The following is a 576,716-nucleotide window of genomic DNA, read 5'->3' as shown; positions in this document are numbered from 1 at the left end:
CGCGTCAAGAGGGGACAGTTCAAGGAGGTGGTGGATGTGTTATGGTGTGGGGCGTGTGCATTGTAGTAATATCGGATCCCTGATGCGTGTATATACAACTGTGGCAGGTGACACGTACGTAAGCTGTCGGATCACCTGCATCCATTCATGTCCATTGTTCATTCCAAGACACTTGATCAATTCCAGCAGGATAATGCGACGCCCCACAAGTCCGGAATTGCTACAGAGTGCCTCCGGGAGCACCCCTCTCAGCTTCAACACTTCCGACAGCCACCTATCTCCCAAGACATGTACTTATTGAGCATATCTGGGATTCCTTGCAACGTGCTGGTCAGAAGAGATCCCCACCCTTTCGTACTCTTACGGATTTATGGACAGCCCTGAAGGATCCATGGTGTCAATTCCGTCCATCACTACTTCAGACATTATTCGAGTCCATGCCAAGTCGTGTTGTGCCACTTCTCGAAGCTTGCGGTGGCACTACGTGGTATTAGGCAAGTGTACGAGTTTCTTTGGCTCTTCAGAATTTATTGTGGTCATATTCTGATACTTTATGCTTCAGTTTTGCATTTATATATCCTCCTACGTCTCAATACAGTGCATCTAGAACAAACACGAAACGTAAGTATTACATGCAAGCATTAAAAGGAAAAGAAATTATATGTTTAAGAATTAGATGTAATACTGCTTACATATTCGGTTCACTACAGTGCAAAACCCCATGGACTTTGTGTTGCGAACTGCGAATGTAGATCACAACCACTTTGTGTAACTAGACTATGAGAGAAGCAATAGTCTGATCATCATCGAAGAGTGGAGCAGTTATGTTCAGAGCCAAGTAGTCAACGTCCGACAAACAAGTGTGCTTAGCTGCGCCACACCGTGACCAAAGTCTTCGATTCACACTGATGCAAAAATCAGTGTTCACACTGAATTGGTCAAAGAGGTTCATTTATACATGACACCAGCATGCATGTCTCGATATGTATCACCTGTTATGTATGTGATCGTGACTGTGACATTTCCCCAGCACTGGGATACTGCAATGTCCTTGGCGTATGCTGCAACAGATGTAGCACAATGCGATGGCTCTTTGAACATGATATGCGGCGCAACACTAGCGCGTATTTTATGAGCACTCACTGGAGTGGTTGACATCTGCGATTTGAAATATTTAGCCATGTAAGCGCTGAATAAATAAGTACACAATATCATTTATTAAAAACCCAGTATGATCAAACATGTATCAGAAGGAAGTTCATTTTTCTAATAATGAGCATACATCGGTTTACATATTACATGACTGGAGTTTTTCAATACATAGGCGAGTTCGAATGGGTCCCTGGCTTAGCAGCCATCGGCCACTGTCACTTCTAGTGCCGTACAGATCATGTGTCTAAAATTAATTCTGCTATTCTTCACGAGCTGTATAGGCAGCGTGTGTTAAATAATTACCTGAAACCTGTAAGTGTGGTGAGGTTGCAATATAAAATAGCAACATAAATGATAAGCTTTTCTGAAAGAAATTTATTGACTGATAATCCATCTTAAAAGTATTTGTATATTTCCTGAAGCTCATATGCAACTCTTGCTCCTGTTGACACAATACATTTGCTTGAGTCTCCAAATTTCTGAGCACCCGTACTCCTCCAGATTCCATATTGATAGACTCTTGCAGATATTACGCAGCCACCAAATTTTTCATGGCCTTTGAAGTAAACTGTGCTGTCTTTATAATCATAGGTTCAAACTATGCTCCCTCAGCATCTCATCGCGTTCCATGATGATGGTAAGTCACCCATGTGATGGTTTGACCAGTGTATGAACACTGTACTACATTAAACACTCTGGACGAAGCAACAATTGTAGAATGCTTCATTAATCCTTCTCCAATGTTGTAGAATGCAGTGAGTGCAATATATTTAAACATGAATCGTCCACACTCGTCATAATACCCCTGTGTGTGGACAATGAGACATGCACTCGGAGATGTCATTGTGAGATATATTGCAAGTGGTGCAATACCTCCACATTTATGCCAAATGTTGTACAATTCTTTTGAGATGTAAGTAGTTTACGAGGTGATATGGTAATGTATGTGGTAATAAAACAAATGCTGCTCTGTTGTGAGGGAATTTTTACGATGATGGCGTAGTAAAAAGCTGAAACCGGTTGCCCAATAAAATAAGGTTGAAAATTGAAGGCTGAAAGGCGTTTAATTTGACATCCTCTATCGAACAGCCGAGTCCCGCAACGATCGCTAAAAAGATGGACATACAGAGATTCAAATTCAATCTTCAGTTCTGGATATCATCACCTTGTTCGGTTTGGAACAGTCAACTGTCGTTATAGGTGCTAATTACTTAAACGTTTTAGGACCGTGCATACAACTAAATTCATCACCCTGATAGTAAAAAGAGCAAAACTTTGCGTGCATATAGTACAGTAGAGCAACATTCTTTTTGTTCCATTCATGCTGTAAGTTACTATATGGAAAGCACAGTTAATTTAGGTACACTTCTGCACTGACTGGTTTACAGTTATAAGATAAGCTCTAGTAGTTTTTCAGAATCCTTCTCCTGTCTTTTTTGCAGCCCTAGAATAATAAATCAAGCCGTTTCAGTTTGAATACATTTCTTAATTGTCCATGATTTTCTCGATATCTCTGGAAGGACTGAATGCTCGTAAATTTCCCAAGAACAGGAAGTCAATTGTAGCTGTGTACCTGTATGCAACATATATAAAAGCTTCAGGTGCTCTACATCTGACACTAATAAATGTGTACTTTTCACGTGTATTTATCCAACAAAGTTTTACTCCTCTTTTCAGGTTCTCCTTTAATGTATGAGTTATCATTTGTAGTACACTGAACTAGAAGCAGCTCCTGCTTAGCTTTCATAATAACACATTTACACTCTTCAAAGAAGTCCGATAACATTTTGAGGTGGATGCAGGTGCTAAAGCGAGACTCTATCCATCCATCTAGTAGGAGTAGTAGGAGTAGTAGTAGTAGTAGCTTTATTTATCCGTAGATATCTTTTTGCAAGGATATAGGACATGCCTACGAACCAATTTTTTAATATATTTCAGTTCGAAATTGGTGTGGAGATGTACATTTTCAGGATCAATATGATTCCGAAATTTCTCGTGTGGACAAGCTCGATACAGATATGTTCGTATCTTATTTCCAGAAGCAGAGAGGCGAATGCAATATGCCTAGACTATCACAGCAGAGCCCCTCCATCCTTCTTCATGGTCACGGATCTTCTTTCCAAATATAGGAAACTGTTGCATGGAAGTATTAATCCACTCTTATGTTCAATTCTTATCTCATAGTTATTTTTAAAGTTCATCGAAACAAAAGGTGTTTGTGAGAAATATACCTGAAAAATGATCCAATTATCATACAGAATTGAAGTGAGGTTTCAGTCCCATCGATTTAAGAAGCTTATAACACTCACATGTCATCGTATTCTTCTTCCATTGCAAAATAGTGTTGTTATGACTGTGTGTGCCACATTTCCACTTTGCACCCGTGATGGAGCTTAAGATGAAGATATTATATAGTTTTTTTTACCATGAAAATCGATTAGATTCTCATTCCGATCTATAAGACTCAATCTTAGATGGTCTAGTAACTTAACATCCACTGAAAGCTGTATTGTATTTCTGGGCTATTCCATAATTTTGTAGCCTGGACGCAGTGTAAGAAAAAATTAATAGTTGGTGTGAATTAATCTATCCTTGAGGTATGAATTCACTGAAATATTACAATCAATATGGACCATAATTACAGCTTGAACATCGACTTGTTGATTCCACTCATGAATTTTATCAGTTTTCTCTTTCAGCATCTAGTTTCTCAGGAATCCTAGTAGCAGTCCTATTGAATCTTTGTGTGTAATGTCCACTCTCTGTTTTGTTGTTTTTATCTCTGCTTTTAGCATATCAGGCCGCCCGGTGTGGCCGAGCGGTTCTAGGCGCTACAGTTTGGAAACCGCGCGACCGCTACGGTCGCTGGTTCGAATCCTGCCTTGGGCATGGACGTGTGTGATGTCCTTAGGTTAGTTAGGTTTAAGTAGTTCCACGTTGTAGGGAACTGATGACCTCAGCAGTTAAGTCCCATAGTGCTCAGAGCCATTTGAACCATTTATTTTAGCATATAAATGTTTTTATGTAAATCAAAGCCTTGTACAAAACATTTCATATGCACTTTCATATCATGAAGATCATAAGAGCCAGGAGGTTTGCCACAACTTCAATGCCTCCTAGATGAAGCTTATTATTCTTCTTGCTGACATTATGACTGCTGTTATATGTTTCTAGACCGATCAGTGCTATACGCGTTGTTGTACTTTGCTGGTAAGCTGAACCATTTCACTAAAGTTTTGTTCCCTCGATGCCTTATAACACACTCTATGAGAAGCACACGTGGTTCACAGCTGTTTGTAATGCCCTTGTGTAAAAACTGCTAGAAATATCTTCACTTTTACTGTCATTTAAGATGTATGTTCCGCAGTTTGTGTGTTCCACTTCGAAAAGTGTGAATATCTCTGTTGACTTGTTCAGTAGGTAAGACTTCTCAAATGCAGTTTTGTAATTCGAAATGTTCCAAATAACTTACAGTGAATTTCTGTTTGCATGGATCTACCATCTTAACAGAACTATATTCTATATGTCATGTACATGAATGGACTTCATCGTAGTTGTTCTGTGTCTGGTTCGATGACACTGCTAAGTTATTTGTGGGAGAGTGGCTAATCATTTGTATGGCCTCTGAATATCAAATCTGATTTTTATAGACTTGTTCAAACATTCCTCAATATTCGATTTCATGTGGGAGGATGGTGAGTAGTGATATATTCTGTGTCGTTTCATTACTGACTTGTATTGTCTATTTGAAATTTCATCTCCATGATTGGTTTGAAGACTATCAAGGTGTTGATTCATGCCTGTTGGAATGCTGATTCATGTAAGTGAGGTCAGCTTACCATAAATCATAAAAAACTGTATTATGACGTGTCTGCTGAGGGATGTTCTGCGTGATGGCTTGTGAAGTTCGTCAGCGATTGCCTCCATAGTCACTTGATGACTCATCTTTCTCAAATCTCTAAAATGATTGATATGATTTCATTTAAGTGGACTGTATCTGCTGCTGCAACTGCTGATGTGGGTAGATGTAGAGTTTGGACACTGTAGTATATGCACCACAGAGGTAGCATTTTCAGTCTTCTATGTTGAACATCACTGTCTTCACCTGCACTAAATATTCCTTTGCAAGCAGGTTTCGTAATATTATTCTATTTATTATTTTAGAAACTTTTATTCGTCCTTTGGAATCGTTGTCTGTCCAATGTGCATTAGTCATACATAATATTTCAGAATATACTTGCTTCTCTTGTGGTGGATTCTAGTTAGAACTTGAACTTTTGAAGAATATTACTTTTAATAAACCTGGTATCCTTTCAAATTCCATGTTCCCAATCTGTAGTGCATCATCAGTTAAACATGTAGGGTGGATATTAACATATACATCTCATCTTTGCTGATGCCACACATGTTGTCTAATGCTCTGTCATTGTATTCGTTGATGTAATCGGTAGCAGTGCATCCTTCTTATTATTCTTCTTCTACTCTTCTACTTCCATCAGTAGTTTGTTACAACCGTTTACGACGTTCAGGTACTGGTTTAAATGTTTCTGAAAGAGATTGTTCTTCTCGCAAGAGTCCTAACTTTAACAATAGTAATTTCCATTGAACAGTCTTTTGCATTCCAACAACCTGATCCCTTGTTGCCGACATGGCATGGTATACCAAACAGTTTTTGAAGTAGTATACAACTTACGTATATTCTGAAACTACTGTTGGTGACTGATAGGTTGAAACTTCTGTGCCTATTATATAGATAAGGCTGAGCACCTTTGTTAGTCTTGGCTTGTTCAATTCGATTTTTTACCTTCTCGCCTTTTCTAGATTCTGCCTTGATAATATTTTCCAATTCCTTTAGCTTCACACTGATTGCTTCGTTTTTCTGTCACTCTGCAGATGCATGTGTTTCATGCCCTCAGAACAAGTGTATAAAACTGTGGCAACTTATTCATATTCTACGCTGTACTGGTGTAGCTGTGTATTAGTACACTATCTTTTATGCAGAATCTTCTGCAAGTTTCGTCTGTGTTGACCTTCAGTCAATTTCCTAGTTTTATAAATCACCAGAGAGCCATACTACATGTGGTTCCATCAATAAGCACTTGTGCTAACAAATTCATTTAAAATTATATCAGTACCTACATGCACTTGGTAAATGCGTTTTAAAATCATATTGTTCTGTCTGAACGCAATAATAAGATTCATGCTATCCTTCAACAACTGCTATGGAATCCTGGAATATGTGTGGCTCAAATTCATGACCTTAGCTTTCATATGATAACTGGAACAAAAATATTTTTGTATTAGATCCTGGGCTTCTACTACCACAACATCAAATATGGACAAACTGTTTGGTTTGGAAGAGGAATGTTACTGCTTTCGCTAAATATCTGGTATGTTACTCCATCAATGCTGTGTAAAATCTCTGCCAATACTTGGTATGGAATACAGTTTTTGAAAATACATTTAAGCATTCTGAGAGAATCTTCTCTGGATGTGTTAACAGTTATAGATCAAGTTTGGTCTTACAACAATCAGATGCTCCAGTAATTATATCATGTATATTATTAGTCAGTACTGAAGCATTCCCAATCTTCTCTCAATTTCCAGTCTCAATGCAGTAGCAGTCCATTTCTACAAGAGTCATAATGGGGCTCCTTCATCGACTCTGTCATGGTGATGACTATACGTGTACATTAGCATGCAGGAGGATTTTATAGTTACACATCTTTCTTTATAAACTCTTAGCTAAATCAAGATCTATGAACATGTTTGAGAACAATCAGGGTTCTGCTTCTACACTTAATTCATGCATTTTCACTTTTTCAGTCAATGGCCTTAGCTCAGTGGTGACACCAGTCCCTGTCAGATCACCAAAGCTAAGCGCTGTTGGGCTTGGCTAGTACTTAGATGGGTGACTGTCCGCTCTGCCAAGCGCTTTTGTCAAGTGGGGTGCACTCAATCGAGGAGCTCCTTAATTGAGAAATAGCTGCTCTGGGCACGAAACCTGACAATGGCTTCATATCTACATCCAGTGACGCCTATAAGCAGAGGATGACACGATGGTCGGTCAGTTCCTTTGGTCCTACTGAGGCCTGTTCGGATGCAGTTTCGTTTATTTTCTCTTGTTCCTGCATCAGTTTCCAACATATATCGTAGAGCTGGCTGATGGTTTCCTCTGGTGAGTGAGGAGTTATGTACACCATCTCCAACTGTTAGCACCACATTCTCTCATAGAGTTGATAAACATATGGCTGCCAGTTTCGCTGAAGTCTAGGGCATGTTGAATTTTACGACTGGAATGTATTGATTTCTTAAAATTGTGTTCCTGTGGAAGAGTGCACTCTCTCTCGTTAAATAGCTTAAATGTTCCTGGGAAAATTCCTACTGTAACAATATGGTCACCTAGTATCACTGAGAGGGAGAGAGTTTTCCCATGGAATAAAACTACAGTCTGCACTGAAACACTAAACAGACGATTCCACTCATTAAGGGGTAAGCAACTAATATTGTGAATTTTCGCTTACCACCACTGGATAAAACTCACAACACAACACCATCCTGATGCTGACTTGTTTAAAGGTGCTCTTATTTAAGCTGCAACTAACTTTAATTAACATTATTCGCAATGACATGATTAGCATTTAAAACTTCTTACGCAACAGTGTGGGAGATTTGTCGATAGCTGTGAATGTGATGTTTAGCACTTTTTTTAAGGCTTGTGCGAGGTATTATGGATTTGACCTCCTTTTTTATTATTAATGTAGAATAGTTTTGTTCCTATTAACTGAGGTGCTGCACAGAAACTTTGTCAAGCATCATGTGGTGCATTGGTTACCAGGTCTGGCATGCAGAAAGTGTTGCCCAGTGCACATATACCTCGTCTCAGCTAGCATTGTGAAGTGTACAGACAAGCACGTGATTATATCAGAGATGTGTTTGAATATACACGACCGGTACGTGTATTTACATATCTTGTAGGCATTCTTTTTAGTGATGTACATCTTGGTTTACGTTAATATTGTGACTGTGGGTAAAAATGAGTATTTTCTAACATATATTGACAACTGCTCTGTTATGGAAATATATGAGGTGCATTCAGGTTCTAAGGCCTCCAATTTTTTTTCTCCGAACTGGAAAGAGATAGAAACATGCGCATTGTTTTAAAATGAGGTCGCGTTCATTGTCAATACGTCCCAGAGATGGCAGCACCGTACAGCAGATGGAATTTTACCACCAGTGACGAGAATGAGAACTGTTTTAAATACTTAAAATGGCGACCTTTTCCTTACTTGAATAGCGTGCAATCATTCGTTTCCTGAATTTGCGTGGTGTGAAACCAATTGAATTCATCGACAGTTGAAGGAGACATGTGGTGATGGAGTTATGGATGCGTCGAAAGTGCGTTCGTGGGTGCGACAGTTTAATGAAGGCAGAACATCGTGTGACAACAAACCAAAACAACCTCGGGCTCGCACAAGCCGGTCTGACGACATGATCAAGAAAGTGGAGAGAATTGTTTTGGGGGATCGCCGAATGACTGTTGAACAGATCGCCTCCAGAGTTGGCATTTCTGTGGGTTCTGTGCACATAATCCTGCATGACGACCTGAAAATGTGAAAAGTGTCATCCAGGTGGGTGCCACGAATGCTGACGGACGACCACATTTCTGCCCATGTGACATGTTGCCAAGATATGTTGACGTGCAACGACAGCATGAATGGGACTTTATTTCGTCGGTTGTGACAATGGATGAGACGTGGATGCCATTTATCAATCCAGAAACAAAGCGCCAGTCAGCTCAATGGAAGTACACAGATTCACCGCCACCAAAAAAATTTCGGGTAACCGCCAGTGATGAAAAAAATGATAGTGTAGATGTTCTGGGACAGTGAGGGCGTAATCCTTACCCATTGCGTTCCAAAGGGCACTACGGTAACAGGTGCATCCTACGAAAATGTTTTGAAGAACAAATTCCTTCCTGCACTGCAACAAAAATGTCCAGGAAGGGCTGTCCGTGTGCTGTTTCACCAAGACAACGCACCCGCACATCGGGCTGACGTTACGCAACAGTTTCTTCGTGATAACAACCAACCTGTGGTCTAGGGGTAGCGTCTTTGATTTATAACCAAAACGTCTTTGGTCAGGGTTCGATCCCTGCCACTGCCTAAATTTTGATAAATAATTGGCATTGGCGGCTGAAGACTTCTGGCATAAGAAGTCAGCCTCATTCTGCCAACGGCCTTGTCAAAGAGGGCAGAGGAGCGGATAGAGGTTCAGGGCACTCTCTTGTCCTAGGGGTGGGAAATTGCCCCTAAAGGCGGAAGAATCAGCAATGATCAACGACATGAGTATGCAGAAAGCAATGGAAACCACTGCATTAAAGACATGTAACGTGTATCCACAGGACATGTTGCCAGTATTTGAAGAAGTGTCATGATGATCTCTCCATTGGCAAAAGTTTCCGGAATAGTCCCCCATTCGGATCTCCGGGAGGGGACTGCCAAGGGGGAGGTTACCATGAGAAAAAGATTTAATAATCAACGAAAGGATAACGATCTACGAGTCGGGGCGTGGAATGTCAGAAGCTTGAACGTGGTAGGGAAACTAGATAATCTGAAAAGGGAAATGCAAAGGCTCAATCTACATATAGTAGGGGTCAGTGAAGTGAAGTGGAAGGAAGACAAGGATTTCTGGTCAGATGAGTATCGGGTAATATCAACAGCAGCAGAAAATGGTATAACAGGTGTAGGATTCGTTATGAATAGGAAGGTAGGGCAGAGGGTGTGTTACTGTGAACAGTTCAGTGACTGGGTTGTTCTAATTAGAATCGACAGCAGACCAACACCGACAACGATAGTTCAGGTATACATGCCGACGTCGCAAGCTGAAGATGAACAGATAGAGAAAGTGTATGAGGATATTGAAAGGGTAATACACTATGTAAAGGGGGACGAAAATCTAATAGTTATGGGCGACTGGAATGCAGTTGTAGGGGAAGGAGTAGAAGAAAAGGTTACAGGAGAATATTGCCTTGGGACAAGGAATGAAAGAGAAGAAACACTAATTGAGTTCTGTAACAAGTTTCAGCTAGTAATAGCGAATACCCTGTTCAAGAATCACAAGAGGAGGAGGTATACTTGGAAAAGGCCGGGAGATACGGGAAGATTTCAATTAGATTACATCATGGTCAGACAGAGATTCCGAAATCAGATACTGGGTTGTAAGGCGTACCCAGGAGCAGATATAGACTCAGATCACAATATAGTAGTGATGAAGAGTAGGCTGAAGTTCAAGACATTAGTCAGGAAGAATCAATAAGCAAAGAAGTAGGATACCTAAGTACTAAGGAATGACGAGATACGTTTGACGTTCTCTAACGCTATAGATACAGCAATAAGGAATAGCGCAGTAGGCAGTACAGTTGAAGAGGAATGGGCATCTCTAAAAAGGGCCATCACAGATGTTGGGAAGGAAAACATAGGTACAAAGAAGGAAGCTGCGAAGAAACCATGGGTAACAGAAGAAATACTGCAGTCGATTGATGAAAGGAGGAAGTACAAACATGTTCCGGGAAAATCAGGAATACAGAAATACAAGTCGCTGAGGAATGAAATAAATAGGAAGTGCAGGGAAGCTAAGATGAAATAGCTGCAGGAAAAATGTGAAGACATTGAAAAAGATATGATTGTCGGAATGACAGACTCAGCATTCAGGAAAGTCAAAACAACCTTTGGTGACATTAAAAGCAACGGTGGTAACATTAAGAGTGCAACGGGAATTCCACTGTTAAATGCAGAGGAGAGAGCAGATAGGTGGAAAGAATACATTGAAAGCCTCTGTGAGGGTGAAGATTTGTCTGATGCGATAGAAGAAGAAACAGGAGTCGATTTAGAAGAGATAGCGGATCCAGTATTAGAATCGGGATTTAAAAGAGCTTTGGAGAACTTACGGACAAATAAGGCAGAAGGGATAGATAACATTCCATCAGAATTTCTAAAATCATTGGGGGAAGTGGCAACAAAACGACTATTCACGTTGGTGTGTAGAATATATGAGTCTGGCGATATACCATCTGACTTTCGGAAAAGCATCATCCACACAATTCCGAAGAAGGCAAGAGCTGACAAGTGCGAGAATTATCGCACAATCAACTTAACAGCTCATGCATCGAAGCTGCTTACAAGAATAATATACAGAAGAATGGAAATGAAAATTGAGAATGCGCTAGGTGACGATCAGTTTGGTTTTAGGAAAAGCAGAGGGACGAGAGAGGCAATTCTGACGTTACGGCTAATAATGGAAGCAAGGCTAAAGAAAAATCAAGACACTTTCATAGGATTTGTCGACCTGGAAAAAGCGTTCGACAATATAAAATGGTGCAAGCTGATCGAGATTCTGAAAAAAGTAGGGGTAAGCTATAGGGAGAGACGGGTCATATACAGTACGTACAACAACCAAGAGGGAATAATAAGAGTGGACGATCAAGAACGAAGAGTTTAAGACAGGGCTGTAGCCTTTCACCCCTACTCTTCAATCTGTACATCGAGGAAGCAATGATGGAAATAAAAGAAAGGTTCAGGAGTGGAATTAAAATACAAGGTGAAAGGATATCAATGATACGATTCGCTGATGACATTGCTATCCTGAGTGAAAGTGAAGAAGAATTAAATGATCTGCTGAAAGGAATGAACAGTCTAATGAGTACACAGTATGGTTTGAGAGTAAATCGGATAAAGACGAAGGTGATGAGAAGTAGTAGAAATGAGAACAGCGAGAAACTTAACATCAGGATTGATGGTCACGAAGTCAATGAAGTTAAGGAATTCTGCTACCTAGGCAGTAAAATAACCAATGACGGACGGAGCAAGGAGGACATCAAAAGCAGATTCGGTATGGCAAAAAAGGCATTTCTGGCCAAGAGAAGTCTACTAATATCAAATACCGGCCTTAATTTGAGGAAGAAATTTCTGAGGATGTACGTCTGGAGTACAGCATTGTATGGTAGTGAAACATGGACTGTGGGAAAACCGGAACAGAAGAGAATCGAAGCATTTGAGATGTGGTGCTATAGAGGAATGCTGAAAATTAGGTGGATTGATAAGGTAAGGAATGAGGATGTTCTACGCAGAATCGGAGAGGAAAGGAATATGTGGAAAACACTGATAAGCAGAAGGGACAGGATGATAGGACATCTGCTAAGACATGAGGGAATGACTTCCATGGTACTAGAGGGAGCTTTAGAGGGCAAAAACTGTAGAGGAAGACAGAGATTGGAATACATCAAGCAGATAATTGAGGACGTAGGTTGCAAGTGCTGCTCTGACAAGGGAACCTCCCCATCGCACCCCCCTCAGATTTAGTTATAAGTTGGCACAGTGGATAGGCATTGAAAAACTAAACACAGATCAATCGAGAAAACAGGAAGAAGTTGTGTGGAACTATGAAAAAAATTAGTAAAATACACAAACTGCGTAGTCCATGCGAAGATATGCAACATCAATGGGTATGGGACTCTGGTAGCGCCGTGGTCTCGTGGTTAGCGTGAGTAGCTGCGAAATGAGAGGTCCTAGGTTCAAGTCTTCCCTTGACTGCAAATTTTAGTATCTTTATTTTCGTAAAGTTATAATCTGTCCGTTCGTTCATTGACGTCTCTGTTCACTGTAATAAGTTTAGTGTCTGTGTTTTGCGACCGTACCGCAAAACCGTGCGATTAGTAGACGAAAGGACGTGCCTCTCCAATGGGAACCGAAAACATTTGATCGCAGGGTTATAGGTCAACCGATTCCTCCACAGGAAAACACGTCTGATATATTCTATACGACACTGGTGACGGCATGTGCGTCACATGACAGTAATATGTTGTCTACCCACCTAACTTGTACACTTGGCGAATGGGTAAAAAGATTCTTCTACCTTGCCCGATTTAGGTTTTCTTGTGGATGTGATAATCACTCCCAAAAACTGATGAAAATATAAGCGTTTGTTACATAAACTGAAAATAAAAAGTTAAACTTGATGTTGCCTATCATACGCATGGACTACTCAGTTGGTATATTTTGCTTATTTTTTCATAGTTCCACACAACTTCTTCCTGTTTTCTCGATTGATCTGTGTTCAGTTTTTCAAGGCCTATCCACTGTGCCAACTTATAACTAAATCTGAGGGGGGTGCGACGGGGAGGTCCCCTTGTGAGATGAAGAGGTTAGCACAGGAAATGAATTCGTGGCGGGGCGCATCAAACCAGTCAGTAGACTGATGATTCCTCATGCTCCCTACTCACCTGACCTGGCTCCTAGTGACTTTTGGCTTTTTCCAACAATGAAAGACACTCTCCGTGACCGCACATTCACCAGCCGTGCTGCTATTGCCTCAGCGATTTTCCAGTGGTCAAAACAGACTCCTAAAGAAGCCTTCGCCGCTGCCATGGAATCATGGCGTCAGCGTTGTGAAAAATGTGGACGTCTGCAGGGCGCTGTGTAACGCAAGTTTCATCGATTTCTGGTGAGTAGTTAATTAGAAAAAAAGTCGGAGGCCTTAGAACTTAAATGCACCTCGTAATTATGTTGCTTCAGCAGTGTTATATGCCAAGTAGTGATTATGTACCACTGCACACTGAATGGCTGGACTAGAGTATCTCCATGAATCCGTGATCTGAGGAATAGGTGGTAGAAGGAACTCACAGAACAATCTGATAATTCTTATAGTTACTCTTAGGGCACACCAGGCAGAAAACGTTATAGGAATGATATTCAGCATTGCTATCGATTGGCACAGCATAAGCAGACAGGCTTCATGTGATCAAAACAACAATAATAATACTGCTCCTTCATCCACACCAGAGTTGAAGAACATGATCTGGCGCCACAAACTGTTGATAATGTCGAGTCTGCAAGAACTGCATGGCGTATGAATATTCCATGGGTTCCAAGCAATGCGATTAAAATGAGCAAAATTTTAACTAGTCTATAACAACCGTGTGTTCGCACATTTTAGTACAATACATCTCAATTACGTGAATATAAGGGCCAGAGGGAAGAACTTTTTAAGGTTGATAATGTTTTGCTGTGATACACATGAAGAGTGTATCAGATGTCGTTAATATGAAGCAGTGTGCATGAGAGATGCATCTGCCACACACTGGTGGCATATCAAAGGAGCAGCACCACACCTGCAAAAAAAGAATCATGAAATGTGTGTGTATGCCAAGGACAGGACAGATACTGGCAACTTGTGAAAGGAACTTGTAGAAAAATCACCACAATCACAACATGTTGAATCCCAAGGCCTGGACCATCACAGTTACCACAGATGATGCAGCACAGTGCATCATGTCACTGATGTTGGTGGGATGCCAGTGTAACACTGTCGTGACATCGGCATCATATCGGTGTGGGCCAGCACTGCATAGTTAGATCAATTTGCTACAGCAACAAAAAATCGACCAAAGGGTCTTCTAAATGCAGTGTCCCCCCGCCCCCCTTGGTAACCTTGCCATGTGTTAACAATGACCTTCAGTACGGTATGCAAACTTGTAATATGACACCGGCCAAAAAGTGCTGATTTGGGCTGAGTCAGCAAATTAGGCTCGTACCATCAACTAACGTACCTTCTGCCACGCACTTCGCAGTGGTTGCAGAGTATAGACGTAGATGTAGACATTAGGGACACTTCTGGAAACCATGTTAATTAATGACCCAATGGTAAATTCGCCCATGATGGTCTTCATTATAGCTGAAGCACTACAATTCAGGTAGTTAAAGAGAAGAACAAGGAAGAGGACAAGTAGATGGACGAGAATAAGGAAACAGTGAGTTGCAACACATCTGAGGCACGAGACTCTCCTGATCTGCACTCAAAGTGAAGTAAACGGAAGTTTATTTTTCTAAATCATTTAGTCCATATATACCATAGTAGGCAGTCTCAGTAATAACATACAAAGCCTTACACATGTCTTCTTCTCCTTTTACTTCTTCCTTCTGCTTTTCATGCTACATCTTTTCTTAGTGCCATTTCATTATATTTAAATAAGACCTTTAACACTGTCCATAACAGTCTCTTCTGCACTGTACCTTGATAGTGCCTCGAATGATGTATGAAATGGTATGAAACTTGTAACCTGGCCGTGAAAAAGAAGTAAATAGATAATGAAATATTTTTGGTTGCTTTAGGAAATAAACTGCATTTCAATTATTAGTTATTATACGTGCTCTCTAAACATGGTACTACTTTAGATAGTGAAAATTGTAAATCATCATTCAGTGTCAATCTTCGCATTTGCAGTCGTTATAATAACACACGTAGGGCCTCCTGGGAGGTACTAAATAGAGCTGAAAAGGGCAGACTAATGAACGCTCTAGAGGAAATCAGGATGTGTGCCTCCTTCAATGGTAAACTGAATCAATCCTCAGTGAACAAACGGACCTTAGGAATAAGGCCTTTAGGTACATAATTTTCATTAACTACAAGACTGAAAACATGTTAAATAAATCGATGAGTAAATGACTTAGATTGCTATTGCTAAGGATACAAAACAAATCATCTGAAAAATGAAGTTTATAATCAACGTGATTGATGAGTTTTGATTTTTGACATCTAGTCATGGCCTTATGGAGCGAAAATGTTTCAGGACTTTTGGGATTGTTTAGCGACCAAAGCATAAGTAGGAGAGACAGAGAACAGACTGAAATGGACGCCGTCACTATGACCGTAGTGAAAATGTAATAGACGTACGTGACACGTGTAGCCAGGTGAATGAGTGGTAGACTTATCAAGGAGCAAAGATATAAGACCGAGAGGACATTCTAATGAGAGGTTAACAGATTTAAAAAGACATGCATCGACTACGTATTTGAAAACTGTAATACATGGGAATGTTTGTAGAAGGTCTTTGTCCAGCAGCGAGCAGGAAATGCCTGATGATTCTCACGACTCAGATTCCCATGCATGAAGTGAACAATTTTGTTTAGCGGATATTGGCCTTTAACTAACAGGATGGCTTTGGAAAGCCGATCAGGAAACATGAATTGTTGCATGACACAATAGCAATGAGTTACGTGGGACTGAAAATATCTACAGGGTAGTCAAGATTAAACTTTCGCTTCTTGAGCCAGTGTATACCGATAACTATTTACTATGTGAGTACATAACCTTATAGGAATGATGTTCAGACTGCGCACCGCAGCCTTTGCTTTGTTAATATTGTTAGCGTCGTGACTTGCCGTTGGGGGCCGGTAATGATACGGCGACGTAATGCTGAAACACAAGCGTGAGTGTGCATTACAGTTGCAGACAGTCAACATGGATCTGAACAAGATGAGCACGGCTGTAGTCTTGAAGCTGTTTTATCGGAACAACAGCAATATTGTCGCTGCTCTCAGCCAGTATCGACGCATTAAAGGAATACGGAGAGGTCCTCTTTCCGCATCGGGTTTGAACAACATGATTCGAAATTCGAATTCACAAGTGCTTTGGGAATTGCTCTTGGGAGAGATCGTCAGGAATTGTTAAAGAAACTGCTGTTGCCTTGGGTGACAATGCCGGACGTAATGCTGCCAGTTCCAAGCAGTGCCCAAGCTGTTTCACGACGGCTGAATATTCCGTTGCCCACCGTTCGACAAGTGCTGCGAACAGTAGTGAAATAGTGTCCCTAGTGCGGTTCCATGATGTCGTGGATTTAGACTGTCGTCACATTATGCAACGTTTGTAGCATGGAACGTAAACAGGGTACACAATTAACGAGTGTTACTCTCTCATATATAAATTAATGTGTGTTTCCTTCAGTTTTTCTTCGTTTTTACTCTTCCACATATTTTAAATAACGTTTCCACAATGTTTCATCGCCCTACGATGACTAATTTTTCATGCGTGCCATCTCAAGTAGCGGAAGTTTAATTATTACTACTCTTGATTTCCACCGTGGGCAACGGCCTTGCCGCAGTGGATACACCGGTTCCCGTGAGATCACCGAAGTTAGGCGCTGTCGGGTGTGGTCGGCACTTGGATGGGTGACCATCCAAGCCGCCATGCGCTGTTGCCATTTTTCGGGGTGCACTCAGCCTCGTGATGCCAATTGAGGAGCTACTCGACCGAATCGTAGCAGCTCCGGTCAAAGAAAACCATCGTAACGACCGGGAGAGCGGTGTGTTGACCACACGCCCCTCCTACTTGCATCCTCAACTCAGGATGACACGGCGGTCGGATGGTCCCGATGGGCCACTTGTGGCCTGAAGACGGAATGCTGCTGATTTCCACCACATTGCTTCATTTATCTTTGTGTTATTCACCTGTTAGTGGCAGCGAGATACAAGTGCAGGTAGACTTAAGATAGTAGGTTACACATCTCGTTCCACGCTATGACCATGCCTCACTGTGCATGTCCTGGGTTTCCTGGAGACGTAGTTTTGTTGCGTTACGGATCACAAGTGCCTCAAAGTGTGGAGGGTGAAATGGTACGGCAAGTGGGAACGTTCTCCAGATTTGAAGTAAGCGGGACTTTTCGAGTCTTGTGGAGTAATTGTAAATTCACACAGATTCCTAGCGAAATTCTGGCAGAGCACGGATCAAGTAATGCGATATCACGTCCAGCCGCTGTGAAATTGTACCAATAGTCTGACCAAGACCTCACAGACGTCGGTCATAATCGTATGAAGAAAGGCTATCGATGTCGACAACAGACTACAACGCCCAGGCAACAGCAGATTTTTCGACGATGAACACGTTCACACAGGGGTTCCTGGGTGGCTCCGTGGCAGAGGAGAGGATCTCTGTCGTCGAGGAACTGAAAAATAGAACGTTCCGACCGTCGTTTGCAGAAACCCGACAACTATGCTGGCAAACCTTGCCATGCTTTTGTGTCATTTTGAATTGTAGTGCAGCATTCAGTAAACGCTGCTTGGTTTGCTGTAAAAGTTATAACTTACATTTTCAAGTCCAATCGTATTATCCCTGTTCATACTGCACAAGAGGGCCAGCATAGGAAAAGGAAGCCTTTATGAAATTTCAAGGACAGGAATGAAAACTATAGGAGTCATACAGATACCCAAAAACGTATTTACACTGCGACAACACTCAATGTGACAGAACTGCAGTCCCAACATGTGCAGAGGCTGGTTACCTGAACACATTTTTCTACAATTTACATGTAAGTAACAGTACTACAACGCTCACGCAGGCTGCGAGACCGTAACATAACCGCAACTGGAAATACACGTTTTCAAGGTAAAGTATGTAGCACACTTGCGTAATATCAAAGTGAGTGACAATAAGGAAATAGCTCAGGTGCATGTGGTTCTAACGCACCCAAGCGTAAATTGAAGTCTTTGACAAGTTCGTAGAGATATACTTGATTTATTAGAACCTACTTTGGTAGGCTTGCCGTTTTTCTACACATTAAGTCCAAAAGGATTTACTGATATTGGCTGCGAGCGGGCACTGAATGAAATCAATGGGAAAATTTGTGCCCGATTAGTATTCGATCCCAGGTCTGCTGGTTATGAGGCAGACGCTTTAACCACTGAGTCGTCTGGACACGAGGGTCACTGCAACTTCACGAACTACCCTAGCACGCCTCGCATCAGACCGAAATTCTCAGCTTCTCCGCACACTACTAATGTAGTGCGCTTGGCCATTGTCATCATTCCTCGCGCCACTTCGCCGATTTCCGTAAGAGTTCGAGCCTGGTTTGCATCTGCACTGAAGAGATCATTCACCGTCTCACCTTAGTTACGTGGATCTGTTCTTTCGGACATGTCCAAAAGAACAGACACCACATCTACATATAATTAAGACGTGACGGCAAGAGATCTCTTCAGTGCAGATGCACACCACGCTCTAAATCTTACGGGAATCACCTAAGTGGCGCGAGTAATTATGATAATGGTCAAGTGACCCTGGCGTCTGGATGGCTCAGTGGTTAGAGCATCTGCCTAGTAAACAGGAAATCTGGGTTTGAACTCTAATCTGACAGAAATTTTCAACTTTCCCCATTGATTTCAATCAATGCCCGCTCGCAGCCAATGTCTGTAATTCCTTTGTCTCTTAATTCATGATGGCTGTTGGATCAAAACATGTCCAAAAGAACGGACACTTCATATACATATATGTCGTGTGACTAGGGCCTCCCGTCGGGTAGACCGTTTGCCGGGTGCAGGTCTTTCGATTTGACGCCACTTCGGCGACTTGCGTGTCGATGGGGATGAAGTGATGATGGTTAGGATAACGCAACACCCAGGCCCTGAGCGAAGAAAATCTCCGACCCAGCCGGGAAACGAACCTGGGCCTTTAGGATTGACATTCTGTCGCGCACCACTCAGCTACCGGAGGCGGATATAGGCTGCTTTAAAGTGACACACGTAACATAGGCAAATAACCGCCACACAAGCACATTAAGGTAAAATTTAAAAAAAAATTGGAAACGGATAACGAGAATGCTTTGCTGAGTTTCAGTTGATGTCGAGGTCATTAAGGTTGGAGCTCGGTTCAGGTTGAAATCAGTCATAGCCTTGTTGATGGGTCCTTCCCAATATTTGCCTAAAGTCGTTGAGAGAAACCATAATAATTTAATCCTGGCCAGCTGAAAGGTAAAAGGTATTAAAAAAAGGAGGAAGATGAATATTGATATGTGATGTATTAATGTTACGCAGGTTAGATGGAGAATAAGTTTTAATTTTAACTTGAATTTCCGAAAAATTTGCTGTTTTCATGTTCTGGTACCCATAGGGTGAAAATTCATAAACATAGAGACCTGAAATTGTGTATATTGCCTTAAAACACGCTGAACTACAAGGTAGACAATTATTTTTATTTAAATTTGAAAATTGAATATTTTAAAAGAAAACTATGAGTTAACTGCTGAAATTTTGATAAACATAATTAAAATTTTGTTTGAACCATATAAAACTGCTAAGAACTTACAGAAAAACCTTAAGCTTTTCGTGCCGGCCGCGGTGGTCTAGCGGTTCTAGGCGCGCAGTCCGGAACCGCGCGACTCCTACGGTCGCAGTTTCGACTCCTGCCTCGGGCTTGGATGTGTGTGATGTCCTTAGGGTAGTTTGGTTTAAGTAGTTCTAAGTTCTAGGGGACTGATGACCACAGTAGTTAAGTCCCATAGTGCTCAGAGCCATTTGAACCATTTTTAAGCTTTTCGTTGTTTTTTTTATTTCGTGTGTAGCTGTAATAATAATACAAAATTAAGATGCTTTCATTCACTTGCAACACAAAATACAATTCAGAAAAGAATGTGGCAAAAAGCGGTGATTCATATATCAAAATATTCCCAAAAGATCTGTTACAAGTCGGTATGCATTACAGGTACTCACAGCTCTCAGTTCTTAGACTACAGTGTTTAGAAAACTGATTAACAGCGTATTTTTTCTCAGTTGGACCGGAATATAGCAGCAATTCTGGTGGCATGGACTCGAAAATGCTTCGTAGATGTCTGTAGGTAGGTCAAGCATTTCCTGTAAATTACGGGGCGACGGTTTGTGGACAACGAACTCGTCCCCTGTAGCGTCGTTAATGTGTACCTTCAGGCTCAGGTCAGACGAATTTTGTGACATCAACATCAGTCACTATCAAGCTCCTTATAGTGCTGGAAGTTGCCACCGCCGTCAGGGAAAATATGAAGCATGAAAGGATACATCTGGTCCTTAATAATGTTAACTTTGTCCACAGCTGTCAAGATGCTTTCGATCGGCACCATAGGTTCCGTAGAAGCTCAAGTGAATGTCCCCCATAGCGTAATACTGCCCCACCGGCCATCGTCCAGGGTGTGGTGATTGTTTCGACCTGCCCTTTGCGTGTCCAGACAAGAGTGGTGACCTGGTGCAACAACAAACGTGACGTGAACGTCTAACAGCTTGTCGCTTAATTGTGGTTCACAGTCCTTTAACTAAGAGCGAATACACTGTTCTACAAAAAAACCTTTTTTTCTATTTCTGGTAAAAAAATATTGTGATCCTAGTTGTATTTTGAGTGCTGAATTGAAAACTGTTTTTGGTTTTTTTCTGTCAGGGATAGTTTATGAGTAATCTCAATTTTATTTCTCTTTTCAGTTTCTGATATAGTGCAGCAAACGTGAGGTGAAATTCGACAAACAAATGCACATCTTTATGATGTTATAAGTTCATCACATTAATGGAGGGTGGGATCTAACATGTAACACAGTAACCTTTGTGTATACACTTTGAAGCGTTTATTTGACATGAGAAATTACAGAAAATTGACAAACAATGAGCCACTGCCTTGTAATGCGCATCACTTTTTTCTCTTGTAATGTGAATCTTTCTTCTCTCGAATGATATTCCAGCAATAATCTGCTAACATAGAAGGTACCCACTTCCCTTCATTGCGCCTTTCTATGGTAGAAATGTCTTTATGGAATCTTTCCCCATGTTCATCCGATACGTCACTACAACTCTCTGTGAAGTAGTCCAGATGAGAGTCCATCATATGTACCTTTAAAGACATATTGCACCTCACATCCTGATATGCTTTGATCATATCCTTCACCATTGCTTTGTAGTTAGTAGCTCTTCTTCTTCCGAGGAAGTTTTCCGACACCATCTTGAAACAGTCCCATGCGGTTTTTTCTTTATCAGTTAAACATACTTCAAAATTTGCGTCTTTCTGCAGCTCCCTGATTTGTGGGCCCACAAATACACCTTCCTTTATTTTTGCAGCTGAAAGACGGGTGAATTGGGTAGCTAAATATGCAAACCCACAGCCTGTTGGATCCATGGCCTTCACGAATTGTTTCATAAGGCCAAGTTTGATGTGAAGCGGTGGAAGTAGTATATATTCAGGAGCTACCAGACTTTCACGTTGTACATTCTTTTCGCCAAATTTCCATCTTCGCCTACGCCATTTCTTTTTCACGTAGCGAGAATTTTGGTCTCGACTATTCTGTCTATTGGTCTCCTACCTCTACTCCAAAAAAATGTTTGTATGCTTTCTCTATGACTGAAGAAATTTTCTTCCTATTTCTGGCAAAAGTGAACTTCCCACAGATGTAGCAGAAGTTGTCCGGCTTATATCGACATCCACGACGACGTGGCATTTCTGCAAATTTAAAAATACCACTTTGGTAATACACCTGTATTAAATTAATAGTAGGGAACTATAGGAATGCTGATGTGTAAAAACAAGCAGTCGTTTTACCTTCAGCGCCAGGCTCAATCAGTTTACACACAGGAACTAAAAAATTCAACCGTGCTCGGAAATATGACAGACAGTAATTTGTCAGCGAAAACACCCACTCGTTAAGACTGACAAAAATTGCGGCTAACACCACTGTTGTAAACTCGATGCACCTGCCCCTAGGAGGAGTGAAGCTTTACTGCCGAGGCAGCGACCGGCTGTCGCCGTTCGAGTTAATGAGATGTTTCAGGTGGTCTTAATGACATAGGTGTGGCGGGGGATAACCTAATGATGTCTGATTCTTCCCACCTGGTGTTGCACAAGAAATTATCACGTTCTATCACTACTGGATGCGGCAACATACCCGTATTTCTCTATAACGTCTCTGTGTTTGCCATGAATTGTGAATATACACTTGCCCGCGAAAGGCAAAGGTCCCGAGTTCGAGTCTCGGTAGGGCACACAGTTTTAATCTGCCAGGAAGTTTCATATCAGCGCACACTCCGCTGCAGAGTGAAAATCTCATTCTGGAAACATCCCTCAGGCTGTGGCTAAGCCATGTCTCCGCAATATCCTTTCTTTCAGGAGTGCTAGTTCTGCAAGGTTCGCAGGAGAGCTTCTGTTAAGTTTGGAAGGTAGGAGACGAGGTACTGGCAGAAGTAAAGCTGTGAGTACCGGGCGTGAGTCGTGCTTCGGTAGCTCAGTTGGTAGAGCACTTGCCCGCGAAAGGCAAAGGTCCCGAGTTCGAGTCTCGGTCGGGCACACAGTTTTAATCTGCCAGGAAGTTTCATATCAGCGCACACTCCGCTGCAGAGTGAAAATCTCATTCTGGCATATATATATATATACATATTACATAAAAAGTATCCCTGACAACGATATTTTGTTTACATATTTGAATTTCCCACGGTAAAATGATCTAGAAGCACCTACTTTAATATCAGAAATAGAACCCATGTCGAACAGTGAATACCAGACAGATTTGAGCCAGGTAACATGAATGTACTGTCAGAAACTATCTTTGATCCTTGATCTTTCTTTATTTCTTTGTTTCTCGGGGCCTGTGTCCCGCTCCAACTGGGGGTCGGCTTTGGTATGACGGATTTGGCAGTGTTAAGTGCAGAGGGTGGCCGGATGCCCCTCCTGACGCCACCCCGAACCCCCCAGGACGGAAGTAGTGTACCCCAGCTGTCTGCGTCTAGTGTAAGTCATGAAATAGTGCGAACGTTTTCAAGTGTCTGTGAGTCGTGTAACTGAGGCGGAACTTGAGGACCAGCCCGGTATTCATCTAGCAATATGTGGAAAACCACCTAAAAACCACATCGAGGCTGGCCGGCATACCGGCCCTTGTCGTTAATCCACCGGGCGGATTCAATCCGGGGCCGGCACGCCTACCCGAGTCCAGGAAGCCGCGCGTTAGCCCTCTCGACTACCCTGGTGGGTTATCTTTGATCCTTGATATGGGGGAAAATAAAAAAATAGGAAAAAGACAGATGGCTGTAACGTGATCGAAGTAAATAAGAAAAGGCAACGTGAAACCAGTTCTATCGAGCGACTTCAACGAAAATTAACACTGGCGTTGTTCAACAGATGCGCATGCGTCAAGATAGTGATGTTCTGAATATGAGTCTGATACGCGTGGTGATTCTGAAGTAATGGCTAAAGACTGAAGAAGCTGCCCAGTACCCTGCTGGCACAGTACGGGTGTTGCACACGCAGGTGCCCTCTGCCCATTGAGGAGGACCGGAACAGTGTGGCAGCGCGGCGCTGCGCCCTTAACAGCCTTTTGCGCAAAGGCGGCGGCGGAGGTGCAAGGCGGCGATGTCAGCCGCGCGGAATGCGTGCGGCCTTGGCTTACGTAAGCGGCTGCGCCAGCCGGCACGGCGCTGTCACGTAGACACACCACGCGCCACACACCACCGCCGCCGCCACCGGCTTCCCCGCAAACTCCCGGCCCACATTATTAGAGCCCAACAGTTGCTCAAGTAGTTCTCCGCACATTAACGATAAGGTGCATGCCGTTCAGCCTGGACGTCCGCCTTCCAGGGAATCTTGAGCAGCAGTTGCTCGGTGTCCTCAGGTTGGCCACCAGGTACCACGGAGGGCTGTCCTGTTATTGCACACCTGGCTCGGATGAGGAGAGCGTGAAAGGGACGCACTTGTTCCCAAGAGCTGCGTTGCGACTACCTGCTACTGTTTTCTAACCGGGACATACACTGCGTGTCATCGAAAACAAAGTACCTCACCAACAGTCGCATTAGCTTTCTGTATATATCAGTTCCTGGTTGATACATAACATTTATGCATGTTATTCTATTTTCAGATCTTGGAGTAAAGCTACTCTTCGTTCCCAGAGGATTTGTAAGTCACAAGGGCAACCGGCGAAAGCCTCCATTCCCCTATTGAAATTGTTTCGTCTCACTGCATTTTCTAGACCTGTACTAATGAATTTGCATGATTGCCATTGGAGGGTCTGTGGTAGTTTCTTGCACATGATCCAGCCAGTGGCATCAATTAAATTCAAAAAATGATTTTACAGTCGTGCTAGGACTGAGAAGATCCAACAATTGAGTCCATCGACTCCTGAAATTTGCCTTCAACGAAAACATGCGGAACAGTAACATGTCTTCCAATCCATATGTGGCATACAGCAAACCAGTGCTTAACAGTATTGGTTAAAAACACTCTTGGTTGCAATTTTAGTTTTTTATTTTTCAACGACGCATTTGGTCTTATTTAGGCACCTTCAGGTTATCTTTTCTAGATGGATGCGAGAGGCACCAAGATCTGCATAACGCGTTCCCGTTCACAGGAACGAGTAACATCTTACTCTGTTACTCGCTCCTGTGAACGGGAACGCGTTATGCAGATCTTGATGACTCTAACGTCCGTGTAGAAAAGATAACCTGAAGATGCCTAAATTAGGCGAAACGCGTCGTTGAAAAATAAAAAACTAAAATTGCAACCAAGACTGTTTTTAACCAGTAGAGTAACATGTCCGTTTTCAGTGTTCCCATTAAGCGTTCCGACGATATCGTGTGAGGTAATTTAAGGCAGGAACGAATAATATAATTTTGTATCAAAAGCAGTACTGCAGGGTTTATTTCCCACACGAAAGTTCTCAACACAATCTTTTCCTATAGCGTCGGAATCGCGATTAAGCTTTGTAATCTATGGAATTTTTCCACACTGGTAAAGAATGACCGCATGTAAGCCGAACTTTGTTCTATCAATAAGTGTTTAAGACAGTGGCGAGTTGCGTACTTGTAGGCTCAAGGCTCAACATCGCCCTCCAAATGCCAGTTTCAAGGACTAGTCATCAGACGAAGGGTAAACGTGAACGCTGCTGGTGTTATGCCTCAACGACGCTATAAAGTGCCGTGTCAACGAGTGAATCGCTTGCAATGGATCAGAATGGTTTTGGGAAATGGATTGTCATACGTTGACAGCAGTGCAAGATGACACGACGTATGGTACCAGCTCTACGCCATCCATTGCGGTCCGGAGCTACCAGTAACTGCTTTAGGGGGGCGGCTGATATATCGGCCGGTGATCTCAGTGTGGTCGTGGTCGCCGGCGTCATGGTGCCTGTGTGTTGGCCTCCCAAGTGTGCCCACGTCACCGCCGGCTCACGGGATTCCCGCACTCGGGAATCAGCTCTCACTGGCAAGCTGTGCGCTCGGCGGCAACACCTCCGCTCCGACTCACCCACGGCTCGTTCATTCCAGCAATGTATACTTTAGTAAGCTGCAGATTCTAACAACCCTACCACAACTAAGGTCAAAAATTAATTATGATTGTAGTGTTGCTCACGCAGCTAAACATTGCATTTTCGGGCAACAACAAAGTTATACTATGTGGCAGGTGTCATTAGAGCACAGCTAATAATGTCATTTCTTGAAATAATGGATAAACTAGGCACTCATCTTTTCGTGTTTCCCACGCTGGTCTCGTTGTGAACTCATTGCTCCTCATGATGACTGGGTGTTGTGTGCTGTCCTTAGGTAAGTTAGGTTTAAGTAGTTCTAAGTTCTAGGGGACTGATGACCATAGATGTTAAGTTCCATAGTGCTCAGAGCCATTTGAACCATTTGAACTCATTGCTCAATCGTCGAAAATCTAGGTAGTGATGATTCCAAGCTCGGATGCAAAGAGGCCTAGGTGTTATTCTGCGATATTCAAACGTTTTATAGATGTGTTTCATAAACCATTCTTGAAGATTAAACTTTTGCAAGTTAGGACAATGGTGACGTAAAAAGTAATCAGCACTCCGAATTTAAGTTACACTTCTTTTTTATTACTTTTGTTGCAATATCACGTAACTCGTTCCAAAACACCACTTCACAATATAAAACATACTTGAAAATATCTACATCACTGTTTAAGTTCACATTTCATACACTGACTACAATTTGCGTCTTTTTAACATGACGACCAAAGCTTGACTCTCTAATAACCGCTTACGCGCCCAAAAATCAGAGTTACAAGTACGTCAATGATCATAGTGACAAAAGGAAGAATACGCATAAGAATAATATCATTGAAATATATACATATCGATGTACCGAAGTACCTCTACATTAATGAAATCAAATCTGAATGTTGTCACACAAATATGTTAACTATTTTACAGAAACACAGTAGAATATTGCTGGTATCGAGAGGTTGAGGTGAGGTGCCGTAATGGTTACGTAATTCAAGTACCATTACAAGATATATTTAAGATACAGGCCAGGCGCTGTGGAGCATCTTCTGTATATCGTCTACAAGCCACGACAGAAAGAGTCTATTATCACTTCAAAGCTGGTACGAAACTAGAGGGAATTGAAGGTAGAGGGGAGAGAAAGGAAAGGAAAGGCGAGGAGTTATTGATATCAGCTGCATCGGGACTCTATGTGGAATCAGCGGCGACTAGTGAAAATGTGTGCCGGACTGAGATTCGAACCCGGGATCTCCTGCTGCTCCGTCCATACAGAGTGTTTATCGCAGTTGCGCGGACTATCTCGGCACACCTGTTGGCCGACGCACATTCTCACCTATCGCAAACTATCCGCGGATGCCCGTCCATGTCCTCCATGCTCGCTACTTTGAGATTCCCACTGGAGGTCGAATGTAATTGTGCGTTCGCCCTAAAGGTGGTGGATTCATAGCTCATCGAGGCGAATTAACTATATGAATGTGTTGTGTCTGTTTTTTTGGTCATGTGGATCGTCAGAGAGGAGTGCCTAGATAGTCCGCGGAATTGCGATATACAGGGTGATTCAAAAAGAATACCACAACTTTAGGAATTTAAAACTCTGCAACGACAAAAGGCAGAGATAAGCACTATCTGTCGGCGAATTAAGGGAGCTATAAAGTTTCATTTAGTTGTACATTTGTTCGCCATTTCAGCCAATAAAGTTTTTGGTCCCTTTTTCTTCGAAGGTGCTACTGTAACTGGACTACAGTATCTGGAGATGTTAGAGAATTGGCTGTTCCCTCAGCTCGAACAAGAAGCACAACAATTCATATTTCAGCAGGATGGAGCGCCACCACATTGGCACTTATCTGTCCGTAACTACCTGAACGTCAACTACCCGAGGCGATGGATCGGCCGCCAGGCAGCCCGTGACGAGCACGTCATCACTGGCCTCCAAGAAGCCCTGATCTTACCCCCTGCGATTTTTTCTTATGGGGGTATGTTAAGGATATGGTGTTTCGGCCACCTCTCCCAGCCACCATTGATGATTTGAAACGAGAAATAACAGCAGCTATCCAAACTGTTACGCCTGATATGCTACAGAGAGTGTGGAACGAGTTGGAGTATCGGGTTGATATTGCTCGTGTGTCTGGAGGGGGCCATATAGAACATCTCTGAACTTGTTTTTGAGTGAAAAAAAACCTTTTTAAATACTCTTTGCAATGATGTATAACAGAAGGTTATATTATGTTTCTTTCATTAAATACACATTTTTAAAGTTGTGGTATTCTTTTTGAATCACCCTGTATACTCTGACCGGTTAACGCAACTGCCTAGGCCGCAGCAGATCCTGTGTTCGAATCCCAATGCGGCATACATGTTGACCCGTCGCCGCTGACTCCGTATAAGGCCCCGATGCAACTGAATCAGTAGTTTCTTCCCTTTCCTTTGCTTTCACTCTCGTCCACCATCAGGTTGCATAATATGTATCATAACTGCGGATTCCGCGTGGTGTCCGTTCTTTCGGACATGCCCAAAAGAGCAGACACCACGAATTCACATAGAGGGAATCACCTCTAAACATGAATTCTACGCCATTGTCTCCACTGTGTGAGCTATCACATAATAACTGAAATAAGACGCCGTGTAAGGACTCGTGTGAGTCGGTGACCTCTGAGTGTAAGCAATCGCTTTTTACTTGTAGGGTCGTCTGTTTTAACGGCTTTACTCTTGTACCGGAGCGAGGGTGAGCTACCCGACCTCCGAGCACGTTCAACCCGGGTGGAAAACGAGAAATGCCATTGGCCTCTATAATCCATCGTTGTGGAAGAGATAACGACAAAAAATATAACGGGTTGAAAGTACGATGAAGGAAAGAGGCAGTGCGATTTTGACATGCTGCACTCGCAAGTTACAGCAAGTACCTCAATTAGATACTGAAAACAATAATTATTAAGAAAGAAACGGTAGCTTTGTAAGGGAGAAGAAGCCTCTTGATTAGAAGGTTTGTACTGTTTTTATTGGAAGACGGGCCGTTTCCAGTGACAGGAACGAAGCCTCGCTGATATAGTTCCAAAAAGACGCCCTTCAGGCTCACGACAAAGCGCGAAGCTCTAATTTAGCCATATTTGTCAGTCGTGCATGACGGTTTCTCATGCTTGTCTGTTTTTTTATGAACAGCTTAGTATATTAATAGAGCACACATTTTTTATTTCCAGAACATCTTGCTTGTAGTGTAAGAGTGTCTTCTGCTTATGTGTGATTATCTGTGTTACGTAACATTAATTGTTCAATGAATGTATGTTTTTTCAGGCGATGTTCTCATTCTAGGACATATCCCAGTGGCAAGCATTGCATCAAGCTTATGGGAATGATCAAGTTGTTTCGGAGTAATTTGCCACAGAAACCTCACAACGCAACTAAACACCATCCCACGATTTTATAATCTCCACTCGAAAATCTGTAGTAGTCGTACTCTGGAAGGTTACTGTGTACCATTTTTATTTGCACGAATTGCTATTCTGTTGTATTCACACGGGAAACATCACTGTGGTCAGCTCTCTTCTCTGTAAAGCTCTCGTGTGGGCTGCATGAATACATTAGTAAAAGCGCAGCTGTTCATCAGATCTTTCTATTATCAATACTTTAGCAGTATAAAAATCGTAATGATTGTATAAATAATAAAATTGCGATTACTTAGGAGGCAGCTTGCAGTTTTCTGTTTGCCACTCAAGAAGTGTGCATCTAGCGTTCTGACGACACAGGGTGTTTCAGAACAAGGTTTCAAAAATTTGGGGACAGGTTCCTTACACCAAAACAAGGATAAAAGTCCAGCAAACATGGTCTCTAAAATGCACACCTTACGAGCAATGTTCACTTGTTCATCCTCGATAATGCATAGAACTTCTACTGCAAGTTCTTTGCTTTCCATATTTTGGGAAGAGGTAGTACGGACCAAAAAAAAAAAAAAATGGCCAGTAAACATGGGCTCTAAAATACATATCTTAAGAGTTACGAGCACTTGTTCATCTTCCTTACGGCGAAACACATCTCGTCTACCAAACAAGTGCGCAGTTTAGAGTCCATCAGTTAAGGTCTTTCCTCGTCTGTCGCTTACGACACTCCTGATGATCAGAATTACAACGCCAGGGAACACAGCAAGCAACGAAACACTACTTATTGTGTGCATACCGAGTAATACTAAGAGCACGGTATTTATAGGTGATTTTCTTTTAGAAAGTAGGGGACACTACATAGAGCTGCCGCCTCTGGCAGCAATAACAGTTGTAGCCCAGATCGACATCGATTCAAACTGAGCTTGGGTGACAGGTCCCGCTACATTATTCCATGCTACTAAAAATACCATATGCTAAAATTCATCAATGGCAGTGCCTAGCGAGTGGTGGCTTGCCAGTCTCAGGGCAACCGATGACCAGACGTTCAAAGTAGGTGAGAACTCGCTGACCATGGAACAGACGTCAGCCAAATTACCGGCTCTGGAAACCAGATATTATCGTGTTGTGTGCCAAATGCCACCCAATACCGTCACAGTAGGAACTAGTACTGTATAACGACGACGAATGTAGTTTAGCAAGGCTAGCTCTCCTCGAGCCTCCACACATGGTTACGTCAATCTTGCTGCTGTACACAGAACCGGCTAGTCTGAGAAGACGACGTGGAATCCAGTCTTGTCCAAGTTATGTCGTTGGGCGCACCACATCGGCGGTCCTCTCTCTGCTGTAGCGTCAAAGGAAACTAGTGCCTGTGATCTCAGTCTGACGTGCTCGTGATGTTATCGCACTGTCCGTGCGGATACTTGATTTACTACAAACAAAAATTTCCTAAAGCAAGCTACGTGACGTGGCTGTACGATCCTGGGTGGCCAACCGAACACTATGTCTGTCCTCTCGGGCGCTAGTCCGGTGGGGTCACTCTAATCTTGCATGGCGTTAAATATGGTCCTCTTGAACCATCGACTTAATACTTGTACCACAGTCGCGGGATTGCACCCAGCGCGAGCAGCAATACTGCTGAATGATAAACTACGGTCTCGTAAGGATTCTCTTGACAGCGAGGTCGCTAAAGGCCAATGATGTTTATGTTATTCGACGCCCCACGTATTATCTACCATGCAACAACAATATTGGCTGTTAATGGCATCAGGGGGCAGGGCTAGAGGTATCTAATGGTGAGCACAGCATGAGGTTACAGAGTGCAGTGGAATTGCTTAGTCGACGAGTAACTCACAACAGTTTTATGGTAGTAGTGGTATTGACACAGAGCAGAGCAATGGCAACGATAAACAAAGCAAACATTGCATTGTACCTGCAACAAGTGTTACCAAAGTTGACACTTCGTCAGAAAGGAACCCAAGGAATTCCGCAGAGTGAGTAAGAAGTGACAGATTAAATATTAGCATTTCTGCAGAATGAGTTAGCGGAATATGTAGCGTCGTATGCACTCGACTGTGGGGACAATGTACATGAGGAGTACAATGACGGCGATAACAATAACAAGTGGAAAGTTATATTAAAACAGGTATCGAGCCATGCAGTTCATCTTCCTTGTCGCGCAGGGACCACAAATGTCGCCTCCAGTGAAACGTAGTAAAGGACAATCGTTATACAGGAAGCAGGTACTATACGTGATTACATACATGGAAGATCATCCGTAGCATAGCAAAAAACCATAATGAACGGATCTCGAATAAGTCTGCACCAATATGACCGTGTAGTGCATAAGAAAAACTACGGATATTCAAGGGAGGATGAGGTGCACTTGTTTCAGAAACTGGTGTTGCGCGTTTCAGGGATGCTCGATACAATTTACAGGATGTGCATTATAGTGACCTACTACATTATGCATATCAAACGTTCTGCGTCACAGATTACAGTTATGGGTGGTTGCATAACTTCAAACAGTGCTACAGGATTGGAAGAAGTAAGATAACGAAATTTCAAACAAAGCGTCAACTTGAAGGATCCATGGAAAACTGCGGAATCGTCTCAATAATTTGTAGATGAGATAAACAAACTTATCCCATCGGTCAGTAAGAAATTTCTTTTGAACTCCGACAAATTGGGATTTGAAGAGGAAATGCATGTGAAAGGAACCCTGGAAATTAGAGATACCAAGACAGTTGTATAACGCTTACTAACATCAATGCCTTAACACATTCGTAAATAATCGAATCGTTTGTTTTTAAAGAGGCACGTGTCCTCTGGAATCCGCTTTACACAAGGACCAAAAAACTGAATACACTTCACACACAATCATTTTTTATATTTTGTTTTATTTTTCCTGTTTAGAGTATGATAAATAATGATGTTTACAATTCCAAGCATACAAGCTTAAAAATATTTTTCTTTCCAATCAGGGGCATTTAAGTCAATAAACATGTGTCCCTTTTTTTTAAAAAAAACGAAATTATTTTATTTTTCTGTATAGAACAATACAGATACGCCACTTGATAGGATCAATGGTCATCATGTTCACAATCAGTCGTTGGGCCTGCCAGAATGTCTTTCTAAAATTCTTCATTCTTGTGAGGGGTATACTGCATCACCTTGGTGATGTCTTGCAGTTTATTGGAGGTGGTACGTACTTTCTGAGTGCAAGCTTTTGAAGTTGGTACCTCCATCTTATCAGTATCCTGTTCAGAGATATTTAGCAGTCTGAAGGTGTTCCTTAGAGGCCCCTCGATGTACATGTATGACATTACAGTTCCTGGTGCTTTTCGGCTGTACACGAAGTGCGAAAATCGACTGACTGCAAAGACTGCTTTTGTTCTTTAGGAACACCGTTTTCCCAAAGACTCTACAGAAAGTATATCTTTTTTATAATATTTTGTCCACCATCGTTTATGATCTTCGATGTATTCAGGTTTCATGAGTGTTACAATGAATTTAGCACATTTGGCTGATTCTGCAATCTTTCTAGCATATTATTCTGATATGTAGACTCGGTCGATTTTTCTCAAATCTCTTTTCGTAACACCAAAATCTTGGTCACATGGAAGGAAAATGTGTCACCTACTCGGAAAAAATTGATTCACAGATTCGAATCTGCCAATAATTGTCTGAGCAGAAAAAAAAGAATGACGGTGTGCTTACGGTTTCGTTCCGCTCTCCCACCTGAATAAACGTAAAGATGTAGTATTCTGTTCGGAATACAATCATTTATATACTGGTGAATGAAGGTACGAACTCCATTTGGGCCCTCTTGAGTCTTTCCTTCAGAATAACAAATTGTGACATCTCTCCTGTCGTGCGGTTATGTATTCCACACCTACCGATAATAAAATATTTCCTGAACTGGAATATGTGGTAATGACGTATTTTCCATATAATCTACAACTATTCTGCACCCATCATCGGTATTAGAACAGAGTTCCTTAATTTCTTTGGTTTTGGCATAGAATTTTTGAGCACCTTTCTTTTCAATCTTACATTTATTTCTTCACATTTTGAACAAAAGTCTTTCTGTAGTCTCCCAAATCGGTATCCATAGTTATCTTTGAAATACTTGTAGTAGAAGGCATAAGTTACTCTTACATCTGAGTGTCGTGACCAAAATAGTTCTTGCATAGTTTAGCATCAAGATATTTCGTATGTAAGCCGCCATAGTGTGTTCCTTTTACTGGGAAGGATTCAATGTGATTTCACAAGTTCGCAAATTTCATCCGACAGTGCGTGACTTTTGACAGCCTTTCTGGCACTGTGTGACTTTGGACAGCCTTTCCTCTTAAGTCATTCGGAGATTTGTCCGCCTGCTTAGCTGGGTGATAACGTGCTCGCCTCCCATGCAAGCGGGTCCGGGTTCGATTCTCGGCTGGGTTGGAGAGGACAACACAATGTCTAGTCCCCGAGCGGAGAAGCGAAGAAAATCTCTGACGCGGACGGGAATCGACCCCGGCCACTGCATGGGAGTCAGACATGATGGTAACTTTTTTTTTCTTTATTTCCAGTTTGTTTGTTATTGTTCGTTGCAATGGGTCGGGGTGGGCGTCACATGACAGCCGTTCAAGTTCGTGGTTGATCCCTGCATTCAGTTTTTCTATTACAGAGGGCCGTCAGGGCAAGTTGAGCTACCATGCCGTGTGCCTCTTAAGTAAGGGAACGGACCCTCACTTTTACTTACTGTCAATATTATCTGCTGAACTTAAATCACGTATACACAGAGATTGATCTTTTAAGTTACATAACTTATTGCCAATGATACGTGGAACTTTTTGTTAGGTGTTTAGTTTCCAAGTTGTCAGTAACAGGACAGAAACCGCACATACCAGTCATTTTTTGGATAAAATAATGATTAAATTGTGTATATTGCTGATATCAAAGAGCAGATACAACCGATCGATGTCGCAATAGTAATACCGGTAAGCAAGTATCTGGGACAGCGATTGTGCCGCAGCTGGTGGCGTTCCCGTGTTCGTCGCGTACTGATCACTGCTTGTGCAGCACAAGCTCGGACTAAAACTGTTGACAGTCATCAACGTAAGCTTACACATGCTGCAGTGAGCTACGTTCTGACGCATGATAATAACGCTTACGTCAGAACCGCCAGTAGAAATTAAGCTGTGCAAGTTAGCAGCTCCAAATGAAAAATCACGGTTTTCTAAAATGTTTAACTAGACTACAACCCACTATATAAGAAATCTTATTCAAACGCTGAAGTTTGGAATTATTGGAGATATTTATGGTGCCAAGAAGATCTTTTCCTGATGTGGTCAATTATTTTAATTATATTCTTTTTATTTATGACGACAGAAATAGTTGTAACGTGCAAAATACATTCGCCGTATTCACAAAACATTGGTTATGGTTTCTAATGCGACCGCTGACATCTACCTGGACATTTTAACGTTTATTGGGAAAACAAATTAGTCACTACTCAACCGAAGTCTCAGATCTGCTTGCATCTCCGCCCAATCTCATGTCTTACTATATTAGTCTACCACATTAAGTATCTGAGAACAATTATGCAGTGTCACTACCTTTCAGCCATCTCTGTATCTCTCAAATAGTTTCCATCTTTTACACCTCTTTTACTGTTTTCAACGTTACTTTCTGTCAGCGAAGGTATAGGACGGAAAAAGTTGTAGCGCTATCGTCCAGAGAACTTTAATTCAGTCACAATTTGACAGAAGGGTACGGGTAGACAGTTTTATCCCATTTATACACCACAAGGGGTCTTCCTTTTTATTACGAGTTGTTTGGCAAGTAGTTTCACTCGCACCTTATCAGTGTCTTTTGAAAACGAAATCTGCCTCTGCAGCATTTTAAACTGTGGCTTGCGGAAGACAGTGGTTCGCTCTCTTGCGCAGCCTTCGTATAGCACCAACTTTACGTCTAGAAACAGCGATACGGACCTATTTTGAAATTCAGGTTTGCCATAATAGATCAGTTTCTCTTACGAACATACTTCAGCGAGTATACTGGGGCCGAGTTAGAAATCCATTTCAAGACAGACTGTACTACTTAAGTGATATGGGACATTAACTAGCTGTTCGGTCTCATGTTCTCAAATCAACGAACATTAACTAGGCAATGACAGAAAGAATACGAACGTTTATTTAGCAGGAAACTGCTGCCACAATCATGCAGATGATATACTGCACCGCATGTTGGTTATAAGATGCCTAGATGACCCACCACCAGGATGACGCTACATTATATCTGTTTCTTTTGTTAGGAAACGATCAATAGCATTGTGTAATTGTTTCGAGGCGTCCGTGTTTCGGCGACTTGTGGTCAGTGCAGCTGCCTTTTTATTTAACCTGCTTCCCAGCTGGCCTTGGGTGGTGAACGTATCCAGTTGCAGACTGATCTCAGGAAAAGTCTTGGAAGGTCACCGTCAATCGAACCCTGGGTCTCGGTGTCTGTACTCAGCTACGGTAACCACAGAAAACTTTACGAAAGCAAACGAACCGTAGTAAACTGTGATGTTTAATGTGTCTATGCCACTTTCGTAATTCCTCATCGTTTACTGCCAACATCCGAAACAGCAGACCATACCTTCTTACGCGTGCATCACTATTTCGGAGGCTTCCATTCCGGTAATGACAACGTTTTGCAGCCACTTATTTCTGTCATCACAAAATAGAAAAAGTGAGGAAGAAGACATATAAGTTTATCCTTCGAGAAAGTAATAAACTCGTGGTCTGAAGGAGAACACGAGCGACGTTAGATTGGCAGACCACCGTTGCGTACTTGTTCCGAAACACTTCGCGAAATTCTACCGTAAAATCGTTAGCATTACAGAAAAGATTGTATCACGCTGTGCCCGTGAATGTTGATCGTTAAAAGAAAGAAGCTTTGACGTCCCAATGTACATCGAATGAGCAAATGTTAACGAAATTCGGAATTCAAATATCGGCACGCCTTTCATATCACTATAGCTCTATAACGGGAGACGCTGAAACATACACAGCATTTACGAGATTTTCATTATTGCCCACGTTTTCTTTTCCTTATTCTTAGTTATACATTCTGCGTATCCAAATTTCTACAGACTGTGTTAGAAATAATTATAAGCTGTTAGATATGATCCTCTTCCTGTTTTTACGTGCTTAGGAACTTTTCTAGTACGTTATTTCATTCTGATGGTAGAAGTCCATTTTTTACTTCTGTTCCACTTCCTGTTTTTATGTCATGCACTTCTGTATCATCTCATTGAGGTTTCCGTTGAAATGATTATTTTTATTAGGTAGCATTTCTTTCACTGCTTTGTGGTCTCTTTTTACCAACTGATTCAGTAACCTCTTTATTCTCAAAAAAATGGTTCAAATGGCTCTGAGCACTATGGGACTTAACTTCTAAGGTCATCAGTCCCCTAGAACTTAGAACTACGTAAACCTAACTAACCTAAGGACATCGCACACATCCATGCCCGAGACAGGATTCGAACCTGCGACCGTAGCGGTCGCGCGGTTCCAGACTGTAGCGCCTTTAACCGCTTGGCCACCCCGGCCGGCCTTTATTCTCAACCAAATTATTTTATGTCTGTGAGATCTACGGTTTAGTAATCGTATTGTTGAATCATGACATGGTTGCACATTTTCCGGTGCAGATAGTCTTATCAGATGCTGAATCTGGCCTAATTTTGAGACTGGGTGCGTCATCGCTTCCTTCCTAGCCTATTCCATTTGATCTAACTTTCCTTTCATGAAGTAAGAACCAAAATTATATCTAAAGCTCTCACCAACAGTTAACGTTCAAGTTGATACCTTGGATCACATTGACCAAAAAATGTCTACAAATCGTCAGACGGCCAAGATATCTAGCAAGACGTGGCAATTTCCTATATGTTGAGCCTCCTTCCTTTAAAGAACCTGAATCTGATATTTAATTTAGATCTGTCAGACAAATCATCCAATTTGCTTGTGATTACATCCAAAGCTGCTTTCATTTGCTAAATAAGCTGTTTCAGGTTTTAAATGTACTACCTTTAGACAACTTCCTGCAGAAATAACTTTAAAAATATTTTTGTTTATTTTTTGTACAGTGGAGGAACAAATCAGCGAGACAACGAACATAAACCATTATTTACAAAAGGAGCGTTTGTGACAGTATTGTACATGAATCACTATAAACATAACATAACGTGGGTGGTTACTTATGTGGCATAAGTAGGTACTACTGAAACTGTCAACATGAGTTGTAATTGATATGCTGTAATAGAGTGGGTGAAGTTGTGAGGATTCTTAAGTCCTTCAGTTTCTCACAGTTTTCCAATAATTATAGTACCAAGTGTGAAGCCTTCTACCTTTAGATATCTGCAGAAATACACAGTGTGCCAAGCCCGACGAGATTTTAGGTCGTATAACGTCGCTGTCGTAAGAAAGTATGCGGCTGTATATATTCGTCGCACTTTGTTTCGATTTCCGTTATCCCAGAAGAAACGAAATGCATCCTTGAAATACAGTATGCTCCAAAAGTCTTTTAAAATGGAAAATTCAATACTTCATGGGAATAATGTACGTAGAAAGGTAAAAACTGACACACATGTTTCAAATGACATGGCCTTCTATCACAACAAAAAAAGTGCACAAAATGCCCAACAGATGGCGCTTCATGTGATGCATAAGCAATAAATAGCATCACAACTGATTTTTAGCGAAGACGATGTTCTTTATGACAAATGCTCAACGCGTCGGCCGACAATCATCAACAATATCTGTAGTCATGCGACACTTTTGTGAATAACAATGTTCGTAGTACCTCTCTGTACTATGCGGTATTTCCGCCGGAAGTTGTCTTTTAGTATCCATAATAACACAGGACGATCGTGGTTGCCTTGCGACTTAGCAATGTGAGATGGAGCGCCATCCTCCATGAAAGGCGTATCTTCCACCAGGCATTTATCACTCACGTTAGGGATGGTGCGATCCTATATCGAAGTACCTCGGACTCGTCATGCTGAAAATGTGAAAAGCATCCCGGATTTCCTCGAACAAAAAGGGTCCGATCACGATTGATGCGGCAAATCTAAACGAAACCACGACTTCCTGGTAATGTAATAGGGTATTTAAATTCTATAGCTGTTCAAAAATGTTCAAACGTGTGTGAATTCCTAAGGGACCAAACTGCTGAGGTAATCGGTTCCTAGACTTACACACTGCTTAAACTAACTTATGCTAAGAACAACACCCACACTCATGCCCGAGGAAGGACTCAAACCTCCGGCAGGAGGGGCCGCGCAATCCGTGGCATGGCGCCAAGACCGCACGGCCACTCCGCGTGGCTCGCTGCAGTTGTGGTTATTGACATATCCACGGAGTGTGAAATGGGAATCGTCGGTCCACGACACGCTAGACAGCCAATCGTCTTCTTCCACCATTTTTTGAAATCGGCGGCTAACAAGTCTCGATGACGCTGGGTTTTGTACGGCTAGCACTGGAGGGCAGACTACGCCTTAGTGCTCTGCAAACAGTAGTGCATGGAATGCCGGCGCGACGAGCGGCTACACGAGCGCTGAGTCCAGCATGCCGAGTGAACCCACCTAAGTCTACCTTTCTTCCTAATTGTCCGGGCAGCAACAGCCCTTGGGTTCGATCGTCTAAAGAATCCGTGGCTTCGAACTTCGTGACCATTTTCTTCACAGCGACATTTGTCACAGGACATTTATTAGTTCGAATGCCCTTCTTGTGGCAATAGAATCATAAAGCTGCAGTAGGGTACCCTCCATTCTGATCGCAAAGCTACGCTAACAGTGCCTTTTCTGGAAAGACAAATTAGAATATTTACTGTTTATGCTGCGGCTATCAAATTTTGGGCTGGGGATATTGTCTAGCATGTTTGAGTACTGATTTGATGTTTCATCACACAGTAGCCCCAGGAAAATTTAGAAATTACATTGAAAAATTGACTTTAAGACATCACTAGACAGTTACGCAGTGGCAGTTCGTGAAGTATACGATGGTTACCAACTGCGTAGTACTGAATCATTTGTTTGTTTACACTAGGACATACACTACTGCCCATTAAAATTGCTATACCAAGAAGAAATACAGATAATAAACGGGTATTCATTGGACAAATATATAATACTAGAATTGACATGTGATTACATTTTGGGTGCTACACCAAGAAGAAATGCAGATGATAAACGGTTATTCATTGGATAAATATATTATACTAGAACTTACATGTGATTACATTTTGGGTGCATAGATACTGAGAAATCAGTACCCAGAACAACCACCTCTGGCAGTAATACCGGCCTTGAGGCGCCTGGGCATTGAGTCAAACAGAGCTTGGATGGCGTGTACAGGTACAGCTGCCGATGCAGCTTCAACACGATACCACAGTTCATCAAGAGTAGTGACTGGCGTATTGTGACGAGCCAGTTGCTCGGCCACCATTGACCAGACGTTTTCAGTTGGTGAGAGATCTGGATAATGTGCTGGTCAGAGCAGCAGTCGAACATTTTCTGTATCCAGAAAAGCCCGTACAGGACATGCAACATGCGGTCGTGCATTATCCTGCTGAAATGTAGGGTTTCGCAGCGATCGAATGAAGGGTAGAGCCACAGGTCGAAACACATCTGAAATGTAACGTCCACTGTTCAAAGTGCCGTCAATGCGAACAAGAGGTGACCGAGACGTGTAACCCATGGCACCCCATACCATCACGGTGGGTGATACGCCAGTATGGCGATGACGAATACACGCTTCCAATGTGCGTACACCGCGATGTCGCCAAACGCAGATGCGACCATCATGATGCTGTAAACAGAACCTGGAATCATCCGAAAAAAATGACATTTTGCCATTCGTGTACCCAGGTTCGTCGTTGAGTATACCATCGCAGGCGCTCCTATCTGTGATGCAGCGTCAAGTGTAACCGCAGCCATGGTCTCCGAGCTGATAGTCCATGCTGCTGCAGACGTCGTGGACCTGTTCGTGCAGTAGGTTGTCGTCTTGCAAACGTCCACATCTGTTGACTCAGGGATCGAGACGTGGCTGCACGATCCCTTACAGCCATGCAGATAAGATGCCTGTCATCTCGACTGCTAGTGATACGAGGCCGTTGGGATCCAGCACGGCGTTCCGTATTACCCTCCTGAACCCACCGATTCTGTATTCTGCTAACAGTCATTGGATCTCGACCAACGCGAGCAGCAATGTCGCGATACGATAAACCGCAATCGCGATAGGCTACAATCCGACCATTATAAAAATCGGAAACGTGATGGTACGCATTTCTCCTCCTTACACGAGGCGTCGCAACAACGTCACACCAGGCAACGCCGGTCAACTGCTGTTTGTGTATGAGAAATCGGTTGGAAACTTTCCTCATGTCAGCACGTTGTAGGTGTCACCACCGGCGCCAACCTTGTGTGAATGCTCTGAATAGCTAATCATTTGCATATCACAGCAACTCTTTCCTGTCGGTTAAATTTCGCGTCTGTAGCACGTCATCTTCGTGGTGTAGCAATTTTAATGACCAGTAGTGTAGCTGGGATTATATCTTGTCTATAAAAATACAGCAGATACAGAATTATGTAGTCGATAACGTTTGGAATAATATCTTACAAGAGGATTGAAAGTTAAAACGGAAAAGGGTTTTGTACATATGACAATGTGTTATCCATCTAAAATAATTTTACTTTAATCGTATTGCAGCGTTTGTGCGACACAAATTCAGTAAATGACTCAACTGTCCTGACTGTTACAGTATCGCTGGTAGTAGGTAAAAGAGTTCTTACCCGCAAATCTTCTGTCCATTGACCATGGAGGCATCTCACTACTTGTTTTACTGCAGGTATTTTTGTTGCAAAAATGAATGATGTTCAGAAGGGCAGGAGGGAAGCTACAAAAAAGTAACAAACATTCAGATAAAGCAAAGAGTGTATATTGATCACCAAGAACAAATTAAGCGCAAAGTAGCCTTTCTAGACCATGGAATCAAATCAGCCGGCCTGGATGGCCGAGCGGTTCTAGGCGTTTCAGTCCGGAACCGCGCTGCTGCTACGGTCGCAGATTCGAATCCCGCCTCGTGCGTGGATGTGTGTGATGTCCTTAGGTTAGTTAGGTTTAAGTAGTTCTAAGTCCAGGGGACTGATGACCTCAGATATTAAGTCCCATAGTGCTCAGAGACATTTGAACCATTTGAATTAAATCAACCAACAATTCCGAATTATTCGTTGGTAAGTCGTTCTTCTGTAGGGAAATTAATAACATAAAAACAATATAAAAGAAGACTATGAGATCATGAGTCCCCATATAGTTATCATATAGTTATATTCAGTGAAACGAGACCAACTACTAGCAGTTACTAACACGAGAGTTCATTCATATGTTACCACATTGGAATAAAATCATTTTGGGTATTAGGCTATGGAACATTAAAATACCTAACATGATGTTACGACGTTTTCAGCGGTCTTTTAGTTGGCGTTTTAGTTGTTTTTGTGTTTCACGATGACGTGGCCAGTAACCGAAATGATTTTCAGAAAACCAGTTTATGGTTCGACATAAGAAGTAGAAGATACGGCCACAAAGGAATACAAACTTAATAATGCACATCACATCAGTATCAGAGGATGTGTGGAACCGGCAGCTTTCGGCAATAGTTGGATACTTGAGCAGTAAAGTTTCGTGAAGTATATACAAGCATACTATGCGCTGCAACCTAGCTGTTACTGATTTGAATATACACAAGACAGTTCCAACGTCAAGGAAGCCAGTTCATGTCAAACATAGTTAGTTAGTTAGTTACTTTCATGGTCCTTGGATGATTTTGCACGATAAATCGTCATGATGTGGGACGGGTCATTTTACATTCATATTGCAAATTAATTTGTACGTCTAGTACAAATGAAGTAGTCTAAACACCACCATACAATAATAATTATTATTGTTTCTTTCGTTCCGAAATGAAAACAAGATATACAGATTCAGTTATCAATTCCTACCCACCACCTTTTACACATTACTAACATAGAAATTCTTCTACGGAATAAAAGGAGTTTTCAAAGAGAAACTTTTCCAGTATATATTCAAATTTTATCTTGCTGTCTGTTATACATTTTATATCACTGGGTAAGCGGCCTCTTTTTTTTTTTTTTTTTTTTTTTTCAGCGTTGGTCATCCCCTTCTGTGCTAAAGACAACCTTAATATTGAGTAATGAATGTCATTTTCTCTTCTCGTTTTATAATTATGTACCTCTTTGTTACTTTTGAACTGTAGTGGATTATTTACCACAAACTTCATGAGGGAATAAATATACTGTGAAGCATTACTCAGAATGCCCAACTCCTTAAACAAATGTCTACAAGATGATCGCGGGTAAGCACTACATATTATTCTTACAGCATGTTTTTGGGCAATGAAGACATTCTTTCTTAAAGATGAGTTACCCCAGAACATTATTCTATATGACATTATTGAATGAAAGTAAGCCAAATATGTCAACTTACTGATTTCTCTCTCCCCAAAATTTGCTGTGATTCGAAGTACAAATGTGGCTGAACTAAGTTGTTTTAGGATATCCAAAATGTTTTTCTTTCCTATCTGAATTGTCATCCCTATGGACACCTAAGAATTTTGAAGTTTCCATCCTGTGTATTATTTCATCATTTGCGTTACACATATCATTGGTGCAGTATTCTTAGAGGTGCAGAACTGAATATGATGTGTCTTTGCGAAATTCAGGGTGAGACCGTCCGCAGAAAACCAGTCAATGATTCTTTTGAGAACTTTGTTCACCATTTCTATCATTTCTGTATGTATACTGGGAGTGATTACAATACTAGTGTAATCTGCAAAAAGAACTAATTCTGCTTTTTGTACACTAGACAGTAGATCATTTACATGTATGAGAAACAGTGCTGGACATAAGATTGAGCCTTGGGGAACCCCATGCGTGATTTCTCCCCAGTTAGAATTATGTCCCTGGATTCTGTTGGTTGAATTACTACTAAGTAATTCTTTTGGTTAGATATGACATGGTCCATTGGTAGGCTATACCATCAATCCCATAAAACTTCAATTTATCTAGGAGTATACTATGATTCACACAATCAAATGCCTTGGATAGGCCACAGAAAATGTCTACCGGTGCTATTTTGTTGTTTAATGCTTGTAATATCTGGTGTGTGAACATGTAAATCGCATTCTCAGTAGAACTGTGATTTTCTGAGGATATTATTGTTACCATAGAGACATACTATTCTAGAATACATCAACTTCTCAAAAATTTTGGAAAATGATGTCAGCAGTGAAATAGGTTCGTAGAAGTTGGTGGTTCATATGACGTAATTTTATGAGATTTACTTCTTCAACATATTTCTGTGATCTTTCCCTTGAGCTTTTGGTCCATATGCTTTCTACTATGTTTAAGAAATGATTATTAAATACATTTGCTACCTGTGCCTTTTCGTTTATAACCTTTCCATTCAATTCAATAGTAAAGTTATCCTCATCTGTGGTTGGTTGTCCCGTCTCTTGCTTCACTATATTCCATAGTGCCTTAACTCTGCTGTCACACGTATTGATTTATGACACTATGTGCATGTTTCTTGACTTTTTAATAACCTTTCTTGGTAATTCTGAGTATTTTTCGTAGTGCGCAACTACATCAGGGTCTCTACTTGTTCTTGCAAAAAGATACATTTCCCTTTTGCTTTCACAAGATACTTTAATTCCCTTAGTGATCCATGGTTTTTTACATGGCTGTTTAATGTCCCTTCTGATTAGGTTATGGGGAAAGCTGTTTTCAAATACTGATATGAATTTATCATGGAACACATTACATCTTATATTGGCATTTGGTTCTTAATCAATAACTTCCACACTATCGACGTAACATGAGTAACGAAGTGATACCGTCTCTGGTCTCCAGTGGAATGGGGCTCGGAGAGCGCTTCTGTGTGATTTATGGACAGCACAGTTGCGTGTTTATTGATAGAGAGTGTAGGCCCTGTAGTCAACTTTGTCGATGGGGATGGGGTATGTCGAAGAAGTTCCTGAGGCTTTTTGGTGGTTGAGCGGGCAGACCTCCTGGTGCTGAAAGTGGGTATCCTGCTGGGACGCCAGAACGACTGCACGGTGCTTTCGCGACGGCGTGTCTACACCACAAATTTTAATGTAACATTCCGAACTCTACTGATTTCCGTTATGTGTTGGCTTTCCTCATTTAAGTGACTAGTGAATGTTGAAAACGATATGATCCCTCCATCCAGTGACTCCATATCTAGGTAACACATTGATTGGTCCAGACGGTTGAGGAAAACTGATTTTCATGTATAAATTTTGCTGTTTAAGTTCATCGATTTGTCAGTTCATTTTGAAATAGACCTTTCAATACTATGATTGGAATCGGTTTTGAGAAGGGCAAAGTGGCTTAAGGTCGGGTAGCTAATACTCCAAGATCCGTTGGAGCTAAGCTACTCGTATTTCACCAAGAGATTTACACATTGAGTAAAAGTAATCATTATTTAATTAGGTATTTACAGGATTTTTAAATTAGAGGTTCTTTTATACAAAAAGTCAGATCATCCGTCTTACGAAACTAGTGGGGTAAAAACGGGTACACGTACTAACTTTATGGGATACAGAAAAACAATATTTTCAGTGGGAAAGCGGCAGTCGTATAAGACCAGGTGCACATACTAACTTTATCGGAATACATAAAAACAAATTTTCAGTGGTGAAGTGGCAGAAATGTATTTCAAAAAAAAATTTACCTAACCGTATTATTCACAGAATCCATCCGTAAAATAACAACCCTTATCTGCTCCGCTGCAGCTCTCCTCGGCTCAGCATTTTCCGTAGTTGGCCGGCCGGGATGGCCGAGCGGTTCTAGTCGCTACAGTCTGGAACCGCACGACCGCTACGGTCGCGGGTTCGAATCCTGCCTCGGGCATGGATGTGTGTGATGTCCTTAGGTTAGATAGGTTTAAGTAGTTCTAAGTCTAGGGGACTGATGATCTCAGAGCCATTTTTCCGTAGTTGAATCCAGCCAGTTCATTCCAGCCAACTTCGTTTCCTTGTTGAATTTATACATCAAATTACTTTTGGTTGCAAGATCGTAAGCTCATCTCAGGACATCTTTCAAAGTTAAACCGAAAAGCATTAGCAATGACTGAGTGATCCTTTTTCCAATGTTCTGGCTACACAAGTAGCCCTGCCCCTTCGCGTCCTTTAACTGCCGCTTCCTTAGTCGGTAGTTTGTTGATCTACCCCTTTTTTAATCTTCTAAGGTTCTTTATTGATTTTTCAAGGTTCTTGCAGCTTTCTAGTAACCGATTCTACCCGATATCGCTTTGTTCACTGCCCATTCCATGTACTCTCGACTCCTGTCTGTTTGCCTTCCTATGGAGATACACAGTAACAACGCGCCCACATGGTCGCTCTTTCGTCTTTGCTAGAGGAGTGTAATTCTATCTCTCGTCACCAAGAGGCGTAAATAGTGACGTCAGAAAGAAGGAACCCAGTCTCATCCCACTACCCTGTCTTACCCTACTCCCTTCCTTATTGTATTAATCAGTGATTGTCAACATGGTCATCACGTGACTTAAACGGGACAACTGCACAGCTGATGAGACATCTCCATGTGTATATGATACACCCCAGAAAAGCTTTAGATTAACACTAATCTATTCATAATTTCGGAACTATATTCCGTTTGTGGATTAAATCCACTGCATCATTAGAATTTTTACAGTTTAATATTAACGAAGGAAGTGTGATATTTTGATAAATCATAGAAGCTTATTACTCTCCTTAGAAAAGCTAATTTTGGAAAAGCAGTCTATTCTTGAGGGATACTACCAAACAAAACAGTGAATCAAAAACAATTAAATGAAAACCAGCGAAATTTAATCTAGCATAGAAACTTTTTGTCTTCATTTCTTCATTTATAGATGGCGACAAAAAATATGCCGAACTTGGAGGTCGCCAAGCGATTCCTCATTCAGATTACAGACAAAAGTTCATCTAGCAAAAATACATCGGATGTATTCTGAGAATACATGTGTGAAAACGAGGAGCTGGCAGTATAGTCCCATCGTGTGCAGAGTAACATGTATAATGCTGCACTACCATACCAGCCGTCGCAGGTCTCTTGCCAGCGAGCCGCGTTTGCTTACTTTTGCGCAGCGGCTTCTCTTCGTGTCCGAATTCATCGAACATTAAGGCGTCTTCCTTTCGCCAAGCCACGATTAAATTAACGTTTCCTGGATCATAAACGACCAAAGCGTATGAAGTTCTGTTTATAGGGGACGAAATGAGTCTCCTGCCTCAAGACGTTCTCGGAATTCATTGTTCTATCCTTAGTACTACGGTGTGCATAAAGATGGCGAATGAAGAATTATGCGCCGACGCTTTGCGGCGTCACGATAATGATCTCAAGTTCCGATACTTTGACGGCTATAGAGAGATTGTCGTGGTTCATCATGATGGATTTAACTTCCAACCACTCAGGGTTTTCGTACTCCCGTCAGACGTTTTGACGGCCGCCTTTAAACCTTGCCGCAACATCGTCAGTCACGTTGCTGATCTGTGGTTCCACATATCAGCAAACCTACTTTGGCGTTCATCAGATGAAAGGCAAACTGGGGAAACACGTGCCTTCGTACGTGCTAATTGCCAGCTGCCGAGCTGCCGTCTTGTACTTGTTCTAGTTGTATCCAGGGAGTCCATGTCCGTTCTGAACGTCTCCGACGTAGACTGGTTCGACGCCGATCGAAGACGCCGCTCTCTCTGCGGCGCCCACTGTGTTACCTCTGTTACTGTGTTACGCGTCCTCGGCGGGCTGCTTGGGGTGCCCACTCTCAGTGGGTATCGGCATCGAATCCTCTCGTCAACGCTATGGACGTTTTCCCTGTCTTTCCTACACTTCCACAGGAGGAAGTACCGACGGACGATGGCTGTCAGCAAACGCACGATGAAGAACTTCATCCATGGCATCACACGTTAACTCAGCTCCAATAGCCAGAAGACTGCAATGACGAGTACAGTTTTGTGAATGGCTTTTGTACCAGGTGCAAATTAAGGAAAGTTTTATAAATATAATATGGACTGACGAATCTAGCTTCACTCGTGAAGGTACTTTAAACCTCACCAGCAACCATTATCGGTCGGAACGCAACCCACATGTCACCCATGAACGTGGCAGCACGGTTTGGCAAAAACTTGTGGTCTGGAATGGCGTTAGGAGTGCCTTTGGGCTCTTCCTGATTGCGCCCCCATATCGTACGTTTCCTTGTAATGCTGTGTCTGTCACATTAAAAAACTTTCCACTTGGTGTTCAGCGACAGCTATGGTTTCAGAATGATGGTGCAGTGAACAGAGCCAGTGAGAGGCAGTCTCAGGGCGTCTTCTGTCGGTCGCCGTTTTCCCCGAAGTAGTGTCTGCGGGCGGATTTGCTGCAAGAATTCCCCGCGTCTCAGTGAGCAGTCTACTACTTCCCTGGGGCCCTGAGAGGCGTCCGTTCAACACCAAGCTGCAGTCACATTGAGCAATTTTGTAATAGTCAGTTGCTTAGATCAAGTACATTACGAGCTCTCAGCTTGATTTGCTGACGACATGTGACCCATGATCCCTCTGCTATCACCAGACCTCTCTCAGTCTATAGCTTTGATTTCCAGTACAGCTTATTTAAAGGCCTTCCCTTTAATTACTCGTTTAATACATAGTACTTACACTACTGTACTCTACTTCATTCTCGTGTAAACAATGGATTCTGACTGGTATCTGAACCGTTGCGCGACAGATAGCTTGCGCCATGTCTCCTGGAACACAATCTTTGGCGTCGCGGGGGCGTGGTGCGTTAGCTGCCAGTGCCGTTGAGGCCGTTTTCCAGGGAGAGGCAGTCAGTCAAGCAGGACGGACAGCGCAGGTCTGCGGGGCAACGGCCGGCTGCCTGTTCTACCGCCCGTGGGATTTCCAAGTTGGTCTGGCTGAGCATGTTCTAGACATGAGAGACGTGGGACGGAAGTGGGACACATTATTCCTTTGGCCGACCATGTCTGGAGGCGAGCGGCGGATCGTCCTCTTACACACATCTCCCGGTAGCTCCAAGTTTTGGCACTGTTTGTCATTCCGCAGCGACTTTATCTGCTCGGTGAGCTACTTTTAGTTCATTGCTATGGTGCTAAGACCAAGCGGCATTCGGCAAGACTGATCTCCCCCCCCCTCCCCCCCTCCTACCCCTTGTGAGCGTGATAATTGTGAGTTTTTCGCTTCCTGCGCGTGTTTGTGCCCTGCTGTTTCTGTATTGGACTCGGTTCAGCCTCCTGTTGTTGTTGTCCTCTGTTCCTCTGTCTGGCCAGGTCATTTGTCTGTTTTAAGTTATTGGGTGTTTTGTAAATTTCTTTTATGTTCATTATCATTAATCATGACGTTCAAAGCAAAATGGTTCAAATGGCTGTATGCACTATGGGGCTTAACATCTGAGGTCATCAGTCCCCTAGAACTTAGAAGTACTTAAACCTAGCTAACCTAAGGACATCACACACATCCATGCCCGAGGCTGGTTCAAATAGTTCAAATGGCTCTGAGCACTATGGGATGTAAGCTCATCAATCCTCTAGAACTTAGAACTACTTAAACCTAACCTACCTAAGAACATCACACACATCCATGCCCGAGGCAGGATTCGAACCTGCGACCGTAGCGGTCGCGCGGTTCCAAACTGTAGCACCTAGAACCGCTCGGCCACCCCGGCCGGCCCCGAGGCTGGATTCGAACCTGCGATCGTAGCAGCAGCGCAGTGCCGGACTGAAGTGCCTAGAACCGCTCGGCCACAACGGCCGGCACGTTCAAAACAATTTTCTTCCCCAGTACCTTGTATACTGAAGCGCGAAATGGCTTTCTTTAGTTATTTGGAGACCGAAAACTTGTGCGCCTCACCAGAGCAAATCTTGTTGCGTGTATTTTGGTGAGTTATACTTTCAGGCCAAGCTTGTGCTTACATACGTGAGGTTTACCAGTCAACCGTTCGCGTCTTCTTTCCATCTGTGTTTTCCGCCCCGCACAGCGGTTAAGTGTTTACCGTTTCCGCCTCGTGGCGTGATTTCAAGCTGAGTCTCGGCTGGCCACTGAACTTCTTTAGTATCAGGTGTAAGTGAGGGTGGTTGCCTTGGCCAATTACCTCATTATTTCCTAGCGACTTTTCAAAAATGTTTTGACGCAGTGCCAGCGTGTAACCTGATGATTTAAGTTCTTACTCGTTTTCCTGAAAAGTTACTTCTCTGGTCATCAGGCTATCATTGTACGTTTATGCCTTGAGACGTGTTCCCACTGGATGCTTAGATAGGGGGGAGTATCGTAGCAGCGTATCGGACCTGTCCAAAGTAATTACGGGACCGTTAATCCAGACCATATTGCCCGACGCGTGGTGGTTTCCTTTTAATGAACTCCTTTGTAGGTATACCTGAAATATTTGTTGTATTTTAGCGAAAAATATTCTAAAGATATTTGTGACCTACCTATTCAAAAACATTTCTTTCTTTTTTTTTTGAGATTGTCATGTAACTTCAGTTGGTGAAATACCGTTTTGTTTCTCTAGTTAAAATTTGCTGTAAATACTTCAACAATAGTAACTAGTGGCACACGATATTTATTTATTTTTGGAAAGAGAATAACATTGGTTGAAGATTTAAATTTTCATAGTTCGTGTTCCCATGAATGACTTTTGGAGAGTCGAGAGCAAGTACTTGGATTAACACTATAAGCTTTTGTTATTTGATCTCACTGAAATATTTTTTGACATTTTTGATCGATTATCAGTAATAATTTAACGTAACCGAACTGTTGTGTCTTAATGTATCGAGGTCCTGTTGACCTAATTGATAAAGTTACTTTGCTGAGAAATGTTAACAAAAAAATGGTTAAAATGGCTCTGAGCACTATGGGACTCAACTTCTGAGGTCATCAGTCCCCTAGAACTTAGAACTACTTAAACCTAACTAACCTAAGGACATCACACACATCCATGCCCGAGGCAGGATTCGAACCTGCGACCGTAGCGGTCGCACGGTTCCAGACTGTAGCGCCTAGAACCGCTCGGCCACTCCGGGTGGCATGTGTTAACAAAAACCTTGATATGAATGACGCTCAAACTTTATTTGTTCCGCTCCTTCCACTTCCAGACAACCTTACGCCGGTAGTGCATACCAGTCTACTTGAAGCGAAATTTCTGTCGTTTGGGTGGAGGTCTGGGATTTTAGCAACTGGTTGAGCTGAATAGCATTTACTGAAGAATCCGTTTGTGACAGTAATGTCGGAGTCTGCAGTGAAGATTCCGCAGTAGCTGTCCTACTACCAGCCTGGAAGATGATGTCGGGCATCATCTATCCTCTAGTAATGAGTGTAAGAACCAAGGTCGATTGACAACGTTATCACTCTTCAAATACGAGAGAGAACAACAAAATTAGAGGCTTTGTAACAAAAATATTTTCGAGACTCTACTTTTGACATTCCACAAATGTAAAACGAACGAATTTATTTAACTCTTTAAAAAATAACTCTCTAAGGTCGACAGATAATGATTTAATAAATAATGTAAAAAAGGCTAAGAATTCTAACATTAATAGAAAGTTAATGGAGCCGTACTGCAGCTCACGTTGGTGCTGTTTGTAGGTTTCCACAATCTGTTGGAGGCCAGACCAAATCCTTTAGTTGGCATGGTTGCGGTTGTTTGTCTTCTTCTCATCTTGACTGGCGCCACTTGTTTCACAAGCGTTGCCTGTCCGCTATTCGCAGCAGCGGTGGTTGATATGTAATAACTGTTGCCCTATCTTTGGGGCAACGTCGTTGTTCTTCCGGGTCGTGTGAGTGGGCCAGTTCGGTTGGGGACTCAGGAGGAGCCAGGCCCGCACAGTGGGAGAACACGCCGGGACCGCTGGCGGCACGCGTGGACTGCCAGATGGAAGGGCTGTGGTCACGAGGGTGCACGACCTCGTCGTGAACTGGATCCAGCAGGCTTTAAGATGAGTGCATTTCAGTCCAAGTAGAGCAGAGTCAGTCACCCATGTGGGCCCTGTAGTACATACGTGATGTTGTGATAGAGAATCATCGCGCCGTAATGTGCAGTTTGGTGGATCTGGATACTGCTTAGTACTTGAAGACCCTACTGTGTTAAGAGCACTTGGCTCGGTGATTAGACAGTGTGGTTACTCAACTGTGAATTAATAAAGCAGTGATGAGATTTGTGTCATTCTGCCAACTGTCATCACAGTTTGTTACAGTGAGTTCAGTGTGCATTTATGTGCCTAATGAATTTGATGTCACTCATTCGCTATTTGGTTTTGGCTCGCTTTGCGATTGTTTCCGCAATGACGTGTGGTTGCTGATTCTGGTTGGTTACATTTCGGTTTTGCCTGGCACGTAGATCGAGTGGGGTTTCAGTTACCGTTAGTTTGTCTGGTGTTCTGTACTGCGACTTGTTTGTCCAGATTTTCGGGTTTGTGGAATCGGACGGAAATCTGGTAATGGTTCCTTTCTCGTTCCGGGCATTCTAAACACAGAATTCTGGGGACGTAGTGCAGACCGCTGGTTCCAGCTTTGGCGCGTTGTTCAAAAATGGTTCAAATGGCTCTGAGCACTATGGGACTTAACATCTGAGGTCATCAGTCTCCTAGAACTTAGAACTACTTAAACCTAACTAACCTAAGGACATCACACACATCCATGCCCGAGGCAGGATTCGAAACTGAGATCATAGCAGCAGCGTGGTTCCGGACTAAAGTGCCTAGAGCCGCTCGGCCACAGCGGCCGGTCACCCGGACGTCAAAGGAGCAAGAGCTGCAGATCAACGATGTGGCCACGGACACAAATCGGACACTTTGTCCCATTAATCCCGAGCCACATCACACAGCTTCTGCGATGAAGAGAAGATCCCATTTGCTCCAGGTCACCGGGACGACAGACCGCTCCTCGCCTCGGTCGAGCACCGCGTGTTCACCATACTGGGCGCTCCCTCGACAGCCGAGAAGTGCGGCAGCCGTCAGGTAGGCGCACGAATTCAAATCGTGGGGGCAATCGATATCCACCACAATCTCCATCTACACCTTAGAACAAAAGAAAAAGAACTTCAGCCTATCCCAGAAGAATAATAGTGAAGTTTCATTATGACTGATTACTTGTCCAAGGGCTTAATCTGGGACACATGCACTTGCACAGTCTTATCACTCTGCCTATTTTTGAGCTGCATCTTCACCTGAGTGAGAAGACGCAGAGTTACTAAGCATCCTATAAATCGGGGCAGTAATTTCTTCGAGAACTTTTCACTGGCGTTACTCACCGTAGCAAAAACACTTTATCATCAACCATGTAAATACAATGCCGCCTCTTGTCATTATAACGATTATCATATCTACGGTGCGCCGCTCTCATTCTGTTTCACGCTATCTTCATTGGTCCCTGGTAGTGACGGGAGAGATTTTCTGGGGCAACAAATCATCAATATCCCACAGATTACTTAACGGTGAGTTGACTGCATATGAAAACAGCAATCGTGCGGGAGTGTACACAGACCACTTTCATGTTTAGCTGCACTGAAACGCATATCCGAACCAGCTTAACTTTTCATCCGATCCCATGTGGTTCTTATGATGATATGCAATGAGAGCCGCCTCCACACTCCTGTTGACCATTTCCGCCACAGAGCCTTTGGGGAAATGCGGGAAGGTATGCTGATGTCTAAACCCCATGCTGAAACAGAAGTTCCTAAATTCCCTCAATGTCAACCAGTCTTCAGTATGAGAAACCATGATCCTACTGGGACCAAATACCCCAGTGATCCCCTGCAGCGCGTTTACTGCTGCTTGCGCATTCGACGCTCCGTCAGGGGCTAACCAGGTGAATCTCGAGAAGGCATCAAGAGCAGCCCCCTTTTGGAACGCCATAAGGCCAGACGAAATCCAAAAATACCTTCTTCCTGGGTTCCTTTACCGGTTTGGAAGCCAGATATCCAGTTAAAGTGTGCCGTGAATGTTTACTCAGTGTACACACTTGACATTCCTTAACAAATTTTTTTGTGTACCTGTCGATTCCGGTGCGAAAGAAACACTCTCTCACCTTTTCCCTGGCTGTATAAAATCTCGGATATCCACCCATAGGAGACACGTTCATGTACTGCAAAATACAAGCGACAGTCTCGGTGGGAACCAACATTTTTTGTCATTTGTCACCACTTTTCCCTAATAAACAAGAACAATCTTCAACCCACTTTATTTTCTCGTCATTATTCTCAAACTTCGGGTCTCAGTTCTGAGAATTCTCTAGGTCCAGAAAAGTGCCGGGAACTCTGATAGTATTCATTAATCTCGCGGAAACTTACCGTAAATAATTCAGACTCTTGCTCTGATTGCGACTGAACCTCAAACTGTGGCTCAGAGCATCCACCACAGCGTTATCCACTCCCTTAAATGCAGAAGACCTAACTTTGAGCCCATCTCAACTTTGAGCCCATCTCGCTATCCTAGCGTTTTTTTCTGGGCCGGCCTAGACACCAGCTAAGGGCCTGAGAGTAAGTTTCCAGTACAAAAGGGCTACACCCAAGCTATGGCTTAACCCTCTCTAACGTAAACAGCACAGCCAACGCTTCCAACTCGTAGACTGAACACCTTTGTTCCAGATGGTTCAATGAATGCGAAGGAAAAGCAACTGGACTACGGCTCTCCTCGTGCTGTTGTAATACAACGGCCCAGATGTCTGTCTGCGCAGCATTAGTTTCAAAAATGAAGGTCTTATCAAAGCCAACAAAGTAAGAACTGATGCTACTGTAAGTACCTCTTGAGACTCGGTACTCTGAAACTTAACTTATTTCGGTCTTAAAATATTAAGGAGATCGACCTCTGCGCAAATCCCGGTACAAATTTGCGAAGAAAAGTCACCATCCAGACGAACTGCACCATCTGCTTTACATCGGAACTTCATAATAGATTTATTCTCTCACTGTAAATAATTAACCATTTGGTGGTGACATCATGCCCCAAACATTTTATAGAGGAACGTGCATATTTAGCCTTATACGGGTTACCTCGCCTTCTGTAATCTCTTTAATACAACCTCCCTTTGCTGTTCCAGTCGCGTATGGTTCGCGGGAAGAACGACTGCCGGAAAGCCTCCGCGCGCTCTCGAATCTCTCTAATATTACATTCGTGATCTCCTCGGGAGGTATAAGTAGGGGGAAGCAATATCTTCGATAATTCATCCAGAAACGCACCTTCTCGTAACCTGGACAGCAAGCTACACCGCGATGCAGAGCGCCTCTCTTGCAGAGTGTGCCACTTGAGTTTGCTAAACATCTCCGTAACGCTATCACGGTTACCAAATAACCCTGTGACGAAGCGCGCCGCTCTTCTTTGGATCTTCTCTATGTCCTCAGTCAACCCGACCTGGTACGGATCCCACACTGATGAGCAATACTCAAGTATAGGTCGAGCGAGTGTTTTGTAAGCCACTTCCTTTGTTAATGGACTACATTTTCTAAGGACCCGCCTTACCAACAATTAATTTTATATGATCATTCCATTTCAAATCGTTCCGTATGCATACTCCCAGATATTTTACAGAATTAACTGCTATCATATAATCATATAATAAAGGATCCTTCTTTCTATGTATTCGCAATACATTACATTTGCCTATGTAAAGGGTCAGTTGCCACTCCCTGCACCAGGTGCCTATCCGCTGCAGATCTTCCTGCATTTCGCTGCAATTTTCTAATGCTGCAACTTCTCTGTATACTACAGCATCATGCGCGAAAAGCCGCATGGAACTTCCGACACTATCTACTAGGTCATTTATATATATTGTAAAAAGCAATGGTCCCATAACACTCCCCTGTGGCACGCCAGAAGTTACTTTAACGACTGTAGACGTCTCTCCATTGAGAACAACATGCTGTGTTCCGTTTGCTTAAACCTCTTCAATCCAGCCACACAGCTGGTCTGATATTCCGTAGGCTCTTACTTTGTTTATGAGGCTACAGTGCGGAACTGTATCGAACGCCTTCCGGAAGTCAAGGAAAATGGCATCTACCTGTGAGCCTGTATCTAATATTTTCTGGGTCTCATGAACAAATAAAGCGAGTTGCGTCTCACACGATAGCTGTTTCCGGAATCCATGTTGATTCCTGCAGAGTAGATTCTGGGTTCCCAGAAATGATACGTGAGCAAAAAACATGTTCCAAAATTCTACAACAGATCGATGTCAGAGATGTAGGCACATCTGCTCGACGACCCTTCTTGAAATCTGGAACTACCTGTGCTCTTTTCCAATCATTTGGAACCTTACGTTCCTCTAGAGACTTGCGGTACACTGCTGTTAGAGGGGGGGGGGGGGGCAAGTTCTTTCACGTACTCTGTGTAGAATCGAATTGGTATCCTGTCAGGTCTAGTGGGCTTTCCTCTGTTGAATGATTTCAGTTGCTTTTCTATTCCTTGGACACTTATTTCGATCTCAGTCATTTTTTGGTTTGGACTAGGATTTAGAGAAGGAACTGCAGTGCGTTCTTCCTCTGTGAAACAGCTATGGAAAAGGGTGTTTAGTATTTCAGCTTTACGCGTGTCATCCTCTGTTTCAGTGCCATTATCATCCCAGAATGTCTGGATATGCTGTTTCGATCCACTTACTGATTTAACGTAAGACCAGAACTTCCTAGAATTTTCTGTCAAGTCGGTACATAGAAAAATTACTTTCGAATTCACTGAACGCTTCACGCATAGCCCTCCTTAATCTAACTTGGACATTGTTTAGCTTCTGTTTATCTGAGAGGTTTTGGCTGCAGCAGTTTCCTAACTTTGTTGTTGAACCACAGTGGATTTTTCCCGTCCCTCACAGTTTTACTCGTCACGTACCTGTCTAAAACGCATTTTACGATTGCTGTGAACTTTTTCCATAAACACTCAACATTGTCAGCGTCGGAACAGAAATTTTCGTTTTGATCTGTTAGTTAGTCTGAAATCTACCTCCTATTACTCTTGATAAACAGATAAACCTTCCTCCCTTTTTTTATATTCCTATTTACTTCGATATTCAGGGATGCTGCAACGGCCTTATGTTCACTGATTCCCTGTTCTGCGCTTACAGAGTCGAAAAGTTCGGGTCTGTTTGTTATCAGAAGGTCCAAGATGTTATCTCCACGAGTCGGTTCTCTGTTTAATTGCTAGAGGTAATTTTCGGATAGTGCACTCAGTATAATATCACTCGATGCTCTGTCCATACCACCCGTCCTACACATCTGAGTGTCCCTGTCTATATCTGGTAAATTGAAATCTCCACCTAAGACTATAACATGCTGAGGAAATTGATGTGAAATGTATTCTAGATTTTCTGTCAGTTGTTCTGCCACTAATGCTGCTGAGTCGGGAGATCGGTAAAAGGAGCCAATTATTAACCTAGCTCGGTTGTTGAGCATAACCTCCACCCATAATAATTCACAGGAACTGTACTTGGTAAGTTGAGCAACCCCTAAACTTTCTGCAAGCACAACAGGAAACTTGGCACATAATGACTAAATTTCTGCTTTTCCTGACTAGACAGGTGTTGAAATTGGTCAAAAAATTTCACGAACTCCTACTCGATGTCGTAAACTTGACGCCGTCATCCATGTGTATTCGTGGCATCCATCATCTTTGTGTCCACTAGACAACAGTTGTTTACCTTTACAGAATTTCAGTTCAAAATAACTGTCTCACCAGTCCGATAAAAGTCCTTTTTAGCTGTAACATCAGAACCGAATATTACCTTGATGGTAAAATTACTCACCACACTAAACCAGCTTTCCAAGTAAAATTATCAAAGCACAACCTAACATCCATTGTTGAGTGACAAACACCGGCCTACATATGCCGGAATTGGAGGAAGCTAACAATGCTGCTGATGTGGTTCCAACCAATGGGCATCAACAGCCAAGATTCCGCTTACTGAATCTAGAAGCTCATAGACAGATGCATTATTAAGTTGACGACACCTGATAGGCAATGTGCTTCCTGTAGGGTGTCCCGTTCCCACCTTGGGTCTCCTCCGTTTCCTTAATTGTCAGCCCCCATTATTAGCTGTAGTTTGGGAACAGAATCACAGAATCTGATCCTTTTCCACACCACAACATCCAATCTCACTTCTGTGCGAGGTGCCTTGCCATCTCCCTATCTACCGTACGTGCAGGTTGCTTATTACCTTGCCATCTTTTGTCTGTATGCACTGACCAGCCAAAACACTACTACCATTCCCTTCCTCGACGCTGGATGCCGCCTGATGGAGCTCCTCAGCAGACCACTCCTTCGTGTCCACGTCTTGACCCAACGACATCGTCAATTAAGATTGCAGTGGGCATGGGGACATCGGGATTCGACCCTCGATCAATAGAAACATGTACGGATGAATCACATTTGTGCTACATTACGTCGATGATCGTCTCCACAAACGCCATCATCGAGGTCAACGGCGGCTTGAAACGTGCAGCGCGCCACGGATGCAGGCTAATGGGAGCAGTACGAGGTGCATTCAAGTTCTAAGGCCTCCGATTTCTTTTCTCCGGACTGGAAACAGATAGAAACATGTGCATTGTTTTAAAATGAGGCCGCATTCATTGTCAATACGTCCCAGAGATGGCAGCACTGTACGGCAGATGGAATTTTACTGCCAGCGGCGAGAATGAGAACTGTTTTAAATACTTAAAATGGCGACGTTTTCCTTACTTGAACAGCGTGCAATCATTCGTTTTCTGAATTTGCGTGGTGTGAAACCAATTGAAATTCATCGACAGTTGAAGGAGACATGTGGTGATGGAGTTAAGGATGCGTCGAAGGTGCGTTCATGGGTGCGACAGTTTAATGAAGGCAGAACATCGTGTGACAACAAACCGAAACAACCTCGGGCTCGCACAAGCCAGTCTAACGACATGATCGAGAAAGTGGAGAGAATTGTTTTAGGGGATCGCCGAATGACTGTTGAACAGATCGCCTCCAGAGTTGGCATTTCTGTGGGTTCTGTGCACACAATCCTGCATGACGACCAAAAATGCGAAAAGTGTCATCCAAGTGGGTGCCACGAATGCTGTCGGACGACCACATGGCTGCCAGTGTGGCATGTTGCCGAGCAATGTTGATGCGCAACGACAGCATGAATGGGACTTTCTTTTCATCGGTTGTGACAATGGATGAGACGTGGATGCCATTTTTCAATCCAGAAACAAAGCGCCAGTCAGCTCAATGGAAGTACACAGATTCACCGCCACCAAAAAAATTTCGGGCAACTGCCAGTGCTGAAAAAATGATGGTGTCCATGTTCTGGGACAGCGAGGGCGTAATCCTTACCCATTGCGTTCCAAAGGGCACTACGGTAACAGGTGCATCCTATGAAAATGTTTTGAAGAACAAATTCCTTCCTGCACTGCAACAAAAACGTCTGGGAAGGGCTGCGCGTGTGCTGTTTCACCAAGACAACGCACCCGCACATTGAGCTAACGTTACGCAACAGTTTCTTCGTGATAACAACTTTGAAGTGATTCCTCATGCTCCCTACTCACCTCACCTGGCTCCTAGTGACTATTGGGTTTTTCCAACAATGAAAGACACTCTCCGTGGCCGCACATTCACCAGCCGTGCTGCTGTTGCCTCAGCGATTTTCCAGTGGTCAAAACAGACACCTAAAGAAGCCTTCGCCGCTGCCATGGAATCATGGCGTCAGCGTTGTGAAAAATGCGTACGTCTGCAGGGCGATTACGTCGAGAAGTAACGCCAGTTTTATCGATTTCGGGTGAGTAGTTAATTAGAAAAAAAAATCGGAGGCCTTAGGACTTGAATGCACCTCGTTTTATGATACGGGAGACATTCTCCTGCGCTTGCTTGGGACCTGTGGTAGTAACAGAGGCACGCTAACAGCGTTCCTCGATGCTCGATGTCCTCCCCGATAATGATGTCATCTTTCAGCATTATAATTGACCGGGTCTCGGAACCAGAGTCGTGCTGCAGTCGCTTGAAGAGTATTAGAGACAAATTCACCTGATGTGAATCCTATGGAACCCATCTGGGTCGCTATCGGGCGCCGTCACCACGTACGCAAATCAGCGGCTCGTTATTTACGCGAATTACATGACCTTGTGTTGATATCTGATGCCACATACCTCCACAAACCTGTAGGATCCCTTATACGCAAAACCAGTGATGTATTTCGCTCTCGCCGGACGGTGTGGCCGAGCGGTTCTAGGCGCTTCAGTCCGGAACCGCGCGACTGCTACGGTCGCAGGTTCGAATCCTGCCTCGGGTATGGATGTGTGTGATGTCCTTGGGTTAGTTAGGGGACTGATGACCTCAGATGTTAAGTCCCATCCATTTGAACCATTTGAGCTTCGTTTCTCGGTATTTATCAGTTAGTCCCGCAAAGTGGCTTACTTGTACAGCGATTCTCGAGTTTTGAGTAGCGCTCAGAGCCATTTGAACCATTTGTATTTCGTTCCAAATACGGGTAAACAAGCTATTAAGCAGATGGTCCTAATGTTTTGGCTCGTCAGTGTACATCGTGCCTTGAACATAATGTGTTAAATGGTCTAACTGTTAATAGTTTTCGGGCGTTCGACACAAGAAGGCTCTTTGCCTATCTTCTGGTCTCCCACCCTCTACAATGTGACTAACCACCTATTGTTCTGCATAATTTAAACCAAACGCTCTAATAGTTCTTTTCACGCTGTGCTCAAAATCACCCATTATCTCATCAACATCTTCTACCCTCTCATAATGTAGGTGGACAAATTCCTGCATGGTACGTTCGGATATTATGTCACTAACACCCTTTTGTCCCTCTTGCTATAATATTTGGTGTTAAGCTATAGACCCCTTAAGAAACTGTAACACTCCTCCTCCAACCTTAGTTGTAATCAATAAATCTCGGTCGCTAATTCCCTTATCTTGCAAATACACCAATAGCAACAACCATAACATAAGAATGCTGTGAACTTCTGTAGTTCAAACTTCCAGAAACCTCTTTGTAAGTCATTAGAAGACAGATTCTTCATTTCACGAAAATTTGGCAACAAGTCATCTAATGTCAATGGTCTGTCAGTTTTTGGTTCAAATAGTATTAATTTCTCTCGGCTCTAGCACAAATCGAATGGCATCTCTCTCCTTAGGCGTCACAAACAGTGGATTGTTATAAGAATTCACAGCAGGTTCAGTCACCCCTTGCTGCAATATTTTCTCAGTCTCATCATGAATCGCTGTGGTAGGATATGCCACGACAAGAAATCTCTTATGCTCTTTGACTCTAAACAGATAGGAAGAACCCTTCATTGTAGCATGATGTTCAGAAAATACTGAAGAATATCGTTATGGTACACCAAACAAATTCTCTTTCACTATCTCCTCTGCTTCCTCAAAACGGTCAACATGACTCCATATCTCCCGTAAGGTACTGACACGTCATCAGAAGTCCAATAATTACATTATCACTTTTCATTCACAACATGCTTTGACTCAAAGAAATAAATAAACGTGATAAGAAATTCAAAAGAGTGATTTGAATTCTTCTTCCTAACTGCATACTCATGAAAACTTAGCTTCACCACAACCCAAGACCATCACTACTTGGTGCTTTGACAAAAATCCAACGCCTAAAATCACATTAATTGTCAAACTTGGCACAATCACAAATCTCACAGAAAACCTATTAACCCGAAATAGAAATTCTATACCTACATGTATCTTCACCTATACATTTTCCAACAATAGTTCACTTTCCCCTTTGTCCATCATACAGGAAGGATAGGCAATGAACCTAACATTCATACCTTTGAAATGCCACCTCACTCAACACAGGCGTCTAGCTAACATTATCAAGAACACAAGACAAAACAGTTCCATTGGCATCTAGCCGAAGCACGTCTCACCAAAGTAATTGCTCTTGCATGTCTCTCACTAAGCAAAAGTTCGCTCATATCTCCAAAATTCAACATATTCAACTGTTGATAACTAGAGTTCATCATATTGTTAGCAGCCAGTTCAGCTGTGGACTGTATTTGTCAGTCGAGTGACGGTAGGCTCTCTCCATGTCTGTGGACATGAATCTATATCATATCTGCTACTTCCCCTACTACATCTATAACTACCAAATTGCCTACCATTCCAAATCTCTCTGCCTCTCTTATTATATCCATGTTCATTGTGATTGGGTGCTTTATTCTGAAACCCCCACCATTATCATGTCTCTTACATCGTGAATCATGTCGTAGATGATCATAGTTCCTACTTCATTGTGTCCTCAAATTAGGAGAAACTAACTGGTTACAATTCCTGTCGTGTCTATTATCGTCAGTGTCATTTTCCAATTCTTGTAGTACATGTTAGAAACATTCTAAATCATCTCTCGCATGGACAGCAAGAATAATTTGAGGCAAATGTGAAGGAAGTTTCATAAGGCAAATTCTAATCAACCCAGCAGGACGATGTAGATTATACAAAAAACATTTTTCAACAATTTATGTTCAAAAATTCTGCAGGACTGCTAAAAGAAAAATTACTAATTCTTTTGTATTATCAAAAGACCTTGTTTAATTCTATCATGTCCTGACTCGATCCAATATACAGACAAGAACGAATGTTTAAACTCACCATCAGACTAGTAAGCTCTAACCAATGTACACAACCGTAAGTGGTTCAATCGCTCTGAGCACTATGCGACTTAACTTCTGAGGTCATCAGTCGCCTAGAACGTAGAACTAATTAAACCTAACTAACCTAAGGACATCACACACATTCATGCCCGAGGCAGGATCCCAACCTGCGACCGTATGGGCCGCTCGGTTCCAGACTGTAGCGCCTAGAACCGCACGGCCACTCCGGCCGGCAACCATAAGTGGATTCACTTTCCAAGTGACCATATAAAAATTCAAATTTTGGAGCAGCGTGCCGAGTTGGTGGTAGGAAAAAATCAAATTACTCCAACCCTGAGGATGAATCCGATTTGTTGTGTATTCCTAAACACCTGTAAGTTTTTTACATATAAGAAATGATTACAATCAAAACAGGATATGGTTTCATTCTCTCCCTTAAATTTTGAAAAGCAGTTTGCAATTGCTTAACATGTTCACTGGCAATTTCATGAAATAGGCTTATGCACTTTTAAACAGTAGTAAGTTAACCTTCATCATCAGAAATCTTCCCAGTAAAATCTGCATGGAGTTTGTCTCTCAATTGCGTATCGAGTTTAGTATATTTCCCTGTAACATCGTCACCAATTGATACACATCATTTTCCTAAATTCTCTATATGTCCATGTAAGGCAGCGCATTACCCTCCAACTTGTCAGTTAACTTGCTCATAACTTCTATGAGAGTGGCTGTAACTTTTGCAAAAACACACATATCTTGCATTTTGGTCGACTCTGTGTGGATAAATAATTTGGGTGACTTTTATTGCTTGACATTACAGCTTCTTTTATTTTACAGTTTGCGACAGGTCCACCGAAAATTTCGTTTTTTGTCGATTCTGGCTTGATGAAAACTTCGATCCTCCTGATTGGCCACTAATTCATTGTTTCGAGATTTTCAAACTAGTGTTCTCTATCAGAATTTTATTTTATTTTTTGATGTATTTCTCTTTCTTGTAAGCTTAGATTACTTTGTATACCCAAATTCCTTTAAGCATGAGTAATTGCAAGATGTACACTTTTATTCATAATGTGTTCTTCTGGATTGCAGTAATTAAACATCTTACTGACGTTATAGAGACAGCAGTTCATTGATGCTACAGTGGAACTTGACACTTCAATATAATAGTGAATGAAACTTATTTGTATTCAATTTCTGATGCAGAGCAACATTTACCTTAATACAGTACAAGAAATTAGCAGGATGTTGTAACATTAGGTTATGAGCAAAATTTTTCTTTTGAAGTCATAGTCACGGCCAAAAGTTACCCTCTAATTGTGAAACAAGAATGTGTACATTTTATGTTGTATAGGAGAGCATTATTTAAGTTTTGTGGAAGAGAAATAACAAATTTTCTGTGAATTATTCCCAGTGACATCAATTACATGTTGTATTCTGCACAAGCATTAATTTGTGTTGTTAAGGTTAGTGATCTTCTGAAGTGTTAATGTTACTTACTGAATGTTTCGTGTCATCTGGGATCAATACGTTTGTAGTGGTGCATGGTACAGGAATCCTGATGATTTGGAAGAGTTAATAACTTTTAGGTATCTCACTAGGTCCCAAATGGAAAGTATTAGTACAGGAGGTCATATCTTGCGATCAAAGGTCTTACTATAGACGCTGGTAGTTTTAGTGAGCAATTTGGATCGTTATTCTTCTTGGAATATGAAAATTATGTAATGTCTCAGAGAACTAAGGAAAACTTAAACTCCCTAATACACCCTTTGCATGATATACAAGAAAAGGATTCGTCCTACAGAGATAACTGAGGAGGCATTTCTGCACAATTCATGCATGCTAAATATGCGAAAGTATCACAGTCTACGTATGTTGAAGCTGGTTAAGTCAGTATCTCAAAGATAGTTGTAAAATAAATATAACAGACCTAAAAAAAGGAAAATAGATGGTAATGAATGAAAGAGTCAACAAAAGCCACCATTCAGACTTTTGCTAAAAGTAGCATAACACACCTCAATTTTCTCTGCAACCCCTGCTTCCAGTTCTTCTAGCCACCCATCAGTTTAATGTAAGATAATTGTGCCAGCTTCTCCAACATGTTTGGCGCTTAATTTGCCGAGCAACTGCAATTCCTGTTTATCTACTTCCGCAAATTATTCATCGACAGCCAAAAATTTCAAATCGATACCAATCAAGGACTCTTGTTGGCTAAAAGCACCCTTCCTAAAATAGCTACTTGTGTCTTCAAACGTAGAACCTCAGCGTCTAAACGGTTTGGAAACTCATTGCACCGAGCATGAAGAACTTCAGCAAATGTATTTCTAACTGCTTCCAATGTTTGTGTTTGCTGATCAAATTTTGAAGCTTAATTTTTCACTTTGAACTTCTACTTTTTCTGCTAATGCAATGCTCCGACTGATATTCTGTGCTTCTAACTTAGAGCTCTCTGCTTCTAGTTGCTCCACAAAATGAGAGCCTAGCCTAGAACCCTGCACTTCTCTTGTTGCATATAAATTAGTATTCTGTGTCTCAAATACTATCGCATATAGGTCATTAGCTGAGCAATCATTATAATATAGCGTTAGCAGCAACAGCTGGCTGCGAAGCGGTACTCATCTTTTCTCGACTGGCGTCTGCTGCCAGTGGCATCGAAGGCTGCGCATCCTTCAACATTAGCCTGCTGCATCCCATTGACTTCAGCGGTATCAGCGCTGGCGATGGCGGCTGTGGTCAAGTCAGTGGCGAGGGCGGAGGTGATAAAGGCGCAAGTTACCTAGCTTGGTGGCATGCTGTCAACTGACATGATGAAGGCGGCTGGCAAGCCATTGATTGCCAGGACATCTCGGACACTTGACAGGAGCTCGGAACGGGTTGACGGCTCAGTGCAGGTAACGTAGCTCATGTCAACAACTTTGCTGAGTAGAATAGTGTGGTGAGTTATTTCACACGGGGTGCCTTTCGTCTCTCCTTAATTTCTGCCTAAGCCATCTGCGTTGTTCTGCAATCCGTCCCCATGACAAAGCAGTTATGCAGTGCAACTACTGAAAAGGGTCATATCTCTCTGTCTCTCTCTCTCTCTCTCTCTCTCCCTCCCTCTCTTAAGTGGGACGAGGATTCGGTCGTCACCTATACTGCCTTGGCCTAATGGCAAAACAGCTAAATCTTCTGTTGCTGCTAAGGGCTAAGGGCTTGGCCGAGTTCCACTAACAGGGAACTGCCACTGGAAGAGACTCACAAAAAGAGTTGCTCTAGATTTGGCTTTAACAGCTTCTTAATCAAATGCTGTTATGGTCGCACGTTTTTAGTGCTTGTACTCTGAGAACACGCCAATTACGTAAATGAAGTAGATGTCCTGACAGTTACAATATCTCTGTTAGCAAATAAAAGAAGACCTACCTGCAAATGTTGTAACCGCTGACTGGGGAAACATCTGATTCCTTTTTGTATTAAAGATATCTTTGTTGCTAGAATAAATTATTTTAGAAAGGGACAGAGAGGAAACGACAAACAAGCAATAAAAAAGCAGGTAAAGGTATCAATGCTTACTGATAATCAAGATAACTGTAAATGCGGGGTAATTTTATAACACTGTGGAATGACATCTATCCACAATTCTGGATTACTCATTGATTGGCGATTTTTCTGTAGGAAAATTACATACGAAATACTACACACAACAAAAAAGTTTTGCATCAGCCCAGCTCCCAGAACTCCTGAAGATAGACGTTGACTGTGGATATTGTATCACAAACACAGTCCCTTTGACTGTTCAGAGATGTTACTAAACCCACCCAAAGATATAAACAACCATGAATGAGCAGCGCCTATTAGACGGAGGGGTTCCGATAGCTCATCAGTTGCCTTCATTCCACCAGGAAGGAGGTACACGGCTCGTGTTGTCTGTAGTTAAACCATGCCTAGACGGTCAATACCGCGGTTCGATCGCGTCCACATTGTTACTTTGTACCAGGAAGGGCTCTCAACAACGGATGTTTCCAGGCGTCTCGGAGACGAAAGTGATGTTGTTCGGACATGGAGGAGACACAGACGGGAACGGTCGATGACATGCCTCGCTCAGGCCACCCAAGAGCTACTACTGCAGTGGATGACCGCTACCTACGGATTATGGCTCGGAGGAACCCTGACAGCAGCGCCACCGTGTTGAATAATGCTTTTCGTGCAGCCACAGGACGTCGTGTTACGACTTAAACTGTGCACACGAGACTGCATGAAGTGCAACTTCACTCCTGAGGTTCATCTTCGCAACCACGGCACCATGCAGCTCGGTACAGATGGGCCCAACAACATGCCGAATGGACCGCTCATTGGCATCACATTCTCTTCACCAATAAGTGTCGCATATGTCTTCAACCAGACAATCGTCGGAGGCGTGTTTGGAGGCAACCCAGTCAGGCTGAACGCCTTAGATACATTGTCCAGAGAGTGTAGGAAGGTGGAGGTCCCCTACTGTTTCGCGGTGGCATTATGTCGGACCGATGTACGACGCTAGGGGTCATCGAAGGCGCTGTAACGGTTATACGATACGTGATTGCCATGCTCTGACCGATAGTGCAGACATATTGGCAGCATATTAGGGAGGTATTCGTCTGCATAGACGACAATTCGTGCCCTCATCGTGCACATCTTGTGAATGACTTCCTTCAGGATAAAGACATCGCTCGACTAGAGTGGCCAGCATGTTCTCCAGACATGAACCCCATCGAACATGCCTGGGATAGATCGAAAAGAGGTGTTTATGGATGATGTGAGCCACAAACCACTCTGAGGGGGTCCACGCCGAATTGCCGTTGAGGAGTGGGACAATCTGGATCAACAGCGCCTTGATGAACTTCTGGATAGTATGCCATGACGAATACAGGCATGCATCAATGGAAGAGGATATGCTACTGGCTATTAGAGGTACCGGTGTGTACAGAAATCTGGACCACCACCTCTGAAGGTCTCGCTGTATGGTGGTACAACATGTAGTGTGTGGTTTTCATGAGCAATAAGAAGGGCGGAAATGATGTTTATGTTGGTCTCTCTTCCAATTCTCTTTACAGGTTCAGGAACTCTCGGAACCGAGGTGGTGCAAAACTTTTTTTGATGTGTTTATAAAACGAGAGTGTGAGATCGTCTAGTCCTAGACAGTTTCATTCACTGAAACAAGGTGGACTATTGGGAGTAGCTGACATGAGAGTTCATTGTTAGCTATGAAAAGTACAGGACAGGAAAAGAGGGGCAATCGAGATGAGCTGCGACTCGCGTAATGAAGGCAGGCAAGTTGGGCGAAACGCGCCCTAGCTGCTACCGATGTGAATTTACATAAGACTGGTTCCAAGGTGATGAAAGCCAGTTCATATCAGATAAAGATGGCCGCAACTTAATACACCATCATTGTAAGATCTGTAACGAATTGGGACCACCTTTCGCAGCAGAATGAGGCCCAAGTGCATCTCTCTTGGGTTTGATGGACTCAGAGTACTTCGCCTGTTCAGAGAGATTGTAGTCCTTCAGGCCAGTTTATAGGCCAGGCGAGAGTGGAGAGTGGTGGGGAGCGGGGGTAGAGGGGTGTGGAACGATTCCTGCCTTTTATGGCCTTTTGGCTGGGGGGGGGGGGGGGGGCACAGACCTCCTCGGAGAGGTACAATAAGACTGTGACAGCTGCAAGCAATGACTCGCTGGAGAACCAAAGAAGAAAAGCAGAAGAGTAAGACAAGCTTACAGCGATTTTGGGAAGCGGTTTTTCAAAACCAAGCACTTGTACTTGAAAAGGAAAAAATTACGTTCAGTGTGGTTCTTGTTATTACTTTGACATATGACGGCGAGGTATGGAGTCTGAGAACCAAAACAGTTTCAAAGCTGACAGTCTCGCGGAAAGGCAGGGAAACCAACAGACGTATTAGGGAAAAAATTGGAGTGGAAGACATAATTGTGGCTATAGCCAAAAGGAAGTAGGCGGGACGCGTAGCCAGCAAATGCTTCTTAAATGAACCAGGTAAGGTCTCTATTGCGTTCTAAGAAACAAGAAAAGAGTGAGATGGTGAGTTATTTAAATTTGGTAGATGACACTAGAAAATATCCAGGATCAACATGAATACGAAATGAAGGCTGAAACACAAAGACAAATCTATAGAAAGCGTTTATCCAGCAAGCGTTGTCAAGTGCCTGGCGTTGACGGTGACGTTGACGATGATGATGATTGTGTTCTTAACAAGCAATGAGGGTGTATCTGTTTAAATCTTTTACGCTGAAAATGGACTCAAGCACGAAATATGATACAGTGCACTTGTTGATTATTACAGTATGACAGTCCCGAAATGTACTAGTATGTCGACTGCTAGCAAAGACATGCAAAAACCATTTATGTCCGATCATTACCGTGTGGTAGTGCGTCTATCTTACCGAGATTTTACGAAGTTATGCGACTACGTAATGACATTTAAAATTCAGTGCGGTATTCTGGAAGACGATCAGAAGAACGGTCGTCCAGACAGGTCACTGAAGTTCCACCTGTCTGTCAAGTAGCTCATTTGGATGCGTATCTTAGTCTCGCGCTGAACGGAAGAGCACGCTAATTCTAATTAATGTGTAGAGATAAAAACACTATTTCAGCCGGGAAACAGGCATTGTTGCCGTGGCGGGAAGCTGTTATGTAACACCAAGGGCGCAGTCATTGCAGTACTTTCTTCCGCAAGAGCGCGGGAAACTGGATCAACTACTCGGCGTGGCTTGCCGTTTCCACAAAGGCAGACCGCCCGCTCTCAAATGCGGAACCCTCGACGAACCATAGCTTCTTCGGTTAGACTGTTATCATTTTCGATGCATTTTCTTCTCTATCAACACAAATATTGGTGTAATATATATTTTTATCTGGTTGAGGTTTTACGCAATACGTTAAGTTCTTTGCCACAGTGAACGTTCTGCACGGATATTAAATACTGGAATATACAGGATATGCGTTTTATATTGTCAACATATTTCTATGGTCATAATTTCTTCTTCGACCAATTCAGAGTATTACGAATGTCGAAACCCCGCGTGTTTGAGTTAACTTTATCAAAACTAATCGTGATGCAAGCACACCGCTAAGACCCAGTGCTGGGATAAAAGAACGCAACGGTATGATTAACGCTGTGAACGATTGCGGCCCTTGCAGTGAATCTTAAGGTGGGATCTATCCAGTTACAGTGATTTGTTGTGCGACTCGAAAATTGAACCCCACTCTGCTAAAGGAATCTGTTGTTTCGGCTGAGAGCGAAGCCTGCAAGTACCAGTGCTCTCAGCGATAAGTCTAGAGACAAAGACTTTAATTTATGGACAGCGAAGAATTGACGGCTCACATATTCCTGTAAAGAATCTCGTAATTAGTCCTCTTAAAATGGTACCAGTCCGTCAGTGGTGTAATAACTTTCTTGTAACAAAGTCTCCTGCCAGAAAAAGAGAAGCGTTAAAAACCAATAATTTCGATCCCCTCCCCCGCCCACTACACATACACACACACTTTTTTTTTAAGACCTTCCCAGAATGTGTTACGTCCTCTCCAAACGGTGCCCTGTCGTGCTGCAGTTAGTCCCGCGTAACAGGCCTTGGGTAAAGCTATAAAGCTCTACTCAACGATTTCCGTCACCTCCGCGGTATCTCCTGAACCTGTGATGTCTCAGAGCTGTCTTGCCACGAGATGTTTATCAGCTGAAAGTACTTTTCTGAGCATGGCCCAGACGCCCATCTCCTAACAGGTACGGTTCTGTCGCCTGGAACGAACACTCTCAGCCTGACCATCGAAAGTGGATAAGTCCGACAAACTGCGCAACTGGCTGGATGCCAGCTGAATGCTACCCGCTGCCGCTGCTGGCAGTTCTGTGAAGGGCTCGCTCCTTTGGCCGTCAGAAGTCGGTGGCAGCGTGCCTCTCTCGTAATTCTACTGTCCCGTATCCTCTGCGCATCTCAGTGGTAGGGTTCACCCAGAAACAATTGAAGCAGCCAGCACCAAGTTGAATATCGAAAAGGAGAAGCTGAAATCAAAACATACAACCACTGTAATCGCATTATTCCATAATAAAATTTATATTGTCAGGCTCTGCGTAAATTAACTTGCGTACTGTCGTATTATTTATCAAATATGAATGGAAAGAGACTAACTGAGCGTCTTTCTACTTTTCAACTGTAAAGAAATCTCTCACATGTAGAAAGCTAAGAGAATTCTGATTCAACCAAACCAGACTTCCTTAAATAGACGAAAACTCTTTAAAACTCTGCAAAGCATAGAGCAGCAGAATATAGTATATCTATAGTCTAGGCCTAATCACTATCTCTGCATGTTTCTTCCAATTCTCTTCACTGCACACGAACTTAAAATCTGTTGGTGCCAACTGTCTGGATACAAAGTACCCAAAGACGATCTTTTCTTACTTGAAATCAGTTAACGGATCAGAAACACCTATTCATTCGCTCAATGACAACCTTGGAATTGACACGAATGACGAGAGAAAGCCCGAATACTCTTTTCTACGTTCCTAATTTTCTTCACCGAAAGACACTACGATGACTCTCTTCACTAGGTGCACTCACCAAATCTTAAGACAAATGTATAAAACAACGAAATTGAAAATATCAACTAAAATAGCTCATTAGAAGGAAGTTACTTAATGGAATAACTTTACGATTCCATGTAGATTATGCGAGTGAAACTTTCTTCTTGCAGGTCGTCAGAGCAGTGAAGCGTTCCAAGTGAAAGAATAGAATGTACAAGATATTTTCATTTACAACTTGCTGCGTCGTTGGCAAGAAACGATTTACATGAACCATATATTGCTAATCTCAGTTTTTTGAATAACGAATCAGACTCTACATCTACATCCATACTCCGCAAGCCACCTGACGGTGTGTGGCGGAGGGTACCCTGAGTACCTCTATCGGTTCTCCCTTCTATATCCAGTCTCGTATTGTTCGTGGGAAGAAGGATTGTCGGTATGCTTCTGTGTGGGCTCTAATCTCTCTGATTTTATCCGCATGGTCTCTTCGCGAGATATACGTAGGAGGAAGCAATATACTGCTTGACTCTTCGGTGAAGGTATGTTCTCGAAACTTTAACAGAAGCCCGTACCGCGCTACTGAGCGTCTCTCCTGCAGAGTCTTCCACTGGAGTTTATCTATCATCTCCGTAACGCTTTCGCGATTACTAAATGATCCTGTAAAGAAGCGCGCTGCTCTCCGTTGGATCTTCTCTATCTCTTCTATCAACCCTATCTGGTACGGATCCCACACTGTTGAGCAGTATTCAAGCAGCGGGCGAACAAGCGTACTGTAACCTACTTCCTTTGTTTTCGGATTGCATTTCCTTAGGATTCTTCCAATGAATCTCAGTCTGGCATCTGCTTTACCGACGATCAACTTTATATGATCATTCCATTTTAAATCACTCCTAATGCGTACTCCCAGATAATTTATGGAATTAACTGCTTCCAGTTGCTGACCTGCTATTTTGTAGCTAAATGATAAGGAAACTATCTTTCTATGTATTCGCAGCACATTACACTTGTCTACATTGGGATTCAATTGCCATTCCCTGCACCATGCGTCAATTCGCTGCAGATGCTCCTGCATTTCAGTACAATTTTCCATTGTTACAACCTCTCGATACACCACAGCATCATCTGCAAAAAGCCTCAGTGAACTTTCGATGTCATCCACAAGGTCATTTGTGTATATTGTGAATAGCAACGGTCCTACGACACTCCCCTGCGACACACCTGAAATCACTCTTACTTCGGAAGATTTCTCTCCATTAAGAATGACATGCTGCGTTCTGTTATCTAGGAACTCTTCAATCCAATCACACAATTGGTCTGATAGTCCATATGCTCTTACTTTGTTCATTAAAGGACTGTGGGGTTCCGAATGACTGCTCTGATATGTTTTTTGAGAACAAAAGAACTTTATCACTGACTGTACTATCTAATAAATAGGTTGTGAAATTTTTTTCATCGCAGCCCTCTTCTGAAACTAATTATTTTGTCCCCCCCCCCCCCCCCTCCCTGTCACCCCTACTTGTCTTTCCTTTCTCAGCCCTCGATGTTTATTTCATTTTGTCAAATTTTTGCGAGTATCAATTACAGCAACAATAATAATAATTAGAGGACGTCCTTCAAATACATCGGAGTTAAATATTTTTTTAAAATATCTCACACCTGTATTTTTCAAAGGTGGTCAAATTTAACAATTACAACTTGTTCACAAATAGTTAAAGCTGTGTATGCAGTTACTAGAACTGATCAAATATGTGTATTTCATCACATACTTTTTTAAAGGTTAGTTAGTAAATTAAAGTTTAACTGTTTCCATCTACATTTCTTCTAATTCAGATAGAATGTTTTAAAATTTGAAATATCACGATGTACAGTTGGTGATAGCAAACAATTAAATGTCACTTTAAAAATTGTTATATTTAAACAAATCATCCGAAAGGAAATAAAGAAGAGTGAAACTGTATACGGTTCAAAATTGTGAAATTTGCACATTTGGTGTGATGTGTGAGCTTGTATTTGTGAAGGAAGTAGATCCAGTATTGACTGTATCTCTGAAACAGCAATTCGTACATCCCCTTCCAGCTGCAGTGGAGACCGATGTTTCGTCTGGATAAAAGCCATTAAGGAAAATGTTGACTCACACCATGAAGTTGATGACGCGAGTAGTAACACGTCCGCTGTCCTTCTTACTAAATTGGTGTGGTCATTCCGAGTCTGCACCTAGAAAATTTCAAGAGATTTAGACACAAATTCATTTCGAAATGTACTATCGCTTGAGAGTTCTGTCAGCTCCTAATATTTTGCTGTTGTTAAGAGTCTGAGTAGTAGTATCGAACGGGTTTTGGATCAAGTCATATCAGATAAAGATTCTATAAATCTATCCTGGAACTGCCGACGAAGGCTTTCGATATGTAGGTCTATTACATCCATTCTACTAATCTTGCCTACACGCAACTCATTTTCCAATACAAAATCATTCAGACACAGTAACGCCTCGAAGTTACCCTTCTCCATATGTGTTTCTCAAAGTCAAAATCGAATTCATTTAAACGCAAGCATTTTCTGCCCTCGAAAGATGATATTACTACCTCGGCCTTGAAGTGAGGCTTTAACGTCATTCAGTTTCTCAAAAACGTCGGCCAAGTAGCACAATATTAGAAACCGTTTTCATCCACAAGCAGAGGCGAGAAGGTAGGACTGTTCAGTAGAGAAAGACGAAGCGCATGCTTCAGGCCCACAACGCGCCGAAGAACTTTACCACGAGGCAACCAACATGCCTCTGTGTGCCGTAGAAACGTGTCGTGAGGAGAACCTATCTCCTCACTAAGAGCCAAAATAGTCTAGTATTTAAACTCGTGCTTTCACAAAATTTACAACACTAACTGCACAGTTCAGCACTTCATTTAATTTCGATTGTACTGCTTTAACTACTTTCCAAGCATATTGTGCATCACACAGTGTGTGAATTTTAGAGAAGGAGAAATAGCACACATTTCAGTGAACACCTTTTTAGTTCCAGTAAACTCTGCCGCCGCATCGGTACATGCATCAACACAACTTGTCCATGACAGATTGTTGCCAACAAAAAAGGAATTCCTCCTCTCCAGAGCTCTACAAAATAGAAAGTCCTCGTGCACTTCATTTTCATAAAAGCAGAATACAAAACCCAGAGCCTGGGAAAGATCTACGATATCAGTACTATCATCAAGCTGCACGGCGAATTTTGGGCTATCATGAATGCATAGTAGCAATTAATTGTTCATGTCAGAGGTTACAGCATGAAAACGACGATCACATCAGACTCTTGCCAAACCTTTCTTCATGCATTTTGACAGTTGTGGTGAACCGTGATTTATTTTCAAAGTATGTTCTTAAAAATTTATTTTATTTACTAGCGATTCATCAGGAACATTAACACATTTAATCACACTATGTAAGCATGGAAGTAGTTGCCAGGGAGTAACTGATGAAATCATAACCAAGTTCCTTTTAAAATATGGGAAAATTATTCCTTTTATAGTACCTAAAAGCATTTTTTAAAAGAAGCAGATTTAAAATTATAATCAGAAAGCACCCTCTAAATATCAAAGTTACAATTAATTCAGAGGCAGAAAGAAACAAGTTTTGACTGTATGAGCTGTCGGGCAGAGAACCTTGCCGCTCTCTTTTGACACGGTCACAGTTACGACCGTCCACAAGAGCCTCTGAAAGACTACACTGGTGCAAATCTGCAACACACCAGATTACTTTAAACCAAGAGTTCTAATAATTTACACACGCACAGAAACTATTCCCCCCCGTAGGAGGGATGAAAATGGTACAAAACACTAACAATTAAAATATTAACCTTGCCACCGAAGGTGCAACTTGATTTTAGCTTCTAAGAAAAGTCTTACGGTGAAAGGGTGGCAACTTTATATACTAGAATGATCATTTGAATAAAAGCCCATGAAATGCAATCTTATAAAAATTCTAAAAGGTTGGACAAACAATAGTGAAGTTGCTCTACAGTACACAGATACCTCCTCTCAAGATGATAGGCAATAATATCAAAGTTTCCAAAGATCAAAACATATTTCAGGTATTAGGCCGTTACACTCCAAGCAATAAATTCATTAACACATCAAATCCGACAAACATGACAGAGGCAGCTACTAACGTACGGTATATTGATAGGGAGATTACCGAACAACCCGAACCGCAGGTTGCTCTAATCAGCCCCTACTCCACAAGGGAGAAACGGACCACCCAATTTATAAACAACCACCTTCCCGCGGGTGGGCAAACGAAGAAGAATGGTGGGATGACCCCAAATCAAAACGGCTGGTGACCTCACCAAGAAAACAAGTAGAATTTAACGAGAGTAAATCAAACAACTTATCACCAATGACTTAACTGCGATTTCTCGAGAAGACCTGGCGCAGCAACCCCCCCCCCCCCCCCCCCCCCCCCCCTCAAATGGCTCTCCAAAACCGTCCGCTGCCAGCCGCTTCAACGGACGCAGGTACGCGCACCGATCTCCCGCCTCACGGCGTCGCAGCTCGCACCGGCCAGCCTGATGTCGTGGGTTGACTCCTGTTGCTCTCGTGTCGGTCGCGAAGCCACTACACCTCGCTATACACCGCGGCCCACTGGACTCACGTGGCGACCTCACATGCGCCGACGCCCAAGACGGACAAGTCATTTTGTGTCTCAGTGCGCGACCGACCAACCGATCGATCGAACCGCCAATGACCATTGCCTGAGCAACTAGAGCAGACTCACATGCAGGAACTAAGCCCCGACCGGGCGACCTCTTGTTGAGTTCTCTTACTGGCGGAGTGGAAAGACTCTCATTTTGCCGGCTTTAAAGGTTGATCCGAACAACAGACATACTAGCACCCCGAACGACAGACAGACCCTAACTGCCTAACAAATGCGGACGAGAGACAGACTAGCAAGCTGGGGACGAGAGACTGACCCAGACTGACCGACTGGCGAGCTCATAGCGCCCCTTAAATGCACGTGAACAGGCAACCTTTCCCCTTTCCCACCAGAGGGAGACACCAAAGCTGCGATTGCTACAGCGGCGCAACCGCCAGAAACGGAGGGCGACTGCTTCACACTACGCGCTGCCGCGCGCTCTTCAAAACAGCAATTTTTACCACGGCTCTTGTGGGAAGAAGGAATTTCTCGCCAGTAATGCGCGTTGATTTGGATTTTGCAGTTAAGAAGGAAACCGTTGGAATGCTAGTAGGGCGGTCCTACGAAATAGATGTCTGTTTCTTTCCTTGTAATTGTTGCTCATGACGCTGTAATAAGTCAATGTGTTTACCCACATGATCTGGTGTCTCTTTAGTTTATAAACCTTCAAGCTATAGTTGGCTAAAATCAGACACACATTGTGGCCTTCCTGGTTATTAAAAAAAGCTGGTAAATCCCAAAGACACATAATCAACTTGATATTTACGCACCTTGAATTTTGCGTTCAGAGCTAACGTTGCTGATAACAACATAGGAAAAGACGAAAAGGGAATATACTTTCATTAAATCCGAAAATTTTTCATAATTAGACCTACTTAGTTTCGAATAAAAGGAGACACTCATCGAATGACTACTGTGGGATCTCTGGTTAGCACTGTGAATTGCGACGGGACCAACGCTTACTGCTGAGTGTAATTGCTATTCCAAACAGCATCCCATACAAGCAAACCAGTTGCATCTTTACCTATGGCAACTCTTTCTGTAGGCACATGGGCCTTGGACGGCTCTGTTTAAAAAGAACAGCTCATGCCCCGCAGCTAATTCGTTGTGAATAATAACCTGTAGTTATGATCCTGCAGTCAAATAGACTATGCATTGGCTAGAATTTGGGAATAAATAAAATACGCTGAAATATAAAATAAAAGGTAAATGAATACCATAATCGAAACGGTTCTACTCTAACGCCTGAGATACATGACAGGGAATTACGTTGCACAATGTTTATTGACGATAGTACAATCAAATAAACGGATAATAATCGTACGTCAGTCACATATAATGTCAACAGAAATTTCTAAAACGCAGTACAATCACGTTGAGAGCCTCACCAGAACGGTAGCTAAATCCCCAAACTAAATATTCATCATAGAACATGAATACTAAGTGTATTTCGTAGTCACAGTACATGAAATATTCACCAGCTCAAAACAGTTCAGAGTTCTACGCGATGAATCATAAACTAACACATGCGATGCAAAGAACAGTTACCTGTACTCTGCCTGTCTCAGTTCTGTAATACAAGCAGAGCACATTCAGGTGTCTCATGAGTTAGAGTCCCTTCAAAAGTTAAAGTATTGTAGCAGCCATTCACTACCCAGCATCTATCACCTTACCAATGAATCACACATGTTACCATAGGCAGGTCTGCCTTCTTCCAGCGTTTCCATGAAGTCCAGAAATACTCCCTTGAGCTTGTCACTTGAAAAGTCCCAGTCTCTATTTGACTCTGTAGTGTCCCGTTACTGTCTGCTTCTTCATCGGCTCAAGACGGTCCCCACCAAAAATACATTGTCCTTGAGGTCTACAGATTTCATTTGACATATCCTGTCAGTTCCCAGACTAGAATAATATATTTCAACAATATTTAAATAAGTATATGTCACAAATATTCGGTTACACTCAGATATTTACATACGAAATAGTTGGTTCATAAATAAATAATCCAGCATTCTTGCACAAATGTGCTCACAATAAAAGACAACAGATTGTCATTAAACATTATTTGAACAATTATGTATGCCTTCTTAACAGAAACATCTTTTGGTTTACTTTTAAGTTGTGGTGCCCGCTAACATATGCAATTGACCACATTTAAATTAGTGCAGTTTTTTAATAGCACTTGCCGTCAACATTTGAATAACGTTTCTGGAAAACAGTAAACTGTTCATTAAATAAAGATACAAGTATGACAAAATATGAGGTACTGATGCTGTGCTTATATTCTGTACAAATGTGGAGAAAACAATATTCTGACAACATTTGTTTAGTGAAAAAGATATAAAAGACATCATAAGACAGTAAATAAAATAGATATAGGTACATAGCTGTCAGGGGTAATAGCTGCAGTCCAATGCTATCATCTGAGATATCGTTTGCTGTAATCACATGAAGCGATTAAAAGTAGTTAATTCAGAGGTTCATTTTGTAAATGTTTATACAGTTGAAGTGTTAACTTCTGTATTTTTAAAGATATTGAAATACTGTTGTATCATAGGATGCAGCTCATTTATGTGAAATCGCCGATGTATTCAGATTTCCTTTATTATTTGATCTGAATTATTGCAGACTCTCAAAGGGCTGTAAAAAGCTATCTTTCAGCTTGTCTGGTAATCTGCATTGTCTTGGAGCACTGTCCCTTGCACAAAGGCGATGCGAGCGACAGCTATCAAAATTCCCCGTACTGGGATTTTTCCCTATTCCGGTGACGCTAGTCTTTGTACCTAACCTCGTGCCAACCGGTCACCCAGCTAGAAGCCGAAACTGCCGCGTGGCGCCCTGAGACCTGGCCGCACTATCGTTAAGCCCTACAACAAATTCACCTTACCACTACCAATAGTGGGCGGCCGATTAGATCGCCTAAATACACGTAAAGTTACATAATCCACCGGTTATCAGAGGGAATGAAGGAACGTGTATTACTTTATTTTAAACCCGGTTAAATACTTCTACTGAACGCGCAATACAACTCAACTTCCAGCTAACTTACTGCCTTTGAACTAACTTCGGACGTCTCGCTGAAATCGAGTTGACAGTCACAATGGTTGTGATTAACAATCTGCTATTGTTGTCAGCGTTGTGAGGAAGCGGCTTATTGTCATTTGTGGTCGTTAAATGCTCAGTAAGCAGCTAACCCCGGGGGTGATCGATGACAGTTTCTCAGTTTACCTGCTTTACAGGATCTACTGTTCAGACAGCAAATTGGCTTGTCTTAGTTAGAATCTGACAGTAGCAATACTTTTTCACCGGAAGTCTTTTCAAATGGTTCAGTTGGTTCAAATGGCACTGAGCACTATGGGACTTAACGTCTGAGGTCATCAGTCCCTAGAACTTAGAACTACTTAAAATTAACTAACTTAAGGACATCACACCCCTCCATGCCCGAGGCATGATTCGAACCTGCGACCGTAGCAGCAGCGCGGTTCCGGACTGAAGGACCTAGAACCGCTCGACCACCGCGGCCGGCTCCGGAAGTCTTTTCCTTACATAATATAAGAGAGTAGTGTTTCAGCAAAAATCAAGGTGGGGCGCACAACGAACCTACCCGTTAGGACACAGAGGCGAAATTTAGCGCTGATGGGCTATGGCAGCAGACGACCGACGTGAGTGGTTTTCCAAATAGCACGACATCGCCTGCAGCGCCTGTCCTGGCTTCGTGACCATATCGGATGGATCCTAGACGGCTGGAAGATAGTGGTCTGCTCAGAAGAATCTCTCTTTCAGTTGGTGAGAGCTGATGGTAGGGTTCGGGTGTGGTGCTGACTCTACGAAGCCATGGACCAAGATGTCAACAATGCACTGCACAAGCTAGTGATGGATGCATAATGGTGTGGGCTGTGTTTACATGGAATGGACTGGCTCATCTGGTCCAGCTAAATCGATAATTGACTGGATATGGATGTTCATGGGCTTAATTTTCGCAAACAACGATGGAATTTTCATGAATGACGGCTAGGTTGCAAACCATCTAAACTTCAATGCTGCTGGTGATACGATGTGGACAAAGCAAAAAAGTGCTATCAAATAAGAGCAAAAGAGCTAAAACAATTTGAAAAACGGACATGTCTCGAGAGTTATATAAAAGTGCAGTGTTTATTTCGCCATTTAATTAATATCCCGCAAGTTTTATAATTTGTGTTAGATTTAGTAAATATGTGCTCACAAGATGTTATGACACATCCTCAGAGGTACATGCTGTTTCATATACCACGACAAGCTTTCTTACTCTATTGTTCTGACATGCAAGTACAGTATTCTGTTAACTATGTTATGTAGGTATTCATTATCAAATTTGGTCCAACTTAAGGTGCCAAGTTAGCAACCGAATGTACAACATTAAGTAGAGTTAAGTAATGTTATGCGTATGTGGGCGAGTTAATAGGCCGCCTAAAACTGGTGCGAGGTAAGATGAATTTTTTTATATAGCTAAACGCCAGTGGAGCCAGGTTGCAGTGTGCGCTGCGGCAGACCAGGCTTCCTGCTTAGGGATCAGTACAGATGAGCCCAGGTACAAAGACTAGAAGTGTCAGCGGGAACGGGTAAATCCCGTAGCTGGGAGATTTGGACGACTGTTACAGCGCCTTTGCGCAGTAGATGCTCCAAGGAAAGTGCGGAGAGTCAGACATTGTTAAGTTATAGCTCTTTGAGATTCAGTTATAATTCACATCAAATATTAATACAAATCTCAATACATTTGCGATCTCAGGAAAATGAGGCACATCCAATGACATAACAATAATTTCAGTACCTCTAGAACAACAGAAGTTAACATTTCGCAGTGAATAAACATTTACACAATGAACCTCTGGATTAACAACTTTTAATTGCTTAAGGCAATTTCAACAAACGATATCTCAGATGATAGCACTGCACTATAAGTATAGCCCCTGAAAGCTACGTAACTCTATCTACTTTATTTATTGATTTATTATGTCTTTTATATCTTTTTAATCACACAAATATTTTTAGAAGATTATATCCTCCATAAGTACGCAACAAATGAATACTGCATGAGTACCTCATCTTTTGTCATACTTGTGTTTTCATTTGACCAACCGTTTACTGTTTTGACAGTTGGCTGCAAATGCTACTAAAGAACTGTGCTAAATTAAAAGTTCTCTGTAGCACGTTTTACTATACATCACAGCAGAACAGGGAATCAAAAGGAGCTTCTGTCAACAAGGCCTGAATATTTGATTAAACACTATATAAGGGAAATATGTGGTCATTTATCATGAGAGGACTTGCATAAGAATACTGGCTGATATATTTATGGACAAATCTTTGTTTACAATTATAGCAAATTATCTGTTTGATAGAATGTTTATAACATTTCGTTATTTAATTATTGTTGTAATATATTAGTCTAGTGCAGAAAGTGACAATGTTGAGTCAGTTCATGTTTGTAGAGCTTGAGAATAATGTATTTTTGGAGGGGACGACCTTCAGACAATGAGGTCTGTGGAGAATGGAGCTTTTCCATAAAGAGCTAGAGGCAGCGATTCTGGATATTTTTTTGCAACTTCTGGAAGGAGGTATACTTGCGTGAGGTAACATGCATGATTCAGTGTGAGGGTGTTTGATGCTGGGTGGTGAACGACCGCTACCATAATTTAACTTCTGAAGCGACTTCATGTTTTGAGAGGTCTGACTGTGTTCCAGAGTAGGATTCTAATTTATCCACTTGAATTACAAAACTGAGAATAGTCATAGTATGAGTTACTATTCTTTTCCACGTTTGTGTTAATTTGTAAATTATCATGTTGACCTCAGAAGTGTTTAAAAAAATGGTTCAAATGGCTCTGAGCACTATGAGACTCAGCATCTGAGGCCATCAGTCCCCTAGACTTAGAACTACTCAAACCTAAGGTCTTCACACATATCCATGCCCGAGGCAGGATTCGAACCTGTGACCGTAGCAGCAGCACGGACTGCAGCGCCTAGAACCACTCGGCCACAGCGGCCGTGAATTTTTCTTGTATTGTGATCACAAAATGGACTTAGTTTTCGTGTATCTTTGATGGCTTGCTAGTTTGGATATTTTGCTACCATTCTCATAGCGCTCTCGACCTAACTTTACTGCATTTTAACTGAGTATCGTAGGTCCACTTCCCTTTTATTTGTGATGTCCTTTCTTGAATAAACATTATTCAACATAATTCTCTGTCACCCACATCAATTACAGATGTGGGAATAGACCCCTTGTTATTAAATTACTCGTTTAACTTTTATTTTCTATTTCTGTGTATTTTGTTTACTCACAGTTCTAGCCAATGCACAGAGTACTTGACAGCAGCATCACAGCAACAGACCATTATTTACAGCGAGTTAGCTGCAGGTCATGAAAGCAGATGTGCGCAGCTCGTCCCTGCGACGACATCGAGGTATTCTTTGCAAACAGAAGCATGCGTAGACCAAGTATCTAAGGTACAACCAATATCAGGAAAAGTCACAACTGGTTTGCTCTTATGGAAGGCTGCTAGGCAAAGCAACGACTCATGCAGTAACGTTTAGTTAACATCGCAATGTCACGTCAGGTTGCTGCACTACGCCGGTCAAAAGAAGTTCCGACACGATATTAGGAGGTACCCCGTGACATCTGTCACATCAGTGTACTTGATTGTACAACACAGTAACAATAGCTTTTTGATCTGAAAAGAATTGCTACCTGAATGGCGCCTAAATACGTAATATAGATAAATAAAAGTTTTTACATTCAGTATTAACATAGAGGAAGAAGTAAGATAAGGACTACCTGGAAAATACTGACAGGAAGAAAAAACAAGGTATTAGGACATATGTTAGGACATCACAGAATATCTTCCGTGGTAGTAGTGGAAGCTACAGAGAGTAAAAACTGTAGAGGAAAACAGAGATTAGAATGCATACAGCAAATAATTGAAAACGTAGGTTGCAAGTGCTACTCTATTTATTTATTTATCTCTTGTTCCGGTGATCCATGTTGTGACACTTTCACAGGATATGGAACGTGTCAATTTTACAAGCTTTTGGTCAGAATTTATGGTAATACATAAAACAAAACAAAAACAGTATACAGTAACTTAGGTCCCACTGCAAAAAATATATTTTAGAGATAGATAGAGATTGCAAAATAATAAGTGTTACAGAGAAATAAATACTGCAAAATATATGTTTACAATGAAAGTATTCGGTATTACAAATACAAATTTGGGCATACATTTGCAATTTACAATACAAGAAATGTTAAACACTGTAGTTCAGAAACTCTTCTATTGTATAAAATGATCCTTTCGATAGGAACTGCCTTAAGGTTTTTTTAAGCAAGAGATCATCGTTTACCAAACACTTAATTCTTGAAGGGAACACATTAAAAATCTTACAGCCACTGAAATGGACTTCTTTCTGCACCATACTTAGATTTGGCTGTTCATAGTGGATATCATGTTTCCTTCTAGTATTGTGACTGTGATATGCGCTATTCAGCTTAAAGATGGATTTTTCTTTCCTTATCAAGCACATCAAAGAGAATATATATTGCGCAGTGGATGTAATTATTTCAAGCTTCTTAAAAAGATTCCTGCATGTGGCTCTAGGATGGACTCCACACATGATCCCTATGGCCCTTTTTTGTACACACAGTACTTATTTAGCCAGTGGCTGATTTCCCCAAAATATAATTCCAAATGCCATAATTGCATGAAAGTAACCATAATATGCTGACTTCATGGTTTCCATATTTCTATAAGAAGAAATAATGCGCAATGCGTATGTTGCTGAACTTAGTCTTTTGCATAGATCTAGGATGTGGTTTGACCAATTCAGTCTGCTATCAATATGCAAGCCTAGGTATTTTGAGGAATCTACCCTGGTTATTGTCTGCTCACCTGTTTTTACCACTATTTCCTCATCTTCGGATGTTGTGTTGAACTGAATGTAGTTTGTGTTACAGCAATTTAAAGAAAGACCATTAATGTTAATCCAGTTCACCGTTTCATTTAAAACCTTATTTGCTCTTACCCCAAGTTTATCTACTGAATTATCAATAAGTGTGTAGTGTCATAAGCGAAAACGATGAATCTACAATATTCCGTCCAGAGAGGGAGATCATTTATAAATACAATAAAAAGTAGGGGGCCCAGAACTGAGCCCTCTGAGATGAAGAGGTGTGCATAGCAAAGGAAATCGCGGCGAGCCGCGTCATACAGTCAGAAGACTGATCGTTCGTTGTGCCACATACACGACAGCGTCAAGTCTTTTGAAAATAAAAATATTAATTTAATTTTATTAATTTTTATCACTTAACGATACCGCGAACGAAACGTAAGTATTATAGATATTAAGTGAGTTCCAAATTCGAGCGAATAGTAATTGTGAACAATTGTGTCAGAGAAACTGAGTTTCACTTAAGAAATTACTATTGCCTGTATGCTGTTATCAGTTTATCAATGCGCCAACAGCCAAGAAAATAGCCTGCCGTTTTGCGCATGCCTGTCTGCTACAGCTCCGGTAAGGCTCGTCATTTCTCCAGCCGCCTGGTGGATTACAAATTTGGCAGTTTTCTTCATTCTTTAAAAAGCAGATGCCGGATTGAAGCCTTTTTAGTCTCAAGCTCAACCTGTATCTAGTGATACTAAGTTTGAAAATAGAGACGCCGGAAAAGGCGTTATATTTAGCCGGTCATTTTGCCCTAAAAGCGAGACTAGCTATTTTAAATAGAAACATAGTCAAATGGGTATTTCCAGTCAATCATTAGTAGTCAATTACAATCAGCTTTTGCGAGATCAACCTTAAACGTGACTGAACAGCCTAATATATTTTGGCAGTTATAAGAGCAACTAAGTTCTCAGTCATCTTCTTCAAGTAATCTTAGGTCAAAATAAACCAAAAGTTCTTATTTAAAGAAAATGTTCAATTAATTATTATTTTGGAATGGGAAACAAAAAGATATTCAGTAACTTTTGTCATTTTATTTAGACTTACAGAAAAACGACAGTAATCTGTACTTGGGTATTAATATTTCTCATTTAAGCCTAATTTAACAAGAAAATTATTTTTTTAAAAAATAATGCCGAGGAGCTTTTGACAGAATATTTTAAATTACACAATTTCGCTGTTTCGTCGGTGTGCAATTAATTCCGTTCATTTATTCATTGAGTACTTACCGAAAAAAAACACCCTGACAACGCGGGCATTATAGGCTGGAATTACAAAGCAGTAATCTGTCTATTTTAAATAATTACGAATAAAGGTCTTCATTATGATGCGACATGAAATAAGCTGACCACTTTTCATGTGCCAAAGGCTTTTTTTTAAAACACAGTCGTCCTTTTTATGGCACAAATTTCTTGAAATTTTTCCATTGATCAAAGAATTTAGTGTCATGCAAATTAATGTCTATTTACAGACAAAATATCTACATTTCTGCTGATTGTTGCCATGTTAGAACATCAGCTAATGTCATCTACTAAAAGTTCTAAATTTCTAAGACAAGGATTTTAGTTAGTCTTTGGGAATTATGTACATGTTGTTCATGTTTGCTCCAAATATTTACGCCTGATTTGGCAGCAAGTGACAGCCACATTCTACTTTGGCTCTCTCGTTCTACACGTATTATACGAAAAAAGACATAGGACACCGACGTATCAGTAGCATTTGCTTGCGTCTCTATACACTCACAGTATGTCTCCTTATTCCTCCTTACACTTATTCCTCGCGTTTACGTTATTAGCCAGGATCAGGCCTTAGTCGTACATTCTCTTCATCATCGCTAAAAAGCCCAACAAAGGCCAGACAGGTCAGACTTGCATTATTTCCCTGGACACGAACGTAAAAAGTCGGACATATGCGGCTAGAGTTGGACACCTGGCAACCCTGCCTCCATCATGCTAATCTGATAACCACTTGAACATGGCCCTGGTGACTGAAACCGGCCGTGATGATAAAAAAAATAGACACGCAAGTGGGGTTGCAATTTGCTATGGATAGTCTGCACAGTAATGATCAACATGCTGGACAGAAAACTAAAAAATTATGTTTGTTACTTAGGTAAGCAACTTTTTCACAAATGTAATAGTGTAGCTCATAAACATTTGTATGTTTTCATCTCCATTGAGTCCAGTTTTTCTTAAAACTATCTGCTTTGCACTAACACTGTTTCTGCTTTGAGGCCTTATATGTAATTTTGCATCATTTCGAAATGAAGCTTAACAGCCCCCTCATACTGAGATTTCCTGTAATATTTGATGGGAAAGATTCAAGTATAAGAGAAATTAAGGAACCTGCAATTGCAATAGTGAGCCGTTGTTATAACTGACGTGTGGCAGAAACAGTTATACATAAAGTGAGAATTTTAAATGGAAAATTACAAATGTATTACTTTTCCTAGGAAACATTGTAAAAGATCAGTCTCGTAACGACGAAACGTTTTGTGTCTTGAATATCGTCTCTTGAATAATATCCATTTCCTTCCGAACATTTGCATTTAACAGGGGAGAGAAATTGCGTGTTATACATGAGACGGAGGCCAACCAGCAAACCACATGCTTCTGTCATTCGAGCAATCTAATTTATTTTTTAATTAAATTAAATAGCATGCCTTGTTTCCAATTACCTCGAGAAAAAACGTAGTGTGGGTCAGTAACGAATATTATACCAGCAGCGACGCCTGTTTCGTTATTGGCAAGATTCCGCGCATTGCTTAACGGCTTATTAGCTGTTTTTTTCTCTTCGAACGAAATTACGGTAATTAATTACGTATTTCACGAGCCTGTGATTTATTTTAGCTTGTTTCGCCGTCCGGATAAGTTTTCTCGTCCAATTAGGTGTTTTCGTCCTAACTGGATGCAGCTCTCACCATTGATTGAGCAGAAAGTGAAAAAAATAGCTTGCTCAGCTGCCGCTTATAACGTTCACCTTACACCACAGCATCTGGTTTTGGCAGAGTGTCTGCTCCTAATAGATCAGAGAAGTTAAATTCTTAGCTGCATAGAATATCACAAGATGTAAACAGCGAAATATTACTATCCAGTGACCCTGTACGCAATACACTGACTTCCTGTCACCAGTATCTTCTCGCAAGTCAAATGATAAGCACAAAAATTCATCTCATAGCCTGTTCCCAGTGACAGCGCAGTGCAATAAGTTTCATTAAACAATCTCCTCGAAACTATTCGCTCTGCCGCTACAGCTGGATCTTCCACCTATTCCAGAATGAGATTTTCACTCTGCGGCGGAGTGTGCGCTGATATGAAACTTCCTGGCAGAATAAAACTGTGTGCCCGACTGAGACTCGAACTCGGGACCTTTGCCTTTCGCGGGCAAGTGCTCTACCATCTGAGCTACCGAAGCACGACTGACGCCCGGTACTCACAGCTTAACTTCTGACAGTACCTCGTCTCCTACCTTCCAAACTTTACAGAAGCTCTCCTGCGAACCTTGCAGAACTAGCACTCCTGAAAGAAAGGATATTGCGGAGACATGGCTTAGCCACAGCCTGGGGGATGTTTCCAGAATGAGATTTTCACTCTGCAGCCGAGTGTGCGCTGATATGAAACTTCCTGGCAGATTAAAACTGTGTCCCCGACCGAGACTCGAACTCCTTTCTTTCAGGAGTGCTAGTTCTGCAAGGTTCGCAGGAGAGCTTCTGTAAAGTTTGGAAGGTAGGAGACGAGGTACTGGCAGAAGTAAAGCTGTGAGTACTGGCCGTGAGTGGTGCTTCGGTAGCTGAGATGGTAGAGCACTTGCCCGTGAAAGGCAAAGGTCCCGAGTTCGAGTCTCGGTCGGGAACACGGTTTTAATCTGCCAGAAAGTTTCTTCCACCTATTGTTTACAGCGATCGGATTATATTCGACAGTTCGATCCATGGTTTTGATTATGCGTGCAACAAAAATGCCTAGATTTTGTAACGAAAGGTGTGGGTTAAATTACCACTACGAGATTTTAAATTACGTCGGTTGTTCTCAAACGTTAATCCATCAGTTACTGAAGGCAAGTATTGCGAACATATTTACCAGAAACGTATACTCCTGCATACAAACTATACTTAAACGAGCCACGGTGCTGGTTCGCCATAATGACTTGCTGTGAAACTGAAGGATGCTCTTCACAGTCCCTGTCATGGATCGGAATGCAACTAAAGTAGGGGCACTGACTATTATTATTAACAAATACTACAATCTCTTTGCATATTGGTTTGTCTTAGGAAGTTGAATGGGGCAAGACTACGTCTGATGCTCCATCGCTGGACGCTGATACGATCAGTACTGTGTGGCTGACTGTTGTGATAACGCGTCTGCTAGGCATATAAGTTTTCACTGAATGATTTTTCAGCAAGTAAACTACTTTTCTTTTTTTTTGCATACCGCATTTAGGTGCACACAAAATAGCCCAATCAACGAAGACCAAAAAACGTCGATCGACTACTGCAGTTAGCCCCACATGATGCGGTAGTTTTTTACGCGTTTTACAATGTCGTATCTCCCGAACAAAGTGTCGTACAATGATGTAATTCTTCTGGTACATTCAGAGATATGTGTGAATATGTCCTCTCCTGCAAAGTGTGTCACGAGTACGGTTAGTAGTGAAGAGGTAATAAATTAAAACCTCATGTTTCATGTGGCAGTGCATCAATAGCGAAAATGCAGTAAGCGACAAACTTTTTTCCTTTCGTCATTTTGTGGTGGCCTTCAGCGAGGAAAAGTTTGAAACCGAGTGTAATACTGGATAAGTGAAGTTTGGGTTTTCTCGCTTCGTGGGCTACACCACTTATTCTTCGCCCTCAGCACCATCCCTTTCATACATGAGTGGATGTTACATCACCAGTGATTCTTTCCAGACAGTAAATTATATGTGTGCCAAGTTTGGTTAGAATCGGCCTTGTGGTTTGGAGGAGATACGTAGCTTGTATACATACTGGGTGGCACCTGGAAACATCGAGAAGATACTAACTGTTTTTCAAAACAGATCCATACAAAATTCAAACCCTTCAGCCATCAAGCCCCAGGACCATGGAGCGGCAGTTCTGTTTCGCCAACACATTGACGAACAGGACTTTGATATGAATGTGGTTTGGTTTAGCGACGAAGCCCACTTTCATTTGGATGGGTTAGTCAATAAGCAAAACTGGCGCATATTGGGCACTGAAAATCCGTATTTCACGGTCGAGAAGTCTCTCCATCCTCAACACGTGACTGTGCGGAGTCCAGTGTCCAGTCACGGAATAATCGGTGTGACATTCCTTGGCGGCACAGTGACTACCGAACGGTAGGTGAAGGCTTTGGAAGATGATTTCATCCCCAATATCTAAAGTGACTCTGGTTTAGACAAGATGTGATTCATACAAGACGAAGTTCGATCCCACCGAAGCCGGAGAGTGTTTGACGTCCTGGAGAAGCACTTTTGGGACCGCATCCTGGCTCTGGGGTACCCAGAGGCCACTGGCATCGGCCGATTGGCCACCATATTCTCCGAATCTGAACATATGCGCCTCCTTTTTCTGGGGCTGTATTAAAGACAAGGTGCACAGCGAAAACCCCAAAACCATTGATGATTTAAAACCAGCCTCTCAGAAGGTCATCGACAGTATCGGTGTTCTAACACTTCAGCAGGTCATGCAGAATTTCGCCGCTCGTGTGCGCCATGTCATAGCCTATGATGGCAGTCATATTGAACATGTCATAACCTAGATCCAAATACCTGTAGTGACGTACACATGTTGAATAAAGTATGTGCACACAGTAGTTCGTAACTAAATTACGTTTTCTTTTTCATATACTGTAGTTCAATAGGTGTCACCCTGTACTTACATACCTTACCCATTTTTATAGTTAATATGGATATTGTTTTAATAGTAAAATATTAAAGTTTAACTTACAATAAAACAAATATAAAACGTGCATACCACTTCTAAGAGCAATATAGCGGTATTAAGAGATAACTGTGTTCCGGGAGGGAGACGGGTAAGAAGATGTAGATTAGAAGCGTGAAGGAAAATAGATCGTTGGATTGTGCCCATGCACTTCCCTTCTTCGTAGATCTGCTAATTGAAGACAGAGCAGGCGATTCCTCAATGCATTTACCTGCTTCATCACAACAAGCAACTACAAGGTGTTTCACAATGTTGTAGTGGCCCTCCACAGCACACCTTATGAATCACTGGAGACACAGTGAGTAGATGTGTCTAGGGAGTGCGCATTTTCCATGAGATGCCTCAACATCACGTGGAATGCTGATACGAGTTATTTTAAAACACTAATGCAATAAACAGTTATGGACATAATCTACGTAAATCTCTGCACAGCCGGCCGAAGTGGCCGTGCGGTTAAAGGCGCTGCAGTCTGGAACCGCAAGACCGCTACGGTCGCAGGTTCGAATCCTGCCTCGGGCATGGATGTTTGTGATGTCCTTAGGTTAGTTAGGTTTAACTAGTTCTAAGTTCTAGGGGACTAATGACCACAGCAGTTGAGTCCCATAGTGCTCAGAGCCATTTGAACCAGCCAAATCTCTGCACACTGTTCCACGCTGTTAGAGGGGAAATTGATTCTTAGTCATCCAGTATAGTAGCTGTAGTGTTCTTCTGGGCAAGGCAGTTGACCCATCAGGAGCACTGCTCACTTTCCAGTTTACAGACAGACTACTCCTCCCTAGCATTTCCTGTCTTTAAACAAATTAACTTCACTGAGCTCCTGTTTATAGAATGGAGTTATTTTCAGTTTATTAAGTGAGTGCTTATCTGCAGTTGTGAAGTGGGCTACTACGTAAATAATCCTCAACAGGTGGATGTATCAACTGTCTACCACTGAAGAGCCAGTCCCAGTTGTAACATACTGTCAAATGTATTGAACAATGTCGATGTCATTGGCTTCACTATCACTGTTTGAAATACTTTTCACATTATGAGGCGTATGAAATGCACCACCCTAGCCTCATCTCTCTCAAGTTCTGAAGAGCCCCAGAGCCTTAAACTTTTTCTCCTGCAACAGAAATGGGCCACTTAGGTGTTACGAAACTTAAGATATTCCAACATAAGTCAAGCAATGCTTTACAGCTTTTACTGTTCTAGACTTGAACATTACCTGTCCCGTTCCACCAAACGCATTCACACCCATATTGCAAGATATATTGTGAAAGTGTAGTATGTCGCTTCAGTCAGAGCAACCCACTCCACAAGTGCCAGCAATTCTTGAATAGGAGAGACCTACGCAGTTGACAGAATTAATGGCGACAGAAGTTTAACAACTTTCTGATTATTCTTAGTTCACCAGGTGTGTACAACACAATTACAAGGCGTTGCAACATACTGTCAACGATAGACATCAGCAGGGTACCACATTTACCAATCGAATCCCCTTCCCACTGACAATATTAGACTTACAGAATAAACACTTTTCAGACAGTACAATATAGGCTTTCCCGGCCGGTGCTGTATTCAGTTGAAACTTACGGGCTTAGAGGCCGTGGTTGATGTATAAAATTTCCACCTAACGTTTCGTCTCTATCTTCGGGAGACATCTTCTGAGGTCGTCTGGCTACTGCCCAGCAGCCGGACGACCTCAGAAGATGTCTCCCGCAGATGGAGACGAAACGTTAGGTGGAAATTTTATACATCAACCACGGCCTCTAAGCCCGGAAGTTCCAACTGAAGACTTTTCAGATAGTGTTTACAGGAAGGTATTTTACAGAAACTCACTTAACAACAGCAAATATGCACGATAATGCAGTTAAGATGAACGATGCAGTGTCCCTGCACGCATGCGCACGGCGGCGACTACAGCCATTATGTAATATACACGAACAATCATCAGCTGTATAAAGGAATGGCGACAATGAACATCTCTGCCAGACTGGGACTCGGACTGGGATTTTCTACTTTACTTGAGTGTTCGCCTTAAACGTTTTGGCTATCCGTGCACGACCCACAACCAGATCCAAAGGTACATATGCACCGATCAAGGTGGCGCAGTGGTTAGCACACTGGACTTGCATTCGGGAGGACGACGGTTCATGAGGATTTAGGTTTTCCATGATTTCCCTAAATCGCTCCAGGTAAATGCTGGGATGGTTCCTTTGAAAGGGCACGGCCGACTTCCTTCCCCATCCTTCCCTAGTCCGATGAGATCGATGACCTCGCAGTTTGGTCTCTTCCTCCAAACAACCCAACCCCTACATGTGCCGTCGTTCCTGCGTTACAGCTTGTACTCGCACACACATTATGTAATTCCGCTACTACTGAGAACATGTTTATTGAAAGTCTCTGCTTACTATCGGTCCGATAAATGCGATATTGGAGTGCCTATGTTGTTAAGAAGAATTTTGCAATGTTCCTTCGGATATGCATCCATTCCGAAGGAATTGGCCCTGTGGCGTCTACAGCCATTATGAAATACATATATGAAATGTATTTCCGGTTGACTAACAATCAATTTTCCGTGTAACAGTGTAGAACAGTGTGCAAAGATCTACGTAGGTTCTGTCCGTATGCGTTACTTGCATTACTGTCGTTAGTAACTTGTATCTGAATTTCATGTAGTATTAACGCGCATTTTTTAAAAAAAATAAACATCTCTGCGCACTATGTCACCACTGGTTCATAATACGTACTGTGGAGGGTCAGTATAACTCTGCGTCTTGCTTCTTACGACACAGTGGAGTAGACAGAGTGGGGAGTTACCTGCTCTACCTTTGGTTACAGCCGGCCGTTATTCATAGCATTCTTCCCTATCACTGCACCAAATTTTGCGACTGCAGGAAATTTTTCCTCTAATTTCCCATCGTTGACTGGACTAAAAGGAGAACTACATCATTCCACAGCTGAATGTTACAAGCTGGAGACTTCCACACAGTGACAATAACCTACTGCTTTTGCTAAACTGAAGTGGTCAGTTCCAAAACAAAACATGTCCATGTCAAGGAAACTGGAGAACAACGGAAAAACTAATATGTCACTTTATATTGAAATTGAAACTCTATCGAAAAATAAACAAAATATAGAAAATTATTTCAGAAAAAATATGTGGTAGTTGCTATGAGACACATTGCCATTTTTCATAAATAACAGCAAATGTTTCATAGCTGTTTTTGCCTTCTTCAGTGAAGAACTGTGTTAAATTGCATCCTCGTCAGTCATTGGTTCATCATCTCCACCTTGTTCTTTTTGTTGTCGTAAGTTAAATTTGCAGGCCTCCAGCAGTTCTTTGTAAAACTTAAGCTATGGATTGGTGTCCAGCTCAGCGCCAAAGGCTACTGAATCTGATTGTGAGGGCAGACCTGTAGTGCCAAAGTTTCATTACATCAGTCACTGCCTTTTCCCAATTACAGAATGCACGAAAATGGATGACAGTTCCGAATTCCTGAAATATATCTATGTAATCTTGTGGATTTAGAAGTATTTCCCATCCTCGAATATTTTACTCAATACGATCAAACACTCGATTTGGTGGCATGTAAGAACGGCCAGGAACTGAAAAAATTACCACAACTTGTTTTAATTGGGTGGGTTCTTCAGTTGCCAACCACATGTTTAACATATCCATCATGATTTGATTTCGCAAATTGTGAAGCAAAACATATAAAACTGGCTTCTATAATATACCGCCTGATCCAGTAGTTTAGATAGTAAGATATTGTTTTCGCTGTCAAAATACATACATAGTTATTTATCGCTCATTCTGAATTTTTGGCTGTATGAAAAATGCCTCAGTACGCCTCTTATGATAACCAAATTCACTGAAAACCATCTTTTGATGCAACATTCCTTGCTATTCTGACTCTTTTAATGCATTCTTGCAACTCAGAACATCTTGAGCACTGTAGCTGGTGTCCTGAAACTTACGAAATAATGAGTGCTAAAAATACTATAAAGTAAACCTATTCCACTTTGAATTCAGGATTTTGCGCAGAATTGTACATCCTCCACAAGTTTTTAATGCAAAGTTCAGTTGGCAAGTACTAGCGCTTTGAATGACCATGGCAGAAACGTGACTCAGTGGGTATAAGGGACTGAATGAATTCCTTTAAAACATCTGTTTATTTCGTATAGCTGCTTTTCTCGTGGTAACAACCTGGTCCTTAACTGATCTTTACCAAGCCTTTGAACCCTAAATTTCGAAATTCACAAAATGGTAACAAACGTATATTTACGCACTTTGACAAATTCTCTCTTTCCAGAAATAAATTTTATTATGTAACAGTGGCGGCCAACTTGATTCTACCCCTGATCTACTGTTTTTGACGAAATTATTACTCTGCTCTGAGATATATTTATAAAAGCATGGTCAGCCTTTGGTCTACATTTCTGGGCATTGGCTTCCAATTAGAAATATCCAAATTTGAAGAAACGTGTTGAACAACTGCATTACATACTTCTTTCAATTTTAAGTGAAACAGTGTAGTTCAGTATACACTTATGAAGATTTTTTTTACTTTATTAAGAGGGAAAACATTAAATTGAAAACTATTCTTACTAATTACTTGTTCATATTAGTGTGAGCACTGCATCTGAGTATCTTCCACTACATTAGTAAAGTCAGGTTTGTAATTGGAAATTGCCAACCTTAAAGAATCCAATCTATGAGTGTCTTTCAAATGAGAAGAGTGTTTATTTTTTATTTTTTTTTAAGTAGGAAAGTGCTGATTCACATAAATATGTAGAATCAAAACAGGTATGCAATTTTTCAACAAGTATGTCAAATTTGCATATTTCTCATTGGAAACCAATGCCCAGAAATATAGACCAGAGGGAACCTTGTTTTTAGTAATGTATCTCAGTGCAGAGTAATCATTTCGTTTTGTAGTATCATGTGGTCCATTTGAAACGTGTCTGCAAATTGTTTAGCCATTTCGTAGATGTCACTATGATCAATGGCAATATTAAACAGATAACTAATGAATTGTACCAACTTTTCAATTTTTTTCAAATCACTAAATCTAATTTCGAAGTCTGATACCACGGTCTTAATTTCTGCCGTTTACTAGTCTAGAAAGAACGGTAGGTTGGATGATTTTCCAGATGATCTTTGATGTTTACAAATTGTTGTAATTTTTCCTTTCGATCTCAAGTATCAAAGGCAGTGTTTGTCTTTGAAATGCTACAATACAACTCATCATTTATGCTACTGTTTTATTCTTGCCTTGTAATTCCAGATGTAATGTGCACAGTTTTCCGGTAAAATCTGATAAAAATGCTAAATCATATCGCCAGCCTCAGTCATGCGTTTGCTGATATTCATCATCTTTCTCATCAAGAAATTTTATTATTTCATCCGATAGATCTCGAAGTATTTACAAAAACTTTCTACGACTCAGCCACCTCACATTGTCGTCTAATGCCAAATCTGGTTCCTAATTGCTCCTTAAAGAGCCGCCTTTGGAGAGATTTTCCTTTTATGGAATATACAGTCTTGAAACAAATAGCAAGACATTTAGTCTCTTACTAGCCAGTACTTCGATGATGAGTTACGCAGCGGCAGTTAATGAAGTCTAGAAAGTCTTCTTCTTTGTGACAACGAGCAACAAAACCATTATGAATACCTGTCATTGCAGGAGTCCCATCACTTGTCACTCACACGAGTTTGTACTTGCTAATACATGCTTTGAATTTCGTGAAGACATCAAGACCACGAACTTCTCCTTTTACGGAAATCATACTTAACAGCTCATCTATCGTTTACAAATCTTCAAAGACTATACGAGTAAAAATAAGTAATTGTGCGGTATCAGTGATATCTGTCGACTCGTCAAGGTTGTATCGAAAAAGCAATGCAACGGACGATATCTCTTTGAAGTTATTCGTTTATGTTTTCACTCATCGTTTCAATACGGTGCATCTCAGTATTTCGAGATACCTGTATACCATGAACAGCTTTTCCAATTTCATTTTTATTTTTGAAATTCACGAACGGCAAATTTGTGCTCTTCTTCGAAAATTTCCTTGATGTGTTCTCCATCGGAAAAAGGTTTGCACCTTAATGCAATTCTGTAATTTACTTGGAAAGAAGCTTCAGTTGAAACCTTACGTCTCTCAATAGGCCTAGAAAACATGTTTTATTGGGTAGTTAATTCCGATTTCAATGCTTGCTATGATGGGCCTCAGTGCTCGCTTCCTCACTTCGGTGCAGGGTTCTGAGACAGTGTGACGATGGTAATGAGCGATGATGATATTTACGACGTTGCAGTGCCTGTATAATTCCGAATTACGATACTATATTCCATCAGACATGCATGCATGTTCGAAGGAACAGGCCTTGCAGCGACTATTGCCGTTATGAAACGCAAGAAATGTATTCGCAGTTACTAATATGCCATCATCAGCTGTATCGTAATTCGGAATAACACAGGTACTCCAATATCGTATTTATCTGGCAACACCGAGCTAGCGACTTTAAACTAAAATGTCTTGCCTATACACGAATATACTGTTTATAATGGATATACAAGCAAAGGTTGTAGACACATGGTTGACGACGTGTGGAAGTTTGATTCTAGCTACAAGTCGTGCTCAGATGCCCTAATGGTAAGGCGATCACTCTCCATAAGCGGGAAATCTAGGTTCGAGTCGCAGTGTGTTACAAATTTTCATCACCGTCAATGGATTACACAGCTGATGGTTATCCATATCCACAACTACGAATACATTCCTTGTATGATGATATTTGGCGATTCCTCTTTGAAAACAATATCACCAGCTGCGTTGTATATCTTCTTAACAATATTTATCAACTAAAAGTTAAATAAATTAACACCTCTCCCTGCACAGTGAACACATTCACAGCACACAACTAGCTAACTGTTGTTCACATATTCGTTGTTGGGATCCCTGTCGTCATTGTCAATACTATCAATATAAATGTACCGTATTCCAACTCGCCTTCTTAAATTTGTATCACAATCAAACTGCATTCAACATTTATCGAAATTTTACAAATGTATCCCTGCACAGAGAGTTTGTATAAATGACTGCTACATTGTTCACTGCATATACTTTACAAATATCGATAATTCCATTCGAATAACATTCATTCACAGAATGGCAGTGTACTTCAATATACTCAGAAATTTTTGTAAAGTTACCATTTCTAACGATACTGATAGCCTGTGATTTGTCTCTATGTTTTAAGAGGCTCATCAGACGCTGCATCAAAAATATTCGAAATATCCAGAATGAGTGTCGATGAAGCTTATGACAACACTAAGTTTACAGCAAAGCAGAATATTTTGTAACACCTCCGTGTTCCTTAGATTTCCGTAATACTACATATCCAAATAATCTTATTAAATAGTCTGATGTAGACTTACAACCTACACAATCACTTTATCCGCAATCTAAGAGATCAATATTTTGAGTCTTCCCATACACTGACTTCAAATCTTTCGTTTGATATAAATATTTCAGTACTCGCAAAGCATACATACAGTATTACCGAAACAATTTTGAAATCGGCTCAAATAGTTTAAACTGTAGCTTATATCTAGTATTGTTTCTGAGCCAATGTACAGGAAAGCACCTGTCTTGTTCCTGTATTTAATATCGTGGTTTGCATCTATCTGCCGGCTCTAATTTCGAATTAACTTTCATTGGTGTACTGTACAACTTTGAATGTTCAATCTGATGTTTATTAGCCAGTGATTCAATATAGCTTTCCTAAATAAGGCTCATTATATTTCTTGTATAATTACAGTCAATATCCGTATCCTGAATGGTTCCTTGCTTCACCTAAGTCTTTCATTTCAAATCATTTGGATAAATGATTCTTATTTTCTTGTGTTTTCCCTTCTCTTTCACCACAAATCAAAAAATCCCTGACAAACACAGTTATATAGATCACGTAATTTGCAGTCATCAGTATGTAAAGGCAAGAAACATATTTACTTCTTTTAAAACCTAAATAAAAAACTCATCCAAATCATCACATCTCAAACCATATAACGCTTTCAATTAACTTACAAACTTTGCCTGTTTCATCCTTGTATCCTGGAGGTTGTTATACATAAAATTCTGAGAAAATGTTACTATTTAGAAATGCAGTCTGTACACTCATTTGTTCTACAATTAAGCTCTTTTGACAGCAATATGGCAACAAAAGTGTTGATGTTTTCATCACAGTAACTGTTGAATAAATATCATTCTCAATTTCTTTCTGTCGAAAGCCCTTTACAAATAATCTAGCTTTACAAGCGTTGTCTGATTGCCTTTTAAAAACCCACATTACTTGAGAAACATTCTCATTCACTCGTTTCATAACTAGTCCCCAAGTTTTATTTTTATTTAAGCATTCAAATTACTTATCCATTACTGCTTTGAAACGTTTGACTCACTGCTATTCATCGACTCCTCAAAATTTTCTGGTCTATCAACACTACAGAAGTTAACATAAACGAAGTTACTCTCGACACGTTCTATTGTTCACACATTTATTCCTGCTTGCTTGAACCCCCTTTGATAAGCTTTTTTTTTCATTTCCTCACTTACAGATTCATTGCCTGTAACTTTTGAACTCTAAATCAACGTTCCTTAGACCAAAACGCCTTACCTTTGCGGTCCTACTTGACTTTCTCAATTTTTCTGGCACTCACACAAAAATGCTACTCCCATATGACTTTAAATATTTAACATTTGGTTTATTTTCCCCACAATACTTCGTAAAGATTTTAAAATTATTTCGATAAAGTCTTGATCGCACGTAAGCTGTGCATATTTAGTTTAGTGACCGATTTTTGCTCCTTCGTGACAGCAGGAGCTAATGGAGTGGAGCAGGTCGCTCTGGAGATGTGTGGAACACATCACTGTTATTAATAACATGATTGAATCACTCTGTAATGACCAGTTCATGTGTACGTTATTGTCTGACTCAGCATTAGTGCTTGCAATCGTAGGTTTGTGAATTGGCTGCTTGGAAAATAGAAGGAAAATAGAGAACGTAAATAATGTAGTCGTAATCACCATTTCCCAGCATAAAGTCAACTCAGTATTGTTGTTTGAAATAGCTAATCCAAGGACATTGTCCGTTATTATACTGTACCCTGGATAGCATCCATCAGTGTTCTTTTGCTATCGTTTAGACGAATTCGGTCCACAATTTGAAAGACACAAGTTGCGTTCGGTGACGGATTAGCCATTGCCATACGGTTAATAGACTTTTCCCGATAAAGACTATGTTGGCTATCATTATATTACGCTTATCGCATATGTCCTCCTAAATCAAGTCCAACTAATTGATTCGGACATAAAATACTCGAGGTCCGTTTCTGGTACTTGAGTTAATTGTTCTCGTAATTCTAACGGTAGTTTTGCTTTTATAATTCTTAGTACATTGCTCTTGGAGACTGGATCATTCCAACATTGTGTCATGTTGAGGTTGTAGTAGTAGTAGTATTAGTAGTAGTAGCTTTATTCATCTGTAGATCTCTTTTTACAAGGATATGGGATATGTCAAAGTATTTACAGGTTTAGACCAATTTAAAATAAGCTAATTCGTGTACACATACATTTACAGATTTCTAGTTAGAGACAATCATTAGATTTACTCTTGGTATACAATACTTCTTTAACAATTAGTTTTTGGTAATTTATTGTAGTTTTATTTCCTGGTAGAAAAAGCTGTTTTGAGTTTCATTTTCATTTTTTCTTGGTAAATGTAAGTTGAGTCTAGCTCTTGTTCCCTGGTCATGGGCAGAGCTTTTTGTGCAGTAATTACCGATGTTATTTTTGATGTGTACAATTGACTGGTAAATGTATTCACGTGTAGCAGTTAAAATCCCCGGTGTTTTCAACACATCTTCACAATGAGCTCTACTACTATTTTTGTTTATTATTCTTATGACTGTTTTCTGGAGTTTAAAAATTGTAATTTTCAAAGTACCGTCTCGAGCTACCCTGAGATCGAGTGAAAAATTATGGTTCAAAAATTTGTTTTCGTAATTTTTCTGAACAGAGCTTGACCAAAATTTACCAATAAAAGCGCATTCTGATTACTCATAATCGAGACAATCTACATCTACATCTACATCTATACTCCGCGAGCCACCTTACGGTGTGTGGCGGAGGGTACTTATTGTACCACTATCTGATCCCCCCTTCCCTGTTCCATTCACGAATTGTGCGTGGGAAGAACGACTGCTTGTAAGTCTCCGTATTTGCTCTAATTTCTCGGATCTTTTCGTTGTGATCATTACGCGAGATATATGTGGGCGGTAGTAATATGTTGCCCATCTCTTCCCGGAATGTGCTCTCTCGTAATTTCGATAATAAACCTCTCCGTATTGCGTAACGCCTTTCTTGAAGTGTCCGCCACTGGAGCTTGTTCAGCATCTCCGTAACGCTCTCGCGCTGACTAAATGTCCCCATGACGAATCGCGCTGCTTTTCGCTGGATCATGTCTATCTCTTCTATTAATCCAACCTGGTAAGGGTCCCATACTGATGAGCAATACTCAAGAATCGGACGAACAAGCGTTTTGTAAGCTACTTCTTTCGTCGATGAGTCACATTTTCTTAGAATTCTTCCTATGAATCTCAACCTGGCGCCTGCTTTTCCCACTATTTGTTTTATGTGATCATTCCACTTCAGATCGCTCCGGATAGTAACTCCTAAGTATTTTACGGTCGTTACCGCTTCCAATGATTTACCACCTATGGCATAATCGTACTGAAATGGATTTCTGCCCCTATGTATGCGGTTTCCGTAGGCCACAATGCTGCCTCACCTTGTATGTATCGTACGATATAGCGATTGTCTGACAGTCACTCCATGTTCTTGATAATGCTGTTTTAAGTGACCTAAGAAAAACTACAGGATGGATGGTTCGTTTCTCGGACACAAGCATCTGAAATTGGCGATACTCCAGTAAGCTCTCGTCTAACAATTCGGATGACAAATATGATACTGCACCTGGATTATATGGTGCATCAATGAAAGGGCACTGAGTACTGATAATTTTTTCGTTCTCATTGTTTCATGCCGTTTGCACAGAACTGTAGGGCACAACAGTTGGGTAAGTATGTGTCACACCTTCTTGTACCTTACTCGTTTCAATTGTGTTAGCAGTCGATACAACTGTGCTGCCAAGTTGACAAATCCCTATCAGTATCTTGTTCGAGATGACTAGAGCGATGACTGCTTCCAGTTTTTGGAATTTTATTATTTGTGAAGTACTGCCTCATGGACCGTTATACCGAGCACTGTAATTCCTCGTTAATACATTCATCAATATGCTTATCCTTATTGTCTATGTGTGTGTGTGTGTGTGTGTGTGTGTGTGTGTGTGTGTGTGTGTGTGTGTGTGTGGTTTGAGGTTTTCGGGTGCTAAACAGCGTGGTCATCAGCGCCCAAACGCATAGAAACAGGAACACATGCGGTGAAGGGACGAAGACAGACAGCGAACAAGGAGAACGGCTAAAAGACACAGACCTGACGCAGTTCCAAATCCTCACATACAGAGGCAAAACAAGAGGAGAAGAAACGCACTAACAATGGAAAACAAGGAAAAGAGAACAGAAACCAAAGTAAAACAAGTAGGTGATCGTGACTGGCGGACCTCTTACGTAAAACCTGGGTGAGCCAGTCACCCAGGAGCACATTAAAATCCTCTCCCTAAAATCCGAGGCAACAAATTGGGCAGGACACAAAACCATAAGACGTTAACCACAGTCGTTGCGTTGTCTTGCAAAATGAGGGCAAATCCGGTGGCAAGGAAACCACCGCCCTCTGGTCAGAGAATAAAAGACAGTCAAGTGAAATGTGGCGGACAGTAATCTGGACGCCACAAGTACTGCAGATTGGGGGCTCCTCCCGCCGGAGTAAGAAACCATGCGTTAAGGGACTGTACCCGATGCGGAGGCGAGTGAGGAGAACCTCATCCCACCTGCATGACTGGTAGGACGTACGCAATGGCCGCGTGGTGGCCTTGACCAGACGCAGCTTATTTTCACCGACTGCCTGCCACTCCTCTTCCCATTGACGCATAACACGAAAACGCAAAAGGGAGGTAACAGCATGGAGGGGGACGGCACATTCAACAACGTGAGGGAGGGAACATGCATCTTTGGCAGCCACATCCGCCAGTTCGTTTCCCCTAATACCCACGTGCCCCGGCACCCAGCAGAATGAAACCTCCTTCCCCTGCCGTTGCAGGTGGAGTAGGGCATCATGGATGTTCTGGACGACCGCATCCGATGGGTACAAGTGTTGCATGGTCTGAAGGGCACTCAAGGAGTCAGAACAGATGAGAAACTTAAGACTGGGGACACATATCATCTGCTCCAATGCCCGCAAGATCGCAAACAATTCGGCATCAAAGACGGTAAACGCCGCAGGAAGCCGTAACTTGACGACTCGATCAGGGAAAACAACAGCACAACCAACAGAGTCCCCCTCTTTAGAGCCATCCGTAAATACTGGTACATGGTCGGAATGCTGGTTTAAAATATCGTGAAATAAGGAGGTAAAAACAAACGCAGGAGTGCAGCTCCTCCGGTACTCTGACAAGTCTAAAAGGACTGGAGCAACCAGGGAGGCAGGCGGGTAAAACCCTGGAGTTGGGGTGCCACACGCTCCACACCAATGGACTCAAGCAAATGCTTGGCACGAATCCCAAATGGTCTCGTTGCCCTGGACGACTGGAAAAGAGACGTTCCATAGGCTGTCGGGCCACGGTAGGGTACGCAAGGGAGGCAGGACAGGCAAGGAATTGACACACCCGTCGCACCATGAGGAGTTTCCGCCGGATGACGAGCGGCGGTTCGCCTGCCTCAGCACACAGGCTGGGGATAGGACTGGTACAGAAGGCACCAGTGGCCAGCCTGATACCCTCATGGTATACTGCGTCAAGAATCTTCACATACGAAGGCCTCGCTGACCCATACACGGTGCATCCATAGTCAAGACGCGATCGGACGAAAGCCCTATAAAACGGCAGCAGACGCGCCCGATCTGCTCCCCAGGACCGATGGCTCAGACACTTCAAAATATTCAGTGCCTTCAGGGCCCGCACCTTGAGGTCTTTAAGGTGTGGCAACCACGACAACTTGGAATCAGAAGTGAGGCCCAGGAACCTCATAGTGTCGCTAAAAAGGAAGAATGGTGTCCCTCAGACGCAATTCAGGGGAGGTTTATTGTCTAACCGTTCTGAGTGGTTACTACTAAAGGTATGCATTTGTGCATCAAACTGCAGTTTAAGGTTAGCAACGTGTCCACCCTGTACGATGCGCATGGATTCACTGAGCATAGTGTTTTCTACAGCAGTAACTAGATCGACTCTGGAATGCGTTAGGTAAGTTCGACGCTTAGTAGTCAGCGTGTCTTGATGTTTCCTTGGATCCCAGTTTTGATTGTATATTTCGTCAACAGCAGTTGAAATGTTACAATACTGTAATTTTACACTAGACACTGACGATGATAGATCAGAAGTCTGTGTGATTATATTATTTGTTATTTCATCAATTTTTGATGTTATTTGAACCGATAGTTTAATGGTGATTTTTTGCCATACATTAGTATCAAGTGTAGCAAGGTTTGCGGTCATATTATTCCTACTGTCTAGGCTTTTGTGCATCATTCCGTGCATGATGAGTTCACCAGAATTTTGTGCTGGCATCAACACCAGGCCAACTGAAAACTGAATCGCTACATTTGCCATGTGCACGTGGCTTGTAGTCGGTTGAATATGTGGCTGAACTGTACTATCGTCAGCTGGTTTACACGTTTCGCATACTGCAGCGTAGCTACAAGACAGCAAGCTTATACTTTAATAATGGAATACGCCATTATGCGGGAGATGGCTAAAAGCGTATTATTGTGTTTGCTATTCTTAACTGTACACTGTATAATGTGAAAGTATGTAGCTATCTGAGACAGGAAGAATAAAGCACTACTGAATTTGTAAATAAAAGCGTAAGAAAAGCAGCGTAGCTCTCAATACTTTAAGCAACGAAGTGCAAAAGTAACTCTTCTCCTACCTCAGACAATTCTGTGTTGCTTTCACTTGGATTAATCTTTACATTTTTCTTGGTATCTTTATAATATATTAATTTTTGTATTTATCTTCATTCTCCAGTTTCAGTTGCATTTGATGTCCATGTAACAATGCTCTCAACAGCTCGTCGATCACAAAAATAAAATACAGACAATTAGTACGTGGAAACAATTACAGTTTTTACACCACACATATCACTGTTTTCTAAAAAAACGTAGTGTAACGGTCGCCAGTGTGAGCTGTAACCGCTGCCTTGCATGTATGTGAAGATGCGAGGAAGAAAAGAAGAAAAAGAATGTAAAGAATGTAGTCATAATTACCTACAACTTCCCATTAGGAAGTCAACTCAGTAATCTTAACTGAAGTTAGCGGCGTAGCGCTTGTTGACTCCTGTAGTTGTTTCCTATTACTCCTGTCTGGTGTTGGAGATAAACGCAAAGCTACAGACATGGCCCAACGTAATTTTGAATAGGCGAGTGCATAAGGCGATCGGTCAGTCACTTTATGCTGTATGGTTAGTTGAGGATCGAATTTTGTTTTTGAGAGACTGCAGATCTGATAATTTGCTAATGGCTACTTGGATCACGCCAATGGCGACGGGCTGCACGTCAGCACTTCTGAATTTCTTTCACGAATATCTGCTAATAAACAATTACAAGAGATGAATACAAATGGATATGTTTGGGTTGTTAAATAAGTAAATCTGAAGGGTATTAATTGAGATATATTAAATATATCCAAAACCTGAAGAACAAGAGACAATATGAAACAGCAAGGCATTTCATTCCTGGCCGCGGAAAAAAAATTGAAGCCCGCGCCTTCCTTTATCATCATAGGAAGTATTACAGGTACTTATTAACATATGTGGACTCTCTGGTCCATATATTTCATATTTCATAAATATAAAAAAAATCCTTCGGATCCCACAGGCTGTACCTCCGTTACTAAGCTGTTCATATCATTTTCATTTTGTTGGGTTCCTTAGCGTTCTGGATGACTACCACCTCTAGAAGAACAGTGTTTACTTTGTTGAATGGTACTTAATTAAATAAATTAGTGAAATCAAAGTGAAGTAGAAATTAGAATATAAATGAAAAACTTGGTTTAGTCTAGAGAGTTACATACTGGCAAACAGTGGGCAGAACAGCAGAGCGGAAAAGACAGTGACCCTGAAGTCAGCAAGTTCCACATAAGCGGGCGCTGTCGATTCAGCCGCCAGGGCATCGCCCGACCAGCTCACGTGTTTCTCAGTTGTCGCATGTGAGCAAAGGCCCTCGCGTACATTCCAAGAGCCAATGACCGACGTTAAGAAGATTCTTCGAGAAGCTTCTCAACATGACAGATGAGGCAATGACCGTGAAGTCGTTCACCTCCAGTAAACTGAAGTGAATAAATACGCGAGACACAGTGGGCTCTTCTACCGAGCGAGGTGGCGCAGTGGTTAGACACTGGACTCGCATTCAGGAGGACGACGGTTCAATCCCGCGTACGGCCATCCTGATTTAGGTTTTCCGTGATTTCCCTAAATCATTCCAGGCAAATTCCGGGATGGTTCCTCTGAAAGGGCACGGCCAACTTCCTTTCCCAATCCGATGAGACCGATGACCACGCTGTCTGGTCTCCTTCCCCAAACAACCAACCAACCAACAGTGGGCCCGAGAGACGAGAGACGAAGAAGACGAAGAAGTGAAGAAGCGTAGCAGTAGTTTTCAGTTAGTTTCGGTGCTGAAGACCGTCATGCAAGAAGAGACTGCATCATGCACAGACGCACCAAGTCCGCCGCTGTAATGGAATAGCAAGTAGGAGCCTCGGCGCCAGAAGACAGAAGTTAAAAGGTATTTGAAGTCTGATTTTTACGTACCCGGGTGACTTGTGAGGACAGGAAGCAGACGGCCTCACATCAGCAGTCACCTGTGAGCTGGGATGAAGATCTGTTAGCCGAAGACTGGCAAGCGGGAGTCCGTTGTTTGAGTCCGGGACACTGGCCTTCCCCTGCCGCGACTCTCCGCTGGCCGACGCACAACACACGCGGCCGCTTAGAGAAGAGAAACACTGGGACGCCACATCCAAGGTATCACCATCTGATGCACGACTTTGTTCTCAATAATTAAACAGACCACAGCATGATGCGCGTCTCCAGTCAACTGGGCGAGACGGTGACACGGGATACACACCGCCACGCATAATCAGACGCCGCCGCTGCCACAGCAGAAGGTTTCGCAAACGACACAGCTGCCGCTCTCCGAACCAGATCATCGAGTAAGATACAGTTGTACGAAACTTTCAATAAAAGTTATCTTATGTAAAAATGCTGTTTCATTCTACCTCATACCCGAGCCATGGAAGAACCCACCCTGCCCACATGTTGTTAAGAGAGAAAAATTAATTTATTTAGTATTTTCACCCTGACATAATGCCTTAGAATTAAATGCCCATTGCAGTGATGCTCATCCTGACAACCGACTAGCATCAAAAGAGAAAACCCAGTTACATTTAGTATCACAAGTGTTACATTTGGTGTCAGAGAAAAAGCCTTGGCTCAATATGAGGTGTGAATGACTGTCACTAAAGGTCCTCACTTAGTATTGTTTAATGTGTGAAAGGTTAGAGGTTTGCATAGCAGTCGTAACATTTTCTTTATTTAGAAGTGTATTTTCTCTCATAATTTTAAGTGTTTGTCGAAAATATTTAAACATCTGTTTCATTTAGTGTAGTAAGATTGTGTAACTAATAGTTGTAAAATGATGACACGAAATCGTACAAAGTCAGAGTCAGCACCATAAGAGGTTTCTACTGAGGAAGCTATTCAGAGCCTAGTTAATCAGATAGCACAACTTAAAAATGATAATAATGCATTATTTAAGCAGTTGTGTGAGGTTAGGCAAACCAGTTCAATCCCTCCCACCCTAGATTCCTCAGCAGCAGCCTTGATAACTCCTTTTTCAGGTAAAAGTGGCGAAGACATAACAGACTTTTTTTGATGATTTAGTAGCAGCTGCAAAGTTAGGATCATGGTCAGATGAACAGCTCTTACAAATGACAAAGTTAAGATTGCTAGGAGAGGCTAAAGCACACGTATTATGCCATGAAGAATTACGGAATGCTCGAACATTTGAGGAACTGAAGAAAGGATTGCTTAAATGTTTTCAAAAACAGAACAGCTGTAGATTTTATAGGGAAAAATTAACCACTATCACTCAGAGGCAAAACGAGTCGTTAGAAAGCTTTGTAGATAGGATTAGAAAAGTTAATATTAACATCTATCAGTTGACAACTAGTGAAGAAGCAAATAAGCAAATAAAGTTATTTTACAAGAGGCAGAAGATAGTGCTCTAGATACATTTTTATGTGGGGTACCACCTGAAACGTCCCGTCGTGTCAGGGCAGAGTTTTCTAATAATTTAGCGGAAGCTGTATCTGTGGCGACGGCTTTCGAAGAAATAGACATTGCCACCAGATACAAGGAGAAGCGAAATGTATTTTCAGCAGGAGTACGATGTTTTAGGTGCGATTGACAGGGACATATAGCAAAAAACTGCAGACAACCTCAATGCACTAATTGTCAAAGAATAGGTCACACATTTAAGGAATGCAGGTCTCAGAAAGTTTTTGGAAATAGAAATCAGTTAAACTTAAACGGGAATGTCGAAGCCGCCGCCAGGCGTTCCCAATAAAATTTCATGCTGTTAAGGCGAATGTGAAGGCGGAATGCTGGTTATCTGCTACCATACAGGAGAAAGAGGCAAGGATACTGGTGGATACAGGCGCAAACGTATCAATAGTAAGTAATGAATGTATTGGAGAAAAGAAATATGACCCTCCAAGGTATAGATTGAGTGGAGTAGGAGGAGGTACAGTGAAGTCATTAGGATGTACATCACTGATTTTCTATGTTCACGGTGTACAATTTCAAGAAGATGTAGAAGTGGTAACAAAGGTAACTGACGGGTACGACGCGATCCTAGGGTTGGATTTCCTGAATAAACATCACGCTAAAATCGACCTCAGGCAGCAAACTGTAGAACTTAGTGGAATAGTGTTTCAGCTAGTTGACACCGCTGCAAAGGGCCCGCTGCCGCAAGATTTCCCCAACGGGAAGGCGAAATCAACTATACTGCGTGCAACATCCTTGAAGGTTGATTCGCGGGATCGGATACCATCTGGCTCAGGAAAACTTTTCTAGATGACCGTTGACCCCGAGGTACCTACAGATACAGTGTGTCTAATAGAGCCATTGGAGGAAAATGAGGAATTAGACGTATCACATTGTCTTGTACGTAGGAGTGCTGTACGGGTTCAAGACGTTGAGGGAGAAAGAAAAGTACCGGTACATATTTAAAATTTCGGAGTGGAGGACAAAGAGTTGCATAAGGGAATATTAGTAACTACAGTCAGTACTTTTGAAGAAGAAGATTTCATTTGGTCAGATATTGATAATGGTCAGAAACCAGACGCCTATAAAACCGCATTACGCCAGATGATTGAGCATTTGAAAGGAAATGACAGAGACACGATAGAAGCAGTTTTAGTTGAGTTCCAAGATTTATTTAATGCAGAAGGCCCACTGCCAGCAACAGATATCACACAGCATAGGATCCCAACAGGAAATAACCCCCCAGTTTATAGGAAGCCTTACAGAGTTCCGCATCACTTACAGCCAGTACTGGGTGAATTTTTAGAACAGCATCTACAAGATATAGAATATTCTGATTCGCCTTATAATTCAAATATCGTAATTATCCCAAAGAAGTCTCCCGACGGTACGAAACGATATAGATTCTGTTGTGACTACAAACACCTTAACAAACAAACTATCTCAGATGTTTATCCTCTTCCAAACATTACAGATATCATTGACAGTTTGGGTAGCAGTAAATACGTTCCAACAATCGATTTACGTAGCGGATATCATCAATTGGAAGTTGCACCTGAAGATAGGTATAAAACAGCATTTTCTATCCCTGGAGGCCACTGGCACTTTAAAAGAATGCCTTTCAGTTTGAAAAGTGCCGTCCCCTTTTTATGTAATCAGGCAGAAAAACGGAAAAGTCGGAGAAACAGTAACAGATTTCAGTCGAATGATGAAGGATGTATGGTAAAAGGTTCAAAAATCTAATACAAAGGCTTTGGAACAACAGGAAAGATTATGTAATGCCCAAGCTAAATATCCAAATTACAAAATCGGTCAGTGGGTGATGCTGTCAACCCCATATATTGCGAAAGGAAAAATGAAGAAATTTGTAACAAACTACAGAGGTCTTTATCAAATTATTGAGATCACGTCACCAGTCAACGTTAAACTGCAACTGCCCACCCGAACTACTATTGTCCATGCAAGTCGTTTAAAACCTTTTAAGGGCGCTCCAGATGTAATTCCTTCAACAATAGTGTTTGCTTTTATGAAGGGTGGAGGAAGTTCCCGAAAAGGAAAAAGAGTGGCCACGCCAGCACAACATACAATCTTCGACCAAGAGTGCGAATGTCCTAGTGGAATCTCAGTAGACTGTGGATAGTACACAAATGTAGATAATTAATAAATGATAATGGTTTATTTTTTAAGAAAAAAAGGTTGAATGTAGATTGATGTAGATCTTGTAGTTAACAATGTGTTTCTTCTTTTCTTTGTTTTTTTTTTTTTTTACTAGGTTGGTAGGTCCATAACCATGTTGTTTGCTTTTTTCAGAAAACGCCATGCAAGCATTTCCTACACAAAACCTATCCTACCTAATGACTCCCTTGACAGTTCCCTTTTGAAGTCATTAGATACGTCATAAACTCACAGCAAGGCAAAATTGATGCCAATGTTATGATGCAACATGTCTTAAAATTAAAAGGTGAACACAAAACTAAAATTATAATCCTAGGAACGGGTATATCTGGAACCTTTGTGTTGGTGTTTCTGCTTTGTACAGTTTTCTTTTATTTAAGACGAAAAAATAAGCCAAATAATAATATACCACTTCATCAAATCCCTGATAATTGGATACCACACTCTTAACTGGTGTACTTCAGTGGTTACTTGTGAGCATTAGTGTATTAATTTTGTTTATTGTACTTCAGTCTTTACTACACAGTCTCCTGTTAAAATAAACAATACTCTAGAATATATATTCTTTCATTAGTATAGGGTAGATTAAACGGTGTTGCTATGTAATTTTCTACGTGAAAAATCTATTTTTGTTTATTCAATGTCGTCAAGATTTGTTACACTTATTACAACGAATTATGTGTGAACTATGTGATTCATGAGCGTACAATGCTTTAGTAAAGTGATAAAGTATTTTCAACATACTTAATGTGAAGCATGTGTAATCTTCTAAGTCGAGAGTTTTCATTGTTTGTGTTAGTGCTTTTGTCGTGTGAAGAGTGGAGGAATGTTGAGTGGTAAATTCGCGGGCGAATTTCTCCGAAAGGTGGAGGAATGTTGAGTGGTACTTAGGTAAATAAATTAGTGAAATCAAAGTGAAGTAGAAATTAGAATATAAATGAAAAACTTGGTTTAGTTTAGGGAGTTACATACTGGCAAACAGCGGGCAGAACAGCAAAGCAGAAGAGACAATGACCCTGAAGTCAGCAAGTTCCACATAAGCAGGCGCTGTCGATTCAGCCGTCAGGGCATCACCCGACCGGCTCACGTGTTTCTCAGTTGTCGCATGTGAGCAAAGGCCCTCGCCTACATTCCAAGAGCCAATGACCGACGTTAAGAAGATTCTTCGAGAAGCTTGTCAACGTGACAGAAGAGGCAATGACCATGAAGTCGTTCACCTCCAGTAAACTGAAGTGAATAAATACACGAGACGCATTGGGCCCAAGAGACGAGAGACGAAGAAGATGAAGAAGTGAAGAAGCGTAGCAGTAGTTTTCAGTCAGTTTCGGTGCTGAAGACCGTCATGCAAGAAGAGACTTCATCATGCACAAACGCACCAAGTCCGCCGCTGTAATGGAATAGCAAGCAGCAGCCTCGGCGCCAGAAGACAGAAGTTAAAAGGTATTTGAAGTCTGATTTTTACGTACCCGGGTGACTCGTGAGAACGGGAAGGAGGCGGCCTCACATCAGCAGTCACCTGTGAGCTGGGATGAAGATCTGTCAGCCGAAGACTGGCAAGCGGGAGTCCGTTGTTTGAGTCCGGGACACTGGCCTTCCCCTGCCGCGACGCTCCGCTGGTCGACGCACAACACACGCGGCCGCTTAGAGAAGAGAAACACTGGGACGCCACATCCAAGGTATCACCATCCGATGCACGACTTTGTTCTCAATAATTAAACTGACCACAGCATGATGCGCGTCTCCAGTCAACAGTCAATTGGGCGAGACGGGGACACGGGATACACACCGCCACGCATAATCAGACGCCGCCGCTGCCGCAGCAGAAGGCTTCGCAAACGGCACAGCTGCCGCTCTCCGAACCAGATCATCGAGTAAGATACAGTTGTACGAAACTTTCAATAAAAGTTATCTTATGTAAAAAATGCTGTTTCATTCTACCTCATACCCGAGCCAAGGAAGAACCCACCCTGCCCACATGTTGTTAAGAGAGAAAAATTAATTTATTTAGTATTTTCACCCTGACATAATGCTTTAGAATTAAATGCCCATTGCAGTGATGCTCATCCTGACAATTGACTAGCATCAAAAGAGAAAACCCAGTTACATTTAGTAACAGAACTTTGATCACTTGAACGGTTGTTGTTATTCCCGCTCCGGAGCTCGCTCGGCCCATGTTGCCAACTGCCGTGACCTCCTCCTCAAATCTCTGGTTGATCGTGTGACTGACGACAGTTCCTCTCTAAATATCCTGGCTTGCCACTTTCGTAACATGACTGCTCCTGATAGCTCGTACTGTTTTTCCTTCTGCGCGCATGTATTGGACTATGCGCTTTCATATTTCCGTCTTTCAAATCTGTCATTTGAAATGTGGTTTTAATGTTCTCGACTATCTGATCTTTCTTGTTTCAAAACGTCGATCAAGTCCTCAATATAGCTCAAAGATTTTGGCGAGGTTCTCAACATGTAGTTTCGTTTTTACTTTTCCGTTACTTTCGTGCCTGCTAATTTTAATTCGTTCAATGCTTTTCCTCAAAGATACTGAAGACTGCTGCCATGTCATTACATTCTTTCATTCTCAGATTATCCACTCTGTTTCTATATACAATTTGCAGTGCTGCGGCTTTTTTTGAATATAATTCGTTGAACATTTCTATGATCTCACATGTAGTTTTCTTGTCACTCGCGAATTGAAACTGCTAGTTCGAAATTGCTCCACATTTTCTTTGTCCCAAATCTCCTCCTTGTCCGTGCTCGTTTTTCCTCTTGAAGCCGTTTACAGTCCCCGTAGTCTTCTCCAGCAGATACTGGCATCTCAGTGTCAGCCATGTACAATTTCATGAAGCACACGTTTCGAACATCAATCTTCCTTTTAGTTCGCAATGGATCACAACTTCTCCGAATAACAGTCTTCTTTCTCTTAACAACCACGAACTGATACCACGTTAAGAATATTGGTTGGTTGGTTGTTTGGGGAAGGAGACCAGACAGCGAGGTCATTGCTCTCATCGGATTACGAAAGGATGGGGAAGGAAGTCGGCCGTGCCCTTTCAAAGGAACCATCCCGGCATTTGCCTGGAGCGATTTAGGGATCACGGAAAACCTTAATCAGGATGGCCGGAGTCTAGTGTGCTAGCCACTGCGCCGCCTCGCTCGGTTAAGAATATTAATCAACTAAAAGATAACTACAGTTAACATCTCTCTTTATACAGTGAACACATTCAGAGCGTAGAACGAACTTACCGGTGACCACACCTTTATTGTTGGTGTCTACTGCAGATTAAATGATCGGCCTCCGTATTGAAATCAGCTGACGTTTTGTTTATTTCCACAACTCTTTCAGTTGTCACGTTTACTTTTGTGGAACGTATAATATGTTCTGCTATATCAAATACAATACGTAATCTCATTTTTTCCATTAAATTCCCGCAGGAAATTGTTGAAATAAGCAAAGTATCAGCTGACTTCAGTACGAGAACCGATCAGTTGGTCTGCATTCCACATTAGGCCTTTGCTTTGCACGCACTCAGTACTTGTAACCGATTGACAACTCAGTTTAGACCTATCCTGGAGAATTCTCTAAAGTCAATGCCCATTTACTCATGAACTCAGAAGACACAGCAAAACAAAAATAGCGCTTCCTGTATAGGTATAACTATAAGGTTCCCATATAAATATTTATTTCCTTCTGTTGTTTTATTTTATTCATTACGTTCAGCAAGAAATATGATTACATTCAAATATTTATTTATTTAATTTGGCCTGATTAGTGCCATACATATGAATTTTCAAATTTTTTTTGTGGATGAAAGTGACGTATACAAATTTTTATTAATTAAGCTGGATACGTAATAAAATTAGACATAAAATGCAAAACATGTCTTTACTGCGATTCCACTTTTTTCTATACAAAGTTACACCAAACAATAGTTTGTCTCCTTTACACTCTGTGTAGTCGCAAAACATTTAGCATTTTGAAGCTGTTTAATTCCTAACTTCTGTAGTTTTACCAAACTGTCTTGCTCCATAAGGTGCCTGAATGCGAACTCTTTATGAAATGTTATGTTATTAATATCTCTTGAAAATGACAAGCAGATAATTATGCACTGTCATTCCATATCTGGCTCCTAGACGAGAGTCCAAGTTACAAGGCTGCAGTGACAAGAAGTCAACAATTTCCTACCAATGCCCTTGAGTTGGTAGAGAACAGAAGTGTGAAATAACTGACACGCCCGGCCAAAATTTATCTATTTGGGGTCAGCAAATAAATTTCCAATTTGACCTTAAAACTTGGACGGTATGTATCACATTTATAGGTGGAAATGAAAACAGACTTCTTACGCTACGATCGCGGTATAGAAACTTTTATTGTTCCATCACCTGATCTTATGGAACTTGTTATAAAAGTGTCACGTTACATTCTATGAAGTCAAAGTACAAAAGGCACTCCAGTTTTTGTACTACGATCACGGCGTACGAAGTGTGTTCTTCATTCCCGACCATACAGTCGCCCATAACACATGTGTACCCTACACGATATTTATAGCTGTCGAAGCACGACTCACCGCCTCACAACGTATCTTCAACCAGCCACTCGTACGTACTTTCCAAACTTCATAGAAGTCCGCCTGTATACTTTGCAAGACTAGCACTCCTGGAAGGAGGGGGATGGGTACTGGTGAAGTAAAGCTGTAAGGTCAGTTCGCGATTGTGGCTGGATAGATAAGTAGTTGCCCACGAAAGGAAAAAGATCCCATGTTCCAGGCACGGTTCAGTACACAGTTACAAACTGTAGTGGCATATTTCCTTTTACTGCGCAAAATTTTTACCACCTTGTTTTTCATACTTTTTCACTAGCACGCTCCACAGTCATCACCATGTTATGTAATATTTTGTGCGTGGCACTTTTCCATTGTGTGAATGAGAGCTACGGTAAGCTAGTTACTACCTAATCGTAACTTTGCCATCACGTGGTTCGCAGTAGCTACATAAATATTCCACACTCCACACACAACTCCAATTGTTTGTTTTCTTCAACGAATACTTTTTGCCTAAGTAAGGAGTTACCTCAGAATATTAACCTGTAAGACATCATTGAAATAAAATGTACAAAATATTTTGACTTACTGATTTTAATAACAAGTTAGCAATTATTCATGTGGGAAATGTATCAGAAACTATGGTGCTATGGTTTTATACTATGTCGATGTTTGCATCTTCTGTGAAACAGTCTGATAATCCAAGGATAGTGCGAGTATTACGGACAAATCTAATATCCCTGAATGTATCATTTCCTCGGGATGGGAAGGAACAGAGAGAGTAGCGCGTTCTTAGATTAATCGTACCTGCGCCTGGAATGTGAAATGGTACCTCTTCATTAGGTATGATTGTTTCGAGCAGCTGGCTGTTGGTGATGACTTTTGGGTGAGAGATATTGCGTGTTTCCACCATCGCCCTTAAATTAAATTTAGAATTTATCCTTAACGGAAAACGTTGAAATGGTTGCTTAATGCTGTTCTATCGGCGTAGGAAGTCCACCATCGCTGTTAACTTAAGTGATTATCCTTACGAAAAACGTTGAAATGATTGCTTAATGCTGTTCTATTGGCACAGGGATTCCCACTTAAAATACTTCACCTCAGACACCGTTTACAGTGTTAAATGTATCGGTCGTCTGTTCTCATTTGACCAAAATATCACAATGTATTCTATAAATGCTGACAAATCATCTATGACCGATGGGTTTCAAAAGCTTATTACCGGCTCACATCTGCTCTCAGCAGACTACTTTTAAACTGGAATAGCTGTTCTTGAAAGCAGAACAGCAATTCTTGGTGAGTCAAGTACAGTGACATTTGTTGGGGCACAGAAGACATTAAGGAATTAAAATGCATTTGAATCGGAATTCTTTTGTAGTTCTTGTCACAAGTTACGTTACACATAGGCATTAGTAACGCTCCAGTTAGGCACTCATAGAAACTATTGTGTCACAATAAAGTACGTGGATAAATTTATGCAGTCTGAGTATTTGTACTATCGTTCATGGTCAACTTGAAAGTGTAGCCTCGCTTGATTCACGGATGAGAATCAAGAACCCTACACGTGTGTTTCTAACCAATGCACGGTTATCAAAATTTTACTCATCAACTACTGGCATCTGTATCTACACATCTACTGAACTTTTTAAAATCCAAATTGCTCACTCAAAAATTCCTCTAGTACGCGAGCCATTCCTCCTGAAACGCCAGGCATAACAATTTTCGTGCACGTCAGTTAGCGGTACTTGAAATTGCTTAGAAATTTAATTTTCCCAAAACTGCGTAAAATCTTTTATTTATCATAACTAAGTTCACCGACCTATTTTCAAGCAGTACATCATGTTCCTTAAGTGGATAGTGGAGCGAATCCTTAGACCTGGATGATTTCCGACTGAGTAATTGAACTTTAAAAGGAATAAAGTTTCTCATAATTCTTGGACGAATTTCATGACAAATATCGTATTACACTACTTGAACCTTTTACGTGTCTCACTAAGTATAATATGTCTACTATTGTTAGAATGTGGCAATTGCTTCTTTAATGAGTGTAGTTGCAATGATGAAAAGAAATGGTAAAAATCCCATATCAGAAGCGCTGTTCAACTTGCTGTTTCTTAGCCACAGTTCCACCTCTGTCGGTAAGAAATCTTAGGTATCCATACATTAGCACTTACACCTTGAAATTTGCAGCACAATGATCATAGATCTTGTGAGTGTAGAACGTTTATTACCCTGAAGAAACTGTAATCGGTCCCGACAAAGTATACACGGTTTTTTTTTTCAAGTCCCTGACCCACCGGGCACGTGTAAGTATGTAGTCACGTTGTGAAACAAGTTATGCTGTCTTCTTCTCTAGGAAGGAGGCCAGCATCACCAATTACAACATAGCCGAAGTCAGCCTCAGCTCTTCCGCGTATGCCGAGGACATTTCTGCGAAAGAACAAGCAGGTAACACATATCAGCGCTCTGCTTTCTTATGATCCATTCCGGCCCATGTTATTTTGTCTGATATTGTTTGATGATATCAATGTTACAGTTAAAACTCATACTTCATTTTAGAGCAACCGACTAGGAAACATAAAATGCCGTTTGAGCCAGATGGAGTTCTTTATTTGCATGGAGGGTTGGATTGTGGTGCAAGGTTACTACTGATAACTTAGCCAGTGGAACCGAGTCGTGTGAACTGGCCAAACTTCTTTACTTGTATGACTGGTTTGATTGTAGTGCAGGGTTGGTGATAACTTTGTCAGTGGAAATGTGCCGAATACACGGAAAATTATTCCCCTCCAATTCCATAAAATAGGACCAAAACTGATAAATTTTATCGCATTAAAAAAAACAGGGTGACGACGTTTGCATGTGTAGCGTCGTATTCAAGTAGCAATGCAATAAAATCAGTGATATAACCCACCTTCACACCAATAAGATAAATGTGCCTTGCGATCGCTTTCCGCCCCTGTCCCACAGCTGTGCATACGATATTTCGCATTGGAGCAGATCAGTATCATGTTGCAGTTTCGTTGACTGGACTCAGATTTTACACTATGCATGAACACTGTGCATAACTCAAACCATCATTGTTTTCACAACTGCGATGTAAGTTGAGTGTATATTTCCGTCCCTTATATCTGTACAAAGTTAAAGTTATTGCTTCGGTTTACACAGTTTCAATTCATCACAAACTAGGTTTTCGAAAGTTTCAAGTCTGTCAGTAATGATTTAAATGACAGAACACGGCGTCAGCTACTTTTTTCTCATGCATACCACGACGCGTTTGAGGAACTTCTTCCCATTTTGTAGTGGTACAGTTCACATTAATATTGTAGATGATAACTGCTTGTGTGTTGCTCTGCTTCTCTATGCCTTTAGTCGTCCTTTCATGGCTCTACTACAATCTAAAAACGTTAAGTCATCGAATTTTTGGACACTGAAGTTGCTGTGATTTTGTGGTCTTCAGTCCGAAGACTGGTTTGATGTAGCTCTACATGCTACTCTATCCTGTGTAGCACACCTCATCTCCGAATAACTACTGCAACCAACATATTTCTGAATCTGCTTACTGTACTCATCTCTTGGTCTCCCTCTACAGCCCGCAGCTCGTGGCTTAGTGGCTAGCGTTGCTACCTCTGGATCACGGGGTATCGGGTTCGATTTTCGGCCGCGTTAGGGATGTTCTCTGCCCGGGGACTGGGTGTTTGTGTTGTACTCATCATTTCATCATCATCCTAATCATTCGTGACAGTGGCTAGATTGGACTGTGAAAAAATTGGGACTTTGTACCGACGCTGACGAACGCGCAGCTGAGAGCCCCACAAACCTAACATCATCATCTCCTTCTACGATTTTTACCCCACATACTTCCCTCCAGTACTAGACTTATCATTTCTTGACGTCTCAGAATGTGTCCTATCAACCGATCCCTTCCTTTGGTCATGTTGTCCCACAAATTTCTTTTCCCCAACTTCTATTCAGTACTTCTGCGTTAGTTACGTCATTGTCCCATCTAAACTTCGAAATTCTTCTGTACCACCACATTTCAAAATCTTCTACTCTCTTTTTGCCCGAACTGTTTATCGTCCACGTTTCACTTCCGTACAGGGCTACACTCCAGACAAATACCTTCAGAAAAAGCTTCCTAACACTTAAGTCTATTTTCGATGTTAACAAATTCCTCTTCTTCAGAAATGCTTTTCATGCCATTTCCAATCTACATTTTATATCTTCTTCACATTGGCCATCATCAGTTACTTTGCTGCCCAAATAGCAGAACTCATCTACTGTTTTCGTAATCTAATTCCACTAGCATCACTTAATTCGACTACATTCCATTATCCTTGTTTTGCTTTTATTGATGCTCATCTTATATCCTCCTTTCAGGACACTGTCCATTCCTCTCACCTGCACTTCCAAGTCCTTTTCTGTCTCTTACAGAATTACAATGTCATCGGCAAACCTCCAAGTTTTAGTTTATTCGCCCGTAAGCTTAATTACTTCTCAAAATTTTTCTCTGGTTTTCTTTACTGAATGCTCATTGTACATATGGAATAACATAGGGGACAGGCTACAGCCTTGTATCACTCCCTTCTCAATCACTTCTTCCATCACTATAGACTCTTATAACTGCCTTCTGGTTTGTGTAGAATTTGTAAATAGCCTTTCGCTCCCGACATTTTACCCCTACCTTCAGATTAAAACATAGTATTCCAGTCAACATTGTCGAAAGCTTCCTCAAACTCTTCTTCTTCAGTAGCGCTACAGCCCTTGGTGAGCCTTGGCTTCTTCAACAATCTTCCTCCACACTTCTCGGTTATTTGCTGCTCTTTTCCACCCCCAGACTCCCATATTGCTGATATCCATTATTACCTCGTCGATCCATCTTCTTCTAGGTCTCCCTTTTCGCCTAACTGAATGGATCATACCTTTCCTCATTTTCTTTGGAATTCTATCCTCTGCCTTTCTCTCCAAGTGTCCTAGCCATCGTATTCGCTGTGATTTCACAAATTTCACTGTGTCCCTGCCTTGTATAACTCTTGTAATCCGGCATTGTAGCGTATCCTCCAGCTTGCTTCCTCGCTTATTGGCCCATAGATTTTGTGTAGTATTTTCCGCTCAATGCTTCTTAGTGCATTTTTTTCGTGTTCTGTCAACGTCCATACCTCTGAGCCGTATGTGATAACTGGGCGGACTAGGGAATTATATATTAGCAGTTTAGTTTTTCTTGTAACAAGGCTATTTTTGAAAAGCTGCATATTTGCAAAGTAAGTTCTGTTTCCTGCTTGTATTCTTTCCCTTATAGCCTTTCCAATACTGTTATCATATGTTATTAGGGCTCCAAAGTAGTTAAAAGAGGACACTCCATTGAAGCATTTCCCATTGATATTTAGGTTTTTAGGGGTTGTTCTGGCCTCAGATTGTGACATTACCATATATTTTGTTTTGTTTTCATTTACTATGAGGTCAATTTTTAAGGCTTCTGTTTTGAACGTTAATATGAGCGGACGATCTGGACGTGTGTCCGTGAGAAAAAGGAAATTTGTCACACTGGATGTCACGAATTCATATGATATTATGGCTTTTGAACATTATGAGGTAAATACATTACAATACTTTCATTTGCTAATGATGCCTATCAGTAGTTAGTGCCTTCAGTAGTTAGAATCTTTTATTTAGCTTGCAGTTTTGGCGTTCGCTGTATTGCAGTAATTCGAGTAACGAAGATGTTTGTGAGGTAAGAGATTCATGAAGATGATGGATTATTGTTAGTCAGGGCTATTCTTTTGTAGGGATTATTAACAGTCAGATTGCGTTGCGCTAAATTATTGTGTGTCGGTTTAGAAATGATCAGAATAAGTAAAGAGAAAACTGTCTGAGTAGGTTCAGTTTTACTCAGCTGTTTCTGTATCAAATAACGTAGAAGTTTACCAGCACAGTCTTTCTTTACATTCAAAAGGGAAGTTTCAAAATACAATATCTCTTGTGTTACACAAGGATTTCTGCTAGGCCTTGATTTATTTCCTTTCACTACTTCAACTCTTAAAGCTACACATTCGTCTTCTACTGTATTCCTTTCACCTGTTCTAGTCAACCGTTGGCTAATGCTCCCTTTGAAACTCTCAAGAACCTCTGGTACTTTCAACTTATCCACGCCCCATTTCCTTAATTTCTCTTCAGTTTAAATCTACAGTTGATAACCAATAAATTGTGATCATAGTCCACATCTGCTCCTGGAAAAGTCTTACAATTTAAGATCTGGTTCCTAAATTTCTGTTCTATTATTATATAATCAACCTGAAACCTTCTAGTGTCTCAAGGTGTCTTTCCGATATATAACCATCTTTTATGATTCTTAAACCAAATATTAACGATGATTAAATTATGCCCTGTGGAAAATTCTACCAGGCAGCTTCCTCTTTCATTCCTTGTCCCCAATCCACATTCACCTACTAATTTTCCTTCACTTCCTTTTCCTGCTATAGATTTCCAGTCCCCCATTGCACTTAAATTTTCATCTCCCCTAACAATCTGAGTGATTTAATTCACCTCATCACACATTTACTCAATTGCCTTAGCATGTGCAGAGCTAATTGGCATGTACATTTTTACTACTGTGTTGAGTGTTGGCTTTGGGCCTATCTTGGTTACAATAATACGTTCACTATACGGTTCATAGCAGTTTCCTCCCATTCCTATTTTGTCATTCGTTATTAAACCCTCTCCTGCATTACTCCTATTTCACTTTTTTTTATAACCCTGTGTTCACATGACCTCCTGCCATCGAACTTCACTGACTTCCTTCTAAACTTGTCTTCAACCTATCCATTTCCCTTTTTAAATTGTCTAAGCTACCTGCACGGTTAAGGGATCTGACGCAGCGCGCTCTAATAAGTCACTATTGTTTTTCCTGACGACCGCGGCCTCCTAAGTACTCTCCGCCCGGAGATTCGAATGGGGGCTATTTTACCTGCGGAATTTTTTATCCAACAGAATGCCATCAGACTTTAACCATACAAAAGAGATGCATATCGTTGGAAAAAATTAGCGATGTAGTTTCTCCTTGGTTTCAGCCAGTCGCAGTACCGCACAACAACGCTGCTTTGGTTGATGTTACATGGTCAGATATGACAGTCATCCAGACCGTTGCCCCTGTAGCTACTGGAAAGGCTGGTGCCCCTCTTCAGGGACCAAAGGTTTGTCTGGCCTCTCAACAGGTGCCTCTGCGTTGTGGTTGCACCAACGGTATGGCTGTCTGGATGTGGGGACCCGCTAAAAAGTAATATTTGTAACGTACACCAGAGTTACAGGTATCGTGCCTGCTTCGTCGGGCAGAAATATACAAACACACGTACCATCACTATCTCTTCTCGGACAGTTTGAATAGAGTCGTTGGTTTTCTGTTTTAGTGCATTCCGGCCGCTGTGGCCGAGACGTTCTAGGCGCTTCAGTCTGGAACCACACGACTGCTACGGTCGCAGGTTCAAATCCTGCCTCGGGCATCGATGTGTGTGCAGTCGTTAGTTAGGTTTAAGTAGTTCTAAGTTGTAGGCGACTGATGACCTCAGATGTTAAGTCCCATAGTGCTCAGAGCCGTTTGACCCCCCCCCCCCTTTTTGAACCCCCTCCCCCTCTTCAGTAACAACACCGACTATTTAAATTAACAATTGTGATTTTTGATTATTCTGTTTCAGATATTGAGAGGAATGTGCGATCGAATGAACATATTGGTAGTTTTACTGTAGTCATAATACGCAAGAGAAACATTTAAAGAAATTACTCGGTTGACTGTCTACCTTGTCAATGATAATATTTTCTCCTGCCTATTTGCGGTTACAGTGGTTTCTAACTCCTCCATTAAATCCATTGATACGTGATTTCTGGAAGTGATGGAGTATCTGAGTATCTTAGGACTTCGTTCAATGTTTGTGAATGTGTTTCCAAATTTTTTTTTTTTTTTTTTTTTTTTTTTTTTTTTTTTTTTTTAGTGTTGCTGTATCTGACTTTGTGAATTGGTTATGTGTGTAACGTTTAACGAGTTCCACGTTCCTAGTAAGAAAAGTTTGATGAGTCTGTCCAGTGTAGAAGCTTCAGTAAGTTTTACATTTGATATGGTACGCTCTTGAATTTGAGAATCTATTTTTAGTTGTATTATAGTTACTGCTACCATAAAATGTCAGGATGACATCTCAAGATGGTGAGTTACATGGTGGGAGCGAACAACCGGTTCCTCAGCTGCCATGCAATCAAAAATGCAGCGGTGTAAACAAGATATCTTATTCAGAAAGTATTCGTGAAGACGGCGTGGGTGCTAGTTGGCCCTGGGCGGCAGGACGCGCCTCAGCAGAACGCACGGCAGCACGCGGTCGCGGCCGGCGGGAGGCGGGCGGCGCGGGAGCCACGGCATCACTGCCTCGACGAGTGCGTGGCTGCGTCACGCGTCCAACCCGCAGCACAGCACTAGTGTGACGGAACTAAGATCCATGCGGCGGCGCCCAGGGAGCAGCTGATTGCAACTGGACGGCGCCAGACTTTGACTTCCGGAAGGCGTTCGATACAGTTCCGCACTGTCGCCTGATAAACAAGGTAAGAGCCTACGGAATATCAGACCAGCTGTGTGTTTTTAGCAAACAGAACACAGCATGTTGTTCTCAATGGAGAGTGTGGTGTCACCGCCAGACACCACACTTGCTAGGTGGTAGCCTTTAAATCGGCCGCGGTCCATTAGTATACGTCGGACCCGCGTGTCGCCACTATCAGTGATTGCAGACCGAGCGCCGCCACACGGCAGGTCTAGAGAGACTTCCTAGTACAACTGACTTTGCTAGCGATGGTTCACTGACAAAATATGCTCTCATTTGCCGAGACGATAGTTAGCATAGCCTTCAGCTACGTCATTTGCTACGACCTAGCAAGGCGCCATGCTCAGTTACTATTGATATTGTGAATAATGTACAGTCAAGAGCGACGCTCATCATTAATGGATTAAAGTTAAATATTCCACCAGCTACGTCCGTTTTTCTAAATTCTAATCTCCTTGTCCTGTTCCAGACCTCACGCCAGCCTGCGTGAGCTAAAACGCGTGCCTTTAGGCTTCCTCTAATAACACGATGTTGGCTCTCCTGCCAACCCACAACAGAGAGACGTCTACAGACGTTAAAGTAACCTCTCGCGTGCCACAGGGGAGTGTTATGGGACCATTGCTTTTCACAATATACATAAATGACCTAGTAGGTAGTGTCGGAAATCCCATGCGGCTTTTTGCGGATGATGCTGTGGTATACAGAAATGTTGCAGCATTATAAAATTGCAGCGAAATGCAGGAAGATCTGCAGCGGATGGGTACTTGATGCAGGGAGTGGCAACTGACCCTTAACATAGACAAATGTAATGTATTTCGAATACATAGAAAGAAGGATCCTTTATTGCACGATTATATGACAGCGGAACAAATACTGGTGACAGTTACTTCTGTAAAATATCTGGGAGTATGCGTGCGGAACGATTTGAAGTGGAATGGTCATATAAAATTAATTGTTGGTAACGCGGGTGCCAGGTTGAGATTCATTGGGAGAGTACTTAGAAAATGTAGAAAAATCAACAAAGGAGGTGGCTTACAAAACACTCGTTCGACCTGTACTTGATTGTTGCTCATCAGTGTGGGATCTGTACCAGGCCGGGTTCACGGAGGAGATAGAGAAGGTCCAAAGAAGAGCGGCGCGTTTCGTCACAGGGTTATTTGGTAAGAGTGATAGTGTTGCGGGGATGTTCAGCAAACTCAAGTGACAGACTCTCCAAGAGAGGCGCTCTGCATCGCGGTGTAGCTTGCTGTCCAGGTTTCGAGAGGGTGCGTTTCTGGATGAGGTATCGAATATATTGCTTCCCCCTCCCGAGGAGATCACGGACGTAAAATTGGAGAGATTCGAGCGCGCACTGAGGCTTTCCGGCAGTCGTTCTTCCCGCGAACCATACGCGACTGGAACAGGAAAGGGACGTACTGACAGTGGCATGTAAAGTGCACTCCGCCACACACCGTTGGCTGGCTTGCGGAGTATAAATGTAGATGTAGATGTAGACCAGATGAGACCAGACCGCGCCCTGGCAGCGTCACATCTAGGCGCCACTCATGGTTCAGCAGCCAGCTCGAGACGAGACTGGATAGCCACATTGGGTTGACATGTGGAATGTAGTATTTATAGTCGGAGGTAGCAGTCGACGACAGATACCTCTAGGTCCATGTGGTGAATGGTTATGCGACATCTGATCAGTCTTGCTTTGCCCATGGTGTGATTCCGGTCAGGGAGGGATGCCCAAGTAGCAGGGCATTATGGCCTGGCGAGTGGTAACCCCCATCGCTTCAGCACCGCAGTGGCGTCTGGCTCCGTGCCACCTCAACCGTATTCCGTTCCTGGCAACGGAATTCCGAAGACATTACGCTGACCTCCCCGGCTACAGGATGTGAAGCCTGCTGGGACCCTCCTCCCTCCTTTACAACACGCGGACCACCAAATCACAGACTGTTGCTGAATCTGTAGCATACTTAAACAATATACAGTACACTTTACACCTGTGTTTTTACATCTATTTGCACTCTTCGCTTCAGCTGCCTTTCCACTAGCCCAGTCCAATCGACAATGTCTTCCAACATTATGAATTACCTCGATTTACTGGCAAACTGTCACATTGTTAGCAGGAATTAAGAAAATATGTCTCTTGTGAAACACAACTAGCTCTTTATTCCCACGAAGTTATGAGTGTTATTGGTAGAGGAAGTCAAACTGATACCTTATTTTCGTATTTCGAGAATTCTTTTAACACCCTCCCTCACAATCTAATGCTATCCATAATGCGTGTCTATGGAGTATCGCCTCCGTTGTGCGACTGCATTTCGGAGTTCCTGTCAGAAAAGTTACAGATCATACTACACAAATGGCCATTAAAATTGCTACACCAAGAAGAAATGTAGATGATAAACGGGTATTCATTGGACAAATATACTATGCTAGAATAGACATGTGATTAGATTTTCACGCAATTTGGGTGCATAGATCCTGAGAAATCAGTACGCAGAACAAACACCTCTGGCCGTAATAACGGCCTTCATACGCCTGGGGATTGGGTCAAACAGTGCTTGGATGGCGTGTACAGGTACAGTTGCCCATGCAGCTTCAACACGATAGCACAGTTCAAGAGTAGTGACTGGCGTATTCTGACGAGCCAGTTGCTCAGCCACCATTGACCAGACGTTTTCAGTTGGTGAGAGATCTGGAGATTGTGCTGGCCAGGGCAGCAGTCGAACACTTTCTGTATCCAGAAAGGCCCGTACAGGACCTGCAACATGCGGTCGTGCATTATCCTGCTGAAATGTAGGGTTTCGCAGGGAACTAATGAAGGGTAGAGCCACGGGTCATAACACATCTGAAATGTAACGTCCATTGTTCAAAGTCCCATCAATGCGAACAAGAGGTGACCGAGACGTGTAAACAATGACACCCCCTACCATCACGACGGGTGATACACCAGTATGGCGATGACGAATACACGCTTCCGATGTGCGTTCACAGCGATGTCACCAAACACGGATGCGACCATCATGATGCTGTAAACAGAACCTGGATTAATCCGATAACATGACGTTTTGCCATTCGTGCACGCAGGTTCGTCGTTAAGTACACCATCGTGGGCACTGCTCTCTGTGATACACCTTCAAGGGTAACCGCAGCCGTGGTCTCCGAGCTGATAGTCCATGCTGCTGCGAATGTCGTCGAACTGTTCGTGTAGATGCTTGTTGTCTAGCAAACGTCCCCATCTGTTGACTCAGGGATCGAGACGTGGCTGCACGATCCGTTACAGCCATGCAGATAAGATGCCTGTTATCTCGACTGCTAGAGATACGAGGCCGTTAGGATCCAGCACGGCATTCCGTATTACCCTCCTGAACCCACCGATTCCATATTCTGCTAACAGTCATTGGATCTCGACCAACGCGAGCAGCAATGTCGCGATACGATAAACCGCAATCGCGATAGGCTTCAATCCAACCTTTATCAAAGTCGGAAACATGTTGGTACACATATCCTCTCCTTACACAAGGCATCACACCAACGTTTCATCAGGCATTGCCAGCCAACTGCTGTTTGTGTATGAGAAATCGGTTGGAATAGTTGTAGGGGTCGCCACCGGCGCCAACCTTGCGTGAATGCTCTGAAGAGCTAATCATTTGCATATCACAGCATCTTCTTCCTGTCGGTTAAATTTCGCATCTGTAGCATGTCATCTTCGTAGTGTACCAATTTTAATGGCCAGTAGTGTACTTGACGGAAGTCGGCGAGTAAAACATAAGTAATATCTGGCGTTCCTCATACACATAAACGACATAGGAGACAATCTGAGCAGCCGTCTCGTTCGTTTGCATATGATCCTGCCATTTACCATCTTCTAAACCCATCAGGTGATCAGATTAAGACAAGATTAAGTATAGTTCGGAAAGTGGCAATTGATTCTAAATAATGAAAAGTGTGAAATTATCCACTTGATTATAAAAAGGAGTCTGCTCAAGTTAAATTAAATAAATCAAATTACTATCAAATCCACCTTCATCAATAGTATTTCACCATCAAATCTATTATAAACAAAAATCTATTGTAACCCACCTTCTCTTAATTATAAGCTGCACCTTGACTGAAATATTTTGTAACTATAAATCTTGAGAATTATAACTCTAAAAAGATTTTCTGATAGCGGAGATATACAAACAAATAAATTAAGTAGAGTAAGTCGTGTATTATCAATCACGGGGTAGGTTCCTTTGAATGGAATGAGATGCCACCAAATTCTTTGGGTTTAAAGACCTTAACTAATAGTACCCTGGTAAATATAATTAACATTTAAAATAATAGGGTATCTAATCCTAGATTATTATTTAAATTTCACAGATTCATAAAAAGAGCTACATATAAATTTTAACATTTCACCATACAAATTTTTTTTATTTTAACCCTAATAATATAAACAACTGTTTTAAACAATAATATTCACTTGTATCAATTATATAACTGCAGCTGCTGGCTCGAATTATGCTGATACTAAATCAATTGCTAAATCCAAAATCACTTGATAATTAAATCAAATTACTGCAAAAAGAACATTTAGTGTAAAAAATATATATATAATACAAAGAACTGAATAAACAAGCAAGAATAAAACTTTTAGGAACAAAAAATAAGAAATTAAGAAATCAATCAAAATAGGAAAAAAGAAAAGATACAAATATTTAAAGAAAAAGAAAGGAAAAATTACAAATAATAGCAAAAAAAGAAACAGACCACCCTTCATGACCACAACAACTTCTCTATTGTATATAAATAAATGTAGATTTGGAACACATATACCAATAATGTATTATATTATTTCTTATTTAATCTTTCTTTTCACTAATAATACAGAAAGATTAAATAATATAATAAATATATTCCATATAAATATGTAAATTCAAGTAATATGTTATTAATATAAAGTTAACTTTATATTAAGTTAACTTAAATATTAATTAATAAAATAATCTAAGTATAGACAATTATGTAATTATATTATTATAGTTAGTATAAGATATTATATTTAATCTCATTAGTTTTATTTATTATATCCAATTATAATAATGTTTAATATTAATATACATATTATTATATACTTTATAATACAAAAATTCATGTTAAATTAAAAACATAAGTAGCTATAATCCTCAGTACATAAATGTATTAAAATAATCACTAAATAATAATAAAATAAACTTATAAGTATTAATTTTTAATTAGATGAAATACATTAATATAAATCATTTATTATATATATATATATATATATATATATATATATATATATACTAAATGAAGAAAATTATTCCTAAATCGAAACAAATTAATTCAAAATAACTAAAACAATACACTACCTAATTTCTAAAAGAAACTTTTAATTTATATATTGAATAAATGAAGTGACTGATTAAAGGGTTACCTTGATAGGGTAAATTAAGGAAATAAAAATTACTTCCATTAAACAAATTACATTAGATAGTATTAAACTACCTCCTTTAGTATCAAAAACTAAGGTGCATCATACACCTTAATGTAAAAAGGTAAGCTAATCAAGCTAATGGGTTCATACCCCAATTATAGAGGTATCAGTCCTCTCCTTTTTAATGACCAACAACTGGACAAAACTTCTGTTCCTATAAACATTAATCATGGGAACAATCCTGTCCATTTCATCAATTTCCTGATTTGGGGTTTGAATAGGACTTAAGATCAACTTACTTTCATTTATTCTGCTTCTAACAAGAAATAAAACATAATGATAAATGAATCATCAATTAAATATTTTATTGTCCAGCAGTAGCATCGACAATACTATTATTTTCAATTTTGTTGATTCCAATAAAATACCCAATAGGATGGGAAACAGAATTTAGCCCCTCAATAATTATCAGATCTAGATTATTATTAAAGATTGGAACTGCACCCTTTCATTTCTGATTCCCAGAAGTCATAGGTGCTTCAAACTGAAATAACTGTTTACATTAATAACATGACAAAAAATTGCCCCAATAATGGTACTATCATATTGTATTCAACTAAGAACCTTTATTTGAACCATTATCATTTTAAAAATTGTTATTGGGGCAATAAGAGGTTTAAATCAAACATCTTTATGACAACTTATAGCATACTCTTCAATTAGTCATTTAGGGTGAATAATCAGATCTTTAACATCAGAGAAAAGAACTGGGAACTATACTTTACTGTTTATTCGCTACTAAGACGAATCATAGTCTTATTATCAAGGAAATAAATTTATTCTTTATAAGTCAGATTTATTCAGCTAGAAACATAAAAACCGAGATTAAATTCATAATATTTTTATCCCTACTATCTCTAGGTGGTTTACCATCATTTCTTGGATTCCTACCAAAATGAATTGTAATACAATCATTAATAGAAAACAACATAACAACCATTATAACTATTATAGTCGTATTAACTAAAATTAAACTTTATTATTACATACATATTAGATACTTGGCTCTAATTATATCATATACTGAAAGGAAATATAAAGTCTCAAAAATCAAGAATTATTCATCCTATAACTGTAATAATTTCAACAATAGGATCGATTTCAACATCAACCCTAATCTCATTGTACTAATTACTTAAGTTAATCAAACCAATAACCTTCAAAGTTATAATTAAAAGAATAATCTTTTGGGCCTTAGTAAAACTTTACACCTCTGGAATTGCAGTTTAGAATCATAACTGAATATAAGACCAGAGCATGGTAAGAGAGAAAATATCCCATAAGTAGATTTACAGTCTACCACTAAAATTCAGCCATCTTACTGCAAAAATGATTATTCTCCATAAACCATAAGAAACTTTCTGGCAGATTAAAACCGTGTTCCCGACCGAACCTCGAACTCGGGACCTTTGCCTTTCATGGGCAAGTGCTCTACCATCTCAGCTACCGAAGCACGACTCACGCCCGGTACTCACAGCTTTACGTCTGCCAGTACCTCGTCTCCTACCTTCCAAACTTTACAGAAGCTCTCCTGCGAACCTGGCAGGACTAGCACTCCTGAAAGAAAGGATACTGCGCAGACATGGCTTAGCCACAGCCTGGGGGAGGTTTCCAGAATGAGATTTTCACTCTGCAACGGAGTGTGCGCTGATATGAAACTTCCTGGCTGATTAAAACTGTGTGCCCGACCGAGACTCGAACTCGGGACCTTTGCCTTTCGCGGGCAAGTGCTCTACCAACTGAGCTACCGAAGCACGACTCACGCCCGGTACTCACAGCTTTACTTCAGCCAGTACCTCGTCTCCTACCTTCCAAACTTTACAGAAGCTCTCCTGCGAACCTGGCAGGACTAGCACTCCTGAAAGAAAGGATACTGCGGAGACATGGCTTAGCCACAGCCTGGGGGAGGTTTCCAGAATGAGATTTTCACTCTGCAGCGGAGTGTGCGCTGATATGAAACTTCCTGGCAGATAAAAACTGTGTGCCCGACTGAGACTCGAACTCGGGACCTTTGCCTTTCGCGGGCAAGTGCTCTACCAACTGAGCTACCGAAGCACGACTCACGCCCGGTACTCACAGCTTTACTTCTGCCAGTACCTCGTCTCCTACCTTCCAAACTTTACAGAAGCTCTCCAGCGAACCTGGCAGGACTAGCACTCCTGAAAGAAAGGATACTGCGGAGACATGGCTTAGCCACAGCCTGGGGGAGGTTTCCAGAATGAGATTTTCACTCTGCAGCGGAGTGTGCGCTGATATGAAACTTCCTGGCTGATTAAAACTGTGTGTCCGACCGAGACTCGAACTCGGGACCTTTGCCTTTCGCGGGCAAGTGCTCTACCAACTGAGCTACCGAAGCACGACTCACGCCCGGTACTCACAGCTTTACTTCTGCCAGTACCTCGTCTCCTACCTTCCAAACTTTACAGAAGCTCTCCAGCGAACCTGGCAGGACTAGCACTCCTGAAAGAAAGGATACTGCGGAGACATGGCTTAGCCACAGCCTGGGGGAGGTTTCCAGAATGAGATTTTCACTCTGCAGCGGAGTGTGCGCTGATATGAAACTTCCTGGCAGATTAAAACTGTGTGCCCGACCGAGACTCGAACTCGGGACCTTTGCCTTTCGCGGGCAAGTGCTCTACCAACTGAGCTACCGAAGCACGACTCACGCCCGGTACTCACAGCTTTACTTCAGCCAGTACCTCGTCTCCTACCTTCCAAACTTTACAGAAGCTCTCCTGCGAACCTGGCAGGACTAGCACTCCTGAAAGAGTGGGCAGAAGTAAAGCTGTGAGTACCGGGCGTGAGTCGTGCTTTGGTAGCTCAGTTGGTAGAGCACTTGCCCGCGAAAGGCAAAGGTCCCGAGTTCGAGTCTCGGTCGAGCACACAGTTTTAATCTGCGAGGAAGTTTCATATCAGTGCACACTTCGCTGCAGGGTGAAAATCTCATTCTGGAAACCTCCCCCAGGCTGTGGCTAAGCCATGTCTCCGCAGTATCCTTTCTTTCAGGAGTGCTAGTCCTGCCAGGTCATGGCTTCTTTGATCCTGCAGGAGGAGGAGATCCGATTCTATATCAACACCTATTCTGATTCTTTGGGTACCCAGAAGTTTACATTATAATTTTACCAGGATTTGGTATTATTTCACACATTGTATGTCAAGAAAGAGGAAAAATTGAATCATTTGGAATGTTAGGTACAATCTACGCCATGTTATCAATTGGATTAATAGGATTTATTGTATGAGCACACCTTATATTTACAGTAGGAATGGATGTTGACACACGAGCGTACTTCACATCAGCAACAATAATTATTGCTCTACCTACAGGAATTAAGGTATTCAGATGATTAGCTACATTATATGGAACTAAATTCAAGTTTAAACCACCATTATTATGAGCTCTAGGATTTATTTTCCTATTTATAATTGGTGGATTAACAGGGCTAGTACTAGCAAACTCATCACTTGACATTGTATTACATGACACATAATATGTAGTAGCCCACTTCCCCTATGTCCTATCTATAGGAGCAGTATTCGCAATTATAGGAGGTGTTATTCAATGATACCCACTATTTACAGGATTGACTATAAACAAAACATGATTACAAATTCAGTTGACAATTATATTCATTGGAGTAAACTTAACATTCTTCCCTCAACACTTCTTAGGAATCGCAGGATTACCACAACAATATTCAGACTATCAGACGCGTATACATCATGAAATGTAGAATCATGAATTGGATCTACAATTTCTGTTGTGGGAATTATTATATTTATTGTAATTGTATGAGAAAGAATGATTAAAAACCGAGCAATTATATTTAGAGCTAATATAAGAAGATCAACAGAATGACTACAAAATAACCCACCTGCAGAACATAGTTACTCAGAATTACCATTAACCTCTACATTCTAATATGGCAGATTAGTGCAGTAGATTTAAGCTCTACAAATGAAGGTCTGACCTTTTATTAGAAAAAGTATAAATGGCAACATGATCAAATTTATTCCTTCAAGATGGAGCTTCAACATTAATGGAGCAACTGTCATTCTTCCATGATCATGCTATGGTTGTATTATTATTAATTACAGTAGTTGTAGGTTATGCCCAAAGTTATTCCGCAGCTCGTGGTCATGCGGTAGCATTCTCGCTTCCCACACCCGGGTTCCCGGGTTCGATTCCCGGCGGGGTCAGGGATTTTCTCTGCCTCGTGATGACTGGGTGTTGTATGACGTCCTTAGGTTAGTTGGGTTTAAGTAGTTCTAAGTTCTAGGGGACTGATGACCATAGATGTTAAGTCCCATAGTGCTCAGAGCCATTTGAACCATTTTTACGCCCAAAGTTATATATTATTTATTGCCTATACAAACCGAAACATACTTCATGGACATTTAATTGAAACCATCTGAACAGCATTACCAGCAATTATCCTAATTTTTATTTCTCTCCCCTCACTATGGGTACTTTATCTACTTGATGATTCAGTAGATGCAGTAATCACATTCAAAACAATTGGACGACAATGGTACTGAAGATATGAATATTCAGACATAGAATTTGACACCTACATAACACCAGACCAAGATTTAGAAAACGACAGTTCTTCCAATAAATACAGAAGTACGAGTATTAACTAGAGCATCAGATGTTCTTCACTCACGAGCAGTGCCTGCTTTAGGGGTTAAAATTGATGGTGGGTCATGGCCCATCGAACATAGGCGAGTGTGAGGTGGAGCGTACACCATTAAGTAAAGTAGTGGTTTTGACTTTGTACATATGTACTGTTTGTGTTTTCCTTTTCTTTTTCGTTTATAAATGTATAGCTATGGTGTTCTTTTAATCATTGACAAAGGACTTCTTAGGCACTTGTGGGTTTTATTGTTGTTCTGAAGAAGGTGTAGTTCTCTACGCAGAAACCTGGGTTAACACTTAGCACTAGGTGCTTTTCTCGCAATCGAGGCGGGTTTCTAGTTTTTTAATATACTTCTTTTTACATTTAAGAACACCATACTATCCCATGCATGATGTATACCATCCATACTTGCTTTGACAGTCAGTCACAATGAACACACATCATTGATCAGATTGAGCATTACAGCAGTAAAATAACTACCACACTGTGATACACATAGACCTCAGTAAGTTTTTTTTTAAATTTTGTCTGTTATTGTTCCACAACAACGATATTATTTTATAGTATATGTAATGGTATAAGTGCATAATGTCTGCCAAATCTGTGCCGAATACAGTTAGTAGTAAAGAAATCATATACTAAAATTTCATATCTGTGCTGAAGTTTTGTTGCATCACAGCAAAAGTGTAGTAAGCGATGAACTTTTATTGTTTTGTGAGTTGTCAGCAAGAAAAATATCTGAAAGGTTTGAAGTTATGTGTGAAGTTTGTTGGAAATCGGTAAGTTCTCTCATTCTCAAATAGAGAACAAATATAGACTGGGCAATTTGTTTGCAGTAAGTTATGCTTCCTGAAGACAAATACGATTCCCAACTTTAATACTGAACGTATTGCGTTAAGCCCGTAACATAAGGTCATACTTCGTAATGAGTAAATTATGACAGTAATTATCGAAATTATTGAAAATCAAATTTTTGTTGCTCCTAAAACGCCGTTAATTTGGCAACCTCCGTGCATCGGTTTAGCCGTTTTGTAACACAGTTAGGGTAGTAGTCTGTATGGTGGCTTCTGTCGGTTAACGCACGACTTGAATTGCTCCATATTACTGAAGGCTTTTCTGCTTAAAGAATCCGCCTCCGTAGCTGAGCAGTCAGAGAGTCACATGGAGGCCCGGGACCATTCCCTGCACTTTTCCTTAGTGGGAGGACTGTAACAGGGTGCACAAAGATTCGTGAAACCACTTCAGGAACGAGACGTAACGTCTGAAAATCTTACAACTGCAAGGAGAGCAGTATGTGGTCATACTCTGGCCCAAATCGCATCCAATAGAAGCCATTTGGCAGAAGCTGACATAACAGTCACCACATGTGTTTTATAGACTTTATCCTAGACATACTACAATTTTACCTTTCTTCATAAGGAGACCATGGCGTGTGAATGAATTAAGGAATAAATAAATGGCAGCAGTTCAGATACGTGCATTAACAGTTTTGGCTCTGGAGTTATAATTTGCAGCTTATTACGTACACAGACTTTTTTTTATAATATTCGTTTTACACACCCTTAAACTGTCTATGTCAGATTAATCTAGCCTAATCATTCTGTCATCGTTGTCACTTGTTCCGTTCCTTTGAGTATTTTTTCTAATCAATTTTCAGTCACTTTGTAACGTTTTTGGCTACAACTGTACTGTTTCTAATTGCTTCATTAAGATCGTAGCTGCTAGTTGGTGACTGTGAGACACGAGCTGGCGGGAATTCCCCCACTGGGACCAGCAGAGTGCGTGCGGTATGGCCAGCTACGTGACAGGTAGCCGAATCCATTTGAAACCATCCTGTGTGCTGCATGCCCCTTCACATGGGACAGTCTTAAAATTTTATGACTAGTAAGCAGCCACAATCTGTTGGGTTATTTGTAAATGTTAGAAACTAATTCCTTTTTAAGTTCTTCTTTGTATTTGTATAGATCCTGGCAATCGGAACGAATTTCATTGTTAATGGCTACAATCAAATTCTTTCAGACGAACGGACCTTGTCGGTGGAGTCGGTCAATGACTAAGCTTCGAGTGATTGTGTCTCAGCAGGAATTTGAGTGTTTCAATTTGACTCTCAGATCGGGATTTGAATTAACTAGGTGCAATTTTGTCAGATAGTAGAGTAACATTGTTATCCATAACAATCTATTATCAGAAAATTCATTCAGATAGACTTTATCAACAGTTTTACTGTCTCTGCCTCTTGAGTATGATGCTGGAAGTTTAAATGAAATAAATTATTTAAACGGAAGACTGTCTGTGTGAGATACCAGCCAATGACATAAGTTACGAGCTCATGCAAATCTCCCAATTTAGAATCTATTTTTAGGACCTAATTCCGTGTTATCTACGAGTATCTAAAATTGTGCACATGTAAATTCAGAGGGCACGTGTATATTCAGTGAGTAGATCCCAGAGAAGATCCCACATCCAGCACATAACTACAGCGCCTGAGATGGCCAATCATATGAAAATCCACAAGTGTGGAACAGAATGAACTAGCCCACTTGTGTCGCTTTTAATGCCCACCGTAAATTTCTCGTGCAATGAGATGAATGCCGCTGGTATAGAGGAGGCTCTCTGGACAGACCGAGGGCTTGTCACGATATCTGCAGCGCCTTCCACTGGTCGTCAACTAGATGTGCTCCTCTCCACTTCGGCCGAAGTCCGCTAATGAACCTCAACAGACTGCTACTGAGCGAAGTCCTCCTGTGAAACTCTACGGGCTGCCACTGACAGAATTCAGCCTAACGAATTTTAAAATTTCGCTCTCATTTACACTCTGCAGTCTTTTTTCCTGGCGAACAATGTCTTTTGCCAATAGTAAAATTATGAATCAATGTGGCCCAATAACAACTTTTCCCCCTAACATAGACAGTTTCGGTAAAACAGCGCTTCACCTTCATATGACAACCACATCACTCTCCTACTACTAAAACAGTCCATAAGAACTTCTTGATTGTGGCTTCACACTCTAAAAATCCCTCATTTTTGCTCTCATACAGATAGCTTCACATCAGAGGACCTCTGGAATTAGGAAATATTGCCTGCGAGGCTAGCCCATTGCTTTGTGCACCTCGTATTTTTGAGAGCGGTCATAGCCATCTACAAAGCCGGTCTGCACAACACGAGAAAGGGGCCCTCACCTGCTGTTATTGGCACCACTCCATCCCCTGGCGGTTCACTCGGCTGCCGAAGGCTGTAAATGTGGCACTGCTTAATGGTTCCTGTAACTGCTCCTCGTAAGATATACCAGATATGTTCTTTGATGATATTCGTGCTCCGACCAACTAGCGGTAATATTGTCTGATGGGGTACATTACATAAAAAAATCTGTCCTGCCGCACTGTATTCCCGCCGAATGTGTATCAATGATACCGACCAGTTCAACTAATTATATGGTCCCAGACGCGTACGAGCGCAGCTACACGTAGTTGCACACCAATGGCTATCCTTGTACTAATTATGGCTACAGTCCATGTACGGCAATAGTTTCTCCCCCAGAGTTTTCAGTTTACATAAGTTTAATAGTTCGAGTCGGTACAATAACTGTCTAACGCGACTTTTCTCAAGGCAGACCAAGACCATTCATTTCAGAAATATTGCTTAAAAACTCACAATGAGAAGAAACTAAAAAAACAAACAGAGAAGTAACAAAAACTAGGAGACACTATAGTCTTACGGCAAAGATAAAAAAATACACATGAACCAAAAATACTCTCGCGCACTTTTGATATCACTTTGCACCAGACATGAAAAATATTACAGCCACAAATATTTATGCATGCTGCGCCCTGTTATTAATCAATGTCGTCGCACAATTAAGTATTTCATAAACACACAATATTAAATGGGTTGAAAGAAATGTCACACAGTAAATCCACTTTATGCTGGTCTATTCTATACTATTCAAGTCCTATTATTGTATTAAGGAAGTAACTTTTCCCTAAGCTGGGTAGAATTAGTTACGTTTCCGTCAAAGAGTTTATAACAAGATCCAGATTTCATTTGCTACTTTAACGAAACTTCAGTACTTTCTCACAGTTCAATACGAATGTTTACTTCCTACGTCGGTAAACTGCTAACAGTCTATTACTTTGGGGTAAAGTTCAGTCTTCCCTATATGATAATCAATTTAAGACAAGTCCGGATATTTTCCTCCCTTGGCTTTACGTAATGATATATTCAGGGTTGCTGATCCACCTATTTCAAGTTTAATGATTCCTAACACATCGCAAAATATCCAAAAATGCACCAAAAAAAAAAACACGTCGCGTCTACGTACAAGAGCATACGTCGAGAAACGACCTGACCCAGCAAGCGTTAGCAGCACATTAACGATGTATGACTTCTTCCTTCTGTATTACGCAGTGTCCTCAAAGAGTACTGACAAGGAGTATTCTTTGAGTTCACTCATTGTATTTCGTAATCTATAAGTAGGCTACTTTACGATCTACTATGATTTTCATTTGAAATTAATGGATTCTATTTCTTTTCTTTACCTTTCTAAAACATTAAGTCACTTCATACTGTATTTATTTTCTATATATACTTGCTACTATTCAAGTGATGCTATTCCAGTGAGACTTGAAATTTGGATTTTGAGTTCTGGAACTTATATTGGGTTTCAGATACTATTTTATATTTTCAATTTTGCGTCCAAAGGAAGAGGCGTTAAATTCTCTGGGGAACCGTGGCAGCCCCAGTTCCATGAAGTCAATGCCTGTCTCTCCAATCGTCGCGCAAAGTGTGCTACACAGTTCTCCAGAATCTTATATCAAATGCATCCTTTTAATCCTTTTAAGACCAGGTTCAAGAATATGGCACACTATGATGTTGTAGTGTACATCAGTTCTAATGGTAACACTGCTCATTTACATCGTCTAATGCTATAGTTGTGGATAAGAGAGAAACTTAAGTGCTGCGAATGTAACTGGCTCCATTAATTATTATCTTAATAAATGCTGATGTTGTTCTTTATATGTGGTGCACTTTAACCCTATAACCGCATTTGCGCTTGCCTGCGACCTGGTGATTTTATTACCTGATTCGCACATGCACCACTTCCTGTTAGCGTGCTGTTTTTTATTCTACTGTCAGTGTTTGTGTATCCAAAAAAAAGTGCCGACAACAGTCAAGCGTATTTCATATTAGGTTGTGCAGTTTTTTTTTTTTTTGTATGCTTCACATACGACCCTACTACGTGGTTTGTGTAACAGTACTGTACAAAAGGTATCTTGATTTATTTTAAAATACAAGTCATGTACAGTATTTAAAATACTGATCAAGATATTACGATCCATTATTATTTACTATTAAACTTACAATATTTTCAGTCATCAGACGTTGTATTCATGACACCGGTGTTTGGTGGACGAAGTTACGAAAATATTAATTGATAATGTAGAAAATGATGATATAAACTACAGCGACTTCACAGATTTTTAAGAAAGTGGAGTTGGTGATGGAGGTGATGCCGCTATTGAAGAAGATGAGGCCGCTGATGAATTTGAAAGAGAGTCCTAAGGTGAAAGGAAAGATAATGGAGCCTAGACTATGATAGAATGGCTTCAATACATATGGGTTAACTATTTTGTGTCAGTTTATTTTCTAAATTTAAAAATATATATCTGCATGCGTTTTGATTTGAGAGAACAAGAGCTTAAATGTATAGGTTTGGTTTATAGCAATTTTTAGCAAGGGAACTATATTAAACTGATTACAAATAAGCTCATAGATTGTAGAGAAATTTATTTATGTGACTTGCAAGCTCAATGCAGATATAAATATCACCAAGATAAAAAACAGAAAGGTTAAAATACATTGATTAATTAGAGTTTTAAATGAGACAACAGGAACCACACAGTGTTATTCATGTCATGTAAGTCTCACAGTGTGGTTCTCGTGTTAACATGACTGTTTATAGCTTAGTGTCAAACGTAGCCAATTTCGCGATAACTGTAGTATAGTTCTCTGGTGCCGACACTCTGCTGTCCTCGAATATTACTGAACTGAACTAAGATGGAGACGGCTGCATCGTTAATTACCAAATTAATAATCAAAACTGAAATAAAATCGTTGTTACAGCGTCAGCGTCCTGTTCCATAACAGGACATAGTGTAAACAAAACTGTTTCTGAATGGTCTGTAGACAGTTTGTTGGGTTAATATTACGAATACTAAGCCTCCCAAACATCCTTTAAAGAACGGGGCAGTTCCCGTTCTTTACTTGTGTGTCCCATGCCCTATAAATTTTGTTGGGACGCAAATGGGTTCACAATTTTCTTGACACCGTCTTCTAAAATAGAAAACCGAACAATCTTTACCATTTCTTGTTGTGCAAAATGTTGGGTCACCGTTTATCTTATTTATTGTGTTATTGTTTTGGGCGTTCTTTGAAAAATGAAAACCGATGTAGGTTGTGGAGTCCAGTGTTGGCAACTGATGTCGTGTGTTGTTATTTGCATGGATTAAGCTATTATACCTAACCTCAAATGCGCCTGTTCTCTCAGTTTAATGGAAAAATGTCCTTTCCTCGAAGAGACGAAGTTTAGTTCATTGTAAAATTTACAATACCACATTTTGGACTGCACATGGTGGGAACCAAGATATTGTTCAGCATGATAAAGCAGACATATACCTGTTTCCTCAACTTTTAAAATCACCAACTTCTTCACTGAAACACACAGTGCTTTTACATTACTGGTAATAATGCAATTTTTGATATTATCATTTGGGTCTGAACTGATACTTCACAGTAATTGCATTAAGACAGTTTCATTAAAGTTGGCTCTGTATAGTGGGAACTATACATTTCACATTTATGAGATTTAAGATAGAATGGATAAATAGTAAAAGTGTAATTTGTGAAATGCTGAGAAGTGAAGATGCTACAATGGCTGCACCAGAGAGAACTTTTGCGTACCATAGCATGTGTCATAATCATAGCAATATCTTCATGAACTGCACAACAAATGTGAAGTTTAGTTGTAAACGAACCAAGGCTGAAGTCATTGTTAATGTTGTATTAAATTCTTAGTCCAAACAAATTGTTAAAGAACATCTTAACCAATTCCTTGATACCAGTAATTAGCAATCATCAAAGTTTCTTTCAGTATTAGATAAAGATATCACTTCAGAAAGCAGGGTACATCAAAAATGTTGGAATTCATTTCTATTGAAAATGAAACTTGTAATCTAGTATCTAAGAATTTGATGTCAGTTCTGCATGATCACTGCCTAGAATTAAAGTTTCTCTATCTATTTCTGGGCAGCACTAACACAATATTGGGTAGAGTAAACAGAAATGGCAGAGAAATTGCTTTTGCTAAATTACAAGCAATGTTTGGTAGGTGTTAAAGGTGTGGGTTGTGTGACACATATCATTCGCAGTAGTGTGGACACAACTGTTGGAAAAATGTCAATTGATACAAAGAAAATCATCTGTGAAATTTGCAAGTATTTATTATATATACTGTAAGTATGGAAAGACTCAAAGACTTCTGCGATTTTGTAAATGTCAGTACAAGATGATCTGCATTCATTTCTGTTCTTGAAAGGATTTTGAACTTGTATCCTGGTCTTTTATCATTTTTTCTACCTGAATCAGATTGTCCTTAATCTTTGCTATCAGCTTTCAGCAATGAGGAATCTGAGTTATGGTTGTTTTTTACTAGTAGCCAGAGCAATATTTTTGAAAAAAGCGTTCGAAAAATAGAAAAGCAGATTATCTGCCTTGCAGAGACAGTATCTTTTTACGAACTACTACCAAGAAAGATAAAAACAGGGAAGAAATAATTTTGTGTGCTTTAAGGTAACATCTAAATTAAGGAATTGTACAGTGGTAATAAAGCTGCTCACACTGGATTTTATTAATATATTCAGTCATCCTGTAATGTAATTCAGTCTGGTTACATGGTGGAAGCTGTTTTCAGATTATAATTTGCTTTGATGGGTCAGTTAGCAAAAGAAGCTACGAGTATACCATTGATTCAGAAAGTAAGCAGCATAGAAATTGATAGTGCACAGTTGTTTGATGAATATCGTTTTGTCAGAACGATTCTAGCTCAAAAATTAAATTAATGGAACGACTCCTAAGTTGGAATATTTAAAGTGTTAAAGTAAAAATGCTTAAAAGTAGAAATCCTTCCTAAAATTGTAGAACTTGCTCTGTGCATCACAGGATTGAATACACGAATCGTGCATTTGTTTTAGGAAATTAATCATTATTGTTCATATGATAAAACAAAGGTTTTAGATAATACAATTGATAATGCAATGTTTCTCAAGTGTAATCAAAGCATTTCATGTGCAGATCTGTAAGATATATTGTTACACAATAACGGTTGTGTAAGAAAATTCACTCATGTGACAAATACAAACAAAATTCTAGCGATGTAAAGGATTTGTATGTGCACTTAGCTCATGGCATTAATAAGCATCGTTTGTTGCAAAGTGCGTTTATTTAATATCATCCCTCATACAAATGCTGTGTTAACAGATCAGTTGATCACAGCCTTTTCAGCTGTCCTGTATTTTCATGGGGAAAATGTTATGCTTAACAAATACGGAATTTTCACCTTCAACAATGACAGTTCCTTGACTGTCTACGTAAATATCAAGTCGTTAGTTTATTACTCTCTGTTGAAAATAAACGATAGAACGCTCGGCCCTAACACACTACTAAACACAGTTTTGAACATGATTCACAGTTCGGAGCACGCGATACAACAGGTCAGACATCACCCGTATACTGACCCTAGTTTGTCTTAAGGTTTGCAACATTAGTCTGGGTTTTTGCTTGAACGAGCTGTGATGTAATAATTCTATCATAAATGGATTGTTGCTGATTCTAGAACGTCCTATGGCTCTATTTTCCCCCCGCATCTTATGCGATGATCTTCGAAACCCTCTAGCTTGTAATTTCTTGTTTCTTTTCCTGATGTCTTCCACACATGCGTTTCGTCTTCTGCTTCGATTTCAAAATAAATTTTTCCTCTTAAAGTTTTAGCAAAGTCTAGTCACAATAGTGCAGCAGTCGCCTTCTAGAATGTTCCAAGTTCAAATCGTCTTCCCTCGTAAATAACTACGTTCTCCGCCCCACGATTACTACTTCTGATTTCTTTCATATCTATCCTCCTTCCACCGCTTCCAAAATCACGTTTTCTCCGCAATTTAATGAAACTTTTCACCTATTTACAACGAATTTGCGACAGATGAATTTAATGCTTCCATTGTCCTGTCTTGAACCTCTGGATGTTCATCCGCATTATACATTCTATTTTCTTTTTTTTTTTTTTTAACTTTGCCTTCCGAACAGTATTATCCAGAAACACTTCTCTTCACAAAATATGTGTGCCTTTTCTGCCAATAATTCGAATTATCGCCAACGCCTCTCTTTGAATTAACTCGCTCATCATTTGTAAGTCTTTTACACTGATATCGTTTTCCGTACTGGGCCGAAGCTTCAAGAAATACTTAGACAATATGCACAGGTCCACTGATAAAAATATTTCCGTTCAAAATAACAGTATTAATTTACTTAACAATTTCACAGCACGTATTCATATACACAAAATCACAATAGAACTCGGAAAAATAAAAATAAAAAGGATATGAAGAAAATGTATATACGGTTTAATAATGCTTCCTACGGGGTTTCAAGTAAGTGGGGAGTCTGTTTTACATAAACGTCAAAAGGGATTAATTATGATCTTTCAGCGCGCGTGCATGACTGTAGTGTGTGCTGTTGCTTATGGTTTTGCCTGTGACGTGATTCGGCTAAAATGTGGAAGCTCCCGTGTGAACTGAATTTTTATGGGAAACACAAGGACATTGAATGACGGAAAGAAATCGGCGAACTGTAGTGTTTAAAGGAATATGTAAAAACTGTTTAGCAAAAGCTATGGACAAGAGGAGAAAGACTAATTGAGTTCTGTAACAAGTTTCAGCTAGTAATAGCGAATACCCTGTTCAAGAATCACAAGAGGAGGAGGTATACTTGGAAAAGGCCGGGAGATACAGGAAGATTTCAATTAGACTACATCATGGTCAGACAGAGAATCCGAAATCAGATACTGGATTGTTAAGGCGTACCCAGGAGCAGATATAGACTCAGATTACAATATAGTAGTGATGAAGAGTAGGCTGAAGTTCAAGCCATTAGTCAAGAAGAATCAATACGCAAAGAAGTGGGATACGGAAGTACTAAGGAATGACGAGATACGTTTGAAGTTCTCTAACGCTATAGATACAGCAATAAGGAATAGCGCAGTAGGCAGTACAGTTGAAGAGGAATGGACATCTCTAAAAGGGCCATCACAGATGTTGGGAAGGAAAACATAGGTACAAGGAAGGAAGCTGCGAAGAAACCATGGGTAACAGAAGAAATACTTCAGTTGATTGATGAAAGGAGGAAGTACAAACATGTTCCGGGAAAATCAGGAATACAGAAATACAAGTCGCTGAGGAATGAAATAAATAGGAAGTGCAGGGAAGCTAAGACGAAATGGCTGCAGGAAAAATGTGAAGACATCGAAAAAGATATGATTGTCGGAAGGACAGACTCAGCATACAGGAAAGTCAAAACAACCTTTGGTGACATTAAAAGCAACGGTGGTAACATTAAGAGTGCAACGGGAATTCCACTGTTAAATGCAGAGGAGAGAGCAGAGAGGTGGAAAGAATACATTGAAAGCCTCTATGAGGGTGAAGATTTGTCTGATGTGATAGAAGAAGAAACAGTAGATTTAGAAGAGATAGGGGACCCAGTATTAGAATCGGGATTTAAAAGAGCTTTGGAGGACTTACGGTCAAATAAGGCAGAAGGGATAGATAACATTCCATCAGAATTTCTAAAATCATTGGGGGAAGTGGCAACAAAACGACTATTCACGTCGGTGTGCAGAATATATGAGTCTGGCGATATACCATCTGACTTTCGGAAAAGCATCATCCACACAATTCCGAAGACGGCAAGAGCTGACAAGTGCGAGAATTATAGCACAATCAGCTTAACAGCTCATACATCGAATCTGCTTACAAGAATAATATACAGAAGAATGAAAAAGAAAATTGAGAATGCGCTAGGTGACGATCAGTTTGGCTTTAGGAAAAGTAAAGAGGCGAGAGAGGCAATTCTGACGTTACGGCTAATAATGGAAGCAAGGCTAAAGAAAAATCAAGACACTTTCATAGGATTTGTCGACCTGGAAAAAGCGTTCGACAATATAAAATGGTGCAAGCTGTTCGAGATTCTGAAAAAAGTAGGGGTAAGCTATAGGGAGAGACGGGTCATATACAATATGTACAACAACCAAGAGGGAATAATAAGAGTGGACGATGAAGAATGACGTGTTCGTATTAAGAAGGGTGTAAGACAAGGTTGTAGCCTTTCGCCCCTACCTTTCAATCTGCACATCGAGGAAGCAATGATGGAAATAAAAGAAAGGTTCAGGAGTGGAATTAAAATACAAGGTGAAAGGATATCAATGATACGATTCGCTGATGACATTGCTATCCTGAGTGAAAGTGAAGAAGAATTAAATGATCTGCTGAAAGGAATGAACAGTCTAATGAGTACACAGTATGGTTTGAGAGTAAATCTGAGAAAGAAGAAGGTAATGAGAAGTAGTAGAAATGAGAACAGCGAGAAACTTAACATCAGGATTGATGGTCACGAAGTCAATGAAGTTAAGGAATTCTGCTACCTAGGCAGTAAAATAACCAATGACGGACGGAGCAAGGAGGACATCAAAAGCAGACTCGCTATGGCAAAAAAGGCATTTCTGGCCAAGAGAAGTCTACTAATATCAAATACCGGCTTTAATTTGAGGAAGAGATTTCTGAGGATGTACGTCTGGAGTACAGCATTGTATGGTAGTGAAACATGGACTGTGGGAAAACCGGAACAGAAGAGAATCGAAGCATTTGAGATGTGGTGCTATAGAGGAATGTTGAAAATTAGGTGGACTGATAAGGTAAGGAATGAGGAGGTTCTACGCAGAATCGGAGAGGAAAGGAATATGTGGAAAACACTGATAAGGAGAAGGGACAGGATGATAGGACATCTGCTAAGACATGAGGGAATGACTTCCATGGTACTAGAGGGAGCTGTAGAGGGCAAAAACTGTAGACGAAGACAGAGATTGGAATACGTCAAGCAAATAATTGAGGACGTAGGTTGCAAAAGGAATTCGTGGCGGGCCGCATCAAACCAGTCAGTAGACTGATGACCAAAAAAAAAAAAAAAAAAAAAAAAAAAAAAGGACAAAAAATGCTTACTAGCAGTTGAAGGAATGAATGAGAGACATTAATGAGAAGAATACCAGGACCGAGAATAAAATGTGAACTGTGTTATGTAACGAAAAAGAGAATTACGATATCGTGATTAGTGTGGATGGTGACAGTGCGCTCCCGAATACACTCAGTGATAAGATGTGAGGCACGACTATTGAATGAAACGATATACATGTTTGAACAATGCAGGAAAGAGAACAATAGTTAGAACAACACACGCAAAGAACGGATTAATGAACTGGAGTTTTCATATTCAAATCATTTAAGATCGCAAAATACCAGCACAGCCAGACACTGTCGTCGCAGAGGTCTTGAATGCACTCACTTGGCAAAACGTAGCCAACCAGAGAATTTTGTGACGGACTGGTACGAAACGGAAGCTCTCATAGGCACAAATTATGTATGTACTAGCTGGGGTACTCGGCTTCGCTCAGGCAGTTGGGACTGAGTGGTAGCTTAAATAGAAGGATAAATTTTAAAGTATATCGAGGTAAAAATTTCTTATTGAAAACATATTCAAATTATTTACAATATTTGTAAAGTATAAGAGGTAAAAATATTATTGAAAACTTATTCCAATTATTTACTAGACTTGTTTATAAACAACATTTTTCATTTTGGTATCCGAATTTCCTACTCGAGAGCAAGCTACGTATAGCTGACCGTGAGAGAATGAAGAGCCTTTGCGGTTGTTGTTGTTGTGGTCTTGAGTCCTGAGGCTAGTTTGATGCAGCTCTTCTCCATGCTACCCTATCCTGTGCAAGTTTCTTCATCTACCAGTACCTACTGCAACCTACATCCTTCTGAATCTGCTTAGTGTATTCATCTCTTGGTCTCCCTCTACGATTTTTACCCTCCACGCTGCCTTCCAATGCTAAATTTGTGATTCCTTGATGCCTCAGAACATGTCCTACCAACCGGTCCCTTCCTCTAGTCAAGTTGTGCCACAAACTCCTCTTCTCCCCAATTCTATTCAATACCTCCTCATTAGTTATGTGATCTACCCATCTAATCTTCAGCATTCTTCTGTAACATCACATTTCGAAAGCTTCTATTCTCTTCTTGTCCAAACTATTTATTGTCCACGTTTTACTTCCATACATGGCTACACTCCATACAAATACTTTCAGAAACGACTTCCTGACACTGACATATATACTCGATGTTATCAAATTTCTCTTCTTCAGAAACGCTTTCCTTGCCATTGCCAGTCTACATTTTATATCTTCTCTACTTCGACCATGATCAGTTATTTTGCTCCCCAAATAGCAAAACTCCTTTACTACTTTAAGTGTCTCATTTCCTAATCTAATTCCCTTAGCATCACCCGACTTAATTCGACTACGGTTGATGCCGCAATATTTTAAATTTTGTCCTTGCGCTTTGGAATTGCATTCTTTTAAATTGGAACGGTAGTTCAGTAGAGATCAGTGCTTTTCTGGGGATAAATAGTATTTGTGGTTTGTACTTTCCAGTCATAAGTTCGGCTTCGATGAAGTTATTCAATAGCTGTTTGACTATCAGCCTCGTTCCATTACACAGTTTTGGTGAGATGAGATACCTGACAGTATGCTCGGAGATCCAATTCTAAGTCGAAGGCTGTGTAATGGGATTCCAGGTATTTGCAAAGTGTTTAGAAATTCTATAGGGAAGTTCACATTTGTTTCAGCATTAACAATCGTGTCGGTCGATTTGTATATTCTCTCTTCACTGGGAATTTTCTTTTGAATATTAAGCTTCATATCCTCGACATATTATTTTCAGTAGCCGGAATTGCCAATTGAAATAGGTAGTCCGGATTGATATGGCTGTGGGCACTGTTTGGATAAATTTGATCTATGATTTCGTTTTCAGCCGTGGGTATGTTGCAGAATCACTGTTGAGTTTAATGGGGTCGGTCGCTGGTCAGTGGGATGTGTGCCTTTGCCTATCTGTACAAGTCGTAGAGCAAAATGTGCTGTTTTTTTGTTTTTTTTTTTTTTTTTGCTTTTTTTAGCATGAATTGATCTCGTCTGCTGTTGTTGTCTTGGGGATAACTGGAAAAGTTTGTGAAAATCTGAGTTCTAATGTCCTGTCCATGGCTTCGAATGATTTTTTTTTTCTGCCATTGCGCATTCGACCCAGAAGATAATGTTAGCTTGCTTTAGAAGTTCACCCCGTCCCGATGCTCTTGAAAGTTTACATACCAGAAATTGTTCTTTGGCTATATTCAGCGGTAGTTGTATGGCAGAAGTGTGGCTGTAATGCCGGATGATGCCAATGCAAATGCTATGTGCTGTTTAGCACGTCTTTCCGACAACTGCAGATTTATTAGAAACGTTTTCCGATGCACCTGGTGAATCCAGTAAATAATTCCAACAGTGTTGTTGTCGCCTCGGTCCATTTTGATTGTCACTGAGAGAGCTTTGTTGTGAGAATGTATTGAAGCAGTTCGTTGATGTTGTAGCTTTTTTTCCTTTTGTAATTTCGAAGTTTAGCACATTTGATAGCATTTTTTCGTGGTGCTGGCATTCCACGTTACACTAATGTCTGGTCGTTTATTGCTGAACACTTACCTTCTAGGCGAATGAGTGTTTCATTGGAGAGGTCGTCGTTAATTCCATGGTCAGGATAAGCTCGTCGGATTTGCTACAGTATGTCATCACTCTTACTCCCTTTGAGGGAGTTCCATGGCTGGCACGTGTCTGTTTTGGAGTCAATGGGTTACATGTTGTTAGACTTACGGCGAAATGGTAATTTTGGTATTCGTGGTAAGTTCTTATGGGATCAAAGTACTGAGGTCATCGATTCCTAAGCCTAGACACTACTTAATCTAACTTACGCTATGGGAAACACACACACCAATGCCCGAGGGAGGACTCGAATCTCCGTCGGGGGGAGGCCGCACGGACCGTGACAAGGCGCACCAGACCGCGCGGCTACCCCGCGCGGCGGCGAATTAGTCTCTCATTTGTTCAGCTGCGGTTGTGAGTAAGGCTGCTTGTAGTTTCTTGTCGTTTTAATTCCCGATGGTTGCCGTTTTCCAGTAGTCCTAAACCTTGGCATGCTTTTCTGTACGTCTGGCATAAGTAACCGCCAATAATCTAGAGATCTGTGAAACTTGTTGGTCACCGTATTTCGTGTAGAAACATCAGGAGAAAGAAACATTCGGCTTTATTCGGATGTACAGTGTATACTCGGCCCAGTCCGCTAGTTTTAATGAGCCATGGATGATCTTGTATCAGAATTCCCTGTTTTAGTTGTTAAAAGATTTTTTATGTCGTGTTCCACGAATAATAGGCAGGGAAGTTAATATATATATATATATATATATATATATATATATTTTTTTTTTTTTTTTTTTTTTTTTTTTTTTCTCGAGTGACTCCTTTTGGCACAGTTGGTAAAGAGCTGTTAATGTCAAGTTATCAAGTTACCTCCAAAATGACGGAGCACAGCAATCAGTTATCCTTCCCTATCAGGCTTTATTAAAGCAAATCTAATTTTGGCCAGTAACTAGCAGTTGTCGATTCAGTATTTCAAAGTTTTCTGAAATACTTCATTGATAATAGCTAGTTACTAGCCTAAATCTAGATCTGCTTTAATGTTGTGTTCTGAGGTGGTTCGCTTGCTATTCTTCAGGCGGCGTCTTTTGTGAAGTAAACTCTCTGCCCATTCTCCAAATGTACTGCTAGATATTGCACGGTTGGTTCGCGGTCTGTGTGGGACAAGTGAATGTCTGCCACTCTGCTTCGTTAGTGTTGATGTATCTTCCAATTTGGAACATGAGGACCTCGTCCCTTCTGTTTTTTGTTCGCTGTCTTTGTCTATTTTAAATACTGCCATGTCACTGCCTTCGTTCAAATACTTACAGACATATTTAATGGATTTCACTGAATTGCAGTATTCTACTCTAATGTGTGTTCGGAACATTGTAGAAAGAAGTGTGTTGTACGGTAATACCCATTAATTATCTATTTCCAGTTCATCGTTGCCTCGTATTCGTATTTTTGCTGTGAAGCCACCATTTTTGGGTGATTGTTTTCTGTATGTCAGATAGCCATCAATTCCGGTTTGTGTGTACGGTTTTGGGTATTGTTTTTTTTTTTTTTTGTTTTTTTTTTTTTTTTTTTTGTACATTTTCCATCACTCGTACAAGGCGAATTGGGCTTTAATGACGTGCATGGTCCGTGAATTATGTTTTTCACTACTATGTCGTAGAGTCCCGGATCTTCTTGTCGATTAGAGAAATACAGCTTCGTTGATTTTTTTCTATGTCCGTCAGATGAATTCTCTCGTGTAGCCATTCGAGACTGTGTTAGTGAGGCAGTCCTCGTTTTTTTTTCTATTCGATTGTGAGCATACAGCATCTAATGGTTCTAAGGACGTGCTATTTTGCGATGACATCAATAAATCCCATTTGTTTTGTCCGAAAACTCGGGCTATTACGCCGTGGGTACTTGTCCGAATCTTACAAGAGAACCTCCCCAGCGCTCCGCCCTCAGGTTTAGTGGTAAGATGCCTATCAAAAACTGAACGCAGATCAAGCATGAAAACAGGAAGAAGGTGTAGTGGAATAAGAAGAAAAGCAAAATAGGAAAAGTGAACGGTCTAAGCCGAACAAGTGCGACATTGAGTAAAGTGTAACAGCGGTGGTGTCGTGGTTCCGTGGTCATAGTGCGTAATTGCGAAGCGTGCAAGCCGGCTTCCCAACCTCCTCGTGCTACTAATTTTTATTTTATTTTTTCACAACTTTATGAAATGTCCATCCGGGCACTGAAATGTTCGTTCTCTTTCTGTAGTCTTGGTAGTTATCATATTAATATATATTGGTTTTGTAATATATGGCTCTGAGCACTATGGGACTCAACTGCTGAGGTCATTAGTCCCCTAGAACCTAGAACTAGTTAAACCTAACTAACCTAAGGACATCACAAACATCCATGCCCGAGGCAGGATTCGAACCTGCGACCGTAGCGGTCTTGCGGTTCCTGACTGCAGCGCCTTTAACCGCACGGTCACTTCGGCCGGCTTGTAATATAAGTCATGTGGTAGGAATATATTACCGCCGCAAGTAAATGTGATGTATGGTAAGAGCAGGTGAAATACCACATGAACATCTTACAGAAATGATAACAGCAAATAAACGGATGTGAACCATTTTACGAAAAAGGAATTCAAGAGTCAAATCTTCCAAAACGGAACGCAACTTCAAAAGCGTTAAAAACACATGTTTTGACAGAGCACAGCGAAACTGTGTGACTGTGAAACCGTTGCGTTCATTTGTTGCAGCTTATGTGACAAACTATTATGCTTTCGTCATTTCCTTGGCTGCCATCACATTCACATTCATACGATCACTTATATCGGGCAAGGGGACATACTCACTCACCAGGCGCACAAATTAGCTGCGTCGATAAGAGGTTCCTATCATATGACACACGAACTAATGCTGTGTATGGCACATCAGACGTGTTTTCCTGTGGAGGACTCAGTTGACTTGTCACCAAACGTTTGCGGTTCCCTTTCGAAAGCCACTCCCTTTCGGCTGTTAGTAGAATAGTTTTTCAGAATCAGTTTCAGGTCCATTCCTTACATCTCGCTGTTTCAAACACGTTACACCACGACACAGACATAAACTTGAATACAGCGAAAATAAAGTAAAAAAAAAAAAACGTAGGAACACTGAACACGGCTCGCCCGCTTTGCAATGCAACACCGCGACCACCCAACCACGACGCTGTCGCTTCTGTTTTGTCCTCAGTGTTTCACTTCTTTATCTTAGACTGTTCACTGTTTGTATTTTGCTTGTTTTTCACAGCTCAGTACACCTCCTTCTTCTTTTCACGCTTGGTCGGTGTTCTCTTTTTGACAGGCTGTCCACTGGCCCATCTTACCACTAAATCTGAGGGGGCTGCGACGGGGAGTTTCCTTTGTTAGTTGTTCTTTGATTTCTGGCCTCGACGAGTTGCAAGTGAATATTATGAAGAGGTCAGGTCGTCCGTATATTCTGATGTAGGTCACGGTATTTTGAGTGTATTCGTGCATGTGCCTCGGATTTCCTATGTACGGCGAGGGTAAGATTGCTAGTGTTCCAATGTCGTCGTCATTTGTGATTGCGTCTCGAAGGTGGATGTATTTTTCCGTGCGTAGTTTCTTCTGATTCAGTCTTATCTAAAGCATCCGTTTCGCTTCTCTTCTTCCATACATATCTACCATGAGTTCGTGGAACAGACGGCGAGTGTTGAGAATGTGGTTATATGTCTAATGGTCTCTGAACATTAAGAGGTAAAGTCCGCCCTCGTGGTCTCGCGGTATCATTCTTGCCTCCTGAGCACAGGGTCCCGGTTTCGATTCCCGGCGGGTCGGGGATTTTCAGCTTTCCCGAGATACCTCGGTGTTGCGTCGTCTTTATCACCACCATTCATTCCTATTACAGTTGGAGGAAGGCAATGGCAAACCACCTACATTAGTACCTTGCCTAATACGGCGGTGCGGGTCTCCCGCATCGTTCCCCTACGCTCTGTCAAGAAGCATGGGACTTCATTCATCATTAAGCGGTAAGCACAGAACTCCTAGGAAGTGACTTTTTTGTTAGTTTCCACTCCTGTTTCAAGTTGGATTTGTTTAAAATGATATCGGCCCTCTCCCTGCAGGAATATTGATGGATATTGGAGAGCATCATATGAAAATTATGTCACGGCTTGTGTTTTCATTGTCCATAATTACGATGGCGACTTCGTCTACGTGATGTGCATTAAATCGACGTTCGTGTTCTCGAGGTGGTCTTTTATAGGCTCGAATTACAACTTTATAGACATCATAAATCATTCAGTCTAGTGCTGTTTTGAATGTGAATTAGTCGATTGCGTTTATGTAAGGACCTCTGTACATTTTGGACTACTTCTCGTCTCAATTCACGGATTTTTGCGAATCGTTGATCAGTTTTTGCCTCTTCATTTCCGGTGAAATATACTGCAAAAATTTATGGTTTACGTTGGGTATTGGTGGTAATGATCGCACGTTGTGATAAATTTGTTCTTGGATGGAAAAAAACATGATCGATTCCATCTCTGTTAGAGGGTGATTGAAGTGATATCGAAAGAAGTATGTTTGGCAACAGGCATTGTAGGCTTTTATGTTTGAAGAAAGTGTTTTGCCTCTGGAGTTTCCACACTCATATAATGAAAAACTTGCTGCGGTGGTCCGTCCAGTGGTGGTAATCGAATTTTTCCATTCAGCAGAATCCTGGTGTTTCTCTACCGAACTTTTTTGCATTGCAGAATTGGCAGACGTTATTATTTTTTCCAATTACGACGTATTTTTGTTTCTCGTATTCATTCGTTGGATCATAGAGAAGTGCTTCATTTGTTAGGTTGTACAGTTTACTTGTCCTCGTCCGTGTGTCTAGAAGGGTAATATTTTTATGACTGGCTTGAGTTCACAGTCTTTTATTATAAGAGGCTGTCACAATTCTTGATTCTTCAATCCATTCATTTCGCTGTTCTTTGGTTTTTCTGATTCTCACAGTGCTCATTGTCATTCGTTGGGAACTTCGCGTTCTTTGTCTGTTTTATGTTTTCGCTGTTTTTGTTTTCGCCGTTTTGATTCAAAAATGGCAAGATCTCCTCCTCTTTTACGTTTGAGCATTGTCTAAAAGATAAATCAAATCAACTTTTTATTAACAAATATACTTTATTTTCGATTTAGGTTCAGTCACTGTATCAAGTTAACTACTCACATTTCACTATTTGTCTTTATTCCCATACTGCACTGCTTTACGGGTTCCTCCCTTCGTCACTGATAAGAAACTGACGTTCGAACCCACGACGGGTCTTGCTTTATATACCGCAACAAATCGGTAGCCCCACATGTTCCAGATTTTTCCCGGACATTCCAGAACATCCCGGATCATCGTGGAACATTCGGGAACATTCTAGAATGCTGTGGAATACTCTCCAATGTTCTGTAACTTTCTCGAATACTCTCGGATATATTGGAATATTCTTGAAATATCTAGAGGGTGAAATTTCCCAGCTCTTATATCTTCAAAAGCACAACCTCCACGTAAAAACGGGAACCTTCTTCACGAATGGGGATAGAGGGCTATCACGTCTTATAACTCCCTTGACGGTGCAGGGACTCGTTTCTGAGTTTTAATGACACGCAGATTGTACACATACTTTTATAATATATATTGATTATTTTCTATGTATATCAAAATATTCTTTCTTTAGTAATAAGTCTAAAACATGTGTATGAACGTTATTTATACAGCAATTAACAAATTTCATTTACCTTTCCCAAACTTTAACAGGTGATAATTAGTAGAGCTATGTAATTAATTCAGCGACACATTACGCAAGATAACAACTACCCGTAATAGTTAGGTATATTTATTTATTTATTTACACGTCAAGTTCCGTAGGACCAAATTGAGGAGCAAATCTCTAATGTCATGGAACGTGTCAGTACATGAAATTACAACATAAAAGTAATAACAGACAAAAATAAATGTTTATGAACCCGTAATAAGTCAGTTCATAAGTTTAGTAAACGCAGTCAACAATACAACAAGGAGCAGCTTAATTTTTCGAGGAACTCCTTGTCAGAATAGAAGGAGTGACCCACGAGGAAACTCTTCAGTTTCGATTTGAAAGCGCGTGGATTACTGCTAAGATTTTTGAATTAGAGTGGTAGATTATTGAAAATGGATGCAGCAGTATACTGCACACCTTTCTGCACAAAAGTTAAGGAAGGCCGATCCAAATGCAGGTTTGATTTCTGCCTAGTATTAACCCAGTGAAAGCTGCTTATTCTTGGGAATAAGCTAATATTGTTAACAAGAAATGACAGTGTGGACTATATATACTGAGAGGCCAATGTCAAAATACACAGACTCGTGCACAGGGTTCGACAGGACTTTCGTGAAATTACACCACTTATTGCCCGAACCGCCCGTTTCTGAGCAAAAAATCTCCTATTAGAATGGGAAGAGTTACCCAAAATATAATACCATACGACATAAGGTAATAGAAGAAATATTGAATTTAATTGATGAAAGGACAAAATATAAAAATGCAGTAAATGAAGCAGGCAAAAAGGAATACAAACGTCTCAAAAATGAGATCGACAGGAAGCGCAAAATGTCTAAGCAGACATGGCTAGAGGACAAATGTAAGGATGTAGAGGCTTATCTCATTAGGGGTAGGATAGATACTGCCTACAGGAAAATTAAAGAAACCTTTCGAGATAAGAGAACCACTTGTATGAACATCAAGAGCTCAGATGGAAACCCAGTTCTAAACAAACAAGGGAAAGCAGAAAGGTGGAAGGAGTATATAGAGTGTTTACACAAGGGTGATGTGCTTGAGGACAATATTATGGAAGAGGATGTAGATGAAGATGAAATGGGAGACACGATACTGCGTGAAGAGTTTGACAGAGCACTGAAAGACCTGAGTCGAAACAAGGCCCCCGGAGTAGACAACATTCCATTGGAAGTACTGACGGCCTTGGGAGAGCCGGTCCTGGCAAAACTCTACCATCTGGTGAGCAAGACGTATGAAACAGGCGAAATACCCTCAGACTTCAAGAATAATAAAATAATTCCAATTCCAAAGAAAGCAGGTGTTGACAGATGTGAAAATTACCGAACTATCTGATTAATAAGTCACAGCTGCAAAATACTAACGCGAATTCTTCACAGACGAATGGAAAAACTAGTAGAAGCCGACCTCGGGGAAGATCAGTTTGGATTCCGTAGAAATGTTGGAACACGTGAAGCAATACTGACCCTACGACTTATCGTAGAAGATAGATTAAGGAAGGGCAAACCTACGTTTCTAGCATTTGTAGACTTAGAGAAAGCTTTTGACAACATTAACTGGAATACTCTCTTTCAAATTCTGAAGGTGGCAGGGGTAAACTACAGGGGGCGAAAGGCTATTTACAATTTGTACATAAACCAGATGGCAGTTATAAGAGTCGAGGGACGTGAAAGGGAATCAGTGGCTGGAAAGGGAGTGAGACAGGGTTTTAGTCTCTCCCCGATGTTATTCAATCTGTATATTGAGCAAGCTGTGAAGGAAACAAAAGAAAAATTCGGAGTAGGTATTAAAATCCATGGAGAAGAAATAAAAACTTTAAGGTTCGCCGATGACATTGTAATTCTGTCAGAGACAGCAAAGGACTTGGAAGAGTAGTTGAACGGGATGGATAGTGTCTTGAAAGGAGTATATAAGATAAACATCAACAAAATCAAAACGAGGATAATGGAATGTAGTCGAATTAAGTTGAGTGATGCTGAGGGAATTAGATTAGGAAATGAGACACTTAAAGTAGTAAAGGAGTTTTGCTATTTGGGGAGCAAAATAACTGATCATGGTCGAAGTAGAGAGGATATAAAATGTAGACTGGCAATGGCAAGGAAAGCGTTTCTGAAGAAGAGAAATTTGTTAACATCGAGTATAGATTTAAGTGTCAGGAAGTCATTTCTGAAAGTATTTGTATGGAGTGTAGCCATGTATGGAAGTGAAACATGGACGATAAATAGTTTGGACAAGAAGAGAGTAGAAGCTTTCGAAATGTGGTGCTACAGAAGAATGCTGAAGATTAGATGGGTAGATCACATAACTAATGAGGAAGTATTGAATAGGATTGGGGAGAAGAGTAGTTTGTGGCACAACTTGACCAGAAGAAGGGATCGGCTGGTAGGACATGTTCTGAGGCATCAAGGGATCACCAATTTATTATTGGAGGGCAGCGTGGAGGGTAAAAATCGTAGAGGGAGACCAAGAGGTGAATACACTAAGCAGATTCAGTAGGATGTAGATTGCAGTAGGTACTGGGAGATGAAGAAGCTTACACAGGATAGAGTAGCATGGAGAGGTGCTTCAAACCAGTCTCAGGACTGAAGGCCACAACAACGACATAAGCGAATGAAAATCAGCAAAGCAGAAAATTTTCGGTGTCGAGCGATCGCTCACTTTAGATACCGTTCGAATAGTAAAAATGGCAGTATTAAGTCTTTGAACAAGACCCTGAACATGGGCTTTCCACGACAGCTTACTATCTATCTGAACACTTAGAAATTTGAACTGTTCTGTTTCACTAATCATATGCCCGTTCTGTGAAATTAAAATGTTAGGTTTTGTTGAATTGTATGTTATAAACTATAAAATCTGAGTCTTACTGTGATTTAGCCGGCCGGAGTGGCCGAGCGGTTCTAGGCGCTACAGTCTGGAACCGCGCGCCCTCTACGGTCGCAGGTTCGAATCCTGCCTTGGGGATGGATGTGTGTGATGTCCTTAGGATAGTTAGGTTTAAGTAGTTCTAAGCTCTAGGGGACTGATGACCTCAGCAGTTAAGTCCCATAGTGCTCAGAGCCAGTTTTTTGTGATTTAGCGTTAGTTTCTTTTCTACAGACCATGAACATAGGTCATTTATTGCACTGTTTGAAACCGAGTCAATGTTGCACACAACATCCTTTACTACCAAGCTAGTGTTGTCAGCAAACAGAAACGTTTTAGAGTTACCCTTAATACTAGAAGGCATATGATTTACATAAATAAGGAACAGGAGTGGCCCTAACACTGATCCCTGGGGCACCCTCCACATGACCTTATCCCCCTCAGCCATTATCAACATTGTGAATAATGACATTTTGCTTTCTGTTGCCAAAGTAAGAGGTAAACATATTGTGAGCTACACCCCATATTCTGTAATGATCCAACTTCTGGAGCAATATTTTGTGATCAACAAAATCAAATGCCTTAGTTAAATCTAAAAATATGCCGAGCGTTGGAAATCTTTTGTTTATCCCATTCAGTACCTCACAGAGAAAAGAGGATACAGCATTTTCAGTTGTTAAACAACTTCCAAAGCCGATCTGTACATTTGATTACAAAATGTGTGATATAAAATGATCCATTATCCTTACACACAGCCTTTTCAATAACTTTTGCAAACACTGGCGGCATAGAAATAGGTCTAAAATTATCTACATTATCCCTTTCTCCCTTTTTATAAAGCGGCTTTACTACTGAATGATCATTTAGGAAACCGACCATTCCTAAAGGAAAACTTGCAAATAAGGCTAAATACAGGGCTAACATGTGCAGCACAGTACTTTAATATTCCGCTAGACACTCCATCATAAACATGATCACTCTTCAGTGATTTAATTACAAACTCAATCTCCCTCTTGTCTGTATCACAGAGGAGTATTTCAGACATCAATCTCGGAAACTAAGTTTTTATGTAATTCGCCAGCAATGCTCAGAAAATAATTGTTAAATACTATACATGTATCTGATTTACCAGTAACAGAAATATTTTTACTGCGAACTGACTTTAGATCGTCGACCTTGTGCTGCTGACCAGGCACTTCCTTCACAACTTAATTTTACCCTGTGAATTCTATTTGCATTCAACATACTCTTTGCCATCCTAATAACATTTTTAAGTACCTTACAGTACTGTTCGTAATGGGCTACTGTAGTTTCATTGTGACTACTTCTAACATTTTGACATCATTCCCACTTTGTTCTACAAGATATCCGTATCCCACTAGTCAGCCACCCAGGCTGCCTATGACTGCTAGTACCAAGTTTAGAACGTTCTAATGGAAAGCAGCTCTCAAAGAGCATGAGAAATGTGTTTAAAAAAAGCATTATATTTATCGCCTAAGTTATCGGCACTATAAACATCCTGTCACTCTTGTTCCTTGACAACGTTAAAAAAGCACTCTGTTACTGTTGGATTAACTTTCCTACATTGTTTGTAATTAAATATGACATTTGTTTGAGGACTAAAGCCATTCAGTGTTAAAATTTGTGCATCGTTCTGAAAGGCCATCAACCCTTTTACTGACAGAATTCCCATGTAGTAACGAAGAATGAATAAAAATATTGCCTATGGCTGTGCCACTGTTCCCCTGCACCCTAGTTGGAAAAAACACAGTCTGCATCAAATCATATGAATTTATGAGATTTACCAACATCCTTTATCTTGCATCATCTTATACAAAATTAATATTGAAGTCGCCACTTATAACTAATTTCTGGTACTTCCTACAAAGTGAACCAAGAACCCTCTCTAACTTGAGCAGAAATGCTCTGAAGTCAGAGTTAGGGGACCTATAAATAACAACAATTAGAAGTTTGGATTCACTAAATTCAAATGCCCTTGCACAACATTCAAATATCTGTTCAGTGCAGTGCCGTGATAGGTCTATGGACTCAAATGGAATACTTTTTTTATGTACATAGCCACTCCCCCAGCCGTCAAGGAACTCCTTGAGAAACAGCCAGCTAATCTGTATCCTGGTAAAGGAAGCCCCTGAATTGTCAAATTATTTAAGCGGTGCTCTGATATGCCAATAATTTCAGAGTCAACATCTATAAGCAGTTCTCTAACTTTATCTCAAGATGCTAATTCCTTCTCTACTTGGAAACATTACATCCTCAGAAGGTGAGCCCTTAGTTAGAGAGACTTCCTTTAAGCAGGTATACCTATCAGCTGACTCGAATCTAAAAAAGGTGCAGCTTTAACACCAACTACTACAGGAATTTTTCTATGAGTGATACCACTACCACCACCACCACCCACTACACTGTCACCTATAAGCTTAGCCAGCCTCCCCTTCCCATACCTATTGAGCTGCAGGCCATGCCTAGCGAATCCCGATCTACTGATAGACCCAACTGGGACCATTAAGATGTGACCCATGCCCTCTGCCATCAGCGCCCTTCCCAGCTCCTTGTTAACGTGCCAGCAGCCGCATTAAGGTGATGCCGATCATGACGCTGAAACATCTGCATGAAATGCACATTAGTGCCACCAGTTTGAGTAGCTATTTTTACCAGGTCACCGCTTAAAACAAATTCGCCGTCCCTATCAAGACTGTTCCGTGCTCCACTCACTATCACTACCTGATCCTCCTTCGTAAAATTCCTATATAACTCCCCTATGCTGTCAGTCACATGAGCCAACCTTGCACTAGGCTTCACAATGCTGGTGACCTGGTACTCACTCCCTAACACTTCCTGCAACTGGTGGCCCACATCTCTACCATGAGAACTACCTAGCAGCAGACCCTTCTTCTTTCCGTTAGACTTTGCAACTGACCTAGACGTGCTAATTGCTGAGGACTTCTACATGTCCGCTACATCTACAGATACACTAGGCTCCTCTCCACTCAACTCTGACAGTTGGTCAAATGTATTGCATATACGCAAACTCTAACTGTCTGAATACCTGCTCTTCCTAGCTGCCTTCTTGTCAATTGCCAGTTCCCATTCCCCACCACCCTTCGTCCTCCTCAACCTACCTAGTTCCTCCTTTGCGCGTTGTAACTGCACCTGAAGGGCACAGATCTTACGCTCCTGCTCCTCTATCAACTTATTTCTACAACAGATTCTGCATTCCCACTAGAGGATCCCGCTAGAATGCCCAATGGCTTCCCCACTGCATTCCCCCCAATGAAAATAATTTGAACAAATTCCACATCGTAACCGACTACTCACAAACCTACGACAAAGCCCACATTTCTCACCCATGGTAAAATTCTACAGTTACTGAAAAAAACTATACGTATACGTTACCAAAGTTCAGTTATACCAGTAGAACTATTTATAGAACTAACAATAGCGGTCTCGAAATTCTCTGTCTACTAAGAAAGCAACAACCTGTATTAATACTAGTACTTCACAGCTAATACCAATACCAACAAAACTTCACAAAATTATTTGTTAAAACCAACAAATTCAAACGGCCACTGTAACACTAATCGAAGTTAAAACACTGGTTGAAAATTTTACTGGAATGTTTCACTAGAAACAATAAGAAACGTCAGTTGAAAACTAAAGCACTAAATTTACTTAACGACTTCAACGCACAGAAACTCTAAAAAACACAGCGATCGAACGTTATTAAATCGTTATTTCGCCACAAACGGCACGAAATACTGCTGAAAACCATTAGGTTAAATAACTGTATATCAGTGCTCAAATAAGTTTGACAGTACTTAGCTTTATAACCGCTACAGCTGCTGTGTACGCCGAAAAATGCAAACACACTACTGAGGCGTGAGACTTAGACGAACGACGTAAGCACACTCACGAATAATAGACCACTCCAGTCAATAACACAGGAAGAAAGATTGACAATGAAAATCCACTAATAAGCTACTTTTACAGCAAATGTCAACACAAATAAACTTTAAAATAAGTAACTGAAGACTAAAACTTTATAAAATATTGGCCAGCAATTTCAACAGCAGTCCAGCACACGTGACGCCACACCGAACATCTGTTTTGTTTCGCAATTGAAACTTGACGAGATAATTTCGTGAATGTGCATACGCAATTCCATCAATGGATTGCATCACGGAACGTTTTTTGTTAACATCAGACTACTCGTAGATATAAACACTACCTAAAATTAAATTTGTAGTAAAATTAAGTGCCAAACTGATGGTCGTCATAAGTTAATTGACATTTATACTGAGCAATCCACTAAGAAAGTGCCTGACATACTTCTTATTGCTGTCTTCCATACATTTGAATTTTCGCTTGTAATTTTTGTAATAGTAGCCACATCTGCTAAAAATCATTTAATGCGATTTTTAAATTTGTAAGCCTATAATTTTCCGTAGGGTAAATATTTCGGAATTCAAGTGGCAATACTTGGTGGTAGAGACTGCATTTAATGTGATTTTTAAACTTGTCAAGCTGTAATTTTCCGTAGAGTCAATATTTCTGAATACAAGTGGCAATACTTGGTGATAGAGACTGGCTAATTGCACATTAATCTAGTATAATTTCTGATCAGTTTTGCATTGAATATGAGCTACAGCCAGCGCAGTACTGACTTGACAGTTGGTGGAAATGTTTTTTGTTGTCCATTTTTGTTACTGTCCGGACCTCAAACTGTAAAAACAAAACTCTTGCAGAATCACTTGTTGTCCATCTGTCTGTCTGTCTGTCTGACTGTCTGTCTGTGCGACTATTAGAAACCCTTTTTCACGGGAACGGGTAGATGTATCATGTTGAAATTTATCTACATAGAAAAATCCACGGCCGCTTGGTGAGATAAAAAAATGAAGCTTCTAAGTCAATTCAGCCTAAACATACGGCCTTTGACGTCACGTATTTTGATATTCGCTAATTCACATATCAAACTTCCAGTTGACACAGAATCATGAAATTTGGCAAGAAGCAAAGTTTCACAGGACAAGCAAAGGGAGAAATCCGAGAATTGTTAATATGTAATTATATCACACGAAAAAAAATTCTTTTGTCGTTTGTAATTCAACTGCAGACTTAGAGGATTCTCGATTATCTTGGAATCCCCGGGAACAATATCTTGTCAGTATAAATGCCAACAACAGGCAAAAATTGTCGACATTTTCGATTTCCGGAATGGATGAACTGTCTGTATACGTAATAAAGTTTGCACAGAACCGTCAGCACGGGAATCCTACTCACACCTGGACATTTTTATGTTTTTCTTTCGATTATTTTTCCTAAATAAACAGTGTTTTTGTCACTATGTACGTTGAAGCTCCGTGAAGTCATTTTTACTGTCAGTAATAGTGGAAAATGTATATGCGTAACCATATTTAACGATACTGAAGAACAATTTTTAAATTTTGGGTTCCGTGTCTTGTGGTAACGAAGTGTTTTGTGTGTCTTAGATAGAATACAGGGCAGCTAAAAATATTTACTAAAACACGCAAACAGCAACTTTTCAGCCAAAACGAGTTTAGGTTGCCACTTGCATACACGGTCAGTTATACACAGGCGGAGGAAAAATCACAACACGAAAAAATCATTAATGTAGAATAATGAAATTTTGGGAATACATTTTTGTAGGTAACATATTTGAGTGAGTAGCGTTGCAAGATCGTGAGTTAATGTAAACCAGAGATATGCCATTGCAAATGTTAAGTGGTGGTACATTAGTAAGCTGTGTAACCGCTAGACTGTTGAATGCAAGAGTACAGACGTATGTTGTATAGGTGCTGGATATCAATTTGTGGGATGGAGTTCCATGCCTGTTGAACTTGGTTGGTCAATAGTGGGACGGTTGATCCTGGTTGTGAATGACGCTGAATTGTCATCCAGTGATGTCATATATGTGCTCAGGTGGAGACAGATGTGGTGATCGTGCAGTCTAAGGCAATATGCCGACACTCTGAAAAGCATGTTGGGATACAATAGCGGTATGTGGGCGAGCGTTATCCGGTTGGAAAGCCCCGCCTCCCCTAGGAATGTTGCTCACGAGTGGCGGCACAAGCGGTCGAATCACCAGATTGACGTACAGTTTTGCTGTCAGAGTGCATGGGATGACCAGGATAGTCCTCCTGCTATCGTAAAAAATAGCACCCCAGACCGTAACTCACGATATAAGTGCAATGTGTCTAGCACGCAGATCAATACATGGCGTCAAGGGCCCCGAGGCAGAACCGGCTTTCACCGGATGCCCTCCAATGAGCTCTCGCTTGACACCACTGAAGTCGCAGATGGCGGTGGTTTGGGGCCAGTGGACTGCACGGTACAGGGCATCTGGCTCGGAGCAGTGCTTCAAGTAACCGATTTGTGACAGTCCGTTGTGTCATCGTGGTGCCAACCGCTGCTCAGATTGCTAAGGCAAATGCTGTACGATACGCCAGAGCCGTACGCCGAACACTGTGTTCTTCCCTCTCGATAGTGCGATATAACCGCCCAGAGCCCGGACTGTACATTCTCGTGACCACCGTTGTCAGCAATAGTTTACAGTGGCTACATTCCTGACAAGTCTTTCTGGAGTATCACAAATGGAATATCTAGATTCTCGTAGCTCTATCACACGATCTCGTTGAAACTCAGTGAGATGGTGATAATGATGTCTTTGCAGCCTTAAAGGCATTCTTATCTAATGTCAACTCTTCACGTCCAATCTCAAACGCTACTGTCGCAGGTTCGAATCCTGCCTCGGGCATGGATGTGTGTGATGCCCTTAGGTTAGTTAGGACTAAGTAGTTCTAAGTTTTAGGGGCTGATGACCTCAGCTGGTAAGTCCCATAGTGCTCAGAGCCATTTTAACCATTTGAAATCTGATATGCGTTGTCATAGTGGAGCTGCTAGGAACACTCTTATGCGACTGACGTGAAATTCGAATAGCCGTCATCTTTCAGATGTAGCAACACGCCTACGAACTTTCGTTCATATCGCACAACTCCTTCTTGGTGTTGCAACTTTTTTTCCGATAGTGTATTTATAAAAGTTATGTCGACCAGTCCCTTTACGCTACAACCTGTAGCCACTTGAGAACTCAGATCAGTCTGATAGATGGAACTGCGCAGCGACCCCTTCACCCAGAACGCACTGCTCTGCGCCGGCGGCCACGTGTGTCGGCGGGCTATTGATTGGCAGGCGGCGCGCTGCCGCGCTGTTTTGAAGCCACAATGCGTGTCAGCCGCACGCGGTCGCTCCGCCTGCTGGAGAGCCCTCCAGGTTCACCTCTGGCCTGCCCTCCTCGCTGCTCCACCGGCTGGACGGCCCTCGCCGTGGAGTCAGCGCCGCAACCCGGGTGCGCTGATCATCCACCTACTGCGGCCTATGTTGTACCCGTAAAGAAACATCTGCCAAAACACTAGACGCTGCTACTGCACTGACGCCGACTAGCGCCGGCTGATCAGATGCTGAATATATAACATCGTCCATGGTTTTCAAGATATTATCAGTCCTACAACGGACGCTATAAAAAAATACATGGAAGTCACAGGTTGCTTGGTGATGCATTTAGATTTTTGCATTTTCGGATTAATATGACAAAATCCATAAAGAGCAAGAAATAATACATAGGGCGTGATAGTACACTATTGGCCATTAAAATTGCTACACCACGAAGATGACGTGCTACAGACGCGAAATTTAACCGACAGGAAGAAAATGTTGTGATATGCAAATGATTAGCTTTTCAGGGCATTCACACAAGGTTGGCGCCAGTGGCGACACCTACAACGTGCTGACATGAGGAAAGTTTCCAACTGATTTCTCATACACAAACTGCAGTTGACCGGCGTTGCCTGGTGAAACGTTGTTGTCATGCCTCGTGTAAGGAGGAGAAACGCGTACTATCACGTTTCTGACTTCGATAAAGGTCCGATTGTAGCCTATCGCGATTCCGGTTTATCGTATTGTGACATTGCTGTTCGCGTTGGTCGAGGTCCAATGACTGTTAACAGAATATGGAATCGGTGGGTTCAGGAGGGTAATACGGAACGCCGTGCAGGATCCCAACGTCCTCGTATCACTAGCAGTCGAGATGACACGCATCTTATCCGCATCTTGCAGCCACGTCTCGATCCCTGAGTCAACAGATGGGGACGTTTGCAAGACAACAACCATCTGCACAAACAGTTCGAAGAAGTTTGCAGCAGCCTGGACTATCAGCTCGGAGACCGTGGCTGCGATTACCCTTGACGCTGCCTCACAGACAGGAGCGCCTGCGATGGTCTACTCAACGACGAACGTGGGTGCACGAATGGCAAATCGTCATTTTTTTGGATGAATCCAGGTTCTGTTTGCAGCATAATTATGGTCGCATCCGTGTCTGGCGACATCGCTCTGAATGCACATTGGAAGCGTGAATTCGTCATCGCCATACTGGCGTATCAGCCGGGGTGACGATATAGGGGGCCATTGGTTACACGTCTCGGTCACCTCTTGTTCGCATTGACGGTACTTTGAACAGTGGACGTTTCATTTCAGATGTGTTACGACCCGTGGCTGTACTCTTCATTCGATCCCTGCGAAGCTCTACATTTCAGCAGGATAATCCACGACCACATGTTGCAAGTCCTGTACGGGCCTTTCTGGATACAGAAAATGTTCGACTGCTGCCCTGGCCAGCACATTCTCTGTTTGACTCAATGCCCAGGCGTATCAAGACCGTTATTACGGCCAGGGGTGGTTGTTCTGGGTACTGATTTCTCAGGATCTATTCACCAAAATTGCGTGAAATTGTAATCACATGTCGGTTCTAGTGTAATATATTTGTCCAATGAATACCCGTTTATCATCTGCATTTCTTCTTGGTGTAGCAATTTTAATGGCTGGTAGTGTAGTTAACTGACGACTAAGAATAAAGAGCAAGTAAATCAAAGTAGAACATGAAGACGCACCAGTGTAAAGGAGATCACGTCATACATAGGTATGGAGTCAGATATCTTATGTGTAAGACTGAATCATTACGGCGGCTGTGCCATCCAGGAAGATTAGGCTACCAGGTGGCAATACTGGTGAACATTAGTACTTGAGACATAATCATAATTATTATAGTCCCATGAAAACTGACAAAGGTACTGACTGGAGTTCAAGAGCAATTACATTACATCAAAAACCACAAAATTACAACTGACTTAAACAGAAAAGTCAAGTCTCCTGCTGCATGGGAGGGTAGGGTAGCCAATAAGAGACCACCTGCTAAAGGAAGGAGAGGCCAATCTACGGCTCGACACGATGAATAAGCTTTTTATTACGAGACAATTAAAATTAAAATAGGTGTACATACACTAATCGCCTGTGCATAGTATTAGACACAAGGAACACATTAATAATTTTTTAAATATTCTTACGACGTAGCCTTATAAGCAATATTGGTTATTAATGTGAAATGACACCATCAGAGCTACAGCTCGCGATACCAGTGATATAAAGTTAACATACAACCGTACGTGAGCCAATACATCCAGGAGAAGGACATAGAAGCTTGAGAGTGGGCGGAGAGGGGGACAGCAGGTCTTTCGGGGAGGAAATTTACAAATGATACACGTAAAATAAAACCCAAATATAGTAACACATATGGCGAAATTTCCAGTAACATGACCATAATTTCGTGTATACAGGGTAACCCTATAGGATAAAAAACCATTGGATTAAGTATTTAAATAGAAACAGTGCAACGTACTTTGCAATACTGGTAATTCATGTAAACTAACAACATTGTATCACGGCGCACAATTACAATGCTAAAGTACACTCCTGGAAATGGAAAAAAGAACACATTCACACCGGTGTGTCAGACCCACCATACTTGCTCCGGACACTGCGAGAGGGCTGTACAAGCAATGATCACACGCACGGCACAGCGGACACACCAGGAACCGCGGTGTTGGCCGTCGAATGGCGCTAGCTGCGCAGCATTTGTGCACCGCCGCCGTCAGTGTCAGCCAGTTTGCCGTGGCATACGGAGCTCCATCGCAGTCTTTAACACTGGTAGCATGCCGCGACACCGTGGACGTGAACCGTATGTGCAGTTGACGGACTTTGAGCGAGGGCGTATAGTGGGCATGCGGGAGGCCGGGTGGACGTACCGCCGAATTGCTCAACACGTGGGGCGTGAGGTCTCCACAGTACATCGATGTTGTCGCCAGTGGTCGGCGGAAGGCGCACGTGCCCGTCGACCTGGGACCGGACCGCAGCGACGCACGGATGCACGCCAAGACCGTAGGATCCTACGCAGTGCCGTAGGGGACCGCACCGCCACTTCCCAGCAAATTAGGGACACTGTTGCTCCTGGGGTATCGGCGAGGACCATTCGCAACCGTCTCCATGAAGCTGGGCTACGGTCCCGCACACCGTTAGGCCGTCTTCCGCTCACGCCCCAACATCGTGCAGCCCGCCTCCAGTGGTGTCGCGACAGGCGTGAATGGAGGGACGAATGGAGACGTGTTTGGGACTGGATGAAGCGTCGTCTCACGCGGTCTGCACGTCCAGCACGAACGCTGGTCCAACTGAGGCGCCAGGTGGAAATGGCATGGCAAGCCGTTCCACAGGACTACATCCAGCATCTCTACGATCGTCTCCATGGGAGAATAGCAGCCTGCATTGCTGCGAAAGGTGGATATACACTGTACTAGTGCCGACATTGTGCATGCTCTGTTGCCTGTGTCTATGTGCCTGTGGGTCTGTCAGTGTGATCATGTGATGTATTTGACCCCAGGAATGTGTCAATAAAGTTTCCCCTTCCTGGGACAATGAATTCACGGTGTTCTTATTTCAATTTCCAGGAGTGTATATGAACGTTACTTATAGTTAGTGTATACCTACGTAGCGTTTTTCCGTAAGTTTAAAACACAATATATATACATAACATAGACTTAAGTCATCAATAAATCAATAGTATTTTCGCCTTCACTGTTGACAAGAGTCTGCGAACGCTGGAGAAACTTTTAGATTCCTCAACCGTAGAACTCACGTGGTCTTGAGACGAAGACCTCATCGAACCATGTTCGGAGTGCATTTTCATCCGAGAAGGAAATTCCTTGAAGGTTGAACGATAGAGAGTGGAAAAGTTGAAAATCTCAGGGCGCAAGATCGAGTGAAGAAGGAGGGTGCGGAATGACTTCCCAGCCCAGCTGCTGTGTAGTGTTCTTTGTCAGTCTAGCACAGTGGGCTGCCTTCATCTTCGAGTAACATCACTTCACTCGGTCTTCCTGGTCGTTGCTCTTGGACGGCGTGTGCAAGACGTCTCAGTTGGTGACAAGAAATGTCAGCAGCGATGGTTACACCACGGGGAGGCAATTCGTAGTACACTACATCGTTGCTGTTTCACCAGATGCATAACTGATTGACGGCCGAGGCGGCCGAGCGGTTCTAGGCGCTACAGTCTGGAACCGTGGGACCGCTACGGTCGCAGGTTCGAATCCTGTCTCGGGCATGGGTGTGTGTGATGTCCTTAGATTAGTTAGATTTAAGTAGTTCTAAGGGGACTGATGACCTCAGAAGTTAAGTCCGATAGTGCTCAGAGCCATTTGAACCATAACTGTTTCGTTTGTGGATGCAAGCAGGTTTTCGTACAAGCGGTTGCTGCTTTGTTTTGGCTCAACCATTCCTTTCTTTCGCTTATGTTAGCATAAAAGACACCATTTCTCGTCACCAGTAACGATACAGTATAGGAATGGCCAGTGTTCACGAACCAATTGCTGACGAGTAAGCAGAAACGCATATATGGCCACCTGGCTTACATCATGCGGAATCTATACAACCGATTTTTGAACCTTCCACTCTTCCTGAAAGGGAAGAGTCACTAATGTCAAAACGACCTTCCTTGAAAACGAAAACTATTTTCTTCCCGTGCTCTGTCAATGGCATTATCCCCAAAGGCGACGCAAATGTTTCTGGCTACCTCCTTTGAGAAGAGTATGTCGGAAATGTTCCGATTTCTCCACGTGTTGCTCCGCTCACTACCTCCAAGTGACAAAATGACAATATGTAAACTCAAACAGCAACATTGAACCACGTACACACATGACACTCTATAAATAAACGTATCGCAACAGGAATATCAACACACCAAACAAAATCGCTACAAACTTACGCACCAACATAATATATTTTAATAAGTTTATGTATCTCAATACGATGGCTGTATGTTTTGCATTTTAGATGAATAATATGATGATATCCATTCCTCTCTGATCCCTACTGTCCTTGACAAAACTAATATTGTCGAAGTTGTGCTATAGCCATGCTGTGTCGTTTTTATAACTATTCGTAATGTTTGACACTTACAATGCGTACTTCGATTTCTACTTCCAATATGTTGAAATACTGTTTTATAACGCTTACTTTATACGTACCACTTTGATGGTGTAACACATGTTTTATTAAGCTACTAGCTGACAAACCCGGCATTGCTCAGGTATTCATTCTGCAAATTTTCAGTTAGAAACAAAAAAAAACTGTGACTCCAGTGAACTATCGAAACAATTTCATTTCTATGTATTCGTGAAGACACCTTTTGAAATTACGTACGATGAGATATGCACAATGTACTCATGTATATCCAAATTAAAAACTTGATAGCGGACAGTTTCTGTGTGCTGGGTGCAGCTGCTTCGGGTATCCACAACGTGTTTTGTGATCGCCCCTATGGCACCGCCTCTTCAGACATCTATAGATGGCTATTATTTTCGTCTAAAGCATTTTGCACTTTGTGGTTGAAAGTTGTCGAAAGCGCTGCCACATGTCAGGGATTTCCTTACAGTTGACACGACTGTAGGAGTTTCTTTGTAGCAAATAATAAATATATTAAAACTTCATGAATGATATGGCATTCCTTCACGCATCTCAGGGTTTGGCAGCATATCTCTTGAATTATGTATCGAACATTGATGTATTTGTTCAGGTACATTCAGCAGCATATGTGAATAGTGTCAGCGAAATATGTTGCGAATGGAGTTAGTAGCACATCCTTACTAATATCATAAATGCGAAAGTAACTCTGTCTGTTGCCGTTTCACGACTAAACTACTGAACCGATTTCGATGAAATTTGATATGGAGATAGCTTGAACGTTGAGGAAGAACATATGCTACTTTACAAAGTGCGTAGTGCAACATATTCAAATTTGAAGAATGCAACTCGAAATATGAAACAGTAATTAGTGTTTGAAAAACGTATTTGCTCTTTGACTTTTGAACTTTATCAACTTTGTGAAAAAACTTTTATTTTTATAATTTGTGAGTAATACGATTCAGTGTAATGAATAGAATGCTTATGCAGTCCTCTACGTGTTTAATCCATACTTCCATACTAATATCAGTCGCAAGCCTGTCGCATTTTGGCCGCTAAGCGTCGCATATCGCTCTCAGTTTATGATTCTGATCAACAGCTCGCCGTCATGGGAACCTAGGTTCGATTCCAGGCCACTTTGGAACTTTCTTTCTGCCTCCGACTAGGTGGGTGTGTTATTATCATCATTTCATCGTCATCGAAACGAAGTGGGGCCAAATAAAAAGACTTTCATAAAGCGCTAAAACGTCCCACACAGAGTCTCCCGGCCAATTAAGCCATACGCACACTTCATTCATTCTACTTATATGCGAGAGCAGCCGCGGCTAACAGCTAGTTAGTAATAAATTTAAACGTCATGCATGATGCGACACTTCCTCACGCATGTCAGTATTTAAGGCGTCATATCTCCGGAGGTATCTGTAGTACCATGTTATACTTTTGTAGATGCATTTAGAGACATATGTGAATACTGTCTGCGAAATTTATTGCGAATACAGTTCGTAGTAAAGAAGTTATACATTTAAACGCCTTGCATGATGCGATAGCTTTTCACACAGCTAAATATTTATGATGTCATATCTCCTTATCTATGTTATATAGGTAGTTGGTAACCAATACCCCCAACCTCAGCGATTGTTGCCAATTATAAAATTGAATTGTTCTTGGTGGCACATCAACAACCATGTAATGTACATTGTTTCTGAGGTGGTGGTTGTTGGGATGTTTAAGGGGGACTAAACAGCTAAGGTCATCAGTCCCCATTGTTTCTGGTATCAGCCTGCAATGCAGATGTATTATTCCAGGTGTGGATGAACATATGTAATGATTTTTTCGATTGTATGCCAAGTGCATAAGGCATATAGCGTAATGTTTCTGAATATGTGAGTAAGAGTCCCTCTGTTGAATTTAAACGCAATTACAGTCATAGTTAATGATATGTCATAGTTTATATATTTTATTGTAATACTCGTCCCTGTTCATATATTTTTGTAGGTGTAGGAAAATGACTTAAAGTGAAAATTGCCCGGTCACACAACAAGTAAACGATTACTATACAGCTTGATATGAACAATGTTTTCTTTCACAAAATTCTTCGATGCTATCGATGGACATACGAACAGAAATTATTACAGCTGTTTTTGAAATCATTTACCTTTTCACTGGAAGGAAGAAATCGATTACTCTGAAATGCCAGACCCGCATAAAATAAAATTGTTTTACGAAGATATACTCAGAAGTTTCATATTGAGGAGTAGAGAGAAGAGTGTCCATGTCTCCATAATGAGGTTGCAAGTGTTGATACAATTTGTCGATCAACATATGTGGGTGAATGGTTTTCTTCGATTATGTAACTAATTGAGACAGAGTTACATGACACCTCCAATGACAAAAATTTGTAAAATTCATCGTGTCTGTCCATATGCCGACATTCTGTAGCAGACATGAATTTCGTAATGTCTTCAACGTGCCAAAATTAACTAAAACAATGAAATTTTTTGTTCGTTTGTGATCTCTGTTGTTATAAAATACAAAACCAAGCCACTTACAAGATTCTCAGTGTTCCTTGCACGATTGCATTGCCATCTAAATTCGGCGTGTTCACAGTTTCCCCCTACTCCCACTCCGACGCTTAGCGTGGTAGGGAGGGAAGTGCGCAGCCAAGGGACAGAACTCCACCTAAGAGCGAGAGCACTTCACATTCCTGGCCTTTCTGAGCCAAATTAAACTAAATCCGTGTAGCAGTAACTTAGTAAAAGGAACTCTCCCTTTTATGATCATGGTGTCATGAGCTCTTATTTCAGTAACCTTTCAAATGGCTCTGAGCACTATGGGACTTAACATCTGTGGTCATCAGTCCCCTAGAACTTAGAACTACTTAAACCTAACTAACCTAAGGACACCACACACATCCATGCCCGAGGCAGGATTCGAACCTGCGACCGTAGCAGTCGCGCGGTTCCGGACTGAGCGCCTTAACCGTGAGACCACCGCGGCCGGCTCAGTAACCTTTGTAGCGGTACTTGATAGCTCAAAGTTCACTGTGATGGTCTCCCTTAGAGTACCATATTCAAAAGGCCAAAACAAGATCTTAGAGCTGAATTTTTGGAAAATAATTAAATATATGTTTAAATACTACACGAACTTTTGCTACATTTCTCCTGTCTTTGAAGTACCAGTTTTGGCTAGTTTTATATATTAGGAGACTCACCATCATCTGTCTGTGCCTGGTACGTCCAGAAGAGTGATCCGAGAGCAGCGTCAAATATTAGTAAAGTTAATGTTACTTTGCTTTGAGCCTCCGAAAATGCAACACCAGTCTTACAGATACTGAAGGGTTTCCATGGGTCGATAAGCCGGAGAATGCGTTGCAGGTTGCTAAGAAACTTCGTAAAGAGTAATTTTCAATCAGGCCGATCCTGAAGATAGGATTTTGTTGAAATAACAGTAATTTTAACTATATTTTTGCAGCTGGAGAACCTTGCTAATTTTTATTTATTTCGACTCTCATACAATGTATTGTTTATAATTAGCAGGTATAGTTAATGTAAATTAGCTTATCAAGTACGTAAATATCTTTGCAAGATGCACTTCATGAAGTGCACTAAATAAATAGCATTCCAGCAGAGGGCCAACAAATATTACTGCAAACAGTATTGTACAATACCTGCCTCTTTTGTGCTTGCCTCCTCAACCATTCCACATATACATCGGTCCCTGTAGGGACAGCTCAGCTAATTTATTTCATGATTCGCCTGCTCACGTATTAATATAACCTTGTGGCACTATTTGTCTCCATCTTTGTTCCTATTTGCTCTGTTTAACAACCATTCTACTATTCTGCTTTAGTGAGGCAGCGGAACAACAGAAACCTAAGTGGCAGTAGGCATACGTAACTTTATAAAACAGTTCCTCACAAATATGAACCAGTATTTTACACCTGCGTCTCTCAGTCGTAATTTCATCATAACACATAAAATAAAAACGTCGTTTTAGTGTATCGACAGTTGATTAGTAGTTTAAAATGTGTTAAAAGTTTCAACTATTCTACTATTTCCAGACCAGTTTCGTACAAGAAATTTCCCTCAATTTTTGTATTTCAGCTTTGAGCCTATTACATGTGTAAACTCACTATTCGCTTTTGTGTTTGATGGTTTCCTTGAACCTAGTGCCCACATTAATGTGTAATTTGGAGAATTAGCCTCCATATGCTCGTTAAGAAAACGTAGCGTGTACCCCTTTTGCATGCTGAAAAATGAACAATTCGAATAAAAATAAAATCTGTTGTTCCTTGACATACCTTCAAACGTTATCCTAGAAAAAATTACGAAGAGCCCTTTAACTGTTTTCATATAGTACATACTTTGTGGATGATTTCTTCCTGGATGAATATTTGGTTATTCCTGTTTTGCACGATCATGTGTCTCAATAAGAGATGTGTTTTCGACACATCCTTTTCTGCCTTTAACAGGCTGTCTTAGCACATTATTCTAGTTTAAGTCAAGCTTCGTACAGAATTTTCATGTTGTCTCCTTTCTTCGACAGTAGAGGTTCTGGAAAATAATTTGTAGTAAAAAAGGTTCGGACTGTATGCATTATGATTTAATTTGTTTCCGCGTTCAGGCCGATGTTTACAGATCTCATAGGATGGGTACACACATTACGGAAATCAGAGGAAATTGATACTTTAATGGGGCACGCTTAATGCGCAGATCGCTTATCGAGGGTCTCCATAATCGACCTACCTTCGGGGTATACATTGGGCACGACACTAGTAACGTCGCACAATGGAAATGAGATTCGAGATTTATTAATAAATCGTATGGCTTAAATAAATGATAACTACCTAATTAAATTACGTACTATTTCAAAGTCTACAATAACATTTTACCATATCTCACTTAAACGAATGTCGTCCTTAAATATATCACTGATGCCTTCTTCCGTTTCCATATCGTATAACACGCTCTTGGGAAAAAAATGCTGTCGAAAATTGCTTTTTGATTTCAAAAAACATGCAGTCAGGTCAAATAAGACGTACCTGGGACCGTGAGTGGCTTATCGCGCCATACAGAAAATGTCTGCATTGCGACGTCGACTACAAACTTCTTTTGGAGCTCAATTCATTTTAGTAACTTCGCTTTTGATTGTTATAAAAATAGCATTGACAAAAAATGGCATAGAACCCTTCTGGTGTAGATTCAAACTCTTTTCCCGAAAGAAAACAAAGCTTGACTGTCAAATTAAAATGTAACAAATTTCTACCACCGTTGCATTTATGACTGATTAGTTAATATAAATTTTTCATTTCAACGCAGTGTTCTCGCAGACAGACGTAGATTCTTCTAAGAAAATACTTAAAGATGTTTACCTTTGCGTCTGTTACATATAACATAGTTACGAAAGAAGAGGTCTTAGTATGGGCTGGTCACTGGTGACATGTCATCAGCAGTTGAACCTGCTGGTGGACGGTACTGCTGTATCTCACCTCTGTTTTAGAAAATGTTGCAGACTTCGCATCTGAACAAGCATATATCCTACTAAACGCCAAGCTATAAAGGGAAATGAAGATAAAATGTTGTCGCATTTTCTCATGTTAATGCTATTTCAAATTACAGAAGTTACTGTCCACTAGCTAGACCGTGCATACGCGGTTCCCGAGGACCCAGATTACATTTCGTGAACTGTGAATACCCCCTGTAAGGAAAACGTATAAATTTAGGGAAAACAATAGACTTAGAGAACCCCAAGAGAAAATCTAGAGATTTCAACCCCACTTCTCCAAATCATCCAACTCTCATTAATTAATTGCGTTGTCCGCCTACGTAAATTACTGATCAGAGAGGTTTCGATTTTCGGCCGAGTCGGAGATTCTATTCATTCGGGGAGTGGGTGTCGCGTTGTCCTGATTATCATTTCACCATCAACGACGGGCACGTTGCTGAAGTGGCGTCATATTAACACACTCGCAGTAGGAGGCCGAACAACTCTAGATGAGTTCTACCGATCAGTAATGCCATACGATCATTTCATTTCATTAACTGTGTTGTGTGTGGTTCAGGAGAATAGATTCCTAACAACTTAAAGGGAGAAGAAAAGATTTCTTATTCGTATGGTTCTTTCTAATAGGAAGATCAAGAGTCGTATATCTACTAGGCATAACACATAACGGACAACGGAAGGATGACATAAAAAGCAGACTAACACCGGCAAAGCGGGTGTTTCTAGTCAAGAGAAGTCTATTAGTGTCAAACGTAGGACTTAACGTAAGGAAGAAATTTCTGAGACTTTTATGGTAGTTAATTGCGAACTGTGGGAAAATTGGAAGAGAAGAGAATTGAAACGTTTGAGATGCGGAGCTACAGAAATATGTTGAAAATTGGATGGACTGTTGATGTGAGCAATGAGTAGGTTCCCTGCAGATTCGGGGAAGAAAGGAGTGTAAGGAAAACATTGACAAGTATAAGGGAGAGGATGATTGTATCTGTGTTCAGACACAGTGAATAACTTTCATGGTGCAATAAAGACCTGTCGAGGATAAAAAGTGCAGGGAAAGACAGGGATTGGAATCTATCCAGGAAATAATTGAAGAGGTAGCGTGCAAGTGCCACTCTGAGGTGGAGAAGTTGGCACAAGAGAGGAATTCGTGGTGGGCAGTATCAAACCAGTCTGCTGACTGATGAGTAAAAACATGTGCCAAATTTGGTGACATTTATTTCAAGCTATTGGGAATAGTGCTCATTTTCACTGTCTCACATTTCCACCCCTAAGGAAACCAACAAAATCGTAGACCTAGGATATAGTTCACAAGTCATATATGCAACGAGTGTTGTTGGTCTAGTTCCAGAGATTCCAAACTTATTCTACTTACTTCACACAGTACAATGTATGTGTACAAACTAGGCTTAAATTTGCGGAGTTTTAACTTTCAGTACTAGAGCTGCCTCTATCGCACAGTATATTTTTCTAGGTAGCAAGCGAAATGGGTACGAAGTTTAATTTATATTTCCTCAGGCTCACCTTGGAACTAACCCACAAAACCCACCTACATACTTATTCGTACACCCATATCCATCCATTCACAAACTGGAGATAGTCAAATGACAACGCGACAAACAGAAAAAAGTAAGAAAACTGTTTATTATTTCCAAAATAATCGTCATAACTGACCAAGGTAAAGGGGATTTATTGGGCAGGGATGGGAGGGGGGAGGGGGGGGGGGGGGGTAGGGAGAACGGACGAAGAGGCTCAGCGGACACTTTATGCCCTTCTATCGAAAATATTTTAGTACAGTCAGTTCTTTTATATTTTAATATTTTGAATCAAGTATTTACTGTTTCACTGAATTCTTCTACCAGAAATGTCTAAAAATTTTCAGTTAAACTTAACATAAAATTTAAGTCTTAGTGGTAGATGTAACTTTTTCCAGTAAATGTCATATTCAGTATTTTCACATTCGGGACCTTACTTTCATATCAATATTTCTTAAAATGTATGTTGTGACTTAAAATCTACAGGGTGTAAATTTTAAGTTGACAAACCAGAATAACTCGAAAAATAAGCTTCACATGAAAAAATGTGTAGAATCCAAAGTTGATTATTTTCGAGGGGAACATCTGCTGGTGCTAAAATTAGCACTCCACGACAGCCCCCTGGGGGTGGGGTGGGAAGCAACTTTAAAATTTCAAGTGGGAATCCCCATTTTTTGCAGAATCAGATTCTACATAAAAACTGCGTACATTTTGTCTTAAACATTTGTTTTGATTCTTGGTACTTGGGGCTCTAATTCAAGAAAATCCATGCTCTCATTTTTCCATGGAACATGATTACGGATAAATAAAGAATACTTATTTACTTCGTAAATTTAGATTCGCTAGAACTTAAACTCTCCCTCTCTCCCCATAGGATGGGGTTTGAGAGAGAAGAATTAAAGTTGTACAAATGTTGACCCAAATATTATTCTTTCCGCAGATTCGGACAAGTTTTTTTTTTCGTGGACATGAGGCCACACAACTTTTAATTATCAAACAAATCATCTGACTAGCTAACTAACTAACCAAACATCCTACTTACTAACGAGTGAACTCATTAACTAACAGAGTAAACAAAGTAAAAGACAAATTGAGGAAAAGACTAACCCACTCGCTAACTGAAGATGAACGTATTCCCGTTTAAGATTTGGTGGTCCTGATAAGGAACAATTGGTTTCGTTGTATTGTTGGTTATTTGCAAATATTTTTCAATTTTTATTTACCCTTAACCATTTTACACGCAAAAAATGGAGACATGGATTGTCTTGAATTACAGCTCCAACTACCAAGAATCAAAACAAATGTTTAAGACAAAACGTACTTAGTTTTTTTATGTAGAATCTGATTCTGCAAAAAAATGGGGGGTTTCCATTTGAAATTTTAAAGTTGCCTCCCGCTCCTTCCCCTGGGGGTGGCCGCCTAATTTTAGCATCAGCAGATGTCCACATCAAAAATAATCAACTTTGGATTCTACACATTTTTTCGTGTGAAGCTTGTTTTTCGAGTTATTCTGGTTTGTCAACTTAAAATTTACACCCTGTGTAACAATTAATGGAATTTAGTTTAAAAAATTTTTGTGGTAGTTATAGCACAGCTGGCAGTGCAGGTTTTTGAAAGTGCTTTTATATTGCTAAATTATATTTACTGTTCTTTGACCCTACTTAAACATCAGTACCTCTTTAAAAAGTATGTTTTGAACATAAGTTAACGACAATTAACGAATTTAGCTGTTTGTAGGTTTTTATGTTGCACATAAAGCACTCCCCGCCACTTGGTAATGTGCGTCATTGAAAGTGCGTTGTTATTTCTAATGGGAGGTGAATTGGTGTTGATATGGTTAATACATTTATCCCACAGTGAGACAAGATGCTCAATGCCTACATGAAAAAAATGTGTCGTATTGCCTACGTAAACTTCGCCTGAAGCAAATCTACGGCCATGTATGTATTGCCTCAGCGCTCCAAACACATGGAAATCGCACGGTGGGAGATCGGTACTGTATGGAGAACGCGTAAGGACTTCTCAGCGAAATGTCTGAAGCGTGGGTTGCCAAGATTGTTTCGTTTACGCTGCAGAAGTTTCGCTGCGACGGCCTAACACATTCTCCATACAGTTCCGATGTCCCCAGTGTGATTTCTACGTTTTTGGAACCATGAAGAGATACATTTATGGCCGTACATTTGCTTTAGATGAGGAGGTGCTCGCCTGGGTACAATCATTGTTCCAAAAGGAATCACAAAAATGTCTCCATGAAATGAAGGCACTGACCGTTCTGTCTTGCACTGCGATGAGCGTACTAATAGTTATGCCGATTACTTTAGAAACAGTAAACAGTTTACCTCACTTTCTGTTTCATTTTCAGTTGATTGCCCCTTACACATGTGTAGGTAGCAGATTACGCAGAGCTGTCTGGGTGTACAAATCTTCTATCACACAGGAATTGCTTGCAAATGATTTACGACTTACCATTTTTTAAATTGTGAGTTCAGTATAAAAATTACAAAGTGTAATATATTACATATTCAGTATATGATTAATTCAGCACACAAATTCGTTACAATCTCTGCTGTGCATGATTTGGAGTCACTTTAAAGAAAAACTCCCGCTATGACTCGCTCGGCAATTTATTTAAAATTTCTAGGAAGGCAAGGGCACACTACTTCTAACTGGATCACGCCTAGAAAATCGCTCGGGTGCTCAAACCAGGCTTATAATTGAAAATAGACCTAACTAGTTTCTTGAATATACTTTTCATATTGTTTCTCAGGGGATGTGATGAGATGACTGCAGCCGCATAGCATTTGTGCTATTGTAGCCCAGTGGGTTTCTGCAGCTACAAGGCAGTCAGAAGTTAAATCTCATGGTAACCAGACATGGTAAACTTGCAACACTTGCGTTGACCGTAGTGTTGGTAGCAGAAGGTGACAACAGTCACCTCGCGCAGTGAGTGCAGGAGGTGCCCTCTGCGCCAGGAGTGTGCGGCAGAGAGAGTGTGGCGACACTCCTGTTCCATTAGCGGCGCGTCAACATGCGACAGCCCGCCCTGCTCACCAGCACACGCTACCAACGCCCACGCTCTCTGAGAAGCTAGCGCCTCATGCCTACCCACTGTGCAAAAACTTGCCTGGGCTTGGAAGCATTTACGCTTTCCTTGTTCAGATAATGATCGGAAACAGGAAGTCTTGATACATGTAATGCCCACCTTAATATTTGTCCATATTTGGCTTTTCTCGTTGTTGATTCGCTCGACGTTTTCTTTCCTCCAGGGTTTTCTACTCCGATCAATAAAATATTTTAGCTTACAGAATGGAGTGACGATAGAAAGTGCTGTACTCTCCAAATGTAATCAAAAGCATGGTAAGGTTTGCGCAGGAGGGATAATCAGTAAACACTAAAATTCTGAATCCGTACAATCAGTCTAGACAGGGAGGAAAAGGAAAGAAGGTGAAACGTCCGTTGAGCGTCTAGGTATTATGGCCACATCATAAACTCTGGGTGGACAAGGATGGAAAAGAACGTCAGCTGAAGAAATAAAAACTTCGAGTTTTGTCAAAAACTTTGTTATCCCGTAAGAGACAGGAAAGGACTTGGAAGAGCAATTGAAGGGAATGGATAGTGTCTTGAAAAAGTGGTTGTAAAGTGAACGTCAATTGAATTAGAACATAAGTATTGAAGAAAACTCGAATCAATCAGGTGATGCTTATAAAATAAAAGTACTAGATGTGTTTGAGGGAAGAAATCATTCCACTGGGCTATGTTTTAAAATTATGCTTTATTGAGTACGTCTAGTTTCAGGCGTGACACATTTCAAGTACATCTATCACTGATGTAGGTATTTCTTCTTCGTCTCTTTACACAGAAATCGTCTGCCAGGTGTAATTGTCCATAGCACACTGCCATTTTCCATGATCTAAAATATATAGAGCCTGGGTCGATAGTAGTTGCAAGAACTACAGCATTAACACAGTATTAAGAGATGAGGATAATGTGCCCAGGTCTGTCATAGATTCAAAGATGCATTTTAAAATGGATCACGTCCGAACTAGTACTGCCCAATGGGCAGATGTATCTGCACAAATTTACCGTAGCTGTGGTATTCACTCATAAGAAAATGATAGTAAGTGAATGTGTTTCTAGCTCCTATTCCAAGTTGATCTGAAACGGTGCCGCTGTTCGGAGACAGCTTCAGATAGTTTGCTGGATAGCATGGCCGAGAACGTTGCTCCGTAGGCTGATCGCGATCGTCAGCAGCGCTGGCGTATCATCACGACAGTGTCAATACCAGGTACAATGCGACTGGCCACGCCCATATCACAGATGGTAGCCTATGATGGTGTCGCCTCATTCTTGTGTCTGTGTCGATACGCCCACTTTTTGGACCAGATTCTTCACTGCCATCGCTAACGATGTTAAAAAGGTGGGCGATTTCTGTCCTGTGTGCGTCTTTTACGCTTCATTGTAAGCCAGTCTGCTTCGTTACTTTAATTTCCATCATAATTTTTCTCTTCGAAGCAAACGAAACGATGTCGACTCCAGAAAGTAAGGTTCCCAGTACATATTGCACATGGTCTCGGACTCATAGGTAGCTTTGGCACAATTTCCGTAACTTACCTGACCCATATAAACAACCATAATTTGCCCGAGATGCATTTAAAGCACTTTTCCCCCTGCCCCTCCCCCTCCACCCTATTTTATTTCATGTATTCGTCAATATATTGTTCATTTCTCTTGTTCTTTATAATCTGATAGCCGTGCGGGGTAGCCGTGTGGTCTAGGGCGACCTGCCACGGTTCGAAATGGTTCAAATGGCTCTGAGCACTAAGAGACTTAACTTCTGAGGTCGTCAGTCTCCTAGAACTTAGAACTACTTAAACCTAACTAACCAAAGGACAGCACACACATCCATGCCCGAGGCAGGATTCGAACCTGCGATCGTAGCAGTCGTGCAGTTCCCGACTGAAGCGCCTAGAACAGCTCGGCCACTGCGGCCGGCTGCCACGATTCGCGCGGCCGCCCCAGTCGGAGGTTCGAGTCCTCCCTCGAGCATGGGTGTGTGTGTGTTATCCTTAATGTAAGTTAGTTTGTTAGATTAAGTAATGTGTAAGCCGTGGGACCGATGACCTCAGCAGTTTGGTCCCATAGGAACATCCCACAAATTTACAAAAAGTATAATCTAATAATTAATGCTATTTATGACGATATAATGGGCAAAGGTAAGATTCATAGCTTTGTCAAGAAATTTATAATAAAATGTTTCACAAGAGAATTCTATTCAGTAGCACGTCACGTACATCCACAAAGACGTCGCCGTTCTGAAGTGATGTCAATGCGTAATTAAGCATCACCCGTGTCGTGTGGTCCGTAAGAAACCAGTTGTAACAACTTTTTAGCTTTTGGCGATGACACTATTCTTCTTCAATTGCAAAGGACATAGATGCTATCTACAGGAAGCCCATACGCAAAGTATTACAGAAGTGGGATGCTTATTAAGACGGCTGTGTCATAATTGACGGTGTGGAATTCTGCCTGTCGTCCCCAAACTATAAAAGAATCTTTTATCTTCTTATTTAGCCAATTCGTCGCTAATTACAACCTGCAGAAAGCTGCTGGGAATGGGAACGGGAAGCCACTGTTACATCACCACTGTAACAGCCTGTTGGCGGATAGCATAACAGCAGTAAAACTGCGAAACCCACGTGTCAAGCCTTGACTCCTGACGGTAGTAAACATGATGTTAATTGCTACGAGGATAGCAGCTGCTGTGAGATAAGTGCTGTACTAAACGGCCGGGATTGTTGTTTTTTAGTGACGCTGGAGTATGTGCGGATCATATGGCCTCATTTACGACCATCTGTTACAGTCCACGGAAACTAGTTATAATTTGGTTTGAGAGGAGATAATGCAGGCATATTTTGAATAAACAGTGATCCAGATTTAATCATCGAACTTCAAAAATGTTCCTAACATATTGCAACACACACGCTGTTAGCCAGAATACTATGACCACAGCCCAACACAAGATTTGCGCATGGATGCTTTCGGATAGAATTTATTTAGTCGGTGGCTCCATCAGTAGCCCCAACTATGAGAAGACAGGAAATGGAACCATACTTCGAGAGGCATGCTAAATCAAACTCAGTTAGCGACAAGGTGGAGGTAGAACTAAGGGAAACGCCGAGTTGTAGCCACCACCAGCTTTGCATTACAGGCAACAGGAGCCAGCGACGAAAGATAAATGAAACCATCGAAGAAGAGGCATTCAGATCTGCTAAAGCGAAGGAAACACCTGCACCGCCGTCACTAGAAACCAACAACTCGTACAATGACCTTGGAGACGAATAACTAGCAGAACAAGAAGCCAGCACCAAATAACAGCAGCAGCAGCAACAACAACAACAAAGGCGGAAAATATCATCCAAAGTGCTGTAGCATCAAGGAAATTATGTAAAGTTAACTACCTGGTTACAGAATAACAGCTCAGCCAATTAAGTCCGTGGTGACAAATTGAAGTTTACGTTCACAAACTACATCAAAGTAAAGGATGTGGTGAGAGTTCAAGGGATACTGCGCTACACTTTCCCAACTGTGATGTCGGAATGGATCAAAACCGTCACCAAAGGAATCCCAAAATCTGTACCCAAGAAGATGCAAAAGAAGAGCTGGAGAAAGAGGCATACGCTGCCACGGTCACTCATTGACAAAAGTACCAGACGCACAGACGACCGCACGTTAGAGTAATTACTCTTCCAGGAGCTATTGTACAACCTAGTTGTAACAGTTGAAAATCTACGATCTAGCAGAAGCCCCACTTAATGCAAAAAGTGTTAGCAACTCTATCATGTGGCACTTCATTTGCATTTCACCGTTCAAATGTGCGAATGCTCCCATGCAAGCGAGAAAGGAAAATGTCCACTATCAAGCGACCCTCCAAGAGTGTGCGCCCACTGCAAATAAAACCATCCTCACATAGAGGCTACATCACATACGAAAACTCACGACGACGACATACTAGTCTTCGCTCCTTTAAGTATGTCGACCAGAGAAAGACATAACAGCAACCAACAGACTTCAGTAGTCCGCGCAGTACCACTCCAGCAACGCAGCAGCCAACAAACTACACTGTCGATCTGGCAGGGCAGCAATCAACAAATGAAGGCCCCACTAACAGAGCGGCCACACCCCGTATCAGATCGGACTTACGAGTCTCTGTCATCGCAAAAGAGACACTCGCTGCGACTTAAGGAGAAGACCGCAACCAACGAGACAAGAAACTCAATCAATGGCACAGAACACAGCTGAGCAATGTGAAGTGCTGAATTACGAAGGGCACTCCGTCACAATGTTGCCAGCGTTAACGAAACCCTCGCCAAAATACCTGCAGCTATCGTCATCACCATATAATAGATGGTCCGAAGTGCACTAATGAGCACCAGGAAACCTTCGCATACCGGTTACGATCAGAAATTCACAAATACAAGATATCATTTTCGTAACATGGATTGTCAACGGTATTTTCCGCTAATTGCAGAAAGTGAAGCAATTCGTGCAGGATAAGAACATAGACAACTATGTCGTTTTCGAGAAAGCATCACAAATTATAGATGTTATTGGAACTACCGACCGACAAGTAGGGCTATATATAAGGAAATCACTTCGCCACTGCAAAGTACCAACACGGCCACTAAAACGCACGTCAGCAACACACAGGTGGACACCAGTCAGGCATCGTCAACTTCACCTCAGTTCACAGACCACCTAAAGCACACCTATCAGAAGAAGATGCGACAAAGCTTCTCCAGAGAAGTGGAAACTACATCACCTCTAGAAACTTTAACGCAAAACAATCGATGTGACACGTCAGGACGATCGCATGCTCCGAATATACCTTACTGAAGGCAACAAGACGAGTGCACGGACAAGTCTGCCAACCCAAAGAAGTAATGAGCTGCCCATTCGATGGAAATAGGCAGATATGTAGTTAGAGACAGTCATTAGATTTACTCCTGGTATACAATATTTTTTTTACAAATAATTTATTAAATAATGTAATGCCACACTGTTCACTCATATCTCACTATCAGTCACTGCACACACTATACACACATTGTTTCATAACACTTCACTCACTACACACACACACGCACACACACACACACACACACACACAGAGAGAGAGAGAGAGAGAGAGAGAGAGAGAGAGAGAAAGAGAGAGTGGGGGGGAGGGAGAGACACTGGTGATCTCTGGGCCATTTTTTGTACTGCAACTTCTCATTTGCTATTCTGAAAAGCTGAGTCAGCATCCCTGCATAATGAGTGAGATGTTGAGCTCAGAAAGGGGAAGAGGTGTTAGTATTGTGATATGCATAGCTTGGGGGTAAGTATGTCCAGAAAGGAAAGAAACATAAAGTGAAGGTTTTATGTGGAGTATTGGATGTTTAATAATCATTATTATTATTATTTATCTGTGTAACATTTTCTTATCAAACCCCTACTCTGTTTTATCTAAGTAATCCTTAAATGTATAAAATCTGTTGCATAACAGGTACTTTGTCGCTACCTTTTTAAATAAGTGTATTTTTTCAATTTCTTTAATCTCTTTTGGTAATTTATTGCACAGTTGTATTCCTTGGTAGAAAATGCTGCTTTGAATTTTATGTTTATTTTTTCTGGGTAAATGTAAGTTGAGTCTATCTGTTGTTGCATAGTCATGGACAGAGCTGTTTGTGCAGTAATTACCAGTGTTAATTTTGATGTATTCACATGCTGCAGTTAAGATTCCCAGTGTTTTAAACAGATCTTTACAATGAGCCTGACTAGTATTTTTGGTTATTATTCTTATGGCTCTTTTCTAGAGTTTGAAAATTGTGTTCATATTTTGTTCGTTTGTTCCCCAAAAACGTATCAATAGCATGTAACTAAAAGACACTGTATGTTAAACACTGATGATGGGATTCTAAAGGCATAACATGCCGATGACATTCTGTTTGTAAGTACCTTTGTCTGTTCACACCACTTCAACTGAGAATCAATATTCATTCCTAGAAATTTTGCATTTGTTACACAGTCTATAGAGGTGCGATCTACATATAATTTAACATTGTCGTTTTTCCTCTTCAACTGAAATTCATGGCATTAGTTTTCTTTATGTTCGGTGTCACTTCATTGCTTATTGACCAATCATAAACTTCCTTGAGAGTTTCATTGGCTTTCTCGGCAAGGCGTTCTCTTGTTTTCTCAGTGACTACAACATTGCTGTCATCAGCGAAGAGAATTTTTTCACCGTGAGTAACGGTACTGGGAAAGTCATTAATGTATATCAGGAATAGTGTTGGTCCTAATATGCTACCTTGCAGAACCCCTATATTGATATATTTTGGTTCTGATAAGTGTTTTACAAAATGTTTACATGTATTTGTGGTGTCACCGCCAGACACCACACTTGCTAGGTGGAAGCTTTAAATCGGCCGCGGTCCATTAATACATGTCGGACCCGCGTGTCGCCACTGTCAGTGGTCGCAGACCGAGCGCCACCACACGGCAGGTCTCGAGAGACGGACTAGCACTCGCCCCAGTTGTACGGACGACTTTGCTAGCGACTACACTGACGAAGCCTCGCTCCTTTGCCGAGCAGATAGTTAGAATAGCCTTCAGCTAAGTCCATGGCTACGACCTAGCAAGGCACCATTAGCCTTACATAGCAATTGATACTTATCGTATAAAGCATGTCTCATCAAGAACGATGTATACAACGAGGATGGATTAAAGTTAAGTATTCCAAAAGCTACGTACTTTTCTTTATAGCATTCATTACGTATCCTGTTTCAGACCTCACGCCATCCTTCGTGTGTTTATAGCGTGCATTGCGGTCCCCTCAAATCACACTGTGTCGGCACTTCTGTCGACACATCAGTATTTGAAGCATTATCTCTACTCTTTGCACCCTATCTGCTAAGTGTGATCGAAACCAGTCATTAGCTACCCCTCTTATTCTTAATGCTTCTAATTTATTTAGTAGAATCTTGTGCTCGACTATATCAAACGCCTTAGAAAGATCCAAAAATATCCTCGATATATGCATCGTCAAGGGAATCTCAGGAATAATTACTGTGAAGATCAAACATGTGTTTTGCCGTGTTTTCAGCAGTGATTCAACACCCCGTTACCAGCTGCTTTAACGTAAAAATTGGATCGAATACCGGCGACAGATGAGCGTACACATCTAGCCCTAACGCTTGACTGCCTGCCGGAGCAGCTGGTTCTCCACACACTCTCGCCTGCTGCCTGCCGACGTCAACTTCGCATCGGCATGGCCTCAAGTTGACGCTGCCACTTCACTGATCCAGCATCCTGCCTGGCGACCACGCTCTACCATGTACAAGCAGGCCTCCTTGTGCCATCTTGTGTAGTCATTGCTGCCTGCTGGTTAGTGCACACCATTGAGTCGTTGCCTTCACCCATTGTACTAGTGTCATACTAAATAAATAATATATTTTCCAGTAGAGCTCTACCGATTCCATGACAGCCGAGTTTCTGGTCTTAGGCAACCCACCGTCCTGCACAAGCCACCCTGCGCTATGTGACAGCCGTCCTGACAATTAGGTCTGCCCCTTCCACCTCATTACCCCGGTGTAATGAGCGTCATTGTGCGTCAGCGTTTCAGTATCGTCCTCTCCGTGTGGTGTGAAGGAGGACAAACTATTTTGGCAGGACTGCTTTCCGTTAAAGAGATTGACTATAACGGATCGACTGAGATGAAGGGTCAGTTTGAAGGCCTAATCGTGAGAGTTGAGGCATTTCAGACGTGGACACAGTGAATAGGTGAGTGCTGCAGCATAGAGCAAATAAATAAAATCACATGTAACATGGCTTCAACGGCCTTGCCGCAGTGGATACACCGGTTCCCGTCAGATCACCGAAGTTAAGCGCTGCCGGGCGTGGCCGACACTTGAATGGGTGACCGTCCGCGTCGCCACGCTCTGTTGCCGTTTTTCGGGGTGCACTCAGCCTCCTGATGCTGAAAGAGGAGCTACTCGACCGAATAGTAGCGGCTCCGGTCAAAGAAAACCATATTAACGACCAGGAGAGCGGTGTGCTGACCACACGCCCCTCCTATCCACATCCTCAGCTGAGGATGATAGGGCGGTCGGATGGTCCCGATGGGCCGCTTGTGGCCTAACGACGGACTGCTAGTACATGTAACATGAATGTAACATCGTGTACATAACTTTCTTTTACTAGTCCATATAGTATTCCACACTAGTCTCTTACACAGGCATTTTCGTCATAACCAAACACAATAACAGCGAGACAAAGTAAAAACATTGTGAAGGCACCAAGTGAACTCTATGATTAGACTTGCCTGACGTTGTTGTAGCGCCTTATTAAGTCAGCTCTACGGTGGCACTACTCGTACATCCACCAGAGGGTGTGTCTATGTGCCAGCTGTGGACTGACAGGACAGTCACATGTGTTACTGAAAACCTCTGGCTACAGAATGCCTGGCGTGACTCGATAATGCCCTCAAAACTCCTCGCCATCATTTTGTACTGGTACTGCTGGAAAGGACAAGTAGAGGAGAGGGGAGGGGGGGGGGGGAGAGATCTGGACATACGTGGCACTGAGGAGGAAGGAACTGAAACTGCAGCCGACGACAAGCTTCTGCCTGCATCCTGACATTCGTCATGGAAATGAGTCGAAACGTTGTCAAAAAACCAGCCACAGGGTGCACATCCATGTCCAGTGGCGAAACCGCAACGGCCACTGGAGGGTTCATGGTATCCCACTGGAAGGCGGCAGAGTTAAGGTTGCCCACCTCTTGTGGCTGACGCTGCAGGCGATATGGTGACGACGACAGCACCGGCGCTGCTTCGACGACCATTGGCTCTCCATCCAGCACTGGCAGGCTGTGACACGAGGCAGGTGAAGACGGCTGAGGCTGCGAGGTTCTCCTGGGCACCGAATCTGCTGATAAAATATCCGCAGCAGTGTCAAGCAGCCCACTCAAGGGAAGTTGATTCCGGAAGCCCTTCTACAGCCTGGTGGGAACCTATAAAACATGAAGAATGGCCCAAGACATTCTTGATAGCACCTCGCTTCCAGCACCTGTGTCTGCCAAAAACTCTGAGAAAGACATCGTTAACAGTAAACTTACAGCACTGCACAGGATGGGCCGAGTGCTGCAGGGGCCGAATTAAATGTGTTCTATAGAGGCACCCATGCAAAAGTTATACCGGCGACTGGACTTTGTGTGGCTGAGAACTGTATGACGAGAGAAAGAACACTAGATCCTTCTCCCATCATATGGAAGCATGTAACTTGTTCATTGGTTGTTTGAATGTTTAGACGAAGTGTTGTTCTTCACCATTAGGTTAAGGATTGAACGCTGCTGTCGTCACATGCTTCATTTCGATGTTGTCACAAAACAGCTAAGCTTCTGACCATATGAAATGCGGTCTGTTGTCAGAAACCAACACTTCCAGTAGACCATAGATGTATAAAATCGATGTCAGAGTCTTGACAGAACTTGCTGTTGCGGTGGATTGCATCGGCATCAGAAACGGAAACTTGCAAAGTCAATACGCAGACGCTGCCAAGGGGCGCTACGTTTGAGGCAATCAACAAATTTATGTGGCAGAGGAGCCCAGTATTCTACACACACGTACACTTTCCATTAAATGCAACTGGATAATGTCATTGACATGACATTCTGTTTGCAAGTATCTTAATTTATTCACACCATTTCAGCTGAGGATCAATATTCATTCCTAGAAATTTGCTACACTGTCTGTAGAAGTACCATCTACATATAATTTAACAGTGACATGTTCCCTCTTCTAACTGAAATTCACAGCATTAGTGAGGCCTGATAGGCAAGGAAGGCAGGATTCGGTTATGGGACCGCAATTAGTTACTATTGGTTACCTTTTACAATTACAAACATTTATTTTGAAACGGTAATTTCAGACTCAGCAATAAATAAAGATATCACACGTTATTAATGAAAGAATAAAAGACTGTGTAATTACTAGTGCTTTCAGTGCGTTACAATTTGCCAAATGAGCATAAAATACAGACACAGTAAATTATGTTTTAAAAACAAGCCAGAGAGATTCCAATTAGAATTTTAAGGCAAGTGCCCACAGTCACGGCTGAAGGCCTTAAACACCAAGAACGGCAATTATAAAAAAAATTTAACAAACACACTGTAAAACAGCATTTTAATTTAAAAAGAAAGGAAACTGATCACCAAACGGGTGAGGCAAAATTATGGTAAACTTGGTAGCACAATCATTTAAACCTGTTGCAACGTCAAGTAAGGCAATTATATAAAAATTTTATAAACGTACAATAAAACAGCAAATACAATAATAAAACACAAGGGGCCAGTCACAGATGGTGCACCAGGAATCGATCTCTGAGGAGGTCCAGCAAAAAACACTTTCTCGAGCGATGAGATAGGCAGCCAAGAGTTGCATTCACTTCAAATGGCTCTGAGCACCATGGGACTTAACTGCTGTGGTCATCAGTCCCCTAGAACGTAGAACTACTTAAACCTAACTAACCTAAGGACATCACACACATCCATGCCCGAGGCAGAATTCGAACCTGCAACCGTAGCGGTCTCGCGGTTCCAAACTGTAGCGCCTAGAACCGCCCGGCCGCATTCACTTCACAAGGTGGTAACTCAGACTAGTGGCAGTCTAACGAATGACTGATGATAATCTTGCTGAGTCTAACTGTCGTCCAATAACCAAATGCAGAGATGTAAAAATACGCCAATGCCGGAGCCGGCGGTCTGGACTCCCTCCGCGGAATACTGTGCTTAGAGCGCCTGAAAGGAGAAAGGAACCACTACCACCAGAGTAGAAGAATCGCCAACCAAACTACAATCAAGAAAGCTGTCAAAACTACACGGCTCACCGGACAGCAGCGGCAAGGCGAGGAAACGTGCACTGCCGTTGCGTACACTAACCCCCAGGCCATGTAACTGGGGCATTAGCGGCCACGAGGCTTGAAAAATACCGCTGGTTGAACTTATCAAATAGTAACAAACTGAATGCAATAAATAGTAATTAGAAGTCCAGGAAAGCTAATCAGATCCGACTTCCCCAAGCTTTCTACTCGCTGCTCTTCACCTCAGCAACTCTACAAGCAGCAACACGAACCCAAGTCACTGGAGAATCGCAAGATGGTGGAGGTTTCTCTATTTGAATCCAAATGCACTCAACTTAAAGCTTGCAGGATCCGGTTTACGACGAGGTCGTGCACCCCCGTGACCACAGGCCTTCGATCCGGCAGTCCATGCTCGCCACCACCGGTCCCAGCGTGTTCCCACACACTGCGAACCTGGCTCCTCCTTAGTCTCCAACTGAACTGCCCACTGACACGACCCGGAAGAACGACGACGTCGCCCCAAAGGTAGGGCCACAGTTACCACATATCGGTAACCGCCGCTGCTGCCACTAGCGGACAGGCAACGCTTACGAAACCAAGTGGCGCCAGTCAACACGAGAAGAAGACAAAAAAACGCAACCATGTCAACTGAACTATATGGTCTGGCCTCCAACAGAGGACAGAAGCCTACAAACAGCATCAACGCGAGCCGCAGCACAGCTCAATCAGTTTTTTTAATGCTCAGTGCCACTTATTGCTTATTGATCAATTGCAAACATCCTTGATTGTTTAATGCTTTTTTTCTCTGCACCATATTCTCTTTCATTTCTCAGCGACTATAACACTCCTATCATCAGAAAAGTGAATTTTTCTCCTATGACCAACACTACTGGCAAAGTCATTGATGCACGCTAGGAACAGTGTTGGTCCCAATATGCTACCCAAGGAAACCCTATAATTATGTCTTTTTGTTCTGTATTACTTAAAGTTTAAACATATTTGAGACATGTGTTGTCTCTTCGCTTTGTACCCTCTGCGACGTATGATGCGAAGCAGTCGTTACCTACCCTCTTATCTTATTGCTTGGATCTTATAATTACCAATATCAAAAGACTTAGAAAGATGCGCCTGTTACACACACTCATCTTTGTCAAGAGCGCCCAGTATTACTTTTATGAATTCTAAGGTGGCTGATTCTGCACTTCTAAGACTTTGTAAACCGAACTGAAACTCACTTAAAAGATTGTATTTCTTCAAGTAATTCATTAATGTAACTGATTCTATTGTATACTATGGCGGCGAAAAGAAAATGGTCTGAAAATTTTCTATGTCTTCTTCATTACCTTTCTCCATCAGATATATACCTCTTGCCTTTTTTAAATACTCTGGAAATTTTCCAGAAGTAAAAGATTCATTTACCGCAAGTTTTTGAATATTTTCCCTGTGCTGTGGCCACGCAGCAGAGGCCGGCTCGGCCGATGTGGTAATCGAATAAACAACGGGACATCATTCCTGACATTACGTCAAAAGATGCTGGGCAGACGGAGTTGACAACAACGCTCACAGTCAATCGCATAGAACTGCTATTACCCTGCGCCTCTTTTTTAGGAGAGGCTGTTGGTACTTATGAGATCATGTGTAATGGGAAAGCAAAGAATCGCAATGGATACTTAATTAAATATCTGAATTAAACAAGAGTAGCCTAGTTACTCTTGAAATATGGGTAAAACAACTCACATACATATATTGATAAAGGTTTTCATTAGGCTACTAACTGAAAATAAATTTCAAGTTAAAAATCTTAATGATTGGTAGACGCATTAAAGTGATTCTAGCCACTGAGTAAACAATACAAATAATTACAAAAGGGACACAAGGATGCAAAATCGTAACGAAGGACTTTGGCAAAGGCGGTTGGATTTGTGACACAAACGACACAAAAAGTACACAGAAGCTCCAAAAAAACTGGTATAGCCATGTGTATTCAAATACAGAGAAATTTAATCAGGTAGAATACGGCGCTGCGATCGGGAACGCCTATGTAAGACAACAAGTGTCTGGCGCAGTTGGTAGATGGGTTACTGCTGCTACAATAGCAGGTTATCAAGGCTTAAGTGAGTCTGAGCGTGGTGTTATAGTCGGTGTACTAGCGATGGCACACAGCATCTCCGAGGTAGCGGTGAAGTGGGGATTTTCCCATACGACCATTTCACAAGTGTACCGTGAATATCAGGAATTCGGTAAAACATCAAGTCTTCGACATAGCTGCGGCCGGAAAAGATCCTGCAAGAACGGGACTAACGACGACTGAAGAGAATCGATCAACGTGACAGAAGTGCAACCCTTCCGCAAACTGCTGCAGATTTCAATGCTGGGCCATCAACAAGTGTCAGCGTGAGAACCATTCAACGAAACATTATCGATTTCGGCTTCCGGAGCCGAAGGCCCCCTCTTGGACCCTTGATGACTGCACGGCACAAAGGTTTACGCCTCGGCTGGCCACAACAGCATCGATATTGGACTGTTCATGACTGGAAATATGTCGCCTGGTCGGACGAGTCTCGATTCAAATTGTATTGAGCAGATGGACGTGTCCTGGTATGAAGGCAACCTCATGAATCCATGGACCCTGTACGTCAGCAGGGGACTGTTCAAGCTCGTGGAAGCTCTACTATGGTATAGGGTGTGTGCAGTTGGAGTGACGGAATTGCTGATACGTCTAGATATGACTCTGACAAGTGACCCATTCGTAATCATTGTGTCTTATCACCTGCAGTCATTCATGTCCATTGTGCATTCCGACGGACTTGGGCAATTCCATCAGGACAATGGGGCTCTCCACACGTCCAGAAATGCTACAGAGTGGCTCCAGTAACACTCTTCAGAGTTTAAATACTTTCGCTGGCCACTAAACTCCCCAGACATAAACATTATTGATCATATCTGGGATGCCTTGCAACGTGCTGTTCAGAAGGGATCTCCACCCCCTCGTACTCTTAACGGATTTATGGACAGCCCTGCAGAATTCATGGTGCCAATACCCTGCAGCGCTACTTCAGACACTAGTCGATTCTACGCCACTCGTGTCGCGGCACTTCTGCGTGCTCGCGGGGGTCCTACAGGATATTAGGCAGTTTCTTAGGCTCGAGCCACGTGGCATGGACTCGACTGATGTCTGAAATAGCGCTGGAGGAAATAGACACCACGAATACTGCAGCGCTTTTCACAAATCCGTAAGATTACGAGGGAGTGGAAATCTCTTCTGAGCAGCACGTTGCAAGGCATCCCAGATATGCTCAGTAATGTTTATGCATGGGGAGTTTGGTGGCCAGAGGAAGTGTTTAAACTCAGAAGAGTGTTCCTTTAGCCACTCTGCAGCAATTCTGGACGTGTGGTGTGTCGCATTGTCCTGCTGGAATTGCCTAAGTTCGTCGGAATGTACAATGGACATGAATGGGTGCAGGTGATCATACAGGATCCTTACGTACGCGTCACCTGTCAGAGTCGTATCTAGAGGTATCATGGGTCCCAATATCTCTCCAACTGCACACGCCCCACACCGTTACAAAGCCTCCACGAACTTGAACAGTCCCCTGCTGACATGCAGGATCCATGGATTCATGAGGTTTTCTCTATTTCTGTACACGTCCATCCGCTCGATACAATTTGAAACGAGACTCGTCCGACCAGGCAACATGTTTCCAGTCATCAACAGTCCAATGTCGGTGTTGGAGGGCCCAGGCGAGGTGTAAAGTTTTGTGTCGTGCAGCTATCAAGGGTACACGACTGGGCCTTCTCCACCGAAAGCCCATATCGATGATGTTTCGCTGAATTGTTCGCACGCTAATACTTGGTGATGGCCGAGCATTGAAATCTGCAGCAGTTTGTGGAAGGGTTGCACTTCTGACACGTTGAAATATTCTCTTCAATCGTCGTTGATCCCGTTCTTGCAGGATCTTTTCCGGCCTCAGCGATGTCGGAGATTTGATGTTTTACCGCATTCCTGATATTCACGGTACAGTTGTGAAATGGTCGTACGTGAAAATCCCTACTTGATCGCTACCTCGTAGATGCTGTGTCCCATAGCTCGTACTCCGACTATAACAACACAGTAACTCACTTAAATCTTGATAACCTGCATTGTGGCACCAGTAACCGATTTAACAACTGCGCCAGACACTTGTCTTATACAGGCGTTCCCGACGGCTGCGCCGTATTCTGCCTACTTACATATAATTGTATTTTAATACCCATCCCTGTACCAGTTTCTTTGGCGCTTCAGCGTGTATTCCTCTACTTCAGTATTTACTGTCTATGTCCCACAGATTGCCCTCGTCGTCACTGTTAGTTGCTTCTCCTTCTTTCCTCTCTGCTTCAACCGTCAGAACAGCTGTATTCCCTGTTTCCATAACACATTACCCATTCCGGGGTTTTATCGAGCGTTCTCCATTCACTTATTTGTATTCATCTTCACTCGAATCATCATCTTCTCTCAGAATGTCTAACATCGCATCTGTCCATTCTCCTCTGTGAAGAAATACCCCAAATGTACTTCCAGCTTCTTCTAAAGTATTACACCTTAAGTGTCGTGTCTTTGAAGTCGCTGGACCCACTCGTTGTCATCTTCCCCACATTCTTCGCAACTTGATTTCTCTTCTTCTACAACTAATTCTGTCATCGCCCCTGTTGTTAGAACAGCGCTCTGCACAAATTCAATAAATTGAGTCCCACAATCACCTTCGTAGTCAGGTTCCTTATAGTTAAGGAATTAGCACTGAGACTGTGTGACTGAAACTCGAAATCGGAGCTGATCTGCTATTTACCTTCCGTGTATTTCCTCTGTAATGAACCATGCTCCTGCATCTCTTGCATTCTCAAGATCGACTACTGCTTTTCCTTGTTGTATATCTTATAAGTTTTATTTAGGGCCGAAACTTGTCATCACAAATGGTTCAAATGGCTCTGAGCACTATGGGACTTAACATCTATGGTCATCAGTCCCCCTAGAACTTAGAACTACTTAAACCTAACTAACCTAAGGACATCACCCAACACCCAGTCATCACGAGGCAGAGAAAATCCCTGACCCCGCCGGGAATCGAACCCGGGAACCCGGGCGCGGGAAGCGAGAACGCTACCGCACGACCACGAGCTGCGGACTTGTCATCACACTGATCTTTACATCGATAATGGGATATGCAATACGCGCATTCAGTTGTCGATCTTAGCGACACCTTCTGACAACTTTTTAACTCATCACAATCGACAAGTGAGGCTCTTGGTAGGCGTATACTTTCTAACGGCGAGGTTGGAGCCTTAGCTACTAGTCGAAGGTGCTGGTTATTGCAGTATCATCACCGTTGTGTTGAATCCTTCATGGTTCAGGAATATGTACTTCGACAATTTCGACACCTTCTCTCTGTTGATCACTGATTTCTCCATGATTGCCTCAGTCATCTAGTTGGTACAGTGGTCCCCACGATGCATTAGGATTATTTCCATTCCACTTATTGGCATTACTCTGTGGTGGATGTTTCACTCACCAGTTTGAATAATGTGGAGCATATTGTTGTGGGTCAAAGTGGGATTTTGTGAAGCATACAGGCTCTGTAACTTGGGCTACATGATCAGTCAATTTAATGTAAGGAATGTTGGAATGCATCGATAACGTTCATGCCACGACATACATGTGTAATATGTCTCTGAATCTGGTACAACAATTTTGTCTGAAAATTTTTTATTAATCCCTTCTGCTTGCATAACACGTCCACGGACTGGTTACATCTCACCATCTCCCTGAAACACTGAATCGGATCTCGATATTGCGATTCAGTAAATGGCTCTATCATTAAGATTCCGAATTTCACCCGCTCCTATCTGTCTTGTGTCCAGTGCTCATGGGAAAATGCTGAATTGCGTACTTCATATGTTTTGCATTTGGTTATGATTACTCCTACTGTTGCTACTGTTTCTTCTCAGGGATGTGTGCAAATAATATTTGTTGGTAACGTGCATACCACACCCTCGGTAGTCCATCGTGGAATTGTTCGGCCCAAATCATTGGATAAAGACTCTTCGAATGGTCTGGGAATAGTGCATATTTCTGTACCGATACAAAGTCTTCCGTTTCTCGTCTTCCTCGTCTTCCTGGTACCCCATGCCCACTGGTATCGCTGGCTGTACATGTGCAAGTTAGTGCTCTGTCACACTGCATATACGGCAGAGTCTGTCAGTCAGCTGAAGCAATTCTTCCTCTCCCTCCCTTCTTTCCCCTTCGCACATGACTTTTTCGCTAATCTTACTGCTACTCCTTGAACCACTGCTTCATTCCATTTCGTTAAATAGTTCGACAAATGCCTCATAGTTTCTGCGGTTAATGTTAACCTGAATTTCCGTGGATTGAAATAATTCAAATGGTTCAAATGGCTCTGAGCACTATGGGACTTAACATCGGAGGTCATCAGTCCCCTAGAACGCGGAACTACTTAAACCTAACTAACCTAAGGACATCATACACATCCATGCCCTAGGTAAGATTTGAACCTGCGACCGTAGGAGTCGCGTGGTTCCAGACTGAAGCTCCTAGAACCGCTCGGCCACCGTGGCCGGCTTGAAATAATTCCTTGATTTCTTGCTTATCTTTTAACGTAACTGAAACAATCCTGTCTGATACCAAATCTCTTCGCAACGACAGCTGTTTAACTTGCACCTTACCCTTCGTTCCTTTATCTGAAACCTTTCCTTGTATTCTTTAATCACGTCTACATCTTTACATAGTTCTTCCATTGTGCTTTTCACTTGAAAAACAAGTGCGTACTTTATTGACGCAACCAAACACTTTTCATCAATTATTTGTGTCGTTTTGACTTAGGACATATTTATCTCCCACCGGATTTTTTTAATCCATTTAGGCGATCCCCTTGGTGTAACCTTTTATGTGATACGCCAGCTTTTGGTCGATCCTCGCGTAATGTTCCCTGTTTTCCTTCAAAGTTTCCTCTGTCTTTTTGTACCACTCGTCGTTTTTTCCATTTTGTTGCTTATTTATCAAAGCTAGTCCTGCGGAATTTTATATTCCTTAAAAAGTTCCTCCTTCTTTTCGTGTTGCTTATTTTCTTACGCTGTCTTCCGTCGTCTCGTACTGTCGTTTATTTTCTAATGCCATTGCAATCAGAAAGGATTGGAGATCAAACGGTGCCGGAACAGGAGGCGTTGGCGCACGAATTGTAATACTCTGTGTTATTCCTTGTGTCCAGTGGCTTCAGATATTTCCATTGCCTGTGACATTATCGCATTTTCCTCATATAAAGACTCAGCTTCGAACTGCTCCCCACACTCCCGCATATTACTTGATTCACCCTCTGTTACAACTGAACCCTAAAAATTATCATTCTCACTTCTCTTTTTGCAATCTCTTGTGAACCATCCGGCTGAATATGCATATACAACTCACTGTCCCTGATTACTGATTGACTGGCTAGTTCTCTTTGAACTTTGCTCATTCTCGCCAAACTTCGTACACGAGCAAGGGCTACGTTTGACAAGTCCGGATACTGACACAAACAACAGCCGGCTATGTTAACCACGCAAATGGCTTTCTCTTTTGTCCATTCCCCCCATCAGGTGCTTTCAAATGGTTCAAATGGCTCTGAGCACTATGGGACTCAACCTCTGAGGTCGTCAGTCCCCTAGAACTTAGAACTACTTAAACCTAACTAACCTAAGGACTACACACACATCCATGCCCGAGGCAGGATTCGAACCTGCGACCGTAGCGGTCTCGCGGTTCCAGACTGTAGCGCCTAGAACCGCACGGCCACTCTGGCCGGCTAGGTGCTTTCAGAAATGCTCTCACAACCATTGAGGAGTGAGACAAATATTTTCTGGGAACCTCTGACAAACATCCTATAAAGATTTTTCCATCGAAGGTGTTATTACGCTACAGATATATTGTTAATAACTTACGAAACAAGTATTTTTTATATAATCTTCTTTTTCGCACTTAAACCAGCAATCCAAGACGGGCATTTGTTCAATAACGCGTTCTGAATTTTTACATAGCAATTGCATCAAACTAAAGATAAATCTGCCATCAATAATGAGAACTGCAAGAGCAGTACTGGCCTTATTTGAATCAGACATCGTCAGGATATGTGAATGACGTAGACAGACAAGAGAAAGATCATAACAGTATCTGAACAGATCAGTAGTAAACTACTAGAGACTGTCACATCATATTAACACCTATGGGCACTAATACGAAACTATGTGAAATAGGTCGAACAACTGGCACCAAGAATCGCCAGGCCAAGTGGAAGACAGACTTGTTTAGGGTATTCTAGGAAAGTTCAGTGCAATACATCGCATACAAGACTCGAGTGCGACTTATTTCAGAATATTGTTCCAGTGCTTGGAGTCCACGAGTAGATCTAGCAGCAGAGGAAGAAAGTCATGCACACGCTACTCATAACATAGCTGTCGATAAAGCCCGTCCGAAAGTGTAACAGAAACAATTTAGCAATCTCAATCTCTGTCTATTTTTGACGTTGTTTTCACAAGACACAGTTAGGCATATTTGAAGAACCGGCATTTGCGACAGTTCTGGTTCCCGTATAGTGCGCTTCGCTTGAGGAAATCGTCCACGTTTCACTTGTGTACATTGCTACACTGCAGATACCTTCAGGAAATCCTGCCAGACACTTACGCACATACCTGATGATCTGTTGTTACAAATTTCTCTTTCCCAGAATCATTTTTCTTGCATTTGCCAGCCTGCATGATATATTCCCTGCAATTCGGCCATCATAGCTATTTTTGATCCAAATAGCAAAGCTAGAGTCCTACTTTCAGTGTCTCGTTTCCTTATATGTGTCTTCAGCGTCATCGCAGTTAATTCGACTAGAGTCCATTACTATTTTACTTTTATTCATGTCCATCTTATAATCTGTTTTCAAAACACTATCTATTCCGTTCTGTTGGTTTTGCAGGTCCTTTTCCGTCTCTGAGAGAACGCAATGTCATCAGCAGATTTCAAAATTTTTATTCTTCTCTCTGAACTTTAATCGCCTTTCCACATTCCTCCTTGGTTTTCTTCACAGCTTGCTCAGTGTACAGAGTGACTAAACTTGGGGATATGTTACAACCGTAGGTTCACTCCCTTCTCAACTACTGCTTCCCTTCGATTCCTATAACTGTTGTGACTAACTTTTCCCTCCCTGTATTTACTCCCTGCTACATTCGCAATATCAAAGAAGGTGCTCTACCAAGCCTTTTAATACACTACAGATAAAAAAGTTATCGTAAGTATTATGAAATATCAAAGGAGGTCTCCAGCTTTGGAATGAAATCGTCCAGTATTTGACGAATCATTCGTAAAGCCACGGCGGGCTTCATCGGTGCTGCGGATTGCAGGGATTCCCTAGCATGAAAACCCTCATGGAAGTTTCATGACGTGTGATCTGGAGCCACCGGGGATCGTCCACTCCACATACTCCGACGTCCACTGCGACAGTGGGCAGCTGGACGCCACAAGGGAACGGCACATTAAATCATCTGGGCTACTGGGTGCCGTATCATCTGACACATACAAATGGCAACGGCCAGAAACAGCGCCAGGTGTGGCAACAACGCAGACCAGCGTCTTGTTTTTTGGTCGAAACTGTATTAAGCGAAATACCAGTTCAAATTTGCTTTATATATTTTATTTCTTTTTTAATCTGAGTTACTGACTGTGGTTCTAGCTGTACAATGAAAAATTGTTTGTCATTTCCGTTGTCTGGCGTACACTGCTGAATCAGATCATTAGAATACCTGATAAATACACCTCTGGAATGCAATACTAAACGTATTCTGCGCCGCATGGATTCGGCAGGACCTTCGTGAGTCTCCGGAGGAATGTGGCAACACATTTTACGCACGCAGGTAGCACAGTTTTCGTAAATTACGGACCCACGGATCGTTGGCGCTGAGCCGGCGCCGGATAGCGTTTCAGACGCGTTCCATCGGGTTCAGTACAGGCGAATTTGGCGGCTGGTCCCGGCGGAGGTTCGAGTCCTCCCTCAGGCATGGGTGTGTGTGTTTGTCCTTAGGATAATTTAGGTTAAGTAGTGTGTAAGCTTAGGGACTGATGACCTTAGCAGTTAAGTCCCATAAGACTTCATACACATTTGAACATTTTTGAACAGGCGAATCTGACGGTCGAGTCATAAACGTGAGTGCACTATCAAGTCCTTCAAACTACTGAAGCGTTATTTTGGCCTTGTGACACGGGAAATTATCCTAGTGGAAGATGCCATCACCGGGGAATATTACATCAAGCAAGGAGAAATTTAGGTCGAGCGTAATAATGTTCACGTAGTCTACGGCTGTCACGATGCCTTAGATTACTGTCACGCGTCCCCCGGATGTACAGGTGAGTGCCCGACATAGTATGATACCGCCCCACCGGCTTGTATCCCTGTCGTGGCCCGTGCTTCGAGCAGCAGTTAGCACTGATCACAATCTATCCTGACAGTACCATCGACCTGGTGTAACAAGAAACATGATTCGTCCAACCAGGTGACACGTTTTCATGGACCCACAGCCAATCTCTCTTATTCCGCGCCCACTGCAATCTTAGTTTATGATGTCAGCACGGGAACACGTAGGGGTCGTCTGCTGCTGAGCGCCATTTCCAACAATGCGTGCTGAACGGTGTGCTGCGAAGCACCAGTATTGTATTCTGTCGTCAGGTCTGCCACAGATCGCCCGCTTTTCCCCCTTTACAGCGTGATCAACCATTGACGTCGTGTGACGAAGACTGGATGCACAGCGTGTTGTCACCTACTCGTGTTTTTGCCCTCCGCCCACCACTTTTCATAGACCTGCCGACAGTAGCACGCGAACAGACGATTAGCCAACCAGCTTTCTACGTTTGTATACTTTTATTATTGCGCGTCGAGCCGAAAACTCTGCCAGACGTCATTCCACCTCATAATGGACAGTGGCCACTACGTATAAATTATCAGTTTCTTCTTGGTGTAAAGCCAAATTGTTGAGAAAACCACTCCTGTGTTACACGAACAGGGACACAATGTAAATGTGTCGACCGATTGATTGAAAAGGGGCAACACCAATACTTTAAACTTTTATTTTGAAAATGAAAGTTGCACTAACTTGGCCACTCATAATCCGACAACAATACTCTATGCTGTTATACAACCAGCGTAAATCCTTTCAAACTTCAACAGAGACATAATGTCCCACCTTCTATAACAATAGCAATCTCTTCTTGCAGCACACTCTTGTCAATTCTTCCTTCCACCTTGTCTACGATTTCTCCATTGAAATTATTTTCTTTTTTAACAGTCATTGTTACTTTCATTTCAATCCCCTCCTCTTTCATTATCCTTTTCACTTCCTCTAAAACCAAACAAGGCTTCAAAAGTGCCAAACTAATCAATATCATTCTTGATGTCTCCTGTATTTCACTATTATTATTATTATTATTATTATTATTTCTTTTCTTTCCCAGACGTTATGTCTGGTTAAAAATGGAAAGTGACACGGACCTTGATCAAGAATGACTTCCTTTTAACTGTACGGTATATGTTATATTGCATTTAGGAACTTTAGGATAATTGAACATGTATCAATAATTACAGATTTCTGTAGTTGTATATATACATTTGGATGTTGCTGTATTGCGTTGATGTACTGGTGGATATTGTGTGGTATGACTCCTGTAGTTGATAGTATAATTGGTATAATGTCAACTTTATCCTGATGCCACATGTCCTTGACTTCCTCAGCCAGTTGGATGTATTTTTCAATTTTTTCTCCTGTTTTATTTTGTATATTTGTTGTATTGGGTATCGATATTTCGATTAGTTGTGTTAATTTCTTCTTTTTATTGGTGAGTATGATGTCAGGTTTGTTATGTGGTGTTGTTTTATCTGTTATAATGGTTCTGTTCCAGTATAATTTGTATTCATCATTCTCCAATACATTTTGTGGTGCATACTTGTATGTGGGAACGTGTTGTTTTATAAGTTTATGTTGTAAGGCAAGCTGTTGATGTATTATTTTTGCTACATTGTCATGTCTTCTGGGGTATTCTGTATTTGGTAGTATTGCACATCCGCTTGTGATGTGATCTACTGTTTCTATCTGTTGTTCGCAAAGTCTGCATTTATCTGTTGTGGTATTGGGATCTTTAATAATATGCTTGCTGCAATATCTGGTGTTTCTTGTTTGATCCTGTATTGCAATGATGAATCCTTCCGTCTCACTGTATATATTGCCTTTTCTTAGCCATGTGTTGGATGCGTCTTGATCGATGTGTGGCTGTGTTAGATGATACGGGTGCTTGCCATGTAGTGTTTTCTTTTTCCAATTTACTTTCTTAGTATCTGTTGATGTTATGCAATCTAAAGGGTTGTAGAAGTGGTTATGAAATTGCAGTGGTGTAGCCGATGTATTTATATGAGTGATAGCTTTGTGTACTTTGCAAGTTTCTGCTCGTTCTATAAAGAATTTTCTTAAATTGTCTACCTGTCCATAATGTAGGTTTTTTATATCGATAAATCCCCTTCCTCCTTCCTTTCTGCTTAATGTGAATCTTTCAGTTGCTGAATGTATGTGATGTATTCTATATTTGTGGCATTGTGATCGTGTAAGTGTATTGAGTGCTTCTAGGAGTGTGTTACTCCATTTCACTACTCCAAATGAGTAGGTCAATATTGGTATAGCATAAGTATTTATAGCTTTTGTCTTGTTTCTTGCTGTCAATTCTGTTTGCAGTATTTTTGTTAGTCTTTGTCTATATTTTTCTTTTAGTTCTTCTTTAATATTTGTATTATCTATTCCTATTTTTGTCTGTATCCTAGATATTTATAGGCATCTGTTTTTTTCCATCGCTTCTATGCAGTAGCTGTGGTTATCCAATACGTAATCTTTTTGTTTAGTGTGTTTTCCCTTGACTATGCCATTTTTCTTACATTTGTCTGTTCCAAAAGCCATATTTATATCATTGCTGAATACTTCAGTTATCTTTAGTAATTGGATGAGTTGTTGATTTGTTGCTGCCAGTAGTTTTAGATCATCCATGTATAGCAAATGTGTGATTTTGTGTGGGTATGTTCCAGTAATATTGTATCCATAATTTGTATTATTTAGTATGTTGGATAGTGGGTGCAGAGCAAGGCAGAACCAGAAAGGACTTAATGAGTCTCCTTGGTATATACCACGCTTAATCTGTTTTGGCTGTGATGTGATATTATTTGAATTCGTTTGGATATTAAGTGTGGTTTTCCAATTTTTCGTTACTATGTTTAGTAACTGTATCAATTTAGGATCTACTTTGTATATTTCCAATATTTGTAGTAACCATGAGTGGGGTACACTATCAAAAGCTTTTTGGTAATCAATGTATGCATAGTGCAGCGACCTTTGATTAGTTTTAGCTTGATATGTCACCTCTGCATCTATTATCAGTTGCTCTTTACATCCTCGTGCTCCTTTGCAGCAGGCTTTTTGTTCTTCATTTATAATTTTGTTCTGTGTTGTATGTGTCATTAATTTCTGTGTAATGACTGAAGTTAATATTTTGTATATTGTTGGTAGGCATGTTATGGGGCGATATTTAGCTGGATTTGCTGTGTCTGCTTGATCTTTAGGTTTCAGATAAGTTATTCCATTTGTAAGTGTATCAGGGAATGTGTATGGGTCTGCAATGTAACTGTTAAATAATTTAGTTAGATGTGAATGTGTTGAGGTAAACTTCCTTAGCCAGAAATTTGCTATTTTATCATTTCCAGGGGCTTTCCAATTGTGCATAGAATTAATTGCTCATATGACTTCATGTTGCAAAATTATCACTTCAGGCATTTGTGGTATCGTCTTGTATGTGTCTGTTTCTGCTTGTATCCCCCGTGCATGCCTGTTATGTTGTACCAGGTTTGACCATATGTTGCTCCAGAAGTGTTCCATGTCCGTTGTGTTTGGTGGATTGTCTATTTTATTGTGTGTGTTATCTATTGTCTGGTAAAATTTCATTTGGTTTGTGCTGAATGTTTGGTTTTGTTTCCTTCTATTTTCACTTTTTTTGTATATTCTAATTTGTTTGGCCAACGTTTGTAATTTCTGCTTCTTTTCATCTAATTGCTCTATCGCTTCTTGTTGTGAGATTTTACCTAACCTTTTTCGTTTTTTATCTGATATTTCATTTCTTATAGATTGTGTTAGCTGTCCGATGTCTTTTCTCAGTTTTTCTATTCTGATCTGTAGCCTGTGTTGCCATGCTGGTTTTGTGGGTTTCTTCTGTGTGTTGGTTGGTTCTGATCTCTGCCTAGTGTGTATATTCAGTGTAGTGAGTGCTCCTATATAAACCAATAGTTGTAACTCTTCCATAGTTGTGTTTTCATTTATTTTGTTGTGTGTGATTGTGTTGATAGTTTTTATTGTTGTTTCGACTTGTGGGTTATTTGGTGGTCTATGCAAGAATGGTCTAATGTCTGTGTTTGTGTCTTTTTATTCTATACATGTCAGCTGAAATTTTTCTTCTATATCTAACACGTGTGTCACTTCATGTTCTATTTGTGCTTGTTCTGGTGGCTGTCTTAAGATTTCGTTTTGCTCTGACTGTTTAATTGATGCATATTGATCTTTGTTTGTTTACTCTGGGATGTTTGAGTCCATTACTGTATTTTCTTCTTCTTCTGATTGCACATTATTTTGTTCCAGTATTTGTTGTACTTGTTGTTTGATGTTTTCTAATTCTGACTGCGGTATCCTGTTATTTTTTATTATTACACGGATCTGATCACCTAGTCGTTGTTCTGTTAAAAATTTTAATTCCAGGTATCTGGTAATAAATGTTGTGTATACTTGTGATCTGTATCCAGTTGTGTTGGTTCCTAGGTTTGTTGCTTGGTAATAACAGAACATGAGGTGTCGATTAACTTCATCTGACCATCTCATCCTCTGTCTTTGTTTTCCTTCTAGGGTGGTTGCAGGAAGCATATCCTGCAGAACACCTCTATTTGGATTTGAATCATTTTCCAGTTGGCTAGCAGTGTCGTTACCATTGTGGGCGGGCATAGGGTTCAGGCGTCGTCCCCAACCATGATGGCGCTTGTCCGAGGCTTCTTTAGTTCTTTCCGGAACCAACTAATCACACTAAAAGGGGGGTTAGCCTTATTAGTAGTTTGTTCTTTTCGTCGCCTTTTACGACTGGCAGAACATACCGGAGGCCTATTCTTTTCCCGGGCCTCCACGGGAATTATTATTATCATTATTATTTCTATTTTTCTCAGACCTTAGGTCTGGTTAAGAATGGAAAGTGATGCGGACCTTCATCAAGCGTGACTTCCTTTTAACTGTACGGTATATGTTACATTGTATTTAGGAACTTTCTCGTTATTGAACACGTATCAATAATTACGGCTTTCTGTAGTTGTATATATACGTTTGGATGTAGCTGTATTGCATTGATGCACTGGTGGATATTGTGTGGTATGACTCCTGTAGTTGATAGTGTAATCGGTATAATGTCAACTTCATCCTGATGCCACATGTCCTTGACTTCCTCAGCCAGTTGGATGTATTTTTCAATTTTTTCTCTTGTTTTCTCCTGTATATTTGTTGTATTGGGTATCGATATTTCGATTAGTTGTGTTAATTTCTTCTTTTTATTGGTGAGTATGATGTCAGGTTTGTTATGTGGTGTTGTTATATCTGTTATAATGGTTCTGTTCCAGTATAATTTGTATTCATCATTCTCCAGTACATTTTGTGGTGCATGCTTGTATGTGGGAATGTGTTGTTTTATTAGTTTATGTTTTATGGCAAGTTGTTGATGTATTATTTTTGCTACATTGTCATGTCTTCTGGGGTATTCTGTATTTGCTAGTATTGTACATCCACTTGTAATGTGATCTACTGTTTCTATTTGTTGTTTGCAAAGTCTGCATTTATCTGTTGTGGTATTGGGATCTTTAATAATATGCTTGCTGAATATCTGGTGTTTATTGTTTGATCCTGTATTGCAATCATGAATCCTTCCGTCTCACTGTATATATTGCGCCTTTCTTAGCCATGTGTTGGATGCGTCTTGATCGATGTGTGGCTGTGTTAGATGATACGGGTGCTTACCATGTAGTGTTTTCTTTTTCCAATTTACTTTCTTCATATCTGTTGATGTTATGTGATCTAAAGGGTTGTAGAAGTGGTTATGAAATTGCAGTGATGTAGCCGATGTATTTATATGAGTGATTGCTTTGTGTATTTTGCTAGTTTCTGCTCGTTCTAAAAAGAATTTTCTTAAATTGTCTACCTGTCCATAATGTAGGTTTTTTATGTCAATGAATCCCCTTCCTCCTTCCTTTCGCTTAATGTGAATCTTTCTGTTGCTGAATGTATGTGATGTATTCTATATTTGTGGCATTGTGAATGTGTAAGTGTATTGAGTGCTTCTAGGTCTGTGTTACTCCATTTCACTACTCCAAATGAGTAGGTCAATATTGGTATAGCATAAGTATTTATAGCTTTTGTCTTGTTTCTTGCTGTCAATTCTGTTTGCACTATTTTTGTTAGTCTTTGTCTATATTTTTCTTGTAGTTCTTCTTCAATATTTGTATTATCTATTCCTATTTTTTGTCTGTATCCTGGATATTTATAGGCATCTGTTTTTTCCATCGCTTCTATGGTGTCACTGTGGTTATTCAATATGTAATCTTCTTGTTTAGTGTGTTTTCCCTTGACTATGCTATTTTTCTTGCATTTGTCTGTTCCAAAAGCCATATGTATATCATTGCTGAATAATTCTGTTATCTTTAGTAACTGGTTGAGTTGTTGATTGGTTGCTGCCAGTAGTTTTAGATCATCCATGTATAGCAAATGTGTGATTTTGTGTGGGTATGTTCCAGTAATATTGTATCCATAATTTGTATTATTTAGTATGTTGGATAGTGGGTTCAAGCAAGACAGAACCAGAAATGACTTAATGAGTCTCCTTGGTATATTCCATGCTTAATCTGTATTGGCTGTGATGTGATATTATCTGAATTTGTTTGGACATTAAGCGTGGTTTTCCAGTTTTTCATTACTATGTTTAGGAACTGTATCAATTTAGGATCTACTTTGTATATTTCCAATATCTGTAGTAACCATGAGTGGGGTACACTATCAAAAGCTTTTGGTAATCAATGTATGCATAGTGTAGCGACCTTTGTTTATTTTTAGCTTGATATGTCACCTCTGCATCTATTATCAGTTGCTCTTTACATCCTTGTGCTCCTTTGCAACAGCCTTTTTGTTCTTAATTTATAATTTTGTTCTGTGTTGTATGTGTCATTAATTTCTGTGTAATGACTGAAGTTAATATTTTGTATATTGTTGGTAGGCATGTTATGGGGCGATATTTAGCTGGATTTGCTGTGTCTGCTTGATCTTTAGGTTTCAGATAAGTTATTCCATTTGTAAGTGTATCAGGGAATGTGTATGGGTCTGCAATGTAACTGTTAAATAATTTAGTTAGATGTGAATGTGTTGAGGTAAACTTCCTTAGCCAGAAATTTGCTGTTTTATCATTTCCAGGGGCTTTCCAATTGTGCATAGAATTAATTGCTCATATGACTTCATGTTGCAAAATTATCACTTCAGTCATTTGTGGTATCGTCTTGTATGTGTCTGTTTCTGCTTGTATCCCCCGTGCATGCCTGTTATGTTGTACCAGGTTTGACCATATGTTGCTCCAGAAGTGTTCCATGTCCGTTGTGTTTGGTGGATTGTCTATTTTAATGTGTGTGTTATCTATTGTCTGGTAAAATTTCTTTTGGTTTGTGCTGAATGTTTGGTTTTGTTTCCTTCTATTTTCACTTTTTTTGTATCTTCTAATTTGTTTGGCCAACGTTTGTAATTTCTGCTTCTTTTCATCTAATTGCTCTATCGCTTCTTGTTGTGAGATTTTACCTAACCTTTTTCGTTTTTTATCTGATATTTCATTTCTTATAGATTGTGTTAGCTGTCCGATGTCTTTTCTCAGTTTTTCTATTCTGATCTGTAGCCTGTGTTGCCATGCTGGTTTTGTGGGTTTCTTCTGTGTGTTGGTTGGTTCTGATCTCTGCCTAGTGTGTATATTTAGTGTAGCGAGTGCTCCTACATAAACCAGTAGTTGTAACTCTTCCATAGTTGTATTTTCATTTATTTTGTTGTGTGTGATTGTGTTGATAGTTGTTATTGTTGTTTCGACTTGTGGGTTATTTGGTGGTCTATGCAAGAATGGTCTAATGTCTGTATTTGTGTCTTTGTATTCTATGTATGTCAACTGAAATTTTTCTTCTATATCTAACATGTGTGTCACTTCATGTTCTATTTGTGCTTGTTCTGGTGGCTGTCTTAAGATTTCGTTTTCCTCTGATTGTTTAATTGACGCGTTTTGTTCTTTGTTTGTTTTCTCTGGGATGTTTGAGTCAATTACTGTATTTTCTTCTTCTTCTAATTGCACATTATTTTGTTCCAGTATTTGTTGTACTTGTTGTTTGATTTTTTCTAATTCTGACTGGGGTATCCTGTTATTTTTTATTATTACACGGATCTGATCACCTAGTCGTTGTTCTGTAAAAAATTTTAATTACAGGTATCTGGTAATAAATGTTGTGTATACTTGTGATCTGTATCCAGTTGTGTTGGTTCCTAGGTTTGTTGCTTGGTAATAACAGAACACGAGGTGTCGATTAACTTCATCTGACCATCTCATCCTCTGTCTTTGTTTTCCTTCTAGGGTGGTTGTAGGAAGCATATCCTGCAAAACACCTCTATTTGGATTTAAAGCATTTTCCAGTTGGCTAGCAGTGTAGTTACCATTGTGGGTGGGCATAGGGTTCAAGCGTCGTCCCCGACCATGACGGCGCTTGTCCGAGGCTTCTTTAGTTCTGTCCTGAACCAAGTAATCACACTAAAAGGGGGGGTTAGCCCTGTTAGTGGTTTGTTCTTTTCGTCGCCTTTTACGACTGGCAGGACATACCGGAGGCCTATTCTTTTCCTGGGCCTCCACGGGGTTTATTATTATTATTATTATTATTATTATTGCTATTACTATTATTATTGTCAGTCAATACTTTTTATTAATAATGTAAATTATTAATATAGACTGTTATTTACAACTAATTAATATAATTCTTAATTCCACCATAATTTTATTATCTTTATTAGTGTTACTATTATTACTATTACTACTACTACCAATCATATTTTTATTAATAATGCTGATCGTTATTACTGTGATTGTTGTGTGATATTTTTTTGTATGTGTTGTTCCTGGTCAAATGTAAGAGAGGGCCTTAAGGCCCTAATCTGGTCAGGCTAAATAAGCAGAAAGTTAAATAAATAATTATCATCACCATCTTCATTTACAGCATGAAAGGCTTTTTAAGGCCTACAGTAGAAAAACAAAAGGAGAAGAAACAGCGCTCTATAAAAAAAATTGTGAAAGAACGCATTCCAAAAACACCGCAAAAGAGGAGGTGACTCAGTCACAAGAGAGGAGCTATCTATTGCAGATGGTACTCCATCGTTGGCAGTCTCCAGCTTTATTTTTCACTTCTTTAAGGATTGTTAGTACTTAGTCCTTCCGTCGCGTCAATGGATCTCTCCTTGGGCATTTTCCAGCAGGTCTAGAAAGGGGGTATGGGAGGGATCTATCATCTCGAAGGAAGTGGCCAAACCAATGTAGCTCTTGTGCCCTAATATTCGGCCAATGTGTCGTTTTCCAAACGGCTGGTAGAGGTCTTCTTTGTTTCTTCGTTCCCTTTTCCATTCCGTGGTATTGTAGACGCATCTATAGAGCTTTCGAAGTACCTTCTCGAAGATATAGATTTTTCTTCAGATGTTGCTAGTGACGCCCAGGCTTCACAACCATATAAAAGTACTGGACGTGTTAGTGTCATGTACAGCTGGATCTTATATAAGTCGTGACGCGAATAAATTGTTCAGGCTAAAGGCCATGCGTTTAGTGTTTATTATTCGTTGATGCACTTATTTCGTCACTTCACTTCCCTTGTTCAGTATGGAACCCAGGTACTTGAATATCTGAACTCGTTCAAAAGTGTGCCCATCAGCAGCAATGAAATGCAAGAGCTTTGACAACATGGTACATCAAGATATTTGGTTTTATCATCAGTCAATACCAGTCCAGTTTTCTTCGCATTGTGGAGAAATCGAAAATTATCAGCGCACACTTACTCCATGGTGTCACCAATAATCAAAATGTTGTCAGCAAATGACAGGATTGTGTCTACCATTTCCTTTTCTCTGCTTCGACCAGTGTCACGGTTCACTTTTTCCAAGGCCAAGTTGAATAGTACTGTTGTCAATGGTTCTCGTTGTCTCAGGCCATTTCGAATACAGGATGATGACGGCAGTTTGTTACCGAATAGTAGTTGACAACGTGACTGAGAGTGGCAAGCTGAAATTAATGGTATGCATTTCGATGGGGTGTATTTAACGTTTTCCCTAACATTGAGCGGCCATTAGTTTTATAAGCTTCTCGGAAATCAACGAAGGTAAGGTGTAATTCCCGATCTATCTAGTAAAATTTTTCTATCAGCTGCCTCAGGGCAAATTTGTGGTCAATAGTCGACCGTCCAAGGACGAAGCCACATTGATAAGGGCCCACAATTCCTTCAATCGATGGTTTCATAAGATTTAGCAGCAGCGTTGTAATTTCAGCTAGTGAAATCCTTCGTTAGATGGATACCAGTGTATCATGACTCTTCTTGGAGATGTGACACGTAATTTCTCCCTTCCATTCCTCAGGAATTATTTCCACTATTCAAATGATAGATATTAACAGATTCAAAGCCTCCGTCAGTATTTCACCGTTTATGGAAAAAGTGTAAGGCAATCGTAAAATGCGTTTTAGGCAGGTACGTGCCGAGTAAAACTGTGAGGGACGGGAAAAACCCACCGTGGTTCAACAACAAAGTTGGGAAACTACTGCGAAAGCAAAGAGAGCTTCACTCCAAGTTGAAACTCAGCCAGAACCTCTCAGACAAACAGAAGCTAAACGATGTCAAAGTTAGCGTAAGGAGGGCTATGCTTGAAGCGTTCAGTGAATTCGAAAGTAAAATTCTATGTACCGACTTGACAGAAAATCCTTGGAAGTTCTGGTCTTACGTTAAATCAGCAAGTGGCTCGAAACAGCATATCCAGACACTCCGGGATGATGATGGCATTGAAACAGAGGATGACACGCGTAAAGCTGAAATACTAAACACCTTTTTCCAAAGCTGTTTCACAGAGGAAGACCGCACTGCAGTTCCTTCTCTAAATCCTCGCACGAACGAAAAAAATGGCTTACTTCGAAATAACTGTCCAAGTAATAGAAAAGCAACTGGAATCACTCAACAGAGGAAAGTCCACTGGACCTGACGGGATACCAATTCGATTCTACACAGAGTACGCGAAAGAACTTGCCCCCCTTCTAACACCCGTGTACCGTAAGTCTCTAGAGGAACGGAAGGTTCCAAATGATTGAAAAAGAGCACAGGTAGTCCCAGTCTTTAAGAAGCGTCGTCGAGCAGATGCGCAAAACTATAGACCTATATCTCTGACGTCGATCTCTTGTAGAATTTTAGAACATGTTTTTTGCTGGAGTATCGTGTCGTTTTTGGAAACCCAGAATCTACTCTGTAGGAATCAACATGGATTCCAGAAAAAGCGATCGTGTGAGACCCAACTCGCTTTATTTGTTCATGAGACCCAGAAAATATTAGATACAGGCTCCCAGGTAGATGCTATTTTCCTTGACTTCCGGAAGGCGTTCGATACCGTTCCGCACTGTCGCCTGATAAACAAAGTAAGAGCTTACGGAATATCAGACCAGCTGTGTGGCTGGATTGAAGAGTTTTTAGCAAACAGAACACAGCATGTTGTTCTCAATGGAGAGACGTCTACAGACGTTAAAGTAACCTCTGGCGTGCCACAGGGGAGTGTTATGGGACCATTGCTTTACACAATACATATAAATGACCTGGTAGATAGTGTCGGAAGTTCCATGCGGCTTTTCGCGGATGATGCTGTAGTATACAGAGAAGCTGCAGCATTAGAAAATTGTAGCGAAATGTAGGAAGATCTGCAGCGGGTAGGCACTTGGTGCAAGGAGTGGCAACTGACCCTTAATGTAATGTATTGCGAATACATAGAAAGAAGGATCCTTTATTGTATGATTCTATGATAGCGGAACAAACACTGGTAGCAGTTACTTCTGTAATATATCTGGGAGTATGCGTGCGGAACGATTTGAATTGGAATGATCATATAAAATTAATGGTTTGTAAGGCGGGTACCAGGTTGAGATTCATTGGGAGAGTCCTTAGAAAATATAGTCCATCAACAAAGGAGGTGGCTTACAAAACACTCGTTCGACCTATATGATTATTGCTCATCAGTGTGGGATCCGTACCAGATCGGGTTGACAGAGGAGATAGAGAAGATCCAAAGAAGAGCGGCGCGTTTCGTCACAGGGTTATTTGGTAAGCGTGATGGCGTTACGGAGATGTTTAGCAAGCTCAAGTGACAGACTCTGCAAGAGAGGCACTCTGCATCGCGGTGTAGCTTGCTCGCCAGGTATCGAGAGGGTTCGTTTCTGGATGAGGTATAGAATATATTGCTTCCCCCCTACTTATACCTCCCGAGGAGATCACGAATGTAAAATTAGAGAGATTCGAGCGCGCACGGAGGCTTTCAGACAGTCGTTCTTCCCGCGAACCATACGCGACTGGAACAGAAAAGGGAGATAATGACAGTGGCACGTAAAGTGCCCCCCGCCACACACCGTTGGGTGGCTTGCGGAGTATAAATGTAGATGCAGAAGCCGAGCATCTGTGCTGTGATACCACTACCTCTTGGAGCCATGTTGTTCTTGAGAGCCTTTAGCGCAACACTGTTTTCTTTTTGTGATAGTTCAGGGACTTCAGCACTATCAAACAGGGCCCGCACCTGTGTTGTCACTGCTGTTGGAATGTCATGATTCAGTAAGTTCTCAATTTTTTTAATAGGCTTGCCAACTCTAAAGGTGGTACCACTTCACCAATCTCATTCGTTAGGACCGATCTACTTGTCGGCAGATACCTCTAGCAAATCTTGAAGCCCGGAAAAAGGAGCGTGACGACTTTGATTCTTCGACTACTATCAACAGACTTTTATGGTGTTCCAGTTTCTTCTTTCTTATGAGCTGATCCGTGTTAGAGCTCGCCTCGAATATATTATCCTTGCATCTTCCGAAAGTTGATCTAGGCACTTTAGCCTCTTCGCTGATCTGACATTCTTCGTCGAACCAAGGTTTACTTCTGCGTTTTGAACGGCAAACAAGCTCTTCATTGGTACTCACTAACAGTGCATTCCGTAACGCTAACCATGCACCTTCCACGTTGTAAAGATTCTCCGATGTAAGTTGTTCTGCAGTTTTGTATCGACATATTCCATTTTATACTAGTCAAAGAGAATCATCCCTTCAGCATTAATTCACCACTTGGTAGACAGTTTCAGACGTAGTTTTACTACCACCAAAAAACTGTCGGGGTTCTATCAGCCTCAAGGAAGTTTTGTACATGTCCGACACTTCCACGATGACCTTAGTCAATTAGAATATGGTCAGTCTGTTCATCGTACTGCTATCTGGGGGTATCCACGTAACCTTATGTACTACACTGCGGGAGAAGTACTTTCTTCTAATGGTCATTCTCCTTGATTCGGCAAAGTTGATCAGCCTGATACCGTTCTCGTAGCTTGTTTCATGGCTACTATCAGGATCAATTCATGGATGATACTCCCATTCCCACTAGTGCATTGCAGTCTCCTATTGTAGTCCGTCTCCTATGGTAGTCCATCCACGACATTCTCTAGCTCATGGTAGAAATTGTTCTGTGTTCCTTCATCAGCATGCTCTGACGGAGCATGACAGCTGACTAAGCAGGTTTTATATAGTTTAGCGTTTAAAATCATCCAACAGATGCTGACATTTGCTGAAAACCACTGTTGATAACCGATATCATTTTACTGTGGACAGGAAACCCAACTCCCGAAGTCCAGGCTTGACTTATCTCGTTGCTATTGAAGAGTGTGTGAGTATCTCCAACCCCCGTAACTCCTGGAGGGAGTCTTGTTTCTTGGATTGCTGTCACTAGGCATTGATATTTACCAAGTATTCCTCCAAGATGTTTCGTTCCCTCGGTCATGACTCACCTTGCATTCCAAGTTCGAATTCTAACTCCAGAGAATCCATTCACATATCCAGTTCTGTTAACGTTTTGATCCATCCACTCGTTTCTTTTGGCTTTTTCTTTAACCACGTTCTTCTTTATAGAGGTGGGGGCCTGACCCATCGTCTAACCCTCCTCCTTTCCCATCTGGACTTGGGACCAGCAATGGCAGGGTTAAGCATTAATTAAATAGATAAATAAAGTAAGTACTTATCATGAAACTGTTCATTGAAGGGGATCAATACCTAATAAAACATATTACGACCATACCAATAAAATTAACAATTTAACACCTTAAAAACAATCTTTTATGCAAATTTTTCAATTACTGCTCTTACTTAGAAATTTCAGTTACCTTCATCTTACTTAAATCAGTAATCAGTTGCCTCCTTTTCACAATTACTCACGAGTCATAGAAAACATGACCAAATCAACTAATAAATTTATAAACTTACGAGACTGTACAAGTGAATATACAAACATCGTTTAGGACTTACAGATGACTCAAACGCAACAAAATGATCTTAATGCTCACTAACATTAGTTTTGATATAATTAGAAATGGAACATTGCTTGCCTTTTAGAAACATCTGGATGTGTCAGGACCGTTGCTCCAGTGCCTACCTTGTCGAACGATATCCTCCACCCGTATACCTCAGCCCACATAAATACAAGTCCACATAAATACTTATGCCTAAAACAGTTTATTATCAGAGACCAGAAGTACAACAACTTTTAGAAGCCAAATAGCTTACTTCAGTCGCTTGGTTCCGCAGTCCTCAGAAGCGGCCTTATGCCAGTGTAATTAACAAAAAAATGGCTCTGAGCACTGTGGGACTTAGCATCTATGGTCATCAGTCCCCTAGAACTTAGAGAACTACTTAAACCTAACTAACCTAAGGACAGCACACAACACCCAGTCATCACGAGACAGAGAAAATCCCTGACTCCGCCGGGAATCGAACCCGGGAACCCGGGCGCGGGAATGTAATTAACTAACAACCAGACGCAAGTGAGTAGCAACTAATTCCGTAATTAGTGACAACCCCCACTTCATAAATCTCTTACACAACAGACTCAAGAAACGATTTAATCTCTAAGTCAGAGGCTGCACATTCCACGGAAGACAATTTAACCATAAAGGTGAGCAACGTGATACCGATACACCATAAGCTAATGTTCGACCAAGCTGATGAGCCTGTGATATTAGCGAAAAACAGAACCTTTTGAAAACTTTCTATTAACCAAGTGGCTGCATTAACATTGCACGTATCTGGCCAATTGAGATACTTTGCGCGCACCGCTGTCCGATTTTAGTCACTGTGCTTCTTACTACCTCTGTGCTCAAAGCTAACCGCACTTTCCAACGTAGTAAACACCAGAGCAGTCGCTTGACACACGTTTTTCTACACACGCCCAGGTTCCTCTCGTATTCGTGCGTCCGTCCTCCCTCACCACAACACGGATCTTTCGCGTCCAAAGCTTACCCCTTCCACAGGAAAATCCTTTTCCCCCTCAGAGATATCCCACATACATAGGTACGACAGTCCGGCCAATCGACATCGGCTAGTGGCAATGTAAATCATTGTGCCGTACATGGTACACCTTTATAAAATATTTTCAGCAGTATAGTGTATTTCAAACTGAGAATAATACATTCAGTTGAAACTACCACAAAAAACACGAATACAAAAATTAGGTTTCTGCTTAGCATCTCATTGTCTTGCAAGTCATTAGACACGCAAAACTCCATTAGACGACTCACTGGGGTACCGTGAGAAGGAATTAGTTGTTAAGAAACTATGCAGGGCTTTGCATAAAGTGATTTAGGAAATCCTCGGACAATAAATATCAGACTGATCAGACTTGGTTTACATCAGCACCCAGGCCACCGCATAACATCGCTCATTATCAGAATGACAGGTTAACTCCAGGAGTTTATGTTTATTCTTTCCCCAGTCAACTTTTGTGTTCAAAATTGTTGTTCTTCTTAATAAGCCTGCGCTTTAAATGTAGTTCATGGCGTACTCCTAGCACGCTATTCACTACTTCAAAGCTTTTAGCATGTTGTGAACTTCATGTCTATTGAGTCATCGGTTGTGATGTTGCAGGCGATTAGTCGTAACGTATCATCAGGAAGCTCAATTTGGCTTAAAGTGAAAATCCCTGTCATAAGATCTGACAAATAACATACCAGTTACCTGCATCTACCGAAAAGTTCGTAGTTTAATCTATTGCAAACTTCTGAATTTTCTCAAATTAATAATGTGTTAACTGATTTAGTACTGTCTTATTTCCTTGTAGAACTTCATGATTATACATGAAAAGCACACTGTTATGCGAAACTGTTAAACTCCCTCAGTGACCCACGAAACCGAAACATTCAGTAGAGGGGAAGAGCATTCGTAGGAGGTGAAATACTCTAACAATTTATTTGAACTGACAGTACTGTATCCATGAATGATTTGCATTCTGGATGTTTCAGATATTTTACGTTAAACGTCTAGATAGATCACGTCAAGGGAAGGGTATAATGAAGGAGCCTCCTAGAAGATTGCGAGCCTAAAGACTGAAGACAGACACAATCGGGCGTACCCTGGAAACGGTGAAAGATTTCACCGGCTAATCCTTCTAACACCAGATCAAGTTAAAGTCCAAAACCAAATTAACATCAAGATGCAACGGCCTTTATCAAGACCACCCCTTGTGACGATCTCGATAAATATTGAGGGATTCTCTAGTCATAAGAGTGTTTTATTAGCAGTCATGTGCTATAAGCATAAATGTGACGTATTGTTGGTGCAGGAAACACACCGGGGAGTCACCAGCCACAGACCTAAAGTAGCAGGAATGGATTTGGCCACTGAAAGACCTCACGACAAATATGGGAGTGCGTTTTTCATCAGACCCGGGCTCAACTTAACGTCAGCCGCAATGACAGAAGAAAATAACACTGAAGTACTTACCATTCGCGCCCAGAAGTTCTCTGTGACGTCTGTGTACAAACCGCCAGATGTGGACTTTGTTTTCCATGAACCAAACATTTTTACATATGACCATATTAATTTTGTCATGGGTAATTTCAACTGCCATGGTGAAGCATGGGGATATAATGAGACTGATGAGAATGGTGTTCAGCTTGAATCCTGGGCTGACACTAATGACCTACAACTCATTCATGACCCAAAACAGCCAGCGTCGTTCAACATCAGAAGATGGAGAAAGGGATATAATCCTGACAACATCTTTGTGATTAGGAAGTTGGCAGCACAGTGCATGAAGCTTGTTGAAGAACCTATCCCAAGTACACAACACAGACCCGTCATTTGTGTCGTGAATGCCATGGTTAAACCAGAGGAGGTGCTTTTCTGAAGACGGTTTAATTTCAAACAGGCAGACTGGCAGAAATTTAAAGAGAAATCGGACGAAGAGATTGAGATAATCCCTCTTCGACCAGATGAGTATGGTAGATTTATCGATCTTGTGAAAGGGATCTCAAGGAAAAACATCCCAAGGGGTTGCCATAGCCAGTACATCCAGGGTCTGAACGGCAGCAGCAAGGTCTTACTTGACAGGTACCAAAACCTGTTCACTCAGGACCCCTTCAGCGAAGATACGATGGAGGCTGGGGAGGAACTAATGCAGGCTATTGCTGAGGATAAGAGATCATGGTGGTGCAAATTACTCGAGAATCTTGACATGAAACAAAACAGCAGACGTGCATGAAATTACTGAAAAACTTAAGTGGGGACCCAACTGACCACCAGCAGAAGAACAACGGGGTAACAGCAAATCAGATTGCTAGCCAACTTCTGAAGAATGGGAAAACCAAAGGGAAAAGAGAAAGGGAAAGAGTTATACCACAAGAACAAAAAGATTACGGACTCCTCAATGCTTCATTCACAGCAACCGAACCGGAAGACGCCATTCCGAGTATGAAACTGAATAAAGCCACTGGAACTGATAACCTTAGAACGGAGCAGATAAAACAGTTTGGGCCCAAAGCTCGAAACTGGTTACTACAAATGATGAACACCTGTATTAAAGAGCTGAATATTCCAAAACTATGGCAGCAGGCGAGAGTGGTGGCTTTACTAAAACCTGGCAAGGAGATAAAGGACCCCAAAAGTTACAGACCAATGTCACTTCTATGCCATCTCTATAAGATACTGGAGCGGATGATTCTCAACCGGGTGGCAGAAACTATAGATGGAAAGCTAATAAAGGAACAAGAAGGTTTCAGACCAGGAAGATCTTGTTGCAGGCATATACTTAATCAGACGCAACATATAGAAGATGGATTTGAAAAAAAAAAATTAATAACTGGAGCAGCTTTCATAGATCTTACTGCTGCATACGACACGGTAAACCACAGAAAGCTATTGCGCAAATTATAGCACCTCACAGGGGACTGTAGGTTGACGATGGTTATTGGTAGCCTTCTGCAGAATCGAAGATTTTATGTCTCCCTAAACGGTAAGAACAGTAGATGACGACTGCAGAAGAATGGCTTACCACAAGGAAGTGTACTTTCTCCCATCCTTTATGATGTGTACACTAATGACCAACCTATACTTCAAGATGCAAGACTGTTCGTATATGCTGATGACACAGCTGTGGTGGTCCAGGGGTCCAATTTTGATGCATCATCTGGAAATCTCTCAAGAGCGCTTGAAGAACTGGCTCAATACTACGACGCCAATCACCTCAAGCCAAACCCTGACAAAACCCAAGTATGTGCTTTCCATCTGCGCAATAGAGATGCTGGAGTTGAGCTCGACGTTACATGGCAAGGTAAGAAGCTAAAGCACTGTCCAACACCTAAATACCTTGGGGTTGTACTTGACAGAACGCTTTCCTTCAAGCAACATTGCCAGAACACCAAGGCTAAAGTCTGCTCCAGGAATAACATCATCCGCAGGCTGACAAACTATGAATGGGGAGCTCAACCATCAGTACTGAGAACATCAGCACTTGCTCTGTGTGTTTCTGCAGCAGACTATGCAGCGGCAGTATGGGAAGCATCTGCACATGCTAAACAGGTTGATGTGAGTGTAAATGAGACAATGAGAATTGTTACAGACCAACGGGTAATTTGTACCTACTTGCTGGAATTGCCCCATCCAAGAACAGAAGGCAGGTGGCAGCAGACGCTGAGAGAACAAAGAAAGAAACAGATTCTCGACACCCACTGAATGGGCACGTTACTCAGGCTCGGGGGCTTAAGTCTAGAAATAGCTTTATTGCAAGAACCAAGATCGTTGACGGTTCACAGGAAGATAATAGAGTCCGTAGATGGGAGAATGAACAAACCGCACTGCAGATAACACCAAAAGAGCAAATGGCACCTGGAAACAAACTTCCTTATACAGTGTGGAGAACACTAAATAGGCTGAGGGCTGGTGTACCCAGATGCAAAACTAATCTGTGCAAGTGTGGACTGCGGACTAACGACGACGACGTTCTTTGCGAATGCGGAGAGGTACAAAACGAGGCACATCTGCTCATGTGCCGACTACTGCCGGAGCCCTGCGGTTTTAGTGACCTGCTACAAGCCAACGACAAAGCCGTAGCGGTGGCTAACTATTGGAAAAATAAATTTTGATCTGGACACGGAAAAGTAAAAGTAAAGTAACGTCAAGGGAAACATATTCTGTTAGAGACGAAACGTTCGCTACTGCTTCCCGACGATGGCAGACCTCCTCTTGAAGTGGTTATGCCGTTGATAGGTGGCAGGGTGTGGGCACGCTGCAACGTGCATGTGCAGTGTGTGTTGCCTATAACTCATCTTCTCCATGCGAAGAGATGTAGGCCGAGCCAATTAGAGTCGCTGATTCACTCCTAAGAGGTCTTTCTCCACTTAAATACACTCCGTCTTAAAAGTTTTCTTGTTGAAAATCACTCTACCAGTTTACTGATTTAGGTAGTAAGCAGTGCACCTGGTTAGTGGACTCTGCTAGTTCGGTGAAATCTCGTCGTTCCAGAGCTGGCGAATAGTAAAGGACGCCTAACGCTCCCGGAAAGTGCCAGCGAAGTTTTATCTCTAACAGACGTTTTACCCTCTGACGAGATGTATCACCCCAAGACGTTTCACTTTGAAACACCCTGTATATTTCGCTGAACTTTACCTTTATTGCCTGTATCAGTGCTATATAAGGATCGCTAGAATCAAACCAGCCTCATAGAATTCATACAAAGAAGGAAAGGCCAAATACCGCCTGACAGTGAAACAAGGAAGCCTTGTAAAATGTCTTCCTCTCAAACTTGGTTGGTACGTATTGCTATAGTGTCTAGCATATTGTTTTTAAGGCCTTGGATTTGCTTCTTTCTGCACAAAACGTTTCGCTGCTTATCAATGGCGACATCCATCATACGTCTGGGAAACGGCTGACGTGTCGGCGAAGTCAGGGCAGACGGCGTCGTTACCGGGCAGCGCTCGGCAGCTAACGAGCGCCGTCAGACCGGTATGCGCTGCTTTTATGACGTCGCTGTGGCGACATTTCACGACGCGGCTAGGTGACTGATGTCTTTGTACTTCTTGTGACAGACAAGGAAACAGACAGCCGACGTCAATAAGGATAAAGTGCCACAGTCGCGGTCCAGCAACGCAATGATTAGAGGGACAGTTCTAAGGGAAAAGCACTGTCAGTGTCTCATTGTAGAAATCTTCCATCTCCGTGGATGCTACCATGTCTAGGTCTAGGACATGATCCGTAGAGGACGATGCTGAATGTGTTCACACCACAGTATTAATACGGAGTTAATATCTGAAAGGAAAGTAATTCTGTCTCTAACACTGAATTCCTCCTGTAAGTCACACGTATTACGGATATGAGACTACTGAATGAAGTGTATCCTTGGCTTCCTCCAAAGTATAAAATTCCTTATTAAGTGATTTATAATGTAACTAGAGTTGTACATAAAATTCGAACTACGTTACACATTTTTAATTGACAAGTGTAAGGAAAAGACGTTAAAACCAATCGCATGTGAAACCACAGCTGTTAAATTTATGGATTTACATCTGCCATGCTAAGTTCATTTATTCCTTTCTCTGTTATCCAATATAATTTTTTTTTTTAATTTCACCTTCAAGCGTCATATTCTGTTGGCTACTCTTCACGTCCTTTGCTTTATTGTATATTTGCTTTATTGTATATGTTACGTTTGTGGTGTCTACAACATTCAAATTTCGTATTTTTACACATCTGTACCTCGCACACGCAAGAGGCATTGGTACTATAACGTAATCTTGATATTCCTCCTGACAACATTAAGTAAGGAAGAGTTCTTATGCTACTCAAGCGCATACTGAAGTATAGTAATTGTTTTCTGGCAGTTTACATCCTGGTCATGGGACCTAGTGCTTAAATATTTCCAGAGAAGTGTAACTGAAGCTAGTTACAATTAATGCATTATAAGTAATCAAACGAATTACTAAAATCTTTTTACTTCTATCAGCAGACGCACATAAACACTTAATATCATACTTTAACAATATGCGTAAAATATCGTTAAGTATAGTACATTTCAAAGAAAGCAGAAAAAGGTTCTTGCAGTACACAACGGATTAAAACATGCAGTGCGCTCTACTATTTTTATCTTAAACTGACATCAGGTCACCATTTAAATCAAGGGACGCCCTTCCTTCACCATACAAAATACAATGAGCTAATCTCTATCTCAATGAAAGCAGCAGATGTTAAGAATAACACTAAAGGCAAGAAGCCATACTCTAGAAGAAACCACTGAAGTTCACTGCTCTCATAGTTTAGTATTATTTGCCTTAGCTGGAAGGCACACGATTTGTTTCGAGAAGCAGGAAGTGTGTGGCTTTGCCTCAATAAGCGACGCAGCGTCATTCACACTCAAGCTTCAGTGACACTACGTTGTTACAGTAGCGTGCTCGTCCTGTAAGCAAATCACTTGATTTGGTTGTATCCATCAACAGCTGGGTCAAAGCTTCGAGCCGGGTTTCCAGCCCTCTGCAAACCAGGCTACAAAACTGCGGTAATCATCGATAGGATATCCTGGAAATTATTTAGCAAAGTATTACTCGAAACCCACCTGGTTCTCAACCAGCTGGAGTGCTTCACACATATCAACGTCACACCGTAGGACAGCCCAGACGTCGCCAAGATCTAGCCAACCGAGAAAGACCAGTGCCGGAAACGAAAGAACTAGAATGTTGCTTAGCAACGCTGCAAATAAGAAAGTCGGAGCTTAGAGAATATCTGTAGATCTGCAACAAGGACGTCATACTGACGAGTGCGTTTAGTCCTATAGCAAGTACTGATCTTTTAAAATTGATTTAGAAACATGTTGTATAAAGTCATAGCCATGAAAATATTTAAGAACTTTTGGAAAATGAACTTACGGAAACTTCATTTTTTAAACTATAGTTTAAAGCTGCCATTCACAGACGATATTGGTAACATTTGTAATACTTATTCTTCTTCTTCTTTATCGTTGGCTTGTCCCACGTCACGTAGGGTCTGCGTTACTATTCTGGATCCTTCTCCTCCATAGTACTCTGTCCATTGCCTCTTCCTTCTTCCATCCTTTCTGCTTTAGGTCCCCGGATATCTTATTCTTCCACCTCATCATCAGTCTTCCTCTCCTTCTCGCTCCTTCAATCTTTCTATCTTCAACTCTGTTGCCGATATACTCTTCCCCTTTTCTCTGTAAGTGTCCGTACCACCTTAGTCTGCTCTCTTGTATCTTTTTCCCCATGGGTCCCACTTTCACAGCTCCACTAACAAATTCATTTCTAATCCTGTCCTTCCTTGTTACCCCACACATCCACCTCAACATCCTCATTTCCGCCACTTCCATCTTCCTTTCCTGGGCTACTGTGATTGGCCATGTCTCTGCTTCGTATATCATAGCAGGCCTTACCACCGACTTGTAGACTTTCCCTTTCAACCCAATGCTCACCTTCTTGTCACACAACACTCCACTCATTCTCCTCCAATTGTTCCAACCGCAATTTATTCGGTGTTCTATCTCGCTTTCCAGTCCTCCATCCCTCTGTATGTACGACCCCAGGTATTTGAATTTGCAGACCGATTTCAGCTCATCATCCTGGATCTTGCAAGACCTCATCTGCACATCAGTGCTAAATATTCTGACTTTGCCCTGCTAATTTTCATCCCTCTTTCTTCTAGTGCCTTCCTCCAATCCTCCAGCTTTTCCTCAAGTCTGTCGATACTCTGCTCACAAAGAACAACATCATATTCCAAACATCATATTCCACGGCGCTTCCTTCTTCACATCTTTCACCAGCACATCCATAATTAAGTCATAGAGGTAGGGACTAACCGCAGATCCTTGACGTAACCCTACTTTCGCTGGAAACTCCTTTGTCATGCCCACACTACTTCTCACCTGTGTCATTGCTCCTCTGTACATTTCCTTCACTAACGTCACATACTTCTCTGGCACGCACTGCTCTCTCGTGCTTCTCCATATTTCGTCCCTTGGGAGTCTGTCATATGCTTTCTCCGAATCAATGAAAGCCATATGTAGATGCCTTGTAGCTCCCCGTGTCTCTCCACTATCCGCCTTAAAGCATGTAATGCATCAGTCGTTCCTCTTCCAGGCATGAACCCAAACTGTTCTTCACACACCACAGTCTCCTTGCGTAATCATGCTTCTATAACTCTTTCCCAAATTTTCATTGTGTGTGCCATGAGTTTAATACCTCTATAGTAACTGCAGCCCTGCACATCACTTTTCCCCTTAAATATTGGGATCAGTACACTAGTTCTGGCATCTCCTCCTGTCGCCAAATCTTCTTCATTAAATCCCAAAGGAGCTCAATTCCCTTTTTACCGAGACACTTCCATACCTCAGCGGGGATCTGGTCTGGGCCAATTGCCTTCCCATTTTTCATCTTTTCAACTGCCCGTTCGACTTCATCTCTACTTATATCCATCGTTAATCCTTCGTTTGCCCCTCCTTCCTCAGTTTTCACTCTTACATTTTCTTCATTCAGCAAATTCTCAAAATAATTCAACCATCTTTGGATTATTTTTCCATGGTCATGCAGAATTATTCCTGTTTCATATTTCATTTGTTTTATTGCTGTTAGATCCTTAGAAGCTTTATCTCTTGACTTGCCTATCCGTATCAGTTGTTTCATATCCTGTTTTTTCTGTAGTTGTTCGTATGCCTCCCTTACTGATTCAGCTTTAGCTTTAGCCACGGCTCGTTTTGCCTCCTTCTTTGCACTTTTGTATGCTTGCCTATCCTCAGCACTTCCGGACATACCCACTTCCTCTTAGCGTCGTTCTTTTCCTTCACAATCTTCTGCATCTCTTCATTCCACCACCATGCTTCCTTATCTTTCGGCACCCCTCTCCCAGATGTTAACCCAAACACTTCCTCCCCTGTCTTCCTTATAAAAGCATTACTTATTTTCCACCACTCCTGCACACTCTCTGCCAGTTTTACCTTTTCCAGTACTTTTTCCCTAAACTTCTCTCTCAAATTTTTATCCTTTAATCTCCACCACTTAATTTTCCTTTCACATTGATTTATATGCCTCTGTCTTTTACATACTTTCATCTCACAATCCGCTACAATCAACTTGTGTTGCTATTCCTTCACCGTATATGACCTTAGTATTTCGCATCTCCCCACTATTTTTCCTTCTACATAACATGTAATCAAATTGGCTTTTATTTTCGCCACTCCTGTATGTTATTAGTTTTTCTCTGTTTCTTTGGAAGTACGTATTCGTAATCACTAGATCAAAGGCCACTGCCAACTCCACTATCTTTTTTCCTTCCTCATTTCTCTCGCCATACCCCATCCTCCATGCCACCTCTCTTCCCCACCTTTCCTTCCGCCAACATGACCATTTAGATCCCCTCCGACTATCACTCTTTCATTCTCTGGTATTCCGACCATTACTCCATCCAAATCTCTCCAAAATGTTTCCTTCTCATCCTCCGAACATCCTGCTTGGGGTGCACAGGCTGTCAGCACTGTTACCATTTCTCCGCCAAACATTATCTTAACATACATGATCCTATCATTTACTCTGCTGACCTCACATACCTCTTCTTGAAGCTGTCTGTGCAAAATAACTCCAACTCCATTTCTTGGTTCATATGGCTCTGAGCACTATGGGACTTAACATTTGAGGTCATCAATCCCCTAGAACTTAGAACTACTTAAACCTAACTAACCTAAGGACATCACACACATCCATGCCCGAGGCAGGACTCGAACCTGCGACCGTAGCGGTCGCGCGATTCCAGACTGAAGCGCCTAGAACCGCTCGGCCACAACGGCCGACTCCATGTCTTGATTCCGGGCTTGCACTACTATAAAGTAGCTTATAACCTTCAGCTAAGATCTTTGCCTTATTGCCCTTCCACCTTGTCTCTTGCACACACAAAGCCTTTATCTTCCTCCTCCGCATCATGTCTACTATCTCTCTTCCCTTTCCCGTCATCGTTCCCACGTTTAGAGTTCCCACTCTGATCTTGAACACCTTCGGTTCCTTTGCAAAACACCTCCCCCGGAGATCCGAACGGGGGGCTATTACTCCGGAACATTTATCTTGAGAAGCATCCATCATTCCTCTTGTTTTGGCAATATTTTTACAGCCGGATGCCCTTCCTGTCACCAACCCCCTTCTCTTGTTAAATGGGCGGAGGCTTGCTAGTTTTGGTCCGCCCTGGGTATTTTATTAACCCAGTGCCCACCATATATGGTGAGCATTCCCCTATCCGCCACCCGGGGAGGCGCCCGATGGGAAACTATCAACTCCACATTTGTAATACTGCCAGGAACAAAACTGAAAGCGAAGTATCAACTTGTTAGTGAACTTGAACCTGTGACAGGATACGACAGAGGTGGGCAGTGGTTACACACTGGACTCAGATGGGGAGGGCGGTGGTTGAAATCCTCGGGCAGTCGTTAAATGTTTGTGAAAATACCAAGGAAATTCCTTTACAAATGTGGCCTATTCGTTTTCTTACGCTTCCCATATCACATTTTATGTTAGTCTCTAATGACAAACTAAATCTGTTGTGCAATCGGCTGCACTTGCTAAGGGTGTTAAACTGATTCAACAAGATAGCGGCGAAAAATAAGTAAAGTAATGTTAATGAAGTCCAAATATGCTTCCTTACATTTAGTTATCAAGATTTATCTACTTTTTCTGCTATTGACGGGATCTGATTCCAGTTGCTGCCAATAATTCTTCTGTAAGGAACAGCAAAATTATTCTAATTCGGACGTATTACTAAGCATTACAAAAGCCGTTGAGGGTCAGCCGTGATTGCCATCCCTCTTAAACCTCTAGATCTAGGGTCATTTAGGAGAGCATGCATTTTTATTCTGGGATATTGTGTTTGTGTATCTTCCAACGAATCTGTGAATTGTTTGGGTACACAGAATGGTCAGAAACGGAATAGCTTGAAAGGTTGTTGCTACGTAGGTTGTGCTGGGAAATAATTGTTAAGAAAAAATTCAATACGTTGCGCCGTTTCCGTGTTAATTAGCACCTATGTTAGCCAATCAGGCCGTTGCACGCGCAAATTCAAGTGACCCGCCAGAGACCGTGTCGGCAAACATGTTCGTTTCAAACCATCATCCCAGGCAGAAGAGAGGTATTATCAAGACATTGGTGGACAGGGCTAATAAAATCTGTGAGCCAGCTTATTTGCAAGAGGAACTAAACCACTTGCGAACCGCCTTCCAGAAAAATGGGTACGCTGGCAAGGAGATAGATCGAGCACTCCATCCCAGAAGAAAAATGTCCGAAAACGTGCAACAACAACAACCATCTGTGGGGAAAGATTTTCTTCCATTCGTCCACAATTTTACGGGCCGTATCGGGAAAGTGCTCGCCAAGTTCGGAGTTGAAACAATCTTCATACCCACCAAGAAGATTAGTGAATGCTTAAGATCGGCGAAAGATGCACGACACCCTTTAGCTACTCCTGGTGTGTATAAAATTCCGTGTAGTTGTGGGAAGGTTTACATTGGAACCACAAAAAGAAGTATCAATACTCGCCTAACTGAACACAAAAGGAACTGCCGACTGGGACACACGGAAAAATCGGCTGTAGCGGAACATATTTTTGAAACGGGTGACCATGAAATAAAATTTAGTGAGACGAGCGTGCTAGCTAAGACATCGCATTATTATGCACGTATGTATAGAGAGGCTGTAGAGATTTTTAAACACCACAATAATTTTAACAGGAAAGAAGAAGGCTTGAAGTTAGATAAGATATGGCGATCGACTTTGTACCAAAGATGTGACAATCGATTACCTTCGATCGAGAGTAATGACACCAGCCAGATATAGTTTTACTGTTGACAACACGTGACGAGTGGTGGCGCACTCTACGCGCTCTATATAAACAGGACCTCCACGGCCTAGCAGCTCCTCCTTTTATATATCCCCCTTTTTTACATCTATGTTCACCTTATTCTCTCCTTTGCTGTTTTTAAATGTCTTCTATTGTTTGTTCTATGTCTTTCGGCTGAAGAGCAGCGCATATGCTGCAGCCAGCCCGCCCCGATGGGAAATTGAAATACAATAAAGAAAAAAAAAAGGCCTAGCAGCCAGTCGTAGACTCACCTCAGATGATGTTGCCCGCAGCTGGCAACGAAACGTCAGAGAGAAGTATTTCTACTGTTGGACCACGGCCTCTTAGCCCGGATGTTTTAATTACTGAAGACGCCGGCCGTGAAAGCCTGCACGCTATGATTCATGTTCGTTTGGTTTCCTAAAACCGACAACCTGCACTGCAACATGCTTACAATCTTTCCAGACCGTGTCTGACCACGCTGTGTATGCGTTAGTTTTTTGTTGGCTCATTCGGCACGGCGTTGACTCGACAATGGTCACATATCGCCTCTGTGTACGCCTTTCCGCATAGTTACTACTTGTCTCTCTTTGTTCAGTTCTGTCAGCTGTGAAACTCGTTCAGATCCGCTATATTCTGACTGTCGTATAGAGTACTCGGTGCTAGGTGTGTGTAGGTGCACTTTGGTCACTGAAAATGCAACAGCATAAAGACAGCATGCAGCGAACGTCAGACTCGCCTGAAGTGTGCTAATTGCGTCGATACGCAAATTATTTGCGTTTCAGCACAACCGCACAAAGTAATAGCAACGCCATTGACATTCCGTGTACAAGGAAAGTGCACACAGTTGATTTTTCCACTCAGAAATCGCATTTGAATGTCTATTATTTGTGATGAAGTTGTACCATATCTCTAAGAAGGAGAACTATTTACCTGAACTTGTCGGGATCCGACAGCTGCGCGATCGTATCCTGTCGACACTGCGGCTCATCTTTCTGCAGCAAAGCTGCTCCCTCTAGTCGGGATTCTGTGACTGTTGTGCTAATTTGAAATCTGTGGGTTCAGAAGTGTCATACTCAATGCCACGCAGGATCTCAACGGCGTCATGGGTCTAGCATCAGAGAGAGCAGACATGTTGTTCTCCAGAGAAGGAGGGTCGTGCAGCCATGTCACGTACCTTGAACCAGGAAGTGGGCTCGTTTTGCAGCAAGACAAGTATGATATCTGGAACACTACGAACAGTGAACACGGCAATCATTGTTGTGGCTTCCCCTGGCACGGCAGAGAAAAGAGTTGCTGAGCGACAGTGTTGAGCCCAACAACACATGTCACAGAAGTGGCGCTACGTCGACTGTTCAGAGTGGTCCTGGTCCTGCGTACTGCATCGTGAGGAACGTGTCCGTCCACGGAGGCTCTGAGGAGAACAAGCGCTGCCAAACTGCCTTCGTGATCGTCATAAAGCACCAGCATCTCGAGTGGTCCTTTAGAGTGACACTGAGTAATTCTGGTTCGCATAGCAAGTGTTAAATATCTGACGTGCTTATGCCGATGTCAGTGCAATAACTTCGACGTCTCCGTGAGGTTACCTTCGGCAAGATAACGCGAGACAGCAAGTTGCACGCACTGTCTTGGCCTACCTCTGCGTAAACGATATTCGACTGATGCTCTATCAGTACGTTCACCAAACATATCACTCACTGAAAAAAAAGTTATTTTGTTGCCAATGGACTGGCACATCACTACTCGCCAGCCATTATGGTATAGAGGTGAAATAGTATGAACCGTTACCTCTCTGTACTAAATACCGTACACCGCATCCTCAAACCATCTACAGTTCAATCGCGTGTTAATTCTTCTATACTCTGCATGGAGAATAAGATATTTGCTATCATTTCTGGTGTTCCAGCAGCCATACTTCATATTTAGTCACCTGTGTATATCTTGCTCCCTTATGTTTCATTTCTATCTATTATCGAGACAGTATGCCATGCTGTGAATACGCATACGTGTCGTTGACTTTCGCACAATGTATAATGAGGTGCGTTAGAATCTCCACAATGTATTATGATCACAGAGCAGGTTACTATACACTGGTAATTTCCATACAAATCGCAAAGGTGTTTTTCCAGCACTGTTTGCTTAGATGACAGAAATTCAAATAATTGTAACAGACTGTCACTGGCAAGACATATTTCAGATTTCTGTTTCGTTGAGAGAGGACACGTTGCACTCTCATCTATTTTTCACATATGGAAAATTATTAAAGATTTTATTAAAACCTGATGCACCTTGAGTGAGACTCCAAAAAGTTAATAGCCTGAGCAGACGTTGATGGAGCCTGGTAGGGCGCTAAAAGCATGATGTATTTTTATGATTCCTAGCTCATCTCGTAGAAACAGCTTGTTGGGAGTTGAAAGCAATTGTCGACGAACCCATCCCTTAGTAAATCTTGCTGGATAGGCCCATAGCCATACAGGGCAGACAGGGAAGCCCCGCATTGAGACAGGGCTCCAGCAGAACAATGCCATGATACCTGCTGCTGCATAAGCAGAAGCCTGCGCTGGGGTGACGGCCTAAAGGAACCCAACTACACAGTGGACTCGTAAACTGGGCATTGTGTGCAGAACCATGTGTAATAAAAATTCACATGTTTTCGTGTTCGCTGATACTGCGAATAGGCCAGTGAATCACTTCCCTTGGCCACCCCTGTTGTACAAGAACACTCCAGCATCTGAGAAATGTTTAGAGATAGACTCTTCATTACACCTCATAGCTAGGAAAAGACATGACTTCAGAAAAAAAATCCCTTCCCCTCTGCAAAAACGTAAAAAAAAGCCAGTAATTGGCGATTTATTTTTTTCCTGAGACACTGGTTTCTTAACTCTCGCTCTGGTTCGACATGGGTTTGTCCTGTCGTGTGGAAGGGGAGATTTAGACCTCTAAAGCCTTGTGATTGGCTCAAGACAGAGTGAAGGCAGTGTAGCTCGTGCACTTTGCGGGAAAACGGAAATGTTTTTCTGGAGACTTGCAAAGCACACGGGTGCGGGACTTCGGTCTGGTAAGCTCTTCTGGTCGAAGCTCTGGCATGTGTGTTTGGTACTTGGGACCTGTCCTTAGACTGACTTCACTTGCGAGTAGTTTAGACTGCGGAGCCTGTGGTGAAGTTCTTACTGTACCACAGTGTGACTTCAAATGTCTAGGACTAATAGTTTGCTGAGGGCACACTTATTCAGTTGTGGTTTACCTGCGCTCTGTCGTATAAGTGAGCCAAATTGGTCCTTGGCACGACCAGCGAATGGGTGTGTCACACACTGAAATCTACCGTTATTTAAGGGCTCTAGTAGCGTATAAATTGAGATCTGTCTGCCTGATCGCTAGACCGCGATATTTTTGCATTTCTTTCGTGGCCGCGATCGATTCGACAGGTACCACCTTCACGTGACACCTCCTCTGCCACACACATCTCGCCAGCTGCAAGTCACAACGTTGCACGAAGCAAACAGGGTAATGTAGTGCCTCTCCAGCATTGCCAGGGCGTACAGATATCAATCGCCACTTTCTCTCAGTTGTACCCATGTAGAGAAACGTCAGTATATTTGATCAATCAAAGTCTGCTCAGCGTCAGATCAGTTCAGCTTGCGTTATCCACATTTTTAGGACCAGAGTACTTGATTTACTGATCACCTAGTTTAAATGTCTTTGCCAACCAGGATCCACCCAGTGGAGTACTAAATAACCTGTTAGTTGTTTAGGGCATTCAACCTATATCTTGTTTAGTATAATTTGCGCCTTCTTTGCTTCAAATTGTTCAAATGGCTCTGAGCACTATGGGACTTAACATCTGAGGTCATCAGTCCCCTAGAACTTAGAACTACTTAAACCTAACCAACCTAAGGACATCACATACATCCATTCCCGAGGCAGGATTCGAGCCTGCGACCGTAGCGGTCGCGCGGTTCCAGACTGAAGCGCCTAGAACCGCTCGGCCACTCCGGCCGGCTACGTCTTCTTTAAAAAATGGATGTTGTTAGTACACTAAATTTTGCCAACATCCTCAGTCATTTAAATAGTCACACCAGAGTTGCCTTTCATCCCCATTGGCTTTGACAACAATGCTATCCGCAGTTACCCCAGAAAGGCTTTCTATTTTAATTTTGTCATTTCCTGCTTCCTTTATATAAGTAACCTTTCGGCTGATTTCTGGTGTATTTTCACAGTAATTCTCCAAGCGTAATCGGTTGTTCCTCTACAATATTCGTCCCTCCACTTCTTTTACACACAACATACCTGCAGCTGTCCGTCATTTATATCTGTTGCCATGCGCCATTACAGATCACCGAAATCTGATTCCATACGCCATTATTCGTCGTTAAGATTAAAAATACAAACGTTCTGACATTGGATTTGCGTTATCTTTTGTGCGTCTTCGTCATTCTCGGTTCTGCTACCAATCTCACATCTGTATCTAATCTGGTAATCTGGTTTCCTTGTAACCTGGTCTTTTCCTGGTAGTGAAATGTTCTATTTTGGGCGTCTCTGGCCATTGCTACATTTTTTACTGAGCCATTGAGTGTAGTTGCAGACTGTTTTACAGCAACGTCGTCTGTTGATAGCTCTCGTTGTCTACTTGTCGCCAGCGAATGCAACCGTGGTGAGGCTTCTCCAGCACCGAATTCGTAATGGCCGCAGAACGTGTCGGTGGCTACTGGGGTGCCGGAAGTAAGACACAAAGTTCCGCTACTGTGAGCCCACATTTTCTGTGTCTCGAAGCGAACTTACTAGCTGAGGAGAAAAAGAGATTAGTGTTTAACGACACGCCAACAACAAGGTCGGTAGAGACGGAGCATAAGCTCTGATTAGGGAACTATCCTGGTGCATGACTGGATCGATTTAGGAAAATCACAGAAAAACTAAATCATGATAGCTGGACGCGAGTTTGAACCGTCCACCTCCCAAATCCGAGTCCAGTATGCCAAACACTGCCCCACCTCGGTCGGTGCTAGTCAGGGGACCGTGATTAGCAATGACTCATGCGCACTCACTTCTCCTAGCAGCACAACAATGCAAAACATTATTTCCAGTTGTAACCTCCCCGCAAAATTTAGATAAATGAAAAATGCGAAATGGAACCATACGTGAACTCCCCACAAAATTGACAAATGAAAATTGACCAAAAACCACACAATAATATTAATTAGATAATGAACCATGAACTGAATGTAACATCTGAACGGAAATAATTAAACCTGATAAATTTTATAGGGACAGCAGCGCTGACCTTCGGCCCTGTATTCTGAATAACAAAAGCAAAATTCTTACCTCAATAAAAAACTGCATCTATATCTGCTCTTATCTATTGACACAGCTTCGTGCAATGCTGGCCTATATATTTTTTTTTTTCGATTCTTGCAAGGAATGGATAGGAAAAATACTTTAAATTGAAATGAATGCTTTTTCTTCAAAAGAGTGGAAAATTCTTTAAATTGAAATGAATACTTTTTTTTAAAGAGTTACTTTATAAAAATTATTATTGGGGCATTTCTTTTTTGAACAAATTAAATTACAATTGACATACATTATTAAATATGCGCAATGCTGCTTCTTTACCTTCTACAACCATACTCATCGTCCAGAATGCTGACCAGAGTCGCGAGAAGAGCACACAGTCGACGCATGCCGACTCCGTACTACCGTATCCGACTGACTACTACTGTTTGAGCCGACTCGCTACACACAAGAACTGTTCCTGCCGACTCGCTACGCGCAACCGCGCTGTTGTCTCGCGCGGTCAAGCGCAGACTAGCAACGATAAATAACTCTCTGGTCAGAGATTCTGTCATGCCTCGCCATCGCTGGTAATGAATACATACGTGTTTCACAGTTATAGATAGTAGTTTTATTAAACAGGTAATTTAGTTCGGTCTGTGATCGCTATCCTCGAAACTTCAGCAGAAACGCTTTCTTACCATGCCCAGTCAACATAAGCTAGCAGGTTTGAGACACAAAATAATAAGCCAAACAAGCTGCACTGCTATACATACATATGTTGGCTGGATCTGGCTGAAAATCTTTTGTACTCAGGTCTCAAAGATGATCGTCTCAAGCAGAAATTAATTACATGTTGTGTAAGACTGTGCTTTGTAACTGGAATAAAGACACAAACGCTATCCTGGAGCACAATGATTTTTACTATCAAATAACTGGTGCAGGTCGGGACAGCGATCTACGATATGGACTTCTGTAGAACGGTGTGGTCAAGTTAAGAAGTTTAGAAACAGAAAATATGCTCATAATATGGCAGATACTGTCACAGGTTGGTCAGAAGAATTTGTGCACACAACCCCCCCCCCCCCCCTCCGTCTCTAACAGCTCATGTCATCTCACGGCGAAGAATCAGTCTCTACGCCGCTCTTTTATGAGGGGGAAATTTCAGGTGGCAGGCAAGCAATCCTCTAATACCACCCTCAACACAGAATATTTTCTCCTGTACGATCGAGTACATATCATTAGAGGCCGCATAACATCTACAAGATATCATCGAAGATATGTGATCTGCAGGATCTCTCCCATCGACATAGGCCACATATACCATTGTGCCCAGACTGAAGCAGGTAAAAGTATCTGGTCCCGTTGGGTCTTACAGGCCAATTGCACTGCGATTAAGTGTTCATAAATTCCAGAACAAATATTAAAACACGTCGTGAATGCTGGTTGGATCACAATACTTACTGTCAAGTTCCCGTAATGGCTTTAGGATAGGGACCACATGACATCCAAAAGCTTCTTCCTCACTGTAGCCTTCTTCTGTATGTCATCCTTTCATAAGTCAATGTACAAATTGCAACGCTTACGCTTCGTGTTCTTAGATTACCAGACATCTTCATCACAGACATTTGCGGGCTCCTTAATACCCACTGGGCATACATTCAGCTGAACATTGAGAAGGTAACCAAAAGAAACTCTGGTCTCATGAAGAGGGTAGCCCAAAGTCGCATCCAAACTGCGCTGTCACCACGCGCTACACTGTTACAACAGGAAGAGGATACGTGTCTCTACTCAGCAACGACGTTTCTTTCGATACATGCTACAGACTAAATCGGTGCATTCATATTAGCTGACTGATAAAAAGTGGACTAAGAATATTATTTTTCAAATCCCATGTTGTGGTGTTACATTCGAAAATTGGCATAGAGATTACTGAAAATACGTTCATATCGCAAATTTTTGAAACCTCTAGAAATTACCATAACTCTTGGTTCGTTATAACATCCCCCTCACACCTTGTCGGACATAGAATACGATGAGTTGTATGATTCCTTGGAACATATGAGTTCATTAAAATTACTCATTCCATAAAAAATAACCTTTTCGTAAAATTTGGTTGGTATTCAAATGTTGAGAATTTTTCAGTGTATTAACATGAAGTAAGTGAATATTGTGTCTTTAAATAAAAGTCTTACACAAACTTTTCAAGAAAAATTCAAAGAACTGAAAATTTAATCAAACATAATTCAAAACTAATTACCAACAATAGCTAACAAGATTATTCATTGAACCTCCATCACGAATCAGGAAAAATGGGGCAGAAACTCGTCTTTTCTATACCCGAAAGTGTGTGAGAGGGATATTATAGAAAAACAAGAGTTACAGTAACCTCTTGAAGTTACAAAAACTGGCGATACAGCTGTATTTTCAGTAATATTTATGCCAATTCTTGATTGGGGGGTATTACATTCACGTTTTCCATAATTATTCAATGCATTTGCCAACACAGTCCTGTGTCTTTCAAAGCCTGATCATTACATAATTATAATTTTACGTGAGTCTGCGTTATAATGTTATGCTATGAAAATTAATTACGCTATAAATTTCACAATTAAGTACAAAACGCAACCTTCTTTTTATCTGTTCTTCTTGAGATTGATGTATTATCGTTGATAACAAATGCCACTCATATTGGATTAGTTTACAAACTTAATTTATGTGAAGATTGTTGAATAGCATATTTTGAAAATTATTTGATTTTTTCTGATAACTGTGCAAATATCTTTTGTTTCTATTACTTTTCAAAAATTTTTAATTCATAAATAATGTAATTTTATTTAAACCTGTATGTATTATTAATAGCGGAAATCATACTATTAGTTAATTTGACTAATAGGAACTTTGAGATGTTTCTACAGGGATTTCTTTTCCATATGTACTATAAAATTCAGGCCAAAGACGTCACTTGTAATGAATCATTTGATTTCGTCATTTCAGAGCAGTCAGTTCTTGTAAGCTCTTAAACTGATGAGATACTGTACATTTAGTCTTCATTTGAATATCATGAGACGTTGCTCACAAAAACGTTTACGATTTGTGGTTAAAATGCTACACGCGAAGTTTCTGGTGAGTGAATGTATAAACAGAAAGCATTAATAATGAAAATATGGCATTGCACTCCAGTCTTATCAGTGGAAAAAACCGCGATATGTTACACTTTTATCAAGGTTTGCAACTGGCCCAACCCTTAGATAAATATACAAGACACAATGAACAGCCAAAGAAACGGTACACCTGACTAACATCGTTTAGGGCCCTCGCGAACACACAGAAGTGGCGCAACACGACATGGCATGGACTCGACTAATGTCTCAAGTAGTGCTGAAAGGAACTGACACCATGACTCCTGCACATCCGTAGGACTACGAGGGGTGGAGATCTCTTCTGAACATCACGTTGCGAGGCATCCCAGATATGCTTAACAACGTTCATGCCTGGGGTGTTTGGTGGCCAGTGGAAGTGTTTAAACTCAGAAGACTGTTACTGGAGCCACTCTGTAGCAATTCTGGACGTGTGGGGTGTCGCATTGTCCTACTGAAATTTCCCAAGTCCGTCTTAATGCTCAATGGAAATGAATGGATGCAGGTGGTCAGACAGGATGCTTACGTACGTGTCACCTGTCAGAGTCGTACCTAGACGAATCAGGAGTCCTATATCGCTCCAACTGCGCACGCTCCACACCTTTGCAGAGCCTTCACCAGCTTGAACATTCCCCTGCTGACATGCAGGGTCCGTAGACTCATGAGATTGTCTCCATACCAGTACACGTCCATACGCTCGATACAATTTGAAAAGAGCCTCGTCTGACCAGACAACATGTTTCCACTCATCAACATTCCAATATCGGTATTGACGGGCCAGGAGAGGCGTAAAACTTTGTGCCGTGCAGTCATCAAGGGTACACGGATAGGCCTTCGGCTCCAAAAGCCCATATGGATTTTGTTTCGTTGGGTTGTTGGCACGCTGACTCTTTGTGATGGCCTAGCACTGATATTTGCAGAAATTTGCGGAAAGGGTTACACTTGTGTCAAGTTGAACGATTCTCTTCAGTCATCGTTGGTCTCTTTCTTGCAGGATCTTTTTTCGGCCGCAGCGATGTCGCAGATTTGATGTTTCACCGGATTCCTGATATTCACGGTACACTCGTGAAATGGTCTCACGTGAAAATCCGCACTTCATCGCTACCTCGGGCATGCCGTGTGCCTTCGCTCGTGCGCCGACTATAATACCACGTTCAAACTCACTTAACTCTTGATAATGTGCCATTGTAGCAGCAGTAACCGATCTAAGAACTGCGCCAACACTTGTGTCATGTAGGCTTTACCGACCGCAGCAACGTATTCTGCCTGTTTGCATATCTCTGTATTTGGATACGCATGCCTATACCAGTTTCTTCGGCGCTTCCGTTCAGTTTCCTTCCTTAGAGTAATACAACACATATCCAAAAAACAGAGTGCATCTTTGATGCATGAACCAGTTAATACTCTGTCTTTATACATTTGATGCCATTATTGTAAAATCTCACACTGTAATCTGAAGTCGCACCTGCGATCGACATATGGTGTGTCTTGTGGGCTAACGCACACAAAATATTTATCGTTTGTTCTAGGTGCGTTATGAGATACCTGAAAACGATACATGACCACAGTCACAGCCAGAGATGAGAGCGGGGAATCGTTCGAACTTGCTGGCACCATATTCTCTCCAAACGTCATTTGTGGAGTGATGTGACGTGCGTGTTTGCGACGAAACACCACAACTCGAGATTTGAAAAACAATATCCTTAGTTCATTTTTTATCAATCAGGTAGTATAAACCACGATTTCGTCTATAGCATGTATCCGGTAGGAAAGTCGTTGATGAGGAGGGACATATATTTGCATTGTTGTGTTGCCAGGAGAAGTGATTGTGCATGGGTCATTGCCAAGCACATTCGGCTAGCAACTTCGCTTCGAGGTGCAATATGGCTCAAATGGCTCTGAGCACTATGGGACTTAACTTCTAAGGTCATGAATCCCCTACAACTTAGAACTACTTAAACCTAACTAACCTAAGGACATCACACACATCCATGCCCGAGGCAGGATTCGAACCTGCGACCGTAGCGGTCGCGCGGTTCCAAACTGTAGCGCCTAGAACCGCTCGGCCACCCCGGCCGGCTTCGAAGTGCAGGAAGCGTAGCTGCACAGCATCTGAACTTGTGGTCTTACTCTCGGCACGCCAAGAGCCACCGGCTTGTACGGCAGTCATTACGATTTCGATAAGCCTCACTATGGAGACATATGGAGGAGACAAATAGGATGATTCCTTACGAAGCTCTCGTCTGTCTTAGTCGCGATTAGTAGAGGTAGACGTTAATTTATATATCACAACTGGAATCAAGAAGTTACGCTTCATAATTGAGGAATATTTCAGCTAGATTTTCTGATGCGTTACCGCACATGAAGCGCCTACTTTTTCCAGAATGAGATTTTCACTCTGCAGCGGAGTGTGCGTTGATATGAAACTTCCTGGCAGATTAAAACTTTATGCCTTTCGCAGGCAAGTGCTCTACGGAAACATTCTGGAAACATCCTCCAGCCTGCGGCTGAACCAGTATTCGTTCTTAAAGGAGTGCTGGTTCTGCAAGGTTCGGAGGAGAGCTTCTGTGAAGTTAAAAAGGTAGGAGACGAAGTACTGGCGGAAGTAGACTTGTAAACTTGTGAGGAGGCGCCGTGAGTCGTGCTTGGGTAGTTCACACTGTTCAATCAGAGGGCTGCTTGCCCTGTGTCATAAAAAAAAAAAAAAAAAAAGAAACTGAGTAAAGGAATCAACGATCAGCTGGAACGGATGTCATGTGACGTCCGCTCAGACCAAACGCAACGAGCAATACCGAACGAAAAGAGGGGGGGAAGACGGTAGAGCACTTGCTTGCGAGAGGCAAAGCTCCAGAGTTCGAGTCTCTGTCTGGCACACAGTTTTAATCTGCCAGGAAGTTTCGTTGCTTACTTTTTGTTTGTAAATTTCACATCTAAATGAAAATGTCGGTGACGTAATGAATTCTTCAGGGGGAAAGCTTTTTGACCTTTCTTATACGAAGGTTTACAGCTGTTGCATTATCAGAGGTAATACTACTGTACAGGTTAGTAATGTCTTTTGTGGGCATTTAGCTTTTGGTAGCATTATGTATATCAATACAATAGGAAATGACTGTCCATAGTTCACTGAGGACACAGAGTTGCCCCTTTGGATCTTCTTTAATGCAAATCATTGGATAATTATTCACTGAGTTTCAAATTGACCATACAGAGTCATAGATTTTTCTCGTTTTCAGGTGAGATTTAAGGTACAGTTGTTTGCCAGTTGCATTAACGCTTATCTTTATACTGAGAAAGTAGTTTATATGCTAGATGAATATCCGAAGTTCAGTTTTCTTAACTGAAAAGTATTCTTTTTCGGTACACATTCTCAAAAGCTTTAAATAACCCCAATTTGGCTATTATGTTTTTAGTTCTATGTATTTTTTGTGTGGAAGGCCCTATTTTCGCTGATGTTCAACTTTGTTTTATGTTCTTTCCTCAGGTATTTGTTTTAATTTTCCTGTTACAATTATACTGTGTTTTATCTAAATTTGGAATATGTGTTGTATAATTAAGTATTACATCAATGGTCACTTAAATATTTGTCTAAGGTATTCAAATTACCGGTTTCCACCTATACCAACCGTCTTCAGAAGTGAAAAATCAGCTATACAATTTCGTACAGATAAATAACAAAAACAGTTAGCCTTTTCAAACAATGTCAGGTCAGTTAAAATATGTCAGTGAAGGTATCCGTCGTAATTCCTGTTGCTATTGTGGTGGCACCACAGTTTAAGATAGGGAAGTTACATTTGGTGCAATATTTCAGAGTGCACAAGTTACAGCCAGGTGGGGGACGGATTGCAGTAAGTTACGCTGACCAGCGGTTGCGAAGTGGAATGGAGACCACAGGGCCATCGAACCGCTGAAAAGCGTAAATGCAGCAGTGCCCACAGCGCAAGCTACAGGCAGAAGTGGCCCACTGGCGCATCCGGGGTGAGGTGCATACGTGATGCGAACCAGTGCATTAACGAATCAGAGGCGCACAGCCGAGTATAAATATGTGCCGTTTTCTAACAAGATTCATTCAAGTGTGGCAGCTCTCCAGGACAGCGGGGTGTGTCATACCGCCGGCAACACGTGAGGTGCCAGTGTCCCAGTCCACAGCAGGTCATTGGTTCGATCCTCTGAGGCCGACACGGGATCCGCAGCCAGCCAGCAGTGGGCCACTCTTTGGCTCACTGCTGCAGGCAGTTGTCTTGGCTCCCGAGACATGCTGGAGACTTCCCGAGCGAGGGCCGCAGATCTGGACGCTGGATCGTGGACGGTCATTGCTGCTTCATTCTCAGCTACCCCAGCAAGGAAGAAGCAGCAATGGAGCCGGCCTACGGCTCTTGGCGGAGCAGCGCAGAAAAAATGAGGACAGGGGCTGTCGAGTTGGCTACTGGCACAGCCATCCTGACGTAACTGGAACTCTGCAGCTGACTCGACACAGCGCACTGCAGTGGGTCGCTGGAGTGGTGGCCTCAGCATTGCGGGGCCCTGTGACATGGACTGAGGTGGAAGGGATGCTGTAGCTAAAAAACAAATAATCACCTGGAAAGTTCTCGCCGAGTTTTAATAAGGTACCTCCTGGCACCCATCCACTACATCTGGTGTCTTCCGACTACATTTGATCATCCTGATACATTCGGTGGCAGAAGCCACCACAACATTTGGTGTCAGAATAGCGGACGTCGTCTGTCCAGTACAACATTCGATCCCACTGCCTGCATTATGGTCACAAGATGTGGTGAGTGCTGACAAAATTGTTCTTTTTGAGTGTTGGACTTTCCTTTCTTTTCTGTTTTTTCAACTATGGCTCCTGGGAAGCCACATTTGTAAATGTTTTGAGTGGGTTTAGTATTTTTTGTTGTCAGAGTAAGTGTTAGTGTATTTGAGGCAGTAAGATTTATTATTTTTTCGTGACATTTAATTACTTTTATATTGGTTTATGATGATACTGAGTATCATGATACAGAGCTATAGAAAATCAGGTGTTATTGTACTTAAATGTTTTGTTTCTCTACTAACTGGGAATAAAAGCAACAAAATGGCAGAGTCAAGGACGCAAGGTGTGTCGGAACTAGAAGCGGTGCAGAATTTGTTGGAAAAAGTAGCGCAATTGATGGCAGACAATATGTGGTGTCACCGCCAGACACCACACTTGCTAGGTGGTAGCCTTTAAATCGGCCGCGGTCCGGTAGTATACGTCGGACCCGCGTGTCGCCACTGTCAGTGATTGCAGACCAAGCGCCGCCACATGGCAGGTCTAGAGGGATTTCCTAACTCTCGCCCCAGTTGTACAGCCGACTTTGCTAGCGATGGTTCACTGGCAAATTACGCTCTCATTTGCCGAGACGATAGTTAGCATAGCCTTCAGCTACGTCATTTGCTACGACCTAGCAAGGCGCCATTATCATTTGCTATTTATCTTGTGATGCATGTACCGTCAGACCGATGCTCACCAATTATGGATTAAAGTTAAGTATTCCAGAAGCTCCGTACTTTTTTTACTAGACTCAATTCCTTTAACTGTTCCAGACCTCACGCCAGCCTGCGTGAGCTTAAACGCGTGCATTTCGGCTACCTCCTAGTGGCTTGGCTGTATTGCCAAGTCACAACACAATACGCAGTTGAGAAGTGAATTAGCATCTAGAAGTGAGCAGGAAACCACATCTGATCAGTCGTTGTTGCCTAGGGAGCAGGATATTGATCCAGCCGCCATGAGTTTGATTATTCCGTTTTCTGGCAATGCATCTGAGTATGTGCGTTCATTTGTGGAGGACTTGTAAATTTCAGCTGTGATGAATGGTTGGTCTGATGAACAGTTGTTACATATAGCCAAGATTAGATTAACCGGTGAAGCAAAGACATAGGTAAGGTGTTCTGAGGCATTAAGGAAGGTAGGACAGTTGAAATAGTTAAAGGAAGAGCTTTTACAAAGGTACAAAAACAGAATAGCACTCGGTACTTTAGAGAGAGGTTAAGTACAATGTCAAAGAGACAGGGGGAGATGATAGAGTGATTTGCAGGTAGGATAAGGGAAATTAATGAGTACACTTACCAGTTGGGTCAGAGCGATGAAGCGAATAGTGTTCTGTTGCAGGATGCCAAACAAAGGACACTTGATGTATTTTTGAGAGGGTTACTGGCTCATATGTCACGGAAAGTGCGTCAAGGGAATCCGAACGATTTGTATTCAGCGTCAATTTCAGGAGTCACGCAATTGAACGTTACGCAGCCACAACTGTATTGGCCAGATACCACTTTAGAGTTTTTACCAATCAGAATCTGACCTTGTTAAATCAAACTCTGGAGCCAGGTCTGTTGACATCCATAAACCAGTTAATTTTAGAGCAAGAGGGCACTAGACCACATTTACGTTTTCTAATAGTAAGGAAGTATGCCATAGGTGCCGACCCAAATAAGTTAAGAGCTAGTTAAGGGTCGACCCGGGGACTGGGTCTTTCTGAAAAGGGGAATAATGAAGCTCCACCACAGTTTAAGATAGGGAAGTTAGATTTGGTGCAATATGTTGGAGTGCACAAGTTACAGCCAGGTGCGGGCCGGATTGCAGTAAGTTACACCGACCAGCAGTTGCAAAGTGGAATGGAGGCCAAAGGGCCATCGAACCACTGGAAAGCTTAAATGCAGCAGTTCGCATGGTTCAAGCTGCAGGCAGATGGGGCCCACTGGCGCAACCGGGGTGTGGTGCGTACGTGACGCAAAATGGGGCATTATCAAAATAGAGGCGTACAGCCGAGTATAAATACGTGCCATTTTCTAACGAGATTCATTCGAGTGTGGCAGCTGTGCTGGACGGTGAGGCGTGACACACCACTGGCTACACGCAGCAACAGATGGGGCACCAGCGTCCCAGTACATGGCGGGTCGTTGATTCGATCCTCCGAGGCCGACACGGGGTCCGCAGCCAGCCAGCAGCCGGCCACTCTTTGGCTCACTGCCGTGGGCAGTTGTCTCAGCTCCCGAAACATACTTCTGACTTCCCGAGGCGAGGGCTGCAGATTCGGACGCCGGATCGCGGGCGGTCGTTGCCGCCGCATTCTCAGCTACACCAGCAAGGAAGAAGCAGCAGCGGGGCCAGCCTACAGCTTCCAGCAGAGCAGCGCAGAAACAACCAGGATGGTGGCCACTGATTCGGCTGCTGGCACAGCCATCAGGACGTAATCGGAACTCTGCAGCTGGCGTTCAGGGCCAGCTCGACACAGCGTATTGCACTGGGTCACTGGGGCGGTGGCCTCAGCATCACGGGACCCTGTGACGCGACCTAAGGTGATGAGGCACTGTAGCTAAAAAACAATAAATTACTTGGAAAGTTCTCACCGAGTTTTAATACAGCACCTCCTGGCACCCATCCACTACATTTGGTGTCTTCCCACTACATTTGCTCATTCTGATACATTTGGTGGCAGAAGCCTCCACAAGACTATTATTACATTCTCAATTGCCATGGTTGTACATAGCTGCTCAGTGGCATAGTCCACGCTTCTGACGAGTAACTAAACACAGTAGCTGAACACAGTATGTGTAGTGCTTGTGATTCTGCTCTTTGGGTTAGAGATAGATCTTCAAGTCATTTGTTTCTCCTTAAAAGATGACTGTTCATTTATAATGTTAAGCACTTGTGATACATCTTTAGGTGCCATAGGATGAGTACCACAATTTGCGATTTACAGAAAGAAAACATATTTATTTCTGTCACTGCTATACAGTTCATTTGATCATCAAAGACACTTCTGAAAACTGTTTTTCGTTTCTGGTCTGAAAGTGTATTATTTTGCTCCGGTAAATAATTTAGTGCAAGAAATGTCATGTCTTCTGTGTTCTCCTATTTATGCTTTCAAATATGTTTCGCCCTGGTGTCATATTTTATGTCCTAAATTCTACTATGGCAAAGGTAATAAGACTATGTAGGACCTTTTGTCAACCTGTGGACCGCTGCAAACGCCTGTCTTTCCACTTCGCCGATTGGTGTGGCCGAGCTGCTCTAGGCGCTTCAGTCTGGAACCGCGCGACCGCTACGGTCGCAGGTTCGAATTCTGCCTCGGGCATGGATGTGTGTGTTGGCCTTAGGTTAGTTAGGTTTAAGCAGTTCTAAGTTCTAGGGAACTGATGACCTCAGATGTTAAGTCCCATAGTGCTCATAGACATTTGAACCATTTGTTTCCACTTCAAAACTTAGCGGTGTGAATTTTCCACTTAAAGTCTCGTGCAAATCCTTGTGGACAATACTGTTATAATCGTTGCACTTTCTGTTCTGAATCAGATTTGTTTCTGGCGATGTATTGTGACTTCGCTTTTCAGAAAAGGAACTTCACAATAAGAATATTTTTGACTTTAATCATGACAGAGGATAATTGCAAAGCCGATTATAATAATAAATGTTTTATTAAAGTGAACTGCATTACAGTGGCTGTGTGTACTGACTTCTAACTAATATCTAACACGGTGCAAATCTTCCTTCCTTTCTTCTATGCATTATGTGAGTGAGTAGAAACACGAAGCATAGTGGAGAGGCAAGGCAGTGACCGATGTAATGAAAAACCTGGCCCTCTAGCATCGGTACAGGTGGGTAGCCTATGATGCTAATGAAAGTCACAAAGTCACCACGAGGGTGTCAGGTATTGTACTTTTATGTCCGAGCCCCGATCTGCCGCTGAACTGAGACCAAGGAAGGGAGTGTGTCAGCAGAAATAAGAGCCTAGCCATGGGTGCCGTTTTTACTTTGAGAGGACCTCTGATGAGAAGCTAATTACCGGGCGTAAAAATGCATGACGGTCAAAAATTATTGGCACATCACACAGGTAGAGCAGAAACATCAGCTTTTTAGAAGAAGAAGGGCGAATCCAAAAGTCATTGACATTTTATCGTGGCGTGATTTCTAGCAGGGGTAAATGTGCATGAAGAAATCTCAACATTGGCCAGCTGAGTGTTCATGTCCTGCAATTGGCGGGCAAGTCCTGTTTGGCGGTAAGGAATAGCATGATGTATGGTTAAGCTAAAAATCTTGTTCACTGAAAGAATCGGGAGGTACGCGTACCTTGTGCACATCAGTTGCATATGTTAATAGACGGAGAGTCGTATGCATTTGCCGCGTTTCGTAGCAGACGAGCGGTGTCGACAGTTAATGTCAACTGAGACTCGACCCTCGTCCTGCACTGCAAGCCACACCCACAACGGCGGCGTTCTGCGAGTCTCGTGCCGACTGATTACGGTGAGCATAATTAGCAACGCTGCCATTGCTGAACACCTCTTGGTCTACATTTGCTCAAGTCAATGCAGTCATCAATCTCAAGTCCAACATTGCTTTAGTAGATGTACGAGCTTCTCAATAACTATCAAGCCAACAGTCCCTGTATTCGTTTACATAAAAGCTCGTGAGTCTCTTTCAGAATGTCAGCTCCGTTCGGGTAACACTGAAAACCGATAAGTTTACTTGGTAGTATTCACATAGTGGACATTTGTAAAATCAAGTGATTTTTTTTCATAGTCCAATCCATTTTATGTGTTTTGATTGAATAAATTAATGTGTTAATGCAAAGCTTGTTTCGCTTAACACCATCCATTCACATCAAATCTATTTCTTTGATTTTCTTCACTTTAGATCCACAACTAGTGCCTTAAATTTTTTGCGTTATTCATTCTATTGCTCACAATAATTACAGCTTGTGTCTTAAAATTTTGTCCTCTTAACTATCTTTCCCGGTCAGAGTAAACTTCTTGACACCCAAGGTGTTGTGCAACATGACAATATAATCCACATCTGCATTTAACATCCTATAAACCAGAGGGACTAATTCTGCGGAGACGTCTTAACTACACAGAAATATCCAGTCTAAAAGAAGTCTCTGAACCTCCTGATAACTTTTAGCAAGCATAAAATAAGAAAACCCTTAATGTAACGATAAGATTTAGTGTTGGACTTTGAAAAAAAAACATGTTTTTTCCAAATATTTCATTTATTAAATAAAGGATGCACTCCTGTTAGGTGACTGTTAAATATCCTGGGTCGATTCCTTGACAAAATCGACTGCACTCTCACGAATGCCACGCGCTCGCCACGTAATTTGGAAGTGGCCATCCAACAACGGGGCTGATCCCCTTGTCGACAACTCAGTTATGAGATGCCGACGCCAGTGGTTGATCTCACTCATTGAAAGTTCGTTTTTTCTTCGATCCCAATTTATGTACAGGTCACAGAATTACTAAGGTGTGTAGTAATGATTCAGAAAATGTCTATAATCTATTAAAAAAATTTGTTACTTCCCATTCTTGATATGGAGAAGAAGGTGATTTCATCCGATTGTCGTGAAACAGACATGCTATAAACACGCACTGCTCCATTTGATCGCTCACAACCTTCTGTGTCTCCACCCCACACTCCGTGCCATTTTTCTCCAAGTTTCGAAGCACAGATATGAAATGTAGACGTCCCAAAGCTCGAAACTTCATGTTACGTTAGCGGGACATATATTTCCTATCAATTACAAAATGGTTAAGGAGTTGCGCCAGCCGCTGAACTTCACAACAGCGTGAAAGTAGCCGCGCTTAGTTCTGGCAAACAACCAAAGTCATGGCCCTCTTCGAACCACGTGGTGATCCTCGCCAGTAAACAATGCAGTGAAACTCACGACTGTATGACGGAGTCGTCATTTCGCATCTTCCAGTTCGTCCACAGAGGTCCGTCCGGCCAAAGCCAGTGTGGCCTTCCTGGTCCGCATATTTCCGAATACATATTCCCCCCACCGCCCCTAAGAAAGACAAAAAAGGGCACTGTAATAATTATAATGATTCACCGAAAGTAACTTACAGAAATCTGCAAATATTTCATTGGAAAGAAACAAGTTGGGAAACTGAGCGAAAATAATAACTTCAAAAAAAAATAAAAAATAAAAAAATAAAACTCAGATTAGCATTTATGTCGTCGAATGAGTGTCTAAACCAAGAACTAATCATAAACGGAAGCATTTTCTTAGTTACCTATCGACGTTTCCTACCTTTCCTACCTTGTGATATGGAAAACGAGAAACACCGGAAGATATAAACATCGACTTTTTGAGAGAGTTTATTATGCATACAGAAACTAATTCTTTAACGAAATAATGGAATATGATTAATGGGAGTAATAGAAAGGAAAGAGGTATGGAACTCATGTCACAGATGAATGGAACTGCCTAACCAAATTGACATTATAATGAGTAATTAGAAAACATCGACATCGAGCAATAATTTACGCCAGTCTAATATAAACAGTCTGTTTCGTTTCTGGGCTCTTATTATCTGTCCTGCTTCGATAGCAGCTGACAACCTCTCGTTATCTAGTGTAATGATACGTTAGTCACCAATACTGCCGGCGCATTTATATCAGTAAGGAACTTAACCCATCTGGCGATGTTATAACGAATGCCGGATGTGAATTAATCTGTGCCAACTTAGGCATCAAACATCGGTCAAAAATGGTAATCGAACGCTTTTATAGACCGCCTGCGTGAGGAGCTGTAGTGGTAGAGCGCTTCGGAGAGGATGTACAGAATTCTGTTAGTTTTCCTGAACATGCTGTTTAGTCGGGATGACTTCATCTCCCCAGGTACAGATTGGAAGCATCAGGTTATCAAAACTGGTCCCAGAGACAGGAATTCGTGTGACATTAATCTGAATGCCTTGTCCGAAAATCACTTTGAGCAGGTAGCTAGACAGCCAACCTGTGAGGGTAACGTCTTAGAGCTCCTTGCAACAAACAGACCTTGACTTACCGAATTATTAACGTAAAGGAAGGTATCAGTGATCATAAGGCTGTGATAGCAACTATGACTACGGATTTTACAAGAAATCTTAAAAAACGTAGGAAGATATTTTTGCTTAGCAGGAGTAACAGGATACAAATTGCAGCGTATCTGAATAGCCAGCATCAAATATTCATGGACGAAGATGTGGAGCACAAACGGAAAAAATTAAAAAGCATCGTCGATATGTTTTAGGCAAGTATGTTCCGGGCAAGGCCTTAAGGGATGGGAAAGATCCACCGTTGTTTAATAGCCTTGTTAGAAAACTGCTCGGTAAACAAAGAAATATTCTTCTCAAATTCAAGAGAAGTCAAAGTATAGCTCACAAACAGCACCTGAACGATGTGAAAATGAGCGTAAGGAGAGCAATCAAAGAAGCGTTCAGTTACTTCGAAAATAAAATTTAGCCAACTGGTGTTAGTAAAAGACCTAAGAAGTTTTCGCATTATGAAAATCAGTAAGCGGTTCGAAATCATCTATTCATTCACTCAGAGACCATACTGGCACGGAAACGGAAGATAACAGAGAGAAGGCCGAAATACTGAATTAGGTCTTCCGAAATTGTTTCACCACAGCAGATCGTAACTCAGCCTCTCATATCAGTCATTGGAGGAACGTCGAAATGGCAGATACTGAGATAACAGAAAAGCTACTACAAAAGGCATCATGACCAGATGAGATACGTACACGATCCTACAAAGGTTATGCTCCCGGTCTAGCAGAAACTTTATCGTAGATCGGTGGAGCAACGAATGCTACCTAGCTACTCGAAAAAAGCGGAGGTCGTTCAGGTTTTCAAGAAGGGAAGGAGGACAGGCGCACACAATTAGAGACCTATATCGTTGACGTCAGTCTGTTGTAGAATTATGGTTCAAATGGCTCTGAGCACTATGGGACTTAACATCTCAGGTCATCAGCCCCCTAGAACTTAGAACCACTTAAACCTAACTAACCTAAGGACATCACACACATCCATGCCCGAGGCAGGATTCGAACCTGCGACCGTAGCGGTCGCACGGTTCCAGACTGAAGCGCCTAGAACCGTTCGGCCACTCTGGCCGGCTAGAATTATGGAACATGTTTAATGCTCAATAATTAAGGCCTTTTTGGAGAACGAAAATCTCCCCTATAAATATCAAAATGGATTCCTGAAGAAGGATCTTCCGAAACTCAACAACGTCGTGTTTGCTGAGTTCAGGATGGCACTTGCGTCGTACCGCATTGCCGAGTTGAGAAAAAAAAAATACAAGCTTATCAAATTTCGGACCACATTTGCGACTGGATTCAAGACTTCCTTCTAGACAGAGCTCAACACGTCGCACTTACGGAACAAAATCAACAGACGTAAAGGTAATTTCCAGAGGACACCAAGGAAGTGTGATAGGACCACTGTTGTTTACAACTTATATGAATGATCTACATCTACATATATTCTCCACTAGCCACCAAGCGGTGTGTGGCGGTGTGCGTCGAATACTCTTCTAGAGTGTTCGCAGATGACGCGGTTGTCTACAACAAAGAAGCAACACTATAAGAGAGTATCGACTTGCTGAATGACCTGCAGAGGATTGATGAACGGCCCAGGCTCTGGCCGTTGACCCTGAATGGAAACAAATGTAACGTATTGTGCACACATAGGAGAAGTGAATCACTTCTGTGCAACTACACTATTGATGAAAATCTGCTGGAAACCATATACATCGCAAAATATCTAGGAATAACTATGCAGAGCGACCATAAGTGGAATAACCACATAAAACAGGTGTAAGAAAAGCAGAGAACTGACTGAGATTCACAGGAAAAATCTTAAGAAAATGTAACTCATTAACTGAAGAAGTGGCTTGTATAGCGCTTGCTCGACCGATTCTTGGGTACTGATCATCTTACCAAGTAGGACTGAGAAAAGAGGAAGGAAGAAAAGAGATCCAACGTTTTGTCACGGGATCGTTTAGTCGGCACGAAAGCGTTACCGAAATGCTCAACAGACCGTACTGGCCGACATACAAAGACGTGTTGTGCACCACGGAGGTGCTTACTATTGAGGTTTAGAGACAGAAATTTACGGTAAGAGACGGACAACATGTAAGTTTCTCCCCCCCCCCCCCCCCTCCCCCTCCCAAAAAAAAGAAGAAAAAAAAGTCACGCGTAATGATCGCGACAAGAAAATTTGAGAAATTAGAGCCAATACATAGGCTTTCCGACAACCATTCTTCACAAGTGCCATTCGCTGGTAGGACAGGGTAGACGGAATCAGTTAGTGCTACCCCTTCACCACACTCAATGAGGTGGCTTGCAGAGTACGATGCAGACGTAGACGCTGTGGTGAACAGCTTACGAAATAAGAAAAATCATGTAATTATAAAATAAAATTTGAAACTCTTATGTGTTTCGAACGTAAAAGAGACAGGGGAAAAGGCAATCACGACCAGAAGTTGGAAAAGAAGGACCCATTCACTAGATTTTATGAGAACCTCTCAGATTAATCTGTGCATACTCAAAAATCGCTCTGAGCACTATGGGCCTTGACAGCCGAGGTCATCAGTCCCCTAGAACTTAGAACAACTTAAACCTAACTAACCTAAGGACAGCACACACATCCATGCCCGAGGCAGGATTCGAACCTGCGACCGTAGCGGTCGCGCGGTTCCAGACTGAAGCGCCTAGAACCGCCTGTGCATACTCGCAATAGTTACTCTCTTCATCGGTCAGTCAATCTTTGGTACAAAGTCAACTAACAAGGCACTTCGTCACTGTTATTCAATTGCTACCGGTTCATTCAGACCCTGTGTTTGGACTGCTAAACATTCAAACCATGTTTTGTGCGAATATTTGTTTGAAAATACAAAAAGAATGAATGAAACGAGATAAACCTTCAAAAGCAATCGTATTACTGCATTCTGATGTGCCTCGTGGATTCTGGTAGGAAGCCCATCAGCAGACTGGCTCGCGCATTCATTCAGCACCGCTTGCTTATTTGATTCGTTAGAAGTGGAACGGCCGTCGGCGGTTACTGAGGACTAACGTTGTTAAACGACTGGCTGGCTGGCTGGGCCGTTATCGATTTCCAATAGGAAATTCACCAGTGGTCTTTCTCAGGTCTGCGCTTTGTCAGTAATTTTTCAACTGTGTAGCTAATGATTGTATTATTTTTGTTATTGTATTTTTTAGTCATCAATCTTTTGATTGGTTTAATGCGGCCACCACGAATTCCTCTCCTGTGTCAGCCTTATCATCTCAAAGTAGCAATCTGCAATCTGCGTCCTCAATTATTTACTTGCTGTGTCCTAATCTCTGTCTTCCTCTACAACTTTTATCCTCTACAGCTCTCTCTAGCGCCATAGAAGTTGTTCCCCGATGTCGTAACAAATGTTCTTTCATCCTGCCCCTTCTTCTTGTCAGTGTTCTGCATATATTCCTTTTGTCGCCTATTCTGAGCAGAACCTTCTCATTCCTTCATCTTATCAGTCTACCTAATTTTCAGTTTTGTCTGTAGCACCACATTTCAAATGCTTCAATTCTGTTCAGTTCTGGTTTTCCCTCGGTCCATGTTTCACTACCATACAATGCTGTGCTCCAAACGTACATTCTCGGAAATTTCTTCCTCCAATTAAGGCCTACGTTTGGTACTGGTAGACTTCTCTTGGCCAGGAACGCCCTCTTGCTAGAGTTACTCAGCTTTTTATGTCCTCCTTGCTCCGTCCGTCATGAGTTCCTTTGCTGCCAAAGTAGCAGAATTCCTTACTTTGTCTACTTTGTGATGCCCAGTTCTGATCAAGAGTTTCTCACTGTTGTCATTTTTGCTACTTCTCATTACATCCGTCATTCTTCAGTTTATTCTCAGTCCATATTCTGTACTCATTAGGCTGTTCATTCCGTTCAACAAATTCTGTAATTCTTCTTAACTTTCACTGGATCTTATCATTGTTATCCTTTGACCTTGATTTTAATCCCAGTTTTGAATCTTTCTTTTACTTCCATCATTGCTTCTTCAATCTACAGATTGAACAACAGGGGCGAAAGAGTAAATTTTAATTTTTAATCTGAGCACTTCGTTCTTGGTCCTTCAATCTTATTGTTCTGTTTTGCTTGTTGTACATGTTGTCCATTACCCGTCTTTCCATGTAATTTACTACTATATTTATCAGAATTTCTTGCTCAATTTGACATTGTCAAACGCTTTTTCCAGGTCGACAAATCCTATGAACATATACCAATCAGATTTCCTTCGGAGTAAAGTGACGAAAAAGGACAATTTTTAGCAGTTGCACAGAAACTCTCGCTCGGTAAAAGATCCATATCTAAAGACAGAAAAGCTGCACAGGTTGTAAGACGTCGTGGTCTCCTGACCTTCATTGCTTACATATTCCGCCCTCACAATCATATTCCGCACATCAAGACGCTCCATTCGAACCCAAACTCGATAAGATAAAGTCAATGTTGTATGAATTCATGTAAACGATATACAAATAACAAGTAAGCGCACCGTGGTTGAAATACTAGAGGCTGGCGTACACGCATACATTCCAGACACGACGGTCACAGGAGCTTGTAGTTCGGGAGAGCAACCGCATGCCAGGAGGTTGGTCCCTTCAGAGGACGACCCAGCCTATTTCAGCCAGTTACCGCCCATGGAGCAGACAGCATGGGCCCGAGTGAAAAGGGGGAACGACCCCGTGTTCGGCTTAAAAGCAAATACCGCTACATTGTGTGGGAGCAGCCAGCCTACGCATTCTTTACACATAGTACGCAGTTTCAGAGATTTTCACAGGGAGACAGCAAACGCCAAACGCCAATACTACAGGTTTCCAGATTGGTCGCCTTATACGAAACGTCATTCTCCCGTTTTAGAAAAGCAATGCTGATTGGCAGGCGATATTACTGACGCCTTGAGCTGAAGGAATAATGGAAGAGACCGAAAGATATACCCCTTCACGTTTGGTGTGGAGAGGCGTCGTTCCGTTGTCGCTCTTGGAGCGAGGAACAAGTCTCTCCTCAGTACTTCACTGGGAGAGCACCTCTGTAGAGAGCGAATCAAAGGGCGACTCTATATTGAGTCCTTGCGATTAAGCATTGTTCACTGTGTTGGCCGACACACTTATTGTGTGGTGTGAATGGACAGAGTTATAGTTAAACGTCTGCGAGCGAATTTTTGAGTGTTATCGCGGTGGACTGGGTATCTGACCGGTGTACCACGCCGAAAGACTAGGGGCGAATAGGAATCCTTGAATTCATCAAGGCGTAGGGAGAGTTTGATTGGCGAAGGTCAATCCAGATAGAACGAGAGTTATCTTATTTGTCAGACAGAACTCATCGCAGCTTACAGAATTGAAGGGGTCGGAGAGATATAGTCATAAGCCACATCGAACTAGTTTTGAGATACAGCGAGTTTAAAGTTCCATAGAGGTCTGAAAATGTTTAATACACAATAGAAACCTTATTTATACTGCAAACACTTGCTTAATACTTGCAAAGCATGTTGTTAAATAGTCAACTCTCTGCATGCTATAAAATATTAATTTTAGAATGATTCTAATTAAGATGTAGTCAACAGTGGCTTATGACTATATCTCCCAAAAAATTGTTTAAAGCATAAAGTATGAATTTGTAAGGATTTATTTTAACTACTCTTACTCAGCAAGCAGAATATATAATTTTTACACATTAATACATACTTATCAGGTATCTGTGATGTATAAATTGCTTTTTCATTTACACAGTTACATCAAGGAAGTTCCTCTACCTCATTATTGTACATGTTATTTCCAGTACATGACCAAAAGAGAGCTTGATTTTCTGCAGGTATGTATGGCATAAGAGACAGTACATCATCAATTTTTTTCTGGATAATTGGTAGTGGCTTTCTTTACTTTATTGGCAGCTGATATGGATTTGGTTCAACTAGCTTTTCTTTTTGACACGAATATCCACTGAATGAAAGCTCCTATGTCTGAATAAGAGTGCTTTACACTTAGCTTGAAGGGATCTTCAGACTCAAACTTAAATTGAGTAGCTTCACTGAAATGGTGGGGATCTCCAGACGTGGATTCTGTACGTTTTGAGGTCAATGTCTTCAGGCTTTCCAGACTTCTGAAGTCTTCTCTTTCCATTTTAGTTACAATGAAATGTTTTGGACTCGCAGATTTTATTACTTCTGCCCATTCATCTGGAGTGTGCACTATTGGCCGTCTGTTTCTTGCATACCGTTTAATGAAACCAAAATCACAATCGCTAGGTAGCATGGTGTGACCTACCAGAGGGAAGTAATGCTGGACAGAATCAAATCTTTTGGTAGCAACAAGGGACCTTTCGAAAGGAATAATAGTCCAATTCTTTGTCTGACCCTTGCAGTTGTGTATGATTATTTGGAAATGTTTTGTCTGAGGATTAGTTATCTGCAAGTACTTCAATAAGCAGCTCCCAACCTCATCTGTACCCCGTCCTCCATCTTTCTCGCTCCACAGAAACATATAATCATTATTTGATCCACAGTCGTGGATACCATAGTTGTATGTCCATATTTTCCTCTTGTAAAATGCTGGACCTGCTGTTAGTTTAGGTGTGGTGAATGTTTGCTGCATGTCCATTGCTATCGTATGATGCTCTTTCGAATTTTCTTTAGCCAGAACAGTTAAAGAAGCAATCATATTTTGTCCTCTGTCAGCCTTTTTGAGATGCAGTTCATATTGTTGTTTCTTTTCTGTGACTTCTTCTGCACATAATTCTGGGTTGTTTGTAGCAATTAGAAATCCATCACATTTTGAACAGGTGTCACTTTTTGGTAGTTTGAAGCCTACATTAAATTCAGATACGAAAATTTCTCTGAATTTACTTTCAGATACTGCAGGAACCTGCTTTTCCTTGCAGTATTCTAAGTATTTATCTCGAAATAAGGAAGCAATTGTGAGATCACAATCCAAATACATTTTATTGGGGTTCTGTTGCCTACTGTAATGACTGATATATTTCGGTATGGCGTTGAGAAATTCTTTAACACTTTGTACAGCTTTGTCTTGAAATTTATATGGGTAGTTTCCATGTTTTCCTGAAAGAAAAAAAAGATGAGCTTATATCCTCTTCCTAATAGAAATATTTGTATAGTACTCAGTTTGAGTACATCCCTAACTTATAGCACAGAGTGACATACAAACCTCTTCCATCTTCTTTCGGCACTGCAAATCCCTGCTTCATTTGATGTTGCAAATTCCTCACTCTTCGTGAATGTATCTGTAAGCCATGAACCCTTAGGAAAGCTTCCTTGCAGATCATGACTTCTATTCCGCATACCCTCACATTATAAGAAAATGCAACATCCCTGGATGATATTTTCTTGGAAGTCTTTTTTGGATAGTTTTGAAAGAAATTATGGCAAATATAACAAAATGAAATAAATGTACAAAATATTAAACCATTTGTATTTAAATAGTGAACAAACCTCCGCTTTTTCGGTTCCATTTTCATACAGCTCATCAGGTAAGTATTCGAGGCATTAAAGTTTCTTACGTCCCAAAATGAATGAAAAATGTTTTCTTCCTCTGCAAGCAGTTTTGTGAAGCATTTAATTGAACAAGTACAGGGACTTCCTATAGTAGCAGCCTGAACAGTCTTGTGTGCTTTTAAAGACTTATACTGCTGACCAGCATTTCGTCGACGTTTTGCTTTATTTTTCTTCCACTGATCAATATTTCGCTTTCTCTGCCGTGAAGGCTTTGGTTTTTCAGATGATTCTTCATTTATTCCACTTATTTCAAAGTATAATATGAAGAGCAAAATAGTCTAAGAATTTGTGTGAGATATAGTCATAAGCCACACAAAACATTAAATTTCGCTAAAATCACATTAATAAGAAAATATTTTTTACACATCTTTTGCCTTTGAAACTACATTATTGCACCATTAAGCAGTAATATAAATGTGCCCATCAAGTTGCATCATTAACACACAGGATGGCTGAGAAATGCGTTGCCAATGTTGAGAGAAACAAAGTCACAAGCCACAGGAAATTAATCACCAGAAATAAACCGTTTTATTTCCTTATCGAAACATCATCTGAGCTGGAACTGCTGGTCAATGGCTGCCAAGATTCATCACTGTCAGGATGCAAAGGGTAAAGCTCTTCACTTCCACTACTGTCTGTGTCAAATATGCGTTGAAGACCCGAAGACGCTTCAGACGTTCCTGACCCACCCGCCATTTTGCTGTGGCTTGTGACTATGTATCTTCTGAAACTACCACCAAATGGCACAGCATAGAACTGCAATCCATCATAGCCTGCCATCTGTTGCAGTAACACGGAACTTTTTCAACTTATTGTGAAGAAGACATGGTTAAGAATGCCGCAACATGAATAACTCAATTTCGTGAAAGTTGTGGCTTATGACTATATCTCCCCGAGCCCTTCAATTGTGAGCTTCAGCTATTACGAGCCCCATATTTCCTCCACAACAGTACACTTCACTGCATTTCACATGCGACAGCCTTGACCGTTCCTAGCAACATTCTAAAGGATAGTTATTCAAGTTGAGTAGGCGCGCCTCTCAGCCATTCTGCCAAGTCAACAACCATCTTAAACTTTGTATAGAAATTTCATTAGAGAATCCTATCCTTGAGAGGCAACTTCATATTCCGAAAAGAACCAGGATATAACTTGTTCAATTCATAACTAAAAGTGCCATTGAGATTTCTCAGAATTTTTGCAAAATAAATAATAACTTTCGTTAGTTTCATGTTTTTCTTACACTCCAGTACCCAAGTATCCCACTAGTTACGTAAGAAATTTTGTGAATCTTTATGTCATTTCCTTACAGTGGGCGACTCCAGAAGATATTTATTGCTGAAAGTTTTTCAGGCATTTCTCTTTAGAACGTTAGGAGCGTTTGTCTGACTTCTGTAGTAGTGTGGGGGTGGAAACTGCATCTTGCAGGAGCCACAGGGCAAAGGGTACATCTCAGATTAATCCGTTGCTCAGAATAACAGAATCTCAGACCAACCCCACACTCATAAGGTCACACCAAAACACAAGAAAGAAAATAGAAGTAATCCGCAGAATTGTAGACACGGATCACTGACTTCGATCTCAGTAGGTTTTTGGAACATAAGGGTATACTTTCTTTGGACATTATCAAATACTAGTGAGACAACGATCTACTAACACGGTACGGATTCATAAAAAATGGTTCTTGTAAAAGAGAACTTTCTATTTATTCACTGGGAGTAATTAGTGCGATCGACAGGTGATCTCAAACTGATTCTATATGAAGGGGTCGGCAGAAGAAATAAAATGACTCTCGTTCTATCTGGATTGACCTTCGCCAATCAAACTCTCCCTACGCCTTGATGAAGTTAAGGATTCCTATTCGCCCCTAGTCTATTGGCGTGGTACACCGGTCAGATAACCAGTCCACCGCGATGCTACTCAAAAATTCGCTCGCAGGCGTTTAACTGTAACTCTGTCCGTTCACACAATAAGTGTGTCGGCCAACACACTGAACAACGCTTAATCGCAAGGACTCAATATAGAGTCGCACTCGGATTCGCTCTCGACAGAGCTTATTTTACGTTACTACGTCTTATTGTCCCGTTGAGTTGAAAGACAAGAACATAAATACAATAACACAAACGCATTTAGATGGTAGACAGCTTTTTATATATGAACTACTTGATACCAGAATGTTGTACATTCGAAGACTCAACAGATAATGTGATCCGAATAATCTGTGCTAAATTGAAGGTTAGCACTTTCTTCCGCTAGCGCCTTAAAATTTATTGATTTTCAGAAGAATTTTGACACCTTCCTCACAAGCGTCTTCTAATGAAATTGCGTGCATATTTTCTGTTGGAAACGTCACAGTTCGTAGTAATTAATGGAAAGTCGTCGAGTAAGTTTTCCCCAAGAAAGTGTCATAGGGCCTCTGCTATTAGAAGACAATATGTGCAGCCCTCTTACGTTGTTTGCTGTCGTTTACTGTCTTGTACAGTAATCAGAAGATCAATATCAATTACAAAATGATTTAGACGACATACAGTGTATATGAGACGAAACACAACAATTGACCCTGAACAACAGAAAGTATGAGGTCCTCCACGTGAGCACTACCAAAATTCTGTTAAACTTCGGTTGCGCAATAAAACATACCAGTTTAAAGGTCGCCAGTTCAACTAAATGCATATGAATTGTAATTACGAACAACTCGAACTGGTAAATGATTAAAGAGCTACCTGAGTGAGAAGTAATGGCTCCTAGGTTCGAGAAAGCCGATAGCGACCGCGAGAGTGGGGTGTTGACCCCAGCCCCTCCGTATAGCATCGAGTGACGTCAATTGCAGAGAATGACGCAGCGGCCGGTCGGTTCCATTTGGCTAGTCTGGGCCAGAACGCGTATGCCTGATTACATTGGAACCGTCACGTAGAGAATGTTGTGGGGAAGGCAGATCACACACTGGAGTTTGTTAACAGAACAGAAGATACAACAAATCTACTAAACCGCCTACACTACATTCTCTTCTGGACTACTGCTAGAGGTATGGGATCCTTACCAGATATGACTGAGGAAAAACACCGAAACAATTCAATAAGGTTCAAAATGGTTCAAATGGCTCTGAGCACTATGGGACTCAACTACTGAGGTCATCAGTCCCCTAGAACTTAGAACTACTTAAACCTAACTAACCTAAGGACATCACACACATCCATGCCCGAGGCAGGATTCGAACCTGCGACCGAAGCGGTCGCGCGGTTCCAGACTGTAGCGCCTAGAACCGCTCGGCCACCAGCGGCCGGCCAATTCAATAAGGGCAGATCGTTTGACATTATCGTGAAACAGGGAGACAGAGTCTCGCATATGATGCGAAATATTAAATGACAACCTTTCTTCTCTGAGAACCGAAAATATTTTGTTGACTCCCACATCCATAGGGAGTAATGTCTATCTTAACAAAATAAAAGAAATCAGAGCTCGTACGGAACGATTTAGGTGTTCATTATTCCCACCTACTATTCGAGAATGTAACGGTCCATAAATAGTCTGAAAGTGGTTCTATCAACCGTCTGCCAAGCATTTAAGTGCGATCTCTAGAATAGTCATGCAGATACAATAGGTTTTGAGTCTGATTATGTTTACCATGACATAGTTACTCACGTACGATTTTCGCCACATGAGAAGATGGCGCCTCAGCTGCGCCGATCTATGGCTAGATACCAACACGACATCTGAAAGACTGCTGAAAATTAAATGCATACACGTCCAAACAATTTGGCTTTTGTGGCAACAAATATTTATAGTTGATGTAACGAAATCAGGAAAATATCAAATCACACTTTACAATCAAACATTAATAAGTAATTAGCTCAACATTTTAAGGTTGCTGAATGGGTGATGATACTCTGCTATAGAATTATTCACACCTCAAGCACCATTTGAGTATAGTCAAAATCGCACGTATTTCACTTCAGGAATTCTGAATGTCTGCCGTACCTTCTCCGTCGCCCTTTTCCAACGTACTGGAACCAGGAACTTTAAAACTAATGGCATGGACCCGAACAGGTTCTGTATGCGTGTTTAGTAAACCTACCGCCAGGAAGTTTTTGTATGAGTTCACGAAATATCACCGCTGATTGTTTGTGAGCCTTCACAATCATTGCCATATTTCACACGTGTTCGACAAGTACCATGTCAGGTGAAACTGTTGGCCATGGAATCAGTGGTAGACGTCGCACTCCGAATAAGTTTTCCACATTCCTCGCTATTCGTGATAAATGTCGTACTGAAATATGGAATGTGAAGTTAATGAAGGAGGCACATTAACTTGTGTTGCAAAACCTTTTCGATACAGCGGCTGCTACTCGAATTGCACTAAGTACAGTATTCGTGAACATTTACTTTCTCTACCATATCTCTTAACAACGCAAGCTGCCACATCTCAGCCCCTTGGGCAGTGCCAGAAACGCACGCAGTCTTGACCGTAGGATAAGTCTGGTTCTTCCTGAAACACTACACGTTGTCACTCAGTCTGAGTGGTTTGCGGTTTCTGGATGGTGGAAGCCGACGCACTGGCATGCCTGTCGTCAGCACACTTTTTTCTTCTCCTTGCATTAAGACATATCTGAGCCGCTAATAGGTGTGTTCGTGGTGTTGTGTTAATTTGTCGCCATGTCGGACTTAACTGACTTCTGTAAATTCACTCTCTGTCACCGCAACATTCCCAGTACTGATGAGTGTAATATATTCTCATTGTCTGTCAGCTCTCTTAGTAGGCAACATACCATTAGGTGGAGTGCAGAGAATGATGCAGTTGTAGATTGGCTGGTATCACTACCAACCACAGTCTCACATTATATTCACTTTCACTAGAGTCTTCTATGCACAAAACACAGTTAATTATTCACACTGCACCAACTAAATTTATGTTTTCCCTTGTCTTATTTATAGAGTACTTTAGACAGGGTCAGGCCTCACCCAGGAGTTTTTTAAATTACTATTTAATCAGAAATTCACATAGCATTTTTACATCAGGTTATAGCTGTCTACATGTTTATATTACCTTTTTCTTGTATGGTTTGAGCGAAAGTCTAAACGGAAAGTAAATTTCAACGTACTTGGTTTCCTCGTTAGATAGATACAGCAACGCAATGTCACTTTTTCAGTGGTTGATGCTCAGTTCAGTTGCTTTCAATAGCTGAAACAACGTAACAGTAGCGCCAATCCGTGCAGATACTTGTTTCATGCAACGGAGACAGATCAAAGACTTCATCACGAATTGACTGCGGGATATCTACCTATGTGAGATCCACACTTTTAATTCGACAGTATCCCTTGTTTGAGCATTCACTTATCTAATATAAGTAGAAAACACTAGTGACAACATTTAAATTGGAAACTACCAGCAGACGCTTTAAATACACATTTCTTATTTATTAGGATTACAAGTGATAAATCTGAACTGTTATTATACATTTTATTTTTCAGGTACAGTAATGATCATTAAATTATGGTCAAATGTTATATGATATACGTAAACATAAGAGAAAATAGAATGTCAAGTGCTTCACTAATTTTTGCACTCTTCTTCAGCCTTAAGTCCAGTAACATTAAGACCTTGCTTATCATGTAAGCATCAGATAATTCTGGCTAGTGGAATGTCCTCTGGCCATAAAAGTAATGCTGATTTTCCTAATTAAACAGTAATAAACTAAAATCCTTACTAGTTATTATTTACAACTTACATATTAGATCAGTCAGTCAGTGAGGTCACTATTTTTACCAAACAGTTATAAAATTAACATTTTCATTGATATCCATCATTTCGTGTTTCTATTACTGTTCCTCTCTACTGAGTTGGAGACGATATATTTCCAGCGACTACAAAGGTCACGTTCGGTGCCATATTTCTCGTTATACTAATTCCTTCACTAAGATTCATGTTGTACCAACTCAGGTGTTAGTATTACCAGTTAAGTTACAAAATAGAAGAACGATTAATGCTTACCGTAAGTCCCCCCAAAGTTTATATTTCTTTTATGAGATGGCCACCACTGTACCAAATGAAAAAGTAGATAAATCACTTGCATTAGATGTTGCTTATTATTTTATTATTCCGAGTGGGAACATTACTTTACCACACCTCGCACCAGAGGAACACTTTTGTATTTGACCATAAATGAACAGTACCTTAAGGTTTTACATTAAAGGCTACTAACCAAAGCACATTTACTTATTTCAATACTTATTACTAAGCTTTCACTTCCATGAGTGTTCATCACAACAGCTTTTACCTTATTAGATTTCTGAGGATGCAAATTGTTGTGACTTGGCAAGACAGCCAAGCCACTAGGAGGAAGCCGAAAGGCACGCGTTTAAGTTCACGCAGGCTGGCGTGAGCTCTGGAACAGTAAAAGGAGTTGAGTCTAGTAAAAAAAAGTACGGAGCTTCTGGAATACTTAACTTTAATCCATAATTGGTGAACATCGGTCTGAGGGTACATGCATCACAAGATAAATAGCAAATGATAATGGCGCCTTGCTAGGTCGTAGCAAATGACGTAGCTGAAGGCTATGCTAACTATCGTCTCGGCAAATGAGAGCGTAATTTGTCAGTGAACCATCGCTAGCAAAGTCGGCTGTACAACTGGGGCGAGTGCTAGGAAGTCTCTCTAGACCGGCCGTGTGGCGGCGCTCGGTCTGCAATCACTGACAGTGGCGACACGCGGGTCCGACGTATACTACCGGACCGCGGCCGATTTAAAGGCTGGCGGTGACACCACACTAATACTTAGTTTCAGTTAAGGTGGATGTATTATCTGGTTTCCTATGTGACGGCACTTGCCTTATTGATCCATATGTTACAAAATCTCATAAACCTGTTTACCTGTCCATCATTAAAGCGCTATGTCATACAGAAGCTCCACTTTTTCGTTGCTTCCTTGATCCCATAATCCCGACCAGACTGTAGTTAATTACTTGTCAGGGCTTACCAACTGACTACGATTCCAGTAAATAAATTTAGCCTGATACTACAATGATCGTCGTAATACATCTCAACATTTATCATAACAGGTACATTTTTAATTATGCACAGCGACTAGTACCAGCGTTTCCTAGTTACCTATAAATAATAACATTCACAAAGAAATATTGAACTATAGCACCTCAGATGTAAGACAGAATATCATTTGATCCATGTAGCAGAATAATGTTTGTATGCTGTTGTTTTATCTTACATTATCTTAAGAAACTCAGTGGTACCCACTAGTACAGGTTATCATCATTATGAACACAAAGATTTATTGTTACTCAGCCTTGCGTCCTCCTTCCAACCCCATTTATTACTTATTAACGCTAGTGAATATATTTTTAATATCCCTATGGGAATACAGTCTCTGATTTTCTTACTTCACAGATACGCTAAACGATAACTTCCTTCATGAGGGCCGGCCGAAGTGGCCGTGCGGTTAAAGGCGCTGCAGTCTGGAACCGCAGGACCGCTACGGTCGCAGGTTCGAATCCTGCCTCGGGCGTGGATGTTTGTGATGTCCTTAGGTTAGTTAGGTTTAACTAGTTCTAAGTTCTAGGGGACTAATGACGTCAGCAGTTGAGTCCCATAGTGCTCAGAGCCATTTTTGAACCTTCATGAGGAATTCTCACTATGTAAAATGGATCAGTGTATATCAACTGGCACTTCTTGTTTTTGATTAACAGTGTTGCTGTTTTATAATGAGTTTCAAAGAACACTGGTTCCTCAATGCAACAATTTTGTGTTCTTCCTAAATTTCTGTAATATGCTTCTCTCAAATTTGCATTCACTTTAATTGAGGTTATGGATTGTCTTACCTTCTCTCTTAGGTGCTCTCCATCCGAGCCAAACGTGGGATTGGATTCAAGAATTCATTCCCTTCTTTTTCCATACCTGTTAGTCATCTGGGATGTATGGCGTAAAATACAGGGGAAGATTAATCACTATTTGCTCAGTTCCTCTCAAACGTTAGTACCATCAGTACATCTCAACAGATTACTTGTTGGATTTGAACTGCTCCCATCCCATTCGATGGTCATCATCGACGGCTTAATGAGGCCAAGTTTAGTTTGCCAAACTCACAGTCACAAGTTGCGCCCCCTATGTGACCTCAATAACATTGACTGCGGGATTTTGACTCCTCTTCTGCAGTTCAACATAATGATTCAGCTCCGAGTTTGATTGGTAATACGTATTTTTGAGCGGTGGCTGATTTCTTTGATTAGAGTACCACTGAGTACTAGAATTATTATGACTTCACGAAACTGTGGGCGATTGTGTGGCCCGAATACCATTGGTTATCACAATTATGATTATTCCATGCACGTGTTCCGTTATTTTTATAGCTGGGGTGGTATCTGTCATTTGTTCTCCTTCTTGTTTTATAGTCAGACAATTACCATTTGGCGATCCATCAGCCGAAATCTGAAGAGTCGGCGGCGCAGCAACAAAGCGAGTGTGGGTATCAGTTGATCACTCCCGAATGTTGATGGACTGCTGGTGCCGTGGCGCTGCCTGATTCACACCATTTCCATTTCAATAACTATTATTGTTATTACTATTAGATGTTAGATGCTCATTTATCAAATCAACTGAATCCATAATAGATAGAAAGTATTCAATTCGACTCAGACACCTGTACCAGTTTTCTCTGACGTCGATCGGTAGTTTCCCTTTAAGAATGTGTAATGCATCTCTGTGTGACATGTGTTCGTCCCCAAAACGAGTCTTTTTTTTTTAATATCTTTCAAAACATTTTGTCTGACGCCCTTGTTTGACATACTTAGGTTCAAAATTGAAAAATTCCTTGCACAATCTCTTTTGTTTGCACCTAGACCATTTTTTGGTAAGAAAGCATTCTCCAAATGTTCATGCGGTTGTCAACAAATTGGTTCAAATGGCTCGGAGCACTATGGGACTCAACTTCTGAGGTCATTTGTCCCCTAGAACTTAGAACTAGTTAAACCTAACTAACCTAAGGACATCACACACATCCATGCCCGAGGCAGGATTCGAACCTGCGACCGTAGCGGTCTCGCGGTTCCAGACTGCAGCGCCTAGAACCGCACGGCCACTTCGGCCGGCGGTTGTCAACACTTCGGGGTTTTTGTTGCCAAAAATTCGCTCTCATCATGGACAAAACCTGTGATAAAATGTACTTTCTTTGGTCAAACATGCTTTGTTACACACCTTTGAAGGATTTAACAAAAATGACCACATATACACTTTCATTTTCCAGAATAAACATTTATAATTGGTTGTATGTTAAGAGACTCTGTTCTAGCAAAACTAAGAAATAGTGTATTCTGTCCCCATATTCTTTGTCACCAGGTTTTGCGGTAATCGACTGCTAATATACACTTCGTCAGTATACATGTTTTCAGGAAGCCCTGACTATCACGGACATCACTAGTCCTAACGGCTTTGGATTCTTACTTGTTACTTAACACCATTAAATTTCTTTTCTATATTACTTATCTGAGTATCAAGCTATGACTATACACTGTCTTACCAAAAGGCAAGTGTTAGTGTCTCCTGAATTTGTTCTGACTTGTTCTTGATCGTCTGTACTGAAGTGTTTTTCTCTGTATATACTTCAGTAATAGCGTGTTGTACGGGATTTTTGTACTCTGACTCTAATCTCTCTGTAATATAATCATCTTTCTCTTTTAAAAATGCATCTCTCTGTTTTTCGTGTTTGGTAGAAGGATCCTCTACTTACAGTCCTAGTTGCTGAAATGTTAGTTTTAATGTGTTTTGTTCTAATTGTAGAGTACCAAATTCCTCGGTTACTCATTTTACAGATTCAGGAATACTCTTAAAATGTTTTGTAAACTCAAAATTTCGGTAGTTATACTTTCGAGATCTACTCAGAACAACGTGGTTATGTGATTGGTAACATCTGTTTTCAACTGCTTGGTTTGATTTTTAACCTGTTTAGTGACGAGTGCAAGCTGACTAGTCAAACTGTCTGTTTTTGATTCGTAACGATACGTAACATCTCTAGTCAACGTACCGATATCATAAGCCCAAGCATCTATCTGTTTTGACATGTTCTGTTGTTCATTCGTCAAATCATCTGTCGTAGTTCTTTTAGTCTTTGGAGCATTTGCATAATAGGATGTGGTGTCGTAGCAATATATTCAGTAACATCACTCATGACGGATAAAATTACCTCAACTGCTGAAGCTAGGAGACTATCTACAATTCCAGTGGCGAATTCGTCCTCTGGTACGTGATCTGACACAGTCTCTATATTAACGAATCCACCTTAGTAACCCGCCGTCTGTTTTATACCAAGTTAATTTGTTAAAGCTACGGCAGATCTTATTATAACTTGTACGTAAATAAATCACAGGTGGTATCAGCGTGCAGCACACCCTTACTGACGAAAAATTTTGTTTGTAAGCAAAAGCACATCGCTACTTGAAAATTCGCACGCTCAACCAAGAATATCCACGATCATGTGACTTATTTACGAAATTAGAATAATGATAAAAGTAACTGCGTTTTTGGCAAATGGCAAATTTCCTAAGCAATGCGGTACCCAGGTAAATAGACTTCACCACTCAAAATTCTTCTCACAAAAACTCACCGAATGAGCTCTTAGATAAGCTACTAAAGGATAATAAGCATTATTGCAATAATAAATATTGCTGAATCATTCCTTATTATTGAAGAGCACTTACCTGGATCTTCCATCCCAAAAGTTAGAAGCGAAAGGGGACTAGTGAAAGAAACAAAACTGTCAGATTTTTTTTTTTTATTAAGAAACGACGTAAACTGAGATATACATACACTATGTGATCAAAAGTATCCAGACACCTGACTGAAAATGACTTACAAGTTCGTGGCGCCCTCCATCGGTAATGCTGGAATTAAATATGGCGTTGGTCCACCCTTAGCTTTGATGACAGCTTCCACTCTTCCCGGCATACGTTCAGTCAGGTGCTAGAAGGTTTCTTTGGTAATGACAGAGCACTCTTCAGGGAGTACTGCACTGAGGAGAGGTAGCGATGTCGGTCGGTGAGGCCTGGCACGAAGTCGGAGTTCCAAAACATCCCAACTATAGGATTCAGGCCCGGACTGTGCAGGCCAGTCTATTACAGGGATGTTACTGTCGTGTAACCACTCCGCCACAGGCTGTGCATTATGAACAGGTGCTCGATCGTGTTGAAAGATGCAATCGCCATCCCCGAATTGCTCTTCAACAGTGGGAAGCAAGAATGTCCTTAAAACATCAATGTAGGCCTGTGCTGTGATAGTGCCACGAAAAACAACATGGGGTGCAAGCCCCCTCCATGAAAAACACGACCTCACCTCACCTCCGAATTTTACTGTTCGCACTTCACACTCTGGCAGATGTGTTCACCGGGAATTCGCCATACCAGCACCCTGCCATCGGATTGTCATATTGTGTACCGTGATTCGTCACTCCACACAATGTTTTTCCACTGTTCAACCGTCCAATATTTACGCTTACAGCAAGCGAGCCGTCGGTTGAATTTACCGGCGTGATGTGTGGTTTATGAGCAGCCCCTCGACCATGGAATCCAAGTTTTCTCACCTCCCGCCTAACTTTCATAGTACTTGCAGTGGATCCTGATGCAGTTTCGAATTCCTGTGTGATGGTCTGGATAGATATCTGCCTATTACACGTTACTAACGTCTTCAACCGTCGACGGTCTCTGTCAATCAACAGACGAGGTCGGCCTGTACGCTTTTGTGCTGTGCGTGTCCCCTCACTTTTCCACTTCACTATCACATCGGAAACAGTGGACTTAGGGATTTTCAGGAGTGTGGAAATCACGCGCACAAACGTATGGCACAAGTGATACGCAATCACATGAGCACATTCGAGGTCCTTGAGTTCCGCGGAGCGCCCCATTCTGCTCTCTCACGATGTCTAATGACTACTGAGATCACTGATATGGAGTACCTGGCAGTAGGTGGCAGCAAATGCACCTAGTATGAAAAACGTATGTTTTCCGGGTATCCGGATACTTTTGATCACATAGCGTATATTTTAATATTATTCGAGTTCCACACTCAGCAGAAACTTATTATTTTCTGTTTGATCAAAGGTGAATTACACAACTCCAGGCAACGAAATCTCTTGTGTTGTTTTAGGCTGAGCACCAGACTGCCTACATTTTCGGTGAAAATTAACTTCTCGCTGTTCGAATTAAGTTCTTATGGCTGTTCAGCATTTTTAAAGTACTGGAGATAATAGATTTTTGAATTCACTGGTGAGCCAAAATGTGATGACCACTACGCATCCCGAGGCTGACTGTTGTCTAGTGACGTTACAGACACTTACCGCACTATGGAATGTACAGTATGTAAGCAGAGCTGTGAGAACGGAGAATAATTTTGGCGTCGATACGGGCCGAAAATGGTGAAAGTCACTGACATAAGCGTCTTTGACAAGGGGCAGAATATCATGGGCTGGTGCCTGAGAACGTGCGTCTTGTAAACTGCGAAGCTGATAGCCTGTTCGCGTGATAAGTGTCGTGAGCATCTATAGAAGGCGGTTGGAGGATGGGGAAACCACGAATAGTCGACGAAGTATTGGACGTCGAACCTGCGTCGCAGAACATCGAGTTTACCCGCTGTGTAATGTAGAACAGGCGGCGATCTTTGGCCGATCAGACGAATTAGTACAATGTTGGATAAGCACAATAGTTTCGAAACACGCCCTGCAACGCAATGCTAAACTTGAGGCTACGCAGTAGACGACTCGCACTTATTCTCACGTAAGCCTAAAGCCATCTTCAGTCTCAATGTAATGTGCACGGAATTCTTAAGATCGTGTTGTAGATTCATGGAAACATGTCGCCTGGTCGAATGAAGCACGTTTCATGTTACATCAGGTCGATGTTGCGACCAGATGTGGCATTCTGGCGAACGGCTGTTCGAAACAAGTACCACGCCGCGGTCACAGGGCAGTGGGGCTCTGTTGTGACGTGGGACTTTCTCTGGAACTGTGGTAGTAATTAAACCAACCATGACAACTACGGACTATGTGAACATTATTGCAGACTACAGCCATCCTTTCATGTTCGATGTCTTCCCGGTAGCGATGGCACTTCCAGAAGAATCTGTCAGAAAGCGAGAATCGTGCTGCAGAGGTCTGAGGTTCATGATAATGAACTCGCGTTGATGTCTCGACTGCCAAATTTGCTGATCTGAAACCGATAGAAACCATCTATGATGCTATGGGACGCCAGCTACGCGCGACATATGCACTGGCATTTGCTGCCACATACATCCAGAAACCCGCCAAGGAGTTTTCGAACCCACGGCGCTCAGAATAGCTGCTGTATTGTGTTCCCAAAGTGGAGTAACGCAGTACTAAGTATGCACTCATAATGGATAGCCTTATCGTTTAAAATCGGCATGAATTTTCGGATGACTGAAGGAAACATTCATCGCAATTCTGTTTTATTAAAGCACATTTTTTGTACTTAAATTGACGTAAGTGTTTTGTCCCGCTGTTGTTTCCAGTGCATTAACAAGGACCAATCGCAATATTGTCGGTAGATATTATTTGGTTTACGTTACTATAAATGCTCATTTAAATATCATTTGTTGAACATACCCTCGCTTCAAACGACGCAGGCAACTCATTAGCAGTAACATAGTCGGACAACAAGATTTATCACAGTCTTAGAGATATTCGTTTGAATTTATGGCAGTGATAATCTCGCTTATTTAGTGCTGATTCAGTGATCCTGTCACTAATTTTGAGCACAGGCACAGTGTGTATGATAGTCTACTCTGTTTTTACTTATTGCTAAATAGTTGCGACGCACGGTTTGAAACTTAACCTATCCAGATAAGCCAGGTTGCTCTAACTCCAGCGAATTTTACAATGTTAGCTTTTCAGCTTCCAACACTAAGCACATTGTGGATTTCACTGTAACAACATTCGTTTCGCGACATTTTACTGCGTGGCACAGAACTATGAATTGCATTCCCACATTTTTCTTCCACGCAGATGTCTAAACTTTATATGTTCAGTCGTCATTCGAACGTTGCAGTTCCTCTTACTTCCCGTGCTTGCTTGTAGACAAATTCCGCTTTGTGCAACACACCCTTAGTTTTGCCTTACCCAAATGTGTTTCATCTCTTTCTGTGTTTTTAGCTACTCCGTTTCTGAAAATTATGATTAAATGTTAACATCTTGTGGAGATTATAAAATTTTTGGCCATAACTTATTTACATCTGTAAGGGAACTATAACTAGGCGTCATTACCTTATGTCAGTTTAAATACGCAGTTAAAAATACATGTCACAGAGTTGAGACATTTTATGTTGTACATTCACACCCTGCCGAGAAATTTAAGTCTAGAACACTAAGTCTGAAATAAGATCGTTATGCACTTGTTCACATAACTCACTTGACTCGATTAGTTATCTTCGTTGGTAGTTTTAGATCTACCACGCCTTCTGCAGCGTGTAATCTGCAAACAACGAAACGTATTCTAGTTTTCATCTCAGGCTGAAAATCGCTATGTTATATCGCGTTATTTAGGTAGTTGTGGTTTTTATGCATTGTCTTGCTTCTGCTCTTTATGTCTCATTAAAATACATTTCTTTTGCTATTGTCGTTTGTAGTCGTTATAAGTGCAGCTGACATATTTTACCATCACAACGTAAGGTTTGTCACGCCCTTTTGCGTGTTGTTTTAGCTACGTCATGTTTATCTGTTTCGTTTCGTATTTCTTAAGAGATTGACGCTTGATTTCCGACTGTTCTTGCTGCTCCTGACATGCGAGAAGCCCAGCAAAGCATTTTACTGCCTAGTGAGGTTCATTCGTTTAGTACATTGTTCCCTTCGGGTACTCGCGCTTCTATGTGACATTTCCGTTTATTATTACTTTTGATGAATGCTGTTTCAAGTTTTAAGGGGAGCTGGAGGTGGTCAAATGCAAAAAATTACGATTTCTTTGCCATCAAAAATTAGTTATTTTCTTCCACGCCTGCAGAGGAAATGGGCGGGGCCGCTGAATGAATCTAACACCCTCTCGTGACTTGCTGGCGAATTACTTGGCATTTTCTCGTCCTGAAGTTGTATATTTCCTTATATTACCCATACAGCGAGTGTGCAAGGGTTGTCTACATTGTTTTCTGTGACAAATGAAGCGCTAAGAGCGCCAAACATTGTTTCGAATTACTTCAGTGTTGCGCCTGTTGTTAATAACATTATACTTCTTGTGTAAAACTTTCTGGTTACGATCAGTAATCGTGTATATAAGGAGAGGAAGAACGTAGGGAAAAGCTAAGCTACAGAAGTTGACAGGTCGAAGTGACAAATTTTTTGAACATGTGAGTGACAGTAATAATATTGACGAAGTACTGAATATTGGACTGTTGTTTTCTGTGCTGGAAGAAAGTATTCTGTGCAAAATTTGTTCAAGTGTAGGGGTGGGACTAGAGCTAACAAAGCACTTTGGTTTAGCTGGTGAGATGAAGGTAATCTGTACATGTTGCAAGTACGAAGTGACTTTCTAAATTCACATTCCAGTCTCTTTGATGAAAAGGGCGATCTAGAGCGTTTGATGTGAACGTTCGACTCGTGTATGGTCTTTGATCCATCAGAAAAGGGTCTGCTGCTGGTAAACTGTTTTGTGGTATTATAAACTTTTCATCGCCTGCTAGCAAATTTGGGTACTAGTGTGAACTGGTAGGATCCTCTGTTGAAGATATGGCTTTGAAAATAATGAAGAAAGCGTTGGAGGAATCCATAGAAATGAACGGTGGTTCTAGGGACTTGGTAGTGACATTAGATGGTTCCTGACAAAACAGGGGTCATAAATCCCTGAACGGGGTCATAACTGCTACTTGTGGTGATAGTGCAAAACTGATAGATGTTGCAATACTGTCAAAACACTGTAGGTGCAAAAATAAAATCAAAGGAGAACACAGCGGTACCTATGAGGCAAATTTTAGTGGATCAAGTGGAGGAATGGAAATGGAAGGAGTGAAACGAATTTTTGAATGTTCAGTTCCCAGATACAATGTTCGGTACAAATACTACCTTAGGGATGGTGACTCCAAAGATTGCAAGATTGTAGAGGAACTGAAACCATATGGAAATGAATTTGTAGTTGAGGAGTTGGAATGCTTTGGGGATGTGCAAAAGTGTATGGGTGCACAGCATCGAAGGCTCAAACAAACTTTGGGTTCAAGAAAGTTCAGTGGTGGAAAACCAATAATGGGAAGAGGCAGGCTTGCTGATGAGGTGACTGAACGTTTACAGAGATACTATGGGTATGCAATAAGGCAAAATACTACGAATGCTAGTGACACGCGGAAAGTGGTGTGAGCATTGTTCCTTCATTCTATCTCTTCCAATGAACGCCCTCAACACAACTTGTCCCCTAAAATTCCTGGTGCAAATATAATTGTTTCATTTTTTATGTTTCATGAATGTGAAAGCTGGAGGAAACTGAGTGGGGGTCCTATAGACAATCCTTCCTGTTAAAAGTAAAACATTTTCCGAAGCCAAAAGAATTTTATACTGTGATGGGCTTAAGAATGCCTGATATTTCTTGCAGGTTTGCCAAAGGTGTGTTTGCTGGTTGACGCAGATATGTTTTTTGATGTTAATGGTTTCTTCTTTGGAATACATGTGTACTTGGTAAGAATGTCAAATGCAACTAATGTATCTGGTGATTGGATCTATTCACTTTTTAATATTTTTGTTAGTTCACTTGAGTTCCTTGAGATTCCGTTCCTGGGTATTTATGTATTTTCTGTAATAACGGATACTCTGTTTGACTAAATGGTAGGTTGATGCATGGATGAAGTTCACATCTGGTGTTATGCGAATATTTGGTGTGAATTTTTGGTATTGATTTCAGAGTGGGGCTTTGCTTTTTTCCTAAATTATTCTTTTAATCCTGCATCTGTGGAGACTGTTTCTACGTGTAGTACGAAATCTAACCAAACCAAACACGTTTTATTTCAAAACTCACTTCAGACTTTTTGCAGTCTTTGCTCTTAAAAAGCCAAATGCACATGCAGTAACAAAAAGAGAGCTTCATACAATTTTAAACATATATTCATAGAGCAAATTAATGTAATATTGGAATTACTGGAAAAAATAATTTACCTTTTAGTCACTCTTTATATATTTATAGGTCCTCCAATTTACGTTTTAGTCATTCTTCATATTTTTATATGTCTTCACATCACTCTTCCCCTCAATGATGTCTGCTTTCGTGGCAGGGAATTTCAACACACATCCTGATATTACACAGTTCTCTGGTATAAGGAAACCCTTTGTATAGTGATCATCCAGCAGCTGATTCGAAGGTTTTGGATGCTCAAGTGCATTTTCATCACAAAGAGAATAGCTGAATTGAGTCGATCAATAGAAATGTTGATTAGTTTATTTTTAATGTTGATAGTGAAAAAGTTGAACAAATGTTAAATCACTAGAAATTCTAACAAACATATGACTTGCACCTTTAGGACCCTTATGGATGAAAAGCGTTTCTTTGACCTGGTCATAATCCTCTTTATATTTCATGTGTTGCTTCCTTTTCTTCAGTTCGATGACGAAAGCTGTAAAGTCAACATTCGTTGTGATGTGAGGTTCCTGAATGACATCTCCAGGTAATTTCGGAGTTATTCATACAACATTTCTGGTAGTATGGAAATTATTTCATTCCAGAAGGAGCAATGTAAGTCAAGTAACATTGTGAGTAACATTTAAATCCATTTAGTTTGCAGCAAAGAAACTTATGGCTTCTTCAGTGTATGATGAAAGCTTCCAGTTTTTTTTTTCATTTGCCTCTGGGTAGTATGCAGTAGGTTTAGTCGCTTTACAACCACAAACCTATGCGAAGCCTCAGAATACGCTAGATTTAAACTGTTCCTTGATCTGTTATTGCCTCCTGTCATGACTCAAATCTGGTGACCTAGGAATTATAAAATGCTGTTGCTACTGTCTCTGCCTCAACATTTCGAAGGGCTGTCCAGTTGGTGAATCTATCTATGAAAGATAAATAGTACATAAATGCATTTGACAGTGTAGATAATCAACAGCAGTGGTACAAATTTAGTTCTAAGCCACTTTGTGCAGGTTTCATATATTCAGGAGTAAGCGTACGTTAAAGAGCAAATTAGACCCTCCCCACCATTATAACTATTGTTATGCTAATCGATTTACGATTCTCTGTGGGCCGATTTATGATCCCCTGAGGATAATCCAACCTTCTGAGGAACACCTGCCCTCCCCCTCTCACTCCACCTCCCTCATCTCTCTGGGAAATCCCCAATCTCCTCCCTCACCGATAGCACACTTTTGTTATCAAGTAAATTGACTTATTAATTAAACTGATCAATTAATTATCCCCTTTCCCTCTGGGAAATCCCTCAAACCTCTTCACCCCCACTGCCCCTTCCCACCCCATCTGGAAACTGGTGGGACAAAGACTCAGTCTCTGCAAGAGAGGAAGGATCTATCACACGAAATTCAAATCAGTGTCAATAATAATAATAATTTACTGTAAAATCCAGTTTGCATATTCTTCATTTTATTAGTTTGTGGGAGTCAGCGCTCCCCCATTTGGGTAGAGCTCAAGTCTGCTCCCCCAACCCCCACTTCCCACGATGTAATACCTGTTAAACACTGTGGAATGAAATGAACTGCATTATAATAGCTGCTGTTTTGGCTCACCCATGCATATGTCTGTCATCCAGGCAGGAGGCACCACATTTGCATACAGTGGAGGTCAAACACTGAGCAGAGTTCAGAGTGCTGACAGCTCCATTCGCTGTGGAAGTTTACGGACTGCTGGTATGTATACACCATCCGATGTAAGAAAATAGTATTAGATATTTGTTATTAAAATATGATGATTGATTGCAATTTGGTGATGTAGTGCAGATTGTTTAAAAGTCAAATGTGGTTGGCTCACGACGTGCGCTCTTATTAAGCATCACATTCGGAAGGGGAAGCAACATATACTTGAGTGGCTCCCTTTCCCGTTTAGAAAGTGCCACGGACCATTGTGGAACAGCGACGCTTTGTGCAAGCGATATGCGATTTGAAAAGTGAAGTTTGCTAAGAAATTCCCGGACGTCACTCGCACTGAAAATGTACCTAAGCGCCCGTTTAAAACTGAGTTTGAAGAATATTACAAGGGGGGAATGTAAGTAGTATGTTAACGTCGGCCTCGACTGTTCTGCCCACACAATGATACGTCTTACACGGCTGGCTCTGTAAAAAACGAAAAAAAAAAAAAAACTTGGTACATAGAAAGTAAATGATTAAGGTTGTCCAAGTACCAAAACAAACACAGAAAACACAGAGTAACTGACACTATAATTACGAGCTTGGATTTAAAACACACACAACACGCTAACACTTACATCAATAACAAGGGCAGGTCCTGAGTGGATTGTTATGTCCATAAAAGTTTATAAATCACGTAAAATGTCCACTCGTTAGCCACTCTGTGTTTCTCACACATACTAGCCTCACATGCAACAAAATAACAGTATTTCTCAATAGATCTAAACAAATTACAAATTTACGTCCGGCAATGGACGATGGGTTGCGCGATTGTTTTTTGTAATATTCAAGTGTCTTCAGAGTCTGTCTTTAATATCGATGTTTTTACTTACTCTATAGCTTCTCTGGCGAATCAGTAGCGCTGGATTCATTTCTCCTTCTAAATCATCAAAATCAAACCGTTACAATGCGTAGTTAAATATTATACGTTGGCAAATAAATAGTTCTTGGCCTCTTTCATCACTCAAATCAGTGTTTGATGTGACGAGTTGTGGCGGTGTGAAAATACAACACCTCATCGTCTCCCGTGTGGAGAACGAGAACTCCTACTGGATTCTAGTGATCCACACGTAATTCCAGTGATGTTGTAGTTGCACACAGTAAGTGCATTGATGTAAATTGTCAAAATCACACTCTTAAATTAATTAACATAACATATACATCATAATATCCATAATATTTATTAAATAAGTGCATAGAAGTGTTTATGCCTTGCACATAAAGTCCATTGTTTTCGCATTATTATGCTTTAATTCATTGTGGTCGGTGAGACGGTCATTTACGTTCGTCTGTTAATGGACAGGCGGTGACCTTCATTCCTTAAAAAATAATTGTACAACACATCGATCTAGGTTTCATACTCTCAAATTTAATAAATTCAGTCCTGCTGAAAAGGGAGAAGCTTGTAATCTAACATGGAAATCAAAGGCAGCTTGCTTATACACTAATCATTGTCTGTACATTTGCACGACATTTTAGTTAGTTCAGGGGTTTTGTCTCTTTTGTAGAGTTTTTTTATGTGCGAATTGCATGGCATTTGCTTATCGCTCAAATTTACGCTAATAAGCTTTCATGTTGCACACCAACTCAAAACACTTTGACGTTCTTCACTGTGGATTGTCAATGGTAGTTTTTTGGTCTTGTCTCACCGCAGCTTGACATGGTTTGGAGGGCAAGACAAGGACGCCGCGAAGCTGAAGTCTCATTATATTAAATGTTCATCCATGCAGATAAATGTCAGTGACTTGTGTTCGTCTTGGTGCAATTTTTTTTTTATCCTGAAACAATACAGAAAACCTGAGTTTGGTTCTGCTTAACACTAAGCTTATATCACTAAGAGGGTAAGGGATAAGGACGTGAACATCAGATTTACGAAGCTAGCGTGAGTATTCGCTCTCTTCATTTGTACATTGCTCAGTAATATCTTATTTTCGCTCTGTAATGACTTTACCAGTGTTCGTGTTTAGTGTACACTCGTTACTTGACATAAGTCCTTAGTTTGGATGCATTTGTTTTTATACAGGTCTCTATATTCGGGAAAATGTCCATGTACATATTTTGAATTGTCCCTGGGCAGGGGGCTGTTAAATTCAATCAGCTATCATTGCCAGAGGAGACGCATGCCACTGTTGCGGCGCTAGCCGTTCGCGCGCAGTGCAGATTTGGCAATTGACGCCGGTACGCACCGGTTAGCTAAGCTGCCTTCGAAGTATTGTCTTTTCGTTGATAACTCGTTACTTGGCTGCATCGTGAGTGTGTTTGACGCATCTGCAAAGCTCACTACAGGGCGAACTTCACTTTGTGGTCCTTGGATCGTTGCTGTGGTTCGTCGTTTGCAAGCTGCAAGACTCGCCTGCAGGTAAGTACATTTAAAATTTTCAGCATGCACGCTGGAGTGAAAATCGTAGCACTGGTTATAATTTTCGCAGCCTGACGTGTCTTGTGATGTTTTGTGTTAATCGGTGATTGTACACTTGAACTTAGTCACTTCCGATTCACATGAGTAAAACACAGGTTTATAATTTTGTAACTCGGTGATTCACATGAGCAATGTACATGTCCATATTTTTTTTCGTTTCAATTTACGAAGAAAAATTGCTACTAGTCACAATGGTTGCTAAATCAATAGTATGTACAGTTTCTTTAAAAGTCAGTTCTTTTGGAATCGGTATAACCATTCGGTTTCCCTTTCAGAGTAATTTTATTGAATTCTGTCTCAAAGATACTCTTTAAAATTAATGGGGTTTCTACAGATTTCTATTACTTTCTTGTTTATGATTTCTAAACCATTTACTTTCATTGATTGTGCATTAGAGAGAGTTGTGTACCAACAGATAAACTGCCTACTCGCAACAGCGAGAAAGTGACTTTATCCAACTGAAACTGTCACGGCATTCAGATTTTCAGTTTCATGTGTTCGTGTCGACAAAAGCAATAAAGAAGAAAAATGACCGATAGCTGACTATTCGCGGTGAAATCCTATCACAAAACACGCGATTTGAAAGGGTTAAAAGAAATCTGGAAGATATGCGGAATCGCGAATTGTTAGAATCCTTTTCATCCAGTGTATGTTTGCATTCCTTTTACATGTCCTCCAGTCAACAACTGATGCTCAGATTCGATGGGAATAGGATAAGTAGGAATTCATGGGTAGATACACACATACATAGTGAGAAGTAAATGTTAAAGTTCCTTGAAATCTTCAAGACAAAAAACTTTTGGTGACACTTCTGCCACATAAAAGTATCAATGTAATCAAATTACTTCTAAATTTACCTCTAATACTGTTCTCGATCTATTTACATTTTATTTACAATGTCTATATCAGGTTAGTTTCCTCGTGGGTGGTGGTATTTACATTTTGCTTCTAATAGTAGAACAGTACAGATTAAAATTCGTAGACTCATGTATCACTCCTTTGTATTGGTTGCACACTTCTTGGTAAATAGCAAAAGATTTCGGTCTTCGTTCTTGTAACGCTTCAATATTCTAGTAGCCTGATCATATCTTTAAATGTGGAAACTTTCATTTTGAATAGGCGTGGTCGCATTATCCCGTCTTACTGCGCTGTATAGTATTCGCTTCGCGTGGCAATCCGTAAATATTTAAGTTGGGCGTGTCAACGGACGAATGACTGATAAATTCCGTGCGTGTTTGCCATCAGGGTCACGTCGTACGTTGCCTTGTTTTTCTTCTTACCGCTCAGTCCACGTGGTTCATTATCTCACTTACCGTTGGAGTTTCTTTCATCATCCGCGCGTCTATATATGGCGTTACGAATAATTGTTCTCCCTCCATCGTGTCACACGGACTGTTCCTCGGATAAAATTATCTTCATCTTAAATCTAACAAAATTCATCATATAGAATGTCGGAAGTCAGCTCACCAGGTACGTACTTCCTTTGTATTCAAATAAAATCTCAATATAAATCGGCATCCATGTTCATCAGTCGCGTAGGACATCGTCTTCTTAATAACTAACTTAAAACTAATCCGATAATTTCTCCTGTAAATCTGTTCGGCAACTTTCATTAGTAATTTTCTTTTCTTCTTTCCTCTTGTCTGTGCGGAAATGTCTTGACTCGTGGATTCATTCTTTTTCTTGTCTTTCAGCGGTCTTTTTGTAGATGTGATCGGTAAAATCTTCCTCAATGGCCATTATTATTTCCTCGGCTAGAAGCATACTTCTTAATGTTCTGATGCTGGTATAGACACTTTATTCTTCCAGAGACGGGATCGGTTGTCAGATAGCAACAATGTGTGGTTTGCGCAGAATTATGCACGGACCCTCGGACAAGTATCTCCACTTTTTATTTATACGGTACAGTAATGAAGGTTTGTAATGCGTCCTCATTGATACTTTTTCATTAAGTTTGTAGTCTACCACTTTCCCGATCATCTTATCGTGTGCTCTCTCTCTGATATTCGCATGAACAGTAAGTGAAATCATGGCCTGTCTGGGTTTTTCATCGAGTTCTTCTTCATCACTCTGAATTTTAGGTATCGGATCGGGCCACTCGTTGCGATCCCTTTGATTCGACGTTAGTTCTGCTGGCGTGTAACCGGTTGACATGTGGGATCGGTTGTTGACTATCCGCTTCAACGGGGTTACAAATTCCACCCATGTTGTTTGGTGTGTCGGAATATACGTGCGAATGAATCGGTTGAATTCCTTAAATACGAGTTACGTCAAACTTGACTGTGGTCTGAGTTTCGAAATCAAAATTTGCTTGATGTTGTTCCTTGCGAGATAACCTCTTCATTGATGGCGATAAAGTTCGAGGCATTGTCCGAAAGTATGGCCTCCGGTTTTGACGAAACGTGGGAAGTAATCCTGCTCTATTCTTCTTATAATCGGCGGCGCGTTTGACGACTTCGTTGCGTACAGACGTATATGTTTTGTAAACTGATCCAGAAGTGCCACAAGGTATTTCACACCTCCTCTTCCTTTCAGGAGCTGTCCAGCGAGTTCTATACTTACTATCTGCCCTGGTTTCTGGGTTAGTATGGGGTTTAATGGCAAACCATTTGACAAAATAAATGGCTTGTCTTTCTGGCATACTAGACAACTTCGTAGGAGTTTGTTTATCTTTCCAAGCAAATTAGGAATGTAGCAATACATCGATAGTTTCTTCTTGCATTTCTCGGGACCGAAGTGTCCCCAAGACAGGTGGGTATACCACAACAAATGTTCCACATGGGGTATGCAGACGCACCATCTTTCTGTTTCTGCCATCCGATGAAATAATACTCCTTCATGTAATTTATAAAATTTCGCTAACTGGTGTTGAGGATTTAACGTAAGTATTCCCTTTACTTTATTCCATTTTCTATCGGCTTCTTACAAGGTCTATTTGTCTGCATAGCTGTAGGTAGTAGTTTCGGTGAATTGGGTCTTTCATTTACAATATCTGTCCGTTGCGTAATTGTTCCTCGATTTCACAATTTTCGGGCATTCCCTCCAGCATGCGTGATTGGGTGTCGGCTATGACGTTGTCCTTTCCTTTAATGTAGACAATTTCAAATTGGTATTCCTGTAGGAAAAGGCACAACCTTCTTAACCTCGGGTGTAGTAATTTACAAGAAAGGAGAAAGCTGAGGCCTTGGTGATCGGAATAGGCTTTTATTTTTCGGCCATAAATACAATAATTGAATCTCCGAAACGCACATACGATGGCTAGGCCTTCCAGTTCCGTTACTGAGAAGTTTCGCTCACACTGCGTCAATACGCGACTCGCGAAACTAATAATTCTGATTTTCTCTCCGTTTACTTGTTCATCCTGGAAGAGACAAGCGCCTAGACCCTGAAAGGAAGCGTCACAAGATATACAGAAGTCCTCAGCTAAATTTGGATGGCTCAAGATATCACTAGAGAGTAATGCTTCTTTTATCCCCTTGAAAGCTCGTTGACACTCGTCCATCCAATTCAACGGAATGTTCTTTTTCAACAGGTTGTGTAATGACAGATGGTTAAGACATTGTCCGGATAACGTCGAAAGAATGACACCATTCCGATGAACCCTTTAAGTTGGCGTTTCGTGGTGGGTGTAGGAAAGTTTTCTTTAGCTGAAAGTATATAGGTATCCGGTCGAATTCCTTCTGAAGATATAATGTGGCCTAAAAATATGATCTCTTGTTCCCCGAATTTTGACTTCCTGAGGTTGGCTGTAACTCTGTAGTTAGTGAACCTTCTGAACACCTTCCCTATGAGCTGGATGTGCCTTTCCCATGAAGCAGTGGTAAAATTTCTGGTCCCGGAATGTGATCCAAAGCTGCAATAAATATTCTGGAACTGATATTCAAACCAAACGGAACTACTTTGAACTGATACGACCGGCTGGCGAAAATAAATGCAGTATACTTCTTCGATTGTTGTTATAGGCGGACCTGCCAGTAGCTACTCCTTAGGTCAACGCTAGACAGATACTTTTCAGCACTAAATTTCTGTAATTGCTCTTCGAGTGGTTCAGACCTCCTGCAAACCGGTGATATTATTTTTTTAATGTTGTGGGCATCCAGTACCAACCTTACACTGCCATCTGCCTTTAAAACAGAAACTAAGGAGCTGCAATAGGGTGAATCATTTTCAATAATGTTCTTCTTGATCATTTTTCTTATTTTGTCTCTGCCTTCCTGGATTGTGGAACTGCAGAGATGGTCTTTCAGTATGTGTCATGGGGAATGACCATGTCGAACTCAAAGCCTCTTATTATCCCTGGCTTGGTAGAAAATACGCATGAATATCTCATTAAAAGATGGAATAAGTCTTGCTATTGAGTGTCCGCTATTTCAGGTAATTCCATGGTTTTCTGGATTATTTCTTCTTGAGCCGGTATTTGCTCATCTTCGTCACAAACGGCAATGTGTTGGCTGAAATGCAACAGATGAATGTTGCCTACTTTACCCTTCCTGTACAGTCTGCGCATCAAAACATGACATTGATGATCTGCTACCCTTATCTTGTCACACAGAAGTTGAACCATAATTGCTTTCTCTTTCCATGTACCATTATACATATCAATTCCTGCTCTTGTCTTGCGGAGAATCTCAATAGCAAGTATGCAAGGAACAGATAGATTTTTCACAACTAAAAGCATGCATGCGATTGCCACTCTATTCGGACTGGTATTTGGGTTTAAAGGTTTGATCTTTGAATAATGGAACCGACAGCACCGGTGACTGTACAGCCTTGAACAGGTAAAGTAGGTACTTTGATTAATGCAGATACTTTTCTGAAAACACACAACGACATTGCATTCACGTTCGCCCGTGTATCAATAATCGTAATGATAGGTAAATCAGCGATATACATCTGCGCAGAAGCTTGTACTCGGTCTTCCTGTAAGTCTTCTGTTGGTTTAGTCACCTTTTCTCCGATTAATTCTTCACATACATCTGAGTTCTGATCATAGCGTATGAGATTTATTGACTCCAACATGAAGTCGCCCCCTGCGCATTCCGCAGCCAACCCACGGAGGCTTCGAGTTTTCTGCTTTCATTTGGGCTGAGCTACTACCGTTCGATGTAGCGCTCATGCTATTGTCTTCAGTTATCGTCACGGTAGGGCTTGGGTACCATGTTCCCATTGGTACGAATTCTGGTTGGTTGGTAAAATTAAAGTTCGTTGGCGGATTGACTTGGGTGTAGAATATGGGCGGATTGTATGTTCCACGCGGCTTCTGATTTCGTTTAAACTGCTGCTGATTATTTGCATTCGTTGCTTGCTGTGGTGGTGCATTTTGTTGGTAGCATAACTTGGCTCTGCTGCTGCAAATTGTTATAATTTCGCGACCAAATTTGGTAGCCTCCATTGTTCTGTTTGCTGTATTGGTTCCCGCCGTAGTCATTACGTTGGTAACCGTTGCTGTATCTATTTCGTTTGTAGCCATTGCAGTAGCTTTTCTGATTGTCATTATAAATGGGGTTGTGTCTGTAATTATTGTTACTCCGGTCCCGCTGGTTTCCATTCCTATAGTTGCCATTATTCTTTCCGTCGCTTGGCTGCCAGTTCGCGTTTCCCTGTTGGCTGCCCTGACTATTCCCGCTCGCGCTGCAGTGGTTGTTGACGGCCGTTGCGCTTGGTGTGTGATACCCGTAGTTTTCTTCTGAACACGCGCGTCTTCATGGATGAGGTCTAAACTGTCCAACACGGATAAGAACATCTTCTGGTCGTCATCCGGAACGTTTACCAATTTTTTCCCTTATCAATATAGGCAATTTCGACTTGAGAATCATTATTACATCTTTTAGTGGCGATTTATGTATCCCAATAGCAAATCTTCCTCAAGTACTTCTCGAAATACTTCTTTAGACTCCCAAATTTGGCGTGAAAAGGTTTGACATTACACCCTTCTTTCCGAAGTCTCTGCTGTATTCCTGCGCACCAAAACTTCAGCAAAATTTGGTGTTCGAATTCGGCATAGGTATGACGTCTATCGAGCATCTCTGTTCCCCATAACGCATTTCCTCCTTGAATGAATCCGACAACAATGGTATGCGTTGGCGGTCTGACCAACTTTCTGGGAATACGCCAGAAGATCCCTTTAAAAATAGGACAGGATGAAGGTATCTTTTTTCTCGTATGAATGTTTGAAAGACACTGTTTCAACACGCTGTCTTCTTTCAATACTTTCGCGAGCGATACTTGAGCGATTTGTTGCGGTTGTAATGGTTGGCAGTCCTGCTTTGGTATTGATCGTGCGGAAGATTGTTGCTGGCGGTCGAAATATTCCGGCGAGTTATTTACTGTTGTTAATACGCTTTGGTACTCGCCCTGCGCGTCATTGTTTTGAAGATCATCTAAGCGGTGTTGCATTGTCTCAATTTGACCGTCAAGTTTGCGTTTCCACTCTGGTGAATCTCTTGTGAAGACACGTCGTATCTGCCCTAACTCCTGAAGTACCGGGAACAGCTAAGGCTTCTAATGTGGCTGATTTTACGGCGTCTTTGAGCTCGTTCGTTACCTTGTCGCAAACTTCTCTGTCTGTGGTCTCCACCCGATCTTCGTGTCTCTTATTCAGTTCTGTGGTGTACGTGTCTAAGCCATGCTTTATTTTTCTCTCAATATTCAACTTAGACATGCCATCTGACAATTCTGTCATTTTATCGCCTATTTTACTGATATTGTCTTCAAGTTTGTTGACGTTTCCAGACACCGCTTTGCACTTTTTCAGCGTCTTCGGCGCCTCAGACTGGCAAGCGGTTTCTTGAAGTTGAATTTGGTCGGCCATTGATTTCATGCCATTTTCCAACTTCACAATTTGGTGTGCTACCGTGGAAATGTTACTATCTATTTGTGCACGTAAGTCGGTTTTAACCGCGTCTACTTCATGTTTGACACCTTCTTTTAGTTCGTCCTTTACCGAATATATCTTGCTTTCCATTGCACCAAATTTTGTTTTCATATTACCCTTTACTGAGTCGATTTCTGCCGTTACTGTAACCATTTGTGATCCGAGTTTACCAATATCCGCTTTTAATTCGGCCTTCAAATTATTATTCATTGAGTCAAGTTTAGTTTGTACATCTGCATTTACCGAACTTGTTACTGCTTTTAAGTCTGTCTTCAAGTCAGTTCTTAAATCTGTCTTCAAGTTGCTTGCCATAGAATCAAATTTAGTTTCCATGTCCTATTTTAAATTGGAGAATAACAAGGCTTGTTTCTCGTCCCGCTCCTTCTCCTTCTCTTCGCGTTAACTTCACTTCTCATCACGTTCACGTTTTTCTCTCTGTTTTTCCTTTTCCCGTTCGCGTTTATCTCTCTGCCACATTTCAATACACATGTTTGTCCGAGTCTTAGCTCACGTCCTTCGTCCTCAATATTTAACACGCCTTGCCCGGACTCCGGCCGATTAGAAATTATACGCGAGCGGAGCTGGTATGTACCCGCGTTTGTTTCGGAAAGTTCATCTGTGGAATTATCCACTCGCTTGTCTTCCGCCATGTTTGCAACCAAAGATTTCGCGATAGAACCATTGTTAATATTTTTAGATACACTACTGTACTGCATACACGGGGTGTCTATCTCTGTGTTACTAAAACAGTCAATTGTCACTGGCGGCAATGAAAACTTGAATGGCACAACACGAAAGAGGCAATATAGATTCCACTAAACGTAAACAATTGAAGACAACGCTGCTACCCATCACCAACGCTATATTTCCATCATCTTGGATTTGAATGACAAGAATGACAAGAATGACAACAAGAGAACATATACAATTACAGTAAAACAATAAAAATTTTGCACTTCAACAAGATTGGCTTTAAAAATTGCAAAGAGACGTTTTTGAGATGACTAATCTGAATGAATTTACGAAATGAAGCGGGTTTTGACGGGAAAGCTGGATTTCAAATGAGCACAGCACTTGAATGTCAGAAAATGCACTACGGAAGCGGGGTTTTCGCAAACACAAAGGATTCTACTCACTTTGCGTTGTCTTGAAACAGCGTCTCGGACCTGCGATTATGGCCTCCAATTGTATTTTACCGTTCTGTTGGTAGGCACCAGAATATTTTCCACGTTCGTCTTTTAAACAAAATTTCCGTCTCTGGTCCCACATGAAATTAAAAATAAGAGTATTAGCTATGATTTTGATTCGAGTCCATCTTCGGGCGCCACATCTGATGTAAGAAAATATTATTAGATATTTGTTATTAAAATATGATGATTGATTGCAATTTCATATTGATATTTGTTATTAAAATATGATGATTGATTGCAATTTCATATTGTAATGCTGACTGTTGAAAAGTCAGATGTGGTTGGCTCACGACGTGCGCTCTTGCACACATAAAAATTATTAAGCATCAGACTGGGAAGGGGAAGCAACATAAACTTGCGTGGCTCCCTCTCCCGTTTAGAAAGTCCCGCGGACCATTGTGGAATAGCGACGCTTTGAGCGAGCGATGAGCGATTTGAGAAGTGAAGTTAGCTAAGAAATTCCCGGACGTCACTCGCACTGAAAATGTACCTAAGGACCAGTTTAAAACTGAGTTTGAAGAATATTACAAGGAGGGAATTTAAGTAGTACGTTAACGTCGGCCTCGACTGTTCTGTCCACACAATGATACGTCGGACACGGTTGGCTCTGTAAAAAAAACTTGGCACATAGAAAGTAAATGATTAACTTTGTCCAACTACCAAAGCAAACACAAATTTAGAGTAACTGACACTATGATTACGAACTTGGATTTAAAACACATACAACACGTTAACACTTACGTCAATAACAATGACAGGTCCCGAGTGGTTTGTTATGTCCACAAAAGTTTATAAATCAAGTAGAACTGTCCGTTCATTAACCACTCTGTGTTTTTCACACATACTAGTCTCACATGCAACGAAATATCAGTATTTCTCAATAGATTTAAACAAATTGCAAATCTTATGATGACGCCTATGTAATGGTGCGTCACGTCCGTATTATACAGAGGATAAAAAGAGAGTGATATCGTCCGGCAGTGCACGAGGGGTTGCTCGCTTGTTTTTTGTTAACAGTCAAGTGTCTTCAGAGTCTGTCTTTAATATCGATGTTTTTACTTACTCCATAGTTTATTTGGCGCGTCAGTAGCGTTGGATTCATTACTCCTTGTAAATCGTCAAAATACATCATTACAATGCGTAGTTAAATATTATACATTGGCAAATAAATAGCTCTCGGCCTCTTTCATTAGTCAAATCAGTGTTTCACGTGACGACGTGGTAGTGTGAAAATACAACATCTCAACCAGAGCGCACTCTAGCACACTATATGGGACTTCCATGAGGTGTCCGTCCTTTGTGCCGTATGGAGAATCCTCTATAAGAGACATGCGGAAACTTTTGTCAGAGACCTCACAATCATCTGCTGCAAGTGCAGATACTGGTCCAAGTGGACACAAGTGCCTACGCACGAAAGGATCACCCTTTGTTCTTGTAGCCATGGGAAAGCATCCCGTGGTGGCATTTCTTTGCCTGGGAAATTCCAGACCTGATTGTGCTCTCTGTCTCTCTCAAATCACTACTTGCTGTGTGTGTGAACATGTGCATGAATCAATGTTTCCAAATATGCAGACGAAGATTTTCATCATTCCTCAAAATACTGCATTCCTCTTGACTAATGCTGTATCAGTGAAGGTGTATAAATCCTATCCCCCCCCCAATCTCGTTATTCTGCCGTCGTCCATGGATGTGTCAGTTTGATCATCAGTTTTAATATTTCTGTGTTAGTTTGCTTCCAAGATAAAGCTTTTGTAAAGCTTACCAACAGCCACATCAGTGGCAGTGGCAAACACACAAGACAAGGAGAGTTACCAAGTAAGCACATAATTAATTTCCTAGCGTGAGATGTGATTTCATAGTCTATTTTCATAAAGAAAGTTTCGTAGTATCAAATCACACAGTGTTCAGATTTTTGTCTCATAGCACTTGCCCGAATTTAGGTTTCATAGCATGAGATTGAAATTCATAGTGTATATTTTCGTAAAAAGATTTTCTTAGGATCAAATCACCGTGTGTTCAGATTTCGAAGTATATTTTCGTAAAAAAGTTTCATAGTATCAAATCACCGTATGTTCAGATTTTTTAGTTAAAAAAAGTGTTTTGTATCAAATCACAGTGTGCTTGGTTTTCTTAGGTTTCATACCATTTGCTCAGATTTCATACATTTGTTCAGATTTCTTTTGTTATTTTTTTCTTGTTGCTTCAGCATATATCCACTAAATCGAGTATCAGCTGGAAGCTGAAAGGGAATAGCAGCAGCAGTATCAACATCATACACGGTGACAATTATTGAACTATATGGAATGAAATCGTCGTAACTTCCTAACAGTACGCGTTAGGACGTTCAAACTGCACGGTTGGTCCTGGGGCATGACGGGAGTTAGTATGTGCATGCGCATATGCCTTGTTTTTGTTGGCCATTTGCACGTGAAAATGCCACGGCGCAGTGTGCCTGAGCGTGTAACGCTTGTGAAGGCCTGGTATGTGAGCAATAACAGCCTAACTGCGGCTCAAAGGGAGTTTGCAACGGAGTTCAAGCTGAAGACAACCAGTCCTAGTCTGCTAACAATGAAGAATTTGAACCGCAAGTTTGACAGAATGGGTGATGTAGTGTGGGCAATGTCGGTCGTCCAAAATGGGTGGAAACGCCTGAAAACATCGAGAAGACACGCGCTGTGATTCAAACCAGCCCCAGGAAATCGATCCGACGAGCTGCACATCAGTTGGGAATCCACCGGGAGTCACTGCAACAAATTATTGTTGAAGATCTGAATCTCTTCCCATATAAAATTCAAACCCATCAGCCATTAAGCCCGAGAGCTGTGGAACAGCAGTTGTTTTTCGCCAACACTCTTGTGAACACTCTGATGAACAGGAATTTGATGTGAATATGGTTTGGTTTAGCGACGAAACCCACTTTCATTTGGATGGGTTAGTCAGTAAGCAAAATTGGTGCATTTGGGGGACTGAGAATCCGTATTACGAGTTCGAGAAAGCTCTTCACCTTCAACGGTTGACTGTGTGATTGAATAAAGTGTGTGCACGACGAAGTTTGCAATTAATTTACGTTTTCTTCATATGGTTCAATACTTGTCACCCACTAATTATAGATACTTTGCTCTTCATAGTATTGTGTATATATATTATGTTACTGACAGACATATTATTCTTCTCGTTCAAAATATCGTATGTAAAGCGATGTCTAATGCACATTAATTGTTATTGTAAATGATTTATAAGATCAAGAACAGGGAGAGAGAGAGAGGTTGTGATACAGCCCACATCACAGATATCGTTTCATTGTATGAGGGGGAGTTGGAAAATAAGTTTCGCCTGTCGACTGTGGGCAGAGTTGTGTGATATGGGCGAAAAACGAAACGGCAGGTGAACGCGCACGTGCAACACACCGATACACCATTGGGTAGAGGTCGACCGCGATCAAGCAGATGGTGCTGTCGCAGTGCCTGCGCAGAGCGGAGGCCAACCGCTCAGTCTTTTCCCGGAGCTATGGAGAGAAGGTGCGTTTTGGAGTCGTGGTCAAAGGCGAAAGTGAGAGCTGATATCCGCTATGAACGGGCACGTGGAGTATCAGGTACAGAAATTCATAACCGCGTTGTTGAGGTGTACAGGTCAGATGTGATGTCGAGGCAAATGGTGCGGAGATGGTGCCGGCAATTCAGTGATGGACGTCAGCAAGTGCAGGACATACGGAGACCTGGACAGACACGCACGGCCGCTACAGATGAAAATGTCAGCAAGGTGGATGACATGATTAAAGCGAACCGGCGTATCACCATCGATGGAGTAGCGGCAGAACTTGGAATCGGACATGGGCGAGCTTACATAAGCATCCAAGACATTCTTCGATACGGGGAAGTGTCAGCACGATGGGTACCCCGCCAACTGACCCCGACACACATGGAATAACGTATGGCGTTCAGCCTGGAACAGCTCGTGCATTACCATGAATCTGGCAATGACGTTCTCTTTCGGATTGTGACGGGGGATGAAACGTGGATCCACTAATACACACCCGAATCGAAGGCCGCATCCATGGAGTGGAGACATCCGTCACCACCCGTCCGAAAGAAGCACTCCGTCTGCAGGTAAAGTGCTACTCGCCATTTTCTGGGATGGCAAAGGAGTTTTGCTGCTGGACTTTCTGGAGGATGCAACCATCATTGCTGTGCGGTACTGTGCCACTCTGTCAAAATTGAAAGTAGTGATTCGGAAAAAGTGGCCTGGCCTCAGATCTGGCGTTCTGCTGTTGGATGACAATGCGAGACCACACACGGCGACGGCAACGCAAAACCATATTGCAACCCTTGGTTGGGAGCGCCTACACCATCCGCCTTACAGTCCGGATCTCGCACCAACTGGCTTCCATCAGTTTCCTGCTTGGAAGAAGACTCTCAGCGGAAGGCGCTTTGGCAACAATGCTGACGTCGAACAAGCCGTTCATTGCTTCTTCCGAGTGCAACGCCCTGATTTTTCCTGGAAGGCTTTTTGAAGCTTATAAAGCGGTATGACAAATGTCTCAATGTACTTGGAAATTATGTAGAAAAATAAAGTCTTATCTTTAATGTATCATTCTCTTTTTTTTCCCTTTCACACACAACTCTGACCACAGTCTACAGCGAAAACTTATTTTCCAACTCCCCCACATATATTCCAAAAACAATTTTCGGAGTTGGGTGTGCGTTTTTTATTTCGTAAATACGTTGCTGATGTAGGTGATTTCAGATAACTCATTCAATAACGGATTCAGTGTTTTGAGCGAGGAGATGGAGAGGGAGCAGTATCAACATGAGGAGAAAACGGATGAGCTGAGGTATGTACCGTGGAGCCAGAGCGATAGAAGTAATTTTTTATACACGCTCACGCTGCTTCCATATAATCAGTGTTCTTTCTTTCCTTGAAGCATAAAAAACGTCATACGTTGTAATTATTTCCCGTTATCCTTCCTCCAGCACCTGCGCCTCTGGGACAATCACAATCCCCACAGAACACCGTGGCGTGGGCACCAGGGGCAGTGAAGAAACAAACGTGCAGATGACGTCATGTACGGCACATGCCGCCATGTAACATGGACCTCTTCATTGCGCGGAAAGCCGCCACCGTGCAGGTAGCTGCAGCCACAGCTGCTGCTGCCCTCACCCCCATCGCCGCCGCTTCTGCACCAGCTCTGTTCTGGCGCTCATGGGGCACCAACGGTCTGTGAACTGGCTCAGAGGTGCGGCAACAACCATCACCTCAGCTGCACCCAGGACGCTCACAATACCGAAGCACAATATTTCCGCCTCTCCTACGTTCCTTCCCGAACCACAAAGAATTTGCAACTCCCTGCTCCTTGTAGCAACCAGCAGCAGCATCGTCACCAACTATCTGTAGCTATATAGCAGCAGTTATCATGCGCCTAGTGACAGTTCCCTCCCCTGTCCTTTCAGTAATGAACATCAAATTAGTACCAACATACTGCAATTACAATACTCGACGATTGAAGGCATCTTTCAGGAGTGACTTACTCTCATTTACTAGAATCCAGAATTCAGTAGCAAGATCCTGTATGGTTTCTGGAAGGGTGCCATCCTGTTCTAGAAACGGAGCTCCTCAGCGTTGTAGACGATCCGTGATATCTCGCCATTAAATGCATCTCTGTGCTGCCTATCGAAATGTCGCTTCTTTACTGCCCCTAGTACTCGCGTCATGGTGTTCTGTGGGGACTGTGATTGTTCCACAGGCGCAGGTGCTGGAAGAAGGATAACGGGAAATAGTTACAACATTCGACATTTTTACTGCTTTAAGGAAAGAAAGAACACTGTTGATGTGCAAGCAACGAGAGCGTGTATAAAAAAATAAAAAATAAAAAAAATTACTTATATCGCACTGGCTCGGTGACGTGTCGCTCAGGGCATCCAGCATCGCCTCGTGGTGACACAGCTCCCCTCCATCTCCTCCACCGCCTCAGGCACCTCCTCGTACAAACCACCATGAATCCATCGCTCGAGGTCCCCGAAATCACTTACAACAGCAGTATAGTGATTTAACAAAGAAAACACACACACACACACACACACACACACACACACACACACACACAAACACGATAGCTGTAATGTGAATGTGTAAGCTTATTTGTCCGTCGCTGACATAGAAGACCCCAAACCTTCTTTCCTTCCCCTCTCGGCAAGCTGTTCAGTGACTACAGTACATCTAAAGCTTAGTGGGACAGGGTAAATGCTAGCTACAATGAAATCAATAATTCGATTGTAATACTGACATTTTAATTTGATATTCCCCACAACTGACAAAATTTACAAAAAAATGCGAATTTCTTCGTCCACCCACACACTCCTGAGAATGGCACATCAACAATTTACAATTACGTGCCCCTGTTACCGGCAGCTACGTTGATATAAACTCGGCACCTCGCAAGGATAACTAACAGGTCAAGAATATTAAGTTTTTGGTGAAAATCTCGCTTCTGAGCACACAAAGAGCTCTAACCGCAGAACTCTGCACGGTACACGCGTTGGTGCAGTGCTGCGACACAGACCGTATATCTCCCTTCGAAGACGATGGCCAAGACGCCGTCTTCAAGTCCGTCCTGCTCGATGGCTGAAGGTGAAGTCCTCTCTCTCCCAGTTCTGTCGTCTCCCACGCGTACGAAAACGCGGCGGAAGAATACTCTGTTTCGGCCAATGTCGAACGCTGTATCATCGCCGAAATCCCTCCAACGGCATTTCTGAGATCGATTTCTGTTCGATTAGGTCATAACGCCCCTAGGCAAACGAAATTCCCGTCTTCGCCACGTGTTGCCCAGTACAGGTGGCTCCGGATGTCGGGGTATCCCCAAAAGCTCCGTATTGTCCCACGTTTCCGGTGACCGCTACCTGCCGCTCACGGCGGCCCGGCGAGCTACGGCCATCTGCAGACTTTACATTCCACAATTCTCAACTTTCGACGCTTTTCACCAACACTTTAAGTTAGTGGCTCAATCATGCAGACACGCAGGGGGTACTGCTCGAGAGTGCCTCATATTTATCATAATTCAATAGAGGTATGATATGATGCCCTTTCCAGTCCCTTTATTATTAATACTAATGTTGGTAAACTAACGTGTAAGTGCCCATGTCGTGCCACCTTACAAATGGTATCACAGTTCCTCCCTGTTCCTGATCCTCGAAATCATCTACAACAACAAAAACATGCATCTGACATCATATTATGTACATGATTCAACTTTTCTTTTAAACAAAATGAATATTATGTCTAAGATCAACATAATACGTATACACAGCATTGTGAAGAAAAAAATATATATACTTACGATGCCGCTGCTGCTACTATTCGCTATCAGCATTCAGCTGATCTCCGATTTGGTGGATGTATGCCGAAACAACAACAAAAAATTAACAAATCAGAACACGCAGTGTTTTTATACTATAGAACTTTCTTACCTTTTTTTTTTTTACGGAAGTATACTTTCAAATCCGAACACATGGTGATTTGATACTATGAAACGTTTTTACTATAATATACACTACGAAATCCAATCTCATGCTACGAAACATAAATCTGAACAAATGCTATGCTACAAAAATCCAAATACTGTGTTATTTGATACTACCGAAACTCTTTTTACGAATATAGACTGTGAAATTCGATCTCATGCTAGGATATTAAGTATGTGCTTACCTGGTAATTATCCTTGCCTTGGGTGTTTGCCACTTCCACTGGTGCGGCTGTTGGTTAGCTTGAAAAACGCTTCAGCTTGCAAGAAAACTAACACAGAAGTATTCAAGCTGATGATCAAACTAACATTACCACAGACATAAGCGGAATGACGAGAATGGAGGAGGTAGAGTTTATATACCTTCACTGATTCAGAATTAGCCAATGTCTTCGTGTTCTATAGTTTTGACATGGGCGCGTATGACCCTATTTGTTTTTGCGCCCTAAAACTATTCAAAAGAAACAAAATAATATGAATACAGTATTCTGAGGAGGGATGAAATTCTCTGTCCATATGTTTGGACTCGTTGGTTCACAAATGTGTTCACACAAACAGGATATAATCACTTGAGAGAGACAGAGACTTTAAGCAGGTGTGGAATTTTCCAGTCAAAGGAATGCCACCATCTGATACTTTATTTGGAGCTGCAAGAAGAACAAGTGGTCCCTCGGGCAGGTTGGCATGTGTGTCCTCTTGCACCAGTATCAGAGCACACTGGAGCTGGCTGCGAGGCCTCTAACACCATATTCCCTGTGGCCCTTGAGAATGGCTTCTCCACATGGAGTAAAGGATGGGCTTCCACACTTGTGTGCAGTCTCACAATAGATATGGCTGGTGATGACAGAGGCACTTGCTGGTGCGTACATGCCATTAGTCTGCAGACTTTCACAGTGAATAGATCTGTCAGCACTCAGTGCTCTACTAAGCATCCAGTGACACCTGGTCAACTCACGTGGCCTAACATCTGTGGCATGCAGTTGGGATTAATATGCAAATTGAATTGAATAGTATGTTATTACTGTTGATCCTGATTTTAATTTTGTGTCATGAGATTCTTCCTCGCCAGCACAGATTGAGTGTTTTGCTGCCATGTTGTAGATGGAGCAGTGAAAGGGGGGGGGGGGGAAGTGGAGGAGGGGCGGGGTAGTGAGGGGGGGCGAGTTGTGGGCTGGGGATTTCCCAGAGGGGAAGGTGGTAATTAATTGATCAACTTAATTAATTATTAAAATATTTTGATATCAAAGGTGTGCTTGTATCGGTGAAAGGGCGGGAGGAGTTCTGGGAATAACCCTGAGGGATCGGGGAGGAGAAGTGAGAGGGTGAGAGTGGAGGGTTCTCAGAAGAATGGATGATCTCCATGGGGTCGTAAATCAACCTCTAGGTGATACGTCAATCAGCGTAACAGTAGGTTAAGGGGAAGGGAATAATTTGTCCCTGAATGTTTACTTGCACCTTAATGTATGCTCCCCGCATAAATAAAGTTGCTTAGAATGATCTATGTCCCACTACTATCCACTAGGTCAATATGTGCCACCTGAAAACGTTCATTGACTATGGGAAATTTCCTCTGCCTTCTTCACACTGATATACAGTATATGAAATATGTCAAATTCTTGTGTAACAACTAAAAAACTAAAAACGACAATCAGGAAAAGAGATAAGTGTTAACTCGTCGTTAACATGAGAAGCATGACTACATCATCAAAAAACAGCACCTAACAGGCTATATAACACGATGTAATATAGCTATCGTCAGTCTGAAACGGACAAACAGCAGACAAATCGGAATTATTTCGTTGCGTGTTTGCGGATGCCAATTGTGGATGTCATGGTAGATAAAAAACTATCAACACATGTAGCTGATTGCGCCATGTGAGGTATGTGAATAAATGTATAACTACCTTATTTCAAAATTAGTATCCTAGACACAAAATTTTAGCTCATGACAAACGTACAACCTACAATGTCACAAGTCTGCCACCTTAGCCTTCAATAGTATATGTAAACTAGCACAAAATATGTAGCTTAACTATCACGCCTTTGTACATTTAAATAACTTGAAACAAAAATTTCACATACTCTGTACAAAATGTTAACATGTTGAAAGTTGTACCGTGATTTGGTACCTCTTCCGCTAATCTAGAAGTCGTTAACTTGTCTGAGTACCACATTATTATTTCATATTGTTTGTAGCTGATCCCTACCGATGGCCAAAGGGATTGGTTTGTGGTACTTCCGTTTTATTTCAATTTAAGTGCCCTTTGTGATCAGCAGCCTCTACTCTGTACTTGTTCACTGCCTTGTCTGAAAAAGTATGATATAATTTTGGCTGCGTGTTGGGACACACTTGTCTACTTGCTGGAGAAGGCCAGCGAGGAAGTCCGTTAACTTTCGCGGGACAATGGCAGGATGGACACACTTGAAAAAAACGGTTCTAAAGGACACCTGAACTTTCCTTTAATTTTCTACGTTACTTTTGAGGATGCGAGAGTGGAGAATCGAGGTTTTCCGCCGAATTTTTAGGTGAGACGTTTCATTGGCTTTCCTGTATCCTCGGTGCAAGCTCAGAGAAGGTTCTACTAATGTTCTCTGTCTGCAAGGGCGCAAAAAGTGTCTTCCTCCCGCACTTCTTCTCGAGTTCTGATTGGGCCAGTCAGTCGCGCCGAGGAGCAGGACAGTGGATTAGTCAGTGAGAATTCCAGTACCCTTTTTTTTCATTTTTTTGTATGTGAGTAAAAGCATAGTTACTCAAACAAAATGCCATGTATTCGATTGCCGAAAGTGACCAATCCGTTCTCTTGGAAAAGCGCGGTGCTACACAGATTCATCCTGTTTGTGTCTATCGAAAGTTAATTTAATGGAACTCTATCCCTGACACTCCGATTTAAATCTATGCTTGTTTGGCAGAACTTTCCCATAATGCGATAATGCGTCTACAACTTCAACCACGTTCTCTCTAGTGTCTAACAAAGCGTGTCTAGTACCTGCATGGCTGATCATTCATACAATATTAGAATCTAATCCTTTAGTTCATAGAGGCTACGCCATGCTGATTGTTTCGTCAGTCACACTTATTTCTGACAACGAAGTTGTACAGGACAGTAGTGGTTATCAATCCACCATAATTTTTTAGTCAAATTTCATCTCAAGTATCCATTCTATGTCACTAACAGTGTTAATTTGCTAAGTACTGTTTTAAATCGCCTTTCCACGGTCCCAACATAATCTTAGTCGGTAGTATCAAAAATCTAGAGGTATAAATATCATTTGCAAACCAAGCTGTTGTGTCTGTAAGGTTGTATCCAGTCAAACGTTTCCTTGTACGGAGTTAGACTGAGAATGTTTTCTTTCTATTTAGATTATTCTTAAGTTGGCTATAAACCCGTATAGCCATTGCACTTATGGTGAACGACTAACGAAGTTTTGGAAAAGAGGGATATCTGGTGGAAGAAGAATACTTTTTTGCCATGATATATTCTATCTCCACGATAGGTTAAGCACCGGTCACGGATTATGAGTTGACTATGGACTTAGTCCCTACAAACTGGCAAAGATCCATTCGGTTTTTCGACTATCACAATAGGAATAGTCCACGGACCGTTGGCTACTGGAGTTAGGAGTCTTTCTTCCTGCACTCAAAAGTGAAGCTTGTCCCATAATGTGAAAAGGACATATCAGGTCGTAAGAAACTTAGGTATCACTGACGGATTTGAGGTAAAGTGACCTTCAGAGCTGGTGACGTGGGTTTTCTGCTTGGAGAAAACCGATGCATACTCCGAAACAAGCTCTTGAAGGTAGGTACCAGGCATAAAAGGTTGAACTGATTGAATCGTTGACTTTAGACCCATAGCATTGAAGAGATCTAAACCCAATATGATTGTGGCTCCCTCTGAATTGATGACCGAAATGCGATCCGCTTTATACTTAATTTGAACAATGAATCGGATCTTCTCGTCAATGGTGTCGTTACTGTAGTGATAGTAAACTAAGTAGCCAATACACCGAGCCAGTTCATGACGATGGTGGATGAGCCTATATCTACTCTGTCCAATCACACTAATGTGAGCACCTGTCAAGGCCTGAATAACCACCTTTGGAGCGCAACCTGCTGCAAAACGCGCAAGAGGAGAGTCAGTGAGGTTCTTGGAGATACCGACAGGAATGTGGAGCCATGATGACACTAGCACCGTGACTAGCTCTGCTAGATTTCTCAGTTGTGGATCCGTGGTACGAACAGCCTGATCAATGTGATGCCATGGATTATCGATTGCGTTTAAATCCAGGGAGTTTAGCGGCCAGGGGAATATGATACACTCATCTTGGTGCTCTTCAAACCACGCACTTAATACTGAAAGCTGTGTGCCACTTTGAATTTCATGCTGGTAGATGCCATTGCGCTGAGGAGAACCAAACTGCATGATCCCCCAGGTTAGATGCATAACTGCGTTGATCCATTGAGCCTTCGATAATGGCGAGATCACCCAGTGAATCCCACAAAAACTTTCCCCAGGGCATAACGATCCCTCTTTGTTTGCTTTCAAACTTTTCACATTTTACATGTCAGAGGCCATCTGAAAAGGCCCGAAAAGGCCACCTGTCTCCAGTGCGGTCCTGGCTTGCAGACTCCAGACTTCGTCGTTGATGAACAGCAATCAGTTTAGTTGCATGAACCAGGCGTCTCTTGCAGAGGACCGTACGTAGCCCATCTTGGCAGTCCACGTCTCCACACCAGTAAACAACTACGCAACTGTTGTTCACCCTTGTCATCTTTGTGCAATGACGCACCACAGTTGCCTTGACGCTGGTTCTGGATGGCACCATTTTGCTATACACTGATACTTAAAGTATGGTAACACTTGAACAGTTCATAAACTTTTTTCGCACTGCACACGGGAAACGTAGCATTGCTGGTAGTGATGCATGACGAAACTATTTCTGCACTACAGCAACCTCTCTAATTGCAAAAAAAATGCTCAAATGGCTCTGAGCACTATGGGACTTAACAGCTGTGGTCATCAGTCCCCTAGAACTTAGAACTACTTAAACCTAACTAACCTAAGGACATCACACACATCCATGCCCGAGGCAGGATTCGAACCTGCGACCGTAGCAGTCGCGTGTTTCCGGACTGCGCGCCTAGAACCGCGAGACCACCGCGGCCGGCCCTCTAATTGCAGAAATTGCCTGCGACGTCCTTTCTAGAGGGAGATCTTCAAGACCTTCATGGTGAAACTTGTAAGAGTGTGGTAGGGGGGGGGGGGAGGAAACTACGGAACCGCAAAATTGTTCAAGTGGCTCTGAGCACTATGGGACTTAACTTCTCAGGTCATCGGTCCCCTAGAACTCAGAACTACTTAAACCTAACTAACCTAAGGACATCACACACATCCATGCCCGAGGCAGGATTCTAACCTGCGTCCATAGCAGACTGTAGCGCCTAGAACCGCTCAGCCCCTCCGGCCGGCCACGGAACCGAGTCTGCGTCTTTTGTGAGTGGTGGGTGGCAAGTATCTGTAATGGTTCTCACAGGTCCAGAGGGCAGCCAGTGACCAGTCTGACTGCTCGAAAGCCCGAATGAGCGGGAGGCAAATTGCTAAAGATGGGTCATTTAATCTGTGAAGGGCACTGCAGAGCCCTTGGTCTGGGGAATGAAGAAGAATCATATCCCTAACCAGCGTTCAGAACATGACTGCACATAGCACTGGAACACTGAAAACAGTAATCCCGGGAAAGTCTCTCCAGCTGAGTTTTCCACTCTTGGTCAGACTGTCCATTCAACTTACGGCAACTAAACAGTTTCTGCCTAGCGCCTGCCACATGAATTTGAGAATGAAAATATTTCAACAAGCGAGTTTTAAAATTTTCATAGCTCAAAGTATGAGGTTCTACTCCTGGATTTAAATACTACAAGAGGCGATAGCCATCAGCCCCTGTGTAAGCCAACAGATCAGTGTGTATCACTGGATATTACCTGAGATTCCACGTGCGATGAATACTGTAACAGGCGGATGATGCTATTTGCCCACGTTTCTACTTTCCTGTCTAACGCCAGGGACGATGGTGGCAACACCACGAAGCCCTTAATTACGGATTCTATACGAGGCATTCGTTTGGAAACCTCAGATGACGTGTGTGGTGTGCGTACTGTAAGACCTTCGGTACACACACCATCAGATTATTTGACTTGTCGCTCTAACGAAGTAGGCGAGTGTCAGCAATATGTCTCGTGGCGTGTTTATCTTCTGCCGTTAGGTCAGACGATAGAAATGCCACTTGTACGCTTAGAGTAGCAGATTGACGGTGACCAACCTTAAGCAGAACTTGATTAATTTTCACACACATTTATTAAAATAATAAAAAGGATAGACATTACGTAACTTGATTCTGGATGCTGTTTACAATTGACAATCTGAGGTTCCTTTCGTCTTGGTACGTTAATCTTATTCTCACATATCTCTGATACTTGACAAAAGTGTCTATACATTTACCTTCATGGCTGTGTATAGGAATGTGGTAATCTTATTAGGCGCAGACTGAAACTTGACTATAGACTAATGCAGACTAAGGCAGACTGACTAATCGGAGGTCTGTACACTCGTTATAATACCTCGTGCGTTCAGGCATCACTGTGCGAGTGTGATCCGCAAGGAAAAAAGGTTCTACGTTAGCAGCAATCTCATTGGCTGCGTTACATATTAATACGCGGATCGGCGGAAGCAGAATTTGGTCCATCTCTAAGACAGCGCCATCTCGTAGTGCGGATACAGACGGAGTGCTGCGCCTGCGCTGTAGTGCTTAGCGGGGCGCACTCTAGTGGGAAAGTTGTGTATGCGCTGACTATGCGGAACTATGTACACAACAACGTGGTTATGGCTGCCATCTTCTCCAACATCGCATTTTTTTAAAGCAATAGTTGGTAGATAGTAGTAGTAGTACTAATAGTAGCTGGGTAGTAGTTTTCGGCATACGGAAACCAAAATCTGATTTAAGCTCACCAAACCAGTGGGAAAATTGAATAAAGACACCATGTGCCTGGAACACAGCACAAGAATTCAGTCTAAATTCACAAAAGCGATGTCGTCAGTTAGAGTATCGGTCCGGCACAGAGTTTTAATCTGCCAGGGAGTTTCAACCGAGGGTAGGTTCATCAGTGCCAACAAAAGTTCGCTCTTCGTCGTCCACAAAATAGTTTAGGAGTCAAAGTAACTGTCTCAGTTTATGCTTCCAGTGGGACAAGCTAGAGAGTTCACTTAAAATGGCTAGTTCACTGATTATCTGATTATATCTACGTCTTAAGAACTACAAGATTTGATGTCAGTCTCAGAATACAATCGCAGTCACAAACCGAGGCGCCGAAGTCTGGATGGTTGAGCGTTGAGAGGCCAAGTCTTACGCTTAACGTAGCAAGGACAAACATTGCTGGCGGCTCCACGTAGCTGCGGTAGCGGCGTTCCCTGGATGAGCTGCGAGGTGCGAGCCACGTGATGGGTTAAGTGCCGGTTGGCGAATGAATTGGTCACAGACTATTAGCGGCCACATGATGTGGCGGAAGCAAACAGATCTGCGCTTCCGCGCGTCCTAGGGGCGAAGCCGCCGCTGCCCTCTCGAGAGATGAGTGCTCGCAATCACGATGGTGGCGTCCTGAATTTTCCTCAGTAACACTCCTGTTGTTGTCGTTGTTCTTCTCGTTGTCGTCATATGCATCTGATTGATAGTTAGTTGGTTGCGTGTTCCATTGATCAGTCCCACGGTACGGTAACCGTTATGATGTGGAACGTGTCAAGTCCACAAGAAATGCACATACGAAACAAAATTTTTTGATATATATATATATATATATATATATATATATATATATATATATATATTAACAACACAGAGTTAAAGATTAATATTTCTGTTATTTACCCCATCCCCTTAAATGGCACAAAATGCATATACTATACTTATAGATTTCTTTATTTCTATTCAAGAATTCATCTATGGTATAGAAGGAGATATGATTTCTATTTACTTTTGAAGCTATTACCTTATTTCATCTGGTAATTTGTCGAAAACTTTTATAGCAGCATATTTTACCCCTTTCTGTACCAAAGATAGGTTGAGCAAAGGATAGTGTCTTTCTTTTTTCTGGTATTGTAGTCATGAATGTCACTGTTGTTTTTAAACTGGTCCATGTTGTTGAGAAAAAATTTCATTAGTGAGTAGATGTATTGTGAGGCTGTTGTAAGAATTCCCAATCTTTTAAAAAGATGCCTACAAGATGTGCGACTATGAACCCCACACATTATTCTAACCACTTTCTTTTAAGCAGTGAATACTTTTTGTCTAAATGTTGAGTTACCCCAAAATATTATTCCGTATGACATCAGATAGTGAAAGTAATTTCTATATCCTCAAAATTGGCAATTATTCTGATAGCAAAAGTTGCTGAACCTAGTCGCTTTAGGAGATCCAAAATATGAATTTTCCAATTAACATTCTCATCTATATGTACACCCAAAAACTTAGTATGCTCTGCCCTGTCTACTGACTTCTGTTGATGTGTTATATTTATTGAAGGAACTGTACTTTTTCCAACAGAAAATTGGATGTACTGTGTTTTTTCATAGTTTATCATTTTCAATTGGACTTTCTTTTATTGGATTAATAATGATGCAAACAGTGTCAGTTCATCTTCCTGTTTCAGATAGGAAGGAAGGTCGTTCACGTGTGTGCACTGTCGTTGTTGTCGCCCTATAGTGCTATCAGTTATGTTGGAGGCCTACACTATGTGATCAAAAGTATCCGGAAACCCGCAAAAACATACGTTTTTAATATTGGGTGCATTGTGCTGTCACCCACTGCCATGTACTCCATATCAGCGACCACAGCAGTCATTAGACATCGTGAGAGAGCAGAATGGAGCGCTCCGCGGTACTCACGGACTTCGAACGTGGGCAGGTGATTGGGTGTCACTTGTGTCATACGTCTGTACGCGAGATTTCCACACTCCTAAATAGTCCTAGGTCCACTTTTTCCAACGTGATAGTAAAGTGGAAACGTGAAGGGACACGTACAGCATGAAAGCGTACAGGCCGACCCCGTCTGTTGGCTGACAGAGACCGCCGTCAGTTGAAGAGCGTCGTAATGTGTAATAGGCAGACCATCACACAGAAAGTCCAAACTGCATCACAATCCACTGCAAGTACTATGACTGTAAGGTGGGAGGTGAGAAAACTCGGATTTCATGGTCGAGGGGCAGCTCATATGCCATAACCTACACATCACGCCGATAAATGCCGAACGACGTCTCGCTTGGTGTAAGGAGCGTAAACATTGGACGATTGAACAGTGGAAAAACATTGTTTGGAGTGACGAATCACGGTACACAATGTGGCGATCCGATGGGAGGGTGTGGGTATGGCGAATGCCCAGTGAACGTAATCTGCCAGCGTGTGTAGTGCGAACAGTAAAATTCGGAGGCGGTGGTGTTATGGTGAGGTCGTGTTTTTCATGGAGGGGGCTTGCACCCCTTGTTTATTTGCGTGGCACTATCACAGCACAGGCCCACATTGATGTTTTAAGCAACTTCTTACTTAGCAATGTTGAATAGCAATTCGGGGATGGCGATTGCATATTTCAACACGATCGAGCACCTGTTCATAATGCACGGCGGAGTGGTTACACGACAATAACGTCCCTGTAATGGACTGGCCTGCACGGAGTCCTAACCTCAATGCTACAGAACACATTTGGGATGGACTGGAACGCCGACTTCGCGCCAGGCCTCACCGACCGACATCGATAGCTCTCCTCAGTGGAGCAATCCGTGAAGAATGGGCAACCATTCCCCAAGAAACCTTCCAGCACCTGATTGAACGCATGCCTGCGAGAGTGGAAGCTGCCATCAAGGCTAAGGGTGGGACAACACCATATTAAATTCCAGCATTACCGATGGAGGGCGCCACGAACTTGTTTGTCATTTTCAACCTGGTGTCCGGATACATTTGGTCACATAGTGTATGTGAACAGACGTAGGAAATATGGCGCAGTGTACTTGCAGTCACATGACATCGCAGACACAAATAATGGTTGGTTGGTTTGTAGGGCAAAGGGACTAAACTGCGTGGTCATCAGTCCCGCAATTATTGACTCGACTGTAGCTCCTCTTCTGGCGATGTGGATTCTGCCTGTTGGCAAAAGGGGCGTCTCTCATCGTAGCAGCGGCCGCCAGGATCGTCCATGACACCAAGCCGTCGTTGCTGTTGTCCTCTGAACTGTTCGTGTTTGGTCCACGATGACATGTCGCCTTCAAGTCCGTACTTCGGTCACTCACTGCAACGTTATGGAGGCGGACTACGTGTCCCGACACAGCACAGGTACTGGCACAGTGTGATCGAGAAATACTTATATAAACAGCTCAAAGAAGGAGGTACCAAAACGTTCAGTAAAAGACAGGAATACAGCAGTATATAACACGAAGGACTGAAATAAATAGTGACTGCTGTTGAAAAATTACGAACAAATCGAAAAAGAAATAGCAGTCGGAAGGACTAATTCAACATACAGAAACGTCGACACAACCTTCGTTAAAATTAAAAGCAAAGGCGTCATCATTAAGAGTGAAAAAGGAATGCGGCAGTTCAGCGCAGAAGAGAGAGCGGACATATGGAGGGAATACACAAAGACGGCCACATGTGTGATAACGGCGTGATGTGACAGAAGTGGAAGTCGATATGGAAAATATAGGTAAGGCAGTATGGAAGACATAGTTTAAACGAGCTATGGAAACTACATGATCAGGTAAGACGGAAACCATAGATAACATTATATTGGAACTTTTTAAATCGTTGATGAAATGGCAACCAAACAACTACTCACGATGGTGGTAGAATCTTTATGTCCAGAAATATTCCATCAGATTTTCGGGAAAACATGGTCCACCAAACCTTATCATAGCAAGGGCAGATAAGTGTGAGAACTGCCACACAATCAGCTAAGCAGCTCATGCATCCAAGTTGCTGACAAGAATAATCATGAAACGTTCATGGGATTTGTCAACCTATAAAAAGCATACGACAGTGTAAAATGGTACAAGACGTTCGAAATTCTCATAATAGGTGTAAGATATTGGGAAAGGCGGGTAATACACAGAATTTGTTTAAGAAACAAGAGGGGAAAACAGGAATGTAAGTCCAATTACGACGTGCTCCTGTTAGAAACGGTATGGGGTAGGAATGTATTCTTTCGCCCCTCCAAAAACGAAGTGCTCGAATTGGAAACGGTACAAGAAGGAGATATAGTCTTTCTTCCTTACTGTTGAATCTGTACATCGAATAAGCAGTGACACAAATAAAAGACACGTTTCACGTGAGAAAATATCAGCCATGTACAAGATTTTATCAATAATAAGATTCGCTGATGACATTGGTATCGTCGACAGAGGTATGAAAAAATTGCAGGACCTGCTGAATGGAATGAACAGTCTAATGATCAAACACAAAGAATTGAGAATAAACCGAAGAAAGTTGAAAGTGATGAGGAGCAGCAAAAATCACATTAGCGGTTACCTTAACATCCAAATTAGTGACGATGAAGTAGAACAGGTGAAGAAATTCTGGTATCTTGGAAACATAAAAAAACAACTGACGGACAAAACTGGGATACAAAAAGCACACTAGAACAGGCAAAGAGGGCATTCTTGAACAAAAGAAGGTTACCATTATCAAACATAGGCTTTAGTTTGACGCATGAAGTTGTGAGGTTGTGCGTTTGGAACACAGCATTGTACGGAAGTACATCATCGTCTGTGGGGAAAAATAACAAAGAAAAAAATCGTTGCATTTGAGGTTTTTTGCTATAGAAGGATGTTGAAAATTAGATGGAATGATAATACGTGCTGAGGTTTTCCGAGGAATCAGCGAAGAGAGGAATATGTGGAAAATATGAAAAGGAACAAGGTATAGGATTGTAGAGAATGTTTTAAGACACCAAGGGATAACCTCCTTGACACTTGAGGAAGACGTAGAGTGTAAGACTGTAAAGAAAGACAGAGCAGAGAGTGGTGTACGAGGGGAGACCCAAAAATAACCGGAATTTCTTTCTAGAAAGCATATACTTTATTGTTCTCAAATACAACCTTAATCTCCTACGAAGTACTCTCCATTAGCATTAATACACTTGTCTAAACTTCTATTCCAGTGTTGGAAGCACCTTTTAAATTCGTCCTCTTTGATACCTGCTATGACTTTCATGACTTTGCGTTTTACGTCTTCCACATCCGCAAAACGCTTCCCTCTCAAGCCTCTTTTCATCCTCGGGAATAGGAAGAAGTCCGAGGGTGCTATATCCGGCGAATAGGGCGCGTGGGTCAAGGTAGTCGTCTTCGTTGAGGCCAGCGAACGCTGAGAGCCGTTTGCGCGGGAGCGTTGTCGTGATGCTGGAACCACACTCCAGAATCTCACAAAGCCGGACGTTTTCGCGACAGACTTCTGCGAAGCCGTTTCATAACCTCCAAATAGAATTGTTGGTTTACTGTCTGGTTTTCAGGGACAAATTCAGAGTGTATGATCCCTTTGATGTCAAAAAAACAGATCAACATCGTTTTCACGTTCGATTTCACCTGTCGAGCTTTTTTTGGTCGAGCTGAGCCAGGTGACTTGATTGTGATGACTGTTGTTTACTTTCTGGATCGTACCCTTAGCGCCATGACTCATCACCTATGATGATTTTGTTGAAAAAATGTGGATCATCCTTGAACACGTCCTTCATTTCAAGACAGACTTGAATGCGATGACCCCTTTGATCTCCGGTAAGAAGCTTCAGCTCTAATTTTGCTGCCACTCTTCGCATCCCCAAATCGATGGTCAAGATGCGCGAATTGAGTTTAAGGAGAACCCGGACAAGTTCTCGAGTTGGTCGATTGTCCTGTGTCGATCTTCACTGATGAGATCACGAATTTTGTCGATGTTGTCTTCGCTTCGAGCAGTTGAAGGTCTACTGAAACGGGGCTGATTTTCAACCACCATTTCTCCCTTTTTAAACCGAGAAAACCATTCGTACACTTGTGTTTTACTAAGAGCATGGTCTTTGTAGGCTGTCTGAATCATCGCAACAGTTTCTGCTGCGTTCTTACCGAGCAAGAAACAAAACTTCAGTGCCGCACGTTGTTCGTAAGAACTAACCATTTCCTCATGTCACGTCTGCACTGTATGCACACTCAAAGAACTGCCAAAGAAACCACACTTCTCATTGTTGGGTGACGCCGCGTGGTAGAATGACTCAGCAGAGCTCCTACGACAACCCTCTGGCGGCGCAACCTGCTACTACAAGTACACGATGTGCAGCATTACGATTCCGGTTACTTTTGCCCCCCCCCCCACCCCCCTCGTACATACAACAGATCGTTGAGGATGTTGGGTTCAACAGCTACTCTGAGCCGAAGAGGCTGCCACAAGAGTGGAATTCGTAACGTGACGCATAAAACTATTTAAATAATAAAAACAGATTCTACGTCCATTCTATCTACTCCTGTTTGAGGACATTGTAAAAGTATACCAGTACATAATTACTGTGTTCTGTGCATCAAACCTACTACATTGAGTTCGGTGTTTAATTGCTTTCGTTAACATTACAGAGAAATATATTTAGCAAACAATATATAGTTTATCTTTCACCCAGATAAAATTTATGCGACTTTCCACTCAGAACTTCCGTCTACAAGAATTGATATTTAAATATCAAAATCCTTTTAAATGTGCATTGTCTTTAAAGTGTAATCTATAGCCGAGATAAAATGTTGACGCTGCCATCGCTTAGTTACGTGTTTCGTATTGACTCTAGTGCCCTGCAAGGAGCGAAATCTGTCATAGAAAAGAATAAGTCTGTCCCCACTTCCTCCTCAAAATTTGGTGATGAACGCAAGTTACAAGTAGTGCGCGCTCATAACAGACCCAAATCGGTTCACAGCTATCACACAAGAGACAAACGATCGAAGGGGACCTACGCTTAGTCACGTAGATTGTTTTTCCTTAACAAGAAGTCTTCAGCGGAACGCAATCAGTTATAACGATGCGCCACTTATTCCTATGCTGCTGACTAACCGGGATTCTCGTTCTTTCTTAACTCTTTAGACAACTCATCCATATCGATATTTCCTGTTAACGACTCAACATTTCATTTATTTTGTCTCCAGGCGACGTCATTTCTTTCTCGTTGTGTTGTTGCAATCACGTTTAACGCACAAGTGAAGTCGGCACTCCTTTGCGTATCGACAAGAAAGTACCGTATATTTTGAGGAAGTGGGGACAGACTTATTCTTTTCTATGAAAGATTTCGCTCCTTACAGGGCACTAGAGTCAATACGAAACACGTAATTAAGCGATGGCAGCGTCAAAATTTTATCTCGGCTATAGGTTACACTTTAAAGACAATACACAGTTAAAAGTATTTTGGTATTTAAATACCAATTCTTGTAGACTGAAATTCTGAATGACAGATAGTGACGAAGAAATCTGAGCCACATGCAGAACGGAAGACAGTAGTACAAATACATCTTTCAGTAGGCTAAACTGTTTCTTGTAATGGAGACTGATGAAACATCTACATTCTTAGCGTGATCCTAGAATTTAATTAAATTTTCTTGACCTTGCTGGTAAAGGCTACAGCTGTAAGGGAAATGTCAGCTAAACTCTTTGAAAATTAATCTGACAATGTTATTCTTCAGGTATCCCATTTCCTTGTTACTTAAAAGCTTATCAGAAAAACAATAACCACAACAAGTGAGCCGAAATGAAAAAAATGGATGAGAATAAAAGAAAGTTTCTTGGTCTCTGTTGCAAATGAGAATAATTTGTGGGTAACAGCTAGCCGTAGAGAACAGTTCTCAGCAAACAGGACTCAGCATGTGGTTCTTAATGCGGAACTATATTATTGTTATCATATTTATGCTATTGCAGAAAACTTGAAATTCAATAAAGAATGTTTTCAAAGTCGTTTCCTTCTGCAACAATTAGCATGTAGAGCCTTGAACTGAATTCCGTGATGACTTTCGGAAGAACATCATTTTCGGCTGCACGAATCTCTCTGGAAATTGCTGTACGAATTCCCTGGAGTGTTTCAGGAACATCTTTGAAGACTATGTCCTTTAGGTAACCCCATAAGAAATAATCACACATGTTGAGATCGTGACTATAGGGACGCCATCCCGCGCCATGTCCAGTGAACGCTAGGGTGTCCATGGCGACGATCCGATGCCCGAATGTCGCCTGAAGAAGATGAAGAGGTCTACAGTACGGTGTGAACGGGCTGCATCCTGCATGGACAAGTAGTTTCAGAGTATTCGACGGCGTCATGCAGCCGGTACAAGTTCATGTTTCAGGACTTTTCTATATTTCTCTTCTGCAACAAGTTCCTCTATGAAAATGGACCCAATTATGCGCTGTGTACAGATTGCTCACCAAATATTGATTTTTTGTGGTGAACTTGACCAGCAACTTGAACGTATGGTCTCATAGTACTGATGCTCTAATGTTATTGCTTCCATTCTGAAATGTAAATCGAGACATCGGTGAGTGAGTTATAGAAATTTCAGAGCTACAGTATAGAAATATCATAATGAAAATCATCTACAGCATATGATTAATGCACAATAGACAAACACTTTCAAGTACATATTTTGCGCCATCCTGTAAGGACCTGAGAAGCTAAGATACCCGCCTGACGTACTTCACGGTTGCGGTGACACAACCACTGGCCGCTGATGTTCACTATACAGCATGTCTCAGTAGGACTAGTAAATCGTTTACACCATGTGCCCAGTTTTTATTGGTTATAGTTCTGGAACACGTGGGGCAATACTAACCTTACGACTTATCTTAGAAGAAAGATTAAGGAAAGGCAAAGCTACGTTTCTAGCATTTGTAGAATTAGAGAAAGCTTTTGACAATGTTGACTGGAACACACTCTTTCAAATTCTAAAGGAGGCAGGGATAAAATACAGGGAGCGAAAGACTATTTACAATTTGTACAGAAACCAGATGACAGTTATAAGAGTCGAGGTCGCATGAAAGGGAAGCAGTCGTTGGGAAGGGAGTGAGACAGGGTTGTAGCCTCTCCCTGATGTTATTCAATCTGTATATTGAGCAAGCAGTAAAGGAAACAAAAGAAAAATTCGGAGTAGGTATTAAAATCCATGGAGAAGAAATAAAAACTTTGAGGTTCAAAAATGGCTCTGAGCACTATGGGACTCAACTGCTGAGGTCATTAGTCCCCTAGAACTTAGAACTAGTTAAACCTAACTAACCTAAGGACATCACAAACATCCATGCCCGAGGCAGGATTCGAACCTGCGACCGTAGCGGTCTTGCGGTTCCAGACTGCAGCGCCTTTAACCGCACGGCCACTTCGGCCGGCCTTTGAGGTTCGCCGATGACATTGTAATTCTGTCAGAGACAGCAAAGGACTTGGAAGACCAGTTGAACGGAATGGACAGTGTCTTGAAAGGAGGATATAAGATGAACATCAACAAAAGCAAAACGAAGATAATGGAATGTAGTCGAATTAAATCGGGTGATGCTGAGGGAATTAGATTAGGCAATCCAAAGTAGCAAAGGAGTTTTGCTATTTGGGGAGCAAAATAACTGATGATGGTCGAAGTAGAGAGGATATAAAATGTATACTGGCAATGGCAAGGAAAGCGTTTCTGAAGAAGAGAAATTTGTTAACATCGAGTATAGATTTAAGTGTCAGGAAGTCGTTTCTGAAAGTATTTGTATGGAGTGTAGCCATGTATGGAAGTGAAACATGGACGATAAATAGTTTGGACATGAAGAGAATAGAAGCTTTCGAAATGTGGTGCTACAGAAGAATGCTGAAGATTAGATGGGTAGATCACATAACTAACGATGAGGTATTGAATAGAATTGGGGAGAAGAGGAGTTGGCTGCACAACTTGACAAGAAGAAGGGACCGGTTGGTCGGACATGTTTTGAGGCATCAAGGGATCACATATTTATCATTGGAGGGCAGCGTGGAGGGTAAAAATCGTAGAGGGAGACCAAAAGATGAATACACTAAACAGATTCAGTAGGATGTAGGTTGCAGTAAGTACTGGGAGATGAAGAAGCTTGCACAGGATAGAGTTGCATGGATAGCTGCAAATAACCAGTCTCAGGACTGAAGACCACAACAACGACAACTGCTCTACAGCTGATTACAGAGATAAATGTTCATTGCACCTGTTGATAATCCAGCTTCTACAGGCTTATTAATAGGTTATCATCTTTATGAAGTTGTACTATGGTTTACATAATCTAGTTTCTGAACTGTGACGGCCAGTTCTACGATATTGTTTAAGCATACAGCACGTATTTACAGATGCTGAGAATGCCGGTATAGTATTTCTGTATTGGTTTTTGTAATGGAGACAGAAACGATTTCCTAACTTCCGAATACTGGGTTCTAGAGTGTTTACCCGTGTTTTCTCTAAACTGCGTTCATCTGAACGTGTAAATGAACAGTGTATGGATGGAGCAGAAGATATTGTTCTTTTGATACATTTGGTTAATTTGTTTGCACATGGGTCCAGGTCTTCAATTTATTTTTCAAAAGAAAACATTGCTCGCTATAGGCCGTGCAATATCCAGTTAATTAGTAACCGGTCAATTTAAATGTATTAGTGATTATCAAGAAACATTCAGATAACCTTTATGCAACACGTCACAACAGATGTAACGTACAAATCAATCCACTAGCCCAAATGTGTAAACATTAACAAACATTAACGTGATACGTATCGAATAGGAATCCTATACAAATCACGTTAATGTTTGTGAGTGGTTACAAATTTGGGCTGGTGGGTTGATTTGCATTTAACGTCTGTTGTGACATCGTGCATAGAGTTTATAAGAATGTTGCTTGATGAAGACTAAAAAGTCCACATTGGTCAATAGCAAATAAACTGAAAATTCTGTAGCCCACACCGGAAGGCGTTTTGTTTTGAAAAATTATTCTTTTGCTAGAACGTAGGGCTTGAAATTTCTACATGTATCGGTTTTCCACATAGAAAAATCCGGTAGGCCATTTGTATTACGCACGGCATTTCTTGTTATGAATTACAGTGAATTCAACATCTTCGACAGTAAAATGAAAGTAGATATTTGGGATTCTGTCGTTGGCTAGTTGCAAATCACCGAATAATCCCGTTAATACTGTGTACTGATGAATCCGCTTTTACTCGTGAAGATACGAGGAGACTGCAAAGAGTAAGTTATATGTTTTTAAGTCAGACCACGTAACTTTCTGAAAGCGGCACGACACTGCAGACTAACACAACACACTCAATAAACCTGTGTAAACAATGGTCGGAACGTTCTGCCAATCGTTCAGAAATCTGGTGCTTGAACACGGAGCCGTTCGAGAGCCGCTGTGTGAACGTCCATAGCTATGGAAGATCTCTTTGCCCCCCCCCCCCCCCCAACCACACAAACGTTCTTTCAGTCTCACGAAAAAATGGAAATCATAAGATGCAATATCTGGGCTCTCTTATCAGCAACATCCACGTCTGTGCGACCTATCGAATTGTTGGCACTGTTTCACTACGACTGACGAGACATTGTATTTGGTTTCTATACCGCCAGAATGTCAAGGAGAATCTGTGATGTCATGGCGAATCTGTGAACAATTTGGACGCTTTTCACAAAAGAATCCTACTGTCCCACGTACTGTACTTCAACTGTGGAGTGCGTTTCCAACTGTCGTGCCATTTCAGTCGAATAGTGTGACGCACCTGTTATCCGTATATCAGTATAATGGTGTTTGCAGGAAACCTGGAACACGTACTCTTTCTTGACATTGTGCCACTCTTGTTGCACTATGATCTTAACGTGCGACGGCATGTGTAACTTACTTTTGAAGTCCCTATGTCTTAGTAACACTCGCAACTCACGTCGATGATCCGACGAAAACACATATACTTTTGTGGAGATACAGTTTCGAGAAAAATTTCCCTGTAAATGTATGGCGTGGTATGATAGGCAACCAGATGATTGGGTCTGTTGCGTCGCCGCACCGCCTTACAGGGCCCTTTGCAGACTTTCTTCACAACGAGCTTCCAGCATTATTGGTACAAGGATGGACAGCACATTCTAGTCGCCAGGTCACACATCATCTAACTTCAAGATTTTCCTGTGGGCCGACTGGAAGGCGAATTTTATACAGAAAAAGTTACTAAAAGGGCGAACTGATCGTTTGGAATATGAACAGTGCTGTCCGCATAACAAAACAGCAAGACGACCTCTAGCATCTCGTGGAGTTGTTAAGAAAATTTGAAACTGCTCCGAAGTCGGATATGAATTTCCGAAAGTCTCCTTTCGAATTAACCACTTGTCTTTGCTTAACATCTTCAAATGGTTCAAATCGCTCTGAGCACTATGGGACTTATCTCAGGTCATCAGTCCCCTAGACTTGGAACTACTGAAAGGTCTCTGTTGGATTCCTTTCATGTTAATTTCTTAAATCTGTTGTCATTTACGGCATAAATTCCTCTTATAAATTTACTGTGGCGTTTCTGACTATCTGGGAGGAGACTGAGTAGTGGAACGTGTTACTTTTACACATAAACAAGAACGATCTGTCACACTACTACACTTTAAAACACAGTTTATATGTAATTCATGTCACACAATCTCATACGGAACCTACATCCGCTTTCTTTTATATACTGTATATGATAAGATACTGTCATCCCCCTTCCCTTCTGTGTGAGAGGATGAATGAGCAAATGTATTTCTAGTTGCATGCTTGAGGGTAGCAGACAAGCCTGTCTGCCAGAGAACAGTAGGACCAACGTCGGAACAGGTAGCTGCGCTTTCTAAAAGCAGAGAGGTTTCTATTCTTAGTATGGGCCTGTCCGTCCCTTGTCATGTTGGTATAGGAAGCTGCCTCTCTGCTCACTTCCGTTTGTATTGGTGAGCCACCCTCAGGAAGGGACCACGGCAGTCTGTCCGCGGCGAGCGTCTGAAGTGGTAAGATCTCCGGCTAAGCGCGTGTCCGCTAAGTCCGTAGGACAATGGATTTCTTAAGTTCAGCCTAACTGAAAATTTAATCACCTTTATTTCAGGTTTAGCTCTAAAATATCTAATGTTATCTTAAATTGTAACGCAGTGTAATTCGAGTGTAAAGTTCAGAATATATTCCGGTAGTTGCTTTCTCACCACTTTGTGAGTAAAGTGGAACCATATGTTGATCAGTAACTCTAACTAGCATCATCAATCTTCAATGCGAATGTGCGTGAGATTATAACGTCTCGTCTTGACAATATTTTTCATATAGCAACTTTTCTTTATGTTCAACCCACGTGGGGTGTACTTTGTGAGACCAGTACCACGTGCTTATACAATTGTTTGACCCATCAGGTTAATAGTAAGACGATAGTAACCAGTTCGAGGTTTTTCTTTTGTAAATAGCTTTACGATCTAATTTATTTTAATTATCAAAATTATTGTGGAGTTACATTCTTTGTGTAAACCAAGTTTACCACGTGAAGCATATGGTGTAATCATCAAAGTAGCCCTCAGCTATTCTTTTCGGGAAGATTTCACAGACAGTTAGTATGAATTTAGTATACCAGTGTGTGGTAATTACATGACGGACAGGATTGTGCTACGAACGTAACTTCTTTGGGTGAAAATTGAATCGGTTGGTTGTTGTTAATTTCCTCTTGCATATGTTTCAACGTTCTTCGTGTGTTATTTTATGAATGCAGTGTTGTATGCAGTCTCCCAATCTTGGCTCCATCTTTGATGTGTTCCGTAAGATTACAACTCACATTTTCACAATCCTAAATAAGGCACCAGCTTAGTTACGACTCAAGTTTAATACGCTGAAATTTCAATGATGAATGTTAAAATAAATTTCCAAATATAAACTGATTTATTTCTTTTTATTTAAATTCTCTTATATATATATATATATATATATATATATATATATATATATATATATCAACGGTTGCTGTATGACTACTAAAAGATTATAATTAATGTTAGTCTGGTTGGAAATTTGGTAGGCTAGGCTGGATACCTGGTGAAACAGTTGCGCAGTAATGCAAGGTTAACTTCCTCAGATAGCTCACAGCTTTTAACCCGCTTTTATTGAACATCAGCACCGCCAACACCGCAAATTAAAGCAACAACGTTACACTACTTAAACCTAACTAACGTAAGGACAGCACACACATCCATGCCCGAGGCAGGATTCGAACCTGCGACCGTATCAGCAGCGCGGTTCCGGACTGAAGCACCTAGAACCGCTCGGTCACAACGGCCGGCTTAACATCTTCCACGAGTATTTCTTTGGGTTACATTCTAAAAGTAGTATTTCCTTAACAAATAAACAATTGGATATATGTTACATGATATGTTTTATTCGAATTAGTCTGTACTACAATCTCCTAACGTATGTACTATGGGATCTGAAACCATTTGTTTGATCGTCAGAAATTTGTTAAGAAATTCCAAGAAACGTACAGACGGCAAACTTCTCTTGCAAATGTTGGTAGCTGACTATAAACCGAAAGAAATGTAATATTAATCGTATAAAGACAGGATTGACTACGCTGTTGGTGATGAGCACCGGCAGCGGTCCTAACGTCTGTCCGGAAGGACTCAGGGTGGGACGTTCACTTAAAAGCATCTGTGAGAATTGAAATGCCAGACCGAGATTTAGTGGAAGAAATTTGGGGAAGTGCAACCTTTCCATCAACCCTTGAGCACTCTTCGTCGACCTGGGATCCTTACGAAGTTGAATTAACGGAGGATCCGTAGAAGAGTAGCACAGTTTGTCAGCAGTTAGTTTAGTCAGCGTGCAAGTATCGGAGAAATGCTCAGCAACTATGGTGGGAGACGTTACGTGCAAGATAGTGCACAACACAGAAAGATATTCGTACAAAATGCTGAGGCCCCACAACAAGCCAAGAAACGTGCTTCTTCCTTGAAAAACATGTCGCGTAATGGTCATGACGCAAGTAGGAAGGAGTAGAGTTTAACGTTACGTTGAGATGGACGTCATCAGATACGGTGCACAAGCTCTCATTGTGGAGGAAACCAGGAAAGAATTCAGCCGCGTCATTTCCAAAGGAACAGCAGTGACATTTACCTTAAGGAAAACTTGAATCTGTGTGCACGACGGAAGTTTTAGCCGCGTACTACAGAATGCTCATCCAGGGTAACGATATTAAGATTGCTGGCAGGCTTCGCGTGCAGCAAGCACTCTTTACTCCTTGCGTTCTCGTTGACTGTCGCACGCACGAGAGCTGTTGATCAAAAAGTAAAGAGTTTCGTTCACCGTATGATACGCACAAGGCAACAAAACAATGTTGTCTGCGATCAACGTTCCACAAGTGCTGGTAATATGAGAATGAAGCACGGTGTGCGGCTCAGTCAAACGGTAAAGTCACAATGAAATATGGCAGGTGAATATTCCCATACTCAGCATGAAGTCCTGTCTTGAAAGCTTTATACCGCTGCGAATTTTTCCTCCAGTGGGTACATTTTCTACGCAATCTTACGACAAGGTATTTTGCATGTCCTTTATCTACTGCATATTTTGTATTTCAAAAAATACATGTCACTATCGGCAGGTACATCGGGAAGACGGTGCTAAACATAAATCTACCAATAACATTTCTTTGTAAAGTGAAGTATTGCGAGCCCCTCTGAACATTTTTCTGACACGAAACAATTTCAGTTAATCTATTATATGCTTTATAGATTTTCTGGAGCAATTTGTCGTATGTCTCTATTTCGCAGTTATAGGAAATGTATGTGAACTGCACTTTCTCGATGATTTTGAAAGCACATTAGCAATAAAATAAATCATCCTCCTAAGCCAATATAAAATTAACAGAATATTCTTTCACAACTGGCCTAAATACATAACATACGTAAATAAGAAAGTGAAAGACCGATTCGAACAATATAGTGCTCTGCATTATAGATAAGGCAAATTAAACGCAAGTATTCAATTTACGCCTTGAGTTTCTCATTCAGTACGGAAAAGCAACAAAACCTTTCGATTGTCAACAAAATCATTTGCTTGAAACGATCATTTGTGTGTGTTGTTGTTGTTGTGGTCTTCAGTCCTGAGACTGGTTTGATGCAGCTCTACATGCTACTCTGTCCCGTGCAAGCTTCTTCATCTCCCAGTACCTACTGCAGCCTACATCCTTCTGAATCTGCTTAGTGTATTCATCTCTCGACTTCCTCTACGATTTTTACCCTCCACGCTGCCCTCCAGTACTAAATTGGTGATCCCTTGATGCCTCAGAATATGTCCTACCAACCGATCCCTTCTTCTAGTCAAGTTGTGCCACAAACTCCACTTCTCCCCAATTCTGTTCAATACCTCCTCATTAGATGTGTGATCTACCCATCTAATCTTCAGCATTCTTCTGTAGCACCACATTTCGAAAGCTTCTATTCTCTTCTTGTCCATGTTTCACTTCCATACATGGCGACACTCCATACAAATACTTTCAGAAACGACTTCCTGCCAAATCTATACTCGATGTCAACAAATTTCTCTTCTTCAAAAACGCTTTCCTTGCCATTGCCAGGCTGCATTTTATATGCTCTCTACTTCGACCATCATCAGTTATTTTGTACCCCAAATGGAAAAACTCCTTTACTACTTTACGCGTCTGTTTTCCTAATCTAATACCCTCAGCATCACCCGATTTAGTTCGACTACATTCCAGTATCCTCGTTTTTCTTTTGTTGATGTTCATCTTATATACTCCTTTCAAGACACTGTCCATTCCGTTCAGCTGCTCTTCCTGGTCCTTTGCTGTCTCTGACAGAATTACAATATCATCGGCGAACCTCAAAGTTTTTTATTTCTTCTCCATGGATTTTCATTCCTACTCCGAGATTTTCTTTTGTTTCCTTTACTGCTTGCTCAATATACAGATTGAGATTTGTGTGTATGATGGAATAAAAATAATGCCCGGGATCTATGGAACTAAGTCTGACGAGACAAGTTACTCCGCGAGAAAAAAGACGCTTTCCAATCTTGGAAGAGCTGTTTGCGGCGTCGAATGTCACCAACATCCGTCAAAGCGCTGGGACTGCGGACAGTGCAAACAGACCAGCAAAGTGATTCGCTGATCCAGGTATAGGCCAGCAGCTGCTAGGCTGCGCTGCGACAACTCGGCCGTCCGTTGCAGACATTTTTCTCTTTGTCTCCTTCTCTATTGACATTTTTATTGCCTGGTGTTCACATCCGCTTCTTCCTCTTTCGCTCTGTACTTCGCGGCTCTCTTCATTTTCAGCGTTTTCTCAATTTTCACTTACGCGAATCGTTCGATGAGAGATGCTGGGCACAGATTGTATTATGTAGTCACTTCAGGGAGAGCATAGTGGCAGCTGATGTTCACCACCTAAACCCCTGCGGAAAACTGAACAACTATCCCATTACTTCGCCTGCACAGGTTTTGATGTTGATGATAATGATGCTGGAGACACAGACGGGTACCACACGATCATGAGAACCTGAGCAACTAATTAAATTTCGTGATGAGAGTCTCCAGTAGTTACACTTGGCATTTTTCAAAGTTTCTGCCAATATGATGAAAATATTTAGAAACATAGGCCACAAATAACACAAATAGTTCTTCCCGCTAAGTAGAAATCCGTGTGTTAGAAGATGAAACTCTTCACAGAGACTTTCTTATTCCCTTTATTTTACGGCCGTCTTACTCAACAGCGAGATAACGAAAGACTGAAATGGAGATACTATTTCACTTAGCCAAAGGGTAGTCCATGGAAGCATCCTTGGCTGTTACGTCCGTTTGCACGTTCCCTTGGCGTCAACATTGTCCAAGCAGCAAGGAGAATTTAGGATATGACTTGTTTTACAATGGGAAAATAGAGAGTACATAGTCAATATGCTGCTAGTTCAAATCTTAAAAACTATGTTTTTGCTATTGATTAGTGTGGTGTCACCGCCAGACACCACGCTTGCTAGGTGGTAGCTTAAATCGGCCGCGGTCCATTTAGTACATGTCGGACCCGCGTGTCGCCACTGTGTAATCGCAGACCTAGCGCCACCACCAAGGCAGGTCTCGTGATACGAGAGAGCACTCGCCCCAGTTGTACGAGAACCTAGCTACCGACCAGATGTACGAAGCCTTTCTCTCTCATTAGCCGAGAGACAGAATAGCCATCAGCTAAGTTAATGGCTACGAACTAGCAAGGCGCCATTAGCCATACAGTGATTGTACTTAAAGTCTCCTGTGTATCGTCAAGATCGATGTACCACCATGATTGAGTAAAGTTAAGTATTAAACCTGCTCCGTACTTTTCTTCCTAACATTAATTACGTATCCTGTTCCAGTACTTCACGCCCGTCTGCGTTAGTCTAGCTTGCCTTTTCAGCCATCTCAACTTCACGGTGTCGGCCCAGCTACCGACACAACAATTAGCAGCTGTCAGGTCTAGGAAATTCACAGAAACGCCAGTTTCATGTTGTATAATGACTTATCTTTTTAGGTAAATGTAACACTGAATTATTCTTTGGTACTATTAAATAAGAGGTGTTGCTGTTTTGGTCCTTAGCGTGAGGACTGGTTTGATGCAGCTAATTATCTCTGCACAGTCACTGAAAACTTCAGCAACTTGAACCTGGACAGCTTTCGTCTTCTGCCCCCGAAGTTATCCTCATTACCAAATTAATGATTCCCTGATGCCAGATATCCGACTCAGGTACCTAACTTCAGCGTTACTCTGTAACACCACATCTCAAAACCCTTCATTCTCTTTGACACTGTTAAATTAATTTGACCGTGATTACCCTACAAATCATTAATTCCGAAGTATTTTGACCAGAATCATACGGGGATGTATACAACTAACCACCTGAATTGTAACTGATCATATTGTCTTAATGAAGACTCAGCTAAAGGAATCTAAGTTCAGCATGAAGTATGACCGATTATTATTCGCCTTGCAGTGAGATACTGATTAAATAATAAAATAATACGTATGCCAGCCATAAAGCGAGCAATTTGTTTTTGAACCAATTATTAATTATGATTAGACTTATGTACAGTTATCTGTTATGATATGTTCCGAAACGCCGAGACATTATTTTATTTCTTTTTATATGTTCCAAATCGTAACGCCTGAAAAGGTATTTGCCGGGGCTCATACCTCGGGTTATGTTGGTGGTAGAAAGTTAGAGTCAAATGTTTTGGACAGCCCTTGGGCTAGGTGCCATATGTATATCCAACTGAAGCATCGTCTTCCATTATCTGTCCTATAGTTCAGAGTCAATTTTTGAATATTACACACTTTCTCCAGCTTAAGCAAATGGAGCAAATCGCTTGGTTCTTTTTTCATTAGATGTGGTCTACACTTTGCCTTAATGGGCTTATTACAGCACAATTTAGTTCATGTGCGCTTCCTGAGAAAACATGAAACAAGCGTTTCTCACAATTTTCCGCAGTCAGGAGCGGGTATCTAAATAACTAACCGTAGCAAACTGCTCAAATTTCAACAATATAGTTTCTAGGCATATTTCCGTTTTCAAAAACCCTTAACGGTCACCGAGAAGCACCATAAAACGTAGTTTTTGTATACCAAAACCGAGCTGCGGATTCCAAGACAGCTATGCATAACAAATCGCTGAAATTTGAATGATACATTTCTAGCATCCCGATCTCGAATAAACTTCAAAATATTCTTGATGTGTTTATCCGTTTCCGAGATACAGAGGTTCAGATTTACCGTATTTGTAGACTTAAACTACGCGCATAAAATCCGGCTTGAGGCAAAAGCGTAGTTTATAAAGTGACGTAGGACAGAGCAATATGCTGCAAAGAATCTTCTTTATCATCGGAAGGCTTCTGTCTGACACCCTTCCCAACCACTGCTTCCCTTTCATGCCCCTCACTCTTATAACTGCCATCTGGTTTCTGTACAAATTGTAGCCTTTAGCTCCCTGTACATCTTGCTCACCAGATGGTAGAGTTTTGTCAGGGCTGGCTCTCCCAAGGCTATCAGTAGTTCTAATGGAATGCTGTCTACTCCCGGGGCCTTGCTTCGACTTAAGTCCTTCAGTGCTCTGTCAAACTCTTCACGCAGTATCGTATTTCCCATTTCATCTTCATCTAAATCCTCTTCCGTTTCCATAATACTGTCCTCAAGAACATCGCCCTTGTATAGACCCTCTATATACTCCTTCCACCTTTCTGCTTTCCCTTCTTTGCTTAGAACTGGGTTTCCATCTGAGCTCTTGATATTCATACAAGTGGTTATCTTTTCTCCAAAGGTCTCTTTAATTTACCGCCCGCATCTCGTGGTCGTGCGGTAGCGTTCTCGCTTCCCACGCCCGGGTTCCCGGGTTCGATTCCCGGCGGGGTCAGGGATTTTCTCTGCCTCGTGATGGCTGGGTGTTGTGTGCTGTCCTTAGGTTAGTTAGGTTTAAGTAGTTCTAAGTTCTAGGGGACTTATGACCACAGCAGTTGAGTCCCATAGTGCTCAGAGCCATTTGAACCATTTTTTAATTTACCTGTAGGCAGTATCTATCTTACCGCTAGTGAGATATGCCTCTACATCCTTACATTTGTCCTCTAGCCAAGGCTGCTTAGCCATTTTTGCACTTCCTGTCGATCTCATTTTTGAGACGTTTTTTTTTCCTTTTTGTCTGCTTCTGCATTTTTATACATTTTTATATTTTCTCCTTTCAATAGTATTAGTATCAGTCCTTAATCGAATCACTACTGTCTTTATACGAGCAACAAAACGCTATTGCAACGCTGGAGTACGACATACCCAGTTCGTCGATTGCCGTCGTCGAGTTAACGTCGACTCCAGGTCGCCCGCGGTAAGAAGCGTTACTTATGGTTACGCGCTGCGATCCATATCGTGGGACTGTATCTTTCTCTGCAGTGCACGTCCGATAAGAGACACGGAAGTATATATATATACTGCAGAAGAGAAGAATGTAAGAAGGTATCAAAGTTATTTACAAGGGCCAATGACTGCAAGAAAGTCTAGCGTCAACAACAGAATAAAGAAGACGAGCGAGTGAGTAACATTTCCCTGTAACAAGGCAAGGGGCAACCACATCTGAAAACGCAGCTATCTCTAACCCCGCGGCAATTCAGTGGCTCAAGCGGAGCATCTTCACACCTCTGCGTCTCTCCCGGCTGATGGCACAAAACTGCGATCGGAGGCTGGCCAATCGTGCGTCGCAGGGTCTCCTCCTCGCCAGCGATTCCTCTTCCAGCGTCTTCAGGTACAACGCATAGTAAGCCTTATTCGACAGCAAAATCTACCAATACCTTCATGTCCTGGGAACGCTAAGGTAGCATTACGGCACGATGGAGAAATAAAGCACAATTTCTACTGTATAAACTACTCCATGACGACATCATCGACACAGACGCGCCACACTCAGAGAAGAATTACACAATCCATGTAGCTGCCACAGTTACCTATCCATTTGCGCAATAAGTTGCACTAGCAATCCCAGAACTTAAGAACAGAAAAACGCCTGACCAACATGATTTCCATTCAAAGGCAATCAAAAGGCTAATATTACAGACCACCACCTTCCTAACAAGAAAGCGTTATGACCAGGTCGTGAAACTGCAGTTTGTGAAACCTCAAAAGCGGTTATAATCATAAAATTAGCATACAGAGATCCATCAGATCCTAAACAAGTCGACCAATATTTCCGATAAATAAGCAAAGGTTCATGAGATGCTACCGTGTAAAACGCCTACAGGTTCATAGACCTCCCCGGAGGCTGAGTTGGCACCATTTCGGTTTCAGATGTAGACAATCTATAAATGACACCATCAACCATGCACTGCAAATTGTCTGCAGCACAATTAACAAATATAACATGGCCATGGTAATAGACATTGCACGGGTGTTTGACAGTCTTTGGTGGCCTGCAATGTTTGCACTCGTCAAGACAACTGTAGGTGCCACCGTCTCTGTACGAAGGTCTCTTAGACTTCTGCGAAAGCAGAGCAGTTGAACTGCAGATGGGCAATCGCAAAGTATTCAGACAGTTTAAGAGAATCGATCTGTGATCCCACCTCATGGGACATAACTACTGAACCCCTCATGTACATAATTGATATGGAGAATACCATTGTGTTGTCACGTACTCAGATATGCTAGACGTAATCTCTGCAGGCAACAGAGACCAGCTACAAGAGAAATCCAGTTGAACATTATATGCCATCACACGATGGCTATAGCAATAATGAACTCAAGATAGCAGAAAGTAAATCAACCTTCATATTACTGAAGATGGCACTGGAAAGGGACCCCTCAGTAAAGATTGGCGACACAACCATCATATTACCAATTCTGACTTGCTATCTTGGAGTACAATTGGAAGAAAAACTAAATGTCCATGAGTACATAAAGTTAACAACATACAAAACAGAAGAAATACTACACGAAATGGCGAGGCTAAATTCAAGTAAGTTATACGAACGTACCACTGCGTCCTCTTCGAATCAGTACTAAGCTTTGAAGCCAGTACGTTGGTACATAGACTGACTCTAGTTACTGACAAGGCGTCGGTCAGACGAAGACAGAGGACTGTTGTGCTCCGACTACCAGGAGCGTTCGGAACACCTCAGTGACAGCACTGAGCGTGGTACACCCGATCAGTATCACTATCAGATATCGGGCTGCCATGTACCAGTGACGGACAGGAAGGCTAGACCATGTAAACACAATTACCGGTGTACCGATACAAACCAAATGCCAACAAGCTCTGGCGGATGTGATGTGGGACGTAAGGGAGTGGCTAAGAACGAAGCATATCGATTCCATCAGTGTTATGGTGTGTTTCTCTATTGGACACGGATCATATCTCACGAACTTAAACTTTGCGGGTCTGAAAAACCATCCTGCACACACGAGGAAGAGGGTTTCCCAGAACACACAGCCTTTTTCTGTGGAAAAAAATGAAACATCAGAGACACATTGCACCAAGACTGAAGTGCATAGAAACGAAGAGCATTAGACCCAACTCAAACCTTTAACAGACATCTCCAAAGATTCATATGAAAACTATACCTTAACACGAACCCAGAGACGACAGGCCTATATGCGACCTCACGATGGATTGTATAGGGAAGATGCAGAAGAAGGAGAAGAACGAGAGAGCGACTACTGACACACAAGAAAACAACTTACGACGATTGAACCACAATACCAAACCCCAAGATAGGGTAGGCGTATTGCCGCTGTACAGCACTCTAAACCTGCATACCAGTCAAAGACAGCGCATACGTATTGTCACAAAAATGCACTATAAACATGTCGATTAGAATAGTCCTTGTTTCTAGAATTTCTCATTTCTTCGCGCCCACCTTTCTTTTAAAAAAAGAAAAACATTAAGACATATTTTGTTGAAACTGAAGACGAGGAACGCATGTCACGGTGGCCTAGATGTTGTCACGTCGTTACGTCTCACTGCGTATGTGTGTGTCCAACTTGATTTGAGCGTCGGTTTCCATTCGATGACGTTTTGAATGTTTATTTACATTATGGCGAGTAGTGTAAGAAGTAGTAACGCAGTTATTTATTTCGTTAGTGGACTTAAGCAGCAGATCAGTGGACATAAACTACCATCTAAAAGGCACAGTTTTCTATCTTGTTTTATAACACAGGCGAAGTGAAGTCGTTTGTCAGTCAAACTGCTAATTTAGTCTCGCGTGAGTGTGCAATATTTTGGGAAAAGGCTAAGATTCCTGCAGGACCTACACATTGTACATAGACTCGCATTCGGAGTAGTGAAATCTGCAAAAAAAAGTGCTCATACAAACACTCACAAAGAGCTTGAGCTTAAGTGTATCACAAATTTAAATAATCTCTCCATGTTTCCCTGTTAATGCTTTGAACATGATAGAAGAGGATAAACTCCTTTTGTTACACCAAAGAGAGCCCGGCTGTAGAGATTATCTTGGAGGAGTTGACTGGAAGTTGGAGGCAAAAGACGAAAGGGCGAGTGTTAGAGTTACGAAAGAAAAATCAAGGAAGATGGAGGGTGATAACAGCTCACAGTTTTTGGAAGCTGCTGCTGACTCGTATGAAGAAACAGTTGAAGTGAGTGACTGTGGTAGTGGGGCCATTTTTACAGAACCCTCCACGAGTTCAGCTTCAGTTTATCGTAGTGGTGGAACCTTGGTTGACAAGAAGGCAAATCCAGGAAAAGAAAGCAAACGTGGGAGATGGTCTTTTATGACATTAAACTGGTCGCCGTTTTAGTCAGATGTCAGTTAACTCAGAGGGATGCTGTGTTCGTTCTCAAGATCACCTGAGGCATGCGACGTAATGTTGATGAAGTAGCACTTAATCATAATTCGATTCAGATTTGAGAACAGGCAGAAAATATAAAATATTTTTTATAGAGAAGAATCGAACTTGTGTGACTATTCGGTGAGACGGTAAGATAGTACCAGCGTTAAATGTCAGAGATTCAAGAACTGAAGGATTATGAATCATCAAAACATGGAGCTTAGGAACAATTAATTGGTGCCTGGTTTCTAGGGGGAAAGAACAGTCAGGGGCAGTTACGAATGTCATAAACATTTTGGGACTGGACGAGAAAGTTCAAGTTCTTCGTTGTGAATCCACTGCATCCAAAACAGGGAGTTTCTGAGGAGCTGTTACTTTGCTGGAACAGTTAGCAGGAAGAGAGGTGCTTTTTTTTCTGTCATCACATGTACAAGCGAGGGCGCCGACTTATAGAAAATATTGGGGGGGGGGGGGGCATACTGGGAGTCTTGCCCCGGGAAATTTTAGATGAAAAATAGTGAGTTTTAATGTTTCTTTAAGCATTTTAGAGTCATATGATCAACATTAGAACACCGATAATTGGACTCTCGATAACTCGACAAGCCTAGCTTTGAAAAAGGAAACAAAACATAAACACGCACGGTATTTTCGTAAAAGCTAATTTAATTTACAGTAATAACCATGCTTATAGAGTATTACAGAGCAGTGAATATATAGCTCTGAAAAGACTGAAATTATGTTTAAATAAATCCTAAACTATCATTAAAAGAATAAAACATAAAATATTGCTGTCGCCCAGTAGTAGCACTTTGCTTAATAAGTGAAATAGCTAATTTAAGCTCGCTTTGAATAAGGCTCAGAGTTCATTAAATAAAAACAATATTTCAAATTTAATGCTTTAATATAGTCAATGAAGTTAATACAGTATGCCTAATACTTTCAGTCAAAGCCATTATTAGGACTAGAGTGTCTTTAGAAAGGTGCAAATGTCGACCGTCTGACTGGATTACTGAATATGAAGTCGTTGATGACTGGTCGGATGCCCAGTTCATCCAAAACATCTCGGTGGGCGCAAAGAACAGCCAAGTTGTTCAATCGCTTCTGTCCCATTGTTGATAGGAGATATGACTTCAGACGTCTAAGGGCGCTAAAAGGCCGTTCTGCTGTTGCTGTCGTGATTGGAACTACTTGGAGAAGCTTAATGCACTTCACTACTTCACATAGCATTTCTCTAACTGCAGGCTCTTGTGTAATGTAATTTCTTACATTACGCTTGCTTTTTAACACCAGTTGTTTTTTACTAGCGATATCGGCTAACACATTCAAGAGTAAGTGCAGTCTCTCAATGTCTAGGTCATTTTTGAAAAACTCAGTTGAGTTTTCCAAATTTGTTTCACCTCTGTTTACTAAAAGCAAGTACTATTGTTCAACTGCAATGACCTGTGTGAGTCCAGTTGAAGCAAACCGCTCAGCAATGCTAGATTGTACTGTCTCACAAACTTCAATGTAAATAGCTATGGGTAGTATTCCTTTGGTTTTGAAAGTGTGCGGTGAGCTGGCTTCGTTGTTTTCATACTTCTTTGGTATAATTCGAGTCCGAGGAAGCGAAGGATCCTCAACTTGTGAAGGTTTTTCTTTTAAACACAATTCCCAAAAGTGTTCAAAACTATTGCGCCTTCCATTCATATACAAATCAAGCCCTTATATATTTTTTCCAGATCAGCAACACTTAGATGACGGCAGTGAATTTTTTTCATTGAAATCCTCTACTGGATTCATTGCATGGCAATAAAGACGTAAAAAGAAGTAAGTCTTGAGTTGTAACATTGGCTAAAGGTAGCCTGCACATTTGTAACCTGCCTCTGTTTTGTCCTCTGCAGAAAATGTTTTAAAAACCTCTAGAAGTTCTTCAAAGTTTTTCAATATCCTCAAGACACTAGAGGCTCGCATACTCCTTCGAATCGGGCAAAGGGGTCATAGACCAGCTTGGTCGTTGGCGCTCTCACAATGTTTGCTTCTGGGAAGTCCCATCCTTTTGTTGGATTCCCTTATGGTGTTTATTAAGTCCTTGGCAAAAGCCATAATATCCCCCATAGACGTATTATGGTGGAGACTGTCTACAACTGCCAAGTCTAAACAGTGGGCAGTGCAGTGCACATAACGTACTTTTGGTTGTATATCCAAAATTAACTTTTTTTTTAGTCCTTTGAACTTACCTCTCACATTCGAGGCACCTCATAGCACTGTCCTCTTAAGTTATCCATTAACAAATCAAGACGAGCAAAAACGTCTTTTAAAATACTAAACGGAGTTAGTGGTTGAGTGTTGGGGGTCTCGTATAAGCCAATAAAGTGTTCGTTAATGATTAAGGAATCATCGACAGTACGAATACAAAATGACACTTGTTCGTGAATCGAAGAATCACTTGTTTCGTCAACCATAACAGAAAAATCTTCAGTCTTCTTGATTGAAGCCAGTACTTCTCAACACAGACTTTCCTAGTGGATCAATGATCTCGTTTTGAATATCGTGGGACGTCCACTTATACCCCGAACGCCCTAACCAATCTTTAAACTCAGGTATGTCATTTTTTCGGAGTTCCAACAATTGAAAAAAATTTGAATTTACAACTTCGTGCCCTCTAATTGCTAGTCCTTGTCGGCATAGAAATTGCACGGTAATAAAAATTGTCCCAAGAACTAAATGGCCTTTCTTCGTATCACTTACTGTTCATTCAATTGGGAGGCCACACTTCGGTTAGTGATAGAATTTAGTTTCAGAACACCTTCTTTATGCGTAAACATATTTTCATGAAGACGGAATTTTTCCAAAGCCTTTTCCCAGTTAGAAAACCCTACGGAAGTAATTGCATCTTCCTTTTTTGAAGAAAATTGTAATAGATTTTTAGCATCTGCCTCTTTGCAGGTTTTGCAAAAATCTTTTTCCATAGATGCTTCATATTCTAGCCATGTATATTTGCCCAACCAAGACTTCCTTACGGGATTGTCGAGGTTTCGGCTGTGAATGGTTCTCACCTGAAGACGACGAAACAGTTGACGGTACAATAATTGTTGGAGGTTGACTTGCAGTGTCATCAACTTCCAAGTGCACCTTTTTGGTAACAAATTTATCCATTGCAAACTTAATTCAGAATACACAAAGAGCCTAAAGTAAACGAATAAAATATGGTCATATGCAATAGTCCACTAGACACTAAAGTCGGAACACTAGACATGTCTGCAGCATGCACTGAACGAAACTATCCGCACGGAATGACTGCGACAGCAGGGTGGGCTTTATATAGGCGGGGTGTCGTAATGTCTCGAAGCGTCAAGGCGACGAAGGGTTCCAGGCGCTTCTGCTCCAGTCCTTTTGATGTCGCCGCGGCCGCAGCGCTGGCCCGCCGGCGCCAGACTTCACCCGAAGGCTCGCGCACCGGGACATATTCTACGTGTGCCCGCAGCACCCTGACACTATCACGATTCAGACCACTCGTATTCAGTTAACCTGCTTACTATTGTAATAATTATTTGTTTTAAATCATTACTGAAAGTATTTTAAAAGGTAACTATCGTCAAACAAGGAAAATAATTTTGTGATTTTACAAAGCATAATATAACTAATAATTTTCTTAAGTTATTGGGGAGAGGGGCTCCGCCCCCCCCCCTCCAGACAAATTTTTGAGGGGGCTTGGCCCCTTGGCCCCCCTCAGGCCCCATGGAGTCGGCGCCTGTGTGTACGAACTAGTGTTACGGAGTGCGTTCGAAAACGAATTTCCTTAAGTGGCAGTGTAACATCTTTCAAAAAGCTTAGGCTAAAGTAGAATGGCGTGGAAAAAGCAAATTGTTTAGATGGACATGAACAGTTACAAGAGCCTTTCAGCAATATCGAAATTGACAAAGCTTCTTCCGAAAGCTACTAAAAGAAGAACACCGTAAAAATGATTACCATGAACACACTGAGTAGTGCATCATGTTTCCACGGACACATGTGGACTTGAATCTACAAGTAAGACTACGTGGAGCATTGCGTCATGCAAAGTGGATGGCCAAAGGAAATAACACACTGAAGATGTTCCACTTTCGTTGTAAGCTATCCCTCAGTGTTAGTGAATGAGATGGCCAGAGAACATTTGTTCGTTTGTGACAAAAGTGTATGTAAAATAGGAGTTCCTGGGCTCACCAGCAATCAGCCAGAAACGACTTGTACTTTTTAACAGTATTAAGATAAAGAAAACTGAAGGTTTTTTGGGTGTGCTAAGGAAGTTTTGTCAACACTTACGGTATTTAAATGAAGAGATTTGTTCGCTATCACTCTTTGACGACAACGTTAACAGTGACACTAAAACATGTATGCTTAGAAATCTGCAGCAGTAGCTTTGGGGAACAATGGAGGTACAACGATATAAAATGGCTCTGAGCACTATGGGACTTCTGAGGTCATCGGTCCCCTAGAACTTAAGAACTACTTAAACCTAACTAACATAAGGACATCACACACATCCATGCCCGAGGCAGGATTCGAACCTGCGACCATACCAGTCGCGCGGTTTCGGACTGAAGCGCCTAGAACAGCTCGACCACAGCGGCCGGCTACAACGATACACTGTTCCACTTGTTGTAGTTACAAAACTTTGGGTAATTTTATTTTAACGCCTTATATAATTTTATAAATTTAAATTTAGCACTTTTGTACAGGCTGTTCAGAATGTATCATAATATTTACTAACGGATTGTGCTTTGAATCTCTTTATTATTCCAGATAAGAAAATTGATGAGATCATTTCAGTCAAGTGTTTGCATATGTTGAAGTTTAACATATTTCTTAAACAAGGTTTCTCTATATTAGGATTCAAACACTTCCTACCCCAGTAACAACGAAAGTATGAAAAATCCTAATGTGACTAATGACTTGACAGAGAGGAGTAAAGTTAATGTAAGATTTCAATGGACTATTAACACTCGACGAAGAACAAAAAGAGTTCATTTTTTGGATGCATGCAAGATCACCAGAGACAATACTATGACTGTAAAAGAAAACTTACACTGAAAAGAAAATTGTGCAAAAACTAGTACTAATTTATGCTGCATTCACTAATTCCCTGTGTTCTGTTACAAAGAAATACTAAAGTTTCTCTCATTTAACTGTATTTAAGAATATTTTCAAAACATATATGGGATGATTTCAGTTGGTTCTGCCAATAGAAAAACACACATTTTTTTTCAATATTTTATTTAATTGATTTAAGACTATTGCCACCAAAAAATGCCAAAACCAAAAAAAATAGGGTGAGTGTGCTCAAATCACTTGACATTTTTATGTAACCCCTATACAAAGACCACCCTAAGGTAGATACCCCTAGAACAACATTGCTAACATAATTAGGAAACTAATAATAGACTAACTAATTCACATTGCAGCATTAGCTATACATTCAGTGCACAGAATCTGTCCTACTATTAACATAATTTTAAGAATTAACGGCTCGGGGTTTCAACCCCCAGCCACAATGGTGGCGGTATTGTCTGTCATCTACAGTACCATATCTTCTGTTTGTTTGTTTTTTTCATCTTAAATATCGAGACATTATTTAAACTTATTTTTCCAACTTTTATGTCCAATTAGCCGGTCTTAAAAAATGCCACAGGAAAGAAGCGGCAGGACTTGGGCAACGGTACGGGCGGAGATGGACGCTGTAGGGAGCCAACATCAGACCTCCCAAATGGACGTAGTGGCTAAGTGACTCAGTCAAGATCTACCTTTAAAAATCCAGTGGTGTTTCATTAAAATAAAGCAGCAATTAAAAGTAAAAAGAAGGAAAATATCTACTGTTTAAGTGATACAGGCCTTTATTATGCGTACTCTGAAAGTACTCTGAAAGTGAAAATAACAAAAGTAGAAATGGAAAAGATACGTGCAATTTTTGCCAAAATGCGTTTCCAGTCCTAGAGTTTTCGCAGAACTCTGTTGCATGTGCCTAGACTTCATCTAGGTGCCAAACTACGGAGGAAGTCTTTCGAACATGCATTAAAAGATGACGCATGGTCTTCGTACCAAGTCGTAAGTTGTGCTTACCTCTGGAGTTCCAAAACTCAGACTATAGGAAATGACTTTTGTTGACTACAGTTCTATTAGTTAAAAACCTAGTGCCGTATATCTGTACTTGTTTTATCCCGAATAACACGTAGTGGTTCAGTTGTACTGACACTTGGAACGAAAACTTTATTTCTACTATTTTGTCGAAATAGAGCGTGTCTGTGTACAAAAAACAAGTTGAATCTTGCAAAGACGAAAACAGCCGTCATCCACTCTTTATAATGTTATTTACTTCTACAAATAGCTACCTCGTTGGTTTCGAACCGACTAGTTCACCTGTCGACGCGTTTCGAGAGCTTACAGCCTCACTTTCCACGTGGATCAGTAGATTACATTACAATTTTGTTTTCAGTACGTAGCCAGTTGTTTGCCTGCAATTACACTTAATTACAAAAATACGGTATATGGGAGGGTTTTGTATCTTGGTGTTCTTTTCAGCCTTTCGCCTCTAGCAAGCTCTGCAGTTTCTTTTTAAATTACAAGAATTACTGCAAAAGATTAATCTTTTTTTCAAATGTGAAGACATGTTCAAGGCTACAACACGGTCTTGTACCTAGGAACAAATATTCTATTGAAATTTAAAAGCACTTCAATCGAGAAAATCTTTTCAGTGCTATATTTAATGGTTTTAAGATAAATTCTTTTTCAAATAGAAGCTATTGGAAACAAAAACAAATTTCCATTTTCAAGATTAGTAAAATTGTTAACATATTAAGGAAACTATATCATGATAAATTATGTCATGATAAATCGGAGAAAAGGATAATGTTATATAGTAAATCTGTGGACACAGACATCTGAATGTGTAATAAATGACCTTGTTGGTGCTACATACGTATTTCATATAGTTTCGGAACTTAATGATTAGAGGAAACTGGTGCACCTGTCATTACTTCGTAATACATCAGGAGATCTTAAGTACCTCATTGTAAAACAGTGAGCTAAAATCCTCGAAAAGGTAATGAAATTTTCAACAAAATTATACTTATGATGTGGACAACCTACAGATTTAGTGTTCTCCATACCCATAATTACAAAATCAGACAGCGATTTTTAATCAGTAAATATATTATTCTCGGATCTTGAACATTAAGGGAACTGGATGTAGTCACCAACTTCATTGACGAGTCATGCTGACGTCATGTTTGCCAGTTGCGGTAGTTCCCACTTGGATCTTGGGCTTCTGCGACTCATTAGTCGCATTCCAGACATTCCATCACTGCTTGTAGAAGCACTGAAGTTTCATCACTAATAAGTTGTTTATTGGTTTCAGAGAACATCTTGGCAATAACAGCTTCAACACGCTGTCGTATACCACGTTGCACATACACACTGCTGTGGTGGTGGCTGACAAACAGTTAGCCGGACATTAAAATTAAAAGACATCAAAGGATAGCTAGCAATGAAATTTTACTAACAGCGCGTATACACTTATACCAGGAGCTCATTACATTTGCAACTTATTTTGGGAATATACGGTGCGACATTCAACACACAGAGGTGTATCCTCTTGCAGCAATAATGGCTGTAACCCTGTTAGGCATCGATTCGAACTGGGAATGGATGACAGTTACTAATACGCCATTCCATGCCAGAGTTCATGAATGGCAATGGCTGGCAAGTAATGACGTGGCAGTGTCTCGAAAACGCATGACAAGAGGTTTTCAGTGGGTGCGAGGTCTGAAGGAGGATGTGGCCAGCGCAACAGTTTGACACCATCTCTATCAACATATGGCAGGACAGCACAGGCAACATCAGGTATTGCCTTATCTTGTTGAAAGACGTCGGCGACTTCAAAGACAGGAAGTAGCCACCAGCCTCAACACGTTACAAATGTAACGGCCGCTCTCCAAATTATCGGCTAAGATCACCGGCATTAGTTATATTGTGCACCAAATGATGCCCAGATGTAAGACTTTACAACGTCATTAATCCCGTCCGCCTAACAGCGCGTGAGAGCGCACGCATGTATATGAGAGTGTATGCGCCTCTGTGTGTGTGTGTGTGTGTGTGTGTGTGTGTGTGTGTGTGTGGAAAAATCATCACGTAGCAGTGGTGATACAAGCTGAAGGTCAGTGAACGAAAATTTGACTTCTAGGTATTCATCTGATGTAACTGATTCCGCGTAATGCTCAGTAACTGCCTAGTCAGAGACCTCCACAGATTTATCGAAGTATTAAACTAGCCGACCACACATACTTTTCCACACTACAGTAGCTGTCAATCCCTCTACCAGTATAAATTTTTACCAAGCCCACGTTGCACAGCTGTGCCTTTAAGTTACGGGATGGACAGACAAGAAGCGACTATCATTTGCTTCTTAGATTTCAGCAAGGCATTTGATACAGTCGACTTCGACATCTTACTAGCCAAACTGAGCGGTCTAAATTTCTCACGAAGTGCAGTGCAGTGGTTTCGCTCATACATGACGTCTCGTCAGCAACGCGTCCTGTCCGGGAATATAAAATCACAATGGCGGCAGATAGTGTCAGGCGTTCCCCAAGGCTCAGTATTAGGTCCTATACTCTTCTCTCTGTATGTCAATGATGTGTCATCGGTTCTGACCTATTGCAAATATCATATGTATGCTGATGACCTTCAGTTGTATCTAAGTGCTAAACCAAGCAATCTTAAGAAAGCTATTGAAAATTTCAATACTGACCTCGATGCACCATCAAAATGGGCACAGGACATAGGACTAAAACTAAATCCATCTAAAACCCAAGCGGTACTTGTTGGTCACTCTAAGCTCATTACCCCAAAACACCGGGAATCCGTACCATCACTTATCCTAAAGGGAACAAATATTAACTTATCTCCCTCAGCAATGAGTTTGGGAGTAATAATAGATGAAAATCTAAATTGGACAGAGCACGTAACTGCAGTGTGCAAAAAAGCAGCAGCATCCCTTCATGACCTACAAAAATATAAAAAACTCTTCCCTTTCGATCTGAAAAAGAAATTAGTACAAACGCTTATACTCCCAATCATTGACTACGGCAATATTATCCTACAAGGTCTCTCTCAGCAAAATTCGCGACGTCTGGAACTGGTCATGAATGCCTGCGTCCGATATATCTGTGACGTTCGACTTTTTGATCACATTTCACCAGCATATGCAAAACTGTCCAGTCTGCGTGCAGACAAACGCAGAGATTTCCATACACTCTGTCTCATCTACTGCCTTATAAATGTACACTGTCCCTCATATCTCTCCTCGTCCTTAACGCTTATGTCAGAACAACATGACAGAAACACACTTTCTCATCATAACAAAATCCTCTCTGTTCCACTGCATTGCTCAGTCACCTTCTCCAAGTTCTTTACAGTAGCGGGAACCCGTCTCTGGAATAACCTCCCTCGTTATGTTAGAGAACTTAAAAACATGTCCGGCTTCAAAAAACAGTCCATGACGTATCTACTTAAGCAACAGTAATGCCTTCCTCTGTACATTAATGCACTTCACCTCGTTACTCCCCTCTTTCCCCCTACTTAAATCTCCCTTTCCCAAAACTCGCTATACTAGTAAACATCTACCTTACACACCAAGATATAAATTATCATCTGCACAAATCTTCATTACTATTGCCAATTTTTCTCATGTTTATCATTATTATTTGATTTTTTTACTGTTATTATTATTGCTTTTATCATAATTTGTATGTATAGCACCTGTTGTAAAAATACTGCCAGCATTTAGCTTATTAGGTCTTAGTCATTACTCTTTATTCATATTGTCACTAGAGTAATCTGATTTTCTTATTTAAACTATTGTCATGATGTAACTCTGATGTGTGAAATGCTGTATGTGTGAAACACTGGTCCGATGTAAGAGAGGGCCTAATGGCCCTAATCTGATCAGGTTAAATAAATAAACAAAAAATAAATACCTCGTATGCAAAGATGGTGAGGGGAGGAAGGGAGGGGAGTGGGGGGGGGGGGTCTGCAGTAGGAACTACATACCAAATTCAGAGCCAAACATTAATTCTTCAGTGGGGAGCGCCAGAGAGAAACAGTCATTCCTCAGTGGAGAGAGCTCGAATATTATCAAAAATGGTTCAAATGGCCACTTCGGCCGGCGAATATTATCCTAGGCAAAGAATTGAAACTTTGTGTCGAACAGGCACTAGAACTTAATTTTAGGCTCTTTCACTACATTTCGAGCGCAGCTATCAAATTAACCAACAAGTTTTCTGTAATCAGTCACTATCTGCTTATTTTCAAAACGCGTTTCCAACAGAATGTATGTGGATGAACATTGCATCTGACCGCCTCCGTAGCCGAATGGTTAGAATCGCTGTCCGGAAGGGCCCAGGCAAGGTTTCCAGTACAACTTCAGAAATTTTTCTGAAGTAGGGAGGTCTGGTACACATTCCACTCATCCAAAAATGGTTCAAATTCAAATGGTTCAAGTGGCTCTGAGCACTATGGGACTCAACTGCTGTGGTCATCAGTCCCCTAGAACTTAGAACTACTTAAACCTAACTAACCCAAGGACATCACACACACCCATGCCCGAGGCAGGATTCGAACCTGCGACCGTAGCAACAGCGCGGCTCCGGACTGGAGCGCCTAGAACCGCACGGCCACCGCGGCATGCTCCACTTATCCCTTGGAATGCCAAATGAGGAGCTGCTTGAAGAAAGAGGCAATGGCATTGTCAGGATTGATCTGCTGGCAGTAAGGGCTGGAGGTGCTGGCGTAATGTTGATCACGGGTCCCACGATCCCAGATCGCTCTTCTCGTATTTCCCTACAGACAGCAATCGGCCTAACGGGTAATCCATGAGTCGTGTTTACGTTTAATATGGCGTGTATGTGCCGTGTTACCACTTCGGTGTGTCCTGGAGCACTGCCCAGTATAGAAAAACAAAACAACATTTCATACGTGGCTCACAATTTTGTGGAGGTCTTTAACTGAAAGAATGAACGAAAATATAGACGTTAAAATAAAATATATAACAGAAAAATACCTCCAGCGGTCAAAGGCCACTTTCCCCGTAGTGTTATATCACATTCACCAACGCACTTTGTAAAGGCTCTTTTCTGTGATGGTTCAAATGGCTCTGAGCACTATGGGACTTAACATCTGAAGTCATCAGTCCCCTAGGACTTAGAACTACTTAAACCTAACTAACCTAAGGACATCACACACATCCATGCCGGATGCAGGATTCTAACCTGCGGCCGTAGCGGCTGCGCGGTTCCAGACTGAACCGCCTAGAACCGCTCGCCCACACCGGCCGGCTCTTGTCTGTGAAGTTTACGTTAAGTTAATACTCTGTACACAATCAAGTAATCACAAACATTAAATTTAATATTATGATGTAGGCTTTCACGGCCGGTGTTGTCTTCAGTTGAAACTTTCGGGCGGAGAGGCCGTGGTCGATGTATAAAATTTCTACCTGACGTTTCGTCTCCATCTGCGGGAGACCTCAGAAGATGTCTCCCGCAGATGGAGACGAAACGTCATATAGAAATTTTATACATCGACCACGGCCTCTCAGCCCGGAAGTTTCAACAGAAGATTAAATGTAACAGTTATATTTCCAAAAGAGGCAGAGTTTGTATACAAACAACAATTTAATTAATGGTACTCTGTTACATTGGAGCTGTGTGTACGCGCGCGCACACGTATGTGTGTGTGTGTGTGTGTGTGTGTTTGAACGGGAGGGCGGTATTCAAAAACAGAATGGGAAAGGACTGACAAAAGAGAGCAAGGTTTCGATTCTGTTGCAGCTGTGGGTTGTTAATGTTACGTCTATTACATGCTACATTTACTTACAAGGGAAGGGTACGACTTTGGGACCACAGTTTTACTTTACACTTTGTACACTTTCAGTAGGCCATTAAAACAGCGTAATGTGCAGGTAATAAGGTGGACTACTTTGACAATTCCGAGAAAATCGCAAGAGAAATTTTACTCGTCCACTACGTAACTGATGTACCTGTGCGTTGCGGCCGCACGATGGAGTGTATGGTGCTCAAGTGGATGCCGGCACAATAGCTCAGCAGGTTCGGTCAGAGGGTTAACTTAGATGAAAGAAAGTAAAAGACTCAGCAATGAATTTGAACGGATGTCATGGGACGTCCACCCCGAACAAACGCAGCGAACAATGACGAACACAATGAGAGCGTTAAAAATAAAATTTAAAAAAAAGTAAAAGTAAAGTAGTCAGCATTCGAGCGTCGTATGAAGTGACGGTTCAAGTCTTGCTCCATCTTAATGTTTTATCTGGGTTTTTTTTCATCACTGGTCATATTATTTAAGTTATACGACTTTTGAGAGTCAATATAACCAAAAAACACGTGTATTGGCATGAAGGTTTAGTGAATTTCATGTTATTTGACTACTTACTGTTTTAATTAACTTAAATTATTACAATAAACATATTTATAGCTGTCAATAAGTGAATGAAAAACGCCTAGTGTTTCCCTGAAAATGCACACCAGTCGTGACATGCGAAATACCTTATATGGTCAATCTGGAAGGGTATCCGGAATTACTTTGCACCTCGACGCTTCGAGCTGCAGACACAGAGGCAAGCTCTATTTGGCAGTTAACCTGCTTAGCGTTGAGACGTTGGTAACGTAGCAAGAACGAATAGTGTACGTGCAATTTTTTGAAGGTCGCTGAATTTACACTTGTACTACAAAAATGAAGGTTCGAACGGGAATCGAACCGTCGCCTCATACACGTCCACCTTATGTAGCTCGGACGCTAGCCACTTAAAAACTTTTTGTGTTGTTTATTGGCCGTTCTATTTGTTCGGAGCGGTCGTCCCATGACGCTTGTTCAAATTCATCTGTTAGCTTATTTTTTACATTACACACGGTAGTTAATCCTCTGACCGAACACACTGAGCTACTGTGCCGGCACTATTTGACCACCATGATCTCTAACGTTCGGCACCTACGCACAGATACGTCAGTTCCTTAGCACATGCATAAAACGCCTCTTGCGATTTTCTCGCAATTGCCAGAGTATTGCATCATACTGCTTGCACATTGTGTTGTTTTAATGGCCTACTAAAGCTGTACAAGTCTGAAGTAAACCCATGATCCCAGTGTCGTGTCCTGTCCTTGTTAGATGTAGCATGGAATAGGTGTAATCTCAAACAACCCACACCTCTGGCATGAGCTAAACTCTGCTCTCCTTCTGTCATTCCTTTCACCCTTTTTTTTTTTAATCTCGCCTTTGCACACATACACACATCCGCATACACTTACTCAGACCCTCACACAAATACGCACACAGAAAGACACACACACACACACACACACACACGCACGCACACAGTATCAATGCAACATAGAAGCAATATTTAAATCGTTGTTTTTAAGTATGAATTCTGCTGCTGTTGGCAACATAGTTATTACACTTAATTTTTCTGATTACTTGAACGGCTGGTCCCGGCGGAGGTTCGAGTCCTCCCTCGGGCATGGGTATGTGTGTTTGTCCTTAGGATAATTTAGGTTAAGCAGTGTGTAAGCTTAGGGACTGATGACCTTAGCAGTTAAGTCCCATAAGATTTCACACACATTTGAACATTTTTTCTATTACTTGAATGTGTACAATGTATTATCTTATATAAACTCGACAGAAAAGAATCGGTGCCCACTGGAGATATTTGCTTCCATTTGTATTCATCTACGCAACCAAAGATCTGCACAATGTTTTGAGTCTTGTCTCGAAACTGTGTTTTGTTTTGCTACATGTTCTTTGAAATTTTGTCAGACTTTCTCTTAAAAAGTCAAACGTCTTCGTTCAAACTGGACGAGAAAAACAGGCGAAAAGAATAATCGCTTGTTAGCGACGAACATACATGTCTATTTATCAATTTATTTAATCTGGAACTTTCTTACATTTAATCAGGCTTTCTACATAGTTTATATTGCATATAGTACACTAAGTAAATGCAATGGTACAGATAAAAAACACACACGTCGTTTATATTCGTAAATCGTAAAAATTGTCAGTAAGCCTCTGCATTAACTGTTATTTCTCGAATATTCTAGTCTTGGGTCATTTCGAGAGATGTCCGTAGGAAGATTTCATATGTAGTCCGACTCTTCCCGGTAAGTGCTATCTCGAAATTTAAATAAAAAACCTCTGAGTGATGCACATCGTCATTATGAACAGAGCACCAGCTCGGACTGTGAAAATATGGCGAAGAAAATCGGCCATGCTCTTTCATAAAAATCGTCATGGCATTTACTTTAAAAGATTTACCGAAACCACTGAAAACTCACTTCTGATTTCTGCACGAGGATTTGAATGCTGTACTCCCGAATACAAGTCCAGCGCCTTACCATTTCGCCACTCTGTTCGTAAATTAATCTCCCTTCAAGTTAAAGTCGATAAAAAATCCAAGAACTATGTGTGTCTGTAAGCAATGCTACTGTGGCCTGTCTGTGCGATGGCGCTCGACTAGAAGCCAGCCGGTTGTTGACCAGCAAGGGAGGAGAGAGAAGTTGCTGATCACCAGTCTTTGCACCGGCATTCTGGATTAAACTCCAAATCGCTCTGCCGCGACACGTGACACTGTTGATGGTCATACCTCCGTCGGATGAGTACGTTACGCTCGGCTATTTGATAGCAGCAGACTACGTGCAAGCATCGGACTTCAGTCTCTCCCTTCTGTCACCACACAGCACAAATATGACACCACACTGTACACACATCCATTACAGCCACTCAACAGATACACTTAAGGCACAACTGTAACACAGCGCGAGGGAAGAGCCCATTACGCCCGGAAGTAGAGAAGCTAGAAAACGCTTTCCTATCAGACGGCTGAACCTTTCATCCAACTACAGCAGGCGACTTTTTCTTTCTTTCTAATGTTGTCTCTTGTGAAACCTACATGTCAGCGCACGAAGAAAAACAGAAATCTGAATGCTTCTAGGCAACTGCTCACCACTTAAAGGTTTTCGGCTATTTCATTTCTTTGTTGTTATTGTGGTCTTCAGTTCAAAGACTGGTTTGATGCAGCTCTCCATGCTACTCTATCCTGTGCAAGGCTCTTCTTCTCCGAGTAACTACCGCAACCTATATCCATCTGAATCTGCTTACGGTATTCATCTCTTGGTCTCTTACCCTCCACGCTTCCCTCCAGTCCCAAATCGGTGATCCCTTGATGCCTCAGCCGGCCGCGGCGGCCGAGCGGTTCTAGGCGCTTCAGTCCTGAACCGCGCGACTGCTACGGTCGCAGGTTCGAATCCTGCCTCGGGCATGGATGTGTGTGATGTCCTTACGTTAGTTAGGTTTAAGTAGTTCTAAGTTCTAGGGGACTGATGACCTCCGATCTTTAGTCCCATAGTGCTCAGAGCCATTTGACCATTTGATGCCTCAGAATGTGTCCTACCCACTGGTCCCTTCTTCTAGTCAGGTTGTACCACAAATTCCTCTTCTCCCCAACTCTATTCAGTACCTCCTCATTAGGCACGTGATATTCAGCATTCTTCTGTAATACCATATTTCAAAAGCTTCTATTCTCTTCTTGCCTAGACTGTTTATCATCCATGTTTCACTTCCATACATGGCTACACTCTATACAAAAGACTTCCTGTCATTGAAATGTATACCCGATGTTAACAAATTTCTCTCCTTCAGAAACGCTTTTCTCACCTTTACCAGTCTATATTTTATATTCTCCCTATTTCGACTACCATCAGTTATTTTGCTGCCCAAATAGCAAAACTGATCTACTACTTTAAGTGTCTCAATTCCTAATCTAATTACCTCAGCATCACTTTATTTAATTCGACTACATTCCATTATCCTCGTTTTGCTTTAGTTGATTTTCATCTTATATACTCCTTTCAAGACACTATCCATTCCGTTCAACTGCTCTTACAATTCCTTTGCTGTCTCTGACAGAACTGTAGAGTCATTGGCAAACCTCAAAGTTTTTATTTTTTCTCCCTGGACTTTAATTGCTACTCCAAATTTTTCTTTTGTTTCCTTTACTGCTTGCTCAATGTATATATTGAATAACATCGGGGGTAGACTACAACCCTGTCTCACTCCCTTCTCAACCACCTCTTCCCTTTCGTGCCTCTCTGGAATCCTAATTGATCTTCCCCGAGGTAAGCTTATATCAGTTTATTTCATTCTTCTGTAAAAGATTCGTGTTAGTAATTTGCAACTGTGGCTTATTAAACTGATAGTTCGGAAATTTTCACGTATGTCAGCACTCGCTGTTTGGAACTGGAATTATTGTATTCATCTTGAAGTCTGAGGGTATTTCGCCTGTCTCATACATCTTGCTCACCTGATGAATGAGTGTTGTCATGGCTGGCTCTCCCAAAGCTTTCGGTACTTCTAACGAAATGTAGTCTACTCCCGGGGCCTTGTTTCGACTAAAGTCTTTCAGTGCTTTGTCAAGTTCTTCAAATGGTTGAAATGGCTCTGAGCACAATGGGACTTAATATCTGTGGTCATCAGTCCCCTAGAACTTAGAACGACTTAAACCTAACTAACCCAAGGACATCACACACATCCATGCCCGAGGCAGGATTTGAACATGCGACCGTAGCAGTCGCGCGGTTCCGGACTGAGCGCCTAGAACCGCGAGACCACCGCGGCCGGCTCAAGTTCTTCACACAGTATCATATCCCCCTCCTCATCTTCATATACTTCCTCTTCCTTTTTCATAATTTTGCCCTCAAGTATATTTTCCTTGTACAGACCCTCTGTATACTCCTTCCACCATTCTGCTTTACCTTCTTTGCTTAGGACTCGTTTTCTACCTGAGCTCTTGATATTCATTTAGGTGGTTCTCTTTTCTCCAAAAGTCTCTTTAACTTTGCCGCAGGCAGCACCTATCTTGCCCCTAGTGATATATTCTTCTACATCCTTACATTTGTCCTCTAGCCATTCCTGCTTAGCCATTTTGCACTTCCTGTCGATCTCATTTTTTAGACGTTTGTATACTTTTTCGCCTGGTTCATCGATTAAATTCAATACCCAAGGATTTTTACTGGCCCTCGTCTTTTGGCCTACTTCATCCTCTGTTGCCTTCGCTATTTCATCTCTCAAGGCTACACATTCTTCTTCGACTGTATTCCTTTCCGCTGTTTTTGTCAATCGTTCCCTAATGCTCCCTCTGAAACTCTCTACGTTCTTTCAGTTTATCCAGGTCCTATCTCCTTAAATTCCTGCCTTTTTGCAGTTTCTTCAGGTTTAATCTGCAGTTCATAACCAATAAATTGCGGTCAGAGTCCACATCTGCCCTTAGAAATGTCTTACAGTTTAAAACCTGGTTCCAGAATCTCTGTCTTACCATTATATAATCAATCTGAAACCTTCCGGTGTCTCTAGGTCTCTTCCGCGTATCCAAGCTTCTTTCATGATTCTTAAAGCAAGTGTTAGCTATGATTAAGTTATGCTCTGTGCAAAATTCTACAACGTGGCTTTCTCTTTCATTCCTTTCTCACAGTCCATATTCACGTACTACTTTTCCTTCTCTCCCTTTTCTCGAATTTCAGTCTCCCATGACTATTAAATTTTCGTCTCCCTTAACTCTCTGAGTAATTTCTTTTATCTCGTCACACATTTCCTTAATCGTCTGCTCTTCTGCAGAGGTAGTTGGCATGTAAACTTGTACTACTGTGGTGGGTGTGGGCTTCGTTTCTGTCTTGGCTACAATAATGCGTTCACTGTGATGTTTATAGTACCTTATCCGCGTTCCAATGTCATTATTCATTATTTTACCTAAGAGGATGCCATCATCATTTTATCATACAGTAGAACACTGTGCTCTCGGGAAAAATTACGCTGTAGTTTCCTCTTGCTTTTACCCGTTCGCAGTATCAGCACAGCAGCCCGTTTTGGCTGGTGCTACACGGCGATATCAATCAATCATCCAGACTATTGCCCCAGCAACTACTGAAAAGACTGCTACCCCTCTTCAGGAACCACACGTATGTCTGGCCTATCAACAGATCTCTTTGGTTGCACCTACGGTACGGCTATCTCTTTCACTGAGGTACCCACGCCTTCCCACCAACGACAAGGTCCATGGGGATTGGGTAGGGGGGGGGGGGCATGTCATTTTGAACGTCCTGCCTTCATACTATGTTGGGCAAGAATATCAGCTAGACCTGTGACTTTCGATGCTGATTTCTTTATTAACTGGGAAAACTCCTGAGTAACACCTTCAGGGTTTCCTTGTGGAGTAACAAATTCAGTTTAATTTTATCAATTATTTTAGTGAACTACCAGTTTCAATGCCTCATTGGCACCATCATCAGACCTTTTACACGTAGCCATGTAAACGTCCCGCTTGTGCTGACAGTCGTCGTTAGAGGAATGGAGAGTCCAGTTCTCAAGAGACGTTTCAGAAATCTACAAAGCCAGCTGAATTAGTGACTCCTATAATAGTATGGACATTTAGATGACTTATATAGCTACGTGTGTAGGGGCCTGATGGTGGTGCCAATGAGACACCGAAACTGGTAGCTCAATAAAATAATTAATAAATTCGGGACTGTCGACATCTTCAACTTTTGTAGTCCTGTCTTCCTCAGTTGCGTGTATTATTACGGTATGTTGATAATTTTTACTTATGGACCGTCTGACAGTAACTGAATAAAACACAATTTTATTGCCATACGCGTTTAGCCTTTATTTTCTGCAAGGCATCATCAGTGGCCTGGAATATGTACATATGTTTGCTATTTAATTTACAATTTTGTAACTGTACCTATAGGTTACAAACAGTTCTGGTGGTTGGTATTTCCTATTAAGTAGTAATGTTTTGAACTGTACTTACAGGTTGCGTCGACAATTTCTTACATATTACGCTCCTGTTGTATTTTTGGTGTTGTTCTTCTCCTTACCAATGCTAATCTGCGGTTTTTTCCCCACATTCCACAGCACTATGAACTGAACGCTTGTTTCAATGCAATGTTTTGGTTTCTGTTACCGACTGTCAAATGTTTTGGCAAAGATCGAATGTTATTGCCAAACTTTCGAGTGAAATTATTGAACTATCTGTGATCTGTTCGTGTATGCATTTGTGTGTGCGTTTGTGTATGCGTGTGTGTGTGTGTTTGTGTGTGTGTGTGTGTGTTTTGGTGTGGTATATACAGGGTGTTACAAAAAGGTACGGCCAAACTTTCAGGAAACATTCCTCACACACAAAGAAAGAAAATATGTTATGTGGACATGTGTCCGGAAACGCTTACCTTCCATGTTAGAGCTCATTTTATTACTTCTCTTCAAATCACATTAATCATGGAATGGAAACACACAGCAACAGAACGTACCAGCGTGACTTGAAACACTTTGTTACAGGAAATGTTCAAAATGTCCTCCGTTAGCGAGGATACATGCATCCACCCTCCGTCGCATGGAATCCCTGATGCGCTGATGCAGCGCTGGAGAATGGCGTATTGTATCACAGCCGTCCACAATACGAGCACGAAGAGCCTCTACATTTGGTACCGGGGTTGCGTAGACAAGAGCTTTCAAATGCCCCCCTAAATGAAAGTCAAGAGGGTCGAGGCCAGGAGAGCGTGGAGGCCATGGAATTGGTCCGCCTCTACCAATCCATCGGTCACCGAATCTGTTGTTGAGAAGCGTACGAACACTTCGACTGAAATGTGCAGGAGCTCCATCGTGCGTGAACCACATGTTGTGTCGTACTTGTAAAGGCACATGTTCTAGCAGCACAGGTAGAGTATCCCGTATGAAATCATGATAACGTGCTCCATTGAGCGTAGGTGGAAGAACATGGGGCCCAATCAAGACATCACCAACAATGCCTGCCCAAACGTTCACAGAAAATCTGTGTTGATGACGTGATTGCACAATTGCGTGCGGATTCTCGACAGCCCGCACGGTGAATCGAAGAAGTACAGTACATACTGTCGAAAGTAAAATGAGCTCTAACGTGGAAATTAAGCGTTTCCGGACACATGTCCACATAACATCTTTTCTTTATTTGTGTGTGAGGAATGTTTCCTGAAAGTTTGGCCGTACCTTTTTGTAACACCCTGTATATAAATTTTTTTTTAACTAAAATTGTGTTTTATTCAGTTGCTGTCAGACGGTCCATAAGTAAAAATTATCAACTTATCGGGACTGTCGGTTTTTAATTTCTTCAAGTCTTTGACCCCCGCAGGTCCATTCTATTTGTATAAGATGGAATTACAGAAACTATCTCCGAGTCTCGGGTCCCTATAAACAGCTGTGATGCCGAGGATTCCAAAACTCTGACGGTGTATAGGAGTTGTTGCGGTGCACAGTGACGTGTTTGGTTGGCGCATTTCGTTCTTCCCCTGGAGCCTCATAACGGTGGACGGGGGACTGTATCAGTAGCGTTAACGACGCGGTGATAGCGACCTGGGACAGACTGCTTGGCAACTGCGCCGCCTTTCTCCGCGGCCGGCCTGACGTCAAGCTACGAGGAGCGAGCTGCCTTTCCACATTCGCGTCAGCGGGAACTACGGGGGAAGAACCGGCCGCTGTGCGCAGGCGCGGTGTGCGTCAGGCCGGCCCGCACCACGCACCGACGCCTTCTCGTCGCCAAGAATAAACGTCCGCCGTTGCGCGCCTTCGCCTCCCTCGCACGTGCCGTTGCAGAAGAACCCTGTTTACATTTGCTCGACAGTTCTTGCGGCGATATTTTGAACGTCCTGCGTTGATTGCGTTATTACTATGTGGGGCAACTAAATCAGTAGAGCTGTGACTTTCGACGCTCTACTTTTGTTTGGCGTTTGCGCGCTCGTCGTCGGGGGGGGGGGGGGGGGGGGGGGGGGGGGGGATCTACACGCTCCCAGACAAGGCGCAGTGTCGACAGACAAAGTACATTGTCGGGGGGCCCCGTGTCAGCGCCTTATATTCTTTTAACGTCACATTTTCATACTACGAGGGCTATCCACAAAGTACATTACGTTTTAGAATTAAAAATAAATAAAGTATTGGAAATTTTTTTTATTATATACAGATGAAAGCCACACTTAAATACTACTTTTCTACATAGTTGCCATTTAAATTAGCGATGGACGTGCTTGGAAATTTCTTCGCCGTAAAATTCGGCCGCCTGCGGTTTAACCACGTGGTTACCTATTCTTGAAGCTGTGCGTCGTCATCAAAACGCTGCATAGCCAACCACTTCTTCATTGCTGGGAATAAGTGGAAGTCGTTCGGTGCCAGATCGGGACTGTACGGCGGATGAGGAAACAACTCCCAATTAGAGGATTCGAGAGCTTCACGAGTGGCATTTGCCGTGTGGGCCCGGGCGTTGTCGTGAATCAGCAAGATCTTTGACCCCAACTTTCCCCTGCGCTTGTTTTGTATTGCTGTTCTGAGGTTGTGCAGAGTTTGGCAATACCTTTGAGAGTTTATTGTAGTGCCTCTTTCCAGGAAATCGATAAAAATCACACCTTTTCTGTCCCAAAAGAAGAAGTAACTACGTGGCTGAAGGCGCAGGCGGCCGAATTTTACGACGAAGGAATTTCCAAGCTCGTCCATAGCTACGATAAGTGCCTTAATTTAAATGGCAACTATGTAGAAAAGTAGTATTTAAGTGTGGCTTTCATCTGTATATAATTAAAAAAATTTCCAATACTTTATTTATTTTTAATTCCAAAACGTAATGTACTTTGTGGATAGCTCTCGTATTTACGGGTCGCTTTGGAAAATAGTCTGCCCTGCAATAATAAAATCCTTTGCTGGAATTTTGGAACCGGTAATACTTCTCACTGTCTTCCTGACGTGAAACTCTGAAACTTCAACCTACTCTTCATCATTACTAAATTCTTATTTGACCCTACATCTACCCTTGGTTACACGTTACAGCTCAATATCTGGTTTCGCAATCTGTCTCACCGTGATATAATTTAACTGGTATCATCATCCGTCTTTTGACATTTCTAAGTACACATTTACGGCACGTAAGCTATCCCTAGCTATTGAATTTCCTACTTCTCCAGCCACAGGCTGGAATGAATTTGGTAAAATTAAGGAGGATACTTCAGTATTTCGACTATATGAAACCATATGCACCTCAGTGTCGTCCGCTCTGCTACCTTACTACAGTCAACAACAATGCTGTTTAATAATTAACCGATTCTTTTTCGTCCACTACACTTTTTCATTTCTGCTACACATTTCCAGGTAACTTATCACGTCACCCTGCCAAGTATTTTCCACTTCGTTTTTCTCCTTTCTTCTCATTTACCTTTACAGCAATATTTGGTATGTATACTACATCTACATCTATATCCATGCTCCGCAAGCCACCTGACGGTGTGTGGCGGAGGGTACCTTGAGTATATCGGTTCTCCCAGTCTCGCATTGTTCGTGGGAAGAAGGATTGCCGTATGCCTGTGTGGGCTCTAATCTCTCTGATTTTATCTTCATGGTCTCTTCGCGAGATATACGTAGGAGGGAGCAATATATTGCTTGACTCCTCGGTGAAGGGATGTTCTCGAAACTTCAACAAAATCCCGTACCGAGCTACTGAGCGTCTCTCCTGCAGAGTCTTCCACTGGAGTTTATCATCTCCGTAACTTTCGTGATTACTAAATGATCCTGTAACGAAGCGCGTTGCTCTCCATTGGATCTTCTCTATCACTTCTATCAACCCTATCTGGTGACGGATCCCACTCTGCTGAGCGGTATTCAAGGAGTGGGCGAATAAGCGTACTGTAACCAGCTTCCTTTGTTTTCGAGTTGCATTACCTTAGGATTCTTCCAATGAATCTCAGTCTGGCATGTGCTTTACCGATGATCAGCTCTGTATTATCATTCCATTTTAAATCACTCCTAATGCGTACACCCTGATAATTTTTGGAATTAACTGCTTCCAGTTGCTGACCTGCTATTTTGTAGCTAAATGATAAGGGATCTTTCTTTCTATGTATTCGCAGCACATTACACTTGTCTCCATTGAGATTCAATTGCCATTCCCTGCACCATGCGTCAATTTGCTGCAGATCCTCCTGCATTTCAGTACAATTTTCCATTGTTATAACCTCTCGATATACCACAGCATCATCCGCAAAAAGCCTCAGTGAACTTCCGATGTCATCCACATGGTCATTTATATATATTGTGAATAGCAACGGTCCTACGACACTCGCCTGCAGCACACCTGAAATCACTCTTACTTCGGAAGACTTCTCTCCACTGAGAATGACATGCTGCGTTCTGTTATCTAGGAACTCTTCAATCCAATCACACGATGGGTCTGATAGTCCATATGCTCTTACTTTGTTCATTAAACGATTGTGGGGAACTGTATCGAACGCCTTGCGGAAGTCAAGAAACACGGCATCCACCTGGGAACCCGTGTCTATGGCCCTCCGAGTCTCGTGGACGAATAGCGTGAGCTGGATTTCACACGATCGTCTTTTTCGAAACCCATGCTGATTCCTACTTGGTTTTTAATATCCCCCTGTGGCAGAGGAAGAGAGCTGGCGCATTGGTAACACAGTCGATTCGTATTCGGGAGGGCGGTTCTTCAAATTCCGGTCCTCCCATCCAGATGAAGTTTTCTGTGACTTCTGTAAGTCACGTAAGGCTAGTTCCAGAATGGTTCCTCCTCTCAAAAAGGAAATGACAGATTTACTTCCCCCATCTCCCTCAATCAAAGAATGTTTTGTCTCTAATGGCCACGCATCGACTGGATGCTAAACTCAAAACTTGTATGCGTTTCCTTCTCTGCAGCAACGTACTTCAAATACCTTTCGTTTTCTGGGGTTCTCACCTCTCATACACTGCATGGATGAGGAAATTGCCTCTCATAATTTATAATGCAAAAACGAACGAAACGGCCATGTTAAAAAGTTCATTTTTCGACCGAAAAACGTTGTGGCAGACATGAAAGTACTCATCCACAAAAAGGACACAGTAATAACGGTATTTCCTTTTTCCCTGTAGAACGTAATTTCAAATCCTTTTAGTTTCGTGGTACTGATTTCTCATTTATTACATAAACGAGATAATTTCTGTTTATAATGAGTGATGGAGAAGCGATACGGCCCTGGCTTTGAGTGTAAATTTCATTTCTTAGAACGATAAAAGCTGTAACAGATATGAAGTAATCACCCACAAAAAGGGCTTAATAATCACGTAAAGCTCATTTTCCCTCACTCTGATACATATCAGTTCCGATTATATGACAGGCTTAGATGAAAGTGCATGAATCTTCTAGTGCTTGTTAAATTATACATGTCTTTTTTAAAACAGATATCGTGTAAGACATTCCCAATGACGTAAAATAAATTTTTCATCGACGACTTACAGATTTACCACTATGCATTTGTGATATTAATTTTTTATTTATAATAAGGAGGTCGGAAAATATTTTTTTTCTTATAACAGCACAGCGTTATCACGCTATGATGCAAATACGAAATAAAGGAAGAAACAGACTTAATGAATTTCAATAATATTGTTACATCTGTCCAGGAAAATGACTGAAATCTGAAAAATACCTTAAAATGTATATTGGTTTCCAACTGCTGTTGGATAAAGAAGGTTAACGATGTCACGAAATGGAGATGTAACGACATCTAGGAGCATTGTTGATTATGTCTGGCATGTAATATTAATTCCTACCTCCGCATTTACATGGTTTTCGAAGCCATGTATGAAGATACACAAATTACATAAATATTCACTTAGTTACTGGCAATATGTCCGCTCACTGCGCAGCAACTGCTTGTAAACAGAGAAAATCTACAGTTCTAGTATTTCAAATACAAATATATGGTTCTCAATGGCTACACGATTAAAGAGACGTAACTGAATTCAGTATCAAGCGATACTCCGTGTTACGCGTTATTATCTGAAACATCGTAAATTTGAGTTCAAATGGCTCTGAACACTATGGGACTTAACATCTGAGGTCATCAGTTCCCTAGAACTTATAACTACTCAAACCTAACTAACCTAAGGACATCACACACATCCATGCCCGAAGCAGGATTCAAACCTGCGACCGTAGCGGTCACGCGGTTCCAGACTGAAGTGCCTAGAACCGCTCGGCCACACCGGCCGGCGTAAATTTGGGTGATTTTATCACTATCAAAGGAAAGAATAACATTCGCTGACTTCGCAGTGCAACACATATATTCATGATACTCCTGCTCATTTTTGTTATATATAGCGACAGCAGCGCACCACGTGGACAGTGAGAAACACTGTTAAATATGATATCAGATAAATGCCGGTACGGGTAAGAGACGTGCCTCCCAATTTCTTCGCTTGTCAACTGTTCATGATGGCTGCAGTTGAGACAAGCGATTCGAGTGCGCCCGTTATGAGGGTTTCTGTGTTGGCTGATACCTCGCCACAAGATAGCCTGGGTCAGGCGATGGAGGACGACATAATGAGTGGACACCCAAGGACCACACAGATTCTTGACCAGAACATAAAAAAACGGGAAAATTAGTCAGGCCGCAGTCCAGGCTATTAAAAATGAACTGGCTGTGTAGGCAACCACCAATGCGAAGCTTGAAGGCCGCATTGAAGAATTAGATAAGACAATGATAGATTACAAAAGCAGCCCGCGAAAACAAGTCTGGCGTGGTCGCAGAAGCGGCACCAAAGGCACAAGCAACTAGACAAGCGATAGATAAGTTCAAATGTGTGTGCAATCTTATGGAACTTAACTGCTAAGGTCGTCAGTCCTTAAGCTTACACACTACTTAGCCTAAATTATCCTAAAGACAAACACGCACACCCATGCCCGAGGGAGGACTCGAACCTCCACCGGGACCAGCCGCACAGTCCATGACTGCAGCGCCTGAGACCGCTCAGCTAATCCCTCGCGGCCGATAGCTAAGGTTTCCAAACGACTGGACATGGCGGTCTTTCTGAGACCCATGCCCGGCCAAGACCAAAAATGTTCAGGAAATATTTACAGCCACAGCCAACCCGGTGAGAGAAAAGATTAAAATTAACTCATTCAAGGCAACTAAGTATGTGGTAATAGTTTATGTCGCCACCGAATATGACAAGAACAATTTATTAAGTAACCAAAAATTCTGTAAGGCCGTGAAATGTGAACCCCTGAAAAAGCGTAACCCATTAGACGTATGAGGTCACAACGTCTTTAAAGGAGGAGGATTGATATGAGACTTTGTATCAGCAGAACGCAGACGGTATCGACATTGACGCTTTCAAGGAGGAGTTTAAGTTAAGATTCAGAACTGGATCTAGGGATCGAGATGTTGTTCATCACGTTGCTGAGGTTTCGGGTGCTTTGTGGAAAACACTTACGACTGTGGGCGAGGTATATAGTGGCTTTCACGACAAAAACGTGAAAGTTTACCTTGTGGTAACTCGCTGCCACAACTGTTGGGGCGTTGATCACGTTCATAAGCAATGCAGCAGGAAGCCGGCATGCTCCATGTGCGGCGATGAGGATCACATAAGAAAGGATTGCAAGAAATCAATTATTTGCAATCCACGTACGCGCAGAGGCAAGAAGACCTGCGGTGCCACTGGAAGAACCTGCCCCACATATAAAATATTGGAGCATGCCTAATATCCCTAACTGATCATGGCTGAGGCCATCATCGAGACCAGGATAGTAAAGAAGAGGAAGGCTTCGAGTAAAAGGAGGAGAGATGCTGAAAGGGCAAGCAAGTTTAAAGACTTTCACTGTCAGAAGTGAGAGCTCGATGGGCAATAACGGTGGACGCTGCATTCAGACTGGATCAGTGGCTCAGGCTCCTCCAGGCGTCTCCTCCTCCCACAACCATACAGAGGAAGGAGAGAGACATGTGGGACGACCAGTGGCAGTTGGCCGGCCAGTGGTAATACAGGGCAGCGAAATTTTAGACAACCGCTCGCGAGCAGGCACAATCAACAGTATCCTACCTGGGCTCATGGAACAGTCGCAACAACGAATTAAAAGCAGCAGTGTAACCAGCACGATGCCAATACGGGAAGTGTCGCAAGTGAGAGTTCCGGATGCAGACCCAAGAAGGTTACGCCCCAATTTAGAGCACGCCATGCAGTTGTCAGTCTAGGAGAAGTCGGCTGTCTCGACAACTGCCCTATGACATGTCGTTCGTGTAGGACATAAGTACGGAGGAAAAGTCAACTTCTCGACAATGGAGGCTGTGAACATGAATCTCCCCACTGACTTCGAAACACTGCGTGACCTTGTTAAAAAGTTTTTGAAATAATAGACGAAAGGTTCGATTTAGACGAAATGTATATACAGTCCTTATTAGCTAATGGACACATTGTGCTAGACTGGAAAAAGAACTGGCCTGAGTGCAATGTACACTCTTATTTCCCATAATGCATCCCGAAATAAACATTGGACAACAAATACACACAGCAGTCGTTTGATGATGCAGGAGCTGCGACGGATGGTGGAGGAGTGGAGGTTGGATGTAACTTGCCTGCAGGAGCCATACTCTCACTCTGGACAAATTTCCTTTACGGCTGCCACTTGGCAGTTAATAAGCATCGGGGATGAACCAAAAGCAGCAGTAATTGTAGTTAATAAAGCATTACGCGTCACAGCCCTGTCACAGCTGTCAGACAGCCACTGCAACGTTGTGGAGCTTCAGTCACCTGCCGGACTCGCTACATCGTTAATGTGTACTTCCATTATGAAGGTAATTTTGAAGATCACCTCGATCACCTCACACGAGTCACCACGGCGTTGCGGGGGCGCAAGGTTATTATAACATCTAACATGAATGCTAAATCCCCCTTATGGTTCAGTGGCACTCGAGACGCAAATGGTGAGAGAGCTGAAGAACTAATAATGGCCTCACAATTAGTTGTAGCAAATAGACCAGGGGTGGAAATGGAGTTGGGACCAACGTAGATGTAACTCCATCGACGCCCAGTGTCATTGGCAAAATTAGGAATTGGGAAGTCCTTGATCAGCTCACAACAATTGACCACAACCTGACCACCCTAAGTGATGAGGAGTGTTGCTGAGACATGGGGTGGGAGGTTCAATTTAACTTTAACAAAACCGATTGGGGACGCCTAGCTCGGGAGTGTGAAGTTCCTCCATTGCCAGAATGTGACGAAAATGTGGACAGATACGCCGAGGAGCTGGTGGGATCAGTAGTTGCAGCGGTGAACTCTGCTGTACCAACCAGGAGGAGGGCCGTTGCGGCCTCCCCATCCCCGTGGTCTGCCGACCTTGGACGTATGCGCCAGTCTGTAAGAAGGGCGAGGAGGTACTACCAGCGAAGTGTCGTCTGGCAGGAAAAGCAGTTCTGGCTACAAAGGTGTCGTGACGCCAAAGACTTGTTCGAGAAGGAACTAAAAGAGGTAAGAATCAAGAGCTGGAAAAATATGTGCTGCAGCAGTTAACTACTGACCTTTGGGGCGTCCCCTATAAGCTGAACAGGGAAAAAATAAGATCTCCTACAGTTCTGTTGACCATCAGGGCGGCGGCCGGGTGACAGAGTCCTAGCAGGAGACTGCTGAGATCCTCCTACGGACTCTGCTGATAGATGATGTCGACACGGAAATGTGGCGTCAGATACGTGGGGATGGTCTTGCTGAATACACCAACCACCCCGTGGTGTTCCCCTTCTCTGAGGAAGAAGTAGCGGCACATGTAAAATCCATAAAAAGGGGGAAGGCTCCGGGCCCAGACGGATCATAGCGGAGCTGGTGCAGTTCCTCGCCCCTCAGCTAACTGCACCTCTTATTGGGTTTATAATGAACGTCTGAGGCTTGACACATTTCCAAAAACCTGCAACAAGGCAAATGTTGTCATAATAAAGATGGGAAAAGATAAATATCCAATGGAAACCAAGTCGTATAGGTCTTCTAGATGTTTTGGGGAAAATATATGAGAGGCTTTTAGCTGACAGACTGGCGGCACACAGGGTGCTGTGCGGAATGAGTGACAGGCAGTTTGGCATTCGGCCTGGCGATCGTCGTCCGACGCAATCGCCCTGGCGACAGAGGTTTGCAGCTGAGCCCCGCATAAGTATATGGTGGGCATCATGGTGGATATGAGTGGCGCCTTTGACAACGTGTTGTGGCCTTCGCTTTTCTCCTGCATGCGGGAGAAGGAGTGTCCAGGGCCGCTCTATGGGTCTGAGTAGCTGTTGTGGGGAAAGGGAGGTCTGGTTATAATCGCCTAGCGGAAAATAAATAAAACGATCTCCAAGGGGTGTCCACAGGGCTCTGTCCTGGAGCCATTCTTTTGGGCTGAATACACCTGGGCTGGAAAAACTACAACTTAGTGAGGACGTGCTAGACGCTAGACATGATACCCTACTCGGATGACTTCCTCCTGCTGGTTGGTGGCTGTAGCCGTGAGGGTTTAGAACCCAAAGTGGAACCAGCCATGATATCACTTGCTGAAGGGTGCCACAAATTTAAAAAAATGAAAATCGCACCGAATAAGTCAACATACTTACTGCTTAAAGGTAGCCTAATTAGGAATCTCCCTGTGAGGATAAAGGGAACTCCAGTTCTTTCGCGTCGCGAGGCTCGATACTTAGGATTAATTATAGACGAAAAATGGAACTATACAGCCCATATAGATGCCGTAGCCCAATGATCTTTAGAAGTTTTAAATAATCTAATTAACATTAGGCACGAAAGATTCCGTTTGCCAGCCGGCTTAATCAAACTTTACCACGACAGCATATTAACCTCTACAATAGGATATGAGGCGGGGGTTTGGTCGCGCAGGCCCACGAGGGTGGTGCCTGCCGTGGCTGTGAGGAGGATGCAGCGAAATATGGTGTTACTCTCTGTTGGGGCGTACAGAACAACTTCAAACGGCTCTAAGCACTATGGGACTTAACTCCTGAGGTCATCAGTCCCCTTGACTTAGAACTACTTAAACCTAACTATCGTAAGGGCATCACACACATCCATACCCGAGGCTGGATTCGAATCTGCGACGATATCAGCAGCGCGATTCCGGACTGAAGCGCCTAGAACCGCTCAGCCACGACGGTCGGCCCTCACAACAACTTTTGGGGGTCTTTGCTGGTGTTGATGGGGCTATGTCCGCTAGACATTAGAATCCGCAAACAGGCAGCATGGTTTTGGGCAACCAAAGGAAAAATTGAAAATACTAGTGAAATTATGGGGGTATGGATGGGTGACAAACTTGTAGTCAGAAGAAGAGGGGACGAATTGTGGCAAGAGTCAAGAGGAAATGAGGAAACGGGGCGGAGAGTTTTTCAGCTGTCGTCTGACGTAAGGGAAAGGTTACAGATGGATTTCTTTAAGTCGAGTAGGAGTCTGCTGTACTTCCTTACAGGACATGGACCATATCCGACTTTTTATTTCGTTTTGGGAAACATACTACACCCGCGTGTGACTGTGGCGCTGAAGAAGGCACTCCTGATCACGGCATTTACTACCCAACTGTGACCATACCTTTCAGATACTCAACACCTTGGCAAAGGAGGTATCACAAAAGAATCTGAGGGACTTTATAAATGAGCGCTATGGTCGCTGAATGCAAAGAGCCGAATGAGACCCAGATGCACCTGCCCAGTACAGCCGGGCGCGGAATGGCCGATCGCAGCTGCGGTCGAGATCCGCCGCAGTGCTGGATTAGGGAGGCAAGTGTGTCACCAAATCGATGTGACAACAGCACTTGTGTGTTAATTATAAGCCCCCCAAATTAGCTTAGGTAGTGGGTTATGATGTATAATTATTGTACAAAAAATGTAAGTAGTATCGCTTATACTGATTCGTTACATTGTACAAATGAGAGTGTATGCAGCTAAATAAATTGTTGAAATAGCAAAAAAGAAACACTACATCTGTCATTCTAAAGGTTTCCCAACAACAAGAGGCGTGAAACAGAACATTACATGACTTTTTTTACTTACGAATTTCTTGCGCTCTACAGCCATTTACTGAAGAATAATATTATTTTTCTTTAAAGAAACAGAAGTAGGTAGTAAAAAGCCGACGACACGATGAATTACTTAAAGACGCCATACATCTACGTAGTAACATGAAGTTTTGTTCACTACATTCCTAAACAAACCAGTTTATGAATGCGTAAAACCATACAAAAATGCTATGGAAAACAGTATCTACACTATATAAAATGCTAGATAGGCCACGATAACTGTAGATAAAGAGATAATTATTGCACAGCGTTGATAATAAACTACAGAAAAACGATAGAACTATTTCCTGACGCAGGTAAAAACCATTTCTTCAGTTGCTGTTACATGAGAACCACAGACGTCAAAATTTTTTAACACAGTTGTCTTTTGAAGAAAGAGTAATTACACGAAAGCAATATTCGTGAATTCAAAAGTGTGAAGTGCGAGAATGAGCAAATTTTTAAACTTATGGTAAAACTGTTGCAGTATGTAAATGAAAGTGCCGGCATAAGCAACGGCGCCCATAGCATAGTTCGTAAGGGGTGGGCTCTGTCTGGGGGTATGGAGTATTTTTAATATTTTGGAAGACGAATGACGACTTTTAAGTAGTCATAAAAAAGTTACAGTTCTCAACCTGTTAAAAACTTGCATAATATCGACTTTCCAATCATTTTCTTGAAAGTAAAACACCTGATATGCTACATTTTTTTCCTTCGTATGAGAGCTAGGAGGGAGGGGGGGCCCGGACCCCTCTCCCCCTCCCCTTTCTGAGGGTGTAGGCGCCCTTGTCCGCCCCTCGTGGTCTCGCGGTAGCGTTCTCGCTTCCCGAGCACAGGGTACCGGGTTCGATTCCCGGCGGGGTCAGGAATTTTTCCTGCCTCGAGATGACTGGGTGTTATTGCGTCGTCTTCATCATTATCATTCATCCCCATTACGGTCGGAGGAAGGCAATGGCAAACCACCTCCACTAGGACCTTGCCTAGTAAGGCGGCGCGGTTCTCCCGCGTCGCTCCCCTACGCTCTGTAAAGAAGTATGGGACTCATCATCATCATCTAGGCGCCCTTGGTCATACGAACAGTTAGGAATATCTCTCTCTCTCTATTCGTTTAGTCGGTTCCGACTCTTCGTGACCCCATGAACAAATCACGCCACTTTTTCCTGTCTTGCACTTTCTCCTGTAGACCTTCCAGTTTGGAACACATTGCTTCTGTGATGCCATCGATCCATCTCATCCTCTGACGTCCTCTCCTTCTGGTTCCTTCAATCTTCCCCAGCATTAATGTTTTTTCCAGCGAGGCATGCCTTCGCATTGTGTGTCCAAAGTAGGTCAGCTTTTGTTTTAACATTAGACCTTTCAGTGAGAAATCTGGTTTTATTTGCTCCAATATTGATCTGTTGGTTCTCTTTGCAGTCCATGGAACTCTAAGAAGTTTCCTCCAACACCACAATTCGAAGGAGTCAATTCTTCGCCGTTCAGCCTTTCTAATGGTCCAGGTCTCACATCCATACATCACAACTGGAAAGACCATAGCCCTCACAATGCGGATCTTTGTTGCTAGTGTTATATCTCTGGACCTTATAACCTTGTCAAGGTTTGACATCGCCTGTCTACCGAGCAACAGGCGTCTCCGGATTTCATGGCTGCAGTCGCAATCAGCAGAGATCTGGGAACCGAGATAACTGTATGTGGTCACTACCTCCGTGGTTTCTCCTGCTATATCCCACGAATTGGTAGGTAAAGTTGCCATAATTTTCGTTTTCTTCACATTCAGTCTAAGACCGGCCTTTTCACTTTCGTCTTTCACCTTCAGCAAGAGTGTTCTCAATTCTTCTTCACTTTCTGCCAACAGGATCGTATCATCCGCGTACCTGAGGTTGTTTACATTTATTCCAGCTATTTTAATTCCTGTTTCTCCTTCATCTAGCCCCGCATTCCTCATAACATGTTCTGCATACAGATTGAATAAGTAATATAAATGTATACTAATTACGGATGAAGTATTGTGTTTATGTTATACTCCTTCCTCCTTTCAGTAAGATAGGTTGCAATTACATGCTAATTCTAGAGTATTTATTTATGAAGAAATTGTAACTCACGTTACAATTCTTTTCACATTCATTTTACGATTATCCAGGTGTCTTGATATTTTGCTAACACTTGGAGCCCAAAAATATTATAATTGTTTTGTAAGTTAAATGGAAAAATGGTTCAAATGGCTCTGAGCACTATGGGACTTAACATCTATGGTCATCAGTCCCCTAGAACTTAGAACTACTTAAACCTAACTAACCTAAGGACAACACACAACACCCAACATCCAGTCATCACGAGGCAGAGAAAATCCCTGACCCCGCCGGGAATCGAACCCGGGAACTCGGGCGCGGGAAGCGAGAACGCTACCGCACGACCACGAGCTGCGGACGTAAGTTAAATAGAAAAAGATTTAAAAAGAAACATTAATCTTTCAGTACATATGATTATGACGTTAAGTTTTCAACTGCCACATACTAACACCTTTCACAGTAGGGAGTGTCACGACTGTGTGTGTTAGATTATGGTGACTTCCTCTACACATAAGAAGTTCCTGTGTACTGAGTTCTGCGCAAGAGGAGACCCCATTGAAAATATGAAAGAAAGCAGTCTTCATTGTCGGCATTTTCCAAGCAATTAAGAACACCCTCCTTTAAGTTCTTAACCGAAACAGCAGAACACTGGGCACAATTTTATTTTATCGAGCAATACGTAAACCTAGCGTACATATGATTGTCCCACTTTAGCGTCAATGACCTTTATCAATAGGACTCGTGCAGAACCGATTTTGGCAGTTTAAGAGAGAGAACGATATTGATCGAATCCTATTAAACATTGCGTAATTGAGGAAGGGAAATTGTTGAAGTATTGAATACATTTGGCCCTGATGAGTATTGTGGAATAAAAACCACCCATTTTGTTGCCAACGTGGAAATCACCGTTGATGACAAATCTGTTGCGAGATTGCTAACCGAGCATAGTCTGGCTGGACGCCTTAAACGGTAGTCTCTATTATGCCTGGTGTCGCCTGGCTGCTAATGCCCACAAAAAGTGCAGACTGAGCGGTGGCCTTTACCAGATCGTTAAGCCACATGAATATTCCTTATGTTACTGCCGTCACGTGCGTCCATAACCTTATTCCCGCATTTACACCATTTCTAAAAAGGGCTTTACTGATGAGGAAAAGACTGAATACTAAGCTAGAGAGAACTGTTTGCGTACACCGTCACCGTAGACGAGCATAAGATACTGATCAGAATTCTCCTTTCCAAGGGTAAATGCCATTTCTCTCGCTTTATACAATAATTATAATTGTTTGTTCAAGAAATGGTGGTTTCTGTCTGTTCAGCGTATGTGTTTGCGAGAATATTTGCGAATTTGTGTGCTTGTATGTTTCTGACAGGATGGAGAAACTGCCACGTTAAATGTGTATGGAGGATATTGCTCAAAAATCGTGCACACGTTATTTATATACATCTTATAAACCTCAAAGTAATAATGTTTCACTGTTCAGGGTTACTCTTCATCATATTTCCGTTATAACAATATATGTCGATGATGACATTTTCTCTCACCAATGAGAAATTTCAGTTTTCTTCTAGCTGCCATTGAATACCCCCATTTTCCATTTCCCAGTACTATACTGCATAGAAGCAGTAGAAAACTTCATCATCACTTTAGATGCAGTCTGTGCCGACGCTGCTGTAGACTTAGTCTGGCAGTCATGTCATCGAGAGAGCAACTGTTTAGTTTGTACTGAATCCTGGACTGACGTCAGTCTCGTCCTTGCAACGTATGCACCACTCTCTCCTTGTCTTCCCTCGCACCAGCAGCGTAAAACGGCTGAAATAAAACTCTATACAGTTTGGCTAAGTACTTAACTTGCTGGTACTAGTGCAACCCTCTCAAATAGCTGTTTGGTGCTATGTTTGTAGATAACCAACTTGTACTTTCCATCGAACCTCCACCCAGTAAATACAATCCATTCTCGCATCCAAACCATTCATAATACGGATATTCTGCTACTATCATCAATGAAAATTAGCATATGAAGCAATACGTGGTGTGGTGTTACGAGTTCTCTTTCTCTTTTTGTAAAGCAACTCGAAGCCTTTCGCATAAATTTAACAGTCTGTAGCCTGGACAACCAAATAGAAGGTAATACTTTAACTATGACTGGCCATCTTAGGTCGTGGTCAGAGCCATGCAAAACCGAAAAGCGAGAAACAAAATAATTGTCAGAGTTCTAGTATGTGTATCTTACTGTTGCTTTTGGTAAAGCTATATAATTCGCCACTGGCTCCTCCTTTTCCTTCAATGTAGCGACCAGGTTGTACTAATAAACACTTTTCATTATGCTGATGAGACTACATGCTGAGAATTTGAATATTTATCGTCAGCTCCAGGCCAAAGTATGTTATCGTCACAGTTGACTAAAGAAAAATTGAATCCCGTGCGAACCTTTGGTCAGCAACAAGAAAGGAAAATGAAAAAAAAATCTTATACCTTTTTATTTTGCCAAAGAAGAGATTTAAATTGATGTTTTACCATGAATGTACTACGTGTAAAAGTTACTAATTAATTTTTTCCTGTTAATTGTTTTCTATTGAAGTAGAAAGATCTAAAAAAAAAATGTTCAAATGTGCGTGAAATCTTATGGGACTTAACTGCTGTGGTCATCAGTCCCTAAGCTTACACACTACTCAACCTAAACTATCTTAAGGACAAACACACACACCCATGCCCGAGGGAGGACTCGAACCTCCGCCGGGATCAGCCGCTCAGTCCATGACTGCAGCGCCCTAGACCGCTCGGCTAATCCCGTACTGATTGGTTTGATGCGGCCCGCCACGAATTCCTTTCCTGTGCTAACCTCTTCATCTCAGAGTAGCACTTGCAACCTACGTCCTCAATTATTTGCTTGACGTATTCCAATCTCTCTCTACAGTTTTTGCCCTCTACAGCTCCCTCTAGAACCATGGAAGTCATTCCCTCATGTCTTAGCAGATGTCCTATCATCCTGTCCCTTCTCCTTATCAGTGTTTTCCACATATTCCTTTCCTCTCCGATTCTGCGTAGAACCTTCTCATTCCTTACCTTATCAGTCCACCTAATTTTCAACATTCGTCTATAGCACCACATCTCAAATGCTTCGATTCTCTTCTGTTCCGGTTTTCCAACAGTCCATGTTTCACTACCATACAATGCTGTACTCCAGACGTGCATCCTCAGAAATTTCTTCCTCAAATTAAGGTCGGTATTTGATATTAGTAGACTTCTCTTGGCCAGAAATGCCTTTTTTGCCATAGCGAGTCTGTTTTTGATGTCCTCCTTGCTCCGTCCGTCATTGGTTATTTTACTGCCTAGGTAGCAGAATTCCTTAACTTCATTGACTTCGTGACCACCAATCCTGATGTTAAGTTTCTCGCTGTTCTCATTTCTACTACTTCTCATTACCTTCGTCTTTCTCAGATTTACTCTCAAACCATACTGTGTACTCATTAGACTGTTCATTCCGTTCAGCAGATCATTTAATTCTTCTTCACTTTCACTCAGGATAGGAATGTCATCAGCGAATCGTATCATTGATATCCTTTCACCTTGTATTTTAATTCCACTCCTGAACCTTTCTTTTATTTCCATCATTGCTTCCTCGATGTACAGATTGAAGAGTAGGGGCGAAAGGCTACAGCCTTGTCTTACACCCTTCTTAATACGAGCACTTCGTTCTTGATCGTCCACTCTTATTATTCCCTCTTGGTTGTTGTACATATTGTATATGACCCGTCTCTCCCTATAGCTTACCCCTACTTTTATCAGGATCTCGAACAGCTTGCACCATTTTATATTGTCGAACGCTTTTTCCAGGTCGACAAATCCCATGAAAGTGTCTTGATTTTTCTTTAGCCTTGCTTCCATTATTAGCCGTAACGTCAGAATTGCCTCTCTCGTCCCTTTACTTTTCCTAAAGCCAAACTGATCGTCACCTAGCGCATTCTCAATTTTCTTTTCCATTCTTCTGCATATTATTCTTGTAAGCAGCTTCGATGCATGAGCTGTTAAGCTGATTGTGCGATAATTCTCGCACATTGCAGCTTGCTAAAAAATGGCGTCTGGGGTGTTGTGCAGAAAGGGTACGGCTACGGGTGCGGGACGTCATTCACGAAGGTCACACTGGTCACAGTTCGCTGGACAAGCACCAGCTGAGATTTGTGGCTGTACCCAGTAACACCCCACACCATAAGGCCTTCAGTTGGCATTGTCTGCCTTGTGCGAATGCAGTCACTGTGACGCCGCTTCCCCTGTCTGCGGCGAAGCAAAATACGGCCATCGTTTCCACACAAACAGAACCTGGATTCGTCCCAAAACACTGTCTGATGTCACTCCTGACCCCAGTGACGTCGCTCCATACGCACTGCGCTTTCGTCAGAGGTAGACAGGGAAGTGGACGACGCGCTCTTAACCCATGTTATAATACACGGTAAGGAATTGTCACCGCTGATAGTGTACGATGTGTTACACTATTCCACTGTTGCGCCAGAAGCGAGGAGGAGGACGCAGACCTGTCCTGAAATGTCATTCGGATGAGGTATCGATCTTCTCGGAAGACGGGTGGTTTTGGTGGTGCGACCTGACCCATCTCGTCGCCTTCTACGGCCTTCCGTGAATTATTCCGCACACAGCCGTTGCACTGCCGAAACATTTCATTCCAAACGAGCAGCAATTTCCCGGATGGATACAGTACACTCTCTCATGCCAATAATGAGCCCTCTTTGAAACTCACCGAACCGGCCTCAGTGGCCGAGCGGTTCTAAACGCCACAGTCTGGAACCGCGCGACCGCTGCGTTCGCAGGTTCGAATCCTGCCTCGGGCATGGATGTGTGTGATGTCCTTAGGTTAGTTAGGTTTAAGTAGTTCTAAGTTGTAGGGGACTGATGACCTTAGAAGTTAGTCCCATAGTGCTCAGAGCCATTTAAACCAGCCAAACTCAGTGATCCGACGGTACACTTCAGTCATACGTCCCTGAGGCATCCTGCGCGTCTGCTCACGTCACATTGATTCATTACCCTCGGTTTATAGCGACAACAAGAGCTGCAGCCACATTTTATCGGTAGGTGGTATTGTCCCGCGATATCGACCTTGTCCTTGAACCCGCTGGTGACGTGGTTCAAATGCTAATCTTTTCTACAGAACATACTAATGTACACGTCCTGTGAATATGAACGTCCTATCTCTAGTCGTTCAAGATGTTCTTTTTTTCTGAATATCGGTTTATTATTCAGTGCTGAAATACTGTCAACAAGAGAACGATAAGAAAATCCCAGAAGGCTGTCTGTTATGAGTTAAAACAAAACAATAGCTTCAGTTTTCCTTGTAGGTCCACAAAACGTCTTGCGCTGTGCGCTGTAGTCGTAAAACAAACATTACAAGGACAGAGAATGTTTGACTTAAAGACCACAGTTCCAGTCTTCTTTAAAAAATTAGATACACCTCAGCTGTGTCGATAGCGTTCAGTTAAAGCATCATGGGCAATACTTCTTTATGTATTGACCACAGACAGCATTTAGGACCTTAATTCAAATAATTACTGTTTCTTTTGGTATACAATTAACACAGATAATTGCATGAAAATTTTAACATACCTTCTTCGTACCCATGAGGAAAGACACTGAAAGTTCTATTTCAATGGAATATGTACTGAGATGATTTGCATTGAGCTAACATAATGCTGTTCTTTCACTCCTCGATAGTACTCCGGCCTCTCTAATTCCATCTCAAATTCCTATGTTGGCCGACACAGGGTGCCTAATATTGCTCCTTTCGGAATTGCTTGGCCAGGTCCGAATTCATGAATTGTTTGTGAAAAAAAATTAACCTCATATCAGTGCTTAGTCTAGTTAGCTTCCTTACACACGATAAAAGTTAATGAAATATGAACCTGCACATATATTGTTTTAAACTTTACATTTGGGGAGCTATAGCATTTTAGCAAACGTTCAGAAAATTTGTACACATAAAATAAATGTGAATAAACAATTGTAGACCCTTCCATCGTCTTCCAGTATAGGGTGCTCGCCGCGCCTCAAACAAATGCTATCGGAAAAATAAATTCCTGCGAGTGACAGCTGGTGTGGCCCCACCAGGCATAAACGCGCAAAATTCAAATGACATGCCTTTAAAACATCTCCAGAGGACACCGCCTTGTCTCAGAACCGACGGAGAGGCTTGCGTGTTCCCGTGAAGCTGTGGGCTATCCGGGTGTAGCGGTAGAATCTCCCATGCTGGACAGATCTCAGAGGATGAACAAGGCGACGCGTGTCCAACATATCTCAATCTCCCCCACATTCATTCCCATAGTCCTTTCCAAAGTACTCAGTTATACAACCCAAGGTGTGACGCGATCCGTACCGAGGTGTGCGTGGCATACGGGAAAATGTGTCCTGGGTGGAGCCTCAGGGATTGCGGGCGACCTCCCTGGGTAATCACTCTCTTTGTCCTTGGGGCTCCGCGGTGTCGAACTAATATAGGGGTATATCTAGTTCCATTGGGCTCAAAATGGAGAACACAAAAAACAAAATAAAACAAAACTGTGGAATTTGTGAGACCTCAATAATGAAGCATCGGGGCTGGAGCTGATGTAAGCAGTTTCCACAACTGAATCGGTGGTAGGCCAGTCCAAGAACTGGAAATCGTCACTGAGGAGTTGGACCATGTCAGTAACAAATTCTTATCTTGGATGCAGAGGAGAAAACTTCTTGGAGAACAGAAAGAAGAGCAAAGCAAATAATGGCTCCCTAAACATAGATGGAGGGAATTAAGAGGTCTTGGATCTAAGACCTCCAAATAAAAAACGATTTCAGAGTGAAGGGAGTATACAGATTCCTTCTACCTCTAAGACACGGAACAAGAGAACGAGGGATGGGTCTTAGACTTCGTGTGCAATCAACACACATAATTACATGAAAATTTTGACATATCTTCTTCGTACACACTAGGTCAGAGACTCAAAGTTCTACCATATTCATTTATTTTACACACGTTTTATATAATTTTACGTTGATTGTTTCATTTTTAACACTACACTATTATCGGCTGGAGACGAGAGGGAGGGGAGAGGAAGAATGGGAAAAAATGTAGAGGGCTTTTAATTTTCTATTAACACAATTTGGCTATTTCCGCTATCTTACATTTTTCAACGGTTGTTTCAGTTTTAATACTACGCTATGGTTGTCTGGAGGAAGGAGAGAGGGGCGAGGAAGGAGGGTTGTGCCTTTCCACTGGTAAGGATGTTGGCACCATTGATAAGAGTGATGACTCCACTGACAAGGCTGATGTCCTCTCTAGGTTGATGTCCTCAGTGTGCCAGAACTGCCAATGTAAACATAGTGGATCAAAATTCCCGTAGCGTGACTGCTCCTAAAGCGTTATACAAGGCTAGAAGCGGAAAAATACTGCCAGAGAATCTTTTCTACAGTTTCTCATACGGTGAATTTATCGATTCGAGTTTTAAAGTTAGTTCTTTCAATGAGCTAAGCTGATTGCGAGTAATTGGCAGAACACTACACAGCTTCCTGCAGTACTTTCAGACTGCAATACCATCCATGCTTCTGCTTCGCAGTATACTGTATATCCTGCGTATTTACTTACAGCCCTACTACCCAGTAATCACATAAAATTTTGCAGCCCATATTACTTGTAGCTGTTCGCTTTGACGTGGCAGCATAGCGCAATTAGTTTCCCACAGTTGTAATGTATATAATTGTAAACTTGAGATTCTTCAAAACAGAAGCAACATAGTAACACTTATGGAAAAATAGGTAAAATTAAGTCGTTTTCTAATTACGGGAAAGTTCTTGTAAAGTCGGTGATTTGTTTCGCAGATTTAATGTTAGTATTGTTTTCACAACCGATAATGCCCTACGTCAGCTTCTTATAGGCAGATTAAAACTAAAAATAAGTAATTTACAACTACAGTCATTTATAAAATCCGCAGCACTGATCGTAACTCCTTTAATGTTGGCCAGACAGGCAGAAATTCTACAGCTAGATTCAAAGAGCATACACAAGTACAGAAGAATGCGTAAGACAAATTTACCTTTGCTTCTCAGCTAATTTAAAACCGTCACAGTGTCACTGATATTGCGAATAATGTCACAATTTTGCATCAAATGGAAAAAGATACTCATACGGACAATTTTAAGCAAATTGAAATGTACCCCTTTGTGCACCACAATAAGAGCTATTGTTCTTAATGAACAATGAAGCCTGAAAACATTATTTTCCTGGATGCCCTTTAGTATGTTGTGGTAAGTTCCTATTGGACCAAACTGCTCAGATCATCGGTCCTAGGCTTACACACTACTTAATCTAACTTAAGCTAACTTACGCTAAGGATAACACCGGAGGGAGGACTCGAACCTCCGACGGAAGAGCCACGCAAACCGTGGCAAGGTCCCCAAGACCGCGCGGCTACACCGCGCGGCCCCTCTACTATGTGCTCGGTGTTTAATAATGTAATTATAAGTAATTTCAGGGCTGTTCCGTCTCATTACCCGATATAGAATGCCGATTTATTGCAAACAGCAGATAGTGTTCAGTTCCTCATGGCCACAAGTCGATTTAAAGTTTTTTGCATCCACATACATCCTTTGCTACTTCCCTTTGTTTGCTACTGTTGGATTTTCGAATGCACTTTTCGTTCTCCTTAGGATCGCTGAGCGACGTCTACTGTGATATCTCTTTACGTAACAGTGCCTTTTATACGTCTGCTTATATTATGCATCCCTGTCAAACGTGTAGAGTCCAGTTTGTTATGAACGTAATTTAATTTTTAAAGCATTTTACCAGTTTTTAGTTTATTATTCCCTCTGCCTGCTTACCTATCTGCGCCCTAAAGGCCCTACTTGTAACTTGCCTCTCTCCTAGTAAAGCCTCAGCAGTCGTTCTTTGTTTCTCAGGACGCCTGAGTTGTAAATTCAGGAAATATTTATCAATTTCCTAGATTGTAACCAAGTTTATGCTGTATCTACATTATTAATATGTTGTATGTTTTTGTTGACAAGTTTTTTTCATTACTTATATTACATGACGTACATCCATTTTAATATTAGACACACTCATATTACATTTTTTTTTTAATTTATTGCTTTTATGAAGTGTGTGAACGAATTATTTTCACACTTAAGTTCTTCATTTGTTATTGATGATTCAAAGTGCTACATTCTTCACCGTTTGACTAATTCTGTTGTATTTCGTTGTTTGACACTGCGTAGATACTGCTAGATAATTGCCTTCTGGACCAAAATCGGCCACGGTTTCAAATAAAAGTTGCAAGTGGTGCTGATTGTACTGAAATGCAGGAGGATCTGCAGCGAATTGACGCATGGTGCAGGGAATGGCAATTGAATCTCAATGTAGACAAGTGTAATATGCTGCGAATACATAGAAAGATAGATCCCTCATCATTTAGCTACAAAATAGCAGGTCAGCAACTGGAAGCAGTTAATTCCATAAATTATCTGGGAGTGCGCATTAGGAGTGATTTAAAATGGAATGATCATACAAAGTTGATAGTCAGTAAAGCAGACGCCAGACTCAGATTCATTGGAAGAATCCTAAGGAAATGCAATCCGAAAACAGAGGAAGTAGGTTACAGTACACTTATTCGCCCACCCCTTGAATACTGCTCAGCAGAGTGGGATCCGTACCAGATAGGGTTGATAGAAGTGATAGAGAAGATCCAACGGAGAGCAGCGCGCTTCGTTACAGGATCACTTAGTAATCGCGAAACCGTTACGGAGATGATAGATAAACTTCAGTGGAAGACTCTGCAGGAGAGACGCTCAGTAGCTCGGTACGGGCTTTTTTTAAAGTTTCGAGAACATAACTTCACCGAAGAGTCAAGTAGTATATTGCTCCCTCCTACGTATATCTCGCGAAGAGACCATGAGGATAAAATCAGAGAGATTAGAGCCCACACAGAAGCATACCGACAATCCTTCTTTCCACGAACAATACGAGACTGGAATAGAAGGGAGAACCGATAGAGGTACTCAGGGTACCCTCCGCCACACACCGTCAGGTGGCTTGCGGAGTATGGATGAAGATGTAGATGTAGATGTAGACATCTTTTTCAAAAGTTTGAATCCTGTTTGAGATCCGACCTACCCTATCTATTATAAGGAGATCACAAAGTAATACAGTGTTTTTCACTTTCACACTGTTCTGCCACAGTTGACGCCATTACTCGCAACAAAAAGCCACTGTAACAACCCTGAATCAAATCTCGAAGTCTGTAATCTGACACAGCCCAGAACCAGAGATTACAACAAAACAGAATACACAGAATGTAAAGCATAATCGATAATTTAAATAGTCAGTAGTGTTAGAACGAAAGTTGTGACAGCTTGGTGTAAATAATGTAATACATTAAGATTGGAGCACCCCTAAATGGGTTCAAACGCTTCATACCAGATTTTAATTTCACATAAACAACAGCGTATGTGATGATCTGCATGTGTGTGAATTTCTGCAGTTAAAAAAAAAAACACAAAAAGATGACTGCAGGGAAAGAGACCCAGAATATCACGCAAGCAAACATCACATAAAATACCAATGTAAATTTTTGCACTTGACAATGAGAATAATTTCTCGAAATGTGTTGTACTATGCATCAAAAGGATCTAACGGATGCACTGTTTTATTACTTAAGTCATGAATGATACAGCTGCCACCTTTCGAAAAACGTCGATTTATTTGTAAATTTCGACTTTCGTCAACACACGCCTTCGACTATGTATCACTAAATTAAATCTGAACCCCCGTATCCATTTCAAGACATGTTCTAAGGCTCATGGTAGACGTTTGAAGATCGTTATGTCTTGTATTTAACGTTCCTCCAAATAGACACATCAAAAACAATTTTGCATCACCTCGGTTCCGAGAGTTCCAGAACCTGTACGGAAAATTGGAATAGAGATCAACATAAACATCATTTCCGTCCCTTTTATTGTTCATGAAAACCACACATTGCATGTTGTACCACCATACAGCGAGACCTCCAGAAGTGGTGGTCCAGATTACTGTACACACCGGTACCTCTAATATCCAGTAGCACGTCCTCTTAGATTGGTGCATGCCTGTATTCGTCGTGGCATACTATCCAGAAGTTCATCAAGGCACTGTCGGTCCAAATTGTCCCACTCCTCAACGGCGATTCGGTGTAGATCCCTCAGAATGGTTGGTGGGTCACGTCGTCCATAAACAGCCCTTTTCAAATTATCCCAGCCATGTTCGATAGGATTCATGTCTGGAGAGCATGCTAGCCACTCTAGTCGAGCGATGTCGTTATCCAGAAGGAAGTCATTCACAAGATGTGCACGATGAGGGCGCAAATTGTCGACCATGAAGACGAATGCCTCCCCAAGATGCTGCCGATATGGTTGCACTATCGGTCGTAGGATAGCGTTCACGTATCTACAGCCGTTACGGCGCCTTCCATGACCACCAGTTGCGTACTTTGGTCCCATATAATGCCGCCCAGAAACAGCAGGGAACCTCCACATTGCTGCACTCGCTGGTCAGTGAGTGTGTCTAAGGCATTCAGCCTGACCGGGTTGCCTCCAAACACCGACAATTGTCTGGTTGAAGGTATATGCAACACTCATCGGTGAAGAGAACGTGATGCCAATCCTGAGCGGTCGATTCGCCAACTTGTGCCTATCTTTACACAGCTGCATGGTGTCGTGGTTGCAAAGATGAACCTTGCCACGGATGTCGGGAGTGAAGTTGCCCATCATGCAGCCCATTGCGCACAGTTTGAGTCGTAACACGACGTCCAATGGCCGCACGGAAAGCATTAGTCAACAGGGTAGCGTTGCTACCAGGGTTCCGCCTTAGGTAGGGGTCATCCACTGCAGTAGTAGCCCTTGGGCGGCCTGGGCGAAGCATGTCATCGACAGTTCCTGTCTCTCTGTATCTCCTCCATGGCCGAACAACATCGCCTTGGTTCACTCCAAGACACCTGGACACTTCCTCTGTTGATAGCCCTTCCTGGCACAAAGTAACAATGAGGACGCGATCGACCTGCGGTATTGACCGTCTAGGTATGGTTGAACTACAGACAACACGACCCGTGTACCTCCCTCCTGGTAGAATGACTGGAACTGATGGGCTGTTGGACCCCCCCTCTGCCCAATAGGCGCCTCTCATGCATGGGTGTGTACTTCTTTTGGTGGATTCAGAGACATCTCTGAACAGTCCAGGGGACTGTGTCTGTGATACAATATCCACAGTCAACATCTATCTTCAGGAGTTCTGGAAATCGGGTTGATGCAAAAGTTTTTTATGTGTGTACATGGGACAAACTCTTCTCCAGACAGTGTGACTTTGCCTTAATTAAAACAGGTTGGATGAGGTGAGTATGGTGGTCCTTACTGATCTGGCGCTTCGTCGCAATAATGTTGTCTGCTCTGTATATGCAGCCATATGCCAGTTCTCTGGCACTCAGAGCACCTTAAAGAATTCAGTAACATTGTATGTTAAGACAGATGAGCCTTACCCGGAAGTCTCAGCAATGTTAAAAGTCAACATGAAAGCAGCCAACATTTTCAGTTCGTACTAGGTCATTATTAGGGAGGTGGCAGCATGAACCCAATTTTGATATCAAATTGATATGCAAAATAATTAAATTCATCCATTACTTATCCTCCAACCACTATTACCCCCACCTTCACCCATCTGTACTCACTACCGGATTATGTCACCTGTTGTCCTCAGGCATGGAGGCAGCCTTACCACCCCTCCCACTACCCCCCCCCCCCCTTCTTCGCTCTCCTCACTGTAAATAGTGATAGAGGAATTTTCTATCGTGCCACTGGTGCTCCACAAAGATATCCACCTGTTGGCATTGATATTCTGTCTCCAGTGTGCAGAAATCAGTCACAGCTGTGGCCAGAGCACCATGCAGGGCGTGCCATTAGCTCACTGTCTCCTTGTGGCGATCCTTTGACAACACGAAAGGGATACTCAGCAGCACCGCCCCGCAGTACAGTTGCCCCTTAGTCAGGTGCAGCTGCATTGGTGATCTCACACACTCTGGACCATCCCCCACTTGGCCCCATGGAAAGCAACCACTGTTCTCTAATGGAGAACACTTTTATTTAACGTCAACAAATCTCTTATAATCAAGCATCTTTAAAAAAACGCAATTGCGATGATAATAAATGTCCTCTTTCCTCAAATATAGGAGCAATCCATTTTCTTTTAGTTTCGTGAGCAAAGTCGGTATAGTTTTTATGTTCTGCTGCTAGATACAATTCGCATCCTAGTATTTTGCGACATCCAACAAAGTGCACCACTTCCAATTACAAATGATCAGACTGAAGGTGCCTGTACATGTCCACACTGTGTAAAATTGACAAAAAAATCTTCTACTATTTTGCTGCGAAAACTACCGATCACTGCAGAATGCTCTCGTTATTTCAGGAAAGAAAGATTAAGCATTTAAATTCTGAAGAAAAAAATCTATGTTAAGCAATTTCCTTCAGTTTGATGGGCAATATACACGACCTGAGAGAATCTCTCACATACCAGCCAGTGTCTGTAAATAAACTGTCATGCACGTGTGTATTACAAACATTTCAGACACATGAAGTAATATTAGAGAATACAATCTTTCATGCCATTAGCTCACATGTCGAAGAAAAACAGAATCATTTTATGTTCAACAACAACATCCTATAATTCAAGAGGATGTTGCTGTTTTATACACTATGGCAAGTCCCGTTTTACCAGTACGATGCTATGTCACACTGGCGTTTACGAAACAAATAGTGAGAGCCAGTCTTGTAACAGAATTTCCTATAACATATTGTCATATGTCTCTCTCTCCTGTTACATCGAAACCAATTACTGCCACTGTGCTTATATTTGAGATTTCTGATGTATAAGTCATCTCTACTGACATGAATGTAAAGTTTCTATCATACAGCAGATTCTTGCATTTCAGTTTTGTAAGCAATTTGAACATCACTGTCTGTTTCACACAATCTACTCACATGTCGGGAAGAAACAATGTCATTTCTTGGTTCCACAATGAGCTACATTCAAGTGGTGCCTATTTTATAATTCGAGGTTATGAAGTGTGAAATAACACAAGACTTGTGGTAACACCTATTTTTAGCACACAATTGTGACAATAATAATAAAAACAATCATGATTCCAAAAGAATAAATACAGCCAATTTCCATTAGTTTCGTGAGCAGAAACGGTCTAGTTTTGAGAGAACTACTTGTATTCAAACTTTAAACTATTAGACCACTCCTTGCAATGGAACCTTCTATGAGATTTAACTGTGACTCTCTCTTCTGATGTATCGAAACAACAAATACCACCTGTGTGTTGACATTGAACATATTACATATAGACGTATCGCTCCACTGGAGCATGTGGCCAGTGCTCGAAGTCGCTTGCACAGATCTCGACTGTACAGGAGGAAGACCATATCCAACAGAGTGTCAATCGCAAGAGAGGTTTCCTGTATTGGTCCTCCATAAGCAGTTTAATACATTTTTTTCTTGCTGTAACACATACGAGCAGTGTACAACTACAGCTTTTTACACTGCCACACACTTTGTTTTTCTATCACGACTTTGAGGTCTGTGTCAGCTGATAAACTGACATTAACATGTTTTGATACTTTGGCTCTCCCAGAAAACAAAGTATCACATGATATAAATTATGCAGCTTCCACGACACACAGGTTGGCGGAAATAAAACACAGAGGCGATGTTTCTCAGTGACAAAAATGTGGAAGACATTGCAACATATGGAAACAGGAAGAGTTTGCAACATTGTAGAGCGTTTCCAACAGCTATACTAATGTGATTATCTATACAGTTAATCTCATCTTCCACAGTGACAGGGTAGCGGGTGTCTCAGTGTTCATTTCAGAGGGCATTGTTTCCTAATTTTCGGGTCACATATATGATTACTGTTCCAGTGCTGACCATTGCTGGAAGGAGCCATTCACAACATGTGCAAGGTAGTACAAATAAAAAGAGTTACTGTTATATTATTGGTGAAAAAAAAATAAAAACATGTGGAGGGTATCACAGCATATGGAAATAGGATGAGTCTGCAGCATTGAGGAACACTTCCAAACAATTGTCTGAAGGTGATGACCGCTACATTTAATCCCAGGCTCCACAGTGACAAGTAGCAGATATCCAGTGTTCCGCCAAGGCTTCCTCTACCTCTGGTGTCACTCAATCATTACGCAGTAATCAACATCGTAGCAGTGGATGGACAGAATGGGAAAGATACTGTTGGTATAGGGCGATGTACAGTAATACACATCGCAGTTGGTAGTGAAATCAGTCTTTTCAATTTTACCAGCTGTTCTGTAATTTCAATGCCAGCCAATGACACAGCAGATTGCTTCCGATTTCCGTATCATCGCTAAATCACCCTTGCATTACTTTGCAGATACCATATGCTACATTGCGAATGCAGACAGATGACTGCGCAGTATGTCTGTTTGGTCGTATATATCAAAGTATAGCAGTTGTTCTATAATTTCAACGCCAGCCATTGATGTGGCAGAATGCTTCGCTGTTTCTTTATCATCACTAAATCACCCTTCCACTCCTTTGCAGATATCATATATTAGACTGCAAACGTAGATAGATGACTGCGCAGTATATCAATTCTGGCATACGCACCAAAGTATACCAGACAGCGTCCTATACCGATGCAAATAGGTTATCCACGTCAATAACAGTGCAGAATTTACGATTATGACTGGCCATCTTTCCCTGTGTAGATCGGCGTCAAAGGGCATTCTCGCATTCGTAGGATAAAGTCAGAGATTGACAGATCCCTCCCACATTGTCATTGACCAATCCTTCTTGCAACACCAGTCTTCTCCTTGGCACCCATTGAAAAGCACAAAATCTCTCCAGAGGTGTGTGTGCTGAGGAGGGTACCACCTTTTATCAGTGTATAGTAGCCATGAGAGTGTTGCAGTGATATAACAGACGGTTGAGAAGAAACGTGTGATTAATGATGGAGCTCCAGACCAATGGAGTTTGAAAAATTTCACGTAAATCAACCATGCTATCAATTCTGAAGCATTATTCCATGGTCTGGAGTCAGTAACAGGAATGTACCGATGGTTACACAGTCCTGCACTTAAAAACGCTATATTGTTAAAGCCATATGGGTTACGAAGTATTAGTTGTAGGGAACCCAATGCTCTTAATACTATAATGCTTGATTCATCTGTCAAACATCAGACATACAATCACTCGACAAGTTTTCTACCTCAATCACTACGGTAACAAACTTTAAAATGATCGGACTACTTCGTTCTACACTATTCTGGTGTGCTAGGAAGGTATTATCAATGTATATGCACAGTTCGAGCTGCTTATAAACCAACCAGAACGAAATCTGGAGACTGCTGTTCTCACTCTTAGAAGATTTATGCATTTTATACGTCTTTTTTTAAGTCGGAAACATATTGACCCTCACTCAAATTTCTGCGTCTGTCATGCTTATTATTAGTAGCAGTAGCATCGGTTTTGACGGATGCGGCTATGTGCCTGAAGAAAAACTGACAGGAAAATTTTGGATAGCTGATACATTTAGGTACCTCCCACACCCTGCTGCACTAAAATGCACATAAAGAAACAGCAACTTCACCACGATCAGTGGCAAAGGAGATGTAAGAGTCTTATTGCTGTTTACAGTAGCATCACTACAGTTGTGGTAGCGTTCCTCTTGCACAAAGAAATCCTGGTCTGATGTTAAGTACTTTCGCTCATGTGTAAGATAACATAGCAATTTCGTCCTAACACCATGACTCTTGAATACACCCCCCACAAACTATGAAAGACAATATATGCGACATCAGTCCACTCTACTACAGAATAATTCGGTAATATCTACACTACTGGCCATTAAAATTGCTACACCAAGAAGAAATGCAGATGATGAAAGGGTATTCATTGGACAATTACATTATACCACAACTGACATGTAATTACATTTTCACGCAATTTGGGTGCATAGATCCTGAGAAATCAGTACCCACACCAACCACCTCTGGCCGTGATAACGGCCTTGATACGCCTGGGCATTGAGTCAAACAGAGCTTGTATGGCATGTACAGGTACAGCTGCCCATGCAGCTTCAACACGATACCACAGTTCATCAAGAGTAGTGACTGGCGTATTCTGACGAGCCAGTTGCTCGGTCACCATTGACCAGACGTTTTCAATTGGTGAGAGATCTGGAGACTGTGCTGGCCAGGGCAGCAGTCGAACATTTTCTGTATCCAGAAAGGCGCTTACAGGACCTGCAACATGCGGTCGTGCATTATCCTGCTGAAATGTAGGGTTTCGCAGGGATCGAATGAAGGGTAGAGCCACGGGTCGTAACACATCTCAAATGTAATGTCCACTGTTCAAAGTGCCGTCAATGCGAACAAGAGGTGACCGAGACGTGTAACCAATGGCACCCCATACCATCAAGCCGGGCGATACGCCAGTATGGCGATCACGAATACATGCTTCCAATGTGCGTTCACCGCGATGTGACCAAACACGGATGCGACCATCATGATAGTGTAAACAGAACCCGGATTCATCCCAAAAAATGACGTTTTCCATTCGTGCACCCAGGTTCGTCGTTGAGTACACCATCGCACGCCCTCCTGTTTGTGATGCAGCGACAAGGGTAACTGCAGCCATGGTCTCCGAGCTGATAGACCATGCTGCTGCAAACGTCGTCGAACTGTTCGTGCAGATGGTTGTTGTCTTGCAAACGTCTCCATCTGTTGACTCAAGGATCGAGACGTGGCTGCACGACCCGCTACAGCCATGCGGATAAGATGCCTGTCACCTCGACTGCTAGTGATACGAGGCCGTTGGGATCCAGCACGGCGTTTCGTATTACCCTCTTGAGCCCACCGATTCCATATTCTGCTAACAGTCATTGGATGTCGACCAACGCGAGCAGCAATGTCGCGATACGATAAACCGCAATCGCGATAGGCTACAATCCGACCTTTATCAAGTCGGAAACGTGACGGTACGCATTTCTCCTCCTTACACGAGGCATCACAACAACGTTTCATCAGGCAACGCCGGTCAACTGCTGTTTGTGTTTGAGAAATCGGTTGGAAACTTTCCTCATGTCAGCACGTTGTAGGTGTCGCCACCGGCGTCAACCTTGTGTGAATGCTCTGAAAAGCTGATGATTTGCATATCACAGCATCTTCTTACTGTCGGTTAATTTTCGCGACTGTAGCACGTTATCTTCGTGGTGTAGCAATTTTTATGGCCAGTAGAGTATATTCAAATGCATGTATGAGAACACATTTGTGGACTGGGATAAGTAAATTTTTCCTGCTTTAATACGGCGCGTCTGTGTAATACTTTCTTTTTGTTGCACTATATGTTACAAAAACCCACGTAGTTTACAGGTGGAGGGAAAGGTTAAACGTTAATGCAGCCAGAGCACAATTTTTAACCTTTTCTCCGTCTTGAGAGTCCAGATACCCACAACCCACTTCATTTCCCCGCATTTCATGGTACTTTTCTCTAGTTTTATTTATTCTCTGTCAGTTTCTCGATTTTGCATATTTCGTAGTATTTCTATCAATTTTGCGTATTTCCCATAAAGCTGTCATAATCATACCATGTTTTCCTCTGTTTTTACAGATTTTGTGTCATTTCACCATACTTTTTCGATATTTTTCCGTATGTATATGGTCCTATTGCTGTCACACCCATGCGTTGTTTGATTTTATACAAGCATATTTATGTGTCCTATACAGCAGCCTACTACAAAGCTTTAACAATTCATCTCTTCCCGACGATCTGTAGGCATGCATTTTGGATAGGAAGATCATGAACAGTATATATAGTAACACTCGCGTCGTACCTAGATGAGACTCAGCGAGTGGTGCAGATTGGAAACTCGTAGTCTGAAAACAAATCCGTGTACTGCTATGGCACATCACAGAGCTTGTCTGCAGACTCATGTGGCGATGCAACTGATGGAATCTCAAAGTTTGGCGCAATTCTACACGTTCACCTGGCTTCCACTCTACTGTGTAGAGACCTGCAGCAGGAAGTTGACATGTGTACAGAGTTGATTTCTGCTGCTGAACTGACTATTTTTCCCTTAAGTATATGCTTTTATTGCTTACCAGATGAGCTTCGCTACTTTTGTTTACACTCTGATACATCCCCACGACCCTGTAAGGACACCTGCAAACTGTTAATTTAGGGAATTTTTTATCCTAGTAGTTAGTTTTCGTTAGTTGACAGTATGTCGACTGCACTTAGCGTCCTGGAACGTGATAGTCTTCCTTCTCCGTGCCTACAGAGTGCGCAGCTCCGACAACGTTGTTTACAGACGTTATAGCAAGTTATGCAATCGAATCACAACCGTCCGCCACTGACAGCTCTACACACATAGATATAGAGACTACGCAAACGTATTACCAAACGTGAATACTCGATTTCAACCCCTAGCACGTTATTTTCGACAGTGTTACAGCCCTGCTAATACTGAAAACCTCTTCGCAAAACGATTGTGTAGGGGATGTAAGCAAATTTAAATTCATCCTGCTAAAGGTCGTAACATATTAAATGTAAGTTATATTACCGATATTTCGCAACGATATTGTCTAGATTCTCCAGTAATACCAACAAACCATGGCATGCTTCGGTGCCTATCACACCTCCTTTTAAAGATCCATCACGACGGCACATAATCATCCCAATTCCGCTATTTTGTGAGACTGATGTCCGTCTGAGGGATGAAGACAGTCCTTCGTAAGTATTATTCTCATGTACGTGATAGAACAGCACATTAGTTGGATGGCACAGACCAGCACTGTACTCAAATAACTTACGGGAATGCAGCCGGGTGACGTCGTCGATAATCACCGATATTTCCTCAGACGCACACACACTGCCATTTTGAAGGCAAAACTGCAGCAAGCAAACGCTGTGCAAGCGAATTTAAAACCTCGGTTTCCACAGAAACTCCGTAAAGGTAAAGGACGTGCATATACCCATACACACACACACACACACACACACACACACACACACACACACAGTAAACACCAGTGCCATCGCAAACCAAAGATGACTGAAATTAATAATTAACGGGTGAGGTAGCACAACCTCTCTCTGTTTTTTGGCGAGTGAGGAAGTAGAGTTCCATGCAGTATAGAAACAAAAACCACCATCTCTATTTATAAGTTTACTTGCTAATTTAATCTCAGCAGCTTCCTTAATAACACTACCCCAATAGCTGGAAGTGCATGCCAGTATCTGCGTATTGCTACATTTTGTAGGATGACCAGTGTCAAGACAGTGTTTTGCAATGGCTAATTTTCTCGGTTGTCGTAAGCGCGTGTGCCGCTTATGCTCAGTACACCGGTCCTCCACAGTCCAATATATGACACGCCACAACTGCAATGAATACGGTGGACGCCCACCTTACGCAAACCAAGATCGTACTTTACGGCACCTAAAAGGACCCTGATCTTAGATGGTGGTGGAAAAACACATTTCACATCATATTTCTGCAAAATACGACCAATCGTACTAAAAATGCTCCCTGCGTAAGGTAAAAAGGCTGTAGATTTGGTACCACCTCGGTATTATCGCCACAGACCCGGTACACGGTTCGTCGATAGTGGTAAGCACATCTAATATGTCTTTCACTATAATCGTTCTGACGAAAAGTGATTTCGAGATGGGCTAACTCAGCTGACAAACTCTCAAGGTACGAGATGACATGAGCCCCTTCATGTCTTCACGTTGAGCAGGATGGTCACAACTGTCAGCCTGCAGCAGTTGCACCTCAGTATGAATAGGCTTCCTATAAACAGCATATCCCAACGTACCATCCACCTTCATCCCTACGAGCACGTCACGGAAGGGAAGACAGCTATCCTTTTCCAACTCCATTGTGAAACGAATATTGGGATGCACTGCTTCAGGTGTTCCAAAAGTCGGTTAAATTCTCGCTGCCATGAGACCAAACAATCAAGCTGTCGCCTAGCCGCCGACTCCAAGGCACGTTCCTCAAAATCTTCCATAACCAAACTGGCAATAATAGATGACAACGGGCTTCCCATCGCAACTCCATCTGTCTGCTGCAACTCTTGTCGGAATATTGGCGGTTGTCGACGACGTCACACGGCTACATTCCTGTAAGTTAATTGAACAAGTAACGTGTTGTCCGGCTCTTCCCGGAAAGTACTCTCTCGAAATTTCAATAATAAATCTGTCCGTTTTCTCTCGTAACGTCTCTCACTGGACTACGTTGAACATATCTGTAACGTTCTCGTGCCGACTAAGCGATTCCGTGACGAAACGTGCTGCTATTCGTTGGATCTTCTCCACCCCGCCTCTCTCTCTCTCTCTCTCTCTCACTCTAGTATCAGTCATACCTGGTAAGGATCTCAGATCGAGGAATAATGTTCAAGAATCGATCGAACAAGTATCTTGCAATTCGCTTCCTTTGTGGATGAGCTACATTTCCTTAAGATCCTTAAGAACCTGTCTGGCATCTGATTTTCCTACTACTTATTTTCTGTTGTCATTCCACCTAAAGTGTCGTTCTAAATCAACTACAGTGAAGGTGGAGTCATTTGTCAGATAGCTGTGTCCAGATATTAAAAATTTTAAACTGATAATATCCACTTTGATTGTAGAGCTTTGTAGAAGCTTCATCATCATTAATACAGTTTTTATATTTTGATTCTGACCCGTGCATGAATCTGAGTGTCAGAATACACTTGTGGTCTTTTGCGTGGTTTTTTGTTGTGTGCTGTTTCTGGCATGTAGCTACTTCCCGTTATTCCTGAGAACCTTATGTTTCTGACCATACATACCTAAACTCTTTGCTGTTATTGAAACAATGACCACCAGAGTTGTAAACGCACAGGATTCGTTTAAAATAACCATTTGGTGTTGTTAGCTTTACATGTATGTAGCGGTCATACTAAGAAACGATATGAAGTGAGACGATCACGTACAATCAGTATTAAGAAGGGCGAATGTAATACTTAGCCGGCGGGGTGGCCGAGCGGTTCTAGGCGCTACAGTTTGGAACCGGGAGACCGCTACGGTCGCAGGTTAGAATCCTGCCTCGCGCATGGATGTGTGTGATTTCCTTAGGTTAGTTAGGTTTAAGTAGTTCTAAGTTCTAGGGGACTGATGACCTCATAAGTTAAGTCCCATAGTGCTCAGAGCCATTTGAACCATTTTTTTGTAATACTTAGATTAAATTTGAAGAAGAAAACGCTATGAAAATATATATATATAAATTGCAGTTCGTCACTTTGGCCAGCGAAAGCTGTTCAGTTGCTATGGACAGTAATGTGACTTACTGGTGCAACAATTAAATGAATGAAGTTAAACATTTGGGCCACTTAAAATATACACGTTTGTGAGGTTTTCGTAATCAAAAGTAGAAAAATTATAAAACATGAAGACAGTCGGTTTGGCTGAGGGGTACATGTGCCACCCAGTCAGCAAAACAATTGCAAATTAGTGAACTGTCAGAATTTTGAAAGGAGGGGGGTGGGTGGGGATAGGGAGGGAAGGAGTGTCAGAACACTGTCTCCTATCGAGTTACGGTAATTATTTTCTATTGTGTTCTGCTTTTTTTTTACTTGACGTAATTGCACTTTTTTCCATTGTAGTAGCAGCGAGCCAGTACACGCACGACAGCTGCTAGTTGAACACTCCTTCCCCGCGTTTGGCACAGCACACGCGGAAGTCGCGAGAGTAGTTTCCTGATATCCGTATAATGCTGTTCGAGAGACAAAACTGCTAACGACTTGATAGGCCGTGGACCCCAGCTGCAAGTAGTTCTCTGGGTTCCCATTCACAAGTTTTCGCTGTGCGGAACAGCCGACCTCGCCCGCCGCGTTCCTCTTACCTCGCTGCTGAGGAAAGTGGGCGATGGCACACGTGGCTCCTGTCGTAAGTCTCCAGCCTACGGCTGCAACTCAGCTAACGGTTTGCGAGTACGACTGGGCGATGTTCGCAAACCGTAGATGTTCATTTCCATTGCGTCATCAACGTCCAAACGCAATGATGGCGTAAAAAGTAATATTACAAATAATCTTGTAAACACAACAATCGTCTCTGCTCGCAAATATTTGTTTATTCAATAACCAGTTTCAATCATTATGATCATCCTCAAACTGATCTGTCTCGCGTGAAGTTAGTAGAGTAAGCGAATAAAACATACAGCCATAAATGTCACTGGCGCACAAAACAAAACTGCGATTAAACGGTAGACATTCACGACCCGTAATGCCTGATCGTCGCTGGCGTATTGTACCATACTTAGTTGCAAGCACAGTACGCCAGAGACTACCTAACTTTCGTTTCATGAGAGTTCACCATTTTATCACGATTTTATTCTATGTAATAATGACATTTGTGGCTATAAATTTTAATTGCTTACGCTATTAACTTCATAAAGACAGATCGTAATGATTTAGACCAGTACATCTACATCCACATCTACATCCATACTCCGCAAGCCACCTGACGGTGTGTGGCGGAGGGTACTTTGAGTACCTCTATCGGTTCTCCCTTCTATTCCAGTCTCGTATTGTTCGTGGAAAGAAAGATTGTCGGTATGCCTCTGTGGGGGCTCTAATCTCCCTGATTTTGTCCTCATGGTCTCTTCGCGAGATATACCTAGGAGGGAGCAATACACTGCTTGACTCCTCGGTGACTTCAACAAAAGCCCGTACCGAGCTACTGAGCGTCTCTCCTGCAGAGTCTTCCACTGGAGTTTATCTATCATCTCCGTAACGCTTTCGCGATTACTAAATGATCCTGTAACGAAGCGCGCTGCTCTCCGTTGGATCTTCTCTATCTCTTCTGTCAACCCTTTCTGGTACGGATCCCACACCGGTGAGCAATATTCAGGCAGTGGGCGAACAAGTGTACTGTAACCTACTCCCTTTGTTTTTGGATTGCATTTCCTTAGGATTCTTCCAATAAATCTCAGTCTGGCATCTGCTTTACCGACGATCAACTTTATATGATCATTCCATTTTAAATCACTCCTAATGCGTACTCCCAGATAATTTATGGAATTAACTGCTTCCAGTTGCTGACCTGCTATATTGTAGCTAAATGACAAAGGATCGTCCAGTAATTGAATAAATAAATAGTTTTAATCAGAGATTCTTGTGGTACGCCTTAGAACATCTTCAAACATTCTGAAAGGGAGTGTTCTTGAATATACATTGCAGAGCCAAAGAAACTGGACACATTCCTAACTCGTGTAGGGATCCCGCGAGCACGCAGAACTGCTGGAGGGAATTGACTCTGTGAATCCTGCAGGGCTATCGATAAATCCGTAAGAGTAAGAGGGGGTGAAGAGCTCTTCTGAACAGAACGTTGCAAGGCATCCCATATATGCTCAATAGTGTTCATGTCTGGGGAGTTGTTTAAACTCAGAAGAGTGTTCCTTTAGCCGCTCAGTAGCAATTCTGGGCCTGTTGGTGTGTCGCATTGTCCTGCTGGAATTGCCTTAGTTCGTCTGAATGCACAATGGACATGAATCGATGAAGGTGATCACACACGATGCTTACGTACGTGTCACCTGTCAGAGGCGTATCTACACGTATCAGGGGCCTCATATCACTGAAACTGCACACGCCTCACACCATTGGAGAGACCCCATCAGCTTCAACAGTCCCCTGCTGACATGCAGAGTCCATGGATTCATGAGGATGTCTCCATACCCGTACACGTTCATCCGCTCGATGCAATTTGAAACGAGACTCGTCCGACCAGGCAACATGTTTCCAGTCATCAACCGTCCAATGACGATGTTGACGGGCCCAGGCGAGGCATAAAACATTGTGTCGTTCAGTCGTCAAGGGTACATGAGTGGGCCTTCGGCTCCGAAAGCCCATATCGATGATGTTTCGTTGAATGGTTCGCACGCTGACACTTATTGATGGCCCAGCACTGAAATGTCACGTTGAACGATTCTCTTCTGTCACGTTGAACGATTGTCTTCAGTCACCGTTGGCCCATTCTTGCAGGATCTCGTTCCGGACGCAGCGATGTCGGAGATTTGTTGTTTTACGGGATTCCTGATATTCACGCTACACTGGTGAAATGGTCGTACGGGAAAATCCCCACTTCAACGCTATCTCAGAGATGCTGTGTCCCATTGGTCGTGCGCCGACTATAACACCACGTTCAAACTCATTTAAATCTTGATTACCTGCCATTGTAGCAGCAGTAACCGAGCTAAGAACTGCGCCAGACACTTGTCTTCTATAGGTGTTGCCGACCGCAGTGCCATATTCTGCCTGTTTAGATATCTTTGTATTTGAATACGCATGCCTATACCAGTTTCTTTGACGTTTCACCTGTATAATCGATCAACCCTGATATGTCTAATATGTTAACATGTTCAGATCGTAAAAGGCCCTTTTTGATTTCCGTTATAATATTATTCTTCATATGCTCTCGAATAATCTACGTTGGCTACATACCAGAAATTTTGATGTTCAACATACTAGTTATTGGAATTATTCAGCTGCTTGGACTGCTTTCAACGTAATTCTCTAAGCAAATTTCTCAAGTATTCACTTCTACAAGCCAAATAGTGTCACAACTATCTGCCAAATCTGAACAGCTGCCGATATTAGCATGGGAGATGGACCATTGCAATTAATGATAATAATCACAGGGGGCAGTTGTAAAAATCTTTCAGTCATATATAAGGTTGAATTTCATCTATTGAATAGTTCTAGAACTATTCTGAGGTCTCATTCGCTTTTTAACTCATCAGTCGCCCACTACAATCTGTTTTCACCACATTACGATCATTTTCACAGCATTCATCAACTCAGGCAGTTTGCCAGTCTTCTCAATGGAATTTTCTGTCAAAAAATTGAACACTTGGACGCAATAATATATTACTTTTTCTTCCACATGCTGTTTCTTATCATTTAACTACTGCACAGATATTGATAAGAAAAATGTTCAGAAAAAGATTCTTCCCATTACGCTAAAGACGACCAGTTTGAACAACAAACAGCCAATAATTCAGCCAGAAAATTGCATTCTGTACATCCACAGAAAATAGAGGAAAATTCTGGACGTCAAGGCTTCATCCAGATAAGGAGTTACGGCTAATAAAAGATTTTGCCTGAATTTGCAAAACTGTACGAGGTTAAAGCACGATTTCCATTTATTTTGTTGTTATTGATCTGGTGAATCTAATAAAACATGTCCCAGACGTGTATCTGCAGTAGTTTCCCAGAACATCCAGAGAAGCAAAGAAGTAATTTCGTAAAATTTTTAATTTATTAACTACTTGGTACAATTTGTTTTTTAAATTCCAGGTAATTGGACAAAGTTGTCAATAGAAGTTATAGAGAACTTATTTTTTGGAAAAATGATGGTAATAACATTAACTGAAACTGTTGTGTGTCAGAGAATCTGCTTCTATTAACAGCATAGCACACGTGAATTCATGTTACAACGGAGAAAACGAAGCTCAGTGTTAAGGAAGTTGTACAGTGTACATATAATTTCACAATACATTCATAATAAATGTTCAAAAATTTCTCCAAGTTCAATGCATTTAGCTGCACGTGTATGAACAGATTTTGTTGCTCGTTTCAGTTTCACAGGGTTGTGCTTAATTTCGTCTATTGCATTCATAATGCCAGCGAGTAATGCCTCACGTGTATTGACGTTGTCATCGTAAACTATGTCTTTCATCCATCCCCATACACAAAAATCCGTTGGTGTTAAACCGGGCGATCTGGGTGACCACAGATGTGCAGCGCCACGACCAATCCCTTACTGGGGAAATGTTCATTTAAATGTGTAATAACGGCGTTAGTGAAATGTGGAGGGGCGCCGACATGTTTAAAATACATTTGCAATCGCGTAGCAAGTGGAACATCTTCGAACAAGCGGGGCATTTCTTCTTGAAGGAATTGTAAGTACGTCTCGCCAGTTAGACATCCTGGGAAAATGAATGATCCAATAAAGTGTGTGTTGATTATACCACACTACACATTTGTGCTAAATCGCTGCAAGAAATTGCGTTTCACTGTTCCATGTGGGTTTGTTTCAGGCCATACGTGCTCACTATGTAAATTGTTTATACCATCTCGAGTAAACTGTGCCCCATCAGTAAATAAAATGTATTTTTGTAACTGCCGGTTAGTATTCAACCAGTTGCACAACTCCAAGCGAAGGGCAGGATCTCCCGGATGTAAATGATGCACTTCTTGTTTATGGTAAGGATACAGATTATTGTACTTCAGTGTACGCCATACCTTAGACTGTGAAATGCCTAATCGTTGAGATATACGTCGTGTACTAGTACCCGGGCTACGTTGAATAGCATCCATAATATCCTCATCGTCGCCTTCATGTATCGAACGCTCGTACTGATTATGAACGCAAGGTACAGAATCTGTCTCCCGTAACATTCGAAATACTCCATAAATGGTTCTTGCATTCGTAATCCTCCGAGTTGTATAACGTATGCGATATTCGTTAACTGCAGCCGTAGCATTACCATCCATTTGCCATAAATAAACACCAAATTGGCGTATTCCTCTGTCGTAATGAAAGGCATTCCTATTTCACAAATAATCTACAAACTACGACAGTTAGTATGTGGTTCCACTTAAATACACTGTTGTTATTATGTTCTTTCACTGAACACTACAGAAAACTAACTCGTTTCAAGTTTAGGAAACGACTGAAACAACTCATTAACGGTTGCCAACAATGATGTAAATGTTTCTACATTCTTAATGGAAAGTAAACAAATTTACTCGTATAATAATCTTTGCTTCTCCGGGTGTTCTGCGAAACTATTGCAGATACACGTCTGGGACATGTTTTATTTGATTCAGCAGATCAATAACAACAAAATAAGTGGAAATCGTTCTTTACTTAAACCTCGTACAGTTTTGCGATGGCTTCATATTAGCGAAGTTGCTAAATTTCAGGCGAAATCTTTTATTAGCCGTAACTCCGTAACTAAACATTTGTGGACCTATTCTTACATGAACATTTTTTTTAGCTTTACTTGTAGAATAACATATTAAAATATTTACATGTCTTCGTGAATCACTCTGTATATAAAATATTAGGCAATGACATATGTGGAAATTATCAACCGTCCGCAACCGTTGATAGGTTTCGCACATATTCATTCTTATCTCCTTCGACAGCCTGATACTTTTTTCTCTTTCATAGGTTTATGAAATCATATAAAATAATCTTCCGCTACTGAAAATTTCCCAATAATTTGCCATCGGTTCTTCCCGAATACTCTGAGGTCAGATCATTAAATGCTAAGTTAAACTCTGTGTTAATAAGGCTCATTTTCTCGTAGGGCGAGCTACAGCAGCAACTGGCAGTAATACAACTGATTAAGGAAATTATTTCCATGAAGTGTGTTAAGTTTTTTTATCTTTGGTGAACAAACAGTTAAGACTGGCAGTATTTGAATCTAGAAAATTTCCTTCAAGCTTTTCCATTGGTTACGTGGATCTTGAAACTACCTACTTTTCACAACTGCTAACTGTTTTGTGACGGGAATATGAGTCAGTTAAGGTCAGAACGTTAATCATATAGTCATTTCCTTTTATTTGTGCAAGATGTTAATAAAAGATTTCTTCCTCACCAGAGGAGTAAGAAATTGTAGCAATCCTTTTAGACGCGTTGTTACACTGAATTCTGAATATGATTAAGTCTTCAATAATGGTAAAGATTCACTGATAACAGTGCGTTCGTATCACGTTCCCACTTGCATGAACAGTGCATGACACCATTTTATTGTATCCAAGAAGCCTAATTAATCCGTGATACACAATCTAACCCACAATATTCAGACATATGCAAGAACAGAACTGTAGTCACAGAGACATAATCTGTAGATTGGCCATATTTTTAGTCAGTTGCTGTTTGCTTGGAGTAGACGACATTATTAGTTGCTTATTCTTTTATTTCTACAGAAGTATTACACCCTAAATCTACCATAAGTTATTTTCCATTTTCTACTCTTCTTCGTCCCTGGACCTTTAGCGCTCTACCGCTCATTCCAGCGCAAGGTAAACTGTTCATGGTTCCTTTAACTGACGTCTCACTAACCTCCAGATATGAGTTTTCCTTAGACTCCTTACCTCGACTTTCTTCAATTCATATCTTATCTATAACCTTAATTTTTAACGTTCTTTGATAGCACCACATTTCAAATGCTATCAGTTTCTGATTGAACAACTTTTTCCTGGATTGCAAATCTATATTTAACACAAAAAATGGTTCTGAGCACTATGGGACTTAACATCTGAGGTCATTAGTCCCATAGAACTTAGAACTACTTAAACCTAACTAACCTAAGGACATCAGACTGCCCGAGGCAGGATACGAACCTGCGACCGTAGTGGTCGTGCGGTTCCAGACTGAAGCGCCTAGAACCGCTTGGTCACACCGGTCGGCTATATTTAATACAGCTCAGGCTGATTTATTGAAGGAAACTTTCTGCATCAACGCTAGTCGTCATTTGCTAGTTTCCCCTGTTGAATTTATTGTGAGATAATCAGGTGACATGATGCCCACAGGACAGTAGCCATCAATAGGAGCATTTTTTGATGCCTTCGATTATTTAAAACGTCGTACTTGTATCTCTGCACTAGTCGAGAAAGCGACTCTTCAGTAGGAGGCCAAATGCCTGGCTTCTATCATTGAACAACCCATTAGTCTAATGTACGCACTATCCTGCAAAAAGTTTGGAAAGGCAATAAATGACTGTGTGATCGTAGAAAGAAGTTTTGTGTGATTATGAGACGTCCCACACCGCACTAGACGACACAACTATAGACCTATATCTCTGACATCGATCTGTTGTAGAAATTTAGAACGTGTTTCTTGGTCGCATACCATGCCATTTCTGGAAACCCAGAATCTACTCTGTAGGAATCAACATGGATTCCGGAAACAGCTGTCATGTTAGTCCCAACTCGCCTTATTTGTTCATGAAACCCAGAAAATATTGGATACAGGGTCCCAGGTAGATGCCATTTTCCTTGACTTCCGGAAGGCATTCGATACAATTCCGCACTGTTGCCTGATAAACAAAGTAAGAGCCTACGGAATGTCAGACCAGCTGTGTGGCTGGATTGAAGAGTTTTTAGCAAACAGAACACAGCATGTTGTTCTCAATGGAGAGACGTCTACAGACGTTAAAGTAACCTCTGGCGTGCCAAAAAAATGGTTCAAATGGCTCTGAGCACTATGGGACTCAACTGCTGTGGTCATAAGTCCCCTAGAACTTAGAACTACTTAAACCTAACTAACCTAAGGACAGCACACAACACCCAGCCATCACGAGGCAGAGAAAATCCCTGACCCCGCCGGGAATCGAACCCGGGAACCCGGGCGTGGGAAGCGAGAACGCTACCGCACGACCACGAGATGCGGGCATCTGGCGTGCCACAGGGGAGTGTTATGAGACCATTGTTTTTCACAATATATATAAACGACCTAGTAGATAGTGTCGGAAGTTCCATGCGGCTTTTCGCGGATGATGCTGTAGTATACAGAGAAGTTGCAGCATTAGAAAATTGTAGCGAAATGCAGAAAGATCTGCAGCGGATAGGCACTTGGTGTAGGCAGTGGCAACTGACACTTAACATAGACAAATGTAATGTATTGCGAATACATAGACAGAAGGATCCTTTATTGTATGATTATGTGATACCGGAACAAACACTGGTAGCAGTTACTTCTGTAAAATATCTGGGAGTATGCGTACGGAACGATTTGAAGTGGAATGATCATATAAAATTAATTGTTGGTAAGGCGGGTGCCAGGTTGAGACTCATTGGGACAGACCTTAGAAAAAGTAGTCCATCAACAAAGGAGGTGGCTTACAAAACACTCGTTCGACCTATACTTGAGTGTGGGATCCTTATCAGGTCGGGTTGAAAGAGGAGATAGAGAAGATCCAAAGAAGAGCGGCGCGTTTCGTCACAGGCTTATTTGGTAAGCGTGATAGCGTTACGGAGATGTTTAACAAACTCAGGTGGCAGAATCTGCAAGAGAGACGCTCTGCATCACGGTGTAGCTTGCTGTCCAGGTTTCGAGAGGGTGCGTTTATGGATGAGGTATCGAATATATTGCTTCCCCCTACTTATACCTCCCGAGGAGATCACGAATGTAAAATTAGAAAGATTCGAGGCTTTCCGGCAGTCGTTCTTCCCGCGAATCATACGCGACTGGAACAGGAAAGGAAGGTAATGAGAGTGGCACGTAAAGTGCCCTCCGCCACACACCGTTGGGTGGCTTGCGGAGTATAAATGTAGATGTAGATGTAGAACTCATATGCAGCCGGATTTCAGCCGTCAAGAGATTTTTTTCGTCCTTCTGGAAACCGCCTTCCACATTATCGATGGTTTACGTGCGAGAACGGGGAAGTAAATAGAAGCAGTGCCCCCTTGCGTCTCTTGGGAAGTGTGATCACGGGCGATCCCCGTCAGGGAAATTCTGTCGGCGCTTTCCGAGTCGTTATGAGTATATCTGGACCAGGCGTGGAATGGAAGATGCCGGCGTTGCCTGCTGGGACGATGTGAGCCGGCTGCCACAACATGCTGGCGGGTGCCCGCTGCTTTCACAACGGCAGCGGTACATGCGCCAACGGGACTCCGACGCACGAGGCAGAGTTCTGCGCGCAGCAAACGGCGACCACAGTACTAATGAATTTCGCCGAGTTCTCTGCTGATACCGAGCAAGGCAGAGCACAGGGCACGACATTGGAGTCGTATCTGGAGACAGCTAGTTTCACAGACGTAACTGGACGGCTTGCTTTACGCTATTCCCGAAGTTACTTCAAGCGATTATCACGACAATCCCTTCAACAACGTTTCAGCCGATTCCTACCCTCTCTTCATTCGAACTGTCCTCTCTAAAATTATCTATGTAAACTGCTATCGGAACAAATACTACGCTTATTACAAAAGCTCCGCCCTATTCGTACAAGACAATGACCTTCAGACTTATTAATTGCTTTAAAGACCTGGTGCCACTAATAGGCTGACAGACGTACACTAGAACATTCTACACAATAAACGCTCCAAATCAGCGCGGCTGCTGCCAAGTGCGAATAACCTCACAGACCCGAACAGCGACTCTCTCTCAAACAGTCTCCAACACAACACTAACCATGCACTGTTGCCCACCAAGCAACGTCTATTATTGAAGTCGGAAACAGACAGTAATCTCTTCTTAATGTTACACAACAATGTAAAATTTAGGAAACTGTTCAAAATTTTATTTTCATTCACTGTCTGACAAAAAAACTGAAGCACGCAGAAAGGATGAGGAAACGAAATGAAACTTCACGAGTTGTCAAGGTATGTGATGCTTTTTCGGTAATTACAAAGCCTAGCCTAGATTACTTCCTTTCTTCTATTAAGGTTTGTAAGAACAGTAAATAAATGAGAACTTCTTGCAGAACAAAAATCTCCTCTATAAAAATCACCATGATTTATAGAAACAGGGATCTTAAGAAACAGAGCTCACTCTGTTTGTCCATCAGGTACCCATGTGTCTTGATTTCCGGAAGGTAGCCGACTGGTTTTAACAACCGATTGACCAGTCAACTGTTTCTGTCGAACGAAGTAAGTCTCTACTTATTTTTTTTTTTTTAACTTGTAGTCCGGGGTGATATTTACGGTCACGTTAGGCTTTATAAAGGTTTTCATTCACACTCCGAATGCGAGTGGTTTCTCTCGATGTAAGACAACGGACTGACACAGGTCTCTGAGTGTTACGTCAGATGTATGAATGTTTTCACACAGTTTCCGAATATGTGTGATTTCACTGACTTACTTTTCCAGCCTTATCGGTAATAAATGAATCATGATTGGAGTTGCCAACTTCTTTTAGTAACAAATAACGTACTAATTTCGAGGGCAGTTTCTATACTGGAAATTGATGTATATATAACTGAACAATTCATTTTTCTTATTGAAATTTACTGAAGCACTATTTCTCTCTTCTCGCTCGTTAGCAGCCATCATCGACAATATTCTTTCGATAAACGCTGAGGAGATGTGAACATAAACCATACATAATACTTTTTTTGCAATTGGTGACTTAATCACTTGCTTTGAACTATACTGCCTGTTGTCAGAAGTACTTTTTTTAAAAAAATAAGTCATCACTCGTTAATTTCCTTTCAATTTCTTGAATTAGTATGGTTTTAGAGTAGGAATAATCCTTGCATATGTTGTATATCACAATTAATTTATTTTCAGGATCACGTTTTAAACAATCACATAATTTTTCCCATTGTGTATATTACTTTCATTCATACATACAGATATTTATGCATTAGTTAAGTCTCCTTTGTTTTCATCCGGCTTACTGGTACATCAGAATCGTTTTTAGTATTATTTGTTGTCATTTAAGCAGTAACAATAAACAAAATATATTTTGTAAATTCCAAACCTTGCAACTTCTTGCAGCAACCGAAACACGAAACTCTCGACGATGCAACCCAAGGTTAACTCCAAAGGTTGCAATACGTGTGTTGAAATGTGTCTGCATATTAGCGTTAATACGTAGATAAATTTTTCGTGCTACGATCATTTGTGCACCCAGTAACTAACGTGGAAATGTATTCGCCTGACGAGTACGGGGAAACTACACAAAAAACCAAACTCCGGATAGTCGGCAGGCCAATGAGTTCAGCCTGGCGCACAGATGTCAGACACGCTACCCCGCTACTCTTTTAAAATAATACTTCAAAACTATTTAGTTGAATTATGTTACGGCACGATGTAGGGGAGAGTGTTGTACGTAGAGGACAGTGTACCCACGAACACAAGATGTTTTTTGGTCGGTACTCAGTCTTGTGACTGATTTTAGCATCACAAGAAGGATTCTGAACTAGAGAGCGCCGTAAGCAATTTCCCCCATTTTCTACAGTATAGGTTGTTGTTAGACATGACGTTGTGTTTTGTGCAGCATTTGTAAATATTTCGTCTTCTACACATTTTAGTGCTGTATAATATGTTAAAGCTACTTGGAATTATACTAAGGCTTCAAGTACAGAATTTTATTGTGAATAAAATGTTACATATTTTTAGAACTGTTTATATGACATGTGGGCCGTTAAGCCTTACTTCGTTAGTTGTGCACCATCTTGTACCTAGAAACAGAAGAAGATATTTTACCATAAAACGTGACACAGGCAAATGAACTGAGCTTCTTTAATGTCTTGGCATTTTTCCTGTCTTCGAAATGGAAATTTGTGATAGGTTTCAATAGTTTCTATTTCAGAATACATTTAACTTGTAATTTGTTTTTCGTAATACCTCTGCTTACTGATTATCGGTGTGTAGTAGAGTAATAATGTAATAAACAGACGATTAAAAACAGTACTGAAAAAGATTTTCTCAGTTCCAGCACTTTTAGTTTCAATACAAGATTTGTTCCCAGATATGAGACCATGTTTTACCTTGGAACATGTTTTCACATTTGGAAAAACCTAAATTCTCCAGAGCCATTTTTTTTAATTTCATAAAATGACTGCAGCACTTAAAAGGTGCTTGCCATTATTTAAAAATTAAATATGAAAATACATTAAATTTCTGTAACAGGACCGGGGAAAGTCTGAGGCGTGTACCAGGACACAACATGATCCCCTATTGTTCTAATAAGCTGTGAATGTGCTCGCTCAATGTTACTACCAGCACGTGTATGTTTCATCTAATTTGCTTAGGGTAAATTATGAATTAGCGACACTTGGTTTTTATGTAGTTTTTGTTGATTTCATGAAATACAAAAAGCTTAGACTTACATTGATTTTTATTAAAAGGGCAAAATATTTTAAATACATTTCAGTTACATGAGAAGTCAACAGTTTTAAACAAATCATAGCTGTCAGTCGGTGGTACTGTAGGATGTTTATTTAACAGTTTACTTTTGATTCATTTAAAAACACGATTCTTCGATTTAAACCGGGTCCTCCACTCTGTACACAGTTGTCCGCACTTCAAAAACATTGGCTGAAACACCCAAATACTTTAAGGCAGTGTCGGGCACAGACCCGTGGTACATTTGGCACCGATGCCGGTGACATCTTCTCCATAAGGATTCATCCTTTTTGCCAGTGCCTCCTGTAGATGTTTTCTCAAAGCGTTGCCTGCCTACGTAGTTGGGGTTGTGTCTGCTATTGCTCACTGGAACCACAACTGAGGCTGTAGTGAGCTGCTTCTTAGACAGTTAACTCGAACAGAGGTACCATTAGAGGAAGGCAATCTTCTAAAATGCCCCTCACTTCTTACGTAAAAGCTTCACATCTGAAACACGAAAATGTCACTATGAGGGCACCTTTGACTAATATTAGGCGCTCTATCATAAGAAACGTAGTGCTACAACTACTGGGCGTCTTCTGTTTCAACCTTAACTGTTTTTTGTTCAAATGAACTAGGCAGTCTATCAGGGAAGCAGTGGCTACAGTTCTGGGTTTTTAAAAACCCGACAATTTCGCAACATTTCTGTGTCAAGGAGATTAGTGCTGCTGATTCAAGATAGTTCTAGACATCTGCCACAACTTAATGAAGAGTGTGGGCAGAGCAGCCCAAATGAACAACATTCATATTCCTTGCTTCACCACCATTACGCAGTGAGAAGAGAAAACACTTTGTCACACTGAGCTGAGAAAAGTCATGCGCTAGCGACATGCACTTGTACATATGGCGGTAGTATCGAGTATACAAGACATAAAAGGACGGAGCTGTCATTTGTCCTAAGATGATTCATATGAAAAGGTTCCCGCCGCTGTTGTGGCCCCACGACGGGAACTGACAGACTTTTAACGCTTAATAATAGTTGGAGCTAGACGTACGAGGCATTCCGTGTCGTAAATCGTTAGGGAAATCTACACTACTGGCCATTAAAATTGCTACACCACGAAGATGACGTACTACACACGCGAAATTTAACCGACAGGAAGAAGATGCTGTGATGTGCAAATGATTAGCTTTTCAGAGCATCCACACAAGGTTGGCGCCAGTGGCGACACCTACAACGCGCTGACATGAGGAAAGTTTCCAACCGATTTCTCATACACAAATAACATTTGACCGGCGTTGCCTGGTGAAACGTTGTTGTGGTGCCTCGTGTAAGGAAGAGAAATGCGTACCACCACGTTTCCGACTTTGATAAAGGCCGGATTGTAGCCTATCGCGATTGCGGTTTATCGTATCGCGACATTGCTGCTCGCGTTGGTCGAGATCCAATGACTGTTAGCAGAATATGGAATCGGTGGGTTCAGGAGGGTAATACGGAACGCCGTGCTGAATCCCAACAGCCTTGTATCACTAGCAGTCGAGATGACAGGTACCTTATCCGCATGGCTGAAACGGATCGTGCAGCCACGTCTCGATCCCTGAGTCAACAGTTTGGGACGTTTGCAAGACAACAACCATCTGCACGAACAGTTCGACGACGTTTGCAGCAGCATGGACTATCAGCTCGGAGGCCATGGCTGCAGTTACCCTTGTCGCTGCATCACAGACAGGAGAGCCTGCGATGGTGTACTCAACGACGAACCTGGGTGCACGAATGGCAAAACGTCATTTTTTCGGATGAATCCAGGTTCTGTTTACAGCTTCATGATGGTCGCATCCGTGTTTGGCGACATCGCGGTGAACGCACATTGGAAGCGTGTATTCATCATCGCCGTACTGGCGTATTATCTGGCGTGATGGTATGGGGTGCCATTGGTTACACGTCTCGGTCACCTCTTGTTCGCATTGACAGCACATTGAACAGCGGACGTTACATTTCAGTCGTGTTACGACCCGTGGCTCTACCCTTCATTCGATCCCTGCGGATCCCTACATTTCAGCAGGATAATGCACGACCGCATGTTGCAGATCCTGTACGGACCTTTCTGGATACAGAAAATATTCGACTGCTGCCCTGGCCAGCACATTCTCCAGATCTCTCACCAATTGAAAACGTCTGGTCAATTGTGGCCGAGCAACTGGCTCGTCACAATACGCCAGTCACTACTCTTGATGGACTGTGGTATCGTGTTGAAGCTGCTTGGGCAGCTGTACCTGTACACGCCATCCAAGCTCTGTTTGACTCAATGCCCAGGCGTATCAAGGCCTTTATTACGGCCAGAGGTGGTTGTTCTGGGTAGTGATTTCTCAGGATCTATGCACCCAAATTGCGTGAAAATGTAATCACATGTCAGTTCTAGTATAATATATTTGTCCAATGTCTACCCGTTTATCATCTGCATTTCTTCTTGGTGTAGCAATTTTAATGGCCAATAGTGTATTTCCGAGATCCACTGTGTCAAGAGTCAGCCGAGAATAACAAATTTCAGGCATTACGTCTCACCACGGACAACACCTAACGACAGTAAATAAATGAGAACTTCTTGCAGAACAAAAATAGCAGCAGCGTTTGCGTACAGTCGGTAGTGTTAACAGACAACCAACACTGCGTGAAATAACCGCATAAATCAAATTGAGACGTACGACAACGTATTCGTTAAGGCAGTGCGGAGAGATGTGACGTTAATGGGCTATGCCTGCAGAAGACTAACGCCAGCAGGTTTGCCAACAGCATGCCATCACCTGCAGCGCCCCTGCTGGGCTCGTAATCGTTGGTCGCCAGATGACTGGAAACCCGTGGCCTGGTGAGGTGGGTCCCGATTTCAGTTGGTAAGAGCTGATGGTAGCGTTCGAGTGAGGGGCACACCCCACGAGACCGTGGACCCAGGTTTTCAATGAAGCTCTGTGCCCTCTGGTCCATCTGAGACGATCGTTGACTGGAAACGGTTATGTTCGGGTACTTGGAGAGCATTTCCAGCCAAACAATAATGTCATGTCACCGGGCCACAGTTGTTTGCTATTGGTTTGAAGAACATTCTGGACAATTCGAAAGAATGATTTGGCCACCCAGATCACCCGGCAAGAATCCCATCAAACATTTTTGAGACATAATGGAGAGGTCAGTTCCTGCATAACATCCTGTACCGGTAACACTTTCGCAGTTGTGGACGGCTGTAGAGGCAGCATGCAGGGAACTTGTCGAGTTCATGCTACGTCCAAGTGCGACACGGTATTATGAGTAATTCCACGATTTTTGTCCCTCACTGTATTCCCTATCGACAAACAATTATCTTAACACTCTTGGTAATGTTTTCGGAAGCGTACTGATCAGCAATGTGGATAGAATAGCAGACTGAAATTTGTACTGCTCATTAAAGTGCGCTGTCACTGTCAAAAACCCTCTTGTACTTATTCTGGTGCACAGGTCCGCCGTCAGTGCGACATGTTTGGTTTTAGTCAATATACTGCCAATAACGTCGCTAATTTCAGGACAACAGTCATTTAACATTTCGTCTGTCTGGATCACCCTAAATGGCAAAGAAAACCGCGTTTCTGATGTCTTAACTATGTTACTGAATCTGGTTTTCTCAACCAAAGAAAATGGTAAAAACGCACAGCGCCAGTATCGACGAGCAGGTTGCCAGTCTCTTCAATTTTGGAACTGGATAATTCCGTTAGCTTTTTAGTACCAGAAATCGTTGTCTGCCTTGGTGTTTTCCTCGACTCTGCAGTACCTCTGCGATTAGGGAATTTGTTTTACTACTGTTGTTTCTTGTGAAATCAGGTTGCGTACTGGACGTACCTGCTACATCCGTTAACGTTACAGTGCCAACAGAGGAAGAGGCACACATCGTGGCGAGAGAGACGGAAAAGGCAGTCAATTAGATAGACATGATGCCAGTGGCGGATGGGGCGAGTTGACAGCCTGTTGTAGTGTACCTTCTGCCGAATTATTCAGAGGCGGAACGCTTAAGTACGGATGGTGCTTCTTTCTCAACTCATTCATTAGATAGATTACTGGATGAACTGCAGAAGCATATTTCCTTCTTACAAATCTTGCAGACCGCAATACCTCTGCCAGTTTTCGTGTAAAATTCCCACGCAACTTTGCATGAAGTTTTGATGTTTGTGACGACCAGAAAAAAAAGGTTCGACAGTGTCAAGTGGTGCGTGGTGTTCGAAATTCTGAGAGTGAGCTGCAGGAAAAGACGCATAACATACAAAACACCAAGAGCGAGCAGTAACACTGGAAGACCAAGGACGAAGTGTTCGGATTAAAAAGTGTGTAACACAGGGGTGTAGTTATCCGCCCTTGCTGTTCAGTTTATACGTCGAACAGGCAAAGACGTAAATAAAAGAAAAGTTCAAAAGTGTGATTAAAATACAGGATGAAAGGATACCATTGCTGTCGTGAGTGAAAGTGAAAAAGAACTGTAGCATCTGCTGAATGAAATGATCAGTCTGATGATTACAGTATATCGATTGAGAGTAAATCGAAGAAAGAGAGAAAGTAATGAGAAGTAGCAGAAATGGGAACAGCGAGATACTTACTCTCAGGAATTTGATATCACGAAGTAGGCGAATTAAGAAATTCTGCTACCTTGGCATCAAATTACCCCATGATGGATGAAGCAACGAAGACATAAAAAGCCGACTAGCACTAGCAAAAATCACACGTTTCTGCCATAGTTTTTGTTCACTGTCAATGATAAAATTCGCCACAGTTGTAAAAACTATTTATTTCTAAAAAGGAAATCACTACCAGGTATCGGGACATGTCCCATCTTCAGGTGCTTATTAAAATGTCAGTCCACTGAGGTTACAACTGGTTAAAATATGTTAAAATAGTGCATCCCTGGTAGCTTAGTTATGCATCCTTTGTGGACTCACATTTCCTGTGCACCTGAAAATGGGACATATGTCCTGAAACCGGGTAGTGCTTTCCTTTTTAGAAATAAGTAGTTTTTACAACTGTAGCGGATCTTAACATTGAGACAGACAAAAGGGGCATTCCTGGTCAAAGGTCTAGTAGTATCAAACACAGGTGTTATTTTGAGGTAGAAATTTCTGCGAATACACGTGCGGAGCACAACATTGTAGGGAAACACCAACTGTGAGAAAACTGAAGAGAAGCGAATCGAAGCATTTGAGATGCGGTGCTGCAGAAGAGTGTTGAAAAAATAGGTGGACTGATAAGGTAAGGAATGAGGAAGTTCTCCGCAGAATCGGCGAAAAAAGGAATATATGAAAAACATCGACAAGATGAAGATACAGGATGATAGGAGATCTGTTAAGAAATCAGGGAATAACTTCCATGATATTAGAGGGAACTGTAGAGGGTCAAAATTGTAGAGGACGACAGAGATTGGGATATATCCAGCAAATAATTGAGGACGTAGATTGTAAGTTCTTCTCTGACAAGGAAAGGTTTGGACAGAAGATAAATTCGTGGCGGGCCGCATCAGACCAGTCAGAAGACTGATAACGAAAAATAAAAAGCTGGTGGCTTAATTTTCTGTACGAAATGTTTACCTTCCACACGAATAAATGGCTGACTAACAGTTTACAGACTATATCCAAATTATTCTTTTTCTGTTAATGGAGAAAAAATAGTTCAAATGGCTCTGAGCACTATGAGACTGAGCATCGTGGCGAGATCAGCACTCCCCTAGAACTTGGAACTACTTAAACCTAACTAACCTAAGGACGTCACACACATCCATGCCCGAGGCACGATTCGAACCTGCGACCGTAGCAGTCACGCAGTTCCAAACTGAAGCGCCTAGAACCGCTCGGCCACATTTATGGAGATCATCTCACCTTTTATGTAAAACGGAATGCAATCTGATGCTAAAATGTAACAATGTACCTTTCTTCTTTACGTATCCGTAAGGAAACTATTGTGCTCAGCTGTGCATCTAGAACGATAAAACAACTTCATGCGTTATGTTTGAACCGGCCAGATGATTCTGCCGTAACAGTTGTAGAATCATTCAACGAAGGTCTACGCTCAGTCTTGTGAAGTACAGTAAGTAGAACCCCTCTAATCCGACCTTGGATGGTCCGTCACTCCGGTTAGTCCGACCATGCTCAGGCTCGCTAGCCTGTGCCGACTTGTCACTGACTGGACGCCTGGCGGGCCATTGCTGCGGTGTCTATCGCTGTGCATATTGTTATACTGTACGTTATTGTGCAGTTTTATCCTTTGTTGGGATTAAAAAACGTCGTTGTTTGCTTTATTCCGTGCTCTGTACTGTACTTATTACTGTAGATTCATTGCGTGTACAGTTTTTCAACATGTCTGGATTCAAACGTAAACACGTAACTATTTCATTAGCAGTGCTACAAAGAATGGACGAAGGAGAATCGCTCCAAAATATCGCAAAGGAACTGAATGTAGGGTCTTATGACAATTAAGCATTGGAGGAAGAATAGGAAAGACATTGAATCCTATACAGTTACGATAGATGGTGAAAACACTCTGAGGAATCGCAAAACATTAAAAAAGCCTAAACTTGAAGTGCTTGATAACACATTGTGGATATGGTTTTGTCAAGAAACAAGGAAAGGAACTCCAATATCTGGGCCAGTTCTCAAAGAAAAAGCGATAGTTTTGCACAAAAAACTGGGAGCCGAAAGTAAATTTGCTGCCAGTGAAGGCTGGATTGATCGTTGGAAAATTCCTCGTGGTGTCCGATTTGTTTCTATTTCCGGTGAAAAACTATCTGCCGATGCCGCAGCTGCTAAGGAGTTTTCTGTTAAGTTTCAAGAAATTGTAGAAGAAAACGAACTGTTACCCTGCCAAGTGTATAACATCGACGAGACAGCGCTGAACCTTAAAATGTTGCCAACAAAAACGCTTGCAGCTTCGAATGAATCCGTGGTAGGAACGAAACTTATAAAAGAATAACAGCCATTCCTTGTAACAACGCAGGTGGTACCCACAAGCTCCCCTTGTTCGTCATTGGCAAATCTAAGAAGCCAAGGGCATTCAAAAACATAAACTTATCTTCCCTGTTTATTACCGCAATCAAAAATCTGCTTGGGCTGCAACCTTTTTAAATCCTGGTTTTTCGACGAGTTTGTGCCATCGGTCCAAAAAGACTTGAAGCAAAAAATTCTGCCTGTTCGTGCTCTACTGCTGTTGGATAACGCACCATCATATCCATCTGAGGAAGATTTGGTGAAAGGGGACATAAAAGCTCTCTTTCTGCCTCCTAATGTGACCTCACTCATCCAACCAATGAATCAGGGCGTTATCGAATGGTTAGAAAGGCGATATCGCAGAAAGTATATCAGCTCAATCTTGGGAAAATCTGAAGGAGGTCATAACTTATTTGAGGCAATGAAATCCCTGAACATCAAAGATTCTATCTACGCAAACGCTGCAGTATGGGATGAACTGAAACCTGACACACTGCGGAAATCGTGGCATGAGCTTTGGCCACAAGTTATGACTGAAAATGAGCATACGGAAGATGAGCAAAACAACGACGCGCTGGAAATCGTTAAAGATCTACAAACTCTGGAGCTGAACGTCCCTGCCAATGAAGTTGAAGAGTGGATCAACGAATGTGACAAAGACTGTTATAACTTTGAAGAGCTCAGTGACGACCAGATTGTTGCCGCTGTTAGCCAGGAAACTGTGAATGAGGGCTCGGACGACGAAGACGAACCCCCCACCCGGATTTCACACAACGATGCAAAAAACGCTTTTGACATCGCCCTTCAATACATAGAGCGGAATCCAACTTCAACTCCAATGGACGTTTGGTGGGTAAAAAAATGGAGGGACACTGCAGCTAAATCTAGAATAACATCTACTAAACAAAAACGTATCACGGACTTTTTTCCAATTAATTTGTTTTCGTTTTTTCTGTAAAAACAATGCATACAGTATAATCATTTCTCAGTTTATACATACAGTAGTTTATTTCTTTGTAAAAAAGTTTTTTTTATATACAGTGCTATAAACATTTTTTAGTTTACAGTATATATCGTTTATACGTTATTTTTCAGAAACCAGCTGCAGGAAGGAGATGAAAATTTCGCCGCTGGTGTGGGCTGGCTCGACAAGTGGAAGAAGAGGTATGGAGTGCGTCAACTAGACGTATGTGGAGAAAAGCTCTCTGGTGACGCTCAGGCCGTTTCAAAATTTATCGACGAGTTTTAAAAAATCATAACTGACGAAAATTTGTCTAATGAACAGATATATAACTGACGAAACTGGGCGAAATTTTACAATGTTACCAGCGAGAACACTTGCGTCTTGTGAAGAAAAAAGTGCTCCTGGGCACAAAAAAAGCAAAGAGCGGCTCACAGTTATGGCAGCTTCAAACGGAACTGGAAACCACAAACTAAAACTAGTTATGATTGGGAAGTCTGCCAAGCCAAGAGCATTCAAGAATGTATCCATCTCAGCTCTTCCGGTTGCCTATACACATCAGAATAATGCCTGGATGAATCAGGAAATCTTCAAGAACTGGTTTTTTAACTCAAGAATTTTTTTTTAAAAAAAGGGGACTGCCATGCAAAGCAATTTTGCTCATGTATAATGCGTCCTCACATACAAGTGCAGGAGAACTGCAGTGCGACGGTGTCCGCGCCTTGTTTTTCCCACCAAACGTTACCCGTCTCATTCAGCCTATGGATCAGGGCATTCTGGAATGTCTAAAAAAAAAAAAGTATCGACGACGATTGCTACAGTCAATCCTGCATTCCGAAGACAACGAAAGCATTGTAGGAGCTTTGAAGAAAGTGACTTTGGACGTCGTCGTGTACTGAATTAGCGAATCTTGGAGCGAAATAAAGTCAAACACAATTTCTAATTCATGAAGGAAAATTCTACAGGAAGGTATGCCAGACACAGAAACTGAAGATTTAGCAGATGAGGACGATCAACCATTGTGTAATTTAATCAGAAGATTGGCAGGGTGTGAAGAGGCAGAAGAGGTGGAAGTAGGCGTGTGGTTAAATTCGGACGAACAGTTGGAAGTGTCAGACTCTTCTATAATTGTCATGGTTAACATTCCATCGCAGTGTGAGAGTGACGAGGATGACGAGGCAGAGGCTGCACCGATGATGAGTCAAACCGATGGCTAGGCTGCTCTCGAGGCCGCCGTATGCTACGTGGAACAACAGCCTGAGGCGACACCAGCTGACCTACTGCTCCTGAGACGGTGGCGTGACATTGCCGCGAAGAAAGGTTGCAGCTTCGACAAACAAAAGACACTTCACAATTACTTGTCTAAATAAATAATTATTGTTATTCTGCCAATGCAAATGCATGTGTAAATACTTTTATTTTAATAAAGTTCATATTTTGACGTGTATTACTTACAATATCATAATATTTCTTTTTCCCATTTAAATTTCGATAGTCCGAGTTTTCGATAGTTCGAGGTGGTTCCGGTCCCGTTCACCTCGAACTATCGAGACTCTACTGTATTGTGCATCACCGGGCTTTTCTATTGAAATTCCGAGAGTACATGCCGAGAAGATTGTGCAACACATTTCATCCGCCCACGTACTTCTACCGAAATGGTCACAGGGAGAAAATCAGAAAAAAACGCTGAAATTTACTGACAGTCATTCTTACCCCAATCCATTCCCGAATGGAACATGGCGTAGGTCAAAGATGGTAGTCTTACAGGTACCCTGTGCCACGTACCATAAAGTGGCTAGCGAAGTACAGACGTTACGATAGTTATGTATTGTAGATCTTATTAGATATTGGCCCTGCTAGACTGGTTAATGTGTTCCGCTGTTTTTCTAACAAATACTGCTTTTATTTTAGCAGTTCCTTGTGTCACCTTCACAGTTATTAATTTGTTTAAAGACCTGGTGCCACTAACATACTGACAGCCCTACACTGGAACATCCTACGTAGCAAACGCATCACACCGTGTGGCTTCTGCCACGTGTGAATAATCCAACGGATACGCATCCAAACAGCGACTCTCTCTCACGCAAACTCCAACACGACACTAGCTGTGCAGTGGTGCGCCCCAAACGACGCATATTGTTAAAGTCGGAAACAAATAGTAATCTCTTGTTAATATTACATAACGATGTGTAATTTTGGAAACTGTTCGTCGTTTTTCATATGTAGACTGTCTGACAAATAAAAAGTGAAGTACCCAGAAAGGGGGAAAGAAACGAAAACTTCACTAGTTGTTAAAGTACGTTGTATTATTTCACTGATTAGAATATCAAGTCAAGTTTTAACAGGAATTCGAAGGACGAGATTACTTATCGGTATGACGTTGTACTCCTTCCGACCTGGATACATGCTCTGATTCAGTTGGGAACGGTATCATAAGGCCATTGTATCCTCTCCTGCGCCAGGCTGGCCCCATTGGAACGGAGTTCAAGTCCGAGGCGTTTCCACACATACTGTATTATATTGCTGACGAATCTGGGGATGCTGCTAGCCACAGGAATATCTCAACATCACACAAACTGTCGCGTGAGAGGTAAAACAAGAGAACACATGATGTCTGTATTGTACCGTTAACTACTGCCCAGTATGACCTGAAATCATATGTCAAGGGTAACAAGGCCGTGCTTCTCCAAGACACTGGAAGAATGGGGCACATCCCCAGTTCGCTGTCTCTCTCGGGGACATTGATCATCCGACGTAGTGCAGAACCACCATTCATCACTGACCACATTGAGACGCCATTCATCAGCAGTCCATGCTTCCCAATAAAAGAAACACTCTAAACAAAGCTGTTTATGCTGTGGTGGTAACGGCAGCTTACGGATGAGATAGTAATTATCTAGCCCGGCTGCTACTAGACTCCGAGCAATGTTGTTGGCTAAATGGCTCTGAGCACTATGGGACTCAACTGCTGAGGTCATTAGTCCCCTAGAACTTAGAACTAGTTAAACCTAACTAACCTAAGGACATCACAAACATCCATGCCCGAGGCAGGATTCGAACCTGCGACCGTAGCGGTCTTGCGATTCCAGACTGCAGCGCCTTTAACCGCACGGCCACTTCGGCCGGCCAAGCAATGTTGTGGGTTGATACAGTTTGTTACTTGTCCTCAACTAGCAGGCGTATATGTGAAGGGATTACGATATCCTTGGTGCACAATAAGGCGATCCTCCCTTGTGAAGGTCAGACGCGGTCGTCCTAAACCTTGTCAACGAGTAGGCCTACCCTTCTATACATATGCAGTCCACCATCGCGCTATTGGCATATTCAAACGTCCGACAAATCTGGATATTGCATAATTCGACTAGCCAGCCAAATGCAAACCCACAATAACGCCCATTTCAGATCCTGTAAGATGCTGATAAAACTGTCTCACAATTACGGTGCATCTCCATGTCCTTCGCCCTGATCTACATCTACATCTACATTTATACTCCGCAAGCCACCCAAGGGTGTGTGGCGGAGGGCACTTTACGTGCCACTGTCATTACCTCCCTTTCCTGTTCCAGTCGCGTATGGTTCGCGGGAAGAACGACTGTCTGAAAGCCTCCGTGCGCGCTCGAATCTCTCTAATTTTACATTCGTGATCTCCTCGGGAGGTATAAGTAGGGGGAAGTAATATATTCGATACCTCATCCAGAAACGCACCCTCTCGAAACCTGGCGAGCAAGCTACACCGCAATGCAGAGCGCCTCTGCCACTTGAGTTTGTTAAACATCTCCGTAACGCTATCACGGTTACCAAATAACCCTGTGACGAAACGCGCCGCTCTTCTTTGGATCTTCTCTATCTCCTGCGTCAACCCGATCTGGTACGGATCCCACACTGATGAGCAATACTCAAGTATAGGTCGAACGAGTGTTTTGTAAGCCACCTCCTTTGTTGATGGACTACATTTTCTAAGGACTCTCCCAATGAATCTCAACCTGGTACCCGCCTTACCAACAATTAATTTTATGTGATCGTTCCACTTCAAATCGTTCCGTACGCATACTCCCAGATATTTTACAGAAGTAACTGCTACCAGTGTTTGTTCCGCTATCATATAATCATACAATAAAGGATCCTTCTTTCTATGTATTCGCAATACATTACATTTGTCTATGTTAAGGGTCAGTTGCCACTCCCTGCACCAAGTGCCTATCCGCTGCAGATCTTCCTGCATTTCGCTACAATTTTCTAATGCTGCAACTTCTCTGTATACTACAGCATCATCCGCGAAAAGCCTCATGGGACTTCCGACACTATCTACTAGGTCATTTATATATATTGTGAAAAGCAATGGTCCCATAACACTCCCCTGTGACACGCCAGAGGTTACTTTAACGTCTGTAGACGTCTCTCCATTGATAACAACGTGCTGTGTTCTGTTTGCTAAAAACTCTTCAATCCAGCCACACAGCTGGTCTGATATTCCGTAGGCTCTTACTTTGTTCATCAGGCGACAGTGCGGAACTGTATCGAACGCCTTCCGGAAGTCGAGAAAAATAGCATCTACCTGGGAGCCTGTATCTAATATTTTCTGGGTCTCATGAACAAATAAAGCGAGTTGGGTCTCACACGATCGCTGTTTCCGGAATCCATGTTGATTCCTACATGCTAGATTCTGGGTTGCCAAAAACGACATGATACTCGAGCAAAAAACATGTTCTAAAATTCTACAACAGATCGACGTGAGAGATATAGGTCTATAGTTTTGCGCATCTGCTTGACGACCCTTCTTGATCACTCATCGTCTGACGCTGTTCACGCACTTTATACACTGATGAATCACAACATTATGGCTATCTACTTAAAAGAGTGTCGGTCCACTTCTAGAATGCAATTCAGCAGTGATTACGCGTGCCATGGATCCGACAAGTACTTTATAAGTGTCCAGAGGTTTCTGGCACCATATGCCTACGCACGGGTCACACACTTTATGAGTGGATGTCTTGTGGACGCGAAGTTGGCGCCCGGTGGCGCCCAGTTCGACTTGATCGGGTTCAGGTAAGCCGACTTTGATGACTAAGACATCAACGTGAGTTCACTATCATGCTCTTCAAACCATTGCAGCACGGTTCTGGCCTTGTGATACTGACTTATCCTGCCGGAAGATGTCATCGCTGTTGAGGAAGACATCAAGCGTAAGGGGTTACTGGTGGTACCTATTAATATTCAAGTTGTCCACAGCTGTCATTGTGCCTTAGATTACTACCGCAGGCCCCATGGAAGCTCAGGTGAATGTCCACCATAGCATAATACTGCTCCCACCTGCCTGTGTACGTGGTGCACTGCATGTTTCGAGCAGTCGATCTGGTCACGATCATCGACCTTGTTTAACTATAAACTGTATTCATCCGATCAGACTGCACGATTCCATTGATCCAATCTCGATGATTCCGAGCCCACTATAATCGTAATTGACAATGAAAGCACATAGTGCTCCTCCGCTGAGGAAGACCATGTTCAACACTGCGCGCTGAACGATGTGCTCCAAACCACTTGCTCCTGCACCAGCGCTGTACTCTGTCGCCAGATCTGCCACAGGTAGCCGCCTATCCTGCTTTAGAGAGTAGGCAAGCCTCGTATCAAAAATGGTTCAAAAGGCTCTGAGCACTATGGGACTTAACATCTGAGGTCATCAGTCCCCTAGAACTTAGAACTACTTAAACCTAACTAACCTAAGGACATCACACACATCCATGCCCGAGGCAGGATTCGAACCTGCGACCGTAGCAGTCGCGCGGTTCCGGACTGAGCGCCTAGAACCGCTAGACCACCGCGGCCGGCAAGCCTCTTATCCCTACGTTATTTGATGAAGCACGGATCCAACTTCTTGTCGGCTGCTCGTGGTTTCAGGATTCTCCAATCACTTTCCACAGACGCTCATGACAGTAGCACGCGAACAGGCGATCAGCTTCGCCGTTTCCGAGATGCTCGCTCCCAGGCACTGGGCCACAACAATTTGGCTTTTGTCGAAGTCGCTTAAGTCGTCGGATTTCTGCATTTGCGCCGATTATCGTCGGTGGAGCACATCATGCACAGTGTGGTGTGCTGACCCATGACTAATCTGTGAACATGCTGTAGTATCATTCAGTGTCACTCGGCGGTCTTCCTTCACTATGGCTTCAACTAGCATCTTCCACTGAAGTCACACCATTTGCGAACGTCCTACTCCATTCAGACTTGCTGCTGTGACAAACATGCATCACCGTACTGAACCTTCATTCGTCGATGAATTTCAATAGGTTTCACGCCTTCACTACGCAAAAGCCGAATAACAGAACGCTGTTCTTCCCTGGCGCAAGTCGCAAGTGGGGCGGCCATCTTTATACTGATACTGCGACGGTATGTGCGCATCTGCACTATGCGGCCACCTACAGGCCACTCTGCCTCTGTTTGTATCACGCTTACCAACTTACAGGATAAAGGCGCGAAATTTCGATTTGTTATTACAAATTTAAGGTTTTCATTTGACTCACCCTCGCACTTCTGTTACGGAGTCACGTGCATCAGCGGTAGCAGGTAGCATACAACCTCGCGATGGGCAGAGGTCATAATGTTTTGGCTCATCAGTGTATACCCTACGAGACCTGGCAACAACTCTATACGCGAGCAACACGAAAGGACTCTGGTGGGTGTTCTACCTGTCGCAGTTGATGTGTATCTGTACGAAGCTACATTGACACCCGTCCTATCTTCTGGATACTTCACTTTTTGTCAGGCAGTCCATGTACATCATGCTCAAAAGTGCCTATTAAAAACAGTTGCCTGAAGTAGGAATCGATTCCAGACACTTGGATCCTTCAGACCACGGAACTGCACGTCTGCCTGACCTATTAATTTCTCATAACTTAGATGTGTCGCACTCGATGATAAACTAATTCTGACTCAAACTAGCTGGTGTGGGTTATAGCCTGCTCAGTACATTCTTTTCCCTGTGCGATTGAATTCCCGTAACCAACTGCCTCGGCTACCCAAAGCGTACATTCGACTTGATATCGTAAGCACTCAGTTCTTCCCTGTCGCCGCACTTGATCGCTTTGTGACGACACATTTCCATCAATTCGTTGTTTGCTCAAGAATCCGTAGTCCTCTGTAAGTTCTTCATGAACGGCATCCACACAAAATGCGGACGTCCCACAGGAAGTGTTGCCTTCTACTTAAGCTACTCTGCAGCACTGCCTGTTCGTGGTGAACGTCGAATAGCGCAAAAGAGGAGTTGAGTTATTGAACCCCTCTCTTCAGTACCTTTTTAAACCAAACATCGTCTGTCAGCTAACGGCATCAGTCTGTTGGTAGCTCATACGCAGTTTCCTTCATTTTCTAACGCGTCAGGAATAGCAGAACTTTAGAAAAATATATCTACGTGTCCTGATCAGAATAATTTCTGCTGCACCGGCGTACGTCGTCCTGACGCTAGCCGCCGTGAGCCCATGAAATTGTGACGAATCGTGTCTCAGCACATGATCCACAGTGGACGTAATTGCACTCACACTGGCAAGCATAAGATTATTTAATACTGTAGTTTTGTTTTCACGAGAAACGTCTTCGATAAACCGAGTGTACACCATGCAGTAATAACAACTTTTAACCAGTGTTCACGCTGCGTGCAACATAAGGATAGTAGGTATGTAATCTACCTGCTGGGGACACTCTACCCGAAAAAAGTATGTTAGTGCATAATTTTGTAACTGTTTTGAATGGTGTGTCACTAGACCGGTTTTTTTAATGTGTCTTTCAATCGTCTTCAATTGTTTGAGGTTTTAGTATTGTTGTTGCCATGGTATCGCGACCGTTGCGTATTTGAAGGTTGTGAGTAGCGTTGTTTATGTGTTACAAAATTGACCATTAAACGGAAAAAAGTTTAACATTTGTGACATTTTGTTCTATTTGGACTCAAAAGAGGCATTGGAGGGAGCTCGACATTGGTGCCATATATGGGGTGAGTGTCATCGAAGAAACCATATAAGAAAATAGGTTTCGTATTGACGAGAATTATGGCCCACAGTCAGGGAATCCAATGGCTATAGCTCTGTCACGTAAGAGGTAAAACGCTGGTCTCCTATTCGGCTGGAACCTGGATCCAACACAGTCTTGGCTGTCCAACGTTGCGACGTACCCAACGAACTAGCGTTCAACTGCCGTGTTCAGTGCTCCACCATTGGCGTAGTGATGGCTAAGACTCATAGTTCGCAATGAATGAGGTGAAATGACCTTTTTGGACTAAAAACACACGTTTGACAGGTGACACACTATCATTGAAAAACATTCAGTGTAGTTAATGGAAATACCAAGAAATTATGAAGTGAATTCTGGTCACTCCAGGAAGTAACTCGCCTGGCACAGGGTTGCCAGACATATTCTAGGAAAGCGCACAGAAAAGTAATGCCTCTGAATTTCTTATGTGAATTCTCTTAAAGCTTTTTAAATAAAACAAAAGTTATTAACATGCTACATTTTATTCTTTATGACTACACATTTACAGTCCTCTGCCAATGGAGGACTCCTAATTCTAATAATTGTAGCGTGTAAGGTAAATATGTCGGAGCATGACAGTCAGCGTGCTGTAATGGAGCTTCGAGATCGTCAACACACCCTCTCCTACATGACAATGGCAGGCCACACACGAGCAGTGCGACATCTGGGTTCACTGTCATCGATCATCCTCCATACAGTCTCGTATTGACCCCATCCGTTTTTGATCTGTACCCAAAACTTAAAAAACACCTCCGAATACTCCACTTTCATAATGATGAAGCGGTGCAAATAGAGATGAGGTTGTGGCTCCGTCAACAAAGTCAAACAATCCAGAGAGACCGTATCAACAAAATGGTCTTTCGTTGAGAGAAGTGGGTTTGTCACAAGAGTGACCATGTTGAGAAATAAATATGTAGACACGAAGAATTAATATGAAGAATGATAATAATGTTTTTTTTTTATTCAAAAAGCTTTAAAAAGTTTTCACATAAAAAATTTGGAGCCATTACTTTCTAGCACGTGCTCGTACAACGTTGTGAAATCGCAGCATATTCGCACTAGGAAGGAATGTTTCCACAGCGGGCTATTAATCCAGGAGTAGAGCTGGTGCTTCAAAGACGTAATGGGAACAGTCTCTAAATTGACAGATTCCTGAAACATGACAAGTGTAAGCCATATAAAACACCATAAATTAAGAGCAGGGAAAATAGCTGCTATTACTTTATTTTTGTTTTTGTCTCTAGGTTGTCAGAATATTCATATGAGCAATATCTCAGGGTAATTTTTAGAATAGGCTGCTATGTTAGGTGTAAATAAGAAAATAACTTAGCATTTATTTTAATCAGGGGCTCAACGACAACAGTTTCTTAAATTATGTGGTGTTTACACCCAGTGACCCACAGCAATATCTGGGAATACGAATGTGAGGACGGACGGACGTTGCTAGATGGTTGAAATGGCTCTGAGCACTATGGGACTTAACATCTGAGGTCATCAGTCCCCTAGACCTAGAACTACTTAAACCTAACCAACCTAAGGACATCACACACATCCATGCCCGAGGCAGGATTCGAACCTGCGAACGTAGCAGCAGCGCGGTTCCCGACTAAAGCGCCTAGAACCGCTCGGTAACATGGGCTGGCCGACGATGCTGTATTATGAGGACACTTCCCATAGGCTGCTACATGCAGTAAATAAGAAAATAAGTTAGTGTTCATTCTGATGAAGGGCTCAGTGACGTTGGGTCCTTAAATTAAAAGAAATCAGAGAAAGTAACCTGGAGTGTCGTTCGCACATATTGACCTATAGCAAATCAGGGTGTACAATCGCGGCGTTGTAGGTTGACAGACGATGCTTTAATGCGTGGAGAGTGTGTAAATGCTGCTGATTCGTTAAGTAAAACTACCACGTGTAATTCGCCAAAATTTGTATTGCGTTAAATAGGCATTACTAGCAGGGGTCGCCTCTTCTTATTATCAAAATTTATTGTTATGAAAAGAAACGAGGGTTTAATTAGTTGTTTGGAAAGCGTTCGTATATGAATATTTGTGAAATATTGTAGAGATTGCCTCCTGAAAATATGGCCAGCGGAAACCGGTCAAATTCAGTGAGTTTACTACGCACGGACGAGTGCAGAGCTGCGGCTTGCGGCGAACATATCTGCGTCGCAGCTGGCCACCCCAAGACTCCAACAACAGCCGCAAAGGAAGGTCAGCTGTTGTTAAAACGGAGAAATAGCGTGCTATGTTTGTTCATCGTAAATCGTTCTTGGTTCGTTCCATGAGAAATTCAGTTAGTCGTTGTTGACTGGTAGCCGGACTAAGAACAGTCCGAATCGGTGTTAGACCTGGGAAGGTTTGAGTCAAACGCTACAGTCGTTTAGAAAAATTTCGTGAGATTGTTATCGACTTGTTTGAAAGATATTTACCGATCTTTGATAATTTTGGTCTCATTTTTGTGGGGTGAAAACCGTCAAATGATTGATTCGTGTGCGAATTTAGAATTTTCTGTGAGGCAGCAGTAGTGACTACACCTTATTGTAGTTTGGGATTTATGTTTCGTGGTTGGTAATATTTTGTCAAAACAGTTAGTGACCGAAGTGTAGCTTGAAGCCAGTCATATGTAGGCGATCCGTATCTCGGTTAGACTCGAGATTTTCCATTTTGTTGTGGGAGATAGGTGACGTCACCACGCGAAGTCTTTATATGAATTTGAATATGGAGAAAGCACACATTAAGGAAATAGTGCCTCTGCGTTGTTGTATTAGTGGATTTGAAGGTGAAAAGAAGCACTTGGGAAATAGTGATTTTGAGATATTGTGTTAATGCTTATTTTGCGATTTCAGCGTGAGCGTCAATTCATTTTAGCTAATGTTTGAAAATCTCTGTATAGATACATAGACTGAGTTATCTTTGTAATTAGGAGAACACACGTCCTACAGTTGTATGTGATATAGTGAGAACCGATCTAAGTTAGTAGGAGATTTGTACATGCGGTTTCGAATTTAGTACTTTTTCGTACAAAACCCTAAACGACAAAGCAAGAACCATTGTCATTGAGTACAGGCTAATTGTCTCTCCTATCGTGAGAGTGCTGTGTTTTAAATAATTGCATACTAGTGTGTCCACGGAAAGTCAATTCCTGAAGTGGCATTAATTTTGTCTACGTTGAAATCCAAGCAGTCTTAAAGTGGCGGTGACATAGAGGTTTTTTGTTTAATCATAATTTTTTTGTTACTTTTCCGCCTAGAAGGATTTATTCGATTGGCTAGCACTCGTGAAATCAAAGCCGACTTGTATCTGTACAAGAAAGAGATCAGGCAATAAAGATAGAACAGTTTCTGTTTTAAAAATAATAATAGTGTCCAGAGTCTCATTTGCCCCATATTTAATATTCAAGAATATTTTAAAAGTAGCAAAAGAATAATTTGCAAATATCGTAAAGTGGTAAAACGAAGTCAGAGATTAGGAAAAGAGAAGTCTGTAACGTTATAAAAAATTAAGATATTAATCCCAAAGAAATAGGAATGTTAGTTCAGATTTGTTAATTTACAAAGAGAGAAATTATTTCATATTTCCCAAGTTAAAAAGCAGAGATCATATCCCCAGGATTTTATTTAATGGGAAAGATGATTAATTCTTGAGACAAAAAATTTACTCATTTCTGAGAGTCTGAGAGTTTTAAAACAACTTACTACGCCGGTATTCATGTTAAGCAACGACATTCTTGCAGCGCGGTTGCTACGTACAGAAGTTATCTCTGATTAATAACACAATTAAATAAGAGCGTAAATTATCTCTCTGGAAGTGCGACATAAAACAAATGTTATTTAAAAGCACAGGCAAGCACACCGCCATTACCTGGTTCTTCGTAATTTGGTTGTGGTTTTGAATTGGAAAGACCACGACAGCTCGTATTTTTTTATTAAACAGTTGAACAGTTTTTTAGCCGTTGCTGAGCTATGTGCATCGTCCTGTAGAAGAGTTAGACACTGGAAGCTTTTATTCTGTTACTGTGAGTGGTGCGTTCGAGTCTCTCATTTTCTATCCAGCGTATACTGTACTGCATAGAATTTTCCATTGAAGCTGAGATTGTCTTTGCTAGTAGTTAGTATCTATGACAGTTCTGTGGTGCACAACATCTTCGTAGCGGTACGTAGTGTGGGCTGTATCAAGAGAATTTAAACTTCCAAGTAAAAGTGTCCACGTTGTCACCTGGACAAACGATATTTCAAATACAGAAGTTTACGCCCGCTGGTTATCTTAACCGTAGTCTTACTGAGAATTCGAGTGACGTGATTCACGATAGAGCTGACGAAGCAATTCTTGTGTTATGCTTCTTCAGTGCAGCTGAACGATACTAAGGTGTTGATTCCTGCTGTGCGACGTTCCTCTCCCCTTACGTGTCACTGTGCCTGAGCAGTGTCTAATCATTTTGTTATTTCTGTAATGATGGTCGTGTCTGTCAGTTGGCGCAGTACCCATGGTTCGGTAATTTCCAAGAATGTTTGCCTATTGCAGCCGCAGGATGCAAACGATATATATCGAACATGCGATTCTAAATCGAACATGCTATTGTGGTGGCGGGCGTAATGATAAATTATTTGTGAGATGCTAGGAAAACAAAAACGATTTATGACGGTAGTGAGTGGGATGTCTGGTATTGTAGACGTTTCTTCGGCCGATTGCCTCACGTGGAAGAATCTAATTCCATGATTATGCAATGTAGAAAATTGTATATATTCTTGTCTGAAATGTTTTTGCATGACATTGGCGGAGTCTACTCAAGTTACGGCAAAAAGGGAAAGCTTTCCGTAGCACACATCAAATGGACTTTCTCAACAACGTCGACGACGAGAGAGGTAAGACGTTTCCATTTGTAATTACAACGATTTTAGTAACGTTCTTTTGTCGTTGCTGTAGTGACCACTATAAACTTGCTCATAACGTCCGCTACCACGGTCGCGTGATCGATTTAGAGTCGCTCGTTCGATATATATCGTATTAACACTGCGGCTTCGATAGGGAAACATTCTTTCAAATTACCCAAGGTTCTATAACAGCGGTAGTTATCAGGCAGGTTATAACTGAGATTGAATTTCTGCTGGTGATCCCTTGATGCCTCAGAACATGTCCTACCAACCGATCCCTTCTTCTAGTCAAGTTGTGCCACAAGCTCCTCTTCTCCCCAATTCTATTCAATACCTCCAGATTAGTTATGTGATCTATCCATCCAATCTTCAGCATTCTTCTGTAGCACCACATTTCGAAAAGTTCTATTCTCTTCTTGTCTAAACTATTTATCGTCCACATTTCACTTCCATACATGGCTACACTCCACACAAATACTTTCAGAAACGACTTCCTGACACTTAAATCAATACTCGATGTTAACAAATTTCTCTTCTTCAGAAACGCTATCCTTGCCATTGCCAGTCTACATTTTATATCCTCTCTACTTCGACCGTAATCAGTTATTTTGCTCCCCAAATAGCAAAACCCCTTTACTACTTTAAGCGACTCATTTCCTAATCTAATTCCCGCAGCATCACCCGACTTAATTCGATTACATTCCATTATCCTCGTTTTGCATTTGTTGATGTTCATCTTATACCCTCCTTTCAAGACACGGTCCATTCCGTTCAACTGCTCTTCCAAGTCCTCTGCTGTCTCTGACAGAATTACAATGTCATCGGCGAACCTCAAAGTTTTTATTTCTTCTCCATGGATTTTAATACCTACTCCGAACTTTTCTTTTGTTTCCTTTACTGTTTGCTCAATACACAGATTGAATAGCATCGGGAAGAGGCTACAACCCTGTCTCACTCCCTTCCCAACCTCTGCTCCCTTTCATGTCCCTCGACTCTTATAACTGCCATCTGCTTTCTGTACAAATTGTAAATAGCCTTTTGCTTCCTGTATTTTACCCCTGCCACCTTCAGAATTTGAAAGAGAGTATTCCAGTCAACATTGTCAAAAGCTTTCTCTAAGTCTACAAATGCTAGAAACATAGGTTTGCCTTTCCTTAATCTTTCTTCTAAGATAAGTCGTAGGGTCAGTATTGCCTCACGTGTTCCAACATTTCTATGGAATCCAAACTGATCTTCTCCGAGCTCAGCTTCTACCAGTTTTTCCATTCGTCTGTAAAGAATTCGCGTTAGTATTTTGCAGCTGTGACTTATTAAACTGATAGTTCGGTAATTTTCACATCTGTCAACATCTGCTTTCTTTGGGATTGGAATTACTATATTCTTCTTGAAGTCTGAGGGAACTTCGCCTGTCTCATACATCTTGCTCACCAGATGGTAGCGTTTTGTTAGGCTTGGTTCTCCCAAGGCTGTCAGTAGTTCTAATGGAATGTTGTCTACTCCCCGGGGCCTTGTTTCGACTTAGGTCTTTCAGTGCTCTGTCAAACTCTTCACGCAGTATCATATGTCCTATTTCATCTTCATCTACTTCCTCTTCCATTTCCATAATATTGTCCTCAAGAACATCGCCCTTGTGTAGACTCCACCTTTTGCTTTTCCTTCTTTTCCTAGAACTGGGTTTCCACCTGAGCTCTTGATATTCATGCAAGTGGTTCTCATTTCTCCAGAGGTCTCTTTAATTTTCCTGTAGGCAGTATCTATCTTATCCCTAGTGAAATAAGCCTCTACATCCTTACATTTGTCCTCTAGCCATCCCTGCTTAGCCATATTGCACTTCCTGTCGATCTTATTTTTGAGACGTTTGTATTCCTTTTTGCCTGCTTCACTTACTGCATTTTTGTATTTTCTCTTTTCATCAATTAAATTCAGTATCTCTTCTGTTACCCAAGGATTTCTACTAGCCCTCGTCTTTTTACCTACTTGATCCTCTGCTGCCTTCACTATTTCATTCCTCAAAGCTTCCCATTCTTCTTCTACTGTATTTCTTTCCCACATTCCTGTCAATTGTTCCCTTATGCTCTCCTTGAAACTCTGTACAACCTCTGGTTTAGTCAGTTTATCCAGGTCCCATCTCCTTAAATTCCCACCTTTTTGCAGTTTCTTCAGTTTTAATCTACAGTTCATAACCAATAGATTGTGGTCAGAGTCCACATCTGCCTCTGGAAACGTCTTACAATTTAAAACCTGGTTCCTAAATCTCTGTCTTACCATTGTATAATCTATCTGATATCTTCTAGTATCTCGAGGATTCTTCCATGTATACAACCTTCTTTCGTGATTCTTGAACCAAGTGTTAGCTATGTTTAAGTTATGCTCTGTGCAAAATTCTACCAGGCGGCTTCCTCTTTCATTTCTGTCCCCCAATCCATATTCACCTACTATGTTTCCTTCTCTCCCTTTTCCTACTGTCGAATTCCAGTCACCCATGACTATTAAATTTTCGTCTTCCTTCACTACTTGAATAATTTCTATTATCTCATCATACATTTCATCAATTTCTTCATCATCTGCAGAGCTAGTTGGCATCTAAACTTGTACTACTGTAGTAGGAGTGGGCTTCGTGTCTATCTTGGCCACAATAATGCGTTCACTATGCTGTTTGTAGCAGCTTATCCGTACTCCTATTTTTTATTCATTATTAAACCTACTCCTTCATTACCCCTATTTGATTTTGTATTTATAACCCTGTATTCACCTGACCAAAAGTCTTGTTCCTCCTGCCACCGAACTTCACTAATTTCCACTATATCTAGCTTTAACCTATCCATTTCCCTTTTTAAATTTTCTAACCTATCTGCCCGATTAAGGGATCTGACATTCCACGCTCAGATCCGTAGAACGACAGTTTTCTTTCTCTTGATAACGACGTCCTCTTGAGTAGTCTCCGCCCGGAGATTCGAATGGGGGACTATTTTATCTCCGGAATGTTTTATCTAAGAGGACGCCATCATCATTTAATCATACAGTAAAGCTGCATGCCCTCGGAAAAAATTACGGCTGTAGTTTCCCCTTGCTTTCAGCCGTTCGCAGTACCACAACAGCAAGGCCGTTATGGTTAGTGTTACAGGGCCAGATCAGTCAATCATCCAGACTGTTGCCCCTGCAACTACTGAAAAGGCTCCTGCCCCTCTTCAGGAACCACACGTTTGTCTGGCCTCTTAACAGATACCCCTCCGTTGTGGTTGCACCTAAGGTACGGCTATCTGTATCGCTGAGGCACGCAAGCCTCCCCGCCAACGGCAAGGTCCATGGTTCATGAGTGGAGGGGGGGGCGGGGGGCGGCCCTAGACTTAGAACTACTTAAATCTAACTAACCTAAGGACGTCACACACACACACCCATGCCCGAGGCAGGATTCGAACCTGCGACCGTAGTAGCCACGTGGTTCCGGACTGAAGCGCCTAGAAGCGCTCGGCCACAGTGGCCGGCGCGACGAGTTGGCAGGACCCCATAAATTGTAGTATGGTATGCTACGATGTTAATTCAGAATCTAAGATATCTGCAAAAATATGTCAGCAACTCAATGTTTATGTCAACGTTCTTTCCTCATCTTGTTAAAAAATATTTCAGCAACACACACAATGTTTATGTCAAGTGATAAAATGGTATCTCTATGTCTGTCAAAATAAGTAAAGGTTGTTGGCGTTTTGATCTGAGGTTATGTTATTGGTGGTTCAAAGATTAAAATATGAGCACCTGATATTTTCTTAAATTTTTCAGTAATGTTTCAGCTTAGTAAGCACCAGTTTAGGGGAGAAGAGAATAATGCACTACGTTGTACTCTAGGAAAATATAATAACTGCAACTTATGGCAATTATTGTTGTTATTACACATTATTTAGCCACACTTAAAATTTTCTACAAAAATGATTTTCGAATAAGGCTGCAATATTCATTGATCAGAACTATGATGCCAAGGCTCCCTAAAACGTTTACGCACTGTATTTCCATAATCGACTATTAAATAACACTACCATCTAATCACAATGCTGAAAAATATGTGATGTCGAAACACACAACCTAGCCACAGACAAATGAACTCACTAAGAACAGTTCCAGGATGTGAAGGAGGTATTCTCACAATGTGTCACTGAACCTGCAGCCTGGTAAGACGCAAGGAGACCTTCGTAACGCACAGGATATGAAATGTTTACATATAGCACAGACAAAGACATTATTGGAGCAATATAGAGACGAAACATGGCCAAAGTATATGGTGGAACAAGGCAGATATGAAAGGTTGATATCTCAAAAATACAACAGAATAAGTGATCAAAATAAAATAATATTTTGAGCATAAAATAAACACAGACTGCTTATCGAAATACACAAGTGTAATTACAGAGCCCTGATCATGAACAAAAATTTGACCTTTGATTCAAAATAAAATTATTACTCAAAATATGAGAGATTTTGAGCACACAAGATATGTGACACTGTTCTTATAAATTAATTGCTCTATATGGTAAAAAAATTCGTATGGCTTGCATACTGGCGTTACTGATATTTGTAGGTTAAATGACACTTGTTGATTACCAAAGACCGACATGTCTACCACACTTTGCAGGCACAGTGTACTCTGAAGTTAAATATTTATAAATCTAAATTGCTTGCATTGCTTACCAAAACACACACATTCACTTATTGGCACTACTGAAATAAATTATAGGTTAGTTAGTGAGCACAGTATGATATTTTACCAGACATGAAATTCATCAAGATAAATAAAACTTGGTTCTATAACTTTCCAAAACATATGTGGGCACTATTGCTGATCTAACAGATTGTGTACTTGTAAATGATTTATCAAAGAAAACAGTGTTATTCCAACAATGTTGGCATTGACAACATATCACACTCGCAAAAAGCAGTTTCAGCTAGTTCACCACTTATCTGCATTTCCCATGCTTCGAAATTATTTAACTCAGCAACATGATCAGATTGCCTACCTCCTGCAAATGCTTTTTGATGATACATCAAACAGTAGTTTTCTTGACCAGTAATTAAAATCTAAACAAAGGTGGTCATCTTGAATTATGTTTCATATTATCATCGTCTTATCCAGTCTTGGTTCAATTCGCAAATTATCAAGGATCCAGCTAAATCTACTAAGTTCATTTCTATTTATCTAAGCACTTCATTTCTCTAATAAATCATTTATCTTGACCGCCAAAACATGGCCTCCCAGAAATTGCTTCAATGTGCACGCATAGACGTTAGCAAGTCCAATCGTGACATTGTCTAAGCAAGATGAGAATTGTTCCAACAAATTGTGATTTATTCTAACAAGCAGAAGCGAACAGCCACCATGTTGACTTATCAAAACCAGCAAGTCTAGACTTGTTCCGACAAGCAAATCACTTAGTCAGATTCGTGTCGTCACATGTATAGGTCTGTTCGTTAACCATGGCATCACAAGCCGACCTCCTTTTACTGTGATGCCATCATTACATCACACGTGAGTTACTGACCTTGACCACTTTACGTCACAATCAAAGACGGCAGAATTCCTGAATGTAACAGGTGCTATAGTGGTCAAGAAAACGAACTGCCTGGTCACAGTGCAGTATTTGACCAGCCATCACTGTGACATACGGATTCTACCATCTATGCTTCTAACATGTGTCAAGGTCAATGACCTTTCGTGACGTCATGAGATGTTATAGCAAAGGAGGTACGACTTATGAAGTCATGGATAAGTAGCTAACATCCCCATTAGCTGACACACCACTAGCTTACACCCCAAGTAGCAGACTCCCCCACTAGTTGACGGCACCACCTGCACATACAGACTGTCAGCTGCTGGTGTTACAAAAAAATGGCTCTGAGCACTATGGGACTAAACTTCTGAGGTCATCAGTCCCCTAGAACTAAGAACTACTTAAACCTAAGTAACCTAAGGACATCACATACATCCATGCCCGAGGCAGGATTCGAACCTGCGACCGTAGCGATCGACTGTAGCGCCTAGAACCGATCGGCCACTCCGGCCGGCGCTGGTGTTACAATTCTGTTTAAAATCTAGTAGTTGAGACAATTCATTTCCCCTAGGGTTAATGGTGGTAACCTTAAAAATTGACCATCACTGTCCCCACTGTGCAATTTGTTACACTTTTGCTGCAATTTCTTTATGTATAAAACAACCTTCATATATGGAGTAATTTTTATGTGTGGTCCCACCACTATTTTTGGATACTACTGTAGAAACAGCAGTTCAGCTACAACTGCGTTGAAAGCCGTGGGCAGCTAATAGGTTCTGAGACATCAGTATGCCGATTTCATCAACAGGCCACTTTACTCAACATAAAGAAGGCCAGACCGCGCCTCCAAATCCTGGTAGCATAAGAGAAGTGCAGTGCAGGTGTAGAACAGTCCAGGGGGTTTCTACCCCATTTAGCCACGGGGTGTTGCTTCCTATATGGTTGGAAGCATTGCATCAGCACAACAAACGTGCCCTTAGCCAACATAAATATCGCGGATTTTAGTAGAGACTTGAGCAGTCTGCAGCACCCACCATGATGCAAGTGGCATGCCAGTTACCACAGGCTTATAGGTCAACTAGCAGCCAACGATCGTCCTGGCCGCAGCCTCCAGCACTAAGGCCACCACCTGGGGACTCTGTACTGTGTGATGGATGAGCCACTTCCAGGCTCTTTTAAATCGAATCTGAACTTCTGCATGGATGACAGCAGTTCTTTTCTGGAGAGGTACGATGGCACATACCTCAACACTGTGGGAATCGCTCCATCACCTACCATCATCACCCACAAGAGTGAGCTCTTCTCCCGAGTTTTGACGGTCTCCAACAGAATTTTGTCAGTCGCTCACGCCACTGGAACTTTCCACATGACGTCATGCGGTGCCAACTGTAAGTGTAATTTGCCAGGTCATTCAGCACTGTGTACTGATTCAGTGGCAGTAGTTTGTTTTAATTGTCGTAGGTATGGTCATGTGGATACAAACGGAGTCGAGACGCAGACTATAACTGATGTAGCGTAGTGTATAAGTTATTGTTGTCTGTTGTTCTCTTTTACTTAGTGTGTATTAAAGACTAATTTCCTCAATGACAGAGTCTACAATGCAGAGCGTCACAGAGCAAGAAGCTATGCAGATAAAACAGGCTTACATGGGCAGCTTGCAGCTACAGATGAACAATTTACATTATCTGAGGAATCTAGTCCTCTAGCAGAGCCAGCAACCGCCAACTTGAACACCGCCTTCTTTGGACTGTCAGCTGAGGGTATAATGTCTTTATTGAATTATCTGGAATTAACAGTTTTGGACAGTGGTCTCCGGATGAGTTACCGCACATAGCAAAGTTACGGTTGGTAGGGCAAGCAAAAACTTTTGTCAGGTGCCCACAGATGTATAATAAGTTGAAACAGGGCCTCCTTCAAGGCTATAAGAAACCAGAAATTTCTAGATTTTTCGGCGAACAGTTGAAAAGTTTAACAAAGAAGTACAGTGAATCGGTGGAAACTTCTGCGGACAGAATACGTAAGGTTAACGTATAATCTTACGAGATGGGGGAGAATGAAGAGGAAAATAATCGTACCCCAGGAACCCAAACGTAGAGTATTATGTAACTTATTGAAGGTCTGCCAAACGATATGTGTAGAAGGTTTAGGACAGCTACTATGCTGTCAGATTTGCTAGAGAATGCGAGGAAACTGATATAAAAACAGGAATACGAGATAAGCGAGAGATTTTTCCGCTAGTGAGAAGTGTATAAATAAGGACGGACAGGGCATGTCCAGGGGCAATGTCAGCAGCGTCAGTGTAGTAGGGCTGGTGTATCTGGACAGTTAACAAAGCGATTGTAAGGCAATTGGAGTAAGCAAGGGAAAATATACAAGTGTTAAACACAAGGGGAACCTCAAAAGTCAGTTGAGAGGCGTTCACAATAAATTGTGATGCTACAAGTATGTGTGCAGAGATGCAGCGTCCTACAGTGGAATTGTGAGCATGGGTCTACAGACATACCACCTGAGTGTGGTCCACTGGTCTGTCATGTAGAGAAAGCATTCACTTGGCCTAGCTCACCTCCTGTAAACAAACCATGTAATTTATGACCCTAGCTTAAACAAAATACTCACTGCTCTCTCAATTTTGTTTATTTAGGATCTTATTAGTGACCCATAACTGTCATCGTAATGACCATAATTTATAACCCAGAAACTGCCTGCCAAGCTGTGTTCGTGCAACTCTAATCTTAATTACGATAATTTATGTTCCAAGCATGTCAAACAGGCCGACTTGGAGCAGGAGAGGCACCACAGGAGATTTTAATTTCCACTGTCTATACTTTTACAAATAAATTCATATAACTTTGTCAGTATGACCAGGAAGGATTCAGGATTCTCACTCGTAGCGGTGTAAGTTCAAAAACATAACAAAATAATTTTTTTACATTTGAAATGTCATCATTTTCTCATGTACTATTGGCTGCATTTGTTGCTATAGGTACACTTCTCTTCATAAGTAAGAGAGATTCTTCGATGAATTTTGCACAGCATACAAACCGTACTTAGAGGTGTATGAAACTCTAGAATTTTCCAAATCTATTAAAGACTGTGGTAAAAATTGAGATAATTGACTATAAAATTTGAGTTTCTTCTAAACATGTAGTTTAAAATGTAACAATTCATTCATTTGTTCATAATTTAAATAAATAATACAAGTAAACTTCAACCAGCCCCATGAGAAGTGTGACAGAAACTTGGGATGAATACACAATAATCTAAATGAATCTCAAAAGTAACTGATTAGACTGACGAATGTCATTGAACTAACATACAGTCCCAGCCACCTAATATGCCAGACAAGGTACCATCATTTCTCAGAGCCAGCTAATACTAAATTGGAACAGTTTGGAGTGAACACTCTCACCAAGTATAACTAAATAGCAGCGCCTGTAATCCAGTGCAGCTTACTTCTATGCAACTTTCTAGCAAGTCCAACATCGCATATGGACTAAACAAGTAGATCAGGCAATGTCTGGAATCATAATCAGGCTGGATGATCCATTGTCGGTTGCTTCTCCACGCCAGACTGACACATGTAGCGATGTGTTGCCTACAGTCCATGCTGCCTCTCAATGTTGACTTTTTGGCTGCCAGACAAGAGCCGGCCGGTGTGGCCGTGCGGTTAAAGGCGCTTCAGTCTGGAACCGCGAGACCGCTACGGTCGCAGGTTCGAATCCTGCCTCGGGCATGGATGTGTGTGATGTCCTTAGGTTAGTTAGGTTTAATTAGTTCTAAGTTCTCGGAGACTGACGATCTCAGAAGTTAAGTCGCATAGTGCTCAGAGCCATTTGAACAATTTTTTTTTTTTTTTTGCCAGAGAAGAACTCAGACTGCCTGTTAAGTAAGCAGTGCCAAAGTGGCCACGGAGCGTCCTCTCAGATATTGAAATTTCCTCATGGAAAAGTGCTGCAGAATCCTGAAGTTTCATCAATAGTGCTAATGTGCAAGCCATGTATACTTTTTCAAAAAAGTCGTATAGAACAGTTCAGAATTGGTACTAGCGCCACGTGTGTTTTTTGCTCCTAGTCTTACATATTTTGAGGAATAACTTTTTGGTGCAAAGTTCGAATGTTTATTCATGATTATATATGCATATTACAATAAACAACTCGTATGAATTTTTACTTGACTTCTTTGCTTATTCTGATAAATAATTTTATTTTGATACAAAGCTCAAAATTTTGAGATATCAACGTATCATTTTTCTCTTGTTCCACAACTGTATTCGGCGATGTTTCATGTTTGTACTATTCCACAATTGCCTTTGACCACGTTATAAACAAATATATTGTATTCCATGCACTATGAAGAGCTCCCTATGTGTTACGAAAATATGTAATTTAAGGGATAGATCACAATAAATTTCCCATCAAAACATTTTCCACACATCATATAATGGTTCTTGGTATATTTGTTAGATTATATGTTTTGGAGTACAAGATTGGATTTTGGTGTTGTTTTAGTAGCTCATTGTGGGAATACAGTGTGTAAGCGTTTTACAGAGCATTGAGACCATAGTTGCGATTGGTAAATATTGCCGACTTTCTCGAAAATTGTTGTTGTGCAGTACTTCAGGTAGACCTAAATCGTTTGTAATAACAAGCAATAACTGCCATCGATTTGATCCATTATATATTCCCAATGTAGAACAAAATGTATTATTCTCTCCTAAGTTGGTGCTTGCTAAGGCAGAACTTTACTGAAAACTTGTAGAAATGTCAGGTGTTCGTATTTCAATCTTTGAACCACCAAGAGCATAATCTCAGGTTGAAATACCAAAAACCTTTACCTATTTCGACAGATATTTTGGATACAGAAATACCATTTTGACACTTGAAGTAAACATCATGTGTGTTGCTGATGTATTTTTCGACAAAATGAGTGAATAAACATTAAGCTGCCAACGTATTTTTGCAGACATTTTATACGCTGAAGTAACATTGTGAGACTTGACAAGCATCATGCCTTTTGTAGTAAAATTTCGATGTGGAAATATTAAATTTGAGGGTCCATTGTGCCTTATACAAGCGAAGGCCTAAAAATAAAATTAATTACATTTTTCCAGAAGGTGACAGTAATTGTGGTTGCCTATTTGTAAGGAAGTTTGCAGTTTAGTACATTATTTTAGCCAAACTGTGTTTATGCACTTACAGATGTGGTCGATTTGTTTTGGTACGTCGCCTCATTTAGGAGTAAAATAGAATGTTAACTGCCTTTTTAGGATGTAATTTTTTAATGACATGGGTTTTGTAACTATTTATATGCGGAAACAGCAATAAGGAAGTTCAACTGACAGTGCAGATTCATGTTTAGACATCAGTTTTGACGGATATGTATGTGTGTACAGACATAACATTGTAACATTTAGTTAAAATGGCATTTTACATGTGGGTTTTAGACGTTTAATTAACATTGCGACATGTGACAAACATCATTGAACAATTTGGATGTGGAAATACATAATTTAAGGGTCTGTTATACATTACTTCAGATGTAGGTCTAAAAATGGAAAGTCATCTACTTGCTTACAACGTTATTTTTTAGTCACATGGGTTATGTGTCAATTTAAACATGGGAATAGCACTGTACCAATTAATTAAAGAGTCCACAACAATGTTTGATTCTTCAGATTTGACTGATATATACTGCAAGTTACATCTTTTACATAATTTTGGATAAATATCTTTGAACATAGTTCTAAAATTTCAGACATTATGGATACTTCTGCGCTTGTCCATAATGGCTGCTGTGGGGCTACATTTAGAGTAGCTGTTTCACTTTAACGACTGCTAAAATACTGGGTTGTGATTGCCTGTTTGATTTTAATGTGGCTAAAATACTAGGCTCTGACTGATGACTAGGGGAGGTGTAGGAGGAGAGGGATGAGAGGGGACGTAATTATGTAATGCATCCAAGGCCATAGCACCTACCACTGATTTTTTGCGATGTGATATTTACAACTTTTTGACTAGGTGCGCCAGATGTTAAGTTGCTATATGGCTCTTCTCAAACATGTAAGTGGTCACCTCGTTTAGTAACCTTGTAAGGAGGACTAGTCCACTGCAATTACAAGGCTGAATAGTGTTGTGGTTTAACATTTCTCTGCCTCTTGTCTTTTCCTCGAGTTTGCCATTCACGAGGTTGAACGCATTTTTCTGGCCTGCCATCTACGCAAGAAGAAAATGATAGTAGCAGTACTTAGCTTCGTTGTTGTATCTTGATCAGCTCCTGCTCCACTTACGAGAATTTTCGGTACCTGTTCTTGCTGTCAACTTAATTCATATAATGGGGACGCAAAATCTACGGCTGATCACAAATTATGTAATGAAACTGAGTGAAGTTTATCGACTGATCACATTTCCATCATTCGATCTGCCATGAAAGCCAACATATCTACACCTTCTTCGGAAATAGTTAAAATGCTTTGAGTATGGTCGGTAAAGCTTACTGAACCATAACGTAATCAGAATTTTTTCATTCAGTTTGAGACTGTATAATTTCTCATATTCCACAAGATGTAAGTCGGTTTTAAACCACATAATTGCAGTTCACTGACTAATCTTTTTAGTAGAGGTTTTTCACGGTCCAGAAACACCGTTAAAAGTCTTTCCTTAGCTAGGGAGTATTTATGGACTGGCGGCTCAGTCCAAAATATTTTTAACCAATCTTGGCTTTAGTTGTGCTAAAAAATAATAAAACTTCGTAGTATTAGCTGTTACGTCGGCAATATGATATTACGCTTCAGTTTGGCAGTGCCAAATAACGGGTTTATCAAACCGGAATGGCGGCAATTTCGCAGTAGCCTTGTCCACTCCAAGTGTTTGTGGAGCTGCAGCATTTTTGTTGGCGGTGCCGTTTATTTGCTCGCAGTTCCTTCTAAATTACTTTGGGGTCACTAATTGAGGGTGCTTATTCCTCATGTTTACTACCGTTTTTGATTGCAGCACTTTATATTTGACCACTCACATCTTAGAATTTTACAACCTTTATTCTTAAAAATAACGAAACGTAGACGCAGTGACCGACAGAGAGTTTCATACATTTTCTTAAAGACATATTCTCAAAATAGGTGAACATACGATCTGCAACTCTTAAGATAAATAATATAGTTTTTTAGTAACTATTTACATTTTCTATATATCCCCGTGCACTTCTTGACTTGCGACGGAAGTAGCTGCTTTGGACGCCGCCCAATGAGGAGTACCTAAGGCGCCCATGTGCAAAGTTTATGTACAGTCTGTGAGAATTAGTAATGAAAACTGACACAGGTGAAGGTGAAGTATACGAAGGGATTGGGGGGAGGGGAGAGGTGGAGGAGCCCCAAATGATACATGGCTTGTGTGAAAAATATTCTCGAACCGTCCAGCCCTCCAACGGCTCACTTCGTGTTTGTCATGAGGACAAAAATCTCAAAATTCTTCATCGTCTTTCGTCGGCTGCAACGAATGAAGTGATATTATAGCTAGGTAGGGGTTTGTATGCAGATGAGAAAGATGCGACTTCATCGGTATGAAATCATTGGAAAATGGCCACGACTTTTTCACACTGCAAAGACCTCAAATGAATTTTTTGGCGGTTGTGCGCTCTCATGTCAGGAGACTGTAGAAAGAAGAAACGATCAGGATGACGGGTAAAATGGGATGACTGACTTTTACAGCTGCACGCAGTTTGTTAATAAAGAGTCAGTATCAAGCGGTTAAAGACACAGAGAGAGAGAGAGATAGGGAGAGGAGACTTCTCTCAATATGTGCAGCTATATGAAGGTATTTTCTACGCCCACTGGCTCGCAGACTGAAGTATCTGAACATGAACGTAATAGTGATACCAATGGGAGTTGTAAAACTCAAACATTTAGTTTCGAATTAGCGGCATATGCCTTAGCTTTCAGGTTGTTATATGTTGTTACATGCTATTGAAACAGTTCACTTTCCCCCTTCTTAGTTGGAAGAAGTGATGGAAAAAGTGAAAGTTAAACGCCCCGCGGACGATGAGTTCGTTGGGGACAGATCACAAGCTCGGATTCCAGAAAGATGGGGTAGAAAAACGACTGTACCCTCTCAAAGGAACCATGATCGCATTAACTTAAGTGATTTACAGAAAGCAAGGACAAGTTGTATCCAGATGGCCGGGTGTGGATTTGAACCGGCATCCCCCGATCACGAGCCCAGTGAGTTGGCAGCACTGTGTTGCTTGGTTCTGTGCGATGTCGCGATAGAACGACCCTGCTAGGTTCATGAGCTGCAGCTCTCCGAGACACTGGCGGTCCACTGCGCTACAATAGGAGACAGAATTCGTAGTCGACGAGTCCGGATGAATTCTCCGCATTCTTATATTAGCGAAGTAGATTTTGGCAAGGGTCTTGCAGAAGCAGAAGTAGAAATCAGTGGACATACACTGCATGAAGCTCCTGAGCATCCAGGTGGATAACAACAATGTGAGTTGGCACCAGTATATCGGCAAGTTAGTCAAAAAGCTCAGTTCTGCCTGCTTGTCACCCAGAAACGTCTCTCATTGTGTTGACATGCAGACAGGATATCTAGGGTAATTGGCGTGCTTTGTCTCAGCCCGGCACTGTCCTGTGGCTAACGCGAGATAAGTATTTGTTATAACCACAATAACAGAAATAGAAACAATTTCTCTACGCCTCCGTCTCTAGGGTTCCGAATGGAGTTTTATGTTCTGGTGCAAAAGTCTGTAAGAGGTTGCCAATGGGCAGCCCACATGATACTGCAAGTCCCAAAATATTTAAAAATTAAACAAATGTCTCGTTATTCACTCCTTCTAGAATTTATCAGAATTATTGAACTCAGGATATTCTAGTATTTGTATTAGATATATCTTGATATTGCCAGTGTGTTAACAGTTGATAATGGCCTGTGTGCATCAAGGTGACAAAAGTCATGGGGTACCTCCTAATATCGTGTCGGGCCGCCTTTTGTCCGGCGTTGTGCAGCAGCTCGGCGTGGCATAGACGCAACATGTCGTTGGAAGTCCCCTGCAGAGACAATCAGCCATGCTGCCTCTATAGCTGTTCATAATTTCGAAAGTGTTGCTGGTGCAGTATGTTGTGCATGAACTGACCTCTCAGTTACGTCCGCCAAATGTTCTATAGGATTCATATCGGGCGATCTGGGAGCCAAATCATTCGCTCGAATTGCCCAGAATGTTCTTCAAACTAATCACGAACAGTTGTGGCCCAATAAAACGACATCGTTGTTTGCGTACATGAAGTTCATGAACGGCTGCAGTTGGTCTCCAGCTAGTCGAACATAACCATTTCCAGCAAATATAGGATTCATATCGGGCGATCTGGGAACCAAATCATCCGCTCGAATTGCCCAAAATGTTCTTCAAACTAATCACGAACAGTTGTGGCCCAATAAAACGACATCGTTGTTTGCGTACATGAAGTTCATGAACGGCTGCAGTTGGTCTCCAGCTAGTCGAACATAACCATTTCCAGCAAATATAGGATTCATATCGGGCGATCTGGGAACCAAATCATCCGCTCGAATTGCCCAAAATGTTCTTCAAACTAATCACGAACAGTTGTGGCCCGATAAAACGACATCGTTGTTTGCGTACATGAAGTTCATGAACGGCTGCAATTGGTCTCCAGCGAGTCGAACTGGTCTTCTGAAGTTCTTGCATGTACCAGCTTTGGTTCGTCTGAAGTTCAGCAAATGCTTTCTTTAATCTGTTTTAAAAGTTGTACTCCTGTAGCTTTTGCACACCGCATGCCTGTCTACAAACACATATTAAACCTCGAGAATAAACTGAGCACAAATGGAACCGCACAAAGTGTTGTATTGAATGGACCTATATTTTTCCGAGGATTTCGAGTGAATTTCAGTCTTGATGCTGGGACTGGTTATACTGGAAATGGATGGTTTACTCTAGCCATCGTCCGATCATTCGCCGACCGAGATGTCATCGCCTACAAGACCTGGCATTGTGGAATAGATGCGAAGTCTCAGTCTAGACCTAGTTATGTGTATAGCAATACGCCCTTTTCATTGTATATCCGATCTTGTCGTAAAGTTAGTAATGATGAAAAAATACATGTATGGATTAAAGGACTTGGTGTACCATTTCCAGCAAATATAGGATTCTTATCGGGCTATCTGGGGACCAAATCATTCGCTCGAATTGCCCAGAATGTTCTTCAAACTAATCACGAACAGTTGCGGCCCGATAAAACGACATCGTTGTTTGCGTACATGAAGTTCATGAACGGCTGCAATTGATCTCCAGCTAGTCGAACTGGTCTTCTGAAGTTCTTGCATGTACCAGCTTTGGTTCGTCTGAAGTTCAGCAAATGCTTTCTTTAATCTGTTTTAAAAGTTGTACTCCTGTAGCTTTTGCACATCGCATGCCTGTCTACAAACACATATTAAGCCTCGAGAATAAACTGGGCACAAATGGAACCGCACGAAGTGTTGTATTTAATGGACCTATATTTTTCCGAGGATGTCGAGTGAATTTCAGTCTTGATGCTGGGACTGGTTATACTGGAAATGGATGGTTTACTCTAGCCATCGTCCGATGTGAGAATGACTCTTTACCTGGATTGGAATCATTCGACGACCGAGATGTCATCGCCTACAAGACCTGGCATTGTGGAATAGATGCGAAGTCTCAGTCTAGACCTAGTTATGTGTATAGCAATATGCCCTTTTCATTGTATACCCGATCTTGTCGTAAAGTTAGTAATGATGAAAAAAGACATGTATGGATTAAAGGACTTGGTGTACCATTTCCAGCAAATATAGGATTCATATCGGGCTATCTGGGGACCAAATCATTCGCTCGAATTGCCCAGAATGTTCTTCAAACTAATCACGAACAGTTTGTTTTTATTTTTTTATTTTTATTTTTATTTTATGGGACTCAACTGCTGTGGTCATTAGTCCCCTAGAACATAGAACTACTTAAACCCAACTAACCCAAGGACATCACACACATCCATGCCCGAGGCAGGACTCGAACCTGCGACCGCAGCAGTCGCACGGTTCCGGACTGCGCGCTTAGAACCGCGAGACTACCGCGGCCGGCAATCACGAACAGTTGTGGCCCGATAAAACGACATCGTTGTTTGCGTACATGAAGTTCATGAACGGCTGCAGTTGGTCTCCATCTAGTCGAACATAACCATTTCCGGCAAATAATCGCTTCAGTTGGGCCAGAGGAGCCAGTCCATTCCATGTAAACACAGGCCACATCATTGCGGAGCCACCACCAGCTTGCACATTGCCTTGTTGGCAACTTGGGAAGATGGCTTCGAGAGGCCTGCGCCACACTCGAAGCCTGCCATCAGCTCTTACCAACTGAAATCGGGACTCATACGACCAGGCGACGGTTTTCCATAGAGAGAAAATCTTCAACACTGTTTGTTAAAATATTTTTATTAAAACGTAACTAACGGTTTCGCATCAGTGGAGATACATCCTCAGGAGATTTCATTTATCTTTTTAAACAGTCATGGCGCGGCATAGTAAACTCTACGAGCCAATTCCCATCGTTAATCGTCAAGATTAAACCGTTTTCCAGATGTCTAGAGTCCAACCGATATGGTCACGAGCCCAAGAAAACCCCTGCAGGTGACGGCGTGCTGCTAAACAAAGGCACTCGCTTAAGTCGTCTGCTGCCATAGCCCACAAATGGCAAAGTTCACTGCACTGTCCTAACGGATATGTTCGACATACGCCCCACATCGACTTCTGCAGTTATTTCACAGAGTTGCTTGTCTGTTAGATCTGACAACTCTACGCAAACGCAGCTGCTCTCTGTCGTTAAACCAAGACTATCGGCCACTGCATTGTCCATGGGGACAGGTAAAGCCTGAAATTTGGTGCTCTCGGCACATCCTTCACGCTGTGCATCCCGGAATAATGAATTCCCTAACTGACATCGTGGATATTCGGAAATCCAGCAGGATATTCGCGTCGTTCTCGCACTGTATTTCAACAGCGTGCCTCACTGTCTTCTTCAAGTGCTACCTGAGACTGATCCTTGGGTCGGTCGAGTCCATTATTTATGCCTGGAAGGAGCTGGGCGTTCCGTCTTCGGTCCGCGCCGAGTGTTCCCTCTGTGGTCCGCGCCCGTCAGACTCTGCTTCAATGGACCCCTCCAGTCGCGGATGTTCCGACTGCCGTCCGCGCCCGTTTTGGCCGTCCACAACGGTTGTGGTCGTCATCTGAGGTGTGTCAGGCCCGATCTGAGATGTTGGGTACTCTGTCTCATGACTTTTACTATGATTTCCACTTCCGTTTCGTGCTGGGCGTTCCGTAATCGGTCCGTGCTGTGCCGTGTATTCCGTCTGCGGTCCGCGCCCGCCAGACGCGGCTACATTGGCCCTCTCTGGTCGCCGGTGTCCCGAACGCCGTCCGCGCCCGGCCTGGCCGTCTTCCGAAGTCGAGTTCATGATCTGGGGTGTGTCAGATCTGGTCTCTAATGTCCGACACCTGGACTCGATCGAGCCAAGGACCAGTCTCAGGTAGCACTTGAAGAAGACAGCGAGGCACGCTGTTGAAACGTCGTGCGAGAACGACGCGAATATCCGGCTGGATTCCCGAATATCCAAGATGTCAACAGATCGCAGAGAAAGCATGAAGAATTACAATTCCCTAACTATATCCGAAATGGAATATCCCATGCTTCTAGCTCTAAATATCATTCCGCTATTCCGCGTTCAGAGTCTGGTAATTCCCTTCGTGCGGCCATAATCACGTCGGAAACCTATTTGACATGAAACGCCTGAGTACCAGCTCCGCCAGTGCACTGCCCTTTAGTACCTACTGCCATCTGTACATGTGCATATCGCTACCCCATGACTTTTATCACCTCAGTGTAAAGTTGCATAATTGCTTTGTTCAGAGTATTAGATGAAAACAGGAGCTGCTGTCTTCTACATAGATACCTTATTCCTAACATACACATACAGGATGTTAGGGGTATAGGTACAGATATTGTGATAATTGGTGCCTTAATATGTATTCATTTCATTGTTTCAGTCGTCTTGTCTCTGCATCTGTATTCCCGCAAACACATCATGTAATTTGCTACCTCTCGTTTTCTGAAAGATCGCAACTGCTCCACGAAGTGAACCGTTCACGTCAGTATAGACTATACGTTTTGTATCCACATGTCAGTACTTCTATAATTGGTCTGCTCCTCAGGGGGAACCAAACATGAGTGGCTTGCCTGCGCCACGTGTGCTTAGAGGTACTAAATAACCTAAAAACGTACTACTCACAATAGCAATAAGTATTAGTCTGCAAATGACGTAAATACTGATGTAACATTGTTCAGTACGCTGCCTGAGTCATCAGTAGAAATATGTGCACTTATACCCTCACCACTCTTTATAAATCAATCTAGAAGCACTTACGATAGTTATCAGCTCGAGCAAATTAACTATAAGCATACTTTACATTAGTTGTTTCTGTCTGTTAATGTATAACTGCCCTGTAGTAAAAACCCTACGAAATTTTCATTGTACGTAAAATCAGCATGTGTGTCAAAACCATCTATTCTATCACTCAGTGACCACACTGGCACCGAAACGGAATATGACAGGGAGAAGACCGAAATGCTCAATTTGATCTTCCGAAATTGTTTCATCGCACAAGATCGCAACAGCACGGTCCCTCTTTTCAACCGTTGTACGAACGTCGAAGTGGCAAATATTGATGTAACCGATCGGAGAATAGAAAATTAACTATCATCGCTTAATATAGGAAAGGCGTCACAACCTATAGATTCTACAAACATTATGCCAAAGAACTTCCTCCCCTTCTAGCAGTAATTTATCGTATGATCAACGAAGATCTAGCGATTGGAAGAAGGCGCTGGCCATTCACGTTTTTAAGAAGGACCGTAGGACAGATGCATACAATTACAGACCTATATCGTTGACGTCAATCGTTTGTAGAATTATCGAACATTTTTTAAGCTCAAGAATTATGACGTTTTAGGAGAATGAAAATTTCCTCTGTAAAAATCAATGTGGATTCCGCAAACAGAGATCCTGTAAAACTCGGCTTTCTCTGTTCGTCCATGAGATTCAGATTGATGCCGTGCTCGTTGACTTCAGGAAGCCATTTGACACCGTCCTGCACTGCCGTTTAGTGAAAAAATCGAGTATCGGCGTAGATTTTCTGTTGGATTCAAGACTTCCTTGCTCATAGAACTCAACACGTCGCTCTTAACGGAACAAAATCGACGATGTAAAGGTAATTTCCGGAGTACCCCAAGGAAGTGTGACAGGGCGGATACTGTTCACAATATTATATATGATATAGTAGAAACCGTCGGATGCTCTTTAAGGCTGTTTGCAGACGATGCCGTTGTGTACAAGAAAGAAGCAACACCAGAATGACCTCCAGAGAATTGACGAATGGTGCAGGCACTGGCAGTTGACCCTGAATATAAACATATGTAACATATTGCGCATACATAGGGAAAGAAATCCACTACTGTACAGCTACACTGTTGATGGCAGACCGATGGAAACAGTATCCACCGTAAAATACCTAGGAGTAACTATCCAGAGCGACCTTGAATGGAATGACCACATAAAACAACTAATGGGAGAAGAAGATGACAGAGTCAGATTCATAGCAAAATCTTAAGGAAATGTAACTCATCCACGAAGGGAGTGGCTTATAAAGCGCTCGCTCGACCGACTCTTGAGTACTGTTCATCTGTCTGCCCCCGGTAGCTGAGTGGTCAGCGCGACAGATTGTCAATCCTAAGGGTCCAGGTTCGATTCCCGGATTGGTCGGAGATTTTCTCCGCTCAAGGACTGGGTATTGTGTAGTCCTAATCATCATCATTTCATCCCCATCGACGCGCAAGTTGCCGAAGTGGCGTCAAATCGAAAGACTAGCACCCGGCAAACGGTCTACCCGACGGGAGGCCCTAGTCACACGATATTTACATTTACTTACTGTTCATCTATCTGGGGTTCCTACCAGGTAGGGCAAGATATTATTTCCTCCCCATATACGGTTCGCGTAATGACCACGAGGAGGAAATTAGAGAATTAGAGCCAATACAGACGCTTACCGACAATCATTCTTCGCACGCGCTATTCGCGAGTGGTACAGGGCTCAGTTAGTGGTACAAAAGTATCCTCCGCCACACACCATTAGATGGCTTGCGGAGTAAGATGTAGACGTACACTGGTGTCCAAAATTAAAACAACAAACAGAAATTTTTCAAGGTTGCTTTTATTTTGCCGCGAAACAGTGTAAACGGGTGGTAGTGAAGTAGAAACAATGTAAAGAATTCAAAACGTGAACAACTGCAACATGGGTATCGGTATATATCTTCGTTTTTTCAGCTTAACAGATTTTCACACACATTCCAGCAACTGGTTAATGTGCTCAGTATGGGGTGTGACCATCTCTGACAGCAACACAGGTCAGTGTAAACAGGTGGTAATAAAGTAGAAACAATGTAAGGAATTCAGAACGTGAACAACTGCAACATAGATATCGGTATATATCTTCGTTTTTTTTCAGCTTAACGGATTTTCACACACATTCCAGCAACTGGTTAATGTGCTTAGTATGGGGTGTGACCACCTCTGACAGCAACACAGGCCTGACAATGATGGGGCATACTTTGAAGGATGCCATCAGCCTTATGTTTGGCCGGCCTGGTGTGGCCGAGCGGTTCTAGGTGCTTCAGTCTTGAACCGCGCGACCGCTACGGTCGCAGGTTCGAATCCTGCCTCTGGCATGGATGTGTGTGATGTCCTTAGGTTAGTTAGGTTTAACTAGTTCTAAGTTGTAGGGGACTGATGACCTCAGATGTTAAGCCCCATAGTGCTCAGAGTCTTATGTTTGAGACAATAATGTCCATTCTTCCTGCAGTGCTGCTCGCAGTCTTGGATAGTGGTTAGTGGATGCTGACATGATCCAAGCCGTCCCCCTAGTGCACACCAGACTTGCTCTACGGGATTCAAATAGGGAGAGCGAGCAGGCTACGAGGCCGAGCATTTTCGTCCATCAATAAGAAGTCTGGACCCACAGCACCTTGCAACAACCGCAGATGAAGTCCCGATACCTCGTCACGATACCTGACAGCAGTTAAACCTTGTCGATTCACCCGTACAATTTCATGAAGAGGGATTCGAGTGGTAAACATAATCCCTGCCCACACCATTGGGGATCCTCCTAGATACCGGTCTCTTTCCACTATGTTTTCGTCTAGAAATCGTGTTCCACATTCCTTCCAAATGCGAATTCGTTGAGAATCACTCTCCAGACTAAATCGGGACTCATGTGTGAAAAGAACATTGACTCACTGTTCGGCCGTCCAGATGGCATGTTGATGACTTCACTCAAGGCGTTCCATTCTGTGAAGACGCGTCAGAGGCTGACATACAGCAGGTCTCCAACAGTAAAGGAAACTCCGCCGAAGCCTTCTGCACACCGTTTTCCTCGATACAACACGTCCAGTGGATGCTGCGAACTCACATGCCAGTTGCCGTGCAATACTAAGGCGGTACTGTCGTGCCCTTACAGCCAAATAACGGTCCTCTCCTTTGAAGTCACGCGTGGTCGGCCCTGCCCTGGTCTTCAGGAAACAGTTGCGATCTCTATAAACTGTCCCCACATCTGAAGAACAACAGAATAATTCACATTAAGCTATCAGGCCACATCAGTTGGCGACTGTCCTGCTTCCTTTCTTTCTATGGCGCTCCGCCGCAGGGGGTCTAGTAGGCATCTTCTCTGCGCTGTGCTGAACCGTCTGTAACTGTGTACACAACTGTGGATGTAGGGCTACACGGCAAACACGACCTGGCGTGGTTGGCCATCGACCTGAATACCATCTTCCGTGCAAAACACATTCGTACGGGCGTCTGGTTGACAGTTTATATGGTTATATCGTAAATTTGACATTGGACGGGGGAATAGCGGTTTGTTGCTTTAATTTTGGACACCAGTCTAGATGTAATAATTCGACGAAACCTGATAAATTCGGTATTCTGGCCACTTGATTGGAAACGAGGATCCGTTTAATCTACAACTGACTTATTCTAACGTTCTTAACATCCGCTAATTTAGAAAAAGAAAAAAATAAGGGAAATGAAACTTTCCGAAGCTTGCTCATGATAAGAAAATCACACAGTAATGATAGACTTCGATTTTCTCGGAGACAATATAGTCTATTTCCCAATTACACTAGTGGCCATTAAAATTGCTACACCACGAAGATGACGTGCTACAGACGCGAAATTTAACCGACAGGAATAAGCTGCTGTGATATGCAAATGATTAGCTTTTCAGAGCATTCACACAAGGTTGGCGCCTGTGGCGACACCTACAACGTGCTGAATGAGGAAAGTTTCCAACCGATTTCTCATACACAAACAGCATTTGATCGGCGTTGCCTGATGAAACGTTGTTGTGATGCCTCGTGTAAGGAGGAGAAATGCGTACCATCATGTTTCCGACTTTGATGAAGGTCGGATGGTAGCCTATCGCTATTGCAGTTTATCGTATCGCGACATTGCTGCTCGCGTTGGTCGAGATCCAATGACTGTTAACAGAGTATGGAATCGGTGGGTTCAGGAGGGTAATACGGAACGCCGTGTTGGATCCCAGCGGCCTCGTATCACTATCAGTCGAGATGATAGGCATTTTATCCGCATGGCTGTAACGGATCGTGCAGCCACGTCTCTATCCCTGAGTCAACACATGGGGACGTTTGCAAGACAACAACCATCTGCACGAACAGTTCGACGACGTTTGCAGCAGCGTGGACTATCAGCTCGGAGACCATGGCTGCGGTTACCCTTGACGCTGCATCACAGACAGTAGCGCCTGCGATGGTGTACTCAACGACGAACCTGGGTGCACGAATGGCAAAACGTCATTTTTTCGGATGAATCCAAGTTCTGTTTACAGCATCATGATGGTCGAATCCGTGTTTGGCCACATCGCGGTGAACGCACCTTGGAAGCGTGTAATTGTCATCGCCATACTTGCGTCTCACCCGGCGTGATGGTATGGGGTGCCATTGGTTACACGTCTCGTTCACCTCTTGTTCGCATTGACGGCACTTTCAACAGTGGACGTTACATTTCAGATGTGTTACGAGCCGTGGTTCTACCCTTCATTCGATCCCTGCGAAACCCTACATTTCAGCAGGATAATGCACGACCCATGTTGCATGTCCTGTACGGGCCTTTCTGGATACAGAAGATGTTCGACTGCTGCCCTGGCCAGCACATTCTCCAGATCCCTCACCAATTGAAAACGTCTGGTCAATGGTGGCCGAGCAACTGGCTCGTCACAATACGCCAGTCACTACTCTTGATGGACTGTGGTATCGTGTTGAAGCTGCATGGGCAGCTGTACCTGTACGCGCCATCCAAGCTCTGTTTGACTCAATGCCCAGGAGTATCAAGGCCGTTATTATGGCCAGAGTTGGTTGTTCTGGGTACTGATTTCTCAGGATCTATGCACCCAAATTGCGTGAAAATATAATCACATGTCAGTTCTAGTATATTTGTCCAATGAATACTCGTTTATCATCTGCAGTTCTTCTTGGTGTAGCAAATTTAATGGCCATTAGTGCAGTCTATTTCCCAATTAATAAACGTTGCCAAGTCTGTTTCTTTAACCAACATCGCTCCAGCTGGATAATAGCCCTCCGCTCCTGCTTGAAATCATTTTAGTGACCAATGAATGAGCACAATAACTTCCTCCACAGAAATCTGGATCGAATATAACCCCTAACGTATTCCAAACTGCTTGGAAAATATACGTTAGGCGGTTATTAGTTTCAAATCTTTCTCATCACGCCTCAGAAGCTGATTACGAAAATTGCTATTATGGAAATTTAAATATCTGTAATAAATGACCTGCAAATGATATTATTTTTTGAAGAAATGCAAGAAGAAACTATCTTAATGATCTGCCCCATTTCATTCTTTCCTCGATAAAAGTCACAAAAGCCAACTTAAATATATAACAAGTCCAGTGTAAAAAGAAACATGATGTCTCAATTCCTTATACATAATCAGCATATATTTAAATGAGTTCTGATTCATTTATGGCGGAGCACAAATATATGGAACTTAGCAGAATTTCCCTAAAAAAAAGGGTCATGGTTTCGCCTTGGTACTGCTCAACGGAGAGAAGGCCTTCACGTTTTGAATATATCTTCCTGTATAGCCAGTACCAGTTAGGCGGCAAAGGCAACGGCAACTGCTGTGGCCGTCCTTGCTGGTGCCCGCAGCGTGTGCACTTGCGCCGGAGGCGTGGCCTGCTTCACGCGTCGACCTCTCTCTAACCTCATTAGCAGCTTCTTCAGGAATGCCGTTAATATCAATGCGTTCCTGATTCTCTGCGGAAACAGCCTTCAGTTATTGCTTTACAGCATCTGGTCCATCGACACAATCCATCATTTTCTTAACGAACTGGCTACTTCGTATAGGCCATGGTAACTAGAGTTGCAAGGTTGTTCGTAATGAACGCGCTCTCCTCTATTTTTTTATTTCCGCTACGGTTTGTGCAGATATGTAAGTAGTGACTGGGTCATTGCCATTGCTTATCCTCCCGTCGATACATGATCACGAAGTTTCTACTGTTCACGTTCCGGAACGCAAGACATCTCAGACTGAGTTCTGTGTACCAATGTGTAGGTTGCGATGACGTCAGTTGCAGATGCCATTGATAGCCAGACTTATGTAACTTACTTACCACAATGGACTTCGCAGGTAGTCTACGAAAGTCTGTTTTCGCGTATTAACCTTGTCGTAGCCTGTACTAAAGTAAACTAAGTCATGCCTGAAATAGGGTAGTTGTAACGAAAATTTGACCACACTTAGAGTGCCATCACGACACAGAGTGGGAACGCAGTATATGGTTCACCGTGTTGCTAACAAGCTTTAAACGTGAAAAGCATTCTGGTTTGTGGCTTCTCTTGCATCCAGAAGACCTTTGCGATGAATATGTAAGACGTTGGTGTCTCTCGTGGACAATCACATCGTAACAACTTTGTACTTCAGCTTTGCAAGATTATCAGCACCTTTTACCAGACATTCGTCCGTTTACACTTTCCAGCATTTCTGTAATGACCCGTCCTGTCCCTGTTACATTGGATGTCCCTTTAGCTACAAGTGTCTTACAAGCAGTCTCGTAGCTGAAGTATAGTTTGACTGTCTCCTGCCAATAGATAGAAGTATCCTATATCTGACGGTGGTATCTGTTCCCAAAAGAACAGTTACCGTTGATGACCATGCACCTTTGCTAGAGATGAAATGATAATTAAATGGACACACTAGCTGCAAACAGGCGTTGATGTACTTCATTGGGGACATGTTGAAAATGTGTGCCCCGACCAGGACTCGAAACCGAGATCTCTTGTTTACATGGCAGACGCTCTATCCATCTGAGCTACCGAGGGTACATAGGACATTGCGCCTGCAGGGACGTATCCCTTGCACGCTCCCCGTGAGACCCACATTCCCAACATGTCCACACCACTACATTCGTAGTTCGCCTAATAGATGTTTGCCCATCATACTCATTACTCGTGGCAGATTAATCTACCAAGTCCCGTACGAACAGATACTACCGTCATATATAGTTAAAATATGGCATGTCGGCCATTGACCTTCTTGTGCGAACGCACACGCTATGCCCGAACTCGTACGGGACTTGGTAGATTAATCTGCCACAAGTAATGAGTATGATGGGCAAACCTATTAGGCTCACTACGAATATAGTGGTGTGGACATGTTGGGATAAGTCCCTGCAGACCCTCTGTCATGTAAGTAAGAGATCGCGGGTTCAAGTCTCGGTTGGGGCACACATTTTCAACATGTCCTCAATGAAGTACATCAACGCCTGTTTGCAGCTAGGGTGTCCATTTAATTATCATTTCAGAAGTATCCTAGTTACCTCCCCAGAATAGACTATATGTGACAGTAGATTCCTACACTCCCCGATACACACTGCTACGCAGTGTGGCCCAATGGTCTGAAAAATATCATGAGGCTCCCAGCTTGCGTCTCGCTATGCATCCCACGCTGTGTTTGCGCAGCCACGAAGTGTGAGGTTTTTTGGGGGTCGGAATGGGAGGGAGCTCCATACTGCCGTGACTGAAGGCGTCCATCACAGGGGATTCACAGAACTTACCCGTCTACAATTTTTTTCTACATCTAAGTAGTGGCCCAAGAAGCCACTGTACACTAGGTGGCGGAGGATACCAGAATACCACTTTCTTCCCTATTTCATTTGTTTATTGAGCGAGGGAAAATGACTTTTTATTCCCACGCGTCCTTTAACCTCCCACACATTGTTCTCATTGTCCTTACGTAATGTTTTGGTGAAATGAGAAACGACCGGACTAAGCGTAATTACCATAGAGCTAACAAATTATCTGACTCGTGCTGTGCTGTGAGCTGTACCATCAGACAAACGTCCTTGTTCCTGACTGCCGTGGACTTCGGTTGCAATCTTACAGCAGGTGTTCTACTCGGTATTGTTCTGTTACTCAGAAAGCACGCATCACATCGGATGAAACTAGCACTGTCACTGCTGGGCGGTGGAGTGGAAGAGAATTTCGGTACTGATGACGTGGCACCCAGATGGCCTTGTGTGATTGTGTATTGACAACATAAAATTCTGTCAAGTTGGTACCATTGTCTGGTGGCTCTTATTCTGGTGTGAATTCGGACTCTTAATTTTGTTCTTCTTTGTGCAACACTGACTTTTACCTAATATCTGTTGGGGATTTGAGGAGTTTAATCTGAATAACACTAATTCCTAGATACCTGTGGTGAGTGTTAAAATCTCAAACTGTAACGGGCATCTTGAATATTTATGAATCTATCAGACTTTCTTGAGACACATCCGAAGTCACCCCTGTTATCTGTTTATAATCTGTCTATGTTATCTGCCTACGAACATTTTCGATTTGCGTTCAATATACAATTTTATGAACACGTGCATATTGTTATAAAGACCATAAAAGCTGTATCATATTTTACTGTGAAAGTTTTCACTAACATTGTTTATAAATAGTCATAAAATGGCTCTGAGCACTGTCTGACTTAACATCAGAGGTCATCAGTCCCCTAGAGTTAGAACTACTTAAACCTAACTAACCTAAGGACATCACACACATCCATGCCCGAGGCAGGATTCGAACCTGCGACCGTAGCAGTAGCGCGGTTCCGGACTGAAGCGCCTAGAACCGCTCGGCCACTAGTGTCTATGACTTTCGTACAGAAATGTTCCGTGAAATTTATTGCAAAGGAGACAGGTGTGAGTTTTGTTTGAACGCGTGCTCCAGTGTTATCAACGCTGTACTGTGGGTCGCGCGTGGCTACAGCTAGCCAGCGATAAAGGAGCCACTAGCCAGGTGTCCATTACGTCAACTGTTCGCAATGGAGCTGCGTCACTTCATCATCGGCATTGGAGAATGAATGAGAGTGTTACTTAGTCTGAGGTGGAAGACGCACCTCACCACGGTCATTACACGTCGCAAAAGACTTCAAACGGCACCAGTAGTACTGACTACAATTTTAGGTGTTCAAGTATAAGATCTCATTTTTCTACTTCTTCTACACCTCATGATCAAAGAAAATTACTTCTAAGTTTCTTTCAACTGCTTCCAGTTTACCTGTTTCGTCAGTACAGTTAACTCGCGTTCCATTTTGGGTACTTATAAATGCTGATCGACACCGAGGTGACAAAAGTCATAAGATAACTCCTAGTATCGTATCGGACAGCGATTTTCTCACCGTAGTTAGGAAACTCGACGTGGCATGGACTCAGTAAGTGGTTGGAAGTCCCCCGCAAATACATCAAGTCATGCTGCCTCTACAGCCGCCCGTAACTGCGAAACTGTTCTCTGTGCAGGACTTTGTGCACGAACTGAAATCTCGATTACGTCTCATAACCGTTCGACGGGGTTCATGTCGGGCGATTTGGGTGGCCAAATTATTCGTTCGAATTGTCCAGAATGTTTTCAAACCAATCGCGAACAGTTGTGGCCTGGTGACACGGCCAATTGTCATCCATAAAACTTCCATCTTTGTTTGGGAACATCAAGTCCATGAAAGGTTGCAAATGGTTTCCAGGTAACCGAACATAATCTGGATGGAGTCCTTTCAGTGCAAACACAGCCCACACCATTATGGAGACAGCAACAACTTGTACCTTGTGGACAACTTGGGTCCTCGGCTTCATCGGGTCTGCACCACACTCGAACCTTACCATCACTTCCTAAGATCTGAAATCGGGAGTTATTTGATCAGGCCACGATTTTCCAGTCTTTCAGGACCCAACCGATATGGTCACGAGCCCAGGAGAGACGCTGTTTGCTATGCCGTGCTGTTAGCGAAGGTACTCGCGTTGGTCACCTGCTGCCATAGTCCATTAACGACAGATTTCACTACACGGATACGTTCGTCGCTCGTCCCACATTGATTCCTGCCGTTATTTCACGCAGCGTTGCTTGTCCGTTAGCACTGACGACTCTATGTAAACGTCGCTGCTCTCGATCGTTACGACAAGACCGTCGGCCACTGCGCTCTCCTTGATGAGAGGTAATGCCTGACATTTGCTATATCGGGATACTTTTGACACTGTGGATCTCGAAATATTGAATTTCCTAACGATTTCCCAAATGGAATGTTCTATGCGTCTAGCTCCAAATACTATGCCGCGTTCAAAGTCTGTTAATTCCCGTCGTTCGGCTATAATCACGATGGAAACCTTTTCCCATGGATCACCTGATTACAAATGACAGCTTAGCCTTTCATTCCCAGCGTAAGCGATACTACCGCCATCTGTATGTGTGCACTTCGCTATCCCATGACTTTTGTGTATTATACCTTTTGGCTATACAGAAAGGCTAATCTTCTGGCGTTTTCTTTATTTTTCTATTTTAATCTGTTCGATACTTCCATTTTCCGAAGTATTAGTTCTCTTGAACAATTTTAAATTTACCATTTTTGTCTAAAATGATGTACTTCCCAGATTTTCCGAAACCAAATGTGGTGTCACCGCCAGACACCACACTTGCTAGGTGGTAGCCTTTAAATCGGCCGCGGTCCGCTAGTATACGACGGACCCGCGTGTCGCCACTGTCAGTAATTCCAGACCGAGCGCCGCCACACGGCAGGTCTAGAGAGACGTACTAGCACTCGCCCCAGTTGTACAGCCGACGTTGCTAGCCATGGTTCACTGAGAATTACGCTCTCAATTGCCAAGACGGTAGTTAGCATAGCCTTCAGCTAAGTCAATTGCTACGACCTAGCAAGGCGCCATTTATCCTTTGCTATGTATCTAATGAAGCATGTACAGTAACAAGACCAATGTTCACCAATTGTGGATTAAAGTTAAGTATTCCAGAAGCTACGTACTTTTCTTTATAGCATTCATTACGTATCCTGTTTCAGACCTCACGCCATCCTGCGTGAGCTTATAGCGTGCATTTCGGCCTTCTCTAGCAATATAACACCATATATTCTGTATTTTAGTATAGAGGTCCCAGATCACTTATGTTAGAAAATCTTTGCTGATTCTGCATTATCTGAAGAGCGTCTCCTAGCTTTTCAGATAATAGGGCAACATCCACCCCAAAAGTTGTAAACTTTCTTCTTTCGTGCTCCAATGTACGTTATTCTTCCATACCCAGAGTTTTAAAAATTGATAACTGGCTTCCTCTTCCTCCTAAATTCATCTTTGTCCAGTAAGTATCTGAGATTTCCCTGAAGTAACGATTTTAGAGTGTCCGTGGAGGTTTGACTGACGATTTTTTTTTCGGTTACTTGTTTAGCAATACTGTAATCCGGCCATATGTCTGTCGAGTTACATATGCAGCTTTCTTTTCTAATTTTCTTAAAAAAATTCTGTGTTACTTACAACTCATTCGTATTCGGGAATACCGTTCTTCAGTTCCCCGTCCCTCCACCCTGATTTCCGTGCTTTTCTTGGATCGCTTAAGGTAAATACCGGCGTGGTTTGTTTTGGAAAAGACACGACCGGTTTCCTTCGCCGTCCCGAGCAAGCGCACCCTCTCTTAACACAAGAATGTTAACGCTTAATATTCCTGCCCTTCAAATGATCATAGTATTGCGATCCCTTTTTGATCTTGTTCTGAAAATAACATTTCTTCTTCGCATAACATGCCTTTCCTAAATTCATATTGCTGTTTTCCAATGAGTTGTCAGCTTAGAGTCTATATTGCGAGGATGTTATTCCTAAACAGTCAGTATCCCAAAATATTTTTTTTTTCATTTATATTTTGCTATTGATTTTCCCCGTTTTTATTACACAACCGTCTTTCAGCTCAGGGTACAGATTTGGTAACTTATATCTCTGCAGTTGCTCTTCGAAGATTCTGTAAAATTCGTGGGCGCTATTTTTAAGTTTTTCGTCCTACTTTTTGAATATACTTTCATCAGAGATTCTCATAGTTTATAATTTTCGCTGTTTCTCTCATTTTTTATCTATAGTGTCTTTTTTACCATTAATTTTGCTTTAAGTTAATATCTTCCGCGAAATTAGTATCATTTTTAGTGCGCCATTACAGTTTGAATTCCACCATTTGTGATTTCTTTTACTTGAAGTATTCTCGAGCCTTCAGCGGCTTAAATTAAGAATCCGTTTTCTTGTCAATTAAAGTATCTTCCCTTCGATCAACAGACTGATATCGTCCCTGATTTGTAATGGGAAATCATATATATACGTGGCTCTGGAGTTCGTTTCCTTCCATTTTCTTTATTTCTCTTACCTGAGAACGATGCCCCAAATATGATTTAATCCATTCATTTGTCAGGCGTCTTACACCACATCGTTCAAGATTTCCCAGAAGTACAGGATCATCAGTTATATAAAATGCCTTTTCTGGCCTATGAATAACCTTGTATTAATTTGAAAGTAGCTGGTTCCGTCGAGTGTTGTGGCATGAAGCCATGTCTGCACCCATAAGTTATACTGTTTTTGTCTCCGCAAGGGCAACAGGCCCGCTTGTTAACCCTAGCCCACTACTGACGTAACTACCCCGGAAAGTGCGGACGTGAAAGTGAACAGCAGGTGCCGTTATTGGTTGCTTCAGTTTTGCTGTCAGGGTCAACTTCATTAGCTGCCAACCTGATCAGAGGCCGCTAAAATACCGATCTGACACTGGTAGCGGCAAGAAACGATGCATTACGAACGTGACTGGCCTCGTCCGCTTAGAACGTACGCAGACTACGACATTGCTTTCGTTACCGCAGTTGTACTGTTAAGGGTGCCCGAACTGAGTGAATAAAGCCTCAGAATAGAGTCCTGCCGATGCTCTGTTGACGTGCTGTTCCAATCTCGGTAGGCGTGACTGAACCCACTTCTTAACACCTCTTTATAATCCGGTACCGCTTTCCTCTCTACAGTAGTTTCAAATAACTCAAAACGACGGAGTACACATCAGCCGAAGTCACTCCATACGAGATATAATCCCCACGAATGATGCAGTTCATTCTTTCTTTACTTTGTTGCGAGGTGCAGATACTGAAATATGGTTATTTTACTCTTGGAGCAGCGTAATTGAGTTCATCACATGTACAAAAACTGTGGAAAGAAGCGATATTTGAACTGGACAGCATCCATTTGCGAGTGTGCTTTTCAAATTGACCCCATGCACCTCCCCCCCTTTTTCTCTTCACATGCACCCAAAAGCTTTAAACTCTCTACTGACCACTATTCATTCCCTCAATGAGACTCCCTCGCAATGTTATGAAATTACTTCTCCCAGAAGAATGTAAACGAAATCAGATGGACTGCACCTAAACTTCAGACAAGTAGCGGAAATTAAATTATTTCATTTTTTGTTGATAATGTGTGGCAAGTTTAAACTGTGTGATCGAGTATGACCTGAAAGAGAGGACAGGTCTCCTTCAGCCTGGTGACAGAGCCTCTGTGAAGTATCAAAGGAACGCAGCCAACGGCAAGCTAAAGATCTCAGTCAGTCTCTGAGACTTTGTTGTGTCAGAAGATTGCCGGTAAAGTACACAATCTCCACATTGAGATGAGGCCGTGTGTTATCCTGATGTGGTTATCAAACTAATAGATATAGTTTAGGGTAAAATCTTTACATGTGACCCATTCTTCAAGTCAGTGAATTACGCACCGCAAGTCGTTGTACAGAAGTATACGTCTCACTGCTAACATCCGTTCTCGCTTCCCACGCCCGGGTTCCCGGGTTCGATTCCCGGCGGGGTCAGGGATTTTCTCTGCCTCGTGATGGCTGGGTGTTGTGTGCTGTCCTTAGGTTAGTTAGGTTTAAGTAGTTCTAAGTTCTAGGGGACTTCTGACCACAGCAGTTGAGTCCCATAGTGCTCAGAGCCATTTGAACCATTTTGCTAACATCCTCTGTAACAAGAGAAGAAGGCAGCTGCTACTAGCTTTCCAACAGGCTCAACAAATTTTGATTTGTTCGAACCAGTGAGCAGAGTGTGTACTTGTGTGTTTGCCTTCGTTTTATATGATAAAGTGAGCTTCATGCTCTGTACTTGTGGCACTGAGGTAGATCTAACTGTACTTCTTCACAAATCTCTGAGGCTTATGATAAACTTTCACTCCTACGTGCATTTGTTCCTTACATCCACCACGCAAGAAAGAGTCTAACGTATAAGGGATAATAGAATATGGTGGTCATGATACTGTGGGAATTACTCCGACAAGTGAATTTACGTTGACAACAGCATAACGTTTTACAGACAGCTGCAGCACTGCTTTTTGTGAAGCACTTCCTGAGGCTGACGGAAGATTATTAAAGCTATGTCTTATTCACTGTAAGTCGACTTTTTTTTCAGTAGACGACGATTTTCCCACGGTGCTTCTTTCTGGTAGTCACGATTTCCTTAGAAACGTTTTGTTGACAATGAGATATCACTTGCCACAATTACCAGTACCTTGGTTTGTTCAACATCTGTTTGTCTTGATTTGGTGGGCTGGGATGTGAAACGACGTACGTTTTACAGCACTTTATTAATAGAAGCATTTTGCAATGAAGTGAATACAGAATAGGAAATCTGACCTAATCGACTGTCTATTGCAGTAAACTGGGTCATTAGGTACGTGGGTTCACCAGCGTATCTTGATTATTAATTGCTCAACCTGCTCGTGACAGAAAAGTAAAAAACGCAAACAAAGCAAGAATCGTCGTTCATGCACTCTGAACGGAAAGCAGGTACCGTTGCTGTTCACAGGCTGACTTCATCCGCGTCAGTGGTGCCATATTAAGCGGTAGGCTTGAGACAGAATGTGTCACTCTCTCAATTATTCTCATTTTCAAGGCTACTCTCCTACTTTAGCTGAGGCACCTGATCGGACATGCTGTAACATTTGGCCCATCCAGATAATGATCTCTGTGATAATATGTTGTGCACTTTAGACCTAAACAAAATCTCAAAATATTCTGCCTAAAGTGGCCACGGGGAAAACATTTCGGGAGCGTAACATCTTCGCCCCCTGCGTCGGAATTTACAAGTCAGGGATTGGCTGCTTCTCCCGCAGGGAAAAGAATATTACTATCTTTGGTAAGGATTCGTCGCAGGGTAGAGCAGACGAATTACAGGGGAGACATGGAATTTTTGGAGTCTTGTGATTGGCGGAAAACCCTTGTGGGGGCGGTTCCATGAGTGCTTTTTCCTAGTTTACTGAGGTTTGATGGAAAAGAAGGAGCAGAAAAACTTGGTCTTCTGATTCATACACCAGTCTGGAGAGGTGAGTCTGGTCTTCACTCTGGATATGAGTGGGTGGGACACGCTTCCTGAGTGTGACTTCACACTGGCATTGGTCTTAAGTGGGGAGCTCATACAGAAGTCTTAGATACAATAACAGTTTAGACGTCAGTCATCTCGGACAACTCATTGGCCAATGGCACTCTTATCCATATCAGGTCTGCTGCCTTCACATATGATCTCCATGCTGTCATCATTGAGTCAAGTTGGTCCACAGTATGACCAGCGAATGGGAGTGTCACACAATGGACTCTGCCGAGATTTCAGGGGTCCATCAGACAGTAATTGTGATCCGTCTAAGAGGTCGCCACCCCGCGACTTTGCTTATTTCTTTCCTGCGGTAACAAATCACAGGCGCCGCCCATCACTATGCTGCAGACGCTTGCACTACGACCATCACCAGAGACAGTGCTATGCATCGAGAAAGAGGTATAGTATTGCTGCTCCAGCATTTTAGGGAAAACAGAATCATAGTCTCGTCACTTGTTCTCACCAATGTATTCCGCAGCTCGTGGTCGTGCGGTAGCGTTCTCGCTTCCCGCGCCCGGGTTCCCGGGTTCGATTCCCGGCGGGGTCAGGGATTTTCTCTGCCTCGTGATGACTGGGTGTTGTGTGGTATCCTTAGGTTAGTTAGGTTCAAGTAGTTCTAAATTCTAGGGGACTGATGACCATAGATGTTAAGTCCCATAGTGCTCAGAGTCATTTTCTCACCAATGTAGAACAGCTTCTGCGTAGAACAAATCCATCAAAGTCCATTCAGCGTCAGATAATTTCAGACTTCGCTTCCAAGTTTTGAGCCAGGGTAAATGGATTAATCAGATAAACATTAATCTTCGCTAACCAGTCTCCACCAACACTTCATGATTTGTCATCTCGCTTAACTTGTGTTGTTGTCTTATTTAATGAGCAATAAATTTTGCTATAATTTTGTATAAAAGATTAATCGTTTGTCGATACATTAATCTCCCGTCAGTAATGAACTGCAATAATGACAGGGTCACCTTTTCATTAAATTATTTCAGCATTTAAGTTTTATTTAGGATTCTGATAAAAGTGATAATCTCCAACGCAGGCTAGCAACAACACTGACTGTCAAAGGGCAGAATCAATTCAGCAGACGCCAGGCAGACAAATGGAAAACTTACAAGTTAGAGCGATTGCTGTAGGGCGTAAACTTACAATCGCTTGTAGCCTTCCAAATCAAATCGCAAGACCAATGTAATCTTCAGAATGAGATTTTCACTCTGCAGCGGAGTATGCGCTGATACGAAACTTCCTGGCAGATTAAAACTGTGTGCCGGACCGAGACTCGAACTCGGGACCTTTGCCTTTCGCAGGCAAGTACTCCACCCAGTGAGCTATCCAAACACGATCCGTCCTCACAGCTTTAATTCTGCCAGTACCTTGTCTTCTACCTTCCAGGCGAAGGCCCCGAGTTCGAGTCTCGGTCCGGCACACAGTTTTAATCTGCCAGGAAGTTTCCAATGTAGTCTTGCTGGCTATACTCTTAGGTGACAAAGGTCATGTGATAGCGATATGTACATGTTCAAATGGTGGTAGTATCTAGTACACAAGGTGTAAAGCAGCAGTGAATTGGCGGAGCTGTCATTTGTACTCGCGTGTTTTATGTGATGCGATTATGGCCACACAACGGAAATTAAAAGACTCTGAACGAGAAATGATAATTGGAGGTAGATACATGGGACTTACCATTTGGGAAATCGTTAGGAAATTCAGTATTTCGAGATCCACAATGTCAACAATGTGCCGATGATGCCAAATTTCAGGCGTTACCTCTCAACTCAGACAACGCAGTGGCCGACGGCTTTGACTTATCGACGAGAGCAGCAGCGTCTGCGTAGAGTTGTCAGAGCTAATAGACAAGCAACACTGAGTGAAATAACCGCATAAATCAGTGTGGAATTTACGATGAATGTATCTGTTACCATAGTACGGCGAAATTTGTCGCTAATAGGCTATGGTAGCAGACGACCGACGCGAGTGCCTTTGCTAACAGCACGACGAAGCCTGCAGCACCTCTTCTGGGCTCATGATCATATCAGTTGGACCCTAGACGACTGGAAAACCGTGATTAGATCAGGTAAGTCCCGAATTCTGTCGTTAAGAGCTGATGGTACGGTTCAAGAGCGGCTTAGACCCCACGAAGCCACGGCCCCAAGTTGTCCACAAGGCGCTGCGCAAGCTGGTGGTGGCTCCATAATGGTGTGGGCTGTGTTTACGTGGAATGGTTGGGTCCTTTGGTCCAGGTGAAATGATCACCGACTAGAAATGGTTATGTTCGGCTACTTGGCTCAAATGGCTCTGAGCACTATGAGACTTAACATCTGAGGTCATCAGTCCCTTAGAACTTAGAACTACTTAATCCTAACTAACCTAAGGACATCACACACATCCATGCCCGAGGCAGGATTCGAACCTGCGACCGTAGTAGTCACACGGTTCCGACTGAAGCGCCGTTCTAGGCCACCCCGGCCGGCTCGGCTACTTGGATACCATTTGCAACCATTCATGAACTTCATGTTCCCAAACAATGACACAGTTTTTGTGGATGACAATGCAGTACGTCACCAGCCCAAAATTGTCCGTAATTGGTTTGAAGAACGTTCTGGACATTTCGAGCCAATTGTTTTGCCATCCAGACCCTTCGAAATGAATCGCATCGAACATTTAGGGGACATAATGAGAGTTCAGTTCGTGTAAAAAATCCTGCGCATTATGGACGGTTATAGAAGCAGCATGGCGCAGTATTTCTGCTGGGGACTTCCAACGATGTGTTGAGTCCATGCCAAGTCGAGTTGCAGCACTACGTCGGGAAAAATGAGAACCATCTGATGATTTTTGTCACCTCAGGATACGTAAAGAGGCAGTGGCACTCCCTGTGGTGGCACGCTGTACTACCAGCCACCATGTTTTGTGAAGACATTCGACGGGTGATCTGAAGGCAAAAGAATGTCCACCCTTCGCGCAGCCTACAACTGCGCTCACAGAGGCAATTAATTTACGAATATTTCTTATTTCAAGTGAGTACTGTTTAAATACTTTATCTGTTAGTAGTTTTGTACACACCAGCACGGTTTCGTCCTACGCGTACGAAATGGTTCAAATGGCTCTGAGCACTATGGGACTTAACATCTGAGGTCATCAGTCCCCTAGAACTTGGAACTACTTAAACCTAACTAACCTAAGAATATCACACACATCCATGCCCGAGGCAGGATTCGAACCTGCGACCGTAGCGGTCGCGCGGTTCCAGACTGAAGCGCCTAGAACCGCTCGGCCACACTGGACGGCCCTACGCGTACTTTCGCTCCTTTTTTAACCGCACTTTGCTATGTTTAACGCGATAAATACCAAAAACGTGTATTACATAATTAACAATTCTGAGTATTTTGATGCATATTATGTACATATATATCGTAATTAAACTACAAAAAATGCTGGCGGAGGCAGTCCACTACGTAGCTTCCACCAGCCATTTTGGGAAATTTGCTTCTATTTATAAGCAGAGTAGTCTAATACATGAGAAAGACATAATAGTATATTGGCTGTTACATTAAGAAACTTGCCTTCAAGCAAAAACTTCTTTGCATTCGACTGACTGAGTGGTTTAGATCGTAATATACTTGCTTTGTGGGCTGCTGTTTCCTTGCCCTGTACAATACAGTTTTTTTAACTTGAAATGAATGGCACATACAAAGAAAATTAAAGTAAACTAACTGAAGAACGTTCTTTCCGGAAGCCTTTGTCAGTGTTAGTAAGTCTCACGTATAAAAGGGCGTACTAAAAAACTCGAAGATGGATGCAAAAGTAATTCCTTCAGACCGAGCCTTCTACTTCAAAATGTTCCGCTACTAACCGTCTGCTGTTACTTTAGTTATATGGAAGCTACTGATATCATCGAGAGACGATGTGTATAAAGTGTTGGTGCTCCATACTGTTCCTGGCTGTAATTGCTAAACACTGACAGTTGACACTTATTTCGTAATTTACGTACGCAATGTAACGTACGCCGCCCCTTTCTATTGCCTTCATAAAACATGGCGGAGGTTTGTTTACTTTGCTTCACACTGGCTGCGGTTCTGCCTCTCTATGGTATTCTATCGGTTTGGCGCCGCCCGGTCCCTCATCCTGTGACCATGTGCGGCGACTCTCCTGCTAGCAGCTTAAAGCATCGCTGCATACTTATAGCATCTCTGCATCGCTCCTTCTCTCGATATCCGCTATATCTGAGTAAGCAATAGTGTTTAAGAACCATATATGTTTATTCCGAGAAGAGAAACAGGAAAGCTACTGCTAATAAGCTCTCGCAGATCCTATCAGCCTCACCAACGTTCTGTGTAAGCCGCTCGAACGTATGTTCTGTTGGCTCCTTGAGTTTCGGGGCCTTCTGGCTGATGTTAAGTCTCCGTACCACGGACAACTTGGTCCACTTGTAGTCTGTCATCCGATCGGCGTCTTCCCGGCGACAACACCTTATTGCTGTAATTGTTGACCTCACGAAAGCCTACGATGCTACTGGCGACACCACATCCTCTGTAATCTGCACAAGTAGGGTCGCCGGGGCCTGCTCCCGATTTTGATATGGAGCTTTTTGTAGCTCCGCACTTTCAGAGTTCGCCCCATATCCAAGCGAATAGGGTCCAGTAGGTCTCTGTCCTGAGCGTCCCCCTCTTTTTAATTGCCGTTAATGGTTTCGCACTAGTAGTTGGGTCCTTCGCATCTCCCCTCCTATATGCTGTCGACTTTTGTATTTCCTTCTGCTCCACTTCTACTGGTGTGGCTGAAAGTCGACTGCAGGGCGCCATACTAAAGGTGCAGTCGTGGGCTCTCACTCACGGTTTTCAGTTGTCAGCCGCCAAGACTTGCGTCACGCACTTCTGTCATCATTTTACTGCTCACTCCCATCTGGAACTTTACCTCTTTGAAAGCTACTTAATGTAGCGGGACTGGTTTTCGGTGCCTACTTAACTTGGCTTCCCCATATTCGTCAGCTTACGGAAAATTGTTGGCGGCATCTTAATATTATTCGATGCCTGAGCCACACCGTTTGGGGTGCTGGTCACCCTAAACTGCTGTAGCTGTACGAAGCCGTTGTGCAGTTCCATCTTGACTATGGGAGCCAGGTGTATGGTTCGTCATCACACTCAGCTTTGTGGCTGCTGGACCCTCTCCACCACTGTGGAGTCCTGCTTGCCAAAGGGGCTTTCAGGACCAGCCCAGTGAACAGCTGGCGTTCCTCCACTGCAGATTAGGTGACAGCAACTGCTTGCGAATTATACCGCCCACAATAATAGTTCACTTCAGCATCCAAATTACCATCTCCTATTCCCTAACATGGTGATCCATCCCCGCAACGGCGGCTCAGATTGGGGATTCCAATTGCAATCCGTGTTCAGTCACTTCTTAGTGCACTCGACACTTTCCCTCTACCAGCTTTTCTGTGGGTCCACTCATGTAAACCTCCATGGTCCATGCCTCGAACAAATTTTGTCTGTACCTATTGCAAGGCTCAAAAAGCCCAGTTCCACCTGAGGCCCTCCGCCAGCAATAATTCTCTATTCTTGGCGAGTATCAGGGCTCAGAAATAATCTACACCGATGGATCGATGGTCGATGGTCACACTGGATTCGCTTACGCCTACGTTGGCCATACCGAACAGTGCTCCTTGCCAGATGGCTGCAGTGTTTTCACTGCAGAATTGGTAGCCATCTCTCGCACTCTGGACTATATCCACTCCTGCGCAGGAGAGTCCTTCGTCATCTGCATTGACTCCTTAAGCAACCTACAAGCTCTCGACCAGTGCTTCCCTCGGCATTCTTTGGTAATGACTCTCCAAGGGTCACTTTACACCCTCGGGAACAGTGGACTTTCAGTGTCCTTCATTTGGATCGCACGACATGTCGAGATCCCACGCAATGAACTTGCTGGCAGGCTGGCCAAACAGGCTACTAGTAAACCGGTTTTGGAGATCGGCCCACTGGACACTGTAATGTTTTCGTGATCTAGGATACTGAATAACGCACCTTCAGTACATGAGATAAACTATGTGTTATCAAAGAGACAACGAATGTGTGGCAGAGTTCCATACGAGAAAGTCGCAGGGACTCCGTTGTCCTTTGGCAGCTCCGCATCGGCCATACTTGGCTAACCCATAGTGACCTCCTGCGTCGCAAGGACTCACCTCCGTGTCGCTGTAGTTCCACATGACTCTCGTCCATATTTTGTTCGAGTGCCCAATTCTAGCCACTCTGCGGCGGACTTTTAACGTTCCCGACACACTGCCAACAGTGTTGGGAGACAATGTCTCAACGGTTGGTGTTGTTTTATGTTTTATTGTGAGAGGGGAGGGGGGGGTTATCACACAATCTAAGGGAGGGTGTCCGGCCCCTCCTCCCACGCCTCCATCCTCCCTCCATTTTAACTCTTCCTCACTCTTTCTTTGATGTTTCTTTCCCTTGGTGTTCATCTTTTCCTTATCTATGTTACTCTAGCGCTGTCTTTTAGGCAGTAGATTTTAGTGTGTTGCAGAACGACCTGCTCATTCTTTTTTATTTTTGCTATCAGCCAGCCCAGGACATCTGCTGTATTATTTTTAATACCTTCCACTACCTTTCCTTTTAGTGTACATTTTCCTCTTTTTGTTAACTTCTTTAGTTTTGTCTTTCAGTGTGGTTCGAAATTAGTTTTACTTCCTTTACTTTCTCTGACTTCTCTTGGGACTGTTTGTAACCTGAGACCTGCTTGAATGCGTAAAAAGGGACTGATGACCCCATAGTTTGGCCCATTCACTCCCCAAACCAACTGACCAAACAACCAACAGATTCCGTAGTGATGAAGTATGGTGGAAGAAGGGGGGGGGGGAGATCAGGAGCTGTAGTCCCAGAATTGCGCCACCACACGAAAATTCTTATAACCTCCACGTTTATTAAAGTAGTGTCATTCTCAGGGTCCACAGCTCGTGGTCTCGCGGTAGTGTTCTCGCTTCCCAAACACGGGGTCCCAATTCTTCGATTCCCGGCGGGGTCAGAGATTTTCACCTGCCTCGAGATGACTGGGCGTTATTGTTTCGCCTTAATTATCATCATCATCATTCATCCCCACTACGATCAAAGGAAGGCAATGGCAAACCACCTCCACTAGGACCTTGCCTAGCATGGCGGTGCGGGTCTCCTGCATCGTCCCCTACACTCAGCCAAGGAGTATGGGACTTCATCATCATCATTCTCAGGAGTGTTATGAGCACACATGCAGAAGATTTTGTAGACACTGATGTTTTAAATTTTCAATTACAAATAATGGATTTCTCCAGAATACTCAAAAGTCAATTCCAAAATTTTATGCATAATATATCCCACTCAGTTTTGACAGAATTTAGTAAATATCAAATACATCAATCTTTAAAACAGTGTTCTGAAGTCTTTTTCTACTTACCCTTTAGTTCTTCAAAATATGTGTACGGAAATGAAGCGTATTTTGAGATATTTTGCTTCAAAAACATTCCCTGTAACGTTAAATGAAAAGCGGTTCATGAACTTTTAAACCATTTAATAATTACATGCTTCAATTTCAGTAATTAAACATTGATTAATTTTGAGTAACGGTACATAACTGAAGACAACATTCTAAAATAAATCACAGAACAAAATTCTTTCACATTTGACAACCACTTCTATTCACAACAGGAAGGACTCCCCATGGGATCACTAATCAGTGGACTCCCAGCCGACACCTCCCTAAACACAATGAAAACTAAATGTTTGAAACCGTAGTGAAACCCGAAAGATATAGAATTATATGCTGGCGTCATTTAGATGACATCATATGCAGTCTACATAAAAACTCCACAGTTATATAAACATAGTTCACCCACAGATAAAATTCATCTTATAATCAGGAACGGACAAGGAGCTAAATTTCTCAGACATCCCAATACACAAGCACAATAACCAAGATCAAGTGTGGTGGAAGAAGAGGGGTGGGGGGGTGGGAGATGAGGAGCAGTAGCCCAGAATTGCGTCACCACAGGAAAATTCACGAAAGTCACAACACCAGCACAACAATACAACAACAGTCAAACCATCTCATTAGCCACAAGAAGGCTGGGTTCCGACACATGCCAAACAGATGAATAAAACTCCCCTTAATGAGGACAGCTACAGAAATGAACAACAAATAATGAAACAAACAGCAGTTGATAATGGATACAAAACAAATAGACTAACTAAACAAAAATGAAAAGTGCACCCAGCACAAAACAGCAAACAGGTGACCACCAATACATAATCACAGGTGCGCTGAACATAAAACACACAGAATAAAAACGTACACATCTGAAAAAGAAGGATCCACAACAACAACAACAACAAAAATGGGACACTCTCACCTACAACAACAAAGCAACTCACTAAATTTGCAATATATTCAAAAAACAAGGACTTAAAATTACCTACAGAACAGACAACTCTATACCAATGTAACTGAGGCCAACTGTACTAACACATACGCGGTCTACCAACTCCTGTGTCAAGACTGCAGCTCAGTTTATATTGTAAAAAGAAATAGAAATTTCAAGTCAGATACACTGAACACAGTCAATCCATATTTGCAAATCATCTCATGGACAAGAAACGCAGCCCAACAGACATAAACACAGACTTAAAAATTCTAAATGCAGCAAGAAATTACCGTATACTAAAATCTATAGTGGAAGGAAAAGAACTGATGAATGAATGCATAGCACTATGCAGTGGAACCATCTTCTTACCTCTAAAGGAGTTATCAGGAAACCAAGCCATATAACGCACACGTACTCAGACACCCCCACTCCACCCACAAATACACATCACAGCCTAATGACACTGAGAAATTCAAAATTCCTGTCCAAAACACGCTGAACGAGGTGGAAGAAGAAGTGAACGTCACACAAGCAGTGAAACAGTGAGTGCTAGGAACCCCCTTTCAAACATCCTGTAGAAGCACGAAAATGTCAGCTCTACAAAAACTAAGTACATACGCAGCCCGCTCCCCATACCCAACCAATATTTTATAAAATCTAGTTACAATCAGTACATTTCAACAAACTATTCAAAAAGGAGTTCTATAACATATGATGGAAACTTTGGTTTTCTGGAAATAAGAAATTAAGAACTATAAGACATCTGGCCTTCGTACTAGTGATTGCAATACGTCTTCTTCAAGTTATTTGTTTTCAGATTACTGAAAACTGGCTCAGCTGCGACATAACGTCTTCATCGATGACCAGAACGACAGTGTTAAAACCACAATTTTAAAGTCATGCTTTGTTTACGCTACTTCAGGTGTTCAACATATACAGTGTGTTACAAAAAGGTATGGCCAAACTTTCAGGAAACATTCCTCACACACAAAGAAAGAAAATATGTTATGTGGACATGTGTCCAGAGGCGCTTACTTTCCATGTTAGAGCTCATTTTATTACTTCTCTTCAAATCACATTAATCATGGAATGGAAACACACAGCAACAGAACGCACCAGCGTGACTTCAAACACTTTGTTACAAAAAATGGTTCAAATGGCTCTGAGCACTATAGGACCCAACTGCTGAGGTCATTAGTCCCCTAGAACTTAGAACTAGTTAAACCTAACTAACCTAAGGACATCACAAACATCCATGCCCGAGGCAGGATTCGAACCTGCGACCGTAGCGGTCTTGCGGTTCCAGACTGCAGCGCTTTTAACCGCACGGCCACTTCGGCCGGCCACTTTGTTACAGGAAATGTTCAAAATGTCCTCCGTTAGCAAGGATACATGCATCCACCCTCCGTCGCACGGAATCCCTGATGCACTGATGCAGCCCTGGAGAATAGCGTCTTGTATCACAGCCGTCCACAATACGAGCACGAAGAGTCTCCACATTTGGCACCGGGGTTGCGTAGACAAGAGCTTTCAAATGCCCACATAAATGAAAGTCAAGAGGGTTGAGGTCAGGAGAGCGTGGAGGCCATGGAATTGGTCCGCCTCTACCAATCGTATCTGTTGTTGAGAAGCGTACGAACACTTCGACTGAAATGTGCAGGAGCTCCATCGTGCATGAACCACATGTTGTGTCGTACTTGTAAACGGACATGTTCTAGCAGCACAGGTAGAGTATCCCGTATGAAATCATGGTAACGTGCTCCATTGAGCGTAGGTGGAAGAACATGGGGTCCAATCAAGACATCACCAACAATGCCTGCTCAAACGTTCACAGAAAATCTGTGTTGATGACGTGATTGCACAATTGCGTGCGGATTCTCGTCAGCCCACACATGTTGATTGTGAAAATTTACAATTTGATCACGTTGGAATGAAGCCTCATCCGTAAAGAGAACATTTGCATTGAAATGTGGATTGACACATTGTCGGATGAACCATTCGCAGAAGTGTACCCGTGGAGGCCATTCAGCTGCTGATAGTGCCTGCACACGCTGTACATGGTACGGAAACAACTGGTTCTCCCCTAGCACTCTCCATACAGTGACGTGGTCAACGTTACCTTGTACAGCAGGAACTTCTCTGACGCTGACATTAGGGTTATCGTCAACTGCACGAAGAATTGTCTCGTCCATTGCAGGTGTCCTCGTGGTTCTAGGTCTTCCCCAGTCGCGAGTCATAGGCTGGAATGTACATACTGACGAAACTAAAATGAGCTCTAACATGAAACGTAAGCGTTTCCGGACACATGTCCACATAACATCTTTTCTTTATTTGTGTGTGAGGAATGTTTCCTGAAAGTTTGGCCGTTCCTTTTTGTAACACCCTGTAGTTGCATTTCTTCACATACAACACGTAACTTTTTTACACGTTGTCGTTTGTGTCATTATCCTATTGCGGTGGACACCTGTGTAGATGCATGTTAGTATTGATTCCGTTGCATAAAGATGCAGTACAGTAAGATCTCGAACGAGTGCCGTTTACGCGTTTGCATAACGCCTGCTACAGTTGCCGGAGGCTGGCCGTGGCTTGTTTGGCCAGCTGAGCCGGCGACCTCTGCAGCTCGGCAGGGAGGGACCTGTTACTACCGACGCCGCCCTCGGGCTACATCACGGCACTCCCGGCCCTCCTTCCGAGGCCTTCGGCACTTAGCCATGGTCCAGTGGTTGGCCTCAGTGTCTGTGGAAGCGGTATCTTGCGTTATGGATCGCGACTGTTTGTCGTAAGAGCTCTAGGCCGCTGTGCTTCAAAATATTTCCTCTGAAGCAATGTCAGCAGCTCTTGTGTCTCCACTTGACTTTTTATGTTGCTACAAACCTGCACAAACTGAGGTTATGTTACCCACAAGTTTCATACATGTGAATGTTTAGCAGGCCAAAAGTAGGAAAACAAATTGGATATACTGCAGCGTCACGGGCTTCTTGAACGAAAACGAGTGCAACGCGGGTTTGATGATTTACAGCGTTTACTGACAGATCAACTTGTCACGCAAAAGACAGAAATGTACACTACTGGCCATTAAAATTGCTACACCACGAAGATGACGTGCTACAGACACGAAATTTAGCCGACAGGAACAAAATGCTGTGACATGCAAATGATTAGCTTTTCAGAGCATTCACACTAGGTTGGCGCCGTTGGCGACACCAAAAAAAATGGTTCAAATGGTTCTGAGCACTATGGGACTTAACATCTATGGTCATCAGTCCCCTAGAACTTAGAACTACTTAAACCTAACTAACCTAAGGACATCACACAACACCCAGCCACCACGAGGCAGAGAAAATCCCTGACCCCACCGGGAATCTAACCCGGGAACCCGGGCGTGGGAAGCGAGAACGCTACCGCACGACCACGAGATGCGGGCGTGGCGACACCTACAACGTGTTGACGTCAGGAAACTTTCCAATCGATTTCTCATACACAAGCAGCAGTTGACCGGCGTTGCCTGGTGAAACGTTGTTGTGATGCCTCGTGTAAGGAGGAGAAATGCGTACCATCACGTTTCCGACTTTGATAAAGGTCGGATTGCAGCCTATCGCGATTGCGTTTTACCGTACCGCCACATTGCTGCTCGACTTGGTCGAGATCCAGTGACTGTTAGAAGAATATGGAATCGGTGGGTTCAGGAACGCCGTGCTGGATCCCAACGGCCTCGTATCACTAGCAGTCGAGATGACAGGCATCTTATCCCCATGGCTGCAACGGATCGTGCAGCCACGTCTCGATCCCTGAGTCAATAGACTTGCAAGACAACAACCATCAGCACGAACAGTTCGACGACGTTTGCAGCAGCATGGACTATCAGCTGGGAGACCATGGCTGCGGTTACCATTGACGCTGCATCACAGACAGCAGCACCTGCGATGGTGTACTCAACGACGAACCTGGGTGCACGAATGGCAAAAAATGAATCCAGCTTCTGTTTACAACATCATGATGGTCGCATCCGTGTTTGACGACAGCGCAGTGAACGCACATTGGAACCGTGTATTCGTCATCGCCATACTGGCGTATCACCCGGAGCGATGGTATGGGGTGCCATTGGTTACACGTCTTGGCCACCTCTTGTTCGCATTGACGGCACTTTGAACTGTGGACGATACATTTCAGATGTGTTACGACCCGTGGCTCTACCCTTCATTCGATCCCTGCGAAACCCTACATTTCAGCAGCATAATGCACGACCGCATGTTGCAGGTCCTGTACGGGCCTTTCTAGATACAGAAAATATTCTACTGCTGCCCTGGCCAGCACATTCTCCAGATCTCTCACCAATTGAAAACGTCTGGTCAATGGTGGCCGAGCAACTGGCTCGTCACAATACGCCAGTCACTACTGTTGATGAACTGTGGTATCGTGTTGAAGCTGCATCGGCAGCTGTACCTGTACACGCTATTCAAGCTCTGTTTGACTCAATGCCCAGGCGTATCAAGGCCGTTATTACGGCCAGAGGTGGTTGTTATGGGTACTGATTTCTCAGGATCTATGCACCCAAACTGCGCGAAAATGTAATCACATGTCAGTTGTAGTATAATATATTTGTCCAATCAATACCCGTTTATCATCTGCATTTCTTCTTGGTGTAGCAATTTTAATGGCCACTAGTGTATATTAAGAGGCTCTTGAAGTTTATGACGTTTGATAATAGCAGTAGGTCACAAGTATTGACAGAAATAACAATTGTATTTTGTTACTGTTATCGACATTACTTCCTTTTATTTAACTAAAAGACAGTAATTTTGTACTGGCATATTCCACTAAGTCTGTAACGGTAAGAAGGCACCGAAATTTGTTCGTAGGTGGCAGTACTGTTTTATGAATCGATAAACTACTCAGTCGTGCGTACAGATGACTGGAAAGGCATGAAAAAAGAGCGGAATGGGTGCTTTACACTTAGTGCTGACAAGACCCAGTGACGCAGTGTAAGTTATTGTAGTTGGAACAGAAGCATTACTTATTTAGAAGACATTTCGAGAAAAGAGCACCTGTTTTAATAATGCGACAAAAATATAGCGAACCCAAACCCACCGATAATATTTCTGTTGTTCAGGGATATCTTGCGAGTATTTCGGCACCCCTGGTCTCTGGCGGTTCATTACAGAGTAACTACAATTCTTTTGATTCCTTAGCACCATTTATCTTTGTGTCTGTATCGTAGTGATAACATTTGTTCAACAGCGCATATATCAGCGGTATGCGCAGTGTGTCTTGTCTAGAATAAAACATGTTCCATTCAATCACAATACTTGCTGTTGACAACAGTAACGCCCACTCGACTCTTTGCCCTCAAGCTTTCCTCCAAGACGGCTCGGTTCTATTCCGGATTTATTTTTTCCAGCAGCATTAGTTATGTGCTAACAGTGATACACAGCAGTACTATGGATAGCCTTACTGCTGGAGAGTTGGCCGATATCCTCCTCGTGAATGGCTTCACTGAACGCAATGCAAGAGCGCCACAACGGCGCCGTGCTGAGTTGTTCCCGTAGCGATGGCAGCCACGCCAGAGCTTTTACATCTGTGCAAAGATGTCAGTAGTAGGGATATGGGGATCCTGGTACACTTTTGATATCCAATTGATACGCAAATTAAGTAAACTGGTCAATTAATTATCTCCCCCCCTCCCCCCCCCCCCCCCCCTATTAGCGGGAATTTCGAATTTTATCGGGAGTTTCGAATTTTGGCGGGAATTTCAAAAATTGTGGGAATTTCTTTGTCTCAGGGCTCTGCTGACGCCCCACCCCCACCTCCCCCAGAGAAATTGATGGGAAATTCATATTTGGGTGGAATTCTTTTTGTTTCACTTACGTGACCAAGATTGGTCATCATTGTGGAAGAATCCCAGTGTGCCTAATCAATGAGATGAATGTGAAGGATAGAGCAGCTTTCGATAGCTCTATTTTTTTTACATGTACGCATTCAAAAGAGGACTGCAGCCATAGTTCACTGCATGGGGTATGAAGACTACGATAATGGAATAAAATGGCTCTGAACACTATGGGACTTAACTTCTGAGGTTAGCAGTCCCCTAGAACTTAGAACTACGTAAACCTAACTAACCTAAGGACATCACACACATCTATGCCCGAGGCAAGATTCGAACCTGCGACCGCTCGGCCACCCCGGCCAAGGATAATGGAAGAGTGTAGGAGAAAGAAGCAAAAGAATTCGGTTTAGCAGACTGTGACAATGCAGAACGATGGAGCCAAAATGCATGTCGCAACTGATACATGCTCATGCGCTGTCTAGATATTCCACATGAAGCATTCACTCATCCGAAATGGAAGTGGTGGGCAGTTGATGCTAATTCGCTTCAGTGGGAGCATATTCGTATATGAGGCATACACCACTGGAGATCTGCAACTGCTCATCCCCATCCACTTACCCCTTCAACAACCCATCCTCTCACCCCATCGTCACTCCCTCACCATCCTCACTGCTGTGCAGAATGTATCCCATCGAAGAGCTGTTGGTGTCTAATTGGGAGGAGTTTAACAGGCATGTTGCATGTAAGCATATAGTAGAGGACTTCACCCATAGCCTCCTACATGCAGAATGGGAAGGAGAAATGCTGGATGAGTGCTTGAAGAAGAAGAGGAATATTGGCCAGCAGATAATGGCTATGCAGCAGAATGGTATCAAGATGCATTCTACAAGTTATGCAAACCGATGCTGTTGTTATAACTGCTTGCCATTTTCGAAATCCACAGTCAATTTTCCACATCACAAGAGACACCTGCCTCCAGTCCAGAGGACCAAGCAAGTAGTTTACTTCACAATTATGCCTCCAAGGTGCATCAAATTTGCAGTAGCCAAGAGGAGCGCAGCATCTGATCACATAGTGGATATAAAGTGGACCCAGCAGCTCTGCAGTCTCAGTTCCACTCAGCATGAAGTGCCAGCTGAGATCGTGCAGTGCTGCCCAGCCACAGCAGCAGCAGAATAGGGAGAAGTCACGGAAGAGTAAGGTCCCCTTGATTAAGTCTGTGTTAACTGTCTTGTGAGGAAGACAAAATCTTTGTACTGCTATTATCGCTTGTAACAGGTTTTCGTTGTTACTCATAAGTGGATGTGACGTCCTCCAGCTTGTTGGGATCTGCAGCAGCAGTGATGTCTCCCAGCCGGTCGGGACCCATAGCAGCAGCTGCACAGTGGTTGGAAGTGTTTACATATTGGTACAGAAGCATCCACAGACAGAGACTGGCATCTTATGGTAGAGATCGAAAATGCAGCTAGAAGTGTTAAACTGTGGTTTATGGAGGTTGAATGGGATGAACTGTGTCTTGCAAAAGCGTACATCCAGGAGCCATTGTCTGCCGGGTATCAACCAAGCCATCCTCCTCTGGACATTCACTGTGCTGCTCCAACTCTGTCCATTACAACAGTGTATGATGACTCTGCACTCCATGTGAAACTGGGTGACACATCCATTAATCTACAGAACTCCACCATTACAGACTTGTTCGGTCTACAGATGGCGCTATCCATTGTGTTGGAAAGACTGAACAGATAGCTGCCTTGTGTTAAAAATATGTATATGGACATTGCAGAGTATCACCATAGAAACAGTGTGCATGTAAACGACTTCGAGCAGTGGATCAATATGGTGCCAACGAAAACTAATGTACTGCCAATAAGTTGGAGAGAAATGCATGCTGAATTCTGTGCATACGAGAAGGCTTTATTTTCTATGTTCTATACTGGAGTTAAGATATAGAAAGTGGCTGTTGATGTTGTGCATCCCGTGTATGATTACTGAATAAAAATGTGTGTAACCATGTAAGTGTTTTATTTCTTACCTCTCATTATATTACAAGTACTGAAGCTATTGCTACAAGTATATTCACAGCAAACATGCAGCAGCAGAAAATTATGTCATTTAACAAAATTCTCTGTGAAAGCCCATTGCATACCAGTACCTGACATAGTGGGTACCATGGCAGGGCCTAGTGTTCATTATTTTCTATAAAAACCCATTGCACCCCAGTACCTGAGGCAGTAGGTATCATGAAGGGGTGGGTGAAGCATCAAGACGTTATTGTAAGAGAGTGGAGATGTGGGTGGCGCCATGCAAGAAGACTGGAAAAAGAATTGTGTACTCCTTCCTGACAACATACATGCAATAATTGTAGGTCCATCAAACTGCAGCAATATAAATTTTCCGATGTCGCTGCTAACACATCCCAATGGAGTCCGCTTTGAGCATCTAAGCGTATTTTCAAAAACATTGTTTCAGCCCAAATACCAACTATTACAGGAGATATTGTAGGGTGCAAATGGTGTGACATACACAACATTCAGTGAGAGCAGTGATATCGCTCCACTGGAAAAAGTAAACCCAAACACAGTGTTCATATTTGATGATTATGCTGTGGAAAACTAAGATCAAATTTGACGATATTTCTGTTTTGGTCGCCATATGCCTGTTGATGTATTTGATCTGAGACACACGCATTCCAGAATCCCAAAATAGCTGGTGAGGGATAGCGTAAACCTAATTATAGTGTTCAAACAGGACAATCTGAATTTAAAACATATTTACCAGGCTCTTGTAGGAACCGATATGTCTTTCAATGATTTTGTAAATATATGTGCAGATTGCTGGAATTACTCACAGTATGGGTTTCTCGTTATTAATAAAACAAGAAAACTGAATGAAGGCAGATATAGACGGAACTTCCAGGGGTTCCTATTTCTATAGCCACTGAAAGAGGTGAGTACATCGGTATACGCATTGGATAAATTCGCATGCATGCTGTAAATTCAGTCTGATAGGATGGGTGTGCACAGACAAAAAATTCACTTGCACATGGACGCGAAAATTCAAACTCTCGAACGTAAAGTTGGAGGCATGTGCAAGGAACTAGAGACATTGTCATACACTTCTGACACTGAACAGTACACTGAATGATCGGGTTAATGTAATTGGAAAGAAAGTAAACGACTTAACTGAAGGGAAAATACGTATTATGGAGAAGGGGTAGCAGTATACGAAGAAGAATAGCGGATATATAAAACCTCATGCTGCACAGAAATCCGATTAGTATACAATGGGATGTCGACTAAGCATAGTCATCGAGAGAAGCTACGGTTGCTGAGGTTAGGGCATTTGAAGCGGGAGCAGACACTGCGAGAAACCTTTAAACCAGACATTAAATCTCTCGATGAACTCTCAGCGAAATACCACAACGACGATGATGACGCATTGCCGATGCCATTAAGCATCACAGCTACGCTAGGATAGACAAAACACTCGATGTCAGTGGTGAAAACCGATACTTGTTGGGCACACAGCCTGTAACTTGAAATGAAAAGACAATGCAGACCGGTGATGTACAGTTTCAAAGAACACCTGGTCTCTTGAACCTTATTTTCCTTAGACCCACAAAAACTGTAAATTATTCGCCTGAACATCTGTAAATGTATCGTGAAATATTGCATTTGATTGATCTGCATAAGAATGCAAAAATCCGAAGAAATGTGAAATACAAATCCATTATAAAACCTATATTAGATGGTGAAAAAATAGCAGCGGTGATGGTATTGACATTCAGCATAAAAGAGTGAGCAATCTACTCCCGCAGTATACACTATGTGATCAACAGTATCCCTACAGCCTCAAAAACATACGTTTTTATTTTAGGTGCTTTACTTTGCCACCTACTGCCTGATACTCCATATCAGCGACCTCAGTAATCATTAGACATCGTGAGATATCAGAATGGGGCGCTCCAAGGAACTCACGGACTTCGAAAGTGGTCAGGTGATTGGGAGTCACTTGTGTCATACGTCTGCACGCGAGATTTCCACACTCCTAAACATCCCTAGGTTCACTTTTCCGATGTGATAGGGAAGTGGAAAGGTGAAGGGACACGTACAGCACAAAGGCGTACAGGCCGACCTCGTCTGTTGACTGACGGACACCGCCCACAGTTGAAGATGGTCGTAATGTGTAATATGCAGACATCCATCCAGACCATCACACAAGAATTCCAAACTGCATCAGGATCCACTGCAAGTACTATGACAGTTAGGCGGAAGGTGAAAAAATGTATTTCATGGTTGAGCGGCTGCTCATAAACCACACATCAGGCTTCGCTTGATGTAAGGAGCGTAAACACTGGACGATTGAACAGTGGAAAAACATTATGTGGAGTGACGATCCCCGGTACACAATGTGGCGATCTGATGGCATGGTATGGGTTTGGCGAATGCCCGGTGAACGTCATCCGCCAGCGTGTATAGCACCAACAGTAAAATTCGGATGCGGTGCTGTTATGGTGTGGTCGTGTTTTTCATGGAGGGATCTTGCACCATTACAGCGCAGGCCTACATCGGTTTTAAGCACCTTCTTGCTTCCCACCGTTGAAGAGCAATTTGGGGATGGCGATTGAGTCTCTCAACACGATCGAGCACCTGTTCATAATGCACAGCCTGTGGTGGAGTAGCTACACAACAATAACATCCCTGTAATGAACTGGCCTGTCTGAATCCTATAGAGCATCTTTGGGATGTTTTGGAACGCCGACTTCGTGCCAGGCCTCCCCGACCGACATCGATACCTCTCCTCAGTGCAGCACTACGTGAAAAATGGGCTGCCATTTCCCAAGAAACCTTCCAGCTTCTGATTGAACGCATGCCTACGAGAGTGGAAGCTGTCATCAAGGCTAACGGTAGACCAACACCATATTGAATTCCAGCATTAGCGATGGAGGGTGCCTCGAACTTGTAAGTCATTTTCAACCAAGTGTCTGGATACTTTTGATCACATAGGATATTATTACGATGACCCCAATGAACTAATAGATCAACTACGACTGCTTATGGTATCAGCTCCCGCAAGTAATGCAGCTCATTCAAATGAAGTTGTTTCAATAATTTCTGTGCTTAGAGAGAGAGGTATCATCGAATATGATTGGAGACTGTAGTTAGAGAACTGCACAAACAAGCACGCAAAACATACCTCTGTAGATATGTTATAATTAAAGGTTTGGACAACTTGTGGCGGCGGATCTTGTCTAAATGAGGGAATATTTACGTATGAATTACGGATTCAAATATATTTTAATGGTCACTGATTCCTATTTTTAATTTGCGTATGATTACTGAATAAAAATGTGTGTAACCATGTATGTGTTTTATTTCTTACCTCTCATTATGTTACAAGTACTAAAGCTATGGCTACCAGTATATTCACAGCGTTTGAGAAGTCTTACATGCCAAACTGATCAACCGAGATATTCAAAGTTTCCAAAGTGTGGATAACGAATCCTTGAACCTACCTTTTAAGGGAGCAAAAACGGAGTTGATGGTCCGCACGTGTTTGAGCGATTGTTTCAGACTGGGATGAATCGAAGTCCAGAAAACCTTCAAACAGATCACGGCGGCGAGTTTTACAACTAATATTTCATGACTGTGAAGAATCGGTGTGCAATACATCTCTACTCGACATTCAACCACCCGAAGGGGAGCATTGTGGAGCGACAGAACAGAACAGTGAAACCCCAAATTGTGGATACGATTCAATCTTTGTGGCTCACACAAATGGATCGATGTCCTCCCTCAAATAATTGTACAGTATAATCGAACGAAACATCGCACAACAAAAATGAGACCAATCGATGTTCAAGATAATAGACTTCTAGATACAGTATACAATCGTGTTAAAAACGCAAACAGAACTTCAGTGTACGTGATTTAGTGTGTATTTCAAAACACAAGACAGCATTTGAGAGGTAGTACATGCCAAACTGGTCAATCGAGATATTCAAAGTTTCCAAAGTGTGGAGAACGAATCCTTGAGCCTGCCTCTTAAGGGACAACAGTGGTACTGAAACTGTAGGATGCTTTTACACAGAACGGTTACAGAAGATCTCGGAATCAGATGTATATCTCGTAGAGAGGGTCATACGACGTCAAGGGAATAGAGCGTTAGTTAAATGGCTTGGTTTTCCCGCACCACAAAACAACTGGATCGACGCTGACGATTTGCTGTATAACACGGTGAGCAGACCACTACCACATTAGCAGCATAAAGTGTGTGACAGGAGATGCACTACAGGAGGAAGTGGTATTCTCGACAAACTACCGATCGAATTACACATTCCTGGATATAACTGTGGACCTGGAACATAGCTTCAAAATCGATACGCACATGGTGATAGGGGTATAAATCTGCTCGACGAAGCGAGTATGGCACACAACATACCATATGCAGCAAATAAAGGTCATCACACAGCCGATCGAATTTTAGCTGATGAAGCTAAGGCAATACGTGCGAGAAAGGATATTGGTATAGGTCAAGACATTGCAGCAATTGCAATTAAAAAAACTATGCATGGTAAAGTTGGGCTTGGGTTCGAAGAAGTCCAGGCAAGTTATGGGTGATGCACGTAGAGCGCTAAGGAAGAAGATGACAAGCAAAGGGTGCATGAAAAACTGCATCCTGACAGCGACGTATGCAGCTAAAAGTGCCCTGGAGCAGAAGGGAGCTAGAAAAAGAAGATCGGTTAAACCCGTCAGGGTTCTACCAACACCCAAGACGTCGGGTGGAATTATTCCCTTCCTCATTCCTACCCCAGCCGGTCTCTTGGTGGTGGGTTCAATGGCTGTGGGTGCTGCGGCTATTGACAGGACAGTCAACAACGCACAAAACTCTCAGGAGCAACTGCAGGAGGCATGTGATGGGGGCAGCAGCCATCGGAAAAGGGCTGTTCTTGAAAGCAATACGAAATAAATAAAGCTTCCAGCAGTCGTACCAGACAGGGCGCTTACAAACACACATCTGCTTAAGTTTGTTAAGGCGAAATTCTGAGATTCCGAGGTGTGTTTATGCAGAATACATTACCGAAGAATGTGGAAATCCCAGGAGAATGCGGAACTGTGAATCTAGATATGACGTAGAACTCACTGAGCGGCATATGAAGAAAAAAGAAATACAAATAACGTCTACTATTTCGACTCATTCGGCGACCTGCAACCTCCAGAATAATTATAAGGATACTTCAGAGGCAGAAGAGATCTGTTCTATAATTTTCGACGCTACCAAGACTCATCTATGCATCACGTTCCTCCTGACGTTTACGAGTGATGTATAAGGACGGGCATTATTAGTCCATTCAGCAGTTGATGTTTATATTGCAATGTTGTACACTCTGACTTTAAAGGAACGATTGTCAGTATTACGTGCGAATTACTTTCCACCAGTTGATTTAAGCATTCGAGATTGGGGTATTGCGCCGATTGGGCTGGAGACATACAACACCATCTGAAATGTGAATGAGGCGAACAACAGACTGCATTTGGAAATTAATGGTAAAAACGAAACTGTGGAAACTGTACCTGGCTCATACGATACTGACGATTTAAACGACGTTTTAAAACAGTCTGGGAATGGGACTGTGCTCCGTGCAAACATTAGTACACTTAAATCTGAAATAAGGACGATGAATGCATCGACTGGCTTTAAGCAGAGAGGTTCAATAGGCCTACTACTGGGTTTCACAAGGGGACAGATTTTGAAGACAGATCCCAGTACATTTTACATATCTAATAAGACAGCGGATATTCTCCCAGGCAGTACAATCCGTGTTGAGTTTAACACTACAGCGAACTCGTATCTCAACGATAGATCGATTCGTTAAATTTACGGATTCTTCCCATCAGTTGGAAGAGGGTATAAAATTGTAGAGACTCCTACCAACGCTATATACCTTCCAGTGACAGTTCAGACATTGGACTACCTGGAGCTGCGTATTGTGGACCAAAATAACCAACTTGTTGACTTTCGTGGAGAAGAAATCATTGTACGATTACATCTAACACAGGATGGGCGTACTTTATAAAACCAGCGCACACAGCGACCAGCACAGCACTTCGCAGCAGAACCACAAGGTGATAACACGCCCGAACTACGATTTTCTTACGTAAATAGGCATGAAACCTCGAAATGACGTCGTCGCTCAGTATATTTCGCTCAATGGAATACGATGAGCGAATCACACGCCAGGAATACTTCTCGCGTAAGTCATATTCTTCAATGGCATTTAACAAGAACGATGAAATTAAGACTGTCATCCAGCACCAACACTTCCATGCAAGAGTTTCAAAAATTTGGGTAGATCATTTTAGAAAAAGGATGGTAGTCATACAGTGGGATCAAAGCTTACACGTAATGCTTTGGCATTTCTGTTCCGAGAAATACCATATGAGTTTAGTGGGATAGGGATTGATCATACACGTAATGTTTGCATAGCTTCAACCCTTAAAACATATGTCACATCATCACCCTCGGATATGAATGGTTTAGAAAATACAGGGTGGTTCATAGACGAGCCTGTGGGTAGACAGCAGAAGAGTACCGCCGATTTACTGCATGCCTACACATAAAAATGCATATGGTGCACTTTGAGGACATGCGGAGAATTATTATGAATGCTAAACAGGAACGTATTGTGCTACGGAGTACAACGGAGAGCAACTCATACATTCAAGGAGCTCAAGAGGAGAATCATACCATTATCAATAAAATTATATGTAAAATGCCACACATCTCTGTGGCAGACGAGGAGCGTTCGTAGCTTTTAAAGGTTCTGAATACCGGTGCATATCTAAAATTAACTTTCCGCTCACGGGATGTTTTTGAATATCCAGTGCTACTGACAATTAGCAGACAACATGGGCTATTAAAACCTCCGTCCAGCTGGAAACACCGAGATTCATCATACTTGCAGTTCAGACCAATACAAGGGGCTATTTACCAAATGATTCCACCGAATTTGACAACTGTAATTTAACTAATGCCACAGTCTACTTGAATTCAGAATTCTATCTATATGACATTTTACTGCTACAGTGGGACAAGAATGTGTACAGTCTAGCACTCGACATGCACGCAAGGTTGCATGCTTCGTACCATGAAGATGTTGAAGAGGAAGGATACCTACTCAGCCCACGGAAATTCAAGGAGCTGGCAACAATCATCGTAATAGAATGTTCTAAGATCAATAAATAGTTAAATCAGGGCCAGTACATATACTGATCGAATTTTAATCCTCATAAGATTTCCCAAAACACATTGCAGCATATGCTCTAGTTCTACAAAAATGGTTCAAATGGTTCTGAGCACTATAGGACTTAACTTCTGAGGTCATCAGTCCCCTAGAACTTAGAACTACTTAAACCTAACTAACCTAAGGACATCACACACATCCATGCCCGACGCAGGACTCTAACCTGCGACCGTAGCGGTCGCACGGTTCCAGACTGTAGAGCCTAGAACCGCTCGGCCACCACGGCCGGCTCTAGTTCTACATTACAGTGTGATTAATTATTGCCCACTTACATATCATTTCACAATGACAACTTAGAGTGTGAATGTCGTTGCTGACATTCAAGGTTTCTATGATGATGAGTGTAGACAATTCATATTTAAAGATGTTGCATTCACAGCATACACAGAAGACGCTGGTATAATAGGGACACTCTCTGCAAGTATTGCATCACTGAGACATTTCAAGGATGTGAACTGCGCTAAAACATGGAGGAGTGTAAAGTTGTTGACATAGTTCTTCCACGGACTCCACTGCGACGATCCTGTATATCTCTTAGGTTATTACACTCCTGGAAATGGAAAAAAGAACACATTGACACCGGTGTGTCAGACCCACCATACTTGCTCCGGACACTGCGAGAGGGCTGTACAAGCAATGATCACACGCACGGCACAGCGGACACACCAGGAACCGCGGTGTTGGCCGTCGAATGGCGCTAGCTGCGCAGCATTTGTGCACCGCCGCCGTCAGTGTCAGCCAGTTTGCCGTGGCATACGGAGCTCCATTGCAGTCTTTAACACTGATAGCATGCCGCGACAGCGTGGACGTGAACCGTATGTGCAGATGACGGACTTTGAGCGAGGGCGTATAGTGGGCATGCGGGAGGCCGGGTGGACGTACCGCCGAATTGCTCAACACGTGGGGCGTGAGGTCTCCACAGTACATCGATGTTGTCGCCAGTGGTCGGCGGAAGGTGCACGTGCCCGTCGACCTGGGACCGGACCGCAGCGACGCACGGATGCACGCCAAGACCGTAGGATCCTACGCAGTGCCGTAGGGGACCGCACCGCCACTTCGCAGCAAATTAGGGACACTGTTGCTCCTGGGGTATCGGCGAGGACCATTCGCAACCGTCTCCATGAAGCTGGGCTACGGTCCCGTACACCGTTAGGCCGTCTTCCGCTCACGCCCCAACATCGTGCAGCCCGCCTCCAGTGGTGTCGCGACAGGCGTGAATGGAGGGACGAATGGAGACGTGTCGTCTTCAGCGATGAGAGTCGCTTCTGCCTTGGTGCCAATGATGGTCGTATGCGTGTTTGGCGAGGTGCAGGTGAGCGCCACAATCAGGACTGCATACGACCGAGGCACACAGGGCCAACACCCGGCATCATGGTGTGGGGAGCGATCTCCTACACTGGCCGGACACCACTGGTGATCGTCGAGGGGACACTGAATAGTGCACGGTACATCCAAACCATCATCGAACCCATCGTTCTACCATTCCTAGACCGGCAAGGGAACTTGCTGTTCCAACAGGACAATGCACGTCCGCATGTATCCCGTGCCACCCAACGTGCTCTAGAAGGTGTAAGTCAACTACCCTGGCCAGCAAGATCTCCGGATCTGTCCCCCATTGAGTATGTTTGGGACTGGATGAAGCATCGTCTCACGCGGTCTGCACGTCCAGCACGAACGCTGGTCCAACTGAGGCGCCAGGTGGGAATGGCATGGCAAGCCGTTCCACAGGACTACATCCAGCATCTCTACGATCGTCTCCATGGGAGAATAGCAGCCTGCATTGCTGCGAAAGGTGGATATACACTGTACTAGTGCCGACATTGTGCATGCTCTGTTGCCTGTGTCTATGTGCCTGTGGTTCTGTCAGTGTGATCATGTGATGTATCTGACCCCAGGAATGTGTCAATAAAGTTTCCCCTTCCTGGGACAATGAATTCACGGTGTTCTTATTTCAATTTCCAGGAGTGTATAACGTCACTTCGAATATTCTATCATCCTGATACCGTCATCCACGTCAAAGGCGAGGAGATGATCACATGGCTGCAACGAAGTTTACGCGTATTCAAGACCTTGAATTCTATGGGTGCCCTACTATCCATCAGCTCAAGAAAAAGAAGATTTGTGAAAATATGTAAAATTACTTTTATGTTGGTTTAATGTAAATAAATGGATTTTTTACCTCACATACCGTGTTTTCTTTTTCTTTCTACCTAGCTCCTACTAGATAGTATGTCGCTTCGCTCAGATCCTACGTCTGTGGATTTGTTTAAGCGCAGGTGCTATAGTTTCATACATTTCATATATGTTTTCTACATGTCTTTGAAAACAGAAACGATCATGCACCGCCTGTTCTCAAAAACCTATACGTGGAGCACGATAGGCAAAATCCTTTCCAATCATTACATATATTTTGTTTTCCTCCATCTTAAAAGTCACCTCCCTCATGCTTCAAACTAATACCTTGTGCAGCTTACATAACCTATATGTACATTTGTACTGGTAGGGATTTGTGAAATAACAACAGAGACGTATAATAACATAGACGTATTGTAACGAATAGCAATTCCTCTTTATTCTGACTTAAATTTTCACAGTAGTAATACCGCTTTACATTCACAAAACTTGTTGTTTTTACAACACACAAAGTAATACTGCATTTAAATTCATAGTGCTTGTTACTTTTTTAAATTTTTTTATTCACAGTTCTTCGTTTTACAAATAACAGTACCGGTTGAAAAAATTTTTAATTCACGTTGCAGTACTGACTACAGCTATTCAGAGGTTCATTTTCTCTTACACTAATACTATTACTCTTACTAGTTAAATTCTACCCAAACAGAAGACTCAATTTAAATGTAGAACGAGATAGCTCCAAACATTTTCGCCTCGCGCCGCTGAAATAATTTAATGATAGAATGAAGTAGATGGCTCTAAAATGTTCACCCGGAACACCTGCACTAAAATGATGTGTTGTCATACAATACCACATCATACATTAACACTCCACTGACGTAGTACGTCAATCACAACACGAATACTGGCAGCGTGAGGTGCACGCTTGAGTCTCAGGACGTGCGCTAGCTGTGTGCTTCATTTATTTCATGCGTCAACTTCACTTCGCAATTTCTCAGGATGTAATTGACGTATTGCGATGCAACCAACGCCCTTAATTTTTGTGATTTTTCATGTTATTGATTGCATAAGAAATAATTGCATAGGGGATGTCCATTTCAAAATACACAAGTTTGGCTGGCCGGAGTGGCCGAGTGGTTCTAGGCGCTACAGTCTGGAACCACACGACTGCTGTGGTCGCAGGAGCGAATCCTGCCTCGGGCATGGATGTGTGTGATGTACATACTTAGGTTAGTTAGGTTTAAGTAGTTCTAAGTTCTAGGGGACTGATGACCTCAGCAGTTAAAGTCCCATAGGGCTGAGAGCCATTTGAACCATTTGAACACAAGTTTGTGTTGAAAATAGTACTTGTTTATGTATTAAAATTTCGCATTGTATATGGTTTCCTAAGCCCCTGCCGTACGTTCATGCCGGTGAAAACTGTTTTTGAATATCTATTGTTGTTCCAGAGATATTTGAGGTGGCTGAGTTAGGAGATACGCCTTGTATGAAGCACATATTCTGCGTTTAGTACGAGGTGCATTAAAGTTCTAAGGCCTCCGATTTTTTTTCTTCAGACTGGAAAGAGATAGAAACATGCATATTGTTTTAAAATGAGGCTGCGTTCATTGTCAATACGTCCCAGAGATGGCAGCACCGTACGGCAGATGGAATTTTACCACCAGCTGCGAGAATGAGAACTGTTTTAAATACTTAAAATGGCGACGTTTTCCTTACTTGAACAGCGTGCAATCATTCGTTTTCTGAATTTGCGTGGTGTGAAACCAATTGAAATTCATCGACAGTTGAAGGAGACATGTGGTGACAGAGTTATGGATGTGTCAAAAGTGCGTTCGTGGGTGCGACATTTTAATGAAGGCAGAACATCGTGTGACAACAAACCGAAATAACCTCGGGCTCACACAAGCCAGTCTGACGACATGATCGAGAAAGTGGAGAGAATTGTTTTGGGGGATCGCCGAATGACTGTTGAACAGATCGCCTCCAGAGTTGGCATTTCTGTGGGTTCTGTGCACACAATCCTGAATGACGACCTGAAAATGCGAAAAGTGTCATCCAGGTGGGTGCCACGAATGCTGACGGACGACCACACGGCTGCCCGTGTGGCATGTTGCCAAGCAATGTTGACGCACAACGACAGCATGAATGGGACTTTCTTTTCGTCGGTTGTGACACTGGATGAGACGTGGATGCCATTTTTCAATCCAGAAACAAAGCGCCAGTCAGCTCAATGGAAGTACACAGATTCACCGCCACCAAAAAAATTTCGGGTAACCGCCAGTGCTGAAAAAATGATGGTGTCCATGTTCTGGGACAGCGAGGGCGTAATCCTTACCCATTGCGTTCCAAAGGGCACTACGGTAACAGGTGCATCCTACGAAAATGTTTTGAAGATCAAATTCCTTCCTGCACTGTAACAAAAATGTCCGGCAAGGGATGCGCGTGTGCTGTTTCACCAAGGCAACGCACCCGCACATCGAGCTAACGTTACGCAATAGTTTCTTCGTGATAACAACTTTGAAATGATTCCTCATGCTCCCTACCCACCTGACCTGGCTCCTAGTGACTTTTGGCTTTTTCCAACAATGAAAGACACTCTCCGTGGCAGCACATTCACCAGCCGTGCTGCTATTGCCTCAGCCATTTTCCAGTGGTCAAAACAGACTCCTAAAGAAACCTTTGCCGCTGCCATGGAATCATGGCGTCAGCGTTGTGAAAAATGTGTACGTCTGTAGGGCGATTACGACGAGAAGTAACGCCAGTTTCATCGATTTCGGGTAAGTAGTTAATTAGAAAAAAAATCGGAGGCCTTAGAACTTGAATGCACCTCGTAAATAGAAACAACCTGCCTTAATTTCACAGCCAGCTTCTCTTCCGCTGAAACTCACACTCTGAAATTATTGCTTGCTTCTCCTTATTCAAAATGTAGTCGAATGTCTCAATTCTAAGCCGAGAGTCTCCCGAAATTTTGCAGGAAATTCTCTAAGTGGTAGAAACGTTTTAAAAAAAACCTCCATCGCTTCTCTTTTCGTTAAATTCGTGCACTTAGGCTCGTTTCTTCCGAGTTAAATATAAAGCAATATCTCTGTCACAGTAAAAAATCGGTCATTTCATCCGAACTACCCATTTTGAAAGCTCCTCTAGCAGCAGTGACAGCGCATGTGCTGGGCACGGTGCCTCGTTCAGAAACGTCGGCTCACGTGTGGAAGCGAGGTGACGGTGCTGCTGGCGGGTCACCGGTCTGCACCGTCTTCCCGTTTTAGTCGGGTCGGCTCTGGCTGGCGCCTGTCGCATCAGGCTCCGCGTCCAGTGTTAAGTCTAGCCCAGGCTCATCCAAGAAACGCGCCCAGCGAGCGCAAGGCAGTGTAGTTCAGCGCCCCGTCCGCGACCGTGTGTCGCTCGTGTCGGCATAGGAACGAGAGGGAGAGCTGCGGAGCGAGTGAGACCGCACAGCACTGCTCTGCGCTGGACTGTCCCGCGGTCAGATCCAACGTAAACAAAATAACAGAGGAAGCACAGCTCTGTAAAAGCTGTCGATGGGCGGTAAAACTAGCAAACCATTTACTGTTCAGCTTGCAATTAGTGCTCGTGTGGCAGAATTACTACGCAAAGCTTAAGAAAACAATATGTAAAACAAGAATGGAAGAACGACTTCGTAGTTTTCTGACCCATCGGTTGATTCTATTAGTAATACACATACACACTCGTCATATGTACAGTAGGCGTGTTCTGAAAGATATATCAGTTACTTGAATGAACTAGTGTCATAAACATTCTACTTTAGAAATAATTTTACATAAAGGATATAGAGTCTCATTCTTACTGTTAGTAGTTACAAGTAAATATTTTTTGTTGTACTTCATGCTACAGCTTTCCGTATCCCTTTTCAGAGTTTGGACATCAGATCCTTGTTTTATACGCAAAAATTTGAAAACTTATAAAAAATAGAATTAAGGTTATAAAGACCTTTAATCCTTACAGTCAACATTATTAAAGAAGACAATTAACATTTTACAAGTTTCTCTTTTTTGAGAAAATGGTTTTGTCTAGGTTCGGTACAATATTCCGGGAGACTGCTAACCTCAATGAATTAGTCAAATTTGTATCGCTAAGTAGTGAATGGTTCTTAGTTTTAGCAATCTTTAAAAGGGAGAAAAAGAGCTCACAAATATACGTGGAACCAAACATTGTGAGAACTTTGACCGCTTGCTTGTGCAAAAGAGGATACTTCTCTCGTGGAAAACAGCTGTAAAAGGCATCCAAAGTTTTACACACAAGAAAGCGGTCCTCCAGGCGGATATCGCACAGCATCTGAATCAGTTCTAGTTGAAACACTTGTGAGACATCCTCTGCCCGAAGGGAAAATATATCTAACACCGGTTGAAGCACACTTATCTCCAAAAATCTGTTTTCGAACTCTTAGCCGGCCGGTGTGGCTGTGCGGTTCTAGGCGCGTCAGTCTGGAACCGCATGACCGCTACGGTTGCGGGTTCGAATCCTGCCTCGGGCATGGATGTGTGTGGTGTCGTTAGGTTAGTTAGGTTTAAGTAGTTCTAAGTTCTAGGGGACTGATGACCACAGATGTTGAGTCCCATAGTGCTCAGAGACATTTGAACCATTTGAATCAAACTCTTCTTGTAATTCCCAAATAATCTGAACATAATTTGAAAAATCAACATCTTCTTTAACGCTGTCTAATGCAGAGAAGTGTCCACAATTCTCCTCGCGCAGCTATTTTTCCCACAAAACATTTTCTTTTTTAAATGCTTCAGTCGTCTGCACTGAATCAACAACAGAGTGATTTTCACCTTGGAGTGAAATGTTCAAAGTATTTAAATGACCAGTTAGGTCACTCAAAAAAGCCAAACTCGCCATCCACATACGATCACGAAGTAATTCTTCTGGAAGTCCTTTCATTTCCAAAAATATATTGATTTCGTCCCTCTAGGAGAAAAACCGATGAAGCACCTCCCTCTGTTCAACCATCTTACGTCGGCATGGTAGGAGATGTCGGGGTATTCCGCTTCGATATAAGCGACAAATTCTTTAAATTGTCGATCTGTGAGTCCATGTGAGCGACGACAATTAACCGTTCCAACAACTGTGTCCATATCATTTTTTATGTTGACAATTTGCACAAAGGAGTGCCTCCTGGTGTATCAGACAATGAACTGCCGCGAATAAGGAACAGCTGACTTTAGCCATTTTTGACCTGAAGTAACCCAGGAATCCAGTGCGTATCCCTCACAGCATAGGGACTCCATCGGTTGTTACACTGGTCAGGCGTTCCAATTTAAACTCATTGCCTCGAACACGTTTTCCACAGCTAGAAAAATATCCTATTCCGTGGTTGTGTCTTTTAATGGTGTAAGGTCGAGAAATTTTTCGGTGGCACGCAGATTGTCGTCGATATCTAGAATGAATATGACGAGCTGAGACATGTCCGGAACGTCCGTGGACTCGTCAAGAGCGGTAGAAAGTGAAACGAAGTTTGCCGCTCTCTCCATTAATTGCTGCTTCATATCTGAGGCAATATCTTCGACTCGGCGATCAACACTTTGAGGCGAAAGAGCTATTTTTTTTCAAATTTTTCCGTGAGGTCTGTTGGACAAATACAAGTCGCCGAGTCGAGCAGGCAGTCGTTGATGAGATTCCCAGCCGCAGGGGGTTTTCCCTGCTTTTGCAATTCTCAGCGAGGATTTGTAACTTGCTTGCAAACTTTGCCCACCCGCTTCCTGCTCCAACCACGGCAAAAAACGTAACAACTAATTTTGCACAATCTTGTCTTTAAAACACTTTTATCATTTTAACAATTAATTGTTTCATTCATTAATAGCCAAATAAAGAACTAACAGAAAAAGATTGCTTTTAAATGCGTTTTGTGCCAGTTCCTCTGAAAAGCGGTGATAGACTCTAGCAAGGACAGCGAAATGTGGTAGCAAAATAAATTTTTATCTATTCGAATATTTGCGTTTCAATTAATTGGAAACATAGATCAAATTACAACATATGTTTTCCCATTCATCAAACCACAAATACACGAAAACGAAGAGTGACTCTTAATGACACTTTGCTGTCCGAGAGAGCGTTTATGACGGTTTTTCAGAAAGAGGCAAAAATAACGCACCTGAAACTTTTCCTTGTGTCTGTGCGACACTACTGAATGAAATCCAAAACATAAAAATTAACCGAAAAGAAATGTTGCTAGTTGTGCACAATCTGATATTCGATAACTGGCACATTGCTAAGTGACATATCCGATTATAAAATGTAGTTTTATTTATCATCTTTATAAATAATAAAGAGTCCTACGACAGGAAATACTTACTTCACTGTAATGGTGCTTGAAGTTTTCTTTCAGTTCTTCAAGCTTTGACTGCCGTTCCTCTTGAGATAAATTTGCAAAACTGATTCAAATGGCTCTAGGCACTACGGGACTTAACATCTGAGGTCATCAGTCCCCTTGACATAGAACTACTTAAACCTAACTAACCTAAGGACATCACACACGTCCATGCCCGAGGCAGGATTCGAACCTGCGACCGTAGCAGCAGCGCGGTTCCGGACTGAAGTGCCTAGAAACGCTCGACCACAGCGGCCGACGACAGGTTCTTGAACTGATCTTTGTGACAGGTTATTAAAGTGCCGTTCAGTCGAGTACTTTTTTAAATACATGAGGTTCCTTCCGATGACATACTAAACATTTGACACGATTTTCGACAGCAGTACAAAAGAAATTAATTTCCTATTCAGATTTAGTGCGGACGGGCCGTTTTTTTTTTTTTGTTTTTTTGGTTTTTTTATTTTTTTTTTTTTTTTTTTTTTTTTTTTTTTTTTTTTTTTTTTTTTTTTTTTTTTTTGTTGCTGTTGGCCATCCATCTCGATCCACTGTAGCCTTACGTCTCTTCACTAATGGCTTTCTGTAGGATCAATTCTTTTGACCACTGCAGGCGCGGCGGTCTGTCTTCCGTACGAAGTGCGTGTACAGTGGCATGGCGAAACGCGGCGGGCGGACCGACGGTCAGCTAAGCGATGCGGCTCGGCCACTGCAACAACATACGAATTCGCCCGGGGCGCTGGCCTCGGGCGACCGCGGGCGTTAGCGCCCCAGGGTCACAGTTTGGACGAGCCTGGTGTAGCCTAATGGCAAAGGATTTTATTTCTCCGCGCACAAAGGCCCCTTTCAACGCAGTGTAGGAGAGTTGGGTCTCAGGTGACTGTTCAGTTAGGTGACTGTAATGTATGTAAATATATTGTGTGGTGCATTTTTGAGTTGTGAGAGAAAGTAGATGAGAAAAAGAGAGGACGAATCCCTATGGCGGCTCATAGCATGATACTCGTGAGTACTACCAGCCGAGCGTAATGTCCCCGTCCGACGGACGGATCACGATGAACTACGAAGAGATTTCACATTTAATCCAGAACATTGGCGCAAAGTCTGGTGAGCAAGAACTTCCGCTACGGTATCTCCTTCCCTTGCCAGCTGTAATGCATTCTCTTTCCTCCAGCATGGATAATTATTTTAAATTCAGTCGTTATAGTAAAATGTTGTCGAGAGATGATATACATCATATTCCCAATAAGAAAAGAACACATGTAATCATAGAATTCTCAAGAAAATGTAGATATTTCTAAGCCTTTTGTTATGGTATAAAATTATCTTAGTTTCAAATGGCTCTGAGCACTATGGGACTTAACATCTGTGGTCATCAGTCCCCTAGAACTTAGAACTACTTAACCCTAACTAACCTAAGGACATCACACACATCCATGCCCGAGGCAGGATTCGAACCTGCGACCGTAGCAGTCCCGCGGTTCCGAACTGAGCGCCTAGAACCGCTAGACCATCTTAGTTTCAAGCCAAGCGGTCATCGTTGGAAAACAGCGACCTTGGTGACGGAATACCGTGTTCTTGTTAATCATTAATGCAAAAACATATTTTTGCATGATAATAATAATCACAGTCTGATTTCGTTAGTAACTTAGACTACAGGTTCGACTCGCAAATGTTCAAATGAGGAGATGACAGCGCACTTATGGCGTGCAATCGTTTGGCCACCGAATTGACTACTTCCAGTTAACTTACAGACCAAGAATGAAACAAAATAAGCTTCAGTAGTAAAGGTACGCAGGGTTTCGTAGAATGCTGCCAAAATAAAGAGGAAATGATTTAAACATTATTATTATTTAACACGAAATACAAGTTACAGGACTCATACGACCTTCTAGTATCGAGGTTCGAAGAAGAAGAAGAAGAAGAAAGGCACATCACTTCAATTCCGCTTAATAGAAAAATATATTTTTGAGAAGAAATCTTACCTCTAATACCGGAATGTCAATTTCAGTGTCGGTGGCTGCTTGAAATAAAATATTTTGCTCCATAGCCAAATGCTGCTGATGAAAATTTCTTTCATCACCGCGATTCGAACTGTATACCTCTGAGCCAAGAACCATGACTCGCATTCGGGAGGACGACGGTTCAATCCCGCGTCCGGCCATCCTGATTTAGGTTTTCCGTGATTTCCCTAAATCGCTCCAGACAAATGATGGGATGGCTTCTTTGAAAGGGCACGGCCGACTTCCTTCCCTGTCCTTCCATAATTCGATGAGACCGATGACCTCGCTGTTTGGTCTCTTCCCCCAAACAACCCAATCCAACCCAAGAGCCATGACACATACGACCCTCAGCTACACTGGCTTCGGCGGACGATCGTTAAGAGAGAAATTTGTAAATCACGTTTGTTAGGCGAAATGTGAAAACCGCTCCTCCCAAATGCAAGTCTGGTATCTTCAGCACAACTCCGAGTCGATCGATTGGAAACAACGGATAGAATACTCCATTCGCTGCCATGCTCCGTTATTAAAGCAATGATATTATTGAACAATTAAAGTCATGTGCCTACCAAATGACAAAACAGATTAGGTTAGAAGTCTCTGCAGCTGAGACATTAGCGCAGGCTGCAACACTTCACTCGTTGTTTCGGCCTCTAGCTACGCTCTTTCTGTAGGTCGAAGCTGGATGAGTCACTCACGCGTTGCTGCAGTACTAGTAGTTCCAAAAAAAAAGAAAAGGTATAAAAGTGACTTGAATAGACCCTGATAGTGGTTTTTGATTGCAATCTTTCAATTTATGATCCAGTGAAAACTAATATGAACCTCAAATTGGAAATATTGACATGCTGATATTTGTTTTGTGGAGGTCGCACGATAATTAATGGTAAACGCAATTTTTTATTTTCAGAAGAAATTTCTCGTTTCAATTTTTGTTTAGTGGTTAGTCAACCTCATTACATGTCATTACATTTCAGTCACTTCATTCACCTTATCTCTTCATTAATTCAAAGTTCTAATCATGACTAATTAATCATTTTGAGCCTATGTAGGTGATTGTTCCTTACGCGATCACAAATGTTTTACTAATTGTTGTGGCGTAACAAGACAGCTACGCCACACTGAAGTAGCCGAAAGGCACGCGTAATCTCACGTAGGCTAGATAGAGGTCTGAAACAGGATACGTAATGAATGGTAGCAAGAAAAGTACGTAGCTGCTATAATACTTAACTTTTAATCCTTCATTTGAATACAGCATTCCTTGATGATACAAGTGAGACTCTATCTTAAAATGGTTAATGGCGCCTTGCTAGGTCGTAGCCATGGACTTAGCTGAAGGCTATTCTAACTGTCTCTCGGCAAATGAGAGAAAGACTTCGTCAGTGTAGTCGCTAGCAAAGTCGTCGTACAACTGGGGCGAGTGCTAGTCCGTATCTCGAGACCTGCCTTGTGGTGGCGCTCGGTCTGCGATCACACAGTGGCGACACGCGGGTCCGACATGTACTAAGGGACCGCGGCCGATTTAAAGCTACCACCTAGCAAGTGTGGTGTCTGGCGGTGACACCACACTAATTTTAATCGCTACCGACTCGCTGTGTAATAGGAAATGAAAGCTATTCAAATGCTTTTTTATTCCAGTCTCTGACCACAAATGAATTCTTTAGACGATGACCGGTTTCAGTCTGTAATGACCATCCTCAGATCTTTTTTACACAATCTCAGGATGGTCATTACAGACTGAAACCGGTCATCGTCTAAAGAATTCATTTGTGATCAGAGACTGGAATAAAAAAGTATTTTACAGTACTGGATCACTGTTTGTATACGCGATTATGTCGCAGTTGGTGAAAGCTATTGATTTTTGCGCCGCCAAATACTAACTGGTATAAAATAAACAATGTACACATGTAAGGTTATGAAATCATACTTTGAAGGAAAACTGACAGATGGCGCTAAAGACATTCAGTTAAAGCAGCCTGCAAATGCCAAAGTAGGAACTGCAAGCTTTGTACAAAACACAGAAACCACAACTAGTGCAACATCTTCTCTGGAAGGTTTCATCCTCAGTGTGTGCAACGATTTTAGCGATTTTATCCACACTCGTGTCTTTCAAAATGTGTCAGAGTGCTGGCAACATCGCCGTTGAGTGGCCATAAAGTCAGAACACACACACACAAAATATTCGTCGTGGAATTAACTGTGCGTCAGCGTTGATGCCAGTGGTCTAATGAAGATTTAAAATACCCGGATACCTGAGCGCGTTCAAAACGCCGCTTCCGGGATGCGAGGAGGAGCGTCTGACCCGCATCGAATCCACTTGGCAGATTAACGTCTAGGGCTGGTGAGCCGAGCGGTCTAGATGTGGTTTGCAGGCTGTTTCCCACATCCCGCTAGGTGAAGACCGGATTGTTACCCACTTTCCGCCAGAAATGCAAGCTATGTAAACGTTTAGTATACGTTTTCACTCTGGTACATTGGATTAATACTACACACAAACATATCGGATATACAGATTCCGTCCTGGGAGAGGGGAGGACGGGGGAAACAAGCAACTGGTGACCTTAGATGTTTAGTTCCTTGAAACCCTTAATCAGAAACAACCGCAGGAGCTAATGAAGATGCACACAGCCAACGTCTTTGCTCTGCTGACCATAGCACTCTGGTTGACGCCTCGTCCTCTGCATCAAACGAACAGCTATTACTAATTGCACTGTGACTGATCCCACAACGGTACTCTGTGTGTTAAATGGGACTATCAGGAACTGTCTGCTGTAAAAAGTACTTCGGGAAAACGGACTGCAAGCTTGGTTTCCAATCAAACCTGCACCATGCAGCCCATTTGTGATGCAGTGGCGAAAGACGCAACTAGGAAGACGGATGGAACAAATATATCTCTGTATATAGTGCTGAAAGCATATTCTCTCATAAGAATGTTAATTGTAGAGCAGTTGAACATCGTTTCCAATACGAACTATCATACAGAGCTGATAAAAATGTGAGCACTGTCGCCTGGTAAGGCATAACCAGATGAGCGCCCTATGACGCCACATTAACAAACAGAGAGCTTCCCGTTGCAAAGGAACATGACGGCGAAGGGAGGACTAGCAGCTACGCGTACATCTATTTGAGACGCATTTTCAGACAAGCATACACACGTGGCTGCCTGCGTACGTGACAATAATTATCACAGAAAGAACATTTCCATTAAGATGGTATGGAACTCATCTCAATGCATTAAATAGGTCCTGCAATTCAATGTGGTTGGCAGAAGAGGCAACAAAACTCTGGATGATATCTGAAGTGTCAGAAAAGTCTGCCAATTCAAAGTGAGAAAACACACACATATTGAAATGAAATTGGATGCCATTAGAAACACTAGTATTGAGGCCAGACAGTCAAAGCCACGTACAATTACATCGTTGCAAATGAAATGCTTATCAGCATCATTGCGAGAAAAATAAATGCACTCAATTAAAACTGGGAGACAGCCGTCTTTCTTGATTTAAGAAAGGCATACGACACCACCTGGCGACACCGTACCCTTACCACATTACATAAGTGAGGTCCTCAGGTCCCGCTCCAGATTTCTATCCAAAACTTCCTGTCGCTCCGTACTTTCTGCGTTCAAGTTGGTGCCTCCCGTGGTTCCCTCCATATCCAGGAGAATGGGGTCCCGAAGGACTCATTATTGAGTGTCTCATTATTTTTAGTGGCCGTTAACGGTGTAACAGCAGCTGTGGGGCCGTCTGTCTCACGCTCTCTTCATGCAGACGACTTTTGCATTTCCTACTGCTCCTCCAGTACTTCTGAGTGGCACCTACAGGGAGACATCCACAAGGCGCAGTCATGGGCTTTAACCCACGGCTTCCAGTTTTCAGCCGCGAAGTTGTGGGTCACGCACTTCTGTCAGCGTCGTACCGTACATCGAAAACCAGAACTTTACCTTGATGACGATCCACTCACTGTAGTGGAGACATATCAATTCTTAGGACTGGTTTCTGACGCCCAAGTGACTTGGCTTCCGTACCTTTGTCAGCTTAAGCGGAAGTGTTGGCAGCACCTTAATGCCCTCGATGTCTGAGCAACACCAATTGGGGTGCAGATCGCTCTACACTGCTGCGGCTCTACAAAGCCCTTGTTCAGTCCTGCCTTGAGTGTGGGAGTCTGGTTTACAGTTCGCCTTCGCCCTCGGCGTTGTAGGTACTGGGCCCAGTGCACCACTGTGGGGTTTGTCTAGAGACTGTAGCTTATATAACGAGTCAGTCTACTGCTGGAGGCTGGGGTCCCTCCATTGCAGATCAGGCGCTGACAACTGCTCTCCATTTATACCACGCACATTCGTAGCTCTCTTGAGCATCCAAATTATAGTCTCTGCATTGGCGGCCCAGATCAGAGATCAGATCACTATTTGCATCCGATCCCTTCTGACTGAACTAGAGTCCTTTGCTTTACCGTCTCTCCTATGGGTCTACTCACATACACCTCCATGGTGTATACCTAGGCCGCTGTTTCGGCTGAACCTTTCACATGGTCCTAAGAACTCAGGTCCTTCCGTGGCTCTCTTTTGTCACTTTCTCTCGATTCTTGGCGCATTCTGGGGCTCTAGGGTAATCTACACCGACGACTGGATGGTTGATGGTCACACTGGCTTCGCTCATGCTCACACAGGACATATTGATCAGCGCTCCTTGCCAGAGCTGGTGGCCATATCCTGTGCTCCTGAGCATATCTGTCAGTGCTCTGGTGCGTCCTTGCTTGTCTGCAGTGACTCCTTGAGCAACTTACAAGCTATTGACCAGTTCTACCCTCGCCATCCTTTGGTAGCGAACATCCAGGAGTCCGTCTATGCCCTGTAACGGTATCGTCGTTCAGTGGTGTTTGTCTGGAACTCAGGACACGTTTAACCCAGGAAATGAGTTTGCTGACAGGCTGGCCAAACAGGCTACTCGGAAACCGCTTCTGGAGATCGGCTTCTCTGAAACTGACCTGTGCTCCGTATTACGCCGCAGGGTTTTTGGGATTTGGGATATGGAGTGGCATAATCTAGGTACACCCAATAAAATGCATGCCATAAAGGAGACTACGAATGTGTGGAAGTCCTCAATGCTGGCCTCTCGCAGGGACTCTGTGGTCCTCTGCTGGCTCCACATCGGCCATGCTTGGCTGACCCACGGCTATCTCCTCTGCCGTGAAGACCCACCCCAGTGTTGGTGCAGCTTCCGTTTGACTGTTGCCCGCATTCTGTTGCACTGTCCTGCTTTAACTGGCCTGAGACAGAATTTTCAGTTACCAGATTCGTTAACCTTAGTTTTAGCCAACAACGCTTCATCAGCTGATTTAGGTTTACACGCGGTTTTATCGTTCCATCTAAGTTTTAGTGCATGTCCTTTGTCAATCTGTGTTCTCTACCCTAGTGCTTTTAGGCTGGATGTTTTAATGTGTTGCAGAGTGGCTGACTTATCCTTGTTTATTCTCGAGATCAGCCAGCTGCTATCGTCTGCTCAGTTGTTTTAAACCCTTCTACCTGTTTCTTGTGTCTCTCTGCAATTTTCTTATCTTATTTTTTCCGTTGCAGTGTTTGTTGCCCCTCTGTAGTTCTTTTGGATTTTCTTTTCTCTAGATTTTGTGCCCTAAGTTTTGTTTGTATTATTCTGTCCTTCGTGGACTTGTTTTATGGGAACAATGACTAAGCAGTTTGGTCTCTTCCCCCCGCCCCCTTAAACCAAGCAACCAACCAGATAGCAGAAATTTTTAAACGTTAAGATTATGCGTTCATAGCAAAAATCACAACAATAAAAAAGCGACTGACATTAATGCCATGAGAAAAATACTGACAGATTAAAGTAAGCAAGAAGATATTAAAATTTTATTGATTTTTAGCTTAAACACGAAAATACAATGATTTGTCCTGTTGAATTCTCATATGTGGTCTTAAAACACTCTACGTATTAAGTCTATTTGTTTGTATTTTTGGAAGCATTACTGGAGATGTCAAACAATTATAAGAGTCTAGATCACAAGGCACATTTAGTGAAAGGTGATCTTCGATCGCCACATCGTCATCTTCAGACCTACAGCCACGTTATGGACAATGATTGTGTACAGAGTAGAAACCAATGAAAAATGAGAGTCAACTGCTTACAGTTATTTTATACAGTAGTAGATTAAGTTTGGTTCTATTCCTATGTGGATTTGATTGTACTAAGAATTTTTTCTATATTTTCTTACGTAAGAGAAGGCTTGATAAGCAAAAGAAATGGTGCAACGTCTCTCGCGGTTTTACCTAGTGTACTGTGCACCCAAGACTGAAACTATAAATTATAAACGATGTACAGACATCTGAGTATCAGTTAAGATGAGCATCAGGCTGTCCCTTCTTTGTGAATACAACTCCCTCCTTCTACTCCCGTGATTCCTGGTAATCGTTTAAAGGCAGAATAGCGGAGCAGCTCAACAATTAGGCATTAAGTCTTAGTCCTGAGGTAAGAACCTCTAGACTCCTTTCCGGGTTATGTCATCCGGAGCCATCACCCAACACCCGACTGGCTGAATCGGGCGAACGCACTGCATTCAGCTGAGGCGGTAGCGATATCCCTCTTCGATACTTGCAGTCTTCTCGCCTCTCCTTGCCCAGTCAACGGTAGACGCCAGGAGCAAACATCGTACAGCAGTGACAGGACGTAAACATTCTTCTCAGGGGCAGTTGCTTGTCATTTCATATCTTCAATTGAGTCTCACTGTTTCTTCCAATACACCTGGTCATTAACTGAAATTCTGTCACATATGTAAATATGAATCATGTTAAATGCGTGTAATGTTTTTATTTTTCACGACGGTAGCGGCCTGTAACATTAAGTCGATAGCAACTGATGATTCTGCGGATCATTCCTAGTTTCCAAAGCAATCTTTGAAAAATCAAGAGGTTACTTAGATTAATACATGGAACATACATAAGTACACGGTGGAAACAAAACATTTTACGTTCCTGGAACTGAGCGTAAGCGAGTTAGGCAGCAGTATTTATAAAGTAAATCTTCAGTGTTCAACGCATGGAAGCAATGTGTATGAATCGTTATGGGAGCTATAACTCGTGAGATGTCATTAATTATCATTGGAGTTCAAAATGGAGTTTGTGCTCGCTAACAACTAGGAGGAAATCGCCTTGTCTGCCTGTCAGCAAAAATACGCAAACCTGTGTTGATGCAATACTATGTTATTGCTGTGACGAATGACAACATTGATACTCAACGTGATTTCGTTGCGTGAGCCGAAGACCGAGCCTAGCTGAATTGCATGCCAAATGGCGAAAACCGCTATTTACACAGAACACCGAAATGCCTTGAGGTATCACAGTATTTTGTGAACAATACGTTCTGTAATCTGTCACAAAAGAAACTGGTACGAGTTCAAAATTGAATCTTCGCTCTGCGATTCGAGCCGTAAACCACTCTGAATGTGTACAACGTGCAAATCAAAACATTTTCAACGATTGAAAAGTTGTAGTCACCATAATTGTTTCCTTACATTTTTATAGATCACATTCACTTACCATCTTCGTTAGAAACTAAAACTTACTAGTGTTCTTAAAAACAAAAATTGAAATATTACAGCAACTTCTGATGTAATTTTGCACTCGTTTCCAGTTGATACAAGATTATCAAAATTCTTTGTCAGCGTTTAACAGAACGAAGTACAGTTTTGGTTTGTCTCAAGTGCTGTGGAACTTCCTTGAAACGTGACACCAGCACCGCGCGACGGTAGATTTGTCGCTAAAGGTATCAGTATTTTTCTTACGGTAATATTCTGGGAACAATCGTCTCATTGAGGAATTTAGTGTGCAACCGTTACAGGAAATATACGTGTATATGTTACTGCAACGATGTCCTTAGGAAAGCAACTGGAGAAAAACTTCATGCGTCAGACTCTTCAGGAATGCTGCTCCTCTGTTTCTATGATTGCGAACGCTGAAGTGCATCGTCTGCTATCTAGGAATGTCACTTTTTATGCTTTGCGCAAGATTATTGCCGTCAATTTGTTTTCTAGCTACTACTCTGCGTTTCGTTGTCATGACAAATGTTGCAGGTGGGGCACGAGTAAATAAATCTCGGAATCAAAATCACGTGGTTCACGTTGCACGTGGCCTCCCTGGTAGATTTTACAACACCATCCCGCTCAACTCCTTACAACGACAGACGTGGGTTATGGAGACAAGCTGAAGATGACATTCGTTTCTCGAACTGCCACACCAACTACTGCATATGCGTTCTAGAAATTGTAGTCCTACTCAATGAGATAAATTACCTTGCGTGTAAGTAATTTGGAGGGAAAGGGCACTAATTCCCCACTGATTTCATTTCTACAATCTAGTAATTTTCCCAGAAAGAAGTTATGTATATCAATGTTGAAAGTGGGTATGTTATTAGGATCAAACTACTCCGCCAAAGTTTGGCGCTTATTATTCTCATGAGTCAGTGTTAGTAACAGAGTCTTACCGATTATTTTCTTCTAGGTTAATGTTTATCATTGAATGTACCCGGAAGTATCTTAGATTAGCAGAGTTTGAATAAATGCCTCTTTCAAACAGAAAGACGACGTCTTATACATGAACAAGTATTATTGTTTTGAGTATGTAAAATGGAAAAAGAAAGGAAGAAGTATAATATCTGTATAATAATTAATCCACATTGTCAGTTTCACCACAACATCAACGTTAGGTATTAAGGAAACAATTATACAGAGCATGGAAAAAAAAACTTCTAGCATTGTAAAATCATCCAATTTCCTGTTCAGTTCGTATTTACTGCGAGAGATGATGGCTAACTGCACGTCTTCACTACCAATGTACCAAAGTTTTATTTTAGTATATGTTTTGTAATCTATAACGAGAACCTTAAAAAGTTTTGTTCTTACGCGACGCCAGTAAACGAAGCAACGTCGGTCCTCGTCACCTTATGTACACGGATTAGATGTGTGCTTGTTTGGTCTTCACGAAGTTTATGTCTATCGTTTTTTTTTTTTTTTTTTTGTCGACCTATGTCTCACTTTTCTTTCTGATTTTAGTTCATAATTTTCTTGGGTAATCTTTCATCTCTCATTCAATTCATATCTTGTTATCACCTTTCCTTATATTCAGTTGTCTCCTCATTAGCAGCATGTCCATTCAACTTATTTCAAACATCTTCATTTTGTGTTATATCTCCTCAAGAATCTCATCTCTGCTGCTTGTATCTTGCTGTCACCCTCTACTTTCTTTTATTTATTTACTTTTTGTTTATCCGACTCTCGCTTCCATACAATAACTGTGGCTCTGCAAAAGTATTATGAAATTCAATTTTTTTGTGGGAGGGGGCTTTTTATTGCGTTTTTTTCTTATTGCTTGAAATTTGTACTCCTTTTCATCTGTATCATTATCACGATCACAACTCGTGTCAAAGCCCATATATTTAAAATGTACCTGTTTCATTATTTTTTTAATTGCTATTTTCGACCATGGTGGGTGTTTACCTGTCGACTTTCGTCTGTATTTATTTGGGTTATTTAATTAATTTATTTATTTATCTATTTAACCTGTCATGTGCTCTTTCGCAACAGACCAGGATTTCAAACATACCGTACCTTTTCTACATGATTGTTTCCTAAGAAATAACTGTTTTAATATGACAAATAGTATTAAAATGATTTGAGTCGTAACGTGCGTAAGTAATACTGACTATGAGCTAAGAAAGTCAAAACTGGCAGTACTTACACTGCTGTAGCTACTACTACTAATAGTGGTAAGATTAATAATAATAATAATAATAATAATAATAATAATACTGACAATAATAATAATAATGATAGTTGCAGACATAAAAGGAATTTATAGCTGTTCAAGATAGATGTTTTCTCATACAACGAGTTCTGGGGAAATGAAATTTAAGGACACTGCAGCAGCTAAGAATTGTTGGAAATGAGGAAGGTTTGGAAAAAGCTTGTACAATGGTATCGAGTGTCTACAGCGGCAATGGTATTTCTAATTGCTGCTGTAGTAGATACGTCATTAAATGTCTTCTGAAGCTAGAGATGTTATTCAGTTCTCTAATATACTGAGGAAGGCAACTCCGCAATCCGGTTCCTGCTACTGAGAAGGACTTCGAGAAACTGACTGAACGATGGAGTGGGACAGAAAGGATTTTGCTCTGATGGGAACGGGTGTTTGCCATATTGTTCAGATAGGAGCGTTAAGGTAGGGGATAGGTATGAAGAACTTGATACGACAGTAGAGAATACAGAGAGTATGTAAATCACTGCGCTTGTCTGCAGGCAGCCAGAATAGAAGTGCATGTGATGGTAAACATGATCAAAGAGTCGAACATCACAAATATAACGAACACAGGCATCTACAAGATTCCTTTTTGAGGACAAAAGGGAATAACTTTTTATATTTTTTGTAGGGCATGGTGAGGTACTGATGTCTTCTTGCACGTTGCAGTTATGTGCTCAGTTCAGCTTAGATTTTCATCTACTCGTATTATTACTCCTAGACTCTTCGTTGAAGGAGAGAATTTGATATTTGTTTCATTTTGGTTTAAAGATGGTAGGGACTCCGATATGTAATTTTAGTTCTTCAGTTAGCCAACGCGCAAGTCTCTTTCTCACTTTTTCCGGTCTGTATGGGTAACAGATTTGTCATACAGCTGAACTAGTTTGTTAATAAATCCATGAAGATTTTCTTTTATGTCAGGGAGGGGATAGAAGGTCAAACATTTTCTTGAGCCTCAGTTCCAATTTCATATAAATTAATGCGTTTGAAATCACGGTATAAAATCAGTTGCGGTTTCTTTCTGGGAAATTCTAGCGATTACGTCATGGAAATTATATCATGGGTAGACGTGACAGATGCAGATCGTCATGGAAATTATACCATGCCACATGAAGATGTTTGAGAGGTACGAAGTTCACCGTTTAAGTATTTCGTTGCAAATATGTCTATGAGAGTGTGATGACTGTTTGCATAATGGGTAGGAACTAGCTGAAGTAGCGACACATTTGAAGACGAAAGAATCTGCTTAAATTTCACACTAAAGGAACTACAGGATGTAGAATTTATGTCGATGTCACTAGCTATATTATGTGTTCGTATGCCGATCGAGACTTGAAAGAGCAGTTTCAAACCAGGCAGACCCACCTAATTTAGGAAGTTTGTAGAGGACGCATATCACGCACTTTCTGTTAATGGATTTTGATCTCTGCGAAGATATATTCCACTTGTCTATCTCCATTATTGTTGGATGTGTGTAGCACAATAGGTATTAAATCAGAGCGTATGTGTATCTCTACTTGACCTCGTCATTAGCTACATCTGCCGTGTCTTTAAAAAGATGTAGCCATCTAGATTTGCCGAACTGATGGGAATACTTGGTTTGAGCCACGTGTCTGGCAGAAGTATTACATGGATGTCTGTGTCTTGAAATGTGTGATGGAACTCGCCGAGACGACCTGGGAGAGAATGACATTCGAGTGTTCAACACGGAGCTTAATGTCCAATGCAAACTCACGAGGACGCCGCTGCTAGGCACAAGCGATCTGGGCCGCCGAGGGTGGAGGGTTCGGAACAACGAATACCCTTAGGCAGGGGAGCACAGTTTCCCCGAAGTGAAAGCGGCGGTCAGCTTCAGGAAGAAGGAATGATTTGTGACCAAGGCCAGCACTCGTTAAACAAGCAACTAGTGTCAGGAACAGAAACTCGTCAAACAATGCTAGAATAATCTGTGCACAACAGTACTGAAAGCAAGATGAGCGGAATAAAAACAAAACATTCTATTCATGTTCTACTGATGCGCAACAACAGTGGTATGACAATAAGCTGCTACATAAAAATGGAACTAAGACAGTGGATTAATCGTCTGAATCAGAACCCTGTGAGAACTGTGAAGTAATAGAGCAATAACGAACTATGAGCATAATGATATTGGAAGCATGAAAACTGAACAGAAAATTTATAGCAGTACTAAAAGCAAACCTAAACAAACCAATAATAATAACAGAAAACTGTTTTATAGAAAGCAAAATAAATTGATTCTTTACAAAATAAAGACACAAAAATAAACACACAAACTCATAGCAGCTAGAGCTGACGTATTTCCAGCTCCTATAGCACAGGCATTCGAGTTCATCTACGTTCCATAGCGATCTCTTCCCATTTTCGGTCTCCATCATTCTCTTGCCGTTGTTTGTCAAAACTTTTTGTAGCCCAAATCTCGAGATCGTACTGTTCTAAATCTTTAATCTTTCGGAGGTATATTGTCAGACCTCACTTCGCAAGTTTCTTCTTCGCTCTGAAGATTTCAGATCTTTTCCTGTAAGCCACAGACTTCACTGTTAGTGATCAAATGGAGATGTGGAGGCAAAGAAAGGGGGATGGCACAGAGAAGGTCGAACCACTGAATTCAATCTTGTGAAATTGATTAACTGAATAAAATCGTACTGTGGCTCTTCCTTTCAACTGTCGAACAACCTCTGAAATGGAGCTGAGTGACCTCAGTTATCAGATGAATTTGGGCTGGAACTGACAGGATTCCTACACGCCTTCAAGTAGATTAACCCAAAGAATTTCTTGCCCCGAATACGGGACATGGTGGTGCAGATTCGGAAACTGTAGTACCGATTTCGAATAAAATGTCAGCACCAGGATACTAACGGCAAATAATTAAAATGGTTTCACATGATTCTCCAGCAAAACATAAAATATAATACAATACGTCCTATGCTTATGATGGTGATGAGACAACATAAGTGTCCAGCATTATACGTTCAATAGCTTAAGGTAGCGTACTCACAGTCATTAATTAAAATGGTTCCATGCGGTTAAAATGTGTGTCTAACAGTAAGATATAAAATATTATACAATATGTATCAACAAAATCCATACATTAAATCAGAGTAAAACGTGTAAACGTGATAAAAAAATCTACTTCTAGAAAAACTCTTAGCAAGGCAAAGTAAACAGAAAAGGACGTTCTGGAAAGGTGATTAAATGAGACAGTAGCTGTTTAGTTAAAAGTCGATAATACATTCAGAAGACTGTCCAATCGGCAGTGGCTGACAGCCTCGGTGAAACGTTTTGCTTTCTGGTGGCTCGCGGGAAGTGGCCCACTGCCCGTTCAAGTTAAATTTAGTCTGTTCATAAAGCAATAACTCCAACTGACATTTTCTGTGTACATAAATCTCCATTCCCTCTAGTAGGCTTAATTATTTTCTTTCGGTGGTCTATACAACACTTCCAATTATCCTGCATATTTCCTGCCGCAGATCTTTCTTCAGTCCTTTTCCGGCACGGTCCAACAGCAGTAATACAATTTTCAAATAAAAAGGCAATCTCTGTTAGAGGTAATTATCTTAAAATTGAAGCGTTTCGCACTAATGGCTCGCCTTCAGAATTTCTGAAGTAACGTATGTATTATATAAAGTTCTGACAACGAGCCTATCCAAATCCTGCAAAGTAGCTATTGACTTACGTAACTTATAAAAAGAACTTTCCTTAGACAGCATAAACCGCATTAGTCAAGAAGTAAGCATTAGAGGGAACGTTATCGAAGTCATCACATCTAAAACAGGAAGCCTGTAGAAGTAAATTAATTTTTACAAAAATTCCATCTAAAACATAATTACTACAACGGATTATCTCTATCTATGGGCTCTAAGAAGGGTGTTATTAGACAGCTGCACTCACGAAATTGTGGAGGAGACCGGTGTGTGTATACGCTTGCAGTGAGCAGGCACATCGCACAATCAGCTTTTCATTCACGTTAGATTAGTGTGGAGCTCGTTGTCGCAGCCAACACACTGCACAGCACAAACGCATCGACACACCGGTTTTGTCCGTTATTTGGTGAGTATGACTGTCTGATAACTCCTGATTACTTTCTTCGAGCCCATAGATAGGGCAAACCCGTTGTAGTAGTTATCTCTTTTAGACGGAATTTATAAAAAAATATGGTTACCTTTTCAGGCTTCCGTTTAGCTTTGACGATTGCGGTTAAGCACCAGTCAGTGTTTATTCTTTGACTAATGCGTTTTACGTTGTCTAAGGGAAGTTCTTTCTATAAGTTACTTAAGTCAGTAGTCACTTAGCGTGAGTTAGATAGGTTAATGGTCACAATTTGGCAGTTGATCTCGCACACCTCAAGCTCCAAACATTTGTTACTGTTGTTGTCAACACTGTTGTAGCCTAGAGCCAATTCTGCCTTTTGTCTGAATCCAATAATGACTTTAGTTTTCACTGAAAGCTTGCGTAGCTGCTTCAGAAAGTACACCATTGTCTGACATGGTAATGAACTTCTCGTCATCTTGACCTACTTTCACCTCCTTGTCACGTATTTTTGACTTCTATTTGTTGCTTAAGTTTGTTACATAACGGTCCCTATATCCGTTCAGTCTCGATTCTTTTTTAATTACATTCAGCTAATCCGTTTTGTCGTTTCGGCTGTGCGACAGTTTTAACGTCCTATTAATCGTTGGTGTCCTCCCTCATGCACCACGGACCTTGCCTACGTGTGGTGGCTTGTGTACCTCAACGATAAAGATGGCCGTACCCTAGGTGCAATCACAACAGATGGCTATGTGTGAAGAAGCCAGTCTAACACATGGTTCCTGACAGCAGCTTTTTCGGAAGTTGCACCGGGCTGTGGTCTGGGCGATTGTCTCGGTTACGACATTAGCCATCATGATCTTTCCATACTAGTATTGCAAATGGCACTAAGCAACGGGAAATTACAGTCGTGATTTTTTTCCTGAAGTCATGCAGCTCTATGTATTTTACAATGGTGATAGTATTCTAAGTAGTAGGGTTTGGGGTCCTCACAACAATTTTGATATTACCCGCACCCCCGACCACACCCAACCCCACCCCCGGATGACGTGATGTGTTTTTCTCTGCCTGCACATGGGCCCCAGTCCCTCCTCCTCCACATCTTTCCCTCTCCCTCCACCAACCTACCCTACTGGTGGGAACTACGAATTTTGGCAGAAATGTCGAATTTTAGAGGAAATTTCTTTGTCCCAGAGCTGTGCTGACGTCTCACCCCACCCCCACCCAGAAATTAGCAGGAAGTTAAAATTGGCGGTACCCTTTCTAGGACTCGAGCTGTGGTCCTCCGGGACAGACAGCACAAGTGCACCCCCCTAACACGATTGTACCACCAGAGGCGCTTGGAATTGACGTTACTACATCATTAAATGTTATGAAGTATAAAACAACACCTACCTGTTACAGTAAAATTCCAGTGTGGTTTTAGACAGTCCCTATACTTACTTACTCCTCGGTTGTACAGACCTTGAAGGGCCTTGGCTTGTATCTCAATATCCTGCCATTCTATCCGATCCATGGCTTTCCGTCTCCATCCTCTGACACCCAGCTTTTTCATGTCTTCGTCAACTGCGCCCACCCATCTCTTTCTGGAGCGTCCCCTCCGCCATCTGCCTCCAGCCTTGCCATCAAAAATCCTCTTACATGCTCTTCTTCTTCCATTCTGACCACGTGCCCTGCCCACCGCAGTCTTCTTATTTTAATGGTAGTGACAATGTCTGTATCTTCAAAAAGGTGTTGTAGTTCTGCATTCGTACGAATGCACCAACCTTCTTGATCATATATTGGGCCGTATATTTTACGCAGCACCTTTCTCTCCCAAATGCTAAGGATCCTTTCCTCATTTACAGTCATGGTCCACGTCTCGGCACCATACATAACAACTGGTCTTATAATTGTTTTATAAATGAAGATTTTGGATTTTCGTGATAGAAGCGAACTCCTAAGCATGGGTAATGCGGCAAAGTAACATCTGTTACCTGCTGCTATTCTGGCTTTGACCTCACTGCCAATGTCATTTCTTTCAGTGAAAGTCGACCCAAGATAATTGAAGTCTCTCACCCTTTCAAACTCCCCGTCGGCTATCCTGAGATTTGGTAGGTTTTGTTGGTTGGTCATTGCCATACACTTGGTCTTTTCGACATTGACTGTCAGGCCAAGTTCCTTTACACCTTTCTCCAGCTGCTGATAGGCTTCACCTAGCACAGCACTGTTTCTTGCAAGTAATGCTACATATTCGGCGTAGGCTAGGTACTGCAGTGAACGATTTAAGAAGGTTCGTCCTTTATTTAACTCCGTCTGACTTATGACTTTTTCTAGGCAAAGGTTGAATAGCAATGAGGAGATATTGCCACCCTGTCTAAGTCCCTTCTTCACTTCCTCTTCTCTGGAGATTTCGCTCTGTATTTTTACTTTACAGTTGCTTTCGCTGAGGGTCATCATAGAAAGTTTAATGAGCTTCTTAGGTATTCCAACCTCTTCCATTGCATTCCACAGTGCCACTCTTTAGATGCTATCATAAGCTCGTTTAAAGTCGATATAAAGCTGGTGTATGTTAATTTGATGTTCATAACATTTTTCGAGTAGTATGCGCAATGTGAATATCTAGTCAGCTGTTGATCTATTTCTTCTAGAGCCACTCTGATAGTCTCCAACTCTCTCTTCCACATATGGAGTAAGCCTGTTGGTTAGGATCTTTCAGAAAAATTTATATGTAGTATTTAGTAGGGAGATTCCTCGATAGTTCTGGCAGTTTAATTTATCTCCTTTCTTATGTATGGGGCACATTATAGCTGTTTTCCACTCCTTTGGCATGCTCTCCTCTTGCCAGATATTCATTATTATTTTATGAATTGTTTTCGACAGCGTTTCCCCACAATATTTGAGACGTTTCGGCCTGAATCTGATCTTCTCCAGGCACCTCATTGTTTTTTAAGGACTTACTTCCCCCGGTGTAGGTTCTGGTGTTAAAAACTCTGGTCCATAGTAAGTTAGTTCCACCAGTTCCTCTCGTTCTAACCCTTCTACTTCTGGGTTCAGTAACTCTTGGAAGTATTCTGCCCACCTGTCAAGTATTTTATTACTCTCCCCTAACAAATCCCCTTATTTGTTCCTACTCATATTTATTCTGGCTTGGGACCCGGTCATTCCTTCTTTAATCTTTTGGTACATTTCACGAATTTGCTTCTCTTCTATTAACTGTTCAGTTTCTTCCAGTTTTTTTCCTTTCTAGTGCTCTTTTCTTCTGTCTGCAGACCCTCTTCGCTACACAGCGCTTTTCATTATATTCATTCAGATTTGCTCGAGTTCTTCTCTGCAATAATTTCATTAGTGCTATATTATGTTCCTCAACTCTTCTCATACATTCTTCGTCAAACCAATCTTCCTTCCTTTGAGCCTGTTCATGTCCCAAAACCTCTCCAGCTGCCTCGAGGATTGCAGTCTTATATTGTTTCCACATTACTTCTATATGTTCATATGACGTGTCGGTCTCATTCTTAATCGCGTACTGACGATTTTGTCGTGTAGAATAAAGAAGACTGTTACAAAGTCGTATGTCTTGTAGCTAGCCATCATTGTGGTGCAGAACCGCTGAGCCATGGTAGTTCTTTTTGGTTCATACAAGTATATAGCTAATAACAACCCTCTATTCGGTTTTGCCACCTACAAAAACTAACCATAACCTAATTCTGTTAACTAATGACCATAAAACTTCCCATAACAACTCGGTCAACACCCTGGACATGGTTCGAAGCAAAGTGCAACCCTGAAACGCCAGAAAAGTGTTTACTATAAATTGAAAGCTTTTCTGGCCGTGTCACAATGCTCATATTTGTGGAAAATCATCGCATCTTTCTGTTCATGAACTACGTAATCGTACAACTGTTTGCTGAATTAGCGCATTCATGTGTTCCGAATCGGCAACCAGTGTTGCGCGCCCGTGATTAACAAGAACAACGGACGGAAGAAGATGCTTTTGATGTGCTAGAGGCTAGGCTAATGCTTGCAGACTGCACAATGGAGAGTAATTTTATAGTAAGGTCGAAACAGTTAGCCAGCAATGTTTTAGGTTTTATGACTGACATAGGAAAAAGATTTTAGTAGTATAGTGTCTTGGACAAACTCGGGAGATGAGAGCTTGCACTCTCGAAACGTCTTGTTATTGGAAGAGAAGAACGATTTATGTTGTTGAGTACCATAATTTCAGAAAATACGTATTGTTTCCATCTTCTTATATGGACAACATCTTACTTTTTGAAACCTTTAGGAAAAACTCTTTAATGATTGATTCACCGGAACAGTTTGCGTTACGTAGTCACGCAAACATTTCTTACCTACCCTACTAGAAATACTATGAACAGCCTCAGCTTTTTTTTATGAATTACTGCGGCCAGTCCAAAGTTATTTGTGGCAGTAGAAATAGTGTTCTAACACACTAGGAACGTTACTTATATTTCATAATTCTGGAAAGGAGTCAGGAATTTTCTCTTTACCTCAATATAATTTTCAGTAAATATGTTGCCTATGTCAGACGGCTTTCTATTTATAAGTAATTACTGCATTTTCGAAATAATATTTAAAACTGCAAAACAGTTTTGTTGGAAGGTGGATTTTGTTCCTCTTATCAGGCTGTTACATGCATTCTTCTTCAACCTGTAAGTATCATAACTGTGCCGGTATTTGTTTATCAAGCAGTTATCGTGTTTCTTTCTTCTTCTTTCTTGGTTCTTCAAATACATTGATTCATTCCTTTACTGTTCTTCGTATTGTTAGTTCTCTGTAAAAACGAAACCTGCGGTATTTACGTAGAAACGTAGCTTTGAGCTGAGGTCTTCCCATATCTTTTCAATGTCTTCAAAACAGTGAAAACTTAACAGATCTTCTGGAATTGGTAAAATTTGTAATTTGCTTGTGTTTCTAGTTTTGTTATTGCACCATGTGCCTTCCCAAACTTTTACCAGCCATATCCATTAATGAAACTTCCTGGCAGATTAAAACTGTGTGCCGGACCGAGACTCGAACTCGGGACCTTTGCTTCTGTGAAGTTTGGAAGGTAGGAAACGAGGTACTGGCGGAATTAAAGCTGTGAGGACGGGGCGTGAGTCGTGCTTGGGTAGCTCAGTCGGTAGAGCACTTGCCCGTTAAAGGCAAAGGTCCCGAGTTCGAGTCTCGGTCCGGCACACAGTTTTAATCTGCCAGGAAGTTTCATATCAGCGCACACTCCGCTGTAGAGGGAAAACTCCATTATAGATATATCCATTAATATTTCTTGATCTTATTTTGTGATTTCTTTTCAAAGAGTTCTCTGTCACGTCACTAAGCCCTGCAACATGTTTGAAGTGTCATGGGACTTCGCCCTGAGCACTGCTTCACGCTGGAAGTGACATGGAACTTCGCCTTTCTAATTCGGATACGATAACTTTCTCGTTAAAATAATATTCTCTGTATATGAGTTCACCATTGTAATGAGTGAACGGATGAACTGTTTCTTTTTTTTTTTTACCAAAAAGTCTCTTTGACAATCAGTGACGATGTCTGACAGCAAGGAGCAAGTCTCTCTGGTGTACATCTGCCGAACTGTGGCTGCTAGTCAGGTTCACCGTGATCTTCGTAAATAGGTCTAGGCAAGTTTACTCCACGAAGTCCAGACAGTCTTATAATATCGCTGTGGATGAGACGTTAAATGTCAGTGATCACTGAATCCATTGTACTTTATTTTTAAGACGAACCGAATATGCTCACAAAAAGTCTACTTTCATGGTACAATGGCGACTCCTGTGAGTTAATACATAACTGCGGTTCACTAAAAGCGTGGTTTTTCTGTTAATAGTACTCGGATTTCTTTCATGTTTTCCTTTATTTGTTTTTCTTGCCAGTCTGCGCCACCTCTTCTTCCTTTTTACTACAAACCCATTTGTTGCCGGCCGTTGTGGCCGAGCGGTTCTAGGCGCTTCAGTCCGGAACCGCGCTGCTGCTACGGTCGCAGGTTCGAATCCTGCCTCGGGCATGGATGTTTGTGCTGTCCTTAGGTTAGGTAGGTTTCAGCAGTTCTAAGTCTAGGGGACTGACGACCTCAGATGTTAAGTCCCATAGTGCTCAGAGCCATTTGAACCATTTTGAACACATTTGTTAACAAGCATTTCACATCCCCCACTCTTTCATGCATTAATGAAACAACTGTAAACCATCTTGCACAGGCTCATCGATGTGCCCTCTTTCATCCGTGTGCAGTTTCTTTCCTCAGTCATCGTTTCTTACGTGATCAAACTTTGTACTTCATTCGACCATTTCATTCTCTTTTCTCTAGCACAGCACTGCCAGACACAACTATTACCGTTATATTTTTTCTCTCTCCACCATCTACGCCATACTTGTAAACAATCATGGGCTCAGATTTTTTTCCTTTATTATGGATCATCTGTTGACACAATGGACTCCTTACACTAAATGGTACAGTCCGCAGCTCGTGGTCGTGTGGTAGCGTTCTCGCTTCCCGCGCCCGGTTTCCGGGTTCGATTCCCGGCGGGGTCAGGGATTTTCTCTGCCTCGTGATGACTGGGTGTTGTGTGATGTCCTTAGGTTAGTTAGGTTTAAATAGTTCTGAGTTCTAGGGGACTGATGACCATAGATGTTAAGTCCCATAGTGCTCAGAGCCATTTGAACCAGTAAATGGTACGGTGTTCTCACAAGTTACTCTATCATCGATATATTCCATACATCCGAATTGTCAGACAAGCGCTGTTGTATTCTTGAAAACAACAAGATCAGAAAAATGTGATAGTCTCTGCATAAAAAATTGCATATAAAATTCACATACATAAACCATTTACAGTAGTAATACATCGAAGAAGAGAATTGAAAAGTTAGCGTTAGATGGTGGGCAGCTCAGTCTCATGTCTGTCGAATTCATGACACGCGGAAACTTGTTGCACTGCGTTGCAAATGTAAAGAAATGCGGTATTAACTAGGTAGTCATCAGGTAGTTATCAGTATACATGGTGTACCGAAACTATTCATTAAAATTAATACAGAAGGTAGAGAACCTCAAAACATTGTTTAGTTATGGTCCCTGACTATAGTTCCTTATGCTAGACGACGATTTACCCAAAAGGTAGTTTAGCATGCTAATTACAGCAGTGGTATTCACAGGAACTTCTCGAATGCCTGACCACTGGCGAGTATGCACGCCGTACGTGATCGAAGCATTGGTTGTTGTTTCCGTTCGAAGATTCCTGGTATGTCCGCAATGGTTGCTTCATAGGCTATGCGCCCAGAGAAAGCGACTCAGACACGTGGTATCAGGTGACTTGGTTGCCAAGTCACAGGTCCACCTCAGGAGATTCCCGTAGGCGGCTCTTAGATGATCGTTCATAGCAACGCTGAAATGGGTTGGCGCCCCATTGTGCTGGAAGTACAGACTTTGTCTAACATTTAGAAGCACATCCTCTGGCAATCCGGTAACACTTGTTCCACGAAAATGAGATATCAACGTCCGATGAGGCGAAATGGGGGAGTGTATGGTCCAATTAACCTTTGACTGAGAATGCTGCCTCGCATATTAACAACGAATCGCTGTTGATGACCACGAGGTGGAGTACCTCGTAGGTTCACATGTGCCCAAACATGCGAATTATGGATATTGAAACAGGCTTCACTGGTAAACAAAACCTCGCCGGTGAATAGGACCTCGGGTGAAAATAAGGGGTGCAGGGCAGTCTGTCGTAAAAACTATTGTGTGAACTGCACACGTTGGGGAAAGCTTCAAACGCTAGTCCTACCAAACAGTGAAGATGAAAAAGACGAAGCTGCTGATTATGTAACACATTCCATACAAGGCTATGCCTGATGCTAAGTATATGTGAAATAGGGCGTGTACTTGGAGTGTCTTCAGCACGTCACAGAATCTCATCTTCCATTTCGGAGTTCGCAGTGTACGATTCCAATCTGTATCATGCATACTTGCACGGAAAGTGATTCTTTCACGGAGGAGGTGTTGCAGGCTTCCGAGTGTTTGGTGTTGTGAAACCCAGCGGTTGGAAAAGCGGTGTCGGTAATTTATCACTGATGCTAAGTATATGTGAAATAGGGCGTGTACTTGGAGTGCCTTCAGCACGTCACAGAATCTCATCTTCCATTTCGGAGTTCGCAGTGTACGATTCCAATCTGTATCATGCATACTTGCACGGAAAGTGATTCTTTCACGGAGGAGGTGTTGCAGGCTTTCGAGTGTTTGGTGTCGTGAAACCCGGCGGTTGGAAAAGCGGTGTCGGTAATTTATCACTGCACCTCGTCGGTTGCCATTCACAGACCTGTATACCAGATGCATGTCAACCATTTCACCATACGTAAACTGTTCCAGGTTCGCTATTGTTATCACAAGACGGTAATGACTGCGACGGAGTCACCATTGTTGCCATAAGGCAGTGATGTTTGAGAATGAATCGGTATGTTTCCAAGCAGACCTCAGAGGCAACCATCTGTTCACAGAGCAGTTTAGAATGTCAATACACAATCCCACTCAGCGACACCGACACAAAAACTTACGTCACCTTCAGTAACAAAATGTTACCTAACACTACAAGCTGACTTCAGACGCCATACGTTCCTTATCGAAATACGTTTTGATGTTCTCTATCTCGTGTATTAATTTGAACGAACAGTTTCGGAACACCCGGTATATAATGGTTACAGGGCTACACTTTAACACTTTGGATGTAGTACAAAACAGAACGAGAAGTAGGCAATGAAGACTTCTATTTTTATGTTTCCAAATAATTCACCAAATCGACTGGTTGTAACACATTCGAAGAAAAAGAAGTGAAAATTTCTTGAGGAAAGTGATCCGTGTCTATTAAAAGAGGCTAGGTGATATCACACGAATTAATTTGGCAAAGAAAACACAGGTCTGCAAAACAAATTTTGTCAGCTGCATGACATATTTTTACTGAATTATGTTTTAGAATGCGCTGATTTCAGAAGTGATGTCCATTTTTTCCTATCACATGAAGTTTTTTTTTTTGCAAATTCAAACACAAAAAATTGATAAAAGCACTCGTTTATTCAAAATTATTAAAGATTTTTTTTTACAACCAATGAAACATTATTTTGAGACATACAGTAACAATACTATACTTATTCATGTTTCTTATGAACCTTTTCTTCTTTTCCTTAATACTTCACCGAGTCCTTTTCCGATTTCCATCTTTAGTTACCTGCTTAAGCATTCAACAGTAGTCAGCAAGCATAGTGACAACCCATCTTCCTTGGTACCGTCCCTCGAAATCACGGAAATACTAGTGAAACCGCTCCCCCTGTTCTTCACTGCAAGCTCCCAGGTTTTCAGGAAAACTGTATATGAGGGAGTGTAAAAAATGGACCTTCAAGCTCATCTTGCAGCCATGAGCTGCGTATGCTGCTAGCATCCATTGAAGAACGGTTTTGTACTCAGGATCCTTAGTATTTCCCAAAAACTTTCACATTACATCCTTGAACGATACCTAAGCCTCTTTTTCCTTCTCATTCATACTTTCCACAAAGAGGGTGTCGGTTCAAAGTTTTCTTATGTCGGGGCCAGTGAAAACTCCCTCTTTCATATTTCCTTCTGGCAGTTTGAAGAATTTTGTACATAGATATTTAAAACAGTCCCCATCCTTTTGCAGCGATTTTACAAATTGTTTCATCAACCCCAGTTTGATATGGAGAGGGGGCAACAAAACCTTTTCTGGTGGTACCAAAGTAGTATTGGTAACATTTTTCTCTCCAGGTTTTAAAGTTTCTCGGGGTGCCCAAACATTTTTATTCCAGTGCTGTTCTCTGGCTCTACTATACCACAACCTTAAGAAGCATGGGTATTTAGTATAGCCTGCCTGCTGACCCAAAAGCATCGTGAGTATTTTGAAGTCCCCACAAACCATCCATTGATGGCCTGATACTTGATTTTTTCCAGGATAATAGCCAAATCGTTATAGTTTTCGTCCATATGCACAGAATGTCCCATCGGAAGCGATGCAAATTTATTTCCGTTGTGCAATAATATTACTTTAAGACTAGTTTTGGATGAATCAATGAATATGCGCCATTCGGATGAGTCATACTGCATATCAAAGCAATGCATGAGTCCTTTCACATCATTGCAAAAAACTAAATTTCCTTCTTTTGACAAAACTGGGTAAATTCTTTTTCTCGGTGTCTGTACCAGAAAATGAGGTGCCAGATGATAAAAGACCTAACGTTTCGGCTGCATCTTTTGAAAGACCTAAATCTCTTACTACATCAATGAGCTCACTTTGAGAAAATAGTTGAGGCCTTTCATCTCCGTCTGAAGAAAAATCGGAGCTTGATTCACTCTGCGGAGGTAATGTCACTTCGTCCTCCAACTCAGTCGGGTATTCATCCAAACTGGAAAGTGGCTGGGCCGCGGTGGTCTAGTGGTCCTAGGCGCGCAGTCCGGAACCGCGGGACTGCTACGGTCGCAGGTTCGAATCCTGCCTCGGGCATGGATGTGTGTGATGTCCTTAGGTTAGTTAGGTTTAAGTAGTTCTAAGTTCTAGGGGACTGATGACCACAGAAGTTAAGTCCCATAGTGCTCAGAGCCATTTGAACCATTTGAAAGTGGCTGTGGGATAGGTATTTCAGAGCTATGGGGCACTGGACGTATACCTGAGTTAGAATAACTTTGCTTCTTTTGTTTTTTGAATTTAATCCCTTTACGTCAACCGAACAGAAGTAGCAATCAGTGGTATGATTTTTCTGCTCACGCCATATCATAGGAATTCCAAATGGAAATGCATTTTTCTTAACCTTAAACCACGAACGAAGAACTTCTTCACATCTCCTACACACCTTATGCGGGGCCCATGGTTTTTCTTGATCACCAAGTTTTACTTTAAAGCAAGCAAAATAAACTTTCCTCACAAAATCACTTACGTTTCTCCGTTGACTTTTAATAGTGTATTCACCACAGATTTAACAAAAAACTGTTTGGGCCGGCCGAAGTGGCCGTGCGGTTAAAGGCGCTGCAGTCTGGAATCGCAAGACCGCTGCGGTCGCAGGTTCGAATCCTGCCTCGGGCATGGATGTTTGTGATGTCCTTAGGTTAGTTAGGTTTAACTAGTTCTAAGTTCTAGGGGACTAATGACCTCAGCAGTTGAGTCCCATAGTGCTCAGAGCCATTTGAACCATTTGAAAACGGTTTGGGGAAATAACGCAACCTCTTGTAGCCATGACTAGACAGAAACAACAGCACTGTTCACTTGAATAGCAATATGTACTGAGAGTTTCTCTTCATTTCATGCGAGATAGAAATCGTCATTTGACTTGTCGCAACACAATAAAACTGAACAATAAGATTGTTTGCATTTGCTTCTGGCGCCCAGGAGTTCACGGTCAAACCTGCAAGTGGTAACAAAGAATAATAAACACTGTATTTTTTAATTTAAGTTTATTTTATCAGTTATAATTGATATAATTTTTAATAATTATTAAATTAAAAAAACACATAGGTTTATTACTAATGAACATAAATACTGCAATATACATAAAAACCTAAGTGACAGAATTTTTTAAATATTTTTCCTGTTTTTGGGAGGTCAAAATCTATAAGAAAATGTTAAAAAATCCTTTGCAGTTTTTTAGTCGCAGACCTGTGAAATTAGAGACTTAGATGAGCCCAAACCAGAGTCGTGGTTTACACCTATATTAACAGGTGACGGAAATCGCTTGCGAAAAACGTCTGCGGCAGTAGCGGACGGACACTGTGGACAGAGGCAAGCCGTGAAAGCGCATTGTCTCCGTGCACCAGTCGCTGGTCGTTGATCACAGCGGTCGCTGGTCGCTGATTACTGATCGCTGGTGCACGCGCCACAATCGCCACGGCTGGCGGCGAGCGAGTCCTCCCGAGACCCAGAGGGAATCGACGCAACTAGGCGGCGGGTGAAGGATGTGCCTGCGCCGGACCTTGGGTCCTTTCCCACGGCGGCACAGGCCGACGAGGCCAAACAAGATACACGAGCAGTGTAGACCGCGGCTAGATGGTTATTAAGTTCCTCTCATTTACAGTGAAACCCTGACACTGGTTGATATCGTTCGACTGATCCCTGAAAGATTGATTTAACGTAATTAGTCAGACTTACTTTTTCTTTACATCTCTCGTAGATAAAGCATTTAGGTTGGAAATTACTTCGTGAAACGTATATTGGATTTTCACGTAAATTTTGAACGCTGAGAGTGCTGAGCCCGTGTGCAGAGTGCGATAAACAGTAACTCAAAGCTGCTTATTATCCTGCCCTACCAATACTCTTCAGAGACAGAAGTGATACATCGTTTGAATGAACCAAAATCCAAACGAACGAATAAATTAAGGCAGAGGGAAAGGAGGACAGAGGAGATCAAATATTTTGTTAGTACGGTAAGGATCCAGACGGTCATGTACGCCGTAATACGAGATGCATTCAAGTTCTAAGGCCTCCGATTTCTTTTCTAATTAACTACTCACCCGAAATCGATGAAACTGGCGTTACTTCTCGACGTAATCGCCCTGCAGACGTACACATTTTTCACAACGCTGACGCCATGATTCCATGGCAGCGGCGAAGGCTTCTTTAGGAGTCTGTTTTGACCACTGGAAAATCGCTGAGGCAATAGCAGCACGGCTGGTGAATGTGCGGCCACGGAGAGTGTCTTTCATTGTTGGAAAAACCCAAAAGTCACTAGGAGCCAGGTCAGGTGAGTAGGAAGCATGAGAAATCACTTCAAAGTTGTTATCACGAAGAAACTGTTGCGTAACGTTAGCTCGATGTGCGGGTGTGTTGTCTTGGTGAAACAGCACACGCGCAGCCCTTCCCGGACGTTTTTGTCGCAGTGCAGGAAGGAATTTGTTCTTCAAAACATTTTCGTAGGATGCACATGTTACCGTAGTGCCCTTTGGAACGCAATGGGTAAGGATTACGCCCTCGCTGTCCCAGAACATGGACACCATCATTTTTTCAGCACTGGCGGTTACCCGAAATTTTTTTGGTGGCGGTGAATCTGTGTGCTTCCATTGAGCTGACTGGCGCTTTGTTTCTGGATTGAAAAATGGCATCCAAGTCTCATCCATTGTCACAACCGACGAAAAGAGAGTCCCATTCATGCTGTCGTTGCGCATCAACATTGCTTGGCAACATGCCACACGGGCAGCCGTGTTGTCGTCCGTCAGCATTCGTGGCACCCACCTGGATGACACTTTTCGCATTTTCAGGTCGTCATGCAGGATTGTGTGCACAGAACCCACAGAAATGCCAACTCTGGAGGCGATCTGTTCAACAGTCATTCGGCGATCCCTCAAAACAATTCTCTCCACTTTCTCGATCATGTCGTCAGACCGGCTTGTGCGAGCCCGAGGTTGTTTCGGTTTGTTGTCACACGATGTTCTGCCTTCATTAAACTGTCGCACCCACGAACGCACTTTCGACACATCCATAACTCCATCACCACATGTCTCCTTCAACTGTCGATGAATTTCAATTGGTTTCACACCACGCAAATTCAGAAAACGAATGATTGCACGCTGTTCAAGTAAGGAAAACGTCGCCATTTTAAGTAATTAAAACACTTCTCATTCTCGCCGCTGGCGGTAAAGTTCCATCTGCCGTACGGTGCTGCCATCCCTGGGACGTATTGATAATGAACGCGGCCTCATTTTAAAACAATGCGCATGTTTCTATCTCTTTCCAGTCTGGAGAAAAAAAATCGGAGGCTTTAGAACTTGAACGCACTTCGTAACAATCGACTGTCTCAAATGTCAAACCAGTCAAAAAGTTTTTACGATAGACAGTCCTGCGTTTTCTGAAAAGGCAATTTACGGGATCTGCGAGAAATGTGGGTATGTCAGTGACATGCTTAAAGCTCAAGTTATTCTCCCGATTAAAAGATCTGCCCCTGGCAAGTTCTAGTAACGTTACACATACCCAACAACCATCAAATACCGATACCATTTTTCATTTGTAGGAAAGGCTTTCTTCTTTTCTGAAAGATGTCCGCAGTTCGTGGTCTAGTGGCTATCGTTGCTGCCTCTGGATCACGGGATCCCGGATTCGATTCCCGGCCGGGTTGGGGATTTTCTCTGCCCATGAACAGGGTGTTTGTGTTGTTCTCATCATTTCATCATCATCATTTGTGGCAGTCGCTAGATTGGATTGTGAAAAAATTGGACTGTGTACAAATGGGGACATTGTACGGACGCTGATAAACGCGCAGTTGAGCGACCCACATTGTCATCATGTTTGCTGAAAATACTGTACATGAGCTTGGCTTCCTAAGGATTGTTGTACTCAACATACCCACAGGCGCCGGCCGCCGTGGCCGAGCGGTTGTAGGCACTTCAGTCCGGAACCGCGCGACTGCTACGGTCGCAGGTTCGAATCCTGTCTCGGGCATGGATGTGTGTGATGTCCTTAGGTTAGTTAGGTTTAAGTAGTTCTAAGTTCTAGGGGACTGATGACCTCTGATGTTAAGTCCCATAGTGCTCAGAGCCATTCTTTATCCCATAGGTATGTAATCACTGCATTAGCAGTTTGCTAACGTTCGCTCCAGGAATTCGCGGTAGCGCATTGTCGATCAAAAAATAACTCATAAAATTACGTTTTGAACTTTTTGTGCCAATCAGGAAGCTAGAACACAATAATACATCTCATTTTCAGAAAACCAATGCTTTAGATAACGAAAACGTGAATCTTATACTTAACTACACCTTAGCACTCACTGTGACCGAAGTGGAAAGTACGTATCCGTGCTATCCCTCGCGTACGCCTTCGAATGCGGTGGCGAGGTTATCAAAGACGAATAAGGAAGCAAACAATCCTATCGTTAGGGAACCGACTGAACAGCTGACTCACGAAATGTTGAGACACGCAGCCAGCAGCAGATTTCTGGATTATAAGAGAGTTGCGTCCTGCACATCATTGCCACTGGCGTGACAAGCGACCTTGATCCCTTGCAGGCATCATATTGGCGAGTAGATTGTTAAATGACAATATAGGGGGAACGTGAATCAGCGTAAATATAGCGCTCCGGAGAGAGCACCCAAATCCCTCGAGATTCGAGGTGATTCGGCACTGAACAGGCCTCAGCTGAGGTTTATTACAGGCAATGAGCTGGTAGAACCTTCCTTCTCAGGGTCGCTCGTTTGCACTCCTGCTGTGGGAATTGACGGCACACGCTTCCCATAGTTCAGGGACATCGTAGCTGCGGAGGTTGTTAGGTGGCGGTAAAGGAACTATCGGCTGCTTGGAACAGCATTAGCATGTGAAATCTGTAGTGGCGGCGTTCTCTGAACACGTGGTCTGTTATCTAAGGGCCGGCCGGAGTGGCCGTGCGGTTCTGGGCGCTACAGACTGGAACCGAGCGACCGCTACGGTCGCAGGTTCGAATCCTGCCTCGGGCATGGATGTGTGTGATGTCCTTAGGTTAGTTAGGTTTAATTAGTTCTAAGTTCTAGGCGACTGATGACCTCAGAAGTTAAGTCGCATAGTGCTCAGAGCCATTTGAACCATTTGTTATCTAAGGAGTTTCTAAATTGATAGTGAGCATCTGCTTTGCAACATTGGACGTCTCAGAAGAATATGAGCGATCATAGGAGGTGTGAGCTATATACACTGATGGACAGAACATTATGACCAGTGCTCACCATATGATTGCCGCCTTGTGGCGGTACGGTCACGTGACACGGTAAGGATACGGATCGCAAACGAGGATCTGCACTGGCATAAGCATGTGTAGTTTGTTATGGCGTGTCACACGGGAACGAGCATTTCGGAAACGACGAAGCTCGCCAGTTGTTCACAAGCTACTGTCGTGCGCGTCTATGAAAAGCGCTCGCAAGGCCACAATCGTGCTACAGTTGTATTAGGAATATGATAGTATGCGCACATTTATGTCTTGGCTACCAATTTCACCAGAACTGACCCTCGTGTTGTTTGAGTCTATCTGTTCTTGCCCAGGTGGCTCATCGTGATGATTGAAGAAAAAGCACGTAGCTAATTAATATCTTCTCAAAATCGAACTCGTAAGATCATTACAGTATGACCAGTTTCACAAATGTATGGCTTGTTAAGGAGATCACTGAGGCAATTACCTGAAATTACTGAGTTAAACGAGTGTCAATTGTTCAACTTGTACTTGTTCTAACCATTTCCCTGGCCAGCTCTTCGAGATGCAAAGACTAGTGCTTCCTCTCTCACTTCTTAAAATAATCTTCCATAATTTTCCAGTTTTATGACTGACACTTGATATTTGGAAATATTCTCAAATTTCGTCGGCGCGTGTAAGACAGGATCTTATGGTACTGTCGGCTGGTCGACCCCCATGGGTGGGGTCAGTGTCAGCCGTGCAATCGGAGAGAGTTTATTCCCTCACACAAAGCGGCCCCACTGCGCGTAGGTTATGAGAGTTGTAGCTATTGAATGTAGGTGACAGAGGCGGGTGTGTGTACTGTGTGGTGTACGTTTGTGTAGTATGATGGTGAGGAAAAGGAGATTGTGAAATCCGATGAGGCCACTTGGCCTGTGTATTATCCTCGAATAACAGGGGGACAGGAGGGTCTTACGTCGCCATCCGAAGCACGAATCAACTTCAACAGCTATCACTTCAGGATACACTGCACAGAAGGTTGGAATTTAATCCTGGACATTTGTGGAAAGTCTGGGGATAAAAATCTTTATGCCACACTCTTCATCCCCTTACCAGCGAAATACTAATGGCGAAACTTCCACCTACTTGTGGTGGCATAGTACTCAACGCCAGCGCTCTGGCTTCAATCACAAAACCCTTCTGATGTCTCTAACATAACAAAGATATAAAACAGTGTAGGTATAGGGTAATCATCTCGCATGGTATCTCACACGTTTCGTTTTAGACTACTAGGCGTAGAATACATTTTAGTTCGTCTTGGAGTAATATTGTTTTCTCATTTCATTTAGAAAAAAATGGTTCAAATGGCTCTGAGCACCATGGGACTATACATCTGAGGTCATCAGTCCCCTAGAACTTAGAACTACTTAAACCTAACTAACCTAAGTACATCACACACATCCATGCCCGAGGCAAGATTCGAACCTGCGACCGTAGCGATCGCGCGGCTCCAGACTGAAGCGCCTAGAACAGCTCGGCCACAGCCGCTGGCTCATTTGGAATGCAAGTTATGTATCTGTATGCTGAAATTACGTAAGTCGTTTCATGGGCGCTCAGAAAACTTTTCCGCAGGAATAACAGAAGTACCATGGTTGACATAATACTGCCCTATTTAACTAATGTGACGTGGTGCAGCGAAGTTCAATCAGAGATAGTTCCCGGCGCTTCATTATAAACTGGTGAGTGGGTACATAATAGACACGCCACTGCATAATCAGCGTACCCATTCCTACGAATGTATTTTGTTATGAGCAGTCCAGGGGTATTATTACCAAGCATTTGTTCCCACCACCGAATCCACAACCTCAAAAATCCATTTGTTTTGTAAATAAAGACGCCTTCTCTTGCTGGACTGTATTTTGTTTCTCCCAGACGCGCGTCTTAAGGCGTCATAAGTGGGGTCTAGAATGTGACAATTATGTTTTATACAGTTGGACACTTAAGTCCACATACACCCACACTTTGTAGCATGTTGCGTGCAGCCTGGATGTACACAGGTAGACGTGCAACTCTGTGCCTGCGTACGTGTCCACAGTAACATAAACCAAGGTCTTCACACCGGTATCGTGCACTGCAAGAGAGATAGATGCAACAGTCTTTGTTTACTGCGGTACAGAAGTCAACATACACTTCGAGTCTGTCGTTAGTTGCAAGACAGACGTTGCAGTAAAGGCAGTGCCAGTGGTGTGGTTTGTTGATATAATAGACGTGTATTGCAATACATAATTCGATCGCGTAACATGCATTCAAAAAGAACCGAAATACATGCACGTGTCCAAAGCGTAATAAGAAATTACTGGGATCGAGGAAGTGTAGAAAACAAAGTTAGATGTGAACGACCACCAAAATTATCTAGCAGGGAGCGCTGACACATCATTATAAAAGTGAATGCGGATCCCAGAATTACAGCTACGGAATTGGCATTAGATGTCGCAAGTACTAGTGGAAATAATGTTCATCCCATAACAGTACGAAGACTGCTGCACAATCATGGATTTGAAAGTACAACAGCAAGGAAGAAACCATTCATAATTAGGATAAATGGACAGAAGCGCCTGGGATTGGCACTCTGCACCGAAATAAAGATTCCACATTTTGGCAAAGAGTACTTTCCAGGATGAGGGTAAGTTTAACATCTTCCAGTGTGATGGACAGCAAAAGGTGTGACGAAAAAGGAGTGAAATCTGGAAGAAAAGAACTCTTGTCCCATCAGTTATTCCATCAGTGAAGTAAGGTGGTGGAAACATTCCTTTGTGGAGTTGCATGTCTGGAGCTGGAGTTGGGAATTTAGTATTTATTGAAGGTATTATGCATAAATGGAAGTACCTCACCATCTTAAAGGAGACTCTGAAGCAGTCTGTGGAGAACCTGGGACTAAGAACAGACTGGGTGTTTCAGCAAGCCAATGACCCCAAGCATACGGTCATTGTCGTAAAAGAATGGCTACTTTACAATGTACAAAAATAGTTGCATTTGCCTCCCCAGTCACCATACATTAACCCAATTGAACATCTTTGGAGAGAACTAAAGCGTAGGATAAAAAGTACGTCAAAGGCAAAGATGAATTTAAAGCAGCTTTAGTGAAATAGTGGAATAACTTTACGCCTGCGTACACAAAAAAATTGGTGGAATCTATGCCTCGACATTTGGAAGCTGTGATCGAAGCAGAAGGTGGCAATACAAAATATTAAATTGGGCCTGAAAGTGAAGAGCATCACAGTGAGTGTTTACTTTTGTACCTGACTGCTGTTTCATTTGAATGCTCAAGATGTAAGTATATAGAATTATTATTAATTATGCAGTGTATATGTTATTTTACACAGAAAGTGAATACATAATATTTTCTTGATTGATTTTGACTTCAAGTGTTATTTTTAGAGTGTGTGTAGACTTTAATGTCCGACTGTATGTGTTGTTTGTATAAAAACAAAGCTGTGCCAGTCTAGACTGTAAAAACTGTATCATGGGATCTACAATTATACAGTTACGTTTGATAAAAGCAAAACTGTATCATTCTAGATCACATTGATGATGGCTCAAAGTGAGGGAGGAGAAACGTATATGGAAGAAATAAAACACAGTACAACAAGAGGTCGTTTTCTGTTTACAAAGCAAATATTTCAGTGCTTGCTGCGGAGGATGACCACGGAAACAAATTCGTCAAAAATCTGTCGTTTATCATAGCAATCTATCAGCAAAACCTACGAGACACAGATTTTTACATTCTAATTTACGATTATTCCCGCTTTCTCTCCTTTACACCATAAATTGTAACGTGACGTCCTTCTCCGTTTGAAGTATTGAATTATGGAATAATCAATGCTGTAACATCAGACGAGGTATGTATTTTTTCCAATTTAAGTAATAAACCAATGACAAGTCTTCTGAAATAATGAATCTACTTTTGCAAAATAAAATTATTAATTATAAATGTGACATTTGACATTTATTTATGATATGTAATACCTGAATTTGTACTGGAAAATAGTCTGCGACCAAAACCGGTCTTACAATTAAAAATAAAATATACAGACGCTTCACATGTTACAATATGTGGTTTTAAGATTTTGAAATAACATTTCTTTGTTTTTTATTTATCAGTGCTTATTAGATTCATTATAATATCAAATTATTCTCGTGTACTCTCATTCATATCTGTGTCTTCTTTTTACCCTAGAGTTATGAAGTACGATTCCCGAGACATAAGTAACAAGGTGGGCTAAAAATGTATCTTACGTTTTTCTAAATTATCTCTGTCTTAAAAAAGGGGTTCTGGAGTCATATAAAGTAATAAACAGTATGCAGTATTTATTACAAAGTATTGTGAATGTTTTACAGTATGACAAAGCAAATAACAATTCCAACATCAATGTATATTGTTGTATCATGGTTGTCATATATGGAAATATGAGACTGCATTTATCTAATGTATTCAACTACCCTTTTTGTTATAACATTGTGCAAAACACAATACAACATATCATAAAGCATAAGAATCATTGAAGGAATTGTTTAGCATAATATCACAAATGATATGTAAACTGATAAAAAATATAAAGCTAACAACTACGAAAAAATAGTTCCTCATGTAAAAGGAAATATAGATTTTATAAATTAATTTCAAAATTTGAAAAAATTTTGAATATACCAAACATTTTCAAATTGAACTGTTATGGCAACTTTCGCAAATATTTTTCCGATGGTTTTTGCACACTGGTTTCGATTAAACACGGCATTAACAGAAATTGTTTCGGTCTTCTTTCCGACTGCAAAGAAAGCATCGTCCACTTGTTTCTTTTTTTTTATATCGTTTCTGTCAGTGCTGCTGATTTTGGAATATCACTGCGAAAAATTTTTTAAAATCTGTGCCATACTTATGGGAACCTCTGTAGGTATAATTTTTGTGCATCTATCTTCAATTTTTGCTTCAATCAGACCAAAAGCCAATTGCTGTAGAAAATTGCTTCGGCTGTTTGTGCCACCACTCCCTTATACAAGATGTAGGCGTTTTTTTATGATGCATCAAAAAGCCAATACATGTATCACATTGGCCAGTGCCTGGTTTTCCATGATGTGGTCTTTTTGTGACATACTAAATCAAATACATCGACTCCCCCTTTGTTATCATCGCAGAAAAGTACTACGTTCGATTTCTTTGCCTTCTCATCTGTTTAACCTATCTCATGCATCGTTGACAAAAAATAATGTTTTTATTTTTATTTTGAACATATGACTGCAACACATTTTCTCTCTGTAAATGAATACAGATGAAGAAACTGGATTATTTGTGGTTTGATGCAGGGATTGTGAGATTTGTGGTTGGCCTGTTTGTCAGCTACTTCCAGTTAGTTCCATATACTGGTTCATATAATTTCATCACATAATATGTAGGAATTGAAACTCATTTATCCCTAGTCTCTTTTCCCAAGTATGGGAAAATGAACTTATCTATAGCCCAATTTGTCCGGCTTTCTTGGCAGATACATTTTGAATGGACAACTGACTCGGAAGCTAAGGAGTGTCTTGTCAATAGTTAGGAGAGTGGATGGAGTGTACAGTTCTTGACTATGATTCACAAACATACACCACAAATCACGGAATGCAGTGAACTTGTTTCCCATTCTTCTTTGCAGTCTAGTATGTTGGTCATCAAATTTTAGATTATTGATTATTGATTAAAAAGTCGAAATGGTTTTTCGTCATAACTCTTCAGAAAAATGGGGACCCTTATGCTACAGACCACGCATTGGTACAGTTGAGATGTGCATTTTTTAGCGCTCCACACATACAAAGTATACCAAATAATGCTTTTATTTTGCTTTGGTTAGTATTTCTAATATATTATTGTGGCGATATGAATTTTGTACTTGAAACAGCACTTTTTTGATTTGTTTAGGCAGCTATTAGTAAAACCATGTCATTAGTAAACAATTTTCTTGACCTTACAATATCTAATGTAAACAACAAACATGCCTTCCAGATTTACAGAAAACCCACCACTAGTGACATTGTCATTAACAACTCCTCATGTCATCCAGTACAACACAAAATGGCATTCTTCAGATCCAAACTTAATCATATACATAAAATCCCACTCAGCCCTGATGATGAACAAAAAGAAATTAAGATTATCAAAGAAATTGCATGTAGAAATGGATACACCCCAGATGTAATTCATAAAATTAACAACAAAATCAAAAAGAAACAATGCACACCTCCTTACTCTGGTTCACAAGAAGGAAAAAACACATTCATGCGCATACCCTTTATAGGTAAAATTTCATACCAAATTGCCAACCTCTTTCGGAAAACTGCTATTCAAATTTCTTTCAGCACTAACAACAAGCTACAACACCACATCATCCACAACAGTAAGACAAATAACCAATGCCACCACAAACCAGGTATTTACAAATTTTCATGTGACAATTGTCCGTAGCTCTACATAGGCCAAAGTGGAAGGAGTTTCACATGGATGCCTTCCAGCTAAATAACTGTGATAAATCCACCTTTGCAAGACCATGGCCACTTGTGAATAAAGGAATTAAAATGAATCTGCTCGAAGAGCTAGAAATTTATATCGACAGCTCTAACTCACCAGACCTCATTCTCAACAAACAAGTGGAGCTTACAAACAAATCTTATCTTCACATATTTCATGAAATATTCGAAAACAAAAGCTAATTATCCTCTGATATAATAACAAAGTAATATTTTATGGAAATTAGATGTAGCAGTCATACAACAGTTCAAGTGTCATTATCATAATTTGTAAAAATCATATTGTAAGCGCAAGCTGTAACTATCACTGTATAATTTGTAATAGCTTTGAAAACTTCATGTGTGTAACATCATTGTACTTCCTAGATCTAAGTTCTCTGACAACAGTGTGGCCCCAAACAGTTCTAGCTGTCATTTTTTTATTTGTAATAGCTCTTAATGATTTCATATATATATATATATATATATATATATATATATTTATTTATTTATTTATTTATTTATTTATTTATTTATTTGTATCGTCATTGTACTTCCTAGATCTGTGTTCTCCAACAAAAATGTGGATAAAAAATTTCATAATGTGTATCAAAAAACTTCACAGTCTATAGTAGCTTTTTAAGTTTCTATATGTGCAACACCGTTGCACTTCCTGTGGCAAAGTTCTTTGACCATAATCTATTTTTTTCTGTATGAGAAACATCTTCACACCTGCTACATCTAAGTCTTTTGACCATAGCCCACATGTTTGTATGTAAACACAGTGTATTTCACGAGTGCACATCGTAATAGTGAAATATGCAGCTAAACTTTATAAAACTGAAGTATGGACGTGAAAATGATAACAAGTGTGCAACTAAGTGGAAAAACTGTCACCACAGCGTAACTATGCTTCATCTTTATGTAAGAACAGATACATTATCGACAAATGCTGCCTTGCCACTTACAGTTGTCCCACTTGTATCTGTTTAGTCACCAGCAAATAATGTTTTGTATTAATACAGTGATCTCCAGCAATATAAACATGTACATGAATGTATAAACACCTGAGGATGGACGCAAGCCCGAAACCGGTCGTGTGACAAATAAATAAACTTTTATTGTGACTGGTAGCGGAAATTTTTCTACCCCCTAACGCAAATAGTGTTTGATACGCTGAATGTCAAACACAGAACATGATATCTGAAACGTTCCATTTCCCATAAAACGGAATTCCAAGGTCTTGACGATCGTTTCTGATTCTTGACATGCCCATTGTCGGCCGCTGCAAGGTTGACCAAGAGCAAGCACTGCACAGCAAGACTGATAACTCGAGTCTACCACAGGACGCAGTCCGAAGGATGGATGCAAAATTGACCTCTACACAGCTTACATCCGCCTCAGAGTTTCAATTTCCCGGCGAATTGCTCCTCAGAGGGTCAAAGCGGTTGTTCCACACGCAGGTGCCCGGCAGCACGCCTCCAACTGACGACGGTACAGTGACAGACCCGTCGCGAGTGGGGCTACGATGAAAGGCACAGACGCTCGTGACGCATGATTTCCGCTTAAATGTACACAATGATTCGGATCGAGAAGTTCGCTCTCCGTGGGTTCCTGGTATGGGACAGCATCAAGACTAATGCTCTGAGCCTCACATCTTCTACCGTGGCTATGAGGACACTGCTGACACTCAAAGAACCGTGTTTATTGTTTTCCATAAATGCAGCTGATCATAGACAATAAGCTGCAGAGGTGAATGACTTTGTTGCAGCTGAAGATAGCGACCGCATCGAGTGTACAGCGAGGTCTCCAGATCTGAATCTAACAGCTTTCAGAGCCACCACGGACTCGTCCTGACCCCAAAGCAGGTCTTGCGCAGGAGTGGTAATTTGCCCATAGAACAGTTGTCCATCTCAAGAATGTTATTTTGTTACCGAACGTGTAGTCAGGTAGGAAACCATGGGTTCTACTAATTATTTTACTGTTTCGGGAGATATTAACCAGAGCCCACATAATTTGAGGAAAGCAGACGACGTGCAGGCAGTGATTGGCGACGTGTTTGGCTGGTGACACTATTATGGCCACGCCCCTTGTTTGGCCGCAAGATGGGGCGCAGCCAGCCTTCCTGCGATCATCGCTGCCGAATACCGTGTACTCTGACCTAGCTGCAATCGTACCTACGTTTTTTCCCAGAAAACAGTGAGTTGCTAACCTAAAACCAGAGTAGACGAAATACCCTAATTTCATGCGATATAGCTCACTGACTGCTGGAACAGTGGCATTGATCTGCACAGTCCGCAGCTCGTGGTCGTGCGGTAGCGTTCTCGCTTCCCGCGCCCGGGTTCCCGGGTTCGATTCCCGGCGGGGTCAGGGATTTTCTCTGCCTCGTGATGACTGGGTGTTGTGTGTTGTCCTTAGGTTAGTTAGGTTTAAGTAGTTCTAAGTTCTAGGAGACTGATGACCATAGATGTTAAGTCCCATAGTGCTCACAAGGGAACCTCCCAAACGCACCCCCCTCAGATTTAGTTATAAATTGACACAGTGGATAGGCCTTGGAAAACTGAACACAGATCAATCGACAAAACAGGAAGAAGTTGTGTGCACCTATGAAAAAATAAGCAAAATATACAAACTGAGTAGGCCATGTGCAAGATAGGCAACATAAAGGAGAAAGTGAGCTGAGGAGCGTCGTGGTCCCGTGGTTAGAGTGAGCAGCTGCGGAACGAGAGGTCCTTGGTTCGAGTCTTCCCTCGAGTGGAAATTTTACTTCATTTATTTTCGCAAAGTTACTATCTATCCGTTCATTCATTGACGTCTCTGTTCACTGTAATAAGTTTAGTGTCTGTGTTTTGCGACCGCACCGCAAAACCGTGCGATTAGTAGACGAAAGGACGTGCCTCTCCAATGGGAACCGAAAACATTTGGTCGCAAGGTCATAGGTCAACCGATTCCTCCACAGCAAAACATGTCTGATATATTCTATACGACACTGGTGACGGCATGTGCGTCACATGACAGGAATATGTTGTCGACCCACCTAACTTGCACACCTGGCGAATGGGTAAAAAGATTCTTTTACCTTGCCCGATTTAGGTTTTCTTGTGGATGTGATAATCACTCCCAAAAAAGTGATGAAAACATAAGCGTTTGTCACATAAACTGCAACAAATGAATGCAACAGTTTCACAGTCGCGCGGTTTTCCCTGTGCTCTGTCAAAACATATGTTTCCGTGTGTAGACCGTCAAATCCTGCATATGTCCAAGCAAATCTGAACACGTCCTGGAATTTTGGAGAGCGAAGTTGATTATCTGTGAGTGCCTGAACTTTGATAATTCTCTGAAAATAAAAAATTAAACATTTCACTCGAGAGAAGACTTGAACCAAGGACCTCTCGTTCCGCAGCTGCTCATGCTAACCACGGGACCACGGCGCTCGTAATCTCACTTTCTCCTTGATGTTGCCTACCTTGCGCATGGACTGCTCAGTTTGTATATTTTGCTTATTTTTTTCATAGTTCCACACAACTTCTTCCTGTTTTCTCGATTGATCCGTGTTCAGTTTTTCAAGGCCTATCCCTGTGCCAACTTATAACTGAATCTGAGGGGGGTGCGATGGGGAGGTTCCCTTGTCAGACCCATTTTTTTGATCCGCACAAGGATTCTTCTTATAAAGCACTACACTCACTGCACGCAATCTTACCCTGCCGTCTTCAACAAAATTTCAGTATTCTGATCATTTATTTCGAGACCTGAATGGCTTGTAGAGTCGTCCTTTTCAATTTCAAATTGGTACAATGAAGAAACTTAACCTCGACAAGTACGCATGACGTATAAACAAACATTCTCCACTCAGGCTCGAAGACAGCTGAGTAAAGAGGGCGCGACCATCTTTTAAACAAATATTGTATGGCGCGTGTAGGCGTTTCCATCATCTCGAGAGCTCATCTTGTCACACCAGAACGCTCCATGTTCTACAAATGCTGTGACATTCCAGCCATCAGCTGCTTGCTACACTGCTTATCCTATATGTTGTTGCTCACGCACGGAGCTGTCGAAAAGTAAATTCCGTCGGCACTTTGTGGAACACAAACACACTAAAAACTGAAAGATGTAGTATTGATGTTCCACACTAACATTTATTTTATGGCTCGTTGTGAATCATGTTTCAGCTTTTTAAGCCATCCTCAGACATCTAATACGCAGATAGTCCACACAACATCAGCGAGAGTCTATACTTGCACAAACATTCTGTTTCGAAAGATATGTGACCTTTTACAACTAAACACCTAATTTAAAATGGAAAGAAGCTGTGAACAAATGAATCTTAACTTAAGTTATACTGAAAGATTAAAAGTATAAGAATGTACAGTGTAGACAGTACGCAAATGAGTACCGGCACATACTGTTATTATACTATATGGACAAATTGACTGGTGAATGTGATGAACAAGTAATAAATTGGTTCAAATGGCTCTGAGCACTATGCGACTTAACTTCTGAGGTCATCAGTCCCCTAGAACTTAGAACTACTTAAACCTAACTAACCTAAGGACATCACACACATCCATGCCCGAGGCAGGATTCGAACCTGCGGCCGTAGCGGTCGCTCGGTTCCAGACTGTAGCGCCTAGAACCGCACGGCCACTCCGGCCGGCAACAAGTAAAAGACGAGGGAGGAGGGGGAAGCAGAGGGGAAGAAAGGCGTCAACGGAACTGGGATGGTTCATCAACGTCCTTAGCGCCAATTGAATGTTACGTATTGACAAAATAGAAGAGTAGGACTTCTTGTCTCTGACCACCGTCACAAAATCTCATATACTCCACAAGCAAATATCTTTGTACCGGTCGACGTTCATTGCAATGACTGTTCTGGTTATTTCGTCTTTAGAAGACAGGAGAGCAAATCGCCCCTGGCTTGCTTCTCGTCGTGAGCGCGAGATCAAGAGAGGAAAGTTGTCGAGCATTATCGGAAAGAGGCAGCAGTTAGGGGCAGCCAAGTGTGCACTGCTCGGATGATTGCTCTTGCTCTCCCATTCCCTCCCTCCCCCACCCCGCTTCTCTTACACCATTTTGCGGTTGCAAGGATTCGCCTCATTTCAGAAGTGCGTCACAGCTACCACAGAGGGATCTGGCGTCCTTTGTTCGATAAAACTCGTCTCGTTTTAGCAGCTAAGAACTTTCATGTCTCGCTTTGTAAAAAGGTGGTCCTTGCTAAGAGCTTAAGACCGATGTCCATAACCTGGATGCTTTTCTTTACTGTGAGATTCTTGAGAAATTTCCACTGAATTTCGTCCGACGCAAAGGCAGAACGCGTCTGTCAGGGACGAGAAAAGATTGCTCTCTTTCGGTATTCACAAAGAACAGGTGCACAGATCTAGTTTATCGTGTATGGATGAGTAATGTGCTGGTGTCCATCTAAGGGCACAACTGTCAATTCAAGTGCGTTCCATGGTGTGTTACAGATTAATAGTGATTATTAATGGTTAATCAAAAGTTTTGAGTTTTCTGAATATTATAATAAAACTGTTTGTGGTGTTCTTTTTTGTTTTTTTTTAAGATATTTATATTTTGATTAGATTATTATTCTCTTGTGAAGATTCAGAAATCTGTTTTGCACCACTTCTTGGCGGGAAGAGCAAAGACGTTTCAAGAAACTGAAGTACTGTATGTCATATTTTACATGTCACCTGAAATCGTTTGCAGAAGGCGTAGCGTTCTCAAGATCAAGAACAGAGCTCACATTGCTACTTAATTTATTTGTGTCGTGATCATGTTCGATCACGACCGGATATGAGACATAGCAACTACGAACAGAGAAACCTAAGGGACCAGACAGAGCGGGAAATTTTCTTTGCTATACTACACCACACATTAAAAGATGTTGGATTTAAATCACAAACAAGGTAAACAGCAATGCACCTTCTGCCTTAACTACGACGTTTGCCGACATGCAGACGGTCCCTGGTAGCTGTATGAAAACTATGAAAACACCGTTATTTCTGTTGCTATAAATAGGAGATGGATAGCATAGAAATACTTTAAGTCATAAGCAGGCACTACTGCATTTGAGAGCACAAAAACTTATTTAACTACCTTAGTCAGTATTGCTAACAATAGGCTCCGTACAATTTCAATTTTCTATCTTTCTGGCTGTTTCCTTCAATAAAGCGCTTTAACATCTTCGATATTTCATCTTAGATGCACACATAAATTCTTACATAGCACTGAACGATAGTAATATTTTATAATAACTAATTAGTGATTGCGGACCACGCCATATACGCGTCCGCCGTCTATAAAAAAATATCACGGCTGTGTTAACAGAAGAGGATTACAATTCCTCAGCTGTCAAAAAAATAAGAAACACATAATATCTCTATCGATACAATTTATGAACAGTTCGTATTCCGCGCCGTGGCGCGTAAGGTATTCTTTGAAATATCAGGTGGTCGCTGCTCAGCGACGATCTAAGAAATTTTTACACAGATGGGTTTTATGAACCTGCATGGTTAGATTATCGAATGTAAGTTTATTTAAGCTATCGAAACAGATACTAATATTACATCTTGCAACTAACAAACGCTTGGATAACTACTTTGTGAAAAGCTGAGAGAACAATGATTTTGTATATTTATCTTCTCTTTCACGAGAAATGCGTTATTTCCAGGTGTCGTACTGTTGTTACTCAAGGCTGAAGAAATTTACAGGAATGTCAAAAGTGCTTTAAGCATGAAAGGAAGAACAAAACACAAAAATAAGCTGCATAGTAATATGAAGTGTGAAATTCAAGACATATAAAAAACATTTCGCTTTCTTTTACGTCAGACCTCAGTTAAAATTGACACCTTTAATCTTGAGTATGATATTATTTGAAAGTGTAGGATACATACCCTCAAATAAACAGAAATTAATTGACTTTAGCTTGTTAGATTTTGTGTTATAAAAACTAAAAACGTTTGTACAAAATTCGTAAAATTGCACAATATAAGTTTTGAAAGCAAAAGTATAAGTGCGGCTACCAGAAATGAGTTAAAATGAGTGGACAGTCTACGAAGACAGTGGTGCCACACATAGCTAACCACTATCCGATAATGGCACAATGAGAGTGTAATAGTGTGGTAATGGAGATAAAGCAAATGTTGTAATTCTGATTGGCGCTCAGAAGAGTGAATACCGGTATGCGCATGGATGAGTTCATAAAGACATTCCAACGAGAAATCAGGGTAGATACGCGTAATTGTGAAGAATTACTACTGCGAACTGCTTCATCATCAGTGACTTTTATATTTCTTACCATGCTCTGTCCAGTTGCATCATCCCCATACACGGCGCAAATGTTTCTGGCCTCCTCCGCTGCTGTCACCCCTCTACTGAACTCAGACAGAAGAATATGTCGGAAATATCCCGATTACTCCACTTGGCACTCTATGTTCCAGCGTCCATTCACTGTCTCCAAATGACAATACGATAATATGTATACTCAAATATGAACACTTAACTACGAATAAAAAGTGACAATCGATAAATAAACCCATAACAACCGGAATACCAACATACAAAACAAAAACGTTACCAACTTGTGCGGCAACTAATACATACCCGTGTCCACCGAAAGAACCGTTCTAGTAAATTTTATGCCTTTAGCAACAATAATCTAATTCTGTGCCTTTTGAAAATCTGATGAACTGTCACGTTGATATAAAGGGGTATAAAGCGATTGAAGTGGCGACAGTTGCCAGATCAATAGAAATTTGCTACAAGTTGCTGAAGTATTTTATATTTTCCACTTACCAAGTTACACCTCTTCCAGTGACATTCCCTCTTGCTTAGCGCCCTTAGCATTTCTGTTTTTTCTACTCAAAACAACTTCTGCTCTTTAAAAATTTGTCGTTCTTTTCAAACAAATGTTCCAGACGGCTGTGAGTGGAGCAGACGGTGTCCCAGTTCCCCATTCGCCCTAAAGCCAAAGGAAATTTCCCGGAAACACTGGTCGGAAACAGTGGTTTGGGACTATTTTAATTTACTGCTGCGACAGTGCCTTTTTTGGCAGTAAAGTTAAATAACGGTCTCATTAGTGACGATCCTTACGAAACTTGCTTGTAAACTGTGCACTGGAGTGGTTTCGAAAGATCCTTGTCTGTGGCTGAGACCTGGCTCCCGAACACACACTTTTACGTGTTTTTCAGGCATATACATTCCTTCACCACATCCACTGCGTTCAGATTCAAGAAAACGTGATAATTTTTTACCTGTAACAGCATAAACCCCTCCCATTGCGCAATTATATGCTTTCAACACATAGAGTATTTGTGTCACTAACAATATTCCAACTTCTTCATTTTTAGACAATTTTACTAAGCAGAATACTTGACGCTACTGCTACGAAAAAGTTCATAATTAATAATCATAATATCTGTTCTATCATTCTCCACTTCTGTAGTTATGTCATAGATGCATCCACGTTTCGCTTACAGATTTGCCCATGAAGCGCCTAGTGGCAAAGCCTATATCCTTTACACGACTTACTGTGACTATCATACTTTCAACTGTTCCTATAGACGCTGTACACACAATTCAGTAAAAATGCCTTAATATCGTCTACAGTTATGCAAATCACTGCACGGCTACATTGGACAACAGCTCACATCTACAAACCGGGAATGTGGAAGATTGACCCTACTCTGTGAACGGATGCACAGGACAGAGATGTTGCGTGGATACTGCCGTGGGAGGCTGCTCGCTTGTCAAATCGACTCCTTTCACAATCACTGGCCTGTGGAATTCAAGGTGTGTAAAGCAATCTTACTGATTTTTGTCGTTGAACGTTCCCTGTGTTCCTCGTTAGATACGTAATCGGAAACAGTTCGTATCTGTATGCTTAGGAAAGGTGAAAGTTCCCACACCCACTCCTTACAGTGGTTGCAGTGAAATGTCCGACCATGTGCGAACAGAGTGGTCTCTGAACTGTCATGTCCAGTCGTCGCCGCCTTCCTTATTCCAACTGTATACGTCATCCGTACCTCATTTCCAGTAAGCGACCTCTCTGCATCTAGAAAAAACCTATTTGAAAGGATTTCAATGTTGTCAATTACATTGCGTGATACAGCCTCTTCCGACACCGCACAACCAGACCATTATGTGTGTATCCATCATCAATAAACACAAATCTTCTCATTCAGTAAGCAGCAAGCTTAAGAACATGATATGATAAAGAAAATAGCGTAGAAACTATGCTGTTATGGTCAGGAGGACTGGTACACTCATGGTGCTAACGACTGCACCTGTGTCGCTTGTTGGGTCTGGTATATTTAAAGTGTATAGAGAGAGTAGTGACCGTGGGGAAACTACGAGCTGTCAGCAGATCTGAGGTGAAGGGTGTAACATTGAAATTCGTCGAGAACACTGAGTCATGGAACACGTCCTTGAGTGAGACACGAACTCACTATGTGTTAGTCGCACTAAGCACTATGCAGGTTCACAGAGCACATACAACCACATACATCGGTATCGAGGTTAACAGAAACAAACACGAAATGTGCACGGCTGACAGTGGCTTTGTTTAAGCAACCATCTCGGCATTAGCTACGTGTTTGTTCCATATATCTAGTTAAAAATTTCTTTGGATAGTACTGAGCAATTCTTCCTATCATGAGTCGAATGCCTTAACCAATTAGCTGCTTGGGCCAGAACTTTTGGTCATCGATATACTCCAACCAAAACCGAAGACAGCTCACGGGGATGAGTCACCGCATTGCGATAGCGTAGGGAAGGCCGCAGTAGGACCAAGACGCTATTAGACGAGTCGTCGTATCTCAGTGGTCACATCGTTTGAACACCGACGAGAAAGATTATAGGGTGCTAATAATGTGGCCGAAATTTGCATATCTGTCGTGCGAAGTGATTGAGTAACTGATACAATGAATTCGCATTTGGCCTGTAGCCCTCATATTCGTTCCTTAGATGAAAGTTGAGATTCCTCTCCCATTCCATCTGACTCGCCCTCAGTCTTTCTTGTTCCCACCTTCATTCATACACTCCAATTGCACCCAGAAATAATGACCCATATATCTTCATTCTGCCCCTCATGCCTCCGTCCTTCTTCCCTGTCCACAAGCCATTCACTGGAAGCTGATTCCGATGAATTTTCCACAGGTAGCATCGTCATCATGATACTGATAATCACCCTAGAACAAGCTATACTATTAACATCTACTTTTTATAATAAACCATCAAAATAAATATATTTTATTGTATCTCACACTAATAGTTCAATCTTTTTACCTGCGAAATCTACATTGAGGTGACAAAAGTCATGGGATAGCGATATGGACACATACAGATAGCAGCGGTATGGCGTACACAAGGTACAAATGGTAACTGTCATTTGTACTCAGGTAATTCATGTGAAAAGGTTTCCGACGTGATTATGGCCGCACGATGGGATTTAACAGACTTTCTCAGCACAATGGTCGTTGGAGCAAGATGCATGGGACATTCCATTATGGAAATTGTTAGGGGATTCAATAATCCGTGACCCATAGTGTCCAGAGTGTACCGAGAATATCAAGTTTCAGGCATTACCTCTAACCAGACAGTGGCCGAAGGCCTTCACTTAAGGACCGAGAGCAGTGTCGTTTGCATTGTCAGTGCTAACAGACAAGCAAAACTTAAAAATAACCACAGAAGTCATTGTGGGAGATACGACGAACGTATCCGCTAGGACAGTGTGGCGAAATTTGGCTTTAATAGGCTATGGCAGCAGACAACCGACGCTAGTACCTTTTCTAACAGCGCAACATAGCTTGCACTGCCTCTCCTTGAACTCGTAACCATGTCGGTTGCACGCTAGACGACTGGAAAACAATGGTCTGGTCAGATGAGTCGCGATTTCAATTTGTAAGACCTGATGTTAGGATTCGAGTGTGGCACAGACTCCACGAAGTCATGGACTCAAGTTGTCAACAACGGACTGTGCAAGGTGGTGGTGATTCCATAATGGCGTGGGCTGCATTTACATGAAATGGATTGAGTTCTCTTGTCCAACTGAACCGATCATTGGCTGGGAATGGCTATATTCGACTAGTTGGAGACCATTTCCAGCCATTTATTGACTTCATGTTCCCGGACAACGATGTCATGTCATAGGGCCACAGTAGTTCGCGATTGATTTGAAGAATACAGAGGGGTCCAAAAAAATGTATCCACTGTTCAAAAGTCCATAACTAGCAAACTAATTGACGGAGTTGTCTCATCTTTGGTAGTGTAATAGTTTGCAGTTCCGGCAATCGCCACTCAAGAGTTGTATTGCGTTGTTTTGTTTTGTCAGATGACAGTCTCCAGGTAGTCAGTGTTTTGTTCTTAGTTGTACCTAGTTACTCGAGTAAACATGGCTGGCGCAAGGCTTACATTCGATGAAAGGAAGTCAGTTTTGAAGTGGTGTTTTCAGTACGAAAACATTAATGAGGTTCAACGGCAATGGCGAAGTGAGTATCAAACAGAGCCACCGATACGTTTAACGATTCGTCGCATTAGAGACAAATTTGAAGCCGAAGGCTGTGTTAAAGATGTACACAAACAACGATCTGGACGACCTGTAACAGTAACAAGTCCAGCTAACTCCCGTCGTGTGTTAACAGCAATTTACTCGCTCGCCACAGAAGTCTGTGAAGCAGTGTGCCCGTGAAACTGGAATGAGTCGCTCAAGTGTTCGGCGAATTTTGAAGACAGCAAAGTGGAAGCGCTACATCGCACGATTGTTACACGCAATGAACGAGGACGACCCAGATCGTAGAGTGGAGTACTGCGAGTGGTTTACTAACATGGTGCGCAACGATGAAGAGTTTGCAGAGATGATTGTGTGGTCTGATGAGGCACAGTTCACACTCAGTGGTAGAGTAAATCGCCACAATTGCATCTACTGGGCCGCCGAAAATACGAACGTCCATGTAGACAAAGCTGTGAATTTGCCAGGAGTAAATATGTGGTGTGGGTTGTCTTACCAGAGCTTGATTGCGCCATTCTTCTTTGACGGCACAGTTACCGGTGAGGTGTACCTTCAGAAGCTTCAGACATCCATTTTACCTGCTATCCGAGACTTGTATGGAGACGGAAGAGTTTACTTTCAACAAGATGGTGCCCCAGCCCACTACCAAAACCGTGGTAGGGCGTATCTCGACGAAAATCTACCAGGAAGATGGAGAGGCCGTAGAGGTGCTGTGGAATATCCACCACGTTCCCCAGACCTAACGCCTCTGGACTTTTACCTGTGGGGAACACTAAATGACATCTTTTATCGACAAAAGCCACCCAAAATGGATGAACTTCGAGAATCCATCGTACATTCATGTGCAAATATCAAACCGAACACGTTGCAGTGAGTAGTTCGTGCTGCAGTTCGGCGGCATCGTTTGTGTGTGGATGTTAATGGTGACGATTTCGAACAACTACAGTGTGATATCTTTAAGTTGGACTTTAAGCTACACTTTCACCAAAAATGAGACAACTCTGTCAATTAGTTTGCAAGTTATGGACTTTTAAACAGTGGATACATTTTTTGGACCCCTCTGTATGTGTTGGTTATCTGTCCACTTTATTGTCATCACTCTTCTGACTGGTCCGAAGACTTCCTCCCCTCTGCCAATCTCTTCATCTCAGAGTAGCACTTGAACCCATCGTCCTCGATTATTTATTGGATATGCCGTTCCCCTGAAGTTCCCTTTTGTGTCGTCAGGTGCCGTAAATATTCTTTAATGTCTGAATGCCTGTCCTATCATCCTGCTCCTTCTTCTTGTCAGTCTTTTCTACTTGGTCCTGTCGCCTCTCTTCATTTCTTTCACACCAGTCCACTTAATTTTGAAAATCCTTCTGCCACATCTCTAATGTTTCGATTCTTTTCTTTTCTATTTTTCCAGCAGTCCACGATTATTTTCATAAAATTCTGTGTTCCAAACGTACATTCTCAGTGATTTCTTCATCAAAACATGACCAATGTTTGATACTACTATACTTCTTTCGGCCAGGAATGCCGTCTTTGCTTCTGCAAGTCTGCTTTCTACATCCTCTTTGTTTCGTGCATCATGATAGCAGAGGCCGGCTGGTGTGGCCGTGCGGTTCTAGGCGCTTCAGTCCTGAACCGCGTGACCGCTACGGTCGCAGGTTCGAACCCTGCCTCGGGCATGGATGTGTGTGATGTCCTTAGGTTAGTTAGGTTTAAGTAGTTCTAAGTTCTAGGGGACTGATGACCTCAGATGTTAAGTCCCATAGTGCTCAGAGCCTTTAAGCTACACTTTCACCAAAAATGAGGTAACTCCGTCAATTAGTTTGCAAGTTAAACAGTGGATACATTTTTTTGGACCCCTCTGTATTCTGGACTATTTGAGAGAATGATTTGGCCACCCGGATCTCCCGACATGAATCTCATCGAACATTTATGGACATAATCGAGAGAATCAGTTCGTGCACAAAATCCTGCACCTGGAACACTTTCGCAAACAGGGACGGTTATAGAGGCAGCATTGCTCAATATTCTTGCAGGGGAGTGACATGTCGATTCATGTCACGACGAATTGCTGCACTATGCCGGGGAAAAGGAGATCCGACGCGGTGTTAGGAGGTATCCAATGGTTCTCGTTAGATTTCCATTCACCATTCTTGTCCAACCCGAGCTTGTGGTCCTCGTCGATGAGAAGTTAAACCCAGATCTTCCTCTCCTTCTTTGAGACTGAAGGTCATTGATGGCTTCCAGTATTTCGCGGGATTCCCGCGGAAACATTTACGTACGCCCTTAGCCGTTTTTGTTCGCGGACACTGAACGGCGTCGCGCTAGGCGGATGTGGCGCGGCCGCCGGCCGGTGAGCGGGCGTTCACTCGCGGGCCTTGGCGTGGCCGACACCCTCGTTCCCCTCGCCACGCCTCGTCCACCGCTGCATCCGGGACACCGGACAGACTTCCTGCAGCTCCTCCTGTTCTCGGTGCTCCTGCTGCAGTTCCGCGTAATACCGGCATACGGAGATTGTGGAGCACTGGCTTGCAAGCAGACTGCCTGCAAAGTTATACGTTTCACACTGAGGTGGCAAACGTCACGGGAGGTGAAATGAAAAGCTTAAGTTAGATATAGTAGGAACTAGTGGCGTCTTGTGCCAGGAGCAACAGGACTTCTGATAAGGGTAAGGTAGGAGTAGGTTTAATATTGAAAAAAAAAAGTGGGAACGCCGATAAGTTACCACAAACAGCATAGTGACCGCATTATTGCAGCCAACATTGACACAAATCCCACACCCACCTCAGTAGTACAAGTTTATATGTCAAGGAGGAGATTGAGGAAATCTATGAGGTAAAAGAAATTATTCAGATAGTTAAGGGAGTTGTTGTGATCTTCAGTCTTGTGACTGGTGTGATGCACCTACTCTATCCTTTGCAAGCTTCTTCATCTGCGAGTAGCCACTGCAACCTACATCCTTATCAATCTGTTTAGTGTATTCATGCCTTGCTCTCCCTGTACGATTATTACCCTCCGCGCTTCCCTCCAATACTAAACTGATGATCCCTTCAAGCCTCAGAACATGTCCTACCAACTGATCGCTTCTTCTACTCAAGTTGTGCCACAAATTCCTCCTCTCCCCAACTCTATTCACTACCTCCTCATTAGTTACATGACCTACCCATCTAATCTTCAGCATTCTCCTGTAGCCCAACATTTCAAAAGCTTCTATTCTCTTCTTGTCTAAACTATTTATCGTCCACGTTTCACATCCATACATGGCTACACTCCATACAAATACTTTCAGAAAATACTTCCTGACACTTTAATCTATACCTGATGTTAAAAAATTTCTGTTATTCACAAACGATTTTCTTTCCATTGCCAGTCTACATTTTATACCCCCCCTACTTCGACCATCATCAGCTATTTTGCTCCCCAAATAGCAGAACTCATCTACTAGTTTAAGTGTCTCATTTCTTGATCTAATTCTCTCAGCATCACCTGATATAGTTAGACTACATTCCATTATCTTCGTTTTGCTCCTGATATCGTGTCAGACCTCCTTTTACCCGGCGTAACATAGCAGCTCGACGTGGCGTGGACTCAACAAGTCGTTGGAAGTCCCCAACCTTGTTGCCTCTATAGCCGTCCATAATTGCGAAAGTGTTACCGGTGCGGAATTTTGTGCACTATCTTGTTCTCTCCATTACAAATGTTCGATGCTATTAATGTCGTGGGATCTGGGTGGCCAAATCATTCGCTCGGATTGTCCAGAATGTTCTTCAAACCAATCGCGAACAATCGTGGCCCAGTAGTGTGACATCATTGTTTGGGAACATGAAGTCCATGAACTGCTACAAATGGTCTCCAAGTAGCCGAACATAACCATTTAGAGTTAATGATAGGTTCAGTTGGTCCAAGGGACCTAGTCCATTCCATGTAAAAACAGCCCATGCCACTATGGAACCACCACCACCTTGCACAGTGCGTTGTTGACAATTTGGGTCCTTGCCTTCAGGGGTCTACGACACACTCAGACCCTATCAGCAGCTCTTGCCCAGTCACATTGACCAGCCAGTGATGTTAGTGTGTTCAAATTCTCTGGGAGACGTTGGGGAGATGTTTGGTGGTTTAGCATCTCCTAGTTGTGTAAGCATTTCGCAATACTGTTAAGAAAAAATGTCGTAAAGGATATATTTGTTGTACGTTCCACGTTGATTCCTGCGAACCTCGTAGCACGTGGGAACCAAAATCCATGATAAAATGTTCGCGAACGTTATGACTACAAATAGCACTAGCTCAAATGAGTACCCATGAATAGAACCAAAATCGTACTGAATATGTATACATATGTATGTATATAATGACACAGTCAGACAAGTTCCAAGTCAGAGACCACCCATGGATTGCGAGGTAACAGCTGTATTCGAAAAATGCTGTAGAGAGGCTTCAGAAACGAGATATGAACTGTGGTCCACCTGCCTGGTTGGGTATTTTTTTCGTAAGAGCTACTGGTTCACCCCACATATGTTTTCACTAAGCCACTTTCCTAGTTGCGCGCTTCTTATCATGTTTGATCCTCCAAAACCATTATTATTAGCAACAGATGATTCACAACATAGCGTCAGCACCGCCCTGTAACATAAAACTTTAGCTGGAATTCCAAAACCAATTGCTTTTGCTTCTAAATCACTGACATCAGCACACATCAATTATAGCAAGAATCAATAAATTCCACCCCCCTCTATGGACCACAATCGGCCCGTTGGGACCTAAAAATAAGTTTCCCGATAAGACACTGCAGTGCTAATTACTTACACTACTGGCCATTAAAATTGCTACACCACGAACATGGCGTGCTACAGACGCGAAATTTAACCGACAGAAAGAAGATGATGTGATATGCAAATCATTAGCTTTTCAGAGCATTCACACAAGGTTGGCGCCGGTGGCAACAGTTACAATGCACTGACATGAGGAAAGTTTCCAACTGATTTCCCATACACAAACAGCAGTTGACCGGCGTTGCATGGTGAACCGTTGTCGTGATGCCTCGTGTGAGGAGGAGAAATGCGTACCATCACGTTTCCGACTTTGATAAAGGTTGGATTGTAGCCTATCGCGATTGCGGTTTATCGTATCGCGACATTGCTACTCGCGTTGGTCGAGAGCCAATGACTGTTAGCAGAATATGGAATCGGTGGGTTCAGGAGGGTAACACGAAACGCCGCGCTGGATCCCAACGTTCTCGTATCACTAGCAGTCGAGATGACAGGCATCTTATCCGCATGGCTGTAACGGATCGTGCAGCCACGTCTCGATCCCTGACTCAACAGATGGGGACGTTTCCAAGACAACAACCACCTGCACCAACAGTTCGACGACGTTTGCAGCAGCATGGACTATCAGCTCGGAGACCATGGCTGCGGTTACCCTTGACGCTGCATCAAAGACAGGAGTGCCTGCGACGGTGTACTCAACGTCGAACGTGGGTTCAAGAATGGCAAAACGTCATTTTTTCGGATGAATCCAGGTTTTGTTTACAGCATCATGGTGGTCGCATCCGTGTTTGGCGGCATCGCGGTGAACGCACATTGGAAGCGTGTATTCGTCATCGCCATACTGGCGTATCACCCGGCGTGATGGTATGGGGTGCCATTGGTTACACGTCTCGGTCACCTCTTGTTCGCATTGACGGCACTTTGAACAGTGGACGTTACATTTTAGATGTGTTACGACCCGTGGCCCTACCCTTCATTCGATCCCTGCGAAACGCTACATTTCAGCAAGATAATGCGCGGCTGCGTGTTACAAGTCCTTTACGGGCATTTCTGGATACATAAAATGTTCGACTGCTGCCCTGGCCAGTACATTCTCCAGATCTCTCACCAATTGAAAACGTCTGGTCAATGGTGGCCGAGCAACTGGCTCGTCACAACACGCCAGTCACTACTCTTGATGAACTGTGGTATCGTGTTGAAGCTGCATGGGCAGCTGTACCTGTACACGCCATCCAAGCTCTGTTTGACTCAATGCCGAGGCGTATCAAAGCCGTTATTACGGCCAGAGGTGGTTGTTCTGGGTCTGTGCACCCAACTGCGTGAAACTGTAATCACATGTCAGTTCTAGTATCTGTCCAATGAATACCCGTTTATCATTTGCATTTCTTCTTGGTATAGCAATTTTAATGGCCAGTAGTGTAGTTACATGTTCCATAGATCATCTGAACGATCGCTTTGACGAAATGATTTGGAAAGAGACAGTTTACAGGACATTAATAAATACATAATTTTAGTGATATTCATCCAACTACACTTAAGGATTTTTCTTGCCTTGTTACCTGTCACACCTTTGTGGTACCCTTTTCTCAAACTCTTTGCTGACTTGACACCAGAACTCAAGTTATAATATGTCAAGGGAGGCAGAATTTTTCTTCCTTAAACAACCTTGTATGATGAGAGATCAGTAGATTTTGGAACTGTCTGTGCTGCCCAAAAATTGGAGATATATGTTCTGATCTGCATGGATTGGCTTTTAACCTAATGATTCATCATCTTCAAAATTGTTTACTGAAGACTTTCTGTCCACCTTTTTACTTCTGGACCCTGCAGGCACCAAGTATACAGCACAGGTGTTTCATCAAATAGGGTTAAGAATTCTATACCCTGATCAATCAGTAAAGTTTCTGGTAAGCAAAATTTTAGAACGCAGTTATTCACAAACACTGAAGCAGTCGTAGCATCCTGCTGTTCAGGAATTGCTGTCATAGCTACTTCAATGAAGTGTAGTCTGTTACAACTTTGAATTTTTGTCTGTGTAGGTAAAATCAAAAGTGAAGGATCCCATAGGTAACTGCCAACACTTATTTTTCAGTGGCAGAGAACTACATTTCACTTAGTTTAGCTGTACAGATACATACGTTGCAGGATAGTCTTTACAATTGATATTGTGACTGAGAATGCAACCAAGACAACTATTGTATCAGAAGAAATGATGAATTCTTTGTCAAAATCAGCAAATATCAGTACCAGGTTTTCAGTTAACATTTTTTTCAGTGCCCGAAAGGCAATCTCGCATTATGGCAACCATTCAAATTTAATATATGTTTACAAAAACTTCTTCAATGGTTGAGCAATTTGTAAAGTTTTCGAAAATTTTTCGGTAATAATTACAGATTTCCAGAAAAGATTGTAAACTTTTGTTGCTTGAGGGTTTGAAAATCCAGAGACTGCTGACACTAAATGGGAATTAGTTTGTGCACCCTATTCACTAATAACATTGTCAAAGTACTTGACCTGGGTCTGTGCAAAATTACATCTTTCAGTGCCTAGCATAAGATGCGCTGCAGTCTACTGAACACTTCCTCCAACAATTTTACATGTTCATTCATAACTTTGAAAAAGCTATAGCATCAATGAGATATCCATCAATGAGATATGCCATGCATTTTCTAGGTTTCAGGCCATTCAGAACCCCTTCTAGCAGTCTTTGTGAGAGTCAGAGTCATGGTTAATGGATTCTGTGCATTAAATAAATACCACAATTGTAATGGTAGTGCTTCATAACTCACTAGTCACAGTCCTGCAGAGGTACCATTTGTCACATAATGCAGAATCATTGATGGTATACTCGTCGCTAAGGTCAGTACATGGTCTACCGATATCTTCTTTATCCTAAATATCCGATGTGGCTCTTCAGCAGACTTGTCCATAATGAAATTATCGAGGCTAGCCAGCATCATATATTCATCATTCATGTTCGTTATGCATACTACGCTTCTACATACAAAAGTGCACTGCATCCAAATGCTTATTCCTTTCAACTCACTCAACTACACGTAAACCTACTATGGTAAGTCTGTACCCACAGACACCCAAGCTAATTTCTCTGTACCTTATGGTGGTTGTAGAGGGAACCCATCTTTAGTGTGCATGTAGGTAGTGCAGTTGGCAAACACCTTCATGACATTCCCCCACTTGAAGCAGTATCATCCAGTAGAACAGTGGAAAAAAGATCCCTCCAGGCTCAACTGTATGGTACGAAAGACTGATTTCAAGATGATGTTTAGTAAGGAAATCAAGCCCAAGAATTTCAGAACACACTTCACTAGCCTCTGACAACGCCTCCATAGGCCTTGAAACGTCTTAGTCCTCGTCATAAACTTGAGCAGTGTTGTCCCTAATGAGCTTTATCACTACTACCAACTCCAGTAACCTGTAATGCGGAGGCCCTAGACTCTTTTTACCCAAGAATCTAGTGCGACTACTGATACATGTGCCCCCATATCTATTATAAACCTGTATTCCTTGTCACCAACGAAACTTCTCAAGCAGCATTCTATCTCTGCATCTACTCATGCCAGTGGCGGCTCATGACCGAAACAGATGGTGGTGCACTTTGCACACCAAGAAATACGTTTACAAACGAGAGAGAATTAGCTCACTGCGTCAGTTTCTATAATGCATGATATAAACAGATCGATCACTGCAGAATCTACTCATAATAACACCAAAACGTGAACAAAGAGTAAAGAATTACTTCCCAAATAGAAGAATTTAAATGAATCGCAACTCTATGTACGCAAAAAGTAGTATGCCTGCCTTACTAACTTTTCTCAGCAGAACCGATATTAACGCTGTTCAGATGAATCTCTGCAATTTAATGTAGTCTTGATCGCTTTTACAGGAACTTAATTCTTCTTTCTTTCATGATAGCAAATTTTTCAGTCACTCTGCGGCATAAGTGAGGAATTCCTAAAACGAGGTCTCGTTAAATAAAGAGCTTTGCGAGTGCTATAGTCTTTCTTTGTCCATAGTACTTCGCAAGAAGGTTTTGATGCGATTCAGTATTGAAAAACAACGTTCAACATTTGATGCGGTCATTGATATTGTAATTATCACTTTAAAGAGCTTCACAGTTTCGCTCAATCCGTCATAAATAATATTATCTATTACTTAATCCAGCAGGCGTGAAGCTCCACACATACTTTTGAACTCCTGCCTTCCGTAAATAAAAGAGACTTCCGTTCTTTGCTTCCAAAAAAGAATAGCATTCAACTGTAGCTCTGGAAAAAGTTTATGCAAAACTGGAAGAGTAAAAGGTGAAGTTCTCTGGTAGAAAAAGAGAGGCTGCAGCTTGGTGCGCATTGAACGTAAATCTTGCTTTCATCTCGTAACTCATCATATCACGTACTTCTTTTGCCTCTCACACTAACTTGCACATCACTCCTTCATCTTCAGTTCTTTCTCTTTTGTGATATTCGTGCAAATCTGTCACTCTGGGAATGTATGGCAGAAAGGCCGTACCCGACATTTATTTTTCTGATTTCTTACTTCGCCGAGTGTTTGGCTCCGTTACACTTCTAATATAATTTGTGGAGTACCCATTGCTCCTCATAACACTTTCCAGATGTTCCATTTCGCGTTTGAGGTGCTGCCGCTCACATATTCGTCCTGCTCGCTTTACGAGCGTATGAATCATGCCTCTTTTCTGGCTCGGGTGGTGGTTTGATAGTTTGTGCAGGTATTGGTCCGTGTGTGTCGGTTTTCGGTACACGCTATGTCCCAGATTTTCGCCGTCCCTTGTGACCAGCACGTCTAGAAATGGTAGTTTTTTTGTCCTTTTCTACTTCCATTGTAAATTTTGTGTTGGTGTGGAGGCTGTTCAAGTATCTTAGGAAGTCACCGAGCTTTTCTTCACCATCGCTCCACACAAGACCGAAGATTATGAGCAAAAGATCCGAGGCCTATTAGATCCGATGACGTACCGGAAACTAAGCGCAGATCCGACGCAGCGTATCACACGGAATACGAATCGGTTAATCAAGGCGTCTTCTCTGCCGGCGGACATACAGAGAAACTGCGCAACTCGGAAGCCCCACAACCTCGGCTGTATGGATTACATAAGACCCACAAGAACAACGTTCCACTAAAACCGATTGTTAGCGCTCCTGGGTCACCGACGTATAAACTGGCAAAACACTTGGCCTCTCTGCTCCAGTCGCACGTGGGGAAGACCGACACATACATAAAGGACTCCGGACATTTCATTGAGAAGCTGAAGAAACTAAAACTTGCACCAAACGACATCCTGTTCAGCTTTGATATTGTTTCTTTGTTTACGAAAGTGCCACTCAGCGACGCTCTGGAGCACATCGGTTCCATTTTCCCGCAAGACATCACAAAGCTCTTCCATGCATGTCTCACCACGAGATGTTTCACGTGGAAAGGCAAATTCTACGAACAGCTGCAAGGCGTTGCCATGGGTAGTCCTCTTAGTCCAGTGGTGGCCAACTTCTTCATGGAACATTTCGAAGCACAGGCACTGGACTCGGCGACTTGTAAACCTAAGGTGTGGTACAGGTACGTCGATGATACTTTCGTTGCGTGGAGCTCGGCTCCAGTTCACCACCGGCAATAGAGGGTGAAGCTTTGACAATGCCAGCGACTTATGCTGGCGAAACGTTAGTAAAATCATCAGACGAACGTCGGCCGAAGAACCCGAGAAAGAAGCAAATAGGCAGTTTGTCTACGACTGGCCACGAAAGCCTTAACAATTTTGTAAACTTGTGTAAGTTGAACGGTTAAGAGAGCAAGTAAATTACCTGACTCATGACTTCATGTAGTCAGTTGTTACTTGAGGCTCAAAATTCTACATAGCACACGCTGAAATAACGAACACAACGCACAGTAAGTAATCACTTCGCTCGCAGGTACACGTGAACTGGTAAGGAAGTGTGAGCATCCCGCTTTCTTCGAAGACCTGACAGTTACGGTTCTCTTTGGAAGACTTCGTGCTCTGTGCGGCTGCCAGGGTGGCTCGGGTTAGATGTTTGTACACACAAGACCGGTATACGAGAAACAGTGTTACCAAGCAATGCCTTCGCACTCCCTCCCCCCCCCCCCCCCTGACTTAACTTAATCCGCGTTTGCAGGTGCACTGCAATCTCAAGGCACCGTCGGCACATTTCCGTCCCACTAGGGGCTGCGTTCGTCTCTTAGAGCCTGAGTATTTCAAAAGATCTAAATTATTACTGAACTTGTACAGGAAGCTCAAAAAGCAAACACAACTGAACAAAATTATTTCTGGAAATACACTCCTGGAAATGGAAAAAATAACACATTGACACCGGTGTGTCAGACCCACCATACTTGCTCCGGACACTGCGAGAGGGCTGTACAAGCAATGATCACACGCACGGCACAGCGGACACACCAGGAACCGCGGTGTTGGCCGTCGAATGGCGCTAGCTGCGCAGCATTTGTGCACCGCCGCCGTCAGTGTCAGCCAGTTTGCCGTGGCATACGGAGCTCCACCGCAGTCTTTAACACTGGTAGCATGCCGCGACAGCGTGGACGTGAACCGTATGTGCAGTTGACGGACTTTGAGCGAGGGCGTATAGTGGGCATGCGGGAGGCCGGGTGGACGAACCGCCGAATTGCTCAACACGTGGGGCGTGAGGTCTCCACAGTACATCGATGTTGTCGCCAGTGGTCGGCGGAAGGTGCACGTGCCCGTCGACCTGGGACCGGACCGCAGCGACGCACGGATGCACGCCAAGACCGTAGGATCCTACGCAGTGTCGTAGGGGACCGCACCGCCACTTCCCAGCAAATTAGGGACACTGTTGCTCCTGGGGTATCGGCGAGGACCATTCGCAACCGTCTCCATGAAGCTGGGCTACGGTCCCGCACACCGTTAGGCCGTCTTCCGCTCACGCCCCAACATCGTGCAGCCCGCCTCCAGTGGTGTCGCGACAGGCGTGAATGGAGGGACGAATGGAGACGTGTCGTCTTCAGCGATGAGAGTCGCTTCTGCCTTGGCGCCAATGATGGTCGTATGCGTGTTTGGCGCCGTGCAGGTGAGCGCCACAATCAGGACTGCATACGACCGAGGCACACAGGTCCAACACCCGGCATCATGGTGTGGGGAGCGATCTCCTACACTGGCCGTACACCACTGGTGATCGTCGAGGGGACACTGAATAGTGCACGGTACATCCAAACCGTCATCGAACCCATCGTTCTACCATTCCTAGACCGGCAAGGGAACTTGCTGTTCCAACAGGACAATGCACGTCCGCATGTATCCCGTGCCACCCAACGTGCTCTAGAAGATGTAAGTCAACTACCCTGGCCAGCAAGATCTCCGGATCTGTCCCCCATCGAGCATGTTTGGGACTGGATGAAGCGTCGTCTCACGCGGTCTGCCTGTCCAGCACGAACGCTGGTCCAACTGAGGCGCCAGGTGGAAATGGCATGGCAAGCCGTTCCACAGGACTACATCCAGCATCTCTACGATCGTCTCCATGGGAGAATAGCAGCCTGCATTGCTGCGAAAGGTGGATATACACTGTCCTAGTGCCGACATTGTGCATGCTCTGTTGCCTGTGTCTATGTGCCTGTGGTTCTGTCAGTGTGATTATGTGATGTATCTGACCCCAGGAATGTGTCAATAAAGTTTCCCCTTCCTGGGACAATGAATTCACGGTGTTCTTATTTCAATTTCCAGGAGTGTAGCTCAAATCCGCAAAACTACGCAGAATCGTCCTCTGACTTGTGCAGTACTACACTTCATTGGGAACGTTTTCCAGTAGCTCATACGTTCCCGGTTGAAGTTTAATAAAAACTTTTGCTGGTGCCGACTTTTCTGTTTCTTACTCCTGCACTCCATGTTTTCTGACCTACTCGTCCGCACTCGTAGCTCTCAGGCTGACGACAATTTTATGGAAAGGCCGTCACGTTACCACCTGTAACATTTCATTACTGAAGCAAACACACAGAGGTCACCACTCCCCCTAGTGGCTACGTCTGTCCCTTTCAACTGCGTGGTCATCTGCCACCAAATCAGGAGGACTCTCCATCTTAACCCTGTGCGACGCTGCAGCGGCAACGCCGCGCAAAAACATGTCGAGGGCCCTATTCTCGGCTTGTCGACTGCCTCTTTCTGCATTAGATCGTACATTTGGACCTTGATCTTTTGAATTTCTCAATAAAGAAGCAAGACCTCTTCTGCTTAAGATAGTACTATCGAAACACCACAGCTAACTGTTCGAATATTTGCGCATCCCGCAAGGTCTGACCTCACCCTCTCCAATCAACCGCAAACTGGTCATACGAAGTCAAATTTTGTCAGACCAATCGCCCAACGTGGCTGTAGTTAGGATGTCCTGTGATGCTTTGCCAGAAAAAGGTGTTATCAAATTTGCTATTGAAGAATCAATAGAAGGAGAGGGACATTCGTTAAAGTCTTCACTCTCCAAGTTTTTCTAGTACCTGTTGCTTCTCGACACGCAGTAGTTATGGCTGTTCCTCGTAATGTTCTTGTTCCCCACCTTTCTGTTCAAGCCTGCTTGTAACCTAACAATCTGCTCCATCTTAATAGTAACGAACATCATCAGCTTTAGTGGTGCGTATCTCTGCCTGCATCTTGTGTATTCTGCTACTGCCCAGATAATAAAGGAATTTACAATACAAAACGAAATTAGTGCCAGGTTCACATTACAGATTACACAATACACAAAAAGTTATCCTAGTTCTTACGGCGTATCATACCCCATCTACATTCAGTACAGTCGCATGCCAATTGACCCCCACATTGACAAGTGAAACATGTGACTGGCACTGCCTTCATGCACACACCTCACGTCCATTCTATCGATTTTTTATGTCACTTCTACCTCTCTTTCCAATTCTAAAATTCCTTGTGAATGTAGTACAGCTGCCAACACCTAGCGCAAATGAACTACACTACTGGCCATTAAAATTGCTACACCACGAGGATGACGTACTACAGACGCGAAATTTAACCTACAGGAAGAAGATGCTGTGGTATGCAAATGATTAGCTTTTCAGAGCATTCACATAAGGTTGGCGCCGCTGGCGACACCTACAACGTGCTGATATGAGGAAAGTTTCCAACCGATTTCGCATACACAAACAGCAGTTGACCGGCGTTGCCTGGTGAAATATTGTTGTGATGCCTCGTGTAAGGAGGAGAAATGCGTACCATCACGTTTCCGACTTTGATAAAGGTTGGATTGTAGCCTATCGCCATTGCGGTTTATCGTATCGCGACATTGCTGCTCGCGTTGGTCGAGATCCAGTGACTGTCAGCAGAATATGGAATCGCTGAGTTCAGGAGGGTAATACCGAACGCCGTGCTGGATCCCAACGGCCTCGTATCACTAGCAGTCGAGATGACAGGCATCTTATCCGCATAGCTGTAACGGATCGTGCAGCCACGGCTCGATCTCTGAGGCAACAGATGGGGACGTTTCCAAGACAACAACCATCTGCACGAACAGTTCCACGGCGTTTGCAGCAGCATGGACTATCAGCTCGGAGACCTTGGCAGCGGTTACCCTTGACGCTGCATCAAAGACAGGAGCGCCTGCGATGGTGTACTCAACGACGGACCTAGGTGTAAGACAGGCAAAACGTCATTTTTTCGGATGAATCCAGGTTCTGTTAACAGCATAATGATAGTCGCATCCGTGTTTGGCGACATCGCGGTGAACACACATTGGAAGCGTGTATTTGTTACATTTAAGATGTGTTACGACCCGTGGCTCCACCCTTCATTCGATTCCTGCGAAACGCTGCATTTCAGCAGGATAATGCACGACCGCATGTTGCAGCTCCTGTACGGGCCTTTCTGGATACAGAAAATGTTCGACTGCTGCCCTGGCCAGAACATTCTCCAAATCTCTCACCAATTGAAAACGTCTGGTCAATGGTGGCCGAGCAACTGGCTTGTCACAATACGCCAGTCACTACTCTTGATGAACTGTGGTATCGTGTTGAACCTGCATCTGCTGTACCTATACACACTATCCAAGCTCTGTTTGACTCAATGCCCAGGCGTATCAAGGCCGTTATTACGGCCAGAGGTCGTTGTTCGGGTAATGATTTCTCAGGATCTTTGCACCCAAATTGTGTGAAAATTTAATCGCATGTCAGTTCTAGTGGTCGTGTGGTAGCGTTCTCGCTTCCCACGCCCGGGTTCCCGGGTTCGATTCCCAGCGGGGTCAGGGATTTTCTCTGCCTCGTGATGGCTGGGTGTTGTGTGATGTCCTTAGGTTAGTTAGGTTTAAGTAGTTCTAAGTTCTAGGGGACTGATGACCATAGATGTTAAGTCCCATAGTGCTCAGAGCCATTTTATTTGTACAATGAGTACCCGTTTATCATCTGCATTTCTTCTTGGTGTAGAAATTTTAATGGCCAGTAGTGTATTTTTCTGATCGGGAGGTGTAGTATAGCACTGTACTCGATTGCATCCAGTCGTCTCCACTCACGTATTCCAAATTTGCAGTGCGTTTGCGCTGTCTTCCATATGTCTGTGTATGTGCATGTGTCTCGGACGGCTCGCAGGACCAGGTTCTGCCGCTGGTGGACTCAACTTCGAACGTAGAACATATCTTCGGTCGTAACGCGTGGTCGGTCCACCTGCGAGCCCTATCCCAGATATGACGTGTTTTGGATCCGCCTCTGAACATTCTACATGGAAACAAGTATGCGACTGCAAGAGGAATCCGAGAAAACTTCGACATGTAAGCGAAGGGAACCAGGGAGACAGTCACTTATTTTTCTTTCGAGTCAGCATTCTACTGTATGTCTATTGATGTAACAGCTGCTCTGTGTGATACATGCAAAATATAGCTTTCCAGAGATATATAGTGTCCACTGATCATATCCGATCACGGTTCAGAAATTATACTATGCCCGAATCAGTCCTATATAAAAGGATCGTTAGTAACGAAGAATACCTCTTACAAGGAAACAGATAAACAAATAGCAGTTGAGTACTGTATTTGATGTTTTTTGGGAAAATAGAGAACCATTGTAAGTAGGCTGTTTAGGTTTTTTTATTGGTAACGCCACGTAGCGCTCTTTATGAAAATCACTGGCTGTGCTGTGTGCAGTCTGTGGCTAGTTTGCATTGTTGTCTGCCATTGTAGTGTTGGGCAGCTGTATGTTAACAGTGCGTAGCGTGGTGCAGTTGGAGGTGAGCCGCCAGCAGTGGTGGATGTGGGGAGAGAAATGGCGGAGTTTTGAAATTTGTCATGAACTGCTATATATATTATGACTATTAAGGTAAATACAGTGTTTGTTCTGTATTAAATTCTTTCATTTGCTAACTATGCCTATCAGTAGTTAGTGCCTTCTGTAGTTTGAATCTTTTATTTAGCTGGCAGTAGTGGCGTTCGCTTTATTGCAGTAGCTCGAGTAACCAAGATTTTTGTGAGGTAAGTGATTTGTGAAACGTATAGGTTAATGTTAGTCAGGGCCATTTTTTTTTTAGGGATTTTTGAAAGTCAGATTGCGTTGCGCTAAAAAAATATTGTGTGTCAGTATAAGCACAGTCATTTGTAATTTTTCTAAGGGGACGTTTCGTTGAAAGGGGACGTTTCATATGTCGACCCTTAGCCGAGGATACTTCACTGGAATCTTCTGATTTTTTTCTTGTAGTTTGTGTAATTAGTGTAGATTTTGTTTATTGCTAGCGCGTAATTGTAGAGAGAATCTCCTTTGTAGTTGCAGCCTTTTATTGTTGTACAGTAATACAGTTGTGGCATGCATGTAGATTTGCACCAAGTATTTCGCAGCTGCGCTTGCAATTAACTACATATTATTTTCAGTGCTATGTTAATGTGTTCTCTTATTTTTGCTCTTCAAATTGTGCTTTTCTGTGTTATCGTGTGAAATATTGTAACAATTATGGCGTGTGAAAAACGTAACACTAGGCTCCAAAGTAAACTGAGAAATAATAGTGACGACGAGCGTAGCTTATCAGCGCCGCCGAGTAATGAATTTACTAATGTTCAAAGTAGTAATTTGGTAACTGTGCATAGGGAAATGGAGCGGGCTGCAAACAATGGTGTAGACAATGAAACAGGTAGTGAACAGGGAAGCATTATCGATCGATCGGTCGGCAACAGCTCGCCTCAGGAATCGGGAATGACAGAACACAATTATGCAAATACTGTAGACTCAGGTTTTGGGTTCTCACCGTTTTCTCAAATGAGTCAAGACACATTTTCCGCTTGTCAAGCTGTGAATGTTGCCGGTGCAAATTCACTGCCGAAAAGCACTGAGGAACATGTTTCAGACACCAATGCATTGTTATTACAATTAATACAACAAATGGGACAAACACAGCAACAGCTTCAAAAGTTAGACACAGTGGAACAAAATCTTAAAAAGTTAGACACAGTGGAACAAAATCTTAAAAAGTTAGACACCACGCTTGAACGAACACGTGAAGATTTAACTACTGAGTTACATAACATTGAATCGAAATGCCAAAAAGTCTGTAATGACGTAAAAACACAAATTTGTGAGCATTTTCAACCTATTTTTTTGCGGCATGAAAATGCATTACAGAATCACGAAGCAGCCATAAAAGAACTGCAAATTATTGTTCATGAAAATCATGAGACCTTGCAAGCTAAAATTGGCTCAGCTGCATCTACCGATACGGTTACGCAACTTGCAAAAACTCAGGAAAACTTAAAGGACACAGTAGATACGATTTCAACACAAATGGACACTCTGAAACTTGGTTCAGAAAAACATACAGAGGAAATAATTTCACTATCGGATAAAGTAGCCGAACTTTCAGATCAGTTCACTAACTTATCTACAAAGGTAGATGATGATCTGAATGACACAACACCTGTAGCCTTCACTCACACTGAAGAGTATGAAGAAATTAGAAAATTCAAACAAAATCAAAATCAAATCAATACACAGTACAAAAGAGAAATCCGGGAAGTGCAAGATCAGTTGGCACAAGTAGTACAAGAATTACGTATTTCAGAGGACACTCGCGCCCCAATACGGGAAGAGGGACATAGAAATACGGAACAGCCACAAAATAATAACACAGCGCATTTCGGAAATTATGAAAGAAATTGGCAATGTGCACCGAATTTTGAGATTGAACAGCCGACACGACGTAACAATGACCGACATGCGACTCGCCGACATGATGATTTTGACTATAAGCTGTTCATTACTGCACGTAAATTCAAAACATTTAAGAATTCTGGCAACGACATTCATCCACAAGCATGGCTCCATCAATTTTCTCATTGTTTTCCTCCCAACTGGTCATTGGAGCACAGGTTAAAATTTATGTGTGGCTACTTAGAGAATGAACCAGCTGTAGGAATGCGATCGGTCATTCACGATTGTCACAGTGAAGGACAATTTTACCATGCCTTCCTCTCAGCATATTGGTCTCAAGCTACACAAGACCGAGTAAAACATAGCATCATGATGATGAAACACTTTGAACACTCTGAATTTTCCAGTCTTGTCAAATATTTTGAAGTCATGTTGCATAAGAATCAGTATCTTTCAAACCCATACAGCCCCTCAGAACTCATCCGTATTTGCTTACTCAAATTGCCTGAACATTTACGACATATTAGTTTAGCAGGACGTTGCAAAGACGACATTGAAGCTTTTCAGGGACTGTTACAAGAACTGGAAATTGACACTGACAATCGCGGAACGCGAAAACAGGAGTACAACAATTACAGGTCACATCTGTCACAATTCCGTGACGACAGAAACAATAACTGGACACGACAAGGCTATTCTTACCACGCAAATCGTGACCAAAACAGACACCACCGATATGACAACCGTTGGCAGAGTAGTAATAATTACAGGGAAAGATCACCTTTCCGCGGTAGTGACTATCACAGAGACAATCAGAGAAACAGACAATTTGGGAACCAAAATAATTATTATCAAGGGAGACAGAATACCTTTAGACGCAACGGTCCAGCGCGCAGTTACGATTCAGGGAGAAATTCTCCACCACGTGACCAACAAGACCTGAATTGCATCAGAACTGGCGGGAGTCAAACAGAGCAGGGCCCTCTCGAGAAGGCGAATCTGTAGAAGTCAGGTCTCCTAATCCCAATAACAACGCGCGCCAACAAAGAGACAGACAATGACTCGCGCCGCAGGCACCCACGTGCGCCGGCTGGCTCAGAGAAAAATAACATAGAAGCTAACCTTGAGAAAAATTCCAGTATTCTTTACCGACGTATACCACATGATAATTGCGTTAAAGTTGAAACTCTGCGTACTAGGAAGAGTAAAGGTTTACACCACATTTCACATGTAAAACCATTTATTGAGAGATAATCTGCTTTTTAACTTTGTCTTTGCCATATAGCTTTTCACTTTACATTACCAGTATGCTTTGTCAGACTTAGTATCTGTTAACATGCAACAGTGTTTGAAGTTAAATATCCAGTCAAGAACCAAGAGAACTTATTTAAACAGAAATTACGAATGCATTGTTATAGTGAACAGACGACACAGTGTTGTTATTTGTACATTCTTGCTTGTTAGTTGCACGATTATGTAACGACTATCAGGCTTACATACATAGAACATGTACTGGTACTGCTAATGAGATTTTAGTGCAACATTTTGGTTTACTTGAAAATACATTATGGATTCAAGGTGCTTTCTGAGAGATACCAGATGACACAGTAGTTAGTTTATTTGACAGCTACACGACTATATCACGACGCTACTAATGTGTGACACAATTTACGTTGTTGCTTTTGCGGTGTATCTGTTTTATATCTGCACAGTTTTTTTGAATTCTTCTGGAAAGTAAAATTTGTTTTAGTAGTAACTTTTGTGGTATAGCTACAATTAGACAGCCTTTTCCGTAGCACAACAATACGTTACTGCACAGTACTTTCTTCATCACGGCAATAAGCGTAATAACTAAGATATCTATAAGCAAAGCATTTCACTTTTGTTTATCATGAGGTAAGTACATTGGCTTCTGCAGAACTTAGCTTTCGGAGGACAATAACTACGACACTTCCACAGAGATTATCATACAATAAGACACACACTTAGCGCTACAGGACACGTATTTGAGTGATTAATTTTATACTTAAAACATTTATTTTTAAAGATATTTGAAGTACAATGATACAAAGGTTTTCCGTAATAATTTCATTCCATTGCTGTAATCTGTAACACCTGAGGGTATAATTACATTAATCCTCAGGGGGGTACACGCCTACTTTGTGTACCATGTGTTTGGCAAGCACAAGGAGCCCTAGCTAATATGGTATTTGCTTATACAACTTTACACATCGGTACCATATTTCTCTGACACACAAATTACACAGCTATCTGATCATTTAACTGAGAGATAAACATTTTTTTTACTACCTTAGTGACAGATGTTTACGCAATTACACAGTTGGATAACTTCACACTTATGAAACAGTATTTTCTCTGTACTTTGTAAACTGTTCATATTTTTTCGGAACCATTGTGATACTACGAGAGCTTTGAATGATGTATTTGGTATGGGATCACGATTTTTAAAGTGCGTTTGAGGCAGATGACACTTTTGACATGAGTAGAGAATTTTTTTAGGTTTTGAAATTATTGGAGGAAGCTACGACGATTTTGAGATTTGACTGAGGTGTTATGATGTTATTACTATGACGACGATGTGTATTATGCTGTTGAGATATGTTTATGATCAATAAGATGATGCTACTGTATATGAGGAATTTGATTAGGCTACGTATTTCTTATGATGAAATATTGAAGAATTGTCGATGAATGTGTATACGTATAATAAGGTAAGGAATAATGAGTAGTGGTTAGGGACTCTGGTTGTGAAAAAGGATGTTGGAAACCGAGAATCGTACTTTAAGAGTTATGAAATGTGTGTATACGCGTGACTGTATCACAATGCCGGCGAAAATTTTTTGAACACTGTTATATTCATAGGATTTTGTTTCTACACATTTGTAACGCAAATTCTCGACCTGTGAATTTTTTTTTTTTTTTTGGTGAGACTGTCACTGGGTCGTAAATATTTCGGTAAGAAAGTTAAGTGACCTTCACGTAATGCGTCGTGGATGCCCAGCTGTGCCACCTGCCTGGAGAAAAAGCCATTAGGCGGAGAAAAAAAAGAGAGAGACCATTAACCTCGCTATTGACATTCCTTTGTAGAAAGCATCGCAAATACGACACGCTCATTACTTGGAAAGATACTTACATCTGCACACCTGATTATGACAAGCGTCTTTCTACGAGAGTTGAGAGAATTTCTACTAACTTATGAAATGCCATATGGCTAATTAATGATGTTTCATGCCTTCCTTTGTACATATTTGCTCGTTTTCTTTAATATCTAGTTTCTAGCTGCACTGCAGCATTGCTTATTATAAAGTTTAATAGATGTACTAATATCACTATTTTCTGTCTACAGACCCAGTAAAGAATACGTTTCTGATAAACTTTCTTAGAAAAGAGAGCACAAATAGACATTTCCCTTCACAGGAATTGGATAAATACTATTTTTAATGACTTGGTGATTTCTTTTCTAGAATAAATTGTGATGCATCACTCTAGTATTAAGATGTGACATAGGTATTAGACATGGCCATTTTTAGTGTAATATTTTTTCTACTTGAGCCATGTCATGTTTAGTTATTTCATTTTCTGCTGCTGTTTTCCAGGCATAGTGTTACTGAATTTGACTTTGTGTTACTCTGCTAAGCCAGTTTACTACCGATTAATTTTTCTTGTTTGCTGCTCATTGCCTTATATTAGTTGTAATTTATGCTGCTTGCTTCGCCATTTGTATTTTTTATCATTGCTGTTTGTGTTAATTGTTTTGTGCTGCTGCATTGCCTCGTCCCTTAGTTTAGCATCTGAGCTCAGTAGATTTAAGTTAGCTTAAGAGGTGGTAGACTACATAAGAAACTGACTATGGACAATACGAAAAAAATGCATTGAGAAGTTATATGAAAAAGATTTGGGCCAAAATGAGTATTGTACACTGAGAAATAATTATTTTGAAAGAAATATGAATAGAATACACAAAGCAGGTATAGACAGGACTTTTTGGGAATAATGAAGAAAGAAGGGAGATCTCCGAGAAGTAAAGAAAGTTTTGTTTGCAAAATACTGCAGTAAAAGAAACCCTGTCCTTTCCTTGTGTTATCCCACTATGTGTTTGTGTTCCCCTGTGTATTTTTGTTTTTCCTGTCTTTATGTGTTTAGCTAATAAGATTTATGTTGTAGAATTTTTCAAATACTATGTTATTTTCTTCATAAAGGTGTTTATACATTATTTATTGTGTTTTGTTTTAATGCTCATGTGTGAAGCTGATGTTTCGAAAATTATTCTGATCTTTTATGTATGTACTTATGTCATTATTTTTGTAACACTGATGTATATGTTTATTTCTATTCTTTTGTAACGCCTGTTTTACTACAAATGTTATCTGTATTGTTATGTTCTTTAATGGTGTGTTTTGTACCTTTGTAATTGTATTCTTATGTTATAAAATTGTAATTGACACCAGTTCATCAAATTAAGTAACTTGTAAGTTACATTTCACTGCACACGTTTCTGTTGGTCACAGTATATGGACAATATGTGAGAAGAAGGGACTGATAGTGTTTGCACATGTGTTAATAATTCAGCAAGGGACTGGAAAACAGCATTGCTGGTTCTAAGGACAATTTCAAAAACTTTGTGAGTGCACAAGTGGTGGTTTATGGACTTGCTATATTGTCCACAAGACTCTTCGATGGTGATTGTGCACCTGCACAGTTGCAACAGATGGCTGCTGGCCGTCTCTACATGGACTACAGTGGGTCTGCAGCATTGATGGCCCACCAATACCATTAATTCTACAAGGACTGCAGAGGGTCTGCACCCCTGGTGGCCCACCAATACTGTAATCTCTACCAGGACTACAGTGGGTCTACTCTGTGATGACCTACCTACCAATATTCTTCAAAACTTCGACTGACTCTGCTGTGGGTTTGCTCTGTTGTGGCGCATTACCTGTCTGCATGTCGAGAGTCAGCACTGTCTTTCCGTTGGAAGGTCAACACTACTTCTTCAAGACTGCATGGAAATCCACTACTTCTGTGTGCATTTTATTTTACTGCTCAGACTTTGAGAAAAACACTGCTATTTTACTGTGAGGAATGATTAGGACTGTCTTTATGGACTGTGAGAAAGTTTAGCTTTTGACCAACATTGTATCAATAAGTGTGTGCATTTTATATCTTTGTTATTGTAATTATGAAAAATTTTATCAAATCATTATTGGCCACTGCCCAAAACAATTTGTAAAATTTTTTTGTGGGGATCATGGGGGCTATGTAAGTAGGCTGTTTAGGTTTTTTTATTGGTAACGCCACGTAGCGCTCTGTATGAAAATCACTGGCTGTGCTGTGTGCAGTCTGTGGCTAGTTTGCATTGTTGTCTGCCATTGTAGTGTTGGGCAGCTGGATGTTAACAGCGCGTAGCGTTGCGCAGTTGCAGGTGAGCCGCCAGCAGTGGTGGATGTGGGGAAGTGAGATGGCGGAATTTTGAAATTTGTCATGAACTGCTATATATATTATGACTATTAAGGTAAATACAGTGTTTGTTCTGTATTAAATTCTTTCATTTGCTAACTATGCCTATCAGTAGTTAGTGCCTTCTGTAGTTTGAGTCTTTTATTTAGCTGGCAGTAGTGGCGTTCGCTTTATTGCAGTAGCTCGAGTAACCAAGATTTTTGTGAGGTAAGTGACTTGTGAAACGTATAGGTTAATGTTAGTCAGGGCCATTTTTTTTGTAGGGATTTTTGAAAGTCAGATTGCGTTGCGCTAAAAAAATATTGTGTGTCAGTATAAGCACAGTCATTTGTAATTTTTCTAAGGGGACGTTTTGTTGAAAGGGGACGTTTCACCACCTGCCTCTAAACTTACATGCATCTGCGTTAAAGGATAACAGACAGAGAGAAGACGGAGTGATCGATTGAGATGGAGCTGTAACGAGGTAGGATTTAATGGCAGACTGATGATGCATTCTAGAGAGGGAGATGTTCTGTCAGGATGCAACGGTCGCGTGACATACCCTGCGTTCGACTCGTATACAACCACGTATCTTGTGTTCCTTAGAGCACTGTCTACTCGTGATCGATAACAGCAAACCTCTCGGTCATCAGGGGACTTCCATCTCATGTGTGATGAAACGTGACCCTCCTGTTTCGACACATCCCTCTAAACGAACGAAGATTTATGCGATGTACTCAATTCCCCTGTCGCATCTCGGGTATAAAATCGAGACTTCAGTTTCATAACTAAGATGTTTTTAAGCTAGCGATAAGTGTTTGTGAAACACTGCAATCCCCGTGTATACATCAGCCTGACAGATGTGCTGTTTACAGAGTTAGTGGTAGTATGACGTGTAATTTCACATGTCGAACGCCGCTGCTATTTGTTTATCTGTTTCCTTGGAAGAGGTATTCTCCATTACTAACGATCATTTTATATAGGACTGATTCGGGCATAGTATAATTTCTGAACCGTGATCGGATGTGAGCAGTGGACGCTATACATCTCTGGAAAGCTATATTGCGCATGTATCACACAGAGCAGCTGTTTTAAGGAAGTAGTTTTTTTCCATTTTGCTGTTTGTTACCGTAGTTTATCGTAGAGAAACCTGCAAGAAGGGTATATGTCATCCGCTGGAAATATATTTCTTACTGTGGGATATTAACAGCGCTGCATTCCACACGACTGATAGGTCGGAAACTCAAGCGACCTAACATTGTAGCCAGTTTTAAGTGCAGAACCGTGTAGCCTTAGGAGTGCATGTGTTTATTTTCTCTCTTACGAATACTCTCCTGATACTGATTCCACCGAGCGAGGTGGCGTAGTGGTTAGCACACTGGACTCGCATTCGGGAGGACGACGGTTCAATCCCGTCTCCGGCCATCCTGATTTAGGTTTTCCGTGATTTCCCTAAATCGTTTCAGGCAAATGCCGGGATGGTTCCTTTGAAAGGGCACGGCCGATTTCCTTTCCAATCCTTCCCTAACCCGAGCTTGCGCTTCGTCTCTAATGACCTCGTTGTCGACGGGACGTTAAACACTAATCACCACCACCACCACTGATCCCAGACGCTAGAACAATAAAATTTATACCGTAGTTGATTTACGTAAAACGCTTCAAAATCCATCTGTCTGGAGCTCCCCCGTTTCTTGTTCTTCTTAACTGTCTGCTATTGCATAACAACACTTTCCAATCTGTTACTATACATCGATAAGGTGTGCTAGGCTCCTCGACATGGGCACATTTGGAGAAATCTTGTGCACTTAGATGGGTGAGGACTCGGCTAGCTCCATTCATTCACGAGAAGCGGAATGTAGCGGTCTACTTCTTGTCAGCTGCAGATTAAAACGGTAACGGTGCTGCAGGCCAGGCTGGTCAAAGACAGTGCGAGGGGGTCTTTCAGTCTTTAATTTTTATCCGAAGACTGCGAGAATGTTCTGTGACTCCCATCCACATAGAGATAGATCGTAAATTATGCGCTATGCTCGAGGTGCTAGAAATATGTAGAGTGCTCTCTGGTATGCTTTGATGATGTATGTGTTCGAAAATTAACAATGAATGTACTTACTGCACAGTCATCTATCTACATTCGCAATGATACTCACAAAGTAGAGAAGAGGCGGTTTAGCTATGACACTGCAATTCGGAAACATGCTGTCGCATCATTGGTTAGTGTTGAAATTACTGTAAAATTGCTAAAATTGTTTGCACTATCAACTGTGATGCTTATTATTACAGTACATCGACGGTGTCTTTTCATCCCATTCGTCCACTGGTACGCTGTTAGTTACCACATAATGATTGACTGACATCGTTTGTTTGAGTTGGAGGAACAGTTTTGGTGGAGGGGCAACACCTTCTGGGGATGGCTAGCACCGAAACAGTGATCACGTACATGACTCCAGTGTGAGGAATCAGTCGAAACAGAACGCAGAGACATCGGTTATTCTGTCACTGTGACAGATGAGTTTAAATGTAGAGGTCGTCAGTCACCTTCAGACAGCAGTTTGGAAACGCTCCACAACTGTGCAAAACTCTTCCAGTTTCCTTATGTTGTAACTGTCTTTTATTTAAAATCATCCAGTGTGTGTGGTGTGTTATGTTAGCAGCAGTAACGACATGATTTACAACATGCAACGTCTAGTTTTCTGTGAGAAGCAATGGATCAGAATGTGTTAATGTCAGTTTAGAACCTGACACAGACCTCGAAGTCGTCGCAGAAAAAACAAAATGTATGGCAGTGTACAAAGCGTGTTACAGCAGAAAAAGCCTATGTTTCAAACAACGACACAGGGTCACAGGGAGGGTCTCTTCAGCTTAAGTATAGTTTGTGGGATACGGTCATCTTCCTACAGTACAGGCGATGCAACTTTACACTGGCCTGTGGACTGGATCAAAAGCTGTATATTTAATAGGATCATCACATGTGCTCGATGCCAGCATGCAGATGGTATTTGTTACTGATATATGGGAGGAGAGAGATGCGGTAAAAATCTTATCGAGTTCTCTATCAGATGAAGTTAGTAGAGCGTTTATAGTTCTTAATTTTTCTCTATTGGATGGTACAGGATAATGAAGATAGAGTATTGGGCTAATAGACGTGAATGGGTCCTGAGGGACACGGATCTGCTTCGGACAGCAGTACCTGTATGTAGTTTGGATAGGCACCACAATGCAGTAGCAGAATCCTCATCGTTCCCCCATGTCCTGTACTGTCTTTTATACTACCTCGTGTTGCAGGAGCAGGCTTCATTTTGTGCTGACCTTACACATCGTACACTGTTGGCGGAGCTATGACAACATGTTCCCATTTCCACCAAATGGTCAAAACACGGTCCTGTCGCACTAACTCAGGCCACTCTGTTTCTACACGGGTTGCAGAAGGTGGTAGATATAGCTCTCTCCAACTTCTGCTCAGTTTCTATTTACATTGGAACGATTGCATGCGCAAAGCTGCAGAAATGGCAGCTGTTTCAAGAGGCATGGGAGCTATCTAAAATTTTCCTGTAGCTGATAGGTTTCAAATGGGTGACTCGTTTCATGATTTGAGAGTCCCAGAAACGTGATTCACTAGTGGCTGTAATCATTAAAGGACTTCTCCATAGGATCCAACACAGGTATGCAGGTATGTGTTTGAATGAAAAGACTCGATTCCAAATCCCAGACAGCATTTCTACTCAAGAGCGTATGGAGAAACCAATTCATTTGGAGGTAATGCCATACATACATTAATAAAGCCAGTATAGCTTTTAACGTGAATACTTGTGTGCGCCTGTAGAACTAAGACCGCTTGTGATATTAATATGGTCGTGTTTTTTTAACAAACTGGCGGTTTGTAAGACGATTACGTCTCTCTTTTTAAGACACAGTGGTACCACTCGCAAGAAAAACTTGTGAAACATGCCCACCCATTGCTGGTTTTTGGTCAGTATTACTTCGTATCGCCGGCAATCAGTTATTGGCCAAGTATTATACTTGGTAGTAGGGGATGCGTGATAGTTTCGCGTTGAGTATCAGGCTTATAAAGTATGTGTATGTGTGTTTCGACACGTGTAAAGGAAATGACTATGATCAGTCATAAGGAAGATCTGGATTTGATGTGTAATACTGTGACAGCAAAGGGAAGAGTATGTCAAGTCATAAGAATGATACAGATATTTCTATTTCCAGAGCCACAGCCGTCAGCAGGGTGTATTTCCGATACTTTGCGTGTTGTCGAATGTCGTCCAATTGAGACCACGATCGTAATATTTAACAGTAAGTATGGTGATAACATATATATGTGGGCGGCTTCCTAGGATGATGATTCTGCCTATGCATGCTTGGCATGCAGCGCCAGTGACCCATGGCGGGTGTGTGTCACGTTTCTGGCTAACGGTAGGAGCTGTCTGAATGGAGAGGCCTGTTGGGGTGCAGGAATGTAGCTGACTTAACTGTGACGTCCTCTAGACGTCCGAATAGTAAACTAATATGTGTTGGACAGCTTTTGTGACCGTGTGGAAATTTGAGAAGATTCAATATGGACGTATGTTTGCGATGGACCATTATTCCCTCCCATGTAAATTGCCCAGTTGACTGTTTCTACACATTTCCCAACTTTATTTAGTTGAGTAAACATCGATTGTGGTGTGTGCATCTGGCAGGTGAAAGACAGGTGGAAGACATATTTGCTTGTTCTCTAGACATGAGAAACACCTTAGCTGACTTCGTATATTATAGGAATGATTCTGAATCTGTTACATCACCAACATTGGTACTTGCAAGTAGAAATATCAGTTTCCTCTTTTTTTTTCGAGTTTTCATGTAAAGGTCTTCGTGGATGGGATACGTTTCTGGTTAGCCAGTGGTTTACTGCATGCCCCACCTCGCTAAAGTTTCGGGTTTCCAGAGAAATAGTTTCCAGTCTATATTTTCGGAATTATGTTGCACAAGTGATACTGCTGTGCAAGCGATATTGTTATGTGCTTGAAATCGAGATGTATCACGTAAACAGTATAATACTTTGGCAGACCATGTGAAAACACATGTGTTCTTGTAATCCCAGAGTCTGGAGATGGGTGCAAGCAAGCAAGCAGGTCAGAGCCAGAAACAGTAACACCTTTGTGCCGAGGGGAGCCGATGGCCTCATTGTACAACAATTCTGAGAGTGACTTCGGTCCACTGAGTGAGCTCTGATCATGCTTTGGGAGTGGATGACCACCCGACCTCATGGGAAATATCTAGTGCAGCGAGGAGTACATCTATGGTGCACGTTCTTGTGCTGTCTGTCTTCATGGTGTATGTACGAGTGTCTGACGGTCGATAGCTGTATGCATGATGCAAAAGGGGAGATTTTGTATGGTGCAAGATACGAATTGTATGTTTAAACATCGTCACGGTATGAGGTGATAGATTGCCAGGTTGGAGATCAGTTTCAAGCTCGAGTATTCAATCTTCCGTTCTCAGTGGCAGAGCAGCGTAATTGAGCACATGTCTCCCCATATTTGACGATCTGTAGGTCACGTTTGCAGCGTTTAACTGTCAGTGCAATATGGCGATCTGTACAAAACAGGTTTGCCGCTGAAAGTCTAGCCTGGAGAAAGAAAGAAAAAGGCAGAACATGCTTCCACACAGCATCAGTAATTTGGCAGGTAAAATCAGTAAGAGTGGATCAGAATGCTCCATTCGTTCAGAAGACATCCCTTGTGCCAGGACATAGGAGCCTCTACATAGCGGTGAACGCGTTTGCGTTTCTGAGACATATGTTGAAAGCAGGACGTCACGATTTCCAGGAAGGGTAACACGTGATGGACGGTGTGCCATGTTATGACCATCAGAAGGAATGCATTTGGCGTTATTCTGGGTTATTTTCTTAAAAAGGTTTTGTTATGAATTTCCATCAGAAAGCTTAGATCTCACAAAAGCGACCATTAACTATTTCTGCAGCACTTTACCAATTTCTGAGAGGTCGATTTGGCCCTTATTTACATAGCCATATGATATCAGTATAACATTGAGAACTTTCAGATGGTGACTTGCCACATGAACATTATGTGGCGATGCGTCAGCCATGCTCGGGAGGTAAATGCGTGCACTGCTAGACGCAACTCGCATGTCCCATTAGGATGGCTAGGAACAATGCACCCTGTGCTATTCTGGGAAGCACTGGAACAGATTTCTATAGCACGACCTGTGACGTCAGTGTCCACAGGTAGAGAGGTATCGCTCCAGCAATGGCAAACACGTTTGCGAGGCCCAGAGGCGTATCGCATATGGGACTGGCGTGAGCACACTGCCCAGTGTGCATGTCTTGGAGTTCTGTAGGGGGCCATTTGCTGATACATAGTCATTGACGACAGTTAGAAAGTGTTTTTTACACGCAATGAGTGTTTGTGCACTGCATTATTTTCGGCTGTTTAAGCGCTGTGAGCGTGTTTGCATAGCATTAAACATGCATTATCTTTTGACAATTTACGAGTTGTTTTCGTGTCTGTTGCATTACTTTGTGAACAGGTGTGCAGGTTGTGCAAGGGATGATTTCGACAGTTGACGATTAGAAAGTGTGTTTGCGGACCTTTTACATGCATTATTTTGACAATTTACGAGTTGCTTGCGTCTCTGTCCATCAGTGTACTGCATTATTGCGGTGATTTACGAGTAGTTTGCAGGTCTGTAGACTATTTACTGCGACCTCAAACACGCCAGGGTGAGTGTTTTGTATCATTGTAGTAAATAAACCATGTCAAATCCGCCTTTAAATAAATTGTATGCATCATTTCGACAGTTTATAATTACTGAGCGTGTCTGCACATCAGTGAACTGCATTATTTCGGTGATTTACGAGTAGTTTTCAGTTCTGTAGGCTGTTCAGTGCATTGTTTCGATAGTTTACAATTAGCAAGGGTGTTTGCAGAGCATTATACATGCACTATTTTGACAATTAACGAGTTGTTTGCGTGTCTGTGCATCACTGTACTGCATTATTTACATAATTTACGAGTAGTTTGCCGGTCTGAACGCTGTGTATTGTGCTCCAAGTACGTCAGAGCGCATGTTTTGTATCAGTGTAATAAATAAACTACGTGAAATCAGTCCCTCAATAAACAGTTACAAAAGTAAATAAAGTGCACTCCTTCCTCTCTCCATCAGCCCAGAACAGGCTGAGTCCTTTTCCCACCATTTTCCTCCCCAGACTGCCATCTTGGATTACATCATGGGTAGCAGCACTGTGTTCTAGGTCAGTTGGACTCCATACCTCACGGTGAACACACTGGATGGAGCTACTGCCTCAAATTGTTTAAATAAAGACTGCCTGCAAAATAAAGACTTACGTCCATCCTATCCAGCAGCCCAGCACAGGCTGAGTCATTTACCCACCAATTCCCAGGAAGAGGTGACAGCCAGATGACTTAGGTTAGTGGAGGTAACCCAAGTGACCTATTTTCCCTCCATTTTCTTAGCATTGTCCTGCTGAAATTTCAACTTCACACCATTTTCTGGGGGAGGGGAGGGTACAGGGGAGGGGAGGGGCTTAGGGTAGTGGAGGTGGCCCAATTGACCTATTTTCCCGCCAAAATTTGAACTTCCTCCATGATGTTATTGCGATAGAGACATATCTATCACCACCATCTTGGATCCGCCATCTTGAATCAATTTGGCAACAATGGAGAGTGGAGCCATATGAACTTTGTCCTACTACTGACAGTACTATACACAGCCAGTGAAGTGACACTCAGGTGTCTCGACTCATAGCTTGCAGATGATATACTGGAATCATTTGGTATGGCCTTTCATCAGGGGAAGGCCCAGGCTTGTCCACATCTGTCAATCATGTAGGTGACCAAACGGCAGCGGCAACTTGCGATGGATAAGTTCTATTACAGCTGGCTGGCTGTGGGCTCGGATGCCATGTCTTCTCTCGGCAGTAGGCAGCACATCACTATTCGCCAACCAAGTTATCCTGAAACTAGAAGGACTGTCATTCCATCGATCTGAAATGCAGACAGGATGATCACTGATAGTGAGCTGGACACAAAGTCATAGTGGCTGGTGGTGAAGTGATTTGTCCTCATTATACGGAAGTGTCAGCAAATTTGTCACCGTTGTGGTGTCTCAGTTATTGTTAATTCCTCTTGCCTTCGCACTGTGTATCAGTGTTAAGGATCCCATGGAGCAGTTGAGTTTGGATGTTATATGTTATGGCTCCATATTGCAAGTCTCACAGGATGATCCTGGGTGTTGTCATTCTGTACTGTTTCCATTCATTGATTATTGATCAAGAGGGTGTGGAGATATATTACTAGCGATGCCCTGCCTTTTGTAAAGTTGGCACTCTTTGAGTGCCCGAGATACTGACTGTGACACCCAGTGTGTGCCGGATCTGATTCTCTGCTGCCTGCGCCAAGTAATAATTGTTTATATGTGCACTCAGAAAGTGGAAGTGCTCTGCAACAATTACATGTTCCACAAATCATTTGAATGATTAATTTGTCTAAATGACGTTGAACGAATCCCTTTACAGGATACGTATACATGATTAGAGCCAACATCAACAAACATATTTTTTTTTAGTCCTATTCATGGATGTACTATTAAAAACATTTTTTCTCTTGATTTGCTCCCTGTCATACATTTTATGTTATCGGACAAACGATCAAAAATTTTTATTGCTGCGTCTTGAACTCCTCTCTGAGCAAGTGACAGCTTTAATAATGGGTAATAAAAGCCTGTTTCCATCTAGTGTTATAGGTATGGACCTCACTTTTCTTCTCAAATTGTGATCATTATTTATGATGAATTTCGTTAGCAAATATATGATTTTGCGACGGCGCAGTCAAAACGCCTAGATCCTTGAAGGGATACCTACATAGCGTGTGTGACATATTATTCGTACTGATCGCTTTTGTGCAATCAATACCTACTTTTTAAGTGGTGAGTTACCCCAGAAATTTATTCCATAAGACATTTTGACTGTAAATATGCAAAACATCTCAAGAGGTTAAATGGTTTTTTTCTTAGATTGGCAGTTATATGAAGAGCAAAGTAGCTGAACTTAATGATTTGAGAAGCTCAGTAACATCCTTCTTCCAATTCAAGTTTCCGTCAGTACAAACACGAAAATATTTGGAGCGTATAGATTGTTTACTGACTCCTGCTCATGCACTACATCAGTTGCTGGTACGGCTCTCTTCGTTGTACAGAACTGAATATAGTGCGGTTTTTTTCAAAATGTAGGGGGAACCATTTTCTCTTAACCACTGTATAATTCTTTGTAAAATATCATTTACGAGCTTTCCTGTTGGTTTCTCCCTGGTGGGATTTATTGTGGCACTAGCATCGTGTGCAAAAAAATACCAGTTCTGCTTCTTGAATGTTAAGTGGAAGGTCTTTTACATACGTAAGTAATAGAAATGGACCCAAAACTGAACCTTCTCGGACTATCTTCGTGATTTCTCCACAGTCACTAAAATTTTTACCCTACCAGCATGGTTCGAATTATTCAGAACAACATTTTGTATTCTTTATCTTCAATATAACTGGAACCAGAAGTGTGTAAAGTTATCTTTTCCATAAAACTTTATTCTGGGTGTATCACCAGTGGTCGTCAAACTTTTTGCTCAAGAGCCAACACTGACACTGTGGGATGTCATCTCAGACCACACACGTACCTATCGTGTTATTAACTAGCTATATACAGCCACGCTTTTCACTGCCTCAGCCTGCTTAAACAGAAAAAAAAGAGAAAGCACACATATCTAATATGTATGGGAACTGCTATATGTTCCTATCTCCTTCTCTCCCCTGTCTCTGTCCATCTCCCTCTCCCCTTTTTTTGTTCACATCCTCCTCCTCCCCCTTTCTCTTTCCATCACCTCCATCCCCTTTCTCTGCCAATCTTCTCCTACCTCCTCTTCCTTCATCTTCTGCTGCGCCCTGTCTCCGCCCCTTTCCTCCTTCCTGTTTTCTGTGTCTACTTCCTCCCGTCTCTCTGTCCATCTCCTTTTCCCCTCTTTTTGACCTTGAGCCTTGTTTATTGTTATTGCAATATTCAGATTCTATACTGTAGCAGTATTCTAATTATAAAACAATAACAAGAAAAATAAGTCCAGTGAATATGGGTCCGGATATGCATACTTTATGCGATAAACACATATTTACAGGAGGTGTTCAACGTGGCGTCCATCCACGACAATGCACCCCTCTGCCCTCCGGCGTAAGGAATGACGCACCCTTTGAAGTAAACCCAATTGTTATTGTACCTGCTGGCACACATTGAAAACGTGACCCTGCAGTGTCCGCACACCGCTGATCGGTGCGACACAGACCATTTCTCTCAAGTGTTCTCATAACCAAGAGTTTAAGGGATTGAGATCTAGGGAATGAGTAGGCCAAAGTGTGGGACACCCCAGACCAATCCAGCGGTCCTGAAATAACTGCGTCAGATGTTCGCGCATATTGTGACGAAAGTGTGCTGGTGCATGAACCACATATTTTGTATTCGTTGCTGCAGTGGCACAGCCTCCAGCAACGTAGGCAATATATTAACGAGAAAGCCCAGATATTGCGCCCCAGTTAATCTTTGTGGTAGCAGGTATGTCCCCACTAATCTGTCGCCGAGTATATCTGCGAATCAGTGTTGATGCCCTCTTTCCTGAATTTACATCTGCCCATACATGCTGGTAATGGAAATTCACAGCAGTCTCTTGTGGACCCTGCCTCATCGGTAAATATAGTCTTGGATATGAACTGTGGATCTTCTGCAGCAGACTTTGAAACAGCTGTTGACACAACCACCGTCTGTCATGATGATCCTGTGGTGTCGGAGCTTGAACGCGTTGTAGATGATATGTGTACAGCAATTGTTCTTGAGTTAATGAAATCCCCCCCCCCTCCCCCTCAGATAAGAGAGGGAAACAAGCCTTCTGCTGCCGCTAATCGCTGCAAACCTTCCACCTAACGTAGCTCACGCTCTTCCATGTCAGGCGTGCGGACTGTGTGGGGCCTTCCATTGTCAGTCTTCCGAGGTGCAAAGGTACATGTATCCCTCAGACGCAGGATACGTCCAGTTACTAAACCATAGGTTTAAACCAAAGATTTGGAATTCTTGCAATGAGCCAGTTTAAAAACAACTCTGACATTCCTGATTATAATCCCAGAAGAAAGAAAGACTTGCACTAACCTGTACTTAACCTATCTTTGGCAGAGAAAGGGGTAAAATATGCTGCTGTAAAACTTTTCGGTAAATTACCAGATGAAATAAAATGTCTGACAGACAGCAGTAATAGTTTCAGAAATAAATTGAAATCATATCTCCTTGATAACTCCTTCTATACCATAGATGAATTCTTGAATAGTAATAAATAAATCTGTAGGTATAATATACGCATTTTGTGCTATTTTAGGGAGTGGAGTAGGTAATAAAAATTTCAAGCTTAAAAAAAGTCCTTGATTCATGTGTGCATTAATTATGCACTTGACACGTTCCACATCATAGCGGCTACCCTCAGATTGATCAATGGTATACGCAACTAACTAACTAGCAGAATACCGTATCCGCCATTTCACTTGTCTAGAAGTAGCTTTCCATTGCTAACAAGTGAAGGAAGAGAGAAAATGGAAATATACTACCTCATATGTAAGTACAAACAGCGCAATAACAGTAAACACTTAACTGAATTCGGGTTTAACAAAAGGTAAAACACCATGACAGTGCAGTTCAATAAGGCACACAAACACGACGAAAACTAATGTAGCCTACAACACGACTCAAACCACACAAGTGACTGCAGACTACTTAATGGTAAGTAGGGTACTGCACGACATCACAATACCCTGCCGGCACACCTGACGGAACGCCAGTGCGACGACTGTGTTAATATCCGCAACCAAGCATCGCGCAGTGCTTCCTATAAACACGTGTTTATGTCGGAAAGTATGCGTTTCCGGACACATGTTTATCAGACTTACCTTCCTTGTTGCAGTGGGTACTACCATCTCTCAAAGTATTCGACACTTTTCTTTAACACCCACCCACAAACAAACACACACCCACATATATATATATACATATATGTTGTGACCGGGCCAAATATCTCACGAAATAAGCGTCAAACGAAAAAACTACAAAGAACGAAACTCGTCTAGCTTGAAGGGGGAAACCAGATGGCGCTATGGTTGACCCGCTAGATGGACCTGCCATAGGTCAAACGGATATCAACAGTTTTTTTTTAAATAGGAACCCCCATTTTTTATTACATATTCGTGTAGTACGTAAAGAAATACGAATGTTTTAGTTAGACCACTTTTTTCGCCTTGTGATAGATGGCGCTGTAATGGTCACAAACTTATGGCTCACAATTTTAGACGAACAGTTGGTAACAGGTAGGTTTTTAATTTAAAATACAAAACGTAGGTGCGTTTGAACATTTTATTTCGGTTGTTCCAATGTGATACATGTACCTTTGTGAACTTATCAGTTCTGAGAACGCATGCTGTTACAGCGTGATTACCTGTATATACCACATTAATGCAATAAATGCTCAAAATGATGTCCGTCAACCTCAATGCATTTGGCAATACGTGTAACGACATTCCTCTCAACAGCGAGTAGTTCGCCTTCTGTAATGTTCGTACATGCATTGACAATGCGCTGACACATGTTGTCAGGGGTTGTCGGTGGATCACGATAGCAAACATCCTTCAACTTTCCCGACAGAAAGAAATCCGGGGACGTCAGATCAGGTGAACGTGCGGGCCATGGTATGGTGCTTCGACGACCAATCCACCTGTCATGAAATATGCTATTCAATACCGCTTCAACCGCACGCGAGCTATGTGCCGGACATCCATCATGTTGCAAGAACATCGCCATTCTGTCATGCAGTGAAACATCTTGTAGTAACATCGGTAGAACATTACTTAGGAAATCAGCATACATTGCACCATTTAGATTGCCATCGATAAAACGGGGGCCAATTATCCTTCCTCCCATAATGCCGCACCATACATTAACCCGTCAAGGTCGCTGATATTCCACTTGTCGCAGCCATCGTGGGTTTTCCATTGCTCAATAGTGCATATTATGCCGGTTTACGTTACCGCTGTTGGTGAATGACGCATCGTCGCTAAATAGAACGCGTGCAAAAAATCTGTCATCGTCCCGTAATTCCTCTTGTGCCCAGTGGTAGAGCTGTACACGACGTTCAGAGTCGTCGCCATGCAATTCCTGGTGCATAGAAATATGGTAAGGGTGCAATCGATGTTGATGAAGCATTCTCAACACCGACTTTTTGAGATTCCCGATTCTCGCGCAGTCTGTCTGCTACTGATGTGCGGATTAGCCGCGGCAACAACTAAAACACCTACTTGGGCATCATCATTTGTTGCAGGTCGTGGTTGACGTTTCACATGTGGCTGAACACTTCCTGTTTCCTTAAATAACGTAACTACCCGGCGGACGGCCCGGACACTTGGATGATGTTATCCAGGATACAGAGCAGCATACATAGCACAAGCTCGTTGGGCATTTTGATCACAATAACCATACATCAACACGATATCGACCTTTTCCGCAATTGGTTAACTGGTCCATTTTTAACACGGGTAATGTTTCACGAAGCAAATACCGTCCACACTGGCGGAATGTTACGTGATACCACGTACTTATACGTTTATGACTATTACAGCGCCATCTGTCACAAAGCGAAAAAAGTGACATTCATATTTCTTTACGTACTACACGAATATGTAATAAAAAAATGGGGGGTCCGTATTTACAAAAACGCAGTTGATATCCGTTTGACCTATGGCAGCGCCATCTAGCGGGCCAACCATTGCGCCATCTGGTTTCCCCCTTCAAGCTAGACGAGTTTTGATCTTTGTAGTTTTTTCGTTTGATGCTTATTTCGTGAGATATTTGGCCCGGCCACTATCAATGGACCAACGTGTGTTTGCGTGTGTGTATGTGTGTGTGTGTGTGTATTTGTGTGTGTGTCTAAACGTTTATTACATAAACGTGAAAAATTTTGAATAAATCGGACTGGTACATTCTGAGATTTTTGGTAACAATGTTTTAAATAGTAAGGTACCAAGAAATGTGCCCGTATTAGAATTCAACGTTGAGTCAAAATTTCAAAGCAATCGGCCAAGAACTTACGGAGATTATCTATTTTTAAAAAACCAACATTTCCATTTTTATAACGTTTCCCCATTTATTACACATATATCAGATATATACCCCATTGCGTTCCAGTAGGTGTATAAAAATACTTGAGTATTCGAATGCAACATTGTATCAAAATTTCAAAGCAATCCATCAAGAACTTTCGGAGATTTGGGATTTCGAAGAAACGAACGTCTACGTTTGTGCTGATACAGGGACTGTAAATGTCAGTAATTGCAAATCTCCGAAAGTTTTTGACCGAATGCTTTGAAATTTTAGCAGAACGTTGCATTGGAGTACGTGTGTGTTTCTGTATTCTATTGTTAAGGTGTGTTGTATGTTTCTTTATAAATTTGATAAAAGGAAAACGTTGTTAATAAATCTCAAAAAGAAATAGCTGCCTAAAGACAGGTCTGTATTAGAATGAAACGTTGTGTCAAAATTTCAAACAACTGGTCAAGAACTTTGGGGATACGCGATTTTCAACAAACGTTTACATTTACATTTTTATTTATATAGATTGGTAACCTACACAAATTAGTATGTTATGAGTCCCCAATAAACTAATTATTGTAAAAGTACGATAGCTTGGTCCGGTCCCCAATCTGTTTCAGATTGCCGTCACCCTCAGCTGTAACTGCCTGAGGAAGTGTTGATGCGTTGTCTGTATGAGCGGGTAATTGGTTAATAACAGTAATTACGCTTATATTGGAATGCATCATTCAATACGAGACATGATCAGAAATGTTTACTAAATATTTTCGTTGTAAAGTTTCTTCTACTTATTGCATTGTATTACAACAACCTCAATTTAATTCTATATTCCATGCTACAAATATGTACCACATTTGAAGATGACCGTCCCTGTAATGCGCATTCACCAACCAGTGTTAGTTTCGTTTCAAAATTTATACCGTAGCAGCTGATCAACACGAATTCCGCACACCTGTCAGTTGTCAGTACCGGAAGACAAACAATACAATATTCCCCCTCTTACATCCTGCAACCCCGTAGTGGCCCCGCTACCTACCCCTCTGTCACTGTGGTAAGCGACCAATGTTAATCAGCTCACGGCCGAATTCATCAACGTCAATTAAAATCAAACACATTTTAAAATACTACTGTCTCTGAAAGTATTTATGTTTAAAGGTTCCCAGAAATTGCTGCAACCAGCTGTCTTTTGTTTTATTCTTCAGTTTTTCATTATAGAAAATAGAAATTGAAGAATGAAACAAAAGTCGTTTCGTTGCAGTAATTTCCGGAAAGCTTCATTCATCAGAGTCGTAGTGTTCCACATCCGTAAGGGATACAAGCTGTATTTTTGTTTGGTAAGAAACTCTTAACGTTAATTGACGTTTTCTGATTCGGCTGTTAGTTGCTAGATGAATATTATTTGAAAATATGGCGGGTAACCGCGGGCCGCACAAATACTTGATATGGGCAGCATGCGGCCCACGGACCACAGTTTCACGACCACTGGTCTACACTTTCAAAAGATTACAAATAATACCAGCTGACGAGAATTTATTATTTAAGGCTTGTAATGTATAAATAACATTCTCAGTCGGACAACCCAACTGGAACCCCAACTGTGATAAACTAAGACAGCTGTTTCCACTTAAATGTGAGACTACTTTGTTGAATATTTCGCAAAGGTGTCTATAATGAAACTGTAAGACAGTTATTTAAGTTTTTCCTGTCACTTTTCCTATAAAAAGGTTTAACAATTGCATATTTTAATCTGTCTGGAAAAATCCTTGTGACAGTGATGCATTACACATATTAGTAAGGACAATACTTACTAAGTTAGAACAAATTTTTAGAATTCAGTCCGAAATTCCATCAGCATCATATTAGCTTCGGTTTTTAGAATGTTTATAATTCTATTAATTTCAGTGAAGGACTTTGATGCTACTTCCGCTTGCTTAAGGTTTTGCGGAATGATATTTTAGTAACTACATCCGGAAGTATGCCCACCCTGACAGAAATAAGTAATCCAGATAATAAGATTAAAACTATATGCTTCTTCAATTGAACCTTTTAATCCTGTATTTGCTGCTCTATTTACAAAGTAGTTGTTAAAAATACTTGAAAGTTGTTAATTACCACTTCAATATTGTCATTTATTTTAATTGTTATGGTATGTTGAAAAATGACTGCGTCTTGTCTCCAATTTGACAACACCCCACATAGTTTTAATCTTGTTAGCTGGATTACTTATTTCTGTCAGAGTGCATATTTAGGGATATTTTAGTGACATTTCTTAAGATTTCATAGTATTTTTTGTAGTGTGCAAGTAATGTCGGATCTTGACTTACCCTGGCCTTTAGATAACCTTCCCACTTTCAGTAAGCCAAAAATTGATTATTTTAGGACACTCCTCAGAGACATTCACTGGACTGATGTTTACAGTGCTCATGGCATGAATGAAAAATATAACATTTTTGCTAATAAAGTGCTTACCTTATTTGAACACTGCTTTCCCCCAAAACTTACCAAGGTTAGAGGAAAATCTACAAAGAAGCCATGGATTACTCGAGGAATAAGGGTATCTTGTAAAACAAAAAGAAAACTGTATCTGTCAATCCGAAACATTTCCAATGTTGGTGCTATAGCACATTATAAGAAATACTACAAAATATTAAAGACTGTAATATGGATGTCAAAGCAAATATATTACAAGGAAAAGATAGTCATATCAGATAACAAAATAAAGACAATATGGGATATAGTGAAGGAGGAGACCGGTAGGACCAGACATGAAGAGGAACAAATAGCATTAAGAGTAAATGATACATTGGTGACAGATGTGTATAGTGTTGCAGAACTTTTTAACAAACATTTTATAACTGTTACTGAAAAGATGGGGTTGTCAGGTTCGGTAGATGCTGCTATGGATTACCTTAGACCAGACATTTCAAGTAATTTCCATAATATGAATTTGACCCTCACTACCCCAACAGAAATAATGTCCATCATAAAATCTTTAAAATCAAAAACATCTAGTGGGTATGATGAAATATCAACAAAGTTAATTAAAGAATGTAATTCTGAGCTAAGTAACATATTAAGCTATCTGTGTAACCAGTCGTTTATCAGTGGAATATTTCCTGAATGGCTGAAATATGCTGAAGTTAAGCCACTGTTTAAGAAGGGAGATAAAGAAATAGCATCAAATTTCCGTCCAATTTCACTGTTACCAGCATTCTCAAAAATTTTCGAAAAAGTAATGTACTGTCGTCTTTATAACCATCTTATCTCAAATAACATACTGTCAAAGTCACAGTTTGGATTTCTAAAAGGTTCTGATATTGAGAAGGCTATCTTCACTTACAGTGAAAATGTGCTTAATTCATTAGACAAAAAATTGCAGGCAACTGGTATATTTTGTGATCTATCAAAGGCATTTGACTGTGTAAATCACAATATCCTTTTAAGTAAACTAGAATATTATAGTGTAACAGGAAATGCTGCAAAATGGTTCAAATCTTATATCTCTGGCAGGAAACAAAGGGTGTTATTAGGAAAGAGCTTGATACATGTCTATCAGGCATCATCCAACTGGGAACTAGTTACATGTGGGGTCCCACAAGGTTCCATTTTGGGGCCCTTACTTTTTCTTGTGTATATCAATGACCTTTCATCAGTAACATTACCAGATGCCAAGTTTGTTTTGTTTGCCGATGATACAAACATTGCAATAAATAGCAAATCAAGTGTAGTCTTAGAAAGATCAGCCAATAAAATATTTGTGGACATTAATCACTGGTTCCTAGCCAATTCTTTGTCACTAAACTTTGAAAAAACACACTACATGCAGTTCAGAACTTGTAAGGGGTGTCCCAAGAGTATATGTCTAACATATGATGACAAGAAGATAGAAGAAGTGGACAGTGTTAAATTCTTGGGATTACAGCTTGATAATAAATTCAATTGGGAGGAGCACACCACAGAACTGCTGAAGCGTCTTAACAAATCTCTGTTTGCTATGCGAATTTTGTCAGACGTAGGGGATATAAAAATGAAAAAGCTGGCATACTATGCTTACTTTCATTCCATAATGTCATATGGGATTATTTTTTGGGGTAATTCATCAAGCCAAGCTAAAGTTTTCCGGGCACAAAAACGTGCAGTAAGAATTATATGTGGTGTGAACTCAAGAACATCCTGCAGAAGCCTGTTTAGGGAACTAGGGATACTAACTACAGCTTCCCAGTATATTTATTCCTTAATGAAATTTGTCATTAAAAATATATCACTTTTTCAAACCAACAGCTCAATTCATGGAATCAATACTAGAAATAAGAATAATCTTCACAAGAATTTAAAGTCACTTAGTCTTGTACAAAAAGGTGTGCATTATTCAGGAACACACATTTTCAATAACTTGCCAGCAGCCATAAAAAGCTTAACAACCAATGAAATTCAGTTTAAGAGAAGCCTAAAGGATTTATTGGTGGCCAACTCCTTCTACTCCATTGATGAATTTCTTAGTAAAACCAACTGATTTGTATATAAGTACAACATAACTTCTGCACAATTTCAGTGCAGTAATGTGTTCACTGAAAATTTGTGTGTGTGTGTGTGTGTGTGTGTGTGTGTGTGTAAGTATAATCTAACTTCTGCACCATTTCAGTGCAGCAATGTGTTCATTGTAAATAAGTATTACAGTAGTTGTATTACATGTTTATTACCTTATAAATAAATAAAAAACGTTTTTTATTTTAAATTCAGTGCATTAGTATTTGTAAAATGACTCTTAGTGTTCATTAAAAATGACGATCATTCCACTTGGGACCTGTGGAATGGTACATTAGTTTATTTGTTTTAGTTGTAAATATTTGTCATGTATTGTTGTTTTTCTGACATGTTCCACATCCAGGAGGACCTCCTCACTACGGATCAATTGGAATGAAAGTAAATCTAATCTAATCTAATCTAATCTTACATGAGATTTTAATTCCCTTAGTTATCCACAGCTTACTTATTGTCTTTTGTAATGGATCTTATGGATACTTTATTTTAGTAAAGCAACTTTCAAATATTGGCGCAAACTAAGAGTGAAATACGTACTCATCCCATACCACCTCTCTTAACGTCCTCTAAAAACATTTTACCTTTTTCTCATTGATAAGCCTCACTGCTCTGTGTGATACTCCCTGAGGGCTGTAAAGTTCTATGTTATGTATTTCCATTAACTGCGCACCAACATTAACAATTGGATACACATCAATTGTTTCCATCTGAGTACTCCCTATAAAATATTGCCAGTGTCCTATTACCTTGCCGAACAAGAGCTGGAAAGTGACTACTGAAATTAGATTGAAACACCCTAATAATGATTCAAGTTCATTTTTCCTGACCATATGTTTAATGAAGCCTATATCGCTTTCAACATTTGGCTCTGTTCCTCAACAAACGCACAAACTACTGATAAAGGTCCCGGAGTGCAACCGCTAACGCCATTTCTAGATCGCTCGTGGGTCATGACCCCCCCCCCCCCCCCCCCCGTTCGATGGGTTTCGCCACAGATGAAAAGGCCCAAAACGTTTCCTAAACTAATGCCCTTGCTGTCATAGAGGTCGCTACAGCTACAAAAAGGAATTCCATTTTCTGTCACGCCCTTCATTCCACGGAGCACAGATGGTCACAGCAACGTCCACCACGATCCTTACCATACATATGAACAAGTACATCGATTAAACATGGGCTTGACAACCTCTCATATATCCGGTGGAGGCAGCACATGCTATCAGATATTGATATGCCGGAGCTGTCAGTTTATAGGATCACCAGTAGGCGCCATACTATCTTCAGCGAAGCTAACAGAATTTCTCTCACCGACAACGATATACCAGAGCAACAACTTCACGCCATGGAACTGATCACTATTTTGAAAGCTGATAATTTGGATCTCAGATTGTTCTCTACAATTACTAACAACGGGGTTGTGGCCTTCACTGATTGTAGCGCTGTTGTTGAACTTGGAAAGTGAATATGGACTGAGGTGGTGAGTTATTGGCCAGAACAAAGTGCTATCTCATTATGGCCAAGTCGGTTTTTGGACATTGTATTCCACCTTACTTAAAATGAATTTTTTTCTCCAGTGTAACAACTTTTGCACATGTCGTGCACAGTCAGAAACGCTGTAGACTGATCACTTCATTTTGCGTTAAAGCTGGCATATTTAGTTTTCTGTAGATCAAAGCACTGACGACTGCAAACGAGGTCTCCTGTTCGCTGCAAGTAACGTAGAATCTCTGAAAAACTCACTTCGCCCTTAGGAAATATCGCAGAAGGGGACAGGGGACAGAGCTGAACCTGGCAAAACCCACAGTTGGGTTTCGTCAAGACAGTGAGTCGGTACTTGCAACGGAAGGGTTTATCGACTGAGAAATGCAATTCTATTAATGTCGCAGAGACTCTGTGGATATGACACCTTCAAAACGTGAAAGGCCAAAGAGACTCGGAAGTACCTTAAGAAAAATAGTGTGGTGATTCATAGAGGCTGAAGGGAAGCCATCAGCCTACCACACTAAATAAAGACACACTACTGGCCATTAAAATTGCTACACCACGAAGATGACGTGCTACATACGCGAAATTTAAACGACAGGAAGAAGATGCTGTGATATGCAAATCATCAGCTTTTCAGAGCATTCACACAAGGTTGGCGCCGGTGGCGACACCTCAACGTGCTGACATGAGGAAACTTTCCAACCGATTTCTCATACACAAACAGCAATTGACCGGCGTTGCCTGGTGAAACGTTGTTGTGATGCCTGGAGTAAGGAGGAGAAATGCATACCATCACGTTTCCGACTTCGATAAAGGTCGCATTGTAGCCTATCGCTATTGTGGTTTATCGTATCGCGACATTGCTGCTCGCGTTGGTGTAGATCCAATGACTGTTAGCAGAATATGGAATCAGTGGGTTCAGGAGGGTAATACGGAACGCCGTGCTGGATCTCAACAGCCTCGAATCACTAGCAGTCGAGATGTCAGGCATCTTATCCGCATGGCTGTAATGGATCGTGCAGCCACGTCTCGATCCCTGAGTCAACAGATGGGGACGTTTTCAAGGCAACAACCATCTGTACGAACAGTTCCACGACGTTTGCAGCAGCATGGACTATCAGCTCGAAGACCATTGCTGCGGTTACCCTTGACACTGTATCACAGACAGGAACGCCTACGATGGTGTACTCAACGACGAACCTGGGTGCAAGAGTGGCAAAACGTCATTTTTTCTGATGAATCCAGGTTCTGCATCATGATAGTCGCATCCGTGTTTGGCGACATCGTGATGAACGCACATTGGAAGCGTGTATTCGTCATTACCATACTGGCGTATCACCCAGTGTGATGTTATGGGGTGCCATTGGTTACACGGCACTTTGAACAGTGTGTAATGTTGTTGCATTAATTTGTTCTGAAAGCGGTGCTGATATTCAAGACAATAAAAGCGGGTTAAAAGCTGTGAGCTGTCTGGGGAAGTTAACCTTGCATTACTGAGCAACTGTTTCATCAGGTATCCAGTCTAGCTTACCGAATTCCCAACCAGACTAACATTAATTATAATCTTTTAATAGTCATACGACAACCGGTAATATATATATATATATAAATCAGTTTATATTTCGAAATTTATTTTAACATTGATCATTGAAATTTCAGCATATTAAACTTGATTCATAACTAAACTGGTGCCTTATTTAGGATTGTGGAAATGTGAGTTTGTAATCTTACGGAACACATCAAATATGGAGCCAAGATTGGGAGACTGCATACAACACTGCATTCATAAAATAACACACAAAGAACGTTGAAACATATGCAAGAGGAAATTAACCACAACCAACCGATTCAATTTTCACCCAAAGAAGTTACGTTAGTAGCGCAATCCTGTCCGTCATGTAATTACCACACACTGGTATACTAAATTCATACTAACTCTCTGTGAAATCTTCCCAAAAAGAATAGCTGAGGGCTACTTTGATGATTACACCACATGCTTCACGTGGTCAACTTGGTTTACACAAAGAGTGTAACTCCACAATAATTTTGATAATTAAAATAAATTAGATCGAAAAGCAATTTACAAAAGAAAAACCTCGAACTGGTTACTATCGTCTTACTATTAACCTGATGGGTCAAACAATTGTATAAGCACGTGGTACTGGTCTCACAAAGTACACCCCACGTGGGTTGAACATAAAGAGGAGTTGCTGTATTGAAAAATATTGTCAAGATGAGATGTTATAATCTCACGCACATTCGCATTTAAGACTCGTGATCTTAGTTAGAGTTACTGTTCAACACGTGGTTCCACTTTACTCACAAAGTAGTGACAAAGCAATTACTGGAAGATATTCTGAACTTCACACTCGAAATACACTGCGTTGCAATTTAAGATAACATTAGATATTTTAGATACAAACCTGAAATAAAGGTGATTAAATTTTCAGTTAGGCTGAACTTAAGAAATCCATTTTCCTACGGACTTAGCAGAGATGCGCTTAGCCAGAGATCTTACCACTTCAGACGCTCGCCGCAGACAGACTGACCTGGGCCCCTACCGAGTGTGCTTAACAGATACAAACGGAAGTGACCAGAGACGCAGCTTCCTATACCAACATGACAAGGGACGGACAGGGCCATACTGAGAATAGAAACCTCTCTGCTTTTAGAAAGCGTAGCTACCTGTTCCGATGTTGGTCCTACTGTTCTCTAGCAGACAGGCTTGTCTGCTGCCATAAAGCATGCAACTAGAAATACATTTGCTCGTTCATCCTCTCACACAGAAGGGAAGGGGGATGACAGTACCTTATCATATACAGTATATAAAAGAAAGTGGATTTAGGTTCCGTATGAGACTGTGTGACACGAATTACATATAAACTGTGTTTTAAAGTGTAGTAGTGTGACAGATCGTTCTTGTTTATGTGTAAAAGTAGCACGTTTCACTGCTCAGTCTCCTCCCAGATAGTCAGAAACACCACTGTAAATTTAGAAGAGGAATTTATGCCATAAATGACAACAGATTTAAGAAATTAACATGAAAGGAATCCAACAGAGGCCTTTCAAGTGGACGTTACATTTCAGATGTGTTACGACCCATGGCTCTACCCTTCATTCGATCCCTGCGAAACCCCACATTTCAGCAGGATAATGCACGACCGCATGTTGCAGGTCCTGTAAGGGACTTTCTGGATACAGAAAATGTTCGAATGCTGCCCTGGCCAGCACATTCTCCAGATCTTTCACCAACTGAAAACATTTGGTCAATGGTGGCCAAGCAACTGGCTCGTCACAATACGCCAGTCACTACTCTTGATGAACTGTGGTATCGTGTTGAAGCTGTACCTGTACATGCCATCCAAGCTCTGTTTGACTATATGCCCAGGCGTATTAAGGCCGTTATTATGGCCAGAGGTGGTTGTTCTGGGTACTGATTTCTCAGGAACTATGCACCCAAATTGCGTGAAAATGTAATCACATGTCAGTTCTGGTATAATACATTTGTCCAATGAATACCCGTATATCATCTGCATTTCTTCTTGGTGTAGCAATTATAATGGCCAGTAGTGTATTAAGCTGAGCCAACGAGTTGCCAGTGTTGTCTAGTACCGTGTGGATATGTCTGTCTGCTTGGACCTACAACAAGTACGACAGCCATCAGCTACCTCTGAGGCAGCCCACCACAGGACAGTTTCTTCCTGTACAATACGGCTTTCTTCTTCTCTAAGGTTACATCTTTATTTCTTTCAATCTCTGTAAGATAAGGATCTTGTTGATTTTCGTAAACCTGTAATCATAGATTCACCGTAGCTTCTAAGTAGTCTCTAATCATTTCGATTTATATTTCCATAATCAGCCTCTTTTCAATGCCATCTGAGGAGAGATTCTGCAGTAGAAGCTTACGTAACGCCGATTAAAGCTCACATTTACCAACAACGAGTGGATATTTCGGTAAAAGATGTCAGGTAACAGGATCGAAAAGCAATCCGTGTAAGACAACAGTGCTCCGCTGGGCCTCTTTAGGGCGGGGATAGGTCTCATGAGTCAGGTCGCCTTCGCAACCCGAGACTGGTGGACGGCAGCGCGTCTGGATTTTGTTCAAAGTGTTTTCAATACTTTTCTGAATTGCGATTAATTGTTCCAATGGGTGTGAAATCTTATGGGAGTTAACTGCTAAGGTCATCAGTCCCCAAGCTTACACACTACTTAACCTAAATTATCCTAAGGACAAACACACACACCCATATCCGAGAGAGGACTCGAACCTCCGCCAGGACCAGTCGCAGAGCCCAAGACCGCTCGGCTAAACCCGCGCGGCTGCGATTAATTCATTTTGTTGTTTTGTGCCATACGTGGTGACAGAGGTTACGCCGTTTCAATTATCCCTGATTCACTTGTGGCTCTGATGCAGTTCGTCTAGGCTCCAGTAGACGTGGAGGATAAATCTGGGGCTTGGCGTCCCTGATAACTCCTTAAGTGCACGTGAACAATGCACGACTAATGAACGGCTTGTCCTCTGTCACAGACGACTTATGTTAGCCTTCTCGATACGCTCAATGTCATCCGAGTGGTGGAGTCCTTGGTGAACACCGGTGAACATAGCACGCCATTCCAGCCTTATTCGTCAACATTCTGTTGTCATTAAGCTACAGTTTCGCACATTGTTGCTTTCTCTTTAAATGCAAAGACATAGATTTTAACTCATGTTGGCTGTTGTTTCTCCACCACTTATTGAACTTCTATACTTCCTCTGTGGTATTTTTCTTTCGCAATAATTCTTGCGTCCTTACTTGAACATTTTGTGGCTCACTCGATCTACTTAACTTGTGCAGGAAAAAGTTATTCACTCAATTACAAGGCTAGCTTGCGAAGTATTTGACTCATTCGGTAGGTGTAACGTAGGAACCACCTCAAAAGTCTGACCATTACAACGTTTTGTTATTAACCCGTTGAGATTAGTATGCCCTTGACTTCATCCATCCGATTAAGCATCTCAACCAATCATTTATCAGGAGAAATGCAGTCTAAAGTGCAAATCATACCAAAATTGTATTTCACATTTTGCATACGCATGAAGTTGCATCAGCATGAACCTACCGTTAGAAAAGGCCAGTGCAATCGATCTCTCCGAATTTTTAATTATCTATCTGAAACTAACTACATGTCCAGCTTTCGATTATTTTCCACAATAAAATTCACTACAAGGACTGGACGACATAGGACAACAGCTATAGAGGCAATATCAAATACGTATGTGCAATTTCCAGAAATAGGAAAGGTTTTTAAAGGTATCGTGTGCGGCATGATTCATCAAAATTTGAGGCGAGAATATTAGGACAACCAATACTAAGTGTATTAGTGCAGAATAAGATGATGCACTGCTTGTTGTATAGTGGTAGTGATTTGCTTTCCGAAACAAAAGAAATGAGTGCTCATTATGCCAGTTTCTGAAATACAAAAAGTTGTAACCACGGAAAAGGTGATAAAAGCAGTAAAACAAGAACTAACGTTCTCTATAACGAACTTAATCATACGACAGGAGACACTACGCTCATTGGGCGTCTCACTCAATCAAAAACGTGTGCAGTCGCCCGTTCTGCAGACGGTAGACTGAATAAGTGGACAAATTAGGGAGGAGTTGGGCTGTACCTCCTATGGATCTGACATTGTTGGTGAAGTGTTCAATCATGTACCGAGGTGAGAAACGGTGTGTTAAAGGACAGTATAAAGCGAAATGATAGTTAACATCTGATTTATTCGATTTTTGTTTCTGAGAGTTTTAGTGACTTAAATTGAAAAATGCATTTCTTGGTTGTGTATTATACAGCGCTTGCTTAGATACATTATCTTTCTGACAAATGAGGAATTGGGTTATGTTTCGGCGGGACAGTCTGGTTATGGAATACCATGTGAACGTTTTAACTGTGAATACATCATACACAGCAAATATTGTTACACTTCTTCAGTCAACTTTATTTTTACTTTTAGCACCTTTATGATCTTACAAAGTCATGCTATCAACTTCGTATGGGTTAAGATACAGATTAAGATACTTTTGCCGGCCGCGGTGGTCGAGCGGTTCAGGCGCGCAGTCCGGAACTGCGCGACTTCTACGGTCGCAGGTTCGAATCCTGCCTCGGGCATGGATGTGTGTGATGTCCTTAGGTTAGTTAGGTTTAAGTAGTTCTAAGTTCTAGGGACTGATGACCACAGATGTTAAGTCCCATAGTGCTCAGAACCATTTGAACCATTTTTTTTAAGATACTTTTATGTCGTTGAATTTTTTTGTGATACGTACAGCGCTTTGGCAGGGACGTTAAGTATTATTTTGAATTGGTGAGAAAAGTTAGTGATGATATAATATTTCCTGCCTGA

The sequence above is a fragment of the Schistocerca americana genome, chromosome 4, assembly GCF_021461395.2.
Source record: "Schistocerca americana isolate TAMUIC-IGC-003095 chromosome 4, iqSchAmer2.1, whole genome shotgun sequence".
Taxonomy (NCBI): domain Eukaryota; kingdom Metazoa; phylum Arthropoda; class Insecta; order Orthoptera; family Acrididae; genus Schistocerca; species Schistocerca americana.
This window is presented reverse-complemented; position numbering follows the sequence as displayed.